Genomic DNA, 576,716 nt, shown 5'->3' with positions numbered 1-576,716 from the left:
CTCTTGGGCATATACCTAGGAATGGGATATCTAGTCATATGGCAATATGATAAACATTTCAAAGAATTGCCAAATTGTTTTTCAAACCAGCTACATCATTTATGAGGGTTCCCCCCATCAATGTGTGAGGTTTCCAATTTCCCCACAAGCACTTGTTTTTATCTGTCTTTTTTATTATAGTCACTCTAGTGTGGTTGAAGTGGAATCTCACTGTTGTTTGGATTTGCATTTCCTTGATGACCAATATTGAGTGTTTTTTCATGTGTTTATTGGCACTTGAAGACCTTTGTATACATTCTTTGGGAAAAAGTTTATTCAGATCCTTTGCCTGTTTTGAAAATTGGGTTGCCTTTTTGAGTTGGGAGAGTCCTTTATATATTCTGGGTACAAATACTTTATGAGATATGTGACTTGCAAATATTTCTCCCATTCTCTGGGATGTCTTTTCAGTTCCTTGGTGGTGTTCTTTGAAGCACAAAACTTTTAGGTATTGATGAAGTCGAATTTATCAATGTTTTCTTTTGTTGCTTATGCTTTTGATGTCATATCTAGGAAGGCTTTACCTAACCCAAGATCATGAAGATTTATTTTTTATTTTTTTCCAAGAGTTTCATTGTTTTAACCATTACATTTAGGTCGATGGTCCATTTCTTTAAAATTTTGAGCAAAAGGAAATGATGAGATTAAAAATTTTTTTATTATAGTTGTTCTACAATATTGTGTTAGTTTCTGCTGTATAGAAATAACAGGTTTTAATTTAATATAGTATGCCATCATTTGCTGGCTAGATAAAAACCTCTTATCATATTGGGATAAGCAGTTGACCCAAAATAAAATTGCACATTATCTAGAACAATACCAATATTAAAAACATGTAAGAATCACTGGCAGACAGCCAAAGCACAAAGTTTACATCAGAATATTAATTCTATTGTAATTTATTAACAAGTAAAGTATTGATTTTAAGTGTGTTTAGATTAAGCCTGCTATTCACAAAATTAGAAAAATACCAAAACAACTCCAAGAAAAGAAGAGAAGGGTTAATGTGGAAAAATGAAATATTAATTCTTAGGAAATACAAAAATGTTAGAGCTATTTTAATTTTCAAAGAATTTATACTTTTCATGAGTGGAATTAAAGACATAAAAGAGAGTTTGCTGAAATCCAAGAATATAAAGTAGAATATGGATGAAATGTTTATCTTTCAAGGATAATATAATTTAACAAAATAGGCTTTATAAGAGCTGACAATTAACAATAAGAATTGAAAATACTAGTGAAAGCCCCTTGAAATGCCTTACATTAATATGGTGTCGGAGGCTAACCCTCCACAATGTTAGAGGACTAATAAGTCAGGTACCATTTAAGTATTCCATGTATGGAGAAGAGAACAAATGCTTGCATCTTGCCTTCTAGTCCAGAGTAAAAATAAGATTTGGGATTCAACTAAATCTTTCCAAAATGGCTTATGAGATGGCTTTTGTACTCCTTACTCATATACTTAGAGGTGAATATCTTGCCATGCTGTTCATAAGTTGGTGTTCCTTCGATTTATTTGTCGTTGTCATTGTTGTTCAGTTGCTAAGTCTTGTCTGATTCTTTGCGACCCCACGGACTGTGGCACACCAGGATTCCCTGTCCATCACCACCTCCCGAAGCCTGCTCAAACTCATGTCCGTTGAGTCAGTGATGCGGTCCAACCATCTCATCTTCTGTTGTCCCCTTCTCCTCCTGCCCTCAATCTTTCCCAGCATCAGGGTCTTTTCAAATGAGTTAGCTCTTCACATCAGGTGGCCAAAGTATTGGAGTTTTAGCTTCAACATTAGTCCTACCAGTGAACACCCAGGACTGATCTCCTTTAGGATGGACTGGTTGAATCTCCTTGCAGTCCAAGGGACTCTCAAGAGTCTTCTCCAACACCAAAGTTCAAAAGCGTCAATTCTTCGGTGCTCAGCTTTCTTCACAGTCCAACTGTCACATCCATACATGACCACTGGAAAAACCATAGCCTTAACTAGACAGACCTTTGTTGACAAAGTAATGTCTCTGCTTTTCAATACACTATCTAGGTTGGTCATAACTTTCCTTCCAAGGAGCAAGCATCTTTCAATTTCATGGCTGCAATCACCATCTGTAGTGATTTTGGAGCCCCCAAAAATAAAGTCAGCCACTGTTTCTACTGTTTCCCCATCTATTTGCCATGCTGATGGGACCAGATGCCATGATCTTAGTTTTCTGAATGTTGAGCTTTAAGCCAACTTTTTCACTCTCCTCTTTCACTTTCATCAAGAGGCTCTTTAGTTCTTCTTCACTTTCTGCCATAAGGGTGGTGTCATCTGCATATCTGAGGTTATTGATATTTCTCCCGGCAATCTTGATTCCAGCTTGTGCTTCTTCCAGTCCAGCGTTTCTCATGATGTACTCTGCATATAAGTTAAATAAGTAGGGTGACAATGTATATCCTTGACGTACTCCTTTTCCTATTTGGAACTAGCCTGTTGTTCCATGTCCAGTTTTAACTGTTGCTTCCTGACCTGCATACAGGTTTCTCAAGAGGCAGGTCAGGTGGTCTGGTATTCCCATCTCTTTCAGAATCTTCCACAGTTTATTGTGATCCACACAGTAAAAGGCTTTAGCATAGTCAATAAAGCAGAAATCGATGTTTTTCTGGAACTCCCTTGCTTTTTCGATTCAAGGCATGAAAATAATAGGCAAATTCATAGACAAAAAGTGGATTAGTCATTTCTCAGGGCTGGTGGTATGGGGAAATAGGGATCTGATAGCCTAAGAGTCTGAGGTTTCTTTTGGAAGTGATGAAAATATTCTAAAATTAACTGTAGCTTGCACAACTCTGTGAATATGCTAAAAAATTTATATACATGAAATGGTATATAATTATATCTCAAGAAAGCTGTTGTTACAATCAAAACAAACAAAAAGAGCAGCAATGAAGACCCAGCACAGCCAAAAATAAATAAATAAAATTATTTTTAAAAATATCCAAATCAAGCATTGACAATCATGTGCACCAGCTTGGTTATATTAATGACTTCGATGTTTGGGTTCCACATAAGTTAATAAAAAAAACCATCTTGATGCTGTTTCTGCATGCAGTTTTCTACTTAAACATAACAAAACATTCTGTTTTTAAAACAAATTGTGATGGCTGATGAAAAGTAGATACTATACAGTAATGTGGAGCAGAAGGGGTCATGGAGCAAGTGAAATGAACCACCATCAACTACACCAAAGGCCAGTCTTCATCCAAAGAATGTGATGTTGTATATATGGTGGGACTGGAAGGGAGTCCTCTATTATGAGCTCCTTCTGGAAAACCAAAGGGTTACTTCCAATAAGTACTGCTCCCTATTAAATCAGCTGAAGGCATCACTTGACAAAAAAGTGCCCGAAATTAGTCAGCAGAAAATGCAGAGTCTTCCATTAGGATAAGCAAGACCGCATGTTTGATGACCAGGGAAAAACCATGACAACTTGGCTAGGAAGTTCTGACTCATCCACCTTATTCACCAGACATTGCCCCTTCAGATGTCCATTTATTTCAGTCTTTAAAAAATTCTCTTAATGTAAAAAATTCCAATTCCCTGAAAGACTGTTAAAGGCACAGAACAGTTCTTTGCTCAAAAAGATAAAAAGCTTTGGGAAGATGGAATTATGAAGTTGAAAAATGACAGAGGGTAGTGGAAAAAGGGCTTCCCAGATGGCACAGTGGTAAAGCATCTGCCTACCAGTGCAGGAGACATAACGGATGGAGGTTTGATCCCTGGGTTGGAAAGATCCCCTGGAGGAGGAAATGGCAACCCCACTCCGGTATTCTTGCCTGGCCGTCTCCTCTGGCCGTCGAGTCACAGAGAGTCAGACACAACTGAATGACTGAGCACACACACATGCAGAGTAGAACAAAATGGTGAGTATGTTGTTCAATAAAGTTCTTGATGAAAATGAAAAATGTGTCTTTTACTTGTACTGTATAAACCAAAGGAACTTTTTGGCCAACCCACTAAATTGGAGAGCCAAGCAGAGTCCAGATCAAGGAGGTCTCTGCAGAGCTTTGGAGTGTTTCCCCAGCATGATGGAAGCAATTGAACCGGGGTGATGAAATGTGCTTTATGTTTTAAGAGCATCACTAATTGTTCTGAGAATTGCCTTTGAAGGCAAGGGCAGAAACCCAGAGACTAGTTAGGAGGCTGACTCAGTAACCCCAGGATGAGATGACAGTGGCTTAGGCTAGAGTGGAAGCAGAAGCCTAAAGCCTAAGAATTTGCTGATGGATTGAATGTAGGTTGTGAGTCAGATTACAAACAAAAAGAAATGTTGCAATTTACGTTGGCATCAACATCCTGATTGTAAATTGTAAATTGCATAAATTGTAAATTGCATAAATTGCGTATCTGCTGTATGTTTGAATAGATGAATTTTAATCAGCTTTGTTGTTCAGCCGCTGAGTTGGCTGAATAGGATATCATCTGCATATCCGAGGTTGTTGATATTTCTCCTGGCAATCTTGACTGCTGTATGTGTGTGTGGATGGGTTTTAATCAGCTTTATTGAGGTGAAATTCACATATAATGAAATTCACCAATTTTAAATGTTCTGTTTTTTGAGTTTTGATAAGTGTAGACAGACATTATATATAGACAGATACTATATATATACACCACATTATATATATATATATATACACACACACACACACCACATTATATATATATGCAGATATGCATATATATATATATATATATATATATATATATATATGCAGATAATACCACTCTAATGGCAGGACTGAAGCTGAAGCTGAAACTCCGGTATTCTGGTCATCTGATGTGAATAGCTGACTCAATGGAAAAGTCCCTGATGCTGGAAAAGATTGATGGCAGAAGGAGAAGAGGGTGTCAGAGGATGAGATGCCTGGATGACATCACTGATGCAATGGATGTGAACTTGGGCAAACTTATATTGGGCAAACAAATATATATATATATATATATATACATATGTGGCTGCTGCTGCTAAGTTGCTTCAGTTGTGTCCAACTCTGTGTGACCCTATAGACGGCAGCCCAGAAGGCTCCGCCGTCCATGGGATTCTCCAGGTGAGAACACTGGAGTGGGTTGCCATTTCCTTCTCCAATGCAGAAAAGTGAAAAGTGAGAGTGAAGCCACTCGGTCATGTCTGACTCTTAGCAACCCCATGGACTGCAGCCTACCAGGCTCCTCCATCCATGGGATTTTCCAGGCAAGAGTACTGGAGTGTGGTGCCATTGCCTTCTCCAATACACACACACACACACACACACACACACACACACACACCACAATCAAAATACAGAACACTTTCATCTCACTGAAAAGTTCCCTCATGCCCATTTACCTTTAGTCTTCACCCTCTATTCCAGCGTTTGGAAACCACTTATCTGCTTTTTGTCCCTTTAGTTTTGCTTTTTACAGACTGTCATATAAATGGAATTCTATGTCTTTTGTGTCTGACTTCTGTCACTTAGCATAATGCTTTTGATATTCATTCACGTTGCTGTGTGTATCAATAGTATGTCTTTTTTATTGTGTTACAATGGAATCTAACAGATCATACTTAGCTTGGGTTACCATAACAAAACACCACAGACTAGGGGCTTAAACAACAGAAACGTATTTTCTCACAGTTTTGGGAGTCCAAGATCAAGGTGCCATTGTGGTAGGGTTCTGCAAAGCCTGGCTGGCAGACAGCTGCCTTCTCTCTCTGTCCTCAAATGGGGGAGAAAGGAGGGATGCAGTAATCTCACAACCAGTTCCCCACCTCCATGACCTCCTCTGATCAATATTATCTCTCAAAGGTCCTATCTTCAAATCTATCAAACTGGGCTTCAATATATAAATTTTCAGGGAACACAATTCAGTCCACAGCACAGTGGAATACAATAGACCATGATTTGTTAAATCATTAATCAGTTAATAGGCATTTGGGTTATTTCCCATTTGGGGCTGTGATAATAAGCTGTTATAAACATTTGAGTACAATTTCAATCTAGTTCCTGGGTTAAAAATCACAATAAAACCTTACCACTGCAAAACTGTCAAACTGCCATGTAGTACAACAAGTTAGAATATTCAGCTTCTATTTCAGACCAAAAAAAAAAAAATTCACAGAACTGATGTTCCAGTGTCTCCAAGTTTATAGTTTATGGGAACTTGAATAGAATTTGTATCCTACTGTTGTGCGAAAATTGTATAAATCTTAATTATGTTGCATTGGTTCATAGTGCTTTTCAGGTCTACTATAGCCTCTTATTTTTCTATCTATTCATTCTATTAATTTTTTACAGTTGATATTGAAACTCAAACTAAAAACCTTAATTTATCTACTTAAAAATTGTAATATATAGTGGAACTAGATGTAACTTTGTTCTGTATTTTCCAAGTCTCCTGTAATTGTGTTATCACACTTACATGACTTAAAAAATAAAAAAAAGAATAAACAATCACAGAACTGGTAAGAGTCCATGGGAGTGAATGAATTTCACCACTGACATGGAGACAATGACAAATGATAGATTCAAAATATTTTCAATGAAATATCTGTTGACAAATAATACAGTGAATAAATATAGGCTTTATACACCTTATGTTTTCATAAGTTTTTAAATTTGTCTAAACCTTTTTCTGCTTCGCATGTGTTTTTGCCACCATTAGCTGTAACGCATCATAGCAGATTCCACTTAAGCTTGTACTGATTTGTTTTCTCAGCTTCTTAGGAAACAGTCTGTTCATTCAAACTATTCACAGAGGCCTTCTGCAGTCATTTCAAACTTGGCTCTGATTCCTTGAATAAACAAGACGAACTGAATATTATTACTAATAATACCTGTTTACTCATCCAAAGCTAAGGAAGACTACTTGAAATAATTTACCTTGATTTTTAATTGATTATTGATGTTGCTTTTCATGCCCTCATTTCTTCTACCCCCAAATCTAACTGTAGTAAGCAAGCTAATTTTCTTAGGACACATTTTGTCAGCTGGTAAAATCAAAGCAAATTTAATTAACTCAATATCAGTAAAACAGTTTTCTGTGATTGGTTAACAAATGAGCCACTCAGAAATTTACTTTGGTTGCAGATTTGTTTTCATTCTTTACACTTGTAAAGAAATTCTGGTGTAACGAGCTGCTGCTGCTACTAAGTCGCTTCAGTCGCGTCCAACTCTGTGCGACCCCATAGACGGCAGCCCAGGAGGCTCCGCCATCCCTGGGATTCTCCAGGCAAGAACACTGGAGTGGGTTGCCATTTCCTTCTCCAAGGCATGAAAATGAAAAGTGAAAGTGAAGTTACTCAGTCATGTCCGACTCTTCTCGACCCCATGTACTGCAGCCTACCAGGCTCCTCCATCCATGGGATTTTCCAGGCAAGAGTACTGGAGTGGGTTGCCATTGCCTTCTCCGGGTGTAGTGAGCTATTCTGTTTTAAATACTGCAGATGATATATTTCATTTTTAATTTTCTATTTTTTCTGATGATTGTTCTCCTATGGGTGGACAGTAATGTGGTTAGTCTGTTAATGTTGATATATACTGTATTCTTTTAGCATGGCAATAGTGTTACTGTATAATGAACACAGCGCTTTACCATCTAATTCAATAACAGAATAATTCACGTTCCACTGGATTGTTGTTCAGGTTGCATGTCTGCCCAGTTTTTCCCTCTGCCGCATCCTTTCTGGCTCATCCTTTACACAGGTATGGATCTTAAGGGCACCCCCTCCCAACAGTTGTCAGGTATTTTAAACTTGTCTCAGAGCCCGATTCCATAAGAAACAGGAATGTGTTTCTATTGGAAGTGGAGTGGTCTGAGAAAGCAGGTGATGAGATGCAGTTTTGGAGCTGTATTACTCTTTGCCAGACCAGTTCTGAGGCCCCTCTCACTGCCAGTAGCAGGAATACAGATAACCCTTTGCATAAAGTAGTGGTGCAGTTGTTACAGCTTTCAATGGTGGTGAACTGGGATACTTTGCTTGTGGAAGGGAATACGCTAGGCATTTGAGAGAAACAGGGGAAATAGTTACTATGAGACAATGGCATTGGGTGGCAATTGCTAAGCTCTACTGATGCCCTAGAAAAAAATATAAAAAACTAGGAGTGATTAATAGTCAATTAAAAAAAATAGTCAATTTAAAACCTGTGTAAAAGTTGGAGGGCTTCCTTGGCAGCAATATAATGAAGCAACCTTTAAGACTCTAAAGGATTCTTCTCATTTTTCCAATCAATTTATCAGTATTATCCCTGAAGACACCAGACTAAACCCAGAGGATGACAGTGGACCACCCCAAACTCACCCGAGGAGTAGTCCTCCTGCAGCCACCACACCAGTTCGGGCATCTTAGCTAGAGCAAAAGAACACAGCCTCAGGTACACTTTATGTGGACACTGCTTTGGTGAATAAGTTCTTTTCTATACCTATGAGGAAAGTAGATCAGAAACAGTATGCATTCACATGGAACATCAGTGTTATACATTTATAACTTTACTCCAGAGCTATGTTAACTTTCAGCTTCTATGGTAAGACAGCCTAAGAGATCAAGACCGTTTAGACACCCTGCAAAACATCACACTGCTCCATTACATCAATGACATCTCACTAACTCAGTCAGATGGACAAAAGGTGGCTAGCTCAGGGAAGAAAAAGATTTTATATCAGATCGAGGCTGTAGTCCCAGCAGTACTGCTATTTGGCCATTTATGCTTCCATAGCTGGTATTAATGTTGGATGTGCATCTTGAATCACAGACCTTTATATGGTGTTATGCCTTCTGTAAGAAGAATATGTGAGTTCAGGAAGCAAGGGGTGGAAGCAAGAGGGACCTACTTTACCATCACTCTTGTGAGCTCTTGAGGAGCTTGGGATTCCAGGCTTCACAGCCCAGAGTATTTAGAGTGTTTACTTCCCAGAGTATTCACTTCCATTGAAGTATTTCGCCACAGTTGCCACTTGGGCATTCTGGGCACCTTGTATGCAAGGACCAGCAGGCTAGAAGCAGAGTCATCATCCTGGCCAAGAGTGACCCACTTGGGTGCTTCTCAGTACTCTCTTGCCCAGTCGTGACAATAAATGAACAAATACAACTACCCTGGGCTAAGCAGGGCCAGTGGTCAGAGGCTTGGATCAGCAGGCAGACCATTGAGGCCAGAGGAGGTACCAGCTGAGGGTAGAGGAACTTGGCATGGCTGACTAGGAAGGAGACAGCGAGTACCAGGTGTGGTCCCCAGAGAGCTGCTGCAGCTGGGGCTGTAATTCATCCCACCAACTCTCCTCTTTTAAGTTTTCACCAGGAATCCTAGAGAAGCTGCTCCTGAAACTGGCCTGTGGGGAGGAAAGAGGTGAGGTGAGGTGTTTTTTCAAAGAGATTGGAGGTTAACTGTGGAGACTTCAGGGTTTGACTGTGGCAACTCCTTTCTCCCTCTTCTCACCTTTCCCTTCCTCCCTTTTCTCTTTGAACAAACATGTCTACAACCACTCAGCAAACATGAACCAGATAACAAAAACCATTGGCTGGGTCTTGCCACAAAAGCAGCTCATAACTGAGGGGGAAAGACAGACACCCAGATATCTACAGGGGAAGTCCTCTAAGATAGATGTTTTAGTACACATGTTTTTCGGTGGTTGCTGGCTGGCTTGTGAACATAGAACTAAATGGCCACCACTCCCCCGCAAAGTCCCAAGGGATGTCTCTTGTGTGCTCAGGAGCAGCTCTGGTCAGTTATCACAGACCTGGACAGTTTTCTGCCTTTTCCTTGGTTTTGGTTCTGCTCTGCCAGGAACCACCGTGTCCCTGTGGACATTGCGTGCCTCTGCTGGGCACAGCTGCTGCTGATTCACTGGAGCCTGGGTGGTGCCCAAGCTGCCCCGGTGAGGGTGGAGGTGGGATGGGGGTGGGGAAGCCTCTCTTCTCTTTTGGGTTTTGCTTTGTCATGGGTGTGAAGGCAGGGAAGGAGGTTGGTTTGTGTACCAATTTTTCCACATCACTTTTAGTAAAATACTCCTTTCAGTTTTTACTTAAAGCACCCTGCCCTCTTCTTTCCACTTCCATAGGACTGTCCAATTGGGAAACTGGGTTGGGAGGCAATGCAGTGATAGAAGGAGTACTAAGTGGCACCTCCTACATGTGGACTCCCAGAGGGGATCCACACCTCCAGCCCACCCTGTGGGCGCAGACGTGTTCTAAGTAGATGTAACTGATGTTCAAGTTATGGTCACAGAACCAGGAGAGTAAAGAAGGGGAAACGGTTCATTCACCTTTGGGGAAGGCCTTACAGAAGAAATGCCTATGAACTGAATATTTAAGGTGGCAAAGGAATCTGCCAGATGGAAAAGTCTTGCCAGGTCCAGACAGGCAAAAACAAGCGAAGTATAAGGCCTGCAAATGTTTGTTGGCTCAAAGTTCTTGCTCCAGGGAATTTATATTCCCATGCAAGATTAGCAAGAAACACAAAAGAACAGAAATGTATAAGCCGTTAAGTGGTGATAAATGCCAACAAGGAAAGTCAAAGGAGATGGCAGAGAGTGCAGAGGGAGGAGGACTGTTTTCTGTAGGGTGGCCAAGGTCAATCTTTTTGAAAATGTGGCTGTTGAACAGAGACCTGAATGAAGTGAGAAACAGAGCCACGTGTTCCCCGGTGAGGAGCATTGCAGCCAGAGGGAACAATGGGAGTGCAAAGTCAGAGATGGGAGCTGCTTGGGGTGTTCAAGGAGCAGCAGAGTGGGAGGGGGGCATAGTGACGGGGCAGTGGAGAGGGGGACTTTGAGCAGAGGACATGATTAGTCTGCTGCTTGGAGAGGAGACTTCAGGAGGCATAGGTTTAAATAGAAAGACCAGTCAGGGGGTTCCTGCCATGATCCAGGGGAGAGACGATAGGGGCCTGAGGGAAGGCAGCAGTGGTGGAGGAATGAAGACATGTTGGTGGAACTTGTTGAAATTTGTACATCTTTTGAAGGTAGAGCCAGTGGGATTTGCTGGTAGTCTCGACAAGGCTGGAAAGGTAGTTTGTTACAAAATTGGGAACTAAGAATTTCTGAACGTATCACTCCCCTGCTTAAAGTTCAGACTCTTTAGCAAGCCACTCATTGATTTGCTGATTCATCCAACAAATAGTAATTGAATGCCTCCTATAAGACAGGCTCTGTGTAAGGTGTGAAGACACATTAATAAAAACAAGTAGGACAGACTCTGCCTTTACAGGTCTTACAGACAGATGGGTGAGACAGACCAGTCTCACCTGCCTCCATATGACATGTGACAACTGCCTCCATATACAGGGGAAGTAGTATAGGTGAAAATAGGGGCACATGGAAGAGAGATTTAATTCAGAGTTACTCGTGGCGGTGGCGGGAGGGGGGAGAGGAAAGTCCAAGTTGAAATATCAAGAATGAATAGGTATTAATATTAAACAGTTGAAGGAATAAAGGGGAGAAGAAGGAGGAAAAGAGTAGGGAGGTGAAGGGAATAGGGTATTGGAGGATGTGAAGGAAGTTCTGCATGGCCATGCAAGATGGAAGGGGAGTAAAAGAAGAAGGGATCAGCTCACACAAGGCTTATACCTCACATTAAGGGGTTTGCATTTTACTCTAAAAGCAATGGGGAGCCACTGAAGTGTATTCAGCCGGGGAATCCATCACCGGTTTATCCTTTTGAAAGTGTCCTTTGGTTGCAGTGTGAGATGGATTGAAGGATGGAGAAGACTGGAAACAGGGAGAACAGTAAATAAGCAACTGAAGCAGTGTAAACACAGAACGAGGGAAAAGAGAGTCCTGGGTGGATTTGGGAGCTGTTTGGGGAGTGGAATTGCTAGAATTTAGTGACTGATAGGGTAGAAAATGAAGGAAGGAACAAGTCAAGTGTGACCCTCAGGTTCTGGCTTGAGCCATTGGGTGGAGATGGAAAGCTTTGCCTGAGAAACAGAATACAGGCGGAGAATGAAGTCTGGATGGGAATTCCCAGTCAGTTGTGAATGTGTGCATCTGAGGTGTTGAGAAAATCCTGAGGAGCTGCCCGGTAGCCAAGTGGATAAATGGATCCAAAGGTCAGGAGGGATTTAGCAGTCATGGGCTTGAAGCCAAGGTGTGGTTTGGGCTGAGTGGGGAGATAAGAGGGCCTGGGTGGGGCCGCATGTTACACCCCAATTCTAGACATTTCCCAATCTGCCTCCTTCTATAGGCAGCACACAGCAGCCTGCCCCCTGTTCTGGGATCTTCCGGTCCTGTTCCTTCCTCGTTTGGGCCCCCTGTTTGTCCTCCTCCTAGAACCCAGCTCAAACATCACCAATTCCAGGAATCATTCCTTCCGTAATAGTGATGATACGTTTTCCTTCAGAGTCTGGTGAAGTCAACCTTTCATGCATTCTTTTATTGTATTACCCTGACCTGAAAAATGTGTTTAGCATATTGCAGGTCTTAGCACTGGTATCTGTAATCAAATGAACAGGCAGACGAATAATTAGAGCTTGAGCGGTGGACTTCGTCGAGAGGCCTGGGAAGCCAGGACAGTGACGTCATCAGTCCAGTGTAACAGCGCTGCACGCTGGGACTAGCAGGCCGTCTGAGCTACTGTCACCAGCACTGGCCCCGCTTTGCCCCTGCCTTTCCTTGTTTAACACAGTTCCACTCTGGTCCCACTCCCGAGTCCAGCCCCTAACTTTCCGCCCTCCCGGTTGGTTGCGCGACCGCCCAATCGGCGGGCAGAAACCTTAAGCTCGCGCTCTCTCCGATCGCCTGGTGCGCCAGCTCTCGTTCCCGCGTCTCGCGAGCTTTACGGTGACTCGCGGAGAGGTTGCAGCTCGGTTCACTCTCGGCTGCCGTGAGACGAACTGGTGTAGAGACTATGTTCCGAGCCGTGGCTCCCGGACAGCTCCGGCGGGCGGTGAGTCCCGGCGGGGAGGGCCGAGCCCGGTGACGGTCCGGCCTTAATCTGCTGTTCCTGTGAAGGTCTGGGCGAAGGTCACTGCCGTCCCCAGACCTAGCTGGTCCTCGCTCTGGCAGGCCCAGGTTGAACTGGGACTCGGGTTCAAAGTTTTGGGGCCTCCCCTTGCCTCCTTCCGGGTCTCCAGCTGGGGGTCGAGGTCAGCTCAAAGTACCGAACCTGCGCTCCCGCTGCCCCTCCTCCGCGTCCTCTTCGCAGCCCTTCTCCAGCCCTCCAGCTTTCCTCTTTGCACTGCTGGGCCGCCAGGTTTTCCACCTTTGGCGGGGAGCAAGCATCTGCGTCCCCGGGGAATCTTTACCCGAGGGAGGAAAATGTCGCCGCTATGATGCCTTCTTGTAGAAAATTAAAAACCTGAGTTCAGCTTCGAAGGTGACGTTTCTGAAAGAATTAAACATTTTCCCTGGGCTCGTTATGGCTGCTCGAATCCACTCACTGTCAAGTACTGGGGGCGAGGGGCGGTGTGGTTTTGGAAACTTGGTCTGCTCTGTGGTGTATGGGACAGTGGTGAGTTTAGGTGATTGTATTGACAACTTTGGCCAATTTGCTTTTTTTAATCCAGCAGATTGTTGGTTAAGTAGCTGGGGAACTATTGGTAGCGCTAAGTTTTTGATGCTTTATTAGTTACAACTTATGAGTTTACCACATTTTTCTATTATGAGAAAGACTGATAGAAAATATGTTTTTGTCTAACGCTATGGGACAATAGTATTTGGAGATTGACCAGTTACAAGTCAAGTAACAATTTATATTGTAGATTCTGAAGGTTTTCTAATTTACAGTTAGGTTAAGTGACAAGATTGCTAAACTTGGGTCAGAAACTTTCTTGTGCACGCATATTTTCTTATATCCTGCTGGGACTTTCTCCTTGACACATAGTTAGCAATTTTTCTAGATATCTGTAGGTCCTTTTCTTGTGTATTCTTTGTTTCATTAAAAAAAAACAAAACACCAACCCTCCGTTCCCCCTCCCCCTCATACACACAGAGTTCAAACCCACATCCTTCAGGTCAGCCTTCAGTCTTTCTCCAGATATTTTCCTCAGCGGATCCAGACATAAACAAGTTAAAGTCATGGATTTGGAAAAAGTCCCAGGTAACAGAGTGACACTCTTAATATATACAGTAATGAGAAGGTAGTTTTGTGGACAGGTTAGGAGTCTGGCCGAAGAGAAATAGTTGTGGAGGGGGCATTTAGGACTCAGTTATTTTATAGTTATTAACTCAGTTATTTGATTTCACTGTTGATTTCCCTGTAGTTCAGATGGTAAGGAGTCTGCCTGCAATGCAGGAGACCTGGGTTCGATCCCTGGATCAGGAAGACCCCCCTGGAGAAGGAAATGGCAACCCACTCCAGTATTCTTGCCTGGAGGATCTCATGGATGGAACTGGTGGGCTACAGTCCACAGGGTCACAAAGAGTCCAACACAAGTGAGCGACTTCACTTCAACAGAAAAAAAAATGGAATGACTAACTTAAGTAATCACTATAAACACAGTTTGCCAATATACATGGACAGTATTTCCAAATCTTTACTGTGGTTTGCCAAAGACTTTGACCTTTATGACATATTTTCAGAATTTAAAGTCATGCTAAGTAAAGTAACTCCTTCAAAGTCATTGGAAACATCTAAGAGATTTGAATTTCAAGGATATAGGAAAATAGCGGGAACACTTCTAGAATGAATACATAAATATACATACATATTTAGCTTTAAAAATTTAGAAATTTCAGAAAAGTTTCAAGAATAGCACAAAGAAATCTCAAAACCCTTTGATGAATTTCACCAGCTGTTAACAGTTTGGCACATTGGCTTTATTTCTCTTCATATATTCATCCTGTTATTTTTCTGAACCATTTGCAGACATGCCCTTTACTCCTAAAACTTTTAGTGTATTTTCTATGAACAAGGCGTATGCACCTTTCATAACCACAGTTCGGTTCAGTTCAGTTGCTCAGTCGTGTCCGACTCTTTGCAACCCCTTGGACTGCAGCATGCCAGGCTTCCCTGTCCATCATCAACTCCTGGAGTTTACTCAAACTCATGTCAGTGATGCCATTCAACCATCTCATCCTCTGTCGTCCCCTTCTCCTCACGCCTTCAATCTTTCCCAGCATCAGGGTCTTTTCCAGTGAGTCAGTTCTTCACATCAGGTGGCCAAAGTATTGGAGTTTCAGCTTCAGCATCAGTCCTTCCAGTGAATATTCAGGACTGATCTCCTTTAGGATGGACTGGTTGGATCTCCTTGCTGTTCGAAGGATTCTCCAAAGAGTCTTCTCCAACACCACAGTTCAAAAGCATCAATTCTTTGGCACAATAAAATTGGCAAAATCAGCAAGTTTAACTATGATACAATACTATGCATTATCTGATCTACAGATATCAATTCATGTATTACCAGTTGTCTTGTTAATCATTTGTAGCAGTATTTTTTATTGTTTTTTAAATTGAAGTATAGTTGATTTACAGTGTTATGTTAGTTTCTGCTATATAGCAAAGTGATTCAGTTATACAAATATATACTTTCTTTTTTATATTCTTTTCCATTATGGTTTATCTCAGGATATTAACTATAGTTCTCTGATGCTCTGCAGTAGGACCTTGGGGTTTATTCATTTCTATAAGTACCAGTTCGCTTCTGTAACATATTTCTTACTCTGGTCTGGGATAGTCGAGTCAGGCCTTGCATTTAATGTTCTCATCTCTCTGCAGTCTTTCTTAGAAGGCTTCTCAGCCTTTCTTTGGCTTTGATGACATTGACATTTTTGAAGGCTCCAGGCCTTCTATTTTGTTGACTGTCCTCCATTTATGTTTGTCTGGTGTTTCCTCTGATTACTTTCAAGTTATGTATTTTTGGCAGGAGTATTACAGAAGTGGTATTGTGTTCTCAGTGGATCATACTAGGAGGCTCATAATGTTGGTTTATTCCATTGTTGGTGGTGTTAATTACTTGGCTAAAGTGTTATTCACCAGGTTTCTCCACTGTCAAATTACTACTCCTCCCTTTGTGATTTTTAACTAATTTATGGGAATATACATTGAGACTATAACTCTTGTGTTTCTCATCAGCCTTTCACTCACTGGTCTTATCTGGTGATGCGTCTTCCCTGAGAAATGATTGCTGTGATGTAAAATGGTGATTTTTCTAATTCCATCGTTCCTTCTGCATTTGTTAGCCTTGTATTATTATTTATGAACTCATGGAATCGTGCTTCATTCAGTAAGTTATGATCCGTTACTACTGTTAAATGTTTTGGTGCTCAAGGTGTGCCAGATTTCTGAAGTGCAAGTCCCTTCAATCTGGCCTGTTTGCTTACACTATGGTACTCTAAGTCAAAATGGCTTATCTGACTCCTTACTCTAGAAATTTAAAAAAATTGTTCTGTAGTTAACTGAATAAATTTAGAAAGATACATTTCTACAAAGTCATATGTTTAATAATATATTAATCTACTAAAAGATTTAAAAAATTAAGCTGTTATCATGACAAGGTGAATATAGCTAACGCTACTAAACTAGATATTTAAAATTGGCTGAGATGGTAAATTTTATATTTGTTTTTCATTGCAGTTAGTGAAAAAAGAGATACCTTAAGCTGTTAGAATGTAAGTTAAATGACTCACATTCGGTATCTAAGTTCCATTTCCATTTTGGCTTATTTATGGCCTTGAGCAAAGTCCTTCATCTTTGGAGGGGGCTCCTCAGTGTTACTTGTTAATGAAAGTGTTTTCCATCCAAAACAAAGAGCTGAGGAACACACTAAGAGGAAAATAGGTAGTTAATATTCTTGCAAGGATATTAATCTGAATTATTAGTATTATTTTATTCAGTTGCATTTAAGGTTGATTTGTTGACTAGTAAGATACCAAAGGGACTTCTCTGGTGGCTCTTTTGGTAAAGAATCTGCCTGCAATGCAGATCTGGACTCCATCTCTGGGTCGGAAAGATCCCCTGGAGAAAGGAATGGCTATCTGCTCCAGTATTCTTGTCTGGGAAACTCCATGGACAGAGGAGCCTGGTGGGCTACACTGTCCATAGGGGTCGCAAAGAGTTGGACACGACTGAGTGACTTATACTTTCAAGATACCAAGGAGATATTTTACACAGAGAGTACAGCAACATTTTCAAGGTTATTTGAATCTTCCTATTACTGTATTCATTCCCAGACACGAAGGCACATCTATTATGATTCAGAAGCTATGAAACTGGTATGAAGGAACATGACATTTTTCAGAGTCCATGGTTTATCATTGATGAATGAGATTGAACTCTGTAATTCACATGCAGATTTTAATTTCTTTTGAAGGAAGAGAGAAAGCCAACTTTGATGTGGTACTGAAAGATTTATTGCGTGAGGTGAATTCAGTAAAATTATGCTGCTGCCAACGTGTCTACTTTAAGAGTCTTGTCTGTTTTTAAAGAGAAGTAAATTGTGTTTTTAATAATATAGTCAATGTCATATGACATTTCTAGTCATGATTAAAAGCTACCGTATTTTATTACTAAAGAGGTTAAAGTAATTTAAAGTTCAGAAATGTAATATACATTTTAAAATTACAAAAGTTACATTAAAATAGGAATGGGTAACTAATTATATATTATTTGTCTTTTTCAGTAGAAGTTGAAAGATTTTATAGTTTGTTTCTGCTTTTTAATTTTTGAGTTAAACAAACCTCCTCCCATTTACCATTAACCCCATTTAGTTTTCAAAGGTGGTGGGGGAGGTAGATTATGTTTATTAAACTTTATGTTTTGAGTAGGTTTGTAAGGATAAAGTAGGGAGTTAGGGTCCCAACTTTTTTTTCTTCCAACTCCTGTGGTAGTTCACTACAAGAACATATAGTTAAAGGGGCTTCCCAGGCTCAACAGTAAAGAATCTGCCTGCAGTGCGGGAGATGTGAGTTCAATCCCTGGGTCGGGAAAATTCTCTGGAGAAGGAAATGGCAACCCATTCCAGCATTCTTGCTGGGATAATCCCATGGTCAGAGGAGCCTGGCAGGTTAGAGTTCATGGGATTGCAAGAGTTGTACATGACTTATCAGCTATAGCAATCCTTGGTTGCTCCTGAAAGACTGAAAAGCAAGCAGGATCAAAACTGTTAAGACTGAATAAGAGGACGAAAATGTGTTCATGGAACTTTAGCTATCCCAGGTTGATGATGACTTTGAAGAGATTGTGTTCAGTGTTGAGTGGAAGTGAAAGCCAGTTTGCTGTGAGTAAAGGTTCAGGAGTGAGGTGAGGCAGAAGAAATTGTGAGTAAGGACTTTGTTTTCAAGAAGTCTAGACTTGAGAGGGAGGAGAGAAGATGATAATCTCTTTAAGCCCTATCCTTGAAAAGAATACTGTCTCTTAAAGGCCAGTCAACTTAATAAGGGTATGCAGCTGGTACGTAAAAGAGAACTTCACTTTACTACTTGGAACTAAGTCTAATCAGTAAGTTCAGATAAGTTCCCTAAAAATATGGTGGAGTGGGAAGACTTCCCTGGTGGTTCATTGGCTAAGAATCCGCCTGCCAATGCAACGGACACTGGTTTGATCCCTGGTCTCAGAGGATCCCGTATGCCATAGGGCAGCTGAGCCTGTGCTCCACAAGAGAAGCCACTGCATTGAGAAGCCTGCACACTGCAACAAAGTTTCCCCTGCTCGCCACAGCTACAGAAAGCCCACACACAGCAGCAAAGACCCAGCGCAGCCAAAAATCAGTAAAAAAAAAAAAAAGTATGATAGAGTATCTCTAGTGATTTAGCATGTTTGTGTATTGTTCTTGGTAGACACACATATTAAAGTGCTTAGATAATTAAGTTATCAATAACAGAAAAATGGTTGCTTTTTAGTTTTTGATCATTTTGGGGGAAAATTCTCTCTTGGTTACTAAACATTCACAGAATGCCCACTCTGTATCATTCTCAAAGACAGATATTGAGTTCACAATGGAGAGTGAGAAAGACCTAGTCCCTGCCCAGTGCCTTTCAAGCAGACTGGGGAAGACAGACGTTGAACACATTATCTTACGAGTGATCACGAAAGGTGTATAGGGTCTGGGGAATAGGTATTGGAGGAGAGAATTAATCTAGTTAGGGGGCTGGAGAAACCTGTGAAATTACTTTGTGAACTTAGGTGAACTACAACTGTTGTTAGCAGGTGATGAAGTAATAGTAAGGGTAAAGTATTTTCTTTAGGTAAAAAGGTCACTTCATTTTTGGGTTTTGGCTATCTTAAATCACCTGTTTACCTTTTGTTTTAATTCAGTACTTACTGTATGTGCTCTTTTTTTTTAAAGGAATTTTTAAAAGTATTTTAAAGTCTTTATTGAATTTGTTACAATACTGCTTCTGTTCTGTGTTCTGTTTTTTGGCCTCAGGGCTTGTGGGATCTTAGTCCCCTCACCAGGGATCCAACCCCCAACCCCTGAATCTTAACCGCTGAACCACCAGGGAGGTCTCTTATATGATGCATATCTTGCCTTTTAAACATGGTATTATTTCAAGGGTTGAATTTGAAACAGAAATAAAAGTGCATCAGTCATGTTAGTTTGATTGTTTAAAAAAAAAAAAAACCCAAATAAAAGCGCATCTAAAGTCTGCAGCCCCCTTGCTTCAATTCTGGGCGAGCTTGATGGGCCATCCTAGTTCCAGGGTTCCCTTGTGAGATCAGCTGAGAGCTTTTTAGTGGCTGCATTGCAGTATTGCAGTTCAGCTTCTTCCACTGCCCAGTTATATTTCCTTGATGCCTCATGGGGAGCAAAGAGTGCTCCCCAATAAACGTCTTTCACACACACGCACACACAAAAGGGTTGATGACTGAAAATGGGTGGTGGCACCAGTCTGCATTAATTAATTTAAGTAGCAGTGTTTTGAAGAGATGAGATTCTTTTCTGAGCAGCTACTGTATTGCATATTTCAAGTTATCTTTAAATGTTGAAGATTTGGCTTCTTTTTTTCCTCATAAATAAAGGGGGCCCAAAAGTCTACAGATGCAGTGGATCACAAGGTAATAAACAACTTGCATTTAAAAATCTTTTCAGTAATGGGACCTGTACTTTTTAATCTTTTTGTGATATGCTACACCACTTGTATTTAAAATAGAATTTTAGTGTTGTAGAATTTTTAGAGCTGGAAAAGAGGCCTTTGAAGTCATCTTTTTGACCAGTTCTATTATTTTTAGCAGGAGAGTATTTGCTAGGTGAAATATTACAGGAATGACCCATATATAAAACAGCTAAAAATGGCGATGCTTTGAGAACTGTTAATTACACACCTCAGATCTGAGTCCAGCTACCTGGACTTTAACCTGGTTCTTTTCTTAGGTCTGTAGCCACTAAGTTCCAGTTCCTTCATATGTAAACTCAAGGTAGTAGTAGTACCACATCATAAAGGGTTTTTGAGTTTTAAATACGATTTACTCTTAGTGGAGGGCTTTGATCCCTGGGTTGGGAAAAATCCCCTGGAGAAGGGAACAGCTACCCACTCTGGTATTCTTGCCTGGAGAATTCTTTGGACAGAGGAGCCTGGCAGGCTGTAGCCCATGGGGTCGCAAAGAGTCAGACATGACTGTGACTTTTGCTTTCCTTTCTTTTTCAGAGGGCTCAATAATATTAGTTTGGTTAATTTGGTTAAAGCAAAGTGAGCGACCATTCTGGCAGCCTGCCTGCCTGGTGCTCACTTTATTCTATGTGGTGGGGCCTCATAGATGCGGTGCCTCCCTGGATGGAGTATAGTGTAAAAACCACCGGTTTAGTTTGTCTCCCTCGGTTTGAAGATGAAGAAACAGGGCTCTGGTTTAAGGAATAACATTTTAAAGGCCACAGACCAATTTCTTCTGCTGTAGGCTACACACAGCTATTATTGCTGAATTAAGCTACATAACCATGTTTAGGTTCTGCAGCTTCCCTTTAGGTGGTATGTGAGAATAGAAGGTAGAACTTTGAATTAGAAGAAGTCTTAGATAATTGAAAAAAACCTTACTATTAAACTATAAAGGAGTCAGTTGGTAAAGTAATGTGAAGTGTCTTAGGATATGTGTAGTGCTTAGTAAAGACTGGTCAGATAGATGGACTGAGTAGTTTCTTATATATTCTTTTGTTGTTGTTTATTCTTTAAACATTTTTGAATAGCCTTTTAAGAAGAATATGCAGTGTTCCCTTGGAAGTTCTGAAAAGCTTGACAATTCCTTAGGAAACTACCCAATTTATCTTATTATAGAACTATAATTTATAGCAAATATGGGCCTTCTGCCACCAAATCCTGGATTTATTCTTTAAATGGTGATGAAAAGCTCATAAATTTTATGGTAAATGATATGTGAAGCATAATCAAAAATATGGTGTCTGATATATATTGGTAATAAATAGTTTGTTACTGGCAATTCTTGTTAAATGTGATTTGAATCATAAATTATGCCATTGGATCCTAATTACACAGTTCTTTACTGTGTGCTCTTCTGATTAAAAAAGAAGTACCATATAATTCTACAGGTGTCTATCGGAAAAAACATTGTTCTAGACAATGAGGATACAAAAATGAACAGGCATGGTGTTTGCTTTCTAAGAACTTTCATGCCATCTCAGGGATTGTGAATTGCTACAACTTTTCTGGAGAATATTTTGCATCAATCAGTGTTAAAAGCCTTGAAAGTGTGTCTCTCTCTTGATCTAACATTCCTACTTCTAGGATTTTGTCATAAGTGAATCTTAAGATGTGCATAAAGATTTCTAACCTTAACCATAAAAATTCTTACCTCCTGTGAGATTTTTTTTAATTGTAAAAACGTAAAAGCTATGCAAACAGAGACTTGATTCAGCAAAAACAGAAGTCTCCATTTCTCCCCCTTTCTTGCTCACTTTGAGTAAACAAAAAAAGGAAGAAAAAGATAAATGTCATCCACTAATAAACAATGTAGCAATTCTGTCCTCTGGTTTATTCTTCAGTGTCCTCTTCCCATCCTCATTCTGTGGCTCCGGAAGCATTTATACCCCTGAATGCGTGCTCTGGCCTCTATGGCCCTCAGCTCTGGGATTGGTTCATCAAAGATCGAGGAGGCTTAGAGGGCTGAGGAGAAGGAATGGGTTACAGTTGTAGAGGTAGGAAGCTTAGGAGAAGAGGGGCCCCTATCTTGTTGAACATTGTACAGAATCTGACTTAGTCATCTATGAAAGCAGAGCAGCTGAAGTAACCTGGCCAAGTTCCAATCTGAACTTTTAGTCTTACTGGACTAAAAGGATATCTCATCTGTTGAGGAAGAGTGCAGAGAGCTTTGAGAAGGTTCATCTCTGCATTGTTTATAATCATAAAAAATTTCTGGTAACCCAAATGATTATGGAAACTAGTTGAACTGGTATGCCTAAGTATTAATAAAAAGATGAAAGTGTTAGTTGCTCAGTAGTGCTCAACTCTTTATGATCCCATGGTCCATGGAATTCTCCAGGCAAGAATACTAGAGTGAGTTGCCATTCTCTTCTCCAGGGGATCTTCCCAACCCGGGAATTGAACCCAGGTTTCCTGCACTGCAGGCAGATTCTTTACCATCTGAGCTACTAGGATATGTACAATATAGTAAACAAAAAATATGTATTCTATTGATTTAGTTGCGTGACCAGCATTGTAGTCCTGTGCCTGGCTTCCCTTCATTTATACCCTCCTTATAAAATGCAAGCTCTGGGTACATTTTCAGTCAAACCACTGAACCTTGACATGTGATCATTAGTGCCTCTTTTTCTCATTGTCATTTTCCACAAGGATAGTTCTCAGATTTTCTCCTTTCCTCATGCCAGTGGTATGCTTCCTTATCCTTTCACATGTCAGAACACCTAAACTTTTTCCATTCTTCCGCTTGATTATCTGTGATCTGCAGCTGCCAACATTTTGGCTCTCTTCACTAATTGGAAACTATTCTGTCTTGTACTTGTGTGTGAACAAGCCTTATTTCCCTTGAAAACTTTGAGTGCAGGGACCATTCTTGTTCATCTTTCTGTTTCTGGTGTTTGAAACTATTTCAGACGACCATGAACTGCACGGTGGTTTCTCAACAGTCCACAGTACCTGCGGAAGGATTTTAACTGGCTCCAGGATACAGTCCAAAAGCTTAAGCAATTGAAACTTTAGCAGAATTGCTGTGTAGTGTTGTATTGTAAAGACATATTTACATTATCAGTTCTTTTGGTATTAAGTAATTCATTTTACCTGAAGCAACAGAACATTAGTAGTTGATTACATTATCATTATTCCTGGATATACTGTGCTCTTTAGTAGTATTGGGTGCAAGTGAATGTAATTGGTAGCTGACACCTAGTTTGAGAATGTGTTCTAAGGATTTTAAATTCAGATACATATATCAGTTTCTTGTTGAGCATAGATTAGTGGGAAAGTTGTTTGGAAATAATAAAAATATTTTTTTTTCTAACAGTAGAATACTAATTTGTATTTTCTATTTTTATTAGGCAGGAATATCAGTAATAGAGTGATAGATATAAATAGCCCAGTTTTGCTATTGACCAAGTATTTATAAATACATTTATAGAACTGAGTATTGCATACACTTCTCTTTAAAGCACACCTGCTTACCAATTAGAGCAAAAAAAAATTATATTGCAACATAATTTTCCTTTTTTTTTTCTCTTTTTAGACCTCATTGCTACGATTTCAGAGTACCCTGGTGATAGCTGAGCATGCAAATGATACCCTTGCACCCATTACATTAAATACCATCACTGCAGCCAAACGTCTTGGAGGTGAAGTGTCCTGTTTAGTAGCTGGAACCAAATGTGACAAGGTGAGAAATCTTTAAGGTCAACCATAGCAAATAAAATCGCCATCAAGAGACAGGGAAAGATAGCGACAGAGAGTTATAATGAGGACTGTAGCCCAAACTGGGTCCTAAACCTCATTAAACGGTCAGTTTCACAACCATTACTGTGTGTGAAAAAGAAACTAAAAGATTTGCTCACTAGGCATTTTGTCTTTTGAAATGAGGTGGAATACTTGATTTAGTTCCACTGGCACCATCATGTGCCATCAGGTACCAAGTAGAGAGATAATATTTGTAGTCCCCTTAGAGGTTAATAGCCAATCCCTTTTTAGTATTGATGAATATACTTGCTAATTGCTTTTAATTCCTGAAAGTGGTAAATCTGGAAAAAGTATCATGGGTGTTAATTTTTAATTGGTGTAAGAATTCAAATGCAAGGACTTTCCCAAAACTATACCTGGTACTAGAAGATGTTCTTTGTTTGGTTGTTGACATAAGACAATGACCGCTTTGTAAACGAACCCCCTGAAAAGGAACTCTAATGACGTTTGCAGAGTCTGTACCTTTGGACTTTAGTGTAGTTGAGATCATGCTTTCATTGAGCTTACCCACTTTGAGCCACCGTTTGCCTCTCACACCATACAGGATTAGTCAGTTGTGTAGTTGGGGGCTTGGGCCTCAGGGGAAGAAATCCAGAAGAGAGCTTGTTACTTTTTAGACAATTTAATTTGTTTTTTTTTAGATGGCATTGATGCAGAGCTTGTGATATAGCGCAGGTTCAGTTAGTGTTGTTTTGGCCAATTTCTTACATGCAATTGGTATCTTAAAATAATGTATTCAAGCAGGTGTGTGCTTATGTGGATTTCTTTACCTAAATCCTGCTAACAACTGTTGACTCTTGCATAGTTATAAAAGATAGCTAAACTATCTTTTTGGTTGCCCTACTTCCAGATATAGAAGTTCTGGATTTGATTTTTTTTTTTAACTGTGATTTTAATTAATCTAATATAACTTGGAAGATATCTGATGTTGTTTTATTTATAATATTTTGAGAAAAATTGAAACAAATCATCTCTTCTTCAGTTACAGTCTTATTATCATGTCACATTCTAATCTTAAAGAAAAAGTCAGTACCTGTATATAGAGACTCTGTTAATAACCCAGGCAGATTTCAGTTTTATACTGAAATATAGCTGTTTATCATGGACAGCAAGTAACTTTTCTATGTAGTGCCTGAAATAAGAGATGGATTTGATAGTACAGTATCCCCTGCCAGTGAATACTTGATTAGGAGAGTTGCTTTTGCACTGCCTTCTTTCTTGAGTGAATGTTGTTGGAACCTTACCTCCATTAAAGGAGGGCAGAAGGCGTGGCCTTTTATGTTTACTCATCAGTGAATCAGTAGGAAGGTAAACAAGAAGACGGTAGACCAGAATATGATTGCCGTGTTTCTGCTAAAACAGGAAACAGTCATGCTGTACTTAGAGATTTAAAAGGAGGAATTCTAATGACTTTCTGTATACAGAAAATCTGAGTGGTCAAAGAGCTTTCCCAGAACCCCATCCTGATTCTAAACAAGAGAAAAGAGGAATTAAAATAGAAAATATTTTGCTTCATTATAGATAAAATTTATGTTGATGGGCAGGAACTCAGGGGTTGACAGTGGACTGTTTTCTCTATAGTTTTCTAAGGTTCTATATGGTTTTCTCGATGGCCCAGAATCACTGATTTTAGTATCAGCAGAAATCATTATTGTCAGATAAAGTGCAGTGGCTTGCATACCAGAGTGGTTAAGTCTTGTTCTTTAGTTCTAGGAACCTTAAATCTGAAATGTCTGAAATGTATTGACTCTGTCATTATTACGAGTGAAAGAACCTAACCATTTCTAAAATGATGAACTTATATTTGCATTGAGCAAAAGGGAAGAGCACAATAAACAATTACATTTGAGTGGATAGCTAAGTTGATTTTGGTTTATCAATCTGTACTTTTTTCAAAGCAAGAATTTTTGTTTAGGGTCAGTAGACCGTAAGATCGATTGGCTTAAGATTTTCTTTGTTAAATAATTTTCGTTTATTCCTAAGTAGCCCTTTTTCTCGTAAGAACAGTTTTTACAGTGGCCATTAAGATTTTATACTCTGTTGAATCTGGTAAGGGTGGCTCTATTAGTATCTTTCTGTTAGATGGATAATTAAAAACTTTTATCCATAGGTGGCACAAGATCTCTGTAAAGTAGCAGGTGTAGCAAAAGTTCTGGTGGCTCAGCATGATGCATACAAAGGCCTCCTTCCAGGTGAGCTTTTCCAGTGGAAAAAAATTAATGTCTAAATTATGCTTGAATATCTGACTATGAAGATATTATGAAATGTGTTTATCAAATGTGTTTAATTCTCAGAGGAACTGACACCATTGATTTTGGCAACTCAGAAGCAGTTTAATCACACACACATCTGTGCTGGAGCGTCTGCCTTTGGAAAGGTGAGAAGATTTACAATGTGGAATCTGATGTCACTAGTTGGAAGGGTTAGATTTCATGGTGCTGAAAATGTACAACAGACTTTGTTTAGATAGCTAATTCTGGCTTTCAGAATTAATGTGATAGTTTTGCTAAAATTTATTCTTTCAAGATTTTGATATAATGTCTGTTAAAATGCTATCTCCAGTCTTTCAGCTATGGTCATAGAGACAACTCTGTTCTTTTGAGACTTTGTCATAATTTTTTATAATGCCACTTCCAGATTTTCAGATTTTGTCATGGGGAAAGCCCTATTTTTAAACATATTTTTCTTAAATAACAATGTGGAAATGTCTCATTGTGTGAACGCCATTTGAATTAGTAACCCATTATAAGAAATGGATTTGTTTTGGTTCAGTTCTGTTCAGCTGCTCAGTTGTGTTTGACTCTTTGCAACTCCGTGAACCGCAGCACGCCAGGCCTCCCTGTCCATCACCAGCTCCCGGAGTCCACCCAAACCCATGTCCATTGTGTTTGTTTTGGTGACTGATGGATATTTAGAAAGGCCAAGTTTATCTGTTTGAGAGATTTGGAAAGGACTGTGTAGTGGTTGAAGACATCCTTAGGGTAAAGAGAAGTGTAATCTGATCTCATGCATTGTGATATGTCTGAATGTGCTATGAGATGGGTAGTGGTCTGCCTGAGTTATTTACCTTCCTGAAATTTGTTTTCTGATATGTAACATGATGCAGTTTGGCCAGGTGATGTCTACAATCTACCAATTGGAACTATTGAAAGATGGAATGGGCTTTCTCTATAGCAGTTTCCACTTTCCTTGCAGATGGTTAAGTCAGAGGCTTGCCATCCAGCTGCTGTATTTTGGGATGTTGCAGATCAGCATTGACTAAAAGATCACTGGGGACCCGTCCTTCTCAGGGTTTTGTGTCTGTGTTAGATGATTTAAACAGTTTTGTGAGTCTGGAGTTTCTGTGATGACAGTTCACCTAAAAAAGTGTTAAACCAAGAAAGGGTATTTGTTGTAGCTGATTCGCTAGATTTTAATACTCTGGCTTTGATTGCTGTGTGGGTGTTTTGAGAACAAAGGTTACATAATAGTAGTATAGCTGGTGCTGCAGCTTCTGAATGGATTTGGAATGAGGAAGAGTCCATCAGGTGAAACTAAACAATTTGCTCTATAATAAGTCTTCACCGATTGTCTTTTTAAGATACCACAACTTTATATTGGTAATCTAGAATTTTAAAACTGCCATCTTTTTGTGCATCAAAAGAACACTGTTAGTTATTACCTCTCCTTCCCTGAAACCATGTGGTTTAGCCTGTCAGATAGTGTTGAGATGTATCTGTTTACCATCCATCCTTTCAGGACATTGAGACGTGTGCCTTTAAGTGCTGTGGTAAATTTTGTTTTCAAGATGTGCTAAAATGAAATAAGGGATAGTAGAAGTACAAAAAGTATTAAATTTCAAGGAATTTAAAAAAACTCTAAAACTTTAGAAAGAAACACAGTCTGAATATCACAAAATTTGTGTGAGAATCTGCTCAGCCAGGTAATAATATTCCAGTCATATTTCCTGAACAGTTAAAGAAGGTGCCTCAAGGAAAGAGTTACTTACTGAAGCAGGCTTTAAGTGCTGACAGATTTGGTTTGTTTTAAAAGCAGGTATCTTCTAAACCTCTTATTTACCAAGTTAGAACTATGTTTAATGGCATTTTAATTATTTTCCCAAGCCCTTTATTTCCTATAAAATCTTAATTTTTTTTCTGATTGTGGATTTTATAAACTATGGTACTTTTCAGTAGCTCTGTTGTTATGGTTGAAAGGGAATCGCTATATAATATAGGTAACAATAGACTGAGTATTAGAAAATCTTTACAGTTGGAGGATGTAGCAGGAGGAAATTTGGCTCAAGCTTTCAATACTTGTTGGCATCAATTTATATAGAACTGTTTATTAGATACAGGGTAGGGATGTAAGTGGAGACACACAGCCTCTGCTCTCGGGGTGCTTATAAACTTAGTTGAAGGTTAAATATGTATATTAAAACTTTTAAAACAAAATACATGTTAGTGCCAATAGTTGTGTATGCATGTGACAGGATGCAGAATAAAGGAGTGATTAGAGGATAGTCCTGAGAGAATTGTTAGAGGAACAGAGAAGATTTGGGGATGGAATGAGAGGAACTTGAGTGCTGTTACAATGAAAGTTCACCTGCTAGAGTTGGTTTCATGTACTGAGTTTAGGAGATGCCGTAGAGTAAGCTCTGTGTAGAAAGCAGTGGGGAATTTTACCCTTTCTATTTGTGTGATAAAAGCAACACTTCACTTTTAAAATTACACTTAGATGATGTCATCATCTAAGAGAACCTTTGCATCTAGAAAGTATGCATATTCATTCTTCACTAACTGATTCTGTTTTAGAGCCCAAGAAATTTAGAATAAAAGCATAGAGATTCTCTTCCTCTTACTGTGAGATGAAGTAACTAAGCCCTGGAGTTATTGGGGCTTGCCCAATGATCCCTGATAGTGGGAGTAAAGTTACCACATGTATCTATTCCAGAGATGTTATATGCATATACAGAGAAAGCATATACATGTGTGTGTATATGTATGTATATATATATATAGAGAGAGAGAGAGAGAGAGAAAGGCTGTGCTTTACTTTTCTCATTTTTTAAATTATATGGATTTACTATAATTTGTAAACCTATGCCCTATTGAGGGCTTCCCTGGTGGCTCAGACGGTAAAGCGTCTGCCTGCAGTGCGGGAGACCAGGTTCGATCCCTGGGTTGGGAAGATCCCCTGGAGAAGGAAATGGCAACCCACTCCAGTACTCTTGCCTGGAAAATTCCATGGACTGAGGAGCCTGGTGGGCTACAGTCCATGGGGTTGCAAAGAGTCGGACACAACTGAGCGACTTCACTTTCACTTTCACTTTCATGCCCTATTGATGGACACTTGGGTTAGGTTTTTTTTAATGCAACATCACTTTTTAAAAAGGTGAACATGTCCGATTTGGAATTTTTTCTTTCATGTACATTAAGTAAACATATAAGGATTTTTTTTTTTAGTATTTGAGAATTTTACTACTCTAATTATTTTTCTATCTTATCTAAATTCAGTAATCTATGATTGTCACACTTTGTAAATGATGATCATTAAAGCAAATATCATATCTCATAATTCAATGTACTGAGTTAAGGTAGTTTATTGCTATAAACTCATAAAACTCTTAATGTAGCTAGAGTAATGATCGACTCTTACTTATGTTCAAAGACTATCCAAAAAGTTGTGCTTGAAGTTGCGGTATGTCTAAAGATGCATGTGAAATATAAAATATTCAAAATAAAGTTTCTACAGAATTTGCTTTTAGAGAATGTTACTGCTAATATTTTACAGCCATCCATCATCATGTATTGTGTAACTCAGTACTTATTTTGCTTTTAGAACCTTTTGCCCAGAATAGCAGCCAAACTTGATGTTGCCCCTATTTCTGACATCATTGCAATCAAATCACCTGACACATTTGTGAGAACCATTTATGCAGGTGAGTACCCAAGGAAAACAGTTAATCAGAATGTTAAATTTTTGAAAATTCTAAAAGCAGAAATTAATCTTGAAGATAGGATTTTGAAGCATGGATCATCCTAAAGATTCCCGAAGAAAATCTTACTGTTAGATCTTAGTGTTAGAATTGCTGCTGGACCGTGATATGACATTCTCTCTGATAGATTTAAAACATACTTTTTTCCTTCCTGGTCATTCCATGTACAGAGTGAGATTTTTCCAGTGATAAAAAATTAGGTTTCTTTTCAGTATATTTTGTAAGTGGCACTTGGAAAAGAAAACTTTCTGTTTTTTTAAAAATAATTTCAGTCGTCTTTGCTGCTTCTATTTCATTTCTGTCTGCATTAAGAAATTCAGTTCAGTGTCTTAGTCGATTGATCTTTTGCTAAGCACACTGGTCTCTGGTGGGGCTGGAGAAGGCAATGAACTCTTTGATCTTTCTGATTGAACTCAAATCAAACCTCTCATCTTTAGTAGTGTTTAAAGGGAAGTATTTGGTCATAGTTTAGGTCACTCTTAATGTAATTGCTAATCCATAAGAAATGTCTCAAATACTTTTAAAATCTTGGTGCGGCACACTTCCCGTCCTCTACGCCCCTACCATGTTTTCACTTATTATCTTGCCTTAGCAGGCATGGTAGCTTTGTCTTTATTAAGTTATTGCAGCTCATGTTGTTAAGTTAGTGATCATGTTGTTTTGGAGAAGAAAGCTTTTGTTTATATTCCTTTTAGGAAGAATGTACCTGATTAGTGTGACAGCCTTTTCCAGTTTGTTTCTTCCATGCAGGTCAGCACTTGTTCTATTTTTAAAGACATCCAAGGTTACATAGCCACTGATATGTTCTTCAGTGTTATAGTCTTTTTCCTATATTTAGTAAAGGTAGAAAAAACCTAACTGGTTTACAGTTATTTTTTCCTTATCTTTGTGAAGTAAATTCTGAACCTCAAAGGAATACTTGGGGGATTTTTTTGCCTTTCATGGTTGTTTTTAAAAATAAATGTGCTTTTCAGGAAATGCTGTATGTACAGTGAAGTGTGATGAGAAAGTGAAGGTGTTTTCTGTCCGAGGAACATCTTTTGAAGCTGCAGCAACAAGTGGAGGCAGTGCCAGTTCAGAAAAGGGTGAGTGTTCGTTTGTATTTGCCTTAGTTTCTTATTTTTAGTTCAGACATTATATTAGAATAAGAGATTACTTCTAGTTAAATTTCTAATGCAGACTGTTTGAGAGCTTCATCTAAATAAATGATATTCCCAAGTTTATGCAAAAGTAAGAAATATTTATATTATTTTTTTGTACTGTGATAGTTTGGCATATATCAAAGGGGTAGGAGTGGGGTGCATTGAGATTAATTTGTTATATTGATGTAAGGATTTTTTTACTCTCCTCTCATTGTTTATTATAAAAGAACTTCAATATAATGGGAGACTATAATAATAGTAAACTTATGGAAGGTGTTAACACTTTAATATATACAGTATCTTATTAAACCCCGTAGAGAAAGGGTTATTTCAGTCTTATAGGTAGACTCAGAGAATTAAATGACTTCTCAAAAGTCATATAGCTAATACAGTGAAGGCCGGAATCCAGTCCCTTTAAGTCTTTCCAAAAATCAAAGAGCATGAAATTAGTAGCAAAAAATAAAAAATCACACTAACAAAGTTAAATTTCCTGTGATTAATTCTTTGTGTATTTCTCTTAAAAAATTATTTTTACTGTAGTCCTTGAACTCATACTGTTTGTTTTGTTATATGTATCAATATACGCAGCATCAAGCATTTCCCCAGTGGGAATATCAGAATGGCTTGACCAGAAATTAACAAAAAGTGATCGACCAGAGCTCACAGGTGCCAAAGTGGTGGTGTCTGGTGGTAAGTCGAATATTGTAATTTTAAAAATGATGTAAACTTAAAATACTTTGCTTTTATTAATACTTAATTTTAATGGAGCACAGGTGTTTTTTCAAATGTAAGAAGTAAGTTGTGAGTATTAGTCCCATTTTACCTATTAGGAAAAGGAAATCTTGAGTTTAATAGTTTGGACTTCTGTTGCAAATCTGTTTCATTGGCACCAGGGGGAGCATGGTACAAATCTCAACTCTATAGCTTTGCAACTTGGTATCTTTGTCATTTTGACTGACTCCTGTGTTATTCTGAAGAGTGTGGTTAACTTCTGAGGCAAAGAAAGGACTGATTGGAATCTCAGGGCTGTGTTGTGTGATCCTTTGCTCTATTTTAAAAGTCTTGCAGCACAGTCCAAGTCTCTATGGATAACTCTTTTGAAGTTTTTTTTTCACATTTAATATGAAAGCTGTTAATATTGCATAAGACTTGCTTCTTTTTGTACATCATGCTTCTTATTTAAAAACAAAACAAACAAAAAACCCCAAGAAACAAACAAAAAGACCCATATTTCATAGCCTGCTGACTTTTTAAAACAGTGACTGCTATGATTGAAAAATCTTTCCAAACTAAACATCAAATGAAATAATTAAGCTACCAAACAACCTCTTATTGCAAGTGGCATTGAGAGGAAATAATTTATATTTCAGAAAGGTATATCTGACTAGTTTATTCACTTATTTTTTCAATAAATGTTTATTAGGTATATGTTCTCTGCCAGACCCATTGCAAAGTGCTGGAGAAACAGAGAGGAAAAAACGGATTATTCTTGCTCTTAAGGAGTTTAAAGTCTAGTGGAATGTCTTCTTTCAGTTATTCAGTTAAGTATTGCTAAATATAGCAGTGACCAAGATAGGTATGAATATTATATTTAAAGAGTTTTTGTTCTAGTGGGGAAGACTGATTTTAAAGACTAATTATACTGCTAGTTAACCAGTTAGTTAATTACAGAATTACAGTAGTGTTGAATGCTTTATTGGAAAAGTGCAAGAGTATCATTGGAGAACTTAGGAAAGGCTTTATAGAGGAGGTGGCAGTTATATAATATGAAGATTCACTCATGCATATGAAGTTCAAAATTTTTACAGAATGGAGTTTATATTTGCTTAATTCTTTTTTTTTTTATTTTCCCATCTTCTTAAATGAGGTCGGGGTTTGAAGAGTGGAGAGAACTTTAAGTTGTTGTATGATCTGGCAGATCAACTACATGCTGCGGGTAAGTTTATTTTCCTTACTAGAAAAATATTTCCATTTCATTGGAAATATTTTTTCTTCATTATTTTCATTTGTATATAAATCACTCAAAGCTGCAGATTTTTTTGCTTTCTCTGGTTTTCAACTTTTCTGTCTGAAACAGTTTTTCTTAATCTCCACGTAAATGGTGTAGCATTCAGTGAGGAAAGGTTGTCTTTGTTCTTTATTATTTATATGATACTCTTACCGTTTGCCAAATTTTAGGAGTTTTTCCATTAAAAAAAATTAAATGTCAATTTCATTGCCTACTTCAGATTCAGGAATGTCCTTGTTTTTCTCTTTATTGCTAGCCCAACATAAATCTCTCATACAAATAGAAATTAACATTTAACATTTTAAAAGTTTATAGGGAAGATAGATCTTGTTATTAAAAGTGTATTAAGAATGAAATGATGGTTTTTGAAAAAAATCAGAACATTAAAAATATTTTCGTTTTTAATTATACAACTATAAATGAGTGTATTCTTAATGTCTAGTTTGTTCTTCCCTTTTTGAGAGTTTCGTGTATAACTTTCTGGTTTTTATGCTTTATATTACCTAATATATGTACCCATAGAAATAGTTATGGTTTTGTCTGAATAAAGATGTAATCTTGACTCTATAATCAGATGATGGTATTTGACTGAGGATATTTCATTTATTCATTCACTGAATAAATATTTATTGAGTGTCTGCTATATGACAGGCACTATTTTTAGGAGCTAGGCAAAAAACAGTGAATAAAATGAGCAAAATGATTCAAAGTTCTAGAGGCCAGAAGCACGTCGAAATCAAAGTGTTGGCAGAGCCACACTCCTACTGGGGAGTGAATATGTTTCCAGTTACCAGAGGCTGCCTTGGCATTCCTGGACTTACAGCCACGTCACTCCAGGTTCTGCCACCGTCTTCGTATTACCTTCTCCTCTTTATCTGTATCATGTCTCCCTCTGCATCCCTCTTACATGGATATATGTGATGACATTTAAAAATCACCTAGATAATCCAGGATAAGTGCCTTCTCCCAAGATCCTTAACTTTATATCATATCTGCTGCCACACAGGTAATATTCACAAGTTCTGAGAACTAGAAAGTGAATATATCTTTGGAGGGGCCATTTTTCTGCTTACTACAGACAGTAAACATAGTAAATTAGTAAATAATAAAATAGTATGTTAGGGGCTTCCCAGGTGATTCAGTGGTAGAAGAATCCACCTGCCAATGCAGGAGATACAGGTGTGGGTTCGATCCCTGGGTCAGGAAGATCCCCTGAAGGAGGTAATGGCAACTCATTCCAATATTCTTGCCTGGAGAATCCCATGGACAGAGGAGCCTGGCAGGCTATAGTCCATGGGATCGCAAAAAGAGTCAGACATGACTTAGTGACTAAACAGCAATGAATGCACTGGGAAACCAAAAAATAATCCACTTAACTTGCTTTATTGTGGTGGTTTGAAACTGAACCACCAATATCTCTGAGGTATGCCTGTATACAGGAGAGTGTGCATAGGTTATATGCAAATACTGTTCCATTATGAGGGATTTGGGCATCCTTGGATTTTGGTGTCCTTGGAAGGGTTCTGAAAGTAATCCCTTGTGGATACCAAGAAATGGCTGTACAAAGTTTTGACATGTCTAACGACAGATACCCTAGGAGAATTGTCAGTTAAGCAGTTGGTATAGAAATGTGGAGTTCGAAAGTTTGGACTGGAGATAGAAATCTGGGAATCAATTGCACTTAGGTGGTATTTGAAACTGTGAGACTGGATGAATTCACCAAGAGTGTAGATGTAAAAGAAGTCCTAGGACTAAGCCTTAGATGCTGCAAGATTAAGAGGTAGGGGAGAAGAGGAGAATGAAGACCAAAGACAAATGGAAAAGTAAGGCAGGAAAACCAGGATCGAGAGTCTGATGTTCTGGAATCTAAGTGAAGTGTCTCAGTAAGGCAAAGCGTGATCACCTATGTCAAATGCTGCCCATAGGTCAGGGAAGATGAGCACCGAAAAGTGCCTCATTGATCAGCCACTTAGAGGTCATTGGTGACTTTGAGCAGTTTTAGTAATGGTAGTAGTGGGTAGTGGGGGCACAAACCTGATTGGAGTGTTTATAAGTAGTTACATGGTTGTATTTACTTCATGATCAGCCATCGAAGCTGATCATGAGCTAAGTTCATTTGTGATTTGTGTGCTTTACTTGTATGTGTGTCATATTTTACTTAAAAAGTTTTTAGAAGTAGAATGGGAGGCCTGGCAATGAAGACAGTGAATGCAAACGACTCCTTAGAGGCTTTTAACCATATGGTAGAGCAGAGAAATAGACAGTAGCTAGAGGGGGAGCAGGACCAGCAGAGGAACTTTTTAAAGATTAGAAGATAATAGCATGCTTTATATGCCGATGGGAATGCTCTAGTTAAGAGGGAGACGTTAATCATACGTGAGATGAGAGTTACTGGAGCGATGTTCTTGAGTCAGTGGGAGAGAATATGAACACAGCTGCAAATTGATGGGTGAATGTGTTAGTTGAAGCAGGTTTCCATTTTTTAGTGCAATTGGAAGCAGAATGTTAAAAGAATATTGGAAGTTTGAAGAGAGAGGAAAGATACAAAATTACAATATAGGACAGTCTGAGAGAAATAAGGCCTATTTATTTAAAGTACAAAACAGTTAATATGGCTGAGTATTGGTTTTTCTCCAGTCATGCTGAACTGTATGTAGTAGGACAGGTATGCAAAGGGGAGAAAGATTGCTTAGTCAGTAACCAGAGATGGAGGTTTTCCACCATTTGGAAATAAGATGATATAAGAGGAGGGCAAGGAAATTGAAGGCATATGCAAAGGAGTGCTTAGAGTCATTGATAATAGAAACTGAACTGGGTAAAGAAAGAAGAGAGAACATAAGGGGAGAGAGGGATAGTGCAAAGAATTATAGACCTCAGTGGGGTCAGAGGGTTGTTGGAGTCAGGTACTAAAAGGGGTCAGCTGGAATGGGGAGATCACAGAGAGATTTTGGAAATCGAGATTGTTGATGATATTGGTAATGGACAGATTGAGGATATGACCATGGCTGTGGCTGAGGTAGCATGAAGGGTAAGATGACTGGAAGAGGATTGCTCAAAGAATTGAGGAGCCAAGGTGTCAAAGTCTTCAAGTATTAAGACTAGTATTGGAGGGAGTAGCAAAGACCCAGAAGCTAAAATCTTAGAGAAATGAAGGGGATTGACCTGCTGGTTAATAGATGACACAAGCAATACACGAGTGACATTATCCGATGACATGAAATTCAAAATTGAAGGCTTTTAAGGAGAAAGGAGGGAAAATTTTTGAGAGTTGCAGTGAGGGCCTGGAGCACCACCTTGAGGCCCCAGTTGTATGAGGATAGTGGCAGACAAGGCGGCATCTGCTGGAGAGGATTGGAGAGGGTAAAAAAAAAGTTTTTTTTTTAAATTTTTAAAAAACCGTTATCAATGAATGCCCCCAACAAATTGAATAATAGAGCTTTAAAAAATGACAACTATTTTTTTCTTAGTTGGTGCTTCTCGTGCTGCTGTTGATGCTGGCTTTGTTCCTAATGACCTGCAAGTTGGACAGACAGGAAAAATAGTGGCACCAGTAAGTATTGCAGTAAAATACGCCATGCAAAATTCTGTGGGGATAAGAACTGTATATATTTGTGGAGCAGTCATCTCAGTGATGTGATGACCTATTCAGTGTACCGAGGCAGTTAGCCTTTATCCCGGTGAGTGTGTCCTCACAGGCCTGTGGATCTCTTGGCCTTAGTAAAAATAGCAGGCCTTAAATCCAGCAGTGTTTTTCAGAGTTTTTAAAGCAGTAGAATACTTTGTCAAATTTATGTCAGAACACTAAATATGAAATTGAGAGAAGCATCATTTTATTATATAGATTTTAGATGTTCATCTTAGCATTTATTTACTATAATGCCTATGTATTATAAAATCTATCCATGAAACTGATGAATCTATATTAATGAACACAGACTCTCAAAATCAGGAGCTGTGAATGACAGCTGTAGTCTCACATCTTCCCGAACACCTCGTTTATTTCTGTGTTATGTCTAGTTGCATGAAATTCAGTAAATTCTATAAATTCAGGACTTCTGATTCCATTCTGATCCATATTAGATTATTCTTCAATTAAAGCTATTCAAAACTTAGGAATATATTGGTTTCAAAGTTGAATTACTAACAATATCAAATGATTGTTCATGTTTCTAAGATGATACAAGTTTTCAGTGGGTAGAATTCTTAGCCAGCTTAAATCTTTATTGTGTGGAGGAAAATGAGTTTTTAAATATATTTCAAAATGTACTTTTAATGTATTTCAAAACAAGGTATTAAGTCATATCCATTAAAAAATCTCATGTCTCATCAGATGTTCATTTAAAATTTCAAAATAATAAAAAAAATTTAAGTCTTGTCTTTGAAGTTTGTTTTGAAGAGAGTTCAACCCCATTTTATTTTATTTTTTCTTTTTCTTTTTCATTTATTTTTATTAGTTAGAGGCTAATTACTTTACAATATTGTAGTGGTTTTTGTCATACATTGACATGAATCAGCCATGGATTTACATGTATTCCCCATCCTGATCCCCCCTCCCACCTCCCTCTCTACCCGATCCCTCTGGGTCATCCCAGTGCACCAGGCCCGAGCACTTGTCTCATGCATCCCACCTGGGCTGGTGATCTGTTTCATCCTAGATAATATACATGTTTCGATGTTGATCTCTCGAAACATCCCACCCTCGCCTTCTCCCACAGAGTCCAAAAGTCTGTTCTGTACATCTGTGTCTCTTTTTCTGTTTTGCATATAGGGTTATCATTACCATCTTTCTAAATTCCATATATATGTGTTAGTATACTGTAATGGTCTTTATCTTTCTGGCTTACTTCACTCTGTATAATGGGCTCCAGTTTCATCCATCTCACTAGAACTGATTCAAATGAATTCTTTTTAATGGCTGAGTAATATAAAAATATGGAACGCTTCACAAATTTGCGTGTCATCGTTGCACAGGGGCCATGCTAATCTCTGTATTGTTCCAATTTTAGTATATGTGCTGCCGAAGCGAGCGCTCAACCCCATTTTAAAATTGGGTTCTTTGTCTTTTTATTGCTTCTTTATTCATTTTTTGAAGAGCAGAAATTTTTATTTTTATAAGATCTAATTATCAATGTTTGTTAATACTTTTTGTGTTATTCAGCTTATTTGAACTCAGATAAGATCTCAGAATCTAAAATATGTACTAAAACTGTAAACAAAGTCAGAAAAACCATGTAACCTATTTGCTTGTGATACCACATTTGTCAGGCTGTGAGAACATTTATTGAGCAGGTAAATTCAAACCTTCCCTGACATTTAATGAGGAATGGCAAATAGGTATTTTTTTGGTGAAAATCTTGTTTGTCATAGTTTACATGAATAAACAGCTTTATTTGAATTTATTTACCAAAGATGAAGCCCACAACCTTTCTAATCAGTCTAATCATACTTCTACAGCAAAGTATGGTGGGAGACAGGCTTTTGTTTACATTGACTTTTCAGGAACAATACACTGTTATTAAGTAGCATGGCAGAATGACAGGGAACTACCAGTGGCATCCTTACTTGTATTGTAGGTAAATGTCATACAGTCAGCTTTCTTCAACATTGCTCTCATGACTGTAGGATTACTGAAAATTTTTCTTAAGGAATTTAAAACATATTAAAGTCTTCACTTTAACATGAATCTTGTATTCCCTGGAGATTCTGGCTCATTAACTGTTAGACTTCAGCGTGTGTGTGTCAGTGTGTGTGTGTGTGTATGTGTCTGTGTATATTTTTGTGTGTGTATGTGTATATTTTTCTTTTAAGACTGTAAATCTTTTTTGAGCTGATTTCAAGTTTACAGAAAACGAATCAAGTACAAAGTAAAAACCTTTATTTTTGTGGACTGTTTGAGAGTAAGTTGTTGAGATGATTCTCCATCATTTCCAAATATGTAGGACATTCTCCTATAAAACCACAATACAACTTTTAAAATCAGGACATTGGCACCAGTACATTAATACCATGTGAACATCAGACCCTTTTCAGGTTTTGCCAGTTGTCCCAATAATGTGCTATATGTTATAGCAAAGGATTGTAATTTGTAATCAAATGTTGCATATGGTTGTCATGTGTCCTTCCATCTCAAAGAGTTCCTGTCTTATTTTGACTTTCATGACCTTGACATTTTTGAAAATTATAGGACAGCTATTTTGTAAAGTAGAATGTCCCTTATTTTGGGTTTGTCTATTGTCTCCTCACCGTTCAATTTAGATTATATATGCGTCTTTGACAGGAATATCACAAAAATGATATTTCATCCTATCAAGTGGTATACAATTTCATTGTGTCTTATTAGATTTTCACTTTGACTGTTTGATTAAGGTGATATTTGTCAAACTTCTCCACTGTAAAGCTGTTTTTCCCTTTGTAATTAATAAATGTTTTATAAGGAGGTACTTTGAAATGATGTGAATATTCCAGTTCTCCTCAGACTTTCAGTTTATTCATTTACATTTATTTTCTTAAGCGAACATTGAATATTTGTTTATAATAGGACTTATTGTCCCTATTATGTTCAGTGGGTGAAAATCTGTTGTTATAATTTTTGTTGATGTACAAATTGTTCCGCATTTGGCCAGTGAGAAGCCCTTCTGGGGGCTTCTGTGTCTTAATATGTTCCCATCATTCTTTGGGGCCTTACTTACTGATAGAATAAGATGTTCTAGGCTTTTTGTAGTTTTCCTATCCCAGCCCTGGTATCAGTCTTTTCTCCAGGGAGTCCTGGTTCCTTTTAGTGAAAGAATAGTATGAAGCTGACATCTCAATATTAATTGTGCCTGTTGCTGTTTGGATATTGCTATTCTCAGGATACCTCAGGGAAAAAAGTTAGGGAGTGTGTGTAGGTAGGTATGTATATGTAGGCAGATACACAATGTAGGCAGTGTATTATTATGTATTCATAATAATACATTGCTTTATTTTTAAATGTTAAACCACCTTGAGTTGCTGTGATAAATCCTACTTGATCATGATATAGTACCCTTTTAATATATTGCTGGCTTTCATTGACTGATGCTTTGTTAAGGAGTTTGGGATCTGTCTTTATCAAGATAATCTATAATTTTCTCCCCATCCCCAATATCTTTGTTTAATTTTGGTATTGGCATTATGCTGCCTTCATGAAATGAGTTGAAAAATACCCTCTCCTGGTATATTTTCTGAATGAGTTTGTGTAAGATTGGTTTGTGTTTGTGTCTTTCTTAAATGTTTGATAGAACTCACCATTGAAGCCATCTGAACTTTAAGTTTTCTTAGTTGGAACATTTGACAGTTAACTCAATTACTTCAATAGAATTAGAACTATTCAGATTTTCTATTTTATTTTGAGTCTGTTTTGCTAAGTGATGTATTTGAAGGAATTCGTTTAGTTCTCTTATGTTATTAAATATATTGGATAGAGTTATCAAATATATTGGATAAAATTGTTTATAATCTTGCCCCATTTTCCATTTGTTGTTTGTAAAATCTGGTGTGATAGCTCCACCTAAATTTTGCGGTTTGTGTCCTCTGTTTTTTTTGTTTCCCTTTCCTACGTCAGTCCAGTGAGGAATTTATAATATTAAAGAAACATTTCTAATGATTCAGCTCTCTAAAATAACAAGTTTATTGAGATACAATTCATTTACCATACAGTTTATCTAATTAACTATTTAATTTAGTGACTTTTAGTTTATTTAAAGAATTGTATAAACGTCGCCTGTCAGTTTTAGTACATTTTCGTCACCTCCGAAAGAAACCGCACACCTGTTTTCTTTCCAGCTCCCCAGTCTAGGCAGCTACCAGTCTGCTTTCTGTCTTTGTGAAAGTGAAAATGTTAGTCACTCAGTTGTGTTTGACTCTTTGTGACTACATGGACTGTAGCCCACCAGGCTCCTCTCTTCATGGGATTTCCCAGGCAAGAATACTGGAGTGGGTTGCCATTTCCTTCTCCAGGGGATCTGCCCAACCCAGGGATAGAACCTAGGTCTCCTGCATTGCAGGCAGATTCTTTACCCGTCTGAGCCACCAGGGAAGCTCTTTCTGCCTATATAGATTTACCTATTCTGGACATTTTATGTAAGGGGAATCATAGAATATATGGTCTTTTATGACTTTTAAAAAATATATAGCATAATATTTTCATTTATTCATGTTTAATATTTCTTTTTATTGCCATATAGTATTCTATTATATGGATATATCACATTTTATGTATCCACTCATCATCTGATGGAAATTTGGGCTGTTTACTTTTTGGCTGTTATGAATAATCCAGATAGGAACATTCATATACAGGTTTTTGTGTGGACATATGCTTTCATTTTTCTTGTGTGGACATATGCTTTCATTTCTCTTGGATATATACACGGGAGTAGAATTGCTGGTTCATATGATAACTTTATGTTTAACCTTTTGAGGAACTGTTTTCCAGAGCAGCTACACCAAAAATGAACCAATTCTTAACTTTGTTAATTTTTCTCATTGCTTTCTTTTTATTGATTTTTGCTCTTAATTTCCTTCCTTCTGATTACTTTGGATTTACCTTGCACTTAAGATTGAACTTTACTTCATTAATTTTGTATTTTGTTTTTTTAAATGTAAATGTTAACGATATAAATTTCTCAGTATTAAAATTCATTGAGTCTTATTTTATGGCCTAACAAATGCTGTATTGTGGTGAATATACCTTGTGAACCTGAAGAGAATGTTTATCCTGCCATTAGATACTGCAAGAAAACTTAAAAATATGGCAGCAGAAATATGTCCCAAATGAAACAGAAAATTTTGAAAACACAGGGAAAAACGGACAAAGCTTTGGTGAACGGTGGGACAACTTTATAGGAGGTCTATTATGTGTGTACTTGGAGCAGAAAAACCCAGATCTCAGATGCTCAACAAATACCAAGAATAGGAAACAGGAGGAAAACTACAGGGCATGTAACAGTCAGATTGCTTAAAGAATGATTAAAAGAAAATATCTTTTTTTTCAAAAAATAATTCATTTTATTTTTAGTACATTTGCTTTGGAGAGAGAGCCAATTAATTAGAAAGAGTGCATAATTTAACCAACATCAGATCTCTCTGCTGCATTCCCTACTGAAACCTTTATTTTCTTTTTTCAAAGTCTTTTCTTATTAAGGTTATTACAGAGTATTGAGCAGAGTTCCCTGTGCTATACAGTAGAACCCTGGGTAATCTGTTAAATATATCAGTGTGTATATGTCACTTCTAATCTGTCCCTCCCTACCACCGTCTCCCCCTGGTAACAATAAGTTTGCTCTCTAAGTCCATGAGTCTGTTTTTGTTTTGTAAATAAGTACTTTTTTTTTTTTTTTAGATTCTGAATGTAAGTAATATCCTATGATATTTGTCTTTCTCTGTCTGCCTTACTTTACTTTTTCATATTCTTTTCCGTCATAGTTTATCACAGGATATTGAATATAGTTTCCTGTGCTATAGAACAGGACTTTGTTGTTTATCCATCCTATATATATGACAGTTTGCATCTGCTAACCTCAGGCTCTCAATCTTTCCTTCCCTCACCCCTTGCCCCTTGGCACCACACGTCTGTTCTCTATGTCTGTGAGTCCATTTCTGTTCATAGATATTCATTCATTTGATTTTTCAGATTCCACATATAAGAAATATCACATGATAATTGTCTTTCTCTTTCTGACTTACTTTGCTTAGTATGATAATCTATTCATGTTGCTGCAAATGGCATTATTTCATCCCTTTTAATGGCTGAGTAATATTCCATTGTAGGGCTTCCCAGGTGGGTCAGTGAGAGATGCAGGAGACACGGGTCCAATCCTTGGATTGGGAAGATTCCCTTGAGTAGAAAATGCCAACCCACTGCAGTATTCTTGCCTGGAAAATTCCACGGATAGAGGCCTGGCGGGCTACAATCTGTGGGGTTGCAAGAGTGTTGGACATGACTGAGCATGTATGCTATATTCCATTCCTTATATGTACCACATCTTCTTTATACACTTCTCTGTTGTTGGACATTAGGTTGCTCCCATGTCTTGACTATTGTAAATAGTGCTGCAGTGAACATTGGGATGCCTGTATCTTTTAGAATATTGGTTTCCTCCAGATATATGCTCAGGAGTGGGCTCGCTGGATCATGTGGTAGATCTAGTTTTAGTTTTTTAAAGAATGTACAGTGGCTGTACCAATTTATATTCCCATCAGTAGCATAGGAGGGTTCCCTTTTTTTAATACCCTCTCCACCATTTATTGTTGTAGAATTTTTAATGACGGCCATTCTGACTGGTGTGAGGTGATACCTCATTGTAGTTTTGATGTGCATTTCCCTAATAATTAATGATGTTGAGCATCTTTTCCTGTGCCTCTTGGCCCTCTGTGTGTCATAAATGTTAGTTTCCAGATTCACTGACTTTATAGCTGTCTCTAGTTAATGATCAGCAAGCACCTTTTATTACTTTAAGTGAAAACAAAATGAAGACCTGAAATCTCATGATCAAGAATTATTTTCTGGCAGACAAGCAAAGTTGTTTCATCTGTGTTTATGGTTGATATAATTGTATTCAAAACCCATAAACAAGGTTTATCAATACCGATAAAAAGAAATTCTTAACAGCAGTGAGAGAAAAGTATAAATGAACTCAATATTCCAGCCAAAAAGCAGAGATCGCTAGATGTATAAAAAGCAAGACTCAACTGTATGCTGCCTATAGAAACACATTTAGACAGAAAAAGATATGTAATACTAATAGTAAACATAAGAAATCTGAATTGTCTATTAATATCAGATAAAGCAAACTTCAAGACAGTGAGTACTGCCAAACATAAAGAGGGCCATAAATTGATGAAAGGATCAGTTTATCAGTAAGACAGAACAGTCATGAATGTGTAAGTGCCCAATAACAGAATTTCAAAGTACATCAAGCAAAATCTGACAACTAAAGTGAGGAATAAACAAATTTATTATCCTAGTTGGAGGTTTTGGTACTATGCCTTCTCCCAATAATTGATGGAATACTAGATCAAAAAATTCAGTTAGGACATAAAAGATCTACATCAGGGAGAACAAGCTATCTGTAAATCACACAGCAAGTATTTTTGGTTTTATTGGCCATAGAGTGTCTATCATAACCACTTAACTCTTTTGTTGTAGAGCAGGAGCAGCCGTAGACTTGTAAATAAATTAATGAGTTGTATCGCATTGAAACTTTATATACAGAAAGAGGTGGCAGTCCAGGTTTGGCCTATTGACTTAACATTTATAGGACACTGAGCCACCTTTTTTTTCTCTACTTTTATTCTAGGACTCCAGTTGCACATATTTTAGATATTTTTATATTCTTCTGTAGATTATTTAAGTTTTGTTGATTCCTTTTCATCTTTTTTTCCCTCTGTTCTTCAGACTGAATAATTTGCATTGACTTACCTTCAAGATTACTGACTCTTCTATAATTACTAATATGCTATTAAACCCAGCTAGGAAATTTCTTATTTTGTATTTTTTAGTTCTAGATTTTCATTTGGTTCTTTTTATAGTTTCATTTCTCTGCTGAGGTTTCTTATCTGTTCAAACATTATAGGTATCTTTCTTTAACATCATGACCATACTTGTAATAGCTGTTTTTAAATCCTTGTGTAGTAATTCCAAGTTCTTGGTTATTTAAGGGTTGATATCCTTTGATTGTATTTTTCACATTTTCCTGTTTCATTATGTGTGTAGTACAGTGGTTCTCAACTTTTTTGTCTTGGGACTCTTTTTAAAATTTGTTGAGGGCCCTTAAAGAACTTTTGTTTATTTGGTTCATAGGTGGTGATGTTTATTGTATTAGACATACAAACTTAGAAATTTTTAAAATGTTTATTCATTTGAGAAGTTTTTAAAATGTTTATTCATTTGAAATTGTTATTTTATTAATTAATTATTAATTTTTGTTAGAGTATTACATGTTGTATTAGTTTCTACTGGACAGCAAAGTGAATCAGCAATACATATACACATATTCCCCTCTTTTTTGGATTTCCTTCCCGTTTCGGTAACCACAGAGCATCAAGTAGAGTTCCCCATGCTATGTAGTAGCTTCTCATTAGTCATTTATTTTAAACATACTTTCAATAGTGTATACATGTCAATCTCAGTTCCCAATCCCTCCCACTACCACCACTTTCCCACGTGATATCCATATATTTATTCTCCACGTCTGTGTCTCTACTTCTGCTGTGCAAATATGGTCATCTGTATTTTTCTAGATTCCACATATATGTGTTACTATATGATACTTTTTTTTCTTTCCAACTTCACTGTGTGTGACAGTCATTAAGTTCATCCACATTTCTACAAATGACCCAATTTCATTCCTTTTTATGGCTGAGTAACATTCCACCATATATATGTACCACATCTTCTTTATCCATTCCTCTGTTGATGGACATTTAGGTTGCTACCATGTCCTGGCTTTTGTAAATAGTGCTGCAGTGAACATCGGAGTACGTGTCTTGAATTTTGGTTTACTCTGGATATACGCCCAATAATGGGATTACTGCGTCATATGGTAGGTCTCTTTTTATTATTTAAAAAAAATTTTTTTTCTATTTAATTATTTATCTACATGAGATGATGGATGTTCACTAAACTGTTGCAGTAATCATTTCATGATGTATGTAAGTCAAATCATTATACTGTACAACTTAAACTTATATAGTCAGTTATATTTGAGCACAACTGAATGAAAACAAAGATAACTAGAAAAAAATTAATATGGTTGCTAAATGACCCAGATAACCAAGATGGTGTGGGTCACTGATCTAGGGCCAAACATCCTGGAGTGTGAAGTCAAGTGGATCTTAGGAAGTATCACTATGAACAAAGCTAGCGGAGGTAATAGAATTCCAGTTGAGCTATTTCAGATCCTAAAAGGTGATGCTGTAAAAGTGCTATACTCAATATGTCAGCAAATTTGGAAAACTCAGCAGTGGGCACAGGATTAGAAAAGGTCAGTTTTCATTCCAGTCCCAAAGAAGGGCAATGCCAGAGAATGTTCAAACTGTCATACAATTGTGTTCATTTCACATGCTAATAAAAAGAAAAAAGTGTGTGTTCAGTTGTGTCCACCTTTTTGCCACCCCAGGGACTATAGCCCACTGGGCTTCTCTGTCCATAGGATTTTCCAGGCAAGAATACTGGAGTGGGTTGCCATTTCCTTCTTCTTATTTGCTAGTAAGGTTGTGCTTAAAATCCTTTAAGCTAGGCTTCAGCAGCTTGTGAACTGAGAACTTGCAGATGTACAACCTGGGTTTAGAAAAGGCAGAGGAACCAGAGATCAAATTACCAACATTCATTGGACCGTGGAGAAAAGTAAAGAAGTTCCAGAAACCCTCCAGGTTAGGGTTAGGGTTAGTTCATTGACTATGTGGATCACAACAAACTGTGGAAAATTCTTAAAGAGATGGGAGTACCAGACTGCCTTATCCTTATCCATCTCCTGAGAAACCTGTATGCAGGTCAAAAAGCAGCAGGTAGAACTGGACTGGTTAAAAATTGGGAAAGGATACATCAAGGCTGTATATTGTCACCCTGTTTATTTAACTTTTATGCAGAGTACATCATGTGAAATACCAGGCTGGATGAATCACAGGCTGGAATCAAGATTGCTGGAGAAAATATAAAAAACCTCAGATATGCAAATGATACCTCTGTAATGGCATAAAGTGAAGAGGAACTAAAGAGCCTCATGATGAGGGTGAAAGAGAAGAGTGGAAAGGCTGGTTTGAAACTCAACATTCAGACAACAAAGATCATGGCATCTGGTGCCATCACTTTGTGGCAAATAGAAGGGGAAAAAATGTGGAAGCAGTTACAAATTTTATTTTCTTGGACTCCAAAATCCCTGTGGATGAGGACTGCAGCCATGAAATTAAAAGAACCTTACTCCTTTTTGCTTTTTGAAGAAAAGCCATGACAGACCTAGACAGCATGTTACAAAACAGAGACATCACTTTGCCAACAAAGCTCTGCATAGTCAAAGCTATGGTTTTTCCAGTAGTCATGTCTGGATGTGAGAGTTGGACCATAAAGAAGTCTGAGCGCCAAAGAAATAATGCTTTCAAACTGTGGTGCTGGAGAAGACTCTTGAGAATTCCTTGGACTGCAAGAAGAGCAAATCAGTGAATCCTAAAGGAAATCAACCCTGAATGTTTGTTGGAAAGACTGATGCTGAAGCTCAAGATCCAATACTTTAAAAGTCCCTACTGTTGGGAAAGATTGAAGGCAGGAGGAGAAGGGGACGACAGAGGTTGAGGTAGTTAGATGACATCACCGACTCAATGGACATGAAATTGAGTAAACTCTGGGAGATAGTGGAGAACTGAGGAGTCTAGCAGGCTATAGTCCATGGGGTTGCAAAGAGTTGGATACAACTTAGTGACTGAACAACAGCAACAAGTCCAGTCCTCCAAGCAACATTTATTAAGGAGATTGTCCTTTGCACATTGTATATTCTTGGCTCCTTTGTCATATATTAATTGACCATGTGTGCATGGGTATATTTCTTGATTCTCTTGTATTTTTATGTCAGTACCATACTGTTTTGATTACTGTAGCTTTGTAATATAGCTTTAAATTCTATTATGTATTTCTGATATGGTGCCTCCAGGTTTTTTATTCTTTCAAGATAACCTTAATTATTCAAGGTCTTTTTGATACCAAATACATTTTAGGATTGTTTGCTTTATTTCTGTGAAAAATGCTGTTGGAGTTTTGTTAGGAATTGCATTGAATGTGTACATCGCTTTGGGTAGTATGGATGTTTTAACAATTTTAATTCTTTTAATCCATGAGCACAGAGTATCTTTCCATTTATTTGTATCTTCATCATTTTCTTTCATCAGTGTCATAGATTTCCATATACAAGTCTTTTACCTCCTTATGTTAAATACATCCCCAGGTATTTTATTCTTTTTGATACAATTGTAAATGGGGTAGTTTTCTTAATTTTCCTTTCTGATAGTTTGTTGTTAGTGTATAAAAACACAATGTTTCTGTATATTGATTTTGTATCTTGCAACTTTACTGAATTCACTTATTAGTACTAACAATTTTTTGGTGGTATCTTTTCGGTTTTCTCTATATAATACCATGTTGCCTGGAATTAGAGACAGTTTTCCTTCTTCGATTCCAAGGAATGCCTTTGGATGCCATTTATTTCTTTTTCTTGCCTAATTGCTGTGGTGTGGACTTTTAGTACTATGTCAAATGAGAGTGATGAGAGTGTACATCCTTGTCTTGTCCCTAATGTTAGAAGGAAAACTTTCAGCTTTTCATTGTTGAGTATGATGTTACCTGTGGGGTTGTCATATGTAACCTTTATTATAAAGGTGAGGTGAAGTGAAGTGAAGTGAAAGTCGCTCAGTCGTGTCTGACTCTTTGCAGCCCCATGGACTACACAGTCCATGGAATTCTCCAGACCAGAATATTGGAGTGGATAGCCTGTCCCTTCTCCAGGGGATCTTTCCAACCCAGGGATCGAACCCAAGTCTTCCTCATTGCAGGCGGATTCTTTACCAGCTGAGCCACAAGGGAGGCCCTATTATAAAGGTTTATTCCCTCTGTACCCACTTTGTTGAATGTATGTCTTCTTTATTCTGTTTTTAGTCAGTTTTGTTTGCGATTCATTCATTTAATGAAGGTAGCAGTTTTCATTTGTGTTTCATTAATGTATGGCATTCCATATTATAAATGTATCATATTTCCACCATTTTTCCATTAATAGATGTTTATTTAGGTGGTCTATAATTTCTTGCTATTACAAGTAATGTTGCTGTGAAAATTCTTAAAAAATGTTTCCTTGTATGTTAGTGTTTCCCTAGAGAAGTATGCCCAGGAGTGAAATTGCTTAATTACATATAGTAAATGTCTAGCTTTACCAGATATTGACATACTGTTTTCAAAAGTGGTTATTTATACTTATCAACAGTTTATAAAATTTATTACCTTTGTTCTCATCCTTGCTGTATTTTGGTATTTTCAATTTTTTTTTTAACATCTTTTGCGGTTGTAGAGGTAGATGAATAGTTCCAAAGATAGGTAATGGGGGTGATTACACAACAAGGCAAACATACTTAATGCCACAGAACACTTACCAATGATTAAAATGGTAAATTTTATGTTAGGTATATCTTACTACAATTTTTAAAATGTTTTGCTAGTCTGATAGGCATGAAATCTCATTGTGCTTTTTAATTTGCTTTTCCCTGATTACGAGTGAGGAATCTTTCATTCATGTTTTCTTCCCCCCTCTGAATTTCTTGTTCATATCTTTTTTGCCTATTTTTCTGTAGAATTGCCTATCTTTTTAACAATTTTAGAAGTTCTTTTATGTATTCTGAATATTAATCTTTTGTTGGTTATGTGTGTTACATATATTTTCTCTCAGTTATGACTGTCTTCTTCATTTTTTGAATCATTTTTCTTTTAATAAACAGAAGCTTTTAATTGTAATGTGGTTGAGCGTTTTTTTCTTTTTGATATATACTGTTTTTTGGTCTTTTAAAAAGGATCTCTGCCAAGAGAGGGTTTTAACAATATTAACCTGTATTTTTTTTCTTAAAAGTTTTCTTAAAGTTTTGCTTTTCACATTTCACACTCAGTTAATCTACTTGATTTAATTGTTTGTTTGGTATGAAGTAACTATTTAATTTTTCCTCATGTAGTTAATCGTTTATTTTGTATTTTCTTCTGCCCCAGACCTTTTACATATCAAGTTTACATATATGCAGAAGTCTCTTTTCTGGATTCTGTGTTTTGTCTGTCAATTGTTTATCATTGTACCAAAACTGCTCCGAGAGCTTTGTAATAAAATTATCTACTTGGGCAATACCCATCTTCCCCATTCTTCTCCAGAATTGTCTCAGCTATTCTTTTTTTTTTTTTTAGCAGAGGAGAACATCTAAAATACTTTAATATTTTAATGGAGGCATACAGTATTATAGTCATATGATAAAAATATCATGCTATATAAAAACAGTGAAAAAATAGATATCTCCTGGAATGAAAGTTGTGCTAAAAAGTTTTTTTAATTCAATAGAAGTTTTGGAACATGATGTCAAGGGACCATCCCGGAAGTTAGAATCAAAAGACGAGTAGGTAAAATTAAGTGATCAATGCAACAGAGCCAAAAACCAGTGTCCATGAGTTCCAGGAAAAGGAATTATTAAAATGTATGGCATCAGAATATTTTAAAATAAAAATATAAGATAATTTATTCAAACAAAAGAAAACCTCCAGATTAAAAAGGTCCTACTGACAACCCAACACAATGTATGAAAAAAGGCCCATTCCAAGGTCTAGCATTGTAAAGTTGCAAAATTCCAGAGGAAAATTATTATAAAGGCTTTTAGAAACAAAAAAGCAAATCACAGACTATTAGGAATCATAATAGCATAGGGCTTTTTAATTGTAATATTACAATTTTGAAGACAGTGTTACTGTCCTTTAAAAATCCTGAATGAAAGTTAATTTCAGCATAGATATTATACCTAGCCAAACTATCAAGTGGGCTTCCCTGATAGCTCAGTTGGTAAAGAATCTGCCTGTAATGCAGGAGACCCCAGTTTGAATCCTGGGTCAGGAAAATCTGCTGGAGAAGGGATAGGCTACCCACTCCAGTATTCTTGGACTTCCCTTATGGCTCAGCTGGCAAAGAATCCTCCTGCAATGCATGAGACCTGGGTCCGATCCCAGGGCTGGGAAGATCCCCCGGAGAAAGGCAAGGCCACCCACTCCAGCACTCTGGCCTGGAGCACTCCATGGATTCTACAGTCCATGGGGTCACAAAGCGCGAGACACAACTGAGTGACCTTCACTCTAAACTATCAAGGATATGCATGGAATAACAACATATTCAGGCATACAGATACTTTTTGAAAATGCATTATTTGTGTACCCTTTCTTGTGAAAGTAACCCGGAGAAGGTATTTCAACTACAGAAGGGGGTAAACTGAGAAACAGGATGACTTAAAACGCATAAAACAAGAAACTCCAATAGGAGCATGTATAAATGAATCAACCAAGTCAGAGATTAGCCAGGCTAGACATGTCTCAGCTATTCTTGACTCTCTGTCATTTCCCACAGTTTTAGAATTAATTTGTCAAGCTCCATATTTGGAATGTTGATTGATAAACATCCCTGTCTCTTATTTTCAAGAGAATTCTTGTGTTTCACCACTAGGAATGCTGCTAAAGCAGTTTCCTACAATATGTCATATCATGGTTAAAAACAGTTAGTCCAGACTTTGTAGCCAGGTTGCTGAATTCAGTTCTTAGTGTTACCACTTGCTTGCTGTGTGACCTTGGACAGATCACTTAGCTTCTCTGTACTACTGTTTTTTCAGCTGTGTAATGGCAATGTAACAGTCTGTACTTCATATGGTACAATGAAGGTTTAATGCATTAGTCTGTGTCAAACACTTAAAACTGTGCCTTGCATATAGTATGAGTACTGTGAATTAGTACACTATTTATAATAGTGAATTAGTATTATAAATCTAGTTTGTTAGATTTGTTGTTGTTGTTGTTTTGAAATCATGAACAGGTATTAAATTCTTTAACTGTTATCTGATAGTTTCATTGGATTTTGTTAGGGCATTAATTTACATGTGTTGAGCTTGATAGAGTGTCAGATTTATGCTATGACTAGAATTTAATAAATATGGTCTTTTTAGCCTTGACATAGTTGGTAGTAATTCCCATTTAACTTTTTTTTTTTTCTGGATTACCTTTTAAAAGCCCCATTGATGACTTTACCTACCTCACCATTCAAACGTATAAGCATATTGTAGTCGTTAAAGAGTTTCTGTTGTGTCCTGCCAGAGAAATGTGTTTTTTTCACTTAGTTGGAAGTAGATTACTTTGTCTGTATTTTGGTATTTTACTAACAGATTGGTGGTTCATTTATAATTCTAAGACTTGATGAATACTTACTAGATAAAGCAGTTTTGGGGAGAATTTACCAAGACAAGAAATTTTTTCTGAGTTCTTTTGAAGAAAATTCACTCTTGTTGAAAGTCTGTGTACGAACAAACTTTATGGGAGTTATTTGTACACAGCTGGGACTGAATTTATGGACTGCTTTTCTGACTTGCTAAAAAGCTAAAGATTGACAACCCCTTTCATACTGCATTATCCAGCTTGGCTTTTAACTCTAAGAAAATGGTGTTCACAAATTGATGCTCTATTCCTTTGGGGTTGGTATAGAAGCATTAAATTGTACTAAAATATTCATATGTGAGTGCATTTAGCTGAAAGCAATTGATGTTCTGTTCCCAAGAGGACAAAGAGAAATGCTGTATGGACCTGTAGTACAGAAAACACCCTAAACATGCTCCTTAAAGGTAATTACATGGCCTGGATGATCAAAGCCCTTACAGTGAAGCTTAAAGTGACAAAGGAGAAGTTGTAGAACTAACAAACTGTGGTTTGGATATATAAATAGTTTGGTTGTGCAATAGTTAAAAACTTATTTGCTAAAAGTTAGTTGTAATTGTGTCCTTGAGTTCTAATTGTGTCTTTGCTTTATGTTCTTAGCTAATTTTTATTAGACTGTTTTCTCTAAATATTTGTTTCAAGAGGACCAGTGTCAGTCAAGTTTTCTTATCCATTACCATTTAATATATAAAATTAACTTTTTAAGTTTTGGAGAGTCTATTGAATTTTTTTAGGTGTATATTAGAACTTTTATAAAAGATTCCACTGATATAAACTGACATGCCTTGTAGATGATCAGTCTAATGTAACAGCTGGCATGAAAATCAGTAAGAGCAGACAGCAAATCTTTGTTGTAGCCATCTTGGTGTGGCAATTTGAATAAAACTGTTCTAAATTTCTGTTCTTATTCTAACTGTATTTTTGGCTCTTTCATATAAAAGCTAATTTTTTTCCTCATGTATTGCTTGAGGTAAGATAATCATGCACATTAATGTCAGAGAAAATAAAACACTTTACTGGAAGGAAATGTTTATTCAATGATAGTTGATCATTTAGCATATGTAATTCAATCCTCATGTTTATTTTAGAGCCAAAGATATGAGTACTAAAATCTTGTATAAAAGAACATTTTAGTAATTTAGTTTAATGTATTTATATATTAATATTAACTAAAGTTAGTCTGAGAAGGAATTTGGGAAATGGTATTTGGGGCAGGGGAATGTTTTCCATTTCCTTAGAGTGAAGTTACTTAGATGGTCTCTAGTAAGGTTGGATGAATAGTAAATTTACTCTTCTCTTATAAGCACTTCCCTTTTCTATGTTATTAGCTCTGCTCAGATTCTTAGAGCTTTAAATGGTGGTTCAAGGAGTTTTTGTGTAATTTGGGCTGAATTTCATAGAGAACTCAAGTTGCTATTTTTCAGAACAGTTTTAGATTTATAGAAAAATGGCAAAAATAGTACAGAGAATTCCCATAAGTCTTTCACCTGGTTTCCCATATTATTATTTTTTAATATGTTGGAACTATTTATGGGCTTCCCTGATGGCTCAGCTGGTAAAGAATCTGCCTGCAATGCAGGAGACCTTGGGTTCGATCCCTGGTTGGGAAGATCCCCTGGAGAAGGAAAAGGCTACCCACTCCAGTATTCTGGCCTGAAGAATTTTGATAGTTATTAAGACACAGGATTCTAGAATTAAGTGTTTTGAAGATGGAGAATTGTATAAAGGATTCTGTCAAGGAAATTACTTTCTGATGACTTTATTGTGGTAAAAATCTAATGAAATTTACAACCATACTTAAGTGTATAATTCAGACATCAATTATATTCAGAATATTGTACAACCATAACCTCTGTTTATACTCCAAATTTTTCATCACCCCAAAAAAGAAACTCTGTAACCATTAAGCAATAGTTCTCCATTCTTTCCAACTTCAGCCTCTGGTAATCCTTAATCTGCTTTATGTCTCTGTGAGTTCACTATGCTGGATATTTTAAGAGTGAATCATATACAATATTTGTCCTTTTGTGAGTGTCTTACTTCTTTTAGCATATCTTCAGGTTTAATACTTATTGTAGCATATGTCAGAATATCATTCCTTGTTATGGCTAAAAAATATTTTAATAATATTCCATAAATATTTTATTTGTTTATCTATTGGTAGATACTTTGGTCGTTTTTGTTTTTACCTTTTGGCTATTGTGAATAATGCTGCTTTGAACATTCACATATAATTATCTGTTAGGTTCCTGCTTTAAATTCTTTTGGGTGGTAAAGTTAGGCCTGGGATTGCTGGGCCACATGATAAGTCTTTGGTTAGCTTTTTGAAGAGCCTCCAAACTGTTTTCCTCTAGTTATGTAGCTTTCACTAGCTTCTTGGCATAGAAACTCTCTTTATAATTTTAGGTTAAATAATTATCAAGAAAGGCTATGCACAAACAGTGACCTTCTTAGTAGTTTTGGGAATGAGGTAACTTGGTGAGTGAAAAGAATAGTACTTTGAAGGCAGGTTCTATTGCCATCTTGGTTCTTCAGGCCTCTATTTTTTTAATCGATGAAATTAAAAGATTATGCATAGATGTTGTGCACCGAATTAGATATTGTGCATTGAACTGTGGTGCTGGAGAAGAGTCTTGAGAGTCTCTTGGACAGCAAGGAGATCAAATCAGTGAATCCTAAAGGAAATCAGCCCTGAATTTTCATTGGAAGGACCGATGCTGAAGCTGAAGCTTCAATACTTCAGCCATCTGATGTGAATAGCTGACTCACTGGAAAAGAACCTGATGCTAGGAAAGATTGAGGGCAGGAGAAGGGGGCAACAGAGGATGAAATGGTTGGATGGCATCATCGACTCATTGGACATGAATTTGAGGAAACTCTGGGAGATGGCAAAGGACAAGGAAGCCTGGCATGCTGCAGCCCATGGGGTCACAAAGAGTTGGACATGAATTAGAGGCTGAACAACAACAACAAATGCATAGATAACCTTAGAGTTTCCTTACTCTTGCAAAATTCTATATAGGTATATATAATTTAGCCGTTAGATCAGTTAAACCTTACTGATTAAAAATTTTATACTTAAACTTTTTATTTGATTGCTAAAAATGCAAAGCTTTGTAATATACTAATTATATATATAAGTAGTTGTACACCCAAATATTTCAGTGTAATTTAATCATCTGAGTAATTTTATAGTATACCTAGAAATTCCCTGGTCATCCAGTGATTAGTACTCTGCACTTCTGCTGCAGGGGGCACAGGTTCGATCTCTGGCTGGGGAAACTAATCTCATAAGCTGTGGGGCAGGGCCTATATGCACACACACACATATACTTGATTGCTTTCTGTCATTCTAGGTGTCCTTGAAGAAAGTCTTCCCGCTATAGAAAATCTGTGCATTTAGTATAGAAGCTAATTACCTAAATGCTAAACATTTAAGTGCAAAATAGTTAAGTATTAAAAGTTATATTTTATTGTAAAAATACTTTCTTAAGAAAAACTTCTGTCAGATTCTATGCATCCCTTGTAATCAAAACCTACATTTAAAAACAGTATTTAAAGACCAAGAGCTGAAATTTCACCTTTTTTGGTTTACATTTAAACTTTTGAATTCTAAATCACAATATAGTTAGTTGCTGTCCCTTAAAAAAAAATCTTTTAACTTTGTATTTGAGAAACTGGGTTACTAAACTTACACTTTGAACAAAAATAATAAGGAACGTAATGAAGCAATATAGGCTTTCCAGGTGGATCAGTGGTTAAGAATCTGCCTGCCAGTGTGGGAGATGCAGGTTTGATTCCTGGGTCAAGTGGATCCCCTGGAGAAGGAAATGGCAACCTACTGCAGCATTCTTGCCTAGAAAATCCCATGGACAGAGGAGCCTGATGGGCCATGGTCCAGAGTCGCAAAGAGTTAGACATGACTGACTTAAGTGCACAAGCACAATGAAACCTATGCTAGAAGTATAAATCACCACTTGCTTTGGTCATATTGTAACTACACTGGTTGTGAAGATGACATTTAATTGGCTTCTCTGGGGGGAAAGGTGGGCCAGTAAAAAGAATATGGAGGAACTACTATCTGTGGATGAATTTAGGATTTTAAAACACCTTGGGCTAAAAAACCCAAGCTATGTATTCTCTGCCTAATAAGCACCAAGTCCATCTACTGAGCCATAGAATATCTATTCATATGAGAAACCTACAGAGGTTTCTTCTAAATGAGTTTTCTGATTTCGTTTCTAGACCTTTTCCATGAAATTTTGAAATATTTGTCAGATATGAAGTCAGATATTGACTTCATCGAAAGCCAGGTGAAAGTTTTTATCCAAAGTGCTAGTTTTCTGTATAGGTTACATCAGCTAAACATCAAAAACATCAACAAACAAGAAATAGTTTCCAAGTCTTGCCTCTTCATCAGTCTGTCTTTTTGGTGGCCTTGTAGCCAGTGCATTTGTGGGAAAACATTTGTATTAGAGGCATTTCAGTTGATGTGCAACTAACTGGTCATTAGATAAATCAAAGGCTGTAGTTTATGTCCTAATTCAGGATGAAGAACTCAGAAATAAGGTATCAACTGATACATCTAGTAACATGGGCTAAAAACTCATGTTAGCTAAAATTGATACAGTTTTTTTTACATATAACCTTATGTTAGCTGTTCATCTCGTTTTAGTGATTTTTCTCCATGATAAATATGTTTACTGGAGTTTTAATAAACTAGTAACTTCAGTTATTAATAGTACTGTCACAATATTGAATTATTTGTGGTGTAGTAGAAGTACTGAACTTAATAAAATCAAAGGACTTTGGTTAAGAAGCCTACCTTTTACTAGGTGTGTGTAACTTTGAATGACTCATCAAGCCTCCCTGAGCCTGTGCTTTCTGTTCTATAAAATGAGAAAAATTTCCACCCCTTAGAGTTACTGTCATAGATAAGTAAGCTAATGTATATAGAGTATGGTTACTGGCATATTATAGACAATTCATGTAGTTGTGATGATTATCATGCCATCTCAAATACTGATAGAATATGAGTTAGTCCTAGTGTAGGAGCATTATCTGATGGTTGAGACATACCTTCAGCTTCATATCAGGAGTATGCATAAAGTTCTGTATTTATATGAAACTCAGTTTAGGCATAAAGCTGTCTGAGAATTTCATAATACAGGCTGAGGGCTGTTTGAGAGAAGAGCCACAGTTGTGCTTTGCATTTTGGGGCCTCTTCCAAAAAGAGAAGAGACTTAAAAACAATTTGGCAAACAGAGGAAATAGTTTGGCCTTTTAAATGAGTAGCAGGATGAAATATAGCAATATTAATGCACAAGAGACTTTCAGTAATTAGAAAATATAGTTCGGTTAATCTACTTCTCAAAGAGACATTCATTATTTCCTATGATGAATTACATTTAACTCCTAACCTGGCGTTTGTCCTGGGTATGTGTGTTGTGTTTTAGCTGTTGTAACAGTTGCTGTTTAAGGTTATGCCTCTGTAGTCTTCTGAGTAAACAATGTTGAGAGAGCATGTGCCATTCTGTAAAATTTGTTTCACCCGAGGCAGTGTTAGGGTATTGTTTTTAAACACATAACATAGGATTGCTGAATTCTAGTTTTTAATAGAACTACTTATATGATGTCTCTAAACTTTTTATCTTCAAATAAACTTTTTATCCTTCAAATTTTTATGTCCCTTCCCCAATCTGGAAAGGGAGACTTGGTAGAAAAGGAATTTTAAACCTGATTTTTAAAGAGGCGAAGAAATACTTGCTTAGTTTTTCTGCTCTGAAAGCTCCAGATTTAACCACTCTTCTCATAGTCATATTTTTATATAAACATAAAAGTAAACATTTAAATCTTTCCTTTCTACTTTGTTTAAGCAGTATTGAAGTTGCTGCAGGCAGAATACTGTTCCAATTCTAGGAAAAAAATGTAATTTCAACTTGATATATTATTTTTTGTATGACAAATTTGATATGTCTTGGTAGCTGTATCTGGGCTATGTATCCCTATATGAAGATTGTGTTAGAATTTTGTGAAGAAACTCACCTCAACTTCCTAGGCCAGCCAGCACTGTCTAGAAAGTTGGGCTGAATTAAAACTTTACAGCTAGTACTAAGTGCCCCTCCCCCCCCAAATCACTAACAATATCAGTAAAAAAATTTTCCCAATACATTATCCCAGAAGAATTGTATCAAGTTAAATAGCAACTTCTCTTGAGATAGTAATAGTTACTATCACAATAGTAAACTACTCAAGTAAAGTGGGATTTATTTGGCAGTTGGTCGTCTCATGCTTTCTGGTTTAAAGATTTAGTGATCATTCAGTAATAATAATAGCATTAATAGTAATGGCTCATATTTTGAGCACTTCACATGCATTGTGTTATTTAATAATCCCAACAATCCTATTAGCTGCCGGTATTTAACTTAAAAACAACATTTTAAAAATGTAGGTAGATAACGTTGTTTCTTTAGACATAGTGCTGTTGCACACTTCATAGGCTTCAGTGTAGTGTAAACATAACTTTTATATACACTAGGAAACCAAAAACTTCTTGTGACTTGTTTTATTGCACTGCTCGCTTTATTGCAGTAGTCTGGAACGCGCAAAATCTCCAGGGTGTTGTCCGTATGCTTTTTTGAGAAGTGTGAGCCTTTCGGGATAGAGTCTTCAGGATTTTCTAAAATTTTAAGAAAGAGTATTTTACTAGAGAACAAAATTTGATAATCAGTTTCAGAGTATAAATTTAGTGTTTTAAACCAGCCATTTTCATCTGCTTTGGGTTTTCTTATAATGGTCTACCATACCTGAAAATTGGTGGATTTGAGTCATCTATGTGTTTGTCTATTGACTGCTCCCTTATTTAATCTTAGCCTTGTCATTCTGCTGACTTTCCTTTTATGATCTTGTTCTGAGCCAATAAAAGCAAAGCTAACACAAGATACTAATGTCATTCTGCCTTGAGGTCTTACTGTCATGCTCTGTAGTACCCCACAGAGCTTATAAGAAGGCTCTTCTTTACCTTGGTTGTTTTTTTGTTTGTTTGTTTTGTCAGTACCTCACGGCTTGTGGGATCTTAGTTCCCTGACCAGGGATTGGATCTGGTCCCTCGACTGTGAAAGTACGATCCTAACCACTGGACCTCCAGGGAGTTCCCTTCTTTAGCTTGTTCTTAAATCATCTTGGATCTTTGCTGTCTAGCTGGTTGTAACCATTAAGTTACATGTGGATATTGGGCACTTGAAATGTGGCTAGATTTAGTTGAGATTATATTATTAAAATTGGTTTCACCTATTTCATTTCACTTTAATGAAGCTAATAGAAAATTTTAAAGTATGTGGCTTACAATATTTTTATATTGTATATCTCTTTTGGATTTAATAATGTTAGGCAACAATCACAATGTGCAAGTAAGAAACACTTTTCTCCTTAGCATCTGCACCAGGATCTTCTGGAGAGCAGGACTCAGAAATATATGCTCTTGGAATTCCAGATTTCCTGCCCAAGATTTGAGTGAAGGAGGAGAGTGATGTTAGCAAATACTTTCAGAAGAAAGCAGCCAAAACCCAAATCATGCATCAGAGAATACTTTGACCATGTTGATTCCCCAGGTTGGTTAGATTTCTGTAAAAGTGTTAAGATTTCATTTCAGTCTTTCAGTTCTCAGACATACAGATTTGTCATCATGCTTGGACTAGTAAAACCTCTTCTAAAAGCTTGTTTTGTTTGAAGGACTAAGGAGCAGGAACAGATGGGATAGGCTGTAAAAGTAGACTCCTGTTTGGCAGAGGACAGAAATTACTCTAGAGGACTATCATCCCCCAAACTGCTTCCTGCTTCTAAAGACCGTTCCGCTGCTTGTTGGCAGGAACAGAAAGTAAGGGGTTGCATAAGAGACCAGAGCTCTGTCACACCGGATTTTTATGATCTTACCTTAACCTGTGTTGTTTGACTGAGCTTCTTGCGTGTGTACCACAGGGGATTCTTGCCTCCTGTACTTCTGCTAGTCCATACAACTCTTTTGTATGAATAAGGGAAAAATACTCCTTTCTCAGGTTACTTTACTGCCATCTGTTGGAAAATTATTGTAATAAAAGTGCAGATCTGTAATGACTATGATGTGAATGATGCTTCTCTCCAGGGTTGTTCAGTACACAGCCTGCTCAGCTGTATATGGTAGCCCTGGGACCACCCCAGGAGTCCACTAGTCACTGAGTGGACTGAGAAAATCAGTGTTTGAATAAATCTCAGTTCTTGAGTGGCATACCAGTGTCTTGGGAAACCAGATTCTGTGCTCAGGATTGAAGCTTTACAATCCCAGTTATTCAGATGAGCAAGCTCAGGCATAGAGAGATTAAATAATTGGCTCACGGTCAAAGGTCTGTTAGGTGGCTGAACTGGCATTTATTTCAGCATAGGCCATGAGATTCCAGAGCCTAGGTTCTAAACTTCTAAACCACAGTGATATACTCCTCTTGCAAACCTCTGTTAACCACACTGGGTGCAGCAGTTTCCAAGCCCTATTCCTGTGTTTATCTGAGCACACTCTGAGGTAGTGTAGACATCTGCTCCTGAGTTCTTTGGATGAGGTTGTAGTCTTTTTTAGTTCTTGGCAAAGAAAGAGGGATTTGTGCTTTTTGTCAGAACTTGCTTGAAGTAGGTGCCGCCCCTTCTTTACCGACCCTGTGGCTTTACTTCTTCCCACCCATCCTCTCCATCCTTGAATTGCGGGATGGTCAACCCAGACCGCCACCAGCGATGTCCTTTGTTCTATTTTCTTACTCTTGTAGGTTTCTTTCCCTTTGTGAAGGCTACTAGAACTTTATCTCCAGGACTACCCCTCCTTCCTTTTCTGTCTGTTCCTTTCTTTAATCCCACCTCTTTTTGAACCCTTAATTGCTGTTCCCCACTCCAACATCACCTCTCATTTTCGCTCCAAATTTTTTTACCTACCATCCGATTTAGAAAGAAAGTGCCTCAGGGCAGGGATTGCCTTGTTATGTTGTGAACCAGTGTCTAAAGTGCTCCATAAATTAGCATCTGTGGAGGCTTTTGCACATACTAATTATTATTATTGAAATACAGAAATGCTTTCTGAACCATGAGGAAGCATCCTATGACTGTAGTCTAATTGCCTGTACACGTTTTCTGAAAAAGAAGAAAAAAACCCTCTCTTCCCGTCTTAGAGAGCCATCAGATCTCAGAACAGCAGCCAAAATCTCAGGACTCGTTCAGGGCTGTTGTTTCAAAGCTTTTTTTATTTATTTAGAGAACCATGTTTGCATGATAGTAAAATAAGTTCCTGTTGGTCAGGAACAGGTCAAAATTTACTTGTTTGGACAATTTATGCTTTTTAGAAAGGTGGGAATGACCCTGGAACCACCTTTGGTTTCCTTTGGCCCAGAATCTGTTATTTCTTTACTGACATTTTATGGTTAAAGCCAACAGTAATCATTTCTCAGGAGGTTTAATGTAAATTTCATTTATATCATATTTATGTTGATGTTTAGTGCCAGAGTGAATCAGCATTCTTATTAGCATTTTATAATGCAGATGGAGAGGCTTTTAAGACTTGCTGAATTTTAATGTAGACATGTATGTCAGAAAGACCCCTTTATAGAACTGTCGATCCTTTCCAATATATGGTTTGAGAATATACTTCAAAGCGTGGTTAGTGAGACAGTGTCTATCTAAATAACTAACTTTAAAAATCCCTACATTAGAACTTTTTGGCCTGGTTTTCCTGAACATCAGATTTAGTAAGTATACTGTGATTAATAATTTAATGAATGTTCTTTCTTAAAAGAAATACTGGTCAGAATAAATTGAATGATGTTAAAATTATCAATTGAAGTTACCTGTAAAGTCTTCAATGGAAAATACTGGTGCTTTTTCAAAATAATAGTACTTGTTTATTAGTCATACAACTGTCATTGTCTGATAAGAATATAATAACAAGGCCTTACTTTATTTTCCAAAGGTGTATGGTCATAATTGATGCATTGGATTATGTTTAAGATAAAATCATGGGATTGCTTTTTATCCTCACCCACACATTTTGCTTTCTGCAGTAGTGTATTCCCCACCCTAAGACACAGTCTTTTTAGGCCTAAGTGCTCTTTCCTATTTTCAGGCTTTTGATGATTAACTAATGAGCAGGTTGAATTGAAAAGCAAACCCAGCTCACTGTAGATTTTTAGATGATTAACTCACATTAGGGTCTAGGTTGTATCCTTTCCAGAGTACTTAAGGGTATCCTACTGCTCTAGAAGCAGGTGGACACTTTATGCCTTTAAAGATAAGACCCAGAGATACGCTATCAATGTGCTGGGTCAAGTTACAGCTTTCAAGCTGCTTATGAGCTGAGGATCATCTGTTTTACTGGTCCTCAACTCTGTGTACATTAGAGCATCCTGAGGAGCCTTTTTAGAAAGGTTCACTGTTGAAGAGCTTTTTAAAGAAAAGCTCCAGTGCTCATGAATTAGATTACAAGCCATGCAGAAGACAAAGAGGGACCACCTGACATTGTCATTGATTTTGAAGCATTTGCCGGTAATAAAACTGTGTGACAGAGCCACCTTCAGTACCTTCCGCATTACTCATGTTGAGGAGAGACTATACTGTCAGTCGTGACAAAACTGTAGTGTCTGTCTGGTTAGATGGTAAGGGGCACCCCCTACCCAAGCCAGGACTTGTTCAGTTTATGTGTGGGGAAAGCTTTTCAGCTGAAGTTTTAATTATCCATAGTAGACAGAGCAACTAAGTATTTTTAATTAAGCACTTATTAAATTGGTTTTCCATGATGATAGTGAGTTTTTATTTTTAGATAAAGGTACAGAGAGCAGTCATCATTCCTTTTATAATTAGTTGAAGCAGAGGGGTAGGAAGAGGTGCAACTATCATCCACATTTACTTGGAAACTGCACTCCAGGGACCCGCTTATTAGGCGTTAAAAATACAAAGGTTCATTCTGTGCCTTTGAGAAATGTTATTTATTTATTTTTTTTGAGAAATCTGTTATTTTTTAATAAAGGAGATTGTGTATGTGTGTGTGACCTTTGAGACTGATTTGTATATTTGGTTTTTCTAAATGTGAAGCTTAATAAATATACTTTGATTACCACTTCAACAAATATCCATGAGAAGCAAATAGCTAAGTCAAAGTATACTTTAATATGTATTTATATGTTAATATGAAATGTGTGTATATTGTGAATGGCTCCATGCAGGGTGGTGAATTGAAGAGCTGTATCCAAATGAGTAGCACAGACAGAAAGTACGGCCTCACAGGAAGTTGTGAGATTAAGTGAAACAGTTGATGTGAAATGCTTAGCACAGTGGTCGACACACAGTTAATGCTCAAAAACTCTTATTATCCAATATTGTTGTTCCACCACTATTTTATGACTTCAGAGGCAAGTGTGGACTATGGGTTAGGGAGATCAGGGAAGGAGGAAGGCATAATTTAAGTGATACATATGGCATCTGTTTTATTTAAAATATTTCTGGCATAAGACTTGGGTTGGTTATAGCAAGTACTTTGGAAGGTGTAATATATGAATGCATATTAATGATATGGTCTCTTTTGTTTCAGGAACTTTATATTGCTGTAGGAATATCTGGAGCCATCCAGCATTTAGCTGGGATGAAAGACAGCAAGGTAACTACACAACAGTGATGATACTAAGAGGAAAAGTTTTCATATTTTAAAATTTAGGTTTCACTGGTATGCTTCCATGTAGTTATAGTGTGTGTGGTGGAACCATTCACAATAACACAAATCTAGGAATTGAAAGGTATAGACGCTGCTGTCCCCTGCCTGAAGATGTGCCATTGGTAGGAGAGGCAGTGCTGTGTCGTGGACAGAGATGTGAACCTGGATCCAGCTCCCCTGCCAGCTTACCACCTGACGCGTCTTGTCTGTGCCTCAGTTCTCGTCTGCCAAACGCAGGTGTGGGGGGATCTCTTTCAGCTCTGACAACATGTGGATAGAAAATATGGGGTGAAAACAACTTGATGAGGTTCTGACTATCTAGTTTGTGATGTACTGATACCTGGTTCTCTTGTTTCACCCTAGCCCCTAACGGTCCCACCATCATATGTCAGCAAGGCCCGTCTTCTTGGGTTGTTACTAAATTGTGACTGACACATTTTGGTTTGGAGCACCTCAAAACCTTAGTAATTGTCAAAAATGCAGCATATAGAGGAGCCACTTGATTTTAACTTGCTGCTTGGACTCTATCTAGAAGTCCTGTGTGATGACTCTGTGAACATACATTTCAGAATATGACACATTAATTCATGCATAACAATGCACAGTTTGAATTATGAACTTAGTCTTTCATGAAGTCAGAGATGTCTCTGACACCCCTGCTTTTATTCATTCAGATGGAAGTTTGATAAAAAAGGTAATAAAACTTTTAATAGGTTTAACTTCTAGCTTGAAAAGATGCATGCACTCCTTCCTTGTAACCTCTAAATGAATTGGCCCAAAACCAGTCAGATTTCACAGTTGGATGGCAGGTTTCTTTGCTGAGCTCTAAAGCAGCAGTGCCAGTGGGGAAAATGTTATTGCTGCATTAGAGGGAAAAAAACACTAAACACCAGCAGCCTGCAAAAATATTTTTAGCTGGGCCTGTTGAGACATATCTAGAATTTTGTTTCTCTCTCTGCCTGCCTAGAAGATCTTGTTCATGCCAGCAGGGCTGAACTGGAGGAGAAATGGACTAGATGGTATATGTCAAAGCAAAAAGGGAATAATTGAATTAAGGAGACCCGTGTTGGGGAACAATCTGTAAGAATAAACTTGAGCCAATGATTTGTCTGTCCTTCTGGTCAATAAATATTTATTAAGTCTATGTACTTTGTACAGATGCTGGAGTTACTTAAATGAAAAAGACATAGTCCCTGTCATAACTCTTTTGTGGGAGACACACCAGTCCTAGATTGTAATTTTGGCTAAGTTCTAAAATGGATGATTGGGACTTCCCTGGTGGTCCAGTAAAGAATTTGCTTTCCAATGCAGGTGACATGGGTTCCCTAGACAGGGAACTAAGATCCCATCTGCTGCGAGGCAGCTAAGCCCATGTGCCACAGCTACAGAGCCCAGCTGCCACAACTAAGACCTGAGGCGGCCGTGGATAAAGTGGTTGGTATAAATCTGATAGTTCAATGCAGTCTCTCAGTCATGTCAGACTCTTTGCGACCCCATAGACTGCAGCACGCCAGGCTCCCCTATCCATCACCAGCTCCTGGAGCCTGCTCTGCATATAAGCTGTATACCTATTAATATGGTTGAATACAATCTGTGCTTTAAAATGTCCATAAGGAAGAAGAGTATGAATTTATAAGGACATATTAAAAGAGCCCTAGAGTGCAAGAAAGATTTTATCATAATTATTTGCAGTTGATATTTCAGGAATATTCTTTCAGTAATCTCAGAATTCTGTAACTGGCCAAAATCTTTTTTCTTAAATACTATAGTGGTTCTTTGCCCACAATCACATGCTTTTTCTTTAAAAATAACTTTTATATAGTGGAATGAAAAAGCTTTCAGATGATTAAACTGTCAGATGTTTGACTAGGTGGCCTCCAGGAAAATCATTAACCATCGTTAATTAAATAAATCTCTGCTAGTAGCTGTGAAGCAGGCTACTTATTCCCAGAAAAGAAAGACCACGATACAAATCAATGCCTATGATTCAAAATGTTTGTCCTTGTGACTAGATTTGAGGTGTATATTGAAACCATGCTATATTATAGTCTTTGACCACACTTCAATATAGATGGCATGTTTCTATGGATCAGTAGTTACTTGGACTGCAGTGTGTGCCAATTTCAGATATTCTGGAATATTCAGGCCTTGGGGCCCTTTTAGAGGAATTTACACATATATCATATAGGCTATATTTTGAGTCAGACTGTATCAAAATACTTGATAAAGGTGTGCTGCCTGTTTTCATGAGATGGAGTAATAGGCAGGGAAGTACTTAATTTTACTTCCAAAGATTCAAAAATTATCATTTTTTAATTAAAATAACACCATGTTAGAGTCAAAAGTCTAATTTTACTTTAATTGCAGTGGTGTTAGAAGCATCTGTGGGGAATACCAGACTATTTGTAGTGTATAAAGAAATCTGTTATTAATAGAATAATTGTGTAAACATAACACATTTTTTAAGACAGTTTCCCCATAATCTGTTACTGATCTGTCATCATAATCTTACATTTAAAGATTTTATGGGAGTTAAGAGGAACTTGTGGTAGTTTTTGTAGGAGACATAGTACTTTGTTACATTTATTTGCTGCATACATAAGGACTTAAACTTTTTTGTTTTAAATGGTCATCTTTACTTAATTGGCCAACTAGATAGTTAACTTTTCTATTCTCACAGTAGACCCAGGATAGTAACTTTAAAATGCTAAATGGAAAGCAGTATATAGAGAATAAACAGTTTGAGCTTTAAAGCCTATGAATTAGGGTATGACTTTGTTACTTTTTAAAGTTGAAATCTAACATTTATAGTCACAAGTTTAAAACATATATATTGTTAATAGGTAGAAAACTACCAATCATTTTATAAGTGAAATAAGTTGAGAATTGACTCTAATAATAAATATCTCATGATTTGACAAAGTTGACTTCTGTCTTGTTGAATAAAGCACACCAAAATATAAAATGGATGAATGAACTTTTATCTGTGGTTTTTATTCAGTACATCTAAAATTTTTCAATGACCTACAAAAATTTCCTGTTATATTTGGTTGGTTTGGTTTAAGTCAGATTATTAATTTATATACAGAAAATTCAGCATTTTTAGAATACTGCATTAAAACATTCTTCTGCCTGGTAAAATATACATAACATAAAGTTTACCATCTTAATCATTTTTAAGTGTAAAATTAGGTATGTACACACTGTCATTGGTATTAAATACATTCATAATGTTGTGCACCCATCATCACTATCCAACTCTACAACATCTTTTAAAACTGAAACTCTATATACATTAAATGGTATTTTCCCAGTCTCCCACCTCATAGTCCATATACTGACAACCACAATTCTACTTTTTGTTTCCATGATTTTGACTCTTCTAAGTACATTTTAAGTGGAATCATCATTTGGTATTTGTCTTTTTGTGACTGGTTTATTTCACTTAGCATAATGTCCTCAAGATTCATCCATGTTGTAGCATATGTCAGAATTTTCTTCCTTTTTAGGCTGATAATTTTCCATTATATGTGTATGTGTGTGTGTGTGTATACATACACACCACATTTTGCTTATCCATTCATCTATTGATGGACTCTGAAATTGCTTCCAAGTTTTAGCATTTGTGAATACTTTGCTATGAACATTGGGGCTACAAATATGTTTTCAAAGCCCTGTTTTCAGTCCTTTTGGGTATATATCCAGAACTGGAATTGCTGGATCACATGGTAATTCTATTTTTAATATTTTGAGGGACTACTATAATGTTTTTCACAGCAGTTGTACCATTTTACATTCCCACTAACAATGCACAAGGGTTTTAGTTTTTCCACACCCTTTTCAGCACTGGTATGGTGTTTTTTTTTTTTTTTTTACAGTAGCCATCCTACTAGATCTGAGGTGGTATCTCATTGTAGTTTTGATTTACATTTCCTCAGTGATCAATGATGTTGAGCATTTTTTCATGTGCTTACTGGCCATTTGTATGTCTTCTTTGGAGAAGTGGCTTTTGAAGCCATTTGCCCAATTTTTGAATTTGATAGTTTGGTTTTTTGTTGTTGAGTTCAGTAGTTTTTTAAAAATATATTCCATGTATTAATTCTTTATCAAATACATGATTTGCAAGTATTTTCTCTCATTTTCTAGGTTACCTTTTTACTCTGTTGATAGTGCCTTTAGAGCCACAAAATTTTTAAATTTCCATGAAGTTCAATTTGTCTTTTTTTTGTTGTTGCCTATACCTTTCATGTCATATTCAAGAAATCATTGCCAAAACCAACATCATGCAGCTTTTGCTCTATGTTTTTCAGCTGTGAGTTTTGTAATTTTAGGTCTAATGTTTAAATCTTTGATCTGTTATGAGTTAGTTTTTGTATATGGTATTAGGTAAGAGGCCAACTTCATTCATTTGTATGTAGATATCTGGTTTTCCCAATACCATTTGTTGAAAAGGCTATCCTTTCTCCATTGTATGATCTTGACACCCTTGTCAAAAATGATTTGACCATATATGTGAGGGTTTCTTTCTGGGCTTCCTTTTCTATTTCATTGGTCTTTAAGTCCAACTTGAGGTTCCTTGAGAGTCCGTATGAATTTTAAGATGAGTCTTTTTCAGTTTCTGCAAAAGTCACTATAGCAACAGTTTTGATGGTATTATTGGTCGACAGTTTTTTTCTTTTACTACTTTGAATGTATCAGCCCACTTCTTTCTCGCCTCCAAGGTTAGTATTGTAAAATCTGCTGATAGTCTTGAGGATCCCTTCTGTGTAGCAAATCAATTCTCTCTGTTTTCAAGATTCTTTTTTTATCTTCAGCTTTTGAAACTTTGATTATGTGTCTTAGTGTGGAGTCTCTTTTGAATTCATCTTACTTGAATTTTGTTGAATTTCTTGGATGTTTCTGTTCATGTCTCTAATCAAATTTGGGGAGTTTTCAGTCATTATCTCTTTAAATATTCTCTCTGCCCTCTTTGTCTTCTCCTTCTGGGGCCACCATAAGATGTTTTGGTTCTCCTAATGGTGGTCCACAGGTCCCTTAGGCTATGTTCACTTTTCTTAAATCTTTTTTCTTTCTGTTCTTCAAGCTTGAAAATTTCCATTGTCCTGTCTTCGAATTTGCTGATTCATTCTCCTGCCTGATCGAATCTGCCTTTGGATCCCTCTCGTGAATTTTTCATTCACCTTTTGTACTTCTCACCTCCACAATTTCTTTGTGGTTTCTTTTTGCGTTTTCTCTTTATCACTGTTTCCATTGCATTCACACATTGTTTTCCTGACTTTCTCCTCATCTCCTTTTAGTTTTTTTTTTCCCAAGCATCTTTAAGATGATTATGTTAAAGTCTTTGTCTAGTAGATATGCCAGTTTCTGTTTATTTTTTTTTTCCTTTGAGTGGGCCATACTTTTTTTTTGCCTTGTGATTTTTTTTGTTGAAAACTGGACATTTGAACCAATAATATAGTAGATTCTTCTATTTCCCCAGAGTATGCTGGGTTTTTTTGTTTTTGTTACTGTTTTTGTTTATTGTTCTTATCTTTTTGATTGTTGTATGCTGTCTTTGTGCCAAGTGTTAACCTGAGGTATATAAACTTACAGGCTTCTGGAGTCTTTTCAGAGTCTGTGCCTTTCCCTAGGCATGTATGGTCACTTTGTAGTTTTCCTCTGATATGCATTTGCTTTTGAATGTTCTCGTCATTAATGTCTGGCTCCCACAGAGGGAAAATGAAAGAAAAGGAGAAAAATGAAGAGCACTGATCTTTTAAATCCCCTGGGAACAACTTTGACAGGTGGGGGGAAAACAGTGGTTGAGGTGCAGCAGCAATAGCCACCCCTTCTTTGCACCTTTCTGATCAGATGCAACACTCTGTGGTCAAAGCACAGATCCCCAATATTTAGAGGACAAGGTTTCTTTTACCCACTCTGACTGCTATAAGCTGTATGCAGGCTGTTCCAGGAATATGTACACAACTGCCTGCCACTGGGAATGAGAGATGGGGGTTTAGTAGCAACTATTCTGCTAAGAGCTATAGTTTACCATTCAAGCCTTCCCCTGAAAGTTGCAAACCTTTAATAGATTCCAAAATTCCAAACTGGTTACATGACAGATTCTTCCAGTTCAGTTGTTACGTAGGTGGGGAGACAGTTTCTCAGTGTTTCCTACTTGGCCACCTCCCTAGAATCCTCTCCTTTTTGTTACTTATCTACAACATTTTTTCATAAGTTAAAAAAGAACTTTTAAAAATAATGATATAAAGCCTTTTTTAAATATTGCAGTTGGCCTGTGGTAGGGAAGGAAGATAATTTTTTGTTATGTTCCTACCCAGAAACTTCTAAATTTACAATACCAGCACAAATTAAACTAATCTTATTTGGTAGACATTTTTAAGAATACAAATTTGTTGTTAAGAAAGTTAGAATAGAACCATCAGTCTGTGTGGTATGTTTTCTTAAAAAACTCTTTGCTTTTATTTCACAGACAATTGTGGCTATTAACAAAGACCCAGAAGCTCCAATTTTTCAAGTGGCAGATTATGGAATAGTTGCAGATCTATTTAAGGTAAGTTGGCCTGGAGAGTGATAGCTGTTATCTAGGTTGTCATCCAAGAACCTGCAGGAGTTGGTCAGGGAGGAAGCTGTTATAGGAAAACATTGTGTGACTGTATATCTGTGTCTGTCTGTGTATGTATATGTTAATATATTTACACAATTTTGAACTACTTAAAGTGAGGAGTTGTTCTGCTTAATATATGATATTTTTATGGAGCATTATATTAATAACTTTTTCTTTAAGAAGTCCATGTTGTCTTTAAACATCCATATGACTCTTGGCATCTCATGTACTAAGTTAGTACAGAATATGAAATGACTCAAGTAATTATAACCTAGAACCATATTTACCAGATACCTTAAGGAAATTCCCATCATAACCCCTCATTCAGAGACTTAATAGTGATGCTATAGCTTTTCATGGGATGGGTGGGCTCTCAGGTCCACTTTATCGACTCAACAGGTATGCTCTGCTTGCTGTGTTTGAGAGTCAGAGGCCTTCCTAACAGTGACAACTGTGGGGAAGAACACTTATTTCTAACTCCTCACACTCTTAATATTTTTGTGTTCTTTCTGCCCTACTACCACCCTTATGTTTGCCCTCTCAGTGAAAGAATTACTTCAGTGATAGAGTTGAGCACCTGATATCCATTTGGCCACATTTAAAGGTCCTAGCTTATGCGTGGGCTGGCCTCTTTTTGTCCCTCAGGGCTTGTCTACAAGTTTCTAGGTTACCTTGTGCAGAAATTACTTAGGCAGTAATTGAGGCTCTGAAAGTAGCATCCAACGCTAGGTTTACTAACCCATCACGTAGATCTATAATGAGCTTCTGTGGGCCTTTATGGAGAGGCTGCAGCCTGAGAACAGAACCAGGGGTGGTCTCCCCAGCAAGAGGACTGGCCCATTGCCATGGCTTCTCTAGCACTTGTATGATCCAGATGAACTCATGAGTGTAGTTTGAGAGCACATCTGTATTTTGAAGTGTGTGCTCATGCTCAGTGAAGAATGGGCCCTTCAGATGCTCAGCAATTACTTGGTGGTGGCCCAGCCTGCGTGCCAAGGCATCTTTCCCTGTGGAAACTCCCGCCACCCCCAACTCCCCCGACACACCCAACCCAGAAGAGCCTCTCTCTTGCATGGGAAAAATACAGCCCATCTTCTGTGGTCCTGGGGTTCTGTATCTGAAATGTAGGGTTTAGGTAGGTTAGCTGCTCCTGTGACCTGGCCCAGCTGTATAAGAACTGTGACTGTGGTGGCAGTCATTTGACCAAGATATTCCAGTGGGATGAAAAGTTACTATGAGAAAGATAAATATTTTTGTATTTCTGTGTAATAATACCTTTGTTCAAGTAGAAAGCATTTAGTTCCAGTGAAATATAGATAAAGGGATAAAGACCTTTAAATTTAAAAATGAAATTAAATACTTGCTGAACCCCAACCATGTCTCCTGTTGACATGTTTGCAAACAGACATCGAATGTAGTTGCCTTTTATTTTTCTTCAAGACAACATTTTAATAAATTTGTAAGTAATTTTGTTTAAGGTATGTCTTCCTGTCTGCTTGTGTACTAAAGCTGCCCACATACTTGATCAAAGAAATGAAGTGTTAAACAGTCAGACGTTTGTGATGTTCATACTGTGGATACCTGCCTTGGGGGAGGAGCATCTCTGTAGCAATGATGGATGCAGTGGTGTCCCACAAGCTGTGCCTCTTGCATTAAGGGCAACTCCTAGGTTTAACATGAGAGAGTATGTGTGTGTCTGTTATGTGTGTCTGCACACGTGTGCGTGCATGCTCAAAGAGATATTGAGAGTTCTAGGACACTGGAAGTGGAAAAGGACCTCAAAAATCATCCAATAAGCTGATTTCCAACTTGAGATTCTCAAGTTATTTTTGGTGTTTTAAGAAGCACACTTTAAAAACTTTTTCTGAATTTCTTATTGAGATAACATAGCTTTATAACATTATATAAGTTTCATGTGTACAACATTATATTTCTACTTCTGTATACCCTCCAGTGTGCTGACCACCAAAAATTTAGTCTTGCCTCATCATCATATACTTGATCATCTTTAGTCGCTGTACCCTCCCCCCAGCCCTTTCTGCTCTGGTAACCACTACTCTCTTCTCTGATTCTGTGTGTTTATTTTTATTTGGTGTGTTCATTTACTTTGTTTTGGGAGGGGCTGTCTTTTATATTCCACATGAGTGAGCTTGTCTTTCTCCTTCTGATTTAGTTCACTTAGCATAATACCATCAGGGTCCATCCATGTTGTCACAAATGGCAAAATACTATTCCATTGTGTACCTATAGATCACATCTTCTTTATCCATTCATCCATTGATGGCCACTTAAGTTGCTTCCATATTTTGGCTATTGTAAGTATGCTGCAACAGACCTAAGAGTCCCATTATATCTTTTCAAGTTAGTGTTTTTGTATTTTATGGATAAAAACCCAAGAGTGGGATAGCTGGTTCATGTGGTAGTTCTATTCTTAATTTTTTGAGGACTCTCCATACTGATTTCCAAAGTGGCTGTGGCAGTTTGCATTCTCACCAACAGTGCACCAGTGGTCCCTTTTCTCCACATCCTGACCACGAACACTTGTTATTTCTTACCTTTATGACAATGGCCATTCTAACAGAAATGAGGTGATACCACATTGTGATCTTTCACTTGCAAGTCCCTAATAATTAATGATGTTGAACATCTTTTCATGTGCCAGTTGCCTTTATGTCTTCTTTGGAAAAATGTCTGTTCACCTCCTCTGCCCATTGTTTAATTGGAGTGTTTGTTTTGTCGTTGAGGTATATGAGTTCTTTACATATTTTGGATATTAACCCCTTATTGTATCTATGATTTGCAGGCATCTTCTCTTGTTTCATAGGTTGTCTTTCCATTTTGTTAATGATTTCCTTTGCTATGCAGAAGCTTTTTAACTTGTCATTTGTTTATTTTTGCTTTTGTTTGCCTGAGGAGACATATCTAGAAAGATGTTGCTAAGATTAACGTCGTCAAACTACTTGTGTTTTCTTCTGGGAGTTCTGTGGTTTCAGGTCTCACAGTCAAGTTTTTGATCCATTTTGAATTGATTTTGTGTGTCAAGTTTCATTTTTTTGCCTGTGACTGTCCAGTTTTCCCAGCACCATTTATTGAAGAAATCGTTCTTTCTCCATTGTATGCTTTTTGTTCCTTCATTGTAAATTAATTTTATTTCTGGGTTCTCTATTCTCTTCCATTTATTTGTGTGTTTGTTTTTCTGCCAGTCCCATGGTCTTTTGACTACTATGACTTTGTAATATAGTTTGAAATCAGAGACTGTGGTACCTTTAGCTTTGTTCTTTTTTCTCAGGATTGCTTTGGCTTTGTGTGTGTGGGGGGGGGGGGGCGGTCCTTTTATGGTTCCTTGCAAATTATAGAATTTTTTTTTCTATTTCTGTGAAAAAGGTCCTTGGGATTTTGACAGGGATTGCACTGAATCTGTAGATTGTTTTGGGCAGTATCAACATTTTAAAAATGTTAAATTTTCCCATCTATTAGCATGGAATACGTTCATTTATTTATGTCTTCAGTTTCTGTCAACAGTGTCTTACAAAACAAAACAATGTCTTAAGGTTTTAGTATACAGGTCTTTCACTTCCTTGGTTAAATATATTCTTGGGCATTTTATTCTTTTTGTTGTGATTGTAAATAGAATTGTTCTCTTAATTTCTCTCTCTGCTGATTCATTGGTAGCATGTAGAAATGCAACAGATTTTTGTATGTTGATTTTGTACCCTGCAACTTTGCTGTATTCATTTATTATTTCTAATAGTTTTTTTGGTAGCATCTTGAGAGATTTCCGTATATCAAATTATGTCATCCACAAGTTTTTAGTGACATTTTTACTTCTTCCTTTCCAATTTTGATGACTTTTTTGTCTTTTTCTTGCCTAATTGCTCTGGCTAGGAATTCCAATACTATTTTGAATAAGAGTGGTAAGAACAGGCATCCTTGTCTTGTTCCTGATTTTAGAAGTATAACTTTCACCAAGCTTTTCACCACGAAGTGTGATATTAATGGGTTTGATATGTATGACCTTTATCATGTTGAAGCACATTCTTAACATACCACTTTATTGAGAATTTTTATCATAAATTGATGTTGCACTTTTTCTGCATCTACAGAGATGATTGTGTGGTTTTTATCCTTCATTTTGTTAATGTTGTGTGTCACAGTAACTGATTTGAACCACTGATATTGAACCACTCTTGCATTCATGGAATAAGTCCTACTTGATCATGGTGTGTGATCCTTCTAATGTATTGTTTGATTTGTTTTGCTAATAATTTTGTTGAGGATTTTTTTCATCTGTATTCATAAGAGAATTGGATTCCAATTTTCTCTTTTTTTTTTTTTACATTGTCTGGTTTTGGTATCAGGATGATGTTGGCCTCATAAAATGAGTTCGGAAATGTTCCCTCTTCAATTTTTTGGAATAGTTTGAGAAGGGTGGATATTAAATCTTTAAATGTTTAGTAGAATTCACTTGTGAGGCTATCTGGTTCTGAACTTTTGTTTTCTGGGGCGCTTTTTGATTACTTTGAGCTTTTTGATTCAGTCTCTGTACTAGTGATTTGTCTATTCTTATTCTCTATGTTTTTATGATTTAGTCTTGAAAAGTCTGATTCTAATAATTTGTCTGTTTCTTCTAGGTTGTCCTATTTGTTGGTATATAGCTATTCATAATATTCTCTTATAAGCCTTTGTATTTCTGTGGTACCCATTGTTATCTATCCTTGTTTGTTTTATTTGTCAGAGCCTTCTTTCTATTTTAGGTGAGTCTAGCTAAAAGTTTGTCAATTTTATTTATCTTTTCAAAGCACTAGCTCTTAGTTTTGTTGATCTTCTCTATCATCTTTTTAGTCTCTATTACATTCATTTCTGCTCTGATCTTCATTATTTCCTTCTTCTGCTGATTTTGGGCTTTGTTCTTTTATTTCTCCTTTGATTTTTTTCCATTGGCTCAATAGTTGTTCAGTGACATGTTGTTCATTCTCCATGTTTTTGTGGTTTTTCCAGCTTTCTTTTAGTTGATTTCTAGATTCTTACCATCGTTATCAGTCTTGAGACTCGTTTTGTGTCCCAGCATACAGTCTATCCTTGAGAAAAGTTCCATGTGCACTTGAGAAGAATGTGTATTCTGCTGCATTTGGATGGCATGTTCTGTACAGATCTACCATATCAGGTCTGGTGTTTCACTTAACTCTGCTCTTTCTTTATTGACTCTAATCATCTATTGGTTGATGCAGTGGAATCTCTTCCTGTCACTGTGTTGCTGCCTTTTTCCCTGTAGGTCTGTTAATAGTTGTTTTATGCATTTCAATGCTCCTTTGTCAGGTGCATATGTATTAGTAAGTTGTGTCTCCTTATGAATTGTCCCTTTTTCATTATATAGTGTCCATTTTTGTCTTTTGTTAACTTTTTTGTCTTGCAGTCTTTTTGTCTGATGTGAGTGCAGCCCTGCTTGCTTGCTTTCGGCTGCCATTTGCTTGGAGTATCATCTTCCAATCTTCTGTCCCTTAAGAAGCCCACATTTGACTCTTGGGAGATCATCTGGAGTAAGACATAACTGTTATTTGCCTTTGGCAAGAACTAAGGCAGTGTCTATCTCATGCTGCTCAGAAATTCTGAAGCACAGTTATATATGCCTTTGATTAATACAAAGTGGTGAGGAAGTTAATCAGTCCTTAAAAATGCAGTCTTGGGAAAAACTAGTTAAGAAGATATGAAAAATTCTACTTGAGGTGCAGCTTCTCATTTATTACCGTGTGAGTAACAAGCAGGATGTGTTCTTCTTAAGTTGTCTGTGTCTCAGAGAGATGTGATTTAGGGAAGCTGCTGAGCAAGTTGTTGGCACAACTAAGCCAGGTTCCTGCTCTGTTCTCTTTCTCATTACTGCCTTTCTCACTCATCAGGTACCACAGCTGGTGGTTCACCACTGCTCCTGTACCTCAGATGAATTGCAGTGAATAGGACCACGTCTTCTACAGGCTCTGGCAACCAAGGCAGAGCTAAACAGAAATCAAATTGTTTTCTCAGTTGAAATCAGAATTAAGTGTAGCACAGATGAGTATTATAGTATTAGATTGGTGCAGAAGTAATTGTGTTTTTGCATTGTTGAACTTTGCCCTTTGATATTGGACTACATTCTTAATGTGGTTATGTTATGCATCATTTTGATGTATATTTCTCCCTTTATGTTTTTTGCTAATGACTTATCACTTGCTGTGTATTTATATTTATTTTAAGCTAGGGAAATGATGTTAGATAAAAAGCAAATTTGAGCAGTTTTCTTATTCAAGTTCAAAATAGGTCGTAAAGCAATGGAGACAACTTGCCACATCAATGATGCATTTGGCCCAGGAACTCCTAATGAACATACAGTGCAGTGGTGGTTCAAGACATTTTGCAAAGCAGATGGGAGCCTTGAAGATGAGAAACACAATGGCCCAGCCATCGGAAGTTGACAGTGACCAACTGAGAGCAATTACCAAAGCTGATCCTCTTACAACTACATGAGAAGTTGCCGAAGAATTCAGTGTTGACCATTCTGTGGTCATTCAGCATTTGAAGCAAATTGCAAAGGTGAAGAAACTTGATAAGAGGATGCCAAAGTGTTGTCTTCTCTTATCCTATGCAACAGCAGTGAACTATCTCAATCAGATTGTGGCATGCAATCAAAAGTGGATTTTATACAAAAGTTGATGATGGCTGGTTGAACAGAGATGATCCAAAGCACTTCTCAAAGCCAAAGTTGCACCAAGAAAAGGTCATGGTCACTGGTGGTCTGCTGCTGATCTGATCCACTACAGCTTTCTGAATCCTGGCAAAAACATTGCATCAGAGAAGTATGCTCAGCAAATCGATGAGATGTACTGAAAACTGCAATACCTGCAGCTGGCATTGATCAACAGAAAGGGCCCAGTTCTTCTCCATGACAACACCTGACCAGACATCGCACAATCAATGCTTCAAAAGTTGAACAAATTGGGCTATGAAATTTTGCCTCATCTGCCATATTCACCTGACCTCTTGCCAACTGACTACCACTTCCTCAAGCATCTTGACAACTTTTTGCAGGGAAAATGTTTCAACAACCAGCAGGAGGCAGAAAATGCTTTCCAAGAGTTTGTCAAATCCCAAAGCATGTATTTTTATGCTACAGGAGCAAACAAACTTATTTCTCATTGGCAAAAATGTGTTGATTGAATGGTTCCTGTTTTGATTAATAAAGATGTGTTTGAGCCTAGTTATAATTTAAAATTCATCAGTCATCAAGACAGTATGGTACTGGCACAAAGACAGAAATATAGATCAATGGAACAGAATAGAAAGCCCAGAGATAAATCCACGAACCTATGGACACCTTATCTTTGACAAAGGAGGCAAGAATATACAATGGAAAAAAGACAACCTCCTTAACAAGTGCTGCTGGGAAAACTGGTCAACCACTTGTCAAAGAATGAAACTAGAACACTTTCTAACACCATACACAAAAATAAACTCAAAATGGATTAAAGATCTAAATGTAAGACCAGAAACTACAAAACTCCTAGAGGAGAACATAGGCAAAACACTCTCCGACATAAACCACAGCAGGATCCTCTATGACCCACCTCCCAGAATATTGGAAATAAAAGCAAAACTAAACAAATGGGACCTAATGAAACTTAAAAGCTTTTGCACAACAAAGGAAACTATAAGCAAGGTGAAAAGACAGCCCTCAGAATGGGAGAAAATAATAGCAAACGAAGCAACAGAAAAAGGATTAATCTCAAAAATATACAAGCAACTCCTGCAGCTCAATTCCAGAAAAATAAATGACCCAATCAAAAAATGGGCCAAAGAACTAAACAGACATTTCTCCAAAGAAGACATACAGATGGCTAACAAACACATGAAAAGATGCTCAACATCACTCATTATCAGAGAAATGCAAATCAAAACCACAATGAGGTACCATTACACGCCAGTCAGGATGGCTGCTATCCAAAAGTCTACAAGCAATAAATGCTGGAGAGGGTGTGGAGAAAAGGGAACCCTCTTACACTGTTGGTGGGAATGCAAACTAGTATAGCTGCTATGGAGAACAGTGTGGAGATTTCTTAAAAAACTGGAATTAGAACCGCCATATGACCCAGCAATCCCACTTCTGGGCATACACACCGAGGAAACCAGATCTGAAAGAGACACGTGCACCCGAATGTTTATCACAGCACTGTTTATAATAGCCAGGACATGGAAGCAACCTAGATGCCCATGAGCAGATGAATGGATAAGGAAGCTGTGATACATATACACCATGGAATATTACTCAGCCATCAAAAAGAATACATTTGAATCAGTTCTAATGAGATGGATGAAACTGGAGCCCATTATATAGAGTGAAGTAAGCCAGAAAGATAAAGACCAATACAGTATACTAACGCATATATATGGAATTTAGAAAGATGGTAACGATAACCCTATGTGCGAAACAGAAAAAGAAACACAGAAATACAGAACAGACTTTTGGACTCTGGGAGAAGGCGAGGGTGGGATGTATCGAGAGAACAGCATCGAAACATGTATATTATCTAGGGTGAAACAGATCACCAGCCCAGGTGGGATGCATGAGACAAGTGCTCGGGCCTGGTGCACTGGGAAGACCCAGAGGAATCGGGTGGAGAGGGAGGTGGGAGGGGGGATCAGGATGGGGAATACATGTAAATCCATGGCTGATTCATGTCAATGTATGACAAAAACCACTACAATATTGTAAAGTAATTAGCCTCCAACTAATAAAAATAAATGGAAAAAATTTTAAAAATAAAATAAGATTCATGGTCGAAAACTGCAATTACTTTTGCTCCAACCTAGTAATTCTGATGGAAGAGCAGACAGGGTGGCATAGTGAATACACTTCTCACTGGAGCTACCTTCTATCTTTAAAAATCAAAATTTTAAGGTATAACAGCTTAAAAATGCAATTATGCAAATTATGAATGAAAATTAATTATCTATTTGGGATTAAGATTGTAAAATAACATCATAAATCAAATAATAGCTGTGTAAAAAGGACTTTTTTAGACCAAATTTTTGTTTAAAAATTTCAAACTGTATCACATATGACAAGTATAAAAATAGCTGTAGGACTAATAATTCCCTAAGGTATATTGTGTCCACCAAATTTCATCATGTCTAGAGTAACACTGTATGTGCATAACATTTTATTTTCTTTTATTTATTTTTTCACTTCGCCCTTCACCAGTCATTAGTTAGGACAAATTTATTTTTTCTTCATATGACAGAAGTAACATAGTACAGTAATTACAAGCTTCATTTCATATTCTGTCATGGGCATATACTAATTAAATTATCTTAGCAAACTTACTTAATCTCTCTGAATATAAGCATTCTCATAAGTAATGTAAATATCACCTTATAATGAGATTTAAGTGAGATTGTACTGCACTTAGTTTAGTCTGTGTTAAATATTAGCCTACCTGTTTGTATTTTGTTCCATGCAGGTACATAGTAGGTGCTTAGTAAATGGTAATAATCAGAGTTAGAGTTAGACAGAGGGAACCACCTGACTGGTAGTTTTGTTAATTATTTAAGATATAATAACTTTACTGAGCTATAATTCACATATCATAAAATGTATGCTTTTAAAAGGTACAGTTCAGTCTTGTTGTTTTTAGTATATTCACAGAGTTATATGCATCCATCACTGAAAGACTGGGTATAATTGTGTCTAATTGTGGAACATTTTCGTCACACTGAGAAGAAGCCCCATACCTATTAGCAGTCACTCCCTATTCACGTTCTCCCCAGCCGCTGGCAACAGCTAATCTCCTTTGTGTCTCTCTAGATTTGCCAGTCCTGGGTATAGAATCATGTAATACATGGTCTTTTGTGGGTAGCTTCTTAACATAATGTTTTAAAGGTTCATTGTTGTAGCAGCAGTTTATTCCTTTTTATTGCCAAGTAATAGCCATTGTATATATATGCCACAATTTGTTTATCCATTTATCAGTTGATGAACTTTTGAGTTGTTTCCACTTTTTGGCTGTTATAATTAATGTTGCCATGAGCATTCATGTATGAGTTTTTGTGCACTGTTTCATCTTTTTTGGATACATATCTAGGAATGGAATTGCTTGTATACTTTTATAATTTTGTGTTTTACATTTTGAAGAACTGCCTACTATTTTACAAAGTGATTGACTCATTTTACATTCCTACCAAATAATATACAAGGGCCCCAATTTCTCCATATAGTTGCTAGCACTTGTTATTATCTTTTATTATAGCCATCCTAATGGTTGTGAAGTGGTATCTCGTTGTTTTGATTGACTTTTTTTTTTTTGGATGACAAATCATATTGAGCATTTTCTGTGAGTACTCTTTGGCCATTTGTATGTCTTCTTTAGAGAAATGTTTATCCACATTCTTTGTCCATTTTTTTAAATTGAATTGTTTGTTTTTTTTGTTGTTGAGTTATAAGATTTCTTCGTATTTTCTGGATGTTAAACCCTTATCAGACCCTTAGTATGTTTTCCAAATACTTTCTCCCATTTTTTCAGTTGTCTTTTCACTTTCTTAATGATATCCTTTGATGACAAAAGTTTTAAATTTTGAAAAAGTCCAGTTCCTCTGTTTTTTGTTGCTTATGCTTTGGATGTCATATCCAAGAATCTATTGTCATAATCCAAGGTCTTGATGATTTACCCCTACATTTTCTTCTAAGAGTTTTATGTTGTTTAACTAGGTTTTTGATCCATCTTAAATTAATATTTGTGTTTGGTGTGAGGTGAAGGTCCAGCATCATTCTTTTGCATGTGGATATCCAGTTGTCCGTCTCTGTTGGAGAGACTGTTGTGTCCCCATTGATTAGACTTGGCATAACTCCTATCTGTTTAAACCTTTTCCACCTCTCTCCAACATAGCCATTCACTACAGTCAATTCTAATCCCTTTACTGTTTCTGGAACCTACAGTGTTTGTCTGTTTGCCACCTCATTTTTTGCCCAGAATCTTTTTTTTCTCCATGTTAAATGTTCTGATTTTTCATAGTCCATACCAGACTCAACTTACCTCAGAATGCTTGAATTTGGAGCTTTTAATGCCATTCTCATCCTCTTATATTACAGTGTAAGATGAGCAAATTTCTAATCAAGTGGTTCTTAGACCTCTGTCTCTTCCCTCCTTGTGGCCAGGAATCAGGCCTGATCTTCTCTATTTCCCATAATGCTTATCCTGAGGAAATACTAAATAAATGAGTGAAATACAGTTGTGCTGTGACTTATATCAGTAGATTGTCCTTTTTGAGACATAAATTCACTCTCATCTGGTCTTACTGAGTAGGAAGCTGCCTCTGCAATATCTAAAATAGAAAAAAATAAGAATTCAGATCTTTCAGTGTGCTGAGGCCATTAGATACTCAGTAAACTGAGTTGGCATGTTTTTTTCCCTAACCAAGGCATTGTTTGGTATGCTTGGAAATTCCGAGATTGATCTAACAAAAATAATATGGAGCATGGAGAGAGAAAGACCCCTCAACCCTTTTGGGGGGAGTGTGGCAGGGGGACTTTCTGTAAGGTTTTTAAAAACTATGTTCTAAACCAAACTGATGTTTTATTTAAAAGAAGTTGGGCCCTAGCCCATTTTTCATGAAACACGTAGGTCCCACATGAGGCTCGTTTAGCATGTCTTCTGTGTGACTGGCATAAGCTCATGGTCTCTCCGCCGAGGAAACGGGGGGAAGTGGTGCCAGCACTTAATGCTGCCCCTGAGCTAATGCCTGCTGGCTCCGTGGTAAACATGGGCCTTTTAATAGGCTGGAGACAAAGTGACATTCGGAAGAAACAACATGTCGACAATTTCCTTAATAAATTTTGTACGAACACATTATTTCCACCTAATGGAAATGTAGCTCTCTTAAATAATTGAGAGGCTATATTCATCAGTGGCGAGTTCAGCTGGGATCTTTGTGAGCTAGGGCAGTCGACAACCCCTTGGAAGCTGAGTAATTGATATTTTACACAAGTGGCTAGGCTAGTTTTCAAGCAGGCCCTGTGTGACATTCTCCTGCAGTCCCCACATGTAGCCCTCCTCTGTGATCCAGGCTGTCACAAAGCAGCTCCACACCGAAAGCTCCAGCTGCAGCCGCTGAACCGCCCAGGCCAAGGGTTAGTAATGAATCCTTTCTAAAGTGGGAGCCAGCTTGGTCAGTTTCCTTCACTGGGATTTCTTGCTGTTTGCTGACCAGCCACTGCGTTAGCACAAGGCCTTGATTTTAGTAAAGAACGACGATGGGTGATGTCCCGCATGCTCATTTTTATGTGCCAGAAGATGGTAACGTGTGCTGAGGAATAACAACTACAGTGTTTGTTACATGAATGATGAATGAATGAACAAACAGTGAGAAAACAAGTACTAGAGGAAGTTGACAGGAGTCGTGACTAAGCAAGACTTTGAAGGTCAGGCAGGACTGCAGTGAGGGAAGGAAGAGTGCCAGGAAACACAGAGATCAAAAATATACACTGTTCTCAACACAGACAAGAGAAATTGGACTTCCTGTTCACAGTGGTGCCTTTCTGAGGTCTGGGGTTGTGTCACAAAGGCTTCCAAGCCATGAGCGGGCTTTTGGCTCTGCTAGCCACGTGTCCAGGATGGGTATAGTTTCCCCATGGATGGGAAGAGAGGCTGTGGGAAAACAGGGAATTCCTTGGTGAGGCAGAGGGAGGGGGCAGTTTGTACCTCCTGTACCTCGCTGGTAATTCACATTGTTACTTTTGGCCTCTTTGTACTCTTTAAGGAGCTGTGACCTTATCACAATGAAAACTCAAATTGCTTAATTATTAATTTTTTAAATTTGCAGGTTGTTCCTGAAATGACTGAGCTATTGAAGAAGAAATGAGTCATGATCATGTCTTAAGAAGGAAGATAATATCAAAGTATATTCAGCTGAAATCATAGAAATTCATGGCTAATATAACAATCATTGAAAAGTGTGGAGAGCTACATATCATAATTTGAGGAAAATTTCTAACAGACACCAAATACTTTTTTTATGGGGTTATTGTTATTTCTTAATTATTGGTGGTTCTAAACAGTTATTTTTTTGAAATTTTATAGTTCTGTAATACATAATAAAGCCTTTCCATAACTTTAAAACTATTACCAGAAATATGCCTATCTTTGTAAAGGAAGAGAGAAAATTGAAAAAACAGGAGTGAAAATTATTATTTGTTCTTTGCCTGTGTTGTTCATGGATGGCTCTGTATTTTTATAAACATGAATGTTCCCACCAGTCTAATCAACATAATCCAGTTGTTGAGACAAGGAAACTAGAGTGGTAAATTTAGAGTTAAAAAAGCAGGGCCACAAAGCGTGAATATTATCTTAAATATGTTCCAGTCTCTAGAAAATCATAGCTAATGTGACAAAAGCAGACCAGCCTTAAACCTGAACCTGCTGAATGTATTTAGTTGACTTAAATTGATTTAATTTTCCATTTCATTTTAAGATCTTGGCAGTTTACAGTTCTTGGTGTCTATAAAGAAGGGGCAAGCTGGAGAAGGAGCTGCATTGAGACAGTGTGGCCTCCTCTGCTAACAGATAGCTCGATACTGTTGTAAATGTTAAAAGTCTTGCTCAGATATGGCTCTGGCTTTTCTCTCGCCCTCCTGGTGGCTCCCTTTGGACTGCCTTAGAAAGCAGCCAGGCATGCACGCTGGCCACACGCGCGTGCGCTCCTGCACTCTCCCATGCTGCCCTAGGGCACGGGCTGAGGGTGAGAGCGGCACAGCGGCCAGGCGCTTGTGCGAGTGCAGCCCGAGGAACAGGGGCTGGTGAGGTGTCGGCCAAGACTGCAAGAAGGTGTGGGCAGGGATCTGGGGTCTTAGAAGGGTCAGGAGTCAGCAGGTGGGTTGAATGAAGAGAACTGCCATGCTGAAGCTGAGCCACAGAAGGTGTAATTGGTGACAAGAAAGACGGCAGGGAAGAGATGGGAAGTGACTTGTGATACACAAAGGGAGGGAGCAGAGGGCCCAGCGGGCCCTTAGTGTGGCCAGCCTGGGGCTGATTAGTTGAACCCTTTTTTGATGCGTTATAATCACTTGCTGTGAAACACCCCTTGAAGTTAAATGTCACTGGCACTTCTGCCTTCTTGTAGTGAAGTGAGAGGAGCAGCCAAGTAGTGCTCAGTGTTAGAGCTGCAGCACCCTAGCATGCAGAGCTGAGGGCCGGTCCGGCTCGGCCCCCTTGTGCAGGGAGGGACACCGTGGCACAGAGAGACGTGAAGGAGCTGAAGTGACTTGTCCAAGGCCACATAATTTGACTCTCTCTTGCAGAAGTAATGCCTGTATCTTGTTGCTATCTTTGGGGCTCTTGCCAAGGAAGCTAACCTTACTCGGGGCCTTTTCCATTGACTCTTCATCCCTGTGGGATACCATAACTGGGGGGACAGGAGAGAAGCAGAAGTGGAGGCTGCAGAGGTACACCCAGTGTATACAGGGTGTGCCAGCTCAGGGAGGTCCATCCCAAGGGGTATCTTTGTGTGGTTCTTAGCCTCGGGGTTGATCTATTTGGTCTTTCTCCCTTTTGTCTCCCTCCTGTCATGACTGTCCTGCTCCAGCTCCAAGCAGCTGTTCAGTTAATATACTGAATACAATTAATCACCGTCATAATAGCATTAAGTAGGGGCTTCCCAGGTAGCTCTGTGGTAAAGAATCCACCTGCCAATGCAGGAGACCTAGGTTCGATCCCTGAGTTGGGAAGAACCCCTAGGGAAGGGAATGGCAACCCACTCCAGTATTCTTGCCTGGAGAATTCCATGGACAGAGGAGCCTGGCTGGCTACAGTCCACGGGGGTCACAAAAAGTCGGACACGACAGAGCGACTGAGCACACACATGGCGCTTACTATATGTCACATACTAAACCCTTCAATACTCACAACAGCTGTAAGATAGATGCTATTCTTATCCCTGTTTTACAGATGAGGAAGCTGAGGCACAAAGAGGGTATGTAACTTGCGCAATTTCAGACAGCTTACAAACGAGAGCCATGATTTGGAACCAGGAAGTCTGGCTTCAGAGCAGTGGCTTCACCGCTGTGTGCTTCTGCCTCACCTCGGCTGGAGGAACAGGGAGTGGCTGCATGGCACCCTCAGGCGGAGGGTTGTTACTATTCCTTGTCTATTGTTAGAAGTAACCACGTCAGTATATCCAGTATGTTCCACAAAGAGCGGCATGACGTCCTGAGGCCCTGTCACCCAAACAGGTCTTCGGGATCACCCTTCTGGCAACAGGGAGATAGATACTATACTAGCCTGTGTTGAGGAAGGCCTGTCACTTGATCTAGAGGAATAACATAAGCTGGCGGAGTGCTCAGGACAGACAGAGAGAGGAAGAAAAGATGGACGCGATTAGGAGGCTGTTGCAGGAATCCTCTGGCTTATGCCCTGAATGGGTTTGACTGAAAGCTCTTTGGGTACAGAATGGGTCCCCTGAGGCTGTGGAAATGGGTCCGGTGCTGTGGGCGAGGCTGGCAGAGAGTGGGGCTCGTCCTCGAAGGATAGTGTGGGAGCCACGCTGCCGGCAGAGCCTGGGCATGTCTGCACTGGGCTGGGAGGCTTTGAATGCAACCCCAGCCATAAGCGCTCTCTGTGCTGTCTGTGTGAGAGGGGTTTGGTTGCATTTCACACCGTCTCTCACGGGGGTGAGAGGGGTTTTTGTTTTTGGTCCATGTAAAAGTGTGCTTAAGAGGCTGGGAAACCCAGAGAACACTATTGATTATAACAGATGGATTTGGTTAGCTGTTGCCAAACAAAAGAAGACTTGACTGATAACCTTGTTAAAAGCCCATTTAGGGTGATATATTGCTCCAATTTGTATAGCCCTAGGGTTTTAAAAATATTTTGTGGGGCACCCACATGAAGAAGAGTTGCTGATAATCCTTGGTTTATAATAGCACTCTCTTGTCAGTTACCCGCTCAGAGGTGGGAAGGGTAGGAAACTGAAGAAGTCAGGCTCTCAGGAGGGGTGATCTGCCCCAGGGCACAAAGCAGGTGGTAGAGCTGGACACAAACCAGAATTCTGGCAAATATTACTTGTTAAGAACCTACTAGGTGCATTACCTATCCTTCTCTAATACAACGGTCTCCAAAGTGGGTATCATCACCCCTACTTTCTGGATGAAGAAATGGGCTGAGCAGAGGCAGTCAGTGAGATACAAAACCTGAGCCGACTCCAGGCCTGGAGAGCTTGGCCTTTGCACCGTACCAGGCTGCCTCCCCAACATCTTCAGCTTCTCTAGGACTCTCCTCTGGTTTGCATTGCCTGAAAACAGCAAACTTGTCACTAGAAGCATGGAAGAGTGATGGGTGATGGAAATAGGAATTTATTGGGAAGGAAGCTGGTGTTTACTTTCTTTGGTGCCCGGATTGGTGAGTAGTCAGGCCATGGTGAGGTTTTATCTGCCTGGGCTTCCCCATCTTTGCATCCCACAACTGCTCACGTGGTTTTGGGCACTCACGTCCGGCTTGGAGGGCTGTTTCCCTTCCCAGTGTGCGGGCTGCATGGGGAACTGTGAGGTCTGGGACCTGGGCTGAGCACTGAGTGGGCTGGTCACCAGGACACTGGGGTTCTCATCCTGGTTCTTATATGGTCTCAGGGGTGCCCTGGTCACATTCCTTCTCCTTTTAGGCTTCATTTTCCTCATCTGTAAAATGGCAAATTGCACTTGGTAACCTTCCAAGATACCTTCAAGCTTTAACCTGTGTGAACGTGTTGGCAGATATCAAACAGCTTAGGAAAATGGAGACAAGAATCACTTTTGAGAGCTGTGCTGAGTGCTTTACAGACATTATTTCATTTAAGCTTCATAACCCCATGAGGTATTGTAGTATTCTCCACTCTCCAAATGAGAAAACTGAAGCTTACAGAGCTTAAGACACTTGCCAAAGGATTCACAGCTAGTGAGTGGTGACCTTAGGCCGAAGTATACCCTCAACCACATGCCATAACCTGAGTTCCTCTCTGGAAACTCAGTGTGCATGCATGCTAAGTCGCTTCAGTCGTGTCCGACTCTGTGACTCTGTGGGCTACAGCCTGCTAGTCTACTCTGTCCACAGGATTCTCCAGGCAAGGATACTGGAGTGGGTTGCATGCCCTCCCCCAGGGGATCTTCCCAACCCAGGGAGCGAACCTACATCTCTTATGTCTCTTGCATTGGCAGGCGGGTTCTTTACCACTGGTGCCACTTGGGAAGCCACTGGGAACACAGAGGGCGTACCTTATCCAGCCTGACTGGGACCGGCTGCAGTGAAGGGGAGCAAGATGAGACAGCTGAGACAAGTTCAGTCAAAATCAACCAATAACGAAGCATATCCCAGGTGAAAGGCCCAGCGTGGCCAAGGCACAGAAGCACCAAGAACATGACCCAGTCTGGACTCCAATCCCTCAGTCCCCTTTGAGCCTGACTCCTCCATTCTAAAACATTCTTTGCTGAGGGAAGCAGGGGACTTTGTGCTGGATCTGGTCTGCACACTGGCTATCTTTTGTGGCATTTAGCAAACCCAGGTTCAAGAACACCATGCCTCTTCCTTATGCAGTGGAGGTGGAGGTGAGCCTACCTAGTTATGAGGCCTAATTGATGTTGGGGAGGCTCCTAGAGCGCTTGGTGAAAGGTGCCCTGTAAATCTCAGACACTGAAGAGTTCTGCCACATTCATCACAGTGTTTAATGTCCTGATTGATCTCCAGGGTAGTCAATTTCATTTGCTTGTTTCAGGATGAATAGGCAGCCTGCTCCCCTATGCTATAGCCTGGGGCTCTGCATAAAATTATGCCAGCGCTGTCTCTTTGGTAGTTTGCAATAAATTTAGCAGCAAATGTTCCATCATTTTCTTTGGATAATTAAATTAACTATTCACCAAGAGACAATACTAAACTTTTCAGCGCTGGAGCAAAGGAAAAAAAAAAAATCCAGAGTAGTTCTGAATTCATCATTCAGTTTATGCCATGGAAATGTAGGTTTGGGGTTTATACTGGGAAAAGGAGAGGAAGGCAGATAAGGTGCCTCCTGGAACTGCAGTGCTTTAACTCAGGGTGACTCTGGGGCATTATTTATAGGGGAACCGGTGGGGATATATGAGCAGGGTGAGCTCAGGAGGAGCAGACAGTGCCTGGGCTGGGTATTGGGAGTGGGGTTGGGGCACACGTCCTCTCAGCCCCTATCTACCACCCTCTTCTCGCACCAAACTATCAGCAGCAGCAAGTGAAACAACTGAGCTTGTCCCGGGCAGCCTTCCCCAGAATTGCTGAACGTGAGTAGGCAGCACAACACCCAGGCATCCATTATTAATAAGGATGGTGTCTGTCTGTGTCTCCCTTGAAACATTCTCAAAGGGCTTTCCCTTCCATTATGTCATTAGCTATCCCAGCCGCCCTCACAGGGGTGGGTGGGGGCGGAGGGGACGAGAGTTGTTATTCCTGCTGTACATAAAGGGGAAGGATGCAGATCCAGGGATTCGCTGGGAGCCATACAGCAAACCAGAACCAGGGTTGAGCTGAGAATCCGGGGCTTTGGCACACACCCTATGTGCACCACAGCAGCTGGGGCGGAGGGTGGAGGTGGGGTATCCGGACTTCTCTCTCACCCTGAGATGTCCTCTTAAGCCCCCAGAGTTGCTGGGTATCCTTGTGAAGCAACTGTGCAGGTGTCCTATTGACTCGTTAGTAAAATGTGCTAAGTCACCTCAGTCATGTCCGACCCTTTGCAACCCTGTGGACTGTAGCCCACCAGGCTCCTCTGTCCATGGGATTCTCCAGGCAAGAATACTGGAGTGGGTTGCCATGTCCTCCTCCAGGGCATCTTCCCAACCCAGGGATCAAACCCGTGTCTCTCATGTCTCCTGCTTTGGCAGGCGGGTTCTTTACCACTAGGGCCACCTGGGAAGCTTCTTTCTAAGATGAGCTCCCTTGGACCTCATCTCATTTGAGGCTCTGCTCAGCTCACAGAGAGTACAACCCCACTCCTGGTCTCTTTAGAGACGAGGAAATCACACCAGAGAGGAATGTGGGTGCAGCACTGGGGCCGGAGCTTCCGTCAAGAGCTTGGAGGGAGAAAGGTGTTGCTGAGCTGAGAGTCACGGACGGAGTGAACAGCCACCATGGTGAAGGGAATTCCAGGCCACTGGCCTCTAAGTCATTGTACAGGGTCTGTGAAAAACCCGTCTGTGTCAAACCCGTCTGTGTGACCTGAACAGCCAAGGTTTGGGTTGGAGGGCTGACTGGAGAGGGGCCGGTCGTGTCACTCAGGGAAGTCCCGGGTGGACTGTGAGCCAGGCCTGCAGGGCTCTGGCCACGCTGCCCTGGGGGGCCGGTCCCCAGCACTGCTGACTCTGAACCTTGTCGTGGCTGCCAGGGTTGGCACGTCAGGGTGCCAGCCGGGCCACAGGACTGGCTCCTCTCCAGCTTCAGTGGCAAGGCAGAGCCAGGAGGCTGTTCCTGCGGAAGGGCCACAGGGCTCTGCAGGGAGGCCGGGCAGGTCCCTCCAGCCTGAGGAGCCATGCAGGCTGACTACTCCCTCTCTGGGTCTCCTGATGATACCTGGTTTAATTCCACAAAGTTCGGCTCACCACATCCAGCATGGCATCTAATCCCGACAGACCTGGGTTTGAATTCTGCTCCTAGTCCAGCTGTATGCCCTTGGGCAAGTCATTTCATAAATCATCCTCTGTCTCTGTGAAGCAGGGAAGACAGCACCCACTTTGCAAAACTGTGATAGAGAGGGAAGCCCACCAGGAGCCCCCAGCACAACAGCAAGTGAGTAAGTGGGGCCACTGTTGTGACCACCCTCTCGTTGGCTTACAGGAAACAGCAACTGCTACTAGGCCTTCCTCCCTTCTGAGAGAGCCCCAGAGTGGGCTCCCTGAGTGAGTCGATGAGCAAGGAGGGGGTCTTACCCAGAGCTGCAAACCTCCCAGGGAGGGCTTGGGCTCCATCTCTACTGGCGCCCTGCTGCCCACCAGCTATAGCTGGGCTGTGGTACCCGGGGGAACCGTGAGAGCCAAAGCTTTTACTCTCTACCTCCTGCGCTCCAGGCTGTGAGACGCCACCCTGCGCCCGCCCTCAGGCAGGTGAGAGGCTTCCTCTTGCGGTCCTCTACCTGGTGACTGCAGACTCTGTCCTCGGAGAGGTCAGACCACGTCCAGGCTCCATCTGCCTGTGCGGCAGCTCTAACACTTACTGCCTGGGCAGGCAGGAAGGCAACCGTGAGTGCTCAGGCACAGTTTCACCTCAGGGCCATTTGTAAATGCCCTAAGAAACCAGCTCTTAAAAGTGGAGCTCTTCTAGGTGGGGAAACTGAGGGAGAGAGTGGGGCCACTTGCCTACCATCTTACCCCACTGCTCTCCTCCCAGCCCTTTTCTCTGGAGTAGAAGCCCAAGCAGAGGTGACTGCCAGCTAGCCACGGGGGTCTCACCTCCAGCACAGGACAGGCTCATTTACTTGACTGGGTGGCCAGCACTAGCCCATGTGCTGGGGCCACGGGAACTCAGCCAAGAGGGCATCACAGCTCAGCAGGCTGAGCCTGGCCAAGGAGGGTAGCTGTTTCTAGTCCAGCAGATGCAGACCGCTAAGAACAGACCCCACAGCTCCTACCCTAGAGATTATAAATCTTGTAATACCCTCTAGCCCATATGTGACAAACCCAAGAATGACCCTTTTGCTTTCAGAAACTCTACAACCTGGGAGCCCCAGCACCTAGCGCACAGCCAGGCGGATCTGAACTCCAGTTCCAGTGCCTCTCTTATGAGTGTGTAACCTCAGGGAAGTTTCTTAAACCTCTGAGCCTTGGGTCCTACACCTGGAAAATGGGCCCAGTGATTTTCCACCTCACAGGGCCACTGGAAGGGTTAAAGGAGCCCAGGGGGGTAGAGGCCTTACAGAGTGCTCAGTCATGGCGGCTGTGAATGACTGTGCTGCTGGCGATGGAATGCCTCAGATTACACCCCTAAACAAGCTCCGTTTGACACTGTTCCCTTTAACATCTTTTCTGACAAATGCTGATCTCCCCACGAATAAGGAGAATGTTCTTTGTGGCCTGGGGGCAGGCAACCAGCCCATTTAGGAGCGGTGACCTCACCAAGAAATTCATTTGAGGCAACGGGAGCCCTTGAACTGAAAAAAATTCTCTTCCCTTTTTCTTCTGGACATCGAAAACAAAACAGTTACAAACAAAACCCCTTGGAGGCTCTCCAGGAAGGGACACACTGGTCCAACTCAAGCGCCTGGGCCGGAGTTTGAGGGGCTGACACACATGGGGGAGTCAGAGGCTGGGCCTGGGCCTTAGCAAGGCTGTGAGGGTCTGGGGCAGGTGGCCAGCATCCCTGACTGCTCGTGGGGTATGAGAAGGGGGCCAACATTCACGTGCACGGCTGGGTGGGTGGTGGTGCCCCAGCTAGGAACCCGGGAGGAACAGTAGGCTGCGAGCAAGACATCTCACTCAGCTTTGGACCTCTAAGTTTGAGATCTCTGAGGAATGGAGCCCTGGGTCAGGGAGCTGTGTCTGGGAGTTGCTGGCAAGGAAGACAGAATTCTGAGCTCCACTGTGGTGGGGAGATGAGTAAAGGGAAGGTACTACTAGTCCAGAGTCATACAGGCAGTGTGACCACTTCTCTCCTAGGGTCTAGGGCTCCTCTACAAAAGCATTGGGGATACTGGAGAGGAGTTGGGGGGGCTCCCTTGGTGGATTTTCAAGGCCAACCCAAACCCAGAGAAGCCACTCTGGGGTCCTCACCTGGACTAGCAGCCAAAGGAACACCTCTGCCAACTGGAAGTCTCAGTGCAGGTGGTTTTTATTATTAAAGCCAAGATTGGAAAATGGCTGTCACCCACCCCCCCCCACAATCCTCCCACCCTCCTCCAGACCCATCCCTTTATGTCCCAAGAAGGTGGAAACTAGATTTGTCTCGAAAAGACTCAGAAACGCTCATGCCTAAATGAGAAAATGAAGACAAATGAGATAGGCTCAGATGGTGGTCTGTGTGTGATTGTGTGGGCTCCACCCGGGATTCCTGGAAAAGACGGCTTGGGGGTGGGGCTGGAGAGCCCCTGCTCACAGTGCTGTTCCCGAGGGTCCAGGGTGGGCGTCGGGAACAAAGGCAACGGAAGAGGCTGAGCTGGCCCCCACGCTCTACCCTGCTGAAGCTGGGCCACAGGCTGGTTTTTGTAAAAGTGGTTTTTAAAAAAAAACCCCAGCCATGAGCACCACCCTCCCCTGAGCAGGGTGAGAGGAGGCGCCAGCTCTGGGCTTTGAGGTCTGAGGCATGTGGCCTCCGGGCCTGGCGTCACCTCCCTGGAGGCAGGCAGCACCCTGAGGGAAGCCAGGAGGGCTCCCGGGCCCCTCGTGTGACCCTTGGTGGCCACCGGGGCCCCGGGGGAGCATCGAGATGGCTGTCTCCCCGCCTCCCTCCCAGCCTGCCTGGAGGCTCTAGGCTTCAGGGACCCTGTGCAACTTCTGCTCTTTGGATTCCAAAGATCTGAACTTTTCCTCCAACACAGGCGCGGCCGGCTGGAAATGGATGACAGGCTTGATCTGAAAGACGGTGAAGCCCTCCCGGTTCTTCTGGTTAAACAGACTCACCCTGTGCTCCAGCTCAGGGCTGGGCTGGGCCGAGCCCTCTGGGCTGGACTGGGCACGGGGGGCGGAGTCCAAGGCCCTCCGGGAGGGGCAGGGGTCCTCCGACAGGGGGGACAACAGGTCCTGGACTGTGGCCTCTGCCGCTTGCTGCTGAGAGGGCGGCGGGGGCGGTGGCAGGGCGGAGGGGCGGGGCCCAGAGGGCGGCTCATCGCGGGCGGCGCTGCAGTCTGTGGAGGAGCCCAGCGTCTGGCTGCTGTCACTCTGGGCCCGGGTGCCAGAGCTGCGCGTGGAGCGGGTGGCACTCTCGGAGCTGGCGCTGGCGCCGGTGCCATCGCTGCCGAGCTTCGGGGGCACGTCGATGGAAAAGAGGTCAGAGGAGACGTTGGGCTGGTGGATGTCGATGGCGGCCGTGGTGACCACGCACACAGCTGGCTCTGGGACGCCGCTGTCTGCAAGAGAGGAGGGGTGTGGGTCACTCTCCACCCCGGCCGCACCTCTGCGCCCTGATGGGGGCCGGGCTAGATGGTGGGGGTGCCCTGAGTATGAATGGCTTTTGCTGGGAGAGGCCTTGGGAAATGGTCCAGGTTCCCAATATTCACCACCTGCCCTGAGGGAGAATTATGCCTCCCTATCAGGTGCAGACATGTGACAGGCCTCAGCAAGTCACCTGCAAGAAGTGATCGGTGGCATTTTCTGGAGAAGCTACATAAGCCAGCTGTGCTCTGCCCGTGCGGTCAACACTGTTCTAGAAGGCATGACAACTGTTCTGTTGTCATGGAGACGGGGTAGAGATAACAGCCTGGGCAAAGAGCCCCTGGCCCCGTGTGCCCTGGTCCTTTGTTGGTTTATTTAAACCGCTCAGATGTGGGGTTGTTATCATTGCAGCATAACTGAGCCCATCCTGACTAACCCAGCAGTGTGCTATGACAAGGAATCTGAATGTCATGGTCAGCAGGACTCAAAGTTTTAAATGGGTCCAGTGTGAGACTCATGACCAGAGCTGTGCCCTCAGAAAACTGATGAATTTCTACAGGATGCATTCTAAGCAGAGGGTGGAGGACATCCCAGAATGTCTTCGCTCTAAGTGAGAAGTATCAAGGGCCTGAATTACAGCAGGCATAGTGTGGGCTTCTCTCTAAAGTGATAGGGAGAGTGGGCTGGGAGAGAGGTTCAGGCTAGAGATGGTGGTCTTTGAGATCAGCAGGTTGGATAAGGCTTCGGAGGAGGAGAAAGGGAGGGAAAGAGGCCTTACACAGGGCTAAACTGCAGAAAAGACAAAATTCAGATGTATTCAGCATGACACACACTATAACCTTCTAGCCTGAGAATGGAGTTTACAAGGATTTAAGGGCTCAGCAGTAAAGAATCTGCCTGCAATGCAGGAGGCCGGGTTCGATCCTTGGGTCAGGAAGATCTCCTGGAAAAGGGAATGGCAACCTACTCCAGTACTCTTGCCTGGAAAATTCCATGGGCAGAGAAGCCTGGTGGGCTGCAGTCCACGCGGTCGCAAAGAGTTGGACACAGCTGAGCAACTAACATTTTCACTTTTCAAGGGCTGTGAAACCCAAACCTTACAAGACTCAAGACACTGGCTAAGGAGAAACAAGACCCCGAAGGACTGAGTATTATGTTAAAACTCAACCTTTCTCATAAGTGAAAACCACCAGGTCCCCTGAGACTTTCTGAAGAGCAAGAATGCAATATAAACAAGGACAGGCCAGTGCCTGCTGCTTCTCACACCCAGTTATGCATTCTGTCACCCTCCTCACGCTCATCCTGCAAGGTTCTCAGGTTGGGAAGCGCTGAGGTCATTAGATTCCTAGGTTCCAGCCCCTTTCCGCCCCAGGGTCCCCCACGCACATCCTGGAGCACTCCCATCCCAGCACTCGAGCGCAGGCACCAGAGTTTGCTGGGAACTCTGCCCGTGGTTATGGCTCACGGGGGCCACGAGATGGACCGCCTGGTCAAGCTGTCCCTGGCCTGGATGTTAGGGGTCGCCAGGGTCACCTCTGGCGTGGGGCCACACAGAGGTTCTGGTACACACAGAATAGCACCGACAGAGACTTACCACTGCTGGGCCCATTGTAGTACTGGCTGATGTAGCTGTTCATGTCATCTTTCACTGTGGCTTCTGCGGAGGTGAGGACAGAGAAGGGTGAGTGTGGCCAGTTCGTGCTCCTCCCCCCAGTGCCTCTGCCCCCATCACCACGAGGAGGCACTGGTCTCCCACAAGCTCCCTGCCACGTGGCTCTTCCAGGGGGACAACATGGCTCATCTGCCCCAGTGCTGGGCTGGGTATCAGGGACCCAGGTTCTGATGGAGCATCCAGCTTGCTGTGTGATATGAAGAAGCCCCTTCATTCTCTGCCTTCAGCTTGCCCTTCTCTGAGATAAGGGGTGTGGAAATAGTCACTTAGGGCTTTCCCTGCCTGGATGGCCTGAGTCTCTGAATCCACCTGAGGTTCTCACGGTCACCGGGAATGCTCACCTCAGTGCAAAAGCCTCAGAGTGCCATTTCAGCCGCACACAGCCAGCTGCAGAGGCTGATCATAGGCGACAGCCCCCTCAGTCTTCCACTCCACCCAGGAATGGACACAGGCGCTGGGCACCCCCAGCCCTACCCTGCTCCCAGCACGTGGGAGGTGCTCGGTAAAGAGTTGCTGAATGAATAACTAATGAGAAGGCGTAAAGCTGTCCAGGTCACGGGAGATGGCATGGGAACAGGGTCTCAGAATTGGTTCATTGTTCTGATGGGGTGGGAAGGGATGAGAGAGGAGAGGTGAGAACATCAGCGAGGCCTGAGCATGGTCGGCGGGGGGGGGGGGTCAGACAGCAGATGAAAGGGGACCCCAAAGCCATCGTAAGGAGCTCAGCCTTGCCCCAAGCACAGTGAGGAAGCACAGGAAAGTGTGAACAGGCTCAGGTGTGAGGCACGCCCAAGGGTGCAGGGAGAGTTGTTGGGAAGGTGTCAGACTAGATGGGAGAACAGACAGCAATTCCCAGGGGAGGGAAGACAGGCCCTGATGGGGCTGAAGGCGAGGATGGGGGTCTACACCCCCAGAAGCCTCGGTCTGCAGGTGACGGAACCTGCTGCTCTCCGTGGCCGCCTTCCTGACACCTGAGATCGCTGCAGAAGCGTGTCTGCCCTGACACGGGGAGCCCGGTGGCACCACACGCAGCAACCTGGCTCTTAAAAGCTTTTTTGGCCTCTTTTGATCTTTAGATGCCTGCGGCCAGAGGTGTATTCTGCATTAATGCCTGAGCTGAGGGAGGGGCCCCAGGCTGGCTCCAGGCCCTGCTTCAGGATCAACCAGCAACGCTCCCTCAGAATCAGACAGCAACCCTCTTCTCCGTGGCTCTTCATAATTTATGTTGTAAATGCTGTCTAGCCCTGCAGGCTGCCCTGGAAAGTGGGAGGAGGCTGGTGTGACTGTTCCTGGCAAGCAGTGCAAGGGCCACCGGGTCCACCGGGCCAGACAAGTCTGGTCACTGATCTTGGTATTATCCTGAGGCCGTGGCAGGAGGGACCTGCAGTGTGGCTGTAGAGGGCCACGTCACGAGGGCAGGACAATAAACTCAGCTGAAGTATCCACAGACCCGTGAGTCCCAAAGGGGCTCATGTGCAGGAGGTGGCCTGGATGAATGAAACACCCAGAGCCTGGGTTCTTGTGTTGCTATTGCCACTGGCCCACCATGGGAACCTGGGCAGGTCACGTCCCCTCTCAGGGCCTCAGTTTTTCCATCTGTACCATGGGGGGAGCTGGTGGGGCTCTTAGAGACCATGACAGCCAGGCTAGCTGGCTCCCGGCCCCTCAGCCAGGCCTGAAGTTCAAAAGGTGAGAGAGCAGAGTGGGAAGGGACTGGAGCCATCGAGGGCCGCACTCCCCCCACCCTACCCTGTGTGAGCATCCCCTCAACCCCTGCCTGCGCTCTGCCCACCACGGCCTGAGCCCCTCACAGAAGGGGCCTCCTGCCTCTCTGCGGAGCAGCTCTAATAATCAGACTCATCTGTGCTCAGCGGGGTCGGGTGCCTGGCCCTCCACCTCCAGGGGGCACAGGGCCTCCTGGGGACCTCCACTGCATGGTCAGGCAGCCAGTCTCCGTCTCCTTAGGAAGGGCCCGCTATGGCAGGCCTTGCAGATCCGGGTATCTGGGTCCTGTTCCCACATGCCCCAAGGCCACACCCCACTTCTACTTACTACATGACAGACCTTCCAGCACTTACAAAGCCCTCACATCCCTCCCAAGATGTCTCTTCTCCTGAGAAACCCCTGTTCACTCTTCAACCCTCCCTGGTTTTCCAGCCTCTCAAGTCACTATGGGCTCCAGATGTGACCAAATCAGGGACAGGGGAGGCAGGAGGGAGCTGACTGTCACTGTGCCCTTCAGAGCTCCAGATTGCAGATTGGGCACTTCACACAGCGACCTCCTTTCATCTTGCTTAACAGGTGGGTCCTCCCGGAGATCTGCTGGGATCTTTCCCCTCACACAGCCTAACATCCTCCAATCGGGCTCAGCAGCCACCCAACTCTGCTGACTCATGAGTCTGGCCAACATGGATGCCCAGGCCAGGCCTTCTCTGCAGGCACTGGGGCCAAGCCAGCCAGGCCTTCACCACACCATGGCTGTGTCGGCTCCACAGAGGACTTCACGTTTATCATCTTAGGCAAATGTCAGCTTGTTGGTCTCAGCCCAAAGCCTGCTGAAAGCATTCTGAATCTTGATTCTGTCTACTAAGGAATTCTCTCTTGTACCTCAGTGTTGACTGTTCATTTGAGGATGCTCAATCTTCATCAAAACCATGGATAAAAGTAACCTGAGCCAGGTGACCTTCAGCCCAGACATCTCTCAGCTTCTGACTGGTCTGGCCAACCAGACAGCTTCTCCTGGATGACCTCCAGCCACCTCTGACTCAATGTGTCCAAAAGAGAACTCAGTTTCTCCCCCCGCCTCCACCTTGGTGAATGGTACCCTAGGACCCTGGTCACTTCTCCATGCTTCTCCTCCATTCTTACCAGCAATTCAGCTCCTGCTGAACCTGTGACAAGTCAAGGGATACCCAGATACCCTCTGCCATCCAGCCTTGGGTCAGACCTCACACTTTTCCCTTTGGCCTCTCACCATGCCTGCAGGGATTAATAAATGGGATTGCTCACTCCATGGACATGCCTGACACAGAACCTAGATCTCCAGGCAGCCACTGCAGGCCTGTCCAGTCTGCATTTGTTCCCTCTGCTCCAAACCTGTACCCACACAGGGGCCTCAGAGTGAGTTTCAAGGCAGTCAGAGCAAGGCCTTGCCCAGGCTTTTCCAGCAGTGTTGATTGCCACCCACTCCCCAACTCTCTCTGCTTCAGGTGGGCCCCTTTCTCCACGCTGACCACTTGGGCTGGGGCTTTGTCCCCTCCCACACAGAGGCCACATCGTACTGAGTCTCGCCAGCACTTAGCATGGGGCTTGGCATATACTACCCACAAATGAATAGGATGACTGGACAATGACCGAGGCTGGGTCCGGGGCCTGCATGACCTCCCAGGACCATTCCCCTCAGCCTCTGAGACGCTGTCAGCACCATGCAGCACACAGCCTTGCTCTTGGTCCCTGGTACTTCCTGCCCAGAGATTAATGACTACTGGTGTGTGGGAGCCTACGGGGAGGGAATGCAGGCAGGCACGGATGCATGTGGCCAGGAAGAGGCCATCAGTGAGCCCCGACATGGGGCTGCCCACCCTCCATCTAAGAGAACCCCTGCCCCGAGGTTTGCTTTGATTTGGCACTAAGGAGCCCTAAGGCCATGCAGGAACTGCCCCACAGGAGGACAGGGTTGGCTGACACTGGAGGGTTGAGAAAGAAGGGCTGGTACAAACTCAGGCTCCAGGACGAAACAGCCCAGGTGCCAGCCCCAGCTCTGCAGACATCTGCTCTGTGGTCTTAGGCAAATCCCTGGCCACTCTGAGCCTCAGCTTCCTCAGTAAAATGGGAATAAGAAATACCTACATGCTGGTGAGCTATATGTTCCACCGGGATGATGAAGGTCAAGTCTAACCTGGGTCTGTCTGTCACCTCCCTGAAACCCTGGCCCATGGTGCTCCCTGCCGGCCCCTAAGTCTCAGGTCATTGCTGTGGCAGCTGCTGTCAACCACCCAGCACCTTTGTTCCTAGGGCTGTTCCACGCAGCCCTCCTGACTGATCCTCCTAAAGCTGGTCGAGCGCTATGCTGGCAGTGCTCATTATGTGGGTGTGCTCCTCGGGCAGAGCCCCAGCCTGCCCAGCGAGGTGGAGCAAGAGGGCGTGGTGAGTCAGGTGGGCCTCCCTGGGCGGCGGGACTGGCCCGGCTGTGGGGTGGGAGTGGGGAGTCCGGACTGCACACCCACACGTCCTGTGCAGATACGAGCCCAGAGGGAGGCCCTGACTCCCAGCCAGGGCTCCCACTGCCACACTCCACGCTGCTGCTCCACAGCTCAGCGGCCTCATCGAGAAAGGACACTGCTATGTGACCAGCTGTGTGCCAGGCCGAGGGCAGCCTCATTGAGAAAGGACACTGCTATATGACCAGCTGTGTGCCAGGCCAAGGGCAGCCTCATCGAGAAAGGACACTGCTATGTGCCGAGCGCCAGCCGTGTGCCAGGCCGAGGGCAGTGCGTGTGGCCGAGTGCTCAGTCCTTCTCAGTGGCGATGTGCTTCTGCTCCTAGTTGGGACAATCAGAGTTCAGACTCAGGACCAGCTGCATAATTTGTGGGGCCCTTTGTTTAAAAAGCATTAAGGCTCAGAAATAAACTCACCCGTATATGGTCAATTAATTTACAGCAAAGGAGCTAAGAATGTACAAGGAGGAAAGGAAAGTCTCTTCAGTAAGTGGTCCTGGGAAAACTGGACCCCTAACTTACACCATACACAAAAATTTACTCAAAATGAATTAAGACTTGAATGTAAAACCTGAAACCATAAAAGTCCTAGAAGAAAACATAGGCGGTAGGCAAGCTCCTTGACCTTGGTCTCGGCAATGATTTTTTTGGATTTGACACTAAAACAAAAGCAATGAAAGCAAAAAATAAACAAGTAGGACTATACTAAACTAAAAAGTTTCTGCACAGCAAAGGAAACCATCAACAAAATGAATGGCAATCTACTGAATGGAAGAAAATATTTGCAAATCATACCTGATAAGGATTAATATCCAAAATACATAAAGAACTCATACAACTCAATAGCAAAAAAAAAAAAAAAGAAATAATAATCCAATTTAAAAATTGGATCTGAATAGACATTTTCCTGAAGAAGACACAGTGGGCCAGAGGTACACAAAAAGGAACTCAACTTCACTCAAGGAGTGCAATTAAGTGCAAACCAGAACTACAGGGAGATGTCACCTCACACTCGTTATAATGGCTAGAATCACAAGGACAGAGATAATAAGTGTTGGTGAGATGGCAGAGAAAAGAGAACCCCAGTACACTGTTGGTGGGAATATAAATTGGTGTAGCCACTCTGGAACACAGTATGGAGGTTCCTAAAAAAAAAATAAAATAATAATAATAATAATAGAACTATCATATGATCCAGCAGTTCTACTTCTGGGTATATATCTGAAGAAAACAAAAACATTTGAAAAGATGCATGCATCCCAATGTATACAGCAGCATTTTTTATAATAGCCAAGATATGGAAATAACCTAAGTGTCCAAGAATAGATGAATGGATAAAGAAGATGTGGTACATACACATACACACACACACACATACATGCATACATACATACAATGGAATGTTATTCAGCCACAAAAAAGAATGAGATCTTGACATCTGCAACAACCTGGATCGACCAGAGGGCATTGTGCTTAAGTGAAATAAGTCAGACAAAGACACGGTATGATCTTAAACAAAACCTAAAACAAACAAATGCCCTGAGCTCAGAGATACAGAGAACAGATTGGTGGTTCTCAGAGGCAGGGGTTGGGCAAGCAAGGGAGGGGGTGTGAAATGGTAGGTGAAGGGGCTCAAAAGGTACAAACTTCCGGTTATACAGTAAATGTCACAGGGATATGCTACAATATGGTCACTATAGTTAGCTCTGTATGGTATATTTGAAAACTGCTAAGAGAATAAATCTCAAAAGTTCTCATCACAATAAATAAAATTCTGTACCTATGCATAGTGATGGATGCTATCTAGACTTACTGTGATTCTCCAGTATATATAAGTATTTTCAGGTATACCTGAAATTAATATATCACTGAAAGAAAAAACATTAAGAATTTTAAGAGAGTGACACCAGAGCAATGAACCAAGTGTGACACCCTCAGTGACTGCAGGTGTTACCCCGCCGTGAAGCCAGTCCGGAGAGGTTAAGTAACTTGTTCAAGGCCAAGTTGAGATCCAAACCCAGCCCTGAGTCTGAATCCCACATCTTTCTTTCAGAGCCACCCACACCTCCCTACCCTGGTATGTGCTTCTCTGCTTTATGTGAGGGGCACCAGTTCTAGTGCTACAGCTCTGGGGGCTCTCCTGGTCTCCAGTGCCCCCCATCAGGAGGCCAGTGATGGGAGAGAGCCCGACTTGCCTCCGTCAGCACACAAGCCTCTCCTCTCCCAGGGTGAGACCCGGTGCCAGCTCTGCGGCCCGGTGCACCTCCGTGGAGGTTTCTCTGAGCGCCGGTGCAGTGCGGGGGCGGCGGGGGGTGGACGCCGAGGCTCACTGTGATATATGGTAAAAGCTGTGGCACTCCCACCAGCGGCTGTAATTCATAAGTTATGGGCGAGCTTCAAGACTAATAAATTTGGGAGGGAAGTATTAATGACTACACAGGGGCACTGTGAACTTGGCAGGCCCCAAAGCCTGGAACTTTGCAGTCCGGGTTTTAAAAATGATTTGTGCTGGAGCAAGTTTAAACAGAAGCTGGTTGGCGTTAGTCTGACAGCGACCTGCTGGCAACTGTGGGGACTGCGGGAGCCGCTTCTCCTGCCGCGGCTGAGGCTGGCACTCCCACTCCCGTGGCTGCCTCCCTCCCCATCCCCGTACCCCGAGGCTCCTGAGACTTACTGCTGATGTCTGCAGGTTAATCCCCGGATTGTCTGTGCTCTGGTGTGACACGCTGAGCCTTGGGGCCCTCGCTGGCCTGAAGGTCATGGTGAGCAACAAACACTGCCCTTTCTCCCTCTCCAGCGTGGCCCAGAGCGCCCCGAGCTTGTCTAGCCATGATTTCTAACATCGTGGAAATCCCTCTCTGGACACAAGTCCTGGTCAGACAGAGATGAGCTGGGGTGCCCTGACTCCCCAGCCCATCTGAGGCCGTGAATCATGCATGCCACTTGCTAGCCCGGCAAGGCTTCTGCTGTCTGTCTCAGAGGAACTACCTTTGCTATTGATGGCTCTGGGGGTTGGCAGGCCAGTGACAGGTTGGGAAATGTGCTAGCGCTCTGCTGAGTACGCCGGGCGCCGGGTGCCTCTAGAGAGCTATGAGGCAGGGATGTCACAGAGGAGACAGAGGAGAGCAAGGATAGGGCTCCAGGGCTAGATGGGAGGGGCACTGGCAACGGCTCCCAGGGGTGCACGTCTGCCAGCTCTGTGGCAGATCTGAGTGCCCAATCAGACATGCCTCTAGCTTCCAGGAGGGCTGGCAGAGAACCCGTGACCCCCCTGGCTGGCACGTGTAGCCGATCACTTTCTACCTTCCTCTTCTGCCTCCCTCCACTTCCTGCTGGAAGGTGCCCACCGTGGGGGCTGCAGGGAGAGAAGGAACAGGGTGGAGAGGCAGGGACTCACGGCTCCACAGTACTAGAATGTGTGCGGTTACTTTAAATGCTTGGCTTGTTTGCAGACTCTGTGACCTCAGATCTTGACACCCTGTGAATCCAAGAGTGGCATCAGGTGTCCGGGATCTGGAGGTCATTGGCTGGGGAGGGGGGATAGTAACGGCCAGGCTGTTATCTCAAGAGCGAAGGCTCCTGATGAGCGAGGCAGAGAGGTGCTGCAGAACGACTGGCTGTACCGGAGGTGCTCACCTGAGCTCAGGTGTTCAAAGGTGCGCACTGCCCAAGACGGAACAGCCCTGAGCAGGCTCCAGCGCCAGGTGAGCTGCAGCCTCCAAACGGGCTTCAGCAGCCACCAGGGCAGAGCAAGGAGGCAGCTCCTCCACCTCACTTTGCTCCGTTAGCAGGAAGGTCCTGGGATGGGCCGGTTGTACGTGCTAAGCTGCTTCAGTTGTGTCGGACTCTGTGCGACCCTATGGACTGTAGTCCACCAGGTTTCTCCCAGGCTTCTCCCCATGGAATTCTCCAGGCAAGAATACCAGAGTGGGTTGCCATGTCCTCCTCCAGGGGATCTTCCTGACCCAGGGATTGAACCTGTGTCTCCTTAAGTCTCCTGCACTGGCAGGCAAGTTCTTTACCACTAGCGCCACCTGGGAAGACCCTGGGATAGGCTGTAAACCTGCTCCTCTCATCCTTGGAAAACAGGACAAAGTGGGCAAAAGTTGCCACCAACTTCCAGAATTTTCAAAACGAAGATTCTTATATTCTGGATTCCCCAAGCACCGGCATGGGGAGCTGCAAGCCACAAGCGGGGTTTCTGGAGTGGGCTATTGCCAGAAGCCCCCTGAGCGCTAAGAGAAGACCCAGGGTTGCAGGACCCATAGTCAAACAAGCCATGTCCACAGATCTGTTCTGTTCTGCAATCAGCTATGAGCTTGCAGACTATATTCCATGTAGATCACTCTATGGGGAGCCTGCCAAGGGCCAGGTGTGGCTCCGAAGATAAAATGCGGGGGTGACCTGGCAAGCAGGGGTTCATATAAGGTCTCGAGGGAAGGACATGGTGACCGGGAGCTGACTCTGAGACGGGTTTGAAGGATGAAAAGAAGTTTGGCAGGCAGGCCTGTCCTGCCAGTGAACAGCATGTGGAAAGCCTCAGGGACTTACTACTACACAGAACACTTCTCCAAATGCAGAGATGCTTCACTCAGCCAGAGTGAAAGTGAAGACGGAGTGCAGAGTGGAGGGAGATGAGATGGCAGGGGGTGGGAGGGGGCAGCCTGGGACAAGAATATCAAGGGCCTTACATGCCACCTGTTACAAGCTGAGTCACCAGGTCCTCCGCCTCCAAAGTCATATGTTGAAATCCTAACCCACAGGACCTCAGAATGTGATCTGATTTGGAAATGAGATTGTTGTAGACAGAATTAGTTAAGATGAGGTCATATACTGGAGTAGGGTGGGCCCCAGACACAACACGACTAGGGTCCTTGTAAAAAGGGAAATCTGGACACAGACGCACACACAGGGAGGACAGCATGTGAAGAGAAGGCAGAGGTCAGGGTGATGCTTCTTTAAGGGACACCAAGGGTTACCAGCAACGCGCCAGGAGCCGGGGGAGAGGCAGCAGCAGATGCTCCCTCGCAACTCAGAAGGAGCCAGTCCTGCCAAGACCCTGATCCCAGACTTCCAGCCTCCAGAACTCAGAGACAGGAAACTTCTGTTGGTTAAGCCACCCAGTTTGCAGGACTTTGTTTCGGCAGCTCAAGCAAATAACCAGCCAAGGTATTAAGTCAGAGAGTGACATGAAAGATTATGGAAGATCACTGTGTGTGTGTGTGTGTGTGTGTGTTGGGGTGGGGGGGAGGAGTGAAGAGGGCACCCATGGGGGCAAAGTTGAGGTCAAGGAAGCAGATGAGGTCCAGAAAGAGGGAGGCTGAACAATGCAAACGAAAAGTCGGGAATGTTTCAAAATATATGTAGGCAGTAAAACCAGCAGGATCGATGATGAGTTGTGAGTAGAACCTACAAAGCCCTGGAAACCCAGAGTAAAGGCAGGAATCAGGCTATAACTGAACACAAATGAATGTCAAACTCTGCATGGGCATATAGAAAGTCAAGGATGGGCTGCAGGGAGGTTCCAGGGCTCAACAGAGCCATGACCTGGCTCATCTGTGAGCTGAGGCCAGGCAGCCACCACAAGGCTCAGTCACAGGGGTCTTGTGTCCAGAACAAAAAAAGCAGGCGTGGCCCCATAACACTCTGACCTGGTCTTGCAGCTCCCCGAGAAGCGTGCTTAGTTCTAGATGTCACTCTGAGAGGGACGGAAACACTGGAATGCTCAGGGAGGGACTGTACAGCAAGAACTTGGAGGGCTTGTGTCCCCTGAGGAGTGGCTGTGGGGATGCAGGTGACAGTCCCTGGAGGAGAAGGCACCCAGAGGCCAGTTTCCAAAAGGATGTCTCAGCTGGGAGACATAAAAGCTTCATCCAGGTGGGAGAGGTGGGTGCCAGGGGCAGACCTTGGCTCCATCTGAGGAAGTATTTTCTAACAGGCAGAGTCATGTGAAGTTGGGTTGGCCTGGGCTTCCTTGGGAGGTTCCAGGTACCTGTTCTTAGAAGCTGGTAAACCTCTTGGCAGGGGTTCTAGATGGGATTAACACGTCAGCTGAAGAGCTAGACTCAGAAGTCCTGAGCCCCCCAACTTCTAAAGTTCTAAGGATGGAAGGTCTCTCACAAGATCATAATAGCAATCACCCTACTCCCCCAAACCTGTTCACAGCACCGTGTAGCCTACAGAGCTTTCTCACGTCCACCAGTTCCCCAGACTTGCTGTGAGGCAGACAGAGCCGGAGTTATGAGCCCACTTTACAGAAGGGAGCACTGAGACCCAAAGTGGCAGAGCTGGGGAGTGGCAGAGTCTGGAGCTCTGGCTTCTTGCCTCCCACCCTGCCCAGCCCTGCCTGGCTGTTACTGCCCTGGTGAGGGGAATAGAGCACCCCAAAGTGAAGAGGGTCCTAGATCAAGCTGCAGTTAGCTGAGTCCAGCACCTCCATTTCCATGTGACCCCATGAAGTTCTCTTGATTTCTTTGGGCCTCCCTCCATATGACAGAAAAGAGGTGTGAGGATGGAATGAAATCACACTGTAAAAAGCTTCTCTTGGAGGCATTTGGGTAGTTCCCTTATCTTTAGGTCAAAAAGGTGGTCCTAGAAATGTATTCTGAATTATTAGGGGAAGTCAATATTTTAAAAAAACCTATCTTGGTAAAGTGAAGAAATCCCTTAGCCATCATTTTAGCAACAGCATTTTCAGGTGCAAGTCAGGGCAGGGTAGACTCAGACCAGAGCAGCAAGGGTGCCTGGGGAGGGGAACCTGCATCCAGGCTGCCCTGGGGGCTCTAACGAGGCTGCAGATCTCCCCTGCTGGCCCCTGCGCAGGCCAAGTCCTGGCCTGAGCCCGTCAGAACACAGCCTCCCCAAACCCCATAAAGGCCCAAACCTGACAGCTGCATCACCATGTAGGGGTATTTCCACCCCAATCACAAAATAACACCACCTGACATTTGCAGGACTACTTTGCAATTCTGAAAGCCACTTGCACCTGCTTCCTGGGGCCTCAGAGGAACCTGTGAGGAAGGCTCAGCATCATTCCATTTGACAGCTAGTGAAACCAAGACCCAGAAAGGTTAAGTCCCCACTACAAGGTGACACAGCTGGTCTTCTCTAGAGAACTCTGCCCTACGGTATGGCCAAGGCCCCCATCTCCACCAGCATCACCGGCCCATCAATTTACCACCATCCTCAAGGCTTAGGTTCTCGGCTGTTCTGGCCCCAGGCCCCTTACTATCTGGGTCCTGGGGGTCGGGAGTAGGGGCAGCCCAATAGGAAAGCCCGAGGGCACCCGGCTGGAAACCTAGCTCTGCACCTTTGGACGACTTTTCTGGGGCTCAGTCCCTTCACCCATAAAGTAGGAAAGTCTCCTGCAAGCTGCCGCGAGGAATGGGGAGGCAACACACTCAAAGCAGGCAAGTGTAGGTCACTACACTACAGGCCACTGAGATCATGTCGAAGTCGGATCAAGGCAACTTGACTGAACGCTTTCTCTGCGGCCGAGAAAGGCAGTCCCGGGGAGCACTAAACTAGGGTTCCCCCCCCAAAACTGTGGGCTGACATGGGGACACAGTCCCATCAGGAGACGTGCTCCAGCTCCCGGATGCTGTGGCTGTGCGCAGACCCCGGGGGCGGGGAGGGAGCTCCCCACGGCGGGGCTGGGGAGGCGCCGGCCGACTCACCTTGCGCGGGCTGCAGCTCCTCCACGACGCTCTCGGCCGCCGTCTCCTCGGCCCACGTGCCGGCCTCCACCACCTTGTAGCGGCTGCGCGGCTGGCTGAGCACGTGCGGGGCCTGCAGCGCCGCCTCGCGCTCCGCCGCCAGGTCCAAGTCCTGCTGCGCTAGGTGCGCCCGCAGCTGCCGGATCTCAAACTGCAAGAAGGAGAGGGGCGGTGGGCGGTGGGCAGTGGGCAGTGGGCGGTGGGCGGCACCGGGACCCAGGCCCTGCGAGATGTCTGGGCGCTTTCATTTTGGGAGAGCGGGGAGGAAGGCACTGAGCCTCCAAAGGCTGGAAGGGGGCGTTCCTTTATAAATCTCCCAACGGCACTAATGGCAAGAGTCCCTGACGTTTATGGAGGCTTTTCCAAGTAATAAAATATGTTCCCGTGTCCCATCTCCGATACTGTGTCGTGAGGACAAGATGGCCGTTAAGAGGAACACAATGGTGGTTTGCAAAAAAAAAAAAAAAAAATATGCATCGCAGGAGTCGGGGAACATCGGACTTGAATCCTGTTCTAGTTACTGGTCTAAAGTGTGACCCAAAAAATGAGAACCTTATTCAGGTGTCTTACACCGATGTTTAGCAGAGGACTGGAAACCCCACAATATCCAGGGCCAGCGATAACCTGCCAGGGAAGCCCATCATGGCATCGCGTGCTCGCTGGTCTGTGCCCGACCCACTCCTCTTCCAGCAGCGCCCACATCCTTCTCCGAGGTGTTCCGAGCGCTGGTCAGACAGGACTGGGCTCTGGTCCCAACCCTGCGGCTTTACTGCCATGTGGCTGGTTTCTGTCTCTGTAAAATGGGGGTTATCACCTCACAGAGCTCTTCATAAAGGCTTTGTAAAAGGCATCATACATTTTTATTTTGGTTTAAATTTTTGTTGTTGGGGAAAGTTTCCTAGAGAGGCTTTCAGATGCCTCTTGGGGTTGTGGCTGAGATGGCTGTTCACACTCTGGGGCCCTCCTGGGTCATCTGGGTGAAGGCAAAGTTTGGGTCTGACTCTCAACGGCCTGGCTGCGGACTCAGGAGGAAGGAGAGTCTTCACTGCCACCTAGTGTTCCAAACACACATTGCATCACTCTTGCACAACCCCACAACCTCCAGTCAAACCCCCAAAGACCTGAAGCTGGGGGTTAGCTCCCTACCTAGGAGATTACCTGCTTGCTCATGATTCCAACCTCCAGCCTTTGCCCCTCCCTGAAATGTCAGGTCACACCTCTAGCTGCCTGCCCGACAGCAACAGAACTGGGTCACAGATACCACACACTCAACCTAGTCTAAACAGGACTGTTCACTCTGTCCTCACAGCTGCTCCTCAGGTGCTTTCATCTCATTTTAGCTGGGGCCAAAAATGTAACCTCCTCCCTTGCTTCCTCACTTTCCAGTATCCTTGCCATCCACTCTGCCCTCAAGTCCAGCTCCCAAAGGGCTACCCCAAATCTACCCACCTCCCACACCTCCACGGCCAACTCTCACCTGGATGATTGCAGCCCCACATCCTCTACTATCCATCCTCCAACAGGGGCCAGAGGGGTTCTCATAAACGCAGATCAGATCATGTCACCCGCTTGTCATATCTCCCCTTGGGTGGGAGAAAACCCAAGCTTTTCACCCTTGACTTACAGAGCAGGTGTGAGTTCTGACTCCGTTTACTTGGCCCACTTCCTCTCACCCTTTCTCCCTTAACCTCTCACTGGGACACCTTCTCAAAACTCCTTAAACACACTAAGCCTGTGTTGGTCTCAGGATCACCTCCCCAGAGACCTCTGGTCCCATATCACATGGCTGATCCTCCCCTCCTTGGAGGCTTTCCCGGACCCCTAACCCAGCCACTCCATCCCATTACCCTGTTTGAATTCTCTACATTGCACTTAGCACCTTCTGATTGTTTTTTTTAAATTTATTTTAATGTTTTATTATTTTTCCTTTGATGAAAGTGAAACACAATTCAAGGATTCACTAACACTAGAGTGGCTGGGCAGCAAACTGACATTGGGACAACTTGTCAATGGCAGTGTTCACAGGTTTTGTCTCAAGGACCACTCAGGTCTGGGTAGAGTTCATCAGCCTCCAGCCTGAGGACACGCCTCTGGCCGCCTGTGTGCTGAGAGCAGAGCAGGGAAATGGGGCTGAGGGTCCGGCCATGAGATGAAAGGACATTGACCTAATTCCCAGGGTGTGCCTCACCTAGTGCCCACTCGCAGACCCCTCTGGTTCAGTTTCTCCAGAGGATGAAACTCTTGTCTCTTGTGTGATGGGGGAGCGTGGTCTCCTGACTGTGCAGGATTTGCAAGGGGACCTAGAGGGTTCAGATAGCCCGTGTACAGACTTTTAGCCCACCCCTCTCCCCTATGGTCGGCTTCACACTCACCCCTTCCTTCCAAACTCTCCAGGGTTCTGAGGGGGAATTAGCCCATTTCCTTCACTAGCCACCTCTTCACACACTCCGTTAGTGATAGATCCTCCTCTCTTTGAGATCAGTTACCACTTTCTTGCTCTCTCTCTCCACTTCCCGCAAATCCACAGAATTCTCTCTCTCCTCTCTGTCCTGATGGACAGGACTTAAAGGATTTCTTAATTCTTATCTGTTTATGATTCTTTTTTTCTTTACCACCATCTTAGTGGAATTTGGAGAAGGAGATCAGATAAACATGTGTGGTCACTCCACCATGTTCTTCGAAAATTGTCTATGGGTGTTCCTCTCACCTGTAGTGGTGTGCAGGCATTAAAAAAATAAAAAGAGGCCTGATTTACAGTGCATGCTAATCTCTGGTAAATCCACCATGACCACTTCCAAACTACCAACATGATGTTATGCAGAACAGGGAAGAAACCTTCACAACTGGCCCTCTGTTAGAGCAGGAATGTAGAATATAATCTACACAAGAATAAAATATAGAAGATAATCTCTGCAAGAGCAGGGGTCTTGCCTGTCTTGTTGCCTGGTACACAGAAGGCCCTCAATAAATATTGCTGAGGGAATCAATACATGAATGTGTGAAACTAGTCAGTTTTGCCCAATTCTGTGTTTTCAGGCTGAGTCCTAACACCAGCCACAAACTGGGTCCTGATCCTGACCCAAAGCTGAGACAAAGTCTGAGCCCCAACACTGAGTCCTGATCCTGCTCACAGAGTGAGCCCCAAGTCTGTCACATACTGAGCCCTGACCCAAGTCACGAACTGAGAGGCCAACCTGATCACACACTGGGCTCCAACTCTGGTCTCAGGCTAGGCTCAGACCTGGATCTTAACAACCCAGTACTCAGATGGCGCCACTGGTCTCAGGAAGTGAGAAAGCAAGGCTGGCTTGTTACAGGGTAGTCTGTGCAGAGGGAGCTGGCTGGAGCCACCCTTCTCGCAGCAGGTCTCAGATGTCATGGAGGACCCATTAGGCAACCCTCCTTAGCTCTGCTGGGGCTAGGAGGCCCTCCAGCCCCAGCTGATCTGAACTTCCCATGGGCGTACCCAGCCTGCTTTCTCCAAGGCCGCTCATCAGGGCCGGCGGTCCTAGCTAATGGCCTCCAAGGCCACTCTGAACAGATGCATTATTGATAACTTGTAATTGATACAGAGCTGCCCATGAGTGTTCCACTGGAATTCAGGCCAGACAGCCAGAGGCCAGAGCTTGCCCAGCCCCAAGCCCATATATGCAGACATAGGAATGCACAATGAAATAAGTTTTAAGCTAAAAATATGCACCCCGAGTGTATGGTAGTTCTAGTCATTCATTTATTCATCCATTCACTAAGAAGTCAGGTAAAGCCTGGTGAGGGTGATGTTAAAATTCTGTTATGTATACTGGAATGAAAATGCCTCTCCCAGTGAGTCCTGGCTGGTCCCAGGGATAGGGGCTATCTGCTGCACAAGGAACGCATCTCTTAGGAGAGTCCTGAAGGCTAGCTCTGGGGGGCACCTGTGGTATAGGTGGTGTGTCCGGGAGGCAGAGACTGGGAGGGCAGAGCGGTGAGGAGGTCTGCAGGGGCCACACCAGGCACACAGCCGTGGAGCATGGTAAGTGGTTCTAAGGACTTTGGCCCTTATTTAAAGAGCAACAGTGAACCACTGAAGTCTTTTAAAGAGAAAGGTGGGGTGGTGGAGGTGGTAGGGTGGTGATTCAGCTGAGCATTTTGAAAGGACTGTGCTGAAAGCAGAGAGGAAAATGAACTGGACAGACATAATCCAGGACAGACATGGGAATACGAGCTGGGAGACTACTGCAGCGGTCCGGGCCAGGGATGACCAGAATCTGGACTAGAGTAGAGACAGTGAGAAGGAGATGAGAACTGTTTAGGAAGCGAAAGTGTCAGCATGGGGAGGGATTAGAATGCGGATGAGGGAGAGGGCAACCTGCTTTGGGGACAGGTTATTACAAGCTGTTTACCCAGAGAGTGTGGGGTGGCTGGATGCTCTGAGTGCTCGCCCTAAAGAGAAATGACTGACCCCTCGCAGAGGAGACACTACAGATGGGCTGCATCGGCTCTCGGCTCTGGCCACTGGCCGTGACAGCCCAGAGGACTGTTCAGATGTTCTAGCTGGGACCCTCAGAGTCTGGCTCCTGATCCGCATTCCTGAACATGGCCACGTGTGCTTCCCCAGTTGATGAAGAGTTGTCAAGGGGTCCTAGGATATCAGGGCCTCGTTAGTCAGATGGGAAAACTAAGGCCCTGAGACGGGAAGGAGGCGTTTGTGCCAGGGGACAGGATGGGGTAAAGGCTCAGACCACATGGTACAATAGAAGCAATGTTGGGTCCAGAACCCACGCCTCTGGCTTCTAGCCCCACAGACCTTGGTCAGGGAACTTGAAGCTTTATGGGAGAGATGGAAGTAACTCAACCCAACAGAATATGAGGAGCTTAATGGTAACAGGGGTCAGAAAAGGGCAGGAGGCTCCCAGGTGGGAAAACAGCTAGAGCTGGAGGCAGGAGCCCATCACCACCCCTCACTCTGTTGTTCTTGTTCAGCCGCTCAGTCGTGTCTGACTCTTTGTGACCCCATGGACTGCAGCACGCCAGGCTTCCCTGTCCTTCACCATCTCCCAGAGCTTGCTCAAACTCATGGCCACTGAGTCGGTGATGCCATCCAACCATCTTGTCCTCTGTCACCTCCTTCTCTGGCCTCACTCTGACTTTGGTTAAGTCTCTTTTCCTCTTTGGGCCTCATTTTCACTGTGTGTTAAATAAGGCTAATGGAGCAGCTGAATTCTGGTCTATGATAAGCTCTGTCCTGGCTCTGGGATTCTAACTGGGAGGGAAAAATCGCAAGTGCCAGGTAACTTTTGGCGCATCTTCAGGACCATCCTGTGCTCCTATGCTGCATGCTGTGTGTGCTCAGTCATGTCTGACTCCTTGTGACCCTGTGGACTGTAGCCCACCAGGCTCCTCTGTCCATGGGGCTTTCCAGGCAAGAACACTGGAGTGGGTTGCCATTCCCTTCTCCAGGGGATCTTCCCGACCCAGGGTTTGAATCCATGTCTCTTGTGTCTCCTGCATTGCAAGTGGGTTCTTTACCCCTGAACCACCTAGGCAGCGCCCTGTTTTCATGCGAATGCCCAACTGCAGAGAGCTAACTCTTTACAGAGAGGATAACATAATCCAGAACCTCTAAAATGCATCAACAATGCATTCCACAGACAATAAGAATTACTATTCATGCAAACAAGTAGAAAAAAGTGATTGATTATCAAATCATAAACCAGTTAAGACGCTGCTTAGGATCTGCACAGAAGCTGACCTATTTAAATATTTGAATTAATGGACAAGGGCTTTGAAAACTGTGATTAATATGTTAGAGAAGGGAGGGGGAAAGATGGATAAAATGGATGCAACATTTCAGTGGAGGAACAGAACCTATAAAAGAATTAAATGAAAATTTTAGAACCTTAATCTACAATATCTGAAATTGAGTCCTCAGTTGATGCGTTTAACAGCAGACTGGACACAGTAGAAGACAGGGATGTTGAACCTGAGGATAGATCTATAAAAAAAAATATTAGGACTTACAGTCAGAAAAAGAAAAAAGAGAGAGAATGGGGGAAGAGATTAGGGTATAAGAAAGATACGATCAGAAAGTCTAACATGCAATTAGAGTTCCAGAGGAGAAAAAAGATAGGATGAGGCCGAAGCAATACATAAAGAGATCACTGGGGAAGTTCCCTGCTGGTTTAGTGGCTAGGACTCCGCACTCCCAATGCAGGGGGCCTGGGTTCCATCTTTGATCAGGAACTAGAACCCACATGCCGCAACTCAAGATCCCATGTGCTGCAATTAAGATCGGGCACAGTCAAATAAATAAACGTTAAAAAGAAGAAATGATGGTCCAAACCTTTGCAAATCTAATGAAAAACATCGACCCAGAAATTCAAGAAACTGAGAAGAATCTCAAGGAGGAGAAATATAAAAACCGTGATGCCCTGTAATCAAAGGGCAGGTAAGGAGAAACACCTGTAGCACGTGGGCCTGGGCCTCTGGGAGAGAAAGCACATGGTGGCTTTGACGACAAAATGAAGCAAATTTCTCACTGGCAAACTGGTGCAGTGGGGACAAAAGGACCATCGTGTGACTCAGGAAGAATGAAAGTGCAGTCACCGCCCTTCTTAATGCACATCATGAGCTAAGTATTTCTAATCAGATAACCTGACCAAATCAGCTGGGATCCACAAGGAAGCCCTCAGCGTGCATTACTGGAGTGAGTCAGTCCCCTTCCATTGGGCTGGGCTTTTAATGCACGCCCAGGCGGGGCCAGACCCCCGGGGCGGCAGGGCGGGCACACCCAGCGCATCTCTGCCTTTAATGGTCTGGTTTGTGGAGTACAACTGACATGGCCTTGGCCTGATCAATGCACACTTTGGCCAGAAGCTCGATGGTATCTAATGCAATAGCAATAATTTTCTTCCATCCTATTAGGGCTGTCTGCACAGACTGCCCTGCCTTCAAACCCATCTGCTATTGGGATGGCATCCAATGTTTATTTCCATTAGTTTCACCATTGTTGGTAACAATAAAACTCAGGAGACAGTTGCAAACTAATGATTTAGGAGCAGGGTGATGCTGAATCCGACCTTGGCCCCTTTCTATCCACTGTGAAGATGACTGGTAGTTGGCCATAAATTTAAATTATGGCAAAAGGATAACATAAGTTATTCCTCTGATGGCTAATTTTATCAGCTAAATAGGCTTGTCATTAAAGCTATCGGCTGTTTTACAAATCACTTCCCATGTTTGGAAAAAAAAAAAAAAACACTTTCCTTCTCACTGTTGGAGATCTTGAATAATCCGGGTAACAAAGACTATTGTGTTGAGCTGGGGGGCTCTGGTCTCTGCAAGAAAAGACGGGGGTTCTCTAGAATTAGCCAGCAGCAAATGCCACCTCCAGAACGAGGAGAGAACCCCTTCCCCCTGCTTCCACCGGGAATGTCTATCCCTTAGGGTCCAGATTTCTTCAGGAGACAGGCCAGGGGGACCTGCATCATCCAGGGAGAACTGATCATTGTGACTGCTCCTCTTGCTATTGGGAAGTGGGGAAGGGAGTTAGGAAACACTGTGGGCCTACAGGCGGCTGTGCAGGTGACTGTTTTCAGCAGACGCACAGCCTACTGTTGTGGGGGTCTGGCGCCTTAGGTATGAATGTGTAACTGAGTCCACCATCAAACGGGGGCAGAAGCAAAGTCACCGCTTTTAGGCCCAGGCAGTAAAAATCGTCTATGCACAGTTCTCTACCCTCCCTTTCTTAACCCCTGGCTGAAAGGAGAACACTCCTGACACTCAGAATAAGCAGCAGCCATGACATGGAAGAGCCTGGAGGCCAGACTGTGACACAGTGTCCCTGTACCCCCACCCGGCTCTGGGCTGCAGTGGGGGGTGGGGGACAAGTACGCTCCTCCTGTGTTAGGCCACTGGATGTCCGGATCTGTGTGACGGAGCAGGTGCTGTTACTCATTCTAACAGACTTGTACAGATGCCCTGTTTGTGGTGTAGGAAAATGAACACAGAGCCTGGAGTTCCATCCCGGCCCTTCCTTCCATGACAAACAGTGAGACCCTGGGCAAGCCGCCGTCTCTCTCAGCCTCAGTCTTTCCATCTATAAAAGGATTAATAATACCAAGCCTGCCAACTCTGACCATCAAAGTCAAGATGAGCTAAAACACGTGGCAGTGCATTTGTAAACAGTCACCATTATATAAATGATTTAGTATTGTTTTTATTCTCTCTCTCTCACATTTACTGAGAGACGTCAGTGGACCAGACTTTCTATACTACTTGAATTAATCTGAACTTCACAGCATCCTTGTGATACAAGCCTTGTTTCGTCCATTTCTCCAATGAGGATCCTGAGATTCAGGGGTGAAGGGAGTGATCCATGTAGCTGAGGTCAGAATTCCTCTTGCTGACTCCCTGGGAGAGAGGATGGCCCCCCACCCCGCAAGCTGCCCTCATACAGGACTCTTCTTTAGGAGCCTGCCGCTTGCCGCAGGTCTGAGGCTGTCCTAAGGGGCTCCTTGGCTGCCTTGAGTTCCATTGGTTGCCTTGCAGGCTGGCCCCAAGTCACCCAAGACTGAGCCCCACCTCCTTAGGTCTCTTGCCAGTGATCTCAGGGTGGATGGTGCTGAGGAAGTAGAACTTCGCTGGTCCCACAGGGCCCAGCAGGGAAGAGAAACAAACTTCCACAGGGCTCTGAGTTGGATCATATTACTGGGGGCCAACGGTTGTTGCAAGGCTTAGAGCACAAAGAGCAGGTACAATGGGGACTTCAAAATATGTTTTGGAATGAGAGCAAGGGGCCAGGCAGGGATGCACTAAAACCTCAGAGGTGGTTTCATATGACGAATAGGAAGAATATATCATTGCACTGATTTAACCCCTGCTTCGAAAATACCTTTGATTTCTGAAGCAGCCGTTTACAGAGAAGGACAAAAAGTGCACACCATCTCTCTGAAGGACGGTCCCTAGCACCCCTCCTCTGGAATCCACTGGTGTACAGATGGATGCCTAGCAAAGCTCTGGGTGGACATACAAGCAAAGAGCAGAATCCACAGAGAGAGCAAAAGAAAAGTAAATGGGAATGACCTTCCAGCCAAAGGACTGTTGAATGCAAGGGGCTGAGGGGACATGCTTCCATCACAGTAATGAGCCGTCTGGAGGAAAATGGCAGAAGGCCAGCCAGGGCTGGAGGAAGGTGAGGCCGGCCACAGAGTGTACCCCCGTCACTCCCCCCGGCTTGGCCCCTCTGGGCTCCTCGTAGGAATCTGCTAAGGGTAAGGTAAGCCCAGAGGCCAGGAACGATGTGGGACTGAGGGCAGCACTGAATCCTGTCTCCCTGGGAAGACCAGAGGGCCAGTGTGGTCCAGGGGAAAGGACCGGAATGAGCCATAAGACACCCTCTTCCATCCTCATCCCTCACTGGCCTCAGGTTCCCCCACCTGCCAAATCCAGGGGCCCCTCGTCTACAACACAAGGAGGTTCCGGGCCACTGGGGTGTGGCCACGTGGTAAGAAGTGGGCTGCCACGTGGCACAGAAGAGAAAATGTACAAACTGTTCCTGCAAGAAACTGGCAAACCATGTCACCCATCGTCTCCACAGGGTCACCGTGAGAAGCAACTTAAGCTTTCTTAAAAAGTGACGATGAATTTTAAAAAGAGTCACTTGACTGGTGAGAGAGCCGACACACCCGGCCTCAGCCAGGTGCTCAGGGTGAACACCCACGGTGATGTCAGAGTGACAGTATTACCTTTGATGTGATGGGATGAGAATGGCATCGGATCTCTGCGGTCTCCCTCCCAAACTCCCAGAACTCCAGTCGAATCATGAGAAAGCCACGAGTCAAAACCCAACAGAGAGACACGCTATAAAACGCCTGACCAACTCTCCCAAACTGTCCAGGCCCCCACAAACAAGAGAGGTCTGAGGGACTTTCAGAGCCAAGGGGAGCCCCAGGAGACATGATGACTCATTGTCATATGGTATCCTGGAACAGATCAAGGACATTCGATAAAAACCGAATCTGAACAATGTGCGGACCTTGATAACAACATATGAATGTTGGTGCATTAATTGTGACAAAAGCATGATGTTAGGGTAAGATGTTAACAATAGGGAAATGGGGTAGAGCGCATATGGGAACTCTGTGATACTGTCACAATTTTCCTATAAGTCTAAAACTGTTCTGAAAAAGAAGAGCTGGCGAATGGTTATGCAAATACATGCCAGGGAGAGAGCAAGGTGAATGCAAAGTGATGCCACACATTTCACTGGAACTTTGGATACATTTCAGTTTCTTAGGTAGAATACACGAATTTATTTTGGAAATTGCTTCATTGAACCCTAAGAATTCCAGCCGGGAGAGAGAGAGAGTTTGCGACCAAGATGAACAGAATGACCTGGGATGGGGTGGGGTGGGGTTGGGGGGAGCAGCAGCGAGAGACTCTTTGGAAGCTATTGAGGGAGCTGAGGGGAGCTGGGTCTGTGCCCACAAAAGAAGGGGTGTCCTCAGGCCGTGATTTAAAGACACCCTGGTGCTCAACCTGATCAAGGTTTTCACCAAGCCCTGAGAAGTGACCTGGGTAGGAAAATGTCATGGAACAAGACCCTAAGCAAGGTGGGCTGGGAAAGAAGGACATTTGGTTAGGACACCTGGATCTACTCCTGGCTCTAAAAGCCCTCACTTAGCTGTGTGCTCTTGGGCAAGTCACCAATCCTCAATTTTCTTACCTGTAAAATGGGTGTGTGTGGGGAAATAGGGGTTAGTTCTCATAGAGTCACTATTTGTCAGGTGCCGGGCTTTAGGCTAGACAATCCCACAGCCATCCTTCCAGGATTTTTATTACTAGCCCCATTTTTCAGATTAGGAAAACCAAGGTCCACAGAGGTTTCACTGGTGTCCAAAACCACAAGTAGCCAAGATGGCTTTGCACTCAGGTCTGTCCACAACAACTTAACTATTCCGATCACTTTCCTCTCAAAGGATCTGGCCACCCCTGACATCCCATGAACTAGCATTCACATTTCTTTAAGGGCATTTGTTGCCCAGTCAAGTCTCAAGCCTGGTCTTACAATCCAGTTGAAAATGAAGTGTCTGTCTACTCCATCCTGTGAAGCGGGCAGGGCCGAGCTCTGGGAGAGAGGAGAATCCAGCCTCGGCTCTGGCCAGCCCCTCCCGCCCTCCTGGCAGCCCCCTGGGATTCCAGCCCGTCTGGCCCTTTTTTGCTGTCTTAACTCAGATGACAGGCTTCAGGTGTTTTTTAAATTAAAATGGTTTGTTTCTGTTCATCTCTTTTCCAGATGTCACTACCTAGAGGGAATCTGTCTTTATTTATGGGCTCTTTCCTGCGCGGAGTCCAAGGGAGTCTCCCTCCGGCCCAGACCCCCGGGAAGGAGGCCACATGGAGTGGGTGATGTGAACCAGGACAGCAGGAATGTGGGGTCCCTGGGGGCTCAGGACGGGGTCGTGGTGGAAAGCAGGGGAGGTAGGCTGCCGCCAGGGCTTCCCCTCAGCCACGCGGCACATGGGCTGTTAACGTGAGGCTCGTGGGGCCAGCTTGCTCTCTGCGGCCTGGGAGGCCAGGCATTTATGAAGAGCAGATGCAGGGCTTTCATGTGGCCAAGTGTGGCTGAGCAGAGCATTCATTTTCCTATCAGACAGCAGACTGGGAGCTGCCTGACCACACTCTGGCCAGGTCCTGGATGAGGCTCGAGGTGTCGTCTCCCTGACCCCAGAGCCTGCTTCCCTTGGTGGTTCTACAGCCTCTTCCAGGCTTCATTCCCATCTCCACTCCTGTCTCTCCCATCCGTCCTCCAAGGGTGGCAAGAAAGATCCACCAAAAATTCAAATCTGGGGACTTCCCTGGTGACCCAGTGGTTAGGACTCTGCTCCCAATGCAGGGGACCCGGGCTCGATTCCTGGTCAGGGAACTAGATCCCGCATGCCACGACTAAGACCAGGCACAGCCAAATTAAAAAATAAAATTTAAACCTGAGCAGATCCCCCTGTTGCTGCTGCTAACATTCCAGATTTCCTCTCTCTCATCAGGATGAAGGCCAAACTACTTCTGGTTAGCCGTGCAGAGGACAGGGGGTGGAGGGGAAGAGATGGGCCTTGAGTGAGGCCTGGATTCCTAGACAGACCCTCTTCCAGGCCCAGCTGCCCATCCCCACCCCACCCACCCACCTCAGCACAGCCTCACAGGGCCCCTCCCTGTCTCTGAGTCTTTTCCTTGGTTCCCAGAGGGAGGAGGGCACTGCTGACGCCTCTCTGGTGGGCCTGGGGGTCCTGGCTGGCAACTGGCCCACCATGATGCCCGGCAAGCTCTGCACACAGAATCTGTCTCCCCTCCCCTTTCAGAGACCACGGTGCCCAGAAGACCCTGATAACTGAGAAGGTGACTCAGCCGGTTCGGGCTGGAGAGCTGACTGGTCACTCAAGATGAAAAGAAGCCTGGCCTGGGAATTGGGGCTGAGTCCAGGCCTGGCTGGGCACAAGTGACCTTAGAGACACGTCTCCTGACTCTGGGCCTTGGGCTCCCCATATGTCTGTGAAGGGGCCGGAGGAGCTCACTGACCACAGGGCCCCTGCAGCTCTGACACCCTGGGGGACTTTAGGCACCACTAGTGTTCTCAGCCCAGGATGGACCCGGGCAGAACTGAGCGTGGCCATGCGTTACCCCTTGCTCCTGACAGATCTGCGTCAGTCTCTCCAGCTGCTCGTCTTGGATGGCCTTGGCCTTCTCATACTGCTGGATGACCATCTCCATCTCCACCTTCACCGGGAGGACGTAGGCTGCAAGACAGAGACAGCCCCATGAAGAGCTTGGCAGTGGCGGGGCTGGGAGGGGAAGGGCCAGTCCCAGCGTCCAGCCAGCACCAAGTTCAGGCCCAGGTGTGGTTCCCAGAAGATCTAGCAGTGCAGTGGCAGGCATGGTACCTAGGTACCAACAGCACCCAGAAAGTATAAGAGAGCTAGAACCCTAAGCCATTGTGACCGAGATACTCATTTTCCTCCTTTTCCATAGTGACATTCTGCATATGTGCTCAGTCGCTCAGTTGTGTCTGACTCTTCACAACCCCATGGACTGCAGCCCACCAGGCTCCTCTGTCCATGGGATTTTCTGCAATTCTGGCTATGTGCATGGCTGCCTGGTATGAGGACTATATTTTCCAGTCTCTTTTGCAGCTGTGAGCAGCCGTGAGACTACATGCTGGACAATGGGATATAAGCGCAGGTGTCATGAAGCAGCTTCCAGAAGCCTTTCTTAAAAGGCAGCTGGGGTTGATGAGGAAGTGGAGATATTAGAACCTTCCCACACTGCTGGTGGGAATGTAAAATGGGGCAGCTGCTCTGGAAAACAGCAGTTCTTCAAAATATTCAACAAAGAGTGACCACATGGCCCAGTAATTCCATTCCTAGGAATGTAAGAAAAATGAAAACATATGTCCACACAAAAACTTGAACATAAGTATCCATAGCAGCCCAAAGTGGAAGCAACCTAAATGTCTATCAGCTGACAGATGGATAAATAAAATGTGGTATATCTATGCAACGGAACACTTCAGTTCAGTTCAGTTGCTCAGCCGTGTCTGACTCTTTGCAACCCCATGGACTGTAGCACTCAGGCTTCCCTGTCCATCACCAACTCCTGGAGCTTGCTCAAACTCATGTTCATCGAGTCGGTGATGCCATCCAACTATCTCGTCCTCTATTGACCCCTTCTCCTCCTGCCTTCAATCTTTCCCAGCATCAGGGTCTTTTCAAATGAGTCAGTTCTTTGCATCAGGTAGCCAAAGTATTGGAGTTTTAGCTTCAACATCAGTCCTTCCAAAGAATATTCAGGACTGATTTCCTTTAGGATAGACTTGTTGGATCTCCTGCAGTCCAAGAGTCTTCTCCAACATCACAGTCGAAAAGCATCAATTCTTTGGCGCTCAACTTTCTTTATAGTCCAACTTTCACATCCGTTCATGACTACTAGAAAAACCATAGCTTTGACTAGACGGACCTTTGTTGGCAAAGTAATGTCTCTGCTTTTTAATATACTGTCTAGGTTGGTCATAGCTTTTCTTCCAGGAGCAAGCATCTTTTAATTTCATGGCTGCAGTCACCATTTCACAAGAAAAAGGAATGAAGTCCTGATGCATGCCTAGGCTTCCCGGGTGGTGCTAGTGGTAAAGAACCCACCTGCCAATGCAGGAAACAAAAGAGATGTGGGTTCAATCCCTGGGTCAGGAAGATCCCTGGAGAAGGAAATGGCAACCCACTTCAGTATTCTTGCCTGGAGAATCCCATGGACAGAGGAGCCTGGCGGGCTACAGACCATGGGGCCACAAAAGAGTCAGACCTGACTGAAGCAACATAGCACGTGTGTACACATGCTACAACATGGATCAATCTTGAAAACATTAAGTGAAAGAAGGCAGATACAATAGACTACATATCATATGATTTCATTTAAATGAAATGCTCAGAAGAAACAAATCTATAGAGATGGAAAGTAGATTAGTAATTGCTTAAGGCTGGAGGGGAATGGGGAGTGAAGCTAATGGGTTTCTTTTTGAAGTGATTTTTTTAAGTGCTCCAAACTTAAATTTTGGTGATGTTTGCACAATTCTATGAATGTACTAAAAACCATTGAGTTGTGCATTTTAAATGGGTGAGTCTTATGGTATGTAACTGTATTTGAGTAAAGATGTATAAAAAGAAAAGACAGATGGGGCTTTCCTTTTGACTCTTTATCTTATTCCTTTCTTCCTTCTTTCTATTGGCTGAAATGAGGATGTGATAGCAGGCACGGAAGCAGCCATCTTGGGCCATGGGAATGACTTTGGAAAGTAGGCTATGTGCAGCAAAGCAGCAAAACAGGAGGAACCAGGGACCATGACTATGGATGCTCCTTACGATCCTGGACTGCCTACCTGCAGGCTTTCATGTGAGAGGAATAGGCTTCTATTTTAAGTCACTGCTATTCTGAATCTACTTACTCACAGTCAATCCTACTTATAAATGAAACACATTGAGACCCAGAGGAGAGACCCTGGACTCTGGATTGGAGAACCTGGAGAGTTCCCAGCCAGCGGCAGCCCCACGGACCCCTCCTCTGGCAGTTCTCTTGGCTCTTGGGAAGTCTCAGGATCAACTCTTGACCTGACCTTGGCCTCTGCCTTTCACACTCTTCTCACACCTCTCAGAACCCAGCCCTTCCAGACCCTTCAGAAACCTCCGTCACATGCCTCTTTTGCCACTATGTTCTAGAACTCTCTGCGTCTCAACTCTCCAAATTCTTTTCCACCCACAGCCTCCCAACCTCCAGCTGTTCTCTGGCTACTTGCAGGAATCATGCAGACGAGAGAAATCAGAATTTTTCTGTTTGCTTCCAAACTCGAGGACAGCCCATGAGTCCCGGAGACCTGTCTCCAGGCCCCAGAGGCTGCCCCAAGCGGGCCCACTGTCCCCGGGGTCTCTGCCGAAGCCAGTTCACACCCAGGGTGAGAGTGGCAAACCAACCCCCATCCGTTCACACAGCCCGTCCCTATCATGATGCCCCCAGTGGCTCCGCAACGCCTGACGTGTCAGGACAAAGGGGAACAGCTGGGAAGAGCATTCACAACGGGGGCTGTCAGGATGCATCGGTGTGAGGGTATCCAGCTGTCCACAGCTGGCAGAGAGGAGCCAGAAGGCGCTGTTCGTGCCCTGGAGGGAGCGGATGTTCTCAGGGACAGAGCTGAGAGCAGAGCCTGTGCGGATGGGGGAGGCTGAACGGCTAAGAGAGCATCGGGAGGCCTCGAGCGTCCTGCCTCCACTTGTGGCTCAAGTGTGTGTGACCCTCCTCCCTCCAGGCCTGAGCCTTCCCACCTGTGAAAGGAGAGGATGGACGAGACGATCCACCAGCACTTTCCCAGGGTGGACCTTCCGAAGCTGGACCCGCTCACATCCCAGTTTGATAAGGACCCTGGATTGGCTCCCTGAGCAGATGTCAAGCCCCACAGTATTCGCGGGGTGGGACGTGGGGGTGGGAACCGAGGAAAGGCTGCCCCGACAAGGGCGCGACCCCAGAGGCCGTGCCGCCCTTCCTGCCTCCAGCTCACCCCCTTCAGGTCACTCACCATCAATCACCCTCTTCACCCGCCAGATCCGGAACATAATGATGAGGCTGATGGCATCCCAGGGGCTCCGGGGCCCATTGGCCACAGTGGATGCCACCATCGGGGCCAAGGACAGGATGATCACTGCCCCGTCAAACACCTGTGAGAGGAGGTGGATGTCAGCACCCTGGGCCACCTTCCTGAATGTCCTGGAACCAGTGACCAGGTCAGGCAAGGCAGCTGGCACTGGCCAATGACGCCCTGCAGCCCCCTCTGAAGGTCACCCCCCATCCGTAGCTACCTCTCCTGATCCTCCCTGGTCTTTAGGGGCCTCTCTGCTGGGCATGCTCCTGAGCACTGTCCTCCAAGTGACCTCAGTCCATCGCCAGCCTTGGTTCAGACTGCTTTGGGCTGTTCCAAGCTTCTTTTTCAAGCATCGGCCTCCAGCATCTTGTCTCTTCTTGGGACAGGCTTGCCTCCACATTGCAGGGTTCCTGTGCTGGCTTCTCTGAACCTCTCAGTGGCAGCAGGGGCTGAAGGAAGGCCCCTTCCCCTTGGGAAGCCCAGAGCCTGCATCTTCTTCATCCAGGGCTGGTGCTGAGTCTCTTACTCTGCCTGGAGGCAGAGTTCAGAGAGGAGGGGACCCTAAGCTTCAGCTCTGGGCCCTGCCCTGCCATCAGCCTGTTCCAGCGTGGCCTTGGTCTGAGACTTCCACAGGCCAGGCCTCTATGTCTGCTCCCAGCATTTGACCCAAAGAGGCTAAAAAGTGTGTGTTGGTGGTGGGGAGAGGGTGGTGGTAAGGAAGGAGTGGGTAGCAGACATTGACCTCCTTGCCTTGTCCTGTGTGCACCAAACTTGAAGGACAGCCAGACTCCCCAGCACCCCATCTCCACCCATCACACTCCACCCCCTTTTCACATAAAACAGAGCAACTGGTTTGCTCAGCAGAAACCCAGGCTGAGAAGCACTTCTAGGGTTCCCTCACTCTGTTCTCCGACCACGGGGCCATTTTAAAGAGTAGGTTTGTTTTCAAACACGTTTCAGAAGTTTCCCAAAATGATTCAAGAATAACTTTTTAAATTTTGCAGAACTTCAAGGAGATATTTTAGACCATATTCTTTTGCTGGAAACTTTCTCAGTTGTCTCCGCTCCCCACCCACCCAAAGGCACAGCTGGACAGACTCGTGTGTCCAGTGTGGGAGGGAGCTGGCCTTTGTTGATGGCTCCCACCCTGGGACGGACAGGACAGTGACAGTTTCCAGCTTCCAGGATGGCTGGGTCGGGGGGTGCGAGGGACACTGGTCTTTACCTCTATCTTGTTTTCAATGTAATCCCAGATCCCGAGCACCACAATCCGAAGAACAGTCTGGGAAGAGGAAGTGAGAAAAGAGGGCATGGTTATTGCTCTTCCTACGTGCTTCCATCAGCAGAGAAGACTCCAGAGCTGAGAATCCAGGGGTCTGCTTCCTCGGGAAGTCTTCCCCTAAGTGTCTCTCGGTTCATGTGCCCTCCCCAGCCCCGCCTTGAGTGCCCCAGCTCAGGTCTGCGTTACCACTAGTGCCAGCCTCCGGCTCAGCACCTTCAGTGCTCACACTGAACACAGATACATTCTGGAATGGACACTCAGAACTCTGCCTCCCTCTCCAGTCATCTCTTGCACTCCTGTCATGCCACAACCACTTGCAAACCTACAAACATGCAATTCTTTCTCCTGTACCTTGTCTTTGCATGTGGCAAAGACTGCTCCCCGACCCCCAATCTCTCTCTTTTCCTTATACAATAATTGTAATTTCACTATGGCCACCCAGAAAAAGACTACATTTCCCAGTCTTCCTTGCATCTGGAGTGGCCAAGTGAGCAAGTTCTGGCCAATGGCTTATAAGCATAGAAGCTCTGTGTCCCACCTCTCAGTTGTGAGCTTTAAGGGATTAGTCTCTTCCTCCTCTTTCCTTCTTCCCAAAGGCTAGCATATGGGTGTGTAGGTGTGGTGGGGAGGTGTGTTCAATTAGAGAGGGCTGGGCAACAAGATGGAGGCACTGCTGGGTCCCCACCAGCCCCACATCACCATGTGAGCCTAAATGGCTGGTCCCACCTGTCCTTCCACGAGAGAGAAATGAATCCCGCCTTGTTTAAGCCCCCGTATTTTTGGTTTTCTTGTTAGAGCATCTTGGCCTGTGTGCTAACCAGCAGGGCCTCTTTCCCTTTCTCTACTTGGAAAGGCTTTCTTCTCATTCTGAAAGTGAAAGTTGCTCAGTCGTGTCTGACTCTTTGACACCCCATGGACTATTACAGTCCATGGAATTCTCCAGGCCACAATACTGGAGTGGGTAGCCTTTCCCTTCTCCAGGGGACCTTCCCAACCACTCAAACATCACCTCCACGAAGCTTCTCTACCTTTTCCAGGCTTGGTGCCTCTTTCCTGGGTGTCCCTATAGTCCTTGGAAACCTCAATCGCTGCTGTCCCCTCCCCCAGACTTCATCTTACCTTGTGGTGACTGCCTGCTTGATGCCCCAGTTAAGGATGAGGAGACATTGTCTGATTTCTCTCCTTTGTCCCAGTCTCTGGCATAGAGTGAGACTGAGTGATTACCCACGTGAGTGATGAATAAATGCATGCCTGACTGATTCCTTAAAACACTCCATAACTCATTTCAATGCCTCTGCCTTCTGGGGTGGCTTCCTCACCAAGAGTACCTTTTTCTCCAAAGAAGATACTTAGAACCTGGTCTTGTATGACCCTAGTATATTTGTCTTAGGTCCTTCCCTGAACCAAGGTGAGAAGTTCACAGCAATTCCCTTCAGGTGGGGTCCGTTCTCCTACACGCCTATAGGATTGGGTTGGCCAAAAAGTTTGTTCAGAAAACCCACCCGAATTTTTTTTTTGCCAACTCAATACAAGGTCAGCCACCTGAACTTGGCAAAAGCTGCAGAAAGCCTAGGGATCTCTACCCATACTTAGGCCACAAAAATGACTGGCTGCTAAAGTCTACCTCTTCCTCATGAAGGACTATCCCGATTTCCATGAGCGGATGAGAAGGAGGGACGCTGGTGGCAGCCTGTTATGTCACCATGTTTGAGAACAGGGAGGGACACATGGCAGCCTGATGTCCCTTCCACGTGGTTTCCCGATCTCTCCCTTAACTACTGCAGCTCCGAGTGGGTGCAGAGAGATCTGGGTTGGTGGTCTGGTATCTTGAGGTCACAGCTCAGTAATGAACTGGTTGTGTGGCTGTGGGCAAGTCAAACCCCCTCTCTGGGCCCATATCCTCTTCCACTAGAGAGATGGGTTAGGAGATACACATCTTCCAGTTCCGTATGAGACTAACATTTGCTATCTGGGATGTATGAGTAGGTTGCAAATCCTGGGCCGGCCCTCCTTACACATGACTCCCATTTTACAGAAGGGGAAGCTGATGCTCAGAGGGGTTAAGGAAGCTGCCCAGTGTCACTCAGGCATTGGGCAGTGAGTCAGTATTTGGACCCAGAGGTCGCTGACTCCGCGTTGTATACTCAGGCTACATGAGAACACCCGACACTGTCCCAGTGTCTCCTGTTGCTCTTCACTCCCTCGAATTGTGCTGACTTTGAAACTCAGCATTTGTCTCCTCTGAAAGGATACACAAGCCACATCCACCCCCCACACACAATTCTGAGGCTCCCAAAGCAAAAAGTCCTGGCTAACACAGAGGGGAACAGGGCCTGGTCCAAATATGATTTCTCCTTCTGCTGCTCCTTTTGAGATTGTGGTAAAATACACACACACACACAGACACACACACACACACACACATTTTAGACTCTGTGGCATAAAGTACATTCACATTATTGTGCAACCTTTACCATCATCCACCTCCAGAACTTTTTCATCACCCCAAACTGAAACTCTGTGTCCATTACACATTAATTCCCCGTCTCCCGCCTCCTGCAGCCCCTGGAAACCACTATTCCTTTCCCTTCTTGGTTTGACTACTCTCAGAACCTCATTAAAAGGGAATCATCCTGCTTCTTTATAAACAAAGCAGCACTTACTGAAAAGTCAGTGGCCCAGGGTGGGGGGTAGAGGCGGGGAGGAGGGGGAGGAGGAAGGGAGCTGGCCAGGCTGAGACTCAGCCAGGAACCTGCGGCAGAGGGGGGCAGGCAGCATACAAGCAGCCTCTGTGCTCTAGGAAGGGATGGAGGCTTGATGGGCTCCTGGGCCAAAGTCATGCCAGGAAGGCAAGCAGAACAGCAGAAGCACCTGCCTCCTGCCTTCCATCCTTGCTGGTCCATCCACAGCAACCCCCACCCTCCCCGCCAACTGAGGGAACCTTTTCTTTCTAGCCCAGCCCATGGAAACAGAACAGCTAAAAGCAGCTGTGGAAAGGGCTTGGGAAACCCCTCCTGGGCCAGCCTCCTGCTGGAGAAGGGAAATGGCCTGGAACTGGTGGCTCTGAATCAGGGTCAAAGCTGGAATGAGAACCCAGCTCTGAAACACCCCACCCAGGGGCTTTTCCCCTGTAGCATCCTTTGCAGGTATCAAGGCATTCTGCCCTCCCACCTCACAGCGCCCCCCATGGGTCTCGCCCTGGTCAACAAACCCATTGATAGCTAGTGTTCCTCAAAGTGCTGGCAAGGACCCCCTGCTTCAGCAACATCTGGGTTGTTATTTGTTGTTCAGTTGCTAAGTCGTGTCTGACTCTTTATGACCCCATGGGCTGCAGCATGCTAGGCTTCCCTATGCTTCACTGTCTCCTGGAGTTTTCTCAGACTTATGTCAAGTGAGTCAAAGATGCTATCTAACCATCTCATGCTCTGTCGCCCCCTTCTCCTCCTGCCCTCAATCTTTCCCAGCATCAGGTTCTTTTCCAATGAGTCGGCTCTTTACATCAGGTGGCCAAAGTACTAGAGCTTTAATTTCAGCATCACTCCTGGGGTTTTGTTTAAAATGAAGATTCCTGGACTCTCATGGAGATCCAGGATGTCAGGACCTCTGGGTGAAGGGCCCAAGAATTTGCCTTTTAAACAAACTCTCCTGGGGTCCCAACAGAATGGCGGGGATGTATGAGGTGACAGTGCCCTGGGTGAAACCAAGGAAGCCACATGCCCAGACGCAACAAGGAGAAAGAGAGTTCGACTAGGAATCAAAGGTCAGGGCCCCTTTCTGGTTCTGACTAAACCTTACTAACCATGGGACATTGACCAAAGCCACCCATCCCCCACCCCAAGACCCTCAGCCTTGCGATCCGGCCCCCAAGCGTTGCAAAGGTCTTTGAGGCAGGGAGGGACTGAGGGACCTGTACCCTGAATTCCAGCTGCCTCTGTCCCTCCTGGGACTAAGAGCTTTCAGCCTCCTCCACACTCAAGATAGGCTTGGCCAAACCTACAGGATGTCACCATTTATTATTTACTATAAGCCAAGGTCTTCTGCCATTTTACAGATACAGAAACTGAGGCTGAGAGGGGCAGGTAAAGCTTCTGGTTCCCAGGCCCTTCTTCCTTCCTACCCTAGCGCCCTCATCTTTTCCCTTGGGAAGCTCTGCTCTCAGGAGGGACGCCCCTTCCTTCTCCCCAGGGAAGGGGCTCAGGCTTCAGGGAGCATGAGGGTGGGTGGGAAGACCTGACCGTTGCACCTGCAAAGAGTTAGCAACTGAACAACAACCCCTTCTCCAGGCAGAGAGATTCCCTGGCTCATTGATTGGTGAGCAGCATTGGGGCTGGCACCCTTGCCCCTTACAGACCCATCCCCAGAGCTGGGCCCACCAGCCAGGAAGAAGGAAGCAGCGCACATCTCGCCCTGAGCCTGTGCCCCTGCAACACTGCAGCTGGTGGGTCTGGGGAGTGGGGCGGTACCCGGGCTCTCTGGGGAGCCGCCTGGCCTAAGGAATACCCACGATGGGCACCAGGCCACTGGGGGCCGACCCCTGGTGCTTCCTCAAGAAGCCTATCTACCCCTGAGCAAGTTTCTGCTGCCAAGATGGCTGCAGGCTCCCTCCCCTGCAAGCCTCCTTTTAAACTAGAGCAGCAAGAGGTAGGCACACCGCCCGGGATTCCGCTACAAGGAGAACTTAGGAAATGGGAGAGACCTCTGTGGGAGCTGAAAGCAGTCTTCGATTTGTTTGCAGAAGAAAGGTTTATTCGGTTGAGAAACCTTTTAGGGGTGACCGCAGGGCAGCACAAGCGCGCCCCCTGGAGTTAGGCATTGATAAAACAGGAGCAGAGTGAGCGGCTCCCCCACTTCCCTCCTCCACCCTCAGGTCTTCCAAATGTCCCCGGATCCGGATGGTGAAGGGAATCTGCCTGCTCCCTGGGCAGCCTCCGCCCTAGGGGTCCATAGGTGACCCCGCACCAGACACCGGAGCCGACAGGCGCACTGGCTGCACTGGTTTCATTTCAGCAGGCGGTTCCCAGCTACCTTAAAAGAATGGGTTCAAGGCCGGCAGGATAGAGCATGGTGGCGACCACGTGACCAAGGGCAGCGCATTAAGCGCTGACAGACCCGACTGTATGCTCCAGGCGCGGGGGGCTGCGGGGGGCGGGGGTACCATGCTAGGCGTGGGTCCGAGAGGAGAGGCTGGAATCCACAAGACAAGCATAGTTTGTTCTAGAACTCCCTCTCAGCATGTGAACATCTCCACTTCTCGGTCCTGAAGCATCTCTCACTGACCCCAAGTCTCCCTGAAGCCAACCCCCCTGTCTCTTCTCCCAAGTTTCTGAAGAGGTGTCTCCATTGAACCCACTGCAACCTGATGCCGGCCCTCACCAAAACTGCCTGCACCTGATTAGTGCTGACTCCTCGGCAGCTTGGGGGGTGCACCACTGGCTTCCTTGGCCGGTTCCTTCCTTCCTTCCTTCTTTGGTTTCCAGGGTCCCAACCCCTCTGGATTCTTCGCCCACCTCCTGGCTACATCGTCTCAGTCAGCTTTCCATCCTCAAATTGTTTCCCTGGGCTCCATTTCTCCTCTCATGCTTCCCGGTCCCCAGACGACTGCACCCTTGGCCTCAACTCCCACCGGACACCTTGAGGCCTCCCTCCCCTCCCCCCTCCTCCTGCAGCAGTTTCTGGGCTTAGTGAAGGGCATCCCCACCCCCTCTTAGGAGACCAGTTCCTCCCCCACCGGGAAGTCCTGCTTGCCCCCCTCTCTTGCTCACATGCTCCCCTCCATGATCGCCAGTCCCCATGTACTGCAGAGTTTAGCTCCTTCAACTCCATCCAGCTTGTCCCTTCCTCCATCCTGCTTCCACTGCTCTGGGTCAAACCTTTAACCCCGACACTGAACCACATCTCCCAAACAGTCCCCAAATTCCAGTCTCCCTCCTACTTCGAACACCCACTCCTCACCGCCTTGCCTGGGCGATTTCTCTAAAAGGCCAATTTCATCACTCCGCTCTCCTGCTTGGAGCCTCCTCCCCACTCTGAACACGATGCCCCACTCCTGAGCAAGGCACCCCACTCCTGAACAAGATGCCTCACTCTTGAGCAAGACCTGGAGGGGACCTCGTTACCCGGCCTGGTCCCCAGGACATCTCTCCCCACCGCCCCTGCCTCAGTCAACACCCTGACATGCTGTGGTTGCTGTTTCTCGGTCCCTTGTTCGCTCTGTGACCACTGCCCGAAGGCCCTCCATCCCCGCACCCACCTGGCAGCTCACACATCCACCAGCAGCTTGCAGCCCCTCCCGCTGCAGTCAGTGGGAGATTTAAGCTCTGTTTCTTGTTCTCATTATGCATGTCTGCTTGGCTCCTTCCCAGTAGACGGTAAACACCTGAACTGGGCCTGCGTCTTGATTATCAGGGCAGAATCCTCACACCCTACACCACCTACAGCACCGGGCATAGAGTCACTCAAGAGTAGGAGCTGGATGAGTGAGTGAGAGCTTCCTTTTTCCAGGTGCCTCCTCTGGGCTTCCCAGGTGGCACTAGTGGTAAAGAACCTGCCTGCCAATGCAGGAGACTTGAAAGATGCAGGTTTGATCCCGAGGTTGGGAAGATCCCCTGGAGAAGGAAATAGCTACCCACTCCCAGTAGTCTTGCCTGGAGAATCCAAAGGACAGAGGAGCCTGGTGGGCTACAGTCCATAGGGTCACAGAGTTGAACACAACTGAAGCAACTTAGCACACATGCACCTCTGTGCCAGGCTCTCTATTAGGCACTGGGAGATTAATTATATGGGTCAGCTTGGCTGGGCCACGGGTGTTCAGATGTCTGGCCAGACATCATTTTGGGGTGTGTCTGGGAGGGTGTTTCTGATAAGATTATCATTTGAACCAGTAGACTGAGTAAAAGCAGACTGCCTCCCCAACGTGAGTGAGTCTCATTCTTTTCAATCCGCCGAAGGGCCAAAGAAAACAAAAGGAGGAAGGATTTGCTCTCTCTGCTGTAACAGCCAAAGTTAAAAGAAACCTTGATCAACTGATGTGTGGATGCACCAAGTATGGTCTACCCATACAGTGGAAGGGGTACTGAGACATAAAAAGGGAAGAGGCACTGAACCACGCTACAGTGTGAACGAACTTGAAAACATGTTGCGTGAAAGAGCCAGACCCCAAAGGTCACATATTGAACGATTCCACCTTTATGAAATATCCAGAATAGTTAAGTTCATAGAATCAGAAAGCAGATTGGTGTGGCTGGCAGGGGCTGGGGGAGAGGGGGAATGGGGGAGTGGCCACTCAATGGGGCCAGGGTCTCCTTTGTGGGTGATGAAAATGCTTTGGAACTAGGAAGGGGTGATGGTTGCACAATACTGGGGGCTAAATGCCACTGAACCTGTAAAAGGCTGTTATGTCAGGACTTCCCTGGTGGTCTAGTGGTTAAGAATCTGCCTGCCAGTGCAGGGCACACAGGTTCAATCCCTGGACGGGGATGATCCCACATGCCTCCGAGCAACTAAGCCCCTGTGCCACAACTACTGAGCCTGCACATTCTAGAGCCTGTGCTCCGCAACAAGAGGAGCCACCTCAATGAGAAGCCCGCACACAGCAATGAAGAGTAGCCCACCTCTTGCCATAATTAGAGAAAGTCTATGTGCAGCAACAAAGACCCATCACAGCCAAAAATCAATCGATCAATAAAAATAAAAGGCTCTGTTTTGTGAATTTCACCTCAATAGAATCCTAATAATAATAAACAGAAGGAAGAAGCAGAGGCTGCTGCCCCTGCCTTAAGGCTCCCATCTACAAGGCCAACCATGGGCTAGCTTTCCCCTCTTCCAGGAAAAGGAGCTGGGCCTCTCTGCATCTCCACCGTGGCTAGGGAACAGTTCCAACACCCTATGACCTGCGCTCAGGCCCTGCTGCAGGGTGACCCAGCCTGGCTGGGCCCCCAGGCCTCGTGGAGTCTCAGGAAGAAAAGCAGCTGGCCTCCCCAGTTGCAAGTGATCACTGGGCCTGGTCTCAGCCAAGGGTGGTTTGGAAATTGTTTGCACAGTTTGCACAACTGTCCATCTGGATTCCGAAGGCTCTGCCCAGTCTCAGAGCTGCAGGGCCCCATGGAAGCAGGAGGAAGCGGGATGACCCTGCCTGACACGGCCCAGGAAGCTGGCCAGGCATCCACATTCACCTCATGCCCCTGCAGGGACCCTGCCCGGCCTGACTGCATGTGGGGCGCCTACTCTCACTACATTGAGAAGCATCTGCCTTGCTGCTGAATAGCTTGGCCTGTTTGAACAGATGTCCTCAAACTGAATTACCGTATGTAAAAGAGATGACCAGTGCAAGTTCAATGCACGATGCTTCATCATGCAGGGCACCCAAAACCAATGCTCTGGGACAACCCAGGGGGATAGGGTGGGGAGGGAAGTGGGAGGGAGATGCAGGATGGGGGGACACATATATACCTGTGGCTGATTCATGTTGATGTTTGGCAAAAGCCATCATAATATTGTAAAGTAATTATTCTCCAATTAAATTTAATTAATTAATTAAAAAAAATAGATGCCTTCACACTGAGCCCAAAGCAGCCCCATATTTCTCATCTCCAGACTCAGCTCTGTGCTCTGGGGCGTCTTCCCTGGAGCAGCCCCTGGAGCTCTGAGATGGGCGAGGACAGGCTGGCGCTCACATACCCGCCTGGGGGCCTGCATTCATGCCGCCCGTCTTCCTGAGGGCCTGGCAGTTTTCTCTCTTCCACAGCCTCAGTTTCCTAACTCACAAAATGTCCTGCCTGACTCGGGGACTGTCCTAAAGCTCAGCTGAGACGTGGGGTGGAACGTGGCTCAGGAATAGGTGACCGGCTGCCTGGCCTCAGGAGCCCTTTGGGTGGGACCTTCCTGGACACCACACCCACCCCCGGCCCGCGGCCATGGCCCTGGGCGCTCCCCAGAGGGACAAGGGCCAGCCCTGAAGGGGCGGTGTTGGCTTCTCCCTAGGGGGGGGGGGGGGGGGGGTGTGTGCTGGATCTGTGGTCAGAAGTATCACAGGGTCAGGCCTTTTCTTTCTCGGTTGCTGACCCAGACCTTTCCCTCAGATTCTTAGTCTGCTCCCCGCCTGCGTGCACCAGGCCCAAGGCAGGTGGGTAGGGAGGGGGCATGCAGTGGCGACAGGCCAGATAAGAGTCCGGAGCCTTGGGCCCCGTTTTGGTGGAAACTGGCTATGTGACCCTGGGCTGCAGTCCTTGTCTGCATGGTTTTAAAGGGACACTTTTGGCATTTTCAGCAGGCAAATCTGCAAGCCTGCTCCATGGCGGAGGGACAGTTGACTCCCACTAGAGGTGCCCCTGTCATTGTGAGAAGCACAGACACCTTCACACACTTCCAACCCTCCGGGGAGTAGGGGTTGGGAGCCTCTATGGCAGCGGTCTCCAAGCTTTTTGGCACCACGGGCTGGTTTTGTGGAGGACAACTTTTCCTCAGATGGGGCAGGGGGTGGGGGACGCATGGCAATGCGAGCCCAAGCCATAGGGAGTGATGGGAACACAGATGAAGCTTCGCTCCCTTGCCCTTTGCTTATCCCCTGCTGCGCAGCCTGGTTCCTAACAGGCCTCACTTGGGTCAGCCTCGGTCCACAGTCTGGGGCTGGGCCCCCTGCTCGGTGGGATGGCTCTAACCTCTTCAGATGCTAGGTTCTCCTGGGAGCTCCAGGGACACCCAGGCTCACGAGCTGGGCTGCCCCTCAAGAGGGGCTGGCTGTGCTGGGGAAGACAGGTCTCCCCTGTTACTTTCCTGTTATCCCTCTATTATTCCTGTTACCCCTGTTACCCCCACCCCCCATTACTCCCACCTTACAGCCCCACCCTCTCTCTGACAAGGTCCAAAGTAGCAGTCATTCTCCCCCCAGCCCCCAGCTCTCCCTGCTGAGCCTGTGGGAAGCCCAGCCCCCTTCCACGGTGTGGAGACAGGGCGGGGGGCGGGTGAGGGTCTGAAGCCACGATGCTGCTACACAGGGGCTTGTCTGTTTCAGGTGGCTCGTCTCTAGCAGTGACAGGGAGGGAATGCCAAATTAACGCTGGGTAATAAATTCTGTGAAGCCAATAAAACCAAAGCGGAGGGATAGATGGAAGAACCGCAGCAACTGATTAAACATTTTTGTTGGCAGTCATAGACACATGGCACATTTTCCAAGCTTGCATCAAGCAGACATCTGGCCACGGCCCGTGTATGTGTGGGAGGGAGCGCTGGTGAGCGGAGACAAGGGGGCCCCTCGGCCGGAGACAAGGACCCTCCGAGGGGCAGCAGGCCGGGGGGCAGGCACCATCTGGGGGCTGAAGCATCTCTGGGGCAGTGACCTTGGTGAGCTGGTGGGGACACCTCCCAGGAGGGGCAGTGTTGGGTCTACCCCCTCAGTCTGAGCCCAGGCTTGCTGGCCAACTTCGTGGGCTGCAGGATCTAAGGCCCGGGGAGAGAATGTTCCGGGTGAGGAATGCCTGCTGCCCAGCCCAGCACACCCCACGCCCAGGCGGAGGATTCTGGACTCCAGGCCTAAGGGGCCTGGGCCTCCCCTGAGTGCATGCCACTAGCCGGTGTCAGAGCCGGCCCACCGAGAACCCCGCACACGAGAGGATCCTAGGTGCCTGACTCCTCGGTTTCCCTGATCACATCACAAAACACTCTCTACTTCCATCCCTCCACCCACATCACTGCTCTCCCAGAGCATCCTTCCGCCCTTTGAGGCCCTGCTGTGCTCTGGGACTCAGAGGCCCCTCTGCTTCTAAGCTGGTGTGAGCTGTGTGTGTATGTGTGTGTGCATATGTGTATGTGCACAAGCCTATATGCCTCCCCAACAGGCTCTGTACCATATTCCTTTCTGACTTCCTCCCCACGCCTCCTGACCACGTTGAGAGGCCCCAGTGGGACTCTGCGCGGGGTAATCTGGACCTGCAGCAGTGTGGGGTGACGGCACACAGAGGGAGCAGGCCAGTGGTCAGCTGACTCGGGCCCATCTTCCATTAGGAAGAACCGGGCTGCCACACAAAACTCTCTAGTTCTATAAAGACCTGCCGCCCACAGGACGAAGCCCAGTCTTCTCAGCCTTCCCATAGACCCTGCTGGGAAGAGCCCCAAGTCGATGCCCTTGAAACGCAGGCAGGGGTCACTGTGACAGGCCAGGAGCCGCTCAGAGGACTGGCCACTCACTCTCCCATCAAGGCAGAGGAATTGGGCCGAGATCCTGATTCCTATCCCTTTCAGAGGCACTCAAGGCTATCAGCTCCCATCAAAACCCAGGGTCCTAGGGCTTCTAGGCACTTTTCCCCTCTTATCTCACACACAGAGATATGGGCTGGGGCTTCATCAGCGACTCTAGCAATGGCAAAGGGCACCTGTGCTCCCTGACTCCAGACACCTGCCCCTTTGCTCCCACGGAAGGGTCACAGCTCAGTCTAGCCAGACCCTGTTCCCCATCAAAACCTGGGTCAAGTCCACTGCCTGGCCCGTGACTCCGTCTCTCTGCCTCCTGAGCCTTGGCCCCCCGTGCATCCAGGACCACCGTCCCAGTCAGTTTCCCCATCTCCAGGCCCCTGGGCTTTGGCCCGGCCTCTGCCTGCTCCTCACCAGCCACACGAACCATCTGCTCTCCCTCAACCCCCTCCCACTCAGCCTCACCTTCACAGAGGTCACTATCCATCCTTACCTGGACGACACCTGCTCACCGTCTGGGCCACCCGCCGAGGCCCAGCACACAACTTCGCTCCCCGTATCACGTCTCCCTCTTTGCAGCCTCAAGGGCCAAGAGACTAAAGCTTCGTCCCCCTGGGACAGGAGTTGCCCTAAAGAGACGGTCCCAGGGCCCAAATCTCAACCTACCTCTGAGAAGAACACCGACAGGATGACCAGGCTGATCCAGTGTATCACGCCGGCAAACTGGAATGCGCTGGAAACTGCAAGCACAGTAGCAGGGTCAATTTTAGGAGTAAGGAATGAGGTCCATCAGCAAAGCAGGCTTTGTGGCATGGAGGCAGTCCTTCAGGAGCCCGGAGAGTGGGCACTTGGATTGGGAAGCAATCAGGCCAGAGAACGTGAGGGAGCTTTAAGGGGGGTCTACAAAGGAGGTGGAGGGAGGTGGGTGGGTCTGTGATGCTGTTTTCCCTTCTATCTGAGAGGCTGCCTCCATCTCCCCACAGGCGGCCTCTGAGTTCCAGCTCGGTCCCACCAGCCACTGTGGGCTTTGCGTCCAGAAAGAAGGCTTCCAGAGGGGATTGATGGAGACAGCCAGGGCTCTCGGACCAGCGGAGGCAGCTGTGGTCAGGTCTAGATGAGCTTTCAGAAATCCCCACCACAACTGACCCCCAAAGCACCGTGCACTGTGAGTGGGATTTAAGGCAAGCTTCCTTTGACTTCTCATTCTGAAAATTCTGAGTGGCTGAGATGGCAGTGTTAGCCAGAGTATGCTGGGGAGAAGACTGGAGCTGGGACTGGCAGAGGGAGCTGGGGGTGGGGAGGGGATGTCAGCCTCCCGAAAGTGCCATAGCTTCCTGCCCCCAGAGCGTGAGCAGGGAGCACCAGCAGCCACTGAAAGCTCCCATCCTGCCTTCCACCAGACAGTCCTTGGCACTAAGGCACCACCTCTGGTAGACCCTTTCATGGTATAGGAGCTCTGAGGCTAACTGTAGGATGCTGGGGCCCAGGACAAGGGCAAATGGGCTTTGATAGAGAGAGGGCAGGAGGGGATGCCACTCAGAGGGCCAGCCCGAAAGAGAGAGTGGTAGCAGTGGGTGACCCCGGGCGGCGTGGCAGAGCCGAAACAAGGCGCAGGAATGCTGCTGGGAGCACGCTTCCCTACTGCGCTCTGGCCAGGCCTGCTCAGCACGTAGCTCAGCTCCCCTGGGGGCCCAGGAAAAATGCCCTGAGCCATCAGTGGGGCAGGCTGGCCCAAAGAGAGGAACCCACAGTCTCCCGAAAACTCTGAGATGGGCAAGTGGAAACGAAGTCCTGGAGCATATCCAGGGTCAGAAAGCTGCAACACCAGGTTCCAGGTGGGAGACTCTGGGGCCCCTGGCTTGAGGCCAATACGAGCCTCAGAAGGCAAGGCCTGCCCCACCGTGGGTCACATGAAGATGAGTGGGAACTGTGAGGCTGAGGCCTGCGTGATTCTGAAGGGACCTCCAGATGATTCTGGAAACATAAAATCTCTCCCCATTATTTCTCAAATGAATTCCTGGGCCTTTTTTTACGGTTTGCTTTAGAAGAGCAATAAATCTCTGATTGTGCATTTTATGGAATTTAAGATGCCTTTTATGAGCTGCTATTGGATCTCCCACCAAAATCAATCTCCTGGATACTTAATTTTAAGCAAAATTCCAGTGTCGGCTGTGTTCTCGGTTCTACCCAATGCCTGAGCGGCCAAGGGCCCCGGGTATAACCCACAACAGGGAAAGAAAGACTCTGTTATGGTCAGACCTCATAAAAAGCAGACGGAGGGATGAGTGGGAGGGAAAATAGACAACACAGTATAATTGAAGACAGGCTGAGTGTAAAATCAGCGCTGGTTACTTTCTGCTGGGAGATACGGTGATTAGAACCAAGGGGCCACCAGCTGTACAAAGCCAATGAGGCTCATCAGACAAAAGCAACTCTGTACTCCCCGCCGCCCTCTCAGAGAGGAGGGAAGGCGAACAGGTTGGCGGGAGCTCTGACGGACCCTGAATGCAGAGACTCCAGTAAGGGACCTGGGGGCGACTGAGAAGAAAACAAATCTAAGATGACAGAACAGGTCTGGGGGTGGCCAGATCGATAGTCCTGGATTTTGGCAATGGCAGGGAAGGAAATCTCTCAGAGGGCCCACAATTTCATTTCTTTTTTTAATTTGCATTTGAATGAACCACCCTCCGACTAGGGGACCTCTGGGGAACCAAAGAGCACTCACTCACCCAAAGCCAAGAGTCAAGGCCCTTGGCCCTTCCTGCTGGTACACCAAACCAGGGTCTACCAGGGGCTGGGGGCAGAAGGAGGACCCTCTGCTCTGATGGCTGTGCTGCCAAGGGACATCTGCAAGGACAGAGAGGCGGCAGACAAGCCACCACGTGCGTCAGGCTCCCATGAAAGCAGGACCAACACCACCAGGACCAGGGTGAGGAAGAAAACTGGCCTGATGGCTCGACATCCCAGCTCCAACACCTCTCACCAAGGGAAAGTCTAACTTCTCCCAAGCTTCATTCCCAAATCCATAGAAAGGGCTAAGAGCCATCTTGCCTGTCTCCCAGGGGTGCTACTAGGATCAGATGCATGGAGAAATGATTCCAAAATGATCACGTTATAGACACGCAACCCTGCCAACTTACAACTGGTTAAAAATACAAGGAATCCTAGCATCACTGTGGCTGCTATCATTACAGGTTACTACAAAGTGAGATGCCTCCACACGTGGGAACTCTAAGCTACAGAAAATTCCAATCTGGAAAATTCCAAATGGGAACAATTAAAAAAAAAAAAAGTGCACACAGGGGTCCCCAACGTTTTGGATCTGATCAGTTGCTGATCATGGCATGCTGGGGAGGGGGAGTGAAGAGGCCACATTGGGTGGAGTGAAGGGGGCAAACCAATGCTGGGGTGACAGAGAGAGAGGCTGCCAGATGCTTTTTTCCCCATGGTCACCCCCATGAGATATGGGGCCAGGGGGTGATGGGGTGGGGACAGCCGTCGGGCCGGGGGCAGATCTCACTGCTAGTTGGGGACCCCTGATGGATGCACATGGAATATTGACATCATATGTGTTTGCATATGTATCTCTCTTGCTACTCACACTGGAGAAGCTTTATATCTATTAGAAGTTCCAGAGTCAGGAGAATCACCACCAATATTACACAGGCTACCAGGAAACTGTTGACACTCGCACTGAGCAAAAATACCTGCCACACGGCTGCTCTCTTCCCACAGCACGGCTTCAGCCAGGTAGACCTGCGGGGACAAAAGTGGGGGGAGCAGGCGCTGAGCAGGGGTGAGGTCCCACCACAGCCCTGCTCTCAAACCCCGCCCCCCGCCCCCGCCACATCCCACCTCCCCGGTTCTGTGCCTTCTTCAGGGGGTGCTGGGCAGAATGACGAAGACCGGAAACATCTCACTGAGAGATGCAGCTTCGTTTACAGGCTGACCCGGGCTGCTCACAGCGTCGCCCTGTGCTCCAGTCTCCTCATCTTTAAAACGGGAACAAAACCACATCTCATAGCCTTGTGGTAAAGATGGAAGATCACAAAGGTTAGTGGAGAGGCTGGCCATGTGATAAGTACTGCATGAATTCTTCTTATTATTATACTTATTACTGTAGGGCTTCCCTGGTCGCTCAGTGGTAAAGAATCTGCCTGCAATGCAGGAGACTCGGGTTTGGTCCCTGGGTCAGGAAGATCCCCTGGAGAAGGGCTTGCCAACCTACTCCAGTATTCTTGCCTGGACAATCCCCATGGACAGAGAAGCCTGGTGGGCTACAGTCCATGGGGTCCAAAGAGTCGGACACAACTGAGTGACTAACACTTTATTATTATACTTCTGTGCAGTGTCAGAATGGAGCACACGTTCTACATTTGGGAGACCCTCAAACCACCTCTAACAAGTGCTCAGTGGATTAATAAGAGAATTTTCTTTTTTTTTTTTTCCAGTTATATAAGAAAAGATTTGAAGTAGATCTTTGTTTCTCAAAGCAGACTGTAAGGAAAGCTAGTTCCACAAAATGTTAATGGTTGTTACTCAATAAAAAGTTTCCATGGTTGGGTAAGTTTTGGAAAATTTGCATCAAGGTCAAATGGATTATTTTTCTTTGCAGGACATTTTTGTGCCATTAATACGCCATCATACACCAATGGACTCGAAAAGGAATTACAGAATCAGTGTCTCCCAATGCACTATCCCATGGCAGCCTTTTGTATGTAGCATCTAGAGGGACTAGTGGTCCATGGACCATCTTTTGGGAAACCCTTGACTACACTATCGTGAACATACTTAGACATGCAGCCACCAAGGATGAAATCTTTCCTGAGTAGGCCTGGATGTAGAGAGAAGGCAGAGAATCTCAGAGCTGGTGGGTCTCTTAGGACACCTGATCCACTACCTTCAGGAACACAAGATTCTGGTGAAAAGGGGGTGCCTCTAAGAAGGTCTTGGGATGGCGAGGTCAAAACTCACTGCTTTGGTAGGTTATTTATGAGCTGGACCCACCTGCCTGCCTTGACAAGGAAGAATTAGGTGCCCTGAAGCACCCGAGACAGCAGTGGCTGGGGCCTTCTCACTTCTGATTGACCTTCAGTCTCCTGGGACCATGCCAAAGGCATTCTAAACCTCCGCTTCCCCATATGTAAAACTCCTTAACCTCCAGGGTCATTGAAAATTAAATGAGAAAACGTATCTGACCTGGAAGGAACCATGCAGCTGATGACGATGGTGATGGTGGTGATGATGGTGGTGGTAATGATGATGATAAATTATCTGATGGCCCAAAGATTCGGCCATCACCCCTGTCCTTTCTGTCCTAAGGGAGCAACTGGCTGGAGCCTGCTGCACAGTGGCCAGGACCATCCCTCAAAGACCCCGAGGGTGTCCCTGGAAGGGGGACTTCTGTCTTGAGGTGCTTCCTTCTCACCAAAGGAATACTGTGGATGCTTCAAAAAGGAGATTTCTTCCTCACAATCCAGGGAAGGCTCAAAGGAGGCCCCAGCTATGGGAAGGTGGGACAAAGCTCGTGGCTCTTCAAGGAAACCTGGCTTATTCAAATCTTTCTTGGATGTTTTCCAAAACCTATGGGTGTCCTTGGCTCTGGGGGAAAAAACTGGGGGTTCAATCCCCAGCCTCAGAAACTGGTCCCAGGAAGAGGGGTAGGGGAATTCCATCAGGTGATGGGGAAGGATGGAAGGCACCTTGGACAGGCAGAGGGTGACTGATGTGACCCTCAAGCCCATGGCCCAGAGTGTGGGTGGGGTGAGGGGTGGGGAGAGCTGCCAGGTAGAAGGGAGGGTTCTCACTGAGGACAAGCAGATGACATGGGGACAAGAGTGAGTGGAGGCCAGACAGAAGGCGGGTTTCAAAGTCCCCCGCAGAACCACCTTGCTCCACTTTCCTGAATGTTCACGAGGGCTGCCCACAACCCTGGATCTTAGCAGAAAGGTCGAGAAGCGATTGGTGGCCCACGCCTAATAGGCTGCAGGGTAAACCTCAAACCAACACCATGCAGACCTCACGAGGGTTGCCAGAGAAAATACAGGGCAAACAGTTAGATCTTGAATAAGCAAGCAACAATTTTCTACTATAAATGTATCCCAATTACTGTATTTGGCTTCCCAGGTGGCTGGGTGGGTAAAAGAATCCACCTGGTGTCTCAAGTGGTAAAGAACCCACCTGCCTAAAGCGGGAGATGTAACAGAAGCGGGTTCAACCCCTGGGTTGGGAAGACCCCCTGGGGGAGGGCATGGCTACCCACTCCAGCATTCTTGCCTGGAGAATCCCACGGACAGAGGAGCCTGGTGGGCTACAGTCCATGGGGTTGTAGACACAGACACGACTGAAGTGACTAAGCAAGCAGGCATGCACAATCATTGCACGCTTACACTAAAACAACAACAACTCATTGTTTATCCAAAATTCAAATTTAACTGGGTGCCCTGTAACCTTATTTGCTAAATCTGACAGCCCTAAATTCAGAGCAGAGTAGGCCTGAGGTGGGTCTGGTGAGGTTGGCTGCGATAAGTCAGAGGGATGTACGGGAACCCTGGAAAACAGGTGAGAAGCCAGCATCACGGAAGGAAAGACCAGGAGAGGGACACGCTGGGAGGGCTGTGCGTGTCTGACCAGGCCAGGAAATAAGGACAAGGGCAATCAGCTCAGAGGGACAGCCGTGCCCCACCTGGCCAAGGCCCAGAGGAACCTAGAGGCTCTGCCCATAGGGGCTCTCAGCTGTGCATGCTTTTCTGTGTATGAAAGATCCCTTTGGATTTTTAAAAAATTATTTCTTTTGCTGCACCATGTCTTAGCTGCGGCATGTAGAATCTTTAGTTGTGCTGTGTGAACTCTTCACTGTAGCATGTTGGAGTTAGTTCTCTGACTAGGGATCGAACTAGGGCCCCCTGCATCAGGAGCTCAGAGTCTCAGCCACTGGACCAACAGGGAAGTCAGACCCTTTGAATTCTAAGGTAGCTTTGGCCATCACCACCGACTGACCTCCTCTCCTCCTGGTCCATGCTGAGGGTGTCATGTCTTCTTTTCTCACAACGTGACATTCCCAACTCCCTTCCACGGGCCCTATTTTAATCTTTTTGCACCTCTCACCCCAGTTCTCGCTCAGCTCCAGCTGCCTCAGCATGTCCTCTGGAAGTTTCCTGCCGTCTTCTGCCCTCCTGTTCACTCCTCCCCGAGGCCACAAGCACTTTCATCGTCTGGTCCCAGAGGAGACCCAGCTCCAATTCCACATCCTCCCTGAAACCCGGCCCAATCGTCTGTGGCCCCTAAACTGATGCCATTTCACTGTCACCTGAAATCTGAGGCAAGCGCTTTCCATGTGATGAATAAAAAAGGGCGGCTGCCAAGGCCATTTGCTGGAGCTGCGGCCACGCTGAGCACCAGAGGAAGGTACACATGTACGCCCAACAGGGGCGGGGGGCACCTGTTCTCCTCCATGCCTGTGCATCCCCGAAGCATGGGGTCTACCCCTCAGAGACCAAGCCTTTTACCCTGAGAAGTAGCTCCAGTACTTCTTCAAGTAGCAGTCTTTCCCTCTAAAAAGGAAGCTCCAAGCTTGAGCTGTCTCCATGGGAGGAAAAAGTCATTTTATGTTGCTGTTTCAAATGTTAAGATGTTGCTTTTTATTTTCTTGTGTGGTTGGAAAAACTCCCTAGGCACACCCAGGTTTGGTTACTGGGAAGCGTCAGTGCTCAGTGGGGATGTGTAGTTCGAAGCCGGCATCGCGGGCCTGGCCCTGACACCACGGCATCCCTTAGGTGGCAGGACTGAGAAACCAGGCTGGGGAAGGTCTGGAAGTCAAGTGCCTGCCGGACACTGTGACCCAAACAGGCATCGGCTCTCAGACTGCCATTCCAGTGGGTGAGAGTCAGACAATAAACATGACAAACTAGGACATTAGGAATTTCCCCAGTGGTCCAGTGGTTAAGAATCCGCCTGCCAATGCACGGGACACGGGTTTGATCCCTGGCCCGGGAGGATCCCATATACCGCAGAGCAACTAAGCCCATGTACCACGACTACTGAGTCTGTGCTCTAGAGCCCACACTCAGCAACAAGCGAAGCCTCCGCAGCAACAAGCCCGTGCACCAGAACTAGGGACTCGCTCCTGCCCGCCACCACGAGAGAAAGCCTGTGTGCAGCAATGAAGACCCGGTGCAGCCGGAACGTAAATAAACAGAATTCATTCATTAAAATAAGACAGGTTAGGAAATTAGATGGTGTGTGACAAGGTGGTGGGTTCTGTGGAGGAAAAGAGGGGCATGAAGGGTGGCATTTCAAACTAGGCGGTCAGGGTAGGCCTCACCCCAAAACTGCCATTGTGAGCAAGAACTGGAGGGAGTGAGGCCGTGCATATCTGAGGGTGGGTGGTGATGTATAGGAAATGGGGACTGTTCATGGTAAAATTCTACTGGACTCCCAAGGAATCTCTGGCAGAGTAAACACCAGAAGGGCAGAAGCTGGGAGCTGGGCTGGGGGTGGGGGAGGTGGGGCTCCCCCCTTTAGGCTGGGGGCAGTTTATTTAACCCACTCGGGGTGGCTGCGGCAGGCATTCCCACAGCCCTTGGGGCAACAAATCAGTTCCTAAAGAACCCCAAGTGTAAGTGTTAGTCGCTCAGTTATGTCCGACTCTGCGACCCCATAGACTGTATCGCCTGCCAGGATCCTCTGACCAAGAAATTCTCCAAGCAAGAATACTGGAGTGGGTTGCCATTCCCTTCTCCAGGGGATCTTCCCAACCCAGGGATTGAACCTGTGTCTCCTGCATTGCAGGTAGATTATTTACCATCTGAGCCACCTTGGGAAGCCCCAGAGAATCCAGGGCAGTTGCAAAACAGAGCCCAAGACTGCCTCAGTCCTGTGCTTCCGCTCCTGTTCCAGCCCACAGGTTCCCCCAGCCCCTGCTCTGCCTTCAGCTACCAGTCCCTCAACCATGTTTATCTGGGGGTGACTTCCTGCAACCCCTCTTTTTGCACAAGTTCAAGAAATGTGATTCACACATGCTCTATGTGAACCCCAGGGCAATACACATGGGGGTGGACTCAGCTGCAGCAGGTGGAGGGAGACCACCCGTCAAGGAAAGGACAGCATCCAGGGATCCAGTAGCTGCTGAGTAGTGGTTGCCTGGTGCAGGGAGGCTGCAGTCTGCATCCAGCTTGATGACTCTCAGCCTTGGCTGGTCCCAGGACCACTAAGACAGCTTAAAAACATCCCAGTGCCTGGGCCACACACCACATCATTCAAACCACAGCCTCTAGGGTGGGACTCAGGCCTTAGTATTTTTTTTATCTCCTTGGAAGATCCCCTGGAGGAGGCAATGGCAACCCATTCCAGTAGTCTTGCCTGGATAATCCCATGGACAGAGAAGCCTGGTGGGCTACAGTCCATGGGGTCACAAAGAGTGAGATGCAGTTGAGCGACTAACACTTTCACAAAGTGCAGTTGAACTTGAAAACCACTGTCTTTGGTCCCTGATGCCCAGTGGGCTCTGGGAACCAGCAGCAGCAGCATCACCTGGGGCTTGCTGGAAACACAGACTCTTGGGCCTCCCCACACCCATGGGATGAGTGTCTGCATTCCAGTGAGATCCTGGGTGATCTGGGTGACTGGGCAGCTCAGGAGGTGGGCAGGGCATGGTCAGGGGAGTCTGGGTGCAGAAGAGATGAGGCAGTAAAGGCAAGCAGGTCCCTAGCCAGTCCCTGGGGCTGGGGCGCAGGACCCAGCACTGAGGAGATGGCGAAGCAGGCAGCCCCCCTGGGGAGCAAGAAAGTGTGCTGACTCTCACTGAGACTGGGTGTGTGTCTTCAGGGGCATCGAGGGCTTCCTTAGCCCAGACCTAAGGCTGAAGCCAGAGTCCGAGCAGGCTCTGGACTTCCAGCTCCATGAAGAGCAGGACCGTGGGCCCCAAGGCTCCAGGATGGAGGCTGGGCTGAAGCAGCAGACTTCCTGGCTGCCCCAGTGTTTGGAAATCCCAAGCTGCTGATAAAATGTCCTCTGAGACTCAAATGATTCAGACATTCCTAGGAGACTGTGTCTTAGCAGAAAAATAGAATCTTTCCAGCTTCATAATGTCCCTGATTAAATAATGACTCAAGGGGTTGCATGGGCCAAAAGGGAAATCAGCATTGACTCTTTAATTAGAGAAGATACTTTCCTCCATCTCTTGAGCTTCCAGTCCTGTCCATCAAAGCCCTGGAGTGGGTTTTCAGGGTGGTGTTATCCCCAGGAACACCACCAGAGGGCAGGCGTCTCTCAATTTCCTATCTTGGTGCAGTGACAGTGAGGGGACAGCTCCAGGAGGCCGGCTTGGGCTGCCAAAGTCTGTAAATACCAACAAGCAGATGGCATCTCCTGGCAGTTAGGCGTGTGTCCTACTGTGAGGGTCCACCAGTCACTCCTGAGACCTCAGAGAAACCCTGGAGCGGGAGGGGAGGTGAGTATCCTTACTGCTTCCACTTTATATACTTAGGTGTCTTGATAAAAGTTTGAAAGAATAACTTTTAGAATGTGAGAATGAACTCTGGCAAGTTTCTGATGGGACCTTCATATGAGGTCAGGCCACGTGAGTGGCCCAGAAGGAGGCGGCTCCAGGTCACTGCTCCATCAGGCCGTGTTCCCAAGCCTGGCACCGAAACAGCCCTGTTCTGAAAGGCAGAGCAGAGCTGTGTGCTGCCAGGACGGCAGGGGCTGTGTTTGCTCCTGGGGGGTCTGGCTTCTCCCACCCTGGCAATCCACAGCGTGGCTGCCAGGCTGGTGTAGCTGGGAGGATGCACGATGGGGGAGGGGCAGTGACTAGGGTATGGGGATTGTGGAGACCTCCAAGCTATCTGAACAGGTGCTCACAGGCTGTGGACAGCCACGGTGTCCCCGGAGGAGGTGGAAGATCACAGAAGAGCCTGTTTCTCTGCGAGTGGCCAGACCAGATGGCTACATATCCTACTGCGTGGGGATATTCATCCACCAAGTCCCCAAAGAAAGGGGTTGAAGTTGAGGCCTTAATGAAGTCTGGGGCACTGGGCCTCCCCACCCTACCTCAACTCCAGCCTTGGGAGGCTCTACTTGACCAGAGCACTGAACCTTCTGGCTTGCAGAGCTCTCTGAGGCATGAAAACCTTGGCCCTGCAGCCCAAACAATGCACAAAACCACAGCAGTGTGCACAGCATTCCAAGGGGTGCATGGACCCCTTGAATCTCACTACTAGATCTTCTAAGGACACCTGGGATCCAAGTTTAAAGCCTGGGACTGGGCAGTCTGAGATCCGCCCCCACGCCCGCAGGCCCTGAGATACTCTAATTCTGTGTTGCTAGACCCTGGTGGCTTGGGTGCCCCAGACTTGGTGGTGATTTCATCAGCAGACCATCCAGTGGCCCCACTTTTCTTTACTGTATTCACTCCAGAGGATTAAATTGCTGTCAGAGTAAGCCACGAAGCTGACTTAAAATCCAACTTCTGGCATTGCCCTGGGTTTTATTTGTACTGATTTAACAAACACTTATAAGGCATTTACTATATACATATGCCACTCTGAGCACTTAAAAAATGTTAACTCATCTAGTAGTTTTAAAAGACAATTCCTTTAATTTTTTTCCCTCTGTTGACAAACAGTGGGGAAAGCCAGACTTTTCCATCTGTCTAGGTTTTGGTACTAACTGCAGCCCCACCACTGCCTGAAATCTGAGTATAATCTTTGAGCCTTAGTTTCTTAGCTCCCAAATGGGAAAACTGCTATTTTATTGCAGGAGTGTTATACTAAAATATTAAAAATAATATGTAAAATCTATAATGTAATGCTTACTATACCATTCATATCTTCTATGATTTAGGTGTGTGGACATTAGAAAAGCAATTTATCATCTAAATGTGGGTAGTTTCCACATCCATTCCATCCTGCTCATACTTAGTACATGCCCACTAAGTGCCAGGCACTGTACTGAGGGCACTCAGGGCATTCATCTATATGGAATCTGCAGCCTTATAAGTTAATTCTGACTCCGCCATGAGCTCTTAGTCCTAGACTACCCCGAAAAGCTGAACATGCAAAGGAAGAGGAGAAAGCAGGAGCGGGAAATGGGCTTACATGTGAAGAACTTGTTCAAAAAATCAAACCTCCTCTGAGAACCATCAGTCCTACAGCCACAGGGACACACCTGTGCCTCTTCCTCGCTCTCACAGGGAGACCCGGGACAGCAGGAAAAGCGCTGTCAAGCAGCCCCCGTGTTCCTGCACACAATCGCAAGAGGCAAGCCACAGCAGCACACACGCCCAGAAATGCGCGCACATGACTCGCTGCAGTCACGGAGACTCTCAGGTCGGAGGTGAGAGGTGACTCTCTCAGTCCTCGGGGGGACTGAAGAAACTGAAGCTCCCCCTAGAGCAGCTTCAGCGCTGCAATCAGAGTTAAAGGTGAGCCCCACCACCTTGGGGTGGAGGGCGGTGTGCAGCTGGGGTCCTGGGAGTCTGACATGTGCTTGCTCCAGAATCTCAGATATCTTGCATCCTGGGAAATGCCAGCTCTGGGAAAGACAGCAGGGTGCGGTGGCAAGAGCCCAGCCCAGGAGCTGTCACCCTGCTTGACAAGTCATCAACCCCCATCTGGGAAAACAATGACCAACACAAACCATCGACCCGCTACTTGGGGGACTTGGGACACTGTCCACACGCCTCTGAAGGGCTGCCACGGGGTCCTAGCCTACTCGGTGAGAGAGTGGGGTGCTGCTGGACCAAGTAAGTGGCCACAAGACTCTCTCACCTCCCGAGTCCTTAATGCAGGAACTGGCCAAAAGTCCAAGAGTCTTTTTTTGTGCCAAGCTTTGCGGACAGGGCTGCCTGGATGAGGTCAGCTTCCTACCCAGGAGGTTAACAAGGGGGCTACAATTTTCAAGCATTCCCTCCCCACTTCCCCGTCCAGCTCTCTGTGGCTCTGAGCTGTGGCTTGGCAAACCCCGGGTCAGCCAGCTCCCTCTTCTCTTTGGCCAAAGTTCAGATCTCAAGTGCCTCCACAGATGACTGGGGGCCCCCCAAGCCCCATAAATCCAGCTCACTTTCCTTGGGGACCTGGACTTGGGTTTATGTCCTCACCCCGCCCTCCGCGGCCCCCCTCCGCGCCCCCCCCCCCGCGCCACCCCCCCCCCCCCCCCCCCCCCCCCCCCCCGCCAAAGGCAGCTCTCAGGCACCCCGCAAAGATGGTCAGAGGCACTCTGCCGCCACCTAGTGGTCACTAGCAGCTGTACACCCTGGCCCTACTCAGGTGGGGAAAAAGTTTTATTTTGCTGCGAAATATAGGTGAACTTACCACCTTCCTAATAAATATAAAATCTTTGCAATTCTTGGACTACAGGAAACAGGTTAACTGTTATTACAAGAAAATACTTTTTTAATCTGAATTAAACCTCTATTCCCTGTTTGGGGCATCAAGAACCCTCATGGAAGCCTGAGACTACTAAAAATATAGAGTCATGGGTCACAATGTCAGGTTGGGTTTAGGGACAGCTAGTGTGTCAAAGGAAGGGATGGAGTTTTATTATAGACAAATCTCACTGGCATTGAGAAAATGGATTAAGGAAACTCTTTTTAACGTTTTTTCTTCCTTGAGGGAAATATGATGACTCAAGCTTTACAAGCCACATGATACAGAACTTTTAGACTTTGCACTTGCAAGGTCATGGCACAGACAGAACTGCCTTTTAACCCAGAACCCCAAAAAAACTGTTTCTTTTTCTGAAAGGATGCTAAGAGTATACTAGCTCAAGTGGGCAAGGTTCTGAGGCAAGTCTGATTTATTTCTCTTAGAATGATTTTGTGGAGGGGCTGTGGAATTAGCAGGGATGCTCAGAGGTGGGCTAGTCACAGACCATGGCCTTGAGTTCTGAAGCATGAGAATCCTGGTCCCTTCCTGTGATTCTTTCTGGACCCCACATAGGTCTGGGACTAGCCTCCACCTCTCCCCAAATAAAACTGGGCTTCCCCTTCTCTTCTAATTTTATCTTAACACAGCCTCATCCACCCATTTACTCACTCAGGTCATTCCTTCATTTAATCAACACCCCTCTGTGCTCCAAGGCTCAAAGGATCTGATCTCTGTCCTGAGGGAGCACTTAATCCAGTACCATGGGGAGGCTGGAGAGTAGGGCAGAGTTTAGTGTCATGAGTGCTGAGACAGAAGTAGGTCAGGGGTTACGGTGCAGGGAGGTGAGACCCTGGCCTGGGTGGGCTGGGGGACAGAAGACTTTCTGGATGGGGTGGTCCTTGGACTACAGAGTGTGGGGAGAGAGAAGGGAATATGGGGTCATGGATCAGGGGGTACCTCTCCTCCTCCCTCTTTGCCTCCAGCCTTTGTTTGCTGGCATGTCTAAAATTATTTCAGTCGTTATTTAAAGATGTTGCTATATTGGCCCTGTCTTCTTTTCCTAACCTGACATCTCAAAAACTATTAGGTTTTCTTCCTCTGACTGTGAAGTTGCAGTTATTTCAGAAATGTGTCATTGGCATCATCTCCAAGCAATGTCCCTTTCTGTCTACAAGCCTTCCTCCAAGCTTCTCCCATCTAGAGGTCTGGCCCTGACCAACCAGGTCAGACCCTGTAGAACACTAAAACATAAATAATTACAAAAGGCTGAATATTTTTCATTTCTTAGTTTTGATATTTTGACAAAGACGATCCTGCCTACTCTCCCATAACTCTCCCTGCCCTTGCTTTTCACCAAAAGAAGGGGAGCACTCTCTCTCTGGAGGGCCACAGAGTCTCCTCTATAAACGGGGGTGACAGCCCTTGCTTTCACTGCCTTCCTACCACATATGTTGTCACCATCACTTTTCCTTTGGGCTGTGCGCCTCCTGAGGGTGGAGACTCTGGGCTTCTCTGAATTTTCTGTCTTCTGTGACCTCCTGTCTAGCTAGCCCAGACCCTGCAAACCAAGCAGGCCTTCAGTGTAGTGAAGCTGGTTAAGAAAAGGCAGAACTGCCAGTCTGTGCCATGAGTTAGCCACCTACAAACCCAGTGGCCCTCTTCTAAAGGGGGACAGCTGGTTCACCAAGAAGCAGCTCTGTATCTCACGTTCCCACTGTTTAATGGGGTGATGTCCCAAAGGGAAGCAGGCCCAGACGGGGCTCTGGTTACATGGAAACACAAAGGGAAACACTGGGATCGTGGACACAAGTCAAACTGCCTCCAAGTGAAATAATCAAGTCAAGCAAGTTACTGAAGAAACAGTCTGAGAAGGCAGACATGTTTCTAGTTCTTTTCCAAATCCAATGATGACTATAAAGGAAAAAGGAAAGTTCTCATTCTGGATCAAAAGCTATGAATGAAGGCTTGGGTTCCTTACAGGCTGTGGTGTATTGCGGACAATTCTCCAATATCCATCCTACTCTTGGCCCATTGGGTAACATCAATGTATTTCAGGAAATGACAAAGTTCAAGGGGTGGCCCTGATTGGGCTGTGGATTCCCATATCCCTTACCATGTGACCCAATTCTAGCCAATGAGACATGAGGAGAGAGCAGCTAAAGAATTCTGGGAAAGTTTGTTGCTCTTGAAAGAGAATGATGGGCAGCCATTCTTTCTCTTGCCAGGTATGTATGAAGACGATGTGGCCAGATAACCATGGCAGCTCTCTCACAAAATAAGGAGAACCTTACAGCATCAGGATGAAGCCAACACTGCTGACAGACGGAAGGAATCTGGTCCTTGTCACTATTGTTGAGGGTCTGGACCAACCTCAAAGCTGCCCTGGCTCCAGGCACTTATGGAGTGGGTCATTGTGGCAGCTCAGCTGGGGCTCAGAACATGCCCAGGCAGCTCCTCTGTTCCCCTCCCTCTCCTCTAAGTGTCTGCTCACATCTGCAGACATGCACGCAGATTTGTGTTTTATCACTATTGAAGGAGGAAGTGCATGGCTGGGGGGAAGATGCAGGGAGGGCAAGGATGATGGTGGTGGTGTAGTTGGCATGATGTGCCAGTGCGGCCCCTTGGATTGAATTGGAGACCTGGGTGAAGAGAAGTGAAAGCCAGAAGCAAATAGGACCAGAGTGGTTTGGGCTCATGGATAGCTTGGTACAGAGTCTGGGGGGAGGGAAGGCTTTTCATCCCTACCCTGCTTGGGTATCCTGTGGCCTTCTGGTTTCTGAAGCCCCCGAACTGGGCACTAGCATTCCCACAATGTACACTGTTGGCGGCAGTGGCTTCGTCGGCAATGGACGTGGACAAGAGGGAGCCAGAGCAGGGGAGGAAGAAGGACACAGTTCCAACAGTGACTGTGCCTGACTGACTGGCTTCGTGGAGCGTAGGTGTCTTGGAAACCACTGGCTCCTGTCGAGGCAGGAAGGGGGCTGAGGGCCATTGTAAATGAGTCAAAGTGTGTGACTCATTCTGGTAATGGGCTGGGGAGGACATCCAGGTAGGTCGAGATCCACTGACTGGGACCAGATAGAATTCCTTTTTGGGAGAAGACAGTTCAGTTGTGGGTCCTGTTGGGTTTGAGATGGCCAGAAGTCCTGACTGGGTAGGTAATGGCTCCTCAGGCTGGATTTAAGAGCTTCCACCAAAAAAAAAAAAACTATTTTAAGCAATGATTTGGGTGGAGACTAGAACATTTCTTAAATATTCAGTCCACTCAGAGATAGAAGAACAGATAATTCCACAGACACTTGTTAGGATTATATGTGTATCTGGGATCCTGTGAAGATGTCCAGGAAATAATTGTATGTGAGCCAGGAGTTTGAGAGAGAGAGAGAGAGAGAGAAAGGAAGAGAACTGTGTTTGAGATGTGGCTTTGAAAGCTATAAGTTGAAGAACGTTAATTTCAGTCATGGGGGTGGATGCACTTACCTATTGGATAGAATTAGTAGAGTGAAAATGGCCAAATTCAGAAAATGAAGGACCCCAACATTCAAGGACCAAGCAGAGAAAGAACAAGTTTTAAAAGGCCTCGAATGGACAGCCAAAGGGGTAGGGAGAGTGTGATAGGGCAGCAGGAGATGGTGTTTCAAGATGGGGGAGTGGCTGACAGTCTCAAATGCTGGACAGAGGACAATGAAAAGATCTTGGCAACATGGAGGCTGTTGATGATCTTGAGGAGAGTTGCCCTGCAGACAGGGCTGAAGCTGGACTGCAGGAGACCAAGGAATGAACGGGAGGGAGCAGAGGGGGCATGGCAAGTGGAGATGAAGCTTTTAAGAAGTTTGGCTGCAAACGGGAAGAGAGAGATGGTAGCAGCAAATGGGACGTGGAGTTGGGGGAGGATGTGAGAGACCTGAGTGTGTGATGAGTCAGAGTGAAGATGTAACTGAGGCAGCAAAGTTCATGAAAAGGTGTGAGGGGAGGGGAATCAGCACTCAGAGGTAAGGTGGGCCCTAGAAGGGAGGATGCAAGGGACAGAGGGGGTGGGATGCAGTTCGTCTGTGACTATTTCTACTTCCTGAGGGAAGGAGGAGATGAGGTCATCTTCTGGGGGCAAGAGCCGGCTTGGGGGAAATGGGAGGAATCTGAAATAGCCATCTGGGGACCAGGAGTGAAAGGTCACCAGGACAACAGAGGACTGTCAGGCAAAACTGAGAAGCAAGCTGAGACTGCAGATCATGAGTCTGGGGAATGCTGCTACAGGTGGAATGAGTCCTTCTCCCCCACCCCACCCCCCAAATCAAATGCTGAAGCCCTAAACACTGGCCAGCCCCCCAGTACTGCAGGTTGTGACTGTATTTGGAGGTGGGGCTTCTGGGAGGCAATTAGGTTTAGATGAGGTCAGGGTTGGGCCCCCATGATGGGATTAGAGCCCTTATAAGAAGAGGAAGAGACGAGCTCAGTCTCTCCACTCATACAGAACAAGGAATGGCCATTTGAGAGCACAGCGAAAAAGCAGCTGTCTGTAACCCAAAGAGAGAGCCCCCACCAGCCACTGACCCTGCATCTTGGACTTCCCAGTACCAGGACTGTGAAAAAATAAATATCTGTGTTTCAGCTGTCTGGTCTGTGGTCCTTTGTTATGGCAGCCCCACCAAACTAAGACAGTGCCAATCTGCCCAGGTGTCTGACCTTCCCACCTGAGCCCCAGGCAGTCTGGGTATGGAAGCAAAGAGGGTGGACAGCAGAGAGCTCTGCAGTTTAAGCTCCATCAGGCAGATACGTGAGAAGGACAAAGGTCTGTTAGGAAAGTCAAGGCGCTTGACAGAGATGAATCTTTTCCATCTTTGCCTAGGGGTTTACCGACATTTCAGTGACTGCACACTTTTGACAGTAGAGCCGAAGAGTGGTATCACATGTGCAATGTAGGCTAACACCACAGTTACAACGTGATTTTCTAAAGGGACAGATGACAAACCAGAAGCCCATAGTGCCAGCCTGGATCAGGAGCCAAGGCTCTATCTTTGTCTCGTCTCAAGTCACTGTGTGACCTTGGGCAAGCTCCTTCCACTCCCTGGACTCGGGCATCCTGTTAGAGTATTTAGAATACACACGTCCTAAGAATTTTTTTTCCTCCAGCTCTAATATTCGCAGATTCTGGGGAACTTAAAAGCACTGAAATACCATTGAACTCAAAAGCAGTGAATGGCAAGGTGGCTGGGTCACTGGGCACCCCCTTGCTGGGTACTCTGAGGTCCCATCACTTCTTACAGAAAATATTCATTCCTATATATAACAGTTCACTTAGTAGGAAGAGGTGTATTTGACAAGACTTACAGAAAAGCTTTTCAAAGACCTAGAAATCATGTTGTTTTGCATCGTTTCAGAAAAGGCCAGGTTGGAAATTATGGGAAAACCCCAGGAAGTACAGCAAGAGCCAAGAAGAAGCCTGTGAGGAGAGCCTTTCCCCCCTTCACAGTGTGCTTTGGTTCTGCTTCCTCGGGCTCTGGCTGGTGTCCTGTACCTGCTCTTCCTTCCTCCAGGAAGCCCTCTGGCTGCCAACGGAGCCCCCTGCGGAGAACTCCAGCGGGGAAGCAAATCCCTTCTGCCAGGCTGCTTCCTATTTACTCAACAGAAGCAGCGTTCCAGGGCGCACCTGGAGACTCAAATCAAATCAAGAGCCTCTTTGCCTTGCAGGCATCCTATTTGTATTCTCCCTGCTCAGAAGAAACCTTGCAGAAGCCTGATTCAGAAGTCAATGGAATGACAAAGCGGGGACACTGCCTTCTCCAATTCAAGCGAAGGAGTGGTGCCCCATAGCCTGGACCTCTGCAGTGCATGCGCCCACAGGGTGCAGACCGTGGACATGGTCCGGAACCAGGACCCGCGAGGATCCTTCCCTCTTCTTGCCTTCAGACTGTAAACTTGAAAAGAAGCTAACGCTGGTGCAAGTGAGGTGGGCAATGAGTCCCTGAGAACCGCGGCGGGAACCAGAGTGTACTATCAATTTTGACCGCCAGAGGGCAGTGACACGGGAACCGGGGGCGCAGGGAAGGCTCGACCGCCAATGTCACTGGCGGAGGCCAGGACCTGGAGACCTGGAGAAGACCCTGTGGTCAGAGCGTGCAGCCCGTGCTCAGAGGATGGCGCCGCCGTCCGCGAGGCATCGCGAACTATTTCCAGCCCTTTTGCCTATCCGTTTCCAGTGTCCTGCTGACTCGAAGCACAGTCCTTGGAGAAGATTATATTTTCAGAGAAAGCCACTGGGGTGAAGTTTTTGCACAAGGCGTATGTATGGTTTCACAATTATTGGGCAATTTACCTCGGGAAGGCCGGGAGCCCCTTCGTAAATCCGCGCGGGGAATCCGAGCTCTGCAAATTTAACTGTAGCTAAGGCTTCTCATTTGCTTCTAAAATAACCTGGCAACCCTTAGTTTTTATATTCAAAGCAGTCGGCGTGTTCCAAAAATACCAGCGGCACCCAGGGAAGGAGAATAGCCCACAACTGGCTCCCAAGCTCGGGGCCAGTGTTTAAAAGCCTGTATCTAAGAGCCACAGGGTGGGGCTGGGGAAAGTCGGACCCCCTGTGACCCCAGGACCTGTTCCTGACCTTTTGCTTCCCCCATGTAAACTGAGGGTTTCACTGCTGTGTCTCCCATGCCCAGATTGAAAAAAGATGTCCAATCTGATTGACCAGCTAAGTAAAAGTAGGTAGGGACCACTCTCTCTGTATCAGAGGCCACCAGAAAAGGAGCGGCTAAGGGCTGCAAAGCTCCTGGCTGAATGCTGCTAAATTCCCTTCTGCCCTTAGCGTGTTCCCGCACACAGAATGCTCTCTTCCTGATCCCGTCCCTGGTGAGAGAACACTGTTTAGTGGCTAAGTCATGTCCAACTCTTGTGATCCTATGAACTGTAGCCCGCCAGGCTCCTCTGTCCATGGGATTTCCCAAACGAGAATACCAGAGTGGGTTGCCAGTTCCTTCTCTGGGGCATCTTTCCGACCCAGGGATTGAACCTGTGTTTCCTGCTTGGCAGGCTGATTCTTTACAACTGAGCCACCTGGGAAGCTGGATATAAGGAAAGTACAGTTTAAATCCATTCCTTATGGGCTCTGACCCCCTGGGTGACTCACTTATCCTGTGGGTTTCCCAATTCTTAGGTGTCCAGATTGAGAGTTGTATGGGTCCTTAGGGAGTTTAACAGCCTTTAAATACTATAATTCCCTGAGTTCCAAGCAAATGTTCACTTAATGAGTTGTCCAACAGCAACTGATGTTTTCTGTGCCCACAGCCTTTTTCTGAGGAAACCATGTCTGAGGAGGAGGGCCCATGTGGCCTGATGTGAACTTATTGTCTCTTGACTATCTGGCATCTCTCATCTCGGGCTGCCTCCCTGGAGGTACCCATGGAAACCTGGGGCGTTAATGTGACAGACTTCTTAGCTACTCAGCGGTCCCACACCTACCCTTCTCTTTGGTAATCTTCGTCCAGATTTGACAGGAGCTGTGAGCCCGCTGTGGAGAGGTCGACGGCAGCCAGCGGCAAGTCGCGATAGGCAAAGTTCACCAGCTGCACGGGAGCAATGCTCTTGGTTTCTTCGTCTACTTGTTGGGAGATGATCTCAACTTCGGAAAGTCCTCTTTCTGTGGCAGGCCTGAGTGGGGGAGGACGGCAACAGGACAGAGTCATCCCCCAAGAACAAAATGACATTTCTGTTCCCCAAGGAGATGAGGGAGTAGGCACAGGATCACTGCTGTGCTGGAGGAGGGCGGAGGAGGGCAAAGGAGGGTGAGTTTTCGTTCCTCCCCACTGGCCACCCCACCACCCGTGCCATCTCCTTCATCAGCTGGGGAAAAGCAGACGCGTGCTCACATCTGAAAACATGAGCTTTGGGGGCAAGTATAGACCCAGATGGAAACTCTGCCAACCAGCAAAGCCAGGATTTAGACTTTTAGGCTTCTCAGTCACCAGACTTTATGTTGGAGTAATTAATATATTCTTGTAAATTGTCTCCTGGGTTTCTTTGTAATGGTCCTACCATCTGTACACAATAGAGAAATGAGGTGCTTGCTCACAACTGGATGTACTGCTGGTGCTTAGGGGGCTGATCTGGAGGGGCCAAGTGAGCCTTCAGGCCGTGAGGACAGGAGGGACCAGCTGTCCTGGATGCCATTCTGTTCCTACTCACACTAGTTCTGTTACAGCTCTTTTAAGGTTGAGAGTAGGAAATGGGGATCAATAGATCAAATGTTCGAGAGGTTGTGAGTCTCATCCTAGGTTACTGTCAGACTCACCACGGGCCCTGCAAATAACCCACAACTCTATTATTATTACAGAGCATCTCAACCCGGGGCAGGGCTACCTCCTGTAACAGTTTATCAAGCAACCCAGCACAGTATTTAGCAATTGGTGGAGGAATTTGTGGCTGTGACCTTCAGTGACCACAGGAGGTCACTAACAATATCAATAGGAAAGGGGACTACACATCCTGCAGTGTGTTGGGTAACCAAGAACTCTTCCTCCCAACCCCAACAGCTACCCTGTGAAGAGAGGGTAAGCTGGATCATTTTGCTTTTACCTCCTGGGGTGCCGTCTTTGGTCTCCCCAACAAATCTTTGAGCCTAGCTCATCCTGTAGAATCTGAAGGGCTGGGTCATATGCCTCTGGCCAAACAGTGAGGAGGAGTAAGAATTAACTATCCAAGGATCGTTGAGAGGCCAGTGGTAAGGCTGAGGTGACAGCCCAGTCTGTGTTAAACTGTTCTTGGGCTCAGGTGCAGATTCCAGTGCTGACTTCTGTGGGCCTCCGCATTCTGGGGCTTCAGTTTCCCCAGCAGAGGCATGACGAGGTGAAAGAGAGGTGCCATCCCTTCTCTATGACCTGACATGGATATGAGAAAGAGGAAGTGGGGGGACTCTGGATTGAGAAGTCCCTACACTCGGCTGGATGGTTCTAAATGCTAAGCTTTTCCAACTACCAAGATTATTAGTTACTGAAAGCTACCCAATAATATACAGTAGCAGCGATCTGGAAAGTCTAGAGCTGCATCTGCCTACTTCTCTTTTGCTTGAATCATCCAGATAATTGAGGGAAAACAGGGATTTTTCTTGAACACCACAGGTTGGTGGCCTAAGCCACCTGAATTCACCCAGTAATTTCCAGTGCCAAGTTCTCTTCTGTGGGCCTTATTTAAACCTTAGTTCTTTGCTCCCTGTCAAGCACAGATAATGGTACTCATCATGGTGTGACAACTACAAAACGACTCAAGATCTTCAGACAGAACAGTCACTGGATGTGAAGTTGCTGTGTTTCTCAACAATTGGAACAGAAGTGTGGTTGTTCATGTGGGAATCCTGGCTCCTCCAGATGTTCCCCCAAAACTAGACGACACTGGGCTGAATTTGTTCTTTTCTTTTGGAAACTATGGATTGCTGAACCGGGGCTTTCTGATCCATGGGATGTTCATGGAGGGCTGGGGTGAGTTTCTGAGACTAACAGGAAGTGGTCCTGAGAAGCGTGGGATAAGCTACTTCTGTCTTTCTGACTTTCTTGCTCTCTTTTCCCCTCCTGCTAATGGTCATAGCACCATGGCCCGGCACCATCTCGCCTCATGTGGTCACCTTTCAGCGGAAGGAGACAAGGCCTCCTTTAGGAGGAGTAAAGGTCTGGGTGTTGGGACTGGTCCCTGGTCTTGGGTAAGAAGAACAGTATGGTAGACAACATGTATCAGTGATTCCTTTCTGCACCCCTCACTTTGCCATGTGACTCTGCAGCTTCCCATCAAAAGGAAGAGTATATTTCCCACCTCTGATGCTGTGTTCAATCAAGAGACTTGTTTTGGCCGATGGGATATTAGTAATTCCACAGGACTAGCAATGGGATTACAACCCCAGTTTTGTTTTGTCTTTAGGTTGCACTGTGTGGCATGTGGGATCTTAGTTCCCTGACGAGGGATCGAACCCGATAGAACCACAGTCTTAAACAGTGGACCACCAGGCTAGTCCCTACAACCCCAGTTTTGGATTGCAGAATTCCTCTGCCTTTTTGAACTAAAAAAATGAGATGACAAGAGTAAGGCAACTCAGAGAAAAAGTAGATTTTAACAAGTTATTTTAATGTCAGGCTCAAGGACAAAACCACCTGGAGCCCCTCCATCTCTACGGGGCTGGGGAAGGAGCTATTGGCTATTTCCCCTATCCAGACATACCAACTCAGCACCTGCAGAAAGCAGATCCCAGTGCTACTTACTGTGGATTGGTCATGTTGAAAGATGCAACCAGGGCCATGGGTTTTCCTGGTGTCTAGTGGGGCTCAGCTGTCTTGAAGTCTGACGTCAGCATTTCCAAGCATGAGTTCTACAAAACATGTGAATGTGGTACCCTGCAAACAAATAATTGAATAGTAGGAATTTGTTACACTCAGGAGCCAAACCAGAGTCCTCCTAAGCTCATCTAAAGATGGAAGCCCTTAGAACTTTCTCTGAGATAGACTTCCCTTCAAAGTAACAGTGCACAGATTCTGATCATTACTTACGGCAGATACCAATAGACAGGATTTCTCTCTTTTTTAGATGAAGAAATGGGCCCAGAGTGACAAAGTGACTTTTCTGCATCACACGGAGATGGCAGAGAGCCAGGCTGAACCACAGCTCTTTCTACTAAATAGCCTAGTAAAAACCAGGGTAACTCTATATACTTCAGCTTTAGGAATCTCAAAAATTAGGTTTGTCTAAAATAACCTCAAGAGCTTTCCCACAGATTTCTTTCTCCCGAGATTTCCCTCTCCTCTGGTAGGCTGTTTCTTCACTCTTCCAGGCCTCCCTCTCTTCTTCCCAACCGGGTCACTACAGGAGAGAGGCCACACACCTCAGACCGAGGCTGCCTGTGGTCATGAGGTATGAGATAGATGGGCCCCTGGGCTGGACAGCTGGTATTTGTCAAGTGGAGTAAAACGGAAGCTTTGTTCTCACCCAGACACTCCAAGAACAAAGCTAGTGGTTGAAGCTGAGCTCTGCTGAAGTAAAGAGATAAGATGACCACTCCTGAGGTCAAGGAAAACTTCCCTGTCTGCACATGCGCAGGGAGGCTCCTTGGGGGACTAAAGGGGAGGGGACACCACCCCATAATAAGTGTGAACAGCCCATAGGCCTCTGCAGTGGGATCCATCTCAGCAAAAAGTTGTGCACGTATGTTGGAGAGGGTCCTAGGACCAGTCAGGTGTGAAAAGAGGAGGTAACTGACCAAATATAAACATAGACCCAGAAGGATGGTCTTTTGTAACAGCAGTCCCCAACCTTTCTGGCGCCAGGGACCGGTTTCATGGAAGATGGTTTTTCCACAGGGTGGTGGGGTGAAATGGTTTCAGGATGATTCTCATAAGGAGCACACGACCTAGATCCCTCACATGCACAGTTCACACTAGGGTTGGTGCTCCTGTGAGAATCTAATGCCACAGCTGAGCTGACAGGAAGCAGAGCTCAGGTGGCAATGTGGGCAATGGGGAGTGACTGTAAACACAGATGAAGCTTCCCATTTGCTCACCTGCCACTCACCTCCTGCTGTGCAGCCCCACTTCTAACAGTTGGGGACCCCTGCTCTATATAGGATTTAAATCACCTCTTACTGCAGCCCTCATTCAAGATACCCATACTCCTCTCCTGATGTATATTTCTGCCTCAAATAAATAAACTTTATCTCTGTGTTCTCCCATACATTGTGCTATGTCTCTAATAATAAACCTTGTCCTCATTTTTTCCACCCATAAAATATGGGAATAATAATAGAACTAACTAAATGAGTTAATGCATGTAAAACCCTTGGAATAGTGCCTGGCATCTACTGTTGGCTTTTATCAACAGAGCTATTATTTTATAAATTTAAATTGCACAGTCTGTTGAATCTGAGCACATTCCAAAGCATTTGGATGTCTGAGTATAAGATTTCCTCTTAAAATCTGGATTAGGTAAATAGAATATACTTTTCTACAAACAGATACTATAGTACCACCTTGAAGTCTTCTGGGAAAGAGTAACAGATTGTACACAGACAAGGAGACAGACTCAGGTTTTGGGTGATTTTTAACTACTTAAAAGGGAAGTTACTCAAAGGGCTGGTCCTTCCATAAGTTACATTCTAATTGCAAACTGGTTTTCCTACAAGACATCAATCCAGGATAAATATCCTCTCCCAATCCTGAAGCTCTTCCCAGATGGCGTGAGTGATAAAGAACCCACTTGCCAATGCAGGAGATGTAAGAGAGAGATGTGGTTCGATCCCTGGGTCAGGAAGATCCCCTGGAGGAGGGCACGGCAACCCTTGTCTGAATTGTCCAGAATTCTTGTCTGGAGAATTCCATGGACAGAGGAGCCTGGCAGGCTACACTCCATGGAGTCGCAAAGAGGCGGACCTGACTGAGTGACTTAGCCATGCAATCCTGAAACTCAGCTCTCAAGGAACAAAGGGACAGAATCGTTACATGGTGCCAAAGGAAAAGGTGCTCTTGGAGTGAAAAATATTGGGGGATTGATGGTAAACCTGCAAAGCGGGGAAGAGCGTTCACGTTCTGTGTAACTAAGAAAAGTAACAGCTCAAGGTAAAGGAAATTGAGGAAATCTTGGGAAATCTGAACTTTGAGCAACTGGAAATAAGAGAGATGGAGAGCTTCATAAAATCAGAAGAGCTCTGGGATTTCCCTGGTGGTCTGGTAGTTAAGACTCTGCACTCTCAATGCAGGGGGCCCAGGTTCAATCTCTGGCCAGAGAACTAGATCCTGCATGCCACAATGAAGAGTTCACATGCCGAGACAAAGACCCAGTGCAGCCAAATAAAAGAATAAATTAATAAAGCCAGAAGAGCTTTAATATGGGGACCACTGTTTTCACACCAGATGTTTTTGGGGCAAAACAAAGCATGGGAGAAAGAGCCAGAGACAATAGCAAGGAGAATCTGGACAGATGTTTTGCAGCCACACCTTGCTGGGGGTTTCACCTTACTTTCTACTTTTATAAGGAGGGCGTGAACTTAAAAATGAGAACTCTCCTGTAGCATCTGTAATATTAACTGTATAGTAAATACATCAAGTTCTCCATTCCATAGCACAGATTTAGTTAGTCTCAATCTTTCCAGGTCTTTCTACAAAGCCTCAAGCAAACCAACTCCTCCCAATGGTTGGACTGGTCGTGTGGGCTGTCCATCCTCCACTGACAATGAAGTCAGGATGGAGGTGTCCACAAATAGGAGTCCAGGTGAGCAACACAACCTTCTGGAATGATGTTTTAACAAGTTGTATTTGCAGGTGAGCCCTTTACATGCTATTCAAGATATTAACTCTCTGGAGTATATACTAGGAAGATCTTTGCTTCCATGGACCTTCCAGTCCAGTTGGGCATGCAAGTGTAAAATACACAAAACCCCCAAATTTTTGTGTATCCTTAGCAGTGATGAACAAGTAAAACTTGACAAATCTATATTTATACATAATAAACATAAAATACTATACTAATATGACCCATATAAGACATTGAAAAAAATAGAAATAAAAATGATTTAAATTTTTAAAATTTGACATTTTAGAAAGAAAGATTTCAAATATATAGAGCTGTAGAGATCTGCAGAGCGAATTTCTAGTTATCTTTCACCCAACTTCAGCAGTTAACAGCACAGGGACTGTCGAGTTCTCTCTGTAGACTGCCCCTTCTCACTCCTCATGATTATTTTGAAAGAAATTTGGGGTGTCATTTTATTCATGTGTAAATGTTTCAATATGTAACCCTAAGCATAAGGGTAAGGATTTCCTCTAAAAGATGTAACCACAAAACTATCATCAACTATTAAATCAACAATATTTTCTTAATATTATGAAATATCCAGGAATTATTCACATTTCCTTATTTCTCCTATAATTTTTAAAGGTTTGTTGAATAAGGAGTCAAACAAGGTCCACACATTATGATTGGTTCACATGATTCTTAATTAATCTGTAGGTTTCCCCCTCCATCTCACTTCTTTCCCATGCAATTAAAAAAAATTTATTTATTTTTAGTTGAAGGATGATTGCTTTACAGTATTGGATATTTTCCCATGTAATTTGTTGGAAAAACTGGGTCGTCTCATGAAGTTTCCCATAGTCTAAATTATGGTGATTATATCTCTTTGGTTTCATTTAACATGTTCTTCTGTCCTCTGTATTTCCTATAAACATTAGTCTATAAACTTTAATAAGATTCACCTTTAGTTTTGTTTTTTTTTCACTTTCATAAGCAGTATCATGACTTCCATTCAGAGACACAGAATGTCTTTTTTTTCTTTTGTGACATAACAGCCATTGATGGTCACTCCCTAGATCCCATTAATTCATTAGGGCTTGCAAAAAGCTCACATGATTTCATCTTTCTGTCTTCATTTCTCAGCTTCTCTGAAGACAAACTCCCCCTCGTCAACTATTAGATTAGCTTAAGGTACAATTCATATAGAAAAGGAAGGATACATGCTTAACTTTCCCTCCTTTATTTATTGGTTTTCAAAATAATCTTCCAAAGTCGATCAGTGAGGTGTTTTGTGGTGGTGGTTTATTTTTCACAGTGTTACAGATTTAAACACTCACTCAGGACAGGTTGAGAAGGGAGCAGGCTCCTTGGAAACGGGGACGGCAGGGTCCTGGAAGGAGATGTGGGGATGGGGAAGAAATGATTGGCATCTCCAGTACAGGCAAAGATGAGGCAGGATAGAGAGTTAAAATCCTATTTGGATGGACAGTGAGTAGGCTGCTTCAGCGATTTAGAACCTTAACAAGAAACACAGTTCAGAAGGCAAGATCCCTTAAGATGATGCTTTTTAAAAATAATATTTTCCAAATGAAATAACGCCCAAAGCACAAGCCTAGCACGAAGCAGGTGTAGTCTAGCACTCTATAAATGAACATCTGCGGTGCAAACCTGCTGTCTCATAACCTGGGAAGGCAGAAGAGGAAACCTGTTTTGGATTTATTTGGTCTGGCAGCAGTGGGGAGGAAGGCTGCTCTTTAAACTTTAGGCAATTTCAGTCCATTCCACTTGTTGCTCATGAGTCTGTCTATGTAATTTATCAAAACCATATTGGCTTGTTCCAGCCAGACCTGCAAAGTTCAAGTTGTCATCCTAGGGATCTTAGAGCTGAAAAAGGCTTCTAAAAACAAGTAGTCAGTTCCCTTACCTACCAGGTGAGAAAATCCGTAATTTGGCTCACCTGTCCCCAGGGGCGACTAAGTCTACTCCTCATCTCTTACTCTAGTGACAACCCCCTGGCATACATGATCTGCTTTCATCTGTGTTCCATTGGTTGCCAAACCTGCTTTTACTGCGAATCACCTGGGGGTCTTTTGGGAAATATAAATTCACAGGCTATACTGTAGAAATGCTGGATCAGAACTGTGCAGGTGAAGTTTGAGAATCTTCTTCAAGTTCCCCAGGTGTTTCTGACATGCAGCCACTGCACTTGACCCTCAATATCAGTGGTTCTTAAACTTTCCATTGCACCAGAATTACCACGAAGGTTTATGTAAATACAAATTGATAGCCCTACCCACGAAGTTTCTAATTTAGTATGTCTGGGGTGGGAACTTGAGAATCTATATTTTGAAAAAACTCCAGAGAATAATGATTTGCTGATCCACAGACCACACTCTGATCTTCTGTATCAGAAAGTCTGCTTGAGGTAATTGATAGAAGGGATTTTTATCCCTGTGTATTTTGCACACAAAGCTAGTATGGTGAAATAGTCAGCAAATCCTATCCTGGCCAGGCTGAAGATGACCCACTATATTAGTTAGGAATAATTTTATTTGCAAGTAACAAAATATCTGACTAACAGTGACTTAGGCGGTAAAGACTTCTAATTATCTTACATAGCAAGAGGCCTGGAGGCAGAGGCTCAAAGATATCACCAAGGACTCAAGCCCTTTGTATCTTGGCATTCCCTCATCCCCCTTGTGATGCATTATTCATATTTGTTGCCGTGTGGTTGCAGAATGGCTGCTGCAGCTCCAGCTTGCACATCCTCACACTAGCTCCTACCAAAAAGAAACAATCACAGCCTTTCTCCTCATGAAGTTTGGTCTTTTATTTAGCTGGTATTATCTTTCCAAGGCCTCTATTCAACATCTAACATCTCTTGGGCAGAGCTAGGTCATATGGCTGCAAAAGAACCAAGGACAATACACAGCTGGCCAAGGGAGTAAGGGGTGATATGAGACCCTAGACCAGTCGTGACTCATCCTTTAGGAGCTGGGCATATTGTTACCATAAACAAACCTCAGTTCTCTTAGCAAGCAAGAAGCAGGAAGGAGCTCTCTGGTGTATAACCACCTGTCTGCCAGACCAGGTTTGGACACTTCTGAGATGGTTCTGAGGCTCTGCTGAAGGAAATTTCCTGGGTCTCCAAACAAGACTGGCCAAGTGTTGGTAACTGGTTGGCAGGAGAGATAAAAGATGTGCTCTTACCAAACCTCGGGGCTCTTTTATTTAGAGAGCATATGTGTGGGGTCCAGCTTTGACATCCTCAAGCACGCTGCAGAATCTGCTCCTAGGGAGAAGCCAGTGAGCACAGGCACCTTTCACAGATACGATGTTCCACACCCCCAGAAGGAGGCTGTTTCTTGCTCTAAAAGACAAAGGTTCGTGTACAGCAATGCAAGGTCAACCTTGTTGTTACCTTGACCCATTTGTACCTTGCTCTGTTAACAACGAGTGAAAATGAAGAAAATCAATCATGTCTGTGAGCATTCTCTCTCTCTCATCTCTAGTCAACTGCACAGTTCTTAGCAGTTAAAGAAGCAGGCAGGGAGCCCACAGTGGCTCTCTTTTCTAGATGCGGCCCTGTCTCCTGTGGACCGCTCTTACTTTCTACCATTTGCTCTTCTCCACTTACCAAATAATGTAGCCACTCAACTATTACCAGTGTCATAAAGCAGGGGACACACAAAATGAGATCACAAAAAACTAGATCTGAAATTACTCTTGTGTCTGAGAAGAAAACCAAGAGGACCACTATTCTAATCCTTCCCTTGCTCCCAACAATTTTTTTTTTCTAACGAGCACTTCCCTAAGCTGTCCCTGCTGGAACAAAGGATCCAGTGGTTCCTTGCCCCTGGTTAGCCTGGGCAGAAATGGACATCCTATAGCAGGCATTCCTTACCCGCCACTTGATGTCATTTTCCCTCCAGAATTCTGCAGAGCTCCTGGGGAACTCAAGTATCTGCGATTTAGAGAAGGGATAACAATGAGCTAGGGCTGCAGTGGCTGACCCTACCATCCCCCCTCCCCACTCCAGTCAAGCAAATCTTAAGAGTAAGACTTTGTAAATCTCTGAAGAAATCTTTGGCTGTACATGATGGTAACTAAAAGATTTAAGAACTTGGATATGATTAACTTTGTCATTGAATTCTACATTGCACCAGACAAATGACTATTTGATAAATGGGGAAAAATCCTCTTTCTTCAATACTTTTGTAGTACTTTTTTGTACATCTGTGGTAGGATGCAAAAATGACCGCGTTCTCACTCTCCCTGTAGTAATCCCCTTTTGTTCTTACATATGCTGGTAAGTTGCTCTCCCTAGGAGCAGATTCTGCACCAACTCATATGTTGGTGGTATTGGGAGGTAATGCCTTTGGAAAGTAATTAAGTCATGGGGAAGGAATCCTCACAGATGGGATTAGTACCCTAATAAGAAGAAACACAAGAGTGATGACTTCTTAGCCATGTGACAGTACAACCAGAACACCGCCTACTATAAACCAGGAGGAGAGTCTTCACCAGACACCAGGTCTGCCAGCACCTTGACCCTGGACTTGCCAGGTCTCTGAACTGTAAGAAGGCCCCCAGCCTATAACATTCTGTGACAGCAGCCCAAATGGACAAGGACAGTCACAGAGCTTCTCATTACCCACTCACCTGTCGCTGGGGCTGGCCATGTGACTAGCTTTGTCAACGTATATTGGAAACTGTGATGATTAGTTTTATGTGTCAACTTGGCACACAAGGGGCTCTCTGATTAAACAGTGTGTCTTGGTGTGTCTAAAAGGATATTTTTGCATGAGATTAAAATCTGAATTGGTAGACTGAGTAAAGGAGGCTGCCCTCGCCAGTGCGGGTGGGTCTCATTCAATTTGTAGATGGCCTGAAGAGAATAAGAAGCTAGTAAGAAAGAATTCGGAGACGGCAATGGCACCACACTCCAGTACTCTTGCCTGAAAAATCCCATGGACGGAGGAGCCTGGTAGGCTGCAGTTCATGGGGTCACTGTGAGTCAGACACGACTGAGTGGCTTCGGTTTCACTTTTCACTTTCATGCATTGGAGAAGGAAATGGCAACCCACTCCAGTGTTCTTGCCTGGAGAATCCCAGGGACGGGGGAGCCTGGTGGGCTGCCGTCTATGGGGTCGCACAGAGTCGGACACGACTGAAGCGACTTAGCAGCAGTAGCAAGAAAGAATTCTCTCTCTCTGCCTCAGTGACTGTGAGTTGGGGCATCAGCCTTCTGTTTTCACACTCAGGCTCAAAATTATCCTGTTGGCTTTACTGGGTCTGGACTTCTCAGCTTGCATAATCCTGTGAGCCAGTTCCTTATAATAAATCTCTTTATTCACACACACATACACACAGAAACACACACATGCACACATAAATATCCTATTGCTTCTGTTTCTCTGTAGAACCCTGATGACCACATCAGCGAACAAGAAAGCACTCATGTGACTGGGCTTGCCCTCTCTCTCTCTTGTTTCCATGACAGCCAGCATGCCCAGTCACCCCGGCCAAGGACGGCCAATAGCCACCTGCACCTGCCCACCCCCAGACACGTGAGTTCAGTCAAGTCTAGAAGAGTCACACAGCTGTGCCCAGCCTAAACTGCAGAGCCACAGACCCATGACCTAAATAAAATTTTGTTTTTTCAAAATCATTCTTTAGCCATTTATTAGCACCTGGTGTCCTCTAGGAGTATGCCAAAGACTGGGGTTATCAAGATAACAGAGACACTCAGAAAACTCGTGGGCTAGTGATAAGACAGATGCACAGACAGAAATTAAAATTCAGAGAGGTGAGAAGAACAAAACATTACAAAGGAGTGTTTTGAAAGCTGTAAACTTCCTTATAAATATCAGGTAACTAACAACACCTCACACTGGCAGGTACAGTCTCCAGCCATCTGTTAGGAAAGGTTTGTTTCTCTAAGCCCACCAAGTTTTGGGAATGGTTGTTATGTGGTATTACTGTGGTAACAGATCACTGATACATTATAGGTAAATGTCCACTGCAACACATAAAATAATACAAAGACACATATGTATATATTTTTAAATGAAGCACAATTTTATTTAAGTTTTCCAAAATTCATACTAAACATGTTGTTTCTAAAATGCTTCACCACGATACAAAGGTTTTATTATTTCACCTTTCTTTTATAGGTTTTTCTTTTTGTGTACAGTTCTCCAATAGAAGCCTGAGTCCTGAGTTGCCCAGTTAGGAGCCTCTGACCTGCTATTCTGATTTTCTTCTCAATATTCATGGCCAACATCTGGCTTCCAAATGAACAGCTTTTGGTCTTTTAATCACTTGCTGATGAGGTGAGCCTGCAGTGCTACCCATAACCACATGACCTAATTTAGACTCAATCCTGGCATCTAGTCTTGCATGTCTAATCAAATTTACAACCCACTTTAAGGGACTGGCCAGATGTAGCAAAGATGTATATTTTTGTATACATCGTCATATATATGTATATTAAAGATAACCTCTCTCCAGCCTCCATTTTAACCCTCCATGTCTCCCCTGAGGTCCTAGGTTAACACCCAGGTGTGGAAATCCTTGCTCAGAATTATGTAAGCATGTACTCACAGATATAGGCTAATTTTTGGGGGGTTTGTGTTTAAAAAAATAAAACCAACTCTGTAATTTGCTTTTATCACTTAGCAATATATAATGGAAATCCTTTCTGGCCAATAGAGAAAGATCTACACTTTTCTAACTTATTAATTCATATATCTATATATACACACACATATAACATATAACTTTATATAAATTGCTTATCATAAAATTCATGTCTTTAGTAGCACATGTGTTCTCTTTTGTCCACTTCCCCCTCATTTGCCCACTTCACCTGCCTCACTGTTGCCCTCCCTTAATATACATGCAGGAGATGTGAATTTGATCCCTGGGTCAGGAAGACCCCTAGGAGGAGGGCATGACAACCCACTCCAGTATTCTTTCTTTTTTTTTTTTTTTTCATTTATTTTTATTAGTTGGAGGCTAATTACTTCACAACGTTTCAGTGGGTTTTGTCATACATTGACATGAATCAGCCATGGAGTTACATGTATTCCCCATCCCGATCCCCCCTCCCACCTCCCTCCCACTCCAGTATTCTTGGCTGGAGAATCTCATGGACAGAGGAGCCTGGCAGGCTATATAGTCCATAGGGTCACAAAGAGCTGGACACAAATGAAGTGACAGCACACACGCACATCCTTATTGACAGGCAGTTTCAGAATTTTGGGGCCTTGTGAAAAATACTACAATAAAGATCTTGCATACATTTCATTATATACTGGTGTTTTTATTTGCATGGGATAGATTCCCATAAGTGAGATGACTGGGCTAAAGACAATATATCTTAAATTTTAACAGTTAAAACAAGATTGCTTTGAAAGTTCCCTTTTAAGAGAATGTCTTAATCATTTGCAAGTTGAGGGTGTCTGTGGACCAGATAAGTCCAAATACTTGCTTAATTATACCCTTGTCCCCATGGAGCACTGGAGTGAAAATAGAGGACAAGGGTGAAACCAAAAATAGCAATAAATATCCTTGCACCACAAGAAAATACTTAGTTGACTTAGGAACTACCCTGTCACAGTATTTCTATGAGTTATTTCAGAACAGTTAATGCCCTGAGGATTCTGTTTTCTTCCTTGTGCCATAAACCCTAACCATCCCAACTAAACCAGCCACATAACCAGTTCCTGGGTTCCTGCCCAATCCCAGGAGTTATGAGCTGTGATCTATCCAAGGAGATTTGACTTCTCTGGGAATGAGGATGGGAGAGCACCACAGAGGAGGGGGGATTACAGGAAATTCTGGTGTCACCTTCTAATAGTTTCCAGTCATATTTTAGGCACTAACCTATATATTGATATATTGGAGCAGGTTGCCATTCCCTTCTCCAGGGAAACTTTCCAACCCAGGGATCGAACCTGGGTCTTCTGCACTGCCAGCAGATTCTTTACCATCTGAGCCACCAGGGAAGCCCCACACATTGATATTTTTGTCTGTCTGTTCAGGTGCTCAGTCGTGTCTGACTCTTTGTGACCCCATGGACGGCAGCATGCCAGGCTTCCCTGTCCATCACCAACTCCCGGAGCTTGCTCAACCTCATGTCCATCGAGTCAGTGATGCCATTCAACCATCTCATCCTCTGTCGTCCCCTTCTCCTCCTGCCTTCAATCTTTCCCAGCATCAGGTTCTTTTCTAATGAGTCAGTTCTTTGTATATACTTACTTGTTAAAAAGAGAGTGACTTTGCTAAAATTCTTATCCTTTGATAATGATTTGTATCTAGCTGACCAGGAACTATAGCTAAGTTAAGCCTGCTATATTTCCACCCACACTCTCTGCCAGCTTAGGCGTGTAAATGACACGGACCTCCTCAGGGGTACCTGCTGGGGCAGGTCCAATCACAGGAGAGACAAGGACCAACCCCAATCTGGAGGGGCTTTACCCGAAGTGGCTGTTCAAGGGCAAGCAGGGAGCCATCAGAAATCGAAAGGTGACCTTTGTCCCACTTCCAATAGGACAGGATGTCCTTCCAGTTCAGTGTAGAGAATCCAGTCATGACCTCACTCAATGGCAAAGTCAAGGGAGTTTGGCTCCTGGGGCAGTCATTTCCAGAAACCAAATAAACATCACAGATGCAAAGTGGGTCCACATTATCAGTAAGCAAAGGCACATAAATTCAAACCATTTTTTCTCCTAATGGACTGGGAATGACTTATAATACCTGGTACTGATGAGTGTGTGAGAAAATGGCCATTCATGCACATCATTGAGATATACATGTGTGTGTTAGTTGCTCAGCTGTGTCCAACTCTTTGTGACCCACGGACTGTAGCCCGCCAGGCTCCTCTGTCCCCTCTGCCCATGGAATTCTCCAGGCAAGAATATTGGAGTGGGTTGCTATTTCCTTCTCCAGGGCATCTTCCCAACCCTAAGATTGAACCTAGGTCTCCCACATTGCAGGCAGATTCTTTACTGTCTGAGCCATTGTTGATAGAAGTGAAAACTGTTGGAAATTTGCTGAAGGGTAATTTGACAATATTTATCAAAATTATTCTAATGTGTACTCTTTGGCCCCACAATTCAACTGTTAGAAGATATGTTTTAGGGGAATAATAGATACATACACACATATAGAAGTTTCTTGAATTTATATAATATCACCACACCTAGCACATAGTAGGTGCTCCACAAATGTGCTGATAAGAAATCAATAAAATAATAAATTGAAAGCAATGCAAATGTCTATCAATAGGAGACTAGATAAATAAATTAAGGAACTTCTGTATTATGGGATTGTCCTATAGCTATTGAAAAGGATGAAATTAAATGGAAGGAAGACTGGGAAGGACTGACTGCAAAGGAATATGAGGGAACTTCTGGCAATATTCTAAATCTTTATTGTGATGGTTCCAAGTGTGCTTTTAAAATGGCTGCTTTTTATTGTTTGTAAATAGTTCTTTCACCAATATGGCTGATTTTGTTTTAATGGATGAAGGTATACTATTTTCATTAACATGGAAAGTTGCCTGCAATGTAACAATAAAAAAGGTTACTAAATGATAAATAGATGATGATCCCACTTACACAATATATAGAGGAAATATGTATGTGACAAGGTGTGGACTGGGACTTTTCCTGTTGTCCCAGAATTTGGCAGATGCCCTAAAGTCGAAGATAAAGATAGTAAATGCTCACATTTTCTAAAGAGAGATATCAGACTATCTATTTGGAATATACTAACAGATGGTTAAGCTGGTCTAGTAGGTACTACTCCTGACAGCCTGTGAGAGAGAAGGCTAGAGAAACCCGTGCCAGACTCCCAGGCTGACTGGGCCATGGGAGATGGCCAGGAGAGGACAGAGAACATTGGCGGGAGCAACCTGCCCTTAACCACAAAGCTAAGCAGGGGTGTGGCATCAGTCAAGGATCTTAGTGAAAATTAAACTCAATAGTTTAAGCAGAGTGTGCATTTTTAAAGGATGCTGAATTCCAGGTGGGTGAGAGAGTCAGGTATCAAACATTTATGGTCAGGAACATGGACTGGGCCCTAGTGCTGCTCCAGCAAAAGCATCGCTGATGCCATTGCACCACCCTGACATCCTCTCCTCCCCAGCTCCCAAGGTCCCAGCTCCACCTGATTAAAAACCGGCAGAGACAGATCACACAGCTGCATCCTGGCTGCAAGGGAGGCTGCCACCTTGCATGGGGGGTGGACTCAACATGGGAATTTCCCCAAATCTAGAAAGGCCACTGAAAGGATGTGAGATGATCACAAATATGGCAATAGTTATGGACTATAGTCTATAGTTTATGGACTCCCATGTACATCTTGACAGGACTCTACCCAAGAGGACCAGAGGGGTGCCAGGGACACAGTGTCCAAAGCAGGAACTGAAGGTAGCCCTCTGAAGTTAGGCAAGAATCCAGTGGAATAGTGCATGCAGCTCCCCTACTGCACCCAGAGGGGCTGGAGTGGGCAGGACACAGAAGGCGGGTTTCTAAGGAACTTACAAAAGTATCCTCAGATCATGTCGACGATGAATACAGGTGAATACAGGGAATTGGGTGTGGGAAGGAGCAGAAGGGCTGGCCTGTAGGTCAGGTTGTGTAGCCTGGACAGAGTTTTCATTTACATGGGATATTTTAACACCTGAAAATGAGTCTGTCCTAAATCCTGAAGGGCTTCCCTGATGGCTTAGACAGTAAAGAATCCACTGCAATGTAGAAGACCTGGGTTTGACCCCTGGGTTGGGAAGATTCCCTGGAGAAGGGAATGGCTACCCACTCCAGTATTCTTGCTGGAGACTTCCATGGACAGAGGAGCCTGGTGGGTTACAGTCCATGGGGCCGCAGAGAGTCAGACATTAATTAACAGTTTTTTAAATCCTGAAAGTGACTAAAAAAGCTAAAACATCTTGCCACGTTCATGTCAGGTGATGGGAGGAGACAGACAGCAGAATATGTTGAAAAAAGTCATCGCTTGATTGTTCCTATCAATCTCCATTCATCTAAAAGGTCCAGATGGCTGCATCCAAAGTTATTAACAGGTAGGGAGGTAGGAGGGAGAAGTGGTATTCTCGAGGAGAGGTTTCATTTCACTGCTTTTTGTTCCTGAGCATGTTTTGTTAAAAAAAAAAAAAAGACAAGGATAATCTAGATATGATGAACTTTGAAAACACTGTGTTGGGTAAAAGAAGCCAGACACAAAAGGCCACATACTGTATGATTCCATTTACATGAAATTTCTCAAATAGATAAACCTCTAGAGATAGGAAGCAAATTAATGGTTGCTGGGGGCTGGGGAGAGAGAGGAATGGGGAATGACTGCTTAGTTGTTGCAGGGTTTCCTTTTCGGGTTATGAAAATGTTCTGCAACTAAATAACATTAAAGGTTGCACAATGATGCAAATATACTATCAGTGACGGTACATTTCATGTTACGTACATGTTACCACAATTTTAAAAATTAGGAAAGCAAAACCAAAAGTCAACCAAAGCAACAACAAAAATCTAGAAATACTGCTTGACAAGGAAAGATGTTCACTACAAGGTAATTAGAAAAAGTAGGCTTTAAACTATGTTCATATCTGGGAAAAAAAAAAGCCCATATAGTGTGATGTATATTTAAAGCAATCTGAAAGGACAGACCCACAATGTTAAAAGAAGTTCTCTCTGGGTGGTGGGACTACAAGGAACTGTTTACTTTATATGTTTCTATATTATCTCATTTTCATTAATAATGAACTAAATCTACTTTTAAACTAAAAAACATACATAAGGTTAAAAATTGCTAAGTGTGTATGAGAGACACAGGAAAAGGGCTGTGGGAATCCCAAGGCAGACTAGACAGCTTCCAACTGCCTGGGTTCTCGAATCTTCCTCAAAGCAGTCTCCTGACGAGGATCCTTACCTCCAGGTAAGGATCTTCTCTTCTCTGACACATCTTACATGCAGCCACCACAAAACTCTGCTGAAGCTGGGGTTTGCTCAATCCCCACTGCTTACCGACTTGGTACTGTTCGGCTGCTCAGTCATGTCCGACTCTTTGCCATCCCATGGACTGCACCATGCCAGACTTCCCTCTCCTTCACTATTTACCGAAGTTTGCCCAAATTCATGTCCATTGAGTTGGTGGTGTTACCATCTCATCCTTTGCTGCCGTTTTCTCCTTTTACCTTCAGTCTTTCCCAGCATCAGGGTCTTTTCCAATGAATGGGCTCTTCGCATCAGATGGCCAAAGTATTGGAACTTCAGCTTCAGCATCAGTTCTTCCAGTGAATATTCAGGGTTTATTTCCTTTAGGATTGACTGGTTTGATCTCCTTGCAGTCCAAGGGACTCTCAAGAGTCTTCTCCAGTGCAATCTGAAAGGATCAATTCTTTGGCACTCAGCCTTCTTTATGGTCCAACTCTCACATCCGTATATGACGACTGGAAAAACCACAGCTTTGACTAAACAGACCTTTGTTGGCAAAGTGATGTCTCTGCTTTTTAATATGCTGTCTATGTTTGTCATAGCTTTTCTTCCAAGGAGCAGGCATATTTTAATTTCATGGTTTACTGCTTACTGAACATGGTCTCAATTCCTTGACTTGTGATTCAGAACCCTCCACCACCTGACCTCAACGTTTTAAGCCATTCCTCACCCTCCTTATGTGCTGTGTTCCAGCCACCTTGTCCAGACACCACTGTTCCAAGTGCACGGACACAGGCACACAATTATCCACCCTCTGCCTCTGCTTATGGAACTCTCTCGGCAGGAACACGGATTCCCCTATTCCACAAGTCCCAGCCATAATCTCTCTCTCATCCAACCTTCTATAACCCAGGGTCACTGCTTCCACCTGAACGCAGTGTCAGGGAGCCAACTCTTTTCTCTCTTCTGTACACTTTAACTGTACATCACTCAGGGTATGTACCACTTTTCTACTTTGTCTTATAGAGCTTTAGGCTCCTATACCATCTATTCTAGACTATAAGCTCCTTAAGGCCAGGGTTCATATTAGCAAACGGAAAGGAAAAAAAAACCTCAAAGCACTTGAAAAAGTATTCAACATCACTAATTATGAGAGAAATGGAAATCAAAACCACAACGAGGCATTACCTCACACTGGTCAGAATGGCCATCATAGAAATGTCTATAAACAATAAATGCTGGGGAGGGTGTAGAGAAAAGAGAACCCTCCTACACTGTTTCTGGGAATGTAAATTGGTGCTGCCACTATGGAGAACAGTATGGAGGTTCCTCAGAAAACTAACAATATAACTACCATATAATCCAGCAATCCCACTCCTGGGCATCTGGAGGAAACCATAATCTGAAAAGATATATGCATCCCAATGTTCTCTGCAGCTCTATTTGCAATGGCCAAGACATGTAAAAACCTAAATGTCCATTGACAGAGAAATGGATAAAGAAGATTTGGTACATGTATACAGTATGTACATGTATGTACATGTACATGAATATGACTCAGTCAAGAAAAGAATGAACTAATGCCATCTATAGCAACACGGATGGACCTAGAGATTATCATACTAAGTGAGGTAAGTCAGACAGAGAAAGACAAATATCATACAGTATCACTTATATGTGGAATCTAAAAAGATGATACAGATGAACTTATTCACAAAACAGAAACAAACTCACAGATTTCAAAAACAAATTTACAGTTACTAAAGGGGAAAGGTGGGGGAAGAAGGATAAATTAGAAGTTGAGATTAATACATACACACTATTATATATAAAATAAATAATCAACAAGGAGCTACTGGGAACTCTACTACAGGTTAGAGTTATTCTGTAATAACCTATATGGGAAAAAAAGAATCTGAAAAAGAACATATAAAGGTATATATATAACTGAACCAGTCTGCTATTCACCTGAAACTAACACAACAATTGTAGGGCTATACCCCAATATAGAATAAAAATTATATTAAATCCTTAAAAAAAAAAAAGAAAAATCTCTCAGGAACATTTCTATATGCCAGATTTAGTTCAGCAGCTTTTCTAAAGGCAGAAGAGTGAGGCAGGGCCCTTAGATGGCCCCATGAGTACGCTTTCTGCATTCAAAAAGTATTCCTCAGTTAACCCATCAAACCTGAGGACAGTTTGCAGCAAGTCAGTGCTGGAGGCAGCCTTGGAGGGGCCATCAGCAGTGAATGTGCAAGGTCATCTTTGTGCCTAAGGAGAAACATGACTGAGCAATTACCCAGCAAATGATCTCCTCTTGGAACTCAGTAGGATGTTAAAAAAATTAATAGACTATTTTTTTAGAGCAGTTTTAAAATTTAAAGAAAAATTTAAAATATAGAGCATTTCTACATGACTACCACCCCTTCCCCCACCACCCCGCATAGCTTCCAGTGGTATATCTGTTGCAATTGATGAAATCAGAAATCTGCATTTTAACAAGATTCCCAGGAGACTTGTAGGACATTACAGTTAGAAAAGCACTAGGGAGCATGATATTTAAATTCCCTTTCAGTTCTAAGCTTCTAATACAATCTATGACCTTTACTATGACCCAATCAGGAGGGAGGCTGCTAGGAGTTCTCTGGGAGGATGCTGACTGGCTGGGCCTGCAGTAAGCCCGAGGGCGCCTTCCCAATCAGGCTCCAGGGCTGGCATCCAGGCACAGCAGGCCGCTGCTGGCGTGACCCTCTTGGAGAGTCGTGCTGCCCTCCAGCCAAGGAAACCTCTTGAGTTGTCACGACGAGTGTGACCCGAGATGAAAGCTGGGGGTGGTGCCCACATGCAGTGAGCTTTGCTGGTATATGCGGCTTCACGTGGAGACCTGGAGTCCGGGTCCCTGAGCAGGCTCAGCTGCTGGAGGGTGGAATTAAGAGGAGATGGGAATTGCAAGGAGGATTCCTGGTGAGTTCTGAGGCTGTGGACCTGGGGAAGAAAATGCCTGCTGAAAATCTGTCCCTGCAAATACAAAGAGCACTTCAGATGTCAAACTCCCATGGTTGGGGGGCTGATCTCCTGCGTGACAAAATGACATGGAATAAGAGCAGTGCAGTGATAATCAGCAATGTGGGTTCTAGCCTCTGATGTCCCTCTTTCCACTGAGTCGGACAAGTCTCCTCTCATTTCTCAATTTCTCATCTATAAAGTGAGACCAGATTTGCTCACTGAAATAACCGAACTCCTAGGATGAGCTGGACACTGGGGCTAGGTGCTGAGAACACAAGTGATATTCATGGAGGTAATGGTTTGGATAATTTTCTAATGAACCTTCCAACTTAAATATTCTATTTTATGGACAGGCTTTGGACCTGGACCTGGGTTCAAATTTGAGCTTTGTAACTTAGCATCTGAGTAAAAGCAAGCTCTTAAATCTCAGTTTTCTCTACATTTATATGTCAAATGTTTCTCAATGAAGGTAGTTTAAGGACTTCTTTGGTGGTCCAGTGGTGAAGAGTCTGCCTTGCAAGGCAGGGGACATGGGTATAATCTCTGGTCAGGTGTCATGAGACCCACATCCTGCCCAGTGAGCTCAGTTAAGTTAATGATCCCTAGGACATGATCTCTACACACATGAAAAACAAGAATTTGTGGACCTCGCTTGACCATATGGGGTCAAGAAAACTCTCCTGCACAACCTGGAGGAGGAGCTGATGATGGAAGCACAGAGTCTACTCAAGAAAGACAAAGAAGCTCTTCTTCCCCCACCCCACTTTTCTTTTGATTATAAAACTGGAGCTCTGTAAGTTCTCAGGGTGCAGCATCCTCTTGCCTGCCTGCTTGTAAGGCTCACAATAAATTGTGAGTGATTCTAATAAATCACTTCTTATCTATCACTTTGCCTCTTGCTGAAGTCTTTTCTGTGCTGGGACATGCAGGATTATAGTACTGGAGCTCTTCGGAGTCCCCAGTACAATATCCAATGGTGTCAGAGGCTAGGAGGAAAGCACTTCACAAGGAAGACTCAATGCGGCCACTTCCCAGGCACCTACCACCCTACCTGCATGAGCTACACACTCCAGTGAGGGAGCCACTGGCCACATGTGGCTACGGAGCACTTGCAGTGTTGCTGCCCAAACTGAGCTGTTTTGTACAAGCAAAACACACACTGAAGACGTATGAATAATATGAATAAAATCATTTTTATATTGATTGCATGTTAGAATAATATTCTAGATATATTTGTTATTAAAAATACATTAAAATTAATCTCACCTATTTCTTTTAGGGCTTTCCAGGTGGCTCAGTGGCAAAGTATCTGCCTGCCAATGCAGGAGACACAGGAGAAGCAGGTTCAGTCCCTGGATCGGGAAGATCCTCTGGAGTAGGAAGTGGCAACCCACTCCAGTATTCTTGCCTGGAAAATTCCATGGACAGGGGAGGCTTGTGGGCTACAGTCCAGGGGGCCGCAAAGAGTTGGGCACGACTGAGCACACACGCATACACACCAGTTTCTAACTTTTTAATGTGTTACTAGAAAAATTTTAAACTGTGTGTGTGTGGTTTATACTTCTCTTGGACAGTGTGAGCTCAAAGAAACAAAAGCACACTCTGCTGTCCTTGGTCTTTGTTGGTTGACAGTATGATGGGGAGAGGATACTTACATGTGAATCCACCCCCAAGAGAAGCCCAGCATGGTGCAAAACCTCGGGACAAAAAAATAGAGAAGAAGGGGGGAATCAGGCGGGTTGGGGTGACTCTGGCAAGCTCTAAGGAGGAGCTCAGGTATGAGTATGATGTGGGTAGGCAGAGGGCACTCCCAAAGGGATGCTTGGACTGAGTAAGCTTCTTCAGGGAAGGGCCTATGATTCTCCCACTTTGCCTTGCATATGACAGAGACCTGATGACTATTTGTTCTCTGCAGGGGCTGAGGGATGCTGGGCTGAAGGGGAGCACAGGAACTATGCAGAGGGATGGTGAAAATGGAGGGCCTGTTTGTGAAGAGGCTGGTCCCTCTGAACTGGGAGTCTGTGCAGCTGGGAACAAGTAGGAGCAAGGTTGGCTAGCCAGGGTGGCAGTTTAGCATGGATGCAGTGGGTGGCAAGGCCATCTCTGATCTTTCCTGGGTATCGTGGGCTCATGCTCTCACATATAATCCTTCCCTAGGCACGGGGTGACCGTGTAATGACAGACCACTGACAAACAGACTAAAATTTGCATGTCTGAGGGAACACTGCTCTGTAGTCTAAGTAGGGCAGGCCTAAATGTTTATTCCGGCACATCCATTCATCTGTCGTCCATTCAAACATTTCCTGAGCCCCTAGCTGGCACCCAGGTACAGGGGCCACTGAGAACTGAGGCATCATCTCTGCCATTCCCTTGAGTAGGGGTTGGCAAACTATGGCCCAGAGGTCAGATCCAGCCCACCGCCTGTTTCAGCAAATAGCACTTTACTGGAACACAGTCACACCCCATCTTTTATGTATTGTCTGACTGCTTTTGTGCTACAATCTGTACAGACTGAATAGTGTGGCAGAGACTGAATAGTCTACAAAACCTAATATATTCACTGTCTGCCCTTCTGCAAAAAGTGCCTGCTGACCCCTGCCTTAGAGCACTAGCCATAGAAGCAAATACTGATCATGTGACACGATCAGAGTTCTGCGGGGAAGGATGGGCTCCGGTGAGAAGAAAGGGAGGGAAGGAGGTATCAGAAGGAGCAGATGCTCAAGCTGTGCCTTGCAGAACCGTGGGTCTGCTGGGCAGCGGAGGGACCAGAGAAATGGGAAGGACCCTCTGAAGAGAAAAAGTGGCATATGTGAACACACAGAGGCAAGACAGGGCAAATTCTGGAAGCTGGCTCTGGCAGGACCACAGACTTTAAGCAAGCCTTCGGTGCAGCCTGGCAATCCCATATCCATCCCCTAACCCCACCACTCTTCTGCTTTCCTGGATGACTACTGGATGCCCTTCTCTCTCTCCTCACCCCTCCAATGCCAGGTTCACATTCAGTCAATGAACTCCTCCTAACTGCCCTGGGGGAACTGAGACATTTGCAAGAGAACCTCCCCACGCTCCCCATGCCCTAGCCACTGTCTTATCTGCAGCCTTGCCACCGACTCTGCCCTCCCTCCATCCTCCAGACAAGACATCCATCCTGTCCATATCTTAGCCAGGGACCATCCTACCCTGTGGGAATCAGATCCCCTCGGCTCTTCCTTCCTCAAGGCACGGCTTTCTCAATTCCCCTGCGGGGAAGCTTTACTTCCCTTAACATCATAAGCCTCTGGCTACTTCTCTGCTCCTCCACAGCACCTTCATCTGAAAAGGTGTGTATAGGTGCTATTTCCAATTCCTCTCTCCTCATTCTCTCTGGAACCTATCACCTCACTCAAGCTTTGGTCTCCACCTCTGCAAAACTGCCTTCCCTGAAGTCACTGACGACCTACTTGTTGATAAATCTGCTGGTCAATTTTTTTTAAGGTTATTATTATTTATTTATTTTGGCTGTGCTGGGTCTTCGTTGCTGAGTGTGGGCTTTCTCCAGCTGTGGTGAGCAAGGACTACTCTCTAGATGGCGCGGGCTTCAGCAGCTGCGGCGTGCGTGTTCTAGTTGCTCCACGGCACGTGTGATCCTCTGGGACCAGGGATGGAACCCCTCCCTGCACTGGCAGGCAGATTCTCAACCACTGGACCACCAACAGTTCTTGATTTTCAGTCTCCCTGTCCTAATATAAGCATCTGACCTCTTCTCCAATATACCTTCTTTACTGGCATCTAGAAACCCACCCTCTCCTGGATTTTCCTACTCCTATACAGGGCACTCCAGTATTCTTGCCTAGGAAATCCCATGGACAAAGTCTGAGCCTGGTGGGCTATACAGTCCATGAGATCACAAAGAGTCGGATACAACTTAGCAACTGAGCATAGAGGCCACTCCTCTCTATCTTCCCAACTGATAAAAGCTCACGTTCCTCCATCCACTCTCCTGGCATCTCATCCAGACATTATAAGCACTGTCTAATGAGCTTGCTGTGATGGTGGAAATGTTCTCTATCTGTGCAGTCCAGTATGGTAGCCTCTGCTCACATTTGGCTTTTGTGCACTTGAAATGTGGTTAGTGTGACAGAAGGGGCTAAATTTTAAATGCTACTTACTGTTAACTCATGTTAAATATAAAAAGTCTTTTATGGTTAGTGGCTACCATATTGGACAGTGCAAGTTTATTTGCTGATGACTTCTAAACACATCTTTACCCTCAAATGTTCCCATTAATTCCAAACTCATGGATCCAACTGTCAATTGGAAAACCTGACTTAGATGTGTCATCTACCCCAACACAGCCCTTCCCATCTCTGTGAACAACAAACCCATCCTTCCAGTTGCTCAGGCCAAAGAGTCTTGGAACCATCCTGATTCCTTCCTTTCATGCCCCATATCCAATCTGTCAGCAAATCTGTCAGTTCTACCTTCAAAACACATTTCAAATTTTAACACTCCTCACCACCTCTCCACTCCAGTCCAAGCCCCTGTCATCTCTCAGCTGGATTACTGCAACTGACAGCTCACCTGTTTCCCTGCTTCCACCTTCACCTGTCCTTCACACAGCAGAAACCCTTTTAAAACCCAAGCCAGACACATCACCCCGCTGCTCACCACCTCCAGTGGCTTCCCGTCCTGGCCACTGAGTGACGGCCCTCAAGGTGCTATACTCTGTCCCTGCCTTCTCTGCAACTTCCGCCTGTCTCCTGTGACTCCACCTCTCCAGCCTTGCCGACTGCGTTCTAGACACGCCAAGCACACTCTATTCTGGGCCTTTTCTTTGCCTGGGATGTTTCTTCTCGGCCTGGAATGTCGCAGGACTTGCACCTTCACTTCCTTCAGGTCTTTGCTCAAAAGTCACCTTATTAGCAAGGTCTTCCCAGACCACCTTAATTCCAAGAGCATGCTCTGCTCACATTTCTTATCTCCTCTACCTGCTTTATTCTTTTCACAGCATGTCTCACCATGTGTATAATATACTATATGATCAGTATTTGCTTACTAAGTACCTCCCCCATTAGAACATAAGCTCCTTGAGAGCAGGGGTTTTGTCTCTCTCATTTACCACTGTATCCTCAGCATCCAGAGCAACAGATGCTCTAGAAATACTTACTGAGTGAATGAAGTGTAAGTGGTGACACGCATAGGAAGGTGGAGAGGCTTGGGAGGTAGATGACTTGTGAAGAGACTGGGGGATACGACCCTCGGGGACTGGACATGGACGTGGAGTCGCCACCACAGGTCACCCAGTCACCCTGCCCCTCCACCCCGCTGGCTTCTTCACCCCCACTCAGCAGTGCTCCCAGGACCGCTGACCTCCTGCAACCCCCATCTTCGTGGAGGAGGAGGAAGGCACACCGCTGCTTCCAGCCGAGGAACCTGGGTCTTTGTTGACCACCCAAGTAGTGCCTCTTCCAAAGGGAGGCATCTCTGAAGAAGAGTACCTGCTCCCGGCCCCACTCCTACCTCAATTGGAGCAGGGAGCTGGCCAGGGCTGGCAGGCTACCCGTCTTAGGCTGTTGTCCCGCAGCTCCGGCTGGCTGTCAGAGGGCATGGAGTCCGTGGGCGACAAAGGGGTGAGGGGAGGGATATGTCCTCTCTGTGGATCTGAGGCTGGAATCCCAGCCTTCTCTGGATTCTGACAAGACATTTTGCAATTGTGGTGTCAGGGCGTTTTCACACGGTTAGAGCCCTTGGACATCACCCAGGGACTAGTCCAATCACCTCACCTTGTAGGTAAAGAAACCGAGGCCCAGAAAGAGGCAGTGACCTGCCCAAAGTCACTCAATGAACTTAGTGCCTGAGCCAGGACAGGAATCTGGGTCTGCCTCCTGTTTCTCTTCACCACATGGTGCTGCCTGGATAACAGTGTCCTTTGGATCCATTTCTCTTGGCCCCTCTTTCAGACCAGGCCTGGTGGCTTCAACAAAATGCTGATTCCTGACTCTAGCTGGGGCTGTGCCATTGCAGCCCGGGTAAGGAGCGTCCTCCTTTGGACCTTAACCTCTGAGCCTGTGCATTAGGATCTGACCCTGATCCCCACACACTCTGATGGAAATTAGAGGACTCCTGTAGTTGTCACGGCAACTCAGAAGTGCTTTGGTGTCTCGTACTTCAGCTGCTTGGCATCCCTCAACAAGATGCTTTGCTAGGTCTCGGCTCTGTCACCGACCAGCTATGTTATCCCAGGAAAGTCACTAATTTATCCATCTATCTACCCATCCATCATTCACTGCCATCCAAAAAGAATCTGTGCCAACTTAAAATATCACCTACAAAGCAAGACCATAAAAAAAATAAATAAATAAAAGCTCTAAACCATGTTCAGGTAGAAATATAGAGAGATTTTAGGGGCTTAAAAAAACAAACCAAAAGACCCAAGCTAAGTATTGAACAGGTATTGCTTTGGTAATTAGGAACAAAGCTTAAGAACCTAAGCTGATACACAGCTATTCCAGTTTCATTGTGGGCTTTCCAGTCTTTTCTGCTCCCTGGCCTTAGATTCCTCATTTGTAAAATGATGGGGTTGGACGTGACGATCTAAGATTCATTTCAGCGCTGTCATTTTGTGACTCTGTTTTCATAGAAGGATGGGGCAACGTGGCCACTCCACACCCCTCCTCCTCTCCCCATCTCCCTCCTCCCCAGTGGCAGCACAGGGACTGACCCACAGACATACTCAAGCCACATGTTCTGAGTTCCCCAAATTGCGGGAAATGGACACAATCTGCTGTTAACAGAAGCCACTCGTCCAGTTCATTCAATATTTACTGAGCACATAACCTAAGCAGGGCACGATGCCAAGGTCATGGAGGTAAGTCAGGTAATTCTGACAAAGACGCTGTCCCCAAGGCATTTTCAAAGGCAATGTAAAGTCAGAAGTAGTGGGTTCTAAAGAGGGCAGAATTAGAGACACAGCCTTGCAGGAGCTCAGAGGATTCAAGAGCCCATTTTTTACTGAAGGAATTAGGGAAGCTTTGGGAGGACATTTTTAAACATGGCCTTGGAAGAAGGGTAGGATTTTTAAATGATGAAAGTAATCCATGCACATAGTAATAACAATTCAAATGGTTCGTTAAGTATATAAAATGACAGTAAGTTCTCCTCTCAGCCTCCCACCCCTCAGTCCTAACCTGCTGAGGCAACCACCTCAGGTGACTTGTAAAATACCTATTTTAAGCTTCCTGTCTGCTGCATCGACTTGGGACAGTTTCTCCTCCTGCTCCCCCTTCCAGGAAGTGTGATGAGGTTGCTGGTACCTGGGCACTTCTCTCTGCCTCACCTGAGGAAACGGGACAGTGGCATGGAGTACATGCAGATGTAGGCTCTGGAGCCAGACCGCTGAGGTGCTAATCTCACTGCTTCCATTTTCTAGCTGTGTGACCCTGGGCAGGTTGCTCCACCTCTCTGTGCTTCAGTATCCTTATCTGGAAAATGGATATAAAAATAGCACCTAACTCATAGCCTTGTCATGAATTCAATAACTTTTAACAGGCTTAGGATAGTGCTGGGACATAGTGGAGACTCAATGAATGGTAGCTATCTTATTGCTAACACTCTTCTCCACATTCCAAATTTTGATTACCTGTTCAAGTTCTTCTTTACATGTCAAGGTTTAAATCATTCAGATTCTGCTTTGGAGCTCCATGAATTTTTGCATGTTTTGTAAACTTCACATAAATTGAATCTAAAACTTGAAGAACAATAAGCAATATTTATGTTTATGATTACATACACTGCAGAATCAGGTAGGGTGAATAAGTCATGACAGAAAGGGCTATAACACTATTTCCAGCCAAGTTACTGGATGGAAAAAATTCAAATATATAGGTTTATTGTTCTTTTTTTATCTGCCATCAAACTGCTCAAAATCATATTATATTTCAGTTTTGCTTCATGTTTGGCCCAGACTTCTTCCACAGGCTTTTCTCTACATTTCTGAGGTTTCTCATTGCCCTTTTTCTTACAGAAAGTAGAACTATATGTTTTCTTCATCCTATGGTAAGACTGTCAAGATCCCTAATTTTCCTGTTAAATGATCAATTTTGGACACATTACTCTATGGATCTGCTCTACCACTATTAATCTGACATGGCTCTATTTTTTCCCCCTCAGATCCCATGTTTCTTCTTTATTGAATTTCTTTCATTTTTTTTCTGGAGTACACCTTCAAGTAATTTTCCTGAGTAAAATTATGTGGAAAGGAAATGTTCCAAGTATTTGTATGCCTGAATGTGACATTATTTTACACTATGCTTTTTCTAATTTTTCTCCTAAATTCTCTTCAACCGTATGGTTTCCATCCCTGCCCTCCAATAAAAATGCTCTTGATGCGTTAGTCAGGGATCTCCTAGTTACCAAACACAATGTACACATTTAGGCCTAAACCTTTCTGTGACATTTGACATTGTTGATGTTGTTGTTGTTCTTAAAACTCTTTATTCTCTTAGTTTTGAGGATTCTTTGTCATTTTCCTCTTTCTCTGTTTATTTCTTTTCAGGCTTTCCCTTCTCAACTCTACAATAGTGATATTCATTTTAAAAAAAATATTTATGATTTATTTGGCTGTGCCGGGTCTTAGTTGCAGCACATGGTATCTTTGTTGCCGCATATGGGATCTCGTTCCCTGACCAGGGCATTGGGAGCAGGGAGTCTTAGCCACTGGACTACCAGAGAAGTCCCAATGCTGATATTCTTTGATGTTCCATCTCTTCCAAACTCATGATCTCTTCTATATGGGCTTTCAAAAAAGGCTCATCTAATCCTAGGGCTTCAGCCACGATCTCTGTGTCGAAACAGAGTTCTAACTAAATACTGCATAATAATTTCAAAATTAGTATGTTTAAATCTTATTTTTTTCTTGGCCATACCATGCCGCTTGCAGGATCTTAGTTCCCTGACCAGGGATTGAACCAGCGTCCTTGGCAGTGAAAGCATGCAGTCTTAACTAGTGGACCACTAGGGAATTCCCAAGTATGTTTACATCTTAATCATAAATGTACTTCCATTCAAAGGCTGTTTCCATTCTTGTGGTTTTAATTTGGGGTAACGGAGTCACCACTGACCCAAATCTCCTCTCTTAAGCACTATGCAGTCATCCTCAACCTCTCCTTTGGCATCTCCCAACCAGTTGCCTCACCAATTCAAGTCTATACCAGAAATACCTCTGGAATTTCATCATCTTCCCTGTTCTCAGAGCTGCCGCTGTTGCTGCTTACTCGCTTCAGTTGTGTCTGACTCTGAGTGACCCTAAGGACTGCAGCCTGCCAGGCTCTTATGTCCATGGGATTCTCTAGGCAAGAGTACTAGAGTGGGTGGCCATGCCCTCCTCCAGGGGATCTTCCCAACCCAGGATCAAACCTGGGTCTCCTGAATTGCAGGCAGAGTCCTTACCACTGAGCCACTAAGGAACCCCCATTCTCATTGCCACCTTAATTCAAATCCTCATCATTTCTCACCTGGATTACGGAAATAGCCTCCTTATTGGCCCTTCTGCTCCCCAGCCTCCTCCCAGTCTCTCTAGCCTTCATTCAGCTAGTTATGTTCCAAAATTTTTTGTGTGATAAAGCATGCATGTATGCTAAATTGCTTCAGTCATGTCCAACTCTTTGTGACCCTATGGACTGTAGCTCACCAGGCTCTTCTGTCTATGGGATTTTTCTAGACAAGAATATTGGAGTGGGTTTGCATGCCCTCCTCCAGGGGATGTTTTCAACCCAGAGATCGAACACATGTCTCCTGAGTCTGCTGCATTGCAGGCAGATTCTTTACGCACTGGGCCACCTGGGAAGCCTGTGTGTGATCATCTTTCCTCTATTTAAGACCCAACTGGCTCTCTACTGCTTATATATATATATATATAGAATGATGCTCAAACTCCTAAGAATTACACACGACACTTTGCAATTTACCTCTCTACATTTATATTTCGAATCCTTCTCTCACGCTTCAGCCCCACCTTTTCTATATACACTTCAGCCACAAACATTTCCAGGGATCCCATCCTTCCTAGACACTATCTCCCTAGACTCTATGTGTTCTTATTTACTGTTTCAGGCTCCATTGTTCCTTCCACAATCCCAGAGAACCTGGCTAATAACTGTCTAGCATACAGTACTGTTGAGATCTATTTTCTTCTTCCACTGTGGCTATGCTGTCAACTCCTGGGAAGCCAGGCCTATGTTATATTTACTGGTCTCATCGGCACCTACCACAGTTCTAACCACATGACGATTCGATTTGATGTCAAGAGAAGAAAAGACAGCAAAACCTCAGGGAATGAGTATGTTCAGGAGCAGGAAGAGGAGCCATGATGAGGGTTTGTGTGAGGGTAATAAGAAACCTGCAGAGTCACAAAGGCCTAGGGGAGAGAATTTCAAGGAGGAGGGCATGGTTGGTGATGTCGAATGTTCAGGGAGGTTGAAGATGAGGCTGGAGATGATGATGCCACTAGATCTGGAGACTTGGAGGTCTCTGGCCACCTTCAGGAAAAACATTCCAGTAGCAGGAGAAAGGAGTTCATCTGAAAGGTTTGGGAGGGAGGAAGGGGCGTGAAAGCAGTTATTTTCTGACCTGACTGCTACAGCACTTGACATTGACCCTCCCTATTTATTGAATCACTTACCCCTTCTTTGGCTCTTACGAAGCACATTTTGTATCTCCTCAGATTCCTTCATGGGCTCCTAGTTCTCTACTGACCTTTAAATGTCAAGGTTTCCAAGGTTCTGTTTTTAGCCCTTGTCTCTGCTTAATCCTCAAACTCTCCCATTCATTATGATTTCAATGATGCCTACCTCTTGGTGACCCCACACTCTTATCTTCAGCCCTGGACTCTCCCCAGGCTTCAGACCCATCTTTAGCTCTGCCTGTTGCACATGGAAATTCCTCAGGGTTACAACAAGCTCACCTTTCTGGAACCCAACTCACCGGCCACCACCAAAAATCCTCCCTCAAAACCTGCTTCCAAATTTTCAGCAACTGTATCAACCTATCAACGGGTACAATCCAAAGACTTAACTCTTCCCTCTTCATTTTTTAAGTTCTGTCAATCCTACCACCTCCTTTTCATACACTAAAAACTAACTAGGACGAGAAATTAAGAAAACAATCCCATTTACAAATCACTTCAAAAAGAATAAAAATGCCTAATAATAAATCTAACTAAGGAGGTAAAAGACCTGTACTCAGAAAAATGATGACGTGATGAAAGAAACTGAAGATAATGCAAAAAAGTGGGAAGATACACTGTGCTCATGGATTGGAAGAATTAATACTGCTAAAATGAACATACAACCTAAGGCAATTTACAGATTCAATACAATCCCTATCAAAATGCCAATGGCATTTTTCACAAAACTAGAACAAATAATTCTAAAATATATAGAGAAACACAAAAGTCCCTGAATAGCCTAAACAGTCTTAAGGAAGAAGACAAAGCTGGAGGTATCTTGCTCCCTGATTTCAAACTACAAATCTACAGTAATCAAAATAGTATGGTACTGGGACTTCCCTGGTGGTCCAGCAGTTAAAACTCTGCATTCCCAATGCAGGGGGCCTGGGTTCAATCCCTGGTCAGGGAACTAGATCCCACATGCTGCAGCTAAGAGCCTGTGTGACGCAACTGAAGATCCTGCACTTGACAACGAAGATCTTGTGTTCTATAACTAAAACCCGGTGCAGCCAAATTAAAAAAAAAAAAAAAATACTGACACAAAAACAGGCACATGGGTCAAGGAAACAGAACAGGAAATCCAGGGGGAAAAAACCCACATTTATATGGTCAATCCATCTATGACAAAGGAGGCAAGAATATTCAATGGGGAAAAGACAGCCTCTTCAATAAAGGAAACCTAGACAGAGGATGAGATGGTTGGATGGCATCACCGACTCAATGGACATGAGTTTGAGTAAACTCCAGGAGTTGGTGATGGACAGGGAGGCCTGGCGTGCTGTGGTTCATGGGGTCGCAAAGAGTCAGACACTACTGAGCGACTGAACTGAACTGAACTTGAGGCAACTACAAGCAAAAGAATCAGACTAGACCACCCTTTCACATCACATATGAGAATAAACTCAAAACGGATTAAGGACTTAAATGTAAGGCCTGAAACCATAAAACTTCTGGAAGAAAACATAGGCAATATGCTCTTTAACATGAGTCTTAGCAATACTTTTTTGGATGTCTCCTCAGGCAAAAGAAACAAAAGCAAAAATCAGCAAATGGGATTGCGTCAAACTAAAAAGCTTTTGCAGAGTGAAACTGTTAACAAAATGAAAAGGCTGCCTACTGAATAGGAGAAGATATTTGTAAATTATATATCTGATAAGGGGTTAATACCTGAAACACACAAAGAACTTACACAATTCAACATCAAGAAGACAAAAAACTTGATTAAAAAATGGACAGAGGAGCTTAATAGACATTTTTCCAAAGCAGACATACAGATGGTTAATAGACACATGAAAAGATGCCAAAAATCACTAGCCATCAGGGAAATGCAAATCAAAACCACAATGAGATATCACCTCACACCTGTCAGAAGAGCCATTATCAAAAAGACAAGAGATAACAAGTGTTGGTGAGGATGTGGAGGAAAGGGAACCCTCATGCATGGGAATGTAAATTGATGCAGCTACTCTGAAAAGAAGCATGGCAGCCTCCCTTAAAAATTAAAAATAGAACTACCCTATGATCCAGCACTTCCACTCCTGGGTACTTATACAAAGAAAATGAAAAGATATATCCGCCCCTATGTTAATTACAGCATTATTAACAATAGTCAAGATATGGAGGCAATCTAAGTGCCCATCAATAGAAAAATGGATAAAGAAGATGTGATATACAGATATATAGATACACACATATACACACAATGGAGTATTACTCAGCCATGAAAAAGAATGAAGTCCTGCCATTTGTGACAACATGGTTGGACCAAGAGGTGTTAAGTGAAATAATATACACAGAGAAAAGACAATACTGTAGATTTCACTTATATATGGAGTCTAAAAAACCAAAATAAGTGAACAAACGTAACTAAACAACAGAGTCACTGATACAGAGACTAACAGGTAGTTGCTAGAGGGGAGGGGGTTGGAGAAAGAAGAAAAAAAGAATCCTATTACCTCAATAATCCAGAAATTCATCCCCTCTTTTTCCAAACCTATTGCTTAAATTCTAGCATTCTAAAATTTTTCTACTGCATTGTTACAATCACCCCAAGTCAATTCTCAATTCCTCTTTGAGCATTCTCCACACTGTTTCCACAGAAGTCGTTTTCCTCTAGTACTTAAAAAAAAAATGGATGCATAATTTACATACAATAAAACACACAAATTGTAAGTGCAAAATTTGACGGGCTTAAACATAACCACTACCCCAATCAAGAAACAGAACATTCCAAAAAAAAGAAAGAAAGAAAGAAACAGAACATTCCCATAGCCTCAGAAGGTTCCCTTATGACTCTCTCCGGTCAAGCCCCTGATGCCCAGAGGCAGTTGATGTCCTGATTTCTATTACCATAGAACAGTTTTGCCTGTTCTTAAACTGTATGTAAATGGCATCACATGGTATGGATTATCTTGTGTCTGGATTCTTTAGTCAACACAGTGTCTGTGAAAGGCATCCAGGCTATGGCATTTTCACTAGTTTCTTTATGTTGCTGCGAATGCGTGCTCAGTCACTTCAGTCGTGTCCAACTCTGCGACGCTCTGAACTGTAGCCCATCTGGCTCCTCTCTCCATGGGATCCTCCAGGCAAGAATACTGGAGTGAGTTGCCATGCCCTCCTCCAGGGGATCTTTCCAATCCAGGGATTGAACCCGAGTCTTCTGCATTGCAGGCGGATTCTTTACTGCTGAGCCACTGAGGAAGTCCTTTATATTGCTGAGTAGTACACAATTGTATGGATATACCACAACTTATGTTTCCATTCATCTGTTGATGAAAAATTGAGTTGTTTCTAGTTTTTGCTCTTATGAAAAGTCATGAACTTATGAAAAAGCTGTCATGAACATTTTTGTATGTCTTTTTTGGACATATATTTTCAATTTTAGATAAATATATAGGAATAGAAGTGCCAGTTCATAGGATAGGTGTGTGTTCAATTTTGTAAGGAACTGTCAAACAGCTCTCCAATATGGTTCTACTACTTTATAATTCCACAAGCCATGTCTGAGAGTTCCAGTTGCCAAAATAAGTCTTTTTCAAAATGCATATATGTCATGCCATTTTCCTACTTAGTGATCATCTCTATCTCCACATATGTTCAAATTCCACAGGAAATAGGCAAGGCTCTCCATTTTCTGTGTCCCAGTCGTCCAGTCTCACTTCTTACTATTTCTCCACATGTTCCCTTCATTCCAGTCATAGAAACGTCAGTCAGTTCCCTCAACTCATGAAGTCTTTTCACTTCTTCGTATAAGTCCTTCCCTCTGCCACAATGCCATTTTCCCCTCATTTGCATAACGGATGTCTACTCATCTTTTCAAAGGTGTTTGCTGATTACTTCACACCTGTACCTACACCCCTGTGAGTTAATGGCTGCTATTCTGTACCCCCTTAACATACACGGTTTAACTCCATTAGAATATTCTGCTCGAAGCAAAAGCATTAGAACACATTATTCTCTTCTTGCTATCTGACTAGCTCCTGAAAGACACTTCTATCACTGCTTAATGATGGTCTACTGCCAGATGACACTACCAGCAGTTGTGCATAAAGTAAGTAAAAATAGCCATGGCCCTTGCTCCCCTAGAGCTTAGGGTAGAGTGGAAAAGAAAGCCAGGTAACCACACTCATAAATGGAGAATTAGGTACTGAGTTAATAAGTGTTCTGAACAAAGGGGGTGATGAGTCTACGAGTATGTAAAAGAAAAAAAATCTGTCCTAAATACAGTGGAGGAGGGGGCATGGAAGGTTTCCCTGAGCAGATAACCTAACTGGAATCTAAAGGAGACACAGGGATTAATTAGGTGAGAGAACTTGAGACTGTTCAAGAAACTGAAATGAAGCTGGTGAGATTTGAGAACAGAAACTGATGGGCCCCGTGTGATGGAACAGAGTTGGACAAGCGCCAGACCAGAAGCTGCTCAGATTTGGTCACCATTTAGCTCAAGATCAAGCTGCAGGAGATGCGGTGGTATCGTCCTCCACTGACAGCCATGATGGATGCCCACTGCCCATCACTGTATGCAGCACGGGCTCATGTGAAACAGACATTTGTGAATTAATTTTAGAAGCACTCAAGAAGTTTGACGGCTAAGGGAAGGAGGGACCACATGTATCTTGAATGCGCTGCAGAATTAAGGAATAGAGTTTTTAAGCAAAGGCACAACTTGGGTTTGTTGAGGGAATACAGCCAATAAAGGGATGGACTGTGTAAATAGAGTTCTGATGTAGGTGGGAAGGATGGAATCACAAATATAGAGATGATCAGTTTTGAAAAGGAAGAATAATTCTGCCACTGAGGTATGAGAAAAGGGCAGAAAAACAGGGAAAAATCTAGAGAAAAGACATGAACTCATGGCAGATATGTTATTACTAGGCAAGGGTGTTATTACAGTCACGTGTGTTCACTGGAAATGTCATTGAATCTGCATGGTGCTATCAGACGATCACTCTTTGTCAGCTGCGCTGTGGATTCTGCCTATAGTCACGGCAGCAGATTTATAGAGCGGTGACTCGCAACCAGCACGACACTAAGTTTTCACATGCGTTTGCCATCTCACTAAATTTTCACAGTTCACAATTTTTCAAAGTACATAATTTTAGGCCCAACTTACAGATGAATTACAATTTACAGAACTTGGGTTCAAGGAGGTTGAAAACCTTTCCTGGATCCACACTGTCAGTGAGTAGATGACCTGGAACTGGAACTCTAGTCCTGCGGCAACTTGGTAGACTGGCCATTCTGCTACCTGTGCGCTGGTTTCAGATGCTTTATTCCAATACAGCTGGAACATGGGCACAGCGCAAGGCGGCAGAGGCAGTTTTTGCCTATAGGGTTGGTTTAATTTGCACAATGTGCTTTCCAGGGTCTCCTTACAAGTAAATGAGTAATAAGAAAACAGTTTGGGAAGCTAGAATGCAACACTCTGGCCTAGAATGCACTGTCCTCTTACTGAGATGGGAAGAATCATAAAGAAACCAACATTGGAGTATGCCACAGGTTAACCTGACTAAAGATGAGGTCGGTAACTTCTCCGTAGAGTGCCATGAGTCCAGGAGTGCCATGGAGACATGCCTTCATTCGACCTTTGGAGCTTCAGGCACAAATGCCAAGATGGCAATAGCTTGGGTAACTAGAGTGACTATGGGCGGGGCAGCCCTTAGAAGACAAACCTATCCCAACAGGAGAAAAAAAGCCTTTGGGATAAGTGCCAGAGTGTCCACGGAAAGCTACAAAGCTGTAAAGACCCTGGGCCAGGAGACAGGTGTCCACACCAACAGAGAACAGCAGGTGATGCGGGAACTGGCTCCATCTGTAGAGAGCAGTACTGCTGGAGTGATCTGAATTAGAGGAGGGAAAGGGAGCCAGATGGGCAGGTTCCTTGTTTGGAGAGGTGCCTTTAGGGATCTTAACAGGAGACATTGCGCATCACTGCTGCCACCAGCCAGTGTGGTCTCTTGATCATTATTAAGCTTCCTTGTGCTATCTTATTGGAGAAGGAAATGGCAACCCACTCCAGTATTCTTGCCTGGAGAATTCCATGGACAGAGGAGCCTGGTGAGCTATTGTCCATGGGGTCGCAAAGAGTTGGACATGACTGAGCGATTAACATTGACACATGCTATCTTATGGGCTTCCCAGATGGCAGAGCGGTAAAGAAACTGCCTGCCAATGCAGGAGACATGGGTTTGATCCCATGTCTGGGTAGGGAAGATCCCCTAGAGCAGAAAATGGCAACCCACTCCACAAATCTTGCCTGGAAAATTCCATGGACAGAGGAGCCGGGAAGCTACAGTCCATGGGGTCATAAAGAGTCAGACGTGATTGAGCACATACACACACATGCTATCTTATAGCCCATGCACTTGCAGATTGAGATCTACTTAGTCTGGGCTGTAGCTGACATAGTTTTTAATAAATTTTTTAAAAATCTTTTGTTCATTCCACATGGCATGCAGGATCTTAGTTCCCCAACCAGGATTGAACCCTGATTGAACCCTGCATTGGCAGCATAGAGTCTTAACTACTGGACCAACAGGGAAGTCCCCAGTTCATATTTATTTTAGCATAACTGAAGACTCATTCCAGCCCATGCAGCTTTTCCAGTTTAAGGAGCTATAGTTAGTTGACCAGCGCCCCTGCAAAACTCATGTGTGACCTTATTTAGAAATAGGTCTCTGTAATTAATTAAATAAGGACATATTAGAGTAGGGTAGGCCCTAAATTCAATGACAGGTTTCTTTAAAAGAGACAGACGCAGAGAAGACAGAGAAGGCCATGTGAAGACCAAGGCACAGACTGGTGTGATGAGGCCACAATCCAAGAAACACCTGTGTCCACCAGAACTGGCAAAGATGATTCACCACTAGAGCTTTCGGAGGGAATATAGCCCTGTTGACTCCTTGATCTTAGACTTTCAGCCTCCAGAACTGTGAGAGAATAAATCTCTGTTCTTTTAAGCCTCTCAGTGTCTGGTACAGCATCCCCAGGAAACTAACACAGGAACTGAGGTCATTCTCCTGAAAGATACATCAATGAGCTCTCCAGGCCTCAGGAGCCCCTTACTTCACCCCTATATGTGAGCGCCAAGAAAAAAATGTCTGCTGAATAAATACATTTCCCAGATTTTAAATTGAGGGAGAGGCATGATGTTCCCTGAGGAGGTGCAGAGGGATCAACAGTAACAGTAGACAGTATCTGGAAGACTCCAAGCCTGTATCTCAAGAAGTCTGATCATGTGGCTTTAGCAGGCAAATTCAATAAGCGTCAGGATGTGGTCTCTAGTTTTGTCATTCTCAAGGTTGAGTCAACCTTTGCATGATTAGCTAAATCATGCTAATCAAACTCGCAAGAAATAAAAACCAGGTTGCAAATGTATTCATTGGTACATGTGTGAGAAAGAGAGAAAGCTTCCCTTTCAGGATCCACAATGCTCAAGTTCACTACCAGGGCCCAGAGTGAGTACACCAAAAGCTGATCAGAGACTATATATATATATATTTGGCTGCATTAAGTCTTAGTTGGATCTTTAGTTGTGGCATGTGGGATCTAGTTTCCTGACCAGTGATTGAACTTGGGCCCCCTGCATTAGAACAAAGAGCTTTAGCCACTGGACCACCAGAGAAGTCCCAATAATTGTATTCAACTTGCTATATTATAATTATGTTCTGGACTTGCTTCCCTAATGTCACAAAGCGGGTGACGTTCACTAAACTACCAGGTTCTTCTAAACTCACACAGACTGAAGCACACCAGGCTTCCCTGCCCTTCACTATCTCCCAGAGTTTGCTCCCATTCATGTCCATTGAGTCGGTGATGCCATGCAACTGTCTCATCCTGTCATCCCCTTTTCCTCTTGCCTTCAATCTTTCCCAGCCTCAGGGTCTTTTTCAAAGGGCTGGCCCTTCACATCACGTGGCTAAAGTATTAGAGTTTCAGCTTCAGTCCCTCCAATGAATATTCAGGGTTGATTTCCTTTAGGATTGACGGCTTTAATCTCCTAGCTGTCCAAGGGACTCTCAAGAGTCTTCTCTAGCACCGCAATTCAAAAGCATCAATTCTTTGGTGCCCAGCCTTCCTTATGGTCCAACTCTCACATCCATACATGACTACTGGAAAAACCATAGCTTTGATAGTATGGACCTTTGTCGGCCAAGTGATGTCTCTGCTTTTTAATATACTGTCTAGGTTGGTCACAGCTTTTCTTCCAAGGAGCAAGCATCTTTTAATTTCATGGCTGCAGTCACCATCTGCAGTGATTTTGGAGCCCAAGTAAATAAAATTTGTCACTGCTTCCACTTTTTCTCCTTCTATTTGCCATGAAGTGATGGGGCCATATACCATTTGTTAATAACCATAATTAATATGATTAAGTTTCCTGTAGCTACTGTAACAAAGTATCACAAACATGGAGGTATTCTTTTTAAAGAGTAGAAATGTATTCTCTCACAGTTCTTGAGGCCAAGGTTCCAAAATTAATGCGTTGGTAGCACCGAAGAATTGATGCTTTTGAACTGTGGTGTTGGAGAAGACTCTTGAGAGTCCCTTGGACTGCAAGGAGATCCAACCAGTCCATCCTAGAGGAGATCAGTTCTGGCTGTTCATTGGAAGGACTGATGCTGAAGCTGAAACTCCAATACTTTGGCCACCTCATGTGAAGAGTTGACTCATTGGAAAAGACCCTGATGCTGGGAGGGATTGGGGGCAGGAGGAGAAGGGGACGACAGAGGATGAGATGGCTGGATGGCATCACCGACTCGATGGACATGAGTTTGAGTAAACTCCGGGAGTTGGTGATGGACAGGGAGGCCTGGCGTGCTGCGGTTCATGGGGTTGCAAAGAGTCAGACACGACTGAGTGACTGAACTGAAGTGAAGTGAAGGCTGTGCTCCTTCTGGGAGAAGCTCTGGCTCTGGCCTCTTCCACTTTCTCGTCACTCCAGGTGCTCCTTGGCTTGCGGTCTCATCACTCCAGTCTTGGCCTCTGGATCACACTGCCACTTCTTTTCCATGTGTCCATGATAATCCAGAATGATCTCATCTAAAGAATCTTAACTTAATCACATCTGCCTCAAATCACATTCCCCCCACTGCAAAAGTAACACTTATAGGTTCCAGGGACTTGGTTTGAATACCTTTTGCAGTTTTTGGGGAGTGTGATTTGGCAAGTCACCATTCAAGGCTTTTGAACACTGGGACCTATCTGTCTTCATATTTCTTCAGTGTCTCACATATGAATGCAAATGAATAGGCAATCTTATTTATAAATTCTAAGGTGCCTCACTACCACTACAGACCATCAGTATCCCTCTGAAAGGTAATCTAGGATCTTTACACCACTGGCCACTCAAGCACAGGCCAGTGTGAATGAGTTTCATGGGTTCATGATTCAATGTGAATTATCTCTTACAAGGAACCCATCTCTTCAGGCCAACCTGTCTGTATAAACAGTAATTGCAACCAGCACTAATTTTGACTGTGATGCTAAATATGTTGCATGATTATCTTCTGCTCTACCTGTTCAAATCCTTTCTACCTTCTGAGGCCCAGCTAATGCTCTACTTTCCTGGGACACATTTTCTTGCCCACCACACCTTTCCACAATCCTGCTTTCCTTTGAGGTCTTCCCGCCCTTCCTGCCCATGGGAATCACTTCTGCTTTGTTGCTGTTCAGATGCCAAGCCATGTCTGCCTCTTTGTGACCCCATGAACTGCAGCACGCCAGGCCTCCCTGTCCTTCACCATCTCCCTAAGTTTGCCCAAGTTCATGTCCATTGCATTGGTGATACCATCCAGGCACCTCATCCTCTGATGCCCTCTTCTCCTTCTGCTTGGGACTTGGCAAACTCTAAGAGTTTCTTCTCAAATTAGACTCAATGCATATAGTATAGTATATTGTAATTTTGTTAAATAATCGTTGGGTGATGAATGTAAGGAAAACTAGTGAGCTAAAGAACAGATCACACTAACACAAGACTTCTCCACTCTGAGGCAGGGAAAAACACCTATTTGCTTGGAAGGTCCAAGAGAAGGCAGAATACTCATTTTGGGATCAACTGATTTAGAAAATTAGATAATTATCTCCTGGAGGATGAGATGTTTAACATTCAGCTAAAAGATAAAGTTCTTTTACATAAGTGGTAACTGTTAAGAAGGCTTCCCAGGTGGCACAGCAGTAAAGAATCCGCCTGCCAATGTTGGAGATGCAGGAGACAGGGGATCAACCCCTGGGTCAGGAAGATCCCCTGGAGTAGGAAATGGCAACCCATTCCAGTATTCTTGCCTGGGAAATCAAGACAGATTTTTTTTTCCCAGAGAAATCAAGAGAAGCCTAGTGGGCTATAGTCCATGGGGGTCACAAAGAGTCGGACATGACTGAGCAAGCACACACGCAGACAGCTGTTGAGACAGTCAGGGACTGTGATTTTCTATCAAGGAATACACCATAAAGGGGCTTCCCTGGTAGTTCAGCGGTTAAAACCCTGCGCTGCCAATGTAGGGGGCATGGGTTCCATCGCTAATGAGGGAACTAAGATCCCACATGCCGTGTGGTGCAACTAAAGATTTCAAAGAAAGAAAAAAAGACAGCACCGACCTTTCAGGAAGGAAAGTTAGAGGGCGTAAAGTGTCTTCCTCTCCTCCCAGACAGGATTTGGTGAAGAATTTGTACAGAAAAAATAGCCCCAATTTCAAAATGGATGTGAATATGCAGCAGAAGAACTCTAAGAATCAGAAGCTCTGAAAGGAAGGAGAATTGCCTGATTCAGGAGTCCCTGACATCATCTGTTAACAGAACCTGGTGACGAGAGTCACATCCCAAGTACGAGGCATGACCTTCATGTTGCTAAACACACCGCTCAATTTCTCAGACACACGGGACAACAGACCACTCACTCTTCCTTCTTGAAATATTTTGTACTCTTTATCTCTGGCTTCAATGGATGTTCCTTCTCAGTTTCCTTCACCGGGTCGTCTACCTCCTCTTGACCTCTAAATGTTGACATGCCCCAGGGCTCATTAGTCAGACCTCTTATCTTATTCACTTCTCCTCTCTTCCAGGGCCTAGGTGAGCTCACTCAGTCTCACAACTTAAAAATGTCATTCACACATGCTTTCTCCAAAATGCTATCTCTGGCCCCATTCTTTCCCTTGAACACCAGACTTGCATATCCAGCTGCCTACTTGACATCTTCAATGAGACATCTCATAGATTGTAAAACTGAAAATGACTGAAACAGAACTTTTCATTTCACCCCACCTAAAATCTCCTCCTCCTCCATCTCATGCTTCCCTGATAGCTCAGTTGGTAAAGAATCCACCTGCAATGCAGGAGACACTGGTTCAATTCCTGGGTTGGGAAGATCCCCTGGAGAAGGGAAAGGCTCCCACTCCAGTATTCTGGCCTGGAGAATTTCATGGACTGTATAGTCTATGGGGTCACAAAGAGTCGGACAGGACTGAGCGACTTTCACTTTCCTCCATCTCCACTTCAGGAAATGGCAATTTCATTTGGTGGCTCAAGCCCAGAACCTTGAAGTCAACCTTGACTCCTCTCTCTCTCTCACCCCACATCCAATCCATCAACAAATCCTATTGGTTCTACCTTCCACATATATCCAGAATCCAACCACTTGCCTCTGCTTCCACTGAGGGCAACCTGGTCCATGGCACTATTAACTCTCAACTGAAAAAAAGTCCCCACTGCTTGTCTGTTTTCTCTCCCACCCACTGCTAGTCAAACTCTAGGAAGCGGCCCAGTAAGACAAACTAAATCATGTTACTACTCCGCCCTCAACTATACAAAGATGTCCCAGTAAATTTTGCATGAAATTCAATGCTCACTATAGTTCACAAGGTCCTGCAAATGCTCTTTTCCAGTTTTATTTCCTACTTTTGTTACACAGGCCTCCTTGTTGTCTTCAGTAAGTTATTAAACTGAACATATATGCCTCAAAATATGAGATAAGATATAAAAAGAAAATTTGTGACATCAATAACACAGTGTATGTAGTGGGGTTCTGCAGCTGTTAAAAAAAAAAGTCCTTGTGTTTATCAGGTACAGGGCTTTGATTTTGCAAGATGAGGAGAGTTCTGGACATGGATGGTGGTGATGGTGCACAACAATGTGGATTTACTTAATTACAGGCTCTATTTCATTCAGCAGATCTCCAGAACTTAATGTGAATGTACTTAATGTCACTGAACTATATATTTAAAAATAGTCAAAATAGTAAATTCTATGTTATGAGTATTTTACCAAAATAGGTAAAATGGTAAATTCTTTTTTTTTTTTTTTTGGCCACAGCTAGTAGCGTGCAGGATCTTAGTTTCCTGACCAGGGATTGAACCCATGCTCTCTGCATTGGGAGTACGGAGTATTAACCACTGGACTGACAGGGACGTTCCCTAAAATGGTAAATTCTATGTTATGTGTATTCTACCAAAATAAATAATAAAAAAGAAAAAGATTGTTAATATCTGTATATTTGCAAAACAGGTCTGAAAGCATAAGCACAAAAGGGGAATAGTAATTATTTATAGAGTAGTGTTAGTTGCTCAGCTATGTCTGACTCTTTGTGACTCCATGGATTGTAGCCCACCAGCCTCCTCTGTCCATGGGATTCTCCAGGCAAGAATATTGGAGTTGGTTGCCATGCCCTCCTCCAGAGGATCTTCCTGACCCAAGGATTGAACCAGCAGGGTTAAACCCAATTTCCTGCATTGCAGGCAGATTCTTTACCAAGTCTGAGCCACTAAGGAAGCCTGTTAGGGTAGGAGGATTACATATGATTTTCTTTTTGCAGGAAAAGTGCTTCTAATATATATATTACTTATTTGTGATTTTTATATATATTACATACATAATAAAATTCATAAAGAGCTGCATACAAAACTTATACCTAGTATGGTGATATTTAACTACACACAAATTCTGGAAATAAATATGTTATCACTAAACTTCCTATTTAGTGTCATCAATTTCAATGGATTTTCATTTTCACAGGAACTAGACAAGGGGACTTTAAACATAGGAGCACTTCGATTTTCAAATGCAGACGCAGGTGACAACATGGATGCTACCTGTCTGACACAGGACAATCATGCTACAGATGAACAAGCTGTTGCAAAAACTGACACATCTCTACAATGTGTTATTTGATAATGTGGCATCTTTTGACATAGACCAAGCTACAGAGCTGCCTATCATGCATAATTAAGGGTTTCAGATGTACTAAGGTTTGCTCCTGCCAGATGCCATTCATCTATGCTTGACTCTTCCAACAAATATAACTGAAGCACAATTTGTAAAGCAAGCTCGCTGTGTGAATTATTTTGTACTGCTGTTTTAAGTCACTGCATGGTTCAGAGGAGTAGAGAAATTATTCTGGGATACCTAAATCACAAAGTACAATCCCATCATTTGGGGAGAGGATGCCAAGACCCAGAAGACAAAGTGACTGGTTCAGAGTTATCCTCCTAGTGTGTGGAATAGCGGGGGCTCAACTCCAGAAATCCTTATGCTTTAGTCCCATGCATTTTCTCAAAAGTTGGAATGTTATCTTTGGAAAAGGAGAGTAACAACAGTCTGAATGTGGTTACAACTAGAAACAGCCTTCTCTCTTCCCAACCTTTGTCTTCAAATAGACTCCACAGCTTTCTGATTACTCACACTTTCAGCAATTAAGACTAATTTTCAGGTGTTGTTTTTTTGTTTTAAATTCATCTGGTCTAAATCAAATCTTCAATCTCACATTTAGCTCAAAGTTCTTTCCCTCCACATGGCTCAGACTAACTCACAGCTTGAGGTCTTGCAAATGGGGAAGGAGATGAAATCTGCTTTTCTCTCCTTCACTTCTTCCATTGCTCTTGCTTTCCAGGATCAGTGGTGGACCAGGTGTGGAGGAGTTGACAAGGATTGAAGTAAAGGGGCCAAAGTCTTTGCACTTGACTGTAAAGCTCCCTTGACTGACAGCATTCTCTGGGTTGGTGTCCAAAGATTGAACATACCTTGGGATGCAGCTATGGCTTCTGATAAAGGCCTTGTGGGAATCTCCATAGGATCTGAGTCCGGGCCACCAAAGTGAGGGTGCTGTGGGAGCCCTCTCCCTTGGCTGGGAGGAACTAAGGCTCTCTCTGCCCATCTCCAGTTGCACTGTCCCTCAAATTCTGCCCAGTGAACCAAATCTTCTTGACTAGTCTTTTTTCTTTTTAAAGTTGAGAATTATGTTTTTTTTTAATATATATTTTATTTTGTAGAGTGTTTTTATTCATTTATTTTTGGCCACGCTATACATGGATACGGATCTTAGTTCCCTGGCCAGGGATTGAACCCATGACCCCTGCACTGGGAGCATGGGATCTTTAACTAGTGGACCACAAGGGAAGTACCTGTCTAGTCTTTTTTCACACAGGCTGGTGAGTGATGGCAGCTAGAAAAGTTTATCCACTTTTATATAAATCTTGAGGGGTTTTGCCTAGCTATTCCTCTTTAGAAGTGTGGGGTACTTACCACATAGCATTTTCATTAAAAAAAATTCCATTCAATATTGTCTTATGGGAGTCCTAAGTGTCAGCAAGGTTGTTCTTAGTTTTGGAAAGGAAGACAGTATACAAAGAGGAAGCAGTTGTTGGGAAGATCCTACAGGGAGAGAGGGAATTACCCACGGACTGCTGGAAAAAGGAGGGACTGCCTCCAAAGACAACCCTCCCTCAACATAGGGAATGTCAAAGATTCTGAGAAGACTCTGAGGGGAGCGGCTTCTCTGGGACCCAGCAGTTTGAGGGCATCAGGATAAGATAAAATCCTGCCGTTGCCCTTCACCCACTCAGTGGTATAGACTGAGCTCTTTCCTCCTTCTGAACTCTGGGTTCGCCATCTCTAAAATAGGGGGATGGTGACTATTTGTCATTTTTGGCTGCATAGCATTGTAGCATCCTCTCTGTTTGGAGGAATTACAAGATGGGTGGTGGGTAGACTCCCTCTTTGGCCATTACGGAAGCCCAAGAGGAGGCCATACTCCCTACCCTTCCCATATATTACAACATGGAAATGTGACCCAGGCTCATCCAAAGACTTTGAATCCTTAATAAGAATGCAAAAGTATGACTGTGGTGGAATGCGAATCCAGGGGTACGGCTTGAATGTTGACTGCAAGTGATCAGCCCAGACTAGTACAGGAGCGTCCAGTGCCTTTGAGCTGTGCCTGGCCACCTTGATTAAATTCTGAGCCTGGCTCTCTAGCCTCCGATGATTCTGCAGAGATGCCATGTTCTCTGTGATAATTATCTTAACTTGGCTCACAAGCCCCATTCAGTCCTTTTCTCCCTCTACAGTAGAGGCTAGAAAGCAAAATACTTGAATTCCCAGACACCTTTGCATTAAGAAGTGGTCATGTGATATAGTCCTGATTAATAAAATAAAACAAAACAAGAAGTCCCTTCCCCAGTATGAAGGTAAAACCTGGAGAGGAAAAAGCTTTTGTACTTCACCGTTGTCCCTCTCCTTCTTCCTGCCTGGAATACACATGAAATGCCTGGAAGTGAAGCATCTGCTCGTGACCATGAGGAACAAAATGCTAATCGGAACGCTGGCCTCTGATGACATCCCTGAGCAGCAAGACAAGCCGACACCACCGCTTTTAGAAGCGAAATACTGGTGAGAAAAGTAAATCTTGCTACATGGTATACAGCAGGTCAAAAGAGATTCCTTGCATTGGGTCCAATTTGCTACAGAGATTCAAATGGAGCTATTATAGTTTATCATATAACAGATGAAGATTCTTTTTGGAAGGTTAAAAACTGGGTGAAATAATTATGGAAAATGTTGGGAAATGAGACCTGTTTATGTATAGTAGGAACCCAAGTAGTGGCTCAGATGGTAAAGAATCTGCCTTCAGTGCAGGAAACCCAGGTTCAAGCCCTGGTTTAGGAAGAACTCCTGGAGAAGGGAATGGCAACCCACTCCAGTATTCTTGCCTGGAGAATTCCATGGACAGAGGAACCTGGCGGACTATAGGCTATGGGATCGCAGAGTCAGACACGACTGAGTGACTAACACACACATACAGGTAATAAACTAGACTTGGAGAAAGAGAGACATGTTTTAATTCAAGAAGCAGAGTAGTATGCAGAATCTGTGGGAGCAAAACATTATCATACTTCAGCCAAACAGAACCAAGAAATCGACTCTTTCTTGACCTTTGTAAAAGAGAAGATAAACACACATCCTTCTACTCTGCCATCTTGATCGCCTCACCACAATCAAAGAAAGCTAACCAAAATGATCACATGCATCACAGTCTTGTATAACTCAACAAAGCTATGAGCCATGCCGTGTAGGGCCACCCAAGATGGACGGGTCATAGTGGACAGTCCTGACAAAACATGGTCCACTGGAGAAAGGAATGGCAAAGCACCTCAGTATTCTTGCCTCGAGAACCCCATGAATTGTATGAAAAGGCAAAAAGATATGACACCGGAAGGTGAGCCCCCCAGGCTGGTAGGTATCCAATATTTTACTGGGGAAGAGCAGAGAAATAGCTCCAGAGAGAATGAAGTGGCTGGGCCAAAGTGTAAAAGACACTTGGTTGTGGATGTGTCGGGTGGTGAAAGTAAAGTCTGATTCTGTGAAGAACAATATTGCATAGTAACATGGAATGGTAGGTCCATGAATTAAGGTGAATTGGATGTGGTCAAGCAGGAGATGGCAAGAGTAAATATCAACATTTTAGGAAACAGTGAATTAAAATGGATGGGAATGGGTGAATTTAATTCAGATGACCAAGGTATCTTCCCAACCCAGGGATCGCACCCAGGTCTCCCACCTGCAGGCAGATTCTGTACTGTCTGAGCTACCAGGGAAAAACCGAAGAATATTGGAGTGGGTAGCCTATCCTTTCTCCAGATCTTCCCAACCCAGGAATCGAACTGCGGTCTCCTGCATTGCAGGCAGATTCTTTACCAGCTGAGCTCCCAAGGAAGCCTAGACTTCTGCTGCTGCTGCTGCTGCTGCTAAATCACTTCAGTCGTGTCCGACTCTGTGCGATGCCATAGACGACAGCCCACCAGGCTCCCCTGTCCCTGGGATTCTCCAGGCAAGAATACTGGAGTGGGTTGCCATTTCCTTCTCCAATGCATGAAAGTGAAAAGTGAAAGTGAAGTCACTCAGTTGTGTCCAACTCTTAGTGACCCCATGGACTGCAGCCTACCAGGCTCCTCTGCACATGGAATTTTCCAGGCAAGAGTACTGGAATGGGTTGCCATTGCCTTCTCCCAGATTTCTGCTACCTAAGCAAAATCTGAGTTGATCATGATATTTATATTTGTAAAATATTTCATAGTTTAGAATCTTAAACTGTCATTTTTTGTATCATCTCACTGATCCTCACAGCAATGCTGAGCTAAACAGGGCAAGCATAAGGACTATGAGGAGTGATAGGTTCTAGAGATAAGTATGCATGGTTAGAAGGCATCACTGATTCAGTGGACATGAACTTGGGCAAACTCCAGGAGACATCAAGAGACAGGGAAGCCAGATGTGTTGCAGTCCACAGCGTCGTGAAGAGTCGGACACTTCACGACTGCACAACTGAACAAGGGCAACAATGACCCAAGGCAGTGGGGAAAGAGGGACAGACATTGGACTAGGGGTCAGGAAACCTGTTTTGTGCTCCAGTTCCACCACTAACTTAGTACCTTGACCTTGGGAAAGTCATTTACCTCTCTGGGTCCAATTTCCTCATCTGTACAGTGAGGTTGCTGGATGTACTAGTCAACTTAGACTATCTTAACAAAATTCCTCAGACTACATGGCTTAAATAACAAACTTATTTTCTCACAGTTCTGGAGATGAAAGGTCCAAGATCAGGGTGCCAGTACAGTCTAGTCCTGGTGAGAGCTCTTCTCTCTGCTATGTCCTCACACTGGGGGTGGGGAAAAAGGGAGAGGGAGAGAGAGACAGCTAGAGAGAACTCCCTCTTTTTACAAGGACCTAGTCCCAGCAGATTAAGGCCCCATCCTTATGACCTCAGCTAATCTTTTCTTTTTAAATTGGAGTACAATTGCTTTTCAATGTTGTGTTAGTTTCAGAATCAGCTATATGTAGACATATATCCCTTCCCTCCTGAGCCTCCCTCCCACCCACCTGCATCCCACCCCTCCAGGTCATGACGGAGCACTGAGCTGAGCTTCCTCTGCTGAGTAGCAGGTTCCCACTAGCTACCTATTCTACACATGGTAGTCTATGTGTACTCTCCCAGTTCATCTCAGCCTCCACTCCCCTGCGTCCACATGTCTGTTTTCTACGTCTGCATCCTATTCCTGCCCTGCAAATAGGTTCATTAGTACCATCTCTCTAGATTCCTTACAAATGCATTAATAAACAATATCTGTTTTTCTCTTTCTGACTTACTTCACTTGGTATGACAGACTCTAGGTCCATCCTCATCACTACAGATGATCCAATTCCATTCCTTTTTTATGGCTGATAATGTTCCATCATATATATGTACCACATCTACTTTATTCAGTCATTACTTCTGTGTCCTGGCTAATGTAAATAGCATCGCAGAGAACACTGGGATACATCTGTTTGTTTTTTTAATCATTGACCTCACTTAATCTTATTTATTTCCTCAAGATTCTTTCTCCACAAACAACCACGCTGGGGGTTAGGATTTCATCATATGCATTTTGGGGGAAGACAATTCAGCCCACAGCACTGACATGACATTTGGAGTTCCTTCCACCTGTTAGCACAAGTCTGGAACATTGAAGATACTCACAGTTGTCCATGGAATCAATTAGTCTACTGGCTTCCTTGATTCAAGACATTGCACAAGGTTCATATCTCAACTCTTGGGTAGGGAGCATCTTGGGGTCTTCTGTGTATGCTTCTCCTTTTCAAAGGAAATTTACACACCAAAGGTGATCTCTGGCCAAAACAGGTCTCTCCTGAGGCTGGAGCCTTAACATTTTTCAAAAAGCAGTATATTTACTGTTACTTTCAGTTTTGGGGTGTGACATGAAAATTAGCTGCTGTCTTTAGAAAGAACACAATGGTGACTGTCATTTGGAGTTGGGTTTCAAATCACACGTATACAGGTAAATTTTCTGACTGCCATGGACAGTACTGATCAAATGTGGCCCTTCACCAAAGCCCAAAATGCCTTGTCATTCCTCCTTCACCCCTGAAGCACCTGCAAGTGCTGTTTTCAGGCATCTTTGTGGTCAGACGCAACCTCTGGTGAAGAGAGCCAGCCAGCCTTAGGTCAAATATAATTTTCTCCAATGGTAATTAACCAGGATTTCTCCAGAAATATTAATTATTTTTGGCTTAACATACTTATTGTCAAAGGCCTAAAAACAATTATATACTCACTGCCAAAGGCCTTAAATACAATTCCAACAAAAATATTCTGAGGATGGTTGAAACAGCCCTAGAATGAGGTGCTGTATTCAGATCCAAGGCCGTTAGGAGTAAAATGGTCTCAACTTCTATAACTACTTTATTTGTTTACTTCTCCTTATTTATGATAAAATCTATAACTGCTCATAACACTAAATTTTCCCTGTGTTAGTAATTTCAAACACAAATTCACCTTTCACAGCTATTAAAATCTTCATCTTCAATTGCCCCCAACTGTCCCAATTCTGGTATTCTTACAAAATGGTAAGATGCTGAGTTTCCATGTTTGATTCTGTAGAGCAATGGTTCTCAACTGGGAGATGCCAAAGATGCCCAGAGGGCATTTGGCAACATGTAGAGACATTGTTTGGTCATCACAACTGGCATCTAGTAGGTAGAGGCCAAGGATGCTACTAAACAGTGCACAGGACAGCTCCCCTACAACAAAGTTATCCAGCCCCACATGTCAATAATGCTGAAGCTGAAAAACCCTGCTACAGAATCTGAAGATGCAAAGAACATGGTCTGTAAGGCTGCCAGGGTAAGAGAGGGGAAACTTCTACTGGCAGCCCAACTCTACACACGACCTCAGAGACACAGCAGAGACTGATGGAGTATTTGCCATGCCAACAGATGTTGGGAACAGGATTAATTTTTTTTAGGCAGCCCCTCCTCCAATCTTCATTCAACTTCACTGTCCTCTTCACCCGCATAGTAAGGGGAAAGAAAACGGGACTAGAACACAGTGGCTCAGGAGCAGGCCTGTGACGAGGTCTGAAGATTTGCCACTTACACCCTCAGAGCTTATTTTACTTGCAATGGATGGCATGAGGACAGAAAAAAGCTCCACTTTATAAAATCCTAACAGCTTCATGGGTTGGTAGGATTTCAAACTCCTTTTAAAAGGCATTAAATAACTCCCTGTGCTCCCATTATTTTAATGATTTCTGTATATCCCTCCTCATTCCAAAAAGGTTGAGGTGGTTAACTCACCCTGTGGTGTCGAGTCAATCTCCCCATATAAAGCTTACATGGGCTTTAGGACCGATCAATAGGTGTTTCAGTGTAGGAGGAAAAAGGATTTGGGGAGGACCAAGGAAACCTATAAAGTTCTGGCAGTTCTAAGATATGAGTTAAATTCCTACTATGTGTAAAGTACAGTGCTAAATGCTGAGGCAATATTTTTTAAGCATATAAATCACAGCTGGTGTCCTTAAGTAATTTATAATCTGCCTGAGAGAGATAGGCTCAGTGCCCAAGGGAGGATGTCTTTCATTACAAGGCGGTCTGTGCTCAGAGCCGCCAGGCAGGCACAGCCCTCAGCTCTCTTCCCTTCCTCTGGCCGGGGAAGGAGGAGCAGAGCAAAGGCTAGAAGTGGGCACACACTGGAAAGGGTCGGGGCAGGGAGCAAACTAATCAGGTGCTAAAGTTACAGTTTTATCCCACAGCTACAAGAGAGACTCCGAAGGCATCCAAACAGGAAGGTACAGTGATAAAAGGTGACATTTACTGAGTGCTTGCTGTTTACCAGGCACACTCATTTCATCTTCTTCCTGATAGCCCTATGACAAAGCTACTCTTCTTCCCATTTGACTGATGAGGAAACTGAGGCATGGGGTTATTAAATCATTTGTGCAGAGTCACACAATTAGGAAGAGCTAGAGCCAGGATTCCCACCCTGGACACAGCCCACACTCTAATTTCTTCTCAGGACTGCCTCTTGATAGAACAGGAAGGTTGAGAGCTGAGGAAAGACCAGACATGTTAGGAAGACGCTGCCAGCAGGGAGCAGTTCAAGGAGTGGAAGTCAATGGGGTCAGATGTTGCTGAGCCATCAGGAACGAAATCTGAGAAAGGGCCATTGGATTTGTGATTAGGCAATCAGGGTGACCTTTAAGAGTTCTGTTCCGTAGAAGGGTGGGGACAGGGGTTCCCGGTAAGACAGGAAGTAGGGAGTGAAAATGCAGAGAGTCCCCGATAGGAACTGATAATGAAAGGACAGGGAGAAACCAAAGAGACTTTTGAAGCTGTGCTACCAAACAATGGAACACAATTACAATATATTTCACCTTGTTCTTTTGTTTTGAAGGGTATAACTAATAAATTTCAGTAGCCATGGTTAAAGGAGAATTAGCAGTGTCACAGAAATTGTTTTTTGAAAAAAACAACGCTGCATCAAATTCGGGTAAAATCAAAGATTTAACTGTTTGAAGGGAAATCATTATGGGAGAAAGGTTATTTAACCTTATTTCTATATTGCATTGTCTGGACATGATGGCAATTCTGTAACTGGGATGCGGGACTGTCAGAAAATCACGGATGAAATAACTCGCTTCAGACTTAGTTCAAGCCAAGAGTAGCAGAAAGCACTGCATGCGTTATGGCTTGAGGCTGAAATTCAGAGAAGAGCTGCTTGATAGCAGCACGCACTTCCAAAAACCTGGGCTGCAAAGGGCAGAAATACTTATTAAAATTCTTTGTTTTAATGAGCTGTGGGAGCCCGAGTTATCGGCCCTGTCCTAGCTACTGAGTAGTTTCCATTACAAATCAAAAGCAGTTTCAGGCAGGCTGCATTTTCTTGGAGGGGAATTCTCTCCTGGTAGATAATTCGGACCGCCTAGGGCAGCAATTAAAGGCACTGAGGAGGAGAGAAGAAGGAGGCTTCCCTGTGGCTGAGGAGAGGCTCCACTGAGACTTCATCCCATAGCCATTCCCTCCCTCTGGCATTCCAGTGTACTCAGTCCTACAGTGTTCTGAGTCACGTTCATGTCCCAAAAGCCCATCATTTTGCTGCTGCCCAAGAACTACTGCAAACAATAGATGAATGAAAGGTCACTCGGAGTCTGAAACTGCTGGGACCAAGATAATCTCAGGCTGGGATGCTGTTGGGGTACGCTTTCTGCAAAACTCAGACTCATGAGATAAATGCTTTGGCAATGAACTTTCACACCCTGGCTTAAGCAGGAAAGACACCAACAGGTATTCAACCTTAAAAAAAAAAAAAAAAGATGTTGAAGCTGGTAGTGCCATGATTAACCTGCCTGTATGAGTGTCCACAGATTCCTTTTCCTTTCTAGTGACTCAGGCCATGGGAAAGTTGGTGGAATCTAGAGCATCCTTCTTTGGAAGTCTTCAAAATCATTCTGCACTCCAAATAGAAGGGAACCCACACAGGTCTCCTTTCCATCCCAAGCCATATGCCCATCTACCTTTTGCTTCCATCTACCTTTCCTTGTTACACACTGCAGCCCTCAGGAGACTTTCTTTTCATCTTTCCAAGGGCTGACTCTGTCTGGGAGGTTCCTCTTTTGTCAACAGCGGCTCAAAAGTAAGACAACATCTCCCCCGATTCTTCTCCATTTTCCTTGTTGTTCTCCCCCACTCCCAACACATATACAGCCTTTGCATTTGAGAGGTTTCACTGCTCACGATGGGGAACTGCAAGGGCTACAAGAAAACAAGAAGTGTGGGAGGCTGGAAAGACTCAAGGATGCCACGGTGACTTGTCAGTTCTTTTCCATAGCACCAGGGTTAGGGGAGTGAACAAAATAGACAAAATCCCTGTGCTCTGGAGCGTTCATTCCCTGGGGCTGATTTTTATAGAGTGTGTTCAGAGGGGCTGTGGATAAAAGCAAAGCAGGAGTAGGGATGGGAATGCCTGTGGGAGGGTGTGTAGTTTTAAAGGAGTGATGAGACTTTGAGCAGAGCCAAAAGGAGGTGAGGGAGCAAACCATGCAGGAATCTGCAGGAAGCATGGTCGAGGAGAGGGAGGCACTAGTGCTAAGGCTCTGAGGCAGCAGGAACAGCAAGGGGGCCTGTGTGGCTAGGCAGAGGCAGAGAAGGGTGGGAGGCCAGAGAACGGTGGGCAGAGCACTCTCCATCCTGCAGTGGGAGTGAGAAGGAGGAAAAGGCCCAGATTCCGAGCCATACTGATGAGGGCCTGAACCTCAGCGTCTGTTCCTTATGTCATGCACCTCAGACTCTTCTCTTCTAATCTAGAAAGAGTTGACCACAAAGGGTCCTTGCAAAGGGCTAAAGGAGACACGAATGTGAAACTACCTATGGCAGGACACAGCACACATCAGTTCCCTTCCTCCAGCCCTGGTTACAGGGCTCCTCTCATCTAGCTCCCATTGTGGCCGTGTCTAGAAGGATGTCATGTCTAGAAGATGATTCAAGGGCTTTCTAGAGGTTCAAAGTATACTACCAAGTGCAAGAAAAGAAACTGCAAAGCAGTATGCATCTATGTATAGTATTGTTGGTGAACAGTAACATTTTAGTGTCCGCATTAAAAAATCCAGAGAAATCCATACCAAACTACTAACGGTGGTCTCATGAAGGTATAAGACTATCAAAGAATCTAATCATGGACTGCTACCTTCTATATTTATGTAATGATTGAACATTTTACAACACATACATATTTGCAAGTAGAAATCACAATAGATACTAATGTTGGTACAGGAGAATTGATTTCCTGGCCCTTTCCTATAAGCAGCCTCCATCCTCCCTTGAGCCCAAAACCCACAGATGTGAGCCCACTTTAGGAACCCTTACATCTTCCTTATGGGGAAACTGAGTGCATACAAGTTCAACCAAAGGTCTAGGTCTCTCAAAAGACCAGGACTATTGGAGAAAATCCTATGGTGGGTGTGCCTGGCCAGCATTTGTGAACTCTGGTTCAGTTTGGAAAGGAGATGGATTAACTAGCAGGTTGTGAACCGCTTTCTAAATAAAATTAAAACCCTTGCTATAGCTTCCACCAAGGAGAGAAAAAGAAGACTGGTGAAAATCGAGTATTTCAGAGTAAACTGACTGTGAACTTTTGTTATTCCAGATTGTTGACACAGAAACAAATATCTCATTTTAGAGAATACTAAGTTAAGTGTAAGAAAACAAAACATTTCACAAGTAAGTAGCCTACAAGGTCAGTCAAGGAAAGACAAATATGCCAGTTCCCAGTGTCTTACTCAACAATACATTAAAATGTGCATTACAATAAGTCACTGCAATGCATGCTAGTTATATAGCTTGGAAAAATTTTAGTTGCTTCCCCACTTCCAAAAAAAGAAAAAAAAAAAATCCTTGGTGAAGGGAATTAAAAAAAAAAAGCTTAAGCATCCATAGTTGCCCATATGGTTTTTCCCAGTGTAAACATATGTTTCAGGGAAACAAATATGTAGTCAGAAACGTTTTAATGTTCCTCAAATTGACCACTGCACCAAAAAAAGGGTGCTCAGCCCTGCAGTAAATAAAATCCTGCTTGAATAGAAGAAAGTAGACTTCTTGGATGCTTTTTAATTATGAGACTACTGTCTGTAGAAGATAGAGGTGCTCCCCATTGGAAAACCCATTTACTCCCCAGAATCAAGCAATGCCTCTCTTTGCACTTCCCGCTCAGTAACATCAGGACTTATCTTGAGTTTATCTGATCAGAAACTGGAAATCCCCAGGGCAGAAAGGCTCCATCTCAGCATTTCCATAAGCACTGGAGCTGTGCGCTTCCAAAACCAAGTGACTTCCGTGAGGCAAAATGGTTGTAACAAATTGCTTTACTATCAACAGAATACAGTATAATGAAAAAAGTAACATCATGATGTCCTAAAACCAGTCATATTGCCCAAGAAAGAAAACAGAGCTTGTAGAATTTACAAGAGAGTCTTTTATTTCTGACAATATTATTCACCAATTTATCATTAAAGCTGTAACTTCCATGGGATATAATTTTCAAATAATCCCTTATGCTTATCTATACTTTTCTCACCACCATCTCAAATATGTGACCTGAGTATAAAACTTTGTAGTCCCCCTGGATGAATTTCCCATCCATGCAACCACAGTGAGAACTGTTAGGAATGTGTAGCAAGATCTCATAGCTGCGTTATAATAATGCATTTATATAAAAATATTAAATTTACACCCATTGTTAAATGTACAGATTATAAGATTTTCAAATGAAGAGCTGCCACAATCACAGAGAGACTGGATTATGGTCTACAGCTTGATTAGATTTCTTCACCGGGTTAAGGCACATACACACAAGTGTGTCGATGTTTTAATGACTGGCAATGAGACCAGAAAATGGTGTGCAGTGTAGGGAGAAGATAGGACTGGAATGTGACCATGAAAACTGTGAATGATTCATTCTACCTGATGCATATATATTTTTTAGATTTAAATGTGAAGGGAAACAACTTTTTGAACTTAACTGTTTTGGGAGAGTTGAACAGAAACATGTCTTTAAAAAAAATTTTTTTTTTAAACTTTTTATTTTCTATTGGGGTATACCCGATTAACAATGTTGTGATAATTTCAGGAGAATAGCAAAGGGACTTGGCCATACATATACATGTATCCGTTCTCCCCCCACCCCCCCCCATCCCATCCAGGCTGCCACATAACATTGAGCAGAGTTCCATATGCTATACAGTAGGTCCTTGTTGGTTGTCCATTTTAAATACAGCAGTGTGCATATGTCCATCCCAAACTCCCTAACTATCCCTTCCCTCCATCCACCCCCCATCTGGCAACCATAAGTGCATTCTCTGCAAGTCTAAGAAACATGTCTCAAATCCCATGTTTATAGGCTCAGTGCCACCTTAAAAAATTCCACACAAATCCATTCTGAAACAACAGTTTCTATTACTGGAAAGTCACAAAGGTTGAATTGAATCTATGAAATGGAAAATCAGATCCAAGCCTGTATGCTCATTCATAAGCTTTGATCTTAATGAAAATGTAGATGGAGTGACAGTACCAGGGTTAAACATTACTCCCACTCCCTTACCCACGCACTAAACCCCCCGTTCCCCAGCAATCAGATGCACTAGAGTTTGTATCCTTATCCTGTCCCTGACGGTGTGACCTTGGGCAAGTTAGCTAACCTAAGTCTTAGTCTCTTCGTGTTCAACATGGAGATAATAGGTTTGTTATGAAGATTAAATGAGATCATGTACCAGTAACTCGTAACTCAGTATCTGGTATAGATGACCATTAAAAAAATGTGTTCTCATGATTAAATGTGGCACTCTACTATATATTTTAGAAGCAATTATAGTCCTGTTGCCATATCCAAAGATCTTGCGATAACCATTTTCATTCTATACTTCTAGCTTTCGCTATTTCTTCACCATAGCATTTCGGGGGGGGGGGGGCGGGGGGAGCAAAAAAAGGTAGTCAGTTTCATACGTCCCACTTTTGGAACTGTTTCTTGAAGCAAGGTGAAAAGCTGGGGAAATAGGTAACTTAAGAGAAATTTAGTCTTTAGGATATGATGTTATATGTGTATGGAATATAAACAAATCATCTCATTTCAATCTATAACATATGGGGCATCAAATGATAGTCAGGTTTTATTTTAAAAGAGACAAAAGCCAAGCAGTATTAAAGAATACATTAGGAATCAATATGGGCTTATTGCTATCTCAGTATTAGTGTCTGAAACAGGGATTGGTGGGCTAGATTACAGGGAATTTCATGGGGTCTAACTTCCAACAGGTGGCAAGCTTTAGTCATCCTCAGATGCAAAACCTTAATGAGTTTGAGTATGCAAGTCTCAGGAATTCTGTTCAAGGCCTCCTCTCGGCAATCAAGGGAAACAGTCTTCTGGTTTTAAGCCACCCTGGCAAGTTAGCAAGCAGGGGAACTGTCTGCCGTAGCTTGCACCTGTCCCCAGAACCGGATTCTGGCCTGACAGTGAAAAACCACCATTCTTTCTTGCCAGTCCATTCTGCCGCTGTGGCGCCTCCAGACAAATGGGGGAAGCCCACGAGGAAGCGGTCACGACCAACCAAGCCACAAATCCCTGGGGTGTGGGATTTCCACCTCAATACCACACTCGAAAACCGAAAACAGGCGCTCGCTTGTTATACTGCAATGGGATTCCCCCCAGCAGCAATCCCCCCCCACCCCCAGCTTGCATGTTTTATTAATAAATGCAAGATGGCACACGGATGCAAAGAATGGGAGGTAAGGCATCTACAGCTGGACCCGAACCAGGGCAGTTTGCAAAAATAAATAAGAAGCATGTGACAAGAAGCAGATCTCCAGGCTGGAGCTGAAGCCCTGGGCTGCCCCAGGCACCCTCGCATTGCTACCCCGGCCGGAGGGGATGAAGGTCAGTGGTAAGATCCCAGCCCTCCCGGGCACGTACCCTGCAAACCCTGACCGGCCCCCACCCCCGCCCCGGCCACAGGACCCGGGCAGCGTGGCAGGGGAAGCCCCGGCCACGGCCGGCTGCGGGGACACATACCTGCTGCCGGGGCTGGGGATTCGCTCGGCTCTGCAGCGGCGCTGGCCGCGGCTCGCGCTCCCGGGGCTCCCCTCTCCGCCCCCCCGCCCCCTCGCGGCCCCGCGGCTCCCTCCGCTCCTCCGCCCACCGCGCTCGGGGGCGCGCGCGCGGGGCCACGCGCCGGCGGCAGGACCGGGCCCGCGCCTGCGCCCTCGTCTCCTCTTTCGGCGCGCGCGCCCAGGAGGCTGCGGAGCGGACGCGCGACTGTCTAGGAAACGGCAGCCTCGGCCGGCCCGGAGGGCGGCGGGAACCGGGCAGGGGGCGGGGGCTGGGGACGCGGCCCGCGCCTGGGCCCGAACGGAGCGCGCAGGTCTCGTGGCGCGGGTGAGGGGGTCGCGGGGACGTGTCGGGTGTGTGGGGGGCTGCGCGTGCGCGTGTGGAATCAGGAGGGGGTCGTGGAGAGAAGGTCTGAGGTAGAAGGACTGGGAAGCAACAAGTGAGGGGGCCCCATTCGCGGTATTTCGTTCAACCGAGAATAGAAACCTTCTCTGCCTTTGGTGCAGCGCTTTGCAGTTTCCAAAGCTCTTTGCCAGCCATTGGTTACATCCACACACGGCACCCGGTGAGGCAACGAGCGGCGGGCATGGATTGCCCTTTGAGCTTTGATGAACCCCTTTCTGGCCGAAGTCGAACCAGAATCAGAGACCCCCTGACTCAGGCTGCTGTCTGGGGAAAAAATTACTTGTGAGAACCTTCATTTCATAGTTGACCTCGGGACCCTTGTAGGTCAGTGTTTCTCAAGCTTTTTTTTCTTTCCATTATCGTTCTCTTAAGAAAAGCCTTTTAAAACGTTTTGCTCATCAATCTCTTCCTCCTCGACGCCATGAAATTCTGATACCGTTCATATACGGTATAGCTGCTTATGTACCGCACGTGTATCGTGTTTCACACACAAAAGGAGTAAGATCTCACCCTTTGGAGGTAAAACATCTTCCCCGTGGAGAATGCTTGCTTTAGGACAGTGGCTCTTGGTTAGCGGGTGGGGCAAATGGCTTAGATGAGGACTCTGGGTGCACGCAGAAGACTAGAGATTTAGGTTCTTATATCCTCCCTGTTTCTCATGTCTGTACGGGCTCCTGTGAGCAGTGGAATACAATCAATTAAGCCCCTTCTGGAGTTAAAGTAGCTTTGTCACTTGTAGTCTCGATTCATGCTAAAAATCTAGGCATTTTCCAGTAGAGTCCAGATAGTTTTGCTAAAGTACTTGAAAAGATCGCAAACCCTCTCTTCTAGACCACCAAGTTCCAGGGTGAGCTCTAGCTCTACAAGACAGCCTTGATTTCTGGTTCTCATACCTCTTTATAAAGGTTTTGGTGTTTGTTTTGGTTAGGCCTGTTTGATTCGCAGGAATGTCTTAGTCTAGTCATCCCTGTCTCTTCCTCTTCCCACCTCAGCTTTTCTAGCTAAAAGTTGGAAATTATGCAGTTGAAAGACTTCAAAACACAGGTCACAGAATTGCCCCAGGGGCTTGGATCATACATTTCTTAGACAAAGAGATATCTAGATCGGGAATGTGTATCTACTTTTGGCAAGTTGGGAAATAAGTAAAATTCCTTCTTTCAGGTCCTCCCTCATCTTTAACCCAACTCTAATGGAATTTAAGAGGAACACAAAGCCCTTGGAGGTGATATGTGTAGAAGCTACCCGAGTTGCCAGAGGATATTTCTTCTCCATTTAAAGTAGACTTGAAAAGAGAAAGGGGGGATGAGTCTGGAAAAGTTGGGAAGATGGATGGGATGGGGAATGGGTAGTTTTTTGACAGGTGGTGGCAACATTTCAACTACATTTGAAAAAGTGTAAGAAAAAGTAGCCTTGGCATAGCTTGTTCTTGTTGTTTTCCACCCCCATCCCTCCCTATCCCCCCCCCCCCCCACTTAGTAGAACTCCAAAGGCTTGATTAAAAGCATCCAGTTACAATGCTAGTTAAAACAGTAGGACACGTTTTGAAACTTTCAGACAGAAAAATTGGAACACCACTTTGGTTTGCATAGAATCTTTGTAGTCTAATACCAGTTTTAGATTCAGGTGTAACACTGCTTCAAGGGAATTTTTTTCCTGTAACAGCTGTCATTGAAGACCCTCTAGAGACAGAAAACTGTGGGAATTATATGCTAATATCTTTTACCTGGGTCTTTTAAGTGTGCTGCTTTTTTTTTTTCTTGTAATCTTGAGTTCATGGAAAATGTAGGTGCACCTATTTTATGTGGTAGTGTGTAGTAAAAAAAAAAAATCCCCTAACACCTGTAATTTATCAGCTCTATGCTGCACCCTGGTGGTGTGTACTTTATATCACCGACCCAAACTAAAATCCCCCTCTAATTCTTTAGGGATATTGAAAACCTAAATCAGCTGTGTAGACAAGCTGCTATTCTGCTTTCTCCAAACTTTTCCTGCTCTATTTTCAAATTTCTAAGTCCTAATACCTGGAGGAGGATTATCCCCTGAGGGTGATCAATTTGGAGGAACCGTGAAGAACTCTGGCAGGCCTCTTTAGCTTATTCTTAAATGTATCTATAGGAATCTCTTGAGGATGCTTGATTAAAATCGGATTCTGGAGGCTCCCCTCAAATCCATTAAAGTTGAATCAACACAAGTGTAGCCTGTTATTTTTATTTTTAACTGCCCCAGGTGATGCTTGTCAACAGGAGAGGTTGAGGAACACTGGAGCTATAAATAGGACAGGTGCCCGCTTCAGTAGACTGTAGGTGACTAGAGAAGGGACTTTGTGGGTGATGGAACCCCACAACAAAAGGAAAATAGGACCTATAAGCAGAAATAGAAGAAATTGTAGTTTTAAGGCTTGTGTGTCACTCTCTTGCCAAGTATATCTGCTTCTAATGTGGCTGTAATTACCTTGCTCTTCCATACCAAAATATCTTTTGAGGTAAGTCAGATTTTCTTTTGTTTAAAAAGACTGTCTTTTCAAGAGCACCAGAATCACATAATCAGAAAAATTGTGCATGTATGCAGCTGCAAGATTAGGAGAAGGCAGACTGGAGATTACATTGATCCTATGCATGTCTGAAAAAGATTGCTATTAGAGTTAAAATTTGTTCTCTTGAGGTAATTGCTTGAAAAAGTAGAACGTGTGAATTCTGATGCCACGTGATTTGTGAAATTTAAATAATATCAAGAGATTTTAAGTTGTTAATGTTTATGTAAATGTTAATATTTTAAAACCTCTGCTGCACGTTGATTTGGGATGCAGCCTCACTTACTGGGAACACACAGGGAGAAAGCCAGTCTGAGTCAATGAAAAGCTTGAAAAATGGAATATATGTGAATTTGTGTGATAATTATTTAAAAATTTAAGTATACATAATACCTGCTAACAAAATAGCTTTCAAAATCCTGCTGAGTGCTTTAATGAATAAATGTGATTGACTTTTAATTAGCAAAATTCATGTGCATATATTCTGTGTGGATAAAGCAAAGCACAGTACTGTGCACTGAATAGGTCCTCAATATTCTTTTAAAAAATATTTTCTCATAAATAGGTTAAATACACTTAATGTAGCAAGCCCATTTTCAAGGACAGAAGAGGCAGATTTTACCTTGAGTGGTGGCATGCCGAGAATGGCGCAGTGAGAACATCCCTTGGGGTGTAGGCAAGAAAGTTCTCATTGTCTGTAGGGAATTTGAACTATAATATACCCACTAAAAGCCTGTCTGATTTTTATTACCAGCAGTTTTTATATACCAGAAATTCTAAACAATGTCAGTGATAAAATATTCTTCTTTGAAAAATTTCTTATGAACCTAGTTTCTAAACAAGGTCCATAGTTACTTTACATATATATATAGTTTATTTTATTTTTTACTGTGCTGGGTCTTTGTTGCTGCACACGGTTTTTCTCCAGTTTCAGCGTACTCTATAGTTGGGATGCTTTGGCTTCTCATCTTGGTGGTTTCTCTTGTTGTGGAGCATAAAGCTCCCAGAAGCTTCAGTCGTTGCTGCACGCCGGCTTGGTAGTTGTGGAACACGGGCTTAGTTGCCTCGTGGCATGTGGATTCTTCCGGATCTGGGATCAAACCCCTGTTCCCTGCATTGACTGGTGGATTCTTAACTACCAGACCACCATGGAAGTATTTTTGCCTGTTTATGGGGCTCTCCGTGCAAGAATACTCGACTGGTTTGCCATTTCCCCCTCCAGTAGACTGTGTTTTGTCAGAACTCTTCAGTATGACCTGTTCATCTTGGGCAGCCCTGCGTGGCATGGCTCATAGTGTCATTGAATTATGCAAGGCCCTTCACCATGACAAGGCTGTGATCCATGAAGGGGAAGAGAAACAAAAGGCAAGGGAGTAAGGGAAAGATATTCCCAACTGAAGGCATCCCTGGTGGCTCAGATGGTAAATAATCAACCTGCAATGCAGGAGACCCCTTCAATCCCTGGGTCAGGAAGATCCCCTGGAGAAGGGAATGGAAACCCACTCCAGTATTCTTGCCTGGAGAATTCCATGGACAGAGGAGCCTGGCGGGTTACAGTCCATGGGGTTGCTAGAATCAGACACAACTGAGTGACTAACACAACTACATACCCAATGCAGACTTCCAGAGAATAGCAAGAAGAGAAAGAAGGCCTTCTTAAATGAACAATTCAAATAGAGGAAAACAGTAGAATGGGAAAGGTTAAGATCTCTTCAAGAATATTGGAGGTATCATGGACCATTTCATGGAAGGACGGGCACGATAAAGGATAGAAGCTGTAAGGACCTAACAGGAGCAGAAGAGATTAAGAAGAGGTGGCAAGAATACACAGAAGATCTGTACAGAAAAGGGCTTAATTATTTGGATAACCACATTGGTGTGGTCATTCACCTAGAACCAGACATTCTGGAGCATGAAGTCAAGTGGACCTTAGGAAGCATTACTATGAATAAAGCTAATGGAGGTGATGGAATTCTAGCTGAGCTATTTCTGATCCTAAAAGATGATGCTATTAAAGAGTTGTACTGAATATGCCAGCAAATTTGGAAAACTCATCAGTGGCCACAGAACTGGAAAATGTTGATTTTCATTCCAGTCCTAAAGAAAGTTCAAGTGAAAGTGTTAGTCACTCAGTCGTGTCCGACTCTTTGTGACCATATGGACTCTAGCCCTCCAGACTCTTCTGTCCATAGAATTCTCCAGGAAAGAATACTGGAGTGGGTATCCATTTCCTTCTCCAAGTGATCGTCCCACCCTAGGGATCAAACCCAGGTCTCCCACATTGCTGGCAGATTTTTTACTGTCTGAGCCACCAGGGAAGTCCCAAACTACTGGACAGTTGTGCTCATTTCACATGCTGGCAAGGTAGTACTCAAAATCTTTTAAGCTAGGCTTTAGCAGTATGTGAACTGAGAACTTTCAGATGTACAAACTGGGTTTAGAAAGGGCAGAGGAACCAGAGATCAAATTGCTGACATTCACTGGATCATGGAGAAAGCAAGGGAATTCAATAAAAACATCTACCCCATTGACTGCTAAAGTTTTTGACTGTGGATCACAACAAACTGGAAAATTCTTGAAGAGATAGGAGTACCAGACCACCTTAATCTGTCTCCTGAGAAACACATATGAGGGTCAAGAAGCAACAGTCAGAACCAGACATGGAACAACAGACTGATTCAAAATCGGGAAAGGAGTACATCAAGACTGTATATTGTCACCCTGCTTGTTTAACTTATATGCAGAGTATATCATTCGAAATGCCAGGCTGGATGAATCACAAGCTGCAATCAAGACTGCAGGCAGAAATATCAACAACCTCGCATGGTACTGCTCTAATGGCAGAAAGTGAAGAGGAACTAAACTGCCTCTTGTTGAAGGTGAAAGAGGAGAGTGAAAAAGCTGGCTTAAAAGTCAACATTCAAAACACTTCAGATCATGGCATCTGAGCCCATCACTTTATGGCAAATAGATGGGAAAACAATGAAAAGAGTGATAGATTTTCTTTTCTTGGGCTCCAGAATCACTGCAGATGGTGACTGCAGCCATGAAATTAAAAGACGCCTGCTCCTTAGAAGAAAAGCTATGACAAACTAGACAATGTATAAAAAAGCAGAGACATCACTTTGCCAACAAAGGTCTGGATAGTCCATACTATGTTTTTTCCAGTAGTCATGTACAGATGTGAGAATTGGACCATAAAGAAGGCTGAGTGCTGAAGAATTAATGCCTTCTAACTGTGGTGCTGGAGAAGACTCTTGAGAGTCTCTTGGATAGCAAGGAAATCAATCAATCCTAAAGGAAATTAACCCTGAATATTCATTGGAAGGACTGAAGCTGAAGCTCCAATACTTTGACCACCTGGTGCGAAGAGCCACTCACTGGAAAAGACCCTGATGCTAGCAAAGTTTGAGGGCAAGAGAAGGAGGTAACAGAGAATGAGATGGTTGGATGGTATCAATGGACATGAGTTTGAGCAAACTCTGGGACTTAGTGAAGGACAGGGAAGCCTGGCTTGCTGCTGTTCATGGGGTTGCAAAGAGTTGGACATGACTTAGGGACTGAAGAACAAACAAGAACAATGTAAGCTTCAAATTAGCACATTTTAATTATTGATCCTTTAATAAATATTATATTCTACAGAGACGTTAAATCAGAGAACTCCCAATTATATAGCTGGCCTTCTATAAACCTAGACTCAGCTCTATGGATATTTTTCCAAATAAATTAATAAAAATTCAGGGTAATGCAAGACTTCAGGTGCAATTCATGTCTGCAACCCCTTTGGTCCATATCCCTGTATTTAAATAGTAGATTCTTATGCAGTGATAGTACAGAGACTGTTAGGTGAAGAAACAGCTTGATTACTTCAGTGTTTTCATTCCATGTGACAACTTAAGAGTTTTCATTTGTGTTTAACATTTAAGAGTGAGACAAAGTGTAAACTATGAGTTGTAATGTTTTTGGCTTCTAAGTACAAATTTTAGTTAATATGTGAAATTATCCTTTTGAATAATTGAATTAAAAATATATTTACCTCTGAAATTTATTCTTTTTAAATTATTGTTTACTCCAAAACTGAAGAAGGAACCAAGAGAATAGGAAATATGTTATTATTTAGTACTTCCACAAAACAATATATAGGTTTAAGTTTTTCCTTTTTTCAAAACATTAATTCCATTGCTTTTTTATTTTTTGTACTATAATATTTATTTTATATTGACATATAAGTGGAGTTGAGTAAAAGAATTTTCACTGTCTGTTTCATTCCTGGCTATTATTATTTGTTTCATTTCATGGTCGTTACTGAAAATAATTTTGTCACACAGAGAAGGGTATGTTTAAAATAAAGATCCCTCTGGGTATTATATTCTGAGAATACCACTGGACTCGAATGATCACAAAATGAATGATGTTCAAATTAAGTGAGCTTTATTATGCATTTAATATCTGGAATTTTCATGTACTTCATGAGGAAACCATTTTGGGGGTACTGTTTATATGGCAAATGAAAAAGCAGTGGTTGTGTATATATTTTAAAACATAAAAATGATCTAGAGTTCTAATTCTAGTATATTTAGGCTATTTTAAAATCTAGCAAATACATGTCCATGTGTTTATTAGTAGACTCCTAATGATTACTGACATTTATTAAATGCTTACAATGTGTCAGACATCATTCTGTGAGCTTTATTTGTATTAATTTTTTCATAATAGTCCTATTGGCAAAGTATAGTTGTTATCTCATTTTACAGATGAGAAAACTGAGACACAGTGAGATTTAGTAATTTGCTCAAGATCACCCAAATAGCAAGTGGAGGAACCCAAAATTCAAACCTGGACAGTCTGACTCAGAAACCTCTCGTTCAACCCTGCTGCGTCAGATATATATGCAAAATTGTGCCTCAGTTAGTTTGAGGAATCATGATGTAGTGGGAAAAGCATTATGGGTTCCAGGGTTTCACCTCCAGTTCATTCTTTTTTTCTTTGATTTTTTTTCTTTGATTTTATTTGTTTGTTTATTTTTGGCTGCGCTGGGTCTTCATTGCTGCAAACAGGCTTTCTCTATTTGCGGTGTGTGGGCTTCTCATTGTGGTGGCTTCTCCTGCTGCAGAACCTGGGACTTTAGGGTGTGGGCTCAGTAGTTGTGGCCCATGGTGGATTTAGTTGCATTGTGGCATGTGGAATCTTCCTGGACCAGGGATTGAACCCATGTCTGCTGCATTGGCATGCAGATTCTTAACACTGGGCCACCAGGGAAGTTCCCTCCAGTTCATTCTTTAACTTTGAAAAAGGCAATTAAATGAATGTCTCTGATTTGGAGAGGATTGAACTTAATAATCTAGAAATTCTCAAAATTTCTTTCTAGCTCTAAATTTTTGTGATTCTATGATTATTTTTATATAAAGAGGAAAATTTGATTTTTCACTCATCCAACAGACTAAAAATGAACCAGGAAAAAAAAAAACTAGCATGATTAAATTTGAAGGTAGATAAATTTTTGATATTTTGTTGAAAAATTAGCTATTAAGCCTTTCATGTTCATTATTTTTGTGACTACACAAAGACTATCAACTTCTTTTTTTAATTGAAATATAGTTGATTCAGAAAATTATGCTCGTTTTGTATATACAGCATAGTGGGTTTTTTTTCAAATTATATCCTGTTATAGATTATTATAAAATTATTAGAATATTCCATTGTTATTATTATATTGAGTATTTTGATATTGGGTATAATTCCCTGTTTTATGTAGTAAATCCTTGTTTATCTATTTTATGTATAGTAGTTTGTATCCATTAATCTCATATTCTTAGTTTATTCCTTACCCTCTCCCTCTCCCCTTTGGTAACCAGGAGGTTGTTTTCTACATCTGTGAGTTGTTTTCTGTTTTGTATACAGATTCATTTGTATTATTTTTCAGGTTCTACATATAAGTGATACCATGTAGTATTTGTCTTTCTCTGACTTCTTTTACTAAGCATAATATTCTCGAGGTCCACCCATGTTGCTGCGAGTGGCGATATTCTATTCTGTTTTTCTATGGCGTTGTATACATGGCACACATATACACTCCACAACTTATTTATCCATTCATCTGTTGATAGACATTTAGGTTGCTTCCATGTCTTGTCTATTATAAATACTGTTTCTATGAACATTGAGGTGCATGTCTTTTCAAATTAGAGTTTTGGTTTTTTGTTACTAGCTTCCCAGATGGCCCTATTGGTAAAGAACCCACCTACCAATCCAGGAGAGACGTAAGAGATGCAGGTTTGATCCCTGGGTCGGGAAGATCCTCTGAAGGAGGGCGTGGCAATCCACACCAGTATTCTTGCCTGGAGAATCCCATGGACAGAGGAGCCTGGCGGGCTACAGTCCATGGGGTCACAGAGTCGGACGTGACTGAGCAGCTTTCACTTTCTCTTTTTTCATACCAAGGAAAGTGAAAAGTGAAAGTTTAGTTGCTCAGTCATGTCCAACTCTTTGCGACCCCATGGATTGTAGACTATTATATTGTATACCAAGGAGGGAATTGCCAAATCATATGGTTGATCTATTTTCAGGGTTTTTTTTTTTTTTTTTTTTAAGCAACCTCCATACTGTTTTCCATAGTGATTGTGTCAATTTACATTCCCACCAATATTGTATGAGTGTTTTCATTTCTCCATGCCCTTTCTAGCATTTATTATTTGTAGACTTTTTGATGATAGCCATTTCACCAGTGTGAGGTGACACCTTATTGTGGCTTTGATTTGTATTTCTCTAGCATTGTTGAGCATCTTTTCATGTGCCTATTGGGCATCTGTATGTCTTCTTTGGAAAAATGTCTGTTTAGGTCTTTTGCTCATTTTTCATTTGGATTGTCTGTTTTTTGATATTGAGTTATATGAGCTGTTTGTATATTTTGAATATTAACACCTTGTCAGTTGCACAATTTGCAAATGTTTTCTCCCCTTTCTTAGTGTATCTTTTCATGTTGTAGATAGTTTCCTTAAGTTTATAGGGTATCTTTTCATGTTGTAGATGATTTCCTTTGCTGTGTGAAAGCTTTTAAGTTTGATTAGGTCCCACTTGTTTATTTTTGCATTTATTTCTTTTGTCTTGGGAGACTGATCTAAGAATATATTGCTACAATTTATGTCAAAGAATGTTTTGCTTATGTTTCCTTCTAGGAGTTTTATGAAGTCATGTCTTACATTTAGGTCTGTAAAACATTTTGAGTTTATTTTTGTATATGGTGTGTGAGAGAGTGTTCTTATTTCATTGTTTTAATGTAGCTATAAGCTTTCCCAGCACCACTTGTTGAAGAGGCTGTCTTTTCTCCATTGTGTATTCTTGCCTTTTTTGTTGTAGATTAATTCAATGTAGGTTAATGGGTTTATTTTTGGACCCTCTATTCTGTTCCATTGATCTGTGTGTCTCTTTTTTTGTGCCAATACTATGCTGTGTTGATTGCTGTAGCCTTGCAGTATCGTCTGAAATCTGGGAGGGATATACTTACAGTTTTTGTTCTTTTTTTCTCAGGATTGCTTTGGCAGTTCTGAATCTTTGTGGTTCTTTATAAATTTCAGGGTTATTCATTTTGGTTCAGTGAAAAATTTCATGGATATTTTGATAGGCATTAAATTTGTACATTGCTTTGGGTAGTATGGCCATTTTAACAATATTAATTCTTCTAAAAGCACAGAATATCTTTCTGTTTCTTTGAACCATCTTTAGTTTCCTTTATGAATGTTTTATAGTTTTCAGCATGTGGGTCTAGAAATACCATACAAGTTCTGAGGGATTAATTATGCATTATGATAATTGGCTTGATATAAAAATTTATATATTATATATGCCACTTCTATATACTTACAGTGTTCTGAGCCTTGATCTTCTTAGTGCCATATGAAATAAAGCTCTTTGAAAAAATGAACTTTTAAAGTGGAAGATAGATCATATTGTATACCACTTTTCCTGCCTCCTTTCTCATGAAGGTTACCACTTTATTGAAATGATCATCATTATTAACCCTCTGTCCATAATATTGCATGTAAACAGATGCTATTTTCCTTCTCTCGATGTGTTACTAAAATTGCTCTATAAAATATTTTGTTTTTATTTATGGTAGCTACAATTTTTATCAAAGCAGATGAAATAGAGGTGAACTATACAGTGAACTATAAAGCTGGTTTCCTCTATATTCTGCAATCTAGGAGAAAAACTTTCTCCCAAGGACAAATCAGGTAAGTAATTTTTAATTCATTTTTTGTAATGTTTTGGGACCAATATGTGGAGCCATAATTTGTCAACTATAGCCATAGATTATTGGTTTAGTTCAACTAAGAGACAATAGAAATAGATTCCATAATATGGAGGATTCTTTAACTTTTAATTTATAGAAGCTTGGATCTCAATTCTAATGTTGGAAAAGCCTGTATGTATAGAACTATGTTCATGTATGTGTTAACTATTCATAAAACATTAAAAACAGCAAACTTGTATGCTGGTTAAGTCCAAGTCTAGTCTTAGTAATTTAAAAATAATATGAATATAGTTAAAGAAAGTTAAGATGGTCTTGGAGAACACCAATCTGGAAAACAGTTCAAGTTGTTGAGTTTAGAAGAGTGAAGGCTAAGGAATGATACTGCTTTTCAAGTAGATGAGAGGCTGAGAATGGTGCCTGTGTTTTTCCCATCTCCAGAGAGGAAAAACAGCAGGAGAAATATAGATAAGAAAAGTCAAAGCTTTTGAAATTAAGGATGTTTAAGATTAGAATGATTGACCTTGGGAAGTTGTAGAATCCTTTTTCTGGAAGGTCTTCTAAGTAGTGTGATCATCTGCCAAGAACCTTTTATATATCCATTATAAGGCCTTCTAATTTTATGTTGTTATGGTTTTATTTTGACAAACATGGTAATATGTGTCTAAGGCAGTACCTGACATGATATATTTCTAATGACAGAATATATAAACTAGTAGAACTTGACTTTAAGAGTATTATGGAAACTTATAGAGTTATTTTATGAGCACAGGTATAGTCATGTGTTTTATTCAGTTTGTTCCATTTGTTGACTGTGTGATCATCATTAACATGTGTAAGTTTTCTGGTTCATATAATACTCTTCAAATACATATGTTAATATTAGTAGAAATTGAATTGTGACTCTTAATGAATGACCTCTATCAAGTCTGGAGAGAAGGATGGGAGGATAAATTTAAAGAAGAGTTTGTTCAGATAAGATTATTGAGGACAGCTCTGTGAAATGTGAGACAAGGTGAAGATTTCAAAGGAGAGTGGACCACAGTGTGATGATCTGAAGATGGCATTTGTTCCTCATTTCTTCCTGTTGATTCAGAGAAAGAGCAGAAAGTAAGGACTAAATAAGTTATATTGGAAACTTACAAGATCATAAGATACCTTGTGACCTTAGGGGGAACCAAATTTTTTTTTTTTAAAGAGTAAATTGCAGAGAAGTGAAAAATAGTTTTGGATAAAAGAGTTTTTCCTCAAACAAACGGATTCTCTAGTCGTTGATGGATAGGGCAAGATGGTAAGGAATGACAGAAGTAAAAAAAAAAAAAGAATGACAGAAGTGGAAGAATTGAGTGTGAAATGAGCATGGTTGGGGGAGTTTGAGAGATGTGCCTGGCGGTTAGAGGCAAAAGGGAAAAAAGAATTGTGCTGTTGGAGGTGAGTAAATAAAACAGAAATAAAAGTACTTGAGTAGTAAAGTAGACACAGGTTAAAGGAAAGTCAGGGCCATTAGGATAATAATTCTTTATGAGCAGTGATGTATTAAAGATGACCAGTTATGTATACTAAGGAAAATGGGAGGGGATAGTAATTATTCCAGGTCTGAGAATGGCACATGCATGTGAAAAATAACCAGGATGACTGACACCTTATTTCAGGAAAAGTTTTCTGGGACAGTGTTCAGAGACTTAATTCTGTTTGGATATTCACTGTAGAGTTTCTAGGCTCTAGTGACATTGACATAGGAAACCTCTAGGAAGACCAGAATCAATACAGAGAGGTCAGGGGGTTGGAAGTGCTATGATATTTATCTGCTTCACATCCCTGTATAGAGCTGTAGCCTTTTGTAGGAGACATGCATAATTCAAGACTATTCCTGGCAGCAAAGAATGGAAAGTTTGCCATTGCCTTGTGGCAGTAGCTTAAAAGAGTTTATAAATCACTCACCAGCCAGTTTTGAAGCTGTGATTCTTAATGAATTATTAATTGGAGGGAATTTTGCATTATTTCATATTGTGCATATAAAGTGAATCTTAATTATCAAGTCATTTTACCTGTGCATAAAATGCAACCATGTACCATTAGATTTTCCAGCTAACACTTGTTGAGTGCTTCTTATATTTCAAGCACTTTATATGTATAAATTAATTTTATATTCAGACAACTCTTTGAAGTAGGCACTATTATTTTGTCCCCACTACCTCAAACCTCACTTATGGGTGAAGAAACTTGGCACAAAGATTTTTGCTCAATTCTGTGGTAGAATGTTCTAATATGGTAGAATGTTTTAATTAAGAGAACTATGATTTGCACTCTGGCCTCCTGGCTGTGGACCCATGCTCATAACCCCTGTACCACATACCTTTTTATATATAAAATTTTTTATTTGAAAGTTGAAAGTGAAAGTTGCTTAGTCGTGTCCACCTCTTTGTGTCTCCATGGACTGTATAGATTTCTCTAGGCCAGAATACTAGAGTGGGTCGCCTTTCCCTTCTTCCCAACCCAGTAATCGAACCCAGGTCTCCCACATTGCAGGCGAATTCTTTACCAGCTGAGCTATCAGAGAAGCACAGTTTGAAAGTTACTTGGAAACTATTTTGCTTTGAACACTGTGACAAATATATTTATAGGTGGCACAGTTTACATCAAAGAAAGTGGCTTTTGTGAGCTGCTACATGGAATGAAAATTCATCTGTTGTTTCTGCCAATACACTCAGTGCTACTGTTATTCAGGAGACCAGATTGGATGGTATAACCTTAGTGAGTTTACTAGGGTCTAACTCCCAGTCTTGTGGTCTTAAGAAAGCTGGTCTGGACAGTAAGTGTCCCAAAGAGAATTAAATTAGTCTGATGACCTCATCAGCTTAAAATGTAGAGCCAGAATGCAAATTAATTTAAATATAATGAGATGAAACTGTTATAAAAACCAGTTGTAACAGTATAATCAGTGTATTTTCTTCCAGGTGGTGCATATAGATGGGAAACCAAATTACAATAGGTTTCTTGGTGAACAACAGGCATCATGAATATTTTGAATATTTCTTGTTTTTTTTAATGATATTTATCTATTTCAAAAATTCCTCAAGGATTTCATCAATAATAGCTGCTATTGGCATGTACTGTCAGTCCTTAACTTATAAATAGCCTCCAGCCGTTTGCCCTCCACCAGGGGCTCTGCTGCCATAGAAACAGTTGTTAATAAACATGGGTATTTTAGAGAATCTGTGGGTTCAGAATTGAAGAAAGGGAAGAGTCTGTTGAAAGCAGTTACTAAGGGTGTTAATTTCAGGGGCAGACTCCTAAATAGGCTGCATTTGCCTGAGTAGAGCTCTCTTTACATAAAATGTATTTCTATAGCACTGCCTGAGGGGCTTCCCCTCACTTCTGTTGTTCAAATTTCACCAAACAGAGATTGCTTTTTATTTTTCAAACATTCTCTTAAGACTATAAATGTCTGTGTGTGATAGATATTCTTAGTGACCTCGCTTCTATCCATTCCCTATTGCTTCCCTTCATTTTGTTAGGGGCAGCAGTGTTCCCAGCTCCTAGCAAAAAATCCTGAATAGTTGAAGCCAGTCATGACAATCCCATTCTCCTTTGCCAGTGATCGTGAAGGGAAGACTGCTGAGCTCAGGGATTACCTTTGCTTTCCTGATAAAGAGAACAGAGGTGGCTGGTACTCTCTTCTTTCCCCCTCCTTTGTGCCTTAAATGCAGACATGAAGCCTGGAGATGCAGCAGCCATCTTGTAACCATGGGGTGACAGGTATGAGAGTGAAAAGATGATTTTAACAAGCTGAGGACCATGGAGAAGGTTTGACAGAGTCTGGTGTTGAACAGCTCTTCTAGTCTTGGACTGCCTACCTCCAGACTTATTATGGAGAAAATTAAGGAGAGGAAAGTTGTAACCCTTGTTACATGGTCATAGAGCATTTGATTAACCTATACCTGCTGTCCCATGGAAGGCTGACTGTGCAAACTGAGACTGCCTGTTAGGAGAAATGAAAGAAAAAATTTGGAATAATGTGCATATTGGTTACTTCTTGTGCCTTTTCAGTAGGATCCTACACAAGGGAGTGAACTCAAATTAGTGCTTCTCAGCATGAAAGCAGAGAGGCTAGAAGAATACAGCTTTGCTATGGAGGTAATCTGCCTTTAGCTTGTACTCTAAATTGACGAAGAGTCCTGTAATTTGAAATTTTGGGATTGAGGGTAGTATCTTCTTACCTAAGACTTGTTGTTAGAATTGCCTTGTCTTTTATGATGGTTCAGGGGTCCATGATGAGAGTCTCTAAGAGATGAGAGTCTCTCAGCCTAAAGATTATTTCTAGAAACTTCTAGAAACAATTTTTTGGTTGTGATTACTCACACAAGGACTTCCCTGGTGGCTCAGACAGTAAAGTGTCTGCCTACAATGCGGGTGACTTGGGTTCAATCCCTGGGTTGGAAAGATCACCTGGAGAAGGAAATGGCAACCCACTCCAGGATTCTTGCCTGGAAAATCCCATGAACAGAGGAGCCTGGTAGGCTACAGTCCATGGTGTTGCAAACAGTCAGACACGACTTAGTGACTTCACTTTCACTCACACAAGGAATTGATCTGAAGCAATTAGACCAGAAGCTTGATATATTTTTGAGGGAACTGTAGTACAAAGCTGACAATTAGTTGCGATTGTCTTTACCTTCCAAGAAATCCTCATCCTTTTTCTCCCTATGTCAAGCCAGGATGAAGTAGGCTACAGAAGTTGTGAATCCCCTGGAAAGGTCATCCATTTCAAAACCTATCTTAGATATGGCTGCAGAGGACAATGACAAAGCAGATCCTCCTGAAACTTAAAGTAGGCGCTGTCAGATTGACTGACCAAGGGATTTATTACCTGCAGGGGAATCTGTGATTTCTGTCCAATAAGATATGATATGGATTGTTGACTGTGGACGACTATGTACTTCTTATTATCTCCCTTTCTCAATGGAATTTTTATTGAGGTCACTTTGTTCTTTCTTTTTCATCCTTCTATATATATGAGGGGAGTTGTTTAGAGACATCTCTTTTAGCGATACAAATGGTCAGATAAGAGTTGTCATATTTGGTCTTCATAGAGCAGACAGAAAATCAACCAGAGATCCTGCATCATGCAATGATTGGTTGACAGAGTGGGGCTTTCTTCCTGGAAGAGAGGATGATATATTGTGTTTAACACTCATGTAAGAAGTGTGTGTGTGTATGTATATTGAGTTGAGGACTGCAGACACTGTTGACTGACCAATCCATATTCACTTCTTACCTCTATTGTAAAAATCAGAGAAGTTAAATATTTGATTTTCCAGTCTTCCTTATTGCTACAATAGTCATGGAATACAATTGTAGCCCATAAACCTGCTGAGGGACTTCACTGATAAAAGAATCAGACAGGGCTGGAGTTAATGCTTGGAGCTGCAGTGACCATCTTGAAATCATTAGGCAACAAACTTTGAATGGAAAAAGTAAACTCACTCAGCCTGCTCTTGCCTTCTGAAATGGCCCACACTCTGCTGTAGAGTTTGTTTCTCTCTAAATAAATCCATCTTTTACCTTAAAAAAGGTAGACACACTCAGGATGGTGGAACAAAAATATTGAAGATGTTGATGGCATCATTGATTAATAAACCCTCCTTAGCAGTCACCAAGTTCAAGGTTTTTTGTCTTGTGAGAGAAGTGAATCCGTATTATTAAGACTCTTGTGAACTGAGTTCACTGTTGCCTACAGCCCAAAGCATCTTAAACTGATACAGTATAGATATCTGTTTTCTATACTACAACCTCAAAGATAGTTTTTGTTTATTGGTTCATTTTTAGCATGAAGTCTTATTAGTAAATAGTTATATGAAGTGAGAAAAAGATTTTTTTAAAAAGTTTTACAATAGGCTGATTTACATTGAAATGGCATCATTGACGTGTTACTATGGATAGGCATCTTCTCCATACGTGGCCTAGCCTACTTTGGTTCCTTTTTGAAATAGAATATGGGTATAGTTAAGCATTGTACATTTAATATGATTAGGGAACACCTTTTGGAAATTGGTTTCCCATGCTGAGGTATGCAGCAAGAAAAGCTAAAATTGTTACCACCAAATAAAAATCTTCAGGAAGAAATTGCTGACTGGAGTAGAATATGTTCAATATAAAGTCTTGGCTTTTGTATAGAACAATCTTTTAGTTCTGCATCATTGACTACTAGTAAATGTTTACTACTTCTAAAATGATATTTTACCCTCTATGCTTTATTTCAGAGCATGCATTTTTTTTATTCCAGTGTCCTTTTAAATGTTTTTCAGAACATTTCATCATTTCAGAACAATTTTTTCTTCCAATTTTTGACTCAACCATATGAGGTTCACAATTGTATTTTTCTTTTTTTTTTTTTGCCTTTCTTAACATTAATTGGCTGTAGTAGCCATGTGTGCCAGCTTTTTATATGAAAAGGAGATTCTTGAATACCAACCAAAGGTAAATATGGAGTTAAGAACAGACATATTTCTCTGGATGTACTTTATAGAAAAATTATATTTGGCTTCAAGAAAAACTGGTTTTTTAATTTGTGTTCACATGTTGAAAAAATGCGATCCAAATCATTTTTTTTCATTTTCTAAAATCTATTTTAATCTGAAGGGGTTTTAAAAAATACATTAAATTCTAAAAACAAAAAAACCCAGTTCCTATCTCCCAGTCTCTATGGGAGTGTAGGAGCTTACCTTGAATGACTGCCAGTTAATAGACCCAGATGGGACTCACATGGAAAAACCTTTGCACCTTCTTGTTTTTTGTAATTTTTCAATTCCTTCGCTCTACTAAGCCTCCACTCATCTCCCCTCCCTATTCCCTCATTCTTCCTTGAAAACACCTAGTCACCTCATAGATTCTTGCCTTCTTTGTTATAGATTAATTTACCAAATATACATCGGTTTGTTTCTGGGTTCTCTATTCTGTTCCATTGATCTATGTGTTTGTTTTTATGCCAATACTACACAGTTTTGATTGCTATAGCTTTGTAATATAATTTGAAAGTGGGGGATGTGATACCTCCAGCTTTGTTCTTCCTTCTCAAGGTTGCTTTGGCGATTTGGGGTCTTCTGTGGTTCCATACAAATTTTAGGGTTATTGGTTCTATTTCTATAAAAAAAAAATACCATTGGAGTTTTGTTAGGGCTGGTCATATATGGCCTTTATTATACTGAGGTACACTTCATCTACATCTGCTTGGTTGAGAGTTTTTATTATACATAGATATTGAATTTACCACATGGTGTTCTTTATTATGGAATCATGCTTCAGTTGGGGATCATTTACCTTTAGCCTGAAGAAATTTCTTCATTGTTTTTTGTAAGGCTAGGTCTATTAGCCCCAAATACCTTTCATTTTAAAGTGTCTCTATTTTGTGTCATTCTTTGAAGAATATTTTTTTAATTAATTTATTTTTTTTAATTGAAGGATAATTGCTTTACAGAATTGTGTTGGTTTCTGTAAAACATCAGCATGAATCAGCCATGGGTATATGTATGTTTTTATTAGGTATGGAATTCTAGGATAGAAGAATTTTTGTTTTTTCTTCAGCACTTGAAAGATATCATTTTTCTTCTGACACTTTGTGATGGGAAATAAGCCATTGGGTTTTTTTTTAAGCTACATCATCCCATTTCCTGAATTCTCCAGCTCCTGGAAACCACTGTTTCACTCCCTGCCTCCATGAGTTTGACTTTTTCATATTCCACATACAAGTAAGATGATGTAGTTCTTGTCCTTGTGTGTCTGGCTCACTATGCCCCGTGCTGTGTCCTCGAAGTTCATCCACATTATCACAAATGACAGGATCTCCTTCTTCCCTAAAGCTGAATAACAACTCATTGTTAAATACACTACACCAAAATGACTCCAGCCATTCATTTGTTGATGGATGCATAGATTGACTCCCTATCTTGGGAGTTGTGAATAACACTGCAATGAATGTGGGAGTTCAAATAGTTCCTTGAGATTTGATATCATTTGTTATGTATACCTCGGTAGGGGACCACTGGATCACATGGCAGTTCCAATTCTGGTCTTTTCAGGAGCCTCCATACTGTTTTCTGTAATGTTTGTACCAGTCTACCTTCTTCTCACAAAGGCTCCCTTCTCTTCACATCCTCACCAACACTTGTTTTGGTTTCTTTTTTTTTTTTTTTGTCTTTTTAGTAATAGCAATTCCAACACATATGATGTGACATCTCACTGTGGTTTCAGTCTGCACCTCCCTGTTGATCATTGATGTTGAGCATCATCCCGTATATTCATTGGCCATTTGTATGTCTTCCTTTGAGAATTAGCTATTCAGGTCCTTTGCCCATTTAAAAAATCGGGTCATCTGTCTTCTTGCTGTGGAGTTAGTTGAGTCCCTCATATATTCTAAATATCTACTCCTTACCAAATGTATGGTTTGCAGAATCGTCTCCTATATCCTCTCCTATATCTTTTTTTAGGTAATATGAAGATACAGCAATATTAGTTCTTCTAATCCACGAACATGGAATATCTTTCTAATTATTTGTGTCATCTTCAGTTTCTCTTTTCAGTGTTTTATGGTTTTCACTGTACAGCTTGTTCACCTCCTTGGTTAAGTTTGTTCCTGAGTATTTTATTCTTTTATAAGTGGGATTGTTTTCTTAATTCCTCTTTAGATAGTTTGTTAGTGTATAGAAGTACACTGTTTTTTTGTAAATTGATTTTGTATCTTGCAGTTTTGCTGAATTCATTGATTAATTCTATACATTTTTAGGTTGTGTATTCAGGGTATTCCATATGTGATATCATGTATCTATAGACAGAGGGAATTCTATTTCTTCCTTTTTTTATGTTTTAATCTAATTGCTCTGACTAGGACTTTCACTACTGTGTTGTCTTCTTCCTGACCTTAGAGGAAAAGCTGAAAGCTTTTCACTGTTGGGTATGGTGTTAGCTGTGACCTTGTCATATAAGGCCTTGGTTATGTTGAGGATGTTCCTTCTATACCTAATTTGTTGAGAGACTTTTTAATCATGAAAGGATGTTGCACTTCATCAAGTGCTTTTTCTGTAACTATTGAAATGATTGTAGGATTTTAATTCTTCCTTTTGACACTGCACTCCTTCTTGGGTGGGACTTGAACCTAGCCAAAATTCAGACTTGTGCTCGAACCCACAATCCCTGACTTAGGAACAGACTTGAACCCCTGCCTTTCGATTAAAACCACTCACCTGGTGTCAGGACTTACTGAAGCTCAGGCTCTTTTGCTCATCACGGAAAGAATTCAGCATCAGGCAAAGACCAAGTTTATCAGCATAGGATGCCTGTGAGAGATACAGGGAGGTGGGCAAAGGAGCACAGCCCCAAGAACAAAGAGGGCTACATTTTTATAATCAAAGAAAAATTGGGGAGGGGAGGAGACCACCTTCTTCCTCATTCTTGGACAGACATCAAGGCTCACATGATTAGTTCCCCCTTTGGCCCTGCTTGGCTGTGTCATGACAGACACCAGGACTGTCATGGTGCTATTTAAGTCATATGTACATTAGCAAAAGGGTGGTAAAAATATTTAAATATGGTAATTCATCTCAGGTTTTGGTATAATGTCCCCTTTCGCCTAATGTCTTTTCCCTTTTCACCTATATTTCTTTCCTGGTTACATGCAGAAATGCTACTCTTCAAAGACTGTTAACGGTCTGACTTAATGTAACAGGATTCAGACCCATATCTGTTGTCTTGCATTTTAACCGTCATGGTTTGTGACTTGTGTTTGGTGCTTGGATGCACCTGGTCTTCCTTCAAGGTAGTGTAGATTGTTGCTAGGTTATTGAATTCTCTTCTTAAGTGGTCATTAGCTTGCAAGTCTTCCAAACTGCCTTAAAATTTCCTCTCTGTCTTTAATCTCTTAGTGGGATTTCTAAACTGACTGATTATCTTACTCTGTCACTGATCCACTTTTGTTAATACAGAGAATCTCATTGATTGAATCGTGTATGTGGAACCACTTACATCCCAGGAATAAATCCTATTTGATCATGGTGACCTTTAAGACTTTTAAAATACTGTTGAATTAGTAGTGGTTGGATTGGTTGAATTTGCTAGTGTTGTGTTGAGGATTTTTGCATCTATTTCATCCAGGATATTGACCTGTGATTTTTAATTTTTTTCATGCTCAATCTTAATAAATGTTAGTCCGTTTTTCTAAACTTTTTAAGGATTAAATCAACTTCTGGCCTTGTTAATCCTCTGAATTGTATGTTTGCTTTTCATTTTGTTGTTTCTGTTCTTTGTTTCCTTCTTTAAGCTTTCTTTGAATTATTTTCTTTTTCTTTTTAATTGGATGTTTAGCTTAACATCTGTAAGCCTCTTTTTCCCTTAACATACACATTTAAGGCTGTAAGTTTTCCTCTAAATGTTGCTTTAGTTTCATCTACATTTTAATATATAATATTTCCAAAATTGATATGTATGATCCTATTACCATTTACTTTATTGTTTTGAGTTAAAATATATTTTTAATTTCTTCATTGAACCATTTAACATTTCTAGTTTATTCTTACTATGGTCAGAAAACTTACTCTGTATGATTTCAGTCATTTAAACATTTTTGAGACTTGCTTTTCAGTAATGATATGTTTTTTATAAATCTGTATGCTTGAAAAAAAAGTTTATTTAGCAGTTGTTAGGAGCATTGTTTTACATATCTTTATTAGCTCAAGTTTTTTTTATATTATGTAGTTCAAACCTATATCATTGTTCAAACATTTTGCCTAAAAGATATAAACTTCCAGTTACTTTTCCAGCAACAACAAAAAAAAAGTGGGTTTATTTGGGATCAGCAGAGAATTTCAGTTCAGTGTCTGCGGGCATGGTAATCTATGTGCAAGTCCCCACACAGCAAAGTTAAGGAGAACACTTTTGTACAGGGAGAAACAAATTGGAAAGGCTATAATAAACAAAGAGTTCATGACTTTCTCGTTGGCTGAGTTCCTAAGAGGAGATGGGGGAAATCTTCTTCCTGTTTACTCTATCTCATCTGATTCATAGTTTGTCTCTCGCATCTGTTTTATTTTCTCTCCTTTTGCCTTCTTTGGGATTTCTTTTTTTTTTTTTTTTTCATTTTTCCCCTCTGCTAGTTTGTTTAAGTTTGAATTTAAAACACTGTTTCTATTGTACTGGTAGTTACCCTAGAAAGTACCACATGCATTCTTCATTTACTGAAATTTAATGTCTTCAGAAACTGAAATTAAACCCTCAACAAGATCCTACTACCTACCTACTAGAATAACTATAATAAAAAATGCTGGCAATATAGTTTTGGCAAGGATATAGAGGAACTGAAAGCCTTATACAATACTGATAGAAATGTAAAATGGTATGGCCACTTTGGAAAAGTGAAAAATTTTCACTTACCAAAGTCAAAAGTCTAACTTTTGCTCTCATCCCACAAAATAAAAGGATCTTAGGACACATTTAATTTACCCCTTGCTAACTTTCATGCTAACCCACTCCAGTGTTCTTGCCTGGAGAATCCCAGGGACGGGGGAGCCTGGTGGGCTGCCGTCTATGGGGTCGCACAGAGTCGGACATGACTGAAGCGACTTAGCAGCAGCAACTTTCATGCTTTTGTTTTCAGGTATTTAATGCTACCTGCATATTGCTTTGCTGTGCTTAGTGGCTCAGTTGCATCCGACTCTTTGCAACCCCATGGACTGTAGCCTGCCAGGCGCCTCTGTCCATGGGGATTCTCCAGGCAAAAATACTAAAGTGAGTTGCCATGCCCTCCTCCAGGGGATCTTCCCAACTCAGGAATCAAACCCAGGTCTCCTGCATTGCAGGTGATTCTTTACTGTCTGCGCCACCAGGGAAGCCCAATACCGGAGTGGGTAGCCTATCCCTTCTCCAGGGGAACGTCCTGACCCAGGAATCGAACCAGGGTCTCCTGCATTGCAGGCAGATTCTTTACCAGCTGAACCCAAAGGACATTTCTACTTTTTATATAGTGTTTATTTAGATTTGCCACCATATTCACAACTTTCTTGGCCCTTAATTCCTTTTTACAGCTAGAATTATTTTCCTTTTTTGCGTTCATTCTTCAGGTACTTTCCATTCATACTCTAATGCCACTTTTTTAGTAGAATTTTTTTCATTTTTGGTTTATCCAAAGTGTCTAAATTAAAAAAAAATCTGCTATGAATATTTGTGTACAAATCTTTTGAGTGGACATATGTTTTCATTTCTTTTAGGCAGATTTGGATTTCTGGGTTTTATGATAAATGTATGTTGATGTTTTTAAGAAACGGCCACACTTTTCCAAAGTGGCCATACCATTTTACATTTCCACCAGTTCTGTATGAGGCTTCCAGTTTCTCTACATCCTTGCCAAAACTATATTGTCAGTATTTTTTATTATAGTTATTCTAGTAGATAGTAGTAGTATCTTGTTGAGGTTTTAATTTCAGTTTCACTAAGTTGAAAAAAAATGAGTGCCCATTTTTTAATTGGGTTGTCTTCCTTTCATTTATAAGAGTTCTTTATATTGTCTGGATACAAGTCTTTAATGAGATATACGATTTGTTTTTTGTAAATATGTTCTTCCATTTTGTGGCTTGCCTTTTCATTTTTTTGATTGAAAAAGTTAAACTTTGATAGTCTAGTTTGTCAACTTTTTCTTTTATGAACTGTCCTCTTGCTGTCATATTTAAGAAATCTTTGCTAACTAAAAAGCCTCTTGATGAAAGTGAAAGAGGAGAGTGAAAAAGTTGACCTAAAGCTTAACATTCAGAAAACTAAGATCATGGCATCTGGTCCCGTCACTTCATGGGAAATAGATGGGGAGACAGTGGAAACAGTGTCAGACTTTATTTTTTGGGGCTCCAAAATCACTGCAGATGGTGATTGTAGCCATGAAATTAAAAGACGCTTACTCCTTGGAAGGAAAGTTATGACCAACCTAGATAGCATATTAAAAAGCAGAGACATTACTTTGCCAACAAAGGTCTGTCTAGTCAAGGCTGTGGTTTTTCCAGTGGTCATGTATGGATGTGAGAGTTCAACGGTGAAGAAAACTGAGCACTGAAGAATTGATGCTTTTGAACTGTGGTGTTGGAGAAGACTCTTGAGAGTCTGTTGGACTGCAAGGAGATCCAACCAGTCCATCCTGAAGATCAGTCCTGGGTGTTTATTGGAAGGACTGGTGTTGAAGCTGAAACTCCAGTACTTTGGTCACCTCATGTGAAGAGTTGACTCATTGGAAAAGACCCTGATGCTGAGAGGGATTAGGGGCAGGAGGAGAAGGGGACGACAGAGGATGAGATGGTTGGATGACATCACCGACTTGATGGACATGAGTTTGAGTAAACTCTGGGAGTTGGTGATGGACAGGGAGGCCTGGCATGCTGCGATTCATGGGGTTGCAAAGAGTTGGACACGACTGAACTGAAGTGAACCCAAAGTCACAAAGATTTTCTTTTAGAAGTTTTATAGTTTAGCTGTTACATTTAGGTTTGTGATGTATTTTGAGTTAGTTTTTCTGTATGCTACAAGGTAAAGGTATAATTCTGGGTTTTGCACATGGATATTCAAATATTCCAGCACCATTTGTTGAAAAGACTACCTTTTCCTCACTGAATTACCTTCATACTTTTGTCAAAATAATATGGGTTTGTTCTAAGTGTATAGTTCTTGATCTATAGATTAAGCACATTCACTATCAGTATCCCACCAGCATTTTAAAAATAGTAATTGGTAAGCTAATTCTAGAATTTATATAGAAAGGCAGAGGACTTAGAATAGCTGAAACAATCTAGAAAAGGAACAAACTTGGAGGACTTAGACTACCTGATTTCAAAATTTGCTGTTGAAGCAATTGAAGTGTTAGTCACTCAGTCATGTCCGACTGTGACTTCATGCATTGTAGCCTGTCAGGCTCCTCTGTCCATGGGGATTCTCCAGGCAAGAATGCGGGAGTGGGTTGCTGTTTCCTCCTCCAGGGACTCTTCCTAACCCAGGGATTGAATCGCATCTCTTATGTCTCCTGCATTGGTAGGCAGGTCCTTTACCAGTTACTGCCACCTGGGAAACCCGGTGGTGTGGGTAGCCATTCCCTACTGCAGGGGATCTTCCCTACCCAAGGATCACACCTGAGTCTCATGCATTGCAGGCATATTCTTTACCATCTGAGCCATCATCAAAGGAGTGTGCTTGTTTCCAGGAAGAAAAGAGACATGCCAACTTTAGGCCACTATTTTTATTTTATTTTTGAATTCTTTTCCATTATGGCTTATTATACAGTATTGACTATTGTTTGTCTATTTTATTTATAGTGGATTGTATCTGCTCATCTCAAACTCTTGGTTTATTGCCCCCACCTTTCCCCTTTGGTCACCATAAGTTTGTTTTCTGTATATATGAATCTGTTCTGTAAAAAGTTCATTTGGATCTTTTTTAGATTCCACATACAAGTGATATCACATATTTGTCTGACTTATTTCACTTAGTATGATCCATGTTGCGACAGATGGCATTGTTTCATTCTTTTTTTATGGCTGACTAGTATTCCATTGTGTATATGTACCACATCTTCTTCATCCATACATCTATTGATGGACATCTATGTTGCTTCCATGTCTTGGCTATTGTAAATAATGCTGCTGTGAACATTGGGGTGCATGTATTTTTGCAGTATGGTTTTCTCTGTATACATTCCCAGAAGTGGGATTGCCAAAAATATGGTAAATCTATTTTTAGTTTTGAGGAACCGTCATACTATTTTTCATAGTAGCGGCACCAATTTATCGGAGAAGGAAATGGTAACCCACTCCAGTATTCTTACCTAGAGAATCCCAGGGATTCTCACCAGAGTAGCCTCGTGGGCTGCTGTCCATAGGGTCACACAGAGTTGGACACAACTGAAGCAACTTAGCATGCATGCATGCATTGGAGAAGGGAATGGCAACCCACTCCAGTATTCTTGCCTGGAGAATCCCAGGGACGGAGGAGCCTGGTGGGCTGCCGTCTATGGGGTTGCACAGAGTCAGACATGACTGAAGTGACTTAGCAGCAGCAGCACCACCACCAATTTATATTCTTAGCAAAAGTGTAGGACAGTTACCTTTCCTCCACACCCTCTCCAGCATTTATTATTTGTAGACTTTTTAATGATGGCCATTCTGACCAGTGTAAGGTGATATCTTATTGTGGTTTTGACTTGCATTTCTCTAATAATTAGTGATGTTGAACATCTTTTCATGTGTTGTTTGCCATCTGTATGTTCTCTTTGGAGAAATGTCTCTTTAGGTCTTGTGCCAATCTTTTTAATTTTTCTTCTTTTTTTTTTTTTTTTTACTATCGAGCTCTATGAGCTATTTGTGTATTTTGGAAATTAATCCCTGTTGGTTGCATCATTTACAAATATTTTCTCCCATTCTATAGATTGTCTTTTCATTTTGTTTACAGTTTCCTTTGCTGTGCAAAAGATTTTAAGTTTAATTAGGTCTCATTTGTTTATTTTTGTTTTTGTTTTCATTACTCAAGGAGGTAGATCCAAAAAAATAATTGCTTCAATTTATATCAAAGAATGTCCTGACTGTGTTTTCGTCTCGGAGTTTTATAGTGTCCAGTCTTACATTTAGGTCTTTGATCCATTTTGAGTTTATTTTTGCATATGGTTTTAGTGAAATCACTTATATATGGAATCTAAAAACATGAGGATTTCACTGGTGGTACAGCGGATGAGAGTCTGCCTGCCAGTGCAGGGGACATGGGTTTGATCCCTAGTCTGGGAGGTTTTCACCTGCTGCAGAGCGCCAAGCCTGTGCCCCAGAGCTACTGAGCCTTTGCTCTGTGGCCTGCATGCTACAACCCGTGTGCCTAGAGCCCATGCTCCGAAATGAGAGAAGTGACTGCAGTGAGAAGCCCGCACACTACAACTAGAGAGTAGAGCCCCCTGCTCTCCACAGCTGGAGGAAGGCCACGTGCAGTAATGAAGACCCAGTGCAACCAAAAATGAAATAAATAAATAAAAATTATTAAAATAATCCAACTATTTAAAAAATGATGCAAATGAACTTATTTACAAAACAGAAATAGACTTCACAGACATAGAAAACAAGCTTATGGTTACCAAAGGGGAAAAGCGGAAGGATAAATTTGGAGTTTGGGATTAACAAATACAGACTGCTATATATAAATAAATAACAAGGACCTACTATATAACACAGGGAACTGTATTCAATAGTTTATAATAATCTATAATGGAAAAAATTTTTAAAAGAATAGAGACATATGTGTAGCCGAATCACTTTCCTGTATACCTGGAACACTGTAAATCACCTATACTTCAGTAAAAAAAAAAAAAAAAGTTAAAAAAAGCAGTAGTTATTATTATTATGCTGAATTTGGTAGTAGTTCCAGATTTGAGCAAGAGATAGAGTGTTGGAAGGGATGTCTAACAATGGAAGAAGACTACATGCAATAAACAGTACGATTAAGAAACTTGAGTATTTGCGAGCTGGGGCTGCAGGCCTCGGGGCTGGGGCTGTGTGGAGTGGGCACCAGGCCAACCGCCAGGAGGAGCATCCTTGAGGTAGCCCTGGGCCCAGGTAAGGACTCATCCAGGTGTGCCCTATCCACCTGGGAAAAACTGCTCTGTCCCTGCCTTCCACTTGGCCCAGGAGGGTGGGTGGGTGGGTACGGGCATTGCAGTATGCCCTGGGGCTGCTGCCTGAGCCTCTGAATCAGGCCATCAGGCCCTGGTTGCATGCCTACTCTGATGAGAATTCTGTCCTCGTGACAGCCCCATGACTGACTCCTCCTGCACTCTGGGATTACACACTTGACGTTGGACATGCAGTAACTTCCTGTGCCTCCTTGGGCTAATGCGGAGCCAACCCCAAACTGAAACCCAGGGGTCTGGGATCCTAAAGGAAAGCATAACTAATCACAAGTTTGCATGTTCCTCCTAAGGACTGGCCTCGAGGCCCAACAGGTGTGGCAGCTCTTAAGCCAAAGCAACTGCCACAGAAACAGAAGACGGCTCCTTTCTCTAGTGGTTTCTGCTTCTCATTCCTGTTACTACCTTCAGTCCAGGGACATGGCAAGTCCAGTGTCGGAAGTGGAAGCTAAAGTTGATGGCAGAGCTAGAGTCTAGAGTGATTACCAAGCCCATTTCTCTGCCAGCAGATCCAGTGGAACCGGAACACCTGGAGTACAGGCCAGTGAAAGTCAGGAGGCACTTTGACCTCCAAGTTGCTGTACGCGATGTCTCGGACCGTGGTGGACCGTGCCCGGAGGCTGGCCTACTGGTTCCCTTTGTTTACTGGTGCCTGCCCTGTCACCCCCTTTCACTGTGCTGACCTGGGGATTACCGTTCTGCTAAACAGGGTGTTCGTGCCCAGGAATAAAGTGCGTCCTGAAACATGGTATAAAGTTCAGATTGAGGGAAAAGTGGGCCTAGTTGTGATGCTGAGGCTGACAGAAACCAGGAAGTCCTTTGTCTCCAAGAATAATCCAGACAGAACCACTGGCATTACCAGGACCTGGAGACCATGGCCAGGCTCCCGGGTACAGACCCCATTGTCACTGATGCTGACTTCCAGAGCACAGTTCTTGAAAGACCCATTGGAGGACAACCAGGGTCACTCAGGACTGAGCACCAGCAGTGCACTGGTGTAGACTCTGTGCAGTCATGTACCTGTGGTTTAAGAAATTCCTACCTTGGACTTCTGGTGTGTGAAGGATTAGATGATGTAGCCCTGTCCCTGAATTATTAGGAAGTCACAGAGTAAACATTTCAATAGATTTGATTTTATGCTGGATCATGTGCTATTGGTATAAATAAATCCCTATACTACAAAAAAAGCAGCTGAATATTTGAGATGTTATGATAAAGCACAGTATTCTTCAGTTGTCCCTCCCGCCCACCAAAAAGAAGTCAACTCTCAAGCTCTCAAGCTGTGTAAGAAAAACAAGGTACAAATAAAATACATATTCAAATGCAGCATGATTTTAATCAATCTGGAGTTGAAGAGAATCTATTTTATCTTGCTGTTGGGAATATTATTTTATGAATAGCCCAAGTATTGTGGCCTTGAAACAAGAGAAGGAAATATTCACACAGCATGGATCTGCTGTGACTACTATTTATAGTAATATTGATAAAACTGTAGTTTATTGGTTTTCAACTTTTACATCTAGAGGCAAAGTTATGAAACACTTTGTTAGGGTCACAGATGAGAATGTAAATGTTAAAATCCTTCATGATGTAGGAGTCAAGATAAAGCTACCGAGGCAGAAAGAGGAAGAGGGGAGAGAAAAGTTGGAAGCCAAGTTAGCTGTAAAGTTAAGAAGCCGGTCTGTGAATTGACTCAAGTTCATTAATGAGGACATAGAAGTATGAGTATGTTATTTAAAATTGCAGATGTAACCAAGAGAAGAAATAGAGACAGTGTAACTTATCAAAGATTCAAATCAAAGAGGTAGAGGGTAGTGTAAGACAGCTGAAGCCTCATCTTCCATTGCTGGGGGTTAGATGTTGACTAAAGTGCTAAATTTAGAAATAGAAGGGATAAGCATTTTGAATTGTGGAAGAAGAGCTTGCCATTGGTCATGTTTGTTCTTTTCTTGTTTCTCTGATAATTTCTTAACAGGCTCCTTCTTCGAATGTTAAATGTTGGTATTTTTCAGAGATCAGTCCATAGCCTCTGTCTCACCCAACACATGCACACTGTGAGCTAGTTCACTCGCATAAATGACTTCAGGAACTGCCTGTATCTCTAAGTTGATTGTTATCCTGCATGTAAGATTTGCATATTCAGGCAATTCCTTCTTTATGTCCCAGTAGCACTTTAAATTTAACATGTCCAAGTAGAAATCATTATCTTACCCATGAACTCTGTTTCAGTATTCCTTTTTTATTTTAACAGCTTTATTGAAACATAATTTATATACCATAAAATTCACCTATTTTTTAGCCCGATCAATGATGCTTATCAAATTTGCAACTGCCTCAACAATCCAATTCTAGAATATTTCCATCATTCTAAAAAGACCCTCTATGTTCATTTGTATCATTTCCTTTTCCCAGCCCCAGTCCCAAGTAATTATTAATCTATTCCTATCTCTTTTGATTTGCCTTTTCTAAAGATTTCACATAAATGGAATCATACAATATGTGGTTTTTGTGACTGGCTTCTTTCACTTAGTGTGTTTTTGAAATTCATGTACCAATACTCCATTCCTTTTTACTGCTGAATAGTATTTCATTGTGTGGCTGTACCACATTTTGTTTATCTGTTTATCAGTTGATGGACATTTGAGTTGTTTTCTAGTTTGGGGTATTATGAATAATGTTCTAAACGTTATGGTCTTATCTTTGTGTGAATCCATATTTCCATATCTCTTGGATTCATTTATGACAAATTTGGGCTTCCTAGGTGGCACTAGTGCTAAAGAACCTGCCTGCCAATGCAGGAGATGTAAGAGACCCAGGTTCAATCTCTTGAGTTGGGAAGATTCCCTGGAGGAGGGCATGGCAACCCACTCCATTATTCTTGCCTGGAGAATCCCATGGACAGAGGAGCCTGGTGGGCTACAGGCCATGGGGTCGTACAAAATTGGACACAACTGAAGCAACTTAGCATGCACGCATGGAAAATTTATATTTTAACTTTTTAAGAAGCTATAAAATTATTTTCTAAAAGACTGTACCATTTTATAGTCCCACTAGCAATGTATGAGAGATCTAGTCTCTCTTTGTTATTGTTTGCCATTTTTATTATAGACATTCTAGTAAGGTGTGAAATGGTGCCTCATTGTAGATTTTAAAAAGTATTTTTGTTTATTTATTTTTGGCTGTTGTGGCATGTGGGATCTTTTGTTGCAGCAGAGGGGCTTCTCTCTAGTTGGGACGTGTGCTGGCTCTGGAGTGCATGGGCTCTGTAGTTGCCACACGCAGGCTTAGTTGCTTCCTGACATGTGGGATCTTAGTTCCCTAACTGGTGATTGAACCTTTGTCCACTGCATTAGAATACAGATTCTTAACTGGACCACCAGGGAGGTCCCATCTCTTTGTGGTTTTCATATATGTTTCCCTAATGGGTACTTGCCTGGAGGATGGCATGACAACCCACTCCAGTATTCTTGCCTGGAGAATCCCCATGGACAGAGGAGCCTGGCAGGCTGCAGTCCCTGGAGTCACAAAGAGTGGGACATGACTGAGCACATCACAATGTGTACTTGAAGGTTAGCCTTGATTTTTCTTTTTGTACCCTGCTCTCCCATTCTGTGAGTATACCTATTTAGTATATCTTTAATTCTCTCCTTTATGCTCATTCCCATTACTTTATTTCTTCACTATTTTTGATTATTAAAATGGCCTCCAAATGGTTTTCTCTGATAGCAGTTCCTCTGTAGATTGCAGTCTATTTTCTACACCATTATCAGAATGAATTTTCTAAAATGTAGGTGTGGTCATGCCCCTTCTTTGCTAATAAAAACCTTTCCAAGAAGCCCCATTGCCCTTTAGATAAAGTCCACTGTCTGAAGCCTCCTTATTTTACAAGGCTTGTTCTTGCCATTCCTTCCCTCACCATCCTCTCCTCTTATAAAAATCACATACACACCCTGAACACATCATGACCTGTAATCTATCTGCTGTTATCTGAATACATTAGGATTTTCTTTCTTCTGTGCCTTTGAACATGCTGTTACCTCTATCGGAAAACAACAAACTCTTACTCATTCTTCAGGGCTCAGCACAAATGAAACTCCCTCTCAGAATCTTTCTCTGATTCTCCTTAATAGTTAAGCTTTGTTTCTGTGTGTGTTAATATAGTGACATAAATAGGTGTCTGTGAAAATATATTAGGTTGAATTGCATTGTCAGCCTAAAACATTTTTGTAATTACTTGCTATTGTTTATGTTTCTATCATTTGTTAATGATAGCAGGTCACTTAGCACATATTTACTGATAGATGCATGAACACATTATTTGTAAAGATCATGGCTTTTATTTAGAGTGAAAGTTAACTTGAAAATGTTAAGCCTTCTTCTTTAGAATCATGTAGCCTCAAAGGTTAAATTTATTTGTATTGTGTGAAAAATTATTAATACTAAAACTGCTATGATAGGTCTCTTAATAAGTAGCATCTTGAACATCCTGAAGGTACTCATAGATTATTATCTCTCACATACAACTTAGTAGTCATTTTCATGTTAGTGGACAGCAATATATTTCCATAGTTCAAATCAAATTTACTAATTTTTTAAAAAAAATGTCATTTTAAAATCCAGACATTGTAAGCTAACAAAATTTTCTGTATGTGTATATATATGTTTGCATGTGTGTGTATATAAGATTGTAATATGTAAAAGTTACCTTTGAATGTGGGAGATAGTATTTAGTAATGTAAAGAGTTTTTCTCATAATATGGATTATGAGTTTATTTAAATATTTTCTTAAAAGAGCAAATGTACTAGTTTCTACATTTTACATCAAACAAGTAGTCATGTCTGAGTTGTTTTAGAAAAGAAAACCATCTGAATGGTTGGCACACTTTAGATGGTTACTTGCTAAAGAACTCTGTACTTCAATTTTAAACAAAATTATGCTTTACTTTATTAAGTTATTTACTATTTTAAACCTTATAACTTTCCTTAATGCATATATTACAGCTTTGTTATAGTTTGCAGATAGTTATATTGCCATCAGTATTAGTCATGTTCAGTGCTTATTCACTTCAAACTGAACATATATGTACGCTGTATTGTAACTGTTACCTTCTTTTAATTTTCTCAGTACTTCAAAGCATTATTTATGTAAATGTTGTATATTTTGTAAGGAAATTCCTTTTTTAAAAAACCCTATGGAAATGGAATGTTACTCAGCTATTAAAAAGAGCACATTTGAGTCAGTTCTAATAAGATGGATGAAACTGGAGCCTATTATATAGAGTGAAGTAAGTCAGAAAGAAAAACACCAGTACAGTATATTAATGCATATATTTGGAATTTAGAAAGATGGTAACGCCGACCCTGTATATGAGACAACAAAAGAGACACAGATAAAAAGAACAGACTTTTGGACTCTGTGGGAGAAGGTGAGGGTGGGATGATTTGAGAGAATAGCATTGAAACATGAATATTGCCATATTTGAGATAGATGACCAGTCCAAGTTCGATGCATGAAACAGGGCACTCAAAACCAGTACACTGGGACAACCCAGAGGGATGGGATGGGGAGGGAGGTGGGAGTGGGCTTTGGAACCGGGGGACACATGTACACCTGTGGCTGATTCATGTCAATGTATGGCAAAAACCACCACAATATTGTAAAAGTAATTAGCCTCCAATTAAATTAATTATTTAAAAAAAATCCATGGAGGGCGGGTGCAGGAGTGGGGTCAGAAGCCAGTGGGAACCTGAAACGTCTTGTAGTTGTCTGAAGATTCTTCAATCACTATGTCAAGCGACACAGATGTTTCTCTTTCTTCATATGATGAAGATCAGGGATCTAAACTTATCTGAAAAGCTAGAGGCACCATTTGTCCCCACTGGAATGGCAGGTTTTGCAGCAATTGTTGCATATGGATTATATAGATTGAAGAGCAGGGGAAGTACCAAAATGTCTGTTCACCTGCTCCACATGCATGTGGCAGCCCAAGGCTTTGTTGTGACTCTTGGTATGGGCTGTTACCTATATGAAGAATTCTGGGCAAAACCTAAATCTTAGAAGGGAGATGCCATCTTGGTCTTGTTGATGGTGCTTGCTTTAGTTAGACATCTCATATTGATGTTATATGTTTATGCTAAAAATAAATTGTTTGGGTCAGACCAAAAAAAAATCCGTGGAATACTTGTCCACTAACTCCGTGTTAAAATTCCTTTTCTTCACAAAGTTATATACCACGATGGAATTATTCAGCCATACAAAGATAAGTTAGGAGCCAAATGAATATGGCTTAATCACTTGAAAATATTGGAAAGTGATTTGAGAAGGCAGCTTAGAACAACTTCTTTTCTAAATAAAATTCTGCTCCATTTGTAACTCTGAACATGTGGACTGAAAGGGCTGGTTCCCTTGGCTGGTACCTGACCTCTCTGCACACCCTGGTCTTTCTCAGCTGCACCCACACTGGGCACCGCAGCTATATAAATCAGATTTTTGACGGATTATAAAGGGCAAGGCACAGCTGCTGCAGACTGCATTATTCAAAAACTTTTGAAATGCTGCCTATCCAACAAAATTTATTGTCTGTATGAATGTAAATTGTTATTGAGGTAAGCCTGTTTCTTTAGAAAAACTCATACAATGAACCAGTGATTATTTCAAATTAAATAGGCTTAATTTCTGTCTTTCTCTCTCTCACTGCTTGTCCGTTTATGAGTGACTTGCTTTGAGAGAAGATCTTGCTTATTACACCTATGTTAATAGGAAGTTGTTGACTGAGATTTCTGTTACAAAAGTCTTTTTCCTTAAGTCAGGAGTAAGTCTCTTTTATAAAATGAAAATGAGAGCATATAATCATAATGTAAGTATAAATCTATCATCTTTTCAAATGTCTTTTGGAATTCCTTTGTTTCTGTTATAGCAGATAACTTAATACATAGCTCCTTTGTTTTGCCAGACACTAGACATTTTTCAAAAGAAAGGTACATGTAGATTGGTAAATGTAATATGTAATCTACAATAAATTTAAAAGTACTTTTATAAAAAATTTTTAAAGTTCTGTAGAAATGCAAACCTTTTGGTGATTTTTAATAAACTTAAAAATTGAAACTTGTTCTTTTGAAAAGTCAAATTAGAAATAGGCTTTATGAGAAAGTTAAAATGTCAATTTCAAGTCATTCATTTTTGCTTATAGACTAGTATTTTTCATATAGAATCTCATATGGTATACTACTAAATTAACAAGGTTTATTGGGCTTCCCTGATAGCTCAGTAGGTAAAAAAAATCCACCTGCAATGCAAGAGACCCCTGTTCGATTCTTGGGTTGGGAAGATCTGCTGGAGAAGGGATAGGCTACCCACTCCAGTATTCTTGGGCTTCCCTTGTGGTTCAACCGATAAAGATACTGTCTGCAATGCGGGAGACCTGGGTTTGATCCCAGGGTTAGGAAGATCCCCTGGTGGAGGACACGGCCCACTCCAGTAATCTCACCTGGAGAATTGCATGGACTGTATAGTCCATGGGGTCACAAAGAATCAGACATGACTGAGTGACTTTCACTTTCATTAAAAGTAAAACATTAGACTTTTCTTCAGAGAGAGATTTAAGATTGCATTATATTACTTAGGCAGTGATTTGTATCTAGTGCATTTATACTGTTTATTGATCCTTTAGTTTTACCTGTTCATATTTTTTTACTGATATATATGATAAGTATCTAAAAATATAGATGCTCTAACCAAAGAATTTTGTCCCTAGCCTATAAATGCTTAATTATTTTCATCATTTAAAAGAATATTATTGTTACAATATTTGAAATTTTGTAATGCTATCAAAAGAGGATAATTTTTCCTGAATTATTAATTTTAGGTGCTGTTTTTCAACCCTAAACTTTCGACCAAGAATGAAACTATTTAGAAGTTAAGATGACAACAGGTAATTTCTTGTAAGTTTATACTTTTGTCAGTGTGTGTCAAAAAATTTATATCATAGAAATATAAACAAAAAAGAAATTTATATCAACATAAGACTGTATTTTTCCCACCCACAATTATCCTAGAAATATGAAATACCTTGGTTTTGAAAGACCTTGCTTTATAACATGGAACTATTTTATTTAGACCTACATTTTATCACATTTTACAGACTAATTCTGGTGTACTCTAAATCTGCTATCAACTTTACAAATAAGTAAATGAAATCAGAATACAAATAGATTCAGAGATAGTGATTCAGGTTAGATGAGTATTCCTTACTGATAAAATCCCAGATGTTGAGTCATAACTGGTTGTGATCCTATTAAAAACAAGGACATTAATTTCAGCTACAGGAAGCATTCTGTGATAAAGTTGACACTCCACCTTCAATGAAAACTGCATGTGATGATGTCCATAATTCTAACATAATGTAATGTCAACTGAGATTTTATTTGTTAGCCAAATTATTCCTGGAAAATTTTAAGAATTATTTCATAAAAAGTTGTTTTGAAAAAAAGAAAAAGTTGTTTTGTTGTAAAGAAGCATCAGTTCAGTTCAGTCGCTCAGTCGTGTCCAACCCTTTGTGACCCATGGACTGTAGCATGCCAGGCTTCCCTGTCCATCACCAACTCTCAGAGTTTGCTCAAACTCATGTCCATTGCGTCGGTGATGCCGTCCAACCATCTCATCCTCTGTCGTCGCCTTCTCCTCCCGCCTTCAATCTTTCCCAGCATCAGGGTCTTTTCCAATAAGTCAGTTCTTCATATCATGTTGCCAAAGTATTAGAGCTTCTGCTTCAGCATCAGTGCTTCCAATGAATATTCAGGACTGGGTTCCTTTAGTAAAGAAGCATAACATTGTGTAAAAAAGAAAAAAATTAGAAGATTAGTTCTGGTTGGTTTACTTTCCTTTTTTCCACTTAAGTTTTTTGTAAATTCTGTTTTCCTCTTTACATTTTTATATTTTTATAATTGTAATGTAAGGGTGAAACAATTTAAAATAAAAGCAAAGTTCAAATTCTGACAGTGAAGACATCTGGTTTGATAGTAATTATATCTTAAGGGTATTAATATCTTAGTGGCAAATAAATGCTAAATAACTTTTTTAAAATTAGTGCGCTATTTTTTAAAATGCCAAATTGGAACAATGCCATTTTCTTCTTCACATAAGATTCTACATCACTTTCTGCACAGAAATGATCAGGAACCAACAAAGTTCAATTTTAAAGCAATGTATTAAATAATTCCCCCTTCAGGATCAAAAGATAAAGCATTCAGCAATTGACTTTTCTAATCATAAATAGTAGTCTATAGTAGTATAACTCAATGAGTAATTATAAAGACATATTTAAAGTATATAGTATATATAACTTATTATACACATAACATTATAACTTCTCCTATGTTTGTTTCTAAATTTTTCTGTCTAATGGTTTTGGGAGGATTTTTTTTCTAAGAGTGAGTGAGGAGCTAGAGTCTGGAAGGGAGGGATAGGTACCAAGAGAAAAAGGGAAGGCAGAGAAAGATGCATAATGGAAAGGTCAAAGATAAGGAAGGAAGAAAGGAGGGAGAAAGAGGAGAGAAAGGAAGAGAGATACGGAGATTTATTTTCTTAATATTCCAAAAATTTTTGCTGTATCCCATATGATGGTATTACTGTTTTCAGTTTTACTGAAGACTTTAAATATGTCTTTCTAGTTACTAGCTATTACCTAAAGTCCCCTTGCAAATCAAAACCTATTAAGATATTTTTGTTTTTTGATGTTAAAATTGTCATATATAGAAATACTTAAAGATGATTTTGAACATCAGAATTTATTTAATAATCTAAAATTTTTTCCCACAGCAATTTCAGACTTTAATGTATCTGAGACCTTAAAGGAAAGATAGGAATCTAAATATACTATTGGGACAGAACTGTTAGCAAAGCTGTACTAGATGAGAAAAGCCACTATTTATTTTAAGATACTGGTCTTCTCCTTTTAATCTACTATATTGTTCAGTCGCTAAGCTGTGTCCACCTCTTCCCTGAACCCGTGGACTGTAGCCCACCCGGCTTCTCTGCCCAAGGAATTTCCTAGGCAACAATACTGGAGTGGGCTGCCATTTTGTTTTTCTCCAGGGGGTCTTCCCAACTCAGGGATCAGACCCGTGACTCCTGTGTTGGCAGATGGATTCTTCACCACTGAGCCACCAGGGAAGCCCTTCATATATTAGAGACAGTCCCTATTTCTGCAATACAGTTTTTAACTCTATTGTAATTAATGGCCATATCCTTAAGACAGATTAGTTTCTTTCCCTCAAAGAGATAGAATTCCCTGCTTATCAAATAAGGAATAAAACTAAGTCCTTCATTTTAATAAACAGTTCTTTATTTTACTCTAATTTTTAGAATTACTACTTCAATCTAAGATACTTAGTCCTTTTCCTTATTTTATTAGAAAAACGATAATTTGTCTTTTATTTGTGTATATGTTTTAGATCATGAAGAGCCCTGTGGTCCTAGTCACAGGTCATTCTGCCTGAATGGAGGACTTTGTTATGTGATACCTACTATTCCCAGCCCGTTTTGTAGGTGAGTAAAATGGACTGGGGAGAGGGTAATTTTATTTTTCATTATCTACTCACTTCTTTAAGAAGTGATAAATATTGAATAAAGAGTGAGATGAAAAAGGGTGAGGAACACTTTATATTTATATAGAAAAGATATGGTTTTAAAAAACAAAGCAAAGTGGCAAATCATCCCAAAAGCATTTATTTTGAAAATTGTAGTGGTAGTTTCAAGTCTATTAGTATTTTTTTAATAATCCATTTTAGTAAACTCTCTACAATTTTAGCAAATTAGGGAAGACAGTCTATACTTAGTATTCTGGCAAAACAGCTAGAGAATTCACTAATGTAAGAAAACATACCATGCGATATTTTGCTTTGATTTAGAATATATAAATTCATGATAACTGTGTTGGTACCAAGACTTCATTTGATATATTAAAATGAAGAGTTAAGTTTTTCTAACGGTGGGAGCAAATTTTGAAAAGAAAGGGTCTTAGCTTTTATTGTTTTAAAAGAATATGATTCACTTTGGGAGTATAGTTATAGCCAGTGATTAATAAAAGGCTTGAAAAGAGTACTTGTATAGCTGAATTCATGTGAGTTTGGATGAATAGGATTAAAGGGGGGTATAATAAACCTCTTTTAATATGTGAACTAACAACATAGTACTACCAGCAATGTTCATAGATTTTAGCAGAGCTGACATCCAAAGCTATTTTGTAGCATGTGTGTCAATTACTCTGTTTTTGTTATTTAACTGAAATGAGAGATATTTTTAAATAAAGGAATAGGAAAATGCAATTTTCAGAAAAAGAGAAGGATGTTGGGATTTAGTGTGGAGGAGGAGAGACAGAGAAATAACCTTATAATTATCTCAGGAAGTTTTTAGAAGTTTTCATGGAGGGAATAGTGACTGACTATTTTTAAAAATAGGTATTTTTTTCCTCTTAGGTGAAAAAAGAAGGGCATAGAGGAACAAATTAGCAATTATTTCTCACCTTCCAGATGCTTTACATTAGATTATATTTTAAATCCATTTACTGAAATATAATCTATGTATGATAAACAACATTCATGTAAGTGCATAACTGATGAATTTTGACTAATGTTTATACGTGTGAAACCACCAGCACCACAAAATACAGAATATTTCCATTATCTCCTCAAATTTCTTTACTGACCATTTTCTTTATTTACATTTCCATGTTTCATTCTCAGAAAAACCTTAGAGAAAAGGTGGAGAGGAGACCTAAGGAAATAGAAAAAGAAGGAGAAAATGTAAAATTAACTGACTGTATACTAAATGTCTGTTATACTGAAGTGAGTAAGTGGAAAGAAAGAGTTAAAGAGTATTGAAATATGGAAAGTCATTGAAATAGGAAGAAATCTAGTGTTTTAGTTCAGGCTACTATAGCAAAATACCATAGACTGAGTGGCTTATGAAAAACAGAAATTTATTTCTCATAGTTCTAAAGGCCAGAAGTCTGAGATCAGGGTGCCAGCCTGGTTGGTTTCTGGGGAGTGGCTGCTTCCTGGTTTGCAGATGTACCTGGGTAGAACTTTTGACTGGCAGATTTATTGTTAGGAAGAGCTGGTAAAGAGCCAGCTATCAGACTGCAGAGACAACATAGGATAGAATGAGGAGGACCTTCCTCTAGATGTAAGCAAATTACAAACCACAGGCCAGATTATTTTTGTTTTACCCTTGACTTAAGAAGGTTGTTGTTTTTGTTTTTGTTTTTTTTTTTGCTTTTTAAAAGGTTATAAAACATACTCAGAAAAATACGGAAGATTATGCCATGCATGGCAGGAAGAGAGAGTTCACTAGAGCCTCTTTCATAAGGTCACGAATCCCACTCATGAGGGGTTCCATCCTCATGACTTAATCACCTGTCAAAGCCTCTACCTCCTAATACCATCATATGGGGTTATGAAATTCAACATATGATTTTGGGAAGGGGGGGACGCAGATGTTTAGTCCATGGCACTTAGGTTGTCACTCTGCTTTTGTGTTTTATATAGATGCACTTTTAGTTTATTTTCAAAGAGTGACTAATGAAAGAGAATGGGCTGCTTTGCTGGGAATTCATGCCAGGCTTAAGAATATATCTGGTTTCTTCCTAATTTCAGACTTTAATAGTGGTAGTAATTGAGGAGTTGAAACCATGCCCCACGATTCATAATGGTTAGGACGGAAGCAAGGTCACCATGTTGCGTGATCGCAGGAGGTTCTTTGAGATTAGCACTCGCTGTACAGTGTGCATGGTATACCCTGGAGCTCTTAAACATACTGGAAGAAGGCGAAGTCAGGAGGAGCCAAAGGGCCCTTGAGAAAAAAGGAAGAAATGTAGTGACTGAATGGCAGATAAGTTTAAAATCATATTTTATAAAAATAATTGCGTATTAGAAGGCAATTTTAGGACCATGTTTCTAATTTTATTTATTTATTTATTTTATTTAATTATTTAATATATTATTAATTTATTTAATGTTTCTAATTTTAGGACCGTGTTTCTAATACAGTCCCATAGGCTATAATGCCTATATGTAAAGGCAAACTCATTTCCCATCCCAACGCATACTATTTCCTGCATTCCCTATTTCTATCAATGACAATCCGACCAACTTGTCACTGAGAAAACGGATTCATCTTCAACTGTCATTGATCCCTTGTCTGGTTGTCAGGTCATAATTCTGCCTTTGCTGTAGGTCTCTCATCTTTCTAGCCCTCTGTGTTCTTACAATCATTGTGTTAGCTCATACCTTCTTGGGAGAAGGCAATGGCAACCCAGTTCAGTGTTCTTGCCTGGAGAATCCCAGGGACAGTGGAGCCTGGTGGACTGCCGTATATGGGGTCGCACAGAATTGGTCACGACTGAAGCGACTTAGCAGCAGCAGCAGCAGCAGACCTTCTTAATCCCTGATTTGTCTATAGAAATGGTTTCCTAGCCAATTTTCTTGAACCGTAATTCTTATCACTACTTCTGCTAAAATAAAACTTCAGTGACAACCTTCATACCTACCCATCTGCCACAGATATAATAAAGTTTCACCTTTTGCCATAGCTTTTAGAGATGTCTTCTGTTTGCCCCCAAACCATCTTTGTGATCTGTTCTTCCTTGGTCTGTGTTCTACCTAGAACCATTTCCTATTTATGTTAGATACATTTTGCATTTTCTCACCCTTCCTTTTCTTCCTGTCTGTTGGCATCTCATTCCAGTATACTTGCCTGGGAAGTCCCATGGATAGAGGAGCCTTGAAGACTATAGTTCATAGGGTTGCAAAGAGTGGAACTTGACTTGTGACCGAGCACAAATGTACATGCATATTCAAATCCTACTTATATTTCAAGGTTGCCTCCTTCCTAATCACTCATCTCATCACACATCAAAATTAATCTCCTCTCTATACAGAGAAGTGTGTGGAATTTATTGCCTTATATTTTGTATCACATATATACTCATTTTCTTTATTCTACAATAAATATCTCCCATCATTCTTACCATTTAGGAAATTGCCTTGCCCATGGTAGATGACAGTTTAAATAATTGTTGATTCATCTCTGAATCAGTGGTCAGTATATTTTTCTTGCGTGAAATATATAAGTAAATTAATAAAATAGTTAGAATACTACAATGACAATAAACAAGTAGGCTTTACAAATTTAACTTACTCTTTCTTACACATTGGTCTTTTTCTTCTCTCTATTTTTTTTTTCTTCTTCTTATTTGGACTTTCAAACCAGCATCCTCTGGTTTTTCTTACCTAGTTTCTTTATTTGCTTATTTAGCACAGTGATTTTTTTTTAAGCTAATATTTTAAAGTTGAGGACTACATGATATCAGTTTGTTAGTGCTGAGATTTGCTCTGGAGCCTAATTCATGTACAGAATTTTAAATGGTCTGTGTCTACAAGAGAAGATTGTGGATTCTTTAATTGACACATGTCGAGTTTTATGTATACACTTTAGATCAGGCTTGTTATGATATGCTGTTCAAATCTCTCATATCCTTAATAATTTTATGGATATGACTTTTATTTTTCCATCCTACACTCTGTTTATTTTCATTGACATGTCTTAAAATTAATGAAAAGAACAGAAAAAAATATTAGAATAAATTGTACATAATGTGTGTAAGTATTATTTTGAAACTTGTGCTTCAGATGTGTCAGTGTGCATGTGTTTGGAGTCACATATATTATTTTTTGATTCAGTGGCTCAATGTTGTTATTTTTTTAATTGATGGTGGTATAGTGGCTAAGTTGTGTCTACCTTTTGCAACCATGTGGAGTGTAACCCCCAGGCAAGAATACTGGATAGGGTTGCCTTTTCCTTTTCTAGGGGATCTTCCAGACCCAGGGATTGAACCCAGGTCTCCTGCACTGTGGACGATTTCTTTACCAACTGAGCCACCAGGGAAACCCTATTCTTTAAAGTTGGAGTATAGTTAATTTACAATGTTGTGTTACTTTCTGTTGTCTAGCACAGTGAATCCATTATACATACACGTATATCCCCACTTTTTTAGACTCATTTCCCACATGGGTCATTACATAGTACTGAGTAGAGTTCCGTTGGGCTCTGTGTGCATGCTCAGTCACTTCAGTCGTGTCCTACTCTTTGCGACCCTATGGACTGTGGCTCCTGAGGCTCTCTGTACGTGGGATTCTGTAGGCAAGGATACTGGAGTGGGTTGCCGTGCCCTCCTCCAGGGAATCTTCTTGACTCAAGGTTCGAACTGGAGTCTCTTGCATCTCTTGCATTGCAGGCAGATTCTTGCAGGCTCAGACTCACTGAGCCACCTGGGAAGCCCCTGTGCTATATAGTAGGTCATTATTAATATTTATTTATTTTATATATGGACTTCCCTGGTAGCTCAGCTGGTAAAGAATCCACCTGCAGAGCAGGAGATCCCGGTTTGATTCCTGGCATGGGAAGATCCCCTGGAGAAGGGATAGACTACTCACTCCAGTATTCTTGGTCTTCCCTGGTGGCTCAGCTGGAAAAGAATCTGCCTGCAATGTGGGAGACGTGGGTTCGATCCCTGGGTCAGGAAGATCCCCCAGAGGAAGGCATGGCAACCCACTCCAGTATTCTTGCTGGAGAATCCCCATGGACTGAGGAGTCTGGCAGGCTACAGTCCATGGGGTGGCAAAGAGTCAGACACAGCTGAGCGACTAAGCACTGCACAGCATTTTCTATATAGTAATGTGTATATTGTGGTGGTTGTTCAGTTGCTAAGTTGTGTCCAACTGTTTGTGACCCCATGGACTGTAGAATGCCAGGCTTCTCTGTCCTTCACTAACTCACAGAATTTGCTCAAATTCATGTCCATTGAGTCAGTGATGCTATCTAACAATCTCACCTTCTGCCCCCTCCTTCTTCTTTTGCCTTCAATTGTTCCCAGAATCAGAGTCCTTTTCAATGAGTTAGCTCTTCACATCACATGGCCAAAGTATTGGAGCTTCAGCTTCAGCATCAGTGCTTCCAGAGAATAATCAAGGTTGGTTTTCTTTTAGGATTGACTGGTGTGAACTCCTTGCAGTCCAAAGGACTCTCAAGAGTCTTCTCCAGCACAGTTCAAAAGTGTGTATATGTTATGCCCTTTTCCTCTTGCCTTTAATCTTTCCTAGCATCAGGGTCTTTTCCAGTGAGTCAGTTCTTCACATCAGGTGGCCAAAGTATCGGAGCTTCAGCTTCAGCATCAGTCCTTCCAATGAATATTCAGGGTTAATTTCCTTTAGGATTGACTGGTTTGATCTCCTTGCTCTCCAAGGGACTCTGAAGAGTCTTCTCCAACACCACAGTTCAAAAGCATCAATTCTTTGGTGCTCAGCCTCCTTTATGGTCCAACTCTCACATCCATACATGACTACTGGAAAAACCATAGCTTTGACTATACAGACCCTTGTCAGCAAAGTGATGTCTCTGCTTTTTAATAAACTGTCTAGGTTGGTCTTAGCTTTTCTTCGAAGGAGCAATCATCTTTTAATTTTGTGGCTGCAGTCACCATCCGCAGTGATTTTGGAGCCCAGGAAAATGAAATCTGACAGTTCCACTTTTTTCCCATCGATTTGCCATGAAGTGATGAGATCGGATCCCACAATCTTCGTTTTTTGAATGTTGAGTTTTAAGCCATTTTTTTTCACTCTCCTCTTTGACCTTAATCAAGAGGCTCTTTAGTTCCTCTTCGCTTTCTGCTATAAGGGTGATATCATCTGCATATTTGAGGTTGTTGATAATTTCTTCTGACAATCTTGATTCTAGTTTGTGAAGTCATCTAGCCCAGCATTTTGCATGATGTAATCTGCATATAAGTTAAATAAGCAGGCTGACAATATATAGCCTTGACATACTCCTTTCCCAATTTTGAACCAGTCCTTTTTTCCATGTCCAGTTCTAACTGTTGCTTCTTGACCTGCATACAGATTTCTCAGGAGGCAGGTAAGGTGGTCTGGTATTCCCATCTCTTCAAAAATATTCCATAGTTTGTTGTGATCCATACAGTAAAAGGCCTTAGTGTAGTCAATGAAGCAGAAGTAGATTTTTTTTTTGGAATTCCCTTGCTTTTTCTATGATCCAACGGATGTTGGCAATTTGATCTCTGGTTCCTCTGCCTTTTCTAAATCCAGCTTATACATCTGGAAGTTCTTGGTTCACATAGGGCTGAAGCCTCGCCTGAAAGATTTTGAGCATAATCTTGCTAGTTCGTGAAATGAGTGCAATTATACGGTAATTTTACCATTCTTTGGCATTGCCTTTCTTTGGTATTGGAATAAAAGCTGACCTTTTCCCATCCTGAGGCCACTGCTGAGTTTTCCAAATTTGCTGGCAAATTGAGTACAGCACTTTAAGAGCATCATCTTTTAGGATTTTAAATAGCTCAGCTGGAATTCCATCAGCTCCACTAACTTTGTTCATAGCCACATTTCCTAAGGCCCACTTGACCTCACACTCCAGGATGTATGGATCCAGGTGAGTGATCACACCATTGTGGTTATCTGAGTCATTAAGAGCTTTTTTGTACAGTTCTTCTGTGTATTCTTGCCACCTCTTCTTAATCTCTCTGCTCTGTTAAGTCCTGGCTATTTTTGTCGTTTATTGTGCCCTCTTTGCATGAAATGTTCCCTTTGTATCTTGCATTTTCTTAAAGAGATCTCTAGTCTTTCCCATTCTATTGTTTTCCTCTGTTTCTTTGCATTGTTCACTTAAGAAGGATTTCTTATTTCTCCTTTCTATTCTCTGGAACTCTGCATTCAATTGGGTTTATCTTTCCCTTTCTCCTTTACCTTTCGCTTCTCTTCTTTTCTCAGTTATTTGTAAGGCCTCCTCAGACAACCACTTCGCCTCCTTGCATTTCTTTTTCTTGGGAATGGCATTGGTCACCACCTCCTGTACAATGTTACAAACCGCTGCCCATAGTTCTTCAGGCACTCTATCAGATCTAATCCCTTGAATCTATTCGTCACCTCTACCATATTATCATAAGAGATTTGATTTAGGTCATATGAATGGCCTAGTGGTTTTCCCTACTTTCTTCAGTTTGAGCCTGAATTTTGTAATAAAGAGCTCATGATCTGAGCCACAGTCAGCTCCCAGTCTTGTTTTTGCTGACTGTGTAGAGCTTTTCCATCTTTGGCTGAAAAGACTGTAATCAATCTGGTTTCAGTATTGTCCACCTGGAGATGTCCATGTGTAGAGTCGCCTCTTGTGTTGTTGGAAGACGGTGTTTGCTATGACCAATGCGTCAATGCATTCTCTTGCCAAAACTCTGTTAGCTTTTGCCCTGCTTTATTTTGTGCTCCAAGGCCAAACTAGACTGTTACTCCAGGTATCTCTTGACTTCCTACTTTTGCATTCCAGTCCTCTATGATGAAAAGGGCCTCTTTTTTGGTGTTAGTTCTAGGTGGTCTTGTAGGTCTTCATAGAATCGTTCAACTTCATCTTCTTCAGCATCAGTGGTTGGGGCATAGACTTGGAATACTGTGATGTTGAATGGTTTGCACTCGTTTGAGTTCACTGATTCCTAAAATGTCAATGTTCACTCTTGCCATCTCCTGTTTGATCATGTCCAATTTACCTTGATTCATGGACCTAACATTCCAGGTTCCTATGCAATATTATTCTCTTATTACCTTTTAAACATCTGAAAAGTCTGTATCTATAGTGATGGTCACCTTTTAATTTCTGATATAAATGTTTTGTGTTTTTTCTTTTTTTCCTAGAGGTTTATTATTTTTTTCAACACCAGTTTTAAGCTTTGCTCATTTTTCTCAATTGCATTTTTGTTTCCTATTTCATTGATTTTTTTTCCCCAGTGAGATTTTAAAATTAGTAATTTACCTCAGTCCCCATCCCAAATCGCATAACTTCACATCAATTCAGCCCTTAGCCTGAGCCTCATGACCAGTTGTTTTTATGTAGGATAAATCAAAGATAGTAGTCAACTTTTTCCATTTAACATTATCTCATAAATGCTTTTTTTTAAATTGCCTTATCTTCTTGATGTCATTTCTAATGAAGTATAGTTGACATGCAACATTCCATTCATTTCAGATGTATAGCATAATGATTTGACATTCATATGCATGAATATTGGTGTCTGTGTCCTTAAATTAGGGAAGTTTCAGCCATTGTTTCTTTGAATAAGCTTTCTGCCCCTTTTTCTCTTGCTCTTCTCCTTCTGAGACCCCTATGATGTAAATTCTATTATATTTGATGTTGTCCCATTGGTCCTTTAAGCTGTCTTCTCTTTTTAAAATCTTTTCTTTTTTTTTTTTTTCTGCTCTGTTTTGGTGAGTCCCACAGAGTGTCCTGTACCCTAGAACACTGATTATTTCTCCTTCATCTAGTCTGCTGTTGAACCCCTCTAATGTATTTTTTTAGTTGATTGATTGTATTCTTCAGCTTTCTGACTTCTGTTTGGTACTTTCTTAGATTTTCTATTTCTTTGTTGAAGTTATCTCTGTGTTTATCCTTTCTTCTTCCAAGTTTGGTGTCTTTATGACTATTACTTTTAACTGTTTAGTAGGTAAATGACTTATCGCTATTTCACTTAGGTTTTTTTGTTTTCCTGGAGTTCAGCTTATTCTTTCATTTGGAACATATTCCTTTGTTTCCTCATTTTGCTTGGCTCTGTATTTGTTTCTATGTATTAGGCAAGATAGCTCTCTCTCCCAATTTTGAAGGAGTGGCTTTGCGTAGGAGATGAACCTTACTGTTTAACTTTGCCCTGGATCTTTATTGTCTCTTCAGCTGCCTTGCTGTTGTTTCAGACCTGTGAGGCTTGGAAATGCGTTCCCCTCTGGCCAACAGAGCCTGACAGTCAAGGGGCATCCCCTGGGGAGAGGGCTCCACGTGACTACCGGTTCTGGCAGGACCTAGGGACAAGCCCTGGGAATGGGACACTTGCCTGTCACCTCTGTCAGGTTAGCACTTGCATTTATTTCTTTTAAATTACTTAAGGATATTTCCTGACACATAGTGAACAATCAACAAATATTTGTGGAATGAATAAGCAGCTTTGTACATATGGAGTGGAGCTTTCTTTTCAGTTTTTTTCTTAGGGTAACTTTCTGGGCCTGGAACAGTCATAGAGTATATATTCTTGCCTGGGAAATCCCATGGACAGAGGAGCCTGGTGGGATACAGTCCACGGGGTCCAAAAGAATTGGACAGGACTTACCAACTAAATAACAACAACAATGTAACAACATATTTTCATAGCAGACAGTGTTGAGTTTTGTTTAAGAACACAGGGTCTAGACTTCAGCATAGCTGTAAGACTGTCTTTGCCCATACAAGCTGTATACTTGTGGACTATTTGCCTCACTTCTTTGAGTCACATTTGACTCATCTATGAAATTAGAGAAACAAACTCCTCTTGCCCAAAGATGTTATGAAAAATCTAAGCACAAGTAGTGTTGGCTAATATCTGCTCGTTATTTCTTTTTTTGTACTTTCTTTGGGTTTGATTTTCTCTTCATTCTTTAGTTCCTTGAATTCATCATTGGATGTTACTGCTTACACAATGCTGAAGTATATAACTGTGTGTATAAATCTGCACATGTGTGAAATTACTTATCTGTAAAGTAAATTCCTAGAGGTAAGATTTCAGGGTTGAGGATACATACTTTTGTGCTTTTAATAGGTATCGCCAAATATTTCTCTATGGGGATTAAAATATTATTTTGAACTCCCACCAGTAATGTATTTGAGTAACTGTTTCCATTACAACAGAGTTGTCAAACTTCTGGATTTTTGCAAATATGATAGACTAAAACCATAGTATCTCAGTGTTCTTTTCCTTTATATTTTCCTAATTATAAGTAAAGTCAGACATCTTTCATTGCTTAAATACTAATTATCTTTTTTGATAAACATTTGTTCACATATTTTCTTATTTTTAAAAATTGGGTTATTGATCCTTTTTATTTCTAGAACTTGTCTTATATTGGGGAGGTTAGCCTTTTATGTATAATATCAATTTAAAATAATTATTTACAGTTTATTATTTTTTTTTTACCTATCCTATGGTGTTTACTTTTCCATGCAGTAGTTCTTTTATTTGTCTGCAGTCAAAATTTTCAGTCTTTTGTTTTTTTCTTAAACTTCAAATTTAAGTCATACTTAGAAAAGTCTTTCTTACTCCAAGATTATAAAGAATTTTCCCATGTTTGTTTCAGGTTGTTTTTTAAAAATTAAAAATTTATTCTACTTAGAATATGTATATGATCCAGATTTATCTTCTTCAATATAACTACCCAGTCCTCTCAACATTATTGATTTAATGTCATAATTCCCATTAGAATGTCATCCTCATGAGGACAAGAACTTTTACTCATGTTTACTGCTGGAATTGTGCCTGAAACATAATAGGTACTCAATAAGTATTTATTAAAAGCTTGAATTCCTCTACTGATTTGAAATGCCAACTTTGTTATATACTAAGTTTCAAATATAAGTATTTGAATTCTTTCTGGAATTTCTCTCATTTCCCTTTGGCCTGTTCATGTGCCGGTAGCAACTTCTTTTAATTGTTAGATCTTTATAGTGAGATTTAATATATAGTAAGTCTAGGTTTTGCATCACCACACCTGTAATCACCCTTGCTTTTTAATTTTTTCATATGAACTTTAGAATTAATTTATCTGTCCAGAAAGAAAAACTCTGGATTTTTTTGAGTGGGTAATTGCATTAAATTGATACATTCACATATGGGCAATTTTTTTTTATTAATTGCATTAAATTGATACATTCATGTAAGGAAAAAAATTTTTATAGTGCTGAGTCTTTTTATCCAAGAATAATACGTATCTTCTTATTTATTCAAATTCCTTTTTGTGTCCTTTAGGGGTGTTTAAAAAACATTTTATATAAATTTTGCACATTTCTCTAGTTTTTTCCTATAGATTTTATGTTTTGCTGCAAATATAAATCGTTTTACACATAAACTTAATAAGTATCATGTTACTCCTATATTTAAAACTCTTCAATGACTTTCCATTTCACTCACATAAAGACCAGAGGCTTAAGTGGCTGTCGTAATTCTCTACCTTCGTATCCTATTTCTCTCCTGTTGTTCAATCTACTTCAGCCACGCTGGCATCCTTGGTGTTCCCCAATGCCAAGAAAGTTCCTGACTTTAAGATAATGTCCTGGTTTTTCCTTCTGTGATAGAATGCTCTTCTTCAAGATATCTTTATGGCTAACTCCCTCACATCATTCATCTCGTCACTGTCAACTTCTGGACCACTATTTAAAAAATGAAACCTATTCTTCCATTTCCACTCTTCCTTTAGCCACATCTCTTATCATCTACTAACATGCTATCTGATTTTTAATTTATTTTTAAAATAATTTTTGTTTATTTTATTTTTGATTGTGCTGGATCTTCATTACTACACAGACTTTTCTCTGATGGTGGCGAGCAGAGGCTACTCTCTACTTGTGGTGCGTGGGCTTTTCATTGCAGTGGCTTCTCTTGTTGCGGAGCATGGGCTCTAGGCTGTGCGGACTTCACTAGTTGTGGCACATGGGCTCAGTAGTTGCAGCTCCTGGGCTCTAGAGCACAGGCTGATTAGTTGTGGCACACAGGCTTAGTTACTCCACGGCATGTGAGATCTTCCCAGATCAGGGATCAAACCTGTGTCTCTTTCATTGGCAGGCAGATTCTTTATCACTGAGTCACCAGGAAAGTCCTTGTTTACTTTATTACTTACTATCTCCCCAAGATCAATTATAAACTCCATGGTTTTTTAAATTTAAAAATTTAAGAATTTTTATTTTATTCAGTGATGTTTCCCATGAATCTAGAACAAGTGTTCAATAATTATCTTTTGAATGAATGGAGGCCCAGCTATTCTGCTAAATTCTTTTATTGTTTGTAATATTTTTTCAGTTGATTCTCTTGGTTTTCTCATCATGTACAATGGAAAACTGATAGAGTGATCTGGTACCCAATTCAAGCATTATATTTTCTATAAAGCTTTTCCAAGTAGAATTAACTGGCCTCCATTTTACACTCTGTGGCAGAGTCTATTAGTGTTCAATAAATATCTTTGGGGTCTTCTACATTTCCCAGCCCCACTTGTCGATAGGTTGGATCCATGAGATTGACTTCTGGGACAGAGTGTTATGGGAAGGGATTCAGGCCACTTCCAAACCTAGCCCCAGACAACTGTTTCCTGAAAAACTCCAGCCTATCTTTTTCCTACTTAAATCTGTTACCTTGGAGGACATGTTTTCAAGGTAGTAGATTTAAGGGATGGAGAAGGGCTGCCTGTGAATGAAACAGTGTCTTTTGTCTTTCTTTGTATTAAGCCGCCAATTTGAGGATTACCCTAAATATCAGCTAGTAATTGTATGCTCACGTACTCAGACATGTTTCAGACATCTTTATGACTCTTTATGTCACTTAAATGACTTCTGTATATGCTGCTCCCTAATAGAATAATAAGCCCCTTGGAGGAAATGCATCTTCTTATTTGTCTTTGAATTGCCTCCATCCAGTATAAGTCCTGGAATATAATAAATGCTAAAAGAAAAAAAAAATTTTTGGTAAAATGTTGATGAGGAAAGCCAGGATGGAGAAGAATTTGGAAATCTTATCACTGAAAAATAGGGATATTTAATACCAAGTAATCAAAGCTAAGATAAAATAAATTCTGTGAGGAAGATGTTTACAATAGATTGGATTTGAAAATAAAAGTTATTTGTAATTTTCTACAGAGATGTATTGAATTTTTTTTTTGCCCTTTTTTAGCTTATACATTTCCTTCTCTCATTAAGTTAATAAAAAACCAGTGCTTCTAAAAATCTCATAAAATTTTCTTAGTCTAATAAAGTATTAGAATGGGAAGGGCTCAAATGAGGGGAAGGCCATGAAAAGAAGCCTTAAAAATATCATTAAATTAATTTCCTCAGTTTTACACCTGCCTCATCCTTTTTACAAAGCATCTCGACCAATATGTGTTAAATAGAAATTCAAAATATAGAGCTAATTATGGCCATCAAGAAAAAAATGTGTAAATCTTATATCTATAGATCTTTATGATGCAATTCTTATAACACATTTCACTGGGAATATTTGAGGTTTGATCTAGGACCTGTTCATTCTTCATTCTGATACAACCATTTTATCTGATTTCTACCAAGACAGTACAAGCAGATGTAGTAATAACAAATGTAATATTGAGATCTAATACTATCATTATATAGATAAACCATTCACTAGTTGCTGTAAAAATAAATTATTATAAACAAGAATTGGGCACTATTTTCCAGTTTTGTGAGTGAATCTCTTTTCTGTTACGTGTAAGGGGTAGCTTATGTCAAGGACTATATCTGATTTCCTGACCTTTCACTAATGTTTTCTTTTGTCAGCAGTATCTCTTTATTCCACTGTCTTATGTAATCAAGCACATCAGTTAAAAAGCCAAATGAAGTTTTTTAATAATATGAAGATTTAAATTTCAAACTCTTGTAATTAAAAAGAAAATGAACTACCCAGTAAAGTTTGTACACCTAGGCCATAAAATAAGTAGCCTTATGAAATACTGTGTAACCATATAACCGTATTATCACAACCTGGAGATCTTCTCTTGGTCTCCATGCTTTCAAACCTAATTATGCCTAGTGTGGTATGTGTGTATGAGTCACTCTGTCGTGTCTGACTCTTTGTGACACTATGGACTGTAGCCCGCCAAGCTCCTCTGTCTATGGATTTCCCAGACAAGAATACTGGAGTGGATAGCCATTTCCTTCTCCAGGGGAACTTCCCAACCCAGAGATTGAACCCAGTCCCAACACTGCAGGCAGATTCTTTACCTTCTGAGCCAACGGAGAAGCCCCATGCATAGCATCGCGGGGGGAGGGGGTTCTCATCTCTCATGAACACTAACTGGACCTGTAGAGACTAATAACTAAAATAACCATTCCAGTTTATTAATTTTTGAGTGGTAGTTAACACAGACTTGAGTTAATGTGAGTCAGGTATTTTCTCTGTGTTGACTTATAAATGGGAAGTCAAGTTTATAATTAGAACATTGTTTAGGGAATATAGAGTGGGAACAAAATTATATAAATTGGATTTGTCACTAGCCTGTTGCATTCATTTCCATAAGAGGAATAATCTTACCTAGGACTGTAATGCTTGAAGTCTGGCCCATAACTTCTCTATTAGTGCTTAGATGAGTACTGCTAAAGTTTGCCTCTTGTGCTCTTTTTTCCTGGGTTTCTCTTGCTGACCAACAGCTCCTCAGATTGAGAGGCTTTTTCTTTAGATATGTTAATATATATACAGCCATTCTCCATTTTTTAAAGGACCTTGGCTTTGTTCATCTCTGATTCATAGACTTTATAATTTAGCTTTTGTTAAATAACCTTGTTTCATTCATTTATCAGTAGTGTAGAGCATCTTACTTAATACACAGTAAGTGTATTACTTACTTGTACTTAATACACAGTCTAAATATAGTTGAGGTGTGTTGCAAGTATTACATATCTTGTATTTTTTTTTTCCTTTGTGTCCTTTAGCCCATGACTACCAACAATATGAGTCTTGTGGCTAGTACTGTTTAAAGTGACTGAACATGAAGGTAGAATTTCATTTTAATTTATAAGCCTTTTAACTACCTCTGTATTATATTTGTAGTTTTTGCTCCAAGGATATATACAGGTTTAACTTCACAGTTAATATAATCATGACTAACTTTCACTTCATATAAGATGCAGAAATCTTGCCAACCATATTGTTCCACTTGATTCCCTATTCTTCATGCCGTCATTATCCTAACAAATGCATCTACATAAGTCTGTAAGCTCCACAATACAGTATTTTTGGTTTAAATAGTCATGTGTATTTTTCTAAATGGAGATTTAAGTGACACTGTTTTTTAAGTGTTTCCAGTGCTTATTCCTTTCTATAGATTTGTCTCCATCTAGTTATTTCCCCTGAGTCTGGAGACCTTCCTTTTTATTTTTCTTACAAAACAGGCTGCTGACCATGAGTTATCTTTTTTTTCTTGTATCTAAAAATGTCTTTATATTGCCTTCAGTCTTTTTCTTAACAGCTTCATTGAGATATAATTAGCATATCATATAATTTGCCCATTTAAATAAATAGTCCAATGTTTTTTTGTATGTTCACAGTGTTATGCAATCAACTATCACTGTAATCTAATTTTAGGACATTTTCATCCTCTCCTAAAAGCTTCCCTGGTGGCTCAGATGGTAAAGAATCTGTGAACCTGCCTGCAATGTGGGAGACCAGGGTTCGATCCTTGTGTCAGGAAGATTCCCTGGAGAAGGGAATGGCAGCCCACTCCAGTATTCTTGCCTGGAGAATTCCATGGACAGAGGAGCCTGGCGGGCTACAGTCCATGGGGTCCAAAGAGTCAGACACAAACTGAGTGACTAACACGTTCACTTTCACACTTAGAAGTACACCACAAACATTTGTAATTAATCCCTATTCTCCATTACATAATTAGTCTACTTTCAGTATCATTATCCTATTTTGGATATTTAATACAAATGGAATGAGACAATAAGGGTTATTTTGTGAATGACTTGTTTGACTTAGCCTAAGTTATTTTATGTTGTAGAGTTATCTATTTTGTAGCATGTCTCAGTACTTTATTTTTATCACCAAATGATGTTGTATTGTGTAGATATACATTTTATTTCTCCACTTACTGGTTAATGAACCTTTGAGAATTTTCCTACTTTTGGGCTATTATGAGTAGTGCTGCTGTTATTGCCTTCATATTTAAAGGGTATTTCTGCAAAATACAGAGCTCTGTGTTCAGTTTTTTTTTTTTTTTTCACACTTTAAATATTTCCTTCTACTGTCTTCTGGTCTCTATGAGTTCTGATGCAAAGTCAGCTATCATTCATATTACTATATTCCCATATGTACTATGTTGTTCTCTCTGATTACTTTCAAGATTTTCTATTTTTTCCCTCCAGCCATTTAACTATGATGTGCCTAAGTTTTCTTGGTGTATGCAGTTTCAATATGCAAATTTATCTTTCACTAAAGTTGGGAAATTTGAGGGCATCATTTCTTTAAATATTCTTTCCTGCCCCATTCTCTAATTTTTCTCCTTTTGGGGTCTCCAATTGCAAGTATGTTGACCTTTCAATACTGTTCCATAAATCATTGGATTTTTCTTTCTTTTTTAAAAAAAATCTTTCTGTATTTGAAACAGATAGTTTGTAATGATCTGTGTTTAAGTTCACTGACCCTCCTGTTATTTACAATCTGCTGTTAAGGTCATCTAATAAATTTTTTATTTCATATATTATTTTATGAGTTCTAAAATTTCCATGTTAATTATTTTTTTCATATTTCCTATTTTTCTGCTGAGCTATCTTATTTCTTCATTGATTATATTTTCTTTTATGTCCTTGAGCATTAAACCTTGGGATTTAAAATTCTTGTCTGCTTATTTGAGTGTCTAGGTCATCTCAGGGTCAGACTCCAGTTGATTTTCTTTACACTGAGTGCTGTTACTGTAACATACATGTCCTAGTAAGGGAGGAGAAAAATCTTTCCTCTACCCATCTTAGGTTTATTGGTTGGGGCCTTGCAAATTAGACTGACAAAAAGAGAAAAACAGAAGTTTACAAATGCATGTTTTCTGAATAAATACATGAGACCATTTGGTGGTGAGTAACTCAAAGGGTTGGTTTAAACTTGGGGTTTCTATAACATCTGAACAAAAAACAATAAATTTGTAGAGAAGTGACAGGACAAGGAGAGATTTTAGACTTTAAGGATGGCAAACTATGGAAAAGTATATGGGAAAACTAATGGAAGATAAACAATATTGTATATGCAGATGATACCACTGTAATGGCAGAAAGTGAAGAGAAACCAAAGAGCCTCTTGATGAGGGTAAAAGAAGAGAGTGAAAACCTGGCTTAAAACTCAGCATTCAAAAACCTAAGATCATGTCATCTGGTCCAATCACTTCATGGCAAATAGGTTGGGAAAAAGTGGAAACAATGACAGATTTCGTTTTCTTGGGCTCCAAAATCACTGCGAATGGTGACTGCAGCTGTGAAATTAAAAGATGCTTGCTCCTTGCAAGAAAAGCTATGACAATCCTAGACAAAAGTAGAGGCATCATTTTGTTGACTGAGGTCCGTCTAGTCAAAGCTATGGTTTTTCCAGCAGTCATGTATGGGTGTTGGACCATAAAGAATGCTGAGTGCCAAAGAATTGATGCTTTCAAATTGTGGTGCAGGAGGTGACTCTTGAGAGTCCTTTGGATGGATATGAGTCTGAGCAATGCCAAAGAATGTTCAAACGACCACACAGTTGCACTCATCCCACACGCTAGCAAAGTAATGCTCAAAATTCTCCAAGCCAGGCTTCAACAGTATGTGAACTGTGAAATTCCAGATGTTCAAGCTAGATTTACAAAAGGCAGAGGAACCAGAGATCAAATTGCCAATATCCGTTGGAGCATAGAAAAAGCAAGGGAATTCCAAAAAAACATCTACTTCTGCTTTATTGACTACACCAAAGCCTTTGACCGTGTGGATCATGACAAACTGGAAAATTCTTAAAGAGATGGGAATAGCAGACCACCTTACCTGCCTCCTGAGAAACCTGTATGCAGGTCAAGAAGCAACAGCTAGAACTGGACATGGAACAACAGACTAGTTCCAAATTGGGAAAGTAGTACATCATGGCTGTATATTGTGACCCTGCTTATTTAACTTATATGCAGAGTACATCATGAGAAATGCCTGGCTGGATGAAGCACAAGCTGAAATCAAGATTGCCAGGAGAAATATCAATAACTTCAGATATGCAGATGACACCACCCTTATGGCAGAAAGTGAAGAAGAACTAAAGAGCCTCTGGATGAAAGTGAAAGAGGACAGTGAAAAAGTTGGCTTAAAACTCAATATTCAGAAAAATAAGATCATGGCATCCAGTCCCATCACTTCATGGCAAATAGATGGGGGAAACAGTGGAAACAGTGAGAGAATTTATTTCTTTGGGCTCCAAAATCACTGCAGAGAGTGACTGCAGCCATGAAATTAAAAGATGCTTGCTCCTTGGAAGAAAAGCTATGACCAACCTAGACAGCGTATTAAAAAGGAACGACATTCCTTTGCCGACAAAGGTCCATCTTGTTAAAGCTATGGTTTTTCCATTAGTCATGTATGGATGTGAGAGTTGGAATATAAAGAAAGCTGAGCGTTGAAGAATTGATGCTTTTGGTGTTGGAGAAGACTCTTGAGAGTCACTTGGACTGCAAGGAGATCAAACCAGTTCATCCTAGATCAGTCCTGGTTGTTCATTGGAAGGACTGATGTTGAAGCTGAAACCCCAATACTTTGGACACCTGATGCGAAGAGCTGACTCTTGAAAAGACCCTGATGTTGGGAAAGATTAGGGGCAGGAGGAGAAGGGGACGACAGAGGATGAGATGGCTGGATGGAATCACTGACTCAATGGACATGAGTTTGGGTAAACTCCGGGAGTCGGTGATGGACAGGGAGGCCTGGCATGCTGCGATTCATGGGGTTGCAAAGAGTCAGACACGACTGAGCGACTGAACTGAATGGAACTGAACTGTTTTCACAGTTAAAAAAATCTCTATGTGCATATATTCCGCTACTATTTGATATTTTATTGTTAAATACCTGCTATGACTGCCAGCCAATGTATGCTTTAGATTGCAGTCCTCACTCCACTCCTATCTTTGTTACTCTCTTCCCAATTTTTGTAAATGGTACGATGTCTACTTTATCAGAGTTAAGACATTTTCCCTGTGTTTTGTCATCATTTTCCTCATCTGTTTTAGTCTGTGTTCTATAGTTGAGTATATTCAGTGCTCCTTGCTTGCCCTTTTGCCATTGCCTCTGTAATCATGTCATGATCAGCTGAAGTTTGCTAGATGCCTTCCAGAAGTCAGGCTCCCAGATTCAGTTTTCCTCCATGCTCTGGCACGCTTGCACATTTCTGCTGCTGTGTCTCCTATGTTCCTTCCTGTATTCCTGGTTCCTTCACAGGCCACTGCAAACAAGTCAAAATAAGTCTTTCATCTTCCAGGAAACATATGGTGCACAAAGAGATCTGCTTCCTTCTTAGTCCCCCAGGCTCTTATTTTGTGGTATCTGCCCAATCGCAGCTTCTTTTGACATTTCTCACAGATATTTTATAATCTGTAGATCACATCTTTTCAAAAAGTAGGAAGGAAGAAAAGGAGACACTTCTACTCCTTTTAAGAATATTTTCTTGAAGTTGGAAGTTGCACATATCACTTTCCTACACTGTCTTAGTTGGGACCTAGTCCCGTGGCTTTTCCTCAGTGAATGTGGAATTTGGAAGCACAGTGTTTATTTCATGTAGCCATGTGCCTGACTAAGGTTTCTTGTAATTGGAGGAGAGAAAGGATAAAAGGATAATGGAGGACAGGGGATATTTAGGTGTTTCTGCCTGTTTTGTAGTCTTATTAGGGAAAAGAAGCATTATGGTCTAAATTGTTGTTCAGTTGCTAAGTCATATCCAAATTATACATAATTAAATAATGAAGCATAACATGTATAACATTGGGAAGGATCAAAGGATGTATATTTCTCAAACTAGAAAATGAAATAGTCCTTCTTTTCTAAAAATGATGTAAACTGAGAGGAGCCTTACTTACCCAGAAAATTTTCCTTGAGAGTGTCTAAATTCTTTAGATGATTAATTGCTCAACTTGCCTTTAGTGGGAATAAATGTAGCCAGTTATTATTACCCAAGTCTAGCTAAGTGTATAAAGGTCTTGACTAGTATAACTTGATTATTTTCTGTGTATTGTGAGGCTCTCTGTTATATGCAAATGATCCTCCAAGGATTACACTTTGGTCATTAGTATTACTTAGTATTTGGAATCAGTTTATCAGAACTGAGCAAAATGTCTCTGACAGGTGGAGGTGGCAGAGAGTGGTCTGGAACGTGGAATCTTTTCTGGATATCACAGCACTAGGATGTCCTAACTACCTTTTAAAACTCGAGACTTTGGGAGTGGGTGCCATGTGGCAACAAAGCTGAAAAACGAGGTGAAATGATGCCAGAGACAACCTTGAAACACTGCCATTGTGTTTGGAAATACCCTAGATTTTCATACTGGGTATACTCTTCCTCATACTTTCTATTGATTTGCTGTATTTGATTATACGAATTAACATCAGTTTAAAAGGAAAAGTCACCAGAGAAAACTATTTTATTTATTTTGAGTCTACCTGACATTTTTCAGTACACCTCCACTATTCCTTTCACTGATCTCTGCTTTCCCTCTTACTATTCTCTGGAGTCTAGGTAATTTGGGAAAGCTGACAGTTTCTTATGTGCTGGGTAAAAAATCCTTAAGATGCGTTCCCTTTAGTTTATGATTGTTCTGAAACTAATTTGTTTTACTCCTGAACAGTTGGTTCATATTGTCCAATTCTAGACTGTGGACTCTTTTGAAGGAAAGTTCCTTCTCACAGATGTATTTTGAATAGGTTATAAGATTATCAGGTGAAAAATAGTAGGAATAGTCGATAGAACATCATATTTTAGATACTTGTACTCACAAGTATTTTTCAGGAAAAATTGTAAACTAACTGACCTATCAATGAAATAATTCTGAAAGTCTAAAATATAGTAGATGTCAGACTTATAAACTACTATTAATGCTAAGAAAGATGCCTAAATTATCATATGTGGTTTTATTTCAACTGAGCTCTTTGTTGTTTTATTTGTTAGGAAATAATTAAAATTCTTTAACTGTTTAATAGGAGATAGTTTGAGAATTGAGCTCATTGAGAATGAGCATATAGAGGAGACAGGAAAAATAAGAAGAAAGGAAGAAAGAAAAAGAAGAAAGAATAATTTAGTAAATTTACTTTGATATGCAAAAGTCTAAAAAAAAATTTTTTTTTTGGCCATGCTGCGTGGCATGCAGGATCTTAGTTCCCTGACCAGGGATTGAACCCATACCCTCTACAGTGAGCACGCAGAGTTTTAACTGCTGGACTGTAAAGTCTTAACCGCTGGACCACAGGAAATCCTCAAAAGTCTAAATATTAAAATGCATTTGTGTGCATGCTCAGTTGCTCAGTTGTGTCCAACTCTTTGCGACCCCCATGGCCTGCAGCCCTCCAGGCTCCTCTGTCCATGGGATTATCCTGGTAAGAATACTGGCGTGGTTTGCCATTTCCTCCTCCAGGTGATCTTCCCGACCCAGGAAGTGAACCTGCATCTCCTGCACTGGCAGGCAATTCTTTACCACTGAGCCACCTGGGAAGCCCAAAATGTATTTATATTCAGCTTTATTGATTTCTTATCTAAGCTATTAATATAATACCAAGAAGTGAAATGTATCATAGTTGGGTGAACTATGATCATTGTTGTTCACTTTTTTTGGTCATTATTTTACAAATCTGAGTCTATATAATCATGATTTGAACAGGCAATATTACCTCTTCAATACAGTGTAACCTTTTAAACCAGAGTTAAATTTCAACTATATTGATCTTGACAAATAATACTTATAAAATGGCCCCGAGATAAAATTATTTGTATGTTCTCACTATAAACCTACATATTTAGATAAACTTAATTAAAACAGAAAATTGTATTTCCCACATAATAAATTACTTGGAAATACAGAAGTAAGATATGTCTGTGGGTACATATAATTGTATTTTATATGCATAGAGAAAGTTAGCCCAACTACATAGAAAATGGGGTGTGTGTGTGTGTGTCAAAATCCATTCAGTTTGGAGATAAGAAAAGAATAATATAAAGAGTTTTGCTGATATAAGCATAGGCTAATGCTATTAGTGCCTAACTATAGCTATGCTGAGCTGTTCCACTATTATTCAGGTGTCAGCATTTCTATTGTGGACTTACATTGTCATTATATGAATTTACTGTAATTTATAGCCTGAAATAAAAGGATACTATTGTTTTTGAACTTCAACTGAGAATGTTAATACAATAGGAAGAAAATATAGCTCAAGGTTTAGATTTTCAGTCTTGTTATTCAGCTTTTTACTCACTTTTAGAGACAATGTATATGTAACTATCTCAGACTTCTTGAAGAAATTTCAGAAAATTGAGTAACTATTATACATCTTCATAGATTCATATGTATATAGTATATTTTGTAGTTATTCAGATTCTCTATATAATTTGTTCCAGTTTTGCAAATAAATTCCAGAAATCCACATACCAGGCTTTCATTTAGTGCATTTAGTGTTTTCCATTTATTCATTTCCTTCTCAGACTTTCTCTGATAACACCATTCTTTAAAGTAGGAAAATAATAAGCGGTCAAGTCACAACTTGTATTCAGGAGTTTGTTGGATCATTGGATTGCAACTCATTGAAAAAGACTCTGATGCTGGGAAAGACTGAGGGCAGGAGAAGATGATCTCATCCTCGATGGTTGGATGGCATCATTGACACAATGGACCCAAGTTTGAGCAAACTTCCAGAAATAGTGAATGACAGGGAAGCCTGGTGTGTTGCAGTCCATGTGGTTGCAAAGAGTCAGATATGACTTAGCAACTGAACAACAAAAACAAACATTATTGAGTGCCTTGATATGCCAAATGCTTTAAAATACATGCATGATCTCATTGGATCTTTCCAAAGTCCCTTTTTAGATGGGTGTGAGGCCCCAAGTTTGAGTAACTTCTTTCAGGCCACTAGCCCTTTCTACTATTACATACACCTTCTTACCTTTGTATACCCAAGACTTCTCTTAGGAATACATATTCTAATTTCTGTCGAAGAAAAAGATGGTTGTTATCAGGGGCCAAGTCTGAAGTAGCAAAATTTTATCTTTTTACCTCTTTTTGTGCCGTGATTATTTTCTTTATACTATGCATTCTTTCCACTGTTATGTTTTAAAAATTCTTTCTGAAAATTCCCCCACACATAGAGATTTAAATGATAGTGTAGCTTAACTTATTACTTTTCTCAAAGATATTGGCATTTTACCTTTTACTGCAGAAAGAGAATTGAAAGAGAAGCTGAATCTCATGGTACTAATTGCCTAGCTATTAGGAAGACTTTCACCCATAGCTCGTCAAAGCTGCCACTAAATTTGTTAGACCTAATCCAAATGGATTTTAGTAATTTATCATTTAGTTCTTTGTAAGATAAAGGAAATTACCGTTGCTTTATTGCTTGGCATTCCTTTTTGTATTATTTTTTAAATCATTTTCCTGTTGTACCACTGTGTACAAGTGGCAGAAATTAATCCTTGGCATGTTGTGTGTTTCTGAAAGAAATTACATTTTTCTTTACTTTTACATACTTAGTTGTTAAAAATAGGGTGGTAGATAGAAAAAAAAAAAACTGCAGAAGTACAGTTCTGTAGCAGTGCTTTCTGCCAAGCATCACATTAAAACAAAACTATATAGATGACAATTACCTAATGACTATGGGTAATTGATTTCTCTAGTTAATAATATCAGGGTGAATTAGGGTAAAATTTTCTGTTGAAGTATAGTGTATAACTATTTCATAAGAGTTTTGATTGGCATTTGCTCTGTATGAACTGGGAACTTCCTGGCGGTCCAGTGGTTAGGACTCTGTGCTTCCACTGAAGGGAGCATGGGTTTGAGAACTAAGATCCCTTATGCTGCATGGTACAGTCAAAAGGAAAAAAAAAGAAAACAGTATGTGCAGTAAAGGCATTGACAGATCTCCAGGAAATTTCATAGATTTTTGTTCATTATTTTACTGTAATAATTATTTCTATCATCTCTGTTTTTAAAAGATAGAAGACAAAGAAAAATTGTGATTTTCTGGGGTCCTCTGGGAAATCTCAAATATAGTTTTGGATATAATGGATATCATGATCTTTTATTTTGTTTTTCCAATATTTAGGTTCCAATTTTGGGAAGGCAAAATCAAAAAAGTTATCAGAGGAGATCTGAGCACTTGGTTAAGACAGGTGCCTGAGAAGTAATATACAATTACTTCTTTAGTCAAAAGGACAAAATGTATTTTCTAAGCTCTGTTCTTCATTATACTTTCTCATATTCTAGGACAAACTGATCTAGTTCTCTTTTAGGAGTTTTACCCAGTCAAGCCATTTTTATAATACTGAGATGTAATTTTTAATGCACTTTGTGTTCATTATTATTATTTTCAAATGAACCAATTAATAAGTATTTTGTAAATTTATATTTTACTTTCTAATATAGTAAATGCCAATAGTTCTGCACCCATATAAACAAAAGCTCTCTGGAGTCCTAAGTCCTAGAGTCCTTTGGACTGGAGACTGAAAATCTTGAGAACTACTGCAAACTACTGCTTCCAGACACATCTACCCTTGGGAAACAAAAGTACACACAAAGTTGTATTTCTCTGTCACAATTGTTCCAAGTATAGTCTCATAACTCATATCAATTATAATTTTCAACCAAGTAACTATAACTAACTTGTACTTTAGAGAAAACTAGGGTAGTGGATAATTTAGAACTCTATGGCATCCACAAGCAGTTTAGTAGGTGTGCAGAGTCATGAATTCACATGTTACAACTTTCTACTACCACACACATTTCTTACATGACTTTCTAATGTGGAAGAAATGAGTATGTTCATTAACATGACCAAAGCTGTAACCTTAAGCAAAATTATGTAAGTTTAAAATTATACTTAGTGATTAATATTTCAGTATTTTGTCTTGGGCTTCCCTGGTGACTCAGTGCAGTGACTCCTGCAATGCAGGAGACCCATGTTCCATCCCTGGGTCGGGAAGATCCCCTGGAAAAGGAAATGGCAGCCCACTCCAGTATTCTTGTCTGGAGAATCCCATGGACAGAGGAGCCTGACGGGTTACAGTCCGCAGGGGCACAAAGAGTCAGACATGACTGAGAACTAACACACACATTCTATCTTACTTAAAATTTATCTATGTCTAATAATATCCATTAATTCAATTTAATATAAGTTTAAGCTTTTACATTACCTTGGAAATTATCTACTAAAAACAGATACTATAAAACATAATTATGGTTGAAATAAATGTTTGTCAGAATTGAATTTAACTGAATACAGTGTTCATTTTTGATAGTTTTTAATAATTTGTAGGAGTAATATTAGCTTAACTTGATTAGTAAACCTGTATAATTTTAGGAAAAATAACCCAAGTGGAATAAAATGTATGCTTCTGTAATACTTAATACTGATAATTCAAAGATATAGATGTTTTATTAAGCTAGTATTGTTTACCAAAGATTTAGTTTTATTAATGTGAACTTGGATTCTTAGAATATTTCATAGTTTTAGCTAGAAGAATTTTATTTAAGTTTAGTACATTTAAAGCATTAGAAGTTCAGAAAACAAAGTCCTACTGTAGAGCACAGAGAATTATATTCAGTAACCTGTGATAAACCATGATGGAGAGTATGAAAAAGAATATATATAACTGAGTCACTTTGCTGTATAGATAGCAGAAATTAGTACAACATTGTAAATCAACTAGATTTCAATAAAATTTTAAAAAATGAAGCATTAGAAGTTCAATTTCCTATTCTGAGCATTTTAGGAATGTTGAATTTATATAAGAGCTTATTTATCTCTGTTAAGTCAATCAGATCAGAACTTCTTTAAGAAACCTTGTACTATCATTTTTTCATATCCTCTGGAGAAAGGAAGAAATTTCACATAGAGTGAAAGGTAAAGGCCTTTCTGAGTTTGACACATAGGCACAGAGGGGTTATAGCTTCAGATCTATACCTTTGGCACAGATTAAGTAAACACAGAAGCTTAAAATCTCACTGTCCAAATGTCAAAGAGGTATTCTCCTCCCCAGTGGGTAAGTAATTATTTATTTGAGCTAGAAAAAAAAAATAGAGACATTTTTAATAAGAGTCTAATAAACCAGTTTCTCTGTCATCTAAACAGAGAAACATCTAAACATTTCAAACAGATCTCCATCATCCATTTACAGAGATCATCAGATTGTCAAACTATAAAACCAAACTCCTTATCATTGCTCTTACTAATGGGAAAATAACTTATTAGTAGTAAGAAAACCAACAACAACAAAAACTAAAACATGAAATTAGTGGATAGGGAAGAAAACTAGAGAAACAGAGAGCCAGCAAATTTTAAATTCTTTTGCTGCTTGAGATTCACCTCTGGGAGCCAGAAAAACGTGCCAGGGTTTAAGCTTCTCAGGAGGTGCACTTCACTGGCAGCTCCATTTACTAGCTTTGTCAGATGAATCCATCTCAGTGGGCAACCTTCAAACTGGTGGAAAAAAAAAAAAAAGAATTTAAAGAGAAAATCATGATTTTCATACAAATATAATATGAACATGTGTCAAAGACGTTATTTGACTCATTCATTAACAAGGGAACCAATAAAATGTTACAACTGACTAAAAGACAAGTGCAAACAACACACGCATGGGAATTTCCTGGCCTTCCAGTGGTTAGGTCTTCAGGTTTTCACTGCTGAGGGCCCTCACAGTGGGGCCAAAAACAAACAAAGAAAAACCAACACACACATGTAAGTATAAGTGATCAGTCTATAATGTTGAAGTGAATTTATAAATACTAATCAGTATCCACAGGGAAATCTCTTGTATTATACTGGACAAAATTAATTTACATTATAATAGATTTTCTAAATTTACAGAGTTGTAAAATAGCTCAAAGACAATGAAAAACACAGGAGCCCATAGTATCAGACAACCCAGAGGGTTGTTAGGACGCCTAACAACCTTTCTTGTCTATTTCAAAGTCTTTCACTGAGAACAATCCAGGTGAAGTCCTTTACTGCCCTTGTCTTCTTGGCCAACTTAGGCACAAGGTTAGCCAGCCCCTAACCTTTCAGCCTTCCAACTAGAACTTTCTAGGTTCGTGGAGCAAAGATGGGGGAAAAGATTTGTCTTCACCTGTGTTTGCATCACTAGCTGGATGAGGCGTCTCCTTGCGGCTTCACTTTCCTCCGGGTTTCTTGTGATCACTTTGGAACCAACCATTGCACAGTGTGGAGGTGGAATTTTAAATATCAGGCAAAAGGTACCTGTTGGTGTAGTTTCCCAGAGTGACTCAGTAAGCTCTGGCTCCCTGAGCCTGATGACCAGAATTCTCCCAGAAGGGCATTCCTAAGAATTATCTGCCCACAGAGCCACAGGCTCAGACCAAAGAACCTGAGACCTCGCTGCCTGGCTAAAGCCAAGCTTTTTTTTTTTTCTTTTTTAAATTTTTGACTATGTAGGATATGAGTTCCCCAACAAGGGTTTGAACCCACACCCCCTGCATTGGAAACATGATGTCTTAAACACTGAATTGTTGAGGAAGTCTCTGAAGCCAAGCTTTGTCCACTATCTACAGCAGTTCCAGTGTTGGATAGGTAAAAATCATAATTTGTCAAGATGATAAAGACTGAATTCTATTTAAGAGAGGCAATTTAGGACTACAAATGCAATACATGAAAGTCTTGCTATATGAAAGGCTTGTTTTATGAAAGTAAAATAATTGACGTTGAGAATAAGAATTGAGAAAATGTAAGGAAATCAACATTTATTGTACTTCTGCATTGGACACGTTACCTCTTTTAACTGTATATAGCATTTGTGCCTGTCCACAGTTTTGCCAGGCCTCAGTATACGTTTTACTAAACTCAATTTCCAAAAGGAATTTTCTGGTTTTACGAGTTGTTTTATTAATCACATAAAATTTTAGTTTTCTTAAGGTCAGTAGTTATGATAGACCAGTTCTTGGCACTCTTTTTAGGTAAGACTTCTGATTTTTCATCTGTAAATTTAATAGAGGGTTATACTTCAAAGAAAGAAAGTTCAAAATGCTACTGTGATATTAATCGAACAGAGTCCTCTTTACTTTGACTTTTGGCAGTGTACCACATGCTTTATTAAACATCAGGATTTAGATTGATCTTTAGAACACCTTTACAGAAAGGAAATCACAGCCTTGAAGCTGATGATAGAACAGTTGCAAAACTTGAAACAACTGCTTTATTTAGCTATGCATTTTGTTGACACTTTTCATTTTAGTAACCTTATTTTTCATTAGTATTCTCAGCAGGAACAACTGATATATCTTTCTTGACCTCACCCTGCTTAGAACAAAAACTTAAAAGGATAAATCTTCTTGAAACCTCACGTTTTTCCAGATCAGCTGCTTGTCAAACATGGCAGAATATGGTTTTGAAGCAGTGCAAACATACCTGCTGTCTTAGGTCTCCATGTCTTCCACCAGCCTTTGTCTTACTCCTTTGTGTCACTTGTCCAAGAGTAGAAACTATTCTTCAGAACTGACTCAGGTGTTCTAGGAAGCAGAGTGCCAATAAAAGACAACGAATATCCTCCTTTAAAGCACCTTCACTTTCTTCTTATTTGTTACATTATGAAATTATATCTGATTGTGTATTTGCTTCTGAATTTTGGTTATCCTTTTAGATAGTGTCTTTTTCATCCACTACTTCCTTTGACAGGCCACAGAAAAATATCCCAATTTCTCATCAATAAGATTTCATTTTCAACATAGGAATACCATGCAAACTGGAAACTGTGACTTTTGTTCAGCTCTAATACTTAACTTCTTTTGTCAGGAAGTGAGCTGATGCTGGCTTCTCTTTGTCTTATTCCAAGTTGGGGCATGAGATTTTCTCTGCATTAGAAGGTTGTTGAGACCTGAAGCCTGGGAAGGTAAGATGCCAGCATGAATACTGTCCATTTAGAACTGTGGTTTAACTGAGTGGTGATTTAAGACGATGAGTCTTTCCAGTTGTCCCTGAACTTTCAGTTTTACCAAAACATGTGAAAAATGTCTACAGTTGGGAGATCCATTAATATAATTTGTTTTTGTATGAGTTTTAAATATATTTTTATATTTACTGAAATTATTACTTAAAAGAAAGGAAGAACTGACCTATACCGACTTTATATATAAATAAATCTTTGTATATACAAATATATATATATTTATACCAAGGTTTATAATAATATAGATTACAAAAAATATATATATTTCCTGCTTATAGTTTTACTTTTCTTCCCTGATCATTTTAAAAATATATATACCTTGTCTTTCAAGAACATTTTTAGATTTCCTTCCTGATTTTTTTTTTTTTTTTTTTTTTTTTGGAGAAAAGCAGAATAGGGTGAGCAAAGAATTGAGATAATAATTTTTCTCACACAGAGAAAGGCAATATTTGGGAAAAAGTTTTTAATCACAGAATTTCGCCTAAGTATTCTGGTGAACCAAGCAGCATTCTTTGGCTGTCTCTCCCAAAACGTCTTTATTGGAAAAGACTAGCCAATGCATGGGTTCAGTAATGAAGGTCCTGTTTTAAACTACTCTTGCTTACTCTCATCATTTGTTTACATGTTTCCTTCATTCATGGTGCTTTAGTTTGTTTCAGTAAGTAAAATGATTAAAATTTTCAGTGTTTTACTAAAGCAAAAAAAATCATAATTTTTCACAATAATAGTAGCATACATGACAAATATTAATTATTCTCTATGGAGAACATTTTGTCCATTTATATACAGATATAATCTGTAGTCCATTTCAGCACATGAATTATCTAGTTAATAGTCCTCCTTGGAAGAACCTAATAGATTTTGCTTTTTTATTGGACTTAGATTATACTTTACACTTTTGAAGTACAATATTTATTGGTTTTTAAGGGTGCTAATATCATATAAATATTAAACAGAACTTTTGCAAAGTTGAATATTAACTAAGTGTCTCTTACTTAAGAATCTGTTAATGCTTAGTGACATTATGTAATTACATAATACATTATGTAATTACATAAATTACATAAATGTAATTTATGGCACCAGCTAATAAAAGAATCAGTCTTCCCTAAATTCTTGACCTGTAAAAATATAGTAAGAGTTCCATAGGACGTTGGCATGTTTTTGTGTGGTTATCTGGCTCTGGATCGCTAAAGGGATTTAAGCTCATGTGCTTATTAGTTCATGTTTTTTTGAACACTCATAGTTTTATTTTATTTTGGATTTGCTTTTGCTATTTTTCATGGGTTTCAGATTGAACTTTGATTGCTATAAAGTGGGAATCAAACTTGGAAGTCAATTTTAGCATATGCCAATATTATACTTTTTCTTTCTAAGATAGATTAGCCCAAGTCAAGTAGCATTGACACTGAGTCTTTACTTGGTTAGTGAACTCTTCTAAAGTTGTTTATTATTTCTGAAAATTATTTAATTTTTTCTGGCTATAACTTTTCTTAAGTATTTTATTCCATGTAGTCATACATGAGATGTAAATATGACCTTTGTAAAGTAACTAATTTCAGTTTCACTTGTATAGCGTGTTTCCATATTCAAAGCACTTTTAGACATTACTTATTTGATTCTGACAATAGGCCTATGAAATAGCTACAGCAGGTGTTATTCTGATTTTACAGTCTTAGAGTGTTTGAGTGACTTGCTGAAGGTCACACAATCAAGTCATAAGAGTGGATCAAGAGATCAGTTTTTTCTAGCTCACAGTCCAATACTCTTTCTTAGAGCTATATGACACATTTTATTTACATGATTAAAAACTTGGTTCTAACAACTTACCTTGAATGCTGTGGAATCTAATGAATTTATTTTATGTCCAATGTACTAATATAGCTTCTGGGTTTAAGGAGAGATTGTTGGTGGTGTTCAGCCAGAAAACTAACACATATGTCTTGGATTCTGAATTTTGAAATTTCTCACATGGTTAAGCATTAGTACCTGTTCCAGCATTCATCTTTCAGTTCCAGGAAAATGTGCATAATCCTAGTACTTGGTATTTACCTTGGTAGATGGCACAACTGTTTGCTACTTGGCAGTCTGTGGAGAAATGATGTCCAAAAATAAATTAACAAGGAAGTTACATAAAGACTGAAGGCTACTTAGTTCTACATGAAATGGTGGTACAAATGCCTCACCTTTCTATTTTGCTTCAGCCGGTACTATTATTTCATTGTCTGTGTAAATCTTAATTCACTTCCCCCACCTTTTTTTTTTTTTGAAAGTCGCTCAGTCGTGTATGACTCTTTGTGACTCCATTGTAGCCCACCAGGCTCCTCTGTCCATGGAATTCTCCAGGTCAAAATACTGGAGTGGGTAGCCTTTCCCTTCTCCAGTGCATCTTCCCAACCCAGGGATCAAACCCAGGTCTCTGGCATTGTAGGCAGATTCTTTTTTTTTTTTTTTTTTTACTTTTTAATGTAGGCAGATTCTTTATCAGGCTGAGCCATCAGGGAAGCCCTAATTCACCCTTATTTATTTATCCTTAAAGGAGCTGACTTTGCCTGAAACTTGATATTTGTGTCATAATTGGGTCATAACATTTTCACAAATGAGCTCGAGCTCTAAAAGTGGGATCCTCACATCCTGGGCCATAAATCTAGCCTTGGTAAATTCAAAAAAATTGAAATCATTCCAATCATCTTTTCTGACCACAATGCAGTAAGATTAGATCTCAATTACGGGAAAAAAACTATTAAAAATTCCAAGATATGGAGGTTAAACAACACCCTTCTGAATAACCAACAAATCATAGAAGAAATCAAAAGAGAAATCAAAATATGCATAGAAACGAATGAAAGCACAACAACCCAAAACCTATGGGACTCTGTAAAAGCAGTACTAGGGGAAGGTTTATTGCAATACAGGCTTACCTCAGAAGCAAGAAAAAAGTCAAATAAACTAATTCTACACCTAAAGCAACTAGAAAAGGAAGAAATGAAGAACCCCAGGGTTAGTAGAAAGAAAGAAATCTTAAAAATTAGGGCAGAAATAAATGCAAAAGAAACAAGAGACCATAGCAAAAATCAACAAAGCTAAAAGCTGGTTCTTTGAGAAGATAAATAAAATTGACAAACCATTAGCCAGACTCATCAAGAAACAAAGGGAGAAGAATGAAATCAAAAAAATTAGAAATGAAAGTGGAGAAATCACAACAGAAAACACAGAAATACAAAGGATCGTAAGAGACTACTGTCAGCAACTATATGCCAATAAAATGGACAACTTGGAAGAAATGGACAAATTCTTAGAAAAGCATACCTTTCCAAAACTAAACCAGGAAGAAACAGAAGATCTTAACAGACCCATCACAAGCACGAAAATCGAAACTGTAATCAGAAATCTTCCAGCAAACAAAAACCCAGGACTAGACGGCTTCACAGCTGAATTCTACCAAAAATTTAGAGAAGAGCTAACACCTATCTTACTCAAACTCTTCCAGAAAATTGCAGAAGGTAAACTTTCAAACTCATTCTATGAGGCCACCATCACCCTAATACCAAAACCAGACAAAGATGCCACAAAAAAAGAAAACTACAGGCCAATATCACTGATGAACATAGATGCAAAAATCCTTAACAAAATTCTAGCAAACAGAATCCAACAACATGTTAAAAAGATCATACATCATGACCAAGTAGGCTTTATCCCAGGAATGCAAGGATTCTTTGATATCCACAAATCAATCAATGTAATACACCACATTAATAAATTGAAAGAGAAAAACCATATGATTATCTCAATAGATGCAGGAAAAGCCTTGGACAAAATTCAACATCCATTTATGATTAAAACTCTCCAGAAAGCAGGAATAGAAGGAACATACCTCAACATAATAAATGCTATATATGACAAACCCACAGCAAACATTATCCTCAATGGTGAAAAATTGAAAGCATTTCCACTAAAGTTAGGAACAAGACAAGGGTGCCCACTCTCACCACTACTATTCAACATAGTTTTGGAAGTTTTGGCCACAGCAATCAGAGCAGAAAAAGAAGTAAAAGGAATCGAGATTGGAAAAGAAGAAGTAAAACTCTCACTGTTTGCAGATGACATGATCCTCTACATAGAAAACCCTAAAGACTCTACCAGAAAATTACTAGAGCTAATCAATGAATATAGTAAAGTTGCAGGATACAAAATTAACACACAGAAATCCCTTGCATTCCTATACACTAACAATGAGAAAACAGAAAGAGAAATTAAGGAAACAATTCCATTCACCATTGCAATGAAAAGAATAAAATACTTAGGAATATATCTACCTAAAGAAACAAAAGACCTATATATAGAAAACTATAAAACACTTATGAAAGAAATCAAAGAGGACACAAATAGATGGAGAAATATACCATGGTCAGGGATTGGAAGAATCAATACAGTGAAAATGAGTATACTACCCAAAGCAATCTATAGATTCAATGCAATCCCTATCAAGCTACCAAACGGTATTTTTCACAGAACTAGAACAAATAATTTCAAAATTTGTATGGAAATACAAAAAACCTCAAATAGCCAAAGCAATCTTGAGAAAGAAGAATGGAACAGGAGGAATCAACCTGCCTGACTTCAAGCTCTACTACAAAGCTACAGTCATCAAGACAGTATGATACTGATACAAAGACAGAAATATAGATCAATGGAACAAAATAGAAAGCCCAGAGATAAATCCACGCACCTATGGACACCTTATCTTTGACAAAGGAGGCAAGAATATACAATGGGAGAAAAGACAATGTCTTTAACAAGTGGTGCTGAGAAAACTGTCAACCACTTGTAAAAGAATGAAACTAGAACACTTTCTAACACCATACACAAAAATAAACTCAAAATGGATTAAAGATCTAAACGTAAGACCAGAAATTATAAAACTCCTAGAGGAAAACATAGGCAAAACACTCTCTAACATAAACCACAGCAGGATCCTCTATGACCCACCTCCCACAGTAATAGAAATAAAAGCAAAAATAAACAAATGGGACCTAATTAAACTTAAAAGCTTTTGCACAACGAAGGAAACTATAAGCAAAGTGAAAAGACAGCCTTCAGAATGGGAGAAAATAATAGCAAACGAAGCAACTGACAAATAATTACTCCCAAAAATATACAAGCAACTCCTGAAGTTCAATTCCAGAAAAATAAAAGACCCAATCAAAAAAAGGGCCAAGGAACTAAATAGACATTTCTCCAAAGAAGACATACAGATGGCTAACAAACACATGAAAAGATGCTCAACATCACTCATTATGAGAGAAATGCAAATCAAAACCACAATGAGGTACCATTACACACCAGTCAGGATGGCTGCTGTCCAAAAATCTACAAGCAATAAATGCTGGAGAAGGTGTGGAGAAAAGGGAACCCTCTTACACTGTTGGTGGGAATGCAAACTAGTAGAGCCACTGTGGAGAACAGTGTGGAGATTCCTTAAAAAACTGGAAATAGAACTGCCATATGACCCAGCAATACCACTGCTGAGCATACACACCAAGGAAACCAGAAGTGAAGGAGACACATGTACCCCAATGTTCATCACAGCACTGTTTATAATAGCCAGGACATGGAAGCAACCTAGATGTCCATCAGCAGATGAATGGATAAGAAAGCAGTGGTACATATACACAATGGAATATTACTCAGCCATTAAAAAAATACATTTTAATCAGTTCTAATGAGGTGGATGAAACTGGAGCCTATTACACAGAGTGAAGTAAGCCAGAAAGAAAAACACCAATACAGTATACTAACGCATATATATGGAATTTAGAAAGATGGTAATGATAACCCTACATGCAAGACAGCAAAAGAGACACAGATGTTTAGAACAGTCTTTTGGACTCTGTGGGAGAAGGTGAGGGTGGGGTGATCTGAGAGAATAGCATTGAAACATGTATATTATCATATATGAAACAGATCACCAGTCCAGGTTCAATGCATGAGACAGGGTGCTCAGGGCTGGTGCACTGGGATGACCAAGAGGGATGGGATGGGGAGGGAGGTGGGAGGGGGGTTCAGGATGGGGAACACATGTAAATCCATGGCTGATTCATATCAATGTATGACAAAACCACTACAATATTGTAAATTCATTAGCCTACAACTAAAATACATTTAAAAAAAAAGTGGGATCCTTGTACATACTCATTGGTAGACTGTATTTATTTTTTGTAAATATATCTGAAAATTTTAAGTTAATTTTTAGGTTAGTCATTTTTACTTCTTGGGTGACAACATAATATTTAAATTTCTCTTTGTTTTTTCTCTAAATTCTGATCTGACTAGTTAAATAACAAAAAGATATATTTTTTCTTGACTTTGCTTTATTGAAAGATACCATCAGCTTTTGATTTTCTCACAAGAGCATGTGTTTGTTTGGCCATGCTGTAAGACAATGGACAGCACTCTAGTGTTGAGTGGTTTCCTTTATATGCCTTTTTTTTTTTGTCTGTTGGCCCACAACCTCATCTGACCACTCAGTTTATATTTATACCATTCTCTTGACTCCATCCAACTCATATGATGTAACTATCATATAGTTAGTTACATCAGCTAGTTTGTCATCTTGCTTGAAGTTCTATCTTATCTAAACTTGAACCAGCCTTAAGAAATTTGAGTAATGAGTTTATAGTTTTTTAAAAAAGAATCTTCCTCATAAAGAAGAATTCAGTTCAGTTCAGTTGAGTCACTCCGTCATGTCCGACTCTGCGACCCCATGGATTGGAGCACACCAGGCCTCCATGTCCATCACCAACTCTCAGAGTCCACCCAAACTCATATCCATTGAGTCAGTGATGCCATCCAACCATCTCATTCTCTGTCATCCCCTTCTCCACCTGCCCTCAATCTTTCCCAGAGTCTTTTCAAATGAGTCAGCTCTTTGCATCAGGTGGCCAGAGTATTGGAGTTTCAGCTTCAACATCAGTCCTTCCAATGAACACCCAGGACTGATCTCCTTTAGGATGGACTGGTTGGATCTCCTTGCAGTCCAAGGGACTCTCAAGAGTCTTCTCCAACACCATAGTTCAAAAGCATCAATTCTTCGGTGCTCAGCTTTCTTTATATTCCAACTCTCACATCTATACATGACTACTAGAAAAACCATAGCCTTGACTAGATGGACCTTTGTTGGCAAAGTAATGTCTCTGCTTTTTAACATGCTGTCTAGGTTGGTCAAAACTTTCCTTCCAAGGAGTAAGCATCTTTAATTTCATGGCTGCAGTGATTTTTGAGCCTAAGAAAATAAAGTCTCTCGCTATTTCCATTGTTTCTCCATCTATTTGCCATGGAGTTATGGGACCAGATATCATGATCTTTGTTTTCTGAATGTTGAGTTTTAAACCAACTTTTTCACTCTCCTCTTTCACTTTCATCAAGAGGCTCTTTAGTTCTTCTTCACTTTCTGCCATAAGGGTGGTATCATCTGTGTATCTGAGGTAATTGATATTTCTCCCAGCAATCTTGATTCTAGCTTGTGCTTCATCCAGCCTGGCATTTCACAAGATGTACTCTGTATATAAGTTAAATAAGCAGGGTGATAGTATACAGCCTTGATGTACTCCTTTTCCCATTTGGAACCAGTCTGTTGTTCCATGTCCAGTTCTAACTGTTGCTTCTTGAACTGCATACAGATTTCTCAGGAAGCAGGTGACTTGTTCTATAGGGGAAATAAGTATTTTTTTATTTAGACTTTAGGTAATTGTGCTTTCTAAAGTATTTTACTTCCATTTCAGTTTGCCACTCATATTCTCTCCTTTCTCTTCCTCTCTGTGTCTCCTCAACTCCATCTTTACAGTAGTTTTGAGAGAATGGGAACTGCTGCGTTGGTCAAACTGACACCCCCTCTAGTGGAAGCTCTAACCAGTAACACCACTTTCTCACCATCAGTAGGACTTGAGGTTCATAAAACATCTTTCATATGCTCATTTAAGTAAAATTGATACCTGTGCTGTAGCTTGATATTCTTTTCTCTTATTTATTTGTCTACTGCTTTATTAGCCTATCACATTAGTTGCCAAGCTTTGTTAGTAATTAGTTCACATGTAACTTTCTAACATCCTTGTTAGTCTAGGATGGGAGAAAAGAAGGTAACATTTATAAATACTTCCTAAACTGGAAAGAGGTGGGGAGGAGAATTAATTTAATAGAACAAATATTTCTGGTTTTGGTAATGCTACCTTGAAGAATTTATATACACACATACTTTTTTACACAAATTTTTGCTAAGTATAGTTTACTGTGTAACTTTGTGGGTTGCTTTATAAATAAACATTAGTATATATTAAAATACTATTATTTATTTTAACTGCAAATATTAAATAATTAAATTGATCTGGTGCCAAACTCACTAATTCATATCAATTTTTATGTTTTATAATCTTTGAACATATTAACAGGGAGAAAGCAACTGGTTGATATTACCAAAGATTATGGATTTCTGTCACATAGTTTTAAAGAGCTGAAAGTAAGTGGGCTTAAAATAGTGGCTGGCAAATGAAAATATCACAAAAGCTCTAGAAAAGCAAAGTAATAATATAAGGAGTAGAACTACCAGATACTAAAACATAAAGTAACAGTACTGAAGCAGTAAGGTGGAAGCCCAAGATTAGATGTATAGATCACTGAAGAGTAAAGAACTGTTGTCACTTACACAAACCTAACATATATTAAAGGAGGCACTGTTAAACAGCAGGGAAGAGAATGATTATTTAATAAATGGGGTTGGAATAGCTATTTAGCATTGTCAAGGAAAAATACACTTAGAATCACATCTACACCAGAGATAACAAAATAAATTTCAGATGAACCTTAAGTGTGGACAATTACATATTGAAAATATGGAAGATAAAAGGACTGAATATTCTATCATTTCTCTGGAGTTTCTAAGCAATTTGAAAACTGAAAAAGGAAGATAGTAAAGATCAGACTGCAGATGCTAATTTATAATAACTGTAGCTCTGTGAGCATTATAGTAAAGCATTCCTAGTCTGGGTTCAGAATCTGAAAATTAGTCTTCTTTTTTTTTTCATACCAGCTGGAAAACTTATGCTTCCTATATTAGTTAATGGAACAGAGAATGCAACTCTGTATCTAACATTTTATTCCATAGATGCATTGAAAATTATACAGGAGCTCGTTGTGAAGAGGTTTTTCTCCCAAGCTCCAGTATCCAGACTAAAAGTGATCTGTTCGCAGCTTTCGTGGCGTTGATTGTTCTTCTAGGAACTCTTATCCTTGGAGCCCTCTACTTCCTCTGCAGGTAACCAAAATAGAAATATGCTTTTGAAAAGAAAAAAGTAATACATAGTAGTTATTGTTTGACTAAATAATCAACATGCTCTTTAGCTCTAGATTATTTTTCCAGCTCATGTTTTCTGTTTAGAGTTATTTCTCTAATGCAGTTATTGTTACTAAATTGTATCTTTTATTTATTTTTGTTATTAAATTACTGTCATTTTTGAAAGGATCTTATTCTTTGTTACTATCATCATCATTACCTTGACTTTTCTAAACTAGTAAGGTAGACCCACATTCACTAAAGTCATCATGCCAAAAACACCTAAATATTTGGAGTAAGTCTATTTAAAGTATACTTTGAATGTGAAAGAAAAGCAATGATTTATCAGTTACCCAAGTACCCATTAACAAAAGAATGGACACCAAGTTGTGATATATTGCTATTAAAGGGTAATATATAAGCAGAAATGAATTACAGTTACACAAATTGATTCTGAAAGCTCAGCTTCTCTGTACATTGGTGCTGAATCGAATCTTGGAGACAGAGTTTCGGGTAAGGTAGAAAAGGATAGCTTTATTACTTTGCCAGGCAGTGGAGGACACAGTGGACTTTTGCCTCAAAAACTGTGTGTCCCAGCTTGGAGAGGATAGTTAGAAGTTTTGTAGTAATGATTTAAAAAGGATGTGATCAGCTTGCGGACATTCTTCTGATGCGTTGGTGGTAAGATAAGTAGGAGTCAGCATCATCAACCTTTAGGTTCCAACTGGTCTGGATCTACATGCTTGTGGATAGCATACCATCTAACTTTCTCCCACCTGGAGAGGGTTTCAGTATCCCAAAACAGCTCAAGGGTATTGTTGTGTGTTTCCGTTGATGGGGAACCAGGACCTTGTCCCAGGGCTGCACTATTGTTTCTCTTGACTGTTTGTTTCTTCCTGGTCTAGCATCCCCTCCCTTCCCTAATTAGCAGCTGCTTGAATCTGCCCATTAGAACTCAGGAAAGGTCATAGAGGCTGATAAAAAGGCTATTTCCTGTAATCAAAGAAATGAGAGACACAGAAAGACTGTGCCCAGGAGCCCCAGAGGACCCTGCTCCTTATCAAGTGCCTGGGTAAATCTTAGAAACATAATTTTATGTGAAAGAAACAAGTCACATAAAAAATGTAACAGTATGATCCTACTCATGAAAAGTTTAAAACTAGACAAAACTAAATAATGTATTGCTTAGGGTGATATATATGATTGGTTCAAGTAAGAGACTGGTTAGCACAAAATACAGAATGATGGTTACCTGTGGTGGGAAGAGAAAGGGAAGCACTCAAAGAAGGCATGGAATGTTAATAGCCTGTTTCTAATCTTGTGCTTTGCACGTAAGGGTCTATCACTGATTTTTAAACTGGTATCAACTTAAATATTCACAACCAAAAGTTGAGAGTTATGTGTTTTTTTGGCAGGAATTTTTAGGACTTCAAGCCTGGGAGGCAGCATCTCAAGTAACCTTGAGAAAATTGCTCCGAGGAGGCAAGCCAGGAGCTAGGATAGATGGAAGTTTTGCAACAAAGTAGTCAGAACATCCAATATGTTTAAATCCTTTAATTATTGTTAATTAAAGAAAACCAGCTACAGTAAGTTAAGGAATTTAGCACTTTTCTGTATACGAGAAGATGCAAGAATCTGGATTCACTGAAATCATTCCTTTGATATGCACCTTTATTTGGGGCCAGTTTCCTGTGTTTTTACCTACCGTTTTCCTCAGGGCTCACTACAGGGAGTGGCAGCAGTCAGATGGCAGGCGTTCTTTCCTTTCTAAGTTCCCTCAGGGCTCACCAGTGGCCTGTGGGCAGGCTGCAGGCTGGTGACTGTGACATCCTTTGTTTACTGACGTGGCAGGAGATATTCCGTTTCTCTCTAAGCATAAATATTGTCATTCACTCTTTTTATATGTGGACTTTATTGAAAAATAAAGCAACTTTTGCCATATATAAATGTTAAACATTTTCATATTAATTGGAAAATGAATGTAAATTTTAATATACAAGCAACTCCTGCAGCTCAATTCCAGAAAAATAAATGACCCAATCAAAAAATGGGCCAGAGAACTAAACAGACATTTCTCCAAAGAAGACATACAGATGGCTAACAAACACATGAAAAGGTGCTCAGCATCACTCATTATGAGAGAAATGCAAATCAAAACCACAATGAGGTACCATTACACACCAGTCAGGATGGCTGCTATCCAAAAGTCTACAAGCAATAAATGCTGGAGAGGCTGTGGAGAAAAGGGAACCCTCTTACACTGTTGGTGGGAATGCAAACTAGTACAGCCACTATGGAAAACAGTGTGGAGATTCCTTAAAAAACTGGAAATAGAACTGCCATATGACCCAGCAATACCACTTCTGGGCATACACACTGAGGAAACCAGATCTGAAAGAGACACATGCACCCCAATGTTCATCGCAGCACTGTTTATAATAGCCAGGACATGGAAGCAACCTAGATGCCCATCAGCAGATGAATGGATAAGGAAGCTGTGGTACATATACACCATGGAATTTTACTCAGCCGTCAAAAAGAATTCATTTGAACCAGTCCTAATGAGATGGATGAAACTGGAGCCCCTTATACAGAGTGAAGTAAGCCAGAAAGATAAAGAACATTACAGCATACTAACACATATATATGGAATTTAGAAAGATGGTAACGATAACCCTATATGCAAAACAGAAAAAGAGACACAGAAATACAGAACAGACTTTTGAACTCTGTGGGAGAAGGTGAGGGTGGGATGTTTCAAAAGAACAGCATGTATACTATCTATGGTGAAACAGATCACCAGCCCAGGTGGGATGCATGAGACAAGTGCTCCGGCCTGGTGCACTGGGAAGACCCAGGGGAATCGGGTGGAGAGGGAGATGGGAGGGGGGATCGGGATGGGGAATAAGTGTAAATCTATGGCTGATTCATGTCAATGTATGACAGAACCCACTGAAATGTTGTGAAGTAATTAGCCTCCAACTAATAAAAAAAAAAAAAAAAAATATAACTGAGAAAAATAGCATCCTTAAGATTCTTACAAAAATAATATGACATTGAATAATTTTCAGAAATTGTTATAATATACTACACACTGTACCTTTTCCATTTTTAAATGACAACACAAGCAGAGGTATTTCTATATGATGATTTGTGTCTTGTCAAAATCAAGAGTAGAATTAATTTGAAAAAAACACGAGTAGCTATTGCTTATAAAAAAAATCTAGTCATAAGATTTAGGCTCTTGCATACTGACCAGGTGAAACATACTGTCTGAAATGTGCTTTTAAGAATTAAAACAAGTCAATGTTTACTGTAGTTTTTTAGGTCCATCAGTGGTTGAAATTGCTTTAAGCTGAAGCCCTTTTGAAATTTAATAACTAATTAATGTCATATTTGAATGAGGTCCAAAATGATAACCCATAAGCTGAAATCTAGGCAGAATCAATCATGTTTCATGAGGAGGAATCAGTGTATTTTTAGAAAACACATTTCATTTTGCTATGGTAAAAAGTGGTTTTGAATTAATTTTCATTAATGTAATACTCTAGGCATTGACTTACTGAAAAAAAATTGAAAGCAAGTGTATATTTCAATATCTTATTTAATATTAAAAGTGGTTTTTAAAAACCCTGTCATGGGCATTTGAATGTAATTAGAAACTATATTAATTGACCAGATGACAAAAAAGATTGATGAACTGTAGCCTTAAAAAAGTACAAGTGAGGGACTTCTCTGGTGGTCCAGTGGTTAAGAATCTGCCTGCCAATGCAGGGAACATGGATCCAATTCCTGGCCCAGGAAGATCACACTTGCTGGGGGGCATCTAAGCCCACACACCACAGCTACTGAAGCCCGTGCATCCTAGAGCCTGTGCTCCACAACAAGAAAAGCCACCACAATGAGAAGCCTGTGCGCTGCAACTGGAGAATAGCCCCCACTTGCCTCAACTAGAGAAAGCCTGTGCACAGCGTTGAAGATCCAGTGCAGCCAAAAATAAATAAAATTTTTTAAAAGGTGCAATTGAGTTTCTCAATAGTTGAGTAGAGCCACCCCATGTCACATAAAGTGTTACTCAGTAGACTCTGACTCTTTGCGACCCCATGGACTGTAGCCCACCAGGCTCCTCTGTCCATGGAAATCTCCAGGCAAGAATACTGGAGTGGGCTGCCATTCCCTTCTCCAGGGGATCTTCCCGACCCAGGGATCAAACCTGGGTCTCCTGCGTTGCAAGCAGATTTTTTACTGACTGAGCCACCATAATGATCCCAACTAATAATGAAAACTAACCACTTTAAGAAGAGCACAACGATGCTACATTAAAACAGCACAGTTCTGCTGTCTTAAAGGAGAAAGACTAAGCGGATCATCAGCATCTGAAGCCCCTACAGATGACCTACATGCCCTGGTGGATTTGTTAAATAATGGAGCACAGTTTTAGGGAGGCTCTGGCAGTTTCAGATAGTTGCGGAAAAGAAAATAGACCTCCAAATATTCAAATTTAAACTTGCTTTCTGCGTTTGCACTTACCCATTTTCCATTTGTGCGTTTCTCTCTTCTTTATTGTCAGGAAGGGCCATCTTCAGAGGGCCAGCTCGGTCCAGTATGATATCAACTTGGTAGAGACAAGCAGTACCAGTGTCCACCACAGTGAGTAAATTCAAAATAAATGTATATTTTAAAACCCTAAGTTAGATGTTGGATGTTTAATGGGAATTGGATCTATCCAAAAAATGTTGACCCTAAAAATTTTTTCTATGGGTTTTTTTAACCTGAAGATGAATTTCTCATTAGCTATATAACACAAGTCATCTTTTTTCCCCAAAGAAAACTATGTTATCACAATATGTGAAATTATGATGTTAATTATGTTTCACAGACTGATTTTTACAGAAGTAATTTGAAGTGGACTGGTATATGGACAGGAGGAGGATTTTTATCTATAAGGATAAGCAAATCTTTTGGAAATGTATGGGTCAATTCATGTTTTAAAAATATCAGGAGACTTCTGCTTCTGACCAAGATGGAATAACAGTGACTGGATTTAAACAATTTAAACTGGATTTAAACAATACCTCCTCCTTGAAACAATTTATAAATGGACATTATACATTAAATAATGGTTTTTAAGACATTGGACAACAGGGAACAAAAGATCATGAGAGATGGAAAACAGATGAGATGAACCAATGATTCCCTCAAATTACTGCCTTGAGAGAGTTTCCAGGCTGTGGCATGGGAAAGTTGGTTGGATGACCCAGGTTGATCAGTGTGGCTTGATCAATATAGTTCACTGAATGGAGAGAGAATTTCAGAGATCTTCAAGTATTCAGTTGAGTGATAATCACATGTATACTAGGAAAATACTTGATATTAGGGAAAGAATCACCTGATAGGATTAGAGGTACCCACTATTCACACAAGGCTAGGAAAAGTGCCTGTTCCCAATAATAAGGCTAAAAATCCTAATTATTCATTGAGTAATAGTGTACACCAAAGATTATTTCTTCAGTAGTGGGGAATAATTAGCCCTAGATTGGGTAGTGTTCCAGTCCTGCCTAACAGACCATAAAAGCAAGAACTGAAAGAATCAAATTGTTTCTAAATAACCTAACTGCATCACCATCATCAGTTCCATCACTCAGTCATGTCCGACTCTTTGCGACCCCATGGACTGCAGCAATTTGCCTTGATTCATGGACCTAACATTCCAGGTTCCTATGCAATATTGCTGTTTACAGCATCGGACCTTGCTTCTATCACCAGTCACATCCACAACTGGGTATTGATTTTGCTTTGGCTCCAATCCCTTCATTCTTTCTGGAGTTATTTCTCCACTGATCTCCAGTAGAATATTGGGCACCTATCGACCTGGGGAGTTCATCTTTCAGTGTCCTTTCTTTTTGCCTTTTCATACTGTTCATGGGGTTCTCAAGGCAAGAATACTGAAGAGGTTTACCATTCCCTTCTCCAGTGGACCACATTCTGTCAGACCTCTCCACCATGACCCATCCATCTTTGGTGGCCCCACACGGCATGGCTTAGTTTCATTGAGTTAGACAAGACTGTGGTCCTGTGATCAGATTGGCTAGTTTTCTGTGACTATGGTTTCAGTGTGTCTGCCCTCTGATGCCCTCTCGCAACACCTACCATCTTACTTGGGTTTCTCTTACCTTGGACGTGGGGTATCTCGTCACGGCTGCGCCAGCAAAGCACAGCTGCTGCTTCTTACCTTGGACAAGGGGTATCTCCTCATGGCTGCCCCTCCTGATCTTGAACGTGGAGTAGCTCCTCTCAGCCCTCGTGCGCCTGCACAGCCGCCGCTCCTTGGATGTGGGGTTGCTCCTCTCGGCCTGAAAGATGATGCTCTGAAAGTGCTGCACTCTATATGCCAGCAAATTTGGAAAACTCAGCAGTGGCCACAGGACTGGAAAAGGTCAGTTTTCATTCCAGTCCCAAAGAAAGGCAATGCCAAAGAATGCTCAAACTACCGCACGATTGCACTCATCTCACACGCTAGCAAAGTAATGCTCAAAATTCTTCAAGCCAGGCTTCAGCAATACGTGAACCGTGAACTTCCAGATGTTCAAGCTGGTTTTAGAAAAGGCAGAGGAACCAGAGATCAAATTGCCAACATCCGCTGGATCATCGAAAAAGCAAGAGAGTTCCAGAAAAACATCTATTTCTGCTTTACTGACTATGCCAAAGCCTTTGACTCTGTGGATCACAATAAACTGTGGAAAATTCTTAAAGAGATGGGAATACCAGACCATCTGACCTGTCTCTTGAGAAGCCTGTATGCCAGTCAGGAAGCAACAGTTAGAACTGGACACAGAACAACAGACTGGTTCCAAATAGGAAAAGGAGTACATCAAGGCTGTATATTGTCACCCTGCTTATTTAACTTATATGCAGAGTACATCATGAGAAATGCTGGGCTGGAAGAAGCACAAGCTGGAATCAAGATTTCTGGGAGAAATATCAATAACCTCAGATATGCAGGTAACACCACCCTTATGTCAGAAAGTGAAGAGGAACTAAAAAACCTCTTGATGAAAGTGAAGGAGGAGAGTGAAGAAGTTGACTTAAAGCTCAACATTCAGAAAACTAAGATCATGGCATCTGGTCCCATCACTTCATGGGAAATAGATGGGGAGACAGTGGAAACAGTGTCAGACTTTATTTTTTTTTTGGGGCGCCAAAATCACTGCAGATGGTGATTGCAGTCATGAAATTAAAAGATGCTTACTACTTGGAAGGAAAGTATGACCAACCTGGATAGCATATTAAAAAGCAGAGACATTACTTTGCCAACAAAGGTCTGTCTAGTCAAGGCTGTGGTTTTTCCAGTGGTCATGTATGGATGTGAGAGTTCAACGGTGAAGAAAACTGAGCACTGAAGAATTGATGCTTTTGAACTGTGGTGTTGGAGAAGACTCTAGAGAGTCCCTTGGACTGCAAGGAGATCCAACCAGTCCTCCCTAAAGGAGATAAGCCCTGGGTGTTCATTGGAAGGACTGATGTTGAAGCTGAAACTCCAATACTTTGGCCACCTCATGTGAAGAGTTGACTCATTGGAAAAGACCCTGATGCTGGGAGGGATTGGGGGCAGGAGGAGAAGGGGACAACAGAGGATGAGATGGCTGGATGGCATCACTGACTCGATGGACATGGTTTTGGGTAGACTCCAGGAGTTGGTAATGGACAGGGAGGCCTGGCGTGCTGCGATTCACGGGGTTGTAAAGCGTCGGACATGACTGAGCAACTGAACTGGACTGCAGCACACCAGGCTTCCCTGTCCTTCACTAACTCCCAGAGCTTGCTCAAACTCATGTCCATCAAATCGGTGATGCCATCCAGCCATCTCATCCTCTGTTGTCCCCTTCTCCTCCTGCCATTAGTCTTTCCCAGCATCAGGGTCTTTTCCAATGAGTCAGTTCTTCACATCAGGTGGCCAAAGTATTGGAGTTTCAGCTTCAGCATCAGTCATTCCCAATGAATATTCAGGACTGATTTCCTTTAAAATTGACTGGTTTTACCTCCTTGGAGTCCAAGGGATTCTCAAGAGTCTTCTCCAACACCACAGTTCAAAAACATCAATTCTTTGGCACTCAGCTTTCTTTATAGTCCAACTCTCACAACCATACATGAGTACTGGAAAAACCATTGCTCTGACTAGGTGAACCTTTGTCGGCAAAGTAATGTCTCTGCTTTTTAATACACTGTCTAGGTTCATCATAGCTTTTCTTCCAAGGAGCAAGCGTCTTTTAATTTCATGGCTGCAGTCACGGTCCACAGTGATATTGGATCCCAAGAAAATAAAGTCTGTCACTGTTTCTATTGTTTCTTATCTATTTGCCATGAAGTGATGGGACTGGATGCCATGGTCTTCGTATTTTGAATGTTGAGTTTTAAGCCAACTTTTTTACCCTCCTCTTTCACTTTGATCAAGAGGTTCTTTAGTTCCTCTTCACTTTCTGACATAAGGGTGGTGTCATCTGCATATTTGAGGTTATTGATATTTCTCCCAGCAATCTTGACTCCAGCTTGTGCTTTATCCAGTCCGGCATTTTGCATAATGTACTCCGTATATAAGTTAAATAAGCAGGGTGACAATATACAGCCTTGACGTACTCGTTTCCCAATTTGGAACCAGTCTGTTGTTCCATGTCTGGTTCTAACTGTTTCTCCTTGACCTGCATACATATTTCTCAGGATGTAGGTACGGTGATCTACTATTCCCATCTCTTTAAGAATTTTCCAGTTTGTTGTGATCCACACAATCAAAGGCTTTGGCGTAGTCAATAAAGCAGAAGTAGATGTTTTTCTGGAACTCTCTTGCTTTTTCGATGATCAAGCGGATGTTGGCAATTTGATCTCTGGTTCCTCTGCCTTTTCTAAAACCAGCTTGAACATCTGGAAGTTCTCAGTTCACGTGCTATTGAAGCCTAGCTTGGAGAATTTTGAGCATTACTTTGCTAGCATGTGAAATGAGTGCACTTGTGTGGTAGTTTGAACATACTTTGACATTGCCTTTCTTTGGGATTAGAATGAAAACTGACCTTTTCCAGTCCTGTGACCACTGCTGAGTTTTCCAGATTTGCTGGCATATTGAAATGGTTAGAATGGTAAATTTTACAAGTATATTTCATAATAAAAAGCCAGAAAGAGATGCTGCAGTTTTTTGGGGTTTTGGTTGCACCGGGTCTTCATTGCTGTATGCAGGTTTTCTCTAGTTGTGGCAAGCTGGGGCTACTCTTTGTTGCAGTACACAAGTTTCTCATTGCAGTGGCTTCTCTTGTTGCAGAGCTCAGCCTCTAGGGTTTGCAGACTTCAGTAGTTGCGGCACATGGGCTTGGTTACTCTGTGGCATGTGAAATCTTCCCCACCAGGGATCAAACCTCCGTCCCTTGCATTGGCAGGCAGATTCTTAGTCAGGGTACTACCAGGGAAGTCTAAGATGCCATTATGAAACGATACTATCAAATGATTCATTTTAATATACTCAAAATTATCATTTGAGTTATCAACAGATTGAGTTGTGTTCTTCTACTTTGTAATTGGGTGAAGTCATGTATTTAAATGGTTTGATGAGTTTTTTTATTTTTGCTTTTATTTGTAATGATAATGTCTAGAACTACATTCATTTTTAAATGCTCTATGATAAAATAACCAGTGAAGAAATTCTCAGAGAACTGAATGTATTATCGTGCATGATTTTAACTGGGAAGATTAATACAAATAGGGCCAAATGTGACAGGAAAAAATGTGGGAATGGCTGATTGCCACTAACGCTTGAATGCACGAGTATCCATGCTTGTAATTCACCAATGGTTTCTCTCCTCAAAGGATTTGCCTCTTAATTTTTTTTCAGAATGTTCAATGGGATGGTAAAAACTCAAATTATTTTTTAGAAACCACATACACCTAAAAAGCAAGTTGGCTTCTTTTCAGTTTATAAAGACGTGTTTGTAATAAAATCAAAACTACCTTGGAGCCTTTCCACACAGGGGTACTCTGGTTTAATTGGGAAAAGAGTTTCAGAACTCAAATATTAAATTGCTGCCTTCTTTTAACGAGGAAAAATGGGTATCACAACCAGAGGTAAAAATCTGGATAAGGTGTTTGGCGTAGCTCACAAAATTAGCTCACTGGCCACTTATTTTTTCAATGTCAAATAGTCTCAATAACTGCAAAGCCATTACTTTAAAAAAAAGTGAAATAAATGCCTTTACCGCATGTGAGAAGATCTGTGTCGTGAAAACAAAGTTGATCTTGGGGATTGGGAATTTCTTCATGCTTATATTTGTTATGAAAATCAGAACATGATGGTACATGTTATTTTAAAATTTGTTAATGACCTGTTTTCACCAGGAAACTCCTCTTGCCACCATAGCATAAAGCTTTATTCAGTTTAACACTCCTTTCTAATAGATTCGTTCATGTCACCTTGTATGCATCTGAAATATAAATCTCCCGAGGCAATTATTTCAATTTGTTTATTAAGTAAACCTACAGCTTTAAGTCCTGGCATTCATTTAGCTTGTGATTACGTATCATCCCTACTGCAATAACACACTAGTTCTTAAAGTACAACTCTTTAAATGAATAGAAAGTAAGGTAACTATGGAACCATGAACATCAGGTACCTATAGGTGCCAGACACTGGCTGGTATTTCACTTTGGAGACTTATAAGTCTTAATACCCATTGTGAAATATCAATCACCTCAGATACGCAGATGATACCACCCTTATGGCAGAAAGTGAAGAGGAACTAAAGAGCCTCTTGATGAAAGTGAAAGAGGAGAGTGAAAAAGTTGGCTTAAAAATCAACATTCAAAATACGAAGGTCATAGCATCCAGTCCCATCACTTCATGGGAAATAGATGGAGAAACAATGGAAACAGCGAGAGACTTTATTTTTCTGGGCTCCAAAATCACTGCAGATGGTGACTGCAGCCATGAAATTAAAAGCCGCTTGCTCCTTGGAAGAAAAGCTATAACCAACCTAGATGGCATATTAAAAAGCAGAGGCATTACTTTGCCAACAAAGCTTCACCTAGTCAAAGCTATGGTATTTCCAGTAGTCATGTATGGATGTGAGAGTTGGACTATAAAGAAAGCTGAGCGCCAAAGAATTGATGCTTTTGAATTGTGGTGTTGGAGAAGACTCTTGAGAATCCCTTGGACTCCAAGGAGGTAAAACCAGTCAATTTTAAAGGAAATCAGTCCTGAATATTCATTGGGAATGACTGATGCTGAAGCTGAAACTCCAGTACTTTGGCCACCTGATGCAAAGAACTGACTCATTGGAAAAGACCCTGATGCTGGGAAAGACTAATGGCAGGAGGAGAAGGGGACAACAGAGGATGAGATGGTTGGATGGCATCACCGATTTGATGGACATGAGTTTGAGCAAGCTCTGGGAGTTGGTGATGGACAGGGGGTTGCAGTCCATGGGGTTGCAAAGAGTCGGGACATGATTGAGCGACTGAACTGAACTGAATGGAACCCATATTGAGGCAAGTGGCATTCTTCTCACTCTATGAAAAAGAAAACTGAGGTTTAGAGAAGTTAACATCAAGATCACACATCAGAAGGTGGTAAGACAGGATTTAAACCCAGGTGAATCTAGTTCCCAAGTCCAAGTTTTTCATACTGTACTTATGCTTCCACAGATAGCGGGTAACAGGCTCAGGGCTCATTGGCTCTTGAGGGAATTGTCCCTACATTAAATACCAGCCACAGGTTTGGTTTGGTTTTTATCTCAGTTTTTGTTCTGTTTTTGCTACTTTCTCCTGTTTTCCTGCCATCAGTTATTCATTTTTATTGCTGTTAGAGTGACTCACTTTACCAATCTTTCCCTCTTACCCTCTTTGTCATTTGTAATATCTTTTTAAAAATTCACCAAGCTTGTTAGAACTTCAGGTAACAGAAAATAGGCATGAGAAAAGGCAGGGACACTTCTGTGAGATCTGAATGGAGGTGCTGATACAACTCTTCTGTGTTCTGAGGTGTGTTAAGAGGCTCATTTGGATGTTCTAGGCTAGTTCACCTCAACTTTTTGCAAACAGAAGGGGTGGATGTACATGTATAAATAAAGACATGTTGACAGTTGTGCACATAAAGAAAAACTGAGATGGAGAAAACATCTTGATTCTTATTTTCCATAGGTCGTGGAGAACATTGAAGAAATAACACAGTGAAGCCAAATCATTGCTTCTTTGTTACAAAGGCAGAGAGTGAAACTCTAAAAGGTAAAATAAATTAAACAAGTTAATCTTTCTTTGTTCTCTAAATAAAAAGACTGAAAGTTATCATACCTTGAAACACAGTCCATCCTGTTGCAAAGTATGTGTGTTTCTGTAACATATATTATTAACTTATTTGCAGTTGGTAAATAGGAGAGTAATATCAATCCTGTATGAAAGTTGCATGGGTTCAAACATGATTTTTTTTTCCCAGTAAGCTAATATGTTGAAGCAACTAGAGGCAAACTTTCTCACAGCTCAGGAGAAACTCTTCGTAATATATAAAGACCCTAAAAGACAAGTGAAAATCCTTTAAGGGCAAAGAGTGACTGTTTTAGTAACTTTCACTGTATTAAGCTGGCTGGGGAAACTGCAAAGTGCAAGTTAACCATAAAGACATTTCACCTGGTTATTAGGAAAAAAGCATTGACTGATGAAGGTGAAACTGCACAGCTCATCTCAGGACTTAGCAAATCACAGGTTTTTTATGTCTTGGTGCAGAAGAAATTCAGTGAGGGACAAAGTAAGAGGTAAGAAGTGGATTCATAGTTTAGGATGCTTTTGAAGGATACAAGCAGGCAGGCAAGAGACCTCTGCCCTGAGAACTAAGTGGGCAACATGTTTATAAGCAAAGGGAAAATAGAAAGGGGAAGAAGACCACTTTCTTCCTCATTCTTTGAGTGGACGTCAAGCTTTCATCACTAGCTCCTCCTCCAGTCAGGCAGAGGAGTTTTTGACCCTATATGGTCAAACTGGGACTGTCATGGTGCTATCCACATCAGCAGAAGGGTGGTAATGTAAACTAAAATAGACCAAAATATGTTAAATCACCTCAGGTTTTAGTATGATGAAGTCTTCTACTTTGGAATGGCACCTTGCTCATGTATTCCTGTCTTTGGTATTTGCTAAGGGGCCTGTTTTAAGGATCATTCTCCTGCTGACCTCGACCAGCTGGGTGCAGGCCTCACTTTTTCACTTATTGGCCTGGAGCATATCTTACGCTTTTATTGTGTGGTTTCGTTGTTAAGCAGGCCTGTTTCACAATAGTCTGATTGCTTTCTTGAGTGATCACTAGCTTACAATGATCTCCCAAAGTTCCTTCTCTATCTATAACCCCCCAGTGGGATGTCAAAAGCTACCTGTGTAACTATCCTGCTCTATTCCTATTATTGGGAGCTACCTTTAGATCCTATTTTTAATGTTAATGCAGTTGGTTTATTTTAAAAATAAATATTTATTTGGTTGTATTGGGTCTTAGTTGTGCATGCGGGATCCTTAGTTGAGGATGTGGGTTCCAGTTGCCTGACCAGCGGTCGAACTAAGGCCCCCTTCATTGAGAGTGTAGAGTCGAGTCCTAGCCACTGGACCACCAGGGAAGTCCTGAAAATGGTTCTATGAGAAGCAATTGATTTCAGGGTCTGTATCTGAAAGGAAGAAGCACAAACCCCAAAGTTTAAGTATACAAAAGATAGACTGTTTCTCAGTGCAGATACTAGTGGAAATTTAGGATTTTTGTTTTTGTTACTGCTCAGGTTACAAAACTCCAAACCTTTTTTCCCCTGTAAGGCTTTTCATTTTAGGGCACGATTTTACAGATCATGAGGTTTCCATCTTATTAGGAGCAATATAAAGAATGCGTTTGGTAAAGTTGGTAACAGAAGTCCATAGTTTTCATTAAGGCTCCTCTTTTTTTTTTTTTTTTAGTATTATAGATTTTAACAAATGCATGATTTCATGTGTCCACCACTATGTATCACATTGAATATTTCACCACCTAAAAATCTCCTGTGCTCCATCTACTCTTTCCCAGTCTCAGTGGTAATCACTGATCCCTATATTATCTCTATAGCTTTTTACTATCTCTATAGCTTTTTCTGGAATGTCATATAGTTGGAATCATACAGTAGGTAACCTTTTCAGATTGGCTTCTTAGCCTTTTATACATGCAATTCAATGGCATTAAGTATATTCCCATTGGTTCAACCATCACCACTGTCCCATCTCCAGAACTTTCTCATCATCCTATACCAAATGCTATACCCATTAAACAATAACTCCTCATTCCCTCCTCTACTCAGACCGTGGTAGCTAACATTCTACTTAATCTCTAAGCATTTGAATATTCTCAATGCTTGATATAAGTCTCAGTACTTCATACAAATACATGAATCATGCATTTGTCCTTTTGTGTGTGGCTTATTTCACTTACCACATCTTCAAGGTTCATCAACAGTATAGTATGTATCCAAATTTCATTCCTTTTTATGACTGAATGATATTACACTGTATATATTTACCTCATTTTGTTTATTCATTTATCAACAGATGAACATGAGTCATTTCACTTTGGCTATTGTGATGATGCTTCTAGGAACATACATTTGCAAATAGCTGTTCAAGCCCCTGTTTTCTCTTCTTTTGTATAAATACCCAGAAGTAGTATCAAATGTTCATTCTATATTTAATTTTTTGAGGAACTATGATACTGTTTTCTACAGCAGCTATATCTTCTTTGGATACCTGTCTATTCAAGTTCTTTGCCCAGTTTTGAATTGGGTTGTCTTTTATAACTGTTGCTGCATTTTAGTTATATATATATATATTTTTTTTTAATATAAATATATATTTTTATATATTAATATATAATATTTATGTATATTTATATATATTTATTTTATATATTATATATAAACAAATTATTTCTATAAATTTATATTTATATTTTTATAAATATATATTTTATATATTTATTACTTTATATATTATATATTTATATATATTGTTTTATATATAAATATATTTATATATTATAAATTTATATTTATATAAATTTGTATTTATATATTTATAAATATATTTATACATTGATATATATTTATAGATAATATATTAATATGTTAATATATTGATATTTATATGCTAATATGTTACATATTATGATCAATATATTAACTATATAATTATATTAATATGTTAATATATTAACAGGTATTAATACCTCATCAGATATGTGATCTGCAAATATCTTCTCCCATCTGTGGATTGCTTTTTTTAGTCTGTTGATAGTATCCTTTGATACATAAACGTCTTACTTATCTGTGGCCATGCTGGGTCTTCATTGCTTTTGCGGTGGCTTCTCTTGTTGCCAAGCACAGGATGTAGAGTGTACGGCATCAGTGGTTGCAGCATGTGGGCTCTGGGTGCATGGGCTTCAGTAGTGGTGGCACGGGCTCAGTAGGCGTGGTTCATGGGCTTAGTTGCTCTGCGGCATGTAGAATCTTTCTGGACCAGGGATCAAACCCGCCTGCATTGGCAGGAGGATTCTTATGCACTGTGCTACCAGGAAAGTCCAGATATCTAATATTTGAAGCTGAGTTTGTCTCTTTTCTCTTTTTATGCCTATGACTTTGGTGTCATATCTAAGAAATCACTCCTAAATCCAGTGTTCTGAAACTTTCCCCCTGGTTTTTTCCCTCAGAGTGGAGTTTTAAGTCTTATGGTTAGGTCTTTGGTCCATTTGAACTAATTTTTGTATATAGTGTTAGGTAAGAATCCAATTTCGTTTTTTGGCACGTGGGTACCCAGTTTTCCCAGCACCATTTGTTGAAAACACTGTCCGTTTCCCATTAAATGGTCTTGGTGTGCTTCCTCCAAATCATTTGACCATATATGTGAGAATTTCTGGATTCTTTATTCTATTCCACTGGTCTATATGTCTGTTTTTATTCAGTATCACACTGTTTTGATTATTGTATCTTTGCAGTAAAATTTGAAATCAGGAATTGTGAGTCTTCCAACTTTGATGTTTTTCAAGATTATTGTTGTTCAGTTGCTAAGTCATGTCTGTCTGTGATTCCATGGACTGCAGTGCACCAGACTTCCCTGTCCTTCTCTCTCTCCCAGAGCTTGCTCAAACTCATGTCCATTGAGTCAGTGATGCCATCCAACCATCTCATCCTCTGTCACCCCCTTCTCCTCCTGCCCTCAGTCTTTCCCAGAATCAGGGTTTTTTCCATCAGGTGGTCAAAGTATTGGAGCTTCAGCTTCAGCATCAGTCTTTCCAATGAATATTCAGGGTTGATTTCCTTTAGGATTGACTGGCTTGATCTCCTTGCTGTCCAAGGGACTCTCAAGAGTCTTTTCCAGCACCACAGTTTGAAAGCATCAATTCTTTGGTATTCAGCTTTCTTCTTTTCAAGATTGTTTTGGCTATTTGGATCCTAGATATTCCGCTTGAATTATTTTTCTGTATCTGTAAAGAATGTCATTGAGATTTTGAAGTGAATTATATTGAATCTGTAGATCACTTTGGATAGTATTGACATCATACCAATATTAAGTCTTCCAGTCTGTTTACACATGATGTCTTTCAACTTATTGGTGTCATCTTTAACATCATTAATATCAGCTTCCCTGATAGCTCAGTTGGTAAAGAATCCATTTGCAATGCAGGAGACCCCGGTTTGATTCCTAGGTCAGGAAGATCCCTTGGAGAAAGGATAGGCTACCCACTCCAGTGATCTTGGAGTATTCCCTTATAGCTCAGCTGGTAAAGAATCTCCCCGCAATATGGGAGACCTGGGTTCAATCCTTGGGTTGGGAAGATCCCCTAGAGAAGGGAAGGGTTACCCATTCCAGTATTCTGGCCTGGAGAATTCCATAGACTATCTAGTCCATGGGGTCCCAGAGTCGGCTACAACTGAGGGACTTTCACGTTTACATCATTAAGCAATGTCTTATGGTTTTCAATGTACAAGTCATCAACTTCTTCATTAAGACTTCATTAAGTCTTTGGGGTTGTTTATATTAGTATGTAGAAAGGCAACTGATTTTGTGTGTTGTTTCTGTATCTAAACATTGCTGGAGTTTTTTCTTAGTGCTAACAGATTTGGGGGTGTGGAGGTCATTTGTGTTTTCTACACATAGGACCATGTATTCTGCAGAGATAATTTTCCTTCATTCTAATTTCATTCTTTTTCTTGAATAATTACTCTGCCTTGAACTTCCAACACTGTGCTGAATAGGAATAGTAAATGCTGCATCCTTATCTTGTTCATGATTTCAGTCCTTTTTCATTGAGTATAATGTTAGCTGTAAGAGTTTCATATGTGGTCTTTATTATGTTGAGGTTCAGTTCAGTTCAGTCGCTCAGTCGTGTCCGACTGTGCGACCCCATGAATCGCAGCACGCCAGGCCTCCCTGTCCATCACCGACTCCCGGAGTCTAACCACACCCATGCCCATCGAGTCAGTGATGCCATTCAGCCATATCATCCTCTGTCGTCCCCTTTTCCTCCTGCCCCCAATCCCTCCCAGCATCAGGGTCTTTTCCAATGAGTCAACTCTTCACATGAGGTGGCCAAAGTATTGGAGTTTCAGCTTCAACATCAGTCCTTCCAATGAACACCCAGGACTGATCTCCTTTAGGATGGACTGGTTGGATCTCCTTGCAGCCCAAGGGACTCTCTAGAGTCTTCTCCAATACCACAGTTCAAAAGCATCAATTCTTCGGCGCTCAGCTTTCTTCACCGTCCAACTCTCACATCCATACATGACTACTGGAAAAACCACAGCCTCGACTAGACAGACCTTTGTTGGCAAAGTGATGTCTCTGCTTTTAAATATGCTATCCAGGTTGGTCATAACTTTCCTTCCAAGGAGTAAGTGTCTTTTAATTTCATGGCTGCAGTCACCATCTGCAGTGGTTTTGGAGCCCAAAAAATAGTCTGACACTGTTTCCACAGTTTCCCCATCTGTTTCCCATGAAGTGATGTTGAGGTAGCTTCCTTCAATTCCTAGTGTGTTGAGTGGTTTTTTGTTTTTTTTAATCAAAAAAATTTTGTCAAATCCTTTTTCAGCATCAATGATTTGATCCACGTGGGACCCTCATTCTGCTAATGTGGTGTATTGTATTCAGTTGGATTTTTATCTGTTGAACCATCCTTGCATTGCAGCAATAAACCCATGTATTCAAAATGTATAAAATTTTTAAAGTGATCTTGAATTCAGTTTGCTAATCCTTTAAGAATTTCGCATCAGTATTCAACAGGGATATTGGTCTTTAACTTTCTTTTCTTGTGTTGTCATTGTCTGGCTTTGGTATCAGGGTAATACTAGGCTTATATAATGGATTAGGAAGTGTTCTCTCGTATTGAATTGTTTTTTTAAAAGTTTGAGGACTGATGTTATTTCTTCTTTAAATGTTTGGTAGAACTGAGTAAAGTCAGAGGTTGCAGGATTTTCTTTTGTTGGGAGGTTTTTGACTGCTGATTTAATCTCCTTTCTAATTATAGGTCTATGAGGACCTAATTTCTTCATGAATCAGTCTTGGTATGGCTTTTATAAATATATCCATTACATCTAGGTTATCCAAGATGTTTACAACTGCTCTTGTATTCTTATGGGCCTTTTTATTTTTGTAGACTCATTAGTAATATCCTTAATCTTGTTTTTTGAAGTTGAGTCTTTTCTGTTATTGATATAGCTAAAAGTTTATCCATTTTATTAACCTTTTCAAAGAACTAACTTTTGATTCAAAATTTTCTGTTCAGTATTTTGCTTGTCTTAGTTCTAATATTCTAGTATTAATCTAATATTCTAGTATCCTAGTAGCTTTGGGCTTAGTCCATTCTTCTTTTTCTGGTTCCTTAAGTTATAAAGTTAGAATGTTGATTTCAGTTTTCTTAGGATAAACATTTGCAGCTAAAATATTCTTAAGGGATGCAATGAAAGCAATGCATGTTGTGTTTTGCTTTATGTATTTTGAGGATGTTATTAGATGTATAAATGTTTATAATTGTTGTATCTGTTATATAAAACCCTATAGAACATCCTTCTCTGTCTCTTTAAATTCAAAAAGGTTATAAGTCTATTTGTCTGGTAATAGTATACTGTTCTCTTTTGATTACTATTCACATGGAATATCTTTATCCATCCTTTTACTTTCAGCCTATTTAGATCTGAAGTCAGTCTCTTGTAGACAGCACATGGTTAAAGTAATTGTTGCTAAGGAGGAACTTAGGTTGTTTTGCTACTTCTCTTCTAAATGCTTCATGGATTTTTGCTCCTTATTTTGTTAGTGTCTTTGGTGTTTTGATTTTTTTTTCTAGTAAAACATATAAATTCTCTCCTTTTGTATGTATTCTATAGCTATTTCTCTTTTTTGGCAGTTTTTTTTTTTTTTTTCTGCTGCACTGCACAGCTTGTGGGATCTTAGTTCCCCAATCAGGGACTGAACCTAGGACCTTAGCAATGAGAGTGCAGAGTCCTAACCACTGGACTACATGGGAATTCTTCTGTAGCTATTTCTTTGTGGTTACCATGGGGATTCCATTTAATGTCATAAAGTAATAACACTAATTTGAATTTATAGCAGCTTAAGTTCAATAGTTAATAAAAACATTGCTACCTTGCTCTTATATAAATTTGCCTTCACTCCCTTTCAGCCATTAATGTCACAGGATTCTATCTTTAAGCGTTGTGTCGGAAAACATAAACCAATAACTATTTTTATACACTGGTTCCTAAATTGTGTGGAAAACAGAGTTAAACATTAGAGTTATATTAGTTTCTATACAGCAGAGCTTTATTTCTTTTTATGGTTTCCTGTTCTTATCCTTTGTCCTTGAAGAATTCCCTTTAGCATTTCTTGCAAGGCATATCTAATTGTGATAGTCTCCTCCTGCTTTTATCTGATAATGGTTTCATTTCTTCCTCATTTTTGATGGATAGTTTTGCCAGATAAAATATTTCAGGTTGACAGTTTTTTCTTTTAGCACTTTGAATATATCAAACCACTGCTATTTGGCCTCCATGGTTTCTGATGAGAAATCTGATAATCTTACTGAAGATCCCTTTAAAAAAATTTTTACTTTTGGCTGTGCTAGGTCTTCATTGCTGCATGGGCTTTTCTCTAGTTGTGGCAAGCGGGAACTACTTTCTAGTTGTGGTGCCCAGGCTTCTCATTGTGGTGGCTTCTCTTGTTGAGGAGCACAGGCTCTAGAGTGCACCAGCTTCACTTGTTGTGACATATAAGCTCGGTAGTTGTGTCTCCCAGACTCTAGAGCACAGTGGTGGCACACAGGCTTAGTCAGACTTAGTTGCTCTGCAGAACGTGGACTCTTCCTGGATCAGGGATCAGGCCCATGTCTCCTGTATTGACAGGTGGATTCTTTACCACTGAGCCACATAGGAAACGCTGAATGTCCTCTTTATGAGTCTCTTCATTCTTGCTGCTTTCAAGATTCTTTCTTTTTGTATAGCTTAATTATACAGATCTTCCTTGACTTACAGTGGGGTTGTATATTGATAAACCCATGGTAAGTTGACAGTATCATAAGTTGAAGTGCATCTTATATACCTATCCTGAACATCATAGCTAAGCCTATCCTACCTTAAATGTGCTCTGAACAATTACATTAGCCTATAGTTGGGCAAAAATCATCTAATACTAAGCCTGTTTTGAAGTGATGTAATTGAATACTGTGCTGAAAAACAGAATGATTTTAAGTATATTAGATGTTTACCCTCATGATCATGTGGCTGACTGGGAGCTGTAGCTCTCTATCACTGCCAGTCAGCATAAGTGCATATCTCATTGCATATTGCTAATGTGGGAAAAGATCAAAATTCAAAACTTGAAATGTGGTTTTTACTGAATGCATTATCACTTTTGTAACATTAAGGTTTGAAAAATTCCAGATCCTGGGTTGAGGACAAACTATATGATATATCTTTTGACTTTACCCTATTTGGTGTTCATTGAGCCTCTGGACATCTACATCCACATCTTACATCAAGTCTGGCAAGCTTCTTGTCATTATTTCTTCAAATAATCATTATATAGTTTTCTCTTTCCTCCTTGGACTCCTGTAACATTTCTTGTTCCATTTGAGGGTGTCTTGCAAATCCCTTAAGATTTTTTGTTTTCTTAGACATAGCAATTTCAACCTTCCTGTCTTCAGCTTTGCTGATGAATTTTTTTTTGCTTACTCAATTCTACTGTTCAACCCCTCTAGTGAAATTTTATTATTTTAACTTTCTGCTCCAGAATTTGTTTGGCTCCTTTTTGTAATTTCTCTCCATTGGTATTCCCATTTTATTCATCACTTTCTTGATTTTCATTAGTTCTTTGACCATAATTAAAGACCTTTTTCTATTAAGTTCAGTGTGTGGGCTTCCTCCAGGCCAGTTTTTGTTTCATTGAATAGACCTTGTTTCTTTGTATGCCTTTCAGGTTTTTTGTTGTTGTTGAAAATTGGGCACTTTACTATTACAATATTGTAATTCTGAATATAACATTGTTTTATCCTCAGTTAGTTCACCAGTTGTTGCTGACAGCTAAAAGCTGTTGTTCATGTTTTTGAGACTTCCAAGCCCTTTTTGCAAAGCCTATTCCTTGTATGTGATCATTGAAACCTCTGTCCCTATTATCTCATGTTTATCTGATTTTAGAGATGTCCCTAGATGCCCATTCTCCTTTTTACAGTTTAGCTGTGTCCTAAGGCATTCCTGCCGTACTTAGTTAGGCTTGCTTCTATCCTAGGGATCAGACCAAGATGCAAGCTTAAGGTCTTAAATCTTTTCTGAGCCATTTTTGTTTGTGCACACATTTGGCATTCTGCACTCCTTGGGTACAACTGCTTTTGAATGTCTGGTTTGTCAAAAATCTCACCCCAGTTTCTCCTCTGGGCCTTACATGGCCTGCATCTCGATGCCTGCAATTCTGTAGTCATCTGGCAGCTTTCACAAGCAGTGCCTACCTTTTCTCGCCTGTTTCCAAGTTATGAAAAACAATGAACAGCTTGAATCAAATCTTGTAATCCCAAAGACAGATTAGAAAAGGCAGTGATTGGCAAGTAAAGTCTATTCTTCCTCTTCTGGCTTGAGGGAGGGAAATGAAAACCAGGCTTATCTCATTTTAAGAATAAGCCCACCATTGCATGGGAGGCAAGGGTGGGTAAAAAGTCACATTTTCCTGCCATTTTGAGGATGGTTTTCTTTACTGGGCTGTGTGTTAGTTGCTGTAAACCTTTGACTGTTTTCCAGAATTCCAACAAAGTTGGTTCATATAGTTGCTGCTTTCCACCTTTTCTCCCCAGTGTTTCTGTGGAGGAATCAAAGCTGAAATGTCATAGATCACAATTTTGCTTGTGTCAGTCAGATCAATTATGTTTATTTATTCCTACCTGTAATTCTAGTATCCTGACTAGGCTTTGAATATAGTATGTTTCAGATACATGTATGGTGACTGAATTTTAATTAGACTTGGAAATTTTGTGTAAATGTTAAGAAAAGGGTCTCAGTTATCTTCATCTACATTTAAAATTAATGAATAGATATTTTTTCTAATTCCTTGTAATAATCAGTCTTTCCTTTTTTGCTATGGTGTTACTGTTGTTCAGTCACTCAGTTGTGTCTGACTCTTTGCAACCCCACGGACTGCCCCACTCCAGGCTTCCCTGTCCATCACCAACTCCTGAAACTTGCTCAAACTCATGTCCATCGAGTCGGTGATGCCAACCAACCATCTCATCCTCTGTGACCTCCTTCTCCTCCTGCCCTCAGTATTTCCCAGCATCAGGGTCTTTTCCAATGAGTTGGGTCTTTTCCAGTGAGTCGGCTCTTTGCATCAGGTAGCCGAAGTATTGGAGCTTCAGCTTCAGCATCAGTCCTCCAAATGGCTATTCAGGGTGGATTTCCTTTAGGATTGACTGGTTTGATCTCCTTCCTGTCCAAGGAACTCTGAAGTGTATTCTCCAGCACCACAGTTTGGAAGTATCAATCCTTTGGTGCTCAGCCTTCTTTATGGTCCAACTCTCACATCTCTACATGGTTACTGGAAAAACCATAGCTTTGACTAGATGGACCTTTGTCAGCAAAGTGATGTCTCTGCTTTTTAATATGCTGTCTAGGTTCATCATAGCTTTTCTTCCCAGGAGCAAGAGTCTTTTAATTTCATGGCTGCAGTCACCATCCACAGTGATATTGGATCCCAAGAAAATAATGTCTGTCACTGTTTCCATTTTTCTCCCATCTATTTGCCATGAAGTGATGGGACCAGATGCCATGATCTTAGTTTTCTGTATGTTGAGTTTTAAGCCAGATTTTTCACTCTCCTCTTTCATCAAGAGGCTTTTTAGTTCCTCTTCACATTCTGCTGTTAGGGTAGTGTCATCTACATATCTGAGGTTATTGATATTTCTCCCAGCAATCTTGATTTCAGCTTGAGCTATTTCACATGATGTACTCTGCATATGAGTTAAATAAGCAGAGTGACAATATACAGCCTTGACGTATTCCTTTCCCAATTTGGAACCAGTCCGTTGTTCCATGTCTGGTTCTAACTGTTGCTTCTTGACCTGCATACAGCTTTCTCGGGAGTCAGGTAAGGTGGTCTGGTATTCCCATCTCTTTCAGACTTTTCTGGTTTGTTGTGATTCACATAGTCAAAGGCTTTAGTGTAGTCAGTGAAGCAGATGTTTTTCTGGAATTCTCTTGCTTTTTCTATGATCCAACAGATGTTGGCAATTTGATCTCTGGTTCCTCTGCCCTTTTCAAATCCAGCTTGAACATCTGGAAGTTCTCAGTTCACATACTATTGAAGCCTTGCTTGGAGAATTTTAAGCATTACTGTGCTAGCGTGTGAGATGAGGGCAGTTGTGCAATAGTTTGAACATTTTTTGGCACTGCCTTTGTTATTGGAATGAAAGCTGACCTTTTCCAGTCCTGTAGCCACTGCTGAGTTTTCCAAATTTGCTGGCATATTGAGTGCAGCATTTTAACAGCATCACCTTTTAGGATTTGAAATAGCTCAGCTGGAATTCCATTCCCTCCACTAGCTTTGTTCATATGAAAAGGCAAAAAGATATGATGTCCACAGTACATTAACTTTTATAAAGCCTTTCTGAAATGAAATGCTCCATACACTCTTAGTACCAAAACATTAAATGGTGTTTATTGGCTCCTGCCAATGTTTTCTGCTTTATAGTAGCATATAGTCTTCTGTCTCCATCATGGCATAGTGCAGAAATGAAATAAAACAAAAATAACATGTCTCATATAAATATTTGATGTTTTCTATAAATGGGCCAATATTAAAATGACTTCCTGGTAACACTCTTTTACATAGTGCAGGTGTTAGTTTTGTTCATTTAACAAGGATGTTATTACTAATATTCACTATGTTTTATTTTAGGATTTTCAGAAAGCAAGACTCATAAACTGTTTCTACAAGTGAAAACCAAGTCAGTCATCTAAAAATCTCAATTTCAAATCAAGAGGATTTAGCGTCTTCTGTTTTTATTAGAACGGAATTTATGGTGGTGTTTAAATGACAGAAGTAGATTTAATTACTTTCTCAAACATTTCTGTAGAATGCATAGGAAACCATCAGGTTTGTGAAAGTTTATTTTACATTCTTTCATGTTCATTGTGTTAAATTTGCCGTACAAGTCAGTGGCAAAACCTCTGCTGTTTGGCTTCTCTTACTAGATTGAAAAGTGGTTGTATTTACCAATGGCCCAGGTTTAAATAAAGTTGATAATTACAGCAGTGAGCTGGCCTTCCCCCTTCATTAGTCTAGGTCTCAGGCTATTAACTGTAACAATGTGTGGAATGTCTGTTTCCACATCTTAATCCTATGCTTCCCTCCTCTTCCTTACATTGTTCCTTAGCTTTTCAAGGAGTTTATTCCTTAAAGCAGCCTTTAACAAGTCAAATTGTAGCTGCAGAAAGATTCTGCTTTGAAAGCACATAAGAAAGCATTTTTTAAACATTTTGATTGAATAAACAATCCTGTCAGCCCTGTCACTTGACAGAAGGCAATTCAGTATGTGAAGACACTAAGGATACATCTTTAGTTTTTTTTTTTGCTTGTGTCAATTTTTTCACGTGATCATTTTTCCAGTTTCAAAAATGACTACGCAAGAGTTGCCATTCTAGGAAGTTAACATGTTTTTAGCTGAAACAGTAACTTTTCCTTTAATGCTTAAGACAAGCCTTTCAAAAACAGCTAAATACTAATATTCAGAAATTAAAAATTCTATTGCAATCAAACTTTTCTTTGGACTTTCTTCAGGAACTAATATTGAGGATAATCATAATTTAAAGAAACTTTAAAGTATTTTCATCATTCATGTAAATAAACAGCAGAAAGAAAATCTTTTGGAGTAAAAATTGGTTTAACAAATTATTAAAAACAGAAAAGTGTGAATGAATGTTCATATATTTTAATTTCACTTACCTTGCAAGTTTCCTTCTATCCTGTTGGAACCATTGACTGTTACAAAAGGGCCATACGTTATGTCACACTGTATTAGAATATGCTAATACAGATGTCCTATAACAAAGACCTGGGAAAAACACAAGTGGCTTAGGCAAGACTGATTTTAATTTCTGTCTTGTAAAACAGTCCAAAGATAGGCAGTCCAGATCAGTTTTGCACTTCAACAAAAAACTGTGTAGATACGGTTCTGTGTGGTTCTCTTCCACAAAACAGCATTGACTCTGCTGTGGAGTCTAAGATGGCTCACGGTCATATCCACTTCTAAGCAACAGGATTGAATAAAGGAAAACAAAACAAAAATGGTCATACTGTTAAAGGAAATATTATCATTCCCTCACATTTCACTGCCCTGAACAGTAATACTTGCAAGGGAGACTAGGAAATGTAGTCTTTATTCTGGTGTGCATGTGCCTAGCTAAAAACCAAAGGTGTTATCTGTGTGAACAGGAAAGAATGGCTATCAGGAGAAACTGGTATTCTCTGCATCTATTTTGATATATTTACAAATAATTAGAAATTTAAACTTGACAATCCTTTTACTGGAAATGTGCCAGGATTTGCTAGCTGACAAATACCATCATTCTGGGTTTTCCTCTTAGTTTCCTTCACTCACTCACTAAAAGTGGTGAAGGAGATGGTGAAGGACAGGGAAATTTGCCATGCTGCAGTCCATGGGGTTGCAAAGAGTCGAACTTAACAACACAACTATCTGAGTTTCCAAGGTATGTTATATTGGTATAAAATCAAAGAAAGGTGATGTAGTTGCCTGATCTGCCAACTAGCTATATAGAAGTAGGTGAAAAAAGAATCTTCTGATGCAATTTTTTTTTTTTTAATCTCGACATTGATGTTTATTTGCTGGTGATTATGTCCTGAGGGCCACAGTGAGTGACTAAGGTCAGCAGTTACTCTTCAAGGACTCTAGCACACAAAGGCAACAGCTGATACCCAAGTGTGGCTCTAGCCTCGATCCTTTGTCCATGTTGCAATATCTTTATTGAGGGGAAAGGAAAATGTTTTCCCTTAAAATAGAATATGGATTAGTCTTGGCAATTCATTTGACTAAGCAACTTTATAGAGTACTAAAACAAAACAGTTCTTTAATACTTATCAAGTAAAAAGTCAGTAATAATTTTGTTACAGCTTCTGAAAAACATGGTGAAACTGTAAAGCAGAGAAAATTTTATCAAGCCATCTGTATAGTTTTCTCTTTTATTAAGGAAGAAAAAAATCTTCATGATTCTGCTGAAAGATCATGTCACACTGCAGAGGTAGTCATGGAATGTCTCAGCTCTCCTTCCACTGATGGATCCTTTCTCAGTCTTTCCATGCAGAAGACTATGTAAAGTCCTGTCACACAGCCTGGTTCAATAGTCATAATCGGTTCACTTGTGCCTGATGCAAAAGTTCTCAATTCTGGGTCCCCATTACGTTATATACAAAGTTGTCCTCCATCTAATACATTAAAAACTACCAAAAAAACCTTTAGAGTGTCAAAGCTACAAAACAGATACATATAAAGTTTTTGTCTGAAATATACACCTCCCAAGTTTCCATTTTGCAGAAAAGGCAGAACCTGCAAGTTATATATTGTGAAAGCCAGTTTACAGGTGGCTTTATTTAGATGACCCAAGATGAATCAGTGCCATTATTGTTGTATAGCTGTGAAATAGATCATTATAGTTAAACTCATTACATTTCTTCAATATAAAGTTCCCAGTGACTATGCGATCACATCCAATTTCTCCATTTCCAAAGAAGCCAAATAAAGGAACACTAGGAAAAAACTTTCTAAATGCATCAGCCTCCACATTCTTCTTGGCTCTGTAATACTGAGAGCCCCTGCCGACACATGCAAACATGAAACCAACGGTGTTCTGCTCTGGAATGTTCGCTGCCTTGAGGCGCTGCATTGCAGCGTCCACAGTCTTCTCGTCATTGACATCCTCGTTGAGAAGCACTGTGGCACCCTGGACCTGGTGTCCGCTAAATGACAGTCCAACCACACCAGTGGCATCAATGTCCAGGGGGCTCCTAGGAAATGAAAGTAGAACAGTGGCAACGTGTCATGAAACACAATTCAGATTTATAGTGTAAAAGAAAAGAAAGCACCTCCCAATTCTCACTGGTTGAGAAGTGCTGCCTTAATTTACAGTTAGTCTGAGGTGCTCTCTCCCTGATCAGAGGTAAGGTAGAAAGGGTTAAAAATGAAACTACTGAAATTAATACAATAAAGAACGCAGAAGGCAGATCTATGGAGGATAAAGCAATTATTTCTTCAGTCATAGATACAAAGGGGCAGATGCATCACCACAAAGATTTCTAAAATCCAGCCTGAGCTTTAGAAGAGTACAGAGCATCCTTACCTTACCCTCTTCCTTAAAAAGGAATCTTACAACTTTATTCATATATACAATGCTGAAGCTTTTGGTATTATTTACATCTTCAGTACCTTTTTATCCCCTACCTCAGCTTGTCAAATTTTAAAAGAGGTGTGTTAAATATTCAATCCTGGAGGATAATTTTTAGAACCCATAATTCCAGAGGTTTTAGCTCTCTTCTATTTGGTCCATAAAGAAACAGGTTACACTGCTGTGTCTTATTTATTGCTTTGGGCCAATAATTTAGTTTAATCTGAAGGGAAAAATCATACATTTTCTTTTTGTTTCTACTTACCTGGCATTTTTTTTAAATGAAATATTTTATGGTTACTAAAGAAAATATAAACAGTGTTAATAAAGTTGTAAAGTGTAATATAGTGAACACCCACTGGGGGAAACCAAGTAAGTAGCTTTTTTTATCAGGCTTAGCAACATCTGAGTCTGTGAACAGGCAGGATTCACTGGGTTAGTAAGAAACTAAGACTTAAAAGGCTTAAGCACTAAGTCCCTTAAGGCTGACCAGTGGCAAAGCAAGTTTCTGAGGGGCAGAATGCATCTTCTGAAGTCTGCTGCTGCCCCTTTAACTTCATTACATTTCCTCTTCGGTAGACAATGGCAACAGGTGTCTCCTGCCTAAAAGAATTAGTCATCTTTTTTAGAGGGAGAGGGGTTTATATCTGGACACCATTAAGATGAAGCACTGATATACTCAATGGCTTCCCTTACTCAATGACACAGTGTAAAGACCACATTAATGTGTCACGTAAAAGGTAATGATTGCTGGAGGGTGTATTTCCCCATATTAGGTATAAAGGGTAGATTATATACAGATAGCATGCTAAACTAACTGGCTAGCATCCCAGATGTTACATGTCTGAGTTGGCATTTCAAAGATAAACTGTAAGTTAAATCACCATTGCCCTATCCGTATATAGTTTAAAAGACAATAAAGAAGATTAAGCAAGAGGGGAAATAACCCACAGACAGCTACTGAGAATCAGGTATACTTATGCAGGAAATCCAGTGCTTAGAGTTCAGTGCATCTGGCTTTCCTCCCTTCTTCCTCAAGTTCCAGGGAACTCAGCTTCGCGTCTGCTTTCCCTGACCTGTCGGTGCTGACAACCAGAAGGGAGATTATGACTGGGATGATTTAAATTGCTCTTAAAGATACTGATCTCTAACAGCCTGTCTCCATGTCACTGCTCTAGGGTCCAAATACTAAAAATGAGTACACAAAGAAACAAATAAGGAGGTTTGCAGGAAAGATTTGGTGCCAGAGGGAATGTTTCATTTTCTTCCTTTTGGAAACAGCTGGTATTTATGTCCACTTAATTAGCTGAAACTCAAAATACTACATGCTTTCATTGGAAATGGAAAAGTAGTAATGGTTCAAGATAGAAGAGCAAATATTTTTATCTTTGAAAACAGACGCCTTAGTAATAAAATCAAAGATATATATCATTTTTGAACTTGAAAAAGCCTTTCAAAAGATCTACTTTAGTATTTCCTAAAATGTGTTCCAAGTAATATTGCTTATACATGGAATCTGAAAAAATGGTACAAATGAACTGATTTACAAAACAGAAATAGTCATAGATGTAGAAAACAAACAGGGTTATCAAGGGGGAAGCTGGGGAGTATAAACTGGGAGGCTGGGATTGACATATACACACTACTGTACATAAAATAGGTAAGTATATAGCACAGGGAACCCTGTTCAATACTCTAATGGCCTAAATGGGAAAAGAATCTTGAAAGAGTGGATACATGTATAACTGATTCACTTTGCTGCATACCTGAAACTAACACAACACTGTAAATCAGCTATACTCCAATAAAATTTTTTTTAAAAAATCTAATACAATATTTTAAAAAATGTGTGCTGAATAATACCGGTAGGCCTGCAACAGGTTTCATGTACAAAAGGTTCTGTGGCCAAATGTATTTAAGAACTGCCACAAGTAACAGGATTACCCCTCCCTCTAAAAGATCCAAAGTACTGAGCACAGTACTAGAGGCTCCAAGAAGCTTTACCACAAAGCTGTGCTACTGAACCCCGCATTTCCTTTAGAGGAGAACAGAACCAGAGAGCAAGTGATATGCTGCAGTTTCAGTGACAGAGCCATCAAGGAAACACAATAAACAATGGTGAAAGTCAATTTTAAGGAGAGTGGTGTAAGTCCAACTAAGAATAAACTCTTAAAAGGATAACATATATAAATTTCGTTCTTCAAAGATAAGCAGAATTATGTTGTGTAAGCCCTTCAACCTATGTCTACTGCAAAATGGAATGAACTATTAGCAATCCTTTAAACATGATGTTTTAAAAACCCAAAGTAATGTAAAGCTGAGAACATAACCCATCACATGCAGAAGTCAAAAGCACATCAAACATACTTTTCAGAAGTCAGCGATGCCAGGTTGTCCACCTGGCCTCCAGCCAAGATGACATTCATATCACTGAAAGTGCTGACGACTCGCTGCAGATAGTTACTGGCTCCCACCTTACAGCAGTTATAGCCAAACACAAGGACCACACGAAGCTCAGGGTTATCTAAAAGACCTGCAGAAAAACGAAGAGTGACAATTAAAAATGGGAGTCTTTAAAAAAAATCCTTAGAAAGGAATTGTGAATTATTTTTCAAAATTAAATGTTATTGCTAATGTCTTATATGCCTAATATGCAACTTAGTGCTTAAGCTGTCAAGTCTTCCATTTTTTTAGCAAGCTCTAACCTTTGCTATAATTTTTAACCATTAAGAAAATTAAATGGCTATTTGAAAATAACAGTCAACATTCAACACAAATAAGGAAGTAGCTGTGGAACTGAGCAGCACCCCTTGGTGGGCCTGGGTACGAGCCGTCTCCACTCAGGCCGCCCGCTGGCACGGAAGGGGACGCTGGTGGACAGAACAGTTAGACGCAGGGGGATTTAAGCGTCTGGAGGGGGAGACGGCACAAACCACCTGTAGAGGGTTGAGTGTGATCCCCCCATCACGTTCCCAGGAACGAAGAATGGGACCTAACTTGGGAAAAGGGTCTTTGCAGATGTGATTAAGGATCTTGAGATGCGATCATCGGGATTGTCCAGGTAGGCCCTAAATACTACACAAGTATCCTTACTAGAGAAACAGAGGCAGACAGAAGAGGCAATGTGACCTCAGAAGCAGAGACTGGAATGATGCAACCGTAAGGAATGTCAGTGGCACCAGAAGGAGGAAGAGAAAAGAGATCCCCCCCACCTCCACCCCCGGAGCCACCAGAGGAAGCAGCTCCACCAACACCCTGACTCCAGCCTTCTGGCCTTCTGTACTGTGACAGAATAAATGGTGCTTTAAGCCACTGAAGTTTGTGATAATTTGTTACAGCAGCCTTAGGAAACAAAAACACCATTAAAATACAGGCCTTATCCACATGTTCCAGGAGAGGGAAGGTGGATTAACCATGGGAAACATTCCAAAGCAGGGAAATACTCAATTCTGGAGCACTTCTGGGATATAATTCTGGGATGAAAAGCAGCTACCGCTAGAGGGCAGCATAGTCTGGTCAGGAGGCAGGCAGGACTCACATCCCCCACAAGCTCCCAGGCTTTCCTATGTGCCTCTGGCACCTTGTTCATAGACTATCAGTTTGAAATCTGACAAACTCTGGGACAGGAAAAAAAAAAAAATCAAACACCTGACCCACATTTGAGCATCCACTGTCTCAGCCACATGACTTCCATCTTCATAAACGTTAAGGGTAAAGGTTGCCTGAAATAAAGCTCATTCAAGCAAACTGGGGTGGGGTGGGATGGAGGTGAATGGCCAGTTCCTAACACGAAGTAATGACTTCTCTAGGGAGACTGCCTCTGGTCCATTTCTAATTCTCTCCACAGCACATCACTGATCTGGAGAGTAAGAAGGATATTAGTAAAAACCAGTACTTTCAAGACACCATATACCCCAAACCATTACTAAAGGGATCTTTTTCTCCACACAGACCAGGGCAGCAAATTTGCAGAAAACGTTTCTTTTTTTTTTTTTTCTTCCCAGAATGACTATTTAGAGTCAGAAGAGGCCTGTGGGGTCAACACTGTAGTCTTATTTTACGAATAAGGACTGCTAATCTCAGGAGAGTGACTGGCCCAGGACAACATCTTAGCAGACTAGATCCACATCTCTTGACTCTCAGTTTTCAGTTTTAGAAACCTAAAGACTTCTAATCTCTCCCCTTCCTAAGCTCTAGACTCTTTTACAGTTGCCGACTAGGCACCGCCCCCATTCAGCCAACGCATACCCAGTGCTTTCAATGTCTTCCTCCAGTGGTCTTGTTCTGTAGCCAACCACACAAACACACTAATCTAGAAACCAGACTCACTTCCCTCCACCCAACTTAAAGAACAAGTCCACCTAGCCCAGGCTGTCAAGGCAGACAGGTCTGCATCACGTACCGGAAGGAAGGTTCAAACGCCAAGCCACTCAACACTGAGAGGCCTGAGATACACGAGCCTGGGAAGATGACCACCCAGCTCACTTTGAGGTAAATCCCGGCACCGCCTTCAGTGCTGCCTCCTGGTGAAACAAGGGGGTCCCCTACTCAGTACAAGTGTCTCAGGACTTTCAACTCCCAGAAAGCAGGCGGCCGTCTTCCGAGTTCTGACGTGTGCTGGGCAGACGACACGCTCCACCAGTGCTCTCGGCGCACTGTTCCTTGACACCCGGCGTGAGACAGAAGTCACAGCACGTGCCTGAAGGGCACGTGAGCCAGCCACTCCTGCGGCAGCCCTAAACACGGCGACTGCACACACAGCTAGGGACCAGACCTTGCTGGTGTGGATCCTACCACTGTTACTTTAAGGAATCATAGTGTTCATAGAGTGTTCATAGAGTGACATGGTACGAAACAGCCTGAAAAACTCCACCTACTTACCATAAGGGCATGTGGATGCACTAGAATTTATCACAGTTCTCAGAAGACCAGGTAGAGTTCTGCTTCTGTCCTGGCGCGGCAAACCAGCGCCCCACCTCTAGCAAACACTGACAGTCTGCACCTCTGTACTACCCATGGCCCTGGCAGCACTGTGCCCCTCCTACACGTGCGCCTCAACTCAGAATTCCTCCACTGATGGTTTACATTATCTTTTTTGTAAGCTGCCTTAAATTCATTTTCAAATAAGGCAGAATATAAATTCATTACAGATATGATCAAGCTGGAAGGTTAAAAGGAAAAAACTAAAATCTGGACACCAAGACCAGCATCACATTCAGGAAAGTCAACTATGAAGAACTGTTCCAAAGACTGGCTAGCACTGCCTGCAAAAGCTAGGTCTGTGTGTTCAGATTTCTTTTTAGAGAAACCTCTCCCTGAAGACAGCTCTTTTATGAACCATTTGAAAGTGATATAATCTAAACGCGTGTAGAATATCGACAATTACTTTCAATAGGTACACAACAAGCAAGACAGACTTATTGTATAGCACAAGGAACTATGCCCTGGTAGGTCAGCTGGTAAAGAATCCGCCTGCAATGCGGGAGACCTGGGTTTGATCCCTGGGTTGGGAAGATCCCCTGGAGAAGGGAACGGCTGCCCATGGGAGGCACATGCTGGCATCATGTCAGTGTCAACCATGAATAAGCAACATCAGCTGCTGAACCTCCTTCCCCTCCTCTTCCAATTTGTGCCAGTTCCTTTTTCTTCAATCACCATTAAATTACCTGTTCCCAGATTTCCATCTGTGGTTGACACCATTCTCTTGAGCTTCAGACCCACATATTAACTGTCAAATCAATGTTCCCATCTCAGATTCAACGTGTCCAACCCAGAACTGGTAATTGGACTCTTCTAACCTGTGTCCCCAACCCAGAACTGGGAGCCTGACTCTTCTAACCTCCGTCCCCGTCTATCCCGTCCCTCCGCGTGCCTGCCGTGGCAGAAACCCAGGGGACAACACTGCCCCCATCCTCATTCTCAGCTCCCAACATTCTAATCCCTCACCCCAACCTCCTGATTCCACCTCGAAACTTCACCGTGAATCCATCCATGTCTCTACAACTCCACTTGCCACAACCACAACAGCCCTGATCTCCCTGCATCCTCTCCTGTGTCCCTCCAAACTGATCACACCACAGCCACAGGGGCAGTTTCAGAAGATGTAGCCGGCTGTGTCACTCTCTGCCTAGAGTCCTGGCCTACCGCGGCCCTTATGTCTGTAAAAATCCTCAGATCCTCTACAAGGCAGAGCCGGCCCCAGCCTGCCTCCTGGCTCAACCACACTCCCCCACCTTCCATCTCACCGTTCCCCAGACTCACTGGAATTCCTTCTACTTCATAAATGAGCCAGTGACTGCACAGCGGTCCTGGAGGTGAGCTGCCAGGCCCTTCCTATTTCCTGTCCTTTGATCTATTTTTGTCAATAACCTGCAAAGAAGGCACAATAATTCTACGATCCACTTCCTGACTCCACATGTGAGGGACCCCTGCCCACTCCAGTTCACTCCTCCTCAGGGCTCTGCCCAAATGTCACTTTCCCAAGACCCCAGGGTGGATTAAGTCCCGTGCTTATGTTTCCCAGCACTTCTGTGCGTCTGCTCGGTAACACTCACACATCGGTGTACTGCATTCAAAGTCGGCCTGGCCTGCTGAACCGGGAGCGCCAGGAGGCATCTCCACAGCCCCGCACACGCAGGACTGGCACAGGATCTGCACATGGACAGCTGCCAATAAACCAACACTGGCTTTTACGGAACATGGGTATTTCTGCTTTCACTCCGAAAGAATCAAGTGCTGGCCCATCTACACGTGTATATCTATATATTTTTTTCATTCCAGAGACTATTTTTTAACATGGGGTGGATACCATACAGATCTTAGAACAACCTGTGCCTCTTTAGGGCTTCACTTGTGGTTCAATCAGTAAGGAATCTGCCTGCAATGCAGGAAACTGGAGTTCGATCCTGGGTGGGGAAGACCCCCTGGAGAAGGAAATGGCAATCCACTCCAGTATTCTTGCCTGGGAAATACCATGGATTAAGGAACCTGGCGGCTTATAGTCCATGGGGTCACGAGAGTCGGACACAACTTAGCGACCAAACCACCACCACGCTTCTTTTAAAAAACATGCCATTTTGGTAAGTTCTTCAAAAAGAACGTAACCAGGGTGTGTGGCCGTGTGTATGTGTGTGTATATTATATACATGTGTATTTATATATATAAATATACATCCCAGTACATATGGGATGCTGGGTACTAGGATGCTGGGTCTGATTTTGACACACCCTATATAAAAGGTCTAGAAGGAATATAATATCTCATGCGAGGTCCCTGCCCACAGAGACACTGCCCATCTCGCAGGAGGCTGAGGGGGCTTTGTTTATTCACCACAGGCTTTCCACACACCACTTTCTACTCAGAGCAGCCAAGTCAGCAATGCAGGGGAAGACAGAACACAGCCCGGGCGCCAAATCTGGCCCCCTGCCTTTGCATATAAAGTTTTATTGGAACAAAGCTGACTTTTTGCGTACTGTCTACAGCTGCTTCTGTGCTCCAATGGCAGAGTTGAATAGATGCCTAGGCTGTATGACTGGCTAAGCCTGAAACAGTCACTATCTGGCCTTTAGAGAAGGTGTGCTGAGCCTGTGGGACACTTCCAGGAACGGGGTGGGGTGCCTTCCACGGTCACAGAACATGACTGATGAGCTGCTCCGGGTGTCTGGCTCAGAGGTGCAGGCTGGGACTCTGTGGAGAAGGTATGCCCACATCACAGCCTCCAACCCCTCCCTCCCTGCCCACCTCAAATGCCTCCATCTTCTTGTCCACGTACAAGGCAACAGTCCAAACTGAGGAATAGAAAATAGTAATGGGAAAGAATAGAGATTATCATCTCAATCTAGGTAAAGCCTCACTTTCCAGAAGGTCATGAATAGGATGAAAACAATGCCTTGGAATAAGTCAAAACTGTTGACAGCAAAGAGTTCAGGGAAAGGACACCAGTAAAACCACTTCACAGAGCAGAAAAATGTGGGACTCTTTTTCCTGTCTGTTTTCTGATTCCTATACTTAGAGCCACAATGCAAGCAAGGTCTAAAACAAATCAAATAACTATTTGATCATAAAACAGAGGTTACTCCCCGCTCAAGATTTTCAGTCTTTCTTATAAATGGACAAAACTAGGCTTCTAGCTTCAAGCAGTGCTACCAGGAAGACCTCAACCATGGATCCCCAGGCTGCTTTAAAACAGAAGAGAACATGCCCAGGAGGCACCATACTCACTTCTGGACAAAAAAAGAGACAGCACAGAAGAAGAAACCATATGACCTTCAGCAAAAGCACCAAGTCAAAGGCCAAACAAGTTCCTCTAACAAGTTCACCCCGATCAGTTCACCTGCAGAGGTAGGTAAACGGCCTTAACACTGCTTTGCTTGAATAGTTAGTTTAATGCTTACTACATTAAATTAAGCTTTCTCATTAGAGCTTAGAAACTGAGCCAACCCTTTTTATCAACTCTCATGCATGACCTGTCTACATCAGCAAGTTTCCTGCCTGGTATTTCCTAGTAAACCTTTGTCTGATAGACTTTGCTTTAACTTACACTATTTCTAAAACTTATCAAATTCATCACACATTTCTTTCTAATTAGTCGATATTGAACTAACCTGTACGTTCTAGTTTTTTTTTAAACAAATGATTACTATCACAAAAGAGAAATAAAACCTTAAACTTTTCAACTTCAAAAACAAAATAGGACAAAATGTTAAGAAAATAAGAGGAAGAAATCCTTCAAAATTCAGAATTAAATACAAGTTAGTTTATTATCAATGGTGTATTTGTGGAAAATTCATCTCTGGTTCTCTCAGGTTTTAATGTAAGTAAAATAATTTAAAAAGTGGATTTATTCTATCAAAAATATTGCACCAGCCTCTGTTAATCAGTAGTTTGAATTATCCATATCTGCAGTAACTTGTACTTGATTCTGACTCTCTCAGGAACAAACAAAATCAATCAACAATATGGGCAATTAGTGGTAAATGTAACAACTTACCCACTTCAGTGAGTTGATGCCTTTCTAGTATTAATTTCTTTGGATCCTTAATAAAATGAAAGGGCTTTATTTTTATTCCTTCAATTTGAGGAAATAATAGAGCAAAACCAGATTCTCCAATTTCTATTTCCTGAGGTCGATTGCTACGTGATCCTATTGGTGTCACTAGGAAAAAAGTTAAACCATTTTGTGAACAAATACAATGAAGACAGAAGTTTCACCTCATGTAAATTACCCAGCCACACCTACAGCTTAGTCTACCAACACAATCAATAGATAACAGGCCACCACCCAAGTAAAAGTTCCTCAGCTTTCACATTTTTAGGAGTATAAGGTCATGATGCCTACAATTTACTTTCAAACTGTTTAGAAACAAATGTTTTCATAAACACAGGAAAAGCACATGTTTTTCACAATGGTGATCTAGATGAAGGTATATGGGTGTTTATTGTACTATTCTATTATTCTTCCACCTTTTCTATATATTTGAAGTTTTTCTAAATAAAAAGTTGGGGAGGTAGTAATTACAACTTCACAGCAATTCTACTTGAAAAAAATTTATCACCAATGGCTGTTTTAGAAATAGTCACTAATTGTAGCCTAAGAAAAAGGAACCCAATCAGCTGTCGTGGTGGAAGTGTTGTTGTGACATGTGTGGAACTGGCTCAGAGAAACCACTCAGCTGCAGGGGAACAAGAATCAAGAGCAGGGTGAGGAGTGGGTCCAAGGAAACACAAGATGACAGGTCCCAAATAAGGGAGTTGGAATGATACTCCCTCCCAACATCAAGATCACCTGGGAACTTAGGGGGAAAGATGTGCAAGGCTCTGAGCATGAGAGGAAGGCTTCAGGTAGACTGCTTACCCCTCACTATGGGGTCACGGAGGCAAGAGTGTCGCACAAGAGTGCCTGCCCTCTCTTGTCCCTGACCCCCAACTCAAATTTTAGAGTTTCTATTGGTCATGCTTTGAGGAAGTCACAGCGGGCAGCGGGGAGAGGCCCAACAAAATTATGTAACAACTCAAAGTTGTTTCTATAGAGGCATTTGATAATAACTAATAATGGATAACTAGATCACTCATTTAAGGAAAAATTAAGAGTGAAAAGAAAATCAGTCACTGCCATCATTTTTTCAATCCAATGAGAAACAAACTTTGTGATGAAGGGGCTGATATAATAATACAGGGGTAGGAGCTAATTGCAGGCGAGATGAAACAGTCCCCATCAACCATTTACTTACCCTTACTTGCCTGTAAACACTTGAAATCTTTTGTACTTCCTTGCACAGGACTTAATATACAATCAAAAGTCTTTCAGTGAAGATTAAAAATGCCAATTATGGAGTACTACTGAGTGCAACAAAGGATCATAGCTAACATTTACTCACTGCTTACTGTGTATCTCTATTCTAAATACTGCATGTGTGCAATTCACTGACTCCTCAAACTCTCCGCAAAAGGTACTGTCAATCACCCCCATGTCAGTCAGGGGGAAACTGAAGCTCCATGAGATCAGCGAACTCACTCAAAGTCATGAAGACACTAGAGTGGTACACTAGAGTGGGATTTCCACCCAGGGATTGGAACCACTGCACCATGATGGCCTCAACAGGCTCTCACTCCCCCACTAGCTAGAGAACAGAGTCAAAAATAATTACAGCAGCAAAAATTCACCAGGAGCAAACCTAGAAAAAGAAAACTTCATGCTATAAGCTTCAAATAGTGGCAGCCAAGGAGAGAAAGAGAAGTATCTGAGGAAGGTCGAAGGCAGCTCCTGATCCAGGCCAACCTCACCTCCACCCACCAGAAACAGTTCTGGCTAAAGTGCCAGAACTGAGAATTCTCACTAATACTTTCTAATTTGTAGAGAGGAGGAATGAGATCTTTGTCTTCCTCTGAATGGCTACTGGAAAGATATGAATTATTAATACATGTGGCTTATATGGACAATGCTGAGATTTGAAATATTAACCACAATAACATAAGGAACATGAATGTAAGTCAATATAACTTGAAGGTATGTAAGACCAACTTTACTGTACTTTGGATGGCCAAAAACATAAATCTGCTTTAAGCTACAAATAACCCACCGATCCATAGGACCCCATATGAATGAAAGGCAGGAAATCAAGTTGGTATTCTCTCACCTACAATTCCTGGGGTCACAATCCCAAGGACTTGGCATTGTTTTGGGAAGAGCTTCTCAAGGGCAAACGCTGCTTCCATAGTAGTTCTTTTCCTGGCTGCAGTAATACAGAAGAAGATTATCCAGGTCATCCATTTAAGGTCAAATTTGATGAGGAAAATAAAAGCAAATATTAAATAAAGTTTAAGTCACTTTATACTAGAACACATTACAAGGACATCTAAAAGCTTTGATTGAAAACAAAAGTAGTATTTTGTTGTTGTTATGAGTCCCTGTTTTATATGTTATATTCTAAATTTGACCTTCAGCATTGCCAGTTTGCCCCTTCTCCACTTGTTCACACACTGCTTTTGCCTCAATGACATCAGCAGTAGCAGCTGAATTTCAGATTTACTATTCTTTCTGTTAAGCTGATACGAAATCATGACTTTTCTACAGCAGAGTCATCTGGAATCAAGTCACACAATGATAATCCACTAAGTCGTAACTCTGGGGGCCAGTGTGCCCATCATGGGACATGGTCTGCTTCTTCCCTTAGCAAGCCAAGAAGAATGCACAGTACTGACAGAGAACTTTGGCAAATAGTCATCCAACAGAATAAAGGGCTTGAATAGCCAAAGACAAACATTCTGTTTTAATAGTAAAAGACAAATGCCTGCACACGCAAGTATTTCAAAATGAGAAAACACCTTTCCAAAGAACTTGTGTCAACTGTACCACAAGGTTTACAGTCTCTGGATAGAATCTCTCAATCTTGAGATTGCAAGGTTTGCAATCTCTGAAGCAAACGGTTCCTCAAAAGTTCAAAGACACTGTATTCAGGCATTCTTCAGGGAGCAGGCCCACAGCCTCAGAAAGTCAGTAACTCTCAGGATGAAAACAGCACTTATCTCCAAACAGAGGTACATAAGGAAGCAAAAGAATCCAAAACTTTTTCCTTTGATACTCACCTCTCTTATGGCCACGACACTCCTCCAGATTAATGAAATTTTCTGAATCAGCCATGTAAAGAACTGTCTGTGGTAATATATGGACATTCTGCAAAGAAAAAAGAAAACAAAACAATTTGATCACACAAATCTACAAATGCTTTTGTGGAGCCCTAAAGTTCTGCCCTGACCCGAACTGCTGTGGCCCTACCTTTCTTTAGGTGTTCTGAGTCCATCTACTCATTCATTTTTCACTTATGCTCTTTCATTTTCAGTTCATTCATTTGTTGAACATATATTATTTCTTCAGGTCACATTCATTCCAGCCTGACTGAAGAAGTTCATTTTCACAATAATTTAAGCTCTTAGACAAAAACATTACACACCAGCAAAAGATCCCACTGGCTTTATATGAACAGGTATCACAGCAACGGAAACATCTCAGCAACAGAGGAAAGGTATACAGACTTGTATCACTCCTCTTTTCTTTGCCAAATTAAATAATCCAGGCCTTCATTTCTGGCTTGCTAACTAGTTTCCTACAGGAATCTATCTCTCACCATTATCTGGACAAGCTCACTTCTGTATTTATTCTTCTGCAGCTTTCTTCCTTTTGCTGAAGATTCTCCTTAGAAAGAGCTAAGTGCCACACTCTTCATAAAACCTTTTCCTAGACTTCCTAAGGACATCTGACCTCATATATGACATCCCTGACATCCCAGTCATTCTTACTTGTGCCTTACCTCTTACAAGGGACAGCTGTAAGCCCTTACAACCTTGGCTTATTCAGACTCATATTTTCCACCAAAATACATATAGCAGACAAGTGGCAAAGCAGCTCAACTAAATGAAAAAGGTGTACATAGTTTTCCTCCTAAGCTGGTTACTTTCAAAAATTTTTACTATCAAAATAGAAGGAAGAAGATAGCATTCAGTGAAGCCTCAATAGGAGTTAAATGAAAAAGAAATGGTAATCTGGGAAAGTTAAGTTGTTTTGGAGTAGATTCCATATAGACAAACTCATGAAAGATACTGAGACAATGATGACCCTGTAGTGGCCTCAGGGCTGAATAATAAACTATGGATATAGTTTCCATGGTCCACAAGGCATCTTCAAGGAATATAATTTAGGGAGGAGGGGGCAAGATAACAGTAATAAGACCTTCAGCCCACATCCTACTGCAGACACTCCAAATTTACAATTATTTACAGAGAAACTGCTGATGGGAACAACCTCAAGACTAATGGAAAAAAATTTCCACCACTGAAGACATACAGCAGGAATCACCATGAGGAGGCAGAAGGGGGAAAGTGGAGATACAGTATAGCGTAGACCACACCCTGAACAGGCAACCTAGAAATGTGAGGCTAATCACAACTGCAGAGGCTGTCCCCAAGGAGTAAGGGATCTGAGCCCCACATTGGACCCCCAGCCCATCAGTCCTACAACCAGGAAGATGAGGCGCCAGAACATCTGGCTTTGAAGGCCAGGAGGGCTTGTGGACAGAAGAGCCAGAGGGCTGGAGGAAGCAGAGACTCTATTCACAAAGGGTGCACACAAAATCCCATATGCTGAGTCCAAGCTCAGAGGCAGTAATTTGAAAGGAGCCTCGGTCAGATCTTGGAGAGCCTCCTGGAAAAGCAAGAGGCAACTGGGACCCCCCCTAGGGACAGAGATGCCAGCAGCAGCCATTCTGGGGAGCTTGTTCTACCAGGAGGACCCTGATGCCGCTAGCACCTCTGTGGAGTCCTTCCTCTAGCCTATTAGTGCCATGGGCTTACCTACCTACCAGCCCTGGTCCTCCCTCGGCCACAAAGCCAACTTCACTGGACCCCAACCCCACCCGCCAGCAGCTGGCAGCCTCCACATGAGCTCCTGGCAGCCAGCGGGGCTTGGGGGCCAGCCCTGCCTACCAGGACACCCACAGCGGTCAGCTCTGCCACAAGAGACGAGCCCTTGCAGCCCACATTAGGGGTACTCCTAAAGGACACGGCTCTGGTGATCAGGGAGAACTGTGCTCCTGGACCCCCTAGGACATCTCCTGCTTCTCCAAGATCAGGAAGCATAACTGACCTACCTGATTTATAAAGAAATAAAAACAGAAAATCAGGAAAAATGACAGAGGAGTATGTTCCAGACGAAGGAACAAAACAAAATCCCAGAGGGAGAACTAAGTGAAATGAGATAAGCAATCTACCTGATGGAGTTTGAGGCAGTGATCGTAAAGATGCTCAATGAACTCAGGAAAAGAATGAACACAGTGAGAAGCTTAACAGTGAGTTATAAAGAACCAGATCTGAGAAATACAGCAGCTGAGATAAATTTAGCTACACTAGAAGGAATCAACAGTTGATCAGACGATACAGAGAAATGGATGAGTGAAGTGAAAGAGTAATAGAAACAACTCAAGCTGAAAAAAAAAAGAAAAAAATCTTAAGTAACAGTAGTTTAAAAAATCTCTGCGATAACATCAAGAGTACTAACATTCATATTATAGGAATCCCAGAAGTTGAGGAGAGAGAAGGTGACAAGAGAAGTTACTAGAAGAATAATAGCTAAAAACTTCCTTAACCTGGGAAAGGAATATCCAGATCCAGAAAGCACAGATCCCAAACAAGAAGAACTCAGAGAAGTCCATACCAAGGCACACTATAATTCAAATGGCAAAACTTAAAGATAAAGCAAGACTCTTAAAAGCAGCAAGAGAAAAACAACTAGTTATGTACAAGGGAACTCCCATAACACGGTCAGTTGACTTTTCAGCAAAAGTTTTGCAGGGCAGAAGGAAGCAGCAAAATATGTTCAATGTGATGAAAGGAAAAAACCCACAATCAGGAATAGTCTATTCGGCAAGGCTATCATTCAGATTTGAAAGAGCAATAAAGAGTTTCACCGACAAGCAAAACATGAGTTCAGCACCTCTAAGTAGACTTTACGAGAAATATTTAAGAAACTTCTCTAAACAGAAAAGAAAAACACCTCATCTGGAAATATAAAAATCTAGGAGGAAAGTTAAAAGACAAAAGTATAGTAAAATCATCAATATCCACAAAAAGTTGTTAAGGGATACAGAAACCAAAAAAAGGCAAATATGATGTCAAAAACAAGAAAGGGTGGGGGTGGATGCAGGTTTGTTTGAATGTGTTCAAACTTAAGAATCACCACCTTAAAATAATCACACACACACAGAGAACAAAGGAATCCAAACTTAACACTAAAGATAGTCATGAAATCACAAGGGAAGCAAGCAAAAGAAGGAAAAAAAGAATTAAAAAACAATCAGAAAACAGTAAACAGGAACAAGTACATACTTAATCTGTTATTACTTTCCATGTAAATGAACTAAATGCTCCAATCAAAAGGCACAGACTGGCCGAATGGGTAAAAAAAATAAGACCCATATATATGCTGTCTACAAGAAACTCACTTCAGATCTAAAGACACACACAGATAGTAAGGGGATGGAAAAAAAAGTGTTCCATGGAAATGAATATGAAAAGCAAGATAGGTAGCACTACTTTGAAAAAAAGTTTGACCCAACAAGATATGACAGTTGTAAATATATATGCACCCAAAAAGAGAACACCTAAATACATAAAGAAAACAGAAACAAAGGGAGAAAGTGCCAGTAACACAATAATAGTGGGGAACTTTAACACCCCACTTATATCAATTAACAGATTATCCAGAGAGAAAATCAACAGCAAACACTGGCCTTGAACAATACATTAGGACACACAGACTCAATAGATATATAGAACAGTCCATCCAAAACCAGCAGAATACACATTATTTTCAAGTGTACATGGAACTTTCTCAAGGATGGATAAAATGCTAGGCCACAGAACAAGTCTCAATAAATTTAAGAAGTCAGAAATCATATCAAGAATCTTTTCTGACCACAACACTATGAGACTAGAAATTAACCACAAAAAAAAAACAAAAAAAACCCAAAGCACTGGTAGGCCAAACCATATGCAACGAAGTAACCAATGGGCAACTGAGGAAATCAAAAACCTGGTGACAAAAGAAAATGTAAACACAACCCAAAACCTGTGGAATGCAGCAAAAATGATTCTAAGAGATAAGTGTATAGCAATGCAAGCCTACCTCAGAATACAAGAAAAATCACAATTTAAAAACCTAATCCAACTCCTAAATGAACTAGAAAAAGAACACACAAAAAACCCAAAGTTAGTAGAAGAAATCATTAAGCTCAGAGCAGAAATAAATGAAATAAAGACAGTAAAACAGTAAAAAAAGGTCAAAGAAACTAAGAGCTGGTTCTGTGAAAAGATAAAACTTACAAAACCTTTAGCCAGACTCATCAAGCAAAAGAGCCCAAATCGATAAAACAAAACGAACAAGGAGATATTACAACTGATACCAGAGAAATACAAAAGATTCAAAGAGATTACTATGAACAATTATACACCAACAAGATAAACACCTAGAAGAAAGGGATAAACTTCTAACAACATACAATCTCCCAAGAGTGAATCAGAAAGAAACAGAAAATATGAACAAACCAACTACTGACAATGAAACTGAATCAGTAATTTTAAAACTCCCAACAGACAAAAGTTCAGGACCATAGAGCTTCACGGGTGAATTCTATACCAATCATTTAGAGTTAACACATATCCTACACAAATTATTCCCTAAAAATGAAGAGGAAGAACTGCTTCCAAACTCATTCTTATGACATATACTCTGTACCAAAACCAGATAAAGACACCACAAAAAAGGAAAATTACAAGCCAGTATCTCTGATGAACAAAGATTCAAAACTCCTTTAAAAAAAATCAGCACATCAAATTCAATAATACTTTAATAAAAGAGTCATGCACATGATCAAGTGGAATTTATCCCAGGGATGCAAGGATAGTTCAATATATGCAAATCAGTCCATGGAATATACCACATTAACAAAATGAAGAATAAATACCTGATCATCTCAATAAATGAGGAAAAAGTTTTGACAATATTCAGTATCTATTTATGAAAATAACTGCACAAACTGGAGATAGAACACACATCTACATAATAAAGATCATATAGGACAAAAATCACAGCTAAAATCATACTCCATAGTGCAAAGCTGAAAGAAAACATTTCATAAGATAAGGAAAAAGACAAAGATGCCCACTCTTGCCACTTACTCTCAACATAGTGTTGCAAATTCTAGCCATGGCAATCAGACAAGAAAAAGAAACAAAAGGATACAAATTTGGAAGGAAGAAGTAAAACTGTCATTATTTGCAGATAACACAATACTTCATATAGAAAACCCTAAAGACACTACCAAAAAACTATTACAGTTATTAAATGAATTCAGTAAAGTTGCAGGATCCAAAATTAATATATAGAAATTTGTTGTGTTTCTATACACTAACAATGAACTATCAGAAAGAGAAAGAAAGAGATAATCCCATCTACATTAAAAAAAAAAAAAAAAAAAAACTAGGAATAAAATAACCAAGAGATAAAGGACCTACACTCAGGAAATCTTAAGACACTGATGAAAGAAACTGAAGGTGACACAAATGGAACAATATACTGTGGTCATCAACTGGAAGAATATTGTGAAAATAACCATATACCCCAATGTAATCTACACGTTCAATGCAATCCCTACTAAAATATCAATGGCATTTTCACAAAACCACAACAAATAATCCTAAAATTTATTTTGATTACTGTAATATAGTTTGAAATCATGGAACATGATACCTCTACCCTCGCTCTTTTTTCTCAAGGTTGTTTTGGCTATTCAGGGTCTTTTGTGTTTCCATACAAATTTTAGAGGCTAAAATCAGAACTATCATATGACCAGCAATTCCACCTCTGGGTACTTTTCTGAAGGAAAAAAAAAAAATACTAATTTGATAAGATACATGCACTGCAGCATTATTTACAATAGCCAAGATAAGGAAGCAACCTAAGTACTCACAAATACATGAATGGATAAAAATCTGGTACACTTATACCTAGACAGCATATTAAAAAGCAGAGATACCACTTTGCCAGCAAAGATCTGTATAGTCAAAGCTATGGTTTTTCGGGTAGTCATGTATGGATGTGAGGACTGAACCATAACGAAGGCTGAGTGCAGAAAAATTGATGGTTTCGAATTGTGGTGCTGGAGAAGTCCAAGTTCCTTGCACTGCAGAGATCAAACCAATCATTCCTAAAGGAAATTAACCCTGAAGATTCACTGGAAGGACTGATGCTGAAGCTGAATCTACAACACTTTGGTCACCTGATGTGCAGAGCCTATTCACCAGAAAAGATCCTGATGCTGGGAAAGACTGAAGGCAAAAGAAGGGAGCAGCAGAGGATGAGTTGGTTAGACAGCATCACCGCCTCGATGGACTGCATCTGAGCAAACACCAGGAGACAGTGAAGGGCAGGGGAGCCTGCTGTGCAGTAGTCAACGGGGTCACAAAGAGTCAGACACATGTTAGTGACTGAACAACAACAAACAACATTACTTACATGATGGAATAGTATTTAGTCATTAAAAAAATATATATATGTAATCTTGCTGTTTGTGACAACATGGATGGACCGAGAGGGCATAAGGCTAAGTAAAGTAAGTCAGACAGAGAAAGGCAAATATATGATTTCACTTATGTGTGGAATCTTAAAAAACAAAACAAATGAACAAACAACAAATCAGAAAGAGTCATAGACACAGAGAATAAAGAGGCAGTTGTCACTGGAGAGAGAAGTTGGGGGATGAGTAAAACAGGTAAGGGAGATTAAGAGGTACAACCTCCCTGTTACAAAATAAATGAGTCCTGGGGTTGAAATGTACAGTATGGGGAATATGACCGGTATTATAACTTTGCATGGTGACAGGTGATAGCTAAACATATAATGATCATTTTGTAGTGTACAGAAATACTGTATCACTATGTTGTGCATCTGAAACTTAGTGTAAATCGCAGTGTAAATCAATTATACTTAAAACTTAAATAATTTAATGAACAAAACCAGACACACAAATACAAATGTATTTTAGTTGCCAACATTTAAAACTCCCACAGAATATTTACATAAAATGTAGATTTCTTTTGAAAAAGTAGACACTCTGGCAATACTTATTAGACACCATTTTCCCTGACGGAGGCCAAGCAGAAGCAAGCGCGACCTGGTCTGCCTCACCCTACCACTCTCCAGGATGTTACACCGAGTCGCCCAACCCACCTGAGTTAGTAACCCACCTGACTAACTCTGGAGTCATCTGAGTTTGTGATGCCCAGTGTAGTGAGTACAGGGGAGAGAACTCAAGAGATGTGAGATTTAGGTGAGACTCTGCCATAAATCAGCAGAATAACCCTTGGTGCTTAGGCCCTGCATTTCTTATTCTTAAAGTCTGGAAGTCTAGACCCGATTCTGGTACACCCTGAGAAGCAACTGCTCAATTTTCATTCCCAAGTCTCACTAAAGAAGTGACAATGGCAATCCTCAACATGAAATGTTCCCAAAGCACAACAGAAGACAACTAGAACCTCATTTAAAAACATTCCAAATGACAAGATGTTTTATAAAAATTTTAGTGGATTTTAAAATATTTATAGTTAAAAAGCTAAATCAACTTTCTTTATGGCTGTAAGGTATCATGTCTACTAGATAACTTGGCAAACACAAAAAAACCCCAGCATGAATGATTTAGATAAGATTACATTTTTGTCTCCACACTAGTATTCTACAATGTATAAATATCTTTAAGGGTATTAGTAGATGAATTTCAGTAATGATATTAATAAAGAATAATAATTTCAATTATTAAAAATATTATATTCCTGGTACTGAAGGTAAACCTACATGTGTTACCTTTTCATTATTTAATTCTTACAACAATTCTGTAAGAGTGTAAATAGTATCATTTTGTTTTCACTTTACAGGCTCAGAGAGTTTATGTAACATTTTCAAAGTCACACAGCTATTTTATATATATATGTATATATAAATATATATAAACATGTATATGTGCCAAAGCTGGGTTCACAACTAAGTCTGCCTAGCTTTAACAGCCATTACAAATCATAAACTTTTAAAGTTAAATAGAAACAATACCTGCAGTGGTAAAAACTTGAAGAAAAGAAAAATAGAAAAGTTTTTATAAATACCACCACCACACACACACACACACATATTTCTACCCCCAAAAGAAACTTTTGCTAGCATTTTGGCTTATTTCTTTTCTATTTTCCATTTTTGCTTTTAATAACTTATATTAAATGTATAATTTTAAATAGGACTGGGGGTCGAAATATTTGGGTTTAAGTATTAGCTATTGGCATTTTCATGTGACAATAAGCAATAGAGACCCTTCAGAACCCATCCCTGCAAAACCATGTGACAAGGGAAGGAGGTAATAGGAAGGTTCTAAATAGCATTTTCATAATAGTGAAAATCTGGATACATAAAGTGCCCAATCCTAAAAGATGATGCTGTTAAAGTGCTGCACTCAATATGCCAGCAAATTTAGAAAACCCAGCAATGGCCACAGGACTGGAAAAGGTCAGTTTTCATTCCAATCCCAAAGAAAGGCAATGCCAAAGAATGCTCAAACTACTGCACAATTGCACTCATCTCACATGCGAGTAAAGTAATGCTCAAAATTCTCCAAGCCAGGCTTCAACAGTATGTGAACCGTGAACTTCCAGATGTTCAAGCTAGGTTTAGAAAAGGCAGAGGAACCAGAGATCAAATTGCCAACATCCACTGGATCATCGAAAAAGCAAGAGAGTTCCAGAAAAACATCTACTCCTGCTTTATTGACTATGCCAAAGCCTTTGACTGTGTTGATCACAACAAACTGGAAAATACTTAAAGAGATGGGAATACCAGACCACCTGACCTGCCTGAGAAATCTGTATGCAGGTCAGGAAGCAACAGTTAGACCAGACAAGGAACAACAGACGGGTTCCAGATTGGGAAAGGAGTACATCAAGGCTGTTATATTGTCACCCTGCTTATTTAACTTACATGCCAAGTATATCATGAGAAATGCTTGGCTGGGTGAAGCACAAGCTGGAATCAAGATTGACGGGAGAAATATCAATAACCTCAGATATGCAGATGACACCACACTTATGGCAGAAAGTGAAGAAGAATTAAAGAGCCTCTTGATGAAACTGAAAGAGGAGAGTGAAAAAGTTGGTTTAAAACTCAACACTCAGGAAACCAAGATCATGGCATCTGGTCCCATCACTTCATGGCAAACAGATGCGGAAACAATGGAAACAGTGACAGACTTCATTTTTTTGGACTACAAGATCACTGCAGATGGTGACTGCAGCCATGAAATTAAAAGACACTTGCTCCTTGGAAGAAAAGCTATGACCAACCTAGACAGCATATTAAAAAGCAGAGACATTACTCTGCAACAAAGGTTGCAAAAAACAAAGGTCTGTCTAGTGAAAGCTATGGTTTTTCCAGTGGTCATGTATGGATGTAAGAGTTGGACTATAAAGGAAGCTGAGAGCTTAAGAATTGATGCTTTTGAACTGTGGTGTTGGAGAAAACTCTTGAGAAGCTCTTGGACTCCAAGGAGATCAAACCAGTCAATCCTGAAGGAAATGAGTCCTGAATATTCATTGGAAGAACTGATGCTGAAGCTGAAACTCCAATACTTTGGCCACCTGATGTGAACAACTGAGTCATTGGAAAAGACCCTGATGCTGGGAAAGATTGAAGGTGGGAGGAAAAGGGGGTGACAGAGGATGAGATGGTTTGTTGGCATCGCCGACTCAATGGACATGAGTTTGAGCAAGCTCCGGGAGCTGGTGATGGACAGGGAGGCCTGGAGTGTTGCAGTCCACGGGGTCGCAAAAAGTCGGACATGACTGAGCAACAGAACTGAACTGAAAACGCCCAATATGTGAAGAATTGTCAAAGAAACCATGGCACATCCTTACAATGCCTGTGTGCAAGCTAAGTCGCTTCAGTCGTGTCCGACTCTTGCGACCCCGTAGACTGTAGGCCGCCAGTCTATCCATGGGATTCTCCAGGCAATAAGTGGAGTGAGCAGTTGCCATTTCCTCCTCGAAGGGATCTTCCCAACCCAGGGATCGAATCCAGGTCTCCCGCATTGTAGGCGGTCTACTTACCCTCTGAGCCACCAGGGAAGTCAGGCCATATACGAATTGTTTTAAAATATTTAGTTCTCAACGACTGATCCACCAATCTTGCAAAGGACTGTACGCGACACCCCTCACTTACCTCAAGCTCTTCAGCTACCACGCGGACCAGGCAATGCTGCGCCAGATGGCAGGGATCCGCTGAGAGCGCGGAGATCCAGGTCACATTCCGATGGGTCCGCAACACTCTGCGCACACACTCCCTCCATAAGCGGCACACGCTGGGGACGCACACGCACAAAGGACTGTAAACGGACGTTCACTTCTCTTTCTCCCGCAGCTCTTTACAGACCTCCCTCCGCTCCCCACCACACATAACCTCTACAGCAGGAGATTGCTAAGGGATCCCGAGTCCCTGGGACGGCAAGACGTCTGGCACCGGTTCGGAGTCAGAGCTGGGGGCGGAGAAAACCTTAGGGGGAAACTGGCTCCTCTGGGAAGGGTCCCCGGGAGCACTACAGCAGGTAGTGCTGGGGTACGGGAGCGCCACCAGGGGACAGGGGTTCCGGAGCCGGGGTCAGCCCTGGGTCCCGACGGTATCCGCCCACCCGCCAGCCCAGCAAGCCCGAGGCAAGTCCCGAGGTCAGCTTCCCGCCTCCTCTGTCCTCACCCGGCCACCCGCAGCAACGCCTTAGCGGGCAGGAAGGTGACGACACGCTCCACCACCTCCGCTAGGTTACTCAGCACGAAGGTGCTTCGCGGATCTGCGGAGGAGGAGCCGCAGCAATCGCCACCGCCGCCCACCCGCTCCATGCCTCACCAACCCCACCGGGAAACAGTACGGAGGCTCGGAGGGAGCGGCTTAGACAGGGCCCTCGGCGCACTGAGCAGGCGCGCGCTCCACTTCCGGCCGATACGGGGAGGCGGAACCGCTGCGGGGAAGTCCACGTGACTGCAGGCTAATACGTTTCCGGCGCTGGCCTTGGATGGCAGGCAGGTGTTTGGGAGGGGAGCTTGGTGGACTTAATAGGCCATGGGGTAGCAGAGTCGGACAGGGCTGAGCAGCTAAGCAGAGCGCACACACAGTCACGCGTCCTGTAATTCTCCTGGGACTTTCCCGGAGGCATCACGCAGTCCAACCAGATCCACCTCATTCTGTGCCGCTCACTGCACTTGTAGGCGTATTTCCAAGTATTCATGAATTTCATGAATTCACGTATTTCATGAATTCTTGGGAGTCAGACTAGCGAGTGTTGTATCGGTCTTTACAGTACCAATTTTTTTTTACAGTTAACAAGAGCATGAGTCTGATTTTTGAGCGGATAGTATATGCTTTTAAAAGTGTGGAAAATCAATACCTTTATTCAACATCGTGTAGCCCTAAAGTTCTGAACCTGTAAATCGGCTTACAGAGTATCTACCACTGCTGTGAAAGCACGCCCCAAACAGCACTAGTTCCCTGCCTATAGCATCAGATTCACTTGGGAAATACTCCGCTTGGCGCGTTCTCGGTCCCCACCCCAGGCTTACTATGTGGGCTGGGGCCCAGCAGTTGGAATTTTAGCTTTACTGTGATTTAAACTTACCCCTGATACAAGTTCAAGTTGAGAACCACAGACAGAAAAATGGAAGCACAGCAGATACTGCTGTCTCCCCAGGGAACACCCACTCCTCCTGTAGCTTCCTTGCTAACAAGGCCCTGATCTGGTGCCCAGCGCTTGACTAGTAAATGTGGTTAAGTCTAAAAAAAGCAGATCTCAAACATTTTGACTTCAAGACTGCTTCACATTCTTAAATACTGACAAGGCCAAAGAACTTCTTTACCTGGGTTGTAACTATATTTATCATACTAATTCACTTAAAATAGTTCATCACACAGAGTAACTTATGAAAAAATAACCTTACCAGATCTCCACCCTACTCCCCAATATTGCATAGAGTAGCATCTTTACAGCTTATAAACCTCTAACTTCTGGCTTAGTAGAAGACAGCTGGATCTGCTTCTGAATTCAGTCTGTTCAATATCATGTCTGTCACATCATGTAGCCTATGGAAAACTCCACTGTACACTTGTGAGAGAATGAGAGTGAAAATATCAAATAATGGTTTAGTGTTGCTTTGATGTTAAAAACCTCCTAAAAGGGTCTCAGCAGTCTCCAGAGTTCTCCAACAAATTATACCTTGAAAACCACTAGTCCAAACTAATCATGATAGTTTCATTCTTTTGATCAGCCATTAATTTAGGGGTAGACAAATGCTCTATTTCTAGGCCAAGAAAAAGTTGTGTTTTTCTGGGAGGGGGGTAGGGGGACCTCTAAAGACCTTCTCACTTCCTAAGGAGACACTAGACCACAGGGCCATTATCTACCTCTGGATGAATTAAGGTGGCTGTACATTCAAGTCTATCCAAAGATGAAACCAACACACAAAGATCTCAAAGAAGCAGAGGTACTATGCCTCGAGTTTTCCTACCTCTGTACTTCTTGTATGTGAGAAATTGACAACTGTGTAAAAAGGCTATGGGGACACTGAACAGGGAACAGATTACTGTAACTTGGGGAATTAGGAAAGCGATGAAGAAAGTAGCGCTTGAATTTATATTAAAGAATCAGTGTGGGCAAGGGAAGAGGTTGGGGAAACCCTGAGTATGCCAAGTCTATACACACCAATTCTGGGTTCTCCAGCTTTCTCTTGTGAAATCAATCTGCCTCAAATCTCTCCTCACCCCATCCCACCATATATGATGCTATTCCAGAAACCCAACAGAGCCTATAGAAAATCAAAACAAAGAGTATCTGTTACAAAAGGAAAGCGAAAGTTATATTTTAAATGATTCTTTATTCATAAACTTGATGCAAGTTTACAAAATTTACTGTACATTGCCAAATAAATCTGCAATGAAAAATAAAGTCCAAAAAACCCCCCAAAACCAAAAACCAAAGCATGCCAAATGTGCAGCTGTCAATCTGCTAGCCATCAGGATATTAAAGAATTCAATAATGTATTCAAGATTTAGCCTTAGGTTTAAGGAACTTTAATGCTTTAAAGAATTCTGCCTTGTCACTTGTTATCTGAGCAACTGGCAATCGGAATTGTATACAAATTAACCAAGTGAACAAGAATGCTAGAAAATCTTCTTCTACTATCCTCTTAACCAAAACAGGGAAAAAAAAAAAAGGGAGGAAAAAAAAGAGAAAGAAATTAAACACAATAATGCAGAAGTGCCAGGTCTTTCAGATGTGGTTTACAAAGTTAAAAACTGAGTCTTAAAGCATAAGAAACACTTTTGAACTTTGTAACTGGTTTGTGCAGGAAAAAATGTGCTTCTGGGTTTCTTTTTAAAAGTGCTTAATAACTAGAGTTTACTTTTAAATCAAATTTGGGTATATTAAAAAAAAATCTATTATCAACCCAATAGGACTAATTCAGGTAAGGCGATAAAATGGAGAGTACACTGATTTGAGTCTAGATTTTATAAAAGAATTAATATATGTAGAATTCCTATTAGTCTTTCAATGTAAAAGCCATTATTATGACTATAGAAAAAATTTAAGTCTCCAAATTAGACATTTTTTGTACTTAACTGTGCAGTTTTGTTCAAGGAGTCTTTGTGCCAATCACTTTATAAGTTTATTATTGTGCCAATCACTTTATAAGTTTATTAGTTTACAACTGATTGCAACATCCCGTTAATAAAATGGAAACGTAGAATGACTTAGTATTTTAAATAATTCAAGCTCTATAACTTCAAGCTCTTCTTCATAAGAAATATTGAACCAACAAGAAACAGATTCAGCTCAGCAAGACTCTGATGCCCCAGTGGAAATTACTACATACAAGCTGAATTGACACAGCCTTGCTTAAAGTTCAACTCAATTAAGAGCAAATCTTCGGGAGATAGTTTAGATCTTCATAGCCATAAAAAAAAAAAAAAAAAGTTTAACAGTTTAACAAGTACATTTCCTGTCATTATTTTGGCAATATCATAAAATAGTTTTAACCTGAAAAAGCTACTGTGATTCAGAACACCTTAAATTTTCTAAACCAATATTAAACATTGATTAAACTTTATTGGCTTTAAATGGAACAATATATTGCAAATCCTCATAACACACGAGCTCAAAAATGGGAAATTTGCCCTCAATTCATAACTTCAGTAACCTGATGCTGACTTGTCTGCTTAAGACATTTCACCTTTCAAGAAAGAGATAAGGAGTGGCCAGTATGTGTATTTATCAGAAAAAATACAGTAAAGGCCCCACTGCTCAGTCCAAGATACCTAAAATGAGAAAAATGGAAAGGCTGTAACTTATACTGGATCAGCTGACAGATTATCCACTAAAATATCTATTAGCTAACATCTTCGGTACTGCTGTTATAGGGGCACTCAAAGCTTGTGTCTGCATGTTGGAAAGATTTTCTTTAAAGCAACACTGGTCCAAGCATACAAAAGTCAACACGTTTAGCCATCTTCCTTTGGAGGGGTGTACCAGCCTGAAAAAGAATGGGTAAAAAAAGTTAACATATTTTAATTCTTAAACCAACTAGGAGAAGTGGCATTTTAGCAAGGTTAGATACTTTCTCTATCCATAATTTTCTCTACCCGTAATTTCCCTATTTAAACCTATTTGTAAAAATTAAGCTTATACTTGGGTTGGTAACACAACATTCTGATATATTCACAATATAGTTATTTTCTATGAATAAATTGTACTTGAATTTTCAAGGTAAGATCTCTGTATTAATGGCATTTCTACCTAAAGAGAAAAGTGTGGAATATTAGACAACAAGCTAAGTTTTATATAGGAAACTGAACTAAAAATAACTGTCTCCCAAATGAAATCCTGGTATTTTAGAGTACGAGGAACTTGGACTGTCATCAGTGCAGTGATGCCATTTTACCAGTAAGGGTGTCATCTCAGCAGGTGCCCTGAATAAGTGATTAAGCCCAAGATCAGATTTAGCACCAGCAGGTTAACTAGAATCCATCTCCTCAATCTGAATCTATTGCTCTTTCATCATAGCTAATTATATACACACCCACACTTTCTCAGATGCAGTGCTTTCCATAAGCATTTTTGAATGCTGACTATAATGTCTAATTTAACAAAAAATAAGAGATAAGAAAAACATGTTTCTATGCTCAACAAAAAGATAAGCTCTCTCTAAAAAGGCAAATTAGACTGAGACAAAGTATTGTTTGGTACAAAGCTGCCCTTCCAACAGTATAAATATACCAAGATTTGTGGAGTGTACACGTGCTTAATAAAGGAGCATATAGGCATCTTTGGGTCTGTTAATTTAGCGTGCTAGAGATGAATATTATTATGAAAACCCAGCTTTGTCCTCAAATTTTATCACTTCCCTCTTCAGAAGCTTGAAAACTGTTTTGAATACTATTCTTTCAAAAGTAAGCAGTCACTGCAAAAGTGACAAGTTTGCTCTTTCACTTAAATGAAAGTGAGCACACACAAAACACAAATATTAAGTCACAAGCTATCACATTCTAACTAAATAAAGAACACTTTACTGGAGATACTCTTGAAGAAAAACTACTTCCTATCAATTAACCTCCTCTGCACAAAAATGCATCCATTCCACTACCCCAGCTACCATGAATATCAGCACACTTGGTTATTAAGTGCTGCACACACACGCAACTTATTTCCTTCCTCACCTTTGGCAAGACAGACATCGTACCAATTTTAGAGATGAGAAAACTAAGGCTGAGAGGTAATGGGCCTTGTGCAGGGCCACAGAGCTAGTGAGTGACACAAATGGCACCTGATAACAGGTCTTGACTCCAAGTCTACTTCTTTGTCATCTCACTATTACAGACAAAAACTCCAAACATGTCTTGTGAATACAAAATTTAAAATAAGTCAAATAAAGTTTTGAAAGATATTTTCTAAAATTTACAATTCAAATATTCTTAAGTGTAGACTGAAGTTAGAACTTTTTTACTTGAATAAATAAATCTGCACAACTGTCAAAAAGCATTAAGTGGTCTGAAAATGGTTCAGCAACTGGTTCATGATCCTGACTGCACTTACTCATTATTAACAGCAAGAACTCCACCTTTAGAATTGCCTTTAACTCAGTTCCTATCCCAATACCACACATTTCAAATGAGTAAAGTGATTCATTCATTAATCTACTCAAAAATCTTTGACTCAGAGATTCCCAGGCCAAGTATTTAGGATACAAAGATTCTGAATGAAGCACAGTATGTGTATCGTCAAGTTAAATTTTTTCACTCTGGTAACCATACTTTGTAAGAAATTAAAGCAAAAACAGAAGAATAAAACAAAATAAGTAAACAGTACATTATGTAAAATTTCACGTATGGCAATAAACACTTATTGAAGTAAACATACCATTTTTCTCATGTATCTGTACAATGGAATTATAGGATTGCTGGGCTCTTGCTAGATTATATTGATTCTGAAAGAAAATTAAACATTTTATATCAAAACTATAAGTAGATGAAAATCATTACAAACAATTGATGGATTATTTGCATCACCACTGTACTTAAAAGAACACAGGAAACCAAGTATTTCCATTTCAAAAATAAATTTCCCAATTTCATTATTCCCAACTATTTTAGAAGGATAACAAAATCAAAATTGTTTTCTAATAAAGATCTACAAAATTCAGTTTATTTTCTAAGTCCTCCTGCCACTGCACAAGTACAAGGCTTTAGGAATAAAGTTGAAGGATGTTGTTTGGATGCAAGGAGAATGTACATGTACATATATATGTATATATATGTGTGTGTATATATATGTATGTATAACAATCACTGCTGTAGAGCAGAAATTAACACATTATAAATCAACTATTACTTCAAAAAAGAAAAAAACTTCTGTATCTAGAAATATAAAATCATAAATATTCACTGACAGAAAACTCTTCCTCATAACTTCCATCAAAAAAAGAAACTACAAAATACTGCCTTCAGGTAAAGAAACATATTAGGCTTTAAGGACTATACGTATGGATAACATTTTGAGTTAAACACCTGAAGAATGCCCATAAGTGATACCAAGACACACTACTAAAGGAGTCTTTTGTTAACCTCTACAGATTAGAATGTCTTCTAAGGGACCAAGTTTAGGATTGATTTTATTAATTTTATCCCCGTAAGTACAACTTGCCTACATCTTAACTTCCAATTCTCCATTGTAGAGAATTATCACAAGCATTCTCCATCGTGGTTCACATCTATTATGTCACAAATTTTTAAAATAAATTCATAGCATAAGAATGTGTATAAACACATTCCAAATGACAACTTTCATTCCTACCTGTCCTGCAACCACCCAGTTCCTCCCCTCACCCACCTTCCTTCTTCCATTCAAATAAACTACTCTTATTAGTATCCCTGTATATCCTTAAGATTATATAAGAAAATTAATGTACAGCCTATTGTTATTAATCACTGTCCCCTGCTTTTTTCAAGAAATGATAGCATGACCTAGAGTAAAAAATTATATCCTCCTGGTTAAATGAGACTTTTATCATTAAGTAGTCACTAATGCTTTGTTCCAAAATCACACTGTTTACACTACAGCTAAATCACCTTTTTGTCAGTGTATACAGGCAAACCTCATTTTACTGCACCTCACTTTACTGCACCTAGCAGACACTACATTTTTTTGTTGCTGTTTTTAACAGTTTGAAGATCTGTGACAGCCCTGCACCAAGCAAGTCTACTGGCTCCATTTTCCCCCAAGAATATGGGCCAACTTTGTGCGTCTGTGTCACATTTTGGTAATTTGAAATACTTCAAACTTTTTCACTACTGTGTTTGTCACAATGATCTGGGATCACTGATTTTTGGTGTTAACCACTACAACTAGCTCAAGGCTCAGATGATGGTTAGCATTTTTTAGTAATATTTTTTAATTAAGCATGTACATTGTTTTTTAGACATAATGCTATTGCACACTTAGGAGCCTGCAGTACAGTGTAACTGTTACACATACCAGGAAACCAAAAAGTTCATGTGGTTTGCTTTATTGTGATACTGGCTTTACTGAAGTAGTCTGGAACTGAACCCATAATATCTCCAAGGTATGCCTATACTGGTCTATTTATATTGTCTTCTTCCTTTAAAAAAATTCCATCTCTTTGTATCCTCATGTGTTAAATATACTTCTTGTGACAAATTATAATAAAAAATTAAAAAGAATATATTCATAAATGTATAACTGAGTCACTTTGCTGTACAGAAAAAAATTAACACTGTAAATCAACTATAGTTCAAAAAATTTTAATAAAAATAAATACACTTCTTAAAGACCACTTAATTCAAACTAACTGGTAACTTTTGTGCATTTATATTTGTTATGATTTATTTATTTGGATTTGCTTTCATAACTTCACTTTCTGATTTCTATTTCTCACTTTAATATGATTTTATTCTCTCCTCTTGGGATTCAAATAAGACACGTTTTAGACCTCATTCTGATCTGTACCTCTTAACTTCTGCTGTACTATCTATTCCTGGGTCCCTCTGTGCAACATTCTGAGTTATTTCTTCTAATAATTCTCTCTTCTGATGTCTCATCAGTTTCTCATTTTAACATTCTTGATTTCTATAGATTCTTTTCTCTGATCACTAGATTTTACACGTAAGTATTCATTTTCTCACAATTTTAATATCTGCTAATTCCAAAACTTCAAGTCTTTGTGCCTTGTGTCTCTTAGTCATTGTTTCTGCCAGTTCTCTTGGATGTTAGGTTGTCTACACGGGTGCTTGTTATCTTTCACTGTCAAGTGAAAAAGCTGGCTTAAAACTCAACATTCAAAAAACAAAGATCATGGCATCTGGTCTCATCACTTCATGGCAAATAGATGGGGAAACAATGGAAACAGGGACAGACTTTATTTTTGAGGGCTCCGAAATCACTGCAGATGATGACTGCAGCTGATGACTGCTGCCATGAAATTAAAAGACACTTGCTCCTTGGAAGAAAAGCTATGACCAACCTAAACAGCGTATTAAAAAGCAGAGACATTACTTTGCCAACAAAGGTTCATCTACTCAAGGCTATGGTTTTTCCAGTAGTCATGTATGGTTGTGGACTATAAAGAAAGCTGAGCACCTAAGAATTGATGCTTTTGAATTGTGGTGTTGGAGAAGACTCTTGAGAATCCCTTGGGCTCTAAAGAGGTCAAACTAGTCCATCCTAAAGGAAATCAGTCCTGAATATTCATTGGAAGGACTGATGCTGAAGCTGAAACTCCAATACTTTGGCCACCTGATGCAAAGAACTCATTGGAAAAGACCCTGATGCTGGCAAAGATTGAAGGCAGGAGGAGAAGGGGACGACAGAGGATGAGATGGTTGTATGGCATCACCGACTCAATGGACATGAGTTTGAGTAAGCTCCGGGAGTTGGTGATGGACAGGGAAGCCTGGCATGCTGCAGCCCATGGGGACGTGAAGAGTCGGACATGACTGAGTGATTGAACTGAAATGATCTTAATCTCTGAGAATCTTATAGTCTTAATCCAGAAATCCTTTCTTCTAAAGAGTATTGGCATTTGCTACTGATGAGAACTGTGTATACAATTAACCTGAGACCACTTTAGTCCCCTTAGAGAATCAATTTTCTGCTTCCTCTGTGAGTTAAGATTCCAGTGAGCTCATGATGTGACGTGCAATACAGTTAGAAATACTTACTTAGATTTAGTACTATTTGGATAGGTATTTAATACAAAATTCACAAGGAATTTTAGGAACATAATTTTTTTTTAAATGTCAGGTAGGGATGATTTCCATCACACACTTTTCCAAAATATACTAACTTCAGAGTCGTTTTGGTCTTAAGTGTTCACAGATAACTATAATTAGACATGAAAGATATTTCTGATACAGTAAGTGAATAAAGAACAGAACATGGTGGTTAAGAGCAGAGACTAATGATCAGAACATCTGGTTCCAATCCTCACTCCCCACCTGTGATCTTAGATGAGTCACCTAACTTCTCTGTGCTTCAGTTTCCTCATCTACAAAATGAGGACAATAATAGTACCTACTTATTAAGAGGATGGAAAGTTAATACAAATAAAAAGTTTAGATTAGAGCCTAGCACATTAACTATTACAATGGGATCTCAATTTGGGGAAGCATGTAACTACCTATAATTTTTTATTCACTAGTATATATAAACCAATAATAAATTTTAAACCACAGACATATTTAATTAAAGTAGAAATAACAAAGACTAAAAGAACAGGTAGAAGCTTCCTAATAGGAAATGTATCTCATAGTTAATGTGACATTCTTAATAAAAGTACCTTATTTGCTCCAAACTGCACTCTGGCTTTGCCTTTAACTAAGGTGGCATTGATTTGCATGATGACCGATTCTATTGAATAGGCACTGCTCCAGCCCTATAGAAAGAAGAAAACACTTCTCTAAAACACTGTGGTATTCCTGATTCTCACTCAGGAAAGCTTAAGAAAATGGCATATAACAACTTAGTAGTATCAAATTTATGTTAAGTTTGTAGTCAAGGAGTAAAAGTAAAGTTGGACCATTTCCAAAATCTCACAAAACAAATAAATCTATGTTGTAAGTGCAACAAATGAGCAAATTACAACACACATCACTCTTATTGCCCACCCTAGCATAGATTAAGCACCAAATACAGTGTCATTTTACTGGTTTAAATAGCTTTCATTATTAAAATAGGTGCTATTAGCACACACACACAAAAAATTATTTTAAAGTAGGTACTATTATTACAAAGAGCTCTGTCCACTTAGAATCTAATTTACATAACTAAAACACTCTACAAGAGGTTGAAATACTTGAGTACCATAAGAAAAATAGTCACCTGTTTTGTGAGTAGTTCCATGCACAGTGCTCCACCACCCAACACGTACCTTAAAAAGAAAAAGGAATCATACAAAATTCTCTACATCTTGGTATTCTTTCTTCAGTTTTTAAAGTATCACTGCTAAGAAAGTATGCATACATGTAAAGATTAAAAGATAACATGCAAAAATGAAAATAAGTTTTTAGGGTTACAGAACTATAGGTAATTCTAAAATTCTGATGTCATCATCTAAATGTCTTTTTTTTTTTTTAAACTAAATAATGGTTCTTAACAACGGAACACTTGAAAACTTTTAAGGTATCAGAAACTAAGAACATAGCCCTAAACATTCCAGAGAATGGGGGCAGGAGAAAATCTTCCTTAAATGGTTTTCAACTGTTCTACTCATCTTAAGATTTCTCCACCATCATGTTAAATAGCCAAGAACATTTCCTCTGACAGTAGTGATGACTTTACCCTACCTATAATAATGAACATCTGCACTTATAGTTAAAATATTTTTCATTCTGTTGTGAAGATCAAATGGTTCTGACCAGGGAGCCTCTCTGGAGCTCCCCTATTTCTCTTTCTAGTCCTGAGGACTCTTCTCTGAACCAAGAACAACTACGGGGGATTTCATTAGAAATCTCCCTTAGAAATCATTATTTAGATCAAGATTCTTCAGCCTTTGACATTTTCTCAAACAAAGTAACTCCTCCTTTAATGTTAAACTTTAAAACACATTAAATAACATGCCTAAAAATAAAAGGAATGGTAATTACCAAAGAAAAACTGTGGCAATCTTGAAAGCACATAAGGTAGGACCACTGATTAGGTCTACGTGAAAACTGTGTCCACCACAAATTTTGTTTGTCCTCTGGGACTCTGCCCATGCCTTTCCTTTCTGAGATTCCCTCTGCCGCCTACTCTCCCAAATGCCTGTTCCTCCTCCTGCCCCATAAAGCTTGCCAAGACCATTCGAGCCTGTAAATTTTGCATTCTGGCTAAGCAAATGCATCCTTGTATTGACTCAACCAAGTAACAAAGAAGTCAGGAATCTAAACACTTCTACTGTAGACCACTAGTAATAATAGTTACAGTGGAATTACTCACTAACAGAAACTAGTCAATAACTCTCCCCTATCCTGGAGAATTCAGGCAACCATCTCTCTTACTTCCTTGTCCCAACTTTTGGGAACTTTCAAAGCAAAAGTTTAATAGGAAGAAAAAGCTCCAAAAAAATTTAATCAGGAAGGAGAATCATGAGATTTTACATTTTGTAGGGGAGGAAAAAATGGGGAGACTGGTATTGACATATACACTACTATATATAAAATGGATAACTAATGAGAATTTACTGTATAGCACAGGGAACGCTACTCAATACTGTGTCATGACCTATATGGGAACAGAATCTTAAAAAAGAGTGGATACATGTAAATGTATTAGTGGATTCACTCTAATGTAGAGCAGAAAGTAACATAACTCTGTAAATCAACTATACACCGTAATTTTTTTTTAATAAAAGATAAACTGTGTATATTCTCTTATGTTCCTGAAACTCAGAAATTTTTCTACAATTCTCTGAATCTCCCACTGGGCTCAAAGTATATCTTGCATATTTAAAAATCTTGCAGCTTTAAATAAGCATTTGCTGATTTAACAGAATTACAAGATCCAAGCTCTCATTTGATTTTGATTTCTCCAAAACCGCTCAAAGTCTAGTAATCTGTTAATGAGTTAACACCATTCTTGGTCCTTACATTTCAGAAATGCTAAACAGAAACTTATTTTAGGAAAAGGACATATGTAGTTAATGCTGAGTTACCAATTATCTAATCACCACCTTCCCCTTTAGCACCCCACTCTTCATTTTTGGGGTGGAGAGTCTTGTCAGGAGAGAAGGGAAAGTTTTCATACTTGTAGATCAGAAGAAAGTACATTTTCTACAAGCACATAATAACTACAAAAGTGTTCGATGTCTCAACACAAGACAGTTCTAGTACCTATACAAAAAGTGAGCTAAGTATAGTGTGTAATAAACTTTCCTTGGTATATACAATTACTAAATTTCTCTTTAATATATACCACCAGCAGCATATACACATGAAAAAAAAGTCAATTCTACTTCTGTATTGTATCATTTTATCAGTAGGTGTTCTAAGCTCTTATTTGCTCTTAGGGTCCAAACAAAGAGCTCCTGCAGAATATTGAGACAATGCAAGGACACTAGGAAAAAAAAAAATTATCTAAGGGTCATTTACAGATAAAATGCCATCAATATGGGCACAGTAATATTTTCAACTTAAAAAATTTTTCAATTGCCAAAGTTATATAACAAACACTATCCTAAGTTCACCCTCTTCGGGCATTCAGTTTATAAAATTTTTGTTTTACTAGGAGGTTCTTGCAAGAATGTTTGCCAGTTAACCTCCCCACCCACAATCTAGGATGATCAACTTAATTGCTATGAGGGGACAACAGATACCAGTACTTAAGTGGACAACAAATACCATTAATCACGCAACATTGATTCTTGCAAGAATCCAAAAAACAGATGAGAAATAAAATTTTATATTAAGTCAAATTCTTGATAATGATCACTTTTTTTTTCTTAAAAAAGGCAGGCTTCCAATACAACACTCTAAAGCAGTTATCCTCCAATTAAAAATAAATTTTTTAAAAAGGCAGGTTTATCAGTCCACATAAAACAGTCATGATCTTTCCCTTTGTTGAGGTAAAGAAGGGGACCATGGATAAGAACAGAGCCCTAAAAGAGCAATTAAGTACTGGCATTTAAAACCAGATTCTTAAAATAATATTCCCTCAATACAGACAAAAAACCATGGTCATATAGAAGTAGAACTATTCTCTCTGTGAATGACTGGGACACAAACAATACTTCCTATTATATCAGCCAATAAAGCATCTTTATTTGCTTACAAAGAGCTCTCTAATAATGTATTGTATTACCATCAAATAATCTTTCTGAATCTCACTACACTGTACCCTGGACTAAGCAAGAAAGACAGCCAAGTTTTGATGGCTCAGTAAAGTAGCTCATAAAACACCAGTGGATTGGAAATTGTATACTACCCTAAACTGCCTATTTACTGTATTTGCCTACATCTTGCTAACTTACTATAATAAAGCTAAAGGCAAAGGAAAGATATACGCATTTGAATGCAGAGTTCCAAAGAATAGCAAGGAGAGATAAGAACGCCTTTCTCAGTGATCACTGCAAAGAAATGGAGGAAAACAACAGAATAAGAAAAACTAACGATCTCTTAAAAAAATGAGAGATACCAAAGGAACATTTTATGCAAAGATGGGCACAATGAAGGATAGAAAAGGTATGGACCTAACAAAAGCAAAAGATATTAAGAAGAGGTGGCAAGAAAACACAGAAAAACTGTACAAAAAAGATCTTCATGACCCAAATAACTACAATGGTGTGATCACTCACCTAGAGCCAGACATCCTGGAAATGTGAAGTGAAGTGGGCCTTAGGAAGCATCACTTCAAACAAAGTTACTGGAGGTGCTGGAATTCCAGTTAAGCTATTTCAAATCCTAAAAGATGATGCTGTGAAAGTGCTGCACTCAATAAGCCAGCAAATTTGGAAAACTCAGCAGTGGCCACAGGACTGAAAAGGTCAGTTTTCATTCCAACCCCAAAGAAAGGCAATGCCAAGCAATGTTCAAACTACTGCACAATTGCACTCATCTCACACGCTAGCACAGTAATGCTCAAAATTCTCCAAGCCAGGCTTGAACAGTACATGAGCCCTGAACTTCCAGATGTTCCAGCTGGATTTAGAAAACGAAGAGGAACCAGAGATCAAATTGCCAACATCTGCTGGATCAACGAAAAAGCAAGAAAGTTCCAGAAAAACATCTACTTCTTTCTTATTGACTAGGCCAAAGCCTTTGACTGTGTGGATCACAGCAATCTGTCAAAAATACTTAAAAAAATCTTAGATGGGAATACCATACCACCTTACTTGCCTCCTGAGAAATCTGTATGCAGATCAGGAAGCAACAGTTAGAACTGGACATGGAACAACAGGCTGGTTCCAAACTGGGAAAGGAATATGTCAAGGCTGTATATTGTCACCCAGCTTACTTAACTCACATCCAGAGTACATCATGCGAAATGCCGGGCTGGATGAAGCACAAGCTGAAATCAGGATTGCTGGGGGAAATATCAATAACCTCAGATATGCAGATGACACCACCCTTATGGCAGAAAGCGAAGAAGAATTAAAGAGCCTCTTGATGGAAAGAGGAGAGTGAAAAAGCTGGCTTAAAACTCAACATTCAAAAAATGAAGATCATGGCATCCGGTCTCATCACTTCATGGCAAATAAATGGGGAAACAATGGAAACAGTGACAGACTTCATTTTTTTGGGCTCCAAAATCACTGCAGATGGTGACTGCAGCCATGAAATTAATAGACGTTTGCTCCTTGGAAGGAAAGTTATGACCAACCTAGAAAGCATATTAAAAAGCAGAGGCATTACTTTGAGGACAAAGGTCCATATAGTCAAAACTATGGTTTTTCCAGTAGTCATGTATGGATATGAGAGTTGGACTATAAAGAGAGCTGAGTGCTGAAGAATTGATGCTTTTGAACTGTGGTGTTGGAGAAGACTCTTGAGAATCCCTTCGACTGCAAGGAGATCAAACCAGTCCATCCTAAAGGAAATCAGTCCTGAATATTGGAAGGACTAATGCTGAAGCTGAAACTCCAATACATTGGCCACCTGACACAAAGAACTGACTCATTTGAAAAGACCCTGATGCTGGGAAAGATTGAAGGTAGGAGGAGAAGGGGATGACAGAGGATGAGATGGTTGTATGGCATCACCGACTAGATGGACATGAGTTTACGCAAGCTCTGGGAGTTGGTGATGGACAGGGAAGCCAGTTGTGGGGCAGTCCATGGGGTCAGAGAGTCAGACACGACTTAGCGATTGAACTGTACTGCTGAGTTACTGTATTTTCTTATCTTGTTCATTCGTTCACAAATATTTACTGCATATATAGTAATAGTATGTATGCATGCTAAAAACTGAAGCAGACACAAGAATATACAATGAAGAAAACTGATATGACTTGCCTTCATGATGTCTGCAATATAGTAAAGATTAGATGTTAAATGAACAATAAAGTGGGGGAGGGGTCCCAAAGTTCTTTGAGAAGGAAAACCCAGAAGGCTTATTTTAAATTTGGTGGTCAGGAATAATATATCTACGAGTGACACACAAGCTGAGACTTGCAGGAATTGAAGTGTGGGTGGAAACAAGAGGACTGAAGAGGCAAGCAAGGGCAAGATGACAGACAGTATATGGAATCTGGTAAGGACATCAACCTGCAGGAGCAGTGGGAAGACATGGGATGTGTTTAAGCAGAGGAGCAACATAATCAGAACATATGTGTGTCTCTTTGTTGGATGTGATATAAAATACTATAAAATTTGTGCTTTTAAAGTGAAAAAAAAATTCACTCTACAGAGCTTTATGAATGAGGGGATAGAAGCAGGAGTCTGATCTGAAATTCTCTGAAGTGATCCAAGTGAGAACTGATGGTGGTAGCAACAAAACTGGAAACTATTGGATCTGAAAACCCTTTAAAGTGGAGAAACAAAGGAAAATGAGGAAAAGATGAGATATAAACAATGACTCTAGGTCCATTAAGTGAGATAAGGAAGACTGGGGAAGGGAGACTGAAAAAAAAGATGGGTTCAAGTTTTTGTCCTGCAGGCCTGTGTAAGAGACATTCAAGGAGGTGTCAACAAAGCCGAAGAATACTGGAAACACCAAAGACACAGGGATGTCAGATACAAGTCGAGAGTCACTGGCACGCAGAAATAGTTTAAAAGCCACAGAGCTTTTTCAACAAATCACACAAGAGCAACTGGACATTAGGTAAAAATCTATGATCTAAACCTCATACCTTATACAAAAATTAATTCAAAATGATTCACAGACATATCTGTAAAATGTAAACTGTAAAGCCTTGAGGAATAAAAACAGAAGAAAAATCTTTGGGATCTAGGACTAGGCAAAGAGTTGTTAGACTTGATACCAAAAGCATAATTTTACTTCAAAGCTAAAATATTTTGTTCTACAAAAGATTCTGTTAAGATAAAATTAAGCTACTAGAAGAAACTAAAAAACCACACAGCCAAAGGATTACTGTGTAGAATGCATCTTAATAACTTTCAAAATTCAACAAAAGAACAATCCAATTAGAAAACTGGCAAAAGACATGAACAAGTATCGCTTGGAAGAGCACATAAAGTTGTCAAATAGGCACATGAAAGATGTTCAACATTGAGGAATATTCATTAGGGAAATGCGAGTTAAAACCACAATGAGACATCACTGCACAGCTAACAGAATGGTTAAAATAAAAACAAATGACATCACCAAATGCTGGCAAGGATGTAGAGAAAGTGGATCACTCACACATTCTTGATAGGAATGTAAAATGGTAAAGCCATTCTGGGAAACAGTGTGGTAGTTTCTTTTAAAATTCAATATGCAATGACGTGCGTGCGTGCAATGTTGCTCAGTCATGTCCGACTCTGGGTGACCCTATGAACTGTAGCCTGCCAGGTCCCTCTGTCCATGGGATTCTATGACCTAGCAATCGCATTCCTAGACATGAATCCCAGACAAAGAACAATACATGCACATTCATTCACACAAGTACACACACACACTGTATATAAGTATTCATAGCAGCTTTATTTGTAATATTCTTAACACTGAAATCATTCTAGAGGTCCTTTAGTAGATTACTGGTTAAACAAACTGTGGTACATGGTGCACCCATGGAATAACGGTGCACCCATGGAATACTACTTAGCAATAAAAAGAAACAAACTAGCCAGATACTTAGATGACTCTCCAGGGAATTATGAGTAAAAAAAACAAAAAACCAGCTAATCCCCAAAGGTTACAATACAAAACTTTAAGATTTCATTTATGTAACTTGTTTTATAATTACAAAATATTAGGAATGCAGGATAGATGAGTGGTTACCAGGAGTTAAGGGATGAGGGGCATGAGAGGAAAATGGGTATAGTTTCAAGGGGCAACAAAAAGGATCTGTGTGGTGTTGGGACTGTACAGTACCCTGACTGCCATGTTGCATACACAAATCTACTCAATATAAAATTCAATACACACATATGCATGCACGCACACTAAGTCGCTTCAGTCCTGTCCAACTCTTTGCGACCCCATGAACTGTAGCCTATCAGGCTCCTCTGTCCATGGGAATTCTCCAGGCAAGACTACTGGAGTGGGTTGCCATGCCCTCCTCCAGGGGATCGTCCCAACCCAGGGACTGAACCCACACCTCCCTCATTGCAGGCAGATCTATAGCATTAAGCCACTAGGGAAGCCCTACACACGTATGTGCTGTGCTGTGCTGAAGTCAGTCAGTCATGTCCGACTCTTTTCGACACCATAGGCTGTAGCCACCAAGCTCATCTGTCCATGGGCACTGTCCAGGCAGGAATCCTAGAGTGGGTTGCCAGTGCCCTCCTCCAGGGAATCTTCCCGAAGCAGGGATCAAGCCCAGGTCTCTCACATTGCAGGCAGATTCTTTACCTTCTGAGCCACTGGGGATATACATGAGTTATACATAAAACTGGGAAAGTCTGCATAAGCACTATATATTGTATCCCTGTCTCTATATCACTGTTTCATACTATACAGCTTTGCAAAAATCGTACCACTAAGGAAACTAGGCAAAGGGTACAACGTGTCTCTAATATTTCCTAGTACTGTGTGCAACTGTACAATTAACTCAATGAAAAAAAAAAATTTTTGTAAAAAGGCAAAGGAATGAAGGGAAAAGAAAAGAGAAAGGACCTAGTACCAAATTCTAAAGAACTCCAACAGGTAGAAGTTAAGTGAACAAGGAGCTCCCAGCAAAAAGAGACTGAGAAGAGGCACTCAGAAGCCGAGGGAAAAATGTTTCGGTGTTGCTGAGAAATCTAATAATCAGATATGACAGAACTTGAAAAGGTACTTCCAGATCTACCAAAGTCCCTACTGGAAATATCAGTCTGGGAGGAACAGTAACATCTAATGCCAAACTACATGGGGCTGAAAAGTGAACAGGAAGGAAATGAAGAGAGTTGGTTACATACACACTGCTTGTGGGAATGAAACTTGTGCAGTCACTTGGGAAAAGTGTGGCACTTCATAAAAAGTTAAAAAGAGTTATTACCAAAGGACCTAGTGACTCCTCGCATAGGTATATATGATACAGAAATGAAGATGTGCACACAGAAGAAACCTGTCTTTGAAAGTTCACAGCATTATTCATAACAGCCAAAAGGTAGAAACAAATGTCCATGGATAAATAAAATGGAATGAGCTACTGATATATGCTGCAACATGGATGAACCTTGAAAAATTTTAAGTGACAGAAGCCAGTCACAAAAGCCCGTAATTTGTTTGCTTCCTTAAATGAAAATGTCCAGAATACGCATATCCATAGAGATAAAAAATTAGTAGTTGCTGGTGGGTGGAGGGATAGGAGACAGGAATGAGAAGTGATTGCTAATGGGTACAGAGTTTCTTCTGGAAGGTGATGAAAGCATTTTGAAATTAATGGTAATGGTTACACAAATGAGTATACTATACCACTGAACTGTACACCTTAAAAGGGTGAGTTTTATCATATGTGAATTGTATCACAATAAAGCTGTTATGTTTAAAAATTTTTTGACAAGAAACAAATAAGGAAGTAGCTAGGAGACATAAAATATTTGGAACAAGAACTGTTTAATAATCTGTCCAGAGTCACAGTGTTTAAGTAAGCATTAGCCTGAGTCAGAGATCGCAAGCTGTTCTATCAGGCTTCACACTTTCTTCCCATGTCAGTCAATAATTCTTACTTTTTACTTAATAGTTGACTACGAAGATCAAGTCATGTTGATTTTGCCTCAAATTAGCCTTCATCCTTCATTCATCTTTCCATTCCCATCACTAATGTAACAACTCAGGCTGTTATCACTTCACCCTAAGACAGTGGCATCAGCTCTTAACTAGCCTTGCAGTCTTCCAGACTTTGTGAATATAATTTGTCCTGTAGTTTTTTCTACTGTCACCAGATTTAGCTTTCTAAGACATTCTTTTTACTGTTATTTCCCTATTTCTGAACCAGTTAAAGAAAAATAAATTAAATATCCATGGGTAATAGTTTGCTCACCAATCCATGCTCCTATATAATTACAAGCTATTGTCAACACAATTTCCTATAATTCTTCTATAGGAACTCTACCCCTCATGTGTTATAGCTCAAACTGTTCTGGTAAACTGAACACACCATGCTCTTTCCTAAATGTGTGATTGTATTTACTTTTCACCTATGTAGACAATTTTCCTTCAACCTCCATAAGTTGACCAAACCCCACCCAATACTTCAAGACCTAGCTGAGATCCTACCTACTTGTCCAAGTCTTCCCAGATCACTATTGCCAGAAGCATTCTCCTTTTCCTTTAAGATCAGAGAACTTAAGTCCATACTTAACACCTGACAAATCAATTGAATACTTAGTATTTCTAATCTTTTATTATTGCTGCCTTTTGGTATAATGGAAGAAACATTTTATTAGAAGATATAAGGTTTATTTGGGTAAGTCACAAACTGACTTATTCTAGTTATTTATTTGAATAATGGGAAAATAATCCCATTTGGTAAAAGTAATCAATGAAGAGAAACTATATAGCAGATTTTAAAACTGAAAATGGCATTATTTATAATTTAATTATTTCCACAAGGTGGTAAACTACTAAGACCATAAACTCTAGGAAATTTTTTCCACAACAGAATGTGAAAAAAATCTGTGCTAGTGAAGTTTACATCAGATTTCAAAATAATTTGATAAAAATATTTTTTATACATTTATCCTGAATTTGCAAAAAGTTTCCAAATATTTTCCTTAATCATTTATAGCCACCCATATTGTTTTAATCTAAATGAGACTATTACTATATCAAGCATAGAAATGATCAAAGGATTGGATATTTTTAGATTTTAATTACCATAATATGATTGTTTCACAGAGTGGACTTGATCAGCTGAGCATATCACAATTCTCAAACTAGTTTAACTCCTCTTACTTTAAAGGTCTATAGAACCTTCCACAACTAACCTAGGTACAAATTCTGATCTTTTGCCCATCATTCACATGACTTCTAATCACAAAAAAATTACAAGTTTCAATAAAAAATGTCAGGCAATTATGATTTGATTCTACCAAACTGAGACAACCCCTTTAGAAAATCAATGACCAGCTCCACAGGCCCGTGAGATTTCCTATGATTATTCCTCACATCATGGGCATGTGGGAATCACTCTCTAATCCTAACTTTCTCTAAACCCTCAATCACAACTTACATTTGAAAAACATTTGATTTTTTAAGGTGAAGTATATACACATAGGGGTCATTTAAAAACCCCTATAAACATAATGGTTTATACCAGTGATGCTTAAATTATGGTTCCCAGCCTAGAACATCAGCTTCACCTGAGACTATCTTAGATATGGAAATTCTCAGGCCCCATAACAAGTCCTACTGAATCAGAAACTTTGAGGTAAAGTTCAGCATTCTAGGCCTCCTGGCATTTGACTAGCCCTCCAAATGATTCTCATGTATACTATCAAAGAAAATAATCACTTAAACTTACCCTCCTGAGAGAACAGGTAATACCACTCGAACAAATGGAGGATCGAACGGAAAGTTATCCTAAAAAACAAATAAGCAAGTTTAATTTTAAGAATATTCTTAAAAAAAAAAAAGAATATTCTTAATACTGTATTATTTATAAGATTTTAAAATAATTTATAAAGAATGCATACATTTATTATCTAATGATGAATGAGGGTCATAAATGTAAAAATAGTCCCCCAAAATAAAATGAAAACCAAAGCAAATAAAAATGAACATCAGGCCCAAACAGAACAGTATATTTGCAAAATTATGAAATACAGAAAGAGGTTCCCACTTCCAAGAGAACTATATAAAGGAACCATTCCAATAATGTGGACTAGGTAATTTGAATCAATCCTCTGGCTATGAACTAGAAAAGGTAGACAAATGTATAACTACAGAGCTAAGATCCAGAAAAGGGAACCTCAGAGTGCAGCCTGTTTTTTTCCTCTTTGGATTTTCTTTCAGTTGGAGGAGAGGAAGATAAGAGGTTAAGAAGCTGAGAAGAAAAAGACTCCTTACAAGTCGCTATAGCACACGTTAGCTTGGGACCCTGAAGGACAAGTCACAAACTACACAGGCAGAGAACAAAACCCACCTGCCATTTTGGATTCAGGGATCCTGGGTTACAATGCCCAAGTACCTGATAGGCAGATGTACATCTTCTGTGTAGAGGACTAGCATCCAAGGCTTCAAATTAGCTCTCTAATCATTCATATGTAACATCTATCACCCAAAATAACCAGTCATATGAGACTTAAAGACAGCATTATCAGAAAATGACAGACAAAACTACAAGGAGTCAAGATAAGCATTATCAGACACAGATTTTAAAATAACTAAGCTGAATATTCACTATCACAGTAATCCAAGTCTATGCCCCGACCAGTAATGCCGAAGAAGCTAAAGTTGAACAGTTCCACGAAGACCTAGAAGACCTTTTAGAACTAACACCTAAAAAGGATGTCCTTTTCATTATAGGGGACTGGAATAAATAAGAAGTCAAGAAACACCTGGAGTAACAGGCAAATTTGGCCTTGCAGTACAGAATGAAGCAGGGCAAAGACTAATAGAGTTTTGCCAAGAGAACGCACTGATCACAGAAAACACCCTCTTCCAACAACACAAGAGAAAACCCTACACATGGCCATCACCAGATGGTCAACACCGAAATCAGATGGATTATATTCTTTGCAGCCAAAGATAGAGAAGCTCTATACAGTCAGCAAAAACAAGATCAGGAGCTAACTGTGGCTCAGATCATGAAGTCCTTATTGCCAAATTCAGACTTAAATTGAAGAAAGTAGGGAAAACTACTAGACCATTCATTCAGGTATGACCTAAATCACATCGCTTAGGATTATACAGTGCATTTAAGATTTAAGAGACTAGATCTGATGGACAGTGTCTGATAAACTATGGATGGAGGTTCGTTACACTGTACAGGAGGCAGGGATCAAGACCATCCCCAAGTGAAGAAATGCAAAAAAAGCAAAATGGCTCTCTGAGGAGGCTTTACAAATAGCTGAGAAAAGAAGAGACGCCAAAAACAAAGGAGAAAAGGAAAGATATACCCATTTGACTGCAGAGTTCCAAAGAATAGCAAGGAGAGATTAGAAAGCCTTCCTCAGTGATCAGTGCAAAGAAATAGAGGAAAACAATAGAATGGGAAAGACTAGAGATCTCTTCAAGAAAATTAGAGATACAAAGGGGACATTTCACATAAAGATGGGCACAATAAAGGACAGAAAAGGTACAGACCTAACAGAAGCAAAAGATATTAAGAAGAGGTGGCAAGAATACACAGAAGAACTGTACAAAAAAGATCTTCACGACCCAGATGATAACGATGGTCTGATCACTCACCTAGAGCCAGACATCCTGGAACGTGAAGTCAAGTGGGCCTTAGGAAGCGTCACTATGAACAAAGCTAGTGGAGGTTTTGGAATTCCAGTTGAGCTATTTCAAACCCTAAAAGATGATGCTGTGAAAGTGCTGCACTCAATATGCCAGCAAATTTGGAAAACTCAGCAGTGGCCACAGGACTGGAAAGGTCAGTTTTCATTTCAATCCCAAAGAAAGGCAATGCCAAAGAATGTTCAGACTACCACACAACTATACTCATCTCACACGCTAGTAAAGTAATGCTCAAAATTCTCCAAGCCAGGCTTTAACAATACGTGAACTGTGAACCTCCAGATGTTCCAGCTGGATTTAGAAAAGGCAGAGGAACCAGAGATCAAATTGCCAACATCCGCTGGATCATTGAAAAAGCAAGAGAGTTCCAGAAAAAAAACATCTATTTCTGCTTTATTGACTATGCCAAAGCCTTTGACTGTGTGGATCACAACAAACTGTAGAAAATTCTGAAAGAGATGGGAATACCAGACCACCTGACCTGCCTCTTGAACAATCTGTATGCAGGTCGGGAAGCAACAGTCAGAATTAGGCATGGAACAACAGACTGGTTCCAAATAGGAAAAGGAGTAAGTCAAGTCTGTATATTGTCACCCTGCTTATTTAACTTATACGCAGAGTACTTATATCATGAGAAACGCTGGGCTGGATGAAGCACAAGCTGGAATCAAGATTTCTGGGAGAAATATCAATAACCTCAGATATGCAGATGGCACCCCCCTTATGGAAGAAAGTGAAGAAGAACTAAAGAGCTTCTTGATGAAAGTGAAAGAGGAGAGTGAAAAAGTTGGATTAAAGCTCAAATTCAGAAAACTAAGACCATGGCATTCGGTCCCATCACTTCATGGCAAATAGATGGGGAAACAGTGGAAATGGTGACAAACTTTATTTTTTCGGGCTCCAAAATCACTGCAGATGGTGACTGTAGCCATGAAGTTAAAACACGCTTACTCCTTGCAAGAAAAGTTATGCCCAACCTAGACAGCATATTAAAAAGCAGAGACATTACTTTGCCAACAAAGGTCCGTCTAGTCAAAGCTATGGTTTTTCCAGTAGTCATGTATGGATGTGAGAGATGGACTATAAAGGAAGCTGAGCGCTGAAGAATTGATGCTTTTGAACTGTGGTGTTGGAGAAGACTCTTGAGAGTCCCTTGGACTGCAAGGAGATCCAACCAGTCCATCCTAAAGGAGATCAGTCCTGAGTTTTCATTGGAGGGACTGATGCTGAAGCTGAAACTCCAATACTTTGGCCACCTCATGCGAAGAGCTGACTCATTTGAAAAGACCCTGATGCTGGGAGGGATTGGGGGCAGAAGGAGAAGGGGACCACAGAGGATGAGACGGCTGGATGGCATCACCGACTCGAAGGACTTGAGTTTGAGTAAACTCCGAGGGTTGGTGATGGACAGGGAGGCCTGGCGTGCTGTGATTCATGGGGTCACAAAGAGTCAGACACAACTGAGCAACTGAACTGAACTGATTTCTAACAATACAAAAACACAGTGTTTAACTCCCTACCTCTACCCATCCTCAAGCAAGACTCTGAGGAACATATAAACTATGAAAATTAAATCCTAATAGGAGAGGGAGATAAAAAACATACTTCTGATGGCTAAAACAGGTAACCTTAGCTATCTACTGTAAGGCAGAAAAAGAAGAAATCTATCCACACAAGAAACCAACTTAATGACAGTTATTATAATCTACTTTCGAATAAGTAGCTCACCTTTTATCTACAATTTAATAAAGAAAGGCATAGATGCAAAGTTTGGTAAAGCACAACTTGATTTAATTTCCTGTATTTTAGATCGTTGAATGTGTGATTCCATATGAGTGACTACAAACCTCTCTGAATTGATCATGTGACAGTGAGGCCTCCCTTCACTTTAAGTAATGCCTCAGATTAACTACTCTATCAAAACCTAGGGAGTCTATTCCATAAACTCTATACCTTGGAACTCAGTAACCAAAATTTTACAGAAATAAGGTGTCAGGGTGGGGGAGGGTAGGTACAGGCACTGGGGGCAAGAGAAGAAGGTTTCTGTTAAAACAGATACATGAGAGGGAATTCCCAGGCAGTCCAGCCGTTAGGACTCCACACTTTCACTGCCAGGTTCAATCCCTGGCAGGGGAACTAAAATCCGGCAAGCCATGCCGTGTATCTAAAACAAAAACAAAAATATAGATATGCGAGTTACTGTGGTATATTGACTCAGAAACTAAGAATATCAGAGTTTACAGCGATCTCACACAGATATCTGATTTCCAAATAAACTATCTAGGCCTTCCAAGCTATTCTTAACGATGAGGAACATTCTATTTTTGAATGACTACATCATCGGATGGCTCTAAATAACTACAAATCACTTCCTTATATTGAGTTGAAAACTGTCTCTTTACAGTCTGACTTACTAATTTAATTGGCATGCCTTGTGTTCATCAAAAACAAAGTCAAACTAATACTTCTACATACCCAGTCCTTCAAATAGCTGATGACAAGCTATCACAAACCCCGCTGTTCTCCTCTCCAAATCTACAATTCCACCATCTTAGGACATGGTATGGAATCTCTAATCCTTGCTACTACTTTCTAGATGAACCCAGATTTGTCTAAACAAACTCTTTTTAAAGTACTACCTCAGAATTCAACTCCATAATTCACACGTGGCCTGAAAAGCCAGACCACCACTTCCTAACCAAGTTGCGGACAAATCTAATACAGCCCAACCTCCTGCCCCTCTCCCCTTCCCAACCTGGCGTCACACTGTATCTCAAGTTTCATTTTCTCATTCTTCAGGACCCTCAAGGTGCACCGTGGACATTCAAGGCCTCAAATACTATTCATGCTCTGAATATTCTGTGAATCCTCTTCTTTCTGAGTCATATCTGCTATCCTCCAGAATCTATGAATTGAGTTACTTATAACTTGGCAACTGAGTTTAAGGTCCTCTTCACAAGGTCAGTTAGCTCAAGGCAATCTTAACCTTCCCAGGCCTCTTAAATACTTCAACCCTAGCAAAGGCCCTTCTTTCTAGTATCAGAAACCATGGTCCAGAAACACAAATCCAACAGAATCTCAGCCATTTATTTACCTCCCAGATTGTCCTTTCTGAAGTTCTATCTAGAGCAAGAAAATATAGTGAAAACACTATCCACAGTCATAAGTCTCAAACAGTTTCCTGGTCAAGATTCATATTCCTTTAAAAATATGTCTGAAAGGAGAATGTGGGAGGGGAGAGGCCCGCATTGGGTTTCAAAGATACTGATACAGTTTTATTTCTTAAGATTGGTGTTGGGCATATGATTTAATTATTTAGATTTCAAGTTAAAAATAATTTACATAGGGGAACTCCCTGGCAGTCCAGTGGTTGGGACTTCATGCTTTCACTGTCAATGGCCGGGGTTTGATTCCTGGTCAGGGAAGTAGGATCCCACAAGCCACACAGTGTGACCAAAAATAAATAAAATAAAAATTTGCATTTTAAAAAAAGATACATTCCTAGGTTCTTTGCACTACATGAATCAGTAAATATATGCCAGATTCACTCTTTAGGAAGGTAACCTAGCTAATAGTCTCAATTTCTACAATAACAAAGCTGTGGGAAAATAGTGACATATGACATTTGGGTTATTTGAAGAAAGCTCAATCATAAATGAGGAAATAAGCCCAAAAAAGAATATACACACACAAACACTAAGTAAGCGCTTTCAGAAAATTACTCCTTTTTGTAAGTGTAAAAATGTCCTTTAATGTCTTTTCTTCCTTCAAAACATCTCATATTCATCTAATGGTAGTGAAAGTCACTCAGTCATGTCCAACTCTTTGCAACCCTGTGGACTATACAGTCCATGGAATTCTCCGGGCCAGAATAGGGGAGTGGGTACCCTTTCCCTCCTCCAAGAGATCTTCCCAACCCAGGGATCAAACCCAGGTGTCCCACATTGCAGGCGGATTCTTTACCAGCAGAGTCACCAGGGAAGCCCATTTTCATCTACTTTCACCTATTCCTACCACTGCCAACCTTCATTACTCTTTTGCCCAGATTAAAATCAATGCCCCCAGCTTGTCTCCCAGAAGTGTACTCTATCTTATCCAAAACCCTACTCTGATGCTGATGGCATACTAATTTTTTTCAAAAATAAAATAAAAAGCCTAATAGATCAATCATACCCCTGCCTAAAAACCCCTGCTAGCTTTTTACTACATAAAGGTAAGCTCCCAGACTCTCCATCATGATCTCCAAAGTCCTACAGTTTTCCTCACAGATTTCTCTCCAGAAAGACAACAGGTCCTTAAAGAACAGGGTTTACATTTTAGTAACATCCAGTCTCACGTCCTCAAGCCTTCTATAGCAGGGGTCCCCAGCCTCCAAGATCTAATGCCTGATGATCTGAGATGGAGCTGATGTAATAATAATAGAATAACACAATAAATGTAAAGCACTTAAATCATCCCCAAACCACTTCCCGACCCAGTCTGTGGTAAAACTGTCTTCCATGAAACCTATCCCTGGTGCCGAAAAGTTGAGGACTGCTGTTCATTCTATCACACTAAAATGCACTGAAGTCTAACTGAAATAGAAAAAAAAATGTTTATCTGCAAGACAGCTGTTACACAATTTCTCAATTTCAGAGAACAAATCAAAAACAAGCTCCAAATAATTAAAACATAATCCCTTAGAAACGCTTTGCAATGTTTTTAAACAAAAGCTTAAAACCACTACACTTATCCAGATTCCATAGTAAATCAATACATTTTATCTAGATTCCATTGCCATTCTTCTTTAACTTTTATTTTTCAGCAACTTGAAAAAAAAAAGTTGTTAAATACAACACATAAATTTAGAAAAGTATATAGGTATACTGTTACACCTTAGCATGAAACTGTATCCACACAACCACCACCCTGGTCAAGAAACAGACTACAGCCAGTATCCAAGAAGCCCCTAGATGTCCCTTTCAGCTCACAACTCCCTCCCTCTTACCTAGACGTACTTGCTATTTTAACTGTATGGTACGCGCATCTTCATTTCCAAGTATGAATCCATTAATGTTTCTCAGCCTTCTTTTCATTTTTGTCCCACTAACAAGCCTTTTTAGAGTATTTTTTTTCCTAATTCTTCCCTGTCCTGCTCCCTCACCATATTTTAACACCTCAGACATACTGTGTATCTATACACATACTATGGCCCCTTGAACAGCTACAGACCATTTTAACATCTAAGCCTTTTTCACTCCAAGGACCAATTTTCACTGCATGGGGTGTGGGGTGGGGAGCAGGGAAAGAGAGGGAGACCTGCCTTCAATGAGAATGCACGCCCTGAACAATTTAGTTTTACCTATTTTTGAGCTCTATATAAATGAAACTGTACAAAACATGTTTCTGGATCTGCTTTCTGCTTAACACTGTGTTTAAGATTCATCTATCTTGTTATACATAGCTCTATTCCATCTTATGAATACCACAGTTCTCAATTTTACTGGGAGACACTTAGGTTATTTTTATTTGAGCCTATTATAAACAATGCTGCTTTGAACATTCTTGTGTTGGTCTCCTGGCACATCTAAGTACTCATTTCTTACAGGCTGTATATCTAGAAGGAAAATTCCTGGACCATAGGATACAAGTACCTTCTACTTTACCAAGTTATACCAAATGGTTTTCCAAAGCAATTGTACAAATATATGTTGCATTAGAAGCATATGTGGTCCCCTTACAATTTTTCTTACCTTAAAAGAGAAGTTAAGCAAAATATATTCTATGCCTTCTTTTTCTTTTAAAATCTGAAGATCACTGTGCAAAGGACTATCAGGATCTACCCTAAAGAATTACAAAACAAAAAAAGAGTTCAAACAAAAAGGTCAGATGTTTTTTTCCTCCCTTAACTTCAAAAATGAACCATTTCGAAAGCTAAAAACAGAGCCCCTAGGGTAAGTTCCATACAGAGAAAGTCTAAAGTTGTCCTATGGTCCCTAGAAAAACAAATTACTATAGTCTCCAATTCCTTGAGATTAAATGTCCAAAGAAGAGATCACAGTATTCTATATCTGTTCTCTCAAGTGGCATGCAAAGTTAGCAGTTGTCCTAAAGGGAAGGGTCATATATACATAGTTTTCTCAAGAACTCAAAAATTTAATCTGCTTCTCTCAAACTATATTATTAGACAAAGGGTTCAACGAGAGAAATTTACCAAGGACAAGTGAAATCACTAACAAAACCTAAATTTGTCTACAACTGTTTATATAAAGATTTCCTCAAATTTCTTTCTTCCAGTAAGCACTGGATTCTAACTCATCAAGTTATTTACACACTTTTGTTTGGATAGTTCCTAATTGTCTCACTAACTCCATGAAACACTTTCTCCCACAGCTGGCCCTTCTTTTTCTCCTCTTGCTTTCTCACTTTACTTATTAAGCCCAAGAAACAGCTCATTTTAACAACCTAAGAACTTCTGTACAAACAGAATCTAAAGTGCTAAGTAAAAGCCATAGTAAATAGGTACCAAATTAAGCAGGGAGGAAATCTCATCGGGATTGTCTACCATTAAAAAGAGTGGGTTAGTGTAAAAAAGCACTTACTTCTGGAGTTTAACGTGCCAGTCATATAAGCTGTCATTTATGAGTTCCACTGAATAAATCCCTGTAATGATATAGGGCATGTTAGTTACTCTTCACTTATCTTATAACTGTTGCACTTGATCTTATAACTCTTGCTCTGCTGTAAATGTACACACTATATACCCAACAAAAGCAAGAAATTTTGCTATTGAAATGTAACAACTAAGTTATAATAATTCATGTGCAGGAGCAGAGTATCTTATGCCCTAAATAGATAGATAACTAAAGTCATCATGAAGAGGATTGTGGGGTTGAGAAACTGTTTACCATTCACTGCAAAAGGAAAAAAAAAAGGTTATGCAAAATCACATGTACTTAAGACTTTTCTCCTATGCATATACAAACATTTCTATTAAAATGGAATCCCTCTACACATAGTTTTATAATCTTTCAGGGGGCATTTTTCCAGCTTAGTATATAGAAATTTATTGTCAATTTTTAAAACAATTCTATAGTAATTTACTTTATGGATAAGCCATGATTTAATTAAGCTCACCATATATCTGGTTATTAATTTAATTTTTTGTTACTACAAAATAATGCCGTAACAAACAAGTGATGATTTAACATTTGGGTATAAATAATATTCAATTATTTAACTTTATTAGGTTTCTACACACAAACTTTCAGGCTTCTTATAAGAAGAACTGTTAGGACACCAAAACTTGTAATAATCTCAGAAACAAGTTTGACTTATCTTGTTCCATAAAGGGGAGAGGCTGATTGTTTTTAAGTAAGCTCTCATGATTTAGATTTGATAACTCTGAAAACTTCTGAATGAATTATAATGCTACTTTTTCCAAAGAAAGTAAAGTTTGACTCTTTACCTTATTCAATACTGTTAGACTCTCTGCAATAACATGAAGGAATTTTACATCAGTCATGGAGGTTCCACAATATTTAAGTCTTATTGGATAAGAAAGAACACTTAAGTCAAACCACAATTTAAAAAAAAAAAAACCTATTTTAACTCTCTGTAACAGTTGATTATGAGTTTGTCGTTTCAAAAAAAGGAATAAAAACATAAATTAACTTGACAATAGTTCTTTGTATAATAAAACATATTCATCTTCTTTACTTTCTAAAGCAGATATTTCTTGTAACTTTCCCAGAAGATAAAAATCCTATGAATTAATCCCTATCATCGAGAAGACAAAAAAATGTGCCCATAAAAACAATTTCTAAAAATCCAAACAATAAGTGAACTCATCCTATTTTATCCCCCATATCTTTTGGTTACTTAATTAAATTTGCATTTGCATTTCACATTCCTAAAATAAAGTTAAAAAACATTTCTGTTTCTGTCCAGTTATACTATGAGAAATGAAGTTATATTATATTTGAAAATTTTAGGCATAAGGACAACAGCAGAGATCCAGAGGTCCTTACCTGTTTTATAACTCTGTGATCTGTATATGTCCCTGAGCTCTTTCATAAGTCTATCTGAAGCTTGTACAGACCCAGACACTGCACCCTGAAACATAAAACTCGCTGTTTACCAGGATTTATTGATTCAAATAACTAAAGATTTAAGGTATCTGAACCTGAAATAAATGTTCATAATGAGACTGTAAAAATGGATCACCACTTAACATTTAAGAAGTCAAAAAAATTAAATCAATGATCATAAAGTTGCAACAGGAATACAAATTTGGAACAGGTCTGATTCATTTACTATTTGTCATCTGAAAAAAAAACTTATGTCCAGATCACCATGACCACTTCAATAGCCTAGAACTAATAAGAGTCTATTTCAAATTCATCAATTTTTTAAAATTTATTTTCTTTTTTGTGGTTTTACTTGGGGTGGGAAGTTTCATGTTCATAGCAAAATTAAGAGGACAGTACAGAGATTTCCTATATAACTGCCCCTCACAATCAATAATCTCCCTCATTATCAGCATCCTTCAGGGGCATATTTCTTACAACTTATAAACCTATTTGGATACATCATTACACCATCTTATGGCTCACTTTCGGTGCTGTATACTCTATGGGTCTGGACAAACATATAATGACATGCATCCACCCGTTACAGTAACATACAAAGTATTTTCATTGCCCAAAAAGTCCTCGGCACTTCACCTATTAATCCCACCCCACCCCCCAATCCCTGGCAACCACTGATCTTTTTACTGTCTCCATAGTTTTGTCTTTTCCAGAATGCCATATAATTGAAACACAGTCTGCAATCTTTTCAGATCGGCTTATTTCACCTGTAACATGGTTTTAAGGTTCCTCCAGGCCTATGTCCTGTCTTGCCAACTCATTACTTTTTTTCTATCAGGGATTAATATTCCATTGCCTGGATGTACTACAGTTTATTTGCTTTCCTACCGAAGACTACCTTGGTTGCTTCCAAGTTTTAGCAATTATGAACAAAGCTGCTATAAACATCCATGTGCGGGTTTTTGTGTGGACATAACTTTTCAGTTCATTTGGGCAAATACCAAGGAGCTCAACTGCTGGATTGTACGGTAAGAATATGTTTAGTTTTTAAAGAATCTGCCAGACACTATTTTCCTATTAGCAATCAGAAAAGTTTCCTGTTGCTCCATATCCTCACCAGCCATTTGGTGTTGTCAGTGCTCCAAATTTTGGCTGTTTTAATAGATGTGTAGGGGCTCCATGCATTTTTGAAAACACCACAAGACCCTCAACATGATACATTAACTAAAGCAGTTTCCTTATAATCAATAATATTATACTAATAATCTACAGTTTACATATTAAGAAATAGAGAAACATGTCCACATACATACAACTGGTTTCAGTACTTTTCAGTGTTCCAACTTCTCTGAAGATTAAAAGGCACCAGTATCTTATCCTAAGACTGAATATGAATAGAACTATTTATCATCAGATGAAAACATTTAGAATGTCTTCTGAATTAAAAAAAACCTGACCTTGTAAAATTTTAAATGCCGCACCTTAAGAGTTGTGTTACACTTTAAGGTGAGGTAGAAAATCTGGCTACGTTACTTGAAGAGTTAAAATCCCAGCTTCACATCTGTAGAGTAGGGAGAATATTTCACATAGTGGTTATGAAAATTAAATGCAAAGGTATATAAATAGTTTAAAGGACTTAGTATGTGTCATGTGATAGTGTTCAATAATTTGTAGTTGTTTGACTATAACACACAAACTGGATGCAATCACAAGATATAGAAAGCAAGAGTAAATATCTTTAACTTGAATACCACAAGCTTTCCTTTTTTAATAATCAAGGTAAAGACTTGGCTAAATTTCTTTGCTCTCTAAAGAAAGATTTGCCAGTTACATTAGTACAGTAAGAAAGACTGAAGACATGAGAGTAATCTTCCTGTTTACAACACTTTTCATCTCCTTGCATAACAATTCACTCCCTGTGTTTGAGAATCTGTGCTCAGGACAAAAGAACTGGTTCTCAGATTTCATGGGGTTGATAAACAGCTTTAACAGAAAGGCAGTAGGTAAACAGTAAGTGTTGAGATGGAGAGCTGGACTTTCATTTGATATTTCTCTACACTGAACACTTTATATATATCATTATCATTTATTATTTACAGAAATCATCTAAACGGTACATAATGTCCACATTATAGAGTTGGGAAACTGAGCCACACAGCTGTGTTTGTTACCACGCTGCTTCATATAAGATGTTAAGTCAAAAGAAAAAGTTACTTTTGGTTCTGTCAGGGCAGGACAAACCAGATGCCAGCTTCATGAAGAAGAGAGAATTTGAATTATACTTTGTAGGAGAGACTGAATTTAAATTTACAGATCCCATAGGAAAAGGATAAAGAGAGAAAACGGGATAAACAGGTTGGATAGTAACTGATTTCAGATGAACAGAGTAGAGAGGAGCTATCATTAGATGAGAAATGTTAGGGGGAAAAAGAAAACTAGGGCAATAAAGCTTATGACTGAATCTACTACCAAGGCAGGGATGGAGGGGCCTGGCTGAGGTTGGTATCTTATTGAATTGCCCTGTATTTATATTATTCCTGTACAGTTGACTCTTGAACAAGACAAGTTGGAACTGCATGGATCCACTTATATGCAGATTTTTTCAATAAATACATACTACACTATCTGCAGTTAGTTGAATCCTTGGATGTGGAACTGCGGATATAGAAGGCTGGCAGTAGTTACATGTGGATTTCTGACTGTGCAAGGTCAGCATCCCTAACCTGAGCACTGTACAAGGGTCAAGTGTAATTATTTAACCACAAAAGTCCAGGTTCTAGATATTTATATAATACTTACATTTAGATGGTCTTGCCTTTGAGTCTTCCTAATTTTCTCTAATATTGCCAAATTTTCTTTTTCAATTCCTTCATCCTCTGACTTTTTCCCACTTATAGGCTCTTCTTCCTTCATCTCATAATGATCCAAGTCTTCTATATCCTACAAAAAGATAAATTTAGCTACTCAAGCTTATGCCAAAAGTTAAATTATTCTTGACCTAGAACAGAGAAGAGAGAAACATGTGTATCCTTTGAGGAGGGGAGAAGAGCTTTCACCATTCAATTTAAAAGGTTCTCTCCTTTTACATCCTGTATTTTAAAGCTAGAAACTGAGTAAAGCATATTTAATAATTTTACAAAGTATAAAATTTGTAACCATAACCATCTTAAATGGCTTTAAATCTCCTATTAAGAGGAATTTTTGAAATAGTACAGCATGAGGTACCAAGAACTTTAACTTGATTTCTAAAAATCTACTAGATTTAGTTTAGTACCTAGTCTAAAATGTGAACACAGATACAGGCATAAATCTATTTGCCCATTTCAACTTTATAACCACAAAAACAAAATTTTCATGTGCAAAATATCAGAAGTTAATTCAATGGAATACCAGAAGACCGTTAAAATGCCAATACAGTATAATTGTTTCTTCTATATCAATAATGAAATAAAAGACACAGAATACAAAATTGAATACACAGAATGTTAATTATGTCAAAATAAGCACAGAAAAGAAAGAAAAGGACATATACTGAAATATTATTATCAGCGCTTTTTCTTCTTTTCCAAGTTTTCTGTAGTGAGCACATATTAATTTTTTTATAATTAGGAAAAAAGTTAAAGAAAAAGAATTCAAACACCATCTCTAGGCCAACATCATTAATCTCCACATCATTCTTTTCCCTCCTTTCCCTTATCATCTGCTCTTACACGTTTAAAAATTCTGCATATGTTTGTATAAATCTATTATCTTACTTCCAACTTTACTTCAGCCATCAAAATCTCTAAAGAAGTAGTCTATACTTTATCTCCATTTTATCAAGCAGATTAATTCATGATTTCTAGACCAGGTTGATTTAGACCACTTCCATCCAAACTCAAAAATCTTTTTCTTGGACTGCCATCTCTTCAACTCCTATTCCTTTCTTATTTAGACCCTGTCTATGACTTCACACTTCATACAGCTAATTTCCCCTGGATTGCACATTTCAGCTATGATTTACCATATACACTTGTTTTCTTCAGAGTGCTGAACTGTATCTCCTCCTCCAACTTCAACCTCAGCCATATTCCAACCCACAAAATTTCTCCACTCAGTATTAAACAACACATCATTATCATCTTTACAAAATAATATTCACAGTACACTATTTTCTGCTTAAGGCCTTATCAACAATCACACCAAATATAAACAAATATTGTCTCTAATTCAAAACTTAGCCATCTGCTTTTTCTAGGCAAAGTTGCTTTCCAAGACTCCAACACATCAATCGTCTTCCAAAAGGACAAACTCCAATGTACTCAAACACCATGCCCAGGGTTGTTCTGGGCCTTTTTACCACATTATTTTAGTTGCCTAGAATATCTTTTCACCTATCCTAATCTGACATCTCCAAAGTCTATCCTACCTTTTCAGGTTTCCCCAAATGTTGCTGTCCTTCCTTCATACTATCTTGTGAATGGAAAAAAGAAAGGTACATAAACTCTTTGTGAGTACCATGTCTACTTTATTATATACTGGGCTCAATAAAAGGTTTAAAATTTTAATTCAGTTTATTCCAAAGTTAAACTGCATGTAAACATTAAAAAAAACTTCCTATCTCTCCAAAATCCATTCTAATTAGATAATGTTAAGAATTATTTTAGGGCTTCCCTGGTGACTCAGTGACACAGGTTCGATCCCTGGTCCAGGAAGATCCCACATGCCACAGAGCAGCTAAGCCCCTGCACCACAACTACGGAGCCTGTGATCTGGAGCCCAGGAATGACAAGTCTAGGGCCCACGTGCCGCAGCTACCAACGCCCCGCACCCTAGACAGAGTCTGTGCCGGGAAATAAGGGAAGCAACCGCAATGAGAAGCCCACGCACTACAAGGAAGAATAGACCCCACTCTAGAGAAAAACTGCAACTAGAGAAAAACTTGCACAGCAACGAAGACTCAGCACAGTCAAAAATAAAGTTATTTTTTCCAAAAAAGAATTATTTTTACTTCCAGACTCACAAAACAAACCTCCAACTACATTAGTTATAAGGCATCCTAAGAAGTGAATTTTAGGTTTAAATTTTTCCAAATCAAGAAAAATAAGGTAATAACTTGAGTCAATTCTAAGACCCAAAACAGAAAAATGTTTTAAAACCAAGGTTGTGGAACTTAAATGCCTTTTATCAGGTCAGTATAGAGAAAGAGATCATTACAAAGTTTGAATTTAAATGCAAAGCTTCAGAGTCTGAAAACCTCTAAAACTGTATCAATGACTGGCAACTAAACTGATGTAACTTCAGTGTCTTTGGAATTTCCTCTTTGACACTCTTAAGTTTTCAAAATGAGATAGTTTTTATTACTTCTAAGGAATAGTCCCTTAAATGTTCTCAAATTCCCCTTTTATTCAAACTTTTGAAACTTAGTAGTTCCTATTCTTAAACCAAATCAGGTTAAGTATTGATTACTATTAAATGCAAATGTAATTTTAGTACTAAATGTTAAGAGCTCTTATTTTCCATGAAATCAAATCCAAGGACATCAGATAAGCAATTTGCTAAAACACATATGATGAATTAGAGATAAAGCCAGATTTTAGAAAATGTATTAATCTTCAAATACAATGTGCTTCTCATTATTCCACATTAACAATGGTTTTATAAAGGAGACTAGAAAATTACTAAAATGTCCAAAAATGAAGATATTTATGAAATGTTACTTTTACATAAAATACCTACTTCAGCCATCTCTTCCTCTTCCTCCTCTTCTGAAGTCACCTCTTCTGTTGTCCCATTCTGAAAAGAAAAAAAGTTTGCCAGGACTACACAGAACAAGTTAGCACACAGCCTATCAGAAGTCTTTACAGACAAACTGATTGTCACTGCAATTCCACTAACAGCTTATTAAAGCTGAAACATTTACTCTTAAATTCTGCTTTGACAAATATTTATCAGCTTTTTAAGAAAAATTTTGAAAAATTCAACTTAACAGATGCCTTAGAAATTAACAAAGCCAATTAGTCAAATATAAAGCAAACAGAAAAAAGTTTTAAACATATTCTAATTACTATTTTAAATATTCTAATTTAAAATAAGAAAACATTTTATACATATCGCTATGCCTATAAGGCCAATGGCTGATTTTTGGCTTAAAATACCCCAAACCAAGGGTTCCTTAAAATATCTACCTTTTAAGGTTTGAAAAACCTGAATCTTTCCATAAATTCTACAGTTTACATTTTTAAAGGTTAAATGCGTTATAAAGGCATAGACACTGCACAAAACTAAAAGTTATAAAGTAATCACCATTTCACTAAAGAGCTATTTTTCTTTTTTATAACATGCTATTTACCACAGAATATTTCTGGATAAGCTACAACTTAACTCTCATTCACAATGAGTCAGATAGGGTTTTAAGAAGAGCTTTTATATCTAGTTTAATCAGAGTTCATAAAGACAAGCTTCCTGGACCCAGAGCACAGTTCTCCAGGACACAAAGTTCTCTAGAACTTTAAAAACTTGGTATTTTTTTCCCCCAGAAATTCTTACTCTATTTGTCCAACTACAGCTGGTAAGGATCACGCTCATATAGGAGGTCAACCCTGCTGGCCTCTTGGTGTCAGTGTCAGAACCAGAGGAAAAAAACAATTTTGTAATGTAACTCAATGCAGCAGCAAACTCTCCTAACAGATTTCTCTCTTCCTCTTACTCAGGAACTACAAAGGCCACCTGCCAAGCACCTCCCATTCACACGCCACAGGCAGAGCACAGGTTTGAAAAACTAGAGGCCACAGCAGAGAAGAGTGACAACTGCTAGGACACTCATAACAACTCATACCTCATCTATAAATGAGATAATTGGGCATCATCAGATATTTGAAGAAACTAGCAATCTGAAAGAAAGGCACCAAGTTAAACAAGCAGAAGTGACCTGAAGCATGATTGATGAAAGCAATAAAACAATTTAAAATCTAAATTGGAGGGACTTGCCTGGTGGTCCAGCAGTTAAAGAACCACCTTCCAATGAAGGGGATATGGGTTTGACCCCTGGTCGGGAACTAAGATTCCATATGCCGCAGGGCAACCAAACCTGTGTGCCACAACTACTGAGCCCTTACATCCTTGGAGCCCACACACCATGACTGGAAGACAGTCCATGAACTGTGACAAAGACCCAGCGTGTCGCAACTTAAGACCAAAAATTAAACAAATACTTTAAAAAATTTAACTGGAATCTTTAGCAGTAATTGAGAAGATACTGCATCCACAAAACCTAAAAATATTACTATGTAAAAGAACAAGAGAGCTCTGGGAAATCAAAAATATCTCCCCTCAAAGGGAAAACAAAAAAAAGCAACTTAGTAGAACGGCCAGAGAGCACAATGGACCTGAATGAACAAAATATTTATGATTAAAGAAGACAACCAAACTGTGACATATCCCTAAAATGTGGAGAAAAAGGAGATGGGGGGTGGGGTGGAAAGAGGGTGATTAAAATAAGAGACGAGTAAAGGGAAAAGAGACCGGAATACAGAGATCCAATATTCATTCAGAAAATGAAAGAAAGAGACAAATGTTACCAACCTAAAGAAGGATGTCAAAATATCAAGTAGCTCTGAATGCCCCAAAGTAATGTTGAAAAGTAAAACCCCATGCTCTACAGTTAAAGAAAAAATAAAAAACATATCAACTTCCAGAGAGAGAAAGTATAAAGAACTAAGAATCAGACAGATTTCAGACTTTTCATCTAAAACAAAATATACCAGAAGAAAAAAGTATAAAGAACTTGGAAAAGACTCAGCTATGAATTTAGAATTCCCTGAGTTCCATCAGGATGCGAGCCATACCTGTGTTTATTCAGTACCAGATCCTTAGCACTTATACAGAGTCCTTTACACAAAGTCAAATAAATATGTTAAATAAATAATAAAAACAGACACTGAGTATTCAAGGAACACTCCTCATATCCACCCTCAGAAATCCTTTCTAGAAAAAAGAATACATTATTCAGAGATATATTTCAGAGAGGGCCAACCACAGAGTACAAGAAACAGCAATAATCAAAGACATCACTGGTTAAGTCTAAGCAACTGCTGCTAATGCAGCTGAAAGTTTACAGCCCATATTCTGATCACAGTGAAAAACTAAAAACCCCAAAGTTGCCTGAGAATCTTTAAAATTTTTTTCTAAATAATTTTTGAATTTAAGAAGAAATTGACCTTCATATGCCCCTGTAATTCAATTCCTAAATACATGCCCAGAGACAAAAAGGATCATGGTAGCACTGTTCCTAATAGCAAACTGGAATCAAACCAAAAGTCAGTAAACAGTCAAATGGATAAGTATGTATGGTACATTTAAACAATGGAATAAATACTATATTATTTATATAGTAATAAAGAACTATAACTACACACCATATAAATGAATACACTCACAATGCTGAGCCAAAGACGGACATGAAAGAATATACAGATAGTATAACTCTTAATATGAAGCTCAAAAACAGGCAACACTAAACCATATTGTTCAGGGATAGATATATGAGCAATAAAACTAGAGAAAAGTAAGGGGAGGATTACATATAGGAGAATGTTAATCTGGAAAGAGCCTGAAGAAGATTTCTGCAGTGCAAGCAATGTTCTATTTCTTTACCTGAGTGGTAGCTAGGCAATAGTTGCCAGGTATTCACTATAACTAGTTATTATACTAAACTTATGTTTATATTCTTTCAATACATATTATTTAAAACTTTTTCTTGTAAAATATAAGAAGAGTAATATGAACAAGAGATGGACTCAAACTACTTAAGAAATACAATCTGTTTAGAAAATAAGTAAATTTTAAGATCTATGCAATAACATCAAACAATGTAGAAGAAAACAAATAAATACCCTTACATGTTTCATTATAAAACTTAAATCACATTGATCCAGTAAACTAAGAGAGAAAAAAGAGAAATGATTAGGACTAGAGTAAAAATTAAAAACACTTAACAAATAAAACTAAGGGTCAATTCTTTCAAAGACCATTATAATAAAACAGACCAGCCTCAAGATAAAGAAAACTTTAGAAAAGATTATAATCACAGATAATAATGATGCAAAAAGTGAATACTTTGCATATCTTTCCAATAGCTTCAAATGTGCAGATGAAGTTATCAATTTTTTAGAATCTAAAATTACTAACACTGACTGAAGAAATGAAAAATCTAAGTAGAATACTACAAAGAAACGAAAAATAGATCAGCTCAGATATTTGTTTAAATCAAGGTTTCTCAACCTTGGAACTATTGATATTTTTGAACCAAATGACTGTTTGTTGTGGGGAACTGTCCTGACATTGCAGGATGTTTAGCAACATCCGCTATACCCACAAAAAGTCAACAGCACACTCCTCCACCCTGCCAGTGTGACAACACAAAGTTTCTCCAAAGCCTTCCACGTGTCCCATGGGAGGCAAAACCACCCCCAGGTGAAAATTAATCTCAACTGTTCTAGATCTTAGAAAAAAATACACAAAGCTTCTCAAGTCACGAGACTGTTTATACTCTGATACCAAAATTAAACAAGAGGAGCCTAAAAGGAAAGAGACTATATTAGACTCTACTTAAAGTAGAAAAACCCCAATATAAAGTATTCGTTATCTGTTGTGTTCTACCCCCAACTCCCAACCTATGTAGGTACTGAATGCTTATTATGGGAATGCAAGGAAGATTCAAAGTTAGGAAACTTATTCATGTAATTTGTAAGTTATATCCCTATATGGAATTATTAATATATGAAAAACAAGGTAGGTCTATATGTATTGTGTCCATGATATACTGTTAAGTGAAGAGCCTATGTTTTCTGAAGAAGCAAAGTTGAACATAGAATATACTTTTCTCCCAACTCTTTCCTGAAGCTCCACTAGAACTATGATGAAGACATACCATGAAGGTTAAACAATGTACAAACACACAATGTAACAACAACAAAAAAAGAGGGCTACCAGCAGAAAAGACAACTCATGCTAGAAGATGACAGTGAACTGAAGAACGGTAATTTAAGTGGAGCAAACAAGTCAAGCCACAGGTTAGGGGATAATCAGCAGGCTAATCTGTCCAACAGCACCCTGGAGAGGCTCGAGAGCAGACACCAGGTACACTTGACAGCAGGAGTGATGGATAGGATTGAAAACACAGATTAACCAAAAGCCAATTACAGAACAGATTGTCCAGTCACCAAAACACACTGCTTTCCTTAAGCAGAACTCTGGCAAACATATCTATCTCAATCAGGAGATAAGGTTTCATGTCCAGAGAAACCAAACAGTTCCAGCCATCATTTATGATTATACCAGGAAACAGGGAGTGGAGGATAAGGGATGGAAGTCAGCTTAAATTCCTCCAAAAAGCTGTATCAGTTGGCAAGTCTTGGCCACAAAGAACACCTTATCAGCCTTTTAGTACCTCTTTCAAATATGAATGGAAAAAAAAAAGGGAAAAATATGAAAAAGCAACAGAATAAAGAGATATATGAGGAAAATCTTCAAAAAGAAAAAAAAAAGATAAATTAGGAAAAAAAATTATTAAACTTATTAAAGAGAAATAGAGATGCTTGAGGGAGAATATCAAAGTAACTCCTTAAAGACACTTATGATTACATCAACAGAACAAAAATAGAATGCTACAAATAAGGAATAATCAGAGAACAAGCTTTTAGAACTTATGGTTCATTCATCTTTGGAGACGACCCACAATGAGCCACGCCTCAAGCATTCATCCCTTATATGGACCCCTCCCACTGTCAATTTGGGCTGGCCCTGTGACTTGCCTTAACCAGTAAACATGGTAGAAATGACACTGTGCCCATTTCAGATCTAAACTTTAAAAAAAGCCTGACAGCTTCCACTTTTGTGCTCTTAAAAGCCAAAAATAAGAATTCTGACTACCTTCCTAAAGGAAGAGAAGCCACGATGAGAGACCTGGAATGAAGAGATGCCATGTGGTAAGAAGGGCCATGTGAGGAAACAGCAGGCATCAGACATGCGAATGAAGAAGCCATGTTGGATGTTCCAGTGCGGTCACATGTCCAAATAACTAGGAGTCCCAGCCACTATCTGACTGCACAGTGAGGTCAGCAGAAAAACTGTCCAGCTAAGCCTAATCAACCCACACAATCCCAAGAGATAGAACAAAGTGTTGTTTAAGCCATTAAGTTCTGGGGTAACTGGCTAAGCAGTAATTAATAACCAAAATAAAACTTATAAAGTTATGATTGTTCAAATAAAATTTTCAAAAACTGAAAGGTAAATGTTTCAGAATTTGAAATTAAGACAGAGACAGAATATAGTGATAACAAGAGATACAAAGATTCAAGTAAGAGGTCTAAAATCCTACTGGTAACAAAAATAAAATGAATAAATATAAATAAATAAATAAATAAAATCCTACTGGTAGGTATTCCAAAGTGAACAAAGAAAATGGAAAGGAGAAAGTGCCACAGACAAAAAATATAAGAACATCTACCCAAAAAGAAAGATTCAAGAATCCAAATTTGACAAGGTCCATCCATACTAAGTGCTCAAAAACAATGGAAAGCCAAACAAACCACGACTCAGTAAACCACTGTGATATTTCAGAACACCAAGGGAAGGACAAAGTCCTAAAAGCTTCCTGAAAGTCACACAGAGATGACTAAGACTAAGAACGGCATACCACTACTGACTAGACAACAGCTCAGCCTGAAATTCTGAGCTAAAATTTTTTTCAACCAAGAATTACACATTCAACCAAACTATCAATCAAGTAAAGAATGTAACAGCAGTTAACATTTATTGGGCATGTATTATGTACCAGGCACTGCCCTAAAAGATTTACATGTAACAACCTACTTAATCTTTACATGTCCCCCCAAATACATGTATTACTAGTATTTCTCTCATTTTGCAAATGGGAAACTGATGCACATATTGCTAGGTAACTAGCCTAAGCTAATTAGGTAATATAACTAATGAGCAGTAATCAAGATTCAAACCTATGGTGGTCTGGCCACTTTTTTTTTATTTTTAAGAAGTTAAGAACTCAGAAATGTACCACCTCTTCATGTTTTCTTAAGATTTTACTTGACTAAAATCATTTTGCTCTAGGGAAATGAAAAGAGGTTAAGCCAAGAAAGAAACATGAAATCTGAAAACAATGTATCTACTACTGCAGTAGAGGAGACAAGAAAAATTTCAAGATGACCGCTAAATAGCCAGCCCAGAAAACAACCTGTTGAGACTGGTACAGAAGAGACCAAAGGCTGAAGAGACGGGAGATCTCACAGAAAAGAGACAGGACATAATTTTTTTAACCTAAGAATTATTACTAAGGAAGACACTGCAAAGCAACAAGTTGTACAAAGGAACTATAACAGAAAACTACACTACAAAGTCCTAATGATAAGTGGTGATTATTCATATGACTAAATATAAAGATGTTTTAGAAAGGGGAGGTGGATGGGTAAGTGGGTGGTATAAGAGTTAAATCTTTATTATAGTACAAGTCACTAAATTATACCTAAATAGGTAAATCCAGAAATCCAGAGAAGTTAGAGGTGGTGGTGAGCAAGTGGGTACTTCTGCTGCATGGAGGAGATAATATTTGAGTTAGGCCTTTAGAAGCACAAAAGGGCAGAGAGATGGCATTCTCAGGTGAAGATAAATAAATAAACAAAAGCAAACAATCGCAGAAGCAAGGAACAGTTATGGCAACCAGAAATATTAACAACAAAACGGTGGTGATGGGGACAAGGGCAATTGTTTGCCTGTCATAGTAAATATAACCAGCAGCTCCCAAGAATGAAAAGGCTATTTTTAGTATCTAAAACAAAACAATTCAACAAGAAAACAAAAACTAACTTCCAAATAAGTTGTATAATAATGAGAAATAGTCCTAATTTTATTTGTGCATGAGACAATGTATTTTAGCTCTTGAACACTTGAGAATTTTTACTTTACCTGACCCGTGGGTAGTGGTTGATCTAGCATCTCAACATCCAGGTGCTTAGGAAGGTTATATAATCTGGAGAGTTCACATATCAACCACTTCAATTGCTGACGAAGCTACAAAACACATTTCAGTAAATAAGCATTATGTTAAAGAGCCCTTAGAAGACATGAATAATGCTACAACTATTGTAACTAATCCAGTAGGAAATGGAAAAAAAAAGTTTATTATTGCTCAGTTACAGCCTACAGATAAAATAACAATCTTAAGAAATATTTTAGGGGCTGCCTAGCAGAATGACATGAAAAAAATGGCAGAGGAAGAGAAGCTTCAAACACTGCCTAATTTTCAGTTGTTAACTTCTTTTCTTAGTAACTTATAAGAGTACATTAATACATTAACGAGGCTACAGAAAACAGGAACAGTGTTGTTGCACATGGATTATAAAATTATATATTTCACAGCCACTCATTTGAAAGCACAGAGGCAAATGTGGTCTAGCAGACAGAGCCTTGGAACCTAGGCAACCTTAGATACAGTACCTAATGCCCAGAGCCTGAGTCTCCTCATCTGGAAAATAAGGAAATGAAAACCTTCTCATAAGGGTAAAGATTAAATGAAATCTTCTGCGAAAACACTTGACACTCATAGGCTCTTAAGTGTTTGTCAAAAAAAAAAAAAGGCCTCACTAGGAAAACTGCAAAGAATAACTCCTTTCCACTTTTAAATTCAGATTTTTAGAGCATATTTACTTTAAGTAAGCAAGGTAAATTAGATGCACAATACATTTTTCTTTGTTTAAAAAATATACATTGTTTTCAATGTATAAGTTTAGCATTATGATTTCAGAAGAATGGTCACCATCAGTAGACCTGATTGGGAGCAAGGAAGGCAACTTACTTCAATTGGTCAGAACAGTTTCCTAGATGTTGCCAACCAAGAAAAGAGATGAAGAAAAAGAAGTGGATTTATGAAGGACGAAGGGAAAAAGAAACAGAATTAGAATGGGCTAAACAAAGCAAAGAACAAGCCTTTCCCAAGTGGACAACGGAGCAAATGAAAATGAGGAAAGCTGAGCAGTAAGTTAGTAGCAAAAGTATCCTCAAGCTTAAAAAATAGCAAAGCCCCACTGTGCGTTTGTTCTCCATCTGATAAGCTCTGCTCTGTGCTCAGTACATAATAAAGAGGCGGCTGGGTGAGCTGGACAGACCTGGACACTCCACCCCCTGGTACAGAAGAGCTCTGCGAGCACTGGGGGGAGAGGGCGGCAGGGTGGTAGAGGTGCCCAGGAGTAAGAAACGGGGCAGTACACCTCCCAGGAACCCCAACTTCATGCTCCCCAAAAAGGTGTTAAGGGGTCAGAGGGAGAAACTAAGACCATGGGGGAAGAATTTAAGAAATATTTAGAAGGGAGATGAACAAGTCTTAGAAATTTACTAGATAGTTTGGGGTTGAGGAGGCAGGGGTCAGGAAACACGGGTATAAAAAAGAACTCTAAGATAGTTCCCACATTCAGGCATGGATAACAAATTTCATTATTTCATTTTGCCCCATTCACAATCACAGACAGAAATTTTTGAGGGGAAACGTGATGGGGGTGGTGGAGTACTAAGATGTAGATGAACTTAAATTTTAGATATAATCATTTTGAACAGCCATGGCACATCTGAGTGAGATTCCCTGGATTTATGTGATACACAGACAAATAATGGGTGTCAAACTCAGGAGACAAAATTTTATCTAGAGATACAAATTTAGGAATCATTGGAATATAGGCCACAATTTAATTACTGGGGGTAGAAGAGATTTCTCAGAGAAAGCACAGAAAGAGAACAAAGAGGTGGACCAAGGAATAAGAGCTCAGAGAAGACCAAGCAAGGTAGTAAGAGACAGAAACAGAAGTGAGTGATTTGATGGAAGTCCTCAGAGGTCAGAGAGAGGACTTGTCTTTTATACTGACCACTTATCACGAAGCCTGGCATAGAAGCCAGTCAAGTTTTTAAAAAACACTTTTCTGTGTCCTGTGTCCTAATAGTTTCCTGTATCCACCCAGGTTAAAAAAAGGTATGTATAAACCGGTGTACATATAGATATATATATATTTACTTATATATTTTTTACAACACTGTATATGTGCTTCCCTGGTGGCTCAGTCAGTAAAGAATCTGCTTCCAATGCAGGAGACCGCCTGCAGCACAGGAGATCTGGGTTCAATCCCTGGGTATGGAAGATCCCCTGAAGTAAATGGCAACCCACTCCAGTATTCTTGTTTGGGAAATCCCATGGACAGAGGAGCCTGGTAGACTACAGCGCATGGGGTCATAAGAGGCAGACACGACTTAGTCACTGAACCACCATACAAAAGGGGCCAGATTATAGAAAATATGCTTTGCCTTGTTTTTTCACTTTAGTACATCTTGGAACATTGCATGTGCTCTTGTGGAAAGACTGGCTGCATTCTTAACAACAACATGATGTTCTATCATAAAACTACACAGCAATTTTTTTTTAACCTGCTCTTTATTGGTAGACAGTAAAGCATATGTTTGTTGAATGAAGGGCTGTTTCAAAAGGAAAGAGTCAGCAGTATCAAAATGCTGCAGAAACTTTAGGACTAAAGAAGTAGTCCTGGATTTGGCAACTAGGGGTAAAAATTTTAGTACAACAAAGGGGGCAGCATCCATATTATAATGAATTAAATAAATGTGAGAAAAGATAGCTTATTTGATCAAGAAACTAGATTATAAAATAACTGGCAGAAAGCACAAGAAAGAGTAGGGGATGCGTTTGTTTTTTTCTTTTATGTAAATACTCGTTCATAAATTGGACCAAATTTTATATCCTATGTCATTTTACTTTAGGAGCATTTTTTGATGAAATATTTTAGACATCGAAAAATAAGCCCACTCATTTCTACTATTATAAAACTTACAACTTTAGATCTTTAGAGGCAATCTCCTAAAGGGAAGCATTGGTAAGGGAGCTATGTCTATTGCTCATTACTTGTCCTGTTGCCCCTCCCTTGCTGGAGATGTGAACACATGTCTATCTAGCTTTTAATTTTTTCCTCTAATTTCATGGCTTTGTTATTACTCTTGTAATACTCACACTGAAGTTCCTCTGATTTTAAGAATAGATGTTTAAACCACCTCTAACTTATTGTGACAAAAAAATCTGAGGTAAGTCTTTAACTTCCTCAAATGGTCAGTTCTCCCAATACTATTCATAAAATAATCTATCCTTTACTCATTGAGTATTTTGGTTCAATTTAACTGATTCTAAATTCTCAATTGCATGATTATGTTTCCAAATTTCTAACTGCCTTTACTTGTCCAGCTTAGTGCTAGTACTTGATATTTTATTTAGTATCTGGTCAGATTATTATTATTTATTATTTACTCTTCAGTATATGTGCTGCCGAAGCGAGCGATTATTTATTATTTACTCTTCAAAACAAACTTTAGAGTCATTTTGTCAAGTTCCAAAAATAAATCTGTTGGGATTTTTACTGGAACTGCATTCAGTTTATAAAGGCACATGAAGTTACAGATAACTGACACATTTATAATATGGGAGTCCGCACATCTAGAACACAGCTGTCAAGTCTTTAATTCCACTCAGCAAATGTTTATAGTTTTCTTGATACAAAACTTGCACATCTAAGCTTATTCCTAGGTATCTAATTTTTCTTTAATTGTGGCTGTCAATAAAATACCTGTCCACTATATTTTCTGATTATAGCTGATATTTAGGAAAACTTGATTTTTATATAACAGAACTTTTAATCAATCATCTTAAAAATTGCTTTTTCAACTGACTCCTTTGGATTTAAGGTAAAAAATCACATCACCTGCAAATAATGACTGATATTCTTCTACAAGAACTCTGATATCATGGAAAAATGCAAATGATATAACTTTAATAATTTAAATGTATATTTAAGAGTATATGTATTTTACAAGCAAAAGAAAAATACTGATTAAAAAAATTGCCATCATGTTAACAATGTTTATATCAGGTAGAGAAAAATTAGGGTGATTTCTATTTTCCTTTTATTGTTTTTAATTTAACTAGTTCTTTCACAAGGGTCACTTAATAGTTTATAATCAAAGAAATCCGATTTCTTTATATATTAAAAAATAAAATTAAAAATTAAAAAATAAAATTTTTTATTTATATTCATTTGGTTTTTACTGCAGAGTTATATAGACTCTTGACAGAAACATCAATTGGGGTCACTCTATCATTATTTCCCCCTCACTTCTACCTCAGTCTTTTTCCCTTTTTCTATTTCCTACCTTGGATAGTGGACCCAATCAAAAATGCTTACTTAATTTAATGATTAGGATTCATGGGAAAGAGACAACCTAATTCCTGAGCTAAACTAAGACTATAGTTACGGGGAATAAAAATGAGAAACCAAGTACTAAACAGAATTTGAAGGACAAAAAAAAACCTCAGAGGAGCTAAAGACTAGGTTATTAAATAGTCATTAATGAAGCTTTTGTATCATATTACCTCTTAACACTTGAATTCTGTTATGTTCATGAGAGAAAAAAAGTAGTGTGGTTTATTTTCTCACCGAATTGTTGTTCTTAGTGTCTTCGAGACGTTCCAGAACTGAAGTCAGATTTGGATCATCAGAGTCCACAAACCATATTGGTGAAGAAGATGGATAAGATTCCTGTTACGGAGACACTGATGTTAAACACATTTACATAAAGGCTAACCTGGATATGAAATCAAACCCCACTACTAAATGGCAAGATGATCACAAATTTAAGTAAAACATATCAGAGAAAGAAAAGTAACACATTAAAATCCATGTCTAAAAAAATAAATAAATAAAATCCATGTCTTTAAATTCATTAAAAATCCATGTTTTTAATTTTTTAAACAAAAATTATTAAGCTCTATAGTTTAATCTTGCCTGCTTCATGTTATATGATTTATAAGCCTTAAAAAAAGGACTTGCAGTCTGATTTAAAACAAACAGAAGAGAATATACTGCAAAAGTTGTTCCATCAAAAGCAGAAAAAAATGTTATGCAAGTACCAAAGATGATGGGTTTCCTTCGTTTACAAAGAAAGGTCTATCATGGCATGGATTTGCCAGCTTTAACATTTTTTAAGGGCTTTAAAATCTAGAATCATAATAAATCCTTCAAGAAACAGAAGAAAATTAAAAGCAAAAACAAAAACTTCCAACCTTGAAGTAGTCTATAGAATTAAACCATTTTTGCCTTTCAGTATAATAAAGCTACACTTCTAGGCTTTATCTAGATGAGATGTAACTCAATTTTTTAAACAAAGTAAAGGAATACATATCTCAGCACATGTTTTTAAATCCTTACAAATACTAAAACTAATTTTTTAAATCCACTCACTATATGCCTTATCTTCTCAGTAGTGTAATTACAGAAGTTACTTTGAGATTTTTTTCTCCATTAGAAAACTGGCCCCTAAAAGCAATCCCATTTAATTTTCACCTTTTTCCTAATTCATTTCCCTTCCTTTCTTAGATTGCAAACAAGAATGTAGTTTCTAAAGAACAGATTTCTTAAATGAGGTTAAGATTACTTCTTAAATATAGCAAGTGTTAGAAAGTCAGAACAAACAGCAACACAGCTATCTTAGGGCTACCTTCAGTGCTCACTTGCCATGGGAGCTGGACTCTGAGAGAGGCATTCTCCTTGTACAGCGACTGTCTGTGGGCTCCCACTCATCGATGTCAGTTGTGTTCTTGAACACTGTAATAAGCTGCCTCTAAAACGGCCCCAATAATCCTAACCTCCTGGTATTCACCCCCTTGTATAATTCCCTCCCCTAGACCTAACCACTCACTTGTAACAAGCAGAATCAAGTAATAGATGTCACCTCTGAAATTAGGTTACAAAAAGATGGGAAGTTCTGTCTTGCTTACCCTCCCCTGCTCTTTCATTTGTTCCCCTGATGGAAAACAGTTCCCTACGGAGAGGTCCAAACCCACTGGGCAAGGGATTGAAGAGGCCTCTGACCAAGTGCCAACTAGAATCTGAGGCCCTCAGACCAACAGCATTTGAGGAGATGAATCCTACCAACAAGTGCATGAATGAACCTGGATGTGGAGAGGACTGTCCTGTCCTGCCTTGAGATGACTACAGCCTCAGCCAACACCTTGAATGCCTGGTCAGGGACTCTGAGCCAAGGAACCCAGGTAAGTCACATACAGATTTCTGACCCGTAATCAAAATGAGATAATGAGAGATAGTGAGATAATGTCTGTTTTAAGCTGCTAAACTAGTTACAGAGCAATAAATAATTCAAACACCATAAAATTCCAATATTTTATTACATCACACAAACTGAATACTACCAAGAAATGCGATTACTATCTATACACTTTTTTAAAGCACAATTACGTGTTGATTTTTTAAAGTTAACGAATTAAGCATTACACATTTCCACCTACTAACATTTACTCTGTTCATTTGTACTGCTTTGTTACGTATCAGGGAAAGCCATTATTATTAGTATTAGCTGCAGTTAGGATCTAGTCACAGAAACATGGCAATTTTACACAGTTTTAAAGAAGCACTGCTTTGAGAAGTATAATCTCAATTATAATACAGTTGGGAGTCACAGAATCTGAATATTTTTAAAGCATTTTACCAAATGTTCTTTAAAATAAAAAAAAACTGAAGTAGAACATCATTATATCCATTCAGCAATGGTTTATTTCTGTATCCTCATCCCTCAAACTCTGTGTTCCAAACCTCTTTAAGGCTAAAACGTAGATGGTCTTCAAAATTAATCCCATTTTTAGTGAGAACTACTTTCTGAATATTACATTTTCTTCAAAGTCTTCAACCTAGTCTGGAGAATACACTATCTAGACCATTTTGTTTTAGATTTGTATTTTCTTTAGTCTTAAAAAAAGAAAAAAAAACAAAACACTACATTTTGAGCTTCATTGCATTGATTAAAGTTCTGCATAAGCGAAAGAAAATATATCAATTGGTGCTCTGGGCTAAAACCCCTCAAAACTATATTATGAAAATTACAAAAAAAAAAAAAAAGAAAAGAAATGCTGAGATCAGTTACTACCTATGCCAAATTTTTCTAATCCTAGACAAAAGAAGACAGAATATATAGTAGGTCTAAGCAACTATGTTAACAGTTCTCTAAGTGGGGCCCTTGGACTCCAAGGTCCAAACTACTTCTACAGGAATACTAAGATGTTAATTGCCTTTTGCCCATTTAACATTCTTACCAATGGTGCCAAAACAACGGTGGGTACCTTAGCACAGATAAAGGCAGTGACACCAAACTATACTTGAAGCACTGGTATTCACCACTATGCATTCAAGGTGTTTCAAAGAAGAAAAAGGCATTTCACTTACAAATGTCTGTGATGAGGCAGTTATTTTACTAAATCTCAATCCTTATGTCTTTTTAATATTGCAAGTGATGAAATGGGCACACATGAGCACTCCTACAGAATACATGAGAGCACACTTGTGTGTTTGAATTGTGAGCTGAACTAACCACTTTCACAGGACACCATTTTCACTTGAAAGAATGACTGACAAACAATGGTTATTCCAACTTGGGTTTCTGATAGATATATTTTCAAAAAAAGAATGAAGAGAACCTGTCATTTCAAGGAAAACCCAAGGCAGTATTTATTGCCAGTAATAAAATTCAAGCTTTTAAGCAAAAATTAGAAGTTTGCAAAGCCTGTTTCCACCATGTGAGCCTGACAGCTTCCCAAGAGTATTTTGATGAGGGTGATGGTGATATTAATGGATATAATGTTATGTTATATAATGAAATGTATTAACATTTATAAGAGTCCAGTGAACTAATATTTTCCAAATAATAACACACAACGTCATATCATGCAAGGGTGAAAGATCCAGTCAAAATCCAAGAAAAACTAAGTTTGGGTACAGTATCCAAAAAGAATGCCTACAGCTATCTAAAATGGCTATTAAAATATTTCTTTTTCCAATCAAGTATCTGTGTGAGGCTGGATTTTCTTATTATTTCAACCACAACAACATACCACCATAGACTGAATGCAGAAGCAAGTGACAGACCAGATATCAAAGAGTTTAATCCCCCAAAAACGTAAAATTGTGCCACTAGTCTCATTAAAACTGCTGCCTGTCCCCATCCGCCAACCTTTTCTCCCCTTTCAGAATTTCTTCCTTGGAAGGAACATCCTTTTATCATTCTTCCACTGAGGATACTTTTCCTATCTCCTTTCTTTCTTACCTTCCTCTCTTGACCCAAAACCTGATCACTGGTCTCTACCAGCCTATCCTATCCCTGATTAGCTGTCAGATGAGCTTGATCACTGGTCTCTACCAGCCTATCCTATTCCTGATTAGCTGTCAGATGAGCTAAACTAGGCAAATCTGGGTCTTCTCTGGGACTAGAGCCCTCTTTCTCAGAGAGCTAGCGTCACAAGGTCAGTGCTAACCAACAGGGGTAGTCAGCATTTATCTTGCTAAATGGACAGGGTTAAAAGAAACCAAACTGTTTTCTAGAGAGCCACAGATATTTACACTTTTACCTTGACTATGAGAATGCCCATTTCACTTGACACTTGTTAACGTTATTGCCAATCTGATAAATAAAAGCTGTTACCTGAAAGGGAAAAAAAAGTTCCTACACAATATAATGTGTTACATCTCCAAAAACCAATTCATCAATAAGAAAGGAAAGTTACCACTACTAGGAAATTTCCAAAGGATGTTACCTATATACATGAGGATTTAGCTCAATCTAGTAATGTTTAAGGCATTATTTAAAACAGAAAAAAAAAACAACAACCAGAAACCACTGATAGTAGGGACATGACTGACTCAATGCTCAAGTCATATAATAAGACAGCACACAATAATTGAAGACATTGTAGAGTAATGGTTACTACAAAGGTCTACAATATTATTGAGTAAAAAAAAAAATCAGATTATAAAATAAACTGATTTTTTTAAGAGAGAGGGAATCTACATAAACATAAAAGAAAAAATATGACCAGTTGACAATACATATACCAAAATTTGGATAGTGGTGTGTTCTGAGTGGTAGGATTACAGGCGATTTTTTTTCTAGTTTTGCTTATCTGGTTTCTAGATTTCTTAAATAAAAATGTCTTGTCTTCCACATTATAAAATATCCACTACCATCACCTCTGGAAACTGAACCTTCGGCACAAATTCTACATCATGGTCAAGGCTTGTTCAGTGTAATGTTTAAAAGACAATCCACATACTTTGAAAGGCATCTAAAATTATTACCGAAACTTAGAAATCTAAGCATTAATGCTTTCAACCTCTTATACTTCAAGCTTTTAAACTTTTACAAGATTAATAACTAAGCTTTCTATCTTGAAAAGATAGTTTCCTTACTATTTCTCTTTAAAATGACTCATGATATACAATTTTTAAACAATGGATGGTGCTGAAAAATCCCAATATAAATTCAAGCAACTTTCCCCACAATAAATGTTTAAATGCTTCTAACACAGCTCTTTCTCACCACAATTATGAAAATTTTAGACAATTATCTAAGCATCTAATTATTCAGGGGCCCTGTTTTTCCTCAATTTTATTAATACTATTGGTTTTATAGTAATTTTAAGGCTTGAAGGATGAAGTTGTCTGTGACCACCAACCTAAAAGTTACCATAATTGGACAAATTACAAAGAAGCTCACCACCACTGCCACCATAAAATGCTGTGTTGTTGTCCTAATCTAAGACAACATAACTCAAGGTTAATCAAACCGACCTCTTTGCTTCTCATTGTTTAAGGAGCTTGCCTTGTTCAAAAATAACTTTATCTATTTTCCACATAAATCCACTACAAGACCAATGTGCAGCTCTGTATCAAGTACCTGCCAGCAAAACTGCCTGCCAGAATGCCCAGTTTCTGGTATTTTTCCAAATGATATGAAATCCTTGGAGATGGCTGTGTCTTAACTTTTTGAAAATTGACGCACATACTTCTTTTTGAAGGTTCAGAGGTCTAACAACTGTAACACTTCTGAAGAACAGTTATAGGACACATTATTTTCACACATTGCCGTTCAATAAATGTGGGGTGGAGAATGAAATAAACTGACAGAATTACCATATGGTACCATATAAAATCCTAAATGACCTGACAACATAAAAAAACTACCCTCTCCTCCCCCCCCCCCAAAAAAAAACAGATTGCTCCCTGATAATCATTTTACAAGTAAACAATGTACAACTAAGTAGCTAACATGACTGGAACCCACAAAAGCAGAGTAAATACACTAATATTTGGTGAAAGAAAACTGCATACACACTCCCGTGATCTGAAAAATGTTAACTGTTTGAGGAACAAATTACAGCTAATTAAAACTTCATTCTAAATGAATTGAAGCAGAGAAATCAAAAGTGCTGAAAAAGATTGAAACCACTGAACCTGCAGAAACCACTGGTTTCCTTGGTTCCAAGTCTGCTTTAATCTTTTAGAAGAGAACACAGAACACTATTACAATGGCCTTGGAAAAAGGGACCTCTGCTTTACCACTCTGATTCTCCAATAATGCTTTATTTGGCAGGGACTATTTAAATTCAATTCCCAGCCCCTCAACTAGCTGACATTTATCTAACACTATCCTCTTCCAGGTCTAAGGAAGTTTAACAAAGAAAAAAAAAAAAATCAAATTACTAAAGGATACACCATTCACAAAATGGAAACCTAAATCTCCTCTTCATATATCTGTTCCTTTCAAGGAAGGTCATAAAAATGGGGATAAGGGAGACTAGATACCAACTAGGAATTTAACTCTATATTATAAACTGGTCAAATGAATGGAAACAATGATTCCTCTGGAGTGAAAGTACCACTTAAGCACTTAACATGACAGTTCTGATACTTCCAAAAGATTCTCCAGGAGTTCAAACTAGAAAAGCAATCTGTCCCAGGAGAATAGACCAAAGAAAAGGTCTTGGGCTTTTCAGTCAAGTTTTGTTATTTCCCTTGTATAACATTGTCAGGGCTACTTTTTTATCAGTGTAAAGACAAGAAACATCAAAAATTAAATTAACAGCACTGGTTCATCTTCCACGAAAAGCTATTAAAAAGTATTTTCAAACCAGTGTTACTCAGCCACTAATGACATCATCACTTTTATATTTATAGAGATTATTATCACTGTTAGACAATTCTCCTAAATATGTTCTCATGTGGGTCAAAAAGTATTATCTATTTCATAGAAAAATACAGTAAAAGTAGTAGCTTGCTTGAGGTCCTAAAGACTAAAATTTTTTTTTCCATCTCCTAAACTCAGAGCTCTAACATTTTTAATTTAGTATCTTGCTGTTGGGGTGGGGAAAAGAGTACCCTTTATGGCAATGATGAATAGAAATTTAATTAGTTAAACAAAAAAATGTTCCACCACAAATAAACTGGCAAATAGCCACTCCTACAGAAAGAGTAATGATTTATGCTACACAAATAATAAAGCACTATGAGGTTTTACTTGTTTACCAGCTAATTTACTGCCTGGGGGGCATTTCTCACTTTAAAACAGTGATTCTCTACCAAGAGTTCCCAGATGCCAAGAAGTCCATAAAAGGAGTAATGGAGCTGCCAAGTTATGCTAAATATTCCAAAAGAACTAAAACAAAGTCCTATACTGGCTCCCAATAAGGCTGCACAGGTTAGGAAAATGAGCTGCTTTGCCTTTAGGTGTGATCATAACAACTGGATGTTAGCTCTGACTGGCGATTAAATCCATTTACTGAAAATGGAAAAAATAACTTTTTAAGTCGCCATGACAAACTTTCTTATCATGAGTTCACAGAAAACAAGTAAAAAAAATGACTCCTTGAAGTTGAATTTAGCCCTTTTCCCCCTTCGTATCTAAGATTAGGACAAATTTATGAAACAGAAAAGAAATTTAGTTCCACTCCCTTGGCCTAAAGAGTAAAAAACATCTACACTTTCTTTTGTCTGTTTTTTTACTTCTTAAACCACTTTCATATGAAGTCAAATTGAACATTTCCTATCAAGCCCTAAGTGGCCTTTCAAATATTTATGCACTACCCAAGACACTTTCTTGATGTTTTCTCTGCCCTTTTGACCAGTTCTTGGCAGTTAACTTATTAAGATCAAGTAGTTAAGATTTTTGTTCAAAGAGAATGTAGCTAAAATGGTGGCCATATCGCCAACAACACAAATATTTACTGAGCATTTACTGAGTGGAGGATGAAAAGCATAATCACTGAATAGTCTCCCCTGCCACCATGAAAAAGACTTTCAAAAAAACCCACCACTGTACCATAACAGAAGATAAGAAAACATAACCAAAGCAGCAGTTAAGGACTAGAGGAAGCAGGAAGGGAAATAGATACACTGTATGACTAGAGACTTGGGGATGGTCAGACATGTCAAGACAGAATGAGTTGGGGAAAGGGGCACATTCCACATGGGGAAAACTGCTGATGCAGAAGCCTGAAAGAAAAAGGGGGCACCATATCTTTAGAGGATTACTCAAATTGACATGCATGTGTGTAAGAAACAACTAATGAGGTACCATTCACTCAAACATTATAGAAAGTGCCTAAGGATGCTTCTTGGTAAGCACGGAGAAGACAGGGCCTGGCAAGAACTCAATAAATAATTGGGAGTAAGAGGAAAAGTTGTTTGTTTTTTTTTTAATAGATCAAATAGTACATTTTTATTTTTAAGAGTTAAAACTTTTTAGATAATAGCAAATCAAACACAGTAGACAAGTCCTGGCATTTGAACTCCAACCCCACTCTTTCCTTGCTCCTTCCGCTCTAAGAAAATGGCATCAACAAGAGCCAACTGTATTGATTTTATCTAAACACTAAGCCATGCCTAAACTTTAGTCTTTATCTTTTAGAGATACACACCGAAATATTTACAGATGAAGTGCTATGTCTGGAATCTGCTTCAAAATAATCCAAGGTGGGGCAGAGATGAAATAAGATTGGCCAAAAGTTTATCACTGTTGAGGCTGGATACACGGAAGTTCTCCATGCTACTGAACTTCTTGAATATGTTTGATGTTTCTCCATAATAATGTTATTAACACAGTATCTACCATGATAATTATCTTCTGATAATGTGTCCTAATTCACTGACACCTCAATTTGAGTAGTTTGTATTAATGGTAACATTATCCTAGTCCCCACCAAATCCTCCTTTGGCCAGGCATCTCTAACTCACTTCGTTCTCCACTCCCTAATCCAGGTCATCATTCAGCATCTTTGTGTGCAGCTGACTCCATCAGCCTCCAATATGGTTCTCAATAGGACACTGCTGGCACTTGAAGTGGGATAATTCTGTCTGGCAGACTGCCTAAATATTACACTTGGCATCCCTGTACCCCTGCCACTTAAATGCCAGCTCAGCACAGCAACACCACCATCCCACTCCCACCAGAGTAACCAAAACCACACACGCATTTCCTAATGCCACCCACTACAGAGAACCATTCCTAGTCCTGGATGGTAAATACATCTTCCCATTTACCTGAGCTCGCGCCTCCCCAGGAGCCTACAAGTTGTTTGCCATTTAAACCAGCCCTACTTTTTCCTGGCCATACTTCAACTTGTGCCAGAATAATCATCATCAGATCAGCCAGTCTCTTTATTATCACCTACTCTGTGCTCACTACTACTTCCTGTTTTCCATTCTTGGAAAATGTTCTCCTTCACCCGCCTATATCCTGGGCTTCTCAAGTCTCATTATAACGTCTCTATTCCTAAGCCAACCACATTTTCAAAGCTGTGGTGTCTTTTTCCGGATGGAGTTTCCTCAGCCTGAAATGCCCTTTGGCTCCCTTCCAAAATTCGACTCACCTGTGAAAACCCAACTCCACAAATCCGACTCTCCTCAAGGCCCTTCCTGAAGCGCCCCCTGCCCCCAACCAAAGTCAAAGTTAATTGCTCTCTTTGGCTTTCAGGAGCATACCACAGAACTTCATCACAGTTGTGTAAAACTCTTCCCTCAAGAAGCCTGAGTTCTGAAAGCAGGGACTGCTCTACCCATTTTTGCGAAACCAGCGCCTAGACGAGAACACCTCAGTACAGCCCTTTATTGTACTTTTTTTTTTAATATACACCTGCTCCCCGGTATTCTGAAAACTATTTTAATATTATCATAACCTCAAGGCCTTTGCAGACTCCGGAGCACCAGGTACGCTGTAGGACTTAACTACCTACTAACTTAACCAAAGGGAGTTTAACGACGCTAGAGTCAGCTTTAATCGTATTTACAGAGGAACATGAAACCACCACCTTGACTCCTGTTATAATAAGCGGCACATCCCGCAGTTTGGACCGATACCGTAAGTCAATTTCACAATGAACATCCTCATCATACATTTTTATGAGGAAACTTCACATTTTTTTTTTTTTTTTACGGGTTTGTCACGAGCTTTCAGACGAAGCAAATGAGAGAGCTTTAAAGGATCTTTCCGACTTTGTGACACAAAAACGATCTTTCTGGGCAGGAGATTTGGGCACGGATCTCCTTTTCCCTGCTCCCGATTTACCACAGGAGGGGCTACACAAACATCCCCCCAGAACACCTGCCGCATCCAATGTCCAACGCGCCTTCGGAACGCGTTAGCGCGGAGCCAGGCCAACGGGAAGGGGATCATTCAAACAGCGCCAGAGGCTGCATTCTAAACTTTTCCCCCACAAACGCGTCAGTTTTCAATGTTAGTTTCTCCTTAAACCCAAACTTAAAAAATAATTGGGAGAATAGACGGAACCAGGGAAACCTGACTGGAGAAGGACGCGTTCAAACTTGAGGGCCTTTCGCCTGCCCCACCGGGGCTCAAAAACAGCCGACCCGCGGGCCGCGGCCCCCGGGGGCAGGCCCCTGGCTGTGGACGGCCATGGCGACCCGGCGAGGACTCGGCCGGCCGCGATCGCCCACCTCGAGGTGCGGCGACCGGGGCCGAGAGGGGCCAGCAGCCCCAAACCCAGCCCCGCCGGGAAAGCCGGAGAAACGCGCCGTCCGCCTCCTCCCACCCCAGCCGCGCGCAGTCCCGGCGGGGCCCCAGGCGGGCCCCTCACCGGGGAAAGGGGCGGACCCACCCCGCCCCGCCCAGGGGTCCGAGGGGCCTCTCCGGGGCAGCCTCCCCTTTGTCCGAGCACTCGGGGCGCCCCTTTCCTCCCCGGCCCGGCCCTGAGGGGCTGCGGCCGGGCGCCTCACCGTGATGTTGCAGTGGAGTGTGAGCGGCGGCGGCGGGGAGTGCGGGCTGCCCGGCGGCGCCGGTGGCGGCACCAGGAACTGGCAGTGCAGTTCGTCCAGCTTCCAGCTGACGATGCGGAATCGCTCGTGGTTCTTGTCGAAGATGGACGCCAGGAACTTCAGCTCGGCCTTGAGCCCTGATACGGACATCTTCCCCTCATCTCCGGCGGGAGGGGTGCGGAAGGGGAGCCGGGCCCGGAGCCGCCGTCACGGCCGCGACCGCCCCGCGGGGCCGGCCCGGGCCGCGCTCTCGCGGCTCCGCCTCTCCTCGCCGCCGCGGCCCGCGTCGGATCGGGGCTGGAAAATGGCGAGGGGCGCCGAGGCCTCAACGAGCGGCGGTGTGGCGGCCTGGGCGGCTGCTCCCTTTGTAACTGACTCCACCGGCAGGAGGCGGCGGCCCCGTGGCTTAAAAGGGCAACAGCGACACCACCCCCGCTACCGCCTGGGAAAGGGCTGCCCCCACCCCGCCCCCATCCCTCCCCTCCCCTCCCCTCCCCTCCCCTCCTCTCCCCTCCTCTCCCCTCCTCTCCCCTCCCCTCCCCTCCCCTCCCCACCCCTCCCCGGCGCTCCTGCGCGCCCCCGTTCCGGCGCGTGCGCGCGGCTGGGGCGCGCGCCCGCCTGGCCGCCCCCTCCTCCCTGTGACCCAGCCCCCTTCCTCTCGGCCCATCTGCTCTGCTCGCGCCCGCGGACGCCGGGATTAAGCCAGCTGGCGCCCCGGCCCCTAATCACCAGAAGGAGCTGGAGACCCCCGCGCGCCCTGTCCCCCAGTCTGGGACCAGACACGTGCCCGGCCTATTGCGCCGGCCACGTCGGCGGGGCAGCGGCCACGCGCCGGTCCCTGGGGGCGGGGCTCCGCGAGGCTCTGAGCGGGCCACCCACTCACCTGACCCGGCCCGGGGCCCTCGCAGATAGGAGGCTGCCGACAGCACTCTGGACCCAAATCGGCCCACTTAGCTTCATCTCCGCTGCTCTCATCTTAGTCACCTAGTCACCTAGCCACCACTTCTCTGTCTAGCCTGAGTTCCTGCCAGGACCTTCTCGCCGGACTCTGCCCACTCCTTTGCTTTCAAACAATCCTTTTGGTAATTTGGTCCCTGCCAGCTGCTCCCTCCCACCTCTCGCAATTTCATCCTTTCTGTACCCACTACCTCTGTTCACTCTGGCATTCGTTTTTCTCTCCCTTTCCTGTCTCGAGCTTAAGATAACTCTCTCCACCTCCCATGGAGGCAGGGCTGGCCTATTTTCAGTGAAGTCTTAGCTCAGGGCCTTCCTGAACACCTAATCTAAAATGGCCATCTAGTCACCTTGTATCATACCATCCTATGTTAATTTTTTGCTAGACACTTATCACTATCTAATATTTTTTCCTGTTTATTCGTTGTTTTCCCCAACGTGAATGTCTTATTCAGAGCCATAGTCCCAGGACCTAGAATGAGGCCTTTTATATAATAGACACTCAGTGTTACTGAATGAATGCTTCTATCTGGAATCCTCAACACTTAACACAATCCCTGGCATATTCTCAATGCTCCCGAAATGGATGGAGGGCTGCATGGTAGTCCAAAGGAACATAACGTAATTGGGCAGGTAATTAATAGTGCACTTAGTGTTTAGTGATATGCACTAGAAGCAGGACCAGTTTCATGAGCATGCAACCTGTAGTTGCAAAGTCTCCTATCTTAGAAGGGCCTTGTGTTAGGTTTAATGCCCTGGCTCAGACGCTAAAACGTCTGTCTCCAATGCTGGAGACCCAGGTTCGATCCCTGGGTTGGGAAGATCCCCTGAAGAAGGAAATGGCAATCCACTCCAGTATTCTTGCCTGGAAAAATCCCATGGACAGAGGAGCCTGGTAGGCTACAGTCCATGGGATCACAAAGAGTCAGACACGACTGAGTGACTTTACTTACTTATAGACATTTTGAAAGTCTTAATAATTTTCCAACAAGTTGCTCTGCATTTCCTTTTGCACCTTTAAAAAAAAATTTATTTTGGAGAAGGAAATGGCAACCCACTCCAGTATTCTTGCCTGGAAAAGTCCATGGACAGAGAAGCCTGGCGGGCTGCAGTCCATGGGGTTACATGACTGAGCATGTGTGCACGAGGGTAGAGGGAGATGGGTTGGTAGCAATAAAGTGGTAGAACTATAAATAAATAAATAAATTTATTTTTATTTGGAGAATAGTTGTTTTACAATATTGTGTTGGTTTCTGCTATATATCAATGTGAATCAACCATAGGTATATACATGTCCCCTCCTTCTTGTTTGCACTGGTCTTGACTAGAGGTAACTAGCCTTCTCCGGTACCTAAATGCTTCCTCCTTCATGATCTACAAGTGGTCCCTGATTTACTTGTCCTTTAGATAACAAAATACAGAACAACATAAAAAGACATGATACCCCCCCCCCCAAAAAAAGACATGATACAAACTTATTTACAGAACAGAAACAGACACATAGACTTAAAGAACGAACTTATGGTTCCCCAGGGGAAGGATTAGGGAGTTTGGGATGGACAGGTATACACTGCTGTATTTAAAACCAACAAGGATCTGCTGTGTGGCCCAGGGAACTCTGCTCAATGTTCAATGTTACGTGGAAGCCTGGATGGGATGGAGTCTGGGGGAGGATGGCTGATTGAGTCCCTTTGCTGACTGCCTGCAATTATCACAACATTATTAATCAGCTATGTGTGTGTGTTTAGTCATGTCAGTCATGTCTGACTCTTTGCGACCCCATAGACTGTAGCCTATAAGGCTCCTCTGTCCATGGGGATTCTCCAGGCAAGAATACTGGAGTGGGTTGCCGTGCCCTCCTCCAGGGGATCTTCCCAACCCAGGAATCAAACCCAGGTCTCCCACATTGCATGGGCATTCTTTACCTTCTAAGCCACCAGGGAAGCCCATTAATCAGCTATACTTCAATACAAAATAAAGGAATTTAATAAAAAGTTTTAAAAATGCAGAAACACAAGGAGGTGATAAGTCCACTGAATGGGGAACATATCTAAAGTTTTTATTTTCATTTACTTCTGTAATAGTGTATCATGTTATATTGTTTCTTAGCTTTCCAGTGGTTCATGGACCACTCTGAGAATATAATAAAAGCTATGATCCATCTTCTCAGGAAAATGCCTCTGCATATAAATTGTTTTATTTATGGGGATTCCTGGCCCTGGAACTAGGGGAACCATTATGAACTGGGACTGAGAGAAAGAAGAATGGATTCCAGTGCCAAACTCTGAGCCAGAAATAACTAGCTCTGGTGTTATTGCTGGGTTAAGCACACATGTAGTTTGCTGCTTCTTTTTTCTTCAGTCTCTGGTACTCTGGTACACAGACAAGGGTTTGAGACCAAGAGGAACAAACTGTTCAGAATTTTGTATGACTTTGAGAAATAAAATTCCCTGAATAAGTTATTTAATCTATCTAAGCTATATTTTATCTCTAAATTGCTATAAGAAAATTAAAAACTTTATAAATTGTGAACACTTTTATATCTCAGAAACACACACACATGCGCACACACACATACACATACACACACACACACACACACACACACATCCCCATGGACTGTAACCTGCCAGGCTCCTTTGTCCATGGGATTTTACAGGCTGGATTTTACTGGACTGGATTGCCATTTCCTCCTCCAGGGTATCTTCTTGCCCCAGGGATCGAACCCACGTCTCTTGCATTGACAGGCAGATTCTTTACCACGGAGCCACCAGGGAAGCCCTAATTAAGTTGACTCTGCAATATGCATTCCATCCCAGATGACTGGAAGTCCAATGAGTGATGGTATCCATTTACCTGTGATTGGTTTAGGGGCAGGCTTGTGACACATTTCTGGTCAGTGACACAGAAGAGTAGTCACAAGACATCACAGAAGAAGCTTTAATCAACCAATCCTAGTATCTGCCCTGATTCTGGACCTCCTATTATGTGAAATAATATATTTCCTTGTTGTCCAAACCATTTTAAGTCACAGTTTTCTGTTATTTGCTCCAGGATACAGTGTTTTATTTCCAATGCTAGACTTGAAGCTTCTTGAATTCAGGAACTATATTTACTTACATTTCTAGCCCTTTTAGGGCTTGGAACACAGCAGACACCCAAAAAACGATTGTGAAATTTAACTATCATTTTTTGAGCATCTTCAATGATATCAAGAGCCCAGACCCTATTTCCCTTGTCAAGCTGAGAGCAAGGTGGCAAGAAGTGTTCTTTCAGGTTACCAGACACAAGGATATCCAAATCAGAAAGGACTATTTCTTCCATGTCTCCTTCCAAGAGACTTTTCCTAGAATATACCCAACTGGCTTCTCTTCTGTGTCATTGGCCAGAGATGTAGCCACAACCTACCCCTAAACCAATCACAGTTATAAATGGATGGGATCTCTCACTGGCCTTCCAGTCATCTGAGATGAAACAGATACTGGAGAGTCAACCACAGTATCTACTACAGACTCATAAATAAAGACAACATCAGATCACAACATCTACTAGATCATAGAAAAAGCAAGGAAATTCAAGAAAAACATCTACTTCCACTTCATTGACTACACTAAAGCCTTTGACTGTGTGGATCATAAAAACTGTGGAAAATTCTTGAAGAGATGGGAATACCAGACCACCTTACCTGCCTCCTGAGAAACCTGTATGCAGGTCAAGAAGCGACAGTTAGAACTGTACATGAAACAACGGACAGGTTCAAAATTAGGAAAGGAGTACATCAAGGCTGTGTATCGTCACCCTGCTTATTTAACTTATATGCAGAGTACATCATGAGAAATGCTGGGCTGGAGGAAGCTCAAGCGAGAATCAAGATTGCTGGGAGAAATTTCAATAACCTCAGATATGCAGATGATGCCACCCTTATGGTGGAAAATGAAGAGGAACTAAAGAGCCTCTTGATGATGGTGAAAGAGGAGAGTGAAAAAACTGGCTTAAAACTCAACATTCAGAAAACAAAGATCACAGCATCTGGTCCCATCACTTCATGGCAGATAGATGGGGAAACAATGGAAACAGTGACAGACTTTATTTTCTTGGTCTCCAAAATCACCGTGGACGGTGACTGCAGTCATGAAATTAAAAGAAGCTTACTCCTTGGAAGAAAAGCTGTGACAAACCTAGACAGTGTATTAAAAAGTAGAGATATCATTTTGCCAACAAAGGTCTGTATAGTCAAAGTTATGGTTTTTCCAGTAGTCATGTATGGATGTGAGAGTTGGACCATGAAGAAGGCTGAGTGCCGAAGAGTTGATGCTTTCAAACTGTGGTGCTGGAGAAGACTCTTGAGAGTTCCTTGGACAGCAAGGAGATCAAATCAGTCAATCCTAAAGGAAATCAACTCCGAATATTCATTGGAAGGACTGATGCTGAAGCTGAAGCTCCAGTACTTTGGCCACCTGAAGCAAAAGAGCTGACTCATTGGAAAAGACACTGATGCTGGGAAAGATTGAGGGCAAGAGAAGTGGGTGACAGAGGATGAAATGGATGGATGGTATCACTGATTCTATCGACATGAGTTTGAGCAAATTCTGGGAGACAGTGAAGGACAGTGAAGCCTGGCATGCTGTAGTCCATGGGGTCACAAAGAGTTGGACATGACTGAGCAACTGAACAACAACAAATGACATATCAGAGGAGGAAGAATTTAATTCTAGAAATTATTTGGATGAAAGTACAGCCATTCTCGGAGAACATCCAAGAGATCAGCTGATTGTATCGTACAGGAAGAGACCAAAAGGAAGATAAAGTTGAGATGCTATTTGAGCCCAGATCTTGAAATCCTAATACTGTTCCAGGATGACTACAGTTTCATTTAATGAGAGTCATCACTTTTCAGAAGATTAATTTGGCATTAATACACAAAATAGATCACAGTGGGTTTAAAAGTGTAAGGTAGCCATGAAGAAGAGGCCGGAAACCCAGATCTAGATCTGGCATGCCATTAATTCCATGAGTCAAGTCGCATCCAACTCAGACATTCTCCATCTCCAAACAACAGAGTCTTTTGGATTGGTCCAAGTCAACAATGAGAAGCACTGAAACAGAAATGGCAGTGGGCATGGAAAAGACTATACTGATTCTAGGGACATATCTGAGGTAGAACTGCTAGATCTTAGAGCTGATTTGGGGCTTCCCAGGCAGTGCTAGTGGTAAAGAACCTGCCTGCCAGTGCAGGAGACATAAGAGATGCAGGTTCGATCCCTGGGTAGGGAAGATCCCCTGGAGGAGGGCATGGCAACCCACTCCAGTATTCTTGCTTGGAGAATCCCATGGACCAAGGAGCCTGGTGGGCTATGGTCCATAAGGTGGCAAAGAGTTGGGCACAACTGAAGCGACTCAGCATGCACGCATTGTTTTTATTATAATCTGAACAGAAGTGGAATTACTGTGTCCCTTAAACTTCAGGGCCCCTTACACAGGCACAGGCCCCTTCTAGATAAAAATTAACTTTTGTTTTAAGTTGGTAGTTGTAATTCTGTGTTCTTTTTCTTGAATAAAGCTCCCAAGATTGAATAAGCTTCAGGCTCTACAACGCTGGATCTGCCCCTAAGGAGAGAGCCAATTATAAGCAATGAAACCTGAAGACGTAAGAGGCAGATAAGATGTAGAACTAGATTCCGGAAGAGGAGGGAAAGGATGGGATGAGTTACATGTAGAAAAGAATCACCCCTTCAAAGAGGCTGGGGACGGGAGAGAGATATTGGGGAAGACACAAAGAAATGTTGAGAGAGTAGAGAGTTGGTGAGAGACCTTATGCTGAATAAATGACCTTGATTACAACAAGGCAAGTTTGGGACCAGGCAAGATAGATAAATACGGAGGACACGGTAGTGCTGACAAAAATGGGTTGAAAACTCTTAACCATGGAGTCCCACCTAGATGTGCATGAAAGAGCATGAGAAAAAGATGAAAGTCTCCAGGGAGACAAAGCAAGTTCAATATGAAAGAAAGAATGGGATAAGTCACAATCCATACAGAAGACTTTCAAACTCCTAGAATTTGAATGTGGAGTAATTTGCAGTGACAGCATATTCTATGCTACTCTCTTTAAGCATATCTGTACTAAGTAGTAATCACACAGTTGTGTCTGACTCTTTGTGACCCCATGGACTAGGGCCCACCAGGCTCCTCTGTCCATGGAATTCTCCAGGCAAGAATACTGGAGTGGGTTGCCATTCCCTTCTCCAGGGAATATCTATAGGGCTGCTCTCAAATGCCTTTATCCTTTATCAAGCCTTCCCTAGTCCCCTGAATTGAATTTAATCTCTCCCTTTCTCCAATTTCACAGTTCTTTGCCTGTTCCAGTCGCCTGGAAAAGGGAATGGCAACGCACTCCAGTATTCTTGCCCAGAGAATCCCATGGACAGAGGAGCCTGGTGGACTCTAGTCCATGGGGTCGCAAAGAGTTGGACACGACGGAGTGACTAACACACTTGCCTATTCCAGTACTTATTTCATGGGTGTTGCATTGGTTATGACTAGCTGGTTCTACGTATGTCTCCTCTACTAGATTGTAAACTTCTTGTCTGAAACGTCTTCCTGTCTATAGCCCAATCCTTGGGACATAGAAAGCATGCAGTAAGTGATCACAGAGTGAACATGGCCTACTGGAAGCAAAAGCCTTGTAACACCTTCAGTTAAAGAGACTGCAGGCAAATTGTGAGAGAAGTGATCTAGTTTCACTGAAATCTCAGGGAAACTGTGAGAACCTCTTTCCCTCTCCCCATGTCTGAAGTGTGCACACATCAGCCTGTGGCTGCATAAGCCCAGACAACCACAGGGCTCCCCACGAGGCACAGGAAATGGAGCCCATCCCTGTTGAGGTGAACAAGTGACTCATTATTCTGCTGCAGCCAACTCAGCCAGAAACTGTTCTAAGCTGAAATTTTCACAAGTTTGGGCTCTGCCTTACAATAAAACTCTTATCTTTGAGTTTTAGTTACCAATGCCCATCTCTTACCTGTATGGTAAGAGGCTGTCAGACCAAGGTGCAAACACCCTGTAATTGTATGAATTTGAAGTATATATGCATATTAATATTATTCTGGGGAGAAAGTCAGAAGTAGCCCTATCCCATAGAACTTTCTGCAGTGGTGTTTAAGTGTTCTGTATTTGCACTGTCCAATACAGTAGCCACTGGCCACATGTGGCCATTGGGCACTTGAAAAATGATTGATGTGATTCAGAAACTGAAATTTACTTTGATTTAATTGAATTACAAGTTAACTTCTACTTAAATAGCCACACAGAGCTAGTGGCTACCATATTGAGCAACACAGCGCTAGATAATTCTATAATACCATGTATTAGCTCAGTCTAGTGCTTTTTAAAACTTGTCTATCCTCCTTTACCCTTGAAAGCAGCAGCCATCTGTTGCTAATTATCATATATCTGGTGCCCGAGACAGATTCAGTGCTTAATAAATGTTTGTTAAACGAATGACTGAAAGACCAAATGTCACGTTTTCTCTGAACTCAGTTTTCTTGTTTCTAAAATAAAGAGGATGTGCACTAAGATTGGAGAAGGAAATGGCAACCCACTCCAGTATTCTTGCCTGGAGAATCCCAGGGACAGAGGAGCCTGGTGGGCTGCTATGGGGTTGTACAGAGTCGGACACGGCTGAAGTGACGTAGCAGCAGCACCAAGATTTCTTCTAGCTAAAAACAAATATACAACAACAAAACCACCTAAGAATGTAGTAAGCAAATATTCACTCATTAAACAAGTATCTATTGAAGTAGCCAAGTTATTTATCCTTGTGGTAGCCTGAGGAAACTATCATTATGCTTCCAAATAACTCAATTTTAGAAAAGGAACATAATTTGCCCAAGTGTGGTGTCTGACTCTTTGTGACCCTATGGACTGTAGCCCACCAGGCTCCTCTGTCCATGGAATTCTCCAGGCAAGAATACTGGAGTGGGTTGCCATTTCCTTCATGGGGTCTTCCCGATCCAGGGATCGAACCCAGGTCTCCTGTGTTGCAGGCAGATTCTTTACCATCTGAGCCACCAGGGAAGCCCCAAGGTGACACAGTAAATCTGAATCCAGATCTGTCCAGCTGTTTCCACTACACTTCAGCTTCTATGTAAATTATAAATTTGTGCTGTGCTTAGTCGCTAAGTTGTGTCCAACTCTTTGTGACCCCATGGACTGTAGCCCACCAGGTCCCTCTGTTCTTGGGGATTCTTCAGGTGGGTTGCCATACCCTCCTCCAGGGGATCTTCCCAACCAGGGATCGAACCCAAGTCTCCCACATTGCAAGCAGATTCTTTACCGTCTGAGCCACCAGGCAAGCCCTAAATATAAATTTAGATAAATATAAAACAGCAAACTTAGCATTGAGAGGGCAGGGTGGCACAGAAATGTCGATGGAGTGAAATACAGATCTTCCTGTTAGGAAGATAATAGGTTCTACAGATAGATTCTGAGTGAGAACTACCAGTTCCTTCAGAAAGACCACTTGGCTATTGAGAAGGAGCACATGATCCTCTGGAGAAGCTAATTAATCTAATGGGAAGAACTCCTGACCCCACTGACGCTGATGAAAGGAGGCAGGAGGGAAATCAGCCTGGGGTTTATTATAGTAAATCCCTAGAAACCTTTCAGAGCATTATCTTGCCTCTGTCATCAGCAAATGAAAGCTTCAAATAAAAAGATTCCTTCCTTATTCCATCCCCAGACACATTCTTACAAAATGTTGTTTTGGAATGTTTAAGGCTAATGAGTGAGAATATCTTTCTTGATCTAGGTATAACATACCTTTGACCCTGTAATTTTTCATATCTAAGCATTTATCCTAAAGAGCTACTTAGGCATGTAATCAAGATGTAGTTACCCAAGTGGTTACTAAAAACATCAAACATTTATGAGCCAATTGGAGAAGACTGAACATTTAATATTTGATGATATTATGGAATTATTGTTTCATTTCTTAGGTGTGGCAATAGTATTGTTATTGCTATTCTATTTTTTAAATGAACATTCTTCTCTTTTGGAGCTACTTATTGATGAAATAACAAAAACTTGGTTAAAATATTTATCCCAGCTCTTTTTACTTGATTCATTTATTTTTTAATATTTATTTGGCTGTGTCTGGTCTTCAGTTGCAGGATGCAGGACCTTCGTTGCATCATGTGGGTCTTTTGCCGAGGTGCATGGAGTCTCTAGTTGTGGTCTGTGGGCTCCGGTGCACGCTGATTCGGTTATTGCAGCTCTAGGGCTTAGTTGCTCAGCAGCACATGGGATCAGAGTTCCCTGACCAGGGATTAAACCCATGTCCCCTGCATTGCAAAGTGGACTCTTAACTAGTGGACCACCAGTGAAGTCCCCCAGCTCTCTTTATGATAGCCAAATGCAAGGAAGGACCCAGTGCTTAGAACTGGGTGTATTAGGATGGCCAAAAATTTCATTCAGACTTTGGAAAGCTGGTACGGAAAACCCGAACAAATTTTTTGGCCAACCTAAGAAAAGTTTTGTCTATCCTCAGAATGAAATACTATGCACCCATTAAATCAAGTTGTGTATATATGTCTGGAAGGATATACTAAAATGTTAACAGTGGTGACTTTTCAAGCAACTTCAGTTTTCTTTCTGTTTATATTTTCTGAAATAGTTTTATTGAACATGTTATTTATTTATGTAATAAAATGACAATTTAAAATTGATTTATAGATATTTACGGTGGAGAGAGGTAAATGAGAGAATTTTGCAAAGAAATTTAAAGGACCAGTGAATGTGTGGCTGTTATTTTTTTTTTCCCCATCACAAAAAGATACCCGATCTAGAGGCTGCTCAGAGGCTGACAAACTTTAGGCCCCAAGACAGATTAACCATTACAACTGATATTTTTGAAGTTGTACCTGCATTTGGATGAATTCCCCCACCCCAGACCAAGAGAAGTGATACTTCCAATGTTTTGACTTCAGGTTGTGGGCCTTAGACCTCTCCTTCTCTGGCTGACTTGCTGTTGGGTTGTTCACGAAGCCTTTGGTCTTCACTCTCTGCAGAGCCACTGCAGGCTAAATTGAGTCTCACCCTCCCCACACTCTAGGGCTTCAAGGTGCTACTATTTCCAGGAGGAATTCATGGAAACACAGACTTGATTCTGTGTTTGGGGTTTGCCATAATCAATTAATCCATTCTCTCTGAATAGCCCAAATGCCTAGAATCTATAGTCTTCTCCTTGACTACATTTAGGTCTCTTCTTGCATGATATGAAAAATTAAGTAGCAACAAACACAATCCTTCAGATCTAATGGGCCTAGGGGAAGAGGCCCTGGCTCACTCAAGACAAGTATATTTTTAATACTGACAAACATGCTTCTCCTGCTAAAAGCTTCAGGCTCCACTCAGATGATGAAATGAAACCCAGGAGGAGACGCTGTGTTTGTGGTAGAAAACCAGAGGAGTGGTCAAGAGACTTGGGAGCCAATTCTGGCTTCCCTGGTCACTGTGCATGGAACATGTGGCGAGTCATGTCCCCTAACTGAGTCTCTATTTCTATGTATGTTGGACAATGTTCATATTTTCATAATTCAAACACCTACTTAGTCTCAACTATCTGTGAGCCACTTTGCGAGCTCAAAAGGAAATAAAGTATCAGAGAACTTACAGGCCTGAAGGTGGTACCAACATGAATGCCACAAAAGCCATAAGTGGGAAATAGGACTGTAAGTAGTGCTTTATTTTGGAAAGGGAGGCAGAGGTAGGGGAGGAAGAAAGACTGTCTCAACTGAGGAACTGATTTGTTTTCTACTTTCTAAATATAGCAGTTATATTATTTAGTTTCCCTCTGGACTTCCAGGAAGTCCAGAGCTGGTCTTAGTTGGGTGCTCCCAGAAGTAAACTCTGAGACAGAGATTCCAGTGCGAGCCGTTTATTTTGGAGGTGATCCCAGGAAGCCCTGACAGAGGACTGGGGCTTTCAGACAGGGAAGCGGAACAGGTTACCCTGCAAGCAACTACAGATTACTCCCCTCCACTGAAGTCCGAGAACATTATGGAATATGCCTCCAAGTTATGCCAGCCATAGGGGAGGGCGCTGGTGTCTTCATTTATAACTCCCGATTTGCTTCTGGTCACAAGCTGCTTCCAGTGGCATTTGCTCGGGCACTGCCAGCTTCTGCCATGCATGGCAGAAAGTGCTCCCCACGATAGAGGGTTGCAAATGCTCACAGATTTCTTAATTTCAGATATCCATGTTCTCTCTGTGATAGACTGTTAGGTTCCCACCCCTGGTCCACCTCAACCCCACCTGTTCTCCTTATTTCAAAAGAAGAGCCAACTACTACCCTAACCAACTACTCTCTTTCTCTCAGTACTTTAAATGTTTTCCTTTTTAGCCTTATTTTATTATTCTTATTGGATAATGTCTCGCAGTAGGATTCCTGGTGTGCTACAGTCCATGGGGTCACTAAGAATTGGACATGATTGACTCAACTGAGGATTCCTTAATCCCTTCTGGAAAGAGGCAAGTTATTTTTAAAAAGAACAACTAAACCCCTGTGATATTTGCCATATCCATAGCTCCCAGTCATGCTTTCAATCATCTCTTTATATATGGAAAGGTTCTGTCAAAGATAAGTACAACTGGACATGACTGAAAGTGGTGAAAACCAATTTTATTCAGTAACTACTGACAGCACAGGAAATGCAGGGCCCTGATTTGTACAGAGGTGATGGAACATTTTAAAAGAAGGAAGGAGAAGACAGGTGGAGAGAGTGGGGACTTGAGTAAAAAGTTACAAAGGGTGACCAGTGTACATGTGATTAGCTCAGCTGTGTCTGATAGCTGGTAATTAGGGAAGTTAGGATTCCACCTCCCACATAGACTGGAAGACAGAGACCCTCAGTTCAGTTCAGTTCAGTTCAGTCACTCCGTCGTGTCCGACTTTTTGCGACCCCATGGACTGAAGCACACCAGGCCTCCCTGTCCATCACCAACTCCCGGAGTTTACTCAAACTCATGTCCATTGAGTCGGTGATGCCATCCAACCATCTCATCCTGTCATCCCCTTCTCCTCCCGCCTTCAATCTTTCCCAACATCAGGGTCTTTTCCAATGAGTCAGTTCTTTGCATCAGGTGGCCAAAGTATTGGAGTTTCAGCTTCAGCATCAGTCCTTCCAATGAGCACCCAGGACTGATCTCCTTTAGGATGGACTGGTTGGATCTCCTTGCTGTCCAAGGGGCTCTCAAGAGTCTTCTCCAACACCACAGTTCAAAAGCATTGATTCTTCAGTGCTCAGCTTTCTTTATAGTCCAACTCTCACATCCACACATGACTACTGGAAAAACCATAGCTTTGACTAGACAGACACTTGTTGGCAAAGTAATGTCTCTGCTTTTTAATATGCTGTCTAGGTTGGTCATAGCTTTTCTTCCAAGGAGCAAGCGTCTTTTAATTTCATGGCTGCAATCCCATCTGCAGTAACTTTGGAGCCCAGAAAAATAAAGTTTGTCACTGTTTCCACTGTTTCCCAATCTATTTGCCATGAAGTGATGGGACCAGATGCCATGATCTTAGTTTTCTGAATGTTGAGCTTTAAGCCAACTTTTTCACTGTCCTCTTTCACTTTCATCCAGAGGCTCTTTAGTTCTTCTTCACTTTCTTTCATAAGGGTGGTGTCATCTGCATATCTGAGGTTATTGATATTTCTCTCAGAAATCTTGATTCCAGCTTGTGCTTCATCCAGCCCAGCATTTCTCATGACGTACTCTGTATATAAGTTAAATAAGCAGGGTGACAATATACAGCCTTGACGTACTCCTTTCCCAATTTGGAACCAGTTTGTTGTTTCATGTCCAACAATTAACTGTTGCTTCTTGACCTTCATACAGATTTCTCAGGAGGCAGGTCAGGTGATCTGGTATTCCCAGCTCTTTAAGAATTTTCCACAGTTTGCTGTGATCCACATAGTCAAAGGCTTTAGCATAGTCAATAAAGCAGGAGATGTTTTTCTGGAACTCTATTGCTTTTTCGATGATCCAGTGGATGTTGACAATTTGATCTCTGGTTCCTCTGCCTTTTCTAAATCCAGCTTGAACACAGAGACCCTAATCCTCTTTATTTCATTCTTTTTTTAATATTTATTTACTTATTTGACTGCACTGGGTCCTAGTCACAGCACATGGGTTCTTCAATCTTCCTTGTGGCACGTAGGATGTTTAGTTGCAGCATGTGGGATATTTTAGTGGTAGCACTTGAACTCTTATTTGCAGCATGTGGGGTCTAGTTCCCTGACCAGGTATGGAACTGGGTCCCCTGTGTTGAGAACTTGGAGTCTTAGTTACTGGACTACCAGGGAAGTCTCAAGGAACTATCCCTACTGATGATAAAAACATTATTGAAAAAGATACTCCTGACTTGTAGCAGATTTATAAACATCTCAAAGGGACAGGAAAAGGATTCACAATAGCATGTCCTCTGATAAATGCTCTATGCAGAGATCAGAGGTCTTTTGTCAGGTGTTGGCTAGAACAGACCATAAATTCCTTTGATAGCCCTGAGCTTTTTTAAACAGGCGCTTGGAAGGGAGCTGGATTGTCTCAGCCTTAGACTGCTAGAAGCCATGTTTTCGCATTTCTCAGTTCCCACATTATGAATCCCACCTCCTCAGTGTAGGAGTCAGAACTTACATGTCCAGACTCCCTTGCAGCTAGGGTACAGGCCCTTGACCAAGTTTCTCCCACATTCTTAGATACTAACGTGTGAGTAACATGATAAGGAGGCCAGGCTCAGGGAAAATTATCTTCAGACAAGCACAGTAATGAAGATATTGGGGTTTGAGGGCAGTGAGGCTGATGTCTCTGAGGGGCTGTGTGAGACTGGGTCTGAGAATGTGTAAGTACTGCATATGGAACTGCTTGCTGCTCCTGGAGACAACTGCCTCCACCAGGATGAAGGACTTGCTGAGGGGGATGCTGACAGGAGCAGGAAGCAAAGAAAGCACAGATCCCTTCTCCCTTCTCCAGCCTTTCTGATGCCTTCAAGCAACTCCTACCACCCTGTAGGCAAAAGAGGAATGTATTCTGTAGTTGCAGTGCCCCAAGCAGAATATGTAGAAGGGTGGATTTGAAACAGAGAAACAATAGCTTAATAATCAGCAAGAATCTTAAAAACAAAGGTGCTAAATATTCTTAGGTGTATGTCATTCCTTGCAATGGAATAAACCCTTTGGTTGTTACCTTTATTTGTCTCTTTTCTTCTTGTCCTCTTCTTTCTTCCTAAATGGTGTCCTCCATGGCTTCAATTACAGTCTCCATGACATTATCCCTAAATTCCATTTCCCGGGCAGGTCTCTTGTCTGCACTGAAGTTTTATATATTTGATTGTCTTCTCAATATCTTCTCACTTTTGTCTCCTAGGTCCCACAAACTTAACACACCCAGTCTCTTGGTCTTTCCCTGGAGTCTGCTGTGTTCCCTAGTTCCATGAATGCACCACCATCCCTCACCCCATTTCATGGTAACACCTGAGAGTGACTGTTGACACCTCCCGTCTTCCTCATTTTTCATATCCATTTAGTATCAAGTTCATTGGGTGTACTTCCTCAATACTTTTGAATGTCTTCATATCTCTCCATATCCACTACACCTGCCCTGGTCCAAGACCACCATCTTCTCTCACTTGAGCTGTTGCAATAGCTTCCTAAATAACTCCCTGCATCCACTTTTTAAAAAATTTTATTTATTTGGCTGTGCTGAATCTTAGTTACAGCATGCAGGCTCTTCATCTTTGTTGCAGCATATGGGATCTATAGTTGCTGCAATGAAACTCTTAGTTGCAGCATATGAACTCTTACTTGTGGCATGTGGAATCTAGTTCCCTGACCAGGGATTGAACCAGGATCAGACACCCTGTATTGGGAGCACAGAGTCTTAGCCACTGGACCACCAGGGAAGTCCCTCCTTGTATTCACTTTTGCTCCCCACCAGTGCAGTCTTCTTAGTTATCTTTTAAAAATCTGATCATACTACTGCTAAGTTTAAAACCCTTCACTGGTTTCCCATTACTTTTAGGATAAAGTCCAGACTCTTGTCCATGGCTTGCGGTCAAGTGTGCCTACCTTCCTAAACCATTTTACAGTCCTTTCCTTCTCATCTTTTATGTACTAGGCTATGGATCTATTTTCAGTTATTTCAGAGTTGCATCTTTGTCCTGCTCAGGACCTTTGTACATGTCTTTCTTTCTGCCCAGGTTTCTCTTCCCATCTCCTGGGTCCTTCACCTAACTACCTTTCTACTTATCCTTCAAATTTCAGCTTAAATATCACTCCCTCAGGAAAGCCTTCCCTGATTTAACTACTGTCACTGACACCTGGGCTAGGTAAGTCCTGCTTTCATGAACTCTGACAGTACCCTCTAATTCTCTTTGGTGTTTATCACCTTTGTAATTGTTTATTTATACAATCATTTGTTTAATATGTCTTCTCAGTATACTTAAAGTCCATGAGAAGAATGTCTGTCTTATTCATTGCTATAGTCCAAGCACATGTCATTCATCCATCCTAGCACATATACCACAGTGTTAGTCATATGGTGGGGCTTCCCAGGTGGCACTAGTGGTAAAGAACCCGCCAGCCAGTGCAGGAGACATAAGGGATGCAGCTTTGATCCCTGGGTTGGGAAGATCCCCTGGAGAAGGGGATCCCACTTCTCCAGTATTCTTGCCTGGAGAATCCCATTGGACAGAGGAGCCTGATGGACTACATTCCATAGGGTTACATAGAGTTGGACACAACTAAAGTGACTAGCATGCATGCAGGCATATAGTACTACTCAGTACATATTTGATGAATAAATGAGTAAATGATACGAAAGCTATTCTGAGAGACAACATAGCTTAGTAGAAATCACCCTGGACTAAGAGCCATAAGACCTGGGTTCTAACTGTGGTTTCATCATTTCCCAGGTAGTTTTCAGCAATTATAAATGTCATTCAGCTTCAGTGTCTTCATCTTTAAAACAAAGAGACAGTGAATGGTCTCAGAGATTTCTTCAGTTTCCAAATGCAGTAGTACTTTCCTAGTGGTGATGCCAGTGGCCATGTGAAAGGGTGTCATTGTGACTACAGTTCTGGAAAGGAAGCGCAACATCTTTGCCTGGGTTTCCCGATTCACCTTTCCCAGGTCCTCCCCATCTCGCCACTCTTGGTTTGATTACAGAGTAAATATCCCTGTCATCACCACCAAACTGACAGTTGACCCATCTGTTTGGCAGATTAAGAAATAAGAGAAGTTAAGGTGTGTCAGGCTGCTAGCAAAGACAGGAAACTGACTCCCCTGAAAACAACTTTCCTTCTCGGGCTGGAGAATTAGAGCCAATTTAGTATAAATACCCGAACTTTCCAATACCGTAGCTCTTCCACTTCCACTTCACACTCCCACGTGGGAAAGTCTGCTCAGCGGGGAGTGGGGACCGGTGCTGAAGGCAGAAGCAGCACAAACCCCAGGCTCATTCACAGCAGGCCCTCTGGGATGGGTTTGGGCCCGCTTGTGTGTGGGTGTGTCAGGCATTCTGGGAATTCATGTCAAACAGAATCACTTCTCTACAACAGGAAGGCCTGAATCACAAGATACTGACAAGCTGTCTGGTTTCCCCACCCTACTCCTTGTATTATTCCTTCTCTGCACTCCCAACAACCCCCCACCCCCACCCTACCCAGCTCACCCCAGGGGTCAGTGCCCTCTCTGTGTGAGAGGTGCCTGGCTCCATCCAGAAAGAGCAGGTTCAGAACACCACCCTGACCTCCCTCCCCCAGGCTACTCTCAGTCACAAACCCTGCAGTTTGGGGTTTTAAAGACCTCTCAGGAGAAAAGCAATTATATCCAGAACTGCAAGATGCATTTGCCTCCCAGAGATTCTGTGGCCCAATTGCATTATAACACACCTATTTGAACACTGCCAGTCAGGGCTCTCCTCCCACATTCAGGAAGCTAAGGAGGAAATGCTTACCTCCTAAGAAAAAGATCACCCTGCAAACAAAAATGTCACATTTCCACAAAATCTGAGCTGTAATAGGCTTCCTTAAAGAATCATACTTCGCTGGTCACATTTCTAAGATGGAGCGACCTGCCAGCTTGCTCAGCATAAAGTAGACAAGTTGTGTGAAGTTTGTACACTTTGGACTTCCCTGGTGGTCCAGTGGTTAAGAATCTGCCTGCCAATGCAGGGGACTCCGGTTCAATCCCTGGTCCAGGAAGATCCCACATACCATGGAGCAACAAAACTGGTGCGCTATCAATACTGAGCCAGCACTCCAGAGCCTGTGAGCCATGACTAGAGAAAGCCTGTGCACAGCAATGGAGGCCAAGCGTAGCAAAAAAAAAAAAAAAAAATTGATTGATTAATCGAATAAAAATTTTTAAAAAGATTGTATGGTTTGTTCAAGCACAAGGTACCTGGTTTAGGAAGTTGAAAGTCAGTTCACACTCAATGCTTCAAACCCTGGGCTTTAGGGGCACTTCCTTTCAGAGCCTGTCAAAGTGTTAGTCACTTAGTTGTGTCCGGCTTTGCGACCCCATGAACTGTAGCACACCAGGCTCCTCTGTCCATGGATTCTCCAGGCAAGAATACTGGAGAAGGTAGCCATTCCTTTCTGCAGGGCCTGTGCCTTTTCCTAATTTGCACAAGGGCAGTGTAGCAGCTAGTGGTGGCTCTGGTCTAGGACTCCAGATTGAGAAGGGATAACAACCATCTCAGGAAGAGACACACGTTCATGGTGTGGCTTTGCCTCTCTCCTTTTCTGAACTTCCTGCAAAATACTATCTTATTTCTTCAAAGCAGTATCTTGTTACTTGTTTAGGAAACATGGGCAGACTATTACTAGGCGCTTGTATCAGAAAATATTTCTGGAGAGAAATCAGATGGCAATCTTAGATTCAGAGAATTTTAGGGGAAAGTCTATTACTATTAACAAAATAGTGCTGTGTAATGGTGTAGTTGTGGAGGACTCAGAAGAATGTTTGAACTACAGAATCAAACTCTTACTGTTTCTGCAAAATAAGAAGCCAGTTTGAACCCAACTTTTCCAGGTTATGCATTGGACAGCCAGACCTGCTTTTCTTTGATACATTGAGTATTTCTAATGATTCTCATACTTTCATGCAAGGAAGGAATAGAAGCTTGAAAGAACAGTGTTTCTACAAATTGGAATAGCATTTTCCAAAACTTAACAATTATCCATAAAGCTGGTGAAAATCCTGATATTGCATATCTGTGAAAAGTTAGCACCAAATGCTTTAAAAATTTGATAGAGCATTTTCAGTTGTGTTTTTCATCAAAAGAAGCTCCATGTGTAGGAAATGAATAGATCCAGAACTGTAACTCTATGAGATAAATTGCTTATGTTGGCTATCTTTTAATAATTCTTTTCAAATATTTATTTTATTTTTAGCTGCATTGGATCTTAAGTGGTGGCACGTGGGATCTCCTGCTGTGGCACACAACCTTAGCCCGTGGGCTCAGCAGTTGTGGAACACAGGTTTAGCTGTCTTAGTTCCCCAACCAGGGATCGAGCCTGTGTCCGTTTCATTGGAGGGCAGATTCTTAAGCACTGGACCACCAGGGAATTCCCTCATGATGGCAATTAATAAAGGATGGGAAATGACTTTTGAAACATAGCATCACTTGCCTCATTTTGTATCAAAGTTAAAAAAAATAGTCTGAGTCTGCTGAAATTGCTTAAAATTCCTTCTTCTATTCCTGTCAACATACCTTTTTGAGACTAATTCCTCTACTCTAAAGTGTAATTTAAAAAAAAACATTAAAACCATATACACATACGTCACATCCTGTTGGTATCAATGTTGTTGATCGAACCTACATTAGATAAATTAACAAGCAAAAAGCAAGATGTTTGTCACATTAAAAACTTAAAGTTGATATGCACATTGTTCTTTCAAAGTATGCTAAAAGCACTTGACATGGGCAATACTACATCCTTCCTAATTTGGGGTTCTGACACCATTGTAGAATGGTAAGAATTTATGTGTGTGACAGCTCTTTAACATTTTAATTAATTAATTTTTAATTGAAAGAGAATTGCTTTACAATATTGTGTTGGTTTCTGTCATATATCAACATGAATCAGCCACAATTCTTTACATTAAACACTTACATGCAAACTTTCAATGAGCAACATGTTTAGTTTTTATCATTCTTTTGTTTTCCCTCAGTTGTGTTTTTTCTGATTATATTTCATTTGAGTATAACTTTTGACTTCAAATCTAATTATAAAAATCTGGTCTTATATTTTACAAATCATCATGTTTTACTTTTCCAAATAATTACCTTTTAAATATTGAATAATTCATTTTAATTGTATTTCATAAAAAGTCATTCTGCACTCAATTGAAAATAAGAGAAAACAAGCTAACCCTTCACCCCAGATAGTTTGAAGAGGCAGAAGAGGGCCAGAAGAGTGGCTAGGAACTTCAGTGAGAAACGTAGCCAGCCTTAGTCTATCTCCTAGGGAAGGAGTTAGGAACAAACACCAGGACCTCACTCCCCACCCTCCAGTCTTGGTGGGGCCTCTCCCAATTGACCCAAACCAACCAGAAGCCAGAGGGCAAGGAAACCTATGGAAGCCATCCTTTGAGGTCAGTCTCCAGGGCAGAGGGCAGGCTGGAGGACAGAGGAAGTACATTTGTGAGGGAGGGGTGTGGACAGAGACATAGTCTGTTTCCCAGGGTGTGTATTGGCTTTGTGGGGTAACAGGCAAAGAGACTTTGGCCAATACTTTGGTCACCTGATGTGAAAAACTGACTCATTGGATAAGACCCTGATGCTGGGAAAGATTGAAGGCAGAGGATGAGATGGTTGGATGGCATCACCGACTCAATGGACATGAGTTTGAGTAAGGTCAGGGAGTTGGTGATGGACAGGGAAGCCTGGCGTACTGCAGTCCATGGGGTCACAGGGAGTCGGACATGACTGAGCGACTGAACTGAACTGAGGCAAAGAGACAATCACGAGGCAGGGTAACCAGTGCCAGGATGGAAGGAAAACTGGAGTCCTCTTGGAGCACACGTCTGACTCAGGGCAAGTCTAACCAGCCTGGGCATTCATGTGGGACCAGAGGTAGTCAGGTTTGGAGTGGCTTCCTAGGGCATGTGGTATGTGAGCTGAGGAATGAAGAGAGAACAGTAGTTAGCCAGGAGACAGGGCCGAGAGGAGTGAGGGTAAAGGTACCTCAAAGGGAACAGCCCGTTGAAAGGCATATATGCTGAATGACAGGAACAAGGAACAAAGCAAGTGAAGCAGAAGGGGTGAGCCTAGTCAGATCATTCTTGGGCAAGGAATGTGACTTTATCCCGAGACCAAGTGGAAAGTTAATACTGCAGAAGGAATGACTAAGAAGGTCTTGAATTTGAAAAGAGGGATAGCAGGAAGCCTCAGAGTCTGCATTCAGGAAGGAGCAGAGATAATAATAGAAATAGAAATAGTAATAGCTAAGCCTGAGAGAGGACTCATTTGGTGCCACATACTGTTCTAAGCTCTTAATATGTGTTTAATTTAATACTCCCAGCAACATTGCCAAAAAGATGCTGCTAATACTCCCACATTATAGATGAAGAAACTGAGGCACAGGGAGTTTGGGAAATGGCCTGAAATCACACTTAATAAGTAAAAAGAGCTAGAATTTGAACCCAAGCCATCTGGCTCCAGCATCAGTGCTCTTAACCACCACCTCGGGGCAGGGGAGCAAGCCAGAGTGGGGCAACTGGGGCCAAGGTTGGGGCAGGGGGTGTTAAAGCTGACATCTGCCTTCCATGTTTCCTGTATGCAGAGCCTGGTGAGCGTAAAAGCCCTGGCTACCCACTTCCAAACCAGCTACTCCTCAGTACCTTATTTGTCCTTGCCCACACCCTTGAGATGCACAAACCTCTTATCTATGCTGGCTGAGGTTGTCCCATTTCCATTTTGCATCTTGGCTTATGATGTAATGGCAAAAAAAACATCTTGTAATGGCAAGAGATGGGAGACATAGACTCAAGTCCCAGCTCGATGCTATGGCCCTGATCAAGTCACCAACCCATGAGGCTCCTGTGAAAACTGACTATTCTTCTTCCAGGGGCTCCGCTTTTGTCTTTTTGCACAGCCTGATACAAATTTGCTGTCTTCCCCACATTCCTTCCCATTCTGGACATTTTGCTAATTGATAGTTATATTATGTTACTTCTGATCTCTGAGTCTCAGTACTTGCTTTTTCAGTTGATCTGTGTTGCTTCCGAAGTACTTCATCCTCTGCTAATGCAGAGTAGTTCCTGGGTTCCTACTAGTGGCACACACAAGCCATTCAATGTATGTGTGTGTGTGTGTGTGTGTGTGTGTGTCTGTCTGTCTGTCTGTCTGTCTGTCTGTCCCAAGGGAACAGGACACTGCTGAATTCAGGCTGATTACTACCTTATGGTCTGTCAGCAAACTATGTTCACAAGAAAGCAATTTGCTGTTCTGTCTCTTGCAGTGATGTCATGTTGCTCATGTTTTATGTTTTTCAGAGTTCATTAGTTTTTATGCATCCTCGGTTAATATCTAGCTCAATGGATTTTGTAAGTGAAATGCCCCCAAACGCAAAGTCACCCTCTTAAAATATAATTGAAAATACGTGCACATTAACTTTGTGTTGCTGACTCTGGATATTATAATCACTAAGGACACAGGATCCTGGAGTTAGACTGCTGGGTTTGAATCCTGACTCAGCCATGGCTAGCTGTAAAATACTTAACAGCTTTAAGCTTCAGTCTCTTGACCTGAAGAATAGAAATGATTAAATGAGAGAGTCTATGTGAAAACTTTTAGTAGGCTGCCTGACTCGGGGTAAGTCCTCGATCATCACTGGGTGTGTGCTTAGTCACTTCAGTCGTGTCCAAGTCTGCGACCCTGTGGACTGTAGCCTGCCAGGCTCCTCTGTCCCTGGGATTCTCCAGGCTAGAATACTGGAGTGGGTTGCCATGCCCTCCTCCAGGGGATCTTCCCAACCCAGGGGTTGAACCTGTGGGTTCTTACATCTACCTGCATTAGCAGGTGGGTTCTTTACCACTACTGCCACTTGGAAAGCCCCAATCATCACTAGCCATGGTTATTATCATCCCAACTACACTTGCATCAACAAGGCAGGAAATTGCTCAAGCTGCACGGCCAAGCTAGGAGGGGCACACGTGTGTTTTAGCTCTAGAGTTCTTAGTCTAGTCAGGCTCGTGAACTCAGAGGCACCGGCACCATCAAGTTTTCCTTACAGTTGAGCCATTACTTGTACCGATCAATGAAACTGACAATGCCCCATTTTGTGAGCACCAGCCATGTGCCTAGAGCTATCAGTGTTGAGAAGAGCAGTGTGCTTTAATTGGCTAGAGTGAGCAATCCAATTATGGGAAGAGTGAGAAATGATGATGAGAACAGGAATATAAACAACCTAGCTAGGGATCACTGAAGGTCAGGAAAAGGAAATGGGGTGCAGTACCGTGTTAGGACAGAACCAGTCATCCCTCCGGGCCTACGGATGGAGTTATGGAGAGGAAACTATGCCTGGCGTGAGGCCACAGATCCTGAGGGACCACCAGCAGCCCGAGGCTGCCTAAGGAAGAGGAGCAGAGGGGTGACGACCTGGTTGGACAAGGGAGCTGAGGGACATGGTTTGAGTCCCTTTTGACTAGGGGAGAGAACTGTGCCCAGAGCAAGAGACTTCACATCAGAACTTGGCACACCCATGCCGCCTTCTCCTTGGGGCTTCCTTGACCACAAACAAGAAATTAACTTGGTGGAAAGTCAAGCAGACTCCCACAGGGATGCCTTCAAAGCCAGACCTGGGACTGAGGGTTTTGCCTGACTCTTCAGCATACCTCAGAGATTCTTTCCATCTGCACATGTACTGCGTTCACAGAGACAACTGCAAAGGGTTCTTCTGGTTTGGGAGTTGTTCCAGCATCTGCCTTACGTGGGATGGGAATGGGATGCCCTAGAACTTAGTGAGTTTTTTTTTTTTTCCCTCTAGAATGAAGAGGCTGCTCATTTTATTTGCTTTATGAAAAGTGGATCTAGGGTTGGGTTTTTTAAATTAATTAATTAATTAATTAACTTTTTTGTTTGGCTGTGCCAGGTCTTAGTTGTGGCATGTGGAATCTTTTAGGTGCAGCATCTGGGACCTAGTTCCCTGACCAGAGGTCAAACCTAGGCCCCCCCCCCCACACTGGAAGCTCAGAGTGTCAGCTACTAGACCACCAGGGAAGTCCCTGGTGTTTAGAATATCTAAAGAAATATTTGTCAGGAGGCAGCTGGCCTGAACTCTCAGGGATTGCTCTTTCTTCCTAGAGCACCAGCTTAGAAATCCCAGCATTTCATCCTGGCTCAGCCAGTCTCCAGCCATGTGGCCTTCGTGAAGTTGCTTGACTATGCTGAGTCTCGGCTCTCTCACCTGTGACTGGAGGTGAGAATATCAAGTGTATGTATGAAGCCGCCACCAGTCACTCTCATAGATTAAGAATTAAATGAAATACCAAGTGATGAGCATAGTACATTATTGGGCATATGGTACATACTTGAAAAATGGCATCCCCGATAAACTTTATAGTGTTTCAGGGGAGCCCAATGGCAGAAGCATTTGAAAAGATAGATGTAGATGATGGTTATTTCTTAGAGGTGTGAACCTCCCCCATATACACCCCCAGAGCCCGTTGGCATTTACTCAGTGAGGCCCTTCATCCTCTTTACTCTTGCTTGGAGCTGAGACAGTTGCCCTAGGGCTGTTCAGGACACAGCCTCTGTTGCTACAAGAATCCTCCCTCTCCCCAGGCTAACCACAGGTCAGCCACTTGCATCACACAGCTACAGGAAGTCAAAGAGAAAGAAAAATGTTAACACTGAACCACAGTTTATTCATTGACTCTTCGGTTGATGGGCAGTAGGTTTTTGCTATCATGAACAGAACTGTTGGGAATCTTCCTTGTACAAGTCTCTTGTTTTACGTGGGCAAGAATTTCTCTAGGACATAGAGTGGCATTGATGGATTTTGAGGCATGGGTATATTCAACTTTATGAGATAGAAACTATTTTCCAAAGTGGTTATACCAATCGACACTCCCAGCAAGCAACACTAAGAGATTTCAGGCTCTGAAGCCTGTGATGTTGTCAAGTAACAGTCAAAATGATGAACCAGCTACAAACGTTGTTTATATGAATCTTAGCAATATAATATAAACTGAAAAAAAAAGCAAATCTCACGAGGATATATATGGCATACTTTATATAATCTGGAAAACAACTACAAATAAATTATGTATATATACTTTAGGACTATGTAAGATAAAATAAAGCTAGAGCAAAAACAATTCAAGGGGAGGAGATACTCATATTCAGAGTAGCATTATTCACAACAACCAAAAGTTATAGGAAATGTCTATTAACAGATGAATAGATAAACAAATGATATAATCAGACAATGGAAAATTATTTAGCCTTAAAAAGGGAAGGAAATTCTGACACATGCTATAACATGGATGAACCTTGAGGACACAGTGCTAAGCCATCACAAAGGTATATGATTCCACTTGAATGCAGTACCTAGGGCAGTCAAATTTGTAGACAGAAGTAGAAGGGTGGTTGTCTAGGGCTGTGGAGAGGAAGGAATAGGGAGTTGTTGTTTAATGAGTACAGAGTTTCTATTTTTCAAGATAGAAGGCTTTCTGGAGATTCATTGCAAAATGATGTGAATATAATTAACACAAGTGAACTGTCCACTTAGAAGTGATTAAGATGGTAACTTTTACATTATGTGTATTTTAACACAAATAAACAAACAAGCAAGAGGAAGTCAAAGGAACATGAGATTCAGGAAAGTGGTTACCTAGGGTGGGGGATGGGGGAGTGGATGTGATGGAAAGACTGGGGCATGGAGAAGTACTATGAACACAGGTCAGTGTTGCTGACAACATCCTAACTTTCATTTTTGAGGGGTAAATTCCCTTAAAAAAGAATACCAATTATATTTAAAAAATAAACAAACATATAACAATGCTCCTGCAAGCACCCATAGAGAGAGAATGTCATCAACCAGGAATTAGGTCAATTGTATTCTCTACAATTGAGGTACAGAAACAGTTGTCCTCAAGGTTCTGCATAGGAAATTGTAAACTTTTAAAAATATTTTACAATAAGAGTTTAAATTCCCCCCCACTGACATATTCCTCTTGTCATTTTTATAAAGTCTTGAATTAAAGAACCTTGCCAGGTATGACTGCAGGTAGAAGCCTTAACCAGGCAAACCCCCATTTGGCAATCTCAGTCAAAATTCTGGCACCCAAAACAGGCAAGGTGGGAAACTTGCCCTTATAAGAAGGTAAATTTTAAAACAAGGTAAATTTTAAAACCTTCCTTATAGGAAGGTAAATTAGCATCAATAGGATGCTAATTTATTAATTAACCCTGGTGAGAATTTGGTTGCAAGCTGGCCAGTCAGGACTTCTAATTTTTCTACACAATTAATCCATAAAAATTTGATAATTGACTCATTCTGACCCAAATTTGTTATAGAATGCTGGTTTAACAAGGTTTTGTTCAGGTCTGTTTACATCACAGGGTTTAACAACATGATTTTAGAACTGAAAGTAACTTTAAAGATTGTCTTATGTAGAAATGGCAAATAGTTGGTACATATGCCACTAGTTCCCAAAGTCCTGCCTATGTCAGACGTTGCTAATCAATCATGGCACACCTTCCCCTTAAGCCTGGTCTACCTCAGAATCTCTTCTAACATAGCATTCTGCATGAGATGAAACCTATTTGGCATCTTTGACCTAGTCCCATCCTCTGCTTGTACAGATGGAGAAATAAGCAAAGGAAGTGACTGGCCAAGGTCACATACCAAGTCCAGAGGCTTTTCCACTACCCTTGAGTCACCCTTTCCTTTGGGGCTGTGACATTGTCATCACTGGAACCCCAGCCTTTGTTGCTGTTATGAGCTGAATCCAGCCCTCATTCTACAGCCCCATCCACAGACAGTTTTCCTTCTGGGACTTGTAGGCCTCTCTGGATCCCTGTCCTTTCAGGCGTGACTGCTGCTTTTGGCAAGGCTTTCCACAGAGAAGAAAGCATCTTCTCAAGCTTCATGATGTTCTGTTGGCACCTCCCCAAGCCAAACCATCACAAACAACAGTGCCAGGTCTGGGGCAGAGGTAACCCGTCACATCACTCAGCAGGGACATGGGCCCTCTAAGCCTGTCTTGTCACCGTGGAGCAGGTTCCCTTCATGGCATGGGATGATTCCCCTTCCCTTACTCCACCTCACCTCCATGAATGACTAGAGCATTGCTTCTCTAAGAAAACCTACAAACTTCAAATTGTTGGGCAAAGAAAATAGAGGTGAAGTTGTAGGCACAGGTAAACTGGAGAAAGACAGGCAGTGGCTGAGGGCCTTTGAAGCACCATAAAATGGTAGCACGGAGGCCTCATTCCTTTGAAAGGGACACCGGAGCAGGTAGGGCATGATCACCTTCCCTTCAATCATGTAAGGACCTTTCACAACCTCGGCCAAGCTGCTAAATTTGTTGTTGTTGCTCTATTATTTACTTATTTGGCTGCGTCAGGTCTTCATTGTGGCATGTGGGATCTAGTTTCCTGACCAGGAGTCAAACTCATGCACCCTGCATTGGGAGCACAGAGTCTTAACCCCTGGTCCACCAGGGAAGGCCACAAGCTGCTAGATTTGAATTACACTTCACATGCTTTTGCCAGACTCTCTTCTAGTTGAGAAGTGAACGCTTCATCTTAAGACCACAGGAAAGGCATTGCAGATACCTGGTCCAACTGTCTCATTTCAGACCAGAGAAAGTGGAGCATGGATCAGACAGGGGCTGGCCTCAGGCCACACAGGGAGTCAAAGCCCAAAGTCAGAGCTCACAGCTTCCAGCTCTGGAACAAGACTCTTCGTCTCCTTTTTCCTAATCAGTGGGCCTTGCTTGGTGCCCTGGGAAAAGAACGTATCAAAGACAGCAGAGAAACTCACATCTGAAGGCTAGCCTCACTGGGTCAGTAAGTGAAATTGAGTGATCTCAAAATTGGAGGGTGAAGTTGACACAGGCAGGGGTTGGAATCAGTATGGAACCTGGCATGGTGCTATTGCCAGTGGAGATTTGCTCTTTTAATCCTCTCAACAAATCTGGGCAAGTTAGACCTGATTCATGGATGAGAACATGGGGGCTCAGACACAGTAAGCAACTTGTCTAAGTCGGCCTTGAAAGGAGATGTTGGCTGTGCCATTTGAACCCAGAGAGGTCAGCTCTGAGAGCCTGGCCCTTCCTTTCTGACCCCCACTCAGGATCACCCTCAGGTAACACAGAGTCAAGCCAGTCACTTGTGGATTTTTAAGAACTCAGGTAAAAGTATATTTCATTTTGATGATTCCAAGTCCTGGGTAAGCAAAGGAGATTATGGGTAGGTATGGGAAAATGTTTTTTTTGTGTGTGGGATATATAATCCTTTTAGGAGAATAAAATGTTCTCAAGCCACTTGGCAGTAACTATTTTTGTAGATCCATTCTATTATAAGGTATTATACTTCTAGCTCACTGGCCTGCATCTTCCAGAAAAGAAAATTTTGCATTTAATGTTTAAAATGAAGTAAGTACTTATTTGAATAAGGTATACTGTTTATACCTTATTACAAACTTGGGGAATGCAGTTGAAATGGGGGTGTCCTAGGGGCTTCCCTCATAGTTCAGTTGGTAAAGAATCTGCCTGCAATGAAGGAGACCCGGGTTCGATCCCTGGGTTGGGAAGATTTCCTGGACGAGGAAATGGCAACCCACTCCAGTATTCTTGCCTGAAGAATCCCCTGGGCAGAGGAGCCTGGCAGGCTACAGTCCATGGGGTCGAAAGAGTTGGACATGACTTAGAGACTAAACACCACCACCACCATAAGCCCTTTAAGGGCAGGAAGATCCATGGCTTCAAGCAGGGGCTCTTCTGCACATGCTGTCTCATAATGAGAATATTACTTAATAACTCAGCTAAAACCTTATTGTTGGACATTAACAGCCAACCCTCTGTATCCATGGGTTCTACACCCATGGATCCAAATTATTCGATGGACTTACCTGGTAGTCCAGTGGTTAAGATTCCATGCTTCCAATGCAGCAGGTGTGGGTTTGATCCCTTGTCGGGGAACAAGCATCCTACATGTGTGGGGTGTGACAAAAAAAAAAAAATATTCAAAAACTTTCCAGAAAGTTCCAGAAAGCAAAACTTGAATTTGCTGCATGCATTTACATTGTATTAGGTATTATAATCTAGAAATAAGTATATGCAGGAGAGGATGTGTGGGGGTTATATCGAAATACCACTTCATTTTATAGAAGGGACTTGAACATCCATGATTTTGGTATCCGTGGGGGTCCTGGAACAAACCATTCATGGATGTGAGGGACCACTGTATGTTGTTTCCAGTTTTTAAAGTGTAATCAACTACATTGTAACAAGTATCCCTTAATTAGGTCATGGCTGATATACAACAGTATTTCTTTATAATTACTAGAAATTATAGACCAGATTTAAGACTCTTATAGATATTGCCAAATTGGCCTTTATGAAAGTTGGTTCAATTTACATTCTCAGCAGTGTATGAAAGGCCCATCTTATCAAATTAACACTGGGTTTGCATTTTAAAAAATTACTAGCGAAATTGAATATTGTTTTACATATTCATTGGTTATTTGTATTTCTTTTCTAAATTACACTTCATTTCTTTGCCTCATTTTTCTTATTATTTTGCTTATCTTTTCCCCATTAGTTGACAAGTACTTTTATATAGTGGAAATATTATTTCCACACTTTGATCTATTTCACTGTGTAGAAATAAAAAATTCTACATGTTGTGAGATCAGAAAAACAAATTAAAAGACAAAAAGACAAATGGAGAAAAACAAAATTTTTAGTGATATAACACTTTTACTTTTTAGTCTCATGCTTAGAAAGTCCTTAATCATCCTGAAGGTTATAGAAAAATCCATTTTTGTCTTCTACTCATTTGTTAGTATGTTTATAGTTTTTATTATTAACACCTAAGCCTTTACAAGAACTGGAATTAATTTCTGATATGAGGTTTAAAGCAGTAATGATCTAATGATTTTTTCCAGGTAGGAAATTCACAGCTCTACCATAACTTATTTAATAAGCCCGTCTTTCCTTGAGGATTTCAAATGCCATTTTATTACATCCTAATGTATATTCTCATAAAAATTTGGGTTTGTTTCTGGACTTCCTAGTCTATTCTGTGAATTCCGGTTTCTTTTAAATTCTAAAGCTATACCTCTTCCAGGGAGACTATAACTCTTCCCTGGTGGCTCAGAAGGTAAAGAAACTGCCTGCAATGCAGGAGACCCAGGTTTGATCCCTGGGTTGAGAAGATCCCCTAGAGAGGGGAATGGCTACCCAGTCTAGTATTCTTGCCTGGAGAATCCTATGGACACAGTCCACAGGTTCACAAAGAGTCAGAAATGACTGAGCAACTATTATTATTATTATACCTATTCCAACAAAGGCTCCCAAATTATCAGAAATGGATTTTGCATAGCTTTGGAGGTTTCTGTTTATATTCTTATCTCTTACACTAGACGGGGAGTTCCTTGAGGGGAGAGGATCTGTCTTATTCCTCTTTGTACCCAAAGTGTCTACTACGGTGCAATAAAAGGAGGACACAGCAGCTCACAGAGAAGGGGAACAAACCCCAGGGAGAGGGTGGCCAGATTCAGCAAATTAAAGTACAGGGTTAGTGAGTGCAGGCTAGAAAGTATAGGGTTAGTCCAGTGAGATTCGAACATCAAATCAACAATAAATAATTTTTGAATGAAAATAACTGGGACATATTTGTCCTAAAATATTATCTGTTGCCTATCTGAAATTCACTTTTAAGTGGGAGTCCTGTATTTTATCTGGTAACCCTATCCGGACTGGATTCAGGAGACCTGGCTTCAGTTCTGCCTCTGCCAGGACTGGCTAGGAGACCTTGGAAAAGCCATGGAACCTCTCCAGACCCCAGTTTGTCATTGTGGAATTAGGACTTGGTTCATTCCACAGACATTTATTGATCAAGGACCCACAACATACCAGGTTCTCTCAGGCAGCTGTGTGGTAAAACACAGGTCTGGGAGGCAGGAGGTGGAGTTCTGATTCAAGTTCCCACTACCAACATGATAAGACACATACCAGGGAGAAACTGGGCCAGGTGAGCTCTCCAGTGCCTCCCACCCTGCATCTCCAGGGCCCACCCAGAATTCTCACATTCCTCGGACTCTGCATTTGGCCTCAGCCTTTGCTAGGCACTCTGCGCTGGCCAAACAGGAATTCATCTTTTGCAGGCCAAAGGCAGCAACTGACACAAACTCAAGTGAGAAGGGCCCAGCTGGCTGAGTGCAAGGGTGCATGGTACAGCCTTGCATACACCTGCAGAGGCAGCATTGCAGGCCAGGGAGGCACAGCCCTCCTCTGAAAAGCCCCAGGGACCCCAGTGGAGCGGTGCAGATTTTCTGCTCTTTAACCCTTCCTTTGCGTGCAAAGGGAAAACGGCCCTCTTCTTTTCTGATACCTCCCAACACGTGATAGCAGACTGGACAAGCCCAGCAGACTTGGGCCACGTGGAGAAGCAGTCCTTCTGTTTCTCCTTTTCCCCTCCACACTATTTCCTGTGCACACAGGTGACAGAAGCCCTCACAGCCTATGTACTTGGTACAAATGGTCCCTGCATGCAAGCCAAGTCGCATCAATCATGTCCAACATTTTGCAACCCTATGGACTGTAGTCTGGCCAGGGTCCTCTGTCCATGGGATTTCTCAGGCAAGAATACTGGAGTGGGTTACCGTTCCCTTCTCCAGGGGATCTTCCCAACCCAGGGATCGAACCCGAGTCTCTTACATCTCCTACACTGGCAGGTGGGTTCTTTACCACTAGAGCCAGCCAGGAAGCTCCCAAATAGCCCCTAGTTTGTGCCAAATATAGTGCTAAGCACTGGAGTTACAATAGTGTACAAAAACTAGCCCAGCCCTTGCTGCCATGGAGCTTACAGTCTAATGAGGGAGATGGCCATGAATCACCTGGTCAAACTTGTCTAACTGGAAAAGTATAAGGAGATACAAGGGTGTATTAGTAGGAAATCTGTGTTGAGGGCATGGGTAGTCAATATGGCAATCAAAGGAGACTTGAGCAGGAGTTCACTATTCTAGGAGAGGTATTTCTGGAAGAAAGAACTGTATGTGCAAAGGTCCTGAGGTGGGACGGTGTACCTTCAAGGATCTGAAGGGCTTCAACTTATGAATGGGTTAGGGAAGACAGGGAGGGAACACAACAATTCAGTTCATAATAGGAGAGAAACACTATTTACTCAAAGAAGGGGGTTTGGTGTCAGACAAGAAGGAATTTGGGGGCTCTGAGCCCCCCAGTTACTTTATACAGAACCTCTTAGAAAGTGTCCAACACAATGGTTTTTTTGTCTTCAATCCTAAAATCCACAAGATCTCATGCTGGAACAGATATGGTTTATCAAACAAACTGCATTCATAATCATGCAGCATTCATTTTCCTAAGAGATATCCCAAGTTATATAGAGTGATATGTTTGTTGAGAAAATTATAGCCCAAAGGAAAGACTCTTCTTGTTTTTGTTTTCAGTCCAGCCTTATTATGGATCATATTAGATTTCTATGCGTGCTTTGCGTTTTGCAAATAATGCTCAAGTCAGAGGCTTGAAAAGAGTACCAGTTTTGGAGGCAAAGATTCTTGCATTCAAATTCCAGCCGAGGGCCCATGGGCAAGTCACTAGCCCATTCCAATCCTATACCCCTGTTGAGTAAACCATCTACTTCTCACCATTTGCAAGGAGGGAGGTAATGTATGTATAGTGCCCACTCTGTGCTCAGCACACAGGAGGAGATTTATAAGTTCCCTTCTCCACCATCCTAATATATTTGTTAAAGATGGGAGGTGAGAGGTGTGTGGAAATGGGATGGAGAGAACAGTACCAGGGAGGCTCCAGCTATATACGTCACAATCCTACCAATCAAATCTCTGAATTAGGCCTCAGCTTTCTGTACATAAATATAGGCAGGACAGGGGTGAGTAGAAAGAGGAGGAACTTGGCTTTGTTGGTTCCAGCTGGACCCTTCTGATTCCATAAACTGGGCTTCTCTTCCTGGTTCCTGCCCACCTCATAGGCCCTGTTTTCTTGCTCTGAAGCTCTTTTGGCCAAGTTCAAGGCTGTGCAAAGAAGGGCGGAGGCAGGGAAGGGAGAGGCACTTTCCCCAGACAGCCTGTAGGTGGCACCAGAGCAACGCAGGAGCTGAGCATGGGTCTCCAGCCATCCTGAACACCCAGCAAGGCAGAGGTGGTGAGGACCTCTCAGCAGAGCAGGGAGGCCAGGCTGGGGTATGTGCCTGCACCATTTGAAAATGGCAGAAGGGTCCTCTGGCTAATTTCCTCTCTTTGGTAGAATGATCATGTGACTTACCATTCAAATCCAGACACTGATCTATAACTCAAATCCAGACTCTGAGACAGAGAAAGCGTGCACTATTATTAATTGCTCCCGGGACTACAGGCTTAAACACATCTGTCCCTGGCAACTTACCATCAGGTCACTTTTTCTTCATTGTTCCCATTCTTTCAATTTTAAAAAAATTTTTAATTGGCGGATAATTGCTTTACAATGTTGTGTTGGTTTCTGCCATACAACAATGTGAATGAGTCATAAGTATACATATGTCCCTCCCTCTTGAACCTCCCTCCCACCCCCCCACCCCCGACCCCATCCCACCCTCTAGGTCATCAGAGAGCATCGGGTTGAATTCCCTGTGTTCTACAGCAACTTCCCACTAGCTGTCTGTTTTACACATGGTAATATATATGTTTCAGTGCTACTCTCAATTCGTCCCACCCCCTTTAATTTTTTTTTTTAAATATAGCATTTTTTCCCCCAATCACCAGTGTCTTTGAAAATGCCCTTGCGATGGGATATTTTAGATATTGAAACATGTGCTATAGCTTCCCAAGTCTAAACAGAGTCTCTCTGAACCCACTCCAAGGCTGATTTTAGCTTCCAGTCAGTAGATTCTGTGTTCCCTGGGATGCCAACCACAAGCTTAAGAGTTAAAGATGTCAGATGTGGAACAGTGACCCTCATCTCAACTGCAGTGGGTGCATCATATGGTCTTCTTTACCAAATTTATTTCTGTAGTTTTGTTCTGAGTGCTTATAGCCTTTATCTCTTTGAATTTAACTATGTTGGTTTATTGAATTGCAAATTGACAAGTCCCATTAAGCAGGATTCTTGTATTTCCAAGATCATCCCATTACTCCATTCAATCCTAAATTAGCATGTCATTCATTCCCTTGTTTCTGAATCCTTTTCACTTAATAGCCTCACAAACATCCATCCATTGCAAAAAGGGCTCAAACTTTTCTCTCTTCCATTTTTAGTTGATTCACTGATATCCAAGTAATGGTTTTGTCAAGGGGAGTCATTAGTAGGGAACCATGCCCTTAAATGTAGTTTTAGAGTTGGATTTTGCTAGTTAATAGCCTAGCTCTGTGTCATTCACACTCACTACAAATCACTAAAGATTTCTGTCTTAACCTAAAATCTAAGTTAGGCATTTTGTCATATCTGAATAGAGTAGATAATGTGAGAAATAAAAAAGTTTTTACTGAAATGTTCTCAGGTGGCTCAGGACAGTAAAGAGTCTGCCTCTGATGCAGGAGACTTGGTTTCAATCCCTGGGCCGGGAAGATCCCCTAGAGAAGGGAATGGCAGCCCACTCCAGTATTCTTGCCTGGAGAATTCCATGGACAGAGGAGCCTGGAGGCCTACAGTCCATGAGGTCTCAAAGAGTCCGACACCTGACTGAGCAACTAACACTTTCAAGAATCACGTGGTCACAAACATGCATGTAAGCAAGAGGAAAATTAGGCTCTAAATGTTACAGGAAGAGGGGGGATCCCTTCCAGGGCCTGAGAGTGGCCTCTTGCCTAACACTCAGAAATGAATTGTCTGAGGAGAAAAGTGCCAACAAAGCAAGAGACTATGGGAAGGGATGCCTGGCGGAGAGTAGTAGAGTAAGGGAACGCGGGAGGACTGCTCTGCTATGTGGCTCAGTCTCGGGTTTTATGGTGATGGGATTAGTTTCCAGGTTGTCTTTGGCCAATCACTCTGACTCAGGGCCCTCCTTCCTGGTGGCCCAGCACCACTCAGCCAAGATGGATTCCAGCCAGAAGGATTCTGGGAGATTGGTAGGACATAGGGACTGGACTCTTCTCTCTCCTTTTGACATTTTCTGGTTTGGTGGTAGCTTGTTAAGTTCCACATTCTCTACCAGGACCTCCTGCTACAAGATAACTCATGCAAGTAGCTAATATCTTCCCAGTTTAAAATGTTAAACTATTATTTTTAGAGACAAGATTGTCTGTGTTTAATTATTTTTCATTAGTAAAGTACATTTTACATATGGTGATGTACACATATCTTAAGTGTATAACTTAATGACGTTTTGCATATACATATACACTGGTGTAACCATGCCCAACTCAATATAAAGTTTCCATTACCCTGGAAGTTTCCCTCATGCCTGCTCCCAATCTCTATCCCCCTCAGAAATAACTGTCCTGACCTCCACAATCACAAATTAGTTTTGCCTGTTTGTGAACTTCATATAAATGGAATCATGCAGTATGTGCCCTTTTGTGGCTGACTTCTTGCTCTCAGCATAATGCATGTGTGATTTATCCATGTCACTGGGGTGTACTGGTAGTTACTTATTTTTCACTGTTGCAGTTTTCCATATTTTATTTATTACTCTCCTATTTATGTCTATGGGCTTCCCAGGTGGCTCAGTGGTAAAGAATCTGCCTCCAATGCAGGACACGAAGGTTCCATCCCTGGGGTGGGAAGATTCCCTGGAGTAGGAAATGGCAACCCACTCTAGGATTCTTGCCTGGAAAAACCCATTGTCAGAGGAGCCTGGCAGGGTATAGTCCATAGGGTCGCAAAAGAGTCAAGTACGACTTTGTGACTAAAAAAACAATTTATGTCTAACTCAGTGTCTTATGGCATCGGTTGTTCCTTTTGGCTAGATGAATATTAAAAACCTTTGTATCAATGGGGCTTAGAAATTTTTAGAAAACAAAAGACAAAATCATCCAGTCTCTTTTTTTATAGTCATTAAAAAGCCATTTATTTCAAAAACTGTTGATGATTTACATAGCAGTCATGAAATAAAATATATGAAATTAAAGCCATTTTTAATATTGTGGCATTTTAGGAACTACACATATTTGAAAGTTCTCAAATGACATTGTAAACATAGCTAACTTATTATTTTCTTCATGTGTTAGTAGCAATAAAGTCTGAATATTTAAAAAATTCAATTTTCTTAATAAAATTAAACATGAAAAAATCAAGTTTAATTAACTTTTTCCATATATAGCTCTCCCCAGCTTGGATCTTGCCCCCAAAAACAGAAAAAAAGCTATATGAAAACCTTAAGCATTAAGATACTTTAGAGTAAATAAGAACGAGTATAATGGAAATCAGTCCTGAATAGTCATTGGAAGGACTGATGTTGAAGCTGAAACTCCAATACTTTGGCTACCTGATGCGAAGAGCTGACTCATTTGAAAAGACCCTGATGCTGGGAAAGATTGATGGTGGGAGGAAAAGGGGACGACAGAAGATGATATGTTGGATGGCATCACCGACTCAATGGACATGAGTTTGAGTAAACTCCAGGAGTTGGTGATGGACAGGGAGGCCTGGCGTGCTGCAGTCCAAGGGGGCACAAAGAGTTGGACACGACTGAGTGACTAAACTGAACTGAGTGGCTTTCTCAAAGAGGTAATATGATAAATTTTAAAAATAATTTATTTTCCATACTTTCTACAGTGAGTATGTACTGCTTCTATCATATAAAATACTCAGTTCTTAAACAGAAAAGTTTCCTTTCTGCCTTATTACAGATGAAGATGAAGGGAACAAAAATGAAAGCTATAATAATAATTCTAACAGCAACATCACAATTTTACAATTAATTTAGTTTTTAAAACTTTTTCTTTTTATTTTTATTGAAGTATAGTTGCTTTACAACATTGTGTTCATTTCTATTGTACAGCAAAGCGAATCAGCTATACATATACATGTATCTCCTCTTTTTTGGATTTCCTTCCCATTTAGTAAAGCATTGAGTAGTTTTATGTGAGATAGGATCTCTTTAGTTATCTGTTTTATACATAATACCAACAGTGTATATATGTTAATCCTAGTTTCTCTATTCACCCCATCCCTCCTTTCCCCCTCAGTACTCAAACGTTTGTTTTCTATGTCTATGTCTCTATTTCTGATTTGGAAATAAGATAATCTATATCAATTTTCTTCAGATTTCACATGTATGCATTAATATAGATATTTGTGGGGTTTAAAAATTTTTTTAATTTATTTATTTGTGATGGGTCCTTGTTGTGGCACAGAGGTCTCAGTTGTGTCTTTCATTGCAGTCCGTGCACAGACTCCAGTTGTGGCACATGGACTCCAGAGCAAATGGGCTGAGTAGTTGTAATGCATGGGCTTAATTGTTCCGAAGCATGTGAGAGCCTAGTTCTCCCACCAGGAATCAAATCTGCATCCCCTGCATTGCAAGGCATATTCTTAGCCACTGGATCACCAGGGAGTCCCCATACATGATATTTGTTTGTTTTTCTCTTTCTGACTTACTTCATCCTGTATGACTGTCTCTAGGTCCATCCACATCTCTATAAATAACCTAATTCCATTCCTTTTTATGGCTGAGTAATATTCCATTGTATATATGTACTACATCTTCTTTATCCATTCCTCTGTTGATGGACATTTAGGTTGCTTCCATGTCCTGGCTATTATAAATAGTGCTGCAGTTAACACTTGGATACATGTGTGCTTTTGAATTATGGTTTTCTTTGGGTATATGCCTAGTATGGGCATTGCTGGGTCACATGATAGTTCTATTTTTAGTTTTTTAAGGCAACTCCATACTGTTCTCCATAGTGTCTGTATCAATTTACATTCCCACCAACAGATCAAGAGGGTTCCCTTTTCTCCATACCCTCTCCAGCATTTATGGTTTGTAGATTTTGTGATGATGGCCATTCTGACCCATGTGAGATGCTATCTCATCATAGTTTTGATTTGCATCTCTCTAACAATTAGTGATGTTGTACATCTTTTCATGAGTTTGTTGGCTATCTGTATGTCTTCTCTGAAGAAATGTCTATTTAGGTCTTCTGACTATTTTTTGATAGGGTTGTTTTTTTTTTTAAATTGAGCTCCTTGAGCTGTTTTTACATTCTGGAGGTCAACCCTTTGTCAGTTGCTTTGTTTGCAAATATTTCCTCCTATTCTGAGGGTAGTCTTTTCATCTAATTTATGGTTTCCTTTTTGTGCAAAAGCTTTTAAGTTAAATTAGGTCCCATTTGTTTATTTTTGCAAAACCATCCAGTCTTAAACCAAGTTTCCTCCTCATACCTGCTTCAATCAATCTTCTTCTGATGGTACTTTTCCTCACAAAATTGATAGAAAATCAAGGAAACTTAAAGCTTTTCATTGTGTTATCAGCTGAGGGATACTTGCTATCTGGACAACAGGACAGAATATTTACAATTCTAAATGCTGAAATAACTGTAGCAAACCCTTACATAGCACCTAATAGAATTCAAAGTACTTTACATATATCGTGCTGTGCAGTGCTTAATTGCTCCGTCATGTCCGACTCTTTGTGACCCCATGGACTGTAGCCCACCAGGCTCCTCTGTCCATGGGGTTCTCCAGGCAAGAATACTGGAGTGGGTTGCCATGCCCTCCTCCAGGGAATCTTCCCAACCCTGGAATCAAATCAGGGTCTCCTGCATTGCAGGTGGATTCTTTACCAGCTGAGCTATCAGCTATCAGGGAAGCCCTTTACATATATTGTTTATCCTGAAAACAACTCTATGAAGTAGATACTATTATTGTCACCCTTGCTTTTCCAATGGGGAAATTGAGGCAAAGAGAGGCCAAGTAACTGACCCGAGGTAGTGGAGCCAGAATTTGAGCCTGCATGGTTCTGGTTTCAGAGCCCTCACACTTCACTACCGTCTTGTGCAGCATGAGCCTTTCTGGAGCTGAAGTATTTTCTTCTATAGGCCTGGGAGCAGTTTCTGAATTTTTCAAATCTTATCAATTTGCTTCAAAGAATACAACTAAATTGAAATGGAAGATCTAATATAGAATGTGTGGCATTCATGAATAAATTATAAGATGCTCTGGTTTTAAATAATAATTATTTGCTTATCTTGTGACTTCTGCCAGACGGGATGATGATGTGCCAAGCCTCATTTCCCTTCTCTTCCAGGAGAGGAGAAGGGCTCAGTGAGAGGCATGTTTTATCATAAAAATCTCATCAGCTTTATCATCTGGAAAGCTGTAGACAGGTTTGTGCAGTCTTAACTGGTTGAGACAGAGCTGAGTGCTGCCACTTGTAGCATTGGGAGCTTAAGAAAGCTGGTTTTGCCCTCAGCTCTGTGGCACAGGGTTCTGTGAGCTTCGGCAGTTAACATAAGCAATCAACAGCTTTCTCACAGGAATGATCAGGGTTCTAGGTGAAGCCGTCTTCAAGTTTCCTTTTGTTGCTAAAGACAGGAGGTGGGGGCAGGCTGACTCTTCCACTTCTAGAAATCTGGTTATGAGCTTGATGGGGAAACGACCATGGTAATGGGGAGAGAGTATTTTTAAAAAATCATTTATTTTTTTATTTCTGGCTGTGCTGGGTCTACGCTGCTGTGCAAAGGCTTTCCCTAGGTGCGATGAGCTGGGGCGTCTCTTCGTTGTGGTGCTCTGGCTTCTCGTTGTTGCGGTGGCTTCTCTCATTGCAGAGCACTGACTCTAGGGCCTGTGGGCTTCAATAGTTGGCAGCTCTTGGGCTTAGTCTGGATCTTCCCAGACCAGGGATCAAACCCATGTCCCCTGCATTGGCAAGTGAATTCTTTACCACTGGACCACCAGGGAAGTCCAGGGAGAGGGTGTTTTTATTCTCTAAGGCAACCTTTCCCCTTGCTATGCTCCACTCCGGAACTCAGCCCCTTTGAACAGCCTGAAGCCTGCACTCAGAACCATATACCCAGTTTCCCGGCTTGTTTCTCAGCTTCCAGTTGTTGCTTGCTTCTTAACCTCTCCCACCACTGGTACAAGATCCATCCCCCGAATACCCCTTTCAGCATGTAACCTCACCTCCCACCCAAGGCACCTTCCACTCTACAAGAGATGTCTCCAACCTCAGCCTGGCATTCAAGGTTCTTCTTGATGTGACCTTACCTCTTTCTACTCCACTGGGTCTCCCCTCAGCCCCTGCCAAATTGGGTCAGTTTTACCCACACACAGACTGGGCTTTCCCACCTCCAGGCCTTTGCTTTCACTGCAGCTTTCCCCTGAATGCCTTCTTCCTCCTTCTCTCCAAGTCCAAATTATATCCTTTCTCCAGAGGCCTGACTTAACTACTACGTCTCCAGAAAGAATACCCTCTCTCTCCCTGCTCTCTCTCTCAATAGTGGCCCTGTATGTGTACTTTTCTTGGACATTTTCTACAGTCAGCTTTGGGTTGGAGTTGGGTCCATGCTGCATTAATCCAATTAGGCTAGAAAGCTCCATCAGGGCAATGACCTTGTCTTTTCAGCTTTGAGTACCCTACCATCCCCAGGACACTGCAGGCATTCAAAAACTTGAATGGATGCAAGAATGAACAAATGAGTGGGTGACATGAAACAGAAATAAACACTATGTGAAATAAGAGGAGACAACCCACTCCTGTAAGTCATGGTCAGAAAAGGTTTTGAAGGACAGTGAGGGTCTGGACAGGCAGGGGAAGGAATTAGAAAGATCCCAGCCATGAGATCATAAAGGTGTGCTGGGGACGAGGAAAATGCATCTGGTCAGAGCAGAGGTTCCCACAGAGAGGCAGGAAATGGCCATATTTGCAAACTGGAGAGAAAGGTTTGCTATTATCAGTCCAAAAGGCAAGAGAAAAGACTTGATGACCTGTGGACATTGCGATTCAAAATTCATGGTCAATGCCAAGTTTTTACAGTGAAACCTCTAGGGATGGCTCCTTAAAGATGACACCTTAGCTATATGGGAAAAGAAACTGAAAAAGAGCGGATATATGATATGTATAACCAATTCACTTTGCCATACACCTGAAACTAACACAATGTTGTAAATCAACTATATTCTAATAAAAATTAAAAAAAAAAGGTGAAGTCTTATGTTGGAAAGGAGTGATTCCAATCCACCCAAAGAAGGATGTGTACTCACATGTACATTTTGGAGGAGAAAGGGCTCTTAGAAATGATCTGGTCAAACTCTCTTATTTGGCAGGAGAAACTGAGGCCAAAGAAGGGAAGACAGCCAGACAGTGATACAGACAGGACGAGACAGAGACAAGTGCCATCCAGGCATCCTTGCTGAGTCTTTCTCCCTGGGGCAGCCTGGGGAGCATAGGCAGGGTGGGGAGACAGCCTCAATTTGTGTGTGTGGTTTTTTTTTTTTTTGGTTCAGCTATTCCCAGGGAGATGAGACAAGTTAGGACAAGCAAATCCCACAGTCCTTCTGGCAGGTGCTCGAGGTGTTATGTGGGTTTCAGCCCCAAAGGCCACTGCTATAGATCTAGAATGTATCTCACCCATAGTCACAGTGGGATGAGAGAAGGCCTTGAATGCTTCTGAGAGCTGGACCTTTATCAGGCAGATGAAGGCCTCTGGGGAGATGGGGAAGGGAGGGGACTGGAGAGGCTCTAGCAGCTGGTGAGGAAGCACCTGTGGCAGGCTGGGGAGGTGGGCTCCCTCCTTGTACTTCCAGGTGGGTCAGAGGAAGCCACCTCCCATCTGGCCTTCTCTAAGAAGAATTTTATTTCCTTTCCCAGTTCTGAGCTTGTCTGTCTCCTCACTCAGTGATAACACTGTGTTCCTTTCCCAGTGATCTTCAGCCCTGGGAAGCAGCAATTTGGAAGAAGAGGCTGGCAAAGTGAATACAGCATGATTCCACCCAAAGACCAAGATCTATTTTGCAGTCTCTGAGCACCCTGCACCACCCCCCCAACCCTTGACCCCGTGTCTAGCTAAACAACAGTGCAAAGATTTGGCATTCAGTTCAGTTCAGTTCAGTTCAGCCGCTCAGTCGTGTCCGACTCTTTGTGACCCCATGAACTGCAGCATGTCCCAGGCCTCCCCGTCCATCGCCAACTGCCAGAGTCTACCAAAACCGATGTCCATTGAGTTGGTGATGCCATCCAACCATCTCATCCTCTGTCGTCCCCTTCTCCTCCTGCCCTCAATCTTTCCCAGCATCAGGGTCTTTTCAAATGAGTCAGCTCTTCGTATCAGGTGGCCAAAGTATTAGAGGTTTTGTTCCTGTGGTAGCTCTAACAACAGGTGGCTGTATGACTATGGGCAAATCACCCAACCTCTCTGAACCCAAGTTTTCTCCTCTTTAAAGTGGGGAGAATGCCACTATCTTCTCTAGGTTTGGTGGAGTATCAAATGAAAGTTCAACCCTATATACCTTGCCACTGTTCCATTTATGATCTCGCTCAATCACCACCTGCAAGTGATCAGTTTCTGCTCTGCTGGGCTGGAGACGAGGGGACCAACCAGGAAGCAGCTGAAACTTTGGCAAAAGTGCCCCTGGGGAGCAGATCATAGGGTGTGACCCATGACTAGGATTCTCAGTGATGAAGGAGAATGACAGGAAGGAGAGGGGGGAAGAAGGAAAGGAAGAGGACTGAGTCCATTCACTTGGCTCTTGCTTATTTGAGCCTACTGTGAGCTGGGCCATGGCAGTGAAGGTGCCAAGTCCTAACCACTGGACTGCTGGGGAATTCTCTTTCCTTCACTCTTTGAACAAACTGTTGTTGAAGGGCTTCATGAATATGCCAGGCCCTGAGATACCCCAGGATGGAGAGAGAGGTGGGCAGGCAAATGAGCCACTGGAGAGAGGCCTCCTGTTCTGTTTCTGGAGGGAAGAGGAGCAGGGAGGCTGGGAAGGCCAAGAAAGACCTTGAGTGCCCTGACAGGTTTGGACTACATGGTCACAGGGAGCTGCTGAACCCCTTCTGGGAAGGGAAAGGCCAGCCTTAGGTTCTAATTGGCTGCTGTGGCCAGTGAAATGGAACTGGGGAATGAAGCAAATATGATGGGAGGAGGGAGGGGTGAGAGTCTGGAGATGGTGGGAGGACCTGATGATTGCTTGGCTCTCAGGGATAAGGAAGGGGAGTGGGCACCATGACTGCATGTGTTCACTGCAGCCGAAGATACATCAGGGGCTAGGAGAGCAGAGCCTCCACTAGCTCAGGCTCTCAATTCCCACTCCAAGACTTGTCTCATGGAATCAGAAGGGAGTGTCTGAATGGGCCTGGATGACCTAAGCTGTTCTGTTCCAGGGTGGGAATGGGGTAGGGTGGACGGATCACTTCCACAGGCCCTCCCAGCTCTGCCTTTCTGTGCTCCTGTGACTGTGACTGGATCTCCAGGCTGAAGCTTGACTTTTATTAGTCTAAGCACTGAAGATATTATGGTGGTCTTCCCTAGGAGTTGGAGAGGGGATTCAAAATAAAAACAAAACTAGAAACATGAGAACACACAACATTTGTATGGTTGCTGAAAATAAAATGGCTTCTAAGTTTTCCAGTTGCAACAGACAGAATAAATAGTTATTCCAAATAAATATTTGGAAGCCAAACTTCTTTTGTTCTCTTTTGGAGGGTGTATGGGCTTTGCAGTTACATTAAGCCTGCCTCAGTTTACCCATTTATTGGGTCACTCACTCACTCTGAGGACCTTTCGGTTCCAAGCCCTTGGGGACCCCGTGCACACCAGGGGGTGGGAAAGGCTATAGGAGCCTACACTGTTCTCCCTGGGGCAGGGGGCCTGTTGATCCCTCTGTGATATCTGGCATCTCCCTGCCTGTACCCTGAAGGCTCAGAAGGTTCATCCAGGGGAGAAGGGCTTTGATGCATTATTAAGGGTTCGGCCTGACTGACCAGCCTTCAGCTGATTCCCAACCTGTGACTCACATGGGCTGGAGCTCAGATGAGTTCATAGCAAACCCTGGTAAACAGAAGCGTTCCAGGCCAGGACTGGGAACAAGGGGAAGGGGAGACTCTGATTTGAGTGAGCTCTGCTGTATGGACTGCAGGGAACCAGAAGCTTGGGGATTTTTGGTCGGCATGTCCCGGAGCCTCTAGCACAAAGATGGGCATCTAGGGAGAGAGGGATGTAAGCTATGAAAAGTAAAGCAGAGCCAAGAGACCCAGGCTAGAGCAGAGCACACAGTGGCAGCTGGTGTGATGTGGTATGCCTGGGGCAAGACTTGTGCCTGGCACATGGTAAGAGCTCAAAAAGTAATGATGAACCAAATTCCCACCAGCAGACCTCATGCAGGGTCACTAAAGACTCTCCTACCACTCTGGCCCCCCACAGTGGAGTTTTGCCTTGTGATGCTAAAGATCTAACGCCATTACACAGTCAAGCAGCCAGTGGCCCTCTCCCCACCGGGTCCTTCCTGGCCTCAGGCCACACGCCACCTCCTGGAAGCCCTTTGTGTTCACTGTAATCTGACTTCTGCTCTGTGTGTGGTCCGGGGGAGCCACACTGGGCAGACCCCAACCAGCCCCATGGTGTAAGCTTGACATGGAAGTCGCTTAGCCTGGATTCTGACTCTAGGACCCAGAATGGCAATGCTGTCCACTAACCATGTGGTCTCAGGCAAGCTACTTAACCCTTCCAAGGTTCTGTTTCCTTATCCATAAATGAGAACTAATAATAGTAACTATGGTTATTGCTCCTGAGCTGTGTAAGTTTTCCGTGAGAAGAGAAGGGCCTGGCATACGAGAAGCACTAAATATACATTAACTGGATGAATGAACGAGTGAATGAAGTGAGACCTTCCTAGGGCATGGCCTAGAGAAACATCTCCTGGCTGGTGAGGACCAGAAAGATCTGGGCTAAACCCTCCCTATCACTCAGAAAGCAACAAGGGCCAGCAGGCGAGGGCACAGGAGAGAGTGACAGTGAAGAGAATACCTTCAGGTCCTGGGGGAGGTCTGTGGGGGTACTTCCTGACACCAGGCACTGAGGGAGAAGAGGGTTAAAGGCTGGAGCCATCCCAGGCCTACATGAGTCATCACAAGATTGAATTGTAGGCACCCAATTTACATGACAAAGCTCCTTTTGGCAGGAGTGGAAAGAACTATGGTTCTAAGAAATAATTTAGCCACGAAGAAAGACATTAAAACACAGAAATAAATGTGAATGCCCAGTTCAAATTCTCTCACTGCCAAAAATGGTCCAACTTCCTGGAAGCTGGTGCTTGTAAGAGGCATCTCCATCACTCCCACCCAGACCCTGCCCCAGAGGACCCCACTCAGAGGTAAGGTGCCTAGTCCTCTAGCAGGGGAAATCTTACATGCAAGTTCTTTCACTTAATTCTTTTTCCTATGATCTTTGTCATGCCACCTCTTTCAAAAGCTGTGGTCTGTACAGGTCATGGGGTAACATCAAGGAGGCAGAAGCTAGCATGTCTCATGAGATCTTCAGTTCAGTTCAGTTCAGTCGCTCAGTTGTGTCCGACTCTTTGCGACCCCATGAATCACAGCATGCCAGGCCTCCCTGTCCATCACCAACTCCCGGAGTCCACCCAAACCCATGTCCATTGTGTCGGTGATGCCATCCAACCATCTCATCCTCTGTTGTCCCCTTCTCCTCCTGCCTTCAATCTTTCCCAGCATCAGGGTCTTTTCAAATGAGTCAGCTATCCACATCAGGTGGCCAAAGTATTGGAGTTTCAGCTTCAACATCAGTCCCACCAATGAACACCCAGGGCTTATCTCCTTTAGGGAGGACTGGTTGGATCTCCTTGCAGTCCAAGGGACTCTCAAGAGTCTTCTCCAACACCACAGTTCAAAAGCATCAATTCTTCCACACTCAGCTTTCTTTATAGTCCAACTTTTATATCCACACATGACTACTGGAAAAACCATAGCCTTGACTAGACAGACCTTTGTTGGCAAAGTAATGTGTCTGCTTTTTAATATGCTGTCTAGGTTGGTCATAACTTTCCTTCCAAGGAGTAAGCGTCTTTTAATTTCATGGCTGCAATCACCATCCGCAGTGATTTTGGAGCCCAGAAAAATAAAGTCAGCCACTGTTTCCACTGTTTCCCTATCTATTTGCCATGAAGTGATGGGACCGAATGCCATGATCTTAGTTTTCTGAATATTGAGCTTTAAGCCAACATTTTCACTCTCCTCTTTCACTTTCATCAAGAGGCTCTTTAGTTCTTCTTCACTTTCTGTCATAAGGGTAGTGTCATCTGCATATCTGAGGTTATTGATATTTCTCCCGGCAATCTTGATCCAGCTTGTGCTTCCTCCAGCCCAGCGTTTCTCATGATGTACTCTGCATATAAGTTAAATCAGCAGGGTGAAGATATACAGCCTTGACATACTCCTTTTCCTATTTGGAACCAGTCTGTTGTTCCATGTCCAGTTCTAACTGTTGCTTCCTGACCTATATACAGGTTTCTCAAGAGGCAGGTCAGGTGGTCTGCTATTCCCATCTCTTTCAGAATTTTCCACAGTTTATTGTGATCCACACAGTCAAAGGCTTTGGCATAGTCAATAAAGCAGAAATAGATGTTTTTCTTAGGAGATTTTATTGCCATTCCAGGATGTGGACCTCCCTCACCTGGAGCTCCAGTAGACATTTCAGTTGCACTTCACAATCCTGATTTCAATTGCCTCCTCTCCCGCCACTATGACAACCAGGGGCTTTATTAGAAGACCTCAGCATAGCATCATGACCTCCACCCTACATTTATTGGCTGGTGCCTCTCCTGGGAGCCACTAACCCTCACTGGCCTCTATTGGTGAACCTGTGGGGTCCTATGACATTCACTTTAATGTCTGAGTGCCAGTTCCTCCAGCATGATGTCTAGTATCAACAGGTCAGTTGAATACCAAAATACTATATAAATCCTACAAGTCAACTGAGAAAAACTAAAGGCCAACCATCCAAGGCAAAATGGGTAAGTGATGTATTACCTGTTGATTCAGGTTAATTAAGGGAATACAAGCTGACAAAGGACTCAGATATGGCCTGATCCAGGAGAAGTGTGGGAAGGAAATGTCATCTCTAGCAGCTTTGTCTTTGACAGAGAAGGAGAGTTGGCATTTGCTGTTGCAATTCTAATAGAAGCCACCTATGGTAAATTCATTGGTGACCCCTACAAAACACTGTTCCCAGGGTTCCAGGCTTTGTGTGGCCCCTCCCACTCTGGGCGTGGCCATGTGACTTCCTTTGGCCAATGGAACGTTAGCAAGTGTGATATAAGTAGAGGTCACAAGTTCCTCTTGGAACTTAGCTGCCATGCTGTGAGGAAGTCTAAGCCATGCTGTGAGGCAGAGAAAGAGAATCACATACAGAGGCTCTGGAAGGTGAGACACTTCGTGAGGAAGAGTTAACATGAATGATAGAGAACCAAGACACTCCAGGTGAGTTTCCAGGTAAATTCAGTCATGTGAGGGACTCCAGCCAACTCCATCTACATGAAGAAGAACCAGTCAACCTATAGAATAGCAAGAAAGAATAAGTCCTTTTAGCCACAAAGTTTTGGGGTGGCTTGTTATGCAGTAATAAATAACCTTAGAGTTTTATGAAAATGAGGTGGTGAGTTCTCCATTCTTAAGGCTCTTCAGCTAAAGACCTAGTGGTGCCAAATGTGGAGACAATGTTTGCATTGAGTAGGAGGTTGGACTAAGATTACAGAAACCATTTGTCAAAGCTTATCTAAATCATACCAACGTTCCACCCTATTGTCTCCATCAACTAGGAAAGTAGTCAAATATGTTAGCTAAGCAGTGAGTATGGTGGTCAAGGCCCTAGACTCAAACTTTCAGGATTCAAATACTTACTCTGCAATTTACTAGCTGTGTGACCTCAGGCAAGTTACTTAACCACTCTAAGCCTTGATTTCTCCAACTGTAAAATGAGAGAGCAATAGTGTCTAGTTTTCAGGAGGGGATTGTAAAGACTGGATGAAGTTAAGTACATAAAGATCTTGGAACAGTGGCTATGACATAGAGGTTAGCTAATATTACCCATAATGTTAACACTTATTACCTCCCAGATGGTCTCTCATACAGCAGCAGTTCCAAAACCTCTAGCAATGCCACAAGTCCAGATTTCTGGCTCATATAATATGGTCCCAGGAACTAAGGTGGTCTGCAGGCTCTGTCAGTGCTAAACCTCTCTGGCTCCTTCTTTCCCTCTCTCTTCCTTCCTCTCACACCACCATGCTGCTCCACTTTGCAGTTTTTGTGACATTAACTTTCATATTCCCTCTTCTCAAGGGTGAGTTCAAGGATGCTGAGGAGTTGGGGCTACAATGGCAAATAGCAGGGCATATATGATTAGGCCAGGGACACTTCCCACTGCATCTCAGTAAGAGTGATCCCAGAAGAAGAAATTAAGAAACAATCCCACATAAAATTGCATCAAAAAGAAAAAAATACCCAAGAATAAATCTCACCAAGGAGGTGGAAGACCTGTACACTGACAACTAAAATACATAAAAGAAACTGAAGAAGACACAAATACAGGTTTCCTCTGCTATCCAAAGTAGAGTGTTCTTATGAAATGTTTTGTAAGCTGAAATACTGTAAGGAGAAGAAGCAATTATCTTGGGACATATCTTGCTTGGGTGTAAAAAATAAATTTAGATAAGGTACAGATGCTCACAGACACAATTCAAAGCTATGATAGTTTGATGATCAGACGCTGATCCTGGGGCAGTTCCTGGGGCAGGAAATTGGTACTGACACTCTCACTGCCTCTACAGGGACTTTCTACACAGCAAACACTGAACACTATTTCCACTTTTCACCTTTTTTATAAAAGCAAAAATCCTCTTCAAGTTTCTTTCAGTTAGTGAGAACACATACTAATGTAGTAGGTCTTTGGTGAAAGCAAAGTAGCACAGAGCAAACTTTCGAAAAGAGGATACCTGTAAATAGAAAGACATTTCATGTTTATAGACTGGAAGAATTAACATTGTTAAAATATCCATGCTACCCAAACCAATCAACAGATTCAATGCAATCCCTATAAAAATTCCAATGGCATTTCCCAGAGAATCAGAACACACAAGCCTAAAATTTGCATGAAAACACAAAAGACCTCGACGAACCAATCTTGAGGAAGAACAACAAAGCTGGGGCATGATGCTCCCTGATTTCAAACTATATTAAAAAGCTATAGGAATCAAAACAGTATGTTATTGGCATAAAAACAGACACATGAATAATGCAACAGAATAGAAAGCCCAGAAATAAACCCAATAGGTGGCCAACCAATATATGACAAGGGGGTAAGAATATACAATGGGAAAAGGACAGCCTCTTGAATAAATGGTCCTAGGAAAACTGGATAGCTGGTTTTTCACCTGCAGGAAGGGAGTGGTTTCCTCCTCATCCGGGCCCCAGGCGTCTCATTCAGCTTTGTGCCGCCGAGAAGAAGAACTACCATGTCCACTGCTTTGGCAAAACCTCAGATGCGTGGCCTCCTGGCCAAACGTCTGCGATTTCATATTGTTGGAGCATTCATGGTCTCCCTGGGGTTTGCAACTTTCTATAAGTTTGCTGTGGCTGAACAAAGAAAGAAGGCATATGCAGATTTCTACAGAAATTATGATTCCATGAAAGATTTTGAGGAGATGAGGAAGGCTGGTATTTTTCAGAGTGCAAAGTGATTTGGAATATAAAGAATTTCTTGGGTTGAGTTCCATGGAAGTTTGTCACTTTCCTGTGTTCCTGAACTATGAAACTATGACTATCTGGGGTGAGAAATAGTCTCTCAATAAATAAACAATTAACAAATACTGTGAAAAAAAAAAAGAAAGAAAACTGGATAGCTTCATGCAAAAGAATGAAACTGGACCATTACCTTACACTGTAAGTGAAACTTAAAGTTGGTTAAAGCCTTGAACATAAGGCCTGAATTCATACAGCTCTTAGAAGAAAACATAGGTGTCCTTGACATCAGTCTTGGTGATGATTTTTTTTATTTGACAACAAAAACAAAACTAAACAAGTGGGACTACTACATTAAACTAAAACGTTTCTGCACAGAAAAGGAAGCCAAAATAGAATCAACAAAATGAAAAGGCAAGCTGCTAACTGGATGAAAATAAACATATATCTGAGAAGGGATAATATCCAAAATATATAATGAACTCCTACAACTCAACAACAAAAATATCAAACAACTCAATTTTAAAAAATGGGTGGAGGATCTGAGTAGATATTTTTCCAAAGAATACAGACGGTCAAGAAGTACATGAAAAGGGGTTCAACTTCACTAATTATCCGGAAAATTCAAATCAGAACCACAGTGAAGTATCACCTTACACCTGTTATAATGGCTAGTGTTGAAAGGACAAGAAACAACTGTTGGTGAGGATGTGGAGAAAAGGGAATCCTTGTGCACTGTTGGTAGGAATATAAATTGGTGCCACCACTATAAAAAACAGTATGGAGTTTCCTCAAAAAATTAAACATAGAACTACCATATGATCCAGCAATCTCACTTCTGGGTACTTATCTGAAGAAAATAAAAACACTAATTTGGGAAGGTATGTGCACCATGGTCATTGCAGCACTATTTACATCAGCCAAGATATGGAAACAACCAAACTTCTGGGTGAGTGAATAAAAAATATGACACACAGATACAGAAATAGATATTCTGTTATACACACACAAATATGGAATCTTGTCCTTTGTGTCAACTTTGAGGTCATTATGTTAAGTGAAATAAGACAGAGAAAGACAAATACCATATAATCTCACTTATATGTGGAATCTATTTTAAAAAACAAAACAAAAACAGTAACAGAAACTCATAGATACAGAGAATAGATTGATGATTACCAGCAGTGGAGGGTGGGGAGAGGATGAAATGGTGAAAGTGGTCTAAAGGTACAAAATTTTAGTTATAAAATAAATAATTCCTGTGTATATAATGTATAGTATTGTGACTATAGTTAATAATATTGTATTGAATATTTGAAATTCACTAAGAGAGTAGATCTTAAAATTTCTCATCATAAGAAAAAAGTTGTAACTGTATATGGTAACAGATGTTAATTAGACTTACTGTGATCATTTTGCAATATATACAAATACTGAATCATTATGTTATGCACCAGAAATTAATATAATGTTATATGTCCATTATATCTGAAAAAAATGACTCTGAGCACGACCCCTGGGGCTCCAGGAAAAAGATCTATAGACCCTGAAGGGCAAACTAGGTTAGGAGGAAGAGAGAGGACAGGTGTATTGGGGAGAGGAGTATTTTCTGCCTTTTAACTTCCTTCATTCAGTCCACAAGTGGACAGTGGCCTGATGGTGACCACTCATAAGTAAGACACAATCTCCAAGTAACTCACAGACTTGGGAGGATAGAAATATCACCCAGATAAACTCAGAGATTCCTTCGGAGTTTTGGGTTCCTGTGTTCAAAACCTTGAAAATCTGGTTTTCAAATTCACTAACTCTCACAGAGCCAGGATACTGGACAAACTAAGTAAAGCTTGCTCCATGCACATGTAGAATAATAGCCTCAAGATCCTAGCTTCTCAACCCACCCTTTCTGCAAGAAGTTACTAATATGGGTGATTAGATTCCAAGGTGCCATGAGGTCATGTTTACCAGTGAGCAGGGTCATTACCATGAAAAGATTCTGCACTTGGACATGGCACATGTTCCTCTGCCTCCATGGGTCTCCCTTCCCAGGACAGGTTGACCCTGGTTGGCCTGATCATCCTATTCTAGGCCAGACCTATCCTATTGCCTTGATCTCCTGTCCCACGTGCCTGTTGAAAGCAGTGCAATTTTCAGGTACATTGGGTTAGAGCAGTGGGCTTCAGCCAGGAGACGTGTGGCCATGTCTGGATATTTTGAATTGTCACAACTCTGGGGAGGGTGCTGTTGGCCCTTAGTGCATAGGAGCCAGGGATGCGCTACACTGCATTTTACAATGCTCAGGACTGTCTCACGGCAAAGGACCACCCAGTCTGGGGTGTCATAGCTGGAGTGCAGAAACCCTGCGAGAGGGGAAGCAAAAGCCCTCTTAGGCATCCTCCTGAGAGCATGGCCTTGGCTTTCAACCCCTCAAGAGAGAAGTGACGCTTACCTTTTTTCTACACATCCTGTGGGGCCATATGAGAGGGAGAGAACAGTTAGAACACAATAGGACTCAAGCACCCCTGTATCCCCTAGCCAAATATAGTTCTCCAGGTAGCGTAAATTTCCCCAATACAGCTAGAATCGGGTAGATAGGAAAAATACTTCCTTCCATCTTCTAGTATATTAGATTTGAAAGCTCACTTAAAAACTATTACAAAGATACTCACTGTAGCACCACTGATACTGAAAAAGATTTTTAAAAAACCCTAAATGTCCACTAAGAGGGACCAGATAAGTAATACATTCAATAGTGAAAGATATATTTACAGAGTAAAATTCTATGCAGTGGTTGAAAAGAAGGAAGCAGCCCTAATTATATGAGACAACCTCCAAGACCTATTGTTAAGAATGCCAGCAAGATGTGGGAACGATGTGCTTGGTTTCCTAATATTTGTGTGAAAATATATTTGCTAATGTTATTTAAATGTATTGCTGGATACACACTGACTCTCAGAAGAGATGCATATTACAGCACTTGTCTGTCTTCTGGGAGGGGATCTGAGGCCTGGAAGGGACAGGAATAGAAGACATTTTTCTTCACTCTATGTCCTTTAGAATTTTATGTTCTATTCGTACGTTATCTTGTCGAAAACAAATACATGCTATAAGTTGGGTGAGGCTTGAAAGCATTAGGCTAAGTAAAAGAAGCCAGACACAAAAGGATAAATGCTATATTCCACATATGTGAAGTACTTAGAATAGGTAGAGTCATAGAGATGGAAAGTAAAGTGGTGGTTTCCAGGGGCTGAGGGGAGGGGAGAATGGAGAGTCATTTTTTAATGGGTGCAGAGTCTTACTTTCAGAAGATGAGAAAGTTCTGGAGATGGGTGGTAGTGAATATACAACATCATGAATGTACTTAATGCCACAGAACAGCACACTTAAAAATAATTAAGATGGTAAATTTCAGGTTGTGTACACTTTACCAACCATAAACATATATGGCATAATCCATTTAAAATACATTTTACGTGTTCATCGTCTAATGATTATAAATATTTTAGGCTTTGCAGGCCATACACAGTCTCTGTTGTAAGCAATTAATAAAGCAGCAACTGTTGACAATATATAAATGAATGAAAGTGCCTGTGTTACAGAAAAACAGGCACAGGCTGATCAGATTTGGTCCACTGACTGTAGTTTGCCAACCTCTGCTCCACAGCTCTCAGTCCCCTCATTTGTAAGAAGGGGACAATAATGTACTTACTTCATAAGTTTGTTGTGGGAATTAAAAGGAGTAATGTTTGTAATGATCTTTGTTCACTGCCTTATACACAAAGAACAGCCAATAAATGTTACTGACTATTATTGATGTGGTTGCTGAGGTAGGTGCTGAGCATGCAGAAGGAGGTCACATTAGCTTAGCACCTACTGTGTACATAACAGGCCTGAGTCTTAAAGGGACAGGACTTAACTGTTATTTTATGTTCCTTAATAAAAACATCTCATGTTGGCAGAAAGCTTTGTGCATTTGGTCCATTATCTCATTTCATCTTCATGATTACTCTCCGGGGTAAATTTCCAGATCAGGAAGCCAGGCCTCCATATTCACTCTGCTAAGAAGAGCGGAGGGAAGGTTTGAATGCTCAGCTATTAATATTCCAAAATCCTTGTTTTCAACCAGGGGTCGTACTGTCTCTCCCCACCCCCAACTGCTCCACCAGTCTCTACTCCCACCCCAGGAAACTGGAAATGTCTGGGGTGTTTTGGTGGGTAGGGAGGTTAAAAAATGGAGAGAAACTACTGGAGTTTAGTAGCCGGGATCCAGGAAAGCGAATGTCCTGGAGGACAGCCCTGTAAAATGAAGAATTGTCCCAAAGGCCAGTGGTACCCCGTGGAGGAACTCTGCTTCACAGCATGCTGCCTGGTCATATGAGGAGATGGGCTCAGTAAGAACACAGAGGAAGGAACACCAGCAGGGAGAATGGGTGGGCAGCAAGATGGCCTAGAGGGTGTGCATTCAGATCTGTCAGCAGTAGAAGGGACAGGTGGTACAAACTGTTAAAGTTTGAGCTCTGTGGATTTTTTAAGTTTCCCCCAGATTTGCCTGAAAGAAGTAGTATAGCATCGTAAAAAGAGCACTTAGTTTTCAGGGGCTGAAAGCACCGACCAGCTGTGCAGCTTGGGGCAACTGAATTGACCTCTCTGGGCTTTGAGTGAAATGAGGATAATAACCCGAGTCTGCCCCCTTGCAGGGCTGTAGAGAGGATCCGATGTACAACACAGTGAAAGCGCATAGCTCTATACAAAGGGAAAGAATTTTACTAAATGAATCATAAAGCAATTATCAACAAAATCGAGTTCTTCCCTTTTAAATCTTGATTTTGGCTTCCACGGGCTGTGGGGAGGTTTATCTCACAGTCCAGGTGCTGGCCTGCTACCAGCTGCCCCTCCTGCTCAACAAATTGAGATTTAGCTTTGATTACATCTGCAGCAAAACCAGGCAGCATGAAAAATGAGCCTAGGAAAGAACGACCTTGCTTCCCGTTGGCTGTAACTCCTGGGAGTCATGGAGAAGCCATCCATATCCAGCCAGATGTTGAGCTAGAGAAGGGACTGGAACAGCTTGATGGGGTCACCTACCGGTCAGGCCCCACAAGCTGTTTTCCCCCAGGGAGAGGAGGGGCTGATAGTTCCTTTGGTCAAAATGTCAAGCTGAAATTAATCTATATAAATGTCAAGCCTGCTCTGTGAGCAAAAATGAGGAGGTTCATCATTGCTGAAACCCTGTCTGCATGATAAGGAATAGATATTTTATCTACGAAGCTCTGATTTGTATTTTTCTACCCAGAGACCACCTGGTCCCCCTGCCTCTAGTGATGTAGCTAATCGCAGTCCTAGCTCTTCAATTCTACACTTTCTGAAGCCTTCCCTTATCTGCAAGGGTCTGGGGGCTGTGGGCTTCCCAGGCGGCACTAATGGTGAAGAACCTGCCTGCCAACGCAGGAGATGTAAGAGGCACTGGTTGGATCCTGGGTCTGGAAGATCCCCCTGGAGGAGGGCATGGCAACCCACTCCAGTATTCTTGCCTGGAAAATCCCTTGGACAGAGGAGCCTGGAGGGCTACAGTCCATGGGGTTGCAGAGTCGGACACAACTGAAGCGACTTAGCAAGCATGCACGCTGGGAGCTATATCTCAAGGCCTCTCCTCTGTTTCCCCTTTGTCTTTTGTCAAACAAGCCAAGAAACTTGACCCATTCTCTAGTTCCAAAAACAGCACCAGAAAAAGTCCTAGAAGGATTCATAAACAAGGAGAATTTGAGGACATTTCCACTTAGTCAACACAGCAGTCAACAGCAGTCAATCTTGTTTTGCAGAAAATAGATTTTGGGGTCCAACTTCTCGGATAGGAACACCAACTGCCTCACTAATGGGGTGACCTCGGGAAGTCACTTAGTCACTAGCTTCAGTATTTTCACCTGTAAAATGAGGCTGCCAGTTCCTACATTACAGAGTTGCTGTGAGAACTAAATTAGATTAGTTCACGTAAATAGTAGGCACCTATTATGTGGTTACTTCACTTAGAACTCTTCTCTACAGATTGGTTTAAACAAAAGGAATGTATAGGCTGGCAATTGGTCAGGCTTCAATCATCAAACTATGGTTTGATCAGGGTCCTGGCTCTGGTTCTTTACATTCACTGGGCTCTGCTCTGCTCTTTGTAACCGTTTCCTTCTCTGCCCAGCATCCTTCAAGATCACAAAATGACTCCCATTGTATTGGGTCTCACATCTACCCTCTGAAACATCCAGAAAAAAGCTCCTCTTACTTTGACCACTGAACAAAAGTCCTGTTCACCTTGATTATAATACTTAAGGTCAAGTACTCTCTTCTGAACCAATCACTGTGGCTGGGGCTATGCTCTGCCCTGATTGGCTTAGGTGGCGAGCGATTGGATTACACTCAGTACCCTTAGGTCCCTGAGGGCTAGTGATCATCCACATGGGATCCTGCTTGTGTCTCCAGAGCCTGGCACAAGGCACAATCTTTGACATATGAGGAGATGCTCAGTAAGAGGTTGTTGAATGAGTATTATAAAATCTGAGGAGAGAGGATGTGTGTGGTTAGAACATCTAATCATTCTCTGAATCAGTTGCCCAGTTCGTGGTAATTTCCCAGGTACTCTCCCCAATGAAATCCCAAATTACAAATGTTGACCTTCACTGTTTCCCAGAGAACATCCTGCTTAATTCAGTAACACCAGTGAAAACCCAAATAACCCCCCTTGTCTGGGCCTCCTGAGCTGTCTTTCCGTAGCTCACTGCAGCAGGGAGCACTGGAAATAAAAAATCCAATCCCATTTTTAATGACTGGATCTGATAAAGAATATTAAATTTATCTTTAAATAGCTTTTTAAAATTTTGTTTAATGGAAATGAGGAGGAAATTGAGGTTTGAAAGGGCAAGACTTCAAAAAAAAAATTTTTTTTTAAATCAGAATGTTTGGGGGCCAAACTCTAGGCAGCCATCCTAGGGAACATTCTCTGCTTCCAGCACAGAAATCCTGGTGGGGAGAGGGTACAGCAGCCCAGGGGAGCAGAGCCACAGTGCCAAGACCTTGGGATAGGACAGAAGGAATGAAACAGCAGAGCCCACCCTTCAGAGATCCTCTGTCCTGGGTCTAGCTGAACACCCAGCATGGGAGAAGAGGGACGGAATTGAGTCAAGTCACACAGCCTTTGGCCTGGGCTGCCCCTGTACCTCCACTGCCAAGATCAAGGAGTGGGATGCCTGTTTATTGGTGTCCTTAACTTGGTGGGTGGCACAAGTGGTAAAGAACCCGCCTGCCAATGCAGGAGATGTGAGAGATGTGGGTTCTATCCCTGGGTCGGGAAGATCCCCTGGAGGAGGGCACGGCAACCCACTCCAGTATTCTTGTCTGGAGAATCCCATGGACAGTGGAGCCTAGTGGCCCTCAGTCCATAGTCAGACACGACTGCAGTGACTTAGCATGCGCATACTTGGTGGTGGTGGGGGACTTCTAAAGAGTAGCTGCAATACATCCCTGGGATTCAGACCCACACATCCTGCTGATTAATTGTCTAGATGGCCTGCTGCCTCCTCAAACTCACCTTGGTCCAATAGAGCCTCATCACCTTGCTCCTGCCTGCTCCCTGTCTGCTGTATCCACTGTATATCACCCCTCCAGCCCCCGTAAACTTCCTGGCCAGATGCTTGGGTATCCTCCTAGACCACCGCCACTCCACTCTCACCTGCCAAGGTCACTGCTTAACAAGACCTAATAATTCTATCATCACAACATCTTTTGATTCCTCCCTCCTATGCTTCCCCATCCCCTCCCCCTGAATTTTTCTGCCTCCAGGCTCACCTCCTCCAGTCCTCTCTCCATGGGATCACTAGATCTGGGCTTCTAGCACACAGATCACGGCCTGCTCTTCATCTCCTTGAAAATCTTCCATAGCTCCCCATTGCCTGCTGACTTGTCATTTCATTCTCTTGCACAAAGCCCGAGGAGTCTTATTCCCTGAGCCAGTTTCCTGCCTTCGCCTGGCTGCTCTGCACCCTGGGCTTGCCATCTCCCATCTCTTCACCCTCAAGTCCTCCTGTTCTCCAGGCTCAATGCTGCCTCCTTCAGGACACCTCCCTGGGAGGTGAGTGGGTCATTGTTTCCTCCTTTTGCTGATGCCTTTTGCTGGTGTCTCTATTTCAAAATGCTTTTCATTTTGCCCAGGGCAGTGAGGAGGAAAGTGGCTGGCCAACATGTATTCAGCTTTTACATCTGCATCAGGCTCTGGTCAGGTAAATTTACATGCCGGGTCGCATTTACTCTGAACAGCTGGGAAAGGTGGTTTCATCCCCATTTCACAATCGGCAACCTGTGGTTCAGAAAGGAGAAGTGACCTGCCCAGGTTCCATTCTGCATCTTTTAACTCCGTGTCCAATGCAGATCCTCCCCCAAATCCCTGTGCAAGGCAGCCCCGGGCTGGGAGAAACTCTAGAAACACATCTGTCATCTGTTTTATTTAAAGGGCCCTTGAGTCCGGAGCCGGCTGGCAGGATACACGGCTGCGATCACTAATCCAAATTTGCCCCCCTCCTTCCCAGCCCCTGCCCTCCCGATGCCCTTCGTGAATCAGGGCCCCAGGCCCAGGAGTGAGCAGGTCTGCATAATTTCCTGAATGTCACCGAACACATCTATCACTCTCAGAGTTTTCCAAATGCCTTGCCGGGTGCACCCAGGGAGGCTCTGAGCCATATGGCCAAGGAGCCCCGCTGTGAAGTCCCATTACCTCTTTCCACTAATTGGCTTCAAAGCATGAATGGAAAGTACGCCGTCCTGATGCGCCCTGGGAGCTTCCTCGTCGCTCCCTCCCCACCAGGAACTCAGCCCTTTCTAAGCGTTTTCTTTCCCTCCCGTGGCCTAGGCCGCCTTGGTGAGGCAGGAGGATGGCCCCATGAGACATTTATATTCAGACACACAGATACTTGTAACAGGAGTGATTTGAAAATACGAACCTGTGGTTTTCTCTCCTTCCTGTCCTTTACCCTCATCCTAGCTGGGAGCGCGCTCTGGACCCCGCTGCCCGCAAGGAAGATTACGGTACAGTGGAGGAAGGGGAGGGCAGAAGGAGGACAACTGGCCCTCTCCCACAGCACTTCCTGCCTGCCCATCAGCAGAGGGAGCAGCTCCCTGGTGGGTCTAGGACCACCCTGGGCCACAGAACAGAAAGGATGGACAGAAAAGATGGACATCTCAGCAGTTATCTGGGTGGACAGATGCCTGAAGACAAGGTGTCTCCCTACAGCCCAACCCCCCTGATTTTGTACAAGACCACAGAACAGAGCCAGACATCCTGAAGTATGAAGTCAAGTGGGCCTTAGGAAGCATCAGTATGAACCAGGCTAGAGGGGGTGATGGGATTCCAGCTGAGCTATTTCAAATCCTAAAAGATGATGTTGTGAAAGTGCTGCTCTAACATGCCAGCAAATTTAGAAAACTCAGCAATGGCCACAGGACAGGAAAAAAGTCAGTTTTCATTCCAATTCCAGAGAAAGACAACACTAAAGAATGTTCAGACTACCAGACAGTTGTGCTCATTTCACATGCTAGGAAGATTATGCTCAAAATCCTTCAAGCTAGGGTTCAATAGTATGTGAACTGAGAACTTCCAGATGTAAAAGCTGGGTTTAGAAAAGGCAGAGGAACCAGAGACCAAATTACCAACATCCACTGGATCATAGAAAAAGCAAGAGAATTCCAGAAAAACATCTATTCCTGCTTCTTTGACTTCATTAACTATCCTAAAGCCTCTGACTGTGAAGTGAAGTGAAGTGAAGTGAAAGTTGCTCATTCGTGTCCAACTCTTTGTGACCCCGTGGACTATACAGTCCGTGGAATTCTCCAGGCCAGAATACTGGAGTGGGTAGCCTTTCTCTTCTCCAGGGGATCTTCCCAACCCAGGGATCAAACCCAGGTCTCCTGCATTGCAGGCAGATTCTTTACCAGATGAGCCACAAGGGAAGCCCAAGAATACTGGAGTGGGTAGCCTATCCCTTCTCCAGCAGATCTTCCTAACCCAGGAACTGAGCTGGGGTCTCCTGCATTGCAGGCGGATTTTTTACCAACTGAGCTAGGTGTTGACTGTGTGGATCACAACAAGCTAAGGAAAATTCTTCAAGAGACAGGAATACCAGACCACCTTACCTATATCTTGAGAAACCCGTATGCAGGACAAGAAGCAACAGAACTGCATATGGAATAATGGACTGATTCAAAATTGGAAAAGGAGTATGTCAAGCCTATATATTGTAACCCTGCTTCTTTAACTTCTATGCAGAGTATATCATGTGAAATGCCGTGCTGGATGAATCACAAACTGGAATTAAGTTTGCCGGGAGAAATATCAGCAACCTTAGATATGCAGATGATGCCACTCTTATGGCAGAAAGCGAAGAGGAACTAAAGAGCCTCTTGATGAGGGTGAAAGAAGAGAGTGAAAAAGCTGGATTAAAACTGAAAAAAACTAAGATCATGGCATCCAGTCGCATCACTTCATGGCAAATAGAAGGCGAAAAAAATGGAAGCAGTGACAGATTTTCTTTTCTTGGGCTCCAAAATCACTGTGGACAGTGACTGTGGCCATTAAATTAAAAGATGCTTGCTCCTTGGAAGAAAAGGTTTGTCCCTGACAAACCTAGACAGCACAATAAAACGCAGAGACCTTACTTTGTCGACAAAGGTCCGTATTATCAAAGCTATGGTTTTTCCAGTAGTCATGTATGAATGTGAGAGTTGGACCATAAAGAAGGCTGAGCCCTGAAGAACTGATGCTTTTGAATTGTAGTGCTGGAGGTGACTCTTGAGAGTCCCACAGACTACAAGGAGATCCAACCAGTCAATCCTAAAGGAAATCAACCTTGACTATTCATTGGAAGGACTGATGTTGAAGCTGAAGCTCTAATACTTTGGCCTCCTGATGTGAAGAGCCTACTCACTGGAAAAGGCCCTGATGCTGGGAAAGATTGAAGACAGGAGGAGAAGGGGGCTACAGAGGATAAGATGGTTGGATGGCATCAATGACTCAATGGACATGAGTTTGAGCAAACTCAGGGAGACAGTGAAGGACAAGGAAGCCTGATGTGCTGCAGTCCATGGGGTCACAAAGAGTCAGGCGTGACTTAGTGACTGAACAACAACAGGACGGAGGCATAGCTGACTGTCCAGGAAAGAGGATGTTGAGCTTTGGAAATTCAAATGTTACCTTTAAGAAGATAAGGGCTGGACTTCAATGGTGGTTGAGAATCTGCTTGCCAGTGCAGGGGACATGGGTTGGATCCCTAGTCTGGGAAGATTCTATATGCTGTTGGGCAATTAAGCCTGTGCATCCAAACTACTGAGCCCACACACTCCAGAGCCAGTGCTCCACGACAAGAGAAGCCACCACAATGAGAATCCTGCACACAGCAACTAGAGAGTAACCCCCGTTTTCCACAACTAGAGAAAGCCTGTACACAACAACCAAGACCCAGCACAGCCAAAAATAAAATAAACAGATAAAAGAAAATAAAGGCCAGTGATACTTCTTGTGCACCTGAGCTCTAGATTGGGATGCCCTGCTCCATGGAGGGAGTGCTGACTAGAGCTGGGGTCTTGTGTATGTGGAGTCTTGCACTTTGCATCCATTCTCTCTGGCCTCCCCCAGCACCCACCATGTGACAGATGGGTCAGAGGCCACAGGGGAAGAAGGAGATAAAGGTACCTAGAGTCGGAGGCTGGGCTGGGAACCAGGCAAAGAGTCCTCATGTCCCTCCGTCCTAGGGTTGGGCTCTCCTAGAGGCTGCCACGGGATGAGGGCCAGAGCTAGAGGAATGGACAAGGAGTCATAGACCCTCCCTGGGTGGCTGTATTATTTCCGGAGCCTTCCCTATGGAGGGACTTTTTGTACCAAGTGTTGCTAGCTCACTGGGCCTGGTAGCACTTTTCTGTGGCTGGAATCTTGTGACTGTCACAGGGGGCTAGGATGGTGATGCCCCCTTTCTACAGAGTTTGAGGGAGGCTGGAAGAAGAGGCAGGAGCCCAGCCAGTGGGCATCCCAGGGGAGAATGAGGGCTGGGAGGGGTGAGAGAAGGGCCTCTGTTGGTGGCTGGGTCAGGGCCCGATTTCAAATATTGTCCTCTGAATGGGGCCGCCCATCCAGGAGACCCCGGGGCTGGGGGACAGAGCTGCAGCCTGATAGGTGCTTTCTGCAGCACCCCCGGTGCCCAAGGGCTTACCAAGCGGTGAAGGCAGCCCACGAAGCAGGGAACCCAACATTTAGCTAATGGAACACTGACGAAACCTTGTAAACATGGCTGGCCCTGAGTAAATCAAAGACAGTTAGGCCAATGCATTATTTAAAAAGAAAAAGAAAAGACATGAATCTCACTGCCAAAGCACTGAAGTGTAACATCCAGCATCAGTGGTGGTTTCATGGGGACACGGAAGAGGTGTTTATGCAACATATCACATGACAAAACATCCCCTAAATCTCTTCTAAACACTTCTCACCATGAGCCTAGTCCTTCCAATCACTGCCCAAACCTCTCTTCTTCTGTTCCCCTGCTCCCCCCAAACCAAAGCTGTACCTTATCTTCCTTACCCTTCCCTTCCCTTCCTGGAGGGCCTCCCTGACTTCCCAGAGCCTCCCCACCTCCACTCCAGGGGCTTCCTCATCTTTCCTCAAAGAATCAGTCTGGCCTCTTTTAGCTTGTCCTACTCTGTATCTCAGACTTTCTCCCTTCACGACTCAAGAGACAATTACATCCAGGAGGCTGAAAGCCCACAGACAAGGAGTCCTTTCTTCAGAGAGGGCCGGAGAGGTGACTACAGGTCCTTGGTTGTAACCCCCTCCCCTGACACACCTGTTTACATGGCTGGTCCTGGAAAGACCCGGGACCCGCTCCCATGAGCACTGGTGCAAGCAGGGCCCAGGGAGCCTTTGATGAGGCCCCCGCATCCTGCTCCACAGCCACTTCCCACCCTGACCTCAGGCCTTCCCCACCCCCCTGGGACCTCCCCTGCCACCCTGCTCCATCCTGACTCAGCCTGCCCCGGGAAGCTCTTGCTTGAGGCCCCCAGGAGGCTCACCCCTTCTGACGGGGCCTGGTAAGTCCAACCTGCAGTGTGTGGCTGGGATTTTTGGACCAGCCAGGAAGCTAACTTGGACTGGGCTGGCTTGGGGTCGAATGGTGGGCCAGGTGGGCCTGGTCTGGAGCCCTCAGAAATGCCTCCTCTCCAACTCTTGGCTTCCTCCTAGCACCTAGCACCCGGATTCCCTTCTCACACAGCCCGAGTAGCAGACTTCCACCACTGCATTGGAAGATCAGAGCTGCAGATGGCCCGGAAAAACGTTAGCTGAGTCTAAACCTGGTGACTCAAGTTGGGGATGCTGAGGCCCCAAGAGAGTCAGGGACCTCTCTCAAGGTCACAAAGCTTTGACAGAAGGAGCTACAACTAAGGTCTTCTGCTTCCAGGTCAGTGTTTTCCCCACAACACAATTTCTAAACTATGGAGGAGGGGGGAGGGTGACTGCTGGTTGAAGTGAATGAAATTGAAAATGCAGACTGTGGTCCTCTGGTGGTGATTTGCATTTTAAGTGGAATGCAAAGATCAAAACAATCTTCTTGACTTAAAACAAATCTATGGAGACAGAAGGCAGACAGTGGTAGCCAGCGTCTGGAGGTGGGAGAGAAAGGGGGAGGGACTGTTTTAAGACTGTGTGGTTTCCAAAAGTCCTAGAACCAGGTAGTGATGATGGCTGCACATTACTGTGAATGTACATAATGCCACTGAATTGCACACTTTTAAATGGCTAAAAGTGTCATTTGCTTTGCCAACAAAGATCCATATAGTCAAAACTATGGTTTTTCCAGTAGTCATGTATGGATGTGAGAGTTTGACCATAAAGAAAGCTGAGCACCAAAGATCTGATTCTTTTTAACTGTGGTGTTGGAGAAAACTCTTGAGAGTCCCTTGGACAGCAAGGAGATCAAACCAGTCAATGCTAAATCAAATCAACCCCGAATATTCATTGGGAGGACTGATGCTAAAGCTCCAATACTTTGGCCACCTGAAGCAAAGAGCCAACTCATTGGAGAAGACCCAGATGCTGCGAAAGATTGAGGGCAGGAGGAGAAGGGGGCGATATAGGATGAGATGATTCGGCGGCATCAGTGACTCAATGGACATGAGATTGAGCAAACTCTGGGAGATGGTGAAGGATAGGGAAGCCTGGCATGCTGCAGTCCATGGGGTCACAAAGGGCTGGACATGACTTAGAGAATGAACAACAGCAACAAATGGCTAAAATGGTCAATTTCATGTTACGTGTATTTTACTACATCAGCTCTCCATGTGCATGGGTTCCGAGTCCACAGATTTGACCGGTCATAGATAAAAAATATTTGGAAAAAAAAATTTCAGAAACTTTCCAAAAGCAAACCTTGAATTTGTACATACAAACTATTTACATACCATTCACACTGTACTGACAGCTATTACATAGCATTTATACTGTATCAGGTATTTTAAGCAATCTAGAGATGACTTCCAAGTACATGGAAGGATGTGCATAGGTTATGAGCAAATACAATACTGTTTTACATAAGGGACTTGAGCATCTGAGGAATTTGATATCTGCAGGGTGTCCTGGAACCAATCTCCCATGAATACTGAGGGATGACTGTACAATTTCTAAAAATCTTCTTGAAGTTTATTTTGCTTGTCTCATGTCCCCTCCTTCCCTTCCTCACCAGCCGAGTGCTGGGAACCTTCCCATGGTCCTCCACCTCATGGATCAAACAACCAAGAATCTACTCAGGAATAATGGTAAGAAACAAGACAGAACCAAATGATAGAAGGAGCTGCTCCTGACAAAACATCTGGAAGTTGGGCACTGGTGGTTCAGTGGTAGAATTCTCGCCTGCCAAAACACCCAGGAAGAGGATATAGCATTATATCAAGCCAGGGGAGGGGCCTGTGAGCCCCTAACAGCCCGATACTCACCTGGGCACCCCCAGCCCAGGGCAGAGACGATGAAGCGTCCTCCCAGGTCTGAGGGCAGTGGCAGATGTGGAGCATGCTGGGGGCTCCAGACCACCATCCCTCCATTCTACGCTCACCGCCATATTCTCCAGCTGCATCCCTTCCTCACCACCAGCCCAGACCCTGCCCTCCATGAGGCTGGGGTCCACTTCACTCCAGAGGCTGCTATCAGCCTTGTGAAGGTCTAGATTCAGAGGAATTGACCACCGAAGGTGCGAGATGGGTCTTTCTCCCTGAGACTCAGAGATACAAAGAACAAATAGGGAGGCGGGTGGCGCGGGGGTCTGAGGCCTAAAGAGAGCAAGGAACATGCCGAGTCCTCCACAGTAAAGAGGGCACCTTACCTCCTCTGGTGCCCAGGCCCAAAAGCCCTCAGGACAGTACTGAGCCTCTGCCCCTCGACTTCCCTAAAGTGTCACTAGCAGGTCAACTGTCATGATCAAGGGATTCTGTAGCCAGCAACCCTAAACCCTGGAGAGGTTGTATTAGTTTCCTGTGGCTGCTGTAACAAATGGCCACCAACTGAGTGGCTCAAAGCAACAGAAATGTACTCACAGTTCTGGAAGCCAGAAGTCTGAAACCAAGGTGTCAGCAGGGTCATGTTCCCTCCTGAGATAATAGAAAAATAAATAAATAAATAAATATGTCTCTGTTTCCAGCTTCTGACACTCTTGTAATTTCCTAGTGATAACAGCACTAGAAACATTTTTTATTCCAATATTTAGTCTCTTCCCCTGGTTCCTGACACAGAGATCCTGAAACCTTTGTAATTTCCTGGGTAATAGGTGCTTCTTTTGTTCCAATGGGCTCCTGAATGGCTCCCTGATGAGGGGTGGTCACCAGAAAGAACACGCCTTAATTAGAAGCTTGGAATTTTCAGCCCTGCCCCCCTCCTCAGGAGAAGACAGACGGTGATGGATGTTGAACTCCATCCCGCCCACATGATGAAGCCTCCATACCAAATCCCCAAAGGGTGAGGTCTGGAGAGCTTCTGGGTGGGTGATCACACAGACGTGCTGGGAGAGTGGTGCCCAGCGAGGGCGTGGATGCTCTGTGCCCCTTCTCACATACCCTCCCCTGTGTATCCATCTACCTGGGGGTGATGCCCCCAACTCTATGTGCTCAGTACCCAGGTGTCAAGCTATGAATCTCTTCACCTGGGTATTCATCTGTATTCTTTAACATATCCTTTGGTAAACTGGTAAAAGTACTTAGGGGCTTCCCTGGTGGCTCAGCAGTAAAGAATCTGCCTGAAGTGAAGGAGATGCTGGTTCGATCCCTAAGTCTGGAAGATTCCCCTGGAGGATGCATGGCAACCCACTCCAGTACTCTTGCCTGCAGAATCCCATGGAAAGAGGAACCTGGTGGGCTGCAGTCCATGGGGTCGCAGAGTCAGACATGACTGAAGCGACTGAGCACACACACAAAGTACTCAAGTGTTTCCCAGAGTTCTGTGGGCCGCTCTAGCAAGTCATCAAATCCAACAGGGAGGAGGTCCCAGGGACCCCCGATTTGTAGCCATGTTGGACAGAAGTTGCAGGTAACTCATCACTGGGCATCTGTCGCTCCCACCTCACTTGGTTAAGACCGAGATCTTAACCCGTGGGAACTGAGTTAAACTGTAGGACACCCAGCTGGTGTTGCAAAGATTTGCTTGGTCTGGGAAAAAACATTAACCCTAATCCTAACAGATAACATTCACTGAAGGCTTACTAAGTACTGGGCACCATGATAAGCCCTAAAGATGTATTAACTCATTTCATTGTCACCGCAATGCTTTGAGGTGTGTCCTCTGATCTCCAGGTTACAGGTGAGAAGCCTGAGGGTCACAAAGGAGCATGTTGTTGGTAACAAGTTGATACAGAGCTCAACTCCCATACTCCCTGAGGCAAGAGCAGACCCCAAAACAGAGACAGAGAGGTTACCCCCAGGGCTGGAAATTGTGAGGACCCCAGGGAGGCGATGGAGGGGCTCTGGCGGGCACAGCTCTGCCCTTCTGGCTGTGTTACTCCAGGCAGGGCCCTGACGTCTCTGAGCCTCTGTTGAGCAAGGTGTGGAGTGGACTTTTCCTGGCTCAGCAAGCCATGGCTCAAGGACACTGGTCTTAACCCTGGATGCAGAAGAAGGTGACTTGGGAGTTTTTAGAAGTCTTGATGTCTAGGCCACACCCCAACCAACTAAAGCAGCATCTCTGGGGATGGGATCCAGCTGACTTTTAAGGCTCCCCAGGTGATTCCACTGTTCGTCCAGGCTGAGAATGGCCATGCCAGGCTGTTCCTTCTCTCCCTGGTTCATCGTGTCCAGCAGGGAAGCAGAGGCTACCTGCCCCCAGCTCACTCACCTGATTGCTGCAGATGAGGGAAGCCGGGGGCAGTGGTGTGTGAGGTGCCAGGAGAATGGGAAACAGGTCCCTGAGGGTGGGGATGGCGCTGCCAGACCACCGATGTGAGCTCAGCCTCTGCAGGCCTTCTGGGCCTCAGGCCAGGAGGAGGCAGCCTGAAGGCTCATCCCCGACAAGTCTGAGGGCAGGATCCAGGGACGCCACCGTGTGACCTCTGGGACAAAGGGCCAGCAGGAAACAGATGGAGGATTAATGCCAAACAGGTGCAGCTCTGGGGGGAGCTGTCAGGACCACAGGGGTGCTGTGGGGGCATGGTCCCGAGGGCCTGTGTGCAGCAGCTCTGGCAGCTGGGTGGTAGACCCACACCCAGGAAGGGGCTGCTGAGGGGAGAGAGGGTCAGGACAGCAGAGGGGGCTGATCAGCCAGTCAAAGCCTGGAATTCTGTGCCTGGTGATGGAGAAAGCAACTGAGCAGCAGCAAGGACAAAAACCCACATCCCCTCTTTCCTAATAAGGAGACGTGGGCATTCTCTGATCATTTGGGAACTGGGTTTTGAGCCCAGGCTAGGAACTCTACTGGATTAAAACAAACAAACAAACAAAAACAAACAAACAAACAAAACAAACAAACAAACCTCTAAGGTTGCTTGTCACTAACAGGTAATAAAATTCCAACGTTAAGAAAAAGGTACTGCTGGTCTTCCTGCCTTAGGGTCTTTCCTCCATTTGTCCCCTGGAGAACATACTAGATCTTTCCATTTCCCATCCTTCTGAACCAACATTTCACCTCCTCTCCATCGGCTTCAGTCCTCCCCTAATCGCTCTGATTGGCCTCCACCTTTCTGTGGCTCTGTCTGTCTGTCTGCCTGCTTCTGTCTGTGCATTTAACTCTCATGGGCCCTCTCTGTCTTCTGTGTGTTTGTGTCTGCCTCAGTTTCCCCTCTCCCCCCAGGATGCTCATTTGGGGCAGACACTACTTTGTAGTCAAATTTTGACTTCAGTCTCTTTCCCTCTCTCAATTTCTCTTCCTATCTCTTTCGGTTTTCTTCTCTCACTGTCTTGCTCTGTTTAAATGTCTTTGTCTTTTCTTTCTCTGCTGTTTTTTTCCCACCTGTTTTCTTTTTCTGCTGTTTTTTTTTTAAACTAATTTTTATTGGAGTATTGTTGCTTTACAATGTCATGTTAGTTTCTAGTACAACAAAGTGAATCAGCTATCTGCATACATATATCCCCTCTTTTCTCTGGTCTTTTTCTCTTTCCCTGTTTCTCAGCATTTTTTAAAAAATGTCTTATTGTGTCTCTCTGTTCCAGCCCCTCTCTCATTCTGAGTTTTCTGACTCTTTCTGTTCTTCCTAATCTATAATGACAGCCATAGAATCAAGAATGTTAGTGCTGGAGACACACTTACACACACACACACACACACTCAGGTCTACTCCTAGATTAGCTGATACACATGTGGAGACCAGAGGCCTGGACCTCTGGATGTCCAAGCTGGGCTTTTTCCCTAACACTAAACCACCACCCATCACACTGTCTGGATCGCTGGTGCCCAGTTGCTGGCAGAGGCCAGGTGCCAGGCACAGGGCCCAACCCACACAGGGCCCTGCCCTCCCACCCGGAGACAGAGCTCTCTCGGCCCACAACTCAGGCCTTGTAAGTCTTGCTTCTGGGAAGCCAGATTGAATTAGCTGTGGGCCCATCTGGCCAGTCCTTACCCTAATACCGTCTGGCAGCTCATGCCTCAATGCCAACCTCAGCCCTGTGGCCTCACGGCCAGAAATCCAATTTGCCACAGCCTAATTGAGCCCTGGACTCCCAGGGGCATTGGCCCTCGGGCCCTCCTGCCCAGCCAGCAGCAGATTTCCCGGTGATTAGGACAAGGAGGAAAAAACAGCAGGAGCCAAGTTAATTTCAATTACCCTCATTTTCTCCCTGGAGCAGCTCAACACTGCTCACTAAGTGCGGCTTTGTGTCAGCTGCGGTGGACGCTGATAAGTATTAAGTATTTGGAGCACTGGGGGTACCCCAGACACCTTGCATTTATCTGCAAGACCTTGTATTTATCTGTGGGCCCTCAGCATTTAGTCCTATTTTACCGAGTTTGAAGAAGATGCTCAGAGAGGCTCTCAGAGCCATGTTGCTATAGACAGAATCAAAGATGGGCTCCAACAAGGTTTTCTGATGAGAGTCACTCCTCTGTTCCCCACTGCCCACTCCCCACCCTCCTGGAAGCTCAGCTGGAACAGCCAGTTCTACTGAGATGCTGGCCTGATAACTGTGGCCTCCTGCAGAGGGCTAGCTCAGTAGGAGGCAGTCACCTTTTTTACACCTGGAGATGTTTGGCCCAGACTGTGTTTAGAGCCTCACCCCATCCAGACTCAAAAAGATACCGGCGTCAGTCCTTAGAGATGACTAAGTCCAACAATAAGGCCCAGAGACAGGAGGACACTTGTTCAAGGTCACACAGCCCATCACTGCCAAGGCTGGAGCAGGTCTGCAGTCAAATAAACCTCAGTCTGGGGGCCTTTGCCATCTGACTGAGTGGGTCCCCCCCACCCCTGACTGAACACTCCCACTTACCAGTCTCTGGGAGGTGGGGTCTGAGCAGGCACTGCTCTGGGTCAGGCAAGTCGACACATCCAGGCACTCGGCTAGACTCACGAACTCAAGAGCTAAAAGGAAGCCCACAGGTGGTTGTAGAGCCACAGTTTCCACACAGGTGCTTGCTGTCTGCCAGGACCACTTCTGGTTCTTGACACACGGCAAACACCAGGAGCCTGCAGCAGGCCTTGAAGACAGAGCTCCCCAGGTGCTGCTTCTGCGACAGGGAGACGCCCTCAGCACTGCAGCACAAGGGTCCAAGTCCCAGGGTCGTCGGGGGTCCCCTCTGGGGGTCCTCCAAGCTCCCCTTGCCTCCTTCCAGCCCCCAGAACTGCCCTGCTGGGAGGTGGAGGTGGCGGGCAGATGAGCCCCAGGTCCTGCCTCCTGGGGGTGGGGAGGTGGCGGGGACTCAGGGAAGGAACCTGAGGGAAGAGGGGCTCTGCTGGGAGTGGGCCCAAAGCTGGGGAAAGATGGTCAGATCTGGCAACAGCCTCGGGACAGGAGAAGGAGATGGCCGGCCCGTTTACCACAGGCATCTGTGGATTTCTTGCCGCTGTGAGCACTGGTGGGGGGCTGATGGGTTGGCATGAAATCTGTCCCGTGTTTGAACCTTCTAGAACAGGATCAGGCTGCCCCCTGGTCTAAACAATAGGCCGGGGAATCTCAGAGCACCAGCATCAGATGGACCTGGCTGGAGCCTCCTCCCCACAGCTGGTGTCCTGACAACCTCCGCTGAGAGGCCCTGGGGCTACCTGTCACTCCTGCAGAAAGGAAGGTGGCACCACACTGCTGGGAGGCCCTGGCCCTCTCATGCCATCCTGGTGGACCCTGGCACAACAGACCAAAAGCCAAGCCTCCTGTCTGTGGCACCTTGGTGGTGGAAGTGCCACTTGGATCCACCCCACCCCACTGCCTCCATCCTCTACTGGACTTATGTAGGTTGGAGGGTTCACACTGGGCCTAGGGACCCTAAAGTTTCCCCTAGATCAGCCCCTCACAAACTCTTTGATCTTGGGGCCCCTTTGCACTTTTAAAAATTATCAAGGACCCCACGGATTCCTGGAGAAGGAAATGGCAACCTATTCCAGTATTCTTGCCTGGAAAATCCCGTGGACAGAGGAGCCTGGCGGGCTACAGTCCATGGTGTTGCAAGGAGTCAGATACAACTGAGCACACACACACACAGCACAAGGATTCCAAGGGGTCTTTGTCTCTATATAAGTTATATCTAACTGCTATTCATCATTTTAGAACTTAAAACTGAGAAATGTTTTAAAATATTTACTTTGAAATAACAATAAGCCATAGCATATTAACCAAAAATAAATTTTTAGGTAAAATAGATGTATTTTTCAAAATAAAGTTCAATGAGAAGGGTGGCATTGTTTCCATTTTGCAAGTCTCTTTAATGTCTGGCTTTAATAGAAGACACCTGGGTTCTCATAGCTGCTTCTGCAATCAATCTATTGCAATGTGTTGTTTTGGCTAAAGCATGTGAAGAAAAGATGACTTCACAGAGATGTGCAGTAGGAAAGGGGAGGAGTGTCTTGAAATTCTTTTCAGATGATTGTGGATATTCTTCTTAAGCACTACACTAAGAATCAACAAGTGGTAGCTTTCTAAAACTTAGTTGCAACATGGAATCAGAAGCCCTATCACTGACATTTTGGTGCTCTGTTACATAAAAATCCATTAGTTTGTCTTGACTTTCAATGAATCTTTTACCTAGGCCTGATTTGTGTCTGACTTTGCAACCCCATGGACTGTAGCCTCCCAGGTTCCTCCCTTTAAGGGATTCTCCAGGCAAGAATACTCGAGTGGGTAGACATTCCCTTCTCCAGATGATCTTCCTGACCCAGGGATCAAACTCATGTCTTCTGCATTGGTTGGTGGATTCTTCACCATCTGAGCCACCAGGGAAGCCCTACATTAAAATCCACTAGTCTGTCTTGACTTTGAACAAATCTTTTACCCAGGCATGATTTTGTAACGCAAAATTGGTTGTGCAAACATTGGTTCCCTGCCACAGTCTTGATGTGCTGTAGGGCACAGCAGTTTTACCCCTGAAAGGAAAAACTCCATTTTCCTTCTCCGCACTTATTTCTGGCTACCTATACGTGGGGAGTTTTCTCACATCAGGCAGTTCCCGGGCACCACCTGGGGGGCCTACAATTCAACTTGGTTCTGAGGTTTTCTGCCTGGGGGTAGTGTCAGATCCCACAGGTTAAGGGCTCATTCCCACAGGATTGTCCCCACTTCAGACACCCATCACAAGTTCAGATTGTTGCCTGTGCTTCTGTTGACCCTCTCCCTGTGTGTGTGTGTGTGTGTGTGTGTGTGTGTATGCTCAGTTGCTCAGTCATGTCTGACTCTTTGCAACCCCAGGGAGTTTAGCACACCAGCCTCCTCTGTCCGTGGAATTTTCCAGGTAAGGATATTGGTGTGAGTTGCCATTTCCTACTCCAGGGCATCTTCCTGACCCAGGGATCAAACCTGCATCTCTTGCATCTCCTCAACTGGCAGGGTTAGCACCACCTGGAAAATCAGACCCTCTCCCTAGGTTTGATAATTTGCTACAACAGATGGAAGAAACTCATATGGGGAAAGGGTGTGGAGCCTCCATACCCTCCCAGGCGTGTCCCAGCACCTCTGCATGTTCACCAACCCAAAGCTCTCTGAACCCCACACTTCAGGGATTTTTATGGAGGCCTCATTATATAGGCATAATTCATAAATCATTGACTATTGGTAATTAAGTTAATCCCATGCCCCTCTTTCCTCCCAGGAAGTTAGAAGTCAGGGAGGAAAGTGCCAACCCTTTAATCACATGATTGATTCTCCTGGCAGCCAGCCCACCATCCTTAAGAACTTTGCAAATACCACTGCGCTAATATAAATTCAGGTGTGGTTGAAAGGGTCTTGTTACGAATAACAAAAGATGCTCCTTTAGCTTATGTCTTGTCACTTAGGAAATTATAAGGGTTTTAGAAGTTGTGTGTCAGGAAATATAAATGAAGAACAATACATCTGTTTCTTATATCACAATATCCCAATCCCCTTTGCTCTTGCATTATCAGTGCAAAAGGTAAACATTATTGTATATTATAAGAATGATTTGGACCTTGTAGATCTCCTAAGGAGACTGGGGAGACTGAGGTTCATGGACCCCACTTTGAAAAACACTGCTCTCAGGTGTTGCTGATCAAACTTCAACATGATTAAAAATCACCTGACGAGCTTATAAGTATGCAGATTCCTAGGCCTTCTCTCTCAAATTCTGAATCTAGGATGGGGCCTATGCCTCTGTACTTAATTTATTCATTTATTTGACTGCATTGGGTCTTCATTGTAGCACACAAACTCAGTAGTCCTGGTGCGTGGGCTTAGTAGCTCCACAGCATGTGGGTTCTTGGTGTCCCAACCAGGGATTGAACCCACATCTCCTACATTGCAAGGTGGATTCTTAACTGCGGGGCCACCAGGTAAGTCCCACATCTGCATTTCTAATAAGCTCCCAAGTGATGCTGCTGCTGCTGCTGCTAAGTCACTTCAGTCGTGTCTGACCCTGTGCGACCCCATAGACGGCAGCCCACCAGGCTCCCCCGTCCCTGGGATTCTCCAGGCAAGAACACTGGAGTGGGTTGCCATTTCCTTCTCCAATGTGTGAAAGTGAAAAGTGAAAGTGAAGTCGCTCAGTCGTGTCTGACTTGTAGCGACCCCATGGACTGCAGCCCACCAGGCTTCTCCGTCCATGGGATTTTCCAGGCAAGAGAACTGGAGTGGGGTGCTGTTGCCTTCTCCAGATGCTGATGCTGCAGGGCCACAAAGTAAGCTTGGAGGGAAAAAGCCCAAGAAGACAACAGCAAATATATTCAGAGGATCTTAATAAGTGTTCCCCCTGAAAACATTGTGTAGCCAAAGACATCTGGGAAATGCCAAGTTATTCATAATAAACAGGTTTCTTTGCTGTAGTATGCATTAGATCAGTCATTAATAATAAGCCAATGTATGTTGAAAGTACGAGAAGTATGATGTGCAGTGTTCCAAATTGTTTTTTCAGTGCGGGGGGGGGGTCTTACTGTGATCCTCTAAGCATGCCCTCCGGAGCGCTTCTGCAGTGGTTTGTTTGTGCATCACTTCCGGGGGTGTGGGTGGAGACAGCCCCAAGCCTCTTTTCCTCCTCTCTGCCTCCCTGGCCAGCTCTGAGCAGACCTCACACCTTATCCATTTCCTGGGAGCGGGTCATCCACCACCACTGAGGGGGCGGCGTGTGCACTGCACTGCACAAAGGCCATTCTCTGAAGAAGACATGGGCTTGGAGGAGGAACAAACAGAAGTTCAGGGCTCACGTGGAACAATTCAGATGGCTTTTGGGACATGGGAGATCGGGGAACCCCTTCCTCTGGTGATGTGACTCTAGGCATCTGGAGCCTTGGGGTCAAAGTCACATCTGAGAGAGGAGGCTGGTAAAAGGGAGCCCTGCTGACCAGCCTTCCTTGGCCCCACGTGGGTGGGGCAGGAAGGGAGAACACCAAGAGGATTTGGGACTTGCCAGCCACCTGGGAACAGACGCTGCTGCCTCCGAGCCAAATGGCATGGGTCGAGCTGCTTAGCTGGGAGGGAGCTCGAGGTACAGGACATTGTAGATGGAGGGGAGGAACTGAACCCAGCCCAGCAGTCACCAAGTCTTTCTGGACGAGGTGACCCTGGAGCGCCCAAGGGCCTGTGGGTGGTGAGGAGATAGGAATCCGGGACTATTACAGTAACTATGTCCTTCCATATGGAAGGAAGCACCAAGATGGGGCATAAAGATCCCTCCCCCAACAGATGGATTTAAACCATCTAGGAACAGAAGGGGTGAAAGGGTGTTCCCAGAAGAGGGACCAGTATGGACCAAAGCTGGGATGCATCTGGGGGAGTGTGGCTCACTGAGAAACTACAGATATATGTGACTGGAGACACAGTCCAGCTCAAAAAGAAGACTTGAATGTCATGCTAAGTATGCCGGTTTTGATCCTGCTGGCTCTAGAGGTCAAGCAGGGAAGTGCCATGCTCAGATCTCAGAAGTTGGAAGATGGCTCTGGCTCTGGCCACGTGTGCTGGGGAGGGGAGGCTGGAGGTGGCAGTTCCATGATGAGCTGGCAGGACAATGAGGTTGAGTTAGAGCAGCAGATGTGGGAGTGGAAGGGAGAAAGGCAAGGAACTCCACAGGTGGAGTCCCAGGTGAGGAGCAGAACAGGGAGGCTGGGACCTCACCCAGGTATAAAGAACCCTGGAGAAGCTGGGTGTGTGTGTGTGTGTGTGTGTGTGTGTGTGTGTGTGTGTGTGTGTGTGTGCACACGCACATGTGGGTGTGCATGCACGTGTGTGCACATATTGCCAGTCTGTGCAGTGTCTCACAGAGTAGCCTGGAGATCAGGTATTCAAGGGCTCAAAGCCAAGGCTGGCATTGATTCCATCCCTGTGATGATTAGACAAGTGGTTGGTAGGGTCTCAGGACAAGCAGAGTCCAGTTCAAGACAGGGACTAAGAAGGCACTTTCATATCCTCTGCTTCATTCAAGTGATGGATCAGTGAGCAAAAGGTCTAGAGCAGCACAGCAAAGGAGACGGAAGGGGGTTCTGGAAGATGGAAAGGAGGAAGAGACCTTTGGAAGAGGGAGCAAAAGCCCAGAAAATGTGCAAAGGGGCTGGAGCCAGGGGGCTCACCCATTTGCCAGTGAAATCTCGGGCAGCTGTGGACGTGAGGGCAGGTATCACAGAAGGCAGAGTGAGAAGTGGGGCTGGAACAGGCAGGGCCAGTGAAGCTCCATGTGCGAATACTTTATGCTCTTTCTGCCAGGTCATGAAAGGAGGCAGGCACCTGCCTACTCCAGGGAGGAAAATCAGTTTCTCCTCTAAAGACAATTGTTTGAGCAGCCTGGGAGACTGCATGCTACTGGCATGGTCATCAGTACTCCTGAGTGAGTCCCCCTCATTCCAGCATTTAGTGGCCCCCTGGTTAACAACGGGCTCCCCATCTGTCCACTCTAAGCTCTGCCCATGTGCACATTTCCCCAGGTCAGCCTACTTAAATATTAAAAGATGCCAGGGAGCTCCACACATTTTGACAAGAGCTACCAACATGAAGAGCAAAGGAAATCCTCAGAGAAAATTCAGAGAATAAAAGACAACCTTAAAAAGAAAGAGGGTAGAGAAAAGGGAACCCTCATACACTGTTGATAGGAATGTAAATTGGTGCAGGCACTATGGAGAATAGTATGGAGGGTCCTTAAAAAACTAAAAGTAGAGTTTCCATATGATCTGGTAATCCCACTCCTGGGCATATTATCTGGAAAAGATGAAAACTAATTCAGAAAGATACATGCACCCAATGTTCATAGCAGTGGTATTTACAATAGCCAAGACATGGAGCCAACCTAAATGCTCATCAACAGATGAACAGATACAGAAGATGTGATATATATATATATCACATGTGATATAAGATGTGATATATATATATATATATACTCAGCCATAAAAAATAAAATAATGCCATTTGCAGCAACATGGATGGACCTAGAGATTATCATACTCGTTGAAGTAAATAAGATCAAGACAAATATCATAAGATATTAGTTGAATGTGGAATATAAAAAATGATATAGGGACTTTCCTAGTGGTCCAGTGGTGAAGAATCCACCTGCCCATGGACACAGGATCGATCCAGGGTCTGGGAAGATTTCACACGGTGGCAGCAGGGCAACTAGACCCATGCACCACAACTACTGAACCCACGGTCAAGAGACCATGAATCACAACTACTGAACCTGAGTTCTAGAGACCGTGAGTCACAACTACTGAGCCCGCGTGCTCTAGGGTCTGTGCTCCACAGCAAGAGAAACCACCACAATCAGAAGCTCTCTGCAACCAGAGGAAGCCCTCAGGAAGGAAGGAAGACTCAACGCAGCCAAAAATAAACAAACAAATAATGATACAAATGAACTTACTTATAAATCAGAAATAGACTCACAGACTCAGCAAACAAATTTACCAAAGGGGAAAAAAAAAAAAAAAAAATTTACCAAAGGGGAAAGGTGGGGGAGGGAAAAATTAAGAGTTTGAGAATAGCAGACACACACTACTGTATATGAAATAGATAAACAATAAGGACATACTGTATGGCATAGGCAACTATTGATATATTCAATATACTTTAATAACCTATAATAGAAAAGAATCTGGAAAAATATATGCATATATACAACCCAATCACTGTATATCTGAAACTATCATGACCCTGTAAGTCTGGTGTACTTCAATAAAAAAAGAAATAAAGGAAGGAAATTAGCATCCTAAGGAATGCTCAAGAATATACTGTATCTTAAATAAAAAGACAAGATGTTAAGAAAAAAAGAACTAGAGAAAAAGAAATAATTTTAAAAACTGTGGTAAAATATACACAATATAAGATTTATTGTTTTATGCATTTCTAAGTGCACAGTTTAGTGGCATTAAGTACGTTCACATTGTTAAATAACCATAGCCATTATTCATCCCCAGAAATTTTTTTGTCTTGTACAATGGAACTCTGTGCCCATCAAACATTAAGTCCCCACTCCTCTCTCCCACCAGCGCCTGGCACCTCCCATTCTACTTTCTGAGTCTATGAATTTGACTAGGTACCTCATATAAGTGAAATCATACAGTATTAAGTCATTTTGTGAATGGCTTGTTTCACTTAGCATAATGTCCTTAATCTTTATCCAAGAGACTGTCAGAATTTCCTTCCTTTCTAAGGCTGAAAATTATTCCATTGGATGTACATACATTAATGGACATTTGGGTTGTCTCTACATTATGACTGGGCTTCCCTGGTGGCTCAGATGGTAAAGCATCTGCCTGCAATGCGGGAGACCCAGGTTCGATCCCTGGGTTGGGAAGATCCCCTGGCGAAGGAAATGGCAACCCACTCCAGTACTCCAGCCTGGAAAATTTCATGGATGGAGGAGCCTGGTAGGCTCCAGTCTATGGGTTCACAAAGAGTCGGACACAACTGAGCAACTTCACTACATTATGGCTATTGTGAACAATGCTGTTATGAACACAGGTATACAAATATTAAAAAAAAAAAAACTTGAAAATGAAAAACAAGTTGAGTATAAAAAAGCTTTTAAGAAGTGTTCTGGAAAACAAAGTTGGTGAAATCTCCAGAATGCGGAACAAAATGTCAGAAAGAAAAACATGCAAGAGAAAATACTTAGAGAAATAGTTCAAGAAGTCCAACATCCACCTGGTTGGCATTCTGATAAGAAGACAGAAAAAACAAAAGGGTAGGGATTATCAGAGAAATAATAAAAGATAATTTCCCAGAGCCCTGGTTGGCCATGTTGAGGCCCTACTATGTGTTAAGTACTATGTGAATCCTGGGGTTACAACTGCCATAATCCTGCTACACATCATTGAAAGTCTTGGAGGAGGGGGCACAGTTACATAAATCAATATAAAACTGCAACTATAATACACATCATAGAAAAAGTGAAAGTGTTAGTCGCTCAGTTGTGTCTGACTCCTTGCAACCCCATGGGCTGTTTAGTTCGCCAAGCTCCTCTGTCCGTGGGATTCTCCAAGCAAGAATACTGGAGTGGGTTGCCATTCCTTTCTCCAGAGGATCTTCCCCACCCAGGGATTGAACCCAGATCTCCTGCCTTGCAGGCAGGTTCTTTACTGCCTGAGCCCCCAGGGAAGCACCACCTCATAGAGGAACAATGAAACAGAAAAGGGCTTCTGAGGCGGGACCCTGAGCTCAGGTAGGAGAGGAAGGGAGGAGTGTTTGCAGCAAAGGGAACAGCATCTGCAGACGGCATGATGAGTTTGAAAAACTGAAAGTAGACTTGTGTGGCTGGGACTGCCAAGACGCTTCCTGGGTGATGTGGGACGTGAGGGGTGGAGCACACCACTTGGGTCCTTGAGGGCCTAAGAGTAATAAGAAGCCAAAAGCAGGTCTTAGAAACAAAAGCAGGTCCCTAGGGAAACAGAAAATGCTTTCTATTCGTTATCATTGCAAATGGTTTCACATGGTTACTGGTCATTTGCAGTTGGTCTTTCTGGCTGTGCCACATGGCCTGCGGGATCCCAGTTCCTGGATGGAACTGTGCCCCCTGCAGTGGAAGCACAGAGTCTTAACCACTAGACCACTAGGGAAGTCCCCATTCATACTTACTTCTAAATCACATGTCTGTTATGCTCGTGCCCATTTCTGTTGGGCTGATGTCTTTTTTCTATTAATTTGTAATAATATTAACCCTTCATCAGGTATATATTGAATTCCCCCAATTTATTACTTGCTTATTAATTTTGTTTATGATATTTTTAACGTGTAAGAACTTTTGCTGTCACATTTTTCCATCTTTCCTTTAGGGTTTCTGCTTTCAGTGTTAAACTTCGAGTGGTCTCCTCTGCATTGACCTTATATAAATATTTTCCTCTGTTCCATTATCTTTTTGAGTGAAAGTCACTCAGTCGTGTCTTACTCTTTGCAACCCCATGGACCATACAGCCCATGGAATTCTCCAGGCCAGAATACTAGAGTGGGTAGCCTTTCCCTTCTCCATGGGGTCTTCCCAACCCAGGGATCGAACCCAGGTCTCCCGCACTGCAGGCAGATTCTTTACCAACTAAGCCACAAGGGAAGCCCCGTATCACTGTTACATTTAACTCTTTATCCTGTTTGGAATTTATGTGAGTATGTAGTTCAAGGAAAAATCAAATCCTTAATTTTCTCAGCCACATTTATCCATTGCCAACCCATTTTGAAATGCCATATTTGTCATATTCTAAGTATTTAAAGCATGTGTGGGACTTCTGGGCTTTCTATTATATTACATTGGTATATCTTTTATAAGTATCATAGCCCCACACAATGCTTTTTTTTTTTTTCCCGTATTTATTTGACCATCTTCTCCCATTTATCAGTGATATTCAGAACGGATTTATCAAGTTCACTACCACTCTGCTCCCCCCCAAAGTAATTCCTTTAGGATCTTGCTTGGAACTTATAAATTAACTTGAAGGTAACTTCCCAGTCAAAGATATTCTTCTCTCTCTGACTCTGACGCCCCGCATTAGAACATGTTGATAATGAATAAGGTCAAAGATGGTGCAGCCAGTGGACTCTTGGTCTTGCTGGGAAGCCCAGCTTCTCTCTCCCCCCTACCCGCAGACCTTGAGAGGTCCATTTGGAGGAGGCCATCCTCTATCTTCATTAACTCCTGTGCCCTGCGGGCCACACACAAGTGCTAGGAAATAGGAAGGGCCTCTCCTCAGCTCTCCCCACCCCTCTAAGTGATGGGCTTGTTGGGGAGCAGCAGCAGACTCACAGCACTCTGGTGCCCACCCCGTGCAGGCTCCTGGAGTTGGAGCCACAGGGCTGAAGGAAGAGGGAGGAAGCTTGCCTGTCAGCACCCCGGGGTCATGACTGGGGGAGGCGCTGGCCTCCACTACCACTCCAGTGGTAGTGAACTTGATAAATGCAGACAAGAATACAGATGTCCTGATGCTCAGCTATCTCTCTCTATACTATTGATGGGGGGAGGGGGAGAGAGATGAAGAGAGGCTTCTAATGACAATTTACAAGAATAGAAGAGAAAGAGAGGAGTGAAGTTGAGCCACTTTCCCTGCAAAGACACCACACCACAGTTCCCCAGAGCTCAGCACCTCCATTTCGCTCCTCTCTGTCCACCCCACCCCACTCCTGCATCCACCACCCTCTACACAGTGCCGCAGATGGGCCAGCAGCATCCATACCACCTGGGAGCCTGTTAGAAATCAGAAACTTGGCCCCATGAGGGTCTGGTGGAGTCAGAATCTTCAGTTTAGCAGAACCCCAGGTAATTCACGTGCAGAGCCGCTCTGAAGAACCAGAGGAGGTGCGCTGCCAGGAGACTGAGACTCCCCTGAGCTCTCAGGGACCGCTGAGTTGAGGATCCACCCCGACGCCCTCTCTCCTGAGCCAAGTCCAACTTCAGGGTCAGTGCCTGGGCCTGGGTCACAGCTGACAGGCAAAGCTTCTCTCAGACACCAGTTAAATCAGAAACCAGCCCATTTCTGCACTGGCAGCTGTGTGGAGTGAGGGATGGACTTCAGTGTGACACATACTGGGGTTCCGGGTTCCGGGCCTCCCCTTACAGGGGCCGGGAAATGAGTCTCACCCTCTCTGAGTCTCAGGAACTCACCTGCAAAAAATGGCAACAACCATGCCCATCTTGCACACTCAATGGGCAGACAGAGGGAATGTTCACCAAATGCCCAGTAGAATGCTATTTGCCCACTATGTGTTTATCAGAAAAATTATTCTGAGTTTCTACAAATACTGCCAACAAGTGTTTTTCCAAGCCAGGAGATACTGTGTTCACTTCGGTCCAGGATGTGGAGTAAGTCACTAATCAATTCATTCAACAAATATTTATTCTGTATCTGTAGTGTACTAAAAAGTGTATTAAAAAGCAGAGCTATCACTTTGCTGACAAAGTCAAAGCTGTGGTTTTTTCCAATAGTGTGTATAGATGTGAGAGTTGGACCATAAAGAAGGCTAAGCACCAAAGAACTGATACTTTCAAATTATGGGGCTGGAGAAGACTCTTGAGAGTCTCTTGGACAGCAAGGAGATCAAACCAGTCAATCCTATAGGAAATCAACCCCGAATATTCATTGGAAGGACTGATGCTGAAGCTGAAACTCCAATACTTTGGCCACCTGACGCGAAGAACTGACTCATTGGAAAAGACCCTGATGCTGAGAAAGATTGGGGGCAGGAGGAGAAGGGGGTGACATAGGATGAGATGGTTGGATGGCATCACTGAACTCAATGGACATGAGTTTGAGCAAACTCTGGGAGATGGTGAAGGACAGGGAAGCCTGGTGTGTTGCAGTCCATGGGGTCGCAAAGAGTCAGACAGGACTTGACTTAGCAACTGAACAACAACTATCTGGTACTGTGCTGGGTGCTGTGAATATATAGCATGCTAACAAAACCTGTTTCTGCCAGTATTCGTTTCCTAGTGCTGTTATAACAAAGTACCAGAAGCTGGTTGGCTTTGCAACAAAGCAGGACCCTATGGGGCCTTCCTGGGAAACACCCCTCCCCATGTCCTCTGCTTTAGCTCCTCTCTGAAATACCCAGATGAGAGCTGATGCACACTCCTGAGTTGTTTTACAGAGGTTAAAACCATTATCAAATGGAAGACTTTCATTATGTGATGATCATGAGCATGTGGCCCCCAGACCTGCTGGGGCATAAGGACTGGTAATGTAACCCCTGTGACACAGTCCCATACCTCACCCCCAACCAGTCATATACCCTGCAACTCCCCTCTCTCACCTGGCCTTTAAAAATACTTTCCTAAAACCCATCTAATGTTGTGAGCATTAGCTGTGTGGACTCCTTGCTTGGAATCCTGCAGTTAATGCTGCTCTTTCCTTCACCACAACCTGGTATTAGTGATTGGCTTTACTGTGCCTGGTGAGTGGATCTGAGTTTGGTTTGGTAACAACTTAAAGCAACAGAAATGTATACTCTTGAGAGAGGTAACTTAGGCATGTTGATAAGGAATACAAGCCTAAGGCCCCTTTAAGGAGGAAGTAAACATTTCTTTTTCACATTCTTTTGGCTTAAACACTGTAGGCCTCCTAGGCAGCTGTATCTCTTGTTCAAGGACATGTCTTTTTTTGAGCTCAGAATGCACGTTATGGGAGACGGTCTGGGGTAAAACTTCCACAGCCTTGAGCTCTGGGTTAACCCATTCCTTCTGGCTAATCTTGTGCTGATGTCATTCCAGGATATATGTTATGGGAAAGGGTATGGACAAAGTTTTCACAGCCTTAAGGTTTTGTTTTTTGTATTCTCAGCAGCTAGCGAAAAGGTATATAATGCCTTGTTTAAACTAGCAAGGCAGGTAATCTTTCTACCCTTCTGATGTCTATGTCAGAAGCTTTTGCTGTTTAATAAACACTTTATTTTCACTTTAATAAAATTTATGCTACACAAAGCTCTGAGTGACTGAAACTGTCTTTGGTCCAGAAGTTAAATCTTCTCTTTGGAGACCACAAATCTGGTGGAACACTGTAAGCTTTCATCTATCATCCTGGGGGCTTGTCTGGGATCCCAAGACAAGGTATAGATATCACTATCATCCTGGGGGCTTGTCTGGGATCCCAAGACAAAGTGTAAGCTATCATCTTGGGGGTTAAGCTAAAGCTTTCACTCTCTCAGCTCTGGAGGCGAGAAGTTTAGAGTCAAACAATCATGAGGAACAGGTTCCTTGAGGTTTGGAAGGAGAACCAGCTCCACGTCTGTCTCAGCTTCTGTGATTGCTCCACTCTCTGCCTCTGTCACCTCATGGCATTTTCCCTGTGCCTGCTTCTGCATCTCTAGTTCCTCTTCTTATCAGGACACCCGTCATTGGATCAGGGTCCACTCTAATTCAGCATGGCCTCATCTTAACATGATGACACCTACAAAGACTCCCTTTCCCAGACGGGTCACATTCACAGGTTCTGGGTGTTATCAGACATAAAGCCAGACACAGGTTAGAGTGGGAAGCGTAGACCTTGCTCAGTGCTAACCACTGCAGTGGGGAAAAGTGCCCACGAACTCAACTTTGATTTGTGTTGAGGTAAGTAGTCTTGTTGACCGGTGCTTCTCTGAAGGAGAAGCAAACCTCTCTCTCTCTTTTTAATGCACATTTTTCTTTAGATTTTTTTTATGTGGCCCATTTTTAAAGTCTTTATTGAATTTTTTACAGTATTGCTTCTGTTTTATGTTTTGGTTTTTTGCAGCAGTGAAGCAGGTGGGATCTGAGCTCCCCCACCAGGGATCAAACCCACAACTGCTGCATTGGAAGGCGAAGTCTTAGCCGTTGGATCACCAGGGAAGTCCCCAAACCTCTCTATCTTTATGACAGGCAATAGTAGTGCAAGTTAGAATAAGGTGTGCACTGGGCTGGGAGGGAGTTATTTTTCTGAATGTTTGCATTTTAAAGAGACAGCTCTTAAGAAGTCAGATCTGGGTGGTTGGAGAGCTGTGTTCGGAGAAAAAAGATGTATGTCTTCAAACTTTCTAAAGTAGCTGCTTTGGGAAGGAGTTGTTTAGGGAAACTATCTTTTTTTTTTTCCTTTCTTTTGGCTAAGGCATGTGGGATCTTAGTCCTTTAGCAGGGACAAAACCTTGCCCCCTGCAGTAGAAGTGTGTAGCCTTAATCGCTGGCCCCCAGGGAAGTCCCTAGAAGGGCCTATTTCTCACCAGGTCTTGACTAGGAACACAGATTCTCCTGGCAGCACTGTACTACCTCAGGCAGATACTTTATAAGGAGGGACTAGGGTCATCCTAGGGATGCGGCCTTGAGCTGTTAGAACCTTTGTTAGTGTTTCTTCAAGGCCGTTGGTGTAGGGCTTGGAGAGTAGACAAACCATTTGTGCCAAGTCTGCCATTTTTTACGGATCAAAGTTAAGTCCTAGTTGCAGAGGGCTCAGAGGAGCCTGTCTAAAATTCAACAAGAAGAAAGCCTTTGTCAGTGAATTTGGGGGGAGACATTTTTCAACCTAATAGACTCCCTCAGCCTTCCCATTTCAGTAAGTGGTTCATCATCTACCTAGTTATTCAAGTCCAGGAGCCATCCTTGATCCTCCCTGCCCTCATCACCCTCCCCATGCATCCAATATTCAGTCCCACCAGCAAAGCCTCCTGGCAGCTGTGTTTCTAGTTTGTCCATCTCTCTCCACCTGCATGTTCCTACCTAGGCCTGAGCTGCCATCATCTCTAGCTTGAATTCCCACCAGCCTCTACTCAGTCCACTGCTATAACTCAGGACTCCTAGACTCTTGTCTTTAATCAGCAACTGCTGCTGCTGCTGCTGCTAAGTCACTTCAGTTGTGTCTGACTCTCTGCGACCCCATCCCTGGGATTCTCCAGGCAAGAACACTGGAGTGGGTTGCCACTTCCTTCTTTAATGCATAAAAGTGAAAAGTGAAAGTGAAGTCGCTCAGTCATGTCCGACTCTTTGCGACCCCATGGACTGCAGCCTACCAGGCTCCTCCGTCCATGGGATTTTCCAGGCAAGAGTACTAGAGTGGGGTGCCATTGCCTTCTCCAATCAGCAGCTAGAGCACATCAATTAAATCAGTCCCATCAGGTCACTCCCTCTCAAAACCCTTTGGGAGAAAATCTAGATCTTCTGCTTAAATGATACGTGTCCATCTTGCTCTCACTGTCTAACCACACTTTCAGCTCTTCTCCCGTTGCTTCCACCCTGCCAGCCACACATGCCAAACCTGCCCCTCCCTAAAGACTTTGCCATGTCCAGTTCCCTCTGCCTGGGTTCTGGAGCTCCGTACAGTTGGCTTCTTTTGTCACTAAGGTCTCAGCAAAAACGTCACCTTCTCAGGGAGCTGGAGTACTCCTCAGTCCGTGTGCATCCCAGCCCTCTGTTCTGCTTTCTCCAGTGCGCTCAGCACCACAACCAGAGGGTACACTGTCCATTCACTTCTTTGCTTGCTCATCACCTCCCACTTATTCTTTCCCCCTTCCTCACAAAAAGGATGAGAATAGAACTTTGCTTTGTTCATTGTTGCTGTTGTTGTTGAGTCACTCAGTCTGACTCTTTGTGACCCCATGAACTGCAGCACGTCAGGCTTCTCTGTCCATTGCTATCTCCCAGAGATTTTGCAAACTCATGTCCATTGAGTTCAGTGATACCATCCAGCCATCCCATCCTCTGTCACCCACTTCTCCTCTTGCCCTTAATCTTGCCCTGCATCAGAATCTTTTCTTTTTAAAAAAAATTTATTTATTTATCTTTTAATTGAAGGATAATTGCTTTACAGAATTTTGTTGTTTTCTGTCAAAGGGTCTTTTCTAATGAGTTGGCTCTTTGCATTAGGTGGCCAAAGTATTGGGAGCTTCAGCATCAGTCCTTCCAGTGAATATTCAAGGTTGATTTCCTTTGGGATTGACTGGTTTGATCTCCTTGCTGTCCAAGGACTCTCAAGAGTCTTCTCCAGCACCACAGTTCAAAAACATCAATTCTTCGATGCTCAGCCTTCTTTGTGGTCTAATTCTCACATCCATATGTGACTACTGGAAACACTATAGCTTTGACTACATGGGCCTTTGTCAGCAGAGTGATGTCTCTGCTTTTAAATATGCTGTCTAGGTTTGTCATAGCTTTTCTTCCAAGGAGCAAGCGCCTTTTAATTTCATGGCTGCACTCACCATCCACAGTGATTTTGGAGCCCAAGAAAATAAAATCTGTTACTGTTTCCACTTTTTTCCTACCTATTTTTGTTCATTACTATGTCCCTAAGACTTAGAATAGTGGCTGTGACATAGTAAATGCTCAGTAAATGTTTGCAAACAAAAGAATGAAGAGACTTACTCTCTGTCTTCATGAGGCTTCTGTCTGAAACCTTCCTGTTGGACCATTCCCAAGACTGGCTATATAAAACACATCAGGCCAAAGCAGTGGGTTAAAATATTGATTCCCAGGCATTACCTGCAGATGAATGAATTCGAATTTCCAAGGGAGGGCCCCAGAAATCTTTATTTGGAGATCAATGCTTTAGTTGATCAAGAATTGATTCAAGTCAGGGTCCTAGGAGAAAGACTTTTCTGTGTGTTTTCGTGTGTGTCAAAATCTTGTGGCTAACCACATGAGCTCTCAAGAGAACTTTAATAGCTTCATCCAGTCTTGATTCATCCGGTATCAATGCCTGGCATGCAGGAAGCACTTAAGAGCTATTAGTTGGAAGGAAAATGAAATGAAGCCTGCACTTGATTATCACAACTGTCCTGATGCAGTGGAAAGATCACTGCTCTGGGAACCAGGGTGAAGGGATTGCACCCCAATTTTTCTGCTTCCTAGCTGGGCAGCCTCTGAGATTCAATTTTCTCACCTTTATAAAGAGAAACAGTACTTACACCATGGAGCTGTTTCATTCACTCATTTATTCTTTCAAAGCATTAAGTATCTTCTGCATTTCAGGATTGAGCCAAGGCACAGGTGATATAGAAATGAATGAGATGCAGTCATTGCAATGAAAAATGATTTTTCTCTTCCCAGGACTAAAAATTCCATAAAAATATCTACTTCTGCTTCATTGACTACACTAAAGCCTTTGACTGTGTGGATCACAACAAACTGGAAAATTCTTCAAAAGATGGGCATACCAGACCACCTTAACTGTCTCCTGAGAAACCTGTATGCAGGTCAAGACTCTACCGTTAGAACCAGATATGTAACAACAGACTGGTTCCAAATTGGGAAATGAGTACATCAAGGATGTATATTGTCATCTTGTTTATTTAATTTCTACACAGAGTACATCATGTGAAATGCTGGACTGGATAAAGCACAAGCTAGAATCAAGATGGCAGGAAGAAATATCAACAACATCAGATATGCAGATAATACCACCCTAATGGCAGAAAGTAAAGAGAAACTAAAGAGCCTCTTGATAAAGGTGAAAGAGAAGAGTGAAAACACTGGATTAAAACTCAACATTCAAAAAACTAAGATTATAGTGTCTAGTCCCATCACTTCATGGCAAATGGATGGGGGGAAAACGGAAACAGTGGCAGATTTTATTTTCTTGGGCTCCAAAACCATTGTGGATGGTGACTACAGCCATGAAATTAAAAGACGCTTGTTCCTTGAAAGAAAAGCTATGACAAACCTAGACAGTGTATTTAAAAGCAGAGATATCACTTCACCAACAAATGTCTGCATAATCAAATCTATGGTTTTTCCAGGAGTCACATATGGATGTTGAGAGTTGGACCATAAAGAAGGCTGAGCACCACAGAATTGATGCTTTTGAACTATGGGGCTGGAGAAGACTCTTGAGAGTCCCTTGGACAGCAAGGAGATCAAACCAGTCAATTCTAAAGGAAATCAACCTGGAATATTCACTGGAAGGACTGATGCTGAAGCTCCAATACTTTGGTCACCTGATGCGAAGAGCTGACTCATTGGAAAAGACCCAGATGCTGGGAAAGATTGAGGGCAGGAGAAGGGGGTGACAGAGGATGAGATAGTTGGATGGCATCACTGACTCAATGGACACAAGTTTGGGCAAACTCTGGGAGATACTGAAGGACAAGGAAGGCTGGCGTGCTGCAGTCCATGGGGTCCCAAAGAGTTGGACACAACTTTGTGACTAAACAACAAAGGACCAGAAATGTCCTACCCTCATCCTGCTTGTAGCTATGGTCTTAGTGAGGCCCAGAGTAACACAGGAGGAAGAACCAACTCTGGCATGCAGAATCTTTTTGTTTAAATCTGGAGGTTTCTAGCATTATGAGAATATGCCTGGGACTTTCCAAACCAGTTCAAAGGTGGCAACTTTCCTCAAAAACTATTTAGGATAAGATGACTTTCTGTACTGCAAATCTTCATTCACTTATCCACATAACAAGTATTTATTGGATATTTACTTACTGCTATTCCTATTGGATATGTGCAACTAGTGGAGACTGCTATTTGCAGTAAAAGAAATATCAAATAAGAAACTGGTTTGAGGAAAGATTGTGAGTTCAGTTATGGAGTTTAAGAGTCCTGTGAGTGGTACACGCCTGGAGCTTAGAGGAGATGCCTGGTTTACTGTGTGTAGAAGACCTTGAAAGCATGGATGTGGGTGGCACTAGAACAGAGTGTAGAACAGGATGAGGGCCGAGGACCTCCCATTTCTTCCCACTGCAGGATCTCCCCAACTCTCATCACCATAACAACGCACACTCCATAATAAAAAATCAGAAGCAAAATCAAGGGAAACAGGAGGAGGAAGCTTTTTATACATTTATCTGAAGCCCCATCAGTCATTCTGCTCTTCTTCTTTCAGACTTTTGACATCTTATCTATAGCACTTGACAGTGAGCACTGCAAGAATGCCCCCTATGTCCAGGTTTTCCAACACCTCTGTTGGGAAAGGAAGGAGAATACACCATGAAAGTTCTTAGCAGCAAGCAGTTTGAAAGCAAAACTTTAGAAATCCCATTTAGAATAGCATCAAAATTTATCAAATACTTAGGAATAAATTTATAAAACCTCAACACTGAAAATGACGAAACATTGCTGAGAGTAAAGATCAAATACACAGAGAAATACGCCAGTTTTTGCATTGAGAGATATGAAATGCCTAACATAGCTTCCCTCTACCTAATATAAATTCAATGAAATTCCAATAAAAATTCCAGTAGTCACTTTTTTTTTTTAGATTTGAAAAATCTGATTTTAAAATGTATTTGGACATTCATAGGACCTTGGGGCTTCCCTGGGCTTCTGTGGTGGCTCAGATGGTAAAGAATCTGCCTGCAATGCAGGAGACCCAGGTTTGATCCCTGGGTCAGGAAAATCCCCTGGAGAAATGAATGGCTACCTACTCCAGTATTCTTGCCTGGAGAGTTCAATGAACAGAGGAGTCTGGAGGCTCAAGGAGTCAGACACAACTGAGCAGCTTTCACTTTCACTTTTCAGGACAAGTAAAGCAACTTTTGAAAAGAAGAACAAAATTACAGAACTTATCCTACCTGATTTCAAGGCTTCCTTAAAACTACAGTAATCAAGACCATTTGGTACTGATAAAAAGATAGGCATATAGATCAATGGAATAGAATAGAGCCCAGAAACAGATCCACATGTATATGGTCAACTGTTTTTTTGATCAAAATACTAAGCAATTCAATGGAAGAAGGAAAGCTTTTTTTTTTTTCAACAATCGTGCTAAAATTACTGGCTATCCAGTGCGGGGTTGGGGGGGTGGGGAATGAACAATAATGCCGTATACCACGTTTTACTCAAAATAGAACCAGAGACCAAAATCTAAAATGTAAAAATAGAAACTTCTTGACAAAAGGAAAAAAAAAGAGGAAAATATCTTTGTAACCTTGGGATAGGCAAAGATTTCTTAGATAGAATACAAAAAGCATTTTCTTTGATTAAAAGAAAAATTATATATTAGCCTTCATCAAAATAAAAAAACTGTTGCTCTAAGAAAATAAAAAGGCAAGCCATGTTCTGAGAAAAAATATTCATAACATATATCAGACAAGACTTACATTCATAATGTATAAAGAACTCTTAAACAATGCAATAAGACATGCAGCTCAGTATGAAAATGGGCAAAGGATTTGAACAGACATTTCACAGGAGAAAGTATACAGATGTCTAATAAGCACATTTTTTTTTTAAATAAGCACATTTTTAAAAAGCTCAACATCATTAGTTATCAGGAAAATGCCAATTATGACACAATGAGACATTGCCATGCATCCAGTATTATGGGTTCAACTTTAAAAAGTTGACTATACCAAGTATTGGTGAGATGCTGAGCAACTGAAACTCTCAAACATTATTGGTGGGAATGGAAAAGTGTACAATCACTTTATAAAACCATTTGATAGAGATTTAAAATGAAACCGACACCTACCACATGACCCATCCATTCCATTCACAGATACTTACCCAGGAGAAGATAAAACAACTTTCCACACAGATACTTGTTTAAGGATGTTCACAGTTTTATGTGTAATAGTAAAAGAATAAAAACAATTCAAATTTTCATCAACAAGTAAATAACTGGATTGTGATATAGCCATACAATGGAATAAAGGAAATAAAAGGATCACAATTGCTGGACACACTTGACAAAATGGAGAAACCTCAGAATCACTACACAGAGGCAAATGCACAATGGGCAAATCCTCTCCTCATCCTCCCCAAAGCACACATACTGTGTAATTCCATTTACATAAGATTCTAGAAAGTACAAAGTAATCTATGGGACAGAAAGCAGATCAGTGTTTGCCTGGGGAAGGAGTGGAGGGAGTGATGGATTCCCAAGGGGCACAGGAAACTTTGGTGAGTTATGCAAATATCTGCCCTCTGAATGTTGGTTTCATGAGTACATAGATAAATATCAAAACTGACCAAATTGCACATTTAAAATATTTGGATGTTACTGTGCTTCAGTTGTTGTTGTGTAGTTGTTGTGTCCAACTCTCGGCCATTCCACTGACTGTAGCCTGAAGCTCCTCTGTCCATGGGATTTCCAGGCAAGAATACTGGGGTGGGTTGCCATTTCCTTCTCCAGGGGATCATCACAACCCAGGCACTGAGTCTCCTGCACTGGCGGGCAGGTTCTTTACCACTGAGCCACCAGGGAAGGCCCACTGTACTTCAATCAAGTCTCCATAAATTTGGAATTTTTAAAAAACATGTGAAACTAATCTATATCATTAGAAGCCAAAACAGTGGCTTCATTTAGGGAGGGTAGTGACACAAGGGATCTTGGGGGGGCACAGGGTGTCTTTGAGGGGCTGGCAATGCTCTGTGTCTTGCATCTCTCCCAGTGCCATAGCTTGCCAGTGCTCCATCGCTGGGCTGCATGGTTTACCCACATTATGTCATTTAATCATCAGGACAGCCCTATAGCAGAGGAAAAGGAGAAACTAACTTTTTAAGGTCATGTAGGTCCCAAGTGGCAGAGCAGGATGGGAACCCTGTGTATTGACCTTACAGCCCTAACGACCACCCTAGGCTGGAAGTAGGATGGAGAAAACTCACTCGGCTTTGTAATGGAGGAGGATTCTTTGAGACCAGTAAAGTTTTAGGCTGGCGGCTAGCACACAAGCAGGGAAACGGTAGCAGCCCAGATGGTGAGCCCTCAGAAATGCCGGGTGTGGGGCCAGCCGGAGGGGAGGGGACCAGCTGTTCCTCATCTCCATCCCCTCAGGTCGGGTGGCTGCACTTGCTAGGGTTTGGCCCTGAGTCAGCCTGGCCCTTGTCCCTGAACCCAGCTGCAGAGCCATCAGCGCTGCTGCCGCGGGCCCCAGGTGCCGATTAGCACCGTGGAGAGTGGAGCCTGCCTGCAGGAGAGAGGGAGCAGGTGGAGCAGGAATGGGTGTGGGAGGGGCAAGAGCGGCAGGGTCAGGGAGCAAGAAATCCAACGAGGCTGAACGTGGATGGAAATCGCAGCCCCACCTCCTGCCCCAGCTGTGAGCAAGTGGAGGGACTGTAGGCCCTGGTGCCTCTAGTCCAGGGTTCAAACACCAATTCCACTGACTGACTTTCTCTTCATTCATAAAATGAGGCAGTAAATTCTTGTGACGACAAAATGAGAGAATTAATCAGGAAGTATCTGGCACCTCCTCAGTTCAGTTCAGTTGCTCAGTCGTGTCTGACTCTTTGCGACCCCATGAATCGCAGCACGCCAGGCCTCCCTGTCCATCACCAACTCCCAGAGTTGACTCAAACCCATGTCCATCCAGTCGGTGATGCCATCCAACCATCTCATCCTCTGTCATCCCTTTCTCCTCCTGCCCCCAATCCGTCCCAGCATCAGGTCTTTTCTGATGAGTCAACTCTTCGCATGAGGTGGCCAAAGTATTGGAGTTTCAGCTTCAGCATCAGTCCTTCCAATGAACACCCAGGACTGATCTCCTTTAGGATGAACTGGTTGGATCTTGCAGTCCAAGGGACTCTCAAGAGTCTTCTCCAACACCACAGTTCAAAAACATCAATTTTGCATCAAGCTCATCATCAAGCTCATCATCAAGCATCAAGCTCAGCTTTCTTCACAGTCCAACTCTCACATCCACACATGACCACTGGAAAAACCATAGCCTTGACCAGACGGACCTTTGCTGGCACCTTCTAGAGGCCTGGAATACTGTGGCTTCCTCCCACCTGTCCTAAGAAATGAGGAGTAAAGACCCCACCCTGTCCCTGGAGTCCTTACAGAGTAGTAAGAGGCAGACCTTTTTAACAAACAATTCTGCTATGAGGCTGAATGAAGCAGGTCTCACTGGAGCTGCCAAGGGGGTGTAGGGAAGGCTTCCTGGAGGAGGAGGACAAGGGAACATCCTGGTAGAGTGCTAACCACTTCGAGAAGGAACTGCCCACCAAGAAGGAACTGTCAGGGTCCAATCAGGGAAGAAGCAAAACCACCATGAGCAAGAGCTGAGGGATTTATCACAGGAATTAGACACTGCTTGATGGTGGGAGGAGCTGGTGAAGCAGAGACGAAGGGGTCATCATTTCTTCAAACTGAGATGCCTTGTCTGGCCACTTATGTGGAACTGCCAAGGAGATGCTCCTGGAGAAGATACTGGGCAGCTGTGCCAGCCTGGAGTTCCCACATCTGTGGGTCTGCAGCTCAGCGTTGAATGGTGGGCTGGGGCCACTGTTGGTCGGCACCAGGAAGAAGAGCTGGACGCAGGGCAGAGAGCTGGACCCCCCAGGCATCGCTGCATCTCTCACCGCATACAGTCACAGAAGACTTTAGACAGTAACAGCTGCCTCTTCACTTCTGTTTCCAAATCTCATAAAGGTTCTTCTTTTGGCTGACTCAACCCAAAACCAAAAATAGAATGGGAATTCTGGAAAATATTTGTTGTTGTTTTAGTTGCTAAGTCGTGCATGGCTCTTCATGACCCCATGGACTGTAGTCCACCAGGCTCCTCTGTCATGGGATTTTTCAAGTAAGAATACTGGGGTGGGTTGCCATTTCCTTCTCCAGGGGATCTTCCCAACCCAGGGATTGAACCCACTCTCCTGCATCGGCAGGCGGGTTCTCTGCCACTGAGCCACCAGGGAAGCCCTCTGGAAGATACAGTTCCAGCTTAACCAAGTTAACACAGTTTAAACCACCACGAAGGATGAGTGGGAAGCAAAGACAAGGAAAGGCATCCAGGCAGAGGGAACCACACTTGTAAAGGTTCAGAGGCATGAACACTCCAAACTCTTCCCAACTTAGTTTCATCCACATTCATATACACACCCTGTTGTTCTCTCCTGGAGTATTCAGTAGTTTTCCTCATCATACTTTGTCAATCTTCTTTTCTTTATGTGTTTAATGTGTGTTTCTTCTACTAGAGGGTCTTCCCTGGTGGCTCAGATGGTAAAGAATATGCCTGCAATGCAGGAGAACTGGGTTCAATCCATGGGTCAGGAAGATCCCCTGGAGAAGGGAATGGATACCCACTCCAGTATTCTTGCCTGGAGAATTCCATGGACAGATGAGCCTGGCAGGCTACAGTCCGTGTGGCTGCAAAGAGTCAGACACCGCTGAGTGACTAACACTTTCACTTTCACCTCACTTTCTTCTACTAGAGTGTTAATTCCATGAGGGCAGGGACTTTGCTTAGCTATCAATTTATTTCCAATAACAGATGCTGGTACAAAGCAGATGCTTAGGCCATAGTCTGTTACTGTACCCTAATATCCATTTTCCCCTACTTCTACCGTGGTAGAATCCCTAATTATCTGCTGGACTATAGCCACCCAGAATAAGGACTACATTTCCCAAGCTCCTTATGGAGACAAATGTGACAAAGATCTGCTGAATGGGATATAAACAGAAATGTTAAGAGGCAGTTTTCCAAGAAGTTTCCTTAAAAGACAGCTGGTCTATGCTCTTAGCTTTTTCTTTTTGATTTCTTACTCTTCTGGCTACCCGAAGTGCACATGTAATGGCTGGAGCTTTAGCAGCCATCTTGAAACATACAGACAAGAAATATTGCTTTAGGATCATAGAGCAGAAAGCTAAAAGGACCATGTGTTCCAGGAAGTTTGTGAAATAAAGTGACCGTATTAGTCCTATATTGCCAACCTACAGGTTTCTACATGTGAGAGAAATAGATATTTATCTTATTTATACCATTATGAACAAAGCTGGAGTCATAACCCTCCCAGACTTCAGACAATACTACAAAGCTTCAGTAATCAAAGCAGCATTGTATTGGCACAAAACCAGACATATGGATCAATGGAACAGAATAGAGAATCCAAAAATAAACCCACACACCTATGGATAATTAATCTTCAACAAAGGAGGCAATAGTATGCAAGGGGAAAAAGACAGTCTCTTCAGCAAGAGATGTTGGAAAAGCTGAACAGCCACAAGCAAATCAATGAAGTTAGAACAGTCTCTCACACCATATACAAAATAAAATGGCTTAAAGACTTAAACACAAGACACCATAAAACTCCTAGAAGAAAATATGCCAAAACATTCTCTGACATGAATCAAAACAATGTTTTCTTAGTTCAATCTCCTAAGGCAATAGAAATAAAAGCAAAAATAAATGGGATTTAATTGAACTCATAAGTTTTCGCCCAGCAAAAAAAAACATAAAATGAAAATACAACCAACAGATTGGTAGGAAACATTGGGTTGGCCAAAAGGTTCATCTGGTTTTTTTGTGAATCTTTTGGCCAACTCAATATTTGCAAGTAATGCAACTGACAAGGGCTTAATTTCCAACATATACAAACAGCACATAAAACTCAATAACGAAAAGGGAACAATCCAATCAAAAAATGGGCAGAAGAACTAAACAGATATTTCTTCAAAGAAGACATATAGATGGCAAATAGGCATATGAAAAGATGCTCAACATCTTTAATTATTAGATAAGTGCAAATAAAAACTATAGGAGGTATCACCTCACACTGGTCAGAATGGCCATAATCAAAAAGTCTACAAATAATAAATACTGGAGAGGGTTTAGTAAAAAGGGGACCCTCCTACACTGTTGGTAGAAATGTAAATTGGTGCAGACACTATGGAGAACATTATAGAGGTTCCTTCAAAACCTAAAATTAGAGTTACTATATGACCCTGCAATCCCACTCCTCAGCATAAACCCAGAGAAAATTCTAATTTGCATTGGCAGGTGGTTTCTTTACCACTAGCGCCACCTGGGAAGCCCCACCACCACCCCACAAGCCAATTTGGGTTTCCCGAGAAGTAGAGTCTGAGACAAGGATTTGGGTGCAAGGATTTTCTTTAGCGAGCAGTCACAGGAAGAACAGGTAAGACAGAGGGGAAGTGAGATATAAGGGAAGAAAGTCAATGGAGGTGCATTAATGAGCAAGCTGGAAGGCCACCTGAACTCAGTCTCACTGGGCACTTTAGAGTTATTCCAACCTGCGAGCAAAGAAACTGGATTATTTATAGGCTAACTCTCATTCCTCACTGACTATTTAAAAAATGTATCCAGGATTTCTTTTGATTAGGTGAAGTAAGACACACAGACATGGAAATGACTGTCATAAAGGAAGAAGTTTTCAACATCATACCCACAGACCCCTAGATACATGGCCCATGGCAGGACATGCAGGGCCACCCTGCAAAGTCCCAAGATCAGTCAGGAGGCAGAGGGAGTGAGGGGAAACAGCACGAGCCTTTATTGTGGTTTTGGCAGGAAAAGCAAGTTTAGGATTGGTTAGTTTGAATAATTTCAGTGGCCCCTGGGGCATATCAGCTATCTGCAGTTGTCAAGTACTTGGCCCTAGGATGATTAGGCCAGATGGATAGTGGACTGGAGTATAACAGCCTGATAAGGAGTTAGTGCAGGGCTATGGGCTTTAGATATGCATATGAAAGTTGCACTGGCAGGTAAGCTCTTTATTATTTCTAGAAATTGACTAAGCCCTGGAAGGGGGAGTCTCTACAGGATCAGCAAAGCCTAAGATGTCAAAACATCAAAAAATAAAAAGGCATGATTAATACATTAATGCTGCTCTTGGAGGCATCAACTTCATAGCATGTGTGGGGTTTGTGATGCTGAAGGGCAGAGGCAGGGCACCAATGGTGTTTGTTACATTATTCTTGGTCCCTTGATTTCTACTTGGATCTTACAATGCACCCAGTAAGTTCCATGAAAAATTCTATTGGGATTTATGTGAGAATGCATCAAATTTATAGTTTAATTTAGTAATAAGTAATATAATATACCAGCTTCCTCCATCCATGAGGTCTCCTGTTCATAAATATTAGTATTTCCATTTTATAATTTGAGTCCTTACATTCACAAACATGTTATATATTTCCATTTAGTCAGTTTTTCAAGTCCTGGAGTAATTTTTACAATATAATATTCTACATAAAAGTTCTCATGTATCTTTTGCTTGATGCCTTTTCATATTTTTGTTGCTGTTGTAAATAGAATCTTTTTTTCTATACATGTTATAGTTCGGTACACAAATGCTAATAATTTTTAAAATTTGATCTTGAATTTAGTAACCTTACTCTCTTACTAGTTTTAATAAGTTATCTGTATGTTCTCTTGGATTCTCTGCATAGACAATCACATTGTCTGCACATACAGGTAGTTTTCTTTTCCAATTCTTATACACTATTTATTTCTTCCTTTTATAGGTTGAATCATATAAGTTGATGCTGTGGGGCAGCCTGTGACCTAGAAAAATAGGGCAATTTCACATAATTTAAGCTACCACATGAAGGTGTAGACCTCCAATGTAGTGCTGAATATAAACTATGATAGAAGACATCCTTGTGTAAGGCTTGACTTTGATGGAAATTGCTTTAAAAGTTTTACCATTAAGTCTGATCAGTGCTACATGTTTATTAGGTTAAGGAAGCTAGTTTGCTAATAGTTTGCATTGCATGAGTAATCTGTTAGGGTAGTTTATTACATTAGTGAGTTATCTAACGTTGACTCACTCTTGGGTTCTTTGAATAAACGCTACTTTGCCATGACGCAATATTTCTGTGTGTGTATACTGCTGTTTTCAACTTGGTATTATTTTATTTAGAATTTTTAAATCTACATTCATGAAAACTAATAGGAGCTAACATTTATTAGGTGCTTTCTATGTTCCAGGCACGATTAAGGGATTTTACATGAATTATTTCATTTCATCCTAGAAGGCCTATTGTTTCGAAGGTTATTTCCTCCTCTGAAATATGAGAGAACTGAGGCACAGAGAAGTCAAGTAACTTCCCCAAGTTCACAGAGAATATTAGTAGTGACACCAGAATATAAATCCAGACTGCTTGGCTCCAGAGGCCACACACTAACCACTAACTCATGTCATCTCCCTGTGAAAAATACCCATAAATCACATTGACCTATAATTCTCTGTAAGTTTTTGTCTGGTTTAGTACCACAATTATACTATCCTCAACAAATAAATTGGATATCTTTTCTTCTTTTTCTTTTCTTCCTAAAAATTATTTGTTATACTTCTATAAAAATTTATTTTATCTGGAGTCAATTCACCAATATATTTTATTGACTTTCTTAGCCTTTGATTTGGAGAAGGCAATGGCAACCCATTCCAGTACTCTTGCCTGGAAAATCCCATGGACGGAGGAGCCTGGTTGGCTGCAGTCCACGGGGTCACTACGAGTTGGATACGACTGAGTGACTTCACTTTCACTTTTCACTTCCATGCATTGGAGAAGGAAATGGCAACCCACTCCAGTGTTCTTGCCTGGAGAATCCCAGGGACAGGGGAGCCTGGTGGGCCCCCGTCTATGGGATTGCACAGAGTTGGGCACGACTGAAGAGACTTAGCAGCAGCAGCCTTTGATTGCTTAAGTTTTCAAATCTTGGTTTGTAAGCTCACTTTGCTTTTTTTTAAATCTTGAATTTAGAGAAAAGTTGCAAGTATCATACAAAGAACTTTTCCCCCCTTGCATCATTTTGATTACATTTACAACATAAGCTTCTGACACTTTCATGTGCCTTATTTACAAAGATATCTTTGTAGATATCGCCAACATATAGTCATCAATATTAAGAAATTAACATTGATAGGGCATTATTATCTCATCCCCAGACCCCAATCATATTTTACCAGTTGTTCCCATAAAGTCCTGTATAGCAAATGGATCCATTTCAGAATCACATGTTGCATTTAGCTGTGATGTCACTTGAGTCTCCTTCTATCTGAAACAGTTCCTCAGTCTCTCCTTGACTTTCACAACCTGGATACTCCTGATGATTACAGGCCAGTTATTTTATAGAATGTCCCTTAATCTGGGTTTGTCTGATGCATCCTCAAGACTAGATTCAAGTCATACATCTTTGGCAGGAATATCACAGAAGCAATCCTGTGCATTGGAACCTATCAGGTAATGTACAGTTTTGATTTGCTCCATTATTCATGATGTTAATTTTGATCACTTGGTTGAGGTACTATATTGATTTCCTAAAGTTACTGTAACAAATTATCACAAATGTAGTGGCTTGAAACAACATAATTTTTTTTTTTATCTTACAGGTCTGAAGATCAGAAGTCTAATATCAGTCTTATGGGGCTAAAATCAAGGTACTGGCAGAATTAATTCCTTGTGGAGTTTCCAAAGGAGAATCTATACCTTGCCTCTTCCAGTTCTGGAGGCAGCCTTGGCATTCGTTAGCTCATGTCTATGTCACTCCAATCTTGGCTTCCATTTTCACATACATTCGCTGATTCCCTGCTTCCCTTTATAAGGACCTCTGTGACTACATCAGTCCTACTAGGAGAATCTCCCCATCCCAAGACCTTTAATTTAATCACACAAGCAAAGTTTCTTCCACCATATAAAGTGATAACCATAGGTTCCAAAATAGGGATGTGGACATCTTTGGGGGTCGTTATTCAACCTACCACAGGTGGTATCTGCAAAGTTTCTCCTCTGTCAACTCTTATACCCCCTTATAATTAATCAAAGTTTTGTGGGGAGGTATTTCCACTCCAGTATTCTTGCCTGGACAATCCCATGGACAGGAGCCTGGCGGGCTACAGTCCACGGGGTCACAAAGAGTTGGACATGACTGAGCAACTTCACTTCACTTCATTTTGAAACTATGTTAAGTTCCTCATTTATCATCAAACTTTCATCATTTATTTACCATAATATAGTCTTAAAATTTCTCATTTTACTCAATGAATATTCATCATTATCATTATTTATTTTAATGCTAAAATTGTCCCAGATCTGGTCAACAGAACCCTTTCCCCATCATTCTCTGAGCACTTCACTTATGTTCCAGCACAAGTTAGGCTATTTTGAATGAATAATGTATCCTCTCCCTCTCTCTCTCCCTTCCCACCCTCCCACCCTTGCTCGCCTAACTTAAGATTTTGCAGATGCCTCCAAGTCCCACGGCATTTTCAAGCTCCTGTACTGTGGTATATGAGAGGTAATATACATACTATGAGCTAAGGCCTCAGACAACAGATCAGCAGCAGTATCCCTCTCCAGCATCTTTCAGGGATTGGGATACAACCAAGCCCCTAGTTTCCAGCCAAGAGTCTTTTAGTTCCCTTCTATCCCTAAGCACCTGCCACTTCCTTTGACTTCCAGAGCCTAGTAGGCTCCCAACTTCAGCCCCCCCATTACTTTGCTTTTTTTCCCCCCAAAATTAGTTCGTGGAGCTCTTATTTTCAGCCTGGTTATGTCTTTTTGTTTGCTTTATACATTGACTTGGCCAAAAAATTTGTTCAGCTCTTCCCATAATATCTTACAGAAAAACCCAAACAAACTTTTTGGCCAACCCAATATTTCATTTATTTATTGCTACAGTTTGGAGAAGAGAATGCACTCAATCCTACATTCTGCAAGCCATCTTAAAAGGGAAGTCAGCTCCATTTCAACAGTGTTCTTTTTAAAAGAATATATGCCAACATGTCAAATAATAGCAAAAAAGACATTGGGGAAATCCATATGATAGCAAGCCTGAGAGTCCTGGAGAGAAAGTGGCAAAGTTACTATCTTTAGGTGACCACTCCCCCAGACCCTGCCCTGTTCCTCCGTTGCTAGGTTTGCCTGGTGGTGCTCAGGGAGGGGAGAAGGTGGAAAGCTTGGAATGAGGGCTACAGGAATACACGAAGGGCCCTGTAGGATCCTGGATCGAGGCGCCACTTCTGGCCAGGTCCAAACGTAGGGCTGCCCTGGTGTTGATGCCGGCCCTGTAAGGTCCCCCAACTCCCAAAGGAATGATACTGATTCCAACTCTTAGCGAGGATCACTTGGCTGGAGGAGGGGGTGCTTGCTCCCTTGAAGCACCAGAGCTGTCTGTGGTCAGCACAGGTTGTAAGGCTCAAGTGGAAGGACACAGTCATTCCACTCTGGCCCCATCCTGCCACTCAATCTATTAGTATGTAAGGGGACTCAGAACCATTTAACCCTCCCCAAATCCACACACTTTCCCTAGGCATCCTTTCCCCAATGTCTGCAGATAGCTGTCTCCCACACCACCAGGCTTACTCCCTACTTCTTGCAGTGCTCCTTGCTTTCGGCAAACTCCATGGGCACAGACAGGGGGTCTTTTTCTGTAAGACCTCCTGAGTCCTGGCAGCAGGCAAATCCTAGAGAACTGCCGGCTACAGTACAACCACTTTTCGCAAAGGTAAGACAGCGAGAGCCAGGGTCCGCCTCAGGCTCCCCAGTTGTACAAAGGGTGCAGACGCTGTTCTGCCAGCCTCCCTTTAGGGAAAGGGGGAGGCCTGAGTAGGTCTGGAAGTACCAAGGTCAGCCCCGGGGTGACGACCCTAGGAGGCTGGCTCAGAAGAGCCAGAGGCGCTCTTTTGGTGCCGGCCCCGCCCATTCCCGAGTGGGCGTAGCTCACAGCTGCTGCCCCCAGCGGGGCTCGGCTGGGCTCTCCGCGGGGTCCTAGTGCCCTCCGCACCGCCACTCCATACCTGCGAGGCCGTGGGCACGCGCTCTCACTAGCCTGCTGGAGGCTGCCGGCGCCCGGGCGGTCCGACCGCTGAACTCGCCTCCGCTACCTTTCCAGGGCCTTCCCGTCATGAGAAGCGCTCTCCCTCTGTTCCTTTTCTCTCTGGTTACCTTTTGCGGGAGAGGTGAGTTCTTTTCGGGGAAGGAGGGAGGGGCGCCTGAGTCTGGCAGGGCCGGGCTGAACTGGCTGTAGGTGGGAGGGAAGGGGGGGTTGCTTAGCACCCGGGGGAGTGGCCCGAGATTGTCCCCGACGAGTGGGGGCTTGGGCGGGGCTAAGCCCACTCTCCAGCTGCAGGGGAGGGGCAGGATGAATGGGTCTGCGAGGTTTGGGGTGGGGACCGCGTGTCCTCTGCGTGGCTACCAGGGCCACCCTCCGAATCCAGCGCCTTTGGGCTGGGTAGCGGGGCTGAGTGGACGGGAAGGTGTGCTCAATCCCAGCGCTATTGTAGAGACAGCGAAATTTAGCTTGGGGGTGGGGAGGTGGGGTGGGGTGGTACTCAACTCGCCAGTCCAAGTGTGTTTGGGGGTGGATCTCCTAGGAAACACACTTCGTTTGGCACCTCTGTCCCTGGTCACCCACCCCCTAGGGGTTGGCCGTCAGGGACAGCCAGCTTAGCTGAGTGCAGGGCTGGGGAAGTGGGGCCTGCCACTCAGGAACCTGCAGACTCTACCTCGAAGGGAAACCCAGTCAGCCCTTCCCAAGCAGAGTCCAGGTATGGTGAGGATTGCCTGCTCTGGGCCTCAGTCTCCCCATCTGTGCTCCGAGGACTCTCAGTTCCTACCCTCCAGCCCAAGCTTGTCCTTCCGGCTCTAATCAGCCCTGAGGACCAGGGCTGTATCTTTCTTGGACAGAGATATACCAGAGGGTGCTGGAAGAAGATGGGGGGACGTGCAAGGTTCCTCTTGGGAAGTGGAGCTCTGACCAGAGACCATATCTGCACTCCATGTGTGTGTCCTGGCTCTGTCACCACTTGCTCACTGACCCTCTCTGAGCCTCCGTTTCCCTGTCTGTTCTATGGGTATCATATGCCCTGACTACATACTTGGGGACTCAAGTTTGTCAGCTGCAGTGTTTCTTAAATATGGTCCTAGGGCCACCTGTATCAGAAACGCCAGTACACATCCCTGGGCCTCATCCTAGGCTCACAGGGTCAGAATTTCTGGAAATGGAGCCCAGGAATCTGCATTTATACAAGCATACTGGTGATTCTTACACATGATTGGAGAAGCTATGGGTAATATGAGCTCTTTGTAAAAGCTGAAACCCTCAACTTTTGGGGGAAAAATCTATAGCTGCCTTTTAATAAATGCAAATCTCTTGTTCCCTTCCTCTGTTAAGGACAAACATCCCCAACTGAAAATCATTCTGCTCTTCAGATGCCCACTTGCCAAGATTCTATGAAAGTGACCCTTCACTTTCTGTGGTTTGTGAAAAGAAAGGATTAGCGACTCATGGACTGTAGACTGGTAGGATCCTCTGTCCATGGAATTCTCCAGGCAAGAATACTGGAGTGGGTAGCCATTCCCTTCTCCAGGGGATCTTCCTGATCCAGGGGTGGAACCTGGGTCTCCTGCAATGCAGGCAGATTCTTTACCATCTGAGTCATCAGGGAAGCCCCGATAGCTATGGGCCTTGTATTACAAACCAATAGCTATTTATTGCCTTTCCATTTTTCCAATATAGCTTTAATGATAAGCTCTGCTTTTTCAAACTGTACACACACTAACCCAGTTTAGAATTCCAGCCATGGCTTCCTCGCAAACTGTCACCCCTCTCAGACTGTTAACGCCTGAAGAGAAGGCCTAAGAAGACCAGGCCCTGGACAGAGGCAGGTCGGGCCCACTCCTCCTCAGAATCACTGGGTCATGACTGACCCCTAGTGGTGGCCTCTGTGTGTATCTCTGCCGGCCCCAGGGCTCGGAGGTGACCCCCGACTGTGTCTGGGAAGCTTTCACCTCTTCTGGGCCACCCCTGTCATCTGGGTTCCTGTTCCTTGTCTTTTAAACCTGGCAGGCCTCACAGGCATAAAGCAGCAGATTGAAAAGCCTAACCATGTATTGTTTGAACCCCCCGCAACCTTTGCTGCTCCCCCCACCCCGCCTCCCCCCGACACTGTACACGTATACACATACAAATGCAGGCACAGCCGTGAGTACACACTTGGCTCTGGACCCCTCCATGGCTTCTGCAGGGACAGGCTCCTTAAGGATGTGATAGAAGACCCAGGGGTTGGGGATTGGGGTGGGAGGGGGGGCTCTATCTGAAAGAGCTTCCTAGACCTGGCTCTGCCTCTGACTTGCTGGGGCTCCTTGAGTAAGTTCCTCCCCCTCTTTGGTCTCAGTTTCCCCAGATAAGAAACAGAGTGGAATAAGTGGTCTAAGGTTTTTGGAACTGCTTTCTCTGGAGCCCACAGCTGGTCCTCAAGATGGGAAGGGGTCCCTGGGGGCCAACTGAATGCCTGAGAGTCAGGACAGCCCCGAAGGTGAGCAACCTGAGCCTCCCAGGGGCTCAGAGCTGGAACACAGGCTCCCCCAGCCTGCCAAGCAGCCCTGGCCTCTTAGATACCCAGGTAAACCAGCCTCCTGGGGCTGCAGAGATGTGAGATCCAGCCCTTCAGGGGTGGGGGCCAGGAGCTACAGATTCTGACCTGAGCTGTCCCAGACATGCCAGATGGACTTGGGCAAGTCATACCCTGCTGAAATGGTGGGTCAACTCGGGGGGCTACAGACTGGCTTCCAGCAGCTGGCCTCTGGGAGGGGGTCCAGGGTAATGAGAGGCAGAGCTCAGAATGTAGGCCAGGCATCCACAGGACCCTCTGGGCAGCCTGGGGCAGTTTGGGGGAGGGACAGTGGGCAGCAGGTGCGCTGGGAGCATCTTTCACAGGCACTAAATATTGCATCTGCTCCAGATAGGCAACGAGTTGGAAAGTGTGTGGAGCCGGCAGGGTGGTAGCTCTCCTCTGTGGCCTTGCATCCAGCCCAGCTCCCACCCAGGAGTCCACCTCAGACTTGCTTTGTCGGGCAGTTCACACTCGGGGTCCTCTGGCCACATCCAGAGATGTAATCCCAGTGCAGCGCCTGCTGAGCCAGCAGACCCACCCCCACCGCCTCAGCCTTCCTTATTCCCTCATCCTTTCCCCCTCTTTCTTGCTGCCCCACTATTTCCTCTGTACACCCTCATCTCTTCCCTTCTCCCTGGGATCTCCTGCTCAGGTGTCCTTGACCTTCCTCGGAGGCTCCTTCTTTCCAAAGCCCTTCCCCCACTTACCCTGAACTGAAGTCACCAGAGTGAACATGATGGAGTTCCTGAACCTCACCTTCACTCCCAAACATGTGAGGGAGATGGGACAAAGACCCAGATGCCACGTGGCAAGAGATCTGGGGTGTGAAAAAGGGCAGCTCTGGGGCTGTGAGCGTTCAGTGGGGCTCACGACCACCTCAGGCTCCTTGCAGGAGGCTGCCTTTACTGGGTCTCAAATGTGGTTCTGAGCCCAGACCCCTCCTTTAAGCTCCAGACCAGGAGCCAACTGCCAGTTGGACCCCTTCATCTGGTGTCTCAAAGGCACCTTCCTCTCTATAGGGCAGAGTCTGAACCCAGGAAAATGCCCCCTGGCCCAGGCCTTTTCTCTTTTAGTGAAAGCATCACCATCTCCCCAGCTCTGAACACAAATTCACATTTGAGTAATGTCTCTCCTCCACTACACGGGAGGCTCTCTGAGGGCAGGAGCCATTTCTGGGTCTTTGCTGGCTGTTATACCCAGCACATAAGGCAGTGCCTGGCATAAGAAAGACACTCAGATATTTGACGGCTGGTGGCTATTCTGGCAGAAGAGTGCACTGGAAGACTTAGAAGTGAGACAGTGAAGGTCACATGGGGAAATAAAAACAGTATATATGGCTGAAATGTAGAGCACCTGGGCATAGAGGTGGAGAGGTAAAAAAAGATCAGGCTGAAGAAGTAATGCTGGTGCCAGGAGCACAGGACTTTGGATGCCAAGCTGAAACATGGGGATGTGAACTCGGCCTACAGCTCTGAGAGGTTATGGGCAGGGATGGGCTCTGATCCAGTAGCTGTAGGAAGACCACTCTGGCACTATGGGACGTGGCAGCAGGGGCAGAATTGGGGTGGGGAGACCAGCAAAGAGGTCTCCCTGGAAGAGCCTGGGGGCAGGGTGGTGAGCCAGGATCAGGGCTGGGGAGATGGAGAGAGGAGGACGGACTGAGTGACTTGGAAAGTGGAAGAGACAGAACCGGGTGGCCACTTGGATGAACCAAGAGAAGGGTCAGAAATAGATGCCCAGGTGCCATTCACTGTCAGCGGCAACAGGAAGAGGAAGATGTAGGGTTGCAGGGAGAGAGCTGAACTCTGTCTTGGACAAATGTAATTGGAAGACCTCAAGGAGAGGCAGGCCTGCCAGCATCCTAGCTGCTCCGACTGGCCCTGAGGGCACCTGTGTCCCCTGGCCTTTGCAGCTTTCCCTTTCCCTGCCATCTGTTGGGTGAGGACCCTGCAGATCTGACTGTGTGTTTTCCCAGGGGACTGCCGTGTGGCCAATGCAGAGGAGAAGCTCATGGACGACCTTCTGAACAAAACCCGCTACAACAACTTGATCCGCCCAGCCACCAGCTCCTCCCAGCTCATCTCCATCCAGCTGCAGCTCTCCCTGGCCCAGCTCATCAGTGTGGTAGGTACAGGGGGCAGATGTGCCCCAAGGTTATTCATCTGATCTTTTTCCATATGTGAAAATTAAGGAATTTGCCTAAACTTTGAGACCCCTGACTTGGCCTCTAAGTTATTATTTTTCTTTCCCAACTACTGTCTGTGTCTTTGCACTTGCTCTTTTCTTTGCTAGAGAGGTCTTGCCCACTTTGTGCACTCTTGTTCCACACTCTGGAGCCACCTGCACATCCATGACCTCAATACCAATTACAATGCTTTGGCTTCAAGCATAGTTGGATGACCAACAAAGCATCCAACTATAAGTGGCTAAAACAATAAGGACATCTGTTATATCACATAACAAGAGATCAGACCAGTCATTTCAGTGTTGGTTAATGCAGCAATTCAGTGATGTCAGGATTCTAGGTTGTTGGCAATGATGTCAGGACTCTGGGATTCTCTTGTTTCCTGCCCCCACCCCCCCACCATGATCACAAGATGGCGGCCATGGTTCCAAACATAAAATCTTCACATGACAATGTCTGTGGCAGTAAATGCCAAATCTTTTTTTGGGTACCTTTTTAAGTATGAGGAAGACTTTCCCAGAGACCTCCCCACCTCTGGGCATCCCAATGGCCAGGGCTACAGCTCATGCCTAAGCTTTCACTGATTATTGGCTGGAGGAATGGAATTACCATGGTTAGCTAAGACTTAATAATATGTGGTGGGACTTCCCTGGTGGTCCAGTGGCTAAGACTCCATGCTCCCAATGCAGGGGGCCTGAGTTCCATCCCAGGTCAGGGAACTAGATCCTGCATGCTGCAACTAAAGATCTCACATGTTGCAATGAAGATCAAAGATCCTGCGTGATGCAACTAAGACCTGGCACAGCTAAGTGTATAATAAAGTATGTGGCTAGGAGGCCAGAGAAGGGCCCATGAAGTTCATGAGTATGCAATATCTAACAAAGTCATAGTTTTATTAACAAAGCAGTTGTAAGGGTGGAATGACCACTGAGTAGGCAGCCAACAGGCCTGCCATAGACAGATGGGCCTCCAACATGGCCATAAGCATCTCTTCCTTCTACCTTATCATCTCCCCTGTCTGTTGAACAGATGACCTCACATATCCCCTGCCTATCAGGGAGAAATAGGAATCGGGGTACAGAAACCTATGGGTACAGAGGCCCGGGTGTAGGAACATGGCCAGAGTCAGCTGCTGCCTTGAGGGTCTGGATAATGAGGGTAGTCACTGAGGGTATGGAAATGAAGACTGGATTATAGAGTCCACGAGTAGGGTTGTCATGTGTAGACGTGGGACCTGGGTAGGGGTACTGAGGAAGGCTGAGGTACAAGGAGCTCCCTCTCTCCCCTCTGCTGTCTCTGAGTTGGGGGTGCCTGAGAAAACCATGGCCCATTGTTAATCTTCCTTGTGGCCCTTTCCACATCCCCACGCACAGGTCTGGAACCCTGCCTCTGAAAGCAGCTCTGAGAGGAGCATCCACATGGGGAGTGTGTAGGGCACTGTGTCCAGGCGAGGGGAAGGAGCCAGCCAAGATGGCTGAACCTCCTCTGGTCCAGCGACTGCCTTCTTATCCCCAGCCTCTCTCCCTAGCCCAGTCGGCCCCCACAAAGCCAGCCCCTCCAACCTATAGCCCTCGCGAAGGCTTTGGCTAAATTACTGGCTGGCTTCCTCCCCTGGGAGGAAGCACAGCTCCAGAATGGGGGAGGGGTGAAAAGCCTGTGCTCTCTGCCCCTCTCCTCTCCGCAGGCCAACTGGAAGGAATAAGCGCTTCCGGCCAGGCCGCTCCCAGGCTGGTGTCTGAGTGTTATTGTCCAGCCAAGGGCTTTTTGCTTAATGGGGTGAGCCCAGCTGCTGCCCTAGTGAGGGAGGACAAGCAGGCAGCTCTCGCCACGCTTCCAGGGTCAGGCTACCCCTCCCAGATCTGCTCTGTGGGGGTAACAGAAGTTACCAGCAAGAGGAGGGCACACAGCCTCCAGCCCCAACACCTGTGAGCATAGCACTGTGAGCTGTCATAATTCCAAAAGCTGTGTATAGAACAAATATGAGGTTTGGGGGCTTACTTTCCCTACTGTATTTCAGGGTTTGGTTTTCGAGGAGGAAGGATTAAGGGCATAACCAGTTTAAAGATGGGAGTTTCTAGGGTGCAAACAGGGAGTTTGTGCCATGTGAAGGCCAGCAGGCCTTCCGAGATTGCACTCTGGGAATGCTGGGGCTGTCTTTGGGAAGGCAGCTGCTGGGGAAGCAGAGAGGACTGAGACACAGGATTAAAGAACAAGAGGCCTTCCTGGGTGACAGCAGTGTTCTATACCTTGAAAGGAGTTGGGTTACCTGGATAATGCATTGTTAAAACTGATCAAACTGTACCACTTAAGACCTATGCCTTTCACAGTATGTAAATTGTACCTCCACTTAAAAAAATTTTTTTAAGGCAGATGAAGGTTTTCAGCTTCCATTAATGACAGAGTTGCTTGTTGCAGATTAACTTTCTCACAAGAATATTTAGAAAAGCCAGACAAAAATGCCTCTCCTCCCCACAGTTAATTTGAAGGTCTTGGAGAGTTTAGCTAGGATTTGAGGGACCAGGACCCAGGAGGTAGCCCTGACAGTTTCTGGTCCTTTCCCCCTCATTTGACGATTGGTAGACAAACATTGGGCCAAGGGGCTAGGGAGCTGAATCCAAAGTGGTGGCTAGGAGGTTGGGAAGCCTAGCTGAATCATTGCCACTCTTGCAGGCCTGAGATGACACAAATTGGAATTGGAGCCCCACCAAGGAGATGGGGCCTTGGTGAGAACCTTGAAAGGACCATCCCTAAGAATCAAAATGAGTCAAGAACAGACCAGCTCTCACAAAAACTAAAACCTGCTTTGAGCCAGTTCAGTCACAGATGATGAAAATGATTTGCCCTTCCTCTGACTGCCTACCATAAAGCCAAAGTTGGTCCTCCCTGGAGGCAGATAAAGTCAGATAAAAACCTACTAAGAAAGCAATAAGACAAGATGAAATAAGAAAAGATAAAACAAGAGATAAAAGAAGGGAAATACACACAGATGATTCAGATATTGAAGTCATCAGATATAGACTTTAAAATAACTTGCATTATGACAGTAAAATTTATATTATGTGTTTTTTTACCACTACTAAAAATAAACAAGAAATTTTCTTAAAAAGAAAATACCATGCATTAATATGTTCAAGAAACTTAAAGTGATAGAGAATTTAAAATGTATTAGATGGGTTTAATAGCAGATTGGTCATGGCAGAAGAGAAAATAAACAGCAAGAGAGGTCAATTGAAAATATCTAGACAAATGATAGAAAAAAGGAAGGAAAACATAGAAATGAAGATAATATGGTATGTGATAAAAATGTCAGGTCTAACATGTGCATCTAGAGTTCCTGAAAGAGTGGATATAAAAATAAGACAGAAGCAATATTTGAAGTGATACTGACTGAGAATTTTCCAAAACTGACTAAAGATATTAAGATACAGGTGCAAGAGGCTCTATGAACCCTATGTGGAATAAATACAAAGAAAATCTTACCAAGGTACATTATAGACAAACTCCTGATCACCAAAGACAAAGAAAATCTTAAAAGCAGTCAGGAAGAAACAAGTCAGAAGAAACAATAAAACTAACAGCTGAAATTGAAGCCAGAAAATTAAATGACATTTTTTAAATGCTGTAAGAAAAACCTGCAAACTTAGATGTATACAACCAGTAAAAAAAAAAAAAATTAAAAATGAAGGTTAAACAAAGATGTTTTCAGACAAAAAGAGAGAGAGAATTTAATAAAAGAAGACCCAATACTAAAGGATGTTCTTTAACCATAAGGAAAAATGATCCCAGATGGAAATACAGAAATGTAGGAAAGAATGAAGCATAACAGAAAGGGTAATTATATGGGTGAATTTGAACTGATATTGACAGTATAAAATAAAAAATATATCATGCAAGGTTTTTATTATATGTAGAATTAAATACATAACAATAGCCCCAAAGTAAAGAGGGCGTAGATGAAATGTTTTAAAGTTCTTGCCTTGTTCTAGAAGTGATAAAAGTACTAATTTATATGAGGTGCTAAAAGGTTAAGTATATGCATCTTGTAGTCTCCAGAGTAACTACTAAAAAAAGAATCACATTAATAAGGGGAGAAATGGATAATAAAATAGTTAATCCAAAATAAGGCAAGAAAAGAGAGAAAGGGAATAAACAGAAAACAGATAGATGGTAGGTTTAACCCCAAATATATCAGTAACTACACTAAATGTAAATGGTCTAAATACTCTAATTAAAACAAGACATTTGGGGGGAAAAGACAATTGACATGCATCTTCTCTCTCCTCTTTCCGTCTACCCTTCAAGAGCCTAGAATGTGGGTATAATGGCTGCAGCTGCAGTAGTCATTGTGGACCATGCAGATGAGGACCACATTCTAGATGTGGTAGAGAAGAAATCTGGAAGGTCCCTGTTGACTTTGTAGAGCATAACTGCCATATTACCTTGGAGATATTTCAGGTTTGGTTTCAGACCACCGCAATATAGTGAACATTAAGTCACATGATTTTTTTGGTCTCCCAGTACATATAAAAGGTATGTTTACACTATGCTGTATTAAGTGTGCAATAGCATTATGTCTAAAATGCAATGTACATAACTTAATTTTAAAGTGCTTTATTGCTAAAAAAAAAAAAAAAAAGCTAACCATCATCTGAGTTGTAATTTTTTTTTGTAGTAGTAACATCAAAGATCACTGATCACAGATCACCAGGACAAATATAATAATGAAAAAGTTTTAAATGTTGCAAAAATTACCAAAAGGTGACATAGACACACACAGTAAGCAACTGCTGTTGGAAAAACTGTCAATAAGATGCTCCACACAGAGTTGCCACAAACCTTGAATTCAGAAAAGATGCAGTATCTATGAACTGAGAGATGATAGTGGCAGAGGAGATGGGGAGAAGCAGGCAAGTCTGAACTTGTGTAGGGTCCCCAACCCCCCAAGCTGGTACTGTGGTCTGTTAGGAACTGGGCTGCATAGCAGGTGAATGGTGAGTGAGCAATCAAAGCTTCATCTGTATTTTCAGCTGTTCCCCATCACCCCCATTACCACCTGAGCTGTGCCTCAAGTCAGATCAGCAGGAGCATTAGATTCTCATAGGAGCACAAATCCTAACCCTAAAGTCAAGGTGGAATGTCCTAAGATTGCCACAAAATAGAAATAAAGTGCACGATAAATGTAATGCACTTAAATCATCCTGAAACCATCCCCCCCTCCTCAATCCATGGAAAAATTGTCTTCCACAAAATTGGTCCCTGCTACCAAAATGGTTGGGGACCCGTTGATCTACAGGACTTACTGATGGATCAGAGAGCCAGGGATCAGGGACAACTGCCAGGCTTACTGGCTTGTGGAATTGTGTGGCTGGGGTGCCGTTCACTGACTTGGCAATGCCAGTGGAAGCCCAGGTCTGGGTGAAGATAAGGAGCTCTGTCTCAGGCACGCTGGTTATGAAATACCTCTGAGCCTTTTACAGATGTTAGGTCAGTGATTGGTCACATGGCCCCAAAGCTCACAGCCTTTTGCTTGATAAAGTGGGGTCTGTTCACCTCCTCCTTGGTGAACTGATAGCGGCATTTCCCTCCCCAGAATGAGCGAGAGCAGATCATGACCACCAACATCTGGCTGAAACAGGTAAGTGCCCTGCAGGGTCCCCGGCCCAAGGAGACGTTTCCTCCAGGGCTGCCCCTTGGCGGCGAGGGACCTACAAGTGACGGGGCCTTGCCTGTCTGCTCAGGAATGGACAGACTACCGCCTGGCCTGGAACAGCTCCCGCTATGAGGGTGTGAACATCCTGAGGATCCCTGCAAATCGTGTCTGGCTGCCTGACATCGTGCTTTACAACAAGTAAGTGAGAGGGATGGCCAGTGGTGAGGGCCAAGCCTGGGGGTCCTCCAGTCCTGGGCTTCAGCCAGACCTCTGGGCTGTCAGGGTACAAGAGGAATTAGAGGTGCACAGAGCCAGCACCCTCAGTTACAGAGAGGAATTGGAGACCAAGAGATGGGAAGGATCTTAGGACTCAGGCACTGCTGGCACCAGGGCCAGCCTTCTGACCCCGAGTCCAGGGCTCTTTCTGTCCTCCATACCGTCTTTTTGACTGTCAGTTGCTTTGTTTGTGTAGCACTGACTTGATATGCATACATATTTCAGGTAGGTGGAGGGGGCTAAACAGACTTCCCAGGTCTTAGTACCAGCAAAAGCATGAAATGATTATGAGTAGGTGGTATAAAAACAGAAAGACCTGACTTCAAATCTTAGCCATACTGCTTAGTAGTTTTCTGACCTTGAAGGCAGTTGACTTCTCTGAACTTTGGTTTTCCCACCTGTAAAATGGGGACAATAATATTAATAATACCTACTTCATTGGACCGTTGTGAGGCTTAAATGAACTCATCTACATAAAGCCTTTAGGCTGCTTCATGGCAGGGTCTCTCTCTGCTGTGCAACTGCCAATTAAAGCAGGCCTTTCCAGTGAGAGCATGGGGGTTTGGAAGAGTGACTAGTGAGAAATAATCCACAGGGCTCTTTGGCCAGTTCTAACAACAGCCAGACGTCATCTATGTGTTTCATGATGTTCTCCTCCATGCCTTGCCCCTGCCCCCAGTGCCGACGGGACCTACGAGGTGTCTCTCTATACCAACGTGGTGGTCCGCTCCAATGGCAGCGTCCTGTGGCTGCCCCCTGCCATCTGCAAGAGCGCCTGCAAGATCGAGGTGAAGCACTTCCCCTTTGACCAGCAGAACTGCACCCTCAAGTTCCGCTCTTGGACATATGACCACACGGAGATTGACATGGTCCTCAAGACGCCCTCGGCCAGCATGGATGACTTCACCCCCAGTGGCGAATGGGACATAGTCGCCCTCCCTGGGCGAAGGACAGTGAACCCGCAGGACCCCAGCTATGTGGATGTGACTTATGACTTCATCATCAAGCGCAAGCCGCTCTTCTACACCATCAACCTCATCATCCCCTGCGTGCTCATCACCTCCCTGGCTATCCTTGTCTTCTATCTGCCATCCGACTGTGGCGAGAAGATGACGCTGTGCATTTCCGTGCTGCTGGCTCTCACCGTTTTCCTGCTGCTCATCTCCAAGATCGTGCCGCCCACCTCCCTCAACGTGCCGCTCATCGGCAAGTACCTCATGTTCACCATGGTGCTGGTCACCTTCTCCATCGTCACCAGCGTCTGCGTGCTCAACGTGCACCACCGCTCACCTAGCACCCACACCATGGCGCCCTGGGTCAAGCGCTGCTTCCTACACAAGCTCCCCACCTTCCTCTTCATGAAGCGCCCCGACAGCAGCCCCTCCAGGGTGCCCCAGTCCAGCCAGGCTCGCCTGACCAAGTCTGAGGCCACCACCACCACCACCTTGGCCATGGGCCCCACCAGCTCGTCCAACCTCTATGGGAACTCCATGTACTTTGTGAACCCTGGCTTGGCGGCTCCCAAGTCTCCAGTGGCCTCAGACTCAGCGGGTATCCCCAGAGATTTCCGGCTGAGGTCTTCTGGGAGGTTCAGGCAGGATGTGCAGGAGGCTTTAGAGGGAGTCAGCTTCATTGCCCAGCACATGAAGAGTGACGATCTGGACCAGAGTGTAAGTTGCTAGCCCAGCCCCCAACACCCGCCCAATGGAAGAGGTTTGGACTCTACAGTCAGTTTCCCATTTCCTGAAGTTAATTCATGAGACAAAGGCTCTCAGATTCTTTGCTTGAATAAGAAATCGAAAGCTAAGATGAGTTTTTAGTTTTGTGCTTCCAGGGAGAGGAAGGAAGTATCAATGATCCTTTTTAGTTTGTTTTGGGTTCCCCCAAAGCAGAGCTTGATATAAGGACCTAGGCAGAGGTAGTTTTTTTTTTTTTCTGAAAAGTGATCCCACGAAGCACGTTAAGGAAGTGGAGAAAGTGAGACGGGGAAAGGAGGAGAGCCAGAGTGGGTATCAGTGAGCAGGAAACTGCTATGCGCTCTGGGGCATCAGACACCCCCTGCAGAAACGTGGGAGCATGCCTCAGAATCATCCCCTGGCAGGGAAAAGGGTATTTGCCCATCACTCCCATCCCCCATGGCTCGAGTAGCCCTGGGGCTTTAACTCCCCTGCACTTCCTGGTGACGCCAGCTGGCTGTGGAGCAAGCAGCTTTGGTGCAGGAGGAAGCCCTGGGGCAGAGCGGAGAGGAGAAGCAGGCAGGAAGTGGGAGGCTGTCCATGGGCTGGAAAATGATTCTGCAGCCTTTAGGGACACAGGTGGGCCAGGGCACCCAGGATCTCCACTCCCATGCTTGTCAGGCTTGTGAAGAAGCAACGCAAACATTTATAGCTTTTTGGAGTGTAGAACTATCCATTCAAATATTATTGCTACCAGGGTAATAAATTATCAACTAGGGTGACTACAATTACAGATTTCCAAAAAAGAGGTTAAGCTTATTTTCACAGGACAGAGCAATGAGTTCTAGAGCTCAGGCATCTCAATCAATTCCACTGAACAAGTAACGCTTCAGAGGACAACTTTATGACAGCTAAACACAGAACGTAATGGTAACAGTTAGAAATTTTCCAAACCAGGCAGGAGAACAAGTTTCAGAGTCTTGTGAATGTTCACATCTTAACACCTTATCGGATAAGATTCTTTGAACAGATTTTTTTATGATACAACATGCAGCTTCCCCGGGAAAAAAGAGGGCATCTCCATGTTCTTGCTGCTGCGGCTAAGTCACTTCAATCATGTCCGACTCTGTGCGACCCCATGGACCACAGCCTACCAGGCTCCTCCATCCATGGGATTTTCCAGGCAAGAGTACTGGAGTGGGGTGCCATTGCCTTCTCCGCTCCATGTTCTTACCTTCCTGCAATTCCTTTTCACCAGCCTTATTCTCAAGGGACGGTTCTGGGATTCCATTAGTTAGTGCCAAGAGAAAAGAACAGGGTGGAAAAGCTCCAAAATTACCCTGTGAGAAAGCTTTGCTAACAAGCAGAATATAGGACACAAGCTCTTCTACACCCTTGTCCTCGGAGTGTGGTCCTTGGACCAGCCGCACCAGCCTGGCCTGGGAGCTGGTTAGAGAGCCTGCAGCTCAACTGCCTGCCCCCAGTCTTCCCACCGCCATCCCAGACCTGGTGGCTCAGCAGCTGCATTTTCACCGGATCCCTAGTGGATGCCTAGGCTCAGTCCAGTTTGAGAATCGCACAGCTCTACAGAATGATCAGATTTCACTTTCTAAAAAATGGATTGAATTACGCTTGCTTTAGTTCAGAACCATTCAGTAGCTCAGCATCATCTAATTCATTGACTCCCAAACGTTCATATGCAGCCTGGGGCCTTGCTGGCTAATTAGGAACCACTTGGGCAACTTTTCAAAATACAGCTTTTGGGGCCACCTGTTCTGACTGAGCCAGGACCGCTGTGGGAGGCAGTCCAAGGGTTGCATTTTTAACCAGATCCCTGCCAGTTCCTGTGTAGACACAGGGTGAGAAGCTAGTCTCCTGCACCCGTGGCCTAGCCGGGCCCCCACCCTGAGCTCTCTCTTCTAAAGGTCTCACCACCCTCTAGCCCCTCCTCTAGACCTCCTCCTGTTTCTAACTCAGTTAATTAAAAGCATCTTGTGGGAAGGAGCCAGGCATGACCCGTGGTTACCATAACATAATGGCCTGTGTTCGCTGAGCTCCAACCACACATCAGGCGCTCTGCCAGGACCTGATAGACGTTACCGCTAACTCTCCCAGGAACCTGTGACGTGGCATTTATTCAAACTCCCATTTTACAACAGAGAAAACTAGGTCCAGAGAAGCTCACTGACTTGCCCAAGGTTACACAGCTGGCACAGAGCAGAGTCCAGGTCCGCACTCAGATCTTTCTGACGTCATTAACATTTCTTGCAGTGCCTTGCCCTGAACTGACACATGGTGGCCTTATTTGTTGATCGACTTTCTCGTGCCTAGCTGGAGAAAAGAGGCTTTCTTCCCTTCCAGAGCATGCTTGCTTGCCCCTAAGCCAGCCCGGGCTGCTTCTAATCTTCAGCACTTTCACCCTCCCTGGTGATTAACAGGTCACTATAAATAGTGCAGAAATATAAAAAGAGGGGGAGAGGCGCGTACACACACACAGAGTCGTTGGCACTTAGGGCTTTCAAAAAGAAACCCAAGAGCCCCATGTGAAGAGTGTGAGGTTTCTGCAGCGGCTGTGTTTGGTTGGGGGTGTGGGACTGGTTGACCAGCGGTCGTCCTGAAGGGTAGATGCCCACTGCTGACCAGGGCTCTGACAAATTGGGTCACTGACACCAGCCTGCCCATTGCTGCCCGAATTTCCAGCTCCAGAGCCTCTGCTGAATTCTGCCGATCCAGCCACTCTCCACCGGAGCAAGTTCGCATGCAGAAGGATCCAGACAGGGTGGGCTGTGAAAGCGGAGGTGGGGGAGGAAGAGCAGGAGGCTGGGTCTCTCTGGGGGCATCTCCCCCAGGCCAGGGAGGCAGGCGCATCTGCGGTTGCACCTCAGGAGGCCAGTCAGGTTCCTGCCAATCCTTTATCCCACAGCTGAGTCTGAGAAGAACCACACAGAGCATTGGGGTGGGGGCGGGGAGCTGGGGGAAGGGCAGGAGGGTGGAGGAGAGAAACCTAGATGACTAGAAGGAGTTGGGTCTTGTTTAGAGGAACTAGCAGACAATCTGCTGTTAACGGAATTGAACAAATTAAACAGCAGGATTTCCAGCTGTCCTGCAGGCCCCACTGCCCAGCCGCCTCTCAGCTCGGTGCACCCCAAATCTTCCTTTGGGTGAAGCCAGCTCAGACAGTGGGCTTGGGATGGAAATGAGAGCAGGGGCCTTGTGAGCCTCAGGTCCTGCCCCCCTTATGTGTAATCGAGTTTGGTTTCGAATCGCATGTGTGGCATCAATAACCCCTTCCTCCTAACCTTCGTATACAGCCCAGCTCCCAGTGGCTCCATGATGCCATGGAGGAGGGGTGGATTGAGATAGGTGTGGGTAGGGGTGGACTGAGAACCCTAGAGGCACACAGGTTCGCGGCTGAAAAACCAGCCTCAGACTCAGAACACGCCCTCCAAGTACTAAGTGGCCTGCAGGGTCCCTGGCCAGAGAGTGGGGCCCCAACTCAGGGGGAAGAGGGAAAACAGGACCCCCCTCACTCGGCCCCTGTAACCGGCCCCTCTGTCTGCCCACAGGTCATCGAGGACTGGAAGTACGTGGCCATGGTGGTGGACCGGCTGTTTCTGTGGGTGTTCGTGGTTGTGTGTGTGCTCGGCACTGTGGGGCTCTTCCTACCTCCCCTCTTCCAGACCCACACGCCTTCTGAAGAGCCCTAGGCTGCCCTGCGTGTCTGAGGCCCCCAGGATGTGGGGTGAGATGCTGTGAGTGGCCAGGTGGACAGTTTGCCGCTTCCTTCTGGGTCACGGCAGATGAAGCCCTAAATAAATGAGTCAATAAGACATCAGCCTCATCCAACAGCCATAGCCATGGAGGGAGGTGGGGGAGCGGCAAGAATGAGGGGCCTGGACTGTCCTCTCTGAAGGCCTTGGAGGAACCCCAGGAAACCCCCAGCAAGAGGGTCTTTGGACACCTTAATTCTGGCCTATCTTCCTTCCCCAGCAGACAGTGCAGATAACGATGAGCATAACATTGGCATCTTACCCCCATCCCGGCCTACCTCTCACTCCATCTCTCTCCACTCCACCTATCCACGAGGTTCACTGGCCTTCTTTTAGTCCCTCACGTGCTTCAGTATCTTCCCAGCTTAGAGCCCCTGCCTTTGCTGTACATTCTACCAACACCTGCTTCTCTGGATGCCTCGGAAGCTCTCCAAACAGCTGCATCATTCAGGGCTCTGCTCCACCCGTCATTTGTCCAAGGCCACCTCCCCCAGAGGCCTCCCTCAGCCCTTCATTCCAAAGCATTCTCCCCCACAGCCGTGTTACCCCACCACCTTCCTCCAGTGCCCCTCAGCACCCAAGACTCTCATTAGAGTGTTTATTGTCCGCCTCTCACTCACTAGAGTGTGAACTCTGTGACAGTGGGGACCTAGACCTTTGTGTTTGCTGCGATATCCCCACAGGACAGAGCTCAGCACACAGTAGGGGCTCAATAAATGTTTGTTGAATGAATACATGGCTCCTATTCCTCCTTCCTGCACCCTCCTCTGAGCCTCTCCGTGGTTCCCCACCTGAAAGGAATGGCTGTCTCCTCCACACTCCCCAGCCCTGGTCACGTTCTGTTTTTCATCCTGCCTGGGTCAAGTGTGTCTCCTTCACTGATGTTCTGATTGGCTTCCCCTACATATTATCTCTTGCACAGTGCCTGGCCTGTAGTAGGCACTCAAAATATTTGTGGAATGGAGGAGGAGATTTTTTTAAAATCTATTTTAAAAATTATACAATAAAACTGACTTTTATGTAATGTTTTGTTAAGTTTAACACATGTATAGATTCATGTCTGGTGGCTCAGATGGTAAAGAATCTACCTGCAATGCAGGTAGACCAGGGTTCAATCCCTGAGTCGGGAAGATCCCCTTGAGAAGGAAATGACTACCCACCCCAGTATTCTTGCCTGGAGAATTCCATGGACAGAGGAGCCTGGCAGACTACAGTCTGTGGGGTCACGAGACTCAGGCACAACTGAGCAACTAGTGCACACATGTGCATGGTAAGTCACTTCAGTCATGGATTCAGGAGTCAAACCCCATCTCCTGAGGCTCCTGCATGACAAGGCAGGTGACTCTTTACCACTGAGCTACCGGGGAAGCCCAACACACACACAGATTTATGGAATCAGGATACAGGAGACACTCATCACCCAAAACAGTTCCCACCGGCTACTCCTTTATGGTCACGTGTCCCTCCACCCCTAACCCCCAGCAACCACTGAGCTTTTCTCCACTACAGTTTAGTCTCTTCAAGAATCCCTTCCTCTGGAAAGTGACTTCTTTCATTCAGCATGATGCCTTTGAGATACATCTAAGTTGGTGAGGGTACCAATAATTTGTTCTTTTGCAGCCATCATATGGATGTTGAAGCACATTTTAGGTTGTTATCAATTTGGGGCAATTATCAATAGCCTTACTATAAGCATTCACTTATAGGATTTTGTGTGATCAAAAGTTTTCATTTCTCGAGATAAATACTCAGGAATGTGATTTGTGGGTTACATGGGGTTGTTGTTGTTCAGTCACTAAGTTGTGTGTGACTCTTTGCGACCTCAAGGACTGTAGCACATCAGGCTCCTCTGTCCTCCACTATCTCCCAGAGTTTGGGCAAATTCATGTCCATTGAATTGGTGATGCTATCTAACCATCTCATCCTCTGCCACCCTCTTCTCCTTCTGCCTTCAATCTTTCCCAGCATCGGGGTCTGTTCCAGTGAGTCAGCTCTTTGCATTAGGTATCCAGGATATTGGAGCTTTAGCTTCAGCATCAGTCCTTCCAATGACTATTCAGGGCTTATTTCCTTTAGGATTGACTGTTTTGATCTCCTTGCAGTCCAAGGCACTCTCAAGAGTCTTCTCTAGCACCAGAGTTTGAAAGCATTAGTTCTTCAGTGCTCAACTTTCTTTATAGTTCAACTTTCACATATGGAGAGAGTATGTTTAACTTTAACTTTCCCAATGGCTAGTGATGTTTGACATCTTTTCATGAGTTTTTTGCCTTTTTTGGTCAAGTGGCTGTTTAACTCTTTTGCTTATTTTTAACACTGCATTTTAGTTTTCTTACTGCTGAGATCTTACAACTATTTGGGTATAATTTATGTATTGGGTATTCCTGATGGCTCAGACAGGAAAGAATCTGTCTGCAATGCAGGCGATCTGGGTTCAATCCCTGGGTCGGGAAGATCCCCAGGAGGAGGAAATGGCAACCCACTCTAGTATTCTTGCCTGGAGAATCCCATGAACAGAGGAGCCTGGCAGGCTACCGTCCATGGGGTTGCTAAGAGTCAGAGTCGACTGAGTGACTAACACTTTCACTTTATACTTTATGTATCACAAAATCCACCCATTTTAAGTGTACAATTCAATGAGTTTGATAAGTTTATCACTGTAACTCAGTTTTAGAACACTGGCATCACTCTAATAAGATCCCTCATACTCATCCATTCCTGCTTTTGAGGTTTTGGTTTTTTTTAATAAGGAAGATAATCTTTTTTTTAAAAAGTATTTATTGGGCTGCATCAAGTCTTAGTTGCAACACACGGGATCTTTCACTGCAGCGCACAGACTCTGTGGTCCCAGCTTAGTTGCTCCCTGATGTGGGATCTTAGTTCCCTGAACAGGGATTGAACGGCGTCCCCTGCATTGCAAGGTGACTTTTTAACCACTGGACCACCAGAGAAGTCCCTACTTTTGAGTGTTGAGGCTATTTTAGATGTTCTGGATACAAGTCCTTTGGTGGATACGTGATTTGCAATATTTTTCAAATAAAGGGCTTCTTGCCAGGACAAGGAGAATGCTCTAAATGAGGGGCCTGACAGTAAGTCCCAATTCTTACAAACATTTTCTGAGTCTTGTAAAATGTTTCCTTTGGTTTGGTTTTAATGTGGGTAGGCAGACCATTCTGGAAATAACAAAGGTGACTCACCTGTCCCGTGCTAAAGGGACTGCAAGCAAGCCTGCAGCTACCCTGCCGCACTCCCAGTGGAGGGGGGGGGGGGGTCAGACAGGCCAAGGGGCTCTAGGGATGTCTCTTGATCACGCAACCGTCCTGGAGCGCCCAGGGGTGCAGCTGGGCCGGTGGGCAGTGGAGATTCTGGAGGGTTCCCGGGCAGGAAAACACAGTGCTCTCTATGCTGGCTCCATCTCCAAGCCTCGTTTTTGTTATTTCTTTCTTTTTTTTTTTTTTGTCATTTTTGTTATTTCTTTCTCTTGTTTTACTTTTTCATCAAGGGACGTTGTAAACATATGCATAGTAGAATAGGATAACAAACTCCCAGCTCAGGGCCAATACTGTTTCAACGAACTCACACCCTCTCCTTCGTGGTAAACTATAAGGACTCTTAAAAAAAAAAAAAAAACAATTACCATTATCACTCCTAAAATATTGAACAGTTACTTAATAGTGCCAAAATTCAAAATTCTGAGCCCCTGTCTTGAGGGTATGCTAGAGCCTTCCAGGCAGACAGACGACCGTCCGTCTAGCCCGATGGTCCCCAACCCCGGGGATGGGGGAGACCCACACTCACCCAGGAAGCCCGGGACAGAGATGCGGCCCCTATTCTTCCCAGTGGTTGGTCAGGACCTGCTCCGATTGGCCCGGCGCGGAGCCGTCTGTCCGTGGGCGGCACCGACCACAGAGCCAGGGGAGAGCGCGCTCAGCACAGCGCCCTGGCGCCCGCGGGTCCTTCTTCCAGGAGCACCTCTCTCGGGTTAGAGGCTGCGCGGGGGCGGGCGGGGCCGCGCCGAGGCTGTGGGTGGGGCAGCCGGGGCTCAGCGCGCCGGGTCCGGGTCCGACTCCGAGAGGGGCGGCTGCGCTGCGCGCCTGGCCGCGCGGGTCTGTCTCCGCCACCGCCCCGCCGGCTCCGGATTGTTCGGCTCCGCTCCGCCCCGCCCGCCCCGTCCGCGCGGAGCAGCCGGCCGGAGGGCCGACCCGCCATGGACGCCCAGCCGCGCGGTGTTCGCTCCGCGAAGCTCTCGCCGCTCCCTGCTGTGCCGCTGCTGCTGCTGCTGCTGCTGCTGCTGCCAGGTACGGGCGCGGGCCTCGGAGACCCGGAGGACCGAGCCGGGACCCAGGGTCCGTAGGGGTTGCGGCCCCGAGCGCAGCGCGGAGAGGCAGGGACAAGGGCGTCGTGGCCGGGGCCCCGCACCCTGTGTGGTCTGTCTCCGACCCAGCGGCGAGGTGGGTGGGTGCGTGCGTGTTTCCCCCTCGACTCCCACATTCTTGAGAGTCTTCTGGGCGCAGCCCGGAGGCGCGGTGAGGGCCCGCACCGGGGGCCTTCCTTCCCCAGCCCGGGGCTACAGATTGGAGTCCCAGACCTGCCAGTCGTCCTGCTTGGCGCACTGGGTACCGGACTCGCGCGCCCAGACCGCGGTTTCCACTGTCCGCATCCCGCCCACCTCCTCGTTTTACGAATAGATGGGGAAGCTGAGGCCAGAGAGGGCTAAAGGCTTGACCAAGGCCACCTGGGGCAGAGGGGAGTCGTTTCAGGGCGCTAGCCTCGCCTCTTTGTCCTCGCCTCTCAGGCGCTCCTGGCGCCTCCCCGCCTTCCGCCCGGTCTCTGAGAGGAGCCTGTTAGGGAAAAGCTGTCCCAGACCCGACGACGCCAGAAAACTTTTTGAGTGTCCTGCGCGCGGGGTGGTAGATACGAGGGGGCGAGGGATTTGGCAAGGCTGACGGCGGTCCCTGCAGCTGAGCTGGACGTCGGTTGGGAGACCACGTTGTGACCATGCACTCGGAAGGCTGATCCTGCCTTCCAGGGCTGAGGCCCCCACTACTCAGAGCGCCGTCCACTCCACACGGAGCTCCTGACTATGGCCTGGTCTTTATGTGCCGGGCGGAGCGCGGAGGGCAGTCGAAATCCCTGGAGAAGTTGGGTTGAACTTCACCAAGGGTTCCCCTCATCCCTCCCCAGATTTCTCCCAGATCTGTAAGTGGGAAGCAAAAGACAGCTGACTCAGAATGCCTGGGGTGTGGCTTTTAAACAAAGGGGGTCCCCAAGGGTTTCAGAGAGAGAAGGGTCTTTGATCAAGATGTGAAGACATCATTAGCAGGGACCGTGGGTCACATTCTGAGATCATGGGAGCCATGTAGGCACCTGGCTTCTAAGAGGTTTGATGGCCAAACCCCTGCAAGGTCCTGGGTGGGAAGAAGGGGAGTCCCAGTCCTGGGCTGCCATCTCCCTCTGACCCTGGGGTGCCCCTGCCTTGGGAGTGGACTGGTCATCTCTCCATTGTGGCTGTACCCTGGCAGACTGCATTTGTATCAACCCCTGCCCTGTAGTAACAAAGATAGTCATGATGGTTCTTGAGCTTTAACAACATGCCAGCCCTGAGAGGTTAAGCCACTTGCCTAAGTTCACACGGCTGACAGGCAATCTGTCAGGATTTGCACCAGATCTGTCCAAATTCAGAGCCTATGCTTGTAACCACTGTGCCTGTCACTGAATGTGTGTGATCTGATGGAATCCCTTCTGTCTTGGGCCTCAGTTTCCTCGACTGTAAACTTGAAGGAGCGGGACTAGTCTGAAAGTCTGGAGTTCCAGAGAGTACCCCCAGCAAGTAGAGGGGAGGCTGTGGGTGCATGGTGTTCCTGGGGAGGGGGAAAGTGATGACTACCCCAGGATCTGACGGGGCTACTTCCCTCAGTGGCCAGCACCTCCGACGCTGAGCATCGCCTGTTTGAGCGGCTGTTTGAAGATTACAACGAGATCATCCGGCCAGTGGCCAATGTGTCCGACCCGGTCGTCATCCAGTTTGAGGTGTCCATGTCTCAGCTGGTGAAAGTGGTGAGTGTCAGAGCCACAAGCCATGGCCGTGGGGGATGGAGCTTCTGGAAGAGGCTTTCCCAGAACTAGCCTTGTTTTTGTAATTCACCATCTACTTTAATCTCTCTTTCTAGGATGAAGTAAACCAGATCATGGAGACTAACCTGTGGCTCAAGCAAGTAAGTGACCAGACCCTGAGCCCTGCTGCCCCCTGGTGGTGACCGTTTTATTTGCTATCCCTGAATGAGAACAAAGGGCCTACATGCTGACCTAGATTGGGGTCCACTGACTAGCTGGTCTATCTCTTCCTGGGCTTGGGGTCACATGCACTGCCCTACACCCTCCTGGAAGGACTGCAGGGTCCAGCCCCTCAAGTCACAGACAATAGACTGAAGCCTGGAAAGAGAGAGAGACACTGCCCCGCCCCACATGCTCACACAAAATGGCGCAGACCCAGGCCTGGAGCCCTGACCTCTGACTCTAGGCTGCTGCCTGAGACACCTCTTTCCCTTCCTCTTGCTAAAAACTCATGCTTAAGTCAGAATCATATGCCGTTGTAGTTAGGAGGGTGGGAGCTGGGTTCTGGATTTTCTTGTTCAGATTGAGACCAAAGAAATCGGCTCCCGTGTGCCCTCCCCAGGGAGCTCTGTGCAGTCGTGGACAGATAACTCACTGACCTAAGGCTGATTCTTCCACCAGTCAGCCAACTAGCCACTCAGCTCAGCAGCCTTCCTTCCCAGGAGCCTGGGCATGGTGCCCACTGGGCACTCTGTGGCACACATGCCCCTTGACCACAGCCTAAGGTCCTTTCTCTCCTTAGGTGCTCAGGTCTCAGCTCTCCCAGCCTTTGCACCCAGACACTTCTTGGGTCCTGGTGGGATCATGGCTCCTTCCCCAGAACCCTTCAGAGGCCAACCCTGCTCAACTTGGAGATAGAAAGGTGATTCTGTGTGTCATTAGCACTCTGTTATTAGGGCTTCATGGCATATCTGAGCCATTTTAGGAATGTAAACAGCAGGAGCATAAGGCAGGGACCTGGACCTAGCACTGGAAGTGACTGGAGAAAGTCCTAATGGTCCTAGCCGATTGATCATGGAGGCAGCGGCCCCCGGCAGCCAGCACCAGCCCAGTGCTGCCCCGTGACTAGCACCCGCAGGAGGAACTGGGCCAGTGTGGTCTTCATCACGGAGGTGGCTCTGATGTGCAGCAGAGGTGGGAGGTCACCAAGATGGGTGGTGTCAAGAGAAGTAAAACCATGCTGGTCCTTCTCCACCTCCTCCCCCCAGATCTGGAACGACTACAAGCTGAAGTGGAACCCATCCGACTACGATGGGGCCGAGTTCATGCGTGTCCCTGCGCAGAAGATCTGGAAGCCAGACATTGTGCTCTACAACAAGTAAGGTGCCTGGTGGCCCCCACCCTCTCGGGGCTGTCAGCTTGGACCTGGGTCTTTGGCCTATTGGCTTTACAGCCTAGGCTTCCTGAGACCTTTGCCAAGAGGGCTTCATTCATCTGATTCATTCTGCAGGTGTTTATTGAGCATCTACTATATGCCAGGTGTTACGTGGTGCCTGAGACCCCCCCTTCCCCTTCCTCTTGCTAAAAACTCATCCTTAAGTCAGACTCATATGCCGTTGTTGTTGAGATAAGGTGGCACAGAACATTAATAGATGACCACCACTCCCCTTGCCTCCAGAAGGGCAAAGAAGGAAATACACAGGGTTGGGCATTGGTCACCAAGGCAGGAGCTGAACCTCCCTGAAAGTCAGGTCCCACCAGTCCCTATGGTTAGGCCATGGGAAAGCTTCATTCTTCTACTCACCTAACAGATTACCCCTCCCAGCCTGATGCTGCACATGCGCCTTTGCCCACCAGCAGCAGGAAGCCCCTCTTTTCTCGCTTTCAAAGGTTCTTTTCCTGCTGGTCTGAACCTGCCCATCCTAGCACCTTCAAAACCTGCCTCTCTTTCCATGCAAACCTGACACTTTACACATTTAACCTCTGTTAGACACACATAATTTTAATGGATATTTTACAGTATGTACTAGTTTATTCTCTGGGTATTGCAAAACTTCATGTTTGCATCTGTGCTTTATCTCTGTGGTTATAGTGTCTTGAAAAAAAAAAAAAACAACATTTTTCAGCAAAACACTTGATATAGAATTAGTCGAATCTGATTTTGAAGTGTTTTGTGTTTAGGTTTGTCTGCCATATTAGTACAAATTAATATGTTTTACTATTAGTATTGGGACTAGAGGAGCTGAATCCCACTTTCTAGTCATGGGCTAAAAGAACTAAAAGAAGGAGTCCTTTACCCACTCCAGAGATGGTCCATGTTTTATTTACTGCTTTCCCAAGAAAAGACAGCATTCATGTTTCTTTCATGCACCTTGTGAATTGGTCCTTAAAGAACTGGGACAGGGGATAAATTAACTGGTTTGCAGAATGTGAGCTGTCCTACAAATCTCCTGGTCCAGAGGTTCTTAGGGAACTGGACAGGGTGGTGAGACTTTCTCCTGAGATAGAATTAAAGTGGGCACAGCTTTTAATCTTATGATTTGAAAGTCATAGCTGTTTTCTTGCTGGCAATCTTGGGTCAACAGTCGGGGTGCTTTAGGGATGTATGCTTTTTTTTTTTTTTTTGGGATGTATGCTTTTAACAATAATGAAAGATATAGTGAAATGTTTCAGATCAGATGTGGAGAGGAACAAATATCAAAAGGAATTTCCTTGGAATCTGAAGCTGAAAATAACATTTAGAGAAAATCATCCAACTCCTCTGTCCTAACTAAAACTTCAGTTTCTCTAAACAGGTGAAAGTTTCATCTCAACACACTAGAAACACCTTTTACCTTCTTATGCCAGTTTCTCCTATGGTTTTTTGTTTTCTGAAGTTCGTTCTCTAGTAGAATCCTCAGAAAGTGTTCATGGACACAATATACCCTAAGTTCTCACACATGCATAACTCACAATACCCTTTTTAGGTAATACTTTTGTCATTTTGCTGATATAAAATCCTTAGTTCACATTTTCCTTCCATGAAAATCTTAAAAATGCTGACTCATGTTCTGGTATGAAGTTTTGCTGTCAAAAACTATTGCCAATCTAATTTTCTTTTTCTTGTATAATCTGGTGACTTTGGGGAGAGAAAAGGGACTCTATTAATAAGTGTGCCTGGACCACAGAAATAAACCAAGGCTGTCCTGAAACAAATTGGGATGCATAGTCAGCGGGTTGTTCTTTTTCTTGGGTAACCCAAAGATATTTTTCATTTATCTTTAAAATCTAGTTGTTTTACTCGTACCATTTACATAATAAGACTGCTTTTATTCCAGTAAATTTCTTGTGAATTAGAGTTTTTAAGATTTGTTCTGTTCTATGGTGCTATCTCTCCAGGAACTCCTTTTTCACATAAATTGCAACTTCTTTACCTATATTCTCTCTCTGTTATTTTCTCTCAAATTCTTTTTGTCTCTTTTTGATTTAAATTTTTTCTCCTTTCTTATTTCCATCACTACACTTTCCATGGTGTCTGCTTGTTGTTATGTTTTAGTCTTTATTTCTAAAATGATTTTTAAAATTTCTTTTTTCCTATTCTTTCCTATGTTTTGTCAGTTCTTTATTGAACTCCTGTCGCTTACCCAAATTCTTAACTTTTCTGTTTCTAATTTATGCTGCTCTTTCAAAGTTTCTAAATGTTGCTCTTTTAGGTTAATTTATAATGTCAGATTATCAGTTTCATCTGTTCTGTGGATATATTTTTGTGTGGTTATGTGTTATTCAGTTACTTTTCATATTTTTCTTACAGTATGTTCATATGGGGCCCAGTCTGTCCTTCATTGTTTTTGTTGACAGCATTTGCTCTACTTTTAGGCCAGGTTCCCAGAGTGGGTAAGAGCACATCTCTGTGTCGCCCACTTGGGAGCTCCCTCCTCCAGCAGTTCCCTTGAAGCATTAAAATGCTCTGTGTAGGGACTTCCCTGGTGGTCCAGTGGCTAAGACGCTGCGTTCCCAATGCAGGGGGCCCGAGTTCCATCCCTGGTCAGGGAACTAGATCCCACATGCCACAATCATGAGTTCACATGCTGCACCTAAAGATCCTGTGTGCCACAGCTAAGACCTGGTGCAGCCAAATAAGTTAATAATTAAATAAGTGTTTCTTTTAAAAAAATAATTCTCTTATAAATGCCGCATGTAGCCACCTCCACAGCCTAAGAGCTGCCGCTTCTAGATGGCTGCTTCTCTAGTTTCTGAACCATCTTCTCACCCCCAGCTTCCCACCCTCATCAATCTGGATCCTTCCCGATGCAGCTTTTTTTCTGGGTGGGTCTCTGTCCTTCTGGAAGGCAGTTGGGGTGGGGCATGTTTCTGAGATCAAGAGCCCACACCAGTTTGGACTCCTCTGCAGACCTCCGTGGGCCCATCATTTTGTCCTCTCCCACAAACTGGACCCGGTGGCACCCTGCCTGTTCCACTGTTCCCCTTGCTAAGGCTGCAATACAGAGAGGGGGTCCTCTTGTTTTTAATAAGACGAGCTAGCATTTATTAAAATGTGTGTGTTTATTTTTGGCTGTACTGTGTCTTTGTTGTGGTGCACGGGCTTTCTCTAGCTGCAGCGAGTGGCAGCCACTCTCCAGTGGCAGGACACGGGCTTCTCGTCGTGGTGGCCTCTCTTGTTGCGGGGCACAGGCGCTAGGGCACTTGGGCTTCAGTGGATGAGGGCCGCGGGCTCTAGAGCACGGGCTCAGTAGTCGTGCACAGGCCCAGTTGCCCCGACTGCATGTGGAATCCTCCTGAACCAGGGATTGAACCTCTGCCCCCTGCACGGGCAGATAGACTCCCAACCCCCGGGTCACTCGGAAAGTCTGGATCCTCTCTTTTGAGGGGCAGATGCTTCTTGGTGATTTCTATCTGGGGCTCTCAGGACAGAACCCCTCCACTTCCCTTGGCCACAGCAGCTGACCCTGCCCGCGGCCCGTGCAGGTCCCGTTGGTGGTGCTGTGTGACCCCACACCCTCACATCTGAGCTTCATAGGGCTCCATGTAACCTAGTTCTGTTGATGATGTGGGGAGTGAGTCCTCAAGTGTGTGTCCAAGAGGCCAGAACACGCACTTGAGGACTCAAGTTGCGAGTGTTCAAGGCTCTGCCACAAACTCTCTGTGGGACCCTGAGCAAGAGAGCCCTGCTCTCTGACCTTCAGTCTCCTCCTCAGTGAAATGTGGGGCTTAGACTGGAGCAGGGATCATCAAGATTGTCTCTGAAGGGCCAAGTAGTATTTTAGGCTTTGGAGGCCTTACAGCCTCTGTCACAGCGAGACAGCCCTGTCCTTGTCACTTAATAGTTGCAGACAATAGACCACAAATGGGTATGGGTGTGTGCACCAATAAAAATTTATTTACAGAAATAGGGGCCAAGCCAGTGGGCTGTAGCTTGCCAACTCCTGGACTAGTGCCTGGGCTCTGAAGGTCCAATTTTTTATGGATCCAGGATGCCTTAAGGAAAGTTGTTCTGGAGGCTTCTGCCTTCCCAGGGGCCCTCTCAGCCCTCCGTGGAGTGTAAGCCAGCCTCCCAGGGCTCCTCCCTGCCCCACGTGGCCAAGTACACTTGGGGTGGCGTGGGTCCCTACTGCCACCCCACTTCTCATAACCCTCCTCCTTTGCTCCTGGGGTCAGGAATCATCTTCTTGGGAATTGAGGGCCGAGTATGATAAATGAGGCTGAGAACATATAAATGCTGCAGGGCACCTTTGGGAAGCACAGCTGGAGTAAAGGGGTTAATGGATTTGACATCACGTTCCACATGTAATGACTGTCCTGCTCAACAGAACATGTGAGGGTGGAAGGGCCAGAGACCAGCAAGGAGACAGGCCCCAGACACCTCCCTTCTGTCTTCACACAATGGTATCCGGTAACAACCAGATAGGATATCTCTAAATGTTTAGGTTTGTCCTTTATTTTTTATTTTTTCAGCTTTTTGGACACATTGGCATGGTAGTTGTTGCCTTTAGAAGGACATGCATGCCTTCAAATGCAGAACTCTAAGAAACCAGTCAAAGGGTGGCTGACCCAGGGAAACATCAAGAGCCTTCACTGGGCAAAGCCATTGTTTTGAGGACTGGCTGGCTTCACTCTCACACGTGAGACTGGACAGGGTATTGAGTTGGTCGTCAGCAAATCTTCCATTGCACAAGCCAGCTGATAAATGCCAGCAAGCCAACTCTAAGAATAATATATATCTCTGCCTAGAAAGGAAGTCAGGGTGGATGTAGCTAAGGGAGAAGGAGCATGGGGGAGAGTATGGGGAAGGATAGGGACACAGAAGGCAAAGGAACCTGTTGTGCTGGGTTTAAAAGACAAGGAATCAGAAAATGTGATTATTCATTCTAGAACAGTGCAGAGAAGAATGGGGGAGTGTGGTGAACCGGAGAACCAGAATCCAGAGACAGGGCCTGGTAATAGACCCATCTAACAGGGCTCAGTTTAATGGAAGCGGGCTCCCACAATGGTCTGCACAGCCCTTTGAGATCCAGGGTGTGGTTCTACATGCGTGGGTGTACACATATTGGGCACCCAATTGAGGACAGAAGGAGGAGGCATTACAAGGACCAAACCACAGGGACCTGAACACCTGCCTCCAAATGACCACGTTCATTAATTTCTTTTATTTCTTTAATTAAAGGAGAAAACTCCCTGGCATTTGGGAGTATCTCAGTAAATATCAGGGCTTCCCAGATGGTTCAGTGGGTCAAGAATCCACCTGCAATGCAGGAGACAGGAGACATGGGTTGGATCTCTAGGTTGGGAAGATCTCCTAGAGGAGGGAATGGCAACCCACTCCAGTATTCTTGCCTGGAGAATTCCATGGACAGAGGAGCCTGGCGGGCTACAGTGCATAGGATTTCAGAGTTGAACACAACTGAAGCAACTGAGCACGCACACACACAGTAAATTTCAAGTAGGGAGTTGTATGGTGTGGGATGAACCAGTGACATGGCCTGGGTCGGGAAGAATGACGATGAGTGTGTCAGACTGCCTGTGGGTGGGGGGTCCTGGGCCTCAGTATCCCCACTGGTAAATGGAATGGTGACCTGGAAGACTTTTTAGAGCACTTTAAACACTTATATTCTGCAGTTTTACAAGTCATTACTTGCTGTTTACCAGCTGGCCGTGTGAGAGGCTGGACTAGACCACGTGTGTGCCACATGCCTCCTCTTTATTTTCACAGTGCTGTTGGGGATTTCCAAGTGGACGACAAGACCAAAGCTTTACTCAAGTACACAGGGGAAGTGACTTGGATCCCCCCAGCCATCTTTAAGAGCTCATGCAAAATCGATGTGACCTACTTCCCGTTTGATTACCAGAACTGCACCATGAAGTTCGGTTCCTGGTCCTACGACAAGGCAAAAATCGACCTGGTCCTGATCGGCTCCTCCATGAACCTCAAGGACTACTGGGAGAGTGGCGAGTGGGCCATCATCAAAGCCCCTGGTTACAAGCACGACATCAAGTACAACTGCTGCGAGGAGATCTACCAGGACATCACCTACTCGCTCTACATCCGGCGCCTGCCCCTGTTCTACACCATCAACCTCATCATCCCCTGCCTGCTCATCTCCTTCCTGACTGTGCTTGTCTTCTACCTGCCGTCCGACTGCGGTGAGAAGGTGACCCTCTGCATCTCGGTGCTCCTCTCCTTGACCGTGTTTCTCCTGGTGATCACCGAGACCATCCCGTCCACCTCGCTGGTGATTCCCCTGATCGGCGAGTACCTGCTGTTCACCATGATCTTTGTAACCTTGTCCATTGTCATCACCGTCTTCGTGCTCAATGTGCACTACAGGACCCCGACCACCCACACGATGCCCACGTGGGTGAAGACCATATTCTTGAACTTGCTTCCCAGGGTCATGTTCATGACCAGGCCGGCAAGCAACGAAGGTGACTCTCAGAGGCCAAGACCCTTCTATAGCGCTGAGCTCTCAAACCTGAATTGCTTCAGCCGCGTAGAGTCCAAGGGCTGCAAGGAAGGCTACCCCTGCCAAGACGGGCTGTGCGGCTACTGCCACCATCGCAGGGCAAAAATCTCCAATTTCAGCGCCAACCTCACGAGAAGCTCCAGTTCTGAATCTGTCGACGCTGTGCTCTCCCTCTCTGCTCTGTCACCGGAAATCAAAGAAGCTATCCAGAGTGTCAAGTATATTGCTGAAACTATGAAAGCACAAAATGAAGCCAAAGAGGTAAAGATGTGTCTCTTATTACATTAGTCATTCACTCATTCAACAAACATTTTTTGGTTCTTTGTGGACAAGGCTTAGGGTGGGGTTAAGGAATTAGACTGGCATCAGTGAGCTGTTTTCAGACCTGCTCTTCCAGGTACCAGTTACATATCCTTGGATATGCTGCCTCACCTGTGTGAGCCTGTCTTGTCTTCTGTGAAATGGAATGATAAAGGTTGTTATGTGGTGCCTTGCATTTAGCTCCTAGGCTGCCAGCCGTTTAGGCCATAGGAACTCCTAATGCCAAGAGAATGGATTAGGAGGTAGGCTGGAAGAGTGAGTGAGACCAGATGATCTCCTATTAGTATTGATTAGCTGAGCTGACATTTTAAACTTTACTGATTGTGTCCTCCCATCCCCCTTGAAGTGTAATTTACATAAGGTACACATGTCTTAAGTGTGCATACAGTTCAGTGAATTATTACATTATGTGTACACTCATGGAACCATGATCTAGATAAAGACATAGAACATTTCCAGTGCCCCAGAAAGCTCCCTCTTGCCCCTCCCAGTCAGTACCCCACTCCCTCCCTCCTTAGTAACCACTGATCCTGACCTCTTTTACATTAATTTTACCTATTCTTTAAAAAAATTAAAAAAAAAATCTATTTGGCTGCACCAGCTCTTAGTTGTGGCACACAGGATCTAGTTCCCTGACCAAGGATTGAACCTGGGCCCCCTGCATAGGGACTGAGGAGTCTTAGCCACTAGACTACCAGGGAAGTCCCTGATTTTACCTGTTCTTGAACTTCATATAAATGGCATTGCGTAACCTCTTTCATATTTGACTTCTTTCTTTCAACAAAATGTACAAAACGTCTGAGGTTTATCCTTTGGGTTTGTTACTGCTGTGTAATATTCTGCAATAAGACAACACCGCCTTCTGTTCATTCCATCTACAATTGTTGGATGTTTGGTTGTTTCCAGGTTGGGGCTATTGTGACTAAAGCTGCTATAAATGTTCTTATACATATCTTTGGGTGAATACATACATTCACTCCTCCTGGATACACACCTAAGGATGGAACTGCTGGATCACTGGAGAGATGTATTTTCCACTTTAGTGGATACAGTCAGGTTTCCAAAATGTTTAAGCCGATTGACACACCCACTGGCAATGTTTGAGAGTCCCCAGCTGCCGCACATCCTCGCCAGCGGGGTGAAGTGGCATCACTTGATGTTTTAATTAGCATGTCCTGGTTGAGTAATTAGCATGTCCTGGTTGAGTAATGAATAGTAGGTCTCCTTTTCATATGCTTATTGGCCATTTGGATATCTTCTTTTGTGAAATATCTATTCACACTCTCGCCCATGGTTTTTTTAATTGGGTAGACTTCTATTTTCTCCAAAAATCTTATTTTAGAACTAGTGATAGGTATTAATGATGGGGAAGCTTTACACTTACGTGTTTGGCTGCTCCCACTCTGTTTACCCCCAAGGTTATTATGCTCTGCCTTAAGTTGCTTATTAGCAGAGAGCTAATTACTAGATAATTTCATCTCCTGATGCCCTGGAGGTAATTAATTTTGGTAGGAAATGTCTACAGCCTCTTTTTCAGCTGTGAATGGCATATTAATGGGAGTAGATGAGACAGGAGGGAGACAGAGATAGCGGCCCTATCTCCTCACCCCACCCATCTGAGCAACTCTGCCCATCTTGTGACTCTTAACAATGCACAGCCTCCTGATGATGTCAGAAATTTAGCCAAAAGGTCAGGCCCTCCTTCAAATTCAGTTGAAGCAATTGCTGGACATTAAGTACATGATTAGTGAAAAACTACTCATTGGTCTAACACTAATCACTTTTGCAGATACTCTCTAACCTTTATCTACTTTTAAAATCATCACTTCTTTTGAGTGATAATTGAGTGGACTTCTATTTCTTCCAAAATTCTTATGTTAGAAATAGTGACAGGTATTAATGATGGGGAAGCTTTACACTTATGTGGTTGGCTGCTCCCAACTAGAGGCACATGGTTCATCTCAAGAGGCAGTCACTGCTCACCTCTGGTCATCTGGTGATGTCCCGTTGTTTTTCCAGAGAATGCAGAAAACCGGACCATAGGGCAGTGGATTGCTACCTGTTTGTGAAAGGGTGGCAGGTGTTAGAATAAAGATGCCTACTCAGTGCTCTGGGGAGGTGGGCTGTCGGAAGGATTCCTTTTTCTGTCTTACTGCGTGACTGACACACTGCTGTGTACATAGTTTCCCAGAGATGTTTTAATTTCCTAATTCCCCGGCTCCAACTTGGTTGGTTTTAACTGTCCTGACCTCTTAGGAATTCAGACCAAGCAGGCTCAGTTCTCGCAGAGCCATCTCATGAAGGTGCTGGGAGCCTGTGAATGACAGTTTTAACTGTCCTGACCTCCTAGGAATTCAGACCAAGCAGGCTCAGTTCTCCCAGAGCCATCTGGTGAGGGTGCCGGGAGCCTGTGAATGACTGTCCCTGGACACGCTGTCCTGTCCCAGAGAGACAGGAGTGTCAGCGTGTCACCTGCCTTGGGTCTTCTCGAGTTGTGTTGGTGACCCTTACTTGTTCACACTTGTGAGTTTAACACTCTAAATTCAGAGTTAAGGTAGGATTGGGTTACAAATTAGAAAACTAGTTAGGGAGCTTGTGTTCTCATGGTTTTGACAGCTGATCCTTCAAGACTGGTTCCACTGCATGAGTTGCTCTTGAGGTCTTGGAGGTGTGCACAGATCAGAGCCATGATCTTCTGAGCTAATAACCCTGAGACAACTTGTTTGGTTGAGATATAGATACAGAGATATACCTATAGATGTATGTATATCTGTTATTTCATTCATTCCAACCAGAGTCTGACTTTTGATCAATGATTTATTTATATGTATTGTAATTACTGTTTTCCGAGGGTTAAATTTCGCCCATCTTATTTCATGTTTTCCATTTACTTTTTTTTTTTTTGGCCTCGGTTCTTGTTATGCTCTAGAAAGGTTAAATTTCTTTTGCTGACTGAAAGCCATGTACTCTCTTTTATTCTTCTGTTACCTTGTCCCTCAAGATCTCCTCCTCGTCCCTTTGACTCAGCTCTGGTTGTTTCATCTTTGATGTGGGGAGTGAGGAGGGAAGTCTCAGGCCCTGCCGGTCAGTGGGCACCTTCTCTGCTCTCTCTTCCCGGCTCCACTTTGCTCACAAGTGGCCCCACCTGCCTCCCTGGGCCAGGAGTAGCAGGCTGGAAAGAGGCACAGGGTTGGGGGAGAAGAGCACAATCAGTCCCTCCCCAGTTCTTCCTGCTAACAAGACCCTCCTCCTCCAGCCCCACGCCCATGCTCACACTCACCAAGCCACACCTGTCCGCGTTTCTGACCATCTTTAATGCACTCTCCTTTCTGGGATATCCCCGGGGTTGGGCTGAGGGATGACGCCAGGACCTTGGGCTAGTTTACCATCCTGCCTAACACTCAGCTACCTGTTCATGCGTCGTTAGTGCCAAAGTGTCCAGAGAATAGCCAATGTCATTGTGCCGAGATACCCAGAGTTAGACATAAAGTTAATTTTCACCCAGATCGCTTTGCAACACTGTTTGTATTATGTGTAAGACCCAAGTTCACCAGGCTAAACCATGTGAAATGCTGTCAGAGGGAGATTTATAATGCATCATTTTAAAAATCAGCTTTAATATCAATAGGTATTGTCCATTAAGGACCCTGTGCCAGGCACATATTTCATTTAATCTTCATAACATCTCTCTGAAGTAGGTACTGTTCTTATCCCTGATTTACCAGTGAGGAAATTGAGGCTAAGCAAGGTCACATATTTGAACCAGATTCTCACACCTAGAAAGGAGCAGAGCTGGGAATTATAACAAGTCTTGCTTTTTCCACCCCACTGCTTCCTAGAGCCTTCGGAGGTTTAGCCAGTAGTGGGGTTAGTAGAAATTACAGGGTCTATTTTATATCTGAAGCTTTTACAAACCAGTCTTAGGGATTTGAATAAAGTACCTTGTGGCAAATAGGGCATTATAGTTCTAATCCATTGACTTTTCAGTGTCATCGAGAGGACACATTGACTCAAGTTCATAATGATGAAATAAAATCCTTGTCTCCCAGCCCCATCTCAGTCCACTTAATTAAATTACCAAATCACATGCTGCCTCTTTATTATGTGATTATTTCTTAAAAAATCAGTTGATTCATGGGTTCTCTTTTTCTCAATTCAATTATGGTTTCCTTGCTTTCTGAGTTGTCTAGGAGTATAATTAATGTGCAGTTCTCCTTCCTATTTCAAGCCAAAATTGAAGCTCTATTATATACAATTAGACTTGCTCTTTCTTCCATCTTTTACTTTATTGTCAGCAATTGTTTCTGACTTTGAACCTGTCCTGTAACTATACAGAATTCCATGATACTTTGGCCTTATAATTAAAGATGATAGTTGGCTAGTTGGGTATTGTGGACAGCGAGGCTGTGTGAGAGAAAGAGTGATGAGGGGCTTGCCCTGGTGGGCTGGTTTCATTTTTGAAACAGATGTTAAAAGGAAATTAGTATCTAAAACTGGATAAGAGCTAGTACTTTGAAATAATGATAAATGATGTTGGATTGCATTAGCTATCCTAACAAGGGCCCAGAATCCTCCCCCAAAAATGTAAGTCAAGTAACTAGTTTAACTAACTTTATAAATTAGAATTCAATTGGGGGGGGGAGGGAAATGGGTTATGTATATATTAAGAAATTTCTTATTTATGGGAGTTCCCTGGCGGTCCAGTGATTAAGGCTTCACTTTCCAAGGCAGGGGGTGCAGGTTCGATCTCTGATCAGAGAGCTAAGACCCCACATGCCTCCCAGCCCAAAAACCAAAACATAAAACGGAAGCAATATTGTAACAAATTCAATAAAAACTTTAAAAATGATTCACATTAAAAAAAATCTTTAAAAAAAAGAAATTTCTGATTTTAAAGCATTTAATATGACAGATATTTTGTTCCTGTTTCTCTAGTGCATAAAGAGAAACATGAGAAGGGTAGATTTCCTCAGACTACATTAATTAGGAAAAAAAGTTTTCTTGCCATGTTGGCAGCAGAATGGTTTCTTCTCCTCCTGAAACACATTTATTAAATATTTGGTATTGAAAATATGCTCAGTTTGCCTTTTCCTTCCTGCTTTATTTTTCCTCTCATGACTTTTGTTTTTGTCTTTCAGATTCAAGACGATTGGAAATATGTTGCCATGGTGATTGATCGTATTTTTCTGTGGGTTTTCATCCTGGTGTGCATTTTAGGGACAGCAGGATTGTTTCTACAACCCTTGATGACCAGGGACGACGCTTAAGAACTAAACTGTGTGTTATTTTTGAGGTTATTCATGGGCATTGAGGGAGAGGGGAATCACTTTTTAATTTATTTTTCAATGTGGTAAAGTACACTGAGCATAAAATTTATCGTCTAAACCATGTTTAAGTGCACAGTTCAGTGTTAAATGTATTCACATTGTTAAGTAACCATCACCATCATCCCACCCAACTCTCGACCAGTTAAACAATCACTCCCCATTTTCCCCTCTCCCCTGCAACCATCATAATACTTTGTCTTTATGATTTTGACTAAGCTAAGTACTTCATGTAAGTGCAATCATACAGTATTTGTCTTTTTGTGACTGTCCTGTTTCACGTTGCAGAATGTCCCTAAAGGTTCATCCATGTTGTAGCATATTGCAGAATTTCCTTACTTTTTAAGGCTAAATAATACTAAGTTGCAAGTATACACATTTTACTTGTCCATTTATCTGTTGATGGACACTGGGGTTGCTCCCAGGTTTTACCTTTTGTGGATAATGCAGCAATGAACATGCATGTACAAATCTCTCTTCTGTACCTTGCTTTCAATTCTTTTAGGGATATACCGAGAAGTGGAATTGTTTGATCATATGTTAATTCTATTTTTAATTTTTTGAGGAACTGCCATTCTGTTTCCCACCAGGGCTATGCCGTTTTACATTCCCATCAACAACACACAAGTTTCTCCACATCCTCATCATACTTATCGTTTTCTGGTTTTTTGGACAATAGCAAACCTACAGGTTGTGAGGCGGTATCTCATTGTAGTTTTGATTTGCATTTCTCTAGTCACTAGTGATTCTGAGCATTCTTCATGTGTTTATTGGCCATTCTTATGTCTTCTTTGGAGGAATGTCTCTTCAAGATCTTTGCCCATTTTTGAATTGGGTTGTTTTTTATTTTTAAGTTTTAGGAGTTCTCTATATATTCTGGATATTAATGCTTTATCAGATATATGAGTTGCAAATATTTTTTCCCAGTCTGTGGGTTGTCTTCATTACTGTTGATAATATCTTCTGATGCACAAATTTTTAAAATTTTCAAGAAGTCCAATTTGTCTGCTTTTTCATTTCTTACCTGTGCTTTTTTGTGTCATATCCAAGAAACCATTGCCAAATCTAATGTCATAAAGCATTTGTTCTGTTTTCTTCTGAGAGCTTAATTGTTTTAGGTCTTACAGGTAAGCTTTTTCTCAATAGAGGTTCCTATCATCACGCTACTGGCTTTGCTTTTGGCATTTCAAAGCTTACTTATTATCCAGTTGTCTTGACTTTTGTTAAAAAAAAAAGATGTAAGAAAAATGTCAAGAGTATTATAGGTAAATGAACATTTAACCAGCCTTTGGATTAGGTAAAAATACATCAAAATATAATTCTTCTACAGTGATAAGTAGCATGCTGTGCTATGGACCATGTAAAAATGGACTAAATACAAAAAATGTAGGGTTTTTTTTTTTAGTGCTGGAGACATAGCTGGATGGAAAAAAAAAAACCTTGCTGTTCACAAATGGGAAGAACTGTTTGGTTCAGTATCACAACAGATTTCCCAGTGGTTTTCTTATTTAGCTCATAATCTCCTTGAAGTTTATATTATTTCAGCAAGACCTCACTACTATCATTTCTTACCATGCACTTCATTTTTTTTTTTATCTTTTACTGTTTTTCAAGAGTCCTAGGACCATGCCCCCATTTTGGATGGCCTTATTTATGTTGCATAATTCTAAATGATTAAGAGAGATTATGCTTAGCCACACATTCACTGTTAATGAGCCTTCCGAACAGGGTTTCTCACCCTTAGCACTAGTAACATTTGGGGCCAGATTAATTCTGTGCTGGGGGCGCAAATCTGTCCTGTTACACTGTAGGATCTTTAGCAGCACCCTGGCCCCTACCCACTAGATGCCAATAACATAAACCCATCCCTTGCCAGGTACGATGACCAAACATGTCTCCGAGGATTGTTAAGTGTCCCCTCAGGGGCAAAACTGCCCCTGGTTGAGAACCACTGCTTTAGACAAATTATTAGGGAGAGTGTATCCCATACTCTACTTCTGAATCTGAGTAACTGCTGGCAAGAGATGATGATTTATAGAGACTGTTCTAATCTTCTCACTAGTCATTATGATGTTTTTCCTATGCAAAAATAAAACGGACAAAATTGCAGCCCACCGTGACTCATGTTTCAATAAGCTAAAAGATTTCTATAAAATGTATTTACATGTAAATTTTTAAAGTAAGGCTTCCCTGGTGGCTCAGCTGGTAAAGAATCCACCTGCAATGCAGGAGACCCCAGTTCGATTCCTGGGTCAGGAATATCCACTGGAGAAGGGATAGGGTCCTACTCCAGTATTCCTGGACTTCCCTGGTGGCTCAGCGGGTAAAGAATCTGCCTGCAATGCGGGAGGCCTGGGTTTGGGAAGATCCCCTGAAGGGAAAGGCTACCCACTCCAGTATTCTGGCCTGGAGAATCCCATGGACTGTCTAGTCAGTCCATGGGGTCGCAAAGGGTCGGACACGACTGAATGACTTTCACGTTTTTAAGAGCAGTGGAAATATAATAAGGATCAGGGATATAGACAAGCCATGACAGCCAACAGACTGTTTAAACGCATCAAATCAGGAGACTGTCACTCATTAAATGGCATTAAACACCTGCCTACAATAAAATGCAAATTAGACAGGATCCCCTCTGCCTTCCAAAGAGTGTTAACTTGAACTTAGACCTGTTACTTACTATAAATAAATAAGGTATCTGTTGTCTCAAGAGCTAACAACTCTAAATTGAATGCAAGATTTCTATCAGTTTTTTCTTCCTGGTCATAGCTGAATCAGGGACATTTAGAGATGAAATTTTAACTTGTCTACCTGTGATACATGATACTGTACTGAGTAAGTAGTAATAGGCTAAGACTAGATTACGTCTAAATCTACGTCTAAATTACATCTAAACTCTAATATTCTACTACTGTACTGTAATTTTTGGAAGGAAAGAGGTAAAATTGAAACATCACAGGATTGTAACAATGTGCTTATACATAATTAGAATATCACCTTTAATATTAGAAGATGGTTTTCTCACAGAACAATTTACTAGTATACACAGATGTGTTCTTAAAATGGGATTCACTTAGTTGTAGTGGACGCTTCTAAGGTCAAGGATCAAAAGATGCTACCAGAATTTATATAAAAGGTGGTCCTATTAATTGTGGAAAAAGTAGACAAGAGAACTGAAATAATGTTACGGATATGCTATACTGCATGTCCATAGGAATTGTCTATTGTGTGACTTCATGATGGAAGGTAAGCTGTAAAAATAGTTAATAATTGTTCAGTTTAAGCATCTACAAAATAAAGTAAGCCTTAAAGGAATTCCAAATTCCCAGTTTTCATTTTTTAAAAATGCTGGTTATAAAAAAGCTGCATCATATTCAATCATTATCATACTAAGTAGCCAGCTTACTTAAAACAACACTATACTGTAGCTGTTATGCAGTAAATACAGGACAGAGAGAGTTTTTAAATGTGTACCTTTACCAAATGAAATCAGTCTTCAAATACAACAGGATTTTCCAGCACAGTCAAAGATGAACTTCACTGCTGATTACAAAGTAGAATTATTTGCCAGGATACAAACATTAGATTTTTATTAGTTCAGTTTAGATAATATTTTGTGCTGTTATTTTTAGAAGATCAAATATTATTCACTCAGTTATTACTTCAGTCATGCAGCTAAATATTTTAATGGGCAATCTATTGAGATAAACTGATGTCGGTTGCATCAAATTTTGAACACAATTCACATTTTCATAATTCATAGGTGCCACAACAAATATGTGCCTTTTAACTAAATTCCTACTACAACCCCTTGGAAAGTGTCACTTATTTTCATTTCCAATATGAATTGGTACTATTATATTTGCCCATTTATAGATAACAGGAACAAAAAGCCCAAGAGATCCAACAACTGAAACCAGAAGAAAAGTCCACAGAAACATCCGATCAAGAACCTGGGCTATGAATTTCCAATCTTCGACAACCTGTACCACAAAAAACAAAAACCAACGTTAAATAATTAAGACACAATTTGTAAATTTACATGTCAACTTATAATACAAGTGGCTTATTTTGATAGATTTTTAATAAAATATAGTACTTGCATATCTTAAACTTTAAAAATATTTTAAATTCTTACTATATATAGTTATTTCTATTAATTATTCTGGCCCAGGAGTGTTTGTTTTAATTTTTAAAGACAATCCAGCCTGAAGTTAATCTCATGACAAATGAAAAGTTGGTTCAGAATTAACATACATTCAACAGCTGTTAATCTTCTTCCTCGCCTCACTTGCTTTATTTAGCTCTGGATTTCCTAGGGACCATTTTAACCTAAGCTCATGAGTTCAGATCAAACCGGTCAATCCTAAAGGAAATCAACCCTGAATATTCATTGGAAGGACTGATGCTGAAGCTGAAGCTCCAATACTTTGGCCACCTGATGGGAAGAGCCAACTCATTAGAAAAGACCCTTATGCTGGGAAAGACTAAAGGCAAAAGGAGAAGGGGATGGCAGAGGATGAGATGTTTGGATGGCATCACTGACTCAATGGACATGAATTTGAGCAAACTCCAGGAGACAGTGGAAGACAGAGGAGCCTGGCATTCTGCAGTCCGTGGAGTCACCAAGAGTTGGACACGACTTAGCAACTGAACAACAATACCATGAGTTCAGATCTGCCAGCCAAGAGCTCATTCCCTCCCTGTTTTTGCAGCCCAAGCAGAGAGCTGGCTCAGCAGGTATGAATGACCTCAAGGAAAGGGCAGGCTGAGACCAGGCCCTGAGCACCAGAGGCTCCTACTCACCAGGCCACGCCCTTGACCATGGGCTTCCTTAGCCCCTGCTCTCTATGAAGCACGGAGTCTTCTATAGGAACTGTGCTCCAAAGTTTCAGGATAATATAAAATTTAGAGGATTATAAAACCCTACAGCTTCTCTACTTATAAGTTTTTCCCTTGAAAATAAACCCCCTTTACTGGTCTTATGGAAGGCGCCCTGACCCTGCTGTTCAACACTTTGCAGACATTCACTAAATACAGTCTAGGGACTTCCCTGGTGGTCCAGTGGTTAAGATTCTGAACTTCCAATGCAGGGCATGTGGGTTTGAGTCCTGGTGGGGGATTTAAGATCCCACATGCTGCACTGGTTGGCCAAATAAATAACTAAATCCTATCTCAATCCATACTATTAATCTAATATCTATATTTTTTAAGACTCCTTTGATGGCTTCACCTTATAAACTAATTTAACTAGATACTTACACCAAATAGAAACTTCATGTTCCACAAGTATTAAAAGTTTATAGATTAATACAACATTGTAAATCAACTATACTTGAATAAAAATTTTTTTAAAGTTTATTAGAAACATATGTCAATGTCCTTTTGGGGGAGAGAGCTGGTATTTTACTAGATTCATTCCATCTGCTTACCATACCTGCTAGAAATTTTTCCATTTAACAAAGTTTTAGAGATTAGAATTCATATACATGTTTTATGTTAGGTACTATTTTCTTTTGATTTACAATATTATATTAGTTTCAGGTGTACAATAGTCATTCAAATTTTTTATAGATTATACTGCATTTAAGTTACGGTAAAATATCATCTAGGGACTTCTCTGGTGGCACAGTGGATAAGAATCCGCCTGCCAATGCAGAGGACAGGGGTTCAATCCCCAGTCCAGGAAGATTCACTTTCTGAGGAGCAACTAAGCCCATGGTCCACAGCTACTGAGGCAGCATGTCCTGGAGCCTGTGCTCCAGAACAAAGAGCACCCCTGCTCTCCAAAACTAGAGAAGGTAGAGAAGACCCAGCACAGCCAAAAAGATACACATTTTAAAAAATATTTCCTGTGCTGTACAATATATCCTTATAGCTTTTTAATATATAGTAACCTGTACCTCTCATCCCCTGGCCTGTCTTGCCCCCCTTTTCCCTTTCACCACTGGTAACCTCTAGTTTTCTCTACCTGTGAGAGAATTCATATCATTTTAATGCAACTATTGAAAGTAAATTCAGTTATAAAAAATAGTATTAGAGTCATACCTTTAAAAATATTATGCAATAGAAATAAAGAATAGTGACAAGACTGAAATATTTTGGAAAAAACACCAGTTCAATATCACATTAATAAAATGTATTCATAGTTTAATTCTTACATTTAAAAAATTAAATAAGGACCCAGTGAGTTATTTTTCTATAACAAAGTTTGGAGTAAACTTTTGTTTTTAAGAAATTAAGCATATTATTAAATACTAGACTAAGCCTCACATGTATCTGATGTATAATGCATAACACCTGAGACCTTATTGCTGTTAATTTCACTAACCTTCTCTTGTAAGTGAACAAGAGGATTCTAGAAAAATATCTTGGCTGTATTTATAAAGCCTACATTAGAGTCATTAAAAAACTGAAATCACTTTTGATAAATTACAATGCAATTGTGCCTGCAGATGACCATAGAATTCAGAAACAAAGTTACTGAAGATCAAATTGAAACAGTTAATCATGTTAGCCAAAGCTAAGTATGCCTTAGAAAAACAGAAGAGTCAGAATCACACAGCATTGCTAAAAGTCATCCCTGCACAGACTCAGAGAACAGACTATGGACATGGTGTGGGAAGGGGAGGGTGGGACGAATTGACAGAGTGGCATGGAAACATATACAGTACCATAGGTAAAACAGATAGCCAGTGGGAATCTGCCGTGTGACCCACGGAGCTCAACCCAGTGCTCTGTGACAACCTAGAGGGGTGGGATGGGGTGGGAGGCGGGAGGGACATTCACGAGGAAGGGGACATATGTGTACCTGTGGCCGATTCATGTTGATGTATGGCAGAAACTGGCACAATACTGTAAAGTAATTATCCTCCAATAAAAAAAGTCGTCCAAGATGCCAATGGGGGAAAAGGAGATGTGAGGTTTGTGTATATGCCACATTTTGCAGATGTTTTCATTGAAATTTTAGTAACACTCTTTTACAAAACAGTCTGTCAATATCTCTGGCCCTCAATCTATCCTTAGTCTTAAGGGTCATGCCAGGTGCCTGACTTAGAATCAAAACAGACGTGCATTTGTAAATACATGTGGTCACAGACCTCACGGACATCGTTCTCCTTCATGACGTGTCTTGTGATATAGCGAATGGAATCCAGTGCAGCTTCCAGTGTGTTTCTAGAAGATTTGGGTCCACGGCTGCTCCAAGCTTCCTCCTTCTGACTGAAGTACCTATCTACGTGACTTCTCATGCAAAGCAGTTTTGGTAGCTTGTGAAGAAATATCTTGCGGACCCACGGAGCCATAGCGTTGTGCGTTGAGGAAGAACGGTGATGAATGTTGATAGCAAAGACAGTGACCATGATGGACAGTGTCACAAAAATCATGGTAAACACCAGGTACTCTCCAATCAGAGGTATGACTTTGGAAGATGAGGGTATGATCTCTTCAATAACAAGAAGGAAGACAGTCAGAGACACAAGTACTGAAGTGCAGAGACAAATCTTTTCACCTTCATTTGAAGGAAGATAGAAGACAAGTACAGTTAAAAACGAGAGCCCAATGCAGGGTATAATGAGGAACAAGGTATAGAAGAGAGGCAGACGCTTAATTACGAATGAGTAAGTGATGTAAGGATACCAGCAGCCGCTGTCGGTTCTGTTCCCTTTGCTCCCTGTCGCGCTCACAATTTCCCATTCTCCATTATCAAAAAAATCTCTCTTGTCTACTTCTTGGTCCTCCAAAATTATATCAACCTGTGATCCGTCATAAGTCCAAGAACCAAATTTCATGGAACAGTTTTGGAGATCAAACGGGAAAAATGTGACGTCGATGGTACATGAACTTTTGTAGTTTGCCGGTGGAGCCCAGGTCACCGTGCCATCGTGCCTGACAACGGCTTTGGTACTGGCCCCTTCAAAACGTCCATCTGCACTGAAATACAAGGCAGGGAGTAAACAACCCGGCGTGCGTTTGACAAGCCTAGTGTCCATAAGAAAGCCTATATTATAGCATGGAATATCCTTAAAATTATTACACTTGAGATATACCTGCAACATGTAGGGGACTCTAGAGTCCTTAAATATCTAACTCTACTGAAGTCAAACCACTGTTTCCATGTCTACTCCAGGACCAAGAGATCTGTATTTACAGAATCTTGAGATTCATGTAGTTGAAATGATTTCACTTTGATTACACACAAAAGGTAATTGGCGCTAATGGTAAAGAACCAATGCAGGAGATACAAGAGACGTGGGTTTGAGCTCTGGGTCAGGAAGATCCCCTGGGGAAGGAAATGGCAACCCACTCCAGTATTCTTGCCTGGAGAATCTCATGGACAGAGGAGCCTGGTGGGCTACAGTCCATGGGGTCGCAAAGAGTCAGACATGACTGAAGTGACTTAGCATGCATGTACACACAAAATATAACTAGGCTATTTATAACAATGGACATGCATAGAGCCAGAACTTGAATCCATATTCCTAGATCCACTCCCTCCAGTGATTGTCCCCCTCCATGACAGATACTGGACACTTCCTACAGTGATGGGGAAAGAACAACAGTCCCAAGCTGGGCAGAGCCCTGGAAAACAGCTGTCCCTCTCGAAGTGCGTGAACTCACTCACTGGGGAAGTCTAGCAGGAAACACCACCACCACCACCATGAGCTATCTCTGGAATACTGCTCTCTATGTTAAAATTCATGTAGCTTTTGCACACTCCTCTGTGATATATCCATGTTAAATATAAAACTGTTTGCAGTGACTTCGAGTGAAATGATGCTCCAGGAAGCTGCATCATGCTACCTTGCAGCTTTGTTCACTCCTTCCGTGTTGAGAAGCATGGAGGTAAAGGTTTGAAAAGTAAGAAATATTTTTTTCTCAGCCTTTGCTCTGTCCTCATGCCAATGCCTTTTTGCAAATAAGATAAAGTACACTAGGATAAGCACAAATTCCCCAGCGTCCTGGAGTGGTTGGTCCTAGAAAAAAATCAAACTGGCATCTAGAAATACCCTCTCCCCTAAGTAAAAAACCATAATCGAAACACATTTAGGTAGAATACTCATTAATATGAGCTAATAATCAACCCAACATTCCTCACCGTGGGAAAATTATGACAACATAATTTTCAAAATTATCAAAAATCACAAAAATTACAATGTCTAAGCAAAATTAAAAGGATGCACATTTAAACATAAAGTATGGCCTTAACTATTGAAAAAAATAATACCAAAAAATCTGGAAGGAAGTCAGAAAATATGTAGGCTTGAAAATAGGAGGTAAATGGGATGCCAGGCTGTCTTACTGTGAATACCTCCACCCCCACCACCACACGTGAGCTGTGATCTTAGACAAAACATAACTACCCTTGGCCTCCATTTTCTCATCTGGCAAATAAATGTAATCATACCTAGTTCATGAGGTTATCTTGAGAATCAGGTGAATAAAGCACATAAGGCACTGAGCACATTGCCAGGCACAGAATAAGTTCACTATACATGTAAGCCAGTAGTTGTGGTTGTCTCCATGTGGTGGGTTAACAGGACTGATTGTATTTCCCCCAACTTCTTTATACCTTTCTGGACTTCCCAAATGGATTACAAATTTTTAAAATCCAAGAACACTTTTATGATCAGAAAATAATACACAAGAAAAATGGAGAGGATCCACAGAACATATTTGTAGGTTAACAAAACAAAAGAACACAAGATGTCATGGGACTTTATATATAGCAAACAATTTTCAAGGGGAATAAAAAAAATACTGGTGCCAAATAGTAACACAACTGCTTTCTTAAGAAAACATAAAATGGTATTTTGACTATAACTTACTTATCAAACAAAACGATATCTGGAATCCAGAGAGAGTTTGAAGGGACACGTATAAGTTTTATTCCACCGTAGTCATCAGGGTTCCATCTTAATTTCACATCTATCCATTCCTTTAAAACAAAGAAATCGGAATCAATTTCAATAAAAGCAATAGCCAAAACCAGTGAAAACTCTACTTTCTTTGCCAAACTCAGCTATTTTAGACACGAAGTCACCTCTACTCCCAGTAGAGAAAACTCACCTTCAAGTCCTTCTTATGGGCACTGGGGGACAGCCCTGTCCCCTCTGCGGTGGCTGTAACCATGGCCCTCCTGAGACACAGGTGAGGCCCAGAGCTGTGTGCGTTCATGGCTCTGCTCAACACCTCTTCTGCTACCAGCTAACCATACCCAGGAGCTGCAGCCATGAGCACCTAAGGTCCAGGTTCAAGGAAAACGTTCTCTTTTCTAGCTGTTTTGTCATTGACTTGGCTGGACTAGACCATGCAAAGAGCAGATGGACTTATGACACATTCCACATAGTTAAATACACCGTCCCACCTCTACATAGTAATAATTCTGTGATCAGGTCAAGACTTGCACCCCAAGGAAAGCACATATGCCTTTAAGGAGTTTGGGGTTAGGGAACTGGTAGTAAGTATTAAAAACCAGGGACAGGACTTCCCTGGCAATCCAGTGGTTAAGAATCCACCTACCAACGCAGGGGACATGGGTTCCATCCCTGGTCTTGAAAGATTTCACATTCTGCAGGGCAACTAAGCCCAGGCACCATACCCACTGAAGCCCCTGTGCCCCAGAGCCCATGCTCCACAACAAGAGATGCCACCACAATAAGTCTGTGCACCACAACGAAGAGTAGCCCCCGCTCTCTGCAACTAGAGAAAGCCTGTGCTCAATAATGAAGACCCAGTGCAATTAAAAATAAATAAAATCAGGGGTAATAAAGAACAAACAAAGGGAAGTGCTCAATAGCAGCTGGGCACATATGACAGTTCAGAAACAAAAAGAAAAACCCCCTTATATAAAAGGGACTATGAAAATAAAAATAAATCATTACATTCTTGCCTGCTCCCATCTCAGAGTAAAAACCAAAATCCTACAGTGGCCTAGGAACCACTACTCATAACCTATGCTAGAAGTACCCATATGCCTCTGGTAGCTTCACTGACCTCATCTCCCACTCCCGTCTCCATGGCCACTCACCCCTAGCCAGCTGGCTTCTTTGCTACTCCCTAAACACACCAGGCACTCTCCAACCTCAGGGCCTTTGCATGTTTGTGTCCCTCTGCCTGGACACTCCCCCCGCCCCCCCCAGATACTTGCATGGCTTGCTTCAAGTCTTTGTTCAAATCTTACCTTCTCAGTGGCACTTCTCCTGCCCATCCTATTTAAAAGCCCACTCCCCAAGACTTCCTGTCTGCCTTCTCAGTATTTTTCTCCAAGCTTATCAGCTTGAAAGGTACTATATACAACTTCCTATTTATCCCACTCCCCTCCATTGGAATGAAGTTCCTTGAGGGCTAGACTTTTGTTTTGTTCACTGCTGTTTCCCCAGTGCCCAGAACAGTGCCTGCCAAATGCCAGGCACTCAGTATTAACTGCATGAATACAAAGCTCCATCTACCTCACCTTTCTGCCTCCTGCCTGTCCACCAAGACTAAATATTCATGTCCCTTCTGTGCTATAAACTCTGTAAAAACAATGGCAGCAGTCAACTGTCACATGGCCCTTCGAATTCGATACATACCTGTTTCAACCAGACATTGGTTGTCATTAACTGATTTTTCTCATCCTATAAAATAAAAAATTTTTAAAGGCTGATTATTTCAATTACAGAAATGATAATTCTTTAAGTAAGAATTTTATCAGTTTTTATATAAGCACTCCTCTCTATAGAAAATGACATTCTGTTCATCAATCTGGTTCTGTAGAAAAGCAGGATCTTTTTTTTCCAGCGTAATCTCACAATATTCCTTCCAACATACTCTGTATTTCAAATAGCCTGCCATAAAGGCTACCATTGGCATTTTCCCATTTAACATTAATAGTCTCAATGACTACATTTCCTCAAATCTAAGATGCAATCTAAGAAGCACAGCATTGTTTTATGTACTTAGCACTAAGGAAGAAAGAAAAATGAATTGTAAGCTGCCATTAATTATAAGACATCTTGATTTCAAAAGTACTAAAATGTGGGAAAACGTACATCCTACAATTGGTGAGATACAATGTATGCATTCTTGAGGGGCTATAACTTGTCATTTGCTTCTGTGAAGGCACAAATGTCAACCTATCAAGTTGTTATGTAGAAAAAGTGTGGAGGTCAGAGCCTTGGATGTTAACTTCATAAAGCTTCTACATCCGACTTTTCTAGAGAACCAGGGGTCCTTGCTGCTTACACCTTCCTGCTGTCTCATCTTTGCTTACATCAGTCCTTCACTGAATTTTCAAGGCCTAATTAAAGTGGCAGCTCTTCCATTAAATTTTACTGAAATATCATGGAGCCAACTGCACCACTAAAAGATCATCATGGTCATCAACCACAAATGGACCTTGGATAGGATACAATGCTCAGAGCACAGAGACCCACAGAAGCCAAGGCAGTCCCTACAGTGGGGGAGAGAGGATGGGGTATAAATAGCTTAGGTGACTGGAGGGTCCCCATTGCCTATCCCATCCAGACAATACATGAATGACCTAGGAGAAAGGAGGAAGCCAGAAAAAAGCACACTCCTAGGGACAAAGGCAGCTGTTAGTCCCTACATGGAAAGAATGGGTCCTAGGCAACAGCATGGCCATCCCGCTTATGGTGTGTTTTCCAATGAGCAATTTTCCTTGATTAAAATATTAGAGCTGGAAAGGAACTAGAGATTTTATCTATCATAATCCCTTCATTTTGCAAACATGGAAACTGGCCCAGTGGAAACTTGCTTAAAATCACACCACCAGTTTGTGGTTAAATCTACTCTAGAACTCAAAACTCCTAAATTTAAACCCTACACCACCAGCTCTACTGTCCACCCCCAATGTCACACACCATCCAGAATAATTGCTGAGCCCTCTATTAGAATATGCCTTTTAGGCATATGTTCTAAACAGAGGCATCAAAAATTAGGGGAGTTTTGGTAAACACATAAAGAGCATGCTGCATGCCAGTAGGTCATCTGTGAGACTCTGATGAAAATTATATACCATTTCCCTAGAAAATGTGAACACATATCGATTTTACACTGTGAGCTAGGACCTAGTCAGTACTTAGTATCTTCAACAGTAACATAGATAAAAGAATAATCCATAAATTCACAACTGGCTCCAAAGATGTGAAATTAGCCATTGACTCAGGGGATATAGCTTATTTCAATCTCAAGTGTCTCTTCGAGCATCTATCATGTGTTTAACACAGTGGAGGATGCAACTGAGTAAAGAAAAATGTAAGATGACACTCAGGAGGAAACCACAAATAAATGAAATGTTAACACTCATAAGCAAAGCAGAAAAGTTTTAGGGGTAATAGGTTTATTTTAACCTGACCATAAAAATAAAATCAAAACAAACAAGCCAACACTGAGGTTTTTAAAAGAGAGCAAGAACACAATGGAATAGGAATCTGAGGAAACTTCGAGAACCACTAAACGTGACCACAAGGTTGCAGGGCAGACTTCAGTGATTAGAAGGGAACATAAACCTGCTGAGAAGCAATTCAGTGAAACTTCCAGTCCAGGACCCTTGGCCCTCATCTTCCTTGACCCCAGTCCTCCTACCCTCCCATTGTCACTGACTGTACATTTTCTGGGCTCTTCTCTTAAGAAGACACCCTTCCCCAACTTCTCTGCTTGGCTAACCCACCCACTTTCTATGAATGTTCTTGAAGGATCAGGCTCCTGCTCTCTCTGCTTTAAAAACGCACCAATTCAAAGTTTTTAACAATCTCCCCCAGGCCGGTAATTCCAAAATGCCATCCTCAGCCGTGTCTCTCACTTCAGAGCCAGACTTGACCTTCCAGGGGCCTCGCCAACATTTTATTTTCAATGCACAACAATGACCTCGTAGCAAAAGCAAACCCATCATCTTCTCTGTCCTACCTCCATAACAACCAAGATCTACTTTCCAATTGGTTATTACCCTTCTAACCACCCAGGCTTCAGAACTAGATGTCTCCCTCCATAATCAGTGGTCAAGTCCTGTTCCTTCTTATATGTGCTCTTCTAACTTGCCTCTCAAGCTTCTAATCTTTCCCTCCTCAAAGCTATGTGTTTCTGTCATATTGATCTTCCTGTAGTCCTGATTTTACCATGGCTGTTACCCATCAGATCTCTCATTCACTCAGCATTTACTATGTGCCAGACACAATGTTAGAAGAGACGCAAGGACTGAAGTTCACTCTGCTTTAGTGAGGAGGCCTTGCCAGCAGATGAGTGCCAGTCAGTGTTAACTGGAACAGAGGAGAGACTGTCTTCAGAAGTTTGGATTTCAGAGTCTGACAGATGAATCTGGCCTTGAAGGAAAAATGGCTTGTGCTGAGAAGGAAAGTTCTCCAAACAGAAGCAATGGCAGGCGCACACAGCGGCCCCCAGATATCACTTGTCACCTCCTCTACCGTCCAGTCAAGACCACTGATCTAAATCGCTGAACAGAATGGCTTAGCATCACTTATGTAATCACTGTGATTACACTGTTCCTTGTTATTAAAATTCTTTCTTTTCTGCATGTCAGATCCTATGCTTAGCACGAGGCCAGCTCATGTCCCCTGCCACCTTTGATAGTCCCAGTGACCAAGATCTGAACACCCAGATTTCTGTGACATCACAATTTAGTACTTCAGTGTTATACACTTACTCAATTTACATGCTAACAATCCCAACTGGAAAGAAAGGTTGAAAGCAAATCCTATTAACTACACCCTACTTCCCTATTTTTAATTTATATTTAAAATTTCCCTGGATTGCCCAGCAAAGGATCAAGCACAGAGTCCATATTGATTGATCTTTCTGGAAGCAATGGGGTGACCTATATTAATCAACAGACTTCAAAAAATGTATATCTTTCGATTCACCACCTTCCTTGCCTATGCACAAATATATTCATCATTGGCATTAATAATAGGGAAAATCGGGAAAAATTTTACAAAAGCTTCTGCTATTATAGAAGAATGTTTAAAATGAAATATAAATGAAATATAGCCATTAAAAATTACATTTGAAGATTATGTAATAAGAAAATGTTCATCATGTAACAGTAGGGGGAAAAGCAGTAATCAAAATTATATCTAAAATAATATCACAATTTTATAACATACTCATAAAGAAAAAACTGGCAAGAAATACAACAAAACATTACCAGTGGTCACCTCTGGGTGGTAGGATTACAGTCAATTTTTATTTTCTTATTTGTATTTCTTTCAACTTTCTAAACTCTTCCCAAAAACCATGCATTGCTTCTCTAATCAGAAAATAAAGGCACACTTATGTTATACATATATACATACACACACACACACTTGTCAACTATTCTGAAAACACAATAGGGAAATAATTATTGATTAACATGATCAGAACAAGAAGAAACTCATTTGAAAATCAGTGTGAACCTTTTAGTTTAAAATAGAAAGAATCTCTTGACAACAAAAACAAATTTATGAAGAGAATTTACTTCCTGGTAAATCTCACATGAAAAGATCTCAGAAACATTTTAAGTGTGATACTGAAGCAATATCCTTTTTGATTCTAAAAATCTACAACTAACTCTTGGATGTTTTCTTTTAAAATTTTGATCTTTTGGTCATATTTTAAAGACACATTTAGAGAGAAACTTCCATATAAAATATTTAATCACTTCAAATTTATTAAGAATAGGCCTATTTTAATCACCAAATGAGATAAAATGATTTCTAAACTCTACCAGATTATATAAACATACAGTATTCCTGTGTCTGTAGTGTAATCACTGTTTTTCCCTGGTGAGTTCCTTGAGGAAAACGGCTATGTTCATTCACCCCTGTCAACTCTGTGGCCTGGCACCATGCCCACACGCACAAGATGCTCTGCATAAACCTGTGTGAAATGAATATGTAATAATACGCACACCTACCACATCCACTAATTGAGATATTGCAAGGCCAAACTTTATTTTTATTCTGTCATTCAGGTGTTCTACAGGACGAATCCATCTTTCGTAGTCTTGAAATAAATCCTTAAACAAATTATCTTCGTGTTTGGCAACAACGGATGGTTCAGCTAACCCTGTACAACAAATATTTAGAAGTTAGTGGATTGGCTTCTCTTCCATGAAACACCTAGACTTTTAAAAAGTTCAGCATTACGAATGAACCAAAGGGGGCAACAGAGAATGAGATGGTTGGATGGCATCATCGACTCAATGGACATGAGTTTAAGCAAACTCTGGGAGATAGTGAAGGACAGGGAAGTCTGCAAGCTGCAGTCCATGGGGTCGTAAAGAGTTGGACATGACTGAGAGACTGAATAACAAGAAGAAAGTATTATTTAAGCTATTGACATAGGAGATTTGAATACAAAATATTAATACAAATGTTTGTGATCCATGAGGGACACTCTGGTTCAGATATATTTCTTAGTTAAATCAGATTATTCACATGGAAATATGCTGAGTTCCATAAGAAACACTCAGTACTTAATACAGAGTAATTTAAAATCTAAGTAACAAAAGCTTTTAAATTACCAGGGCTGGGGGGTTGCTTGTCATAAAATTCCAAATCTAGAAAACATGTATTAAAATTTATTGGTCAACTGGTGCTAGTGGTAAAGAACCCACCTGCCAATGCAGAAGACATAAGAGACATGTTCAATCCCTGAGTCTGGAAGATCCTCTGGAAAAGGAAATGGCAACCCACTCCAGTATTCTTGCCTGCAGAAACCCATAGACAAAGGAGCCTGGCAGGCTACAGTCCACTGGGTTGCCAAGAGTCAGATACGACTGAGCGACTTAGCATGCAGCATAAGTATAAAATAAACATGCTTTAATTTGTTCTTGTTGTTAGTCACTATGTCGTATCCAACTCCTTGAGAGCCCATGAACTGCATGCTTTAATTTACATGCATTTAATATATACGAACACATAAATATTGAGTAAATTATTCAGCTTTGTCATATCTTTGCTACACATTTGTATACAATTACCTTAGGGTTCAAGACTTAAAAAAAAAAGACAAAATTTTAAAAGTTTGAGATGTCATAGCCAAAGATTAATTAGATTTATGGATCATAGTAATGTTTACACTTCTACTGAGTTTAAATAAGTCTCTTTAAAGAAATGGGTTTTTAGTGTTTTATGGACACTGGAGTCTCTGTTAGGAAATGTGGAATCTGTGAAACTCAAGGATGACATTTACTCAAAACTCATGATTTTACAAAGAAAAAACACTTATTTAAAACAAAATGTCAATGGCTTATTTATCATAAAGTATATATTACAGATTTAGAGTAGCTAGTGTTGGTCTTTCTCTAACATGAAAAAATGATTTGACAGAAAATTAGCACTTTCACAAAATCTCTTTTTTTTATTATGAGAGACCATGTTTTCCATATGGAGCTATTAAAAAGTATCTAGTTATTCTAGCTAGAGGAAATCCATCCCCTGATTTTCTCTCACTGCCTATTCCTTAATTAATACAGCAGCTTAGTCCTCACTATGTCTTGCTTCCCTAGGCTATTTAAGATATTTGATTTAACCTATAAATACCATAAGAGTTTGTGCCATGCCTCCGTAAAAGTCTCCTTCTGCTGAAATGCAGAGTATTGGAACTATTACAATTCAATTAGAATATCATACACCAAGGAGTCATTCTCTGTAATGTTTAAAAGCTATTAATTTCAGAGGTTCCAGTTAAAATAGCATTATTGACCAGTTTCTCCTATTCTAATTCTATTTTAAAATGTTATAGTCTCTGAAACACCAAAAGTTTAAGGTTGTTTAAAAGACAGAGATAACACTCTGATGGGATTGGTTAAATATTGGATGGTTGTGTGTATCATGTGTATAGTGAAAACATCTATGCCAGGCACTGAATTTCTGAGAGACTTTTCAGAACCATCAGGTTTGTGTCCAGAAATGCTGTTGAGGGAAGTTCCTTTTCCCTTGTAAGTTATCACAAGATATTGAGTATAGTTCCCTGTGCTATACAGTAGGTACTAAAAAAAAAAAAGAAAGAAAGAAAAATGTTTTTTAATAGCATCTAAGGAAACTTTGTTTTAGGGGAAAAAAAATACCAACTCGAATTGCCACCTCAAATTTTGTTTGAAAGAAAGTAGATAGGGTATAAATAAATAAAAGGATAATCATTCTACTTAATGAGAACCCTTAAGATACTACCTTGTGAATACCATCTTAGTACATCCAATACTAGAAACAACATTTTCCTAGTACAGTGTTACAGAAATGATAGGTGCAAAGGCCCATGGTATTTTTGCACAAAAACTTAATGGTGCACTCAAATTTTACTTAGAGGCCATGTTTCTTTATCTGGTTCTAAATGTTTTCAGTTTATACTGCTCATAAACCCCAAAATATTAAGAAGGAGATGAGCCAACACATTCCCTTACGTAACAAATGAGGATATTGACCAGAAAGGCCAGTGCTACAGAGCTCATCAGTGGCAGAGCTCAGCTCTCCTTAGCCTCTTCCTCTTTCCACATTAACTTCTTCTACCTCATGACAACTGGAAAAGAGGTTTAAGGTTGTATCCCCTGAGAACTCAAGCCCCACCAGTGTTTGCTCATTCATACAACAAACATTTAACAGAAAACGCCTTGTATCAGGCACTATGCCAAATGCTGGAAATACACTAGTACTCAAAGACAGGAAAATCCACCACATTTACCATCTAGTAGTAAGGACTGATTCAGAAAATGTGATACTATATAAGCTAAATTCTAAAGAAACTGAATCAAACTAAAAAATTATTTTTAAAAATTTGTTGTGAATAATTAACATTTGCTCATCCTACTCAAATACTTTAAATCAGTCACTTTCAACCTAGGTTCCTAAGAATCCTGGGGTAATTACTATACAGAAAGTACCCTACATATGAATGAGTTCTGTTCTGAGGGTGTATTCCTAAGTCAAATTTGTTCGTTAAGTCCAACAAAGTTAGCCTAGATATCCAACTAACACAGCTGAATAATGCTGTACTGAATAGGTTTATAGTACTTTGCACACAAATAATACATAAGAAACAAACGCAAAAAATAAAATAATTTTCATCTTAAAGTACAGTACCTTGAAAAATATAGTAGTACAGTACAACGGCTGGCATACAGGGGCACGTTCACATCTTAAAAACTCACAACTTGAAGGTTCATATGTAAGGGACTTACTGTATTGCTCTGCACTATTTTTCAATTATGTCACGTAAGTCGTGGGTCTCCAGGAAACCAATGTCCTGGAATGCAGGAATCATTTCTTTAGTTTGGCGTTCCTACAATATTATACTCAGTGCCGATCACAGTAGTAACTTAAGAGTAGCTTTTCTTCCCTTACTACTTAAAGAGAGAACCAGGAGAAATAATTTGCAAATTATGCATCTGACAAGGGACTTGAATAATAAAAGACTCAATAACCTAATCGATTTAAAAACAGATAGTTCAGTTCAGTCCAGTCGCTCAGTTGTGTCTGATTCTTTGCGACCCCATGAACTGTAGCACACCAGACTTCCCTGTCCATCACCAACTCTTTGAGCTTGCTCAAACTCATGTCCATCAAGTCAGTGATGCCATCTAACCATCTCATCCTCTGTCGTCCCTTTCTCTTCCTGCCTTCAATCTTTCCCAGCATCAGGGTCTTTTCCAATGAGTCAGTTCTTCGCATCAGGTGGCCAAAGTATTGGAGTTTCAGCTTCAGCATCAGTCCTTCCAATAAATATTCAAGATTGATTTGCTTTAGGATTGACTGGTTTGATCTCCTTGCAGTCCAAGGGACTCTCAAGAGTCACTTCTTCAGCACTCAGGTTTCTTTGTAGTCCAACTCTCACATCCATACATGACTACTGGAAAAACCATAGCTTTGACTAGACGGACCTTTGTTGGCAAAGTAATGTCTCTGCTTTTTAATATGCTGTCTAGGTTTGTCATTGCTTTTCCTCCAAGAAGCAAGTGACCGAAAGGCCAATAATTACACGAAAAGATTTTCAAAACCTTTAGCCATGAGATACCATGTCATACCCACTAAGATGGCTATAATAAGTAACACAGATAATAACATGTTTTTGGTTAAAATGTGGAGAAATTGGGACCCTTAAAGCTATGGTTTTTCTAGTAGTCATGTACAAATGTGAGAGCTGGACAATAAAAAAGGCTGAGTACCAAAGAACTGATGACTTTGAACTGTGGTGCTGGGGAAGACTCTTGAGAGTCTCCTGGACAGCAAGGAGGTCAAACCAGTCAATCCTAAAGCAAATCAGTCCTGAATATTCAGGAAAAGGAAGGATTGATACTGAAGCTGAAGCTCCAATATTTTGGCCAGATGGTGCGAAGAGCCAGTTGATTGGAAAAGACCCTAATGCTAGGAAAGATTGAAGGCAGGAGGAGAAGGGGCTGATAGAGGATGAGATGGCTGGATGGCATCACCAAATCAATGGACATGAGTTTGGGCAAATTCCAGGAGGTGGTGAAGGACAGGGAAGCCTGGTGTGATGCAGTCCATGGAGTTGCAAAGAGTCAGACATGACTGAGCGACTGAACAACAACCCCAGGTCCTAACAACATACTGGCACAGAGCAGGTGGTCTGTGTGTTGAATGCATACATGAACAGATGAAGAAGTTAATACCATCTGACAATTTCCATTTATTTTGAGTCATTCAGAATTTCATCCTTGGTGTGAAAGCAACTGTCACAAGAGCTACAGAAGTTTACTATTAAGGATAAAGAGTCCCACTAGACATCTTTTTAAAGATAGAGAGGCCTTGTGCTACTCAGATTTGAATATGAAGAGAGGCATTATAACATGCTGGCTAAGAACTAGTAGATTTTAAGTCCATGAGTTGGGTTCTATCTAACTTCTAATACTTATTGCCTGACCTGGAAATATAACTTCTTTGCATATTAGGTTTTTCATCTGTAAAACTGGTCTAAAACAATACCAACCTAATAACATTATTGTGAGGATTAAGTAAAACTGTGCCTATAAGTGCCAGCACAGAGTCTTTCTTATCGGCCTATAAATGATTGCTAAAGTAAGGATAACTGATAGACCTCAAAAGGCAAACACCCAAAAGTACTATCACAAAGCAATCACTGCCTGTAGAGCTCTGATTTCTACATAAAACTTTCCTGATAGCCTAACAAAGATCATCTCCCTCTAGAATACCATAGATAATGGAACCTTGCAAAAAAAAAAAAAAAACAAAATGAAGGAATAACATATCTGTGGCATTGGGCACTCTCAACACTGCAATGACAGTTCACAGAAAAGCCCTCCTCAAGTCTCTACCCTTTACAGCTAATAATAATAATTAGAATACCAACCTACTAATAGCACATGAATCACATATCTCAGAAAAACAAAGAGAACCTAGCAGTGAAACACACTAAAAATAGGACAAGAATAACACACAAAAAATTAATGGACAATTCTTCTGAAGTAGTTAAAAATATAATGACAGAAAAAACTAAATGGAATACATAAAAGGTACAATATGTATACTGTTATTAACTCTGTGAGATTTAAATTTGGGTTTCACAAATCCATCTGTAACTCCAAGTAGCATTACTCTGGTATCGTCTCAAGTTTGAGAAATTAAAAGAATGACTTATCAAAAAAGTTTCACTTCTAAGTTACTTACTGAAACCACATATATTTCCAAAGAAATGTAAACTTGATCCTTAATTTTAGTGTGGTGATTAAGAAAGGATTCAAAACTGCAAAGCTGAAAACCGTGATTTGAATACTTGGCACCAGTAATTAGGTATTAAATTCATATGTCCCCAAGTTCTAACTTACTTAAAAAAAATAAGACTATCTGTTGGAAAATGTTGAAAATGTTTGGTGATGTTTTGGACTGTCACATGGAGGGGGTGGTGTGTGTAGTGGATGGAAGCCAGGGATGCTTCCTGTAGGGCATGGTGTGTCTGTTAGTCACTTAGTCATGTACGACTCTTTGCGATCCTATGGGTTATAGCCTGCCAGGCTCCACTGTCCATAGAATTCTCTAGGCAAGAATACTGGAGTGGGTTGCTATATCCATCTCCAGGGCATTTTCTTTACCCAGGAATCGAACCTGGGTCTCCCACGTTGCAGGCAGATTCTTTTCTATCTGAGCCACCAGTAGTGCACAGGACAGCCCCTATGACAAAGATTTATCCAGCCCAAACTCAATAGTGTTGCGTAACGCTGTGTCAGACTTCAGGGCTGCAGCCATATTCTCATTTGCAGGGAGTGCCCTTCACATTGTGGGGTGTTCTCTGCATAGCCATACTGTTTAATAGTATGATCTGATGAAAGTAAATAAATATGCAAATTAATCTTAAATATGTCCCCCAGGAAGACAGGCACCAGAGTTTCCTACTCTGCCTCTAGTACCAAGACTGACACAGGAAGCAGCCACTCAACATTTGTTGAATGAATGAACGAATAAACTAAACTGGGTATCACATGTTAGGCTCTAATATACCAGAGTTGTAGCAGATGCTAAAGATTTAAGAAGAATCTTTAAGAATCACTGGTCTAACAGTAGCTAGAAGGCAGCAGAGGTAGAACTAGGACCCAGATTTGTCTCTGTTCTTCTCAATACTTTCACTACAAAAGTCATGTATGATCATTGTCAAGATTCCAACCAAAAGCACATGAAGAGTAGAAATTGTCCATCTCCTCCTCATCTCCCTTCCTCCAAGGCTAACCACTTTTAAGTTTGTTGTGTAGACATCTTTAAATGCACACATACGCAGAGGAAAAACAAATGTTTTCTTTTTTAAGTTCTGTGACTTGCTTTTTTTCTTTCAATTCTCTATGTCAATGTACATCCATCCATCTTCATTCGTCATAAGACACGAAGTGGTCTGGGTTATGGCTGTATCATAATTTATGTAAGCTCTCACCACTGGTAGGCATTTATACTGTTGTTAGCTTTTGGTTATTTCTTACAATGCTACAATGAAAAAATGCTGTAGTTAACATACAAGTTAAATCCTTGTATTAATACAAGGATGTCCATGACACCTACTCTCAGAAGTAGAAGTGCTGAGTCAAGGGTACACATGTTTTAAATTTTGCTGGTTACTGCCAATAGCCTTCCATTTATTCTTTACAGGTCATCATAGAATGAAATAATATATCTAAAAAGTTTGTAAGAGTGATATATATTATATACCCTCAATTCATAATTAAGACATTCCTGGAGTAATCTTCCCCTACAAGCCTCCCTGTAATTTTTTTAAGTTAATGAAAAGTGTCTTGTATACTTTTCAAAAGATCCTCTCTGCTGCAGTCCAAAGAGGTCTATTTTAAGCAATAGCGAGATTAAAAAGTGAACATAATCAATGATTTTGTAAATGAAAAGAAATGCATACTATTATCTGACATTTTCAATGTGGCAAGTAGGCATGCTTACTGATCATTATTTTAAGTGTTATAAATGAAATATAGAGGGGTTTTTTTTTCACTCAAGGATTTTCATTATATTTTCTATTGATTTTTATCACAGAATTATCGGATAAAATTTCTCTGTAACTGATATGCTTTAGTAAACCTAATTTAACATCTTGCCCTGACTCTCAGAACACTGGCAGTAAGAAAATGACCTTAGGCAGTGTTAAATTTAGGTCTAGTCAATAGTTTTCAAAAAGAAACAACTTGCACTTTAAAAGTTTAAGCATCATCAGATTGAATAAATGCAGAGTTCACTATCGTAATTTGACACCACAAACCTCTCAACAGGCAATAAATATGTATTATGAGCTAATATATTTACAGTGTCATGAACTAAAACACCCACTAGAACATGAAGGTGCCTCAGCTCACAACAGCCTGTGTGACCTTGATAAGACTCTTGCAAAATTCCTCCTTAGGATTGTCCAAATATGAATGAGTAGTGGGGACTAGGAGGAAACATGAAAACGGGAAGATGGCTCTATTTGTTAGGCTGGTGGGATGGAGCTTACTTTCTTTTTTTTTTTTTTTCCCATTTATTTTTATTAGTTGGAGGCTAATAGCTTTACAATATTGTAGTGGTTTTTGCCATACATTGACATGAATCAGCCATGGATTTACTGGAGCTTACTTTCTACTGGTCTTCTCCTGTTCGGGCTACAGTTCATTGTAAATTCTCTATTTCCATAATTACTATCACTGCACCCTCTTGAGAATCCATCCACTTTATATGAATGGGAAACTGTCTGCAACTTTGCTACTCAATGTGTGGTACTCTGCCCAGTAGCATTCACTGCCCAGGCGCTTGTTAGAAATGCAGAATCTCAGCCCATGTCTCTGAATCAGTGCCTGCAATTCTAACATCCCCAGAGGATTCTTGTGCACATTAAAGTTTGAGAAGCCCTGGTCTACAAGACTAAGAGCAGTGATTCTCAAGGTTTGGGGAAAAGGGAGACAATTTTGTCCCCGAAGAACCATCTGACAATATCTGGAGATATTTTTCAGCTGGTACTACAGGCACCCTGTAGGGAGAAGTCAGCGTTCCTGCCAAACAACCTACAAGGCAAAGGACAATCTCCCATGACAAACAAATATCTGGCCCCAAAGCCAGAGGTTGAGAAACACTGAAAGGAAAACCAGTTTTGCCCAATTCCATATACACACTGTAGATCACAAAATAAAAAGAAATATATCAAAAGTTCATATTGGACTTCCGTGGTGGCCCAGTGGTTAAGAATCTGCCTGCCAATGTAGGGGACATGGTTCGATCCCTGGTCTGGGAAGATTCCACATGGCCGTGAGGCTCAGCCCATGTGCCATGACACTGGGCCCGAACACTCTGGAGCCCATGCTCCACAATAAGAAGCTACAGCAAGGAGAAGACTGGAAGCTACGCCAACGAGAAGCACTGCAACTGGAGAGCAGCCCCTGCTCGCCCCAGCTAGAGAAAGCCCACGAGCAGCAGTGAAGACCCAGCAGAGCCAAAAATAACTGATTAACTTTTAAAAGTTTATATTGTTCTTTTTGTCGGAATTCAAATATTCGTATTTAATTCCTATTTTTATTGGCAAAAGACTATAATTCTCCTTTAGAAGAAAGGAGCATGTGGTCACTGAATCAAACACAGAAGAAATGATATCAAGCGTCCCCAAAGTGGAAACAAAACATTTAAAATTTTAGTCACCAAGCAGAAAAAGACCGTTAAAAATAATCTCTTCTATCCTATTGTCATTATAAAACCATACCTTTGCCATTTTGGAGAGCAGTTTTATAGATGCAAATTGTAAACTTTTTTCCAAAAGGAGTATTCACCAACTCTCATTGTCAAGACATGTTTATTTAATAATAAACTTAAAATTACATCTGAAAGAATTTAATTCCAATTTTTAGGGAAGAAATACAATACTATTAGAAGAAAAATGTTCTGTACTGAAATTACTGTATTAAAAAACATATCCTAATTATAAAAAATTACTTACTAGATCTAATTTGTAGATTATAGGTTGAAAAAAACCCTATTCTGACAAATGACTGAAAACCTTTTTAAAGTTCCATCAACAGGCTACATTTACAAACTCAGATACATCTGAAATGTACCAGGAGATACACAAATAAAATCCTATCTTCCAGGTGCTCAGTCTAACTCAGAGCATATTTAGCATTTGCAGGAAAACAAAAATAATTTTTAATTTCAATTAAACTGTGTGAAAAGTTTGTGTCCTTACATAAGGCATCTCGACATTCTTTTGGATGTAATCATAACAAAAGAATAGAGGACAGTCACTATATGTGTATTTTATTAGCTTCTTAATATGTTAATGAAAATGACTAAAGGTGAGGAGAAAAAAATCTTTCATAGCTCTCATTTTCCACAAAATAATTATTTTATTTCCCTTTGAATGAAACAGAACTCAGTCACTACAAATAAAGTTTCAACCACTGAAAATGTCTCACAACTATACAGCTAAGAAATATAACTGACCAATGACTAATTTCCATAAATCACTCTCCTAATCAGGGTCGGGTCAGTTTAAAAGGTTTATATTATTTTAATGTACTAGGTTAATTATCTACTCTCTAATACAGACAAAATTGCCTCCCGAGAATCTTTCATAGCTCTGTGACCTTCCACCAGCTAAATAAGTATGGCAGCTGGCACACTAGACATTTTCTTTTCCTAGAGACTGGCTCCCAGGAAACCACAAGGAAGAGTTATTAAGATCCTAGGATGAATATGAAAACAATAAAATGTAAATGTAAAATTAATTATGGTTGGAAGCATCTGAGTTAAAGCACCTGAGCATCTATTATCACCTTCTAATTTTAAAGATGGAGAAAAAATGGTTCAGTAAGGTCAAACAATATGCCCAAGGAAACACAGCAAATTAATGGAGTACTCCCGGGGCTTCTGTGGTGGCTCAGCTGGTAAAGAATCCACCTGCAAAGCAGGAGATCTGGGTTCAATCCCTGGGTTGGGAAGATCCCCCGGAGGAGGAAATGGCTACCCACTCCAGTACTCTAGTATTCTGGCCTGGAGAATTCCACAGACTATAGGAGGTCGCAAAGAGTCAGACATGACTGAGTGACTTTCACTTTCACTTTCTGCAGTTTTACACAAAAGCATATAAATTAGCAAGTGTACAATTCCATCGTCTTTTCAACACTACTCTTCAAAGATCACTTGCTAAAAGCAACAGTTTCTTGGAATTTTAGAGCTAGAGAGGGAAGCCTTTAATGCTTCTAAGCCAGGTCTTAGACATACAAAGATACACAGGATAAGATCACAGTTCTTAAGACGCTCATGTGGGACAAGAGAAAAAAAATATATAAATATAATACAACAGGATAGTTATCCACTTTCACCAAAAGGCATAGAGACTACTATTTTCTAGAGTGTCAGGCATAGTGCCTGGCATCTCACATGTATTATTTAATCCTGAAAACAACTCAGAGGTAAGCAGTATCATCTGTTTTTCAAAGGAGGAGGACAGCTGAGACAAGCTTGTCCAAGTCCAGATACACAAGCTTCATAATTTGAATTCAGGTTTGCCTGGCTCCAAAATCACACTCCTTTCTTTGTTCAACTATGACACCTTTGAACAGGATTTTACTTGTTTAAATCATCCTCCACCTTATTTCTCTACAGTCATTGTAAAGCAACTCATCCTGCAATAAATAATTCTAGTCTTCAATATTACCACTTCCTAGAAACAGGAAGCAGAGTTTAAAAACCTTAAGGAAGGAAAGACAAGAAAAGGTTCTGCTTATACCCAAATAAAGCTTCCTTACTAATAAAAACTGAAATACTGGTGTAGTGAACTTCAGCTTTTATCTTCTGCTTAAAGAATTCTTTTCTGTTTAGATCACACCGTGTGCGCGTTAGTCGCTCAGTCGTGTCTGACTCTGCCACCCCATGGACTGTAGACTGCCAGGCTCCTGTCCATGGAATTCGCAAGGCAAGAACACTGGAGTGGGTTAGCTATTCCCTTCTCCGGGCGATCACACCACAGGTGCTCCATAAGTGGTCGTATTTTTTCTTCACGGTATTGAGAGGGCTGACAAACTTTCTAAAGCTTTCAATTTGAAAAAGTACTAAGCATTTTATTTTGCTTCTATTCCTGTCCAAAACATTTTGAACTAGAGAAGGCTAGAAGAAAAAACTCTATTCCAAGATGTTAAGGAAGAACTTAGGATGCAAACAGCCCTGCAGCCAGGTAAGTCCGTTCCCCAGTCTTAAACAACTCACACTTATCATCCGCAAAACGAAAGATTTCAAACGCTAAAGCGCAAGTTAGGCAGGAGGACACGGACAAGCGGTAGATCAAATCAGATCAAATCCTTAGTATTAAACCCAAGGAGCCTCGACGTGCGTGCGAGCGCAACGCTCAGTCGTGTTCGCCTCTTTATTCATCCCCACTTTATTCACAGTGGGGTGTTCGATCTCCCTTTATTCACAGGCAAGTATGAAGGAGCATCCATACTCGTCTGAGAATAAAGTAACAACGTGGGAAACCCAGTTGAAACCAAGAAAGTAAAGCCCTGATGGATAACGAGGGCATCTTTTATTGAAAAAGTTGTATCAAAGTATATATATATATATACTAAGTCACCCAGAGTGATGAGAGTCATGGAACAAAAGTCAAAGTGGCTTTTCTCTACATTTAAATAAACACATCTGAGCATTACTCAACACACATTACTCAAACACACCTTACTCCAAGCCCCCAGGAGAAGAATATAACCGCCCTCAGGAACAAGGATTTCTGTGCCGGCCGCAACCTCGCGGCTCTCCGGCTACCGGCGTGGAGCTGCCCCGGCCGCGGTCCCCGCCAGGCGCACTCCGGCCGCCCTGAGCCCAGTGGCCCGCTCCGACCGAAGCGAACGCCCGACACCGCCCTCCGCCGCCCAGGCTCACCTCGGCGCACGCCGCCCCCCGCGCCCTCCGAATCCCAGCGCCCTGCGGCCAGCTGGAAAGGGAGGAAGAAGTGGAGCATGAGGGGCCCGAGGCCGAGGACCCAGCGCCCCCACCCCCGCGCAGCCATCGCCCGGGACCCGTGCGTCAACGCAGGGAGCCGCCACACGACGGTCGCGCGGGGAACGCGGACCCGAGGAACCGAACGGGGAGTGTGGGCTGGAGCCAAGTGCCAGCAGCTGCAGCAGACCCGGTGCTCCGCTCCTCCGCTAGCGCTTTGGGAGCGTGAAGAGACTCGGGAGCCTGGCCCCGCCCAAGCCCCGCCCCACTACCTCTTGTCCCGCCCAAGCCCCGCCTCGTCCTGGCTGGCCCCGCCCCCCAAGCTCATAGACCCGCCTCCGTCCTGCCCAGTTGATCCCCAGGCCAGGGGTTTTGGCCCCACCCTGCCTGTTCCTCTTCAAACCCCACAAGAGAAGACTCTACACATGGACATCACCAGATGGTCAATACCGAAGTCGGATTGATTATATTCTTTGCAACCAAAGATGGAGAAGCTCTATACAGTCAGCAAAAACAAGACTGGGAGCTGACTGTGGCTCAGATTATGAACTCCTTATTGTGAAATTCAGACTTAAATGGAAGGAAGTAGGGAAAACCACTAGACCATTCAGGTATGACCTAAATTAAACCCCTTATGATTATGCAGTGGAAGTGACAAATAGATTCAAGGGATTAGATCTGAAAGACAGAGTACCTGGAGAACTATGGACCGAGGTTCATGACATTGTACAGGAGGCAGTAATCAAGACCATCCCCAAGAAAAAGAAATGCAAAAAGGCAAAATGGTTGTCTGAAGAGGCCTTACAAATAGCTGAGAAAAGAAAAAACACAAAAGGCAAAGGAGAAAAGGAAAGATACACCCATGTGAATGCACAGTACCAAAGAATAGCAAGGAGAGTAAGAAAGCCTTCCTCAGTGATCATTGCAAAGAAATAGAGGAAAATAATAGAATGGGAAAGACTAAAGATCTCCTCAAGAAAATTAGAGATACCAAGGGAACATTTCACACAAAGATGGGAACATTAAAGGACAGAAATGGTATGGACTTAACAGAAGCAGAAGATATTAAGAAGAGGTGGCAAGAATACACAGAAAAAGTATACAAAAAAGATCTTCACGACCCAGATAACCACGATGATGTGATCACTCACCTAGAGCCAGACATCCTGGAATGTGAAGTCAGGTGGACCTTATGAGGCATCACTATGAACAAAGTTAGTGGAGGTGATGGAATTCCAGTTGAGCTATTTCAAATCCTAAAAGATGATGCTGTAAAAGTGCTGCATTCAATATGCCAGCAAATTTGGAAAACTCAACAGTGGCCACAGGACTGGAAAATATCTGTTTTCATTCCAATCTCAAAGAAAGGCAATGCCAAAAAATTCTCAAACTGCCACACAATTGCACTCATCTCACATGCTAGCGAAGGAATGCTCAAAATTCTCCAAGCCAGGCTCCAACAGTACATGAACCGTGGACTTCCAGATATTCAAGCTGGATTTAGAAAAGGCAGAGGAACCAGAGATCAAATTGCCAACATTCGTTGGACCATCAAAAAAGCAAAAGAGTTCCAGAAAAACATCTACTTCTGCTTTATTGACTATACCAAAGCCTTTGACTGTGTGGATCACAACACAAACTGTGGAAAATTCTTAAAGAGATGGGAATACCAGATCACCTGACCTGCCTCCTGAGAAATCTGTATGCAGGTCAAGAAGCAACAGTTAGAACTGGACATGAAACAACAGACTGGCTCCAAATCAGGAAAGGAATACGTCAAGGCTGTATATTGTCACCCTGCTTATTTAACTTATATGCAGAGTGCATCATGAGAAATGCTGGGCTGGATGAAGCACAAGCTGGAATCAAGATTGCTGGGAGAAGTATCAGTATCCTCAGATATGCAGATGACATCACTCTTATGGCAGAAAGTGAAGAAGAACTAAAGAGCCTCTTGATGAAAGTGAAAGAGGAGAGTAGAAAAGTTGGCTTAAAACTCATCATTCAAAAAACTAAGTTCATGGCATCCAGTCCCATCACTTCATGGCAAATAGATGGGGAAACAGTGAGAGACTTTATTTCTGGGGGCTCCAAAATCACTGCAGATGGTGACTGCAGCAATGAAATTAAAAGACTCTTGCTCCTTGAAAGATAAGCTATGACCAACCTAGACAGCATATTAAAAACTAGAGACATTACTTTGCCAACAAAGGTCTGTCTAGTCAAAGCTATGGTTTTTCCAGTAGTCATGTATGGATGTGAGAGTTGGGCTATAAAGAGATCTGAGCACTGAAGAATTGATGCTTTTGAACTGTGGTGTTGGAGAAGACTCTTGAGAGTCCCTTGGACTGCAAGGAGACCCAACCAGTCCATCCTAAAAAAGGAAATCAGTCCTGAGTATCCATTAAAAGGACTGATGCTGAAGCTGAAACTCCAATACTTTGACCACCTGATGCAAAGAACTGACTCATTGGAAAAGACCCTGATGCTGGGAAAGATTGAAGGTAGGAGGAGAAGGGGACAACAGAGGATGAGATGGCTAGATGGCATCACTGACTCTATGGACATGAGTTTGAGTAAGCTCCTGGAGTTGGTGATAGACAGGGAGGCCTGGCATGCTGCAGTCCATGGGGTCGCAAGGAGTCGGACACGACTGAGCAACTGAACTGAACTGCCTGTTCTAGGGTCTCCCTGGTGGCTCAGTGGTAAAGAATCCACTTGTAATGCAGGGGATGCGGGTTCAATCCCTGGATCAGGAAAATCCCCTCGAGAAGGAAATGGCAACCCATTCCAGCCTGGAGAATCTCAAAGAGTCTGACATGACTTAGACTTAGCAACTAAACAGCAGCAGTATCTCTTCTAGCTCCACCTTTTTCACACCTGGCCCGCCTCACTACCTGGGAGCTCAGAGTCCCAGGGAGCACAAGGCCAGAAGATAGCATCACAGGCGGGTCCTCAATCTAACCACCGAGTGACCTTGGGCAAGCCACTATGATAACTACCTATAAGCATACCTATGATAACTATCATCAATTAACATCTGCTCTGGGCCCAGCACCAAGAGGGGAACCAGACAGACAAACGGCTCTCAGCAGACAGAAAACCATTAATCATAAATAAAGTTACTAAGTTGTGATGAGAGATGCAAAGGAAACACAAGGGAGCCTGAAACATAGCGGGAGGGGACTTTCTCCCATGCTCCTGGCTAAAACTCTCTCTGCTCAGCCCTGCTACCCACTATATTCTTCTTTGTCAGGTAATACCGGCAGCAGTTTACATGCCTCAAAAGTCTGTTATGGGAGCCAAGTGATCCCCAGTAGGAGGCCAGCAGGCAACCCTTGGCAAATCATCCTCCTTCTCTGGGCCTCTTTCTTCATCCTTAAAAGTAGGGGGATAAAATAGAGGACTCAGAAGGTCCAGCTCTGACACTCATTCAAGCCATCCACAGAAATGATATGCTGGTACCTCAGATGTGGGCAGTGCCCTCCGTGCCGCCATCAATTAACTTTAGTAAATGTTAGTGACTCTGTCTGCCACAGACGCTTAGCAGTGGTGATTGATGATGGCTGCTAGAATCCCATCTCAAATCCCACTAGACCCTACATTTCATCCCTTCTGTTCATAATTGACTAGAAAGCTTCATTTGGCTGAAGAGACTCAGGCAAATCATCTTTAAAGTTCAGTGGCAGTGTGTTTCGCTGATTCTTCACAGAAAGCTTTATGGAGTTGACACCTCTAAGACTCCTTGTGAGCAGAAATATCATTCCAAGCTCCAGACTCTGTGAATCTGTTTAAAAACTAAACCTGGTTGCAAAGAATCCAAACGGTGAAAACAGCGACTTTTCCCCTCCATCTAAGTACAACCAGGAAATTGGGAACAATACCCATAGAAGCTAGTCTGCTTAAGCTGGACTTAAGGAGAGAAAGGAGCCACAGAAAATGATAACCAGGTTAGTCGTTAGTTATGCTTCTACATAGGAAGAAAAGACAGTATTTATTGTCCCTTATTTGTATATTTTGCTCTGAAAAATTTATGGAACATGTAGACACGCAATTCACTCTAACTGTATTTGGAGAAAGCAAAGTGTTATTGCACTTCAACAGCTAGAGGATTTAAAACAGAATGGTTGGATAACTGTTGAAGGTCACATCACCTGTCAGTGGCAAACTAGAATTATATGGTTGTTACTCAGCCACGGCAAGCATGATTGGAACTCCTAGGTCTCCCCAGAGTCTTATATATCAATAACCACGAAAACAATACTTATTTAAATAATCCTTGGTGCGGGGAAAACTAGTTGTCATTCTGTTTTTAAGTGAAAGGTAAAGTGTGTAATTTGTTGGGCACTTTGAAATCCAAGCAAATAATTACAGAATATAATGTATGCATCTTGGATGGTTTTTTCTAGATGGATACAGCAATTACCCTCGGTTGCTGGCTGTGGTGGCAGCACCTGACTCCAATAAGAGGCGTTTTCACACTGCTAGGAGATGCTGGCGGATCGAAGGACAATGTACCCTGCAGCTGTTGCTGTGGCCACCACTTACAAAGGTCCCCGAAAGCAGCATCTGTCTACCAACTTTCTGAGATTTGACTGAAGGGACTGTCATACAGTCTACAGAGCACCCACATCCCAGACACCACATTTCCTCTGAAGATTGTGGAATTTTTATTATACTTCCTCACCTTCACCGATCTTACTTGCCCCGAATATCCAAACCCACCCTTTCTTCAAATGTCACTTGACGCTTGAAGCCTAGCCCGGCTCCCTGACCAGCCACAGCCACCTCCCTTCTCCGAACCTCCAGAACACTTTTACTTCTCTCATGGCATTTGCCACCTTCCACTTTCTGATCCATTTCTCTACAAACCTTATGTCCTCTACTAGATAATGAGCTCCTAGGATTAGAGTCTAGGTCTTATCCATCTTTGTAATACCCACTAGCCAGTCAAAGAGTTAGACACCACTGAATGGCTAACACTTTCATTTTCTTGCCATAGAAAATGGAGTTTAATAATGATCATATTACCCTTACATAGTGAAAGAATGTAATAATCTAATCACTATTTAATGTACTAGCACACTTAAACTCCAGCAGTATTAGGAAGGTGGCACTTTTATTGTTGTTTAATTCCTTAAGTTGTGTCTGACTCCTTGTGACCCCATGGACTCTACCCCGCCAGGCTCCTCTGTCCATGGGATTTCCCAGGCAAGTATACTGGAGTGGGTTGCCATTTCCTTCTCCAGGGGATCTGCCTGACCCAGAGATTCAAAGTGCATCTCCTTCACTGCAGGCGGATTCTATACTGCTGAGCCACCAGGGGAGCACTTTTATTACCCTTATTTTATTTTTACCTCTCCCATGGACAGAGAAGCCTGGTGGGCTACAGTCCATAGGGTCACATAGAGTCAGACTTGAGTGAAGTGACTGAGTACACACGCATTCCTTCTCACTGTTCTAGGCAGGTTCCTCTTCTTCCACCCAGATGCTGCATGTTGGGAATTCCACAGGCTCAAATCTCGGACCTATTTCTTATACACTGTGCCCCCGCCTCCACCCACCCCTCCCTCTGTGATCTTATCTATTTCCCTGGCTTTAAACATCTGCTACACACTGGCAATGACCAGATTCACACTCGTGTGGTCATCTCAACTCTGTGTCTCTGTATATGTGACTTCGTTGGAATATCAGTTAATATGTCACAAAGCATTTTGTCCTTTTAGTTTTCCCATCTCAACTAATTACTCAAGTGAAAAACCTGGAGGTCATCCTTTGTTCTTCCCTCTGCTTCACCCACCAAGTCTAATTCAGCCTTAAGTGCTATTTGTTGTTGTTGTTCAGTCGAATCTGACTCTTTGCAGCTCCGTGGACTGAAGCACGCCAGGCCTCTCTGTCCCTCACCATCTTCCAAAGTTTGCCCAAGTTCATGTCCATTGCATCAGTGATGCCATCCAGCCTCTGATGCCCTCTCATCCTCTGAGGCCCTCTTCTCCTTCTGCCCTCAATCTTTTCCAGATCAGGGACTTTTCCAGTCAGTCAGTTGTCAGTTGTCTGCATCAGATGACCAAAATACTGGACTTTCAACTTCAGCATCAGTCCTTTCAACAGAGTATTCAGGGTTGATTTCCCTTGAGATTGACTGGTTTGATCTCCTTGAAGACCAAGGGACTCTCAGAAGTCTTCCCCATCACCACAGTTCAAAGGTATCAATTCTTCAATGCTCCGCCTTCCTTATGGTCCAGCTCTCACAACCGTGCGTGACCACTCGGAAGACCATTGCCTTGACCTTTGTGCTATTTACCTTGAGCCTATCTGGAAGCTATATCTTACTCCTTTCCTACACTACGGTCAAGTCCATGCTTATCTCTAGCTTAGACTCCTGGGCTGCACTCCTCAACACATTCTGAGGGCAGCATGAATAATCATCTTAAAACAGAAACCAAATCCCAAGTCCTTGCCACCCCTTAGAGTGACCCCTGTTGCTTGCCTGTCAATGCCCACCCACTGCCCCCCACAACACATGCATGCACGCACACATGCATGCCATGTTCCTGCATCACTGGCCCCTTTCAGTCTCTGGAAGCAGTCAGCAGGGTTCTGTCTTGACATAAACCGCTCCCTCTGCCTCTCCTATTCCCTCACCACCTCCTTGCTCCCCTGCTTTGCCTAAATCATTCTTCTCCTTCAGCACTGAGCTTATTTGTCACCTCTTGAGAGACAAACCAACTTAAGCTGGGTCTTCCACTCCCTCTGCCTATTACTGTCCCTGTCCTCTCCCTTCCCACAATTGTCACAATTTTCATTGACATAATTTTAGTGTGCCTGATTTCCCCTGTAGAAAATTAGCTTCAGAAGGGCAACAGCTGTGTCTGTTATCCACCCGTGGGTGCCCAGTATATGGAGCACACAGTAGATGCTCAAAATATCTGCTGGGTGAATAAGTGAATGTTAAGTAGTTTGCCCAAAATCTCCGAGCTAGTGAGGTAGAAATGGTGAGCCGGGATTCAAACCCAGCTGGCCTGTCTTCAAACTGAATCTCTCTCTGTACACCCCATTCCTAATCTGTAAACTAGAGCCTTAAAACCTGCCTTGTAGGATATAAAGCTGGTAAAGCAAAGTGTTCAGCTGCAGGGCCCAAGTGTTCGAAAGGTGACAGCTATTATTATTTGTGTGGCAGTTATTCTCCAGTGTGCTTCTGCACTTATAAAACCCTCAAGCAAAGGGCCATTGGTGCTTTGGAGTTAAAGGAGAGGGTATGAGAAGGGAATTAAGAGACCAAATAAATAAGAGGAATCAAAAATAGACATTGTCATTTGCAAGTGGTATGACTTAATGAATTGTCTTTTATATCAATGTTGTTGTTGACTTTTCTTTTTTCTAATGGGGTCAACTGAGCTAAATTCAGAACTAGGCAGATTCTCTGAATCTTCCATTCAGCATTTCCATTATGGCTTGGTGATAAATTCTGCTGTAAGTCTTGAAGATGAGAGCCAAACTGAAAAGTTAATTAAAGATAAAAATGGATGCTGTCAATTTGCTGTTGAAATTAAATGCATTTTTCACACATTAAAGGGAAAAAAACAAGTATTGATAGAATATTAAAATCCAGTCCTTCAAAAGAAATGATATAAAAATAAAAGCTTCCTTTTAGGGGCATTTCAGTGGCTGTAATCAAAATGTAAAAGTACAGACATATTTTAATGCAGGGAGCTTTAAAAGAAAATCAATTGACCACACTTTTATTAGATTGTAATAACTAAATAGTATCACATAAATCACATATCACAAAAATATAAAACTGAGCTGTTGCACTAGAATTTTATAATAGTATATATACATACACCACAATGTTACAGAACATTACAACAGAAATTACAACAGAAAAACACAAGAGAACAAGGAAATGACAGTTTACTACAAAACAAAGTAAATTAAAATGTGCCCTGAACAAACCCCAACTCTTGTTATAAATGAAGATATTGTTTTCCATCTTAAGAAAGAACACTGCAATATTCCATGTCCTCTGAATGTTGAAAACTTTTGTATCTGGAAGTGATGAATCATATGATGAAAGAATTTTTTAAAGACAAAATATAAACAATACTCTATTGTGCATTTGTAACTTGCAAAAGGATAGATCTGAAACCTTTTCCAAACAAACAAAATGGTAACCATGTGGAGGTAGTGGATATGTTAATTAGCTTGATTGTGGTGATCATTTTGCAGTTTATATGTATAATAAACATCAAGTTTGTACACATCAGTGATAGCTCCATAAAGCTGCTAAGAATAAACATTTCTATGGTAAACAAATGGCAAATATGGATTTCAGGAAGTAAATTCCTTTAGCAGATTTGCAATCACTATACAAAAACTCAGCATTTGTATACTAAATCAACACAATTTCTTAGAAATATAAAAATATTTATTGTATTATATGAAAGGTCTTCATAGATGACATACTATTATAAATTTTAGAAACTCATGCCCTTATTTAATGACCACAAAACACAGCTGCAAATATTCAAACACAATTGTTTTCTGCAAAAGGTAGAGTTTAAATATTCTTATCAAATATACAGCCTGTATCTTGGTCACTTTCTATTCTAGAAATGAAAGGTACTTATAGACACTCCCACACATACCAAAAATAAATCCAAAGGACAAATTATACTGCAGGTATATAGATGCTCCAGAAATTTGTAGCTATGCATCAGGAGAACTGCCCTCTTAGAATTCACTCATTGATTGCCAATTTAATTGTTCCCAGACTATTCCCACTTCAATCAAGGGATATTAAGAGATTATGA

The 576,716-nt window shown here is 42.1% G+C and overlaps 8 protein-coding genes, 3 non-coding genes and 2 pseudogenes across 30 annotated transcripts; 7 read left to right on the top strand and 6 right to left on the bottom strand.

The window, feature by feature from the left end:
• Positions 1 to 12,755: 12,755 nt before the first annotated feature.
• ETFA (electron transfer flavoprotein subunit alpha) lies at positions 12,756 to 83,402 on the top strand. The gene is made up of 12 exons (XM_043921811.1): positions 12,756 to 12,921; positions 23,599 to 23,745; positions 25,933 to 26,014; positions 26,117 to 26,199; positions 29,643 to 29,742; positions 30,774 to 30,884; positions 31,530 to 31,631; positions 32,809 to 32,877; positions 36,417 to 36,499; positions 63,534 to 63,599; positions 70,126 to 70,206; positions 83,104 to 83,402. The coding sequence occupies exons 1-12, from the start codon at positions 12,883 to 12,885 to the stop codon at positions 83,140 to 83,142; spliced, it is 1,002 nt and encodes a 333-aa protein (XP_043777746.1). The 5' UTR covers positions 12,756 to 12,882; the 3' UTR covers positions 83,143 to 83,402.
• LOC122707074 lies at positions 37,876 to 37,979 on the bottom strand. The gene has a single exon (XR_006344605.1). It is a non-coding gene; the product is annotated as a U6 spliceosomal RNA (small nuclear RNA).
• An 8,669-nt stretch (positions 83,403 to 92,071) lies between the features above and the next one.
• Positions 92,072 to 215,628, bottom strand: TMEM266 (transmembrane protein 266). Of its 4 annotated transcripts, none has more exons than XM_043921847.1 (11): positions 215,506 to 215,628; positions 159,170 to 159,301; positions 156,387 to 156,575; positions 139,169 to 139,323; positions 136,234 to 136,307; positions 124,327 to 124,383; positions 123,039 to 123,177; positions 119,606 to 119,721; positions 106,913 to 107,102; positions 94,941 to 95,003; positions 92,072 to 93,321 (listed from the first exon to the last, which is right to left on the bottom strand). In XM_043921847.1, the coding sequence occupies exons 2-11, from the start codon at positions 159,205 to 159,207 to the stop codon at positions 92,723 to 92,725; spliced, it is 1,620 nt and encodes a 539-aa protein (XP_043777782.1). In that variant the 5' UTR covers positions 159,208 to 159,301; positions 215,506 to 215,628; the 3' UTR covers positions 92,072 to 92,722. The 4 variants fall into 4 exon arrangements, with proteins under 4 accessions (XP_043777782.1, XP_043777783.1, XP_043777784.1 ...); XM_043921848.1 differs by lacking the exon at positions 215,506 to 215,628 and adding an exon at positions 165,396 to 165,554; XM_043921849.1 differs by lacking the exon at positions 215,506 to 215,628 and having other exon boundaries at positions 159,170 to 159,305.
• NRG4 (neuregulin 4) lies at positions 215,291 to 317,310 on the top strand. Of its 11 annotated transcripts, none has more exons than XM_043921856.1 (10): positions 215,733 to 215,854; positions 216,048 to 216,270; positions 226,593 to 226,707; positions 227,614 to 227,834; positions 251,271 to 251,336; positions 253,858 to 253,951; positions 292,336 to 292,485; positions 297,074 to 297,153; positions 304,678 to 304,761; positions 316,951 to 317,310. In XM_043921856.1, the coding sequence occupies exons 5-9, from the start codon at positions 251,327 to 251,329 to the stop codon at positions 304,692 to 304,694; spliced, it is 351 nt and encodes a 116-aa protein (XP_043777791.1). In that variant the 5' UTR covers positions 215,733 to 215,854; positions 216,048 to 216,270; positions 226,593 to 226,707; positions 227,614 to 227,834; positions 251,271 to 251,326; the 3' UTR covers positions 304,695 to 304,761; positions 316,951 to 317,310. The 11 variants fall into 11 exon arrangements, with proteins under 11 accessions (XP_043777792.1, XP_043777791.1, XP_043777789.1 ...); XM_043921853.1 differs by having other exon boundaries at positions 215,742 to 215,868; XM_043921854.1 differs by lacking the exon at positions 216,048 to 216,270 and having other exon boundaries at positions 215,737 to 215,868.
• LOC122706397 lies at positions 215,365 to 244,504 on the top strand (annotated as a pseudogene).
• Positions 249,159 to 249,463, top strand: LOC122706396 (annotated as a pseudogene).
• Positions 317,311 to 318,898: 1,588 nt separating the features above from the next.
• LOC122707259 lies at positions 318,899 to 319,010 on the bottom strand. The gene has a single exon (XR_006344774.1). It is a non-coding gene; the product is annotated as a small nucleolar RNA SNORA3/SNORA45 family (small nucleolar RNA).
• A 227-nt stretch (positions 319,011 to 319,237) lies between these two features.
• On the bottom strand, positions 319,238 to 343,513 carry FBXO22 (F-box protein 22). Its single transcript, XM_043921851.1, has 7 exons — positions 343,280 to 343,513; positions 342,752 to 342,890; positions 332,536 to 332,623; positions 331,587 to 331,682; positions 329,441 to 329,605; positions 322,818 to 322,983; positions 319,238 to 320,073 (listed from the first exon to the last, which is right to left on the bottom strand). Exons 1-7 carry the CDS (start codon positions 343,420 to 343,422, stop codon positions 319,656 to 319,658), a joined length of 1,215 nt encoding a protein of 404 aa, XP_043777786.1. The 5' UTR covers positions 343,423 to 343,513; the 3' UTR covers positions 319,238 to 319,655.
• Positions 343,514 to 345,427: 1,914 nt separating this feature from the next.
• UBE2Q2 (ubiquitin conjugating enzyme E2 Q2) lies at positions 345,428 to 402,848 on the bottom strand. Of its 2 annotated transcripts, XM_043921742.1 has the most exons (13): positions 402,339 to 402,846; positions 391,704 to 391,805; positions 387,133 to 387,237; positions 379,891 to 379,947; positions 376,972 to 377,112; positions 374,113 to 374,197; positions 372,685 to 372,745; positions 371,836 to 371,926; positions 364,164 to 364,222; positions 353,463 to 353,511; positions 352,921 to 353,016; positions 348,987 to 349,053; positions 345,428 to 347,103 (listed from the first exon to the last, which is right to left on the bottom strand). In XM_043921742.1, the coding sequence occupies exons 1-13, from the start codon at positions 402,525 to 402,527 to the stop codon at positions 347,072 to 347,074; spliced, it is 1,134 nt and encodes a 377-aa protein (XP_043777677.1). In that variant the 5' UTR covers positions 402,528 to 402,846; the 3' UTR covers positions 345,428 to 347,071. The 2 variants fall into 2 exon arrangements, with proteins under 2 accessions (XP_043777677.1, XP_043777678.1); XM_043921743.1 differs by lacking the exon at positions 387,133 to 387,237 and having other exon boundaries at positions 402,339 to 402,848.
• Positions 402,849 to 480,060: 77,212 nt separating this feature from the next.
• On the top strand, positions 480,061 to 480,132 carry TRNAC-GCA. Its single transcript has one exon. It is a non-coding gene; the product is annotated as a tRNA-Cys (tRNA).
• Positions 480,133 to 503,632: 23,500 nt separating this feature from the next.
• LOC122706655 (neuronal acetylcholine receptor subunit beta-4) lies at positions 503,633 to 520,566 on the top strand. 2 transcript variants are annotated; one of them, XM_043922017.1, is made up of 6 exons: positions 503,633 to 503,841; positions 508,253 to 508,401; positions 514,053 to 514,097; positions 514,201 to 514,310; positions 515,068 to 516,058; positions 519,631 to 520,566. In XM_043922017.1, exons 1-6 carry the CDS (start codon positions 503,787 to 503,789, stop codon positions 519,769 to 519,771), a joined length of 1,491 nt encoding a protein of 496 aa, XP_043777952.1. In that variant the 5' UTR covers positions 503,633 to 503,786; the 3' UTR covers positions 519,772 to 520,566. The 2 variants fall into 2 exon arrangements, with proteins under 2 accessions (XP_043777952.1, XP_043777953.1); XM_043922018.1 differs by lacking the exon at positions 514,053 to 514,097.
• A 3,169-nt stretch (positions 520,567 to 523,735) lies between these two features.
• Positions 523,736 to 540,488, top strand: CHRNA3 (cholinergic receptor nicotinic alpha 3 subunit). 3 transcript variants are annotated; one of them, XM_043922016.1, is made up of 6 exons: positions 523,736 to 524,117; positions 525,746 to 525,888; positions 526,002 to 526,046; positions 527,154 to 527,263; positions 533,093 to 534,104; positions 539,303 to 540,488. In XM_043922016.1, the coding sequence occupies exons 1-6, from the start codon at positions 524,039 to 524,041 to the stop codon at positions 539,429 to 539,431; spliced, it is 1,518 nt and encodes a 505-aa protein (XP_043777951.1). In that variant the 5' UTR covers positions 523,736 to 524,038; the 3' UTR covers positions 539,432 to 540,488. The 3 variants fall into 3 exon arrangements, with proteins under 3 accessions (XP_043777951.1, XP_043777949.1, XP_043777950.1); XM_043922014.1 differs by having other exon boundaries at positions 523,736 to 524,129; positions 525,749 to 525,888; XM_043922015.1 differs by having other exon boundaries at positions 523,737 to 524,120.
• Positions 540,489 to 543,055: 2,567 nt separating this feature from the next.
• CHRNA5 (cholinergic receptor nicotinic alpha 5 subunit) lies at positions 543,056 to 568,106 on the bottom strand. 3 transcript variants are annotated; one of them, XM_043922020.1, is made up of 7 exons: positions 568,037 to 568,060; positions 567,847 to 567,898; positions 555,402 to 555,553; positions 551,062 to 551,106; positions 549,316 to 549,425; positions 546,589 to 547,420; positions 543,274 to 543,471 (listed from the first exon to the last, which is right to left on the bottom strand). In XM_043922020.1, exons 4-7 carry the CDS (start codon positions 551,086 to 551,088, stop codon positions 543,310 to 543,312), a joined length of 1,131 nt encoding a protein of 376 aa, XP_043777955.1. In that variant the 5' UTR covers positions 551,089 to 551,106; positions 555,402 to 555,553; positions 567,847 to 567,898; positions 568,037 to 568,060; the 3' UTR covers positions 543,274 to 543,309. The 3 variants fall into 3 exon arrangements, with proteins under 3 accessions (XP_043777954.1, XP_043777955.1, XP_043777957.1); XM_043922019.1 differs by having other exon boundaries at positions 543,056 to 543,471; positions 567,847 to 568,106; XM_043922022.1 differs by lacking the exon at positions 546,589 to 547,420 and having other exon boundaries at positions 543,352 to 543,471; positions 567,847 to 568,106.
• Positions 568,107 to 576,716: the final 8,610 nt, after the last annotated feature.

Source organism: Cervus elaphus, chromosome 13 (assembly GCF_910594005.1).
Source record: "Cervus elaphus chromosome 13, mCerEla1.1, whole genome shotgun sequence".
In the NCBI taxonomy this organism is placed as follows: domain Eukaryota; kingdom Metazoa; phylum Chordata; class Mammalia; order Artiodactyla; family Cervidae; genus Cervus; species Cervus elaphus.
Note: the sequence above shows the minus strand (reverse complement) of the source record. Positions and strands in the feature narration are given on the sequence as shown.

Coding starts and splice junctions, on each gene's coding strand:
- UBE2Q2 (XM_043921742.1), bottom strand. CDS start 402,527: ATGTCCGTATCAGGGCTCAAGGCCGAGCTGAAGTTCCTGGCGTCCATC. Junction 387,238..391,703: donor ACACTAAGAACAACAATTCG/GTGAGAAAATAA, acceptor TGTGTTTTGTAG/CTTCGTCAGCAATTGAAGTG. Junction 347,104..348,986: donor ACAGATACATGAGAAAAATG/GTATGTTTACTT, acceptor ATTCTTTTTCAG/GCTGGTACACCCCTCCAAAG.
- NRG4 (XM_043921857.1), top strand. Junction 253,952..292,335: donor ATTCCCAGCCCGTTTTGTAG/GTGAGTAAAATG, acceptor TTTATTCCATAG/ATGCATTGAAAATTATACAG. Junction 292,486..297,073: donor GCCCTCTACTTCCTCTGCAG/GTAACCAAAATA, acceptor CTTTATTGTCAG/GAAGGGCCATCTTCAGAGGG.
- TMEM266 (XM_043921847.1), bottom strand. CDS start 159,207: ATGGCCCTGGTTGCATCTTTCAACATGACCAATCCACA. Junction 107,103..119,605: donor AGATCTGTCAGGAGCAAGGG/GTAACGCATGGC, acceptor TCCTTCTTGCAG/TTTGAGATCCGGCAGCTGCG. Junction 93,322..94,940: donor CTACAATGGGCCCAGCAGTG/GTAAGTCTCTGT, acceptor CCTCTCTTGCAG/ACAGCGGCGTCCCAGAGCCA.
- ETFA (XM_043921811.1), top strand. CDS start 12,883: ATGTTCCGAGCCGTGGCTCCCGGACAGCTCCGGCGGGCG. Junction 12,922..23,598: donor CCGGACAGCTCCGGCGGGCG/GTGAGTCCCGGC, acceptor TTCTCTTTTTAG/ACCTCATTGCTACGATTTCA. Junction 32,878..36,416: donor AGATCAACTACATGCTGCGG/GTAAGTTTATTT, acceptor TTTTTTTCTTAG/TTGGTGCTTCTCGTGCTGCT.
- FBXO22 (XM_043921851.1), bottom strand. CDS start 343,422: ATGGAGCGGGTGGGCGGCGGTGGCGATTGCTGCGGCTCCTCCTCCGCA. Junction 322,984..329,440: donor GCATCAACTCACTGAAGTGG/GTAAGTTGTTAC, acceptor GTTTTTCTGCAG/GTCTTTTAGATAACCCTGAG. Junction 320,074..322,817: donor GCATCGCTGACTTCTGAAAA/GTATGTTTGATG, acceptor TTCATTTCCTAG/GAGCCCCCTGGACATTGATG.
- CHRNA3 (XM_043922014.1), top strand. CDS start 524,039: ATGGACGCCCAGCCGCGCGGTGTTCGCTCCGCGAAGCTCTCGCCGCTC. Junction 526,047..527,153: donor CTAACCTGTGGCTCAAGCAA/GTAAGTGACCAG, acceptor TCCTCCCCCCAG/ATCTGGAACGACTACAAGCT. Junction 534,105..539,302: donor CACAAAATGAAGCCAAAGAG/GTAAAGATGTGT, acceptor TTTGTCTTTCAG/ATTCAAGACGATTGGAAATA.
- LOC122706655 (XM_043922017.1), top strand. CDS start 503,787: ATGAGAAGCGCTCTCCCTCTGTTCCTTTTCTCTCTGGTTACCTTTTGC. Junction 503,842..508,252: donor GGTTACCTTTTGCGGGAGAG/GTGAGTTCTTTT, acceptor GTGTTTTCCCAG/GGGACTGCCGTGTGGCCAAT. Junction 514,311..515,067: donor GACATCGTGCTTTACAACAA/GTAAGTGAGAGG, acceptor CCCTGCCCCCAG/TGCCGACGGGACCTACGAGG.
- CHRNA5 (XM_043922019.1), bottom strand. CDS start 567,973: ATGGCTGCGCGGGGGTGGGGGCGCTGGGTCCTCGGCCTCGGGCCCCTC. Junction 551,107..555,401: donor TATCTCAATTAGTGGATGTG/GTAGGTGTGCGT, acceptor TTTATTTTATAG/GATGAGAAAAATCAGTTAAT. Junction 547,421..549,315: donor GATATCGTTTTGTTTGATAA/GTAAGTTATAGT, acceptor CTTGTATTTCAG/TGCAGATGGACGTTTTGAAG.